The following is a 440,517-nucleotide window of genomic DNA, read 5'->3' as shown; positions in this document are numbered from 1 at the left end:
TCATTTATTACCACAGTGGAATATCGGTTTTTAAGCGTCTTGGAAGCCGGACGTTTCGGAACCCGAACGCCGACAACCCGGAAGTAAATGCTTCTGTTTTCAAACGCGCCTCAGAATTCAAACGGCTTCCAAGGCGAGTTTTTCAATTTTCTCAGTGAAAATTGCTGGCAGACCTTTGTGTCTTGGTTGTCGAACGTTTCGGAAGTCGAACGGTCTTCTAGAATGGATTATGTTTGACAACCGAGGTTCCACTGTATAATAATAATAATAATAATAATAATAATAATAATAATTAATAATAATAATGAATTATTTATATCCCGCCCTCCTCAGCTGAAGCCGGGCTCATTATTATTATTACCTTTTATTCTAACAAAGCAATAATAATAAATAAATAAAAATAATAATGTGCACCCCACCACTGAGACCATTCCATTGTAACTATCCAACCTCCCAAAATTTCAGCACCTCTTTGCGATGGTTTGACCCCTTTCCGTTTTAACAGTACAAATTCTACAAATACCTTCCTCAAAATAATTTATCCTGCATATTCCCCGTCTTACCTTAATAGCACATGTTAATTTCTCATGAATAGCCAAATCCCACACCTCTTTATACCATTCTTCCGTTTTATATTGACTTTCTGCTTCCTAGCTATAATAAGTCGTGCAACTGTCAGTAAATTTGTGACCAAGTCCTTCCTAGACTGCAAACCTTCCACTCCATGGTAAATTGATAATAATGCTACCTCTGGACTTTTGGTCAGCTTTAACCCAGTGCATCTAGCCCACTTTTATGTGTTTTATGCGAGCCAGTGTGGTGCAGTGGTTAAGAGCGGTGGACTCATAATCTGGTGAACCGGCTTCGCGTCTCCGCTCCTCCACATGCAGCTGCTGGGTGACCTTGGGCTAGACACACTTCTCTGAAGTCTCTCAGCCCCACTCACCTCACAGAGTGTTTGTAGTGGGGAAGGAAGGGAAAGGAGAATGTTGGCCGCTTTGAGACTCCTTTGGGTAGTGATAAGGCGGGATATCAAATCCAAACTCCTCCTCTTCTTCTTCCTCCATCACTGGTCTCTCACCTCTGAAAGTTTGCCCAGAAGGAAATGTGGCTCTTGGGCTGGAAAAATGTCCCCCACCTCCGCCTTAAATAAGTAACTGTAAATATTCACATTTGGAAACAGCAAGTGCAAACGTGCCACTCGGCAGACCCTGCTTGCCGCCCTCATTCTATTTTGTTAATAGCATGATTCACTTGCAATCCTTTCCATTGTTATCAGAGAGTCAGTGTGGTGTAGTGGTTAAGAGCGGTGGACTCGTAATCTGGTGAACTGGGTTCGCTTCCCCGCTCCTCCACATGCAGCTGCTGGGTGACCTTGGGCTAGTCACACTTCTTTGAAGTCTCTCAGCCCCACTCACCCCACAGAGTGTTTGTTGTAGGGGAGGAAGGGAAAGGAGATTGTTAGCCGCTTTGAGACTCCTTAAAGGGAGTGAAAGGTGGGATATCAAATCCAAACTCTGTTTCAAGTGCTCTATTTCTCCAAATATCTGGCACAGTGGAACGAGGAAATTTATGCAGTACCAGACTCCCTCCATCATCAAACTCACTCTGAAAATGGGCTATTTGCAGTAAGGAAAGTGATGAGGAAATACACCGGGAAATGTGGGGCAACCATTGCTTGACTCAACGCTGTATTGCCTTCTCACAAAGAAGCGAACGCTCAATAAACAGGTAGTACGGAAACAGCTCTCCTCTTAAGGTGTTCAGTGACTCTTTTGTAAGGGCCTTTTCACCCTCTTCCAGGATAGACAGGTGGGGCTGTTCAATGAAGCAAGGAAGCGGAAGCGTCAGAGTTTAGAAATATCTAAAAAAAATATATCTGCATGGTACCTAGGGAACAACTTGCACCTTAATATCAGCAAGACAAAGGAGATGGTGCTGGACTTTTGGAGGAAGAGAGGAGAACTAGCCCCCCTGTACATTGGGGAGGGCTGTGTGGAGAGAGTCTCTTCCTTTAAATTCCTAGGAGTTTATCTCAGTGAAAATCTTACTTGGAAAATAAATACAACCCATGTAAGAAAGCCCAACAGAGACTCCATCTCCTCAGAGTATTGCGGAAGAACAATGTCCATCAACATCTGATGATCTTCTACCGGTTCACAACAGAAAGTGTCCTTTCATACTGCATCACGGTGTGGTACGCTGGTTTGACATCAACTCATAGGAAGTGCCTACAGAGGGTGGTGAATACAGCACAAGATATTATGGGCTGTCCCGTGAATCTGCTGGATAAAATAGCGGAAGAACGTTGCCTCAGGAGAGTGAGGAAAATTCTCAGGGATGATTCACACCCTGGCCGGCACTTTCTTGATCTCCTGCCCTCAGGCAGAAGATATAGAAGCATGACTAGTCGCACCAACAGGGTAAAGAACAGCTTCTATCCGTGGGCTGTTAGGCTGCTGAGTGAAAAGATAACAGGGCAACTGACTTTTGGGTTTGGTGGGTGTGCGTCAGTAAATGAGGGGAATTAAGACTAAGAGGTGAGTGGGGGGTGCTCGTGTAATCTCACTGTATACAAGTTGTACAAGTGACAATAAAGTGTAAAGTATAGGTGAGAAAGTCCACTGGGATCAGCTCTTCCCTCTCCCCTGCCCCATGGAGGGCTATAGGTCACTTCTAGAGAGTATATACCAAGTTGGTTTCTGAGGGAAGAGCAAAAGCATTGCGTTGGAAGATTCAGGACAGATAAGTACTTCGCACGGGACAAAGTTAATCTGTGGAACTCACTCCCACAGGAGGCGGTGATGGAAGAGGTTAGACATTTCATGGAGGAGCGGGCTATTGATGGCTATAGAGGGAACTGAGGGGAGAGAGACTTTCTGCTGGTCATCAGGCAATGGCTTTTCCACCTGCCTTGCCCCCCCCCCCCCCAGCCCAGGGAGCCTTTCCCAGACTATGACTTCGAGAACAGAAGAAGCAGCTGGCAGAGAGAGGAGTTCAGGGATGTTTTTTAAGAAATAATTTTATAAGTTCTAAATATGGAAACAATGAGGAGAGGCAGGACTGAGATTTGCAGATATGCTTCAAGGTCCAGACTATGGGAGGTCCCAAAAAATTAATAATTATAATTTGGATGATAATTTGGCCTTTTTTATTTTAGTTTTTTATTTTAATTGGATTATGATTTGATATGTTAATTGGATGTTTTTTATTGGAAAGTTAATAAAAATGATTTAACAACAAAAAAGAAAGAAAGAATTTTATAAGTTCTATGTCCTTGTTTCTCCATTTGATCTTTTTACATGTTTTGCGGCATTTCTTTTTTCTCTCATATATTTTACTTAAATCTTACATTACTACAATGTTACAATTAAAAGAAAACCATCATTTAACATTTTTGCATTACATTCTGTATATATATATATCCAATTACCCTTGATCGATTTCACCCTTTTATATCCCTGTGGTATTTAATGCATTGTGATTTGCAGGTATATTTTCATTGAATAGATTAGTAATTCTTTACTGTAACTGATAAGCACAAACTGTTTAATTATTATTTGCTGATGTTTAATTTCACTCTTTACTATTGGATTCTAATGGGTTATTGAATGTTGCTTTGATTAACAAGTTGCTTATTTTAAAGTTATTGTGACTTTATTGGATCAGATTGCTGCTATTAATGTTTTATCATTTTTATATGTGTTGGAAGCCGCCTAGATTGGCTGGAGCAAGCCAGCCAGATGTGCAGGGTATAAACAAACAAACAAACAAACAAACAAACAACAAGCCCTGGTGGCTCTGCTCTCCCTGCACGGTCATAAACGCTCCTGCATACCAGTCGCCGCTTGGGCCAGTTCCAGCAAGGCTCTTCCTATGTATTTCCTTCTTTCACAATTCTCTTTTTAAAAATATTATTATATTAATATTAAACAATACATATTCAAACATAGGAAAAAAATAGAGTTGACTTCCCCCATTCCCTTCCTCGGTTCTATCGTTTATCATATTGCATGTCTATTTTAAATTATAAAATCATTAAAATTACTTATCGTCCAGTCATAATACCTCAAAATCCTTCTAATGTATTAACCTGTGTACATTGCTTCTGTATATATGCAGTAAAGTCCTTCCAATCTTCTTTAAATTCTATGTCATCTCTTCCTCTTAGTTTCATTGTCATTTTTGCCATTTCAGCATATTCCATTAATTTCACTTGCCAGTCTTCTTTAGATGGGACACCTTTTTCTTTCCAATATTGTGCTAATACAGTGGTACCTCGGGTTAAGTACTTAATTCGTTCGAGAGGTCCGTTCTTAACCTGAAACTGTTCTTAACCTGAAGCACCACTTTAGCTAATGGGGCCTCCTGCTGCCGCTGCGCCGCCGGAGCCCGATTTCTGTACTTATCCTGAAGCAAAGTTCTTAACCTGAAGCACTATTTCTGGGTTAGCAGAGTGTGTAACCTGAAGCGTATGTAACCTGAAGTGTATGTAACCCGAGGTACCACTGTAGTATTTGTGTGGCTGTTGTTGCATATTTGAATAAGAATTTTTGCAGTCTTGGTATATCCACTACTGTAATACCAAGTAGGAAAGCTCCTGGTTTTTTAACAAATGTTATTTTAAACATCTTCTTCAATTCATTATAAATCATTTCCCAGTACTTCTTAGCAATTTTGCAATCCCACCACATATGAAAAAATGTCCCTTCTGCTGATTTACATTTCCAACACTTACTTTCTTTATTTTTATACATTTTTTCTAATTTTACTGGACTTAGATATCTGTACATCATTTTCATATACAGTGGTGCCTCGCAAAACGAAATTAATTCGTTCCGCGAATTTTTTCGTCTTGCGATTTTTTTCGTCTTGCGAAGCACGGACTTTGGAAAAGCTTCAAAAATCACCAAAGTCTTCAAAAACCTCAAAAAAGGCTACCACACCGCGTGCTATGAGTTGCTCCTCGAAGTGAATGCACGGTTTTAAGAAAAAAGAAACAAACTTGCAAGACAAAGGAAACAAACTTGCAAGACTTTCCTTTAATCGCCACACATGCAGTAAATTTTATTTCAGTCTTCCACCTGTATATTGTGTCCTACATCTTGTGTCCTTCGTTCACAATTCTCAGTGAAGTGTAAGTGGATTCCCACGAGGCAAGACACAGTGATAACAGCAAGAACCTTTATTGAACTACATAACTGGGAAACAGGGGCAAAGCAACTGCTTATATACAATCCTGAAAGCCTGGGCCACTCCCACTCCCAACGTGATTGGCTGTCTAAACTTCCAAACTGCGTATCATGACTCAGAGTTCAAGGGCCAATGGCAGAGGCCCAAATCCTGAAATGTTCTGTGATTGGACATCATGTGTTGAATCAGAACACAGGAGCTCAGAATCCTTAGTCCAGACTCAAGCTCAGGCAAGCACAGACCACTGAATACACAACACTCAACACCTTCCCTCTCCTTATCAAATAGAGAAAAGCCTGCAGAGCTTGCCTGAGTGGCTGCAATTCCTACACTGCGGGGGGCTGGGCTGGGTGACCATTTAGGTCCCTTCCAGCTGCACAATTTTATGATTTTGTGGTACCGTTTCTCAGTTGAGCAGGGCCTGCACTTCACACGAGGGGAGTGGCGATGGTCACAGAGGCCGGTGGGGAGCAATGCAGCGGCAGAAAGGGCTGAGTAATGTTTGCCAATGGAAGGAGGTATAATAATGTAATGGTTCTAAGGGGGTTGCTCATGCGTAAGTTGCCGCCACTCCTGGCTAGGTTGCCTGGTTGAACCCTTTCTCTCTGGACAGCCTTGCACGCGTGGCTGTCTCAGTCGCTGGCAGAATCCGTCAGTGGGCGTTTCTTAAACTTCTTCCAGCAAAAAAGTTCTTTGACGCCAAGTCTCCTCCTACTCTCCCTGCGCGGAAGTCTTCTGCGCAGGGAGGGTGTGGGCAGCGGAGTACCCATGCTCTCCCCACTAGTCTCCAGTGAAGAGTCCTGGAGCCTTTTCTCCGACTCCCCCATCTGCCCCCCCTTCTCTCCTGGTGTTACGCTGATTTCCTTCCCCAGCAGATGGGCTGCCTCTCTCCCTGCTGGGACCCTCTCCGGCATCGCTCTGGAGCCTTCCCTCCGCCTCTGGCTCTGATGACAGTTCCCTGACAAATAATAATAATAATTTATTATTTATACCCCGCCCATCTGGCTGGGTTTCTCCAGCCACTCTGGGCGGTTTCCAACGGAATATTAAAATACAATAACCTACTAAACATTAAAAGCTTCTCTAAACAGGGCTGCCTTCAGATATCTTCTAAAAATATGGTAGTTGTTTTTCTCTTTCACATCTGGTGGGAGGGTGTTCCACAGGGCAGGTGCCACTACCGAGAAGGCCCTCTGCCTGGTTCCCCGTAACTTGGCTTCTCGCAGTGAGGCAACCGCCAGAAGGCCCTCGGCGCTGGACCTCAGTGTCTGGGCAGAACAATGGGGGAAGAGACGCTCCTTCAGGTACACTGGGCCGAGGCCGTTTAGGGCTTTAAAGGTCAGCACCAACACTTTGAATTATGCTCGGAAACGTACTGGGAGCCAATGTAGGTCTTCCAGGACTGGTGTTATATGGTCTTGGCGGCCGCTCCCAGTTACCAGTCTAGCTGCCGCATTCTGGATTAGTTGTAGTTTCCGGGTCATCTTCAAAGGTAGCCCCACATAGAGCGCATTGCAGTAGTCCAAGCGAGAGATAACTAGAGCATGCACCAGTCTGGCGAGACAGTCCGCGGCCAGGTAGGGTCTCAGCCTGCGTACCAGATGGAGCTGATACTGCAACAACATGTTAATGGATCATTAGTGCCTTGGCCCAAAGTTAGTAATTGCAAAAAGTCAAAAGGCAACCCCCCCCTTCTTTTTTGTTTTTGTTTCTGTGTAGATTCTGTTTGTTTCTTTCAACCGTGTTGGGAGAGATGGAACAATGAAACAAAAGGCAAGAAACGTACCATCTAGGTAAACTTTCTCCAGCGTCAACATCTCTAAACCAAGTTTGAAGTGGCATGCAGTGGTGGAGCTTCCGGGGGGCGAAGGGCAGGCGGGGGCGGGCTCCCAGCGCGGGGGGGGGGCAGCCGCAATGGCACCCTACTGGGATCATGCTGCCGGGGGCGGTGCGCTCCCCCTGCACTCCTCTTCCTCCGCCAGTGGTGGCATGGATTTTTTTATTTAAAAAAATTTATAAAACGCCCACAGATAAACATGCCCTCTGTCCAACTTCCAGGGGCTGAGGAGCAGTTGGCAAGCCTCCCTTCAAAGACGAGACAGTTGGCATAGACCATGAGTAGGCAAACTAAGGCCTGGGGGCCGGATCTGGCCCAATCGCCTTCTAAATCCGGCCAGCGGACGGTCCGGGAATCAGCGTGTTTTTACATGAGTAGAATGTGTCCTCTACCTCTGGGTATTTAAAATGCACCTCTGGGTTATTTGTGGGGCCTGCCTGGTGTTTTTACAGGAGTCGAATGTCTGCTTTTATTTAAAATGCATCTCTGGGTTATTTGTGGGGCATAGGAATTTGTTCATTCCCGCCCCCCCTCAAATATAGTCTGGCCCCCTACAAGGTCTGAGGGACAGTGGACCAGCCACCTGCTGAAAAAGTTTGCTGACCCCTGGCACAGACCTACCTGCTTCCAGTAAATAAGCAGCCAAATAAAAGATTATTTGCACAATTTTCTCTGGGAGGTAGCTCAGCCTTCACCCGTTGTCTGGAACGAAAGGGCAAGCAAATATGAATGGGGCACATCATTTTGATTCAGGTTCTCGTGAGGAAAGAGTGTAATCATTTACCCAGCCTGCCTTCCCTCTCTTTGCAAGGCCTTGCGGCTTTGTGTCTCAAACAAGTCACCGTGCTCAGTCACAGTGAAAATAGGGAAGTGGACTGTATATTATCCACCCTTCATCCTATGGGCGTAGCTGCTGCTGCTCCCCCCCCCCAAAAAAAATCAAGTCAATAAATAAAAATACTTAACTAAAAGTAGAAATAATCAGAATATTTGAAATTGAAATGCTCGCTGAGATACCACAATCTCCCTTCCTGGCGAGAATTTTCCTAGAAAAAGGCAGCGCTTGCTTTTATTACATGTATAATAATAATAATATTAATATAATTTATTATTTATACCCTGCTCATCTGGCTGAGATTCCCCAGCCACTCTGGGCGGCTCCCAATCAAGTGTTAAAAACAATACAGCATTAAAGATTTAAAACTTCCCTAAACAGGGAATGCATGCAGCCTATTGTTTCATCCTTCGTTGAAATGTGTGGGGCATTCTCTGCAGAACGCCAGAATTTAGGATGCTACAGCAGTGGGTCTAACTGGCCATCTCTCTTGCTCAGCCATGTGCCAATTGTACGACAGAGCAGTCATTCAGGACCTAGCAGCGTATAAAGACCCAGCTAAGGTCAACAATGACATGGGCTTTGCTTACTGAGCGTGCACAGGAAAACTGCATTGGAAATTGAGAAGGAAGTGTTGAAAAAGTTTCTCTCTTTTAAATTTAACTTCTTAGGTTTCAAATGAAAATTTTGACAGGGTTTTTTTCCTGAGCACTTGGGGTCAAAAGAAAGTACCGCATTTTTCTATGTTTAAGACGCTCCCATGTGTTTTGAGGGACTGTGGTCTAAACTACTGAGCCTCTTGGGCTTGCCGATCGGAAGGTCGGCGGTTCGAATCCCCACGACGGGGGGAGCTCCCGTTGCTCGGTCCCAGCTCCTGCCAACCTAGCAGTTTGAAAGCACCCTAAAAAGTGCAAGTAGATAAATAGGTCCCGCTCCAGCGGGAAGGTAAACGGCGTTTCCGTGCGCTGCTCTGGTTCGCCAGAAGCGGCTTAGTTGTAGCAGGAAACCCCCCCCCCAATCATTCAGTTTCTACAAACTTCACACACACTCACACTCACACACTACAGACTTCACACACTACATACGCTTCTGTTATAAATTCATAGAAAGTCAACCATACATCGGATTTGCACTGTTCCACTTTTATTTTACTCCATGTAGGAAGGACTACAAAATGGGGAAGGTTTGATACAGGGCAGCCATAATCCTTGAGCATGCCAGTACATACACAGGAGCCCTGCCCAGTTGCTATGCCAACCCTGATGGTCTCAAACAGAAGACCATCAACAACACAACGGACTGCATACACGAGTGGATTCAACACGACTACTGTATAACAAAACAACAGTGATTGGATTCCCCCTCAGGGGGCAGGAAACTGCGACTACCATTTGTCTTCTGAAAATGACTCATGGGGAGGGGGAGAGAAGGGAACCAGCCAGGTGACAGGACACTCAGGTTACCACCACCACCCCTCCCTCAAACCCTCCTTTCTGTGATGTATGCATGATGTTTCTGGGGGTGGGCTTGACCTACAGGATGGGAATTTCAAAAGTTTTTATAAGGCCTTGCACACCATTTTTCTGTGTCTTTCCTCTCTCCTGCAAGTGAGGGGAGCACCCTGTTGCAACAGTTCAATAAAGGCCAAGCCTACAGGCTGCTGATTTGCTCCAATTTACTCTGGTTGGTGTCTTTACTTTTTGTCCAAGGGAGCCCTCGGATTTTTCCGGTAACATAGTCATGCTGGCCACATGACCCGGAAAAACTGTCTGCGGAGCGGACAAACGTTGGCTCTCTCGGCCTGTAAAGAGAGATGAGCACCACAACCCCAGACCTTCGCAACTGGACCTAATGGTCAGGGGTCCTTTACCTACCGTATTTTTCGCTCCATAACACGCACCTGACCATAACACGCACGTAGTTTTTAGAGGAGGAAAACAAGAAAAAAAATATTCTAAACGAAACAGTGGATGTATGATTTTTGTGGTTCATGCTGTGGCCACAGACATGTGATCTGACGGTGAGTTTGGGGTAGCCCAATGCAAAAATCCTGAGGATCCATGCTTTGTAACCACGTTTTTGCACCACTGTGGCCCCAGGCAACAGTGAGTGTGTGATTTTTTTGGTGCAAGTGGTAGCCATGGACATGCTATGTGATCTGATGGTGAATTTGGGGTGACCCAGTGCAAAAATCCTGAGGATCCATGTGGATCTGTGCTTTGTAACCACGTTTTAAGTGGGGAGGGAAGGAAAAGCACTCAAGGGACAAGGAACACGCGTGGGGTGGGTGGAGAAGGATGCTGTTAATGATGCAGAAGAGGGGTATAAGAGGAGATAGCTCCTCTCCTCTCCCGCTTTGCTCCTTTAAAGCAAGCAGGCTCTCTGTCCCTCTCTCCTCCCCACTCATGGGCTCTTCTCCCGCTTTGCTGTTTCAAAGCGAGCCACGGAGGAGGGAAGGAAGGGGAACCATGGATCCTCTGCTCACGACTGCAGCAGATCCCCCTGCCATCCATAGGCATTCGCTCCATAACACGCACAGACATTTCCCCTTACTTTCTAGGAGGAAAAAAGTGAGTGTCATGGTGCAAAAAATACGGTAAATTAAGAAAACACCCCCCTCAGCACTACCCGTGTATAAGACAAGCCCCAACTTCAAACCTAATTTTTTGGTTTAAAAACCTGGTCTTACACACAGAAAAATACGGTAATTTAAAATAACTTGTTGAGAAGATAAATAACCCTGGCTGTGTCCATGCTTCACCTTAAGGTCCCAAGGTGGGTTACAACATTGAAACATGACCTGAAAACAGTTTAAAGCAACTTGCCATCGCAAAGATAAGATGGGTCCTGGCTCTGTCTAATCTAGCAGATTCGGAATGAAATGTCACAACAACAGCTGTTCTAAATTACTTTCTTTTCACCCCGTGCTCAGAAAAACCTGTCAAAAACTTTTTACAATTTCTACTTAAGTATTTTTATTTATTTACTTGGATTGGGGGGGGCAGAGAAGCAGCCACCCTTGCTCGCCCCCCCCCCCATGTCTGGATCAGAAGAGAAAGTGAAGGGGGGTCAATTCTCTCTACAAAGTTCAATAACAGGCACTCAGCTAGAAAGAGGCAGTGTGGTGCAGTGGTTAGCCTGGCGGTCTAAGACCTGGGAGACCAGGGTTCAAATCTCCACTCGGCCATGAAGCTCATTTGGTGATTCTGGGCCTGTCACTATGGCTCCCTGCCTAATCCAGAGGTCAGCAAACTTTCGTCCACTGTCCCTCAGACCTTGTTGGGGGCCGGACTATATTTTGGAGGGGGGAAATGAACGAATTCCTATGCCCCACAAATAACCCAGAGATGCATTTTAAATAAAAGGACACATTCTACCCATATAAAAGCATGCTGATTCCTGGACTGTCTGCAGGCCAGATTTAGAAGGCGACTGGGCCGGATCCGGTCCCCGGGCCTTAGTTTGCCTACCCATGGTAATCCACCTTGCAGGGTCGTTGTGGGGAATTGCAGTTCTTAATATGCAACTTGTCCCTCTGGTCTAGCCCCCACATCCGTGGACTGGAAAGTAGTCGATGTAGTAATAATAATAATTTATTATTTGTACCCCGCCCATCTGGCTGGGTTTCCCCAACCACTCTGGGCAGCTTCCACAGAGACCAAAAATACACTAAAATGTCACACATTAAAAACTTCCCTGAACAGGGCTGCCTTAAGATGTCTTCTGAATGTCAGGTAGTTGTTTATCTCTTTGACATCTGATGGCGGGTGCCACTACCGAGAAGGCCCTCTGCCTGGTTCCCTGTAACCTCACTTCTCGCAATGAGGAAACTGCCAGAAGGCCCTCGGCGCTGCACCTCAGTGTCCGGGCAGAATGATGGGGGTGGAGACGCTCCTTCAGGTATACTGGGCCGAGGCCGTTTAGGGCTTTTCAAGGTCAGCACCAACACTTTGAATTGTGCTCAGAAACGTACTGGGAGCCAATGCAGATCTCTCAGGACTGGTGTTATATGGTCACTTCCAATCACCAGTCTGGCTGCCGCATTCTGGATTAATTGTAGTTTCCAGGTCACCTTCAAAGGTAGCCCCACATAGAGCGCATTGCAGTAGTCCAAGCGGGAGATAACTAGAGCACCAATTTTTATAAAAAGGGATCCAGGGGAGTTGCAATGCTTTCTAAGGCCAGTTGGTGGAAACCCCAGAAAAGTGCCTTGTGCGCCCCTGCCCCCCCCCCCCCGACATTCAAAACCATAGCTGCTTCCTTCTATGTTGATCCATTTCAGCTAGCAGCCACCAGTAGCCCTCTCCCCCATGGATCTGTTGGACCCTCTTTTCAAAGCTATCCAGGCTGCTTCCTGTGGCAGTGAGTTCCACAGTTTAAGGTAAAAAAAAGGTAAAAGGACCCCCGCTGTGCGGCATGAAGAAGTTTTAACTGTGTGCTGCGGAGTGAGGAGTGGGAGGGAAAGTGCATTTTTCTCCTCCAGGAATTGTTGTTGTTGTTTAGTCGTTTAGTCGTGTCCGACTCTTCGTGACCTCATGGACGAGAGAACGCCAGGCATTCCTGTCCTCCACTGCCCCCCGCAGCTTGGTCAGACTCATGCTGGTAACCTCGAAAACACTATCCAACCATCTCGTCCTCTGTCGCCCCCTTCTCCTTGTGCCCTCCATCTTTCCCAACATCAGGGTCTTCTCCAGGGAGTCTTCTCTTCTCATGAGGTTGCTGTGTGGTTGCTGACCTTGAGCCAGACATCCTGGAGAGTGAAGTCAAATGGGCCTTAGAAAGCACTGCAAATAACAAGGCCAGTGGAAGTGATGGTATTCCAGCTGAACTATTTAAAATTTTAAAAGATGATGCTGTTAAGGTGCTACACTCAATATGCCAGCAAGTTTGGAAAACTCAGCAGTGGCCAGAAGATTGGAGAAGATCAGTCTACATCCCAATCCCAAAGAAGGGCAGTGCCAAAGAATGCTCCAACTATCACACAATTGCACTAATTTCTCACGCTAGCAAGGTTATGCTTAAAATTCTACAAGGAAGGCTCAAGCAGTATGTGGACCGAGAACTCCCAGAAGTGCAAGCTGGATTTAGAAGAGGCAGAGGAACCAGAGACCAAATTGCAAACATGCGCTGGATTATGGAGAAAGCTAGAGAGTTCCAGAAAGACATTTACTTCTGCTTCATTGACTATGCAAAAGCCTTTGACTGTGTCGACCATGGCAAACTATGGCAAGTTCTTAAAGAAATGGGAGTGCCTGATCACCTCATCTATCTCCTGAGAAATCTCTATGTGGGACAAGAAGCTACAGTTAGAACTGGATATGGAACAACTGACTGGTTCAAAATTGGGAAAGGAGTACGACAAGGCTGCATTTTGTCTCCCTGCTTATTTAACTTATATGCAGAATTCATCATGCGAAAGGCTGGGCTGGATGAATCCCTAGCCGGAATTAAGATTGCCGGAAGAAATATCAACAACCTCAGATATGCAGATGACACAACCTTGATGGCAGAAAGTGAGGAGGAATTAAAGAACCTTTTATTGAGGGTGAAAGAGGAGAGTGCAAAATATGGTCTGAAGCTCAACATCAAAAAAACGAAGATCATGGCTACTGGTCCCATCACCTCCTGGCAAATAGAAGGGGAAGAAATGGAGGCAGTGAGAGATTTTACTTTCTTGGGCTCCATGATCACTGCAGATGGTGACAGCAGCCACGAAATTAAAAGACGCTTGCTTCTTGGGAGAAGGGCAATGACAGGCCTAGACAGCATCTTGAGAAGTAGAGACATCACCTTGCCAACAAAGGTCCGTATAGTTAAAGCTCTGGTTTTCCCAGTAGTGATGTATGGAAGTGAGAGCTGGACCATAAAGAAGGCTGATCGCCGAAGAATTGATGCTTTTGAATTATGGTGCTGGAGGAGACTCTTGAGAGTCCCATGGACTGCAAGAAGATCCAACCTCTCCATTCTGAAGGAAATCAGCCCTGAGTGCTCACTGGAAGGACAGATTGTGAAGCTGAGGCTCCAGTACTTTGGCCTCCAGGAATACCCCTCTAGAAATGCAAGTTATGGCTTTAACGCGTGGGGAATTGAGCTCTGCCTTTTTAAAGTCTATATACAGTATATATATATATATATATAACCCTGAGATGCTAAGCTATATATAAACACCCTCGCTTAGCATCTCAGGGTTAAAGGGAGAAAGGCAGGCTTCCTAGACAGGCAGCAGCCGGGGCGAGCAGGGGTGGGGGGCTGCGTACGCCTTGGAAAAAACACTTTCGCTTCCGGCCCGGCCCCCGCGTGGGAAAGGAGCGTCGGATTTTCCCACGCGTGGCTGCGCTAGCCCCGCCCCATTCCCCGAGAGCGCCCGGTGAGTGCAAAGGGCATTTGGGGGGCAGGGAAAGCCCCCCAGGACAAAGAAAGGGGGCTTGGGGAAAGGGGGGGAGCCGAGGAATGGAGGACAAAGGCTAGGGAAGGAAGGGGAATGATTTCCGGTACAAGGGCGGGGAGGGGGGGTGGCCGGAATTGGAAATTCCTACCGAGCACCCATATTTTTTTGGGGGGGGTCTTTCTTTGCTCCTCGCTGCAGAGCAAAGGAGCCCCCACCCCTCTCCCCCCCTCCCCCACTCAGGATATTCCTCCCACTCCAGACCAGAAGCAGGATTGCATTGCAAAGCTGCTTCTATACCGAGTCCGAGCTTTGGGTCCACCTAGCCCCATACTGTCTGCACAGGCCGGCAGCGACCCTCCCCGGGTGGCAGGCAGGCAGGCAGGCAGGGGGTCTCTCTCCCTAAAGATGCCTGGGATTGACAGCCCGACTTCATGCAACTGCTCCGCCTTATATTGAATCAGGCAATTCGTCTGTCTAGTCCAGTGCTGCCCACACTGGCTGGCAGCGCCTCTCCAGGGTTTGCAGGCAGGGGGCCATTTCCAGGCCTGCCTGTTCCAGCTGTTGGCAATCGCAGGGGCTGTTTGGCATGTTCTCCCCCCTTGGCTTTTTCTAGGCTCTGCAAGTTCAGCAGACACACGACTCGCAGGGATGAAAGAATACGGTCCTCTGGTGAGCAGAGCCTTGCGCAGAAAGGTTGCGGCGTAATTGGGACGTTTCCGTTCAGAGAAAAAGGCAAATAAGAGAAATAAGAGAAAAAGGCAAATAAGAGGCGGCAGGAAGCTTATGAAAGCTTCCTTCACAGGGAATGTTGGAATGTTGGAAGATTCGGGAGAGAGAGAAAAAAACACAAAAGTCCTTCTCAGTTTTAAAAAAGATGAGAAAAATTCAGAGGACGAGAGGGCAGTCAATGGCTAGTGGCCAGGATTGCTGTTATCTTCCTTTATGGCCAGAGGCAACGATTCTTCTGGGTACCAGTTGTCTGAAGCCACAGGAGCGGATCCTGTCCGTGGTTGGATCTTGTCCGTGTTTCTCCCACAGGCATCCACTGTGAGAACAGGATGTTGGACTAAATGGGCCATTGACATCATCCTGCAAACTCTTGCTATGTTCTTCTACCTACCATCTTGATATATTTTTACGAAACTGCAGATTATAACTCTGTAAATGAATAGTAGATAGATAGATAGATAATTTATTATGGTCGGAGGCCAGCTTATAAAACACACTTGGGAGTACAATCCCAGAAAGAAAACAAACATTTAAAACAATGTACAACAATAAATCTAAAATTTAAAAATGTGATAAGCGTATAGAAGCTTAAAACTTGAGGATAAGCTAGGGCAGAGAGATGACTCAGGGAACCGAGTTTTGGGGTTTTCTTAACTAACTAGTTTGGGTCGGGGGATGGTCTGCACCTACAGATCTGTACACAGAATCTGGAGACCATCCAGGTCGTGTTATGATCTTTGCCTAACAGGAAAAGGTCAGTTTTTTGCTTTTGCGGGAGGTCAGCGAGCCTCAAAAATAGTAGTTTCCTTTAAAAATATATATGCCCACCCTTCGATAATGTGCCTTTCCAACAACAGGTGTAAACTTTGTTTTCAGATTCAACTAATGTTTACTCGGCGTAGACCCACTGAAATTAAGGGGTTGAAGTTGGTCATGATTAAACCATTCAAAGTTAGTTGAATGCAAGCCAGATTATACTACTGCTTCTTTATTAGTTAAATTTTTTTTTACATAAAGTAGCAAAGGAATATGGTGGAATGGCTGTATGAAAACATGGGTTTAATATTAAACAAATGTAAGGTTTAGATGCAACGCCAGGGAGTACTTTTTCAGAATGCAAAGATATGCAGGGGACGAATACTGTTCCTGGCATCCCTGAAATGAAAAGAATGTTTTTAGCAGCACCCGAACTTCGGAACTCTCTGCCACTTGACACCAGGCTGGAGCCTTCACTGTACTTTTTTTGTCGCCTGCTGAAAACAGCCTTTTCAGAGCCTGCAAAGCATGGATGTCTGTTTTTCAACCTGCTTCCAGCTTATCGTTGGCTTTAATCGTTACTTCCTGAACGTTTTAGATAGTTGCCTTTAAAAACAGTTGTTTTATTCTTTCCGTAAGCTGCTAAATTGTTTTGCCGTGATTCCTGCAAAACGGGGTTGGACTGGGTAACCCATCATGTGTCTCTTCCAGCTCTGCAGTTCTGTGATACAGTGGTACCTCGCAAGACGAATGCCTCGCAAGACGAAAAACGCGCAAGACGAAAGAGTTTTCCATTTTTTGAGTCGTTCCGCAAGATGAATTTCCCTATGGGCTTGCTTCGCAAGACAAAACGTCTTGCGAGTTCTTGCGAGTTTGTTTCCTTTTTCTTAAAGCCGCTAAGCCATTAATAGCCGCTAAGCCGCTAAGCCGTTAATAGCCGCTAAGCCGCTAATAGCCGTGCTTCGCAAGATGAAAAAAACGCAAGACGAAGAGACTCGCGGAACGGATTAATTTCGTCTTGCGAGGCACCACTGTACGAACACGTCTGCCTGTCTGTTCTGTGTCTGGTGAGAACTGTGTGTGCTTTTTTCTTTCAGCTTCCTGTTTCCTTAAAGGAGGTGGCTGTTCAATTCACCAAAGAGGAGGAAAAGGAAGAAGCAGAGTGGGCTCTGTCGAGTCCAGACCAAACAACTCTCTGTACAGGGGAGTCATGCTGAAGAATGATGGGGATGTGGAGTCTCTAGGTAAGAATCCCGTTTCCCCCTCTTCCGATAGATCAAAACAGCCTTCCTCCATGTTGGATGTTTTGGACTACAACTCCCATCATTCCTTTTGGGGGGGGGGATTATATATATATAAATTTATATTCCACCCTGCTTCTCAAAAGGAGCCCAGGACAGCAAACAGTTCTGTAATTACACTTACACACACACACACGAAATAAAAGCATATTTTAAACACCTGAAAGCTATTGAAAACTTCTGAAAGCTATTGAAAACATATTAAAACATCTAAATACAACACAGTGAAACATCTAATACAAATTTAGGAACAGATGCATCCGAATCATCTGTCTGGGTCTGCCAAAGGAAAAGTTTTCAGCAGGTGTCTAGAAGAATACTGTAATGATTCCTGCCTAATAATCAAGGGGCAGGGAGTTCCAATGTACAGGAGCTGCTTCAACAGGGGTGCTGGACTAGATGGGCCTGATCCAGCAGCCTATTCTCATGCTCTTATGTCTCTGAAGGTAGGTGTTGGGCATCCCAGAGAATCCACAAAAACAGCATGGTTTTTTCTTTTTTTCCTTTTAAAGAAGGACCTCAGATTCCACGGCCAAACCTCATCTCCTGGTTGAAAGAAGTAGAGGAGCAATTTGTCCGGGACGGATCTTCAGGTAGGGGCTTTTGACTTGCTCTGGGACTCTGTTCGCGTCTGGTTCCCTTGAGGGGCCAAGCTCATTCTGGGGGTTCATTAGGCAAGGAACTGAAAATCACACTGCCTTTAGATAGATCTATGGTGTGGCCAGATATGGAATACAGTGGTACCTCAGGTTAAGTACTTAATTCGTTGTGGAGGTCTGTTCTTAACCTGAAGCACCACTTTAGCTAATGGGGCCTCCTGCTGCCACTGCGCCGCTGGAGCACGATTTCTGTTCTTATCCTGAAGCAAAGTTCTTAACCCAAGGTAATATTTCTGGGTTAGTGGAGTCTGTAACCTGAAGCATCTGTAACCCAAGGTACCACTGTACAATGTGCAGTTCTGGCCTCCTCCCCTCAAAATAATAATAATAATATATTTATATTTATATTTCCTTCCAGTATAATGTCCTGCTTGGGGTTTGTGTGTGTGTTTTATATGTGAAAGATCAGAGGCAGCTCGGATAAAATGTTATATGACAAAAGGAGCATGTGGCTGTGCTTTTATGTAGAGCCCAAGTTGTTAGCGGTTCTTCTTAATAAAAGTTAGCCCTTCAGTTGAAACGCTGAAGAAAATGGATATGCGAGAACCATTGCTGGCATCTGATTGTCTCAGAAAACAATGGAGTGCGCCTCAGGGGTGGGGGGGTTGAAGTCGAGTTAGCAGCACTGAAGTGGGGCAAAACAACAATAATAACAACAACAATAGTTTATTGTTTATACCTAACCCATCTGACTAGGTTTCCCCAGCCACTCTGGGCAGCTCCCAACAGAGTATTAATAATAATAATAAAACATCAAACATTAAAAACTTCCCTAAATAGGGCTGCCTTCAGGTGCCTTCTAAAAGTCAGATAGTTGTTTACTTCCTTGACATCTGATGGGAGGGTGTTCTACAGGATGGGCTCCACTACCAAGAAGCAGCGGCATAGCGTGGGTTGTCAGCACCCGGGGCAAGGCAAGTAATTTGCGCCCCCTAACCCGGGGCAAGGCAAGTAATTTGCGCCCCAAAGCCTAACCTGCCGCCGCTGCCAGCTTCTTCTTGCTGCTGCCTGGGCTGGGGTATTTACGGTAAGGTAGCCACGGCGACGGCGGCGGGTCCGTGTCAGGTGATCTGAGGCGAGTTGCCGCTGGCAACTCCGGAGGAGGAGGAGGGCAGAGAGGCGAGGAAAATGCAACATGGCCCAGCAGCTGCAGCAGCAGCGGCGGGGCTGTGAGGAGGGGCTGCCTGGCGCGCCCTCCGCGTCCCTGACGTGCGGGGACCGCGCGAGCGCTGAGAGCCGCTGCCTGCCGGACGCCTTCAGCCCGGACGCGCGCACAGCTCGTCAGTTCTGCGAGACATGGGGCTCTGCTACAGCCTGCGCCCGAGGCTCTTCGGCGACTCCGGAGGCGGCGAGCGCGCGCCCCCCCATATGTTGCGCCCGGTGTGGCCGGCCCCCCCTGCACCCCCCACGCTATGCCACTGCCAAGAAGGCCCTCTGTCTGGTTACCCATAACCGCCAGAAGGCCCTTGGAGCAGGACCTCAAAAGGACACTGCAGAGTTCAGAAAGGTTTATTTATTTCATATTATTGAGAAAAGGGCTGTCAGAAAAGTTGCAGCATTTGGGACCTTTTAGCTCAGAGAAAAGGCAAGTAAGAGGTAAAAGCTTTATTCAACTATCACAAGGGCTGTCACGTGGAAGATGGAGCAAGCTTGTTTTCTCCTGCTCTGTAGGCAGGATTCAAACCCATGGCTTCAAGTTACAAGAAAGGAGATTCTGACTAAACATCAGGAAGATCTTTCTGACAGTAAGAGCTGTTCATTAGTGGAATGGTCTCCCTCCGGAAGTTGTGGTCTCTCCTTCATTGGAGATTTTTAAGCGGTGGTTGGATGGCCATCTGTCATGGATGGTTTAGTAGAGATTTCTGCATTGCAGGGGGTTTGTCAAGGTCCGGTTCACGGGCAATCGAAGTTCCGGCTGGGGACGTCAGGACCGGGGGCAAGATGGTGGGACGGGAGCAGGAACGGGGGCCCAGAAGCCAGGAGTCAGGAAGCCAAGAGTCCGAGGGTCAAGAAGTAATAATAATAATAATAATAATAATTTATTATTTGTACCCCGCCCATCTGGCTGGGTTTCCCCAGCCACTCTGGGCGGCTTCCAACAAAGTTGAAAGATACACTAAAATGTCACATATTAAAAACTTCCCTGAACAGGGCTGCCTTCAGATGTCTTCTGAATGTCAGGTAGATGTTTATCTCTTTGACATCTGCTGGAAGGGCGTTCCACAGGGCGGGCGCCACTACCGAGAAGGCCCTCTGCCTGGTTCCCTGTAGCTTTGCTTCTCGCAATGAGGGAACTGCCAGAAGGCCCTCGGCGCTGGACCTCAGCGTCCGGGCAGAATGATGGGGGTGGAGACGCTCCTTCAGGTATACAGGACCGAGGCCGTTTAGGGCTTTAAAGGTCAGCACCAACACTTTGAATTGTGCTCGGAAACGTACTGGGAACCAATGTAGGTCTTTCAAGACCGGTGTTATATGATCTCAGCGGCCGCTCCCAGTCACCAGGAGGGAGTCATGAAGTCAGGGGTCCGAGGATCAAGAAGCAGGGAGTCAAGAAGCCGAGGTTCAAAGATCAGGAAGCAAGAAGCCCAAGGCAGGAAGCGTGTTGCTGTGGCAAAGAGCTGAAGGGAAATGCTGACCTTCCCAGCTCTTGCTACCAGTCGGCCTCACCTGTGCGGCCACACCTTCCTTCTTCAGAACAAACTTACGAAGGCCCCAGTCCTGCGAAGTCCTACTGGTCACAGGGCCCGGCTCCTGCACTCACTCCAGACAGGTTTGGGCTAGATGACCCTCAGGGTCCCTTCCAATTCTACAATTCTGCTATTCTAAGATTATAAAATAAGGGACTCGAGTGGCGCTGTGGGTTAAACCACAGAGCCTAGGTCTTGCTGATCAGAAGGTCGGCGGTTTGAATCCCCGCAACGGGATGAGCTCCCGTTGCTCGGTCCCTGCTCCTGCCAACCTAGCAGTTCAAAAGCACGTCAAAGTGCAAGTAGATAAATAGGTACCACTCCAGCAGGAAGGTAAGCGGCGTTTCCGTGCGCTGCTCTGGTTCACCAGAAGTGGCTTAGTCATGCTGGCCACATGACCCAGAAGCTGTACGCTGGCTTCCTCGGCCAATAAAGCAAGATGAGCGCCGCAACCCCAGAGTCAGCCACGACTGGACCTAATGGTCAGGGGTCCCTTTACCTTTTAAGATTATAAGATGAAACATGGCATGGAGAGAGTAGGGGCAGAACCCGGCTTGCCGATCTCCCACAGGCGTCTGCTGGGCCACCGTGGAAACAGGATGTCTAATTTTCATTTATGTATAAATGTTGTAAACCAGTCCAATATTTTTGAAATGAATAGCGTCATACAGTGGTACCTTGGGTTAAGAACTTAATTCGTTCCGGAGGTCCGTTCTTAACCTGAAACTGTTCTTAGCCTGAGGTACTGCTTTAGCTAATGGGGCCTCCTGCTGCCGCCGTGCGATTTCCGTTCTCATCCTGAAGCGAAGTTCTTAACCCGAGGTACTGTTTCTGGGTTAGCGGAGTCTGTAACCTGACGCGTCTGTAACCCAAGGTACCACTGTATAAATATTTATCTCAGCAAATATATAAATCAAACCAAATGTCTCAGCCTCTCCTCAGGGCAGTTGCGCCTTAAATTGTGTCCTGCAGCAAATACAGTGGTGTCTCGCAAGACGAAATTAATCCGTTCCGCGATTCTCTTCGTCTAGCGGTTTTTTCGTCTTGCAAAGCAAGCCCATTGACGGCTTAGCGGCTTAGTGCTATTAGCAGGTTAGCGGATCAGCTGATAAGCGGCTTAGCGGCTTAGAAAAAGGGGGGGAAGGAAAAAAAACCTGCAGGAACTCGCAAGACATTTTCGTCTTGCGAAGCAAGCCCATAGGGAAATTCGTCTTGCAAAGCGCCTCCAAAACGGAAAACCCTTTCGTCTAGCGGGTTTTCCGTCTTGCGAGGCGTTCGTCTTGCGGGACACCACTGTAGGGCTTCTCAAGCAAGCGACGCTGAAAATATCTCCGCTGGTGTGCTTTTCTTCTTGTCACCCGGACAGGCAGGGGACAAACATCACTGACGCATTCCGGATCCTTTCCTCCTTGTGTCGAAGTGGAAAGAGCTGCTTCGCACCCAGCGCAGGTAGGGGAAGGATCCACGCTGAGTGGAGGTGGTCGTCCGGAGAGGGTTGCTCCTCCCACTTGCCTCAGAGGCGGGGCTATGCAAATAGGTTCCTTCCCTCCTTCAGTGGGAGGAGCCTCCCCCAGTTGAGTCCTCCCTGCTTCAAGGCAATGGGACTTCCTGCAGCGCTCAAAATTTCAGGGTTTTGCTTACCTGGCATGGTCAGTTTGAGATGTGTGCCGAGATGTGAGACTCGAGAGTAAAATTGCAGCCCCATGCGTTGCGCCGCAAGTCACCTGGGTGGCGCCGAGAGTCAAAATGGCACACCATGCGACGCAAGAGTAAAATTGCTTTAGAAAAAAAACCTTGCCAAAAAACCAATAACTTGGGACTAGACTTTCCGTAACCCAGGTTTAAGGCTCCATTTGGCGAACAGCTTACACATCTGAGTTTCTAACACTGGGCTTATGGGTGCACGGTGATGTAGGGTAAATAGGGAATCAGTGAAATTCACCTCTTCTCTTCCATGAGTGGGAACCTGGAATGACCATTCCATGAGCAAAACTACACTCCAAAACCAACCCACAATTAGGGCAGAGACACATGAAGTTGAAATTAAATTCCTAGTTTGCCACCTAGATGTCAAAGGGTATGAGAGCGTTGTCTGGGCTAGATGATTAGGCTGATGCCACTTACATTAGCTATCTAGTTTCCTAAAACTTCATGCATCCTCCAAGTTTTACCCTTTTGTGTTCCGACTACATTTTGCCCCACTTTTAATTGTTGTTGTTTAGTCGTTTAGTCGTGTCCGACTCTTTGTGACCCCCTGGACCAGAGCACGCCAGGCACTCCTGTCTTCCACTGCCTCCCGCAGTTTGGTCACACTCATGCTGGTACCTTTGAGAACACTGTCCAACCATCTCGCCCTCTGTCGTCCCCTTCTCCTTGTGCCCTCCATCTTTCCCAACATCAGGGTCTTTTCCAAGGAGTCTTCTCTTCTCATGAGGTGGCCAAAGTATTGGAGTTTTTAATAAGAGCATTCAAAACTCACATTATACCAGCTAGAGATAAAGTGAATTATTTTCTCTGTTATCCACCAGAATATATATCCCTCTTGGGGGATCCTTCTGAAACAGAAGGATGCAAGGTCATTGGCCCATCTTACCCAGCATCCTGTTCTCAGGGCGGGAAACCAGATGCATTGTGGGAAGCCAGCAAGAGAACCTGAGCACAACTCCTCACTGTGTGGAGTGCTTTGTAACAGTGTTTTGCTTCTGTTGGGAACTCTCACGGGGCGCATGGTTCAAACTGTGGAATTTGGTCCCAGTCAGGGACTGGACTGAGGAGTGGTGGAGATCACTTCTCAATCCTGACCCTCCCAGGGAGGAGGAAGAGGAGACAGTTTAGATTTACAACAGGAGTTTGAGGGAGGTCACGGATGAGGGGGAAAGTTGGGAAATCATGGGAGAGGCAGAACAGCAGCTGGCTGACCAGTTGCCACTAGAAAGCATTCCAGACCCACCATCTCCCAGAACCCGGTGAGCCTTAAAAGTAGGAGAGCAAAGAGCTCAAAGACAGAGGGCACTTAGCGGCACCCGTAGAGGAGGTGATGACAACAATTGAGGAAGCGGGAGAGACGGGCGGTGGCGATTCACTTGGCTCAACACCATTATCCAAGAGGCTGGGTTCTATGGCTTTGAAATAAAGAAGGACCGTAAGAACCGCCTCTCCTGGTATGCCCCGCGGAGGACCTTAAGGTCCACAAATGACAACATTTTGGAGGTCCCAAGTCGCAAGGTGGTTAGATTGCTCTCAACTAGGGCCAGGGCCTTTTCAGTACTGGCCCCGACTTGGTGGAACGCTCCGTCACAAGAGACTAGGGCCCTGTGGGACTTGACATCTTTCCGCAGGGCCTGAAAAACAGAGTTGTTCCGCCTGGCCTTTGGTTTGGACCCAGTCTGACTCTTATGTTTCCCCTCCCCTTACGGTTTTGATCTATGGGCCACTTTTAAGATGAGGCTGCATTTTAAATTGCATTTTAACCTGTATTTTAAATTGGTGTGTTTTTCCCCCCCTCTATTTTGTTTTTACTGTAATTTTACTGGTGTTAGCCACCCTGAGCCTGGCTCTGGCCAGGGAGGGCAGGGTATAAATAAAAACTATTATTATTTATTTGCCAACAAAGGTCCATATAGTTAAAGCTATGGTTTTCCCAGTAGTGATGTATGGAAGTGAGAGCTGGACCATGAAGAAGGCTGATTGCCGAAGAATTGATGCTTTTGAATTCTGTTGCTGGAGGAGACTCTTGAGAGTCCCATGGACTGTAAGAAGATCAAACGCATCCATTCTTAAGGAAATTAGCCCTGAGTTCTCATTGGAAGGACAGATCGTGAAGCTGAGGCTCCAATACTTTGGCCACATCATGAGAAGAGAAGACTCCCTGGAAAAGACCCTGATGTTGGGAAAGATGCACAAGGAGAAGGGGACGACAGAGGACGAGATGGTGGGACAGTGTTCTCGAAGCTACAAACATGAGTCTGACCAAACTGCGGGAGACAGTGTGTAATGGTTCTAGGGGTTGCTCGTGCGTAAATCGGCGCCACACCTGGCTGGGTTGCCTGAGTGAACCTTTTCTGTCTGGACAGCCACTCGCCCGTAGCTGTCTCAATCGCTGGCAGAATCCGTCAGTGGGCGTTTCTTGAACTTCTTCCAGCAAAGAAGCTCTGACGCCTAGTCGCCGCCTACTCTCCCTGCGCGGAAGCCTTCTGCGCAAGGAGGGTGTGGGCAACGGAGGACCCGTGCTCTCCCCGCTGGTCCCTGGCGAGGAGTCATGGGACCGCCTCGCCGACTCCCCCATCTGCCCCCCTTCTCCACTGGTGCTACGCTGATTTCCTTCCCCAGAAGATGGGCTGCTTCTCCCCATCCCGGGACGCTCTCCGGAATCCCTCTGGAGCCCTCCCTCTCCCTCTGGCTCCGACGGCAGTTCCCTGACACAGTGGAAGCCAGGTGTGCCTGGCGTGCTCTGGTCCATGGGGTCACGAAGAGTCGGACACGACTAAACGACTAAACAACAACAATTATTATTTATTATTAGTCTTTATACTTCCCTGGGCAATCAGCCGGGAGCTGCTGACAGCATGCAGACAGTCCCACAGGAGGCAGTGATGGCTGCCAAACTTTAAAAGAGGATTAGACAGATTCATGGGGCAACAGAGGCCTCAATGCTTCTGAATACCAGTTGCTGGAAACGGAAGAAAGGGAGAGAGCTGCCATGTCTGGACCTCCTTGCTGGTTTCCGACAGGCATTTGGTCGGCCACTGTGAGAAGAGGGTGCTGGACCAGGTGGACCAGTGACCTTATCTGACTGGGACGACTCATTCAAATGGGTGGCATATAAATAAATTATTATTAGGACCCCTGTACCTACGGGACTGCCTCTCCTAATATGCCCCGCGGAGGACCTTAAGGTCCATAAATAGGAACACTCTAGAGGTCCCGGGCCCTAAGGAGGTCAGATTAGCCTCAACCAGAGCCAGGGCCTTTTCAACACTGGCCCCGGGCCTAGTGGAACGCTCTGCCTTATGAGACCAGGGCCCTGCAGGATCTGATTTCTTTCCGCAGGGCTTGTAAGACAGAGTTGTTCCGCCTGGCCTTTGGCTTGGAGCCAATTTGATTCCCTTCCCTCTTTCTTCTTTCTTTTTTCCTTTCTCCTGTGATGGAACTCCTATTTGGGGACTTCCCTGGCTTTTTTCTCGCCCACATAGGACCAGTCCAGATAGCTGGCCTTGGTGAAGACTTGAGGTTTTTGTCCCCAAAAAAGTTTTTGATTGAGTTTCCACTGAAATGAGGCTGCATTTTAATGTTTTAATGTTGTATTGTAATCTTGTTTTTTAAGCTTATCAATTGTTTTTATGTTTGGTGTTAGCCGCCCTGAGCCCGGTCTTGGCTGGGGAGGGCAGGATATAAATAAATATTATTATCATCATTATTATTATCCAGCAAGCTGTTCTTTTGTTTTGTTTTGTTCTTTTGCTTTTCTGCTATTGCTTTGGTGAGTTGTTGTTGTTGTTGTTGTTGTTGTTGTTGTTGTTGTTGTTGTTGTTGTTCCGCCCATCTGACCACGTTGCCCCAGCCACTCTGGGCAACTTCCAGCGCTATATAGAAATGCCATAAAACACCAGACGTTAAAAACATAGAAAAAGCAAAAAAAACCAACCTGGGATAATGGTATATATTGCAGTACAGTGGTGCCTCGCAAGACGAAATTAATCTGTTCCGTGAGGCTCTTCGTATAGCGGTTTTTTCGTCTTGCGGAGCAAGCCCATTGAAAGCTTAGCAGATTAGCACTATTAGCGGTTTAGCGGCTTTTAGCAATCAGCTGTTAAGCGGCTTATCAGCGGATCAGCTGATAAGCGGCTTAGGAAAAGGGGGGAGGGGAAAAAACCCGCAGGAACTCTCTTTCGTCTAGCGGGTTTTTCGTCTTGCGGGGCACCACTGTAATTCTTTCTTCTTCTTTTAGGGTCTGGTGTCCTTTGAGGAGGTGGCTGTGATTTTCACGGAGGAGGAGTGGGCTCTGCTGAATCCAGGCCAAAGAGCTCTGTACAAGGAAGTCATGCTGGAGAACTACCAGAATGCGTCCTCTCTGGGTAAGGACCCCATTTCCCCTTTTTGGATAGACCACCTGTGATTCTCATCACAGAGAGCCAGTGTGGTGTAGTGGTTAAGAGCGGTAGACTCGTAATCTGGTGAACGGGGTTCGCGTCTCCGATCCTCCACATGCAGCTGCTGGGTGACCTTGGGATAGTCACACTTCTTTGAAGTATCTCAGCCCCACTCACCTCACAGAGTGTTTGTTGTGGGGGAGGAAGGGAAAGGAGACTGTTAGCCGCTTTGAGACGCCTTCGGGTAGTGCTAAAGCGGGATATCAAATCCAAACTCTTCTTCTTCTTCATTACTTACTGGTTAAGATGTTTCCAGGGAGGAAGGATGTAGCCAGTGGTCCATTCTGGCTAAGCTTAGGTCTCTGGTCTTGCTTGTGGGCTTCCTGATGAAGCATCTCGTTGGCCCCAGTGAGAACAGGATGCTGGACTAGACAGATCTATAGCCTGGTCCAGCTTCGTTCCTGAGGTGATTCCTTCTGGCCTGGCCAATAAGTCAATGGCTTTTTAAAGTTGTGATGAGGAGTCAGTTGAGAAACCAGACCATGCTTCCTGGGTCTCCTTTGTGTGGGATGTATCATCACTGAAGCAGTCAAACACAACATTTCCTGTTGCCTGGAGTGGACACACAGGGGAATGTTGCTCCAGACAGGGAGGACTTCCTGTCATACCTGCTTGGGAGCATCCTCCCCCTGTGTGTGACCAGGTAAATGGGCGTGACCCTAGCAGACCCTATAAAAGGGCCAGCCACGCAGCCATCTTTGGCTTTTTGGCTCTTTTGCCATCTTCCTCTCTGCTGGCTCTTTTGCCATCTTCCTTTCTGCTGGCTCTTAGCCAGCAGCACACGGCTCATCCTTACAAAGGATGGAAGCCACGCGGTAGAAAGTCTGAGGCCTAGCTCAGAGACTTCTTTTCTCTACAAATGTAACTGTAACCACAAGACAAAGCCTGTCTTCGGAATACTACTGTGAACTGAATGTAAGTACGGTCATACCTTGGAAGTCGAACGGAATCCATTCCGGAAGTCCTTCGACTTCCGAAACGTTCGGAAACCAAAGCACGGCTTCTGATTGGCTGCAGGAAGCTCCTGCAGCCAATCGGAAGCTGCGGAAGCCCTGTTGGACATCCGGCTTCCTAAAGAACGTTAGAAAAGCGGAACAGTCACTTCCAGGTTTCGATCGTTTGGGAGCCAAAATGTTTGAGAACTAGGCTGTTTGACTTCCAAGGTACGACTGTAAACTTTACTTTTACTTTTAAATAAGACTGCCATGTTGTTATTATTTTAAGAGGGAGATAAAACGGGGAAACTTACCAGGAACAATCCAGACTGGATTGCTTAACTTAAATGATTCTAATGAATCCATCAGGTTGCTTCCAGCAATCTGCAAGGGAATGTGTGCTGCTGCTTGCTCAGTAGTGTGAGTGAGGATGGATTATATTATTATTAATAATAATAATAATTAATAATTAATAATAATTTATTTATACCCCGCCCTTCCTGGTTCAAAAACCAGGTTCAGGGCGGCTAACAACAAATTGTAAACAATTATAAAAGCAGCATAAAATACAGTATAAAAATATGAATAACAATAAAATTCAAAAATCAATTTAGGGGAAATAAGCATTAGATGATCACTGCAGATGGTGACAGCAGCCACGAAATTAAAAGACGCCTGCTTCTTGGGAGAAGGGCAATGACAGGCCTAGACAGCATCTTGAGAAGTAGAGACATCACCTTGCCAACAAAGGTCCGTATAGTTAAAGCTATGGTTTTCCCAGTAGTGATGTATGGAAGTGAGAGCTGGACCATAAAGAAGGCTGATCGCCGAAGAATTGATGCTTTTGAATTATGGTGCTGGAGGAGACTCTTGAGAGTCCCATGGACTGCAAGAAGATCAAACCTCTCCATTCTGAAGGAAATCAGCCCTGAGTGCTCACTGGAAGGACAGATTGTGAAGCTGAGGCTCCAGTACTTTGGCCACCTCATGAGAAGAGAAGACTCCCTGGAGAAGACCCTGATGTTGGGAAAGATGGAGGGCACAAGGAGAAGGGGACGACAGAGGACGAGATGGTTGGATAGTGTTTTCGAGGTTACCAGCATGAGTCTGACCAAGCTGCGGGGGGCAGTGGAGGACAGGAGTGCCTGGCGTTCTCTGGTCCATGGGGTCACGAAGAGTCGGACACGACTAAACGACTAAACAACAACAACAACAAGCATTAGATAATCCCCAGGGCTAGCTGTCTGAATTGATCCTACTTAGGCCAGTGAGGAGGCCAGGGGAGAATTAGCTGTGGGGTCTCAGAGCGGGTAATCTTCATAAAAGGGGAGGGGGAGGGAAGAGAAGGGAATTCAAAGTTCAGGCTGAATTCAAATTAAAGGCCAGGCGGAATAGCTCTGTCTTACAGGCCTGACAGAAGGAGGTTAAATCCTGCAGGGCCCTATTCTCATGGGACAGAGCATTCCACCAGGTCGGAACCATCACTGAAAAGGCCCTGGCCCTGGTGGAGGATAGTCTGACTTCCTTAGGGCCCTTAGGGATTTATTTAATCAATAAATCCTCTTCTACCTTCCTCAACATTCCCATACTTTGGAGGTGGTGGGCTGGTCCAAACAGGAAGTCTGCTCTTCTCTCTGCAAAGGGGAAAGAACTGTGAGGAGAACAGAGCTGACTTGTCTTCCTGGGTTCCTGCCTCGCACTGCCAGACGGAGAGCTTGAACTCCCAGCTCAGTTTAATGCCTAAATCAGGGCAGAATGAAAGCAAGGCAAGAGGCTTAGATACACAGCAAGGCGCAAGCTAAGGTGCCGATCCAACAAGCAACACTCCCACCTCACCTTCCTTTTACTATTTATTTGCTTTTTATTGTTTCTGAATAATTTTGCAGCCACGACTACCATAAGTAAGAACTTAATATTTCTTCATTGTCCCTCAAAGAAGGGCCTCTGGTGCCCAAATCTGATCTCGTCTCCTTGCTTGAAGAAAAAGAAGACCTGTGTGCCCAGGAGACCTTGACAGGTAGGTCTGTAGATCTTTTTGAGTCTGTGCATCGGCCAGAAATGATGGGACGCCCTCAGATAGATATCAGCCTGGGGAAATCCATCTGATAACTGAGGGGTTTCAGAGCAAAGCCTGCCTTTTCAAGCCATGGTTTCTAAAAGCCTTGAGTTTTATAGGTGCAGCATTTGAAAGACTTTTTTTGGCGTTGCTTTTAGCAGGGTCTGCAAGAGGCGGGAGTAGCCCGCATCTTGTGCTTTATATTATGTATATTTTAATTTTATACAGTGGAATCTCTGTTGTCGAACATAATCCGATCCGGATGACCGTTCAACTTCTGAAACGTTTGACAACCGAGGCACAATTGCCAGTTGGCAGTTGCCATGGGGAAACATGCCTCGGAAGCCAAAAGTTCGATTTCTGAAGCGTTCGATGACTGAGGTTCCACTGTACTGTAAATAAAGTCACACGCAAACATATTTACACACTTAATTATCTAGTGTAAACCGATTTGAGATCTTTCAGATAGCAAGCGATCTATACATGGAATAGATAAATATGTGAGTTGAACATTCCCCCAGCCTTTGTGGTCATATCACAGTCCCCAGCATCTCCTGTTGGCCTTGGAGAGAATAAAGGACAGACAAAAGAGCCAATCAGCTGTGCTGGGGGCTGGATCAAGGCCAGGGGAAAGACCCACCATTGGTTGGCATTACAAATATTGGCACTTCCTTCGGCTTCCATTTATTGTCAGGCGCAGCTCTCCTAGCAAGCAACTGTCCTGGCTGAACTGTTTTCCCAATTAATTTTCTATGAACTGCAAATCAACCAGCAGGATCTAATTTGTGGCAGGATTGGCGCCCCCAGCAAGACTTGGAAAGCATGTCCAGTCAGAGCTATTTTTTTTTTTTTGTTAGTCTTTACATTATGGAATTGTCTGCACTCATGTCCAGTTTCTCTCTTGGTCTTTCAGCTGGAGATGTTTGGGAGACGGACAGCGAAAGCAAAGCTCCTCCAGCATCCGAGGAAGACAAGAAAGGCCCAGAGACCGATGTTGGGCCTCAAGGGGCAGCGAAGGAGCAGGAAGGAAATAAAAACAAGGAGAAGAAGACGAAACCCGCTGCTCTCTTGGATAGCGACTGCTATGAAGTTCCGGTCCACCCCAAAACTCGTAGGAGGCAGAGGAAGAAAGAGTGCCCCGCCTGTGGGAAAAGATTCGCTCGTAATTCAACGCTCAATGGCTACACAAAAAGCCGAATAGGAGAGATACCATGTCTGGAGTGTGGGAGCAGGTTGAGGTGAGGTTTTCCTTCTAGAGATGCTCAAGGGACCCGTTTCCAGTGGTTATTTTATGTAGATTTGTGGATCAAGCTTTATCTCCTCTCAGGTGGGGCTGCTGAAGGTCACGGTGGTTTCTATGCAGTTTATAATACAGTCATACCTCATGTTACTTTTGCTTCATGTTACGTTTTTTCAGGTTGCGTCCTGCAGTAACCCGGAAGTACTGGAAAGGGTTACTTCCGGGTTTCGCCACTCGCTCATGCACAGAAGCGCTAGATCGCGCTTCGTGCATGCGCCAAATCGAGCCGCGCACCTGCGCAGATATAACGCTTCAGGTTGCAGGCTTTTCATGTTGCGAATGGGCATCCGGAACGGATCCTGTTCACAACCAGAGGTACCGCTGTATAAGTCAATCTGTGGTTGGGTTTTTTAATATAACCTCCCCCCCCCTTAAAACACACACATCGTATTGGGAGTATAGGCAAAAGCATGTATCATACAGATAAATATGCATAAGGTCATGCACATCTTCCATAATATAAACATTATTATTATTATTATTATTATTATTATTATTATTATTACTACTACTACTACAATTAATGTATTCATGGCCTTCTGAACTGTCTCATAGCAATGTACCCTACTCTCCAACATTTCTCCATCATCATCATAATTTTATTATTTATACTGCACCCATCTAACTGGGTTGCCCCAGTCACTTTGGGTGGCTTCCAACAAATTAAGACACAGTAAGACATCATCATCAACAACAACAACGCTCATCTGACTGGGTTTCCCCAGCAACTCTGGGCAGCTCCCAACAGAATATTGAAAACACGATAAAACATCAAACATTAAAAGCTTCCCTAAACAGGGCTGCCTTCAGATGTCTTCTAAAAGTCAGATAGTTGTTTATTTCCTTGACATCTGATGGGAGGGCGTTCCACAGGGCATGTGCCACTACCAAGAAGGCCCTCTGCCTGGTTCCATGTAACCTCACATCTCGCAGTGAGGGAACCGCCAGAAGGCCCTCAGAGGAGAACCTCAGTGTCCGGGCTGAATGATGGGGGTGGAGATGCTCCTTCAAACATTAAAAATTTCCCTATACAGGGAAACAATGTTTTGCAAACAATATACAGCAATAACAGAACAGAACATAAACCATATAGAGTAGTTAACAAATCATCAGAAAAAAAATTACAGTCTATAAAACACTATTAGCAAAACAACTTTAAAAACCAGCAAAGCAACACAGTTGCAACACAATTTATATCATGGAATTCACAAAGCACTACGGCATTCACAACCTGTAAAACAATCTTAACAATGATAACAAAAGAGTGACCAAAAAATAAACTAAGCACTGTCGAATTCATACATGAACTCTTTTCAACCCTTGTGACTCAGCCATGTTGTTGTTGTTGTTGTTGTTGTTTGTTTAGTCGTGTCCGACTCTTTGTAACCCCATGGACCAGAGCACACCAGGCACTCCTGTCTTCCACTGCCTCCCGCAGTTTGGTCAAACTCATGCTTGGTCAAACCATCTCGTCCTCTGTCGTCCCCTTCTCCTTGTGCCCTCCATCTTTCCCAACACCAGGGTCTTTTCCAGGGAGTCTTCTCTTCTCATGAGGTGGCCAAAGTATTGGAGCCCCAGCTTCACGATCTGTCCTTCCAGTGACCACTCAGGGTTGATTTCCTTAAGAATGGATGCGTTTGATCTTCTTGCAGTCCATGGGACTCTCAAGAGTCTCCTCCAGCACCATAATTCAAAAGCATCAATTCTTCGGCGATCAGCCTTCTTTATGGTCCAGCTCTCACTTCCATACATCACTACTGGGAAAACCATGGCTTTAACTATACGGACCTTTGTTGGCAAGGTGATGTCTCTGCTTTTTAAGATGCTGTCTAGCTTTGCCATCGCCTTTCTCCCAAGAAGCAGGCGTCTTTTAATTTCGTGACTGCTGTCACCACCTGCAGTGATCATGGAGCCCAAGAAAGTAAAATCTCTCACTGCCTCCATTTCTTCCCATTCTATTTGCCAGGAGGTGATGGCCTTCAAAGTAGACCCCCCCTTTGATACAATGCACCTTTGTTGGCAAGGTTGTCTTCGCTACCTGCACAAAGGTGAACTGAGCAGGTGCCACAAACTAGCTAGTCTTTGCAAGGGGGTTTATCTTGTTTGTCTATTGCATAACAACCATAGTTTCTTACTCCTGCCCATTGCCGTAGGTGGACGAGAGAAGAGACCCAGAAAATGCTCTGCATAATAGCGCACAGCCCTGGCATAAAGGTGTTCATGAGCAGCAGCTCGGCTACCAATGAAAGATACTGGAGAGCCTTGCAGATTGATATGCTGGCCGAGGGCTACGTCCGGTCCACCTGCCAGCTGCGGGCCAAATGGAAGCGCCTAAAGATTGACTTCTTCAACCAGGGCTTAAAGGCGGCCGACGGAGACGTCCGGGTGAGACACCCGCCTCCCTTCTATAAAGAAGTGACTTCCATCTGGCTTGCAGCTGGGAAGCCCCCATTTGGGGAACGGAAAAAGCCTGGTAAGTTTTTAAAAGGGGGGGACCTGATTTGCACGGTTCCCCCCCCCTTTTTGCCAATTATTTTGTATTAATTTTCCATATTTTTAACAAATTAATTCAAATTTAACACAAATTTAAACATTGACTATCCACCCCCCTTTCAAGGTGCTTCTTTTCCGCCCCGCCCCCCGTTGCTGCTCATAATGAAGTACAGTGGTACCTCGGGTTACATACGCTTCAGGTGACATACGCTTCAGGTTACAGACTCTGCTAACCCAGAAATATTGCTTCAGGTTAAGAACTTTGCTTCAGGATCAGAACAGAAATCGCATGGTGGCGGCGTGGCAGCAGTGGTAGGCCCCATTAGCTAAAGTGGTGCTTCAGGTTAAGAACAGTTTCAGGTTAAGTATGGACCTCCGGAACAAATTTAGTACTTAACCCGAGGTACCGCTGTACTTTTTATTTCTAATACTTTCCCCTGTGTTCTATTTCCATCGACTGTGCTTGTTCAATTCCTGCTTAGACTTTTATCTATCTTCCCAGTTAATCAAGTAATCTTCTTTTATCCATCCATATAAATCATTAAATGGGACGCGGGTGGCGCTGTGGGTTAAACCACAGAGCCTAGGGCTTGCCGATCAGGTCGGCGGTTCGAATCCCCGCGACGGGGTGAGCTCCCGTTGCTCTGTCCCTGCTCCTGCCAACCTAGCAGTTCGAAAGCACGTCAAGTGCAAGTAGATAAATAGGTACCACACTGGCGGGAAGGTAAACGGTGTTTCCATACGCTGCTCTGGTTCATCAGAAGCGGCTTAGTCATGCTGGCCACATGACCCGGAAGCTGTATGCCGGCTCCCTCGGCCAGTAAAGTGAGATGAGCGCCGCAACCCCAGACTCGGCCACGACTGGACCTAATGGTCAGGGGTCCCTTTACCCTTTACCTTATAAATCATTAATGTTAATTTTAAATCATATTTCCTCCAACGCAACATTCACCACGTCTTTATGCGTTCGCAACATTCTAATTAATAATTCTAATTACAGTGGAACCTCGTTTGTCGAACGTAATCTGTTCCGGAAGACCGTTTGACTTCTGAAACCTTCGACAACCAAGATGTTATGCAGTCCTCTAACCCAAACAAAGGGGGACGCGGGTGGCGCTGTGGGTAAAAGCCTCAGCGCCTAGGGCTTGCCGATCGAAAGGTTGGCGGTTCGAATCCCCGCGGCGGGGTGCGCTCCCGCTGCTCGGTCCCAGCGCCTGCCAACCTAGCAGTTCGAAAGCACCCCCGGGTGCAAGTAGATAAATAGGGACCACTTACTGGTGGGAAGGTAAACGGCGTTTCCGTGTGCTGCGCTGGCTCGCCAGATGCAGCTTTGTCACGCTGGCCACGTGACCCGGAAGTGTCTACGGACAGCGCTGGCCCCCGGCCTCTTGAGTGAGATGGGCGCACAACCCCAGAGTCTGTCAAGACTGGCCCATACGGGCAGGGGTACCTTTACCTTTAACCCAAACAAACCTTTATCTCATCCCAGTATCTTACCTTTCTGTCCTCTGCTAGAATCTGTAAACGGTTGATTTGACTTGTTCGCTGATTTGACGTTCCACTCATGCTGGATTCTCTCTCCATTTCAGTGGTGGATGTGTGGGAGACGGACAATGAAAGCAATTCCACAAATGGGGAGCCGCCGTTCAGAAGGCCCTGTCACTGGGCATCGCCAGCCGGGCAGCAGACAGAAGCAGCCCCACCCGCAAGACCTCCTTTACCAACTGTAGGCTCTGAGATCAGTGATACCCAGAGAGTCGCTCCTTTGGGTACTTGTGTCCCAAAATACTTGTTTGTTTTATTTAAGAATCTACAGGCCGAATAAAATGCCGAAACGGCAAAACTGACAGGAAAGCTCAGGAACAAAATCTTCACTAAAGAAAGGGGGAAATTTATGATTTATTTAGGGGGCCACTGTAAGCAGATGAAAACATTAGCAGGGTTTTGATAACACTTGTAATGTAGCAAATATCATGGACAATATGGAGAAGTATTATGAAAAAATATGCAGTAGAAAAGGTTGACAGGGTGTTTAACTAGAAAACCCTCAGGGTCATTTCCATCTCCACAATTCTATGGTTCCACATTGAAACTGAAATACTTTATTGTCACTTGTACAATATGTATACAGTGAGATTACAGGAGCACCCCCCACTCAGCTCTCTTACTCTTACTCTTAATTCCCCTCGTTTACTGACATACACCCACCAAACCCGAAAGTCAGTTGCCCTGTTGTTATCTTTTCACTCAGCAGCCTAACAGCCCACGGATAGAAGCTGTTCTTTACCCTGTTGGTGCGACTGATCATGCTTCTGTATCTTCTGCCTGAGGGCAGGAGATCAAGAAAGTGCCGGCCAGGGTGTGAATCATCCCTGAGAATTTTCCTCACTCTCCTGAGGCAACGTTCTTCCGCTATTTTATCCAGCGGATTCACGGGACAGCCCATAATATCTTGTGCTGTATTCACCACCCTCTGTAGGCACTTCCTATCAGTTGATGTCAAACCAGCGTACCACACCGTGATGCAGTATGAAAGGACACTTTCTGTTGTGAACCGGTAGAAGGAGATCATCAGATGTTGATTGACATCGTTCTTTCGCAATATTCTGAGGAGATGGAGTCTCTGTTGTTATGCAATGCACTCTACGTGGGGCTACCTTTGAAGGTGACCCGGAAACTACAACTAATCCAGAACGCAGCAGCCAGACTGGTGACAGGGAGCGGCCACCGAGACCATATAACACCGGTCTTGAAAGACCTACATTGGCTCCCAGTACGTTTCCGAGCACAATTCAAAGTGTTGGTGCTGACCTTTAAAGCCCTAAATGGCCTCGGTCCAGTATACCTGAAGGAGCGTCTCCACCCCCATCGTTCTACCCGGACACTGAGGTCCAGCACCAAGGGCCTTCTGGCGGTTCCCTCACTGCGAGAAGCCAAGTTACAGGGAACCAGGCAGAGGGCCTTTTCGGTAGTGGCGCCCTCCTTGTGGAATGCCCTCCCACCAGATGTCAAAGAGAACAACAACTACCAGACTTTTAGAAGACATCTGTTCAGGGATGCTTTTAATGTTTGATGTATCATAGTATTTTAATATTCTTTTGGAAGCCGCCCAGAGTGGCTGGGGAGGCCCAGCCAGATGGGCGGGGTATAAATAATAAATTATTATTATTATTATTATTATTATTATTATTATTATTATCTCTATGATAATCATAAGAGTAATCTATCATTGAAATTCTGCTCAATGTTGATCCAAAGCAGATTCCAATGTACAGTTAGCAGAGTAAAAACTTGCAGGATTCCCCCAAAATAGACCAATTATATCTCATCCAGCAGAGCTTTACTGCTACTGAAGGCAAACAAGCATAATGGTCACAAATCCAATACATTCAGGATTGGCACTGTCCACAAGAAACCCAGTTGCACCAGACTTACCTTAAACTTGCAATAATAATAATAATAATAATTTATTATTTATACCCCGCCCATCTGGCTGGGCCTCCCCAGCCACTCTGGGCGGCTTCCATAGAAACCAAAAATACAGTAAAATCACACGTTAAAAACTTCCCTGAACAGGGCTGCCTTAAGTAGTCTTCTGAATGTCAGGTAGTTGTTTATTGCTTTGACATCTGCTGGAAGGGCGTTCCACAGGGCTGGCGCCACTACCGAGAAGGCCCTCTGCCTGGTTCCCTGTAGCTTTGCTTCTCGCAATGAGAGAACAGCCAGAAGGCCCTCGGTGCTGGACCTCAGCGTCCGGGCAGAATGATGGGGTTGGAGACGCTCCTTCAGGTATACAGGACTGAGGCCGTTTAGGGCTTTCAAGGTCAACACCAACACTTTGAATTGTACTCGGAAACGTACTGGGAGCCAATGTAGGTCTTTCAAGACCGGTGTTATATGGTCTCGGCGGCTGCCCCCAGTCACCAGTCTAGCTGCCGCATTCTGGATTAGTTGTAGTTTCCGAGTCACCTTCAAAGGCAGCCCCACGTAGAGTGCATTGCAGTAGTCCCAGCGGGAGATAACCAGAGCATGCACCACTCTGGCGAGACAGTCCGCAGGCAGATAGGATCTCAGCCTACGTACCAGATGGAGCTGGTAAACAGCTGCCCTGGACACAGATTTGACCTGTGCCTCCATGGACAGCTTTGAGTCCAAAATGACTCCCAGGCTGCGCACCTGGTCCTTCAGGGGCACAGTTACCCCATTCAGGACCAGGGAATCCTCCACACCTGCCCGCCTCCTGTCCCCCCAAAACAGTACTCCTGTCTTGTCAGGATTCAACTTCAATCTGTTAGCCGCCATCCATCCTTCAACCGCCTCCAGACACTCACACAGGACCTTCACCGCCTTCACTGGTTCTGATTTAAAAGAGAGGTAGAGCTGGGTATCATCCGCATACTGATGAACACCCAGCCCAAACCTCCTGATGATCTCTCCCTGCGGCTGCATGTAAATGTTGAAAAGCATGGGGGAGAGGACAGAACCCTGAGGCACCCCACAAGTGAGAGCCCAGGGGTCTGAACACTCATCCCCCACCACCACTTTCTGAACACGGCCCAGGAGGAAGGAGCGGAACCACTGTATGACAGTGCCCCCAGCTCCCAGCCCCTCAAGACGGTCCAGAAGGATGTTACGGTCGATGGTATCAAACTGAGAGATCCACTGAGAGATCCAGCAGAACTAGGAAACAGCTCTCACCTTTGTCCCTAGCCCGCCGGAGATCATCAACCAGTGCGACCAAGGCAGTTTCAGTCCCATGATGAGGCCTGAATCCCAACTGGAAGGGATCCAAATGGTCCGCTTCTTCCAGGCATGCCTGAAGTTGTTCGGCAACCGCTCGCTCAATCACCTTGCCCAATAATGGAAGATTTGAGACTAGAACAGAAGATTTGAGACTTAAATTAACTTAATAACTTAAATTAAAACTAAACCTTAACACTAAACATACTTAGTGTTCCATACCAGAAGGAAAAGAGAGAGAGTGTGTAAAACCCAGGCTCCTTCTGGCCCTACTTTTATCGCCAGCATGATCTTGACTGAAAGAGATAACAGACCCAGTTTAAGCCAGCTTCTCTGAAGGCATAACCCAAACATCATGGAGTTTCTTTCACACAGAGAACCTTCCAGAACCCTCTTGTATGAATTAGAATAGAAAAGATCTCTACACATCAGATCACTACTTTCTGCACCGAGAAATACAAACTGACATGATCTTCACGTGTTCTCTTTTATTTCAGGAGGGGATGTCTGGGAGACAGACAACGAAACCAAAGCACACCCAGTGTTTGGGGAAGGCAATAAGTGTCCCGACACAGAGGACGACACCTGGAATCAGGACGGAATGAAGAAGCAGGAGGGAAGTAAAAACAGTGAGCGGAGTCATGAGCCCCTTTCTTGCCCGGACGGCAACTTATGTGAAATTGCAGCGCAGTTACGAGCCCAAAGCAACCTTCGGAGGGATGGAAGGAAAGAGTGCCCTGCGTGTGGGAAAAGGTTTGCTTGTAAATCAGCACGTTGATACCCATATGGAAAACCTTTGACAGGGAGCCAACAAAGATAACAGGCCATTTGCAGATTAGAGAACAAACGACACACAGAGACTTCTGAAGGTTGTTTCTGTCTAAATCAGCAGTTCCTCAACCTGTGGGTTCCCAGATGTTGTTTGACTACAACTCCCATCATCCCTGAGCTCTGGCCTTGCTAGCTAGGGGTGATGGGAGTTGTAGACCAACAACATCTGGGGACCCACAGGTTGAGAACTGCTGGTCTAGAAGAAGCAGTTGGCTTGTAACTCCCCCTTCACTCGCCCTCTGTGTCAGTCCCCTCCTTCTGTCTACGGCGAGCTCCAAGGGACCCTCTCAATTAGGGTTGCCATAAGTCCTCTTTTTCCAGGACATGTCCTCTTTTTCAGATCTGGTTGCCATTTTCCCTCTTTTTCCAGGATTAAAATTTCTTTCTGGGCAGATTTTTAAAAATTTGGCAAAATGTCCAGGGGGGGGGGAGGGGAGTTGTTTGGTTTTTTTGTAACTCAAGAAAAATTGTCTAGTGCATCAGGCTCAGATCTAAGGCCCCTGGCTAAGCTAATCTGCAGCAGAGAATCACAACAGAGCAACACCTTAAACTAACTATATCCTGTATAAATCCCTTCTTTTGTGGCTGAACTGAAAGGATGCTGGCTCAGCTACAAGTTCTTTGAGAAGGAGTCTGGGAGGGCAGGAGTTCACATCCCCCTGCCCTTAAGGAGAGTCCATAAAGGTAAAGGGACCCCTGACCATTAGGTCCAGTAGCGGACAATTCTGGGGTTGCGGTGCTCATCTCGCTTTACTGGCCGAGGGAGCCGGCATACAGCTTCCAGGTCATGTGGCCAGCATGACTAAGCCGCTTCTGGCGAACCAGAGCAGCGCACGGAAACACCGTTTACCTTCCTGCCGGAGCAGTACCTATTTATCTACTTGTACTTTTTGGTGTGCTTTTGAACTGCTAGGTTGGCAGGAGCAGGGAGCGAGCAACGGGAGCTCACCCTGTCGCGGGGATTCGAACCGCCGACCTTCTGATCAGCAAGCCCTAGGCTCTGTGGTTTAACCCACAGCGCCACCCGCGAGAGTCCATATGTACACGTTAAATGGCTTAATAAATTGTTCTGTGCACAATTGGCTTCCTGCAGCCAATCAGAAGCCGCACTTTGGTTTTCGAACGTTTTGGAAGTCAAACACACTTCCGGAACGGATTCCGTTTGACTTCCAATGTACAACTGTATATATTATGTGGTTTTATATTTTGAATTTGTTCTCTGAACTGCCCTGAGACCTCCGGGTTTTGGGCGGTATATAAATTCAATTACAGTGGTGCCTCGCAAGAAGAAAAGAATCCGTTCTGCGAGTCTCTTCGTCTTGCGGTTTTTTCGTCTTGCGAAGCAAGCCCATTAGCGGCTTAGCGGATTAGCGCTATTAGCGGCTTAGCGGCTTAGTGGATCAGCTGATAAGCAGCTTAGCGGATCAGCTGATAAGCGGCTTAGCGGATCAGCTGTTAAGCGGCTTAGCGGATCAGCTAATAAGCGGCTTAGCGGATCAGCTGTTAAGCGGCTTAGTGGCTTAGTGGATCAGCTGATAAGCGGCTTAGTGGATCACCTGTTAAGCGGCTTAGCGGATCAGCTGATAAGCAGCTTAGCAGCTTAGCGGATCAGCTGATAAGCGGCTTAGCGGCTTAGAAAGGGGGGGGGGGAAACCGCAGGAACTCGCAAGACATTTTTGTCTTGCGAAGCAAGCCCATAGGAAATTCGTTTGGCGAAGCACCTCCAAAACGGAAAACCCTTTCGTCTAGTGGGTTTTCCGTCTTGCGAGGCATTCGTCTTGCGGGGCACCTCTGTATCAACAACAACATCCAACTGGTCTCCTCAAACCAGCTAGTTTTGTTAGGGAGAGAGAGAGCTTTTCCTGCTGCCTTGCTGTATACAATGCCTCACTCTTGCATGTCGCCGTAGGTGGACCAGAGATGAGACCCAAAAGATGCTCTCTATAATAGCTCAGAGCGCCGGCACCAAGGTGTTTATGAGCAGTAGCACAGCTACGAACGAGAAGTACTGGAAGTCGTTGCAGGACAGCATGCATGCCCTGGGATACTCGAGATCCACCTGCCAGCTCCGTGCAAAGTGGAAGCGCCTGAAAATTGACTTTTTCAATCGGGGAATCAAGGCAGCGTGTGGACAAATTCGAGTCAAGCATCCTCCTGCCTTCTACAAGGAATTAACTGCGATCTGGATCGCGGCAGGGAAGCCGCCTTTTGGGGAACGCAGAAAGCCTGGTAGGTTTTTTTTAAAAGGAAAATCCTTACTATTTACAGGATATTTTGTTTCTGGGTGTGGTCAGTGGCGTAGCGTGGGTTGTCAGCACCCGGGGCAAGGCAAGTAATTTGCGCCCCCTAACCCGTGGATTGGCACCCCCTAACCCGTGGATTTGCGCCCCCTAACCCTAACCCCCATATGTTGCGCCCGGTGCGGCCGGCCCCCCCTGCACCCCCCCCACGCTACACCACTGGGTGTGGTTCCCTCCCATATTTTTCTCTTGTTTTATTATATTTTTATTGATTTTTACATATAATTTCCAAAGATCATATAACATATTTTCTTATCTTATACAATGTTTTGGACTTCCATCAACCACATCTGAGGATTTTTCAATCTTTATCACTTAATCTACATTTCATTAATTTCCTTATTACTTTTAATAATCCTTAACTAATAATTCTCTTCATAATCTTCTCTGCAATATTTCACATAGTCCTCCTTACAGAACTGTCATGTCATAAAAAGATCCTTCTTTTTCTTTACATTTCCAACATTTATTACTTGTTTTGTACATTTTAGCTAATTTCACTGGTGTAATATACCATCTGTACATCGTTTTCACCACATTTTTTTTCAAGGCATTGCATGCTGTAAATTTTAATCCTTCTTTCCAGTTTTTCCCAGTCTTTTAACTGTATGTAATACCCAAAATCCTTGTCCCAATGTAGGTTTTTCCCACATTTCTCATTCCAGCATTCTGCCTCCGCCCCCCCCCCAAGCCTATAAGCTCTTACAAGACCACAGAACTTTAGTTGTCGTTCATGCATTGCAGGGGGTCTGCAAATAAAAACATCCTGAAGATCCCAGGCCACAGAGAGGTTAGGCTGGCCTCAACTAGAGCCAGGGCCTTTTCGGCCGCAGCTCCAATCTGGTGGAACGCTCTGTCACAAGAGACCAGGGCCCTGCGGGACTTGACATCTTTCCGCAGGGCCTGCAAAACAGAGTTGTTCCACCAGGCCTTTGGTCAGGGCGCAGCCTGACCCCCCTCCTCTGGCAATCTGCATAGAATTTTGCTTATTGGTTGCCATAAATTTGATTTTAATTAATTTTTATAATGAAATGTTTTTAGAATCGTTGGATTATTTTGATTGCTGTTAGCCGCCCTGAACCCAGCTTCGGCTGGGGAAGGCGGGATATAAATAAAATTTTTTATTATTATTATTATTAGATGACACTTGGGGTCCCTTCCAAGTCCAATTCTGTGATTCTCATGACCCAGGTGGTTTATCTAGGCCAGCCTTCGCCAATCTGGGGTCGATGGGAGTTGTAGTTCAATAGATATAACAACACTGAAATACAATGTGTGACCAGAAAAGTTTGGTAAACAGTCACAGAAATCAGACAGCGAGTAATATTCAAACATACAATCAGCATCAGAAACCCATGAAATGCTCACAGTTGTGTACAGAGATGAAACTGTAACTCAAAAGACAGCATATGAGTGGTTTAAGCCTTTCCGTGAAGGGCAGCAAACCATCAAAGATGACCCACGGTCTGGCAGACCGTCAACAAGCAGAATGGCAGAGTTTGTGAGTTATTGATATGGGATTGGCGGAAGAATTGCATATTCCGTGTGAAACCGTTACTGAGGTTACTGAGTTGTCCCACCCTCCATATTCTCCCAATCTGGCCCCACCAGATTTTTCTTTTTCCAAAACTGTAATCTGCACTGAAAGGGCACATATTTTCCAACATTTCACACATCCAAGCTGCTGTGAAGAGGGAACTGAAAGCAGTATGAAAAGAGGACTTCGCCAGAAGTTTCCAACAGTTCTACGGACATTGTCAACGGTGCATTGTATCAAAGGGGGGTCTACTTTGAAGGCCATCGCCTCCTGGCAAATAGAAGGGGAAGAAATGGAGGCAGTGAGAGATTTTACTTTCTTGGGCTCCATGATCACTGCAGGTGGTGACAGCAGTTGAAAGACGTCTGCTCCTTGGGAGAAAGGCGATGGCAAAGCTAGACAGCATCTTAAAAAGCAGAGACATCACCTTGCCAACAAAGGTGCGTATAGTTAAAGCCATGGTTTTCCCAGTAGTGATGTATGGAAGTGAGAGCTGGACCATGAAGAAGGCTGATCGCCGAAGAATTGATGCTTTTGAATTATGGTGCTGGAGGAGACTCTTGAGAGTCCCATGGACTGCAAGAAGATCAAACGCATCCATTCTTAAGGAAATCAACCCTGAGTGGTCACTGGAAGGACAGATCGTGAAGCTGAGGCTCCAATACTTTGGCCACCTCATGAGAAGAGAAGACCCTGATGTTGGGAAAGATGGAGGGCACAAGGAGAAGGGGACGACAGAGGACGAGATGGTTGGACAGTGTTCTTGGAGCTATAAACATGAGTCTGACCAAACTGCGGGAGGCAGTGGAAGACAGGAGTGCCTGGCGTGCTCTGGTCCAGGGGGTCACTAAGAGTCGGACACGACTAAATGACTAAACAACAACAACAACAAAGCTATGTATGTTTGAACATTTCTTGCTGTCCGATTTCTATGACAACATTGAGGAAAGCCAGATAGCAAAGGTGATGTAGAAAGACCCATCATTTGCTCCATGCGAAGATCTATCTATACCAGGTATGGGGAAGCTTTAGCTCAACAAGAGCACTTTCCCTGGTTTCCGGAAACCAGTATTCAGAAAGCCTTAAGGCCTCCAGCCGTGTTTCCACTCATTTTGGTTTCTCTCTCCATTTCAGTGGTGGATGTGTGCGAGACGGACAACGAAAGCAATTCCACAAATGGGGAGGTACCCCCAATAAGGCCCTGCGACAGGCCAGCAACCACTAAGCAGCAGCCCAAAGAGGCACCAGCCACCAGGCTTCCCCTGCGGATCGTGGGACCCGAGGTGGTTGATACCGGCGGAGTCGCTCCTTTAGGTACGCCAGTCCCAAGCCATATTTATTTATGCATTTTGCTTAAATGTTTGCAGGCTGCACTTTCATGTAAAATGCCATCCGGCAGAATGCAATCTAAAAAGACAGTGCTGTGGTAACAACAATAAAAGCATCAAGCACGCCCCTAGTAGTGGCAGTCTGCAATTATTCTGGAATTCCCACTGTTCTGTTACGATACGATAATCTTTATTGTCATTGTCCCATACAGAACAACGAAATTGAAAAAATCTACATCAGACATTCAAAAACCAACAAGCCTGCTATCCCAGCTATCCCAGCCTGGTTAGCCCCCTAAAAACTCTGATACCCCATAATCAAATACAATATACTCCCATAGATACTACCTTACACTGCATTTAAAACCAAAACCGTGTTTGGATAGAAGCTGTTTCTCAGGCGGCTTAGTCCTAGTCTTTATAACCCTGAACCTTCTTCCAGAAGGCAGAAGCTGAAAGAGATCATTTCCGGGGTGCGCACTATCCTGCGCTATCTCTGCAACTTTCTTATGGCACCTGGAAGCGTAGATTTGATCCAAGGTGGGAAGAGTGCACCCAATTATTCTCTCCGCAGTCTTCACAACCCTGGACAGCATTGTTTTTCCCCTGACCATGTTCTTACGTTTTCTACTCTCTTTTTTTGTCTTTCGTGGAATAACAAACTGGTTTGATGTTGTTGCTGTTGCTGTTGTAAATTTTTATTGAATTTTCAAAAGTTTAAACTATGTACTTCCATACATAGAAGATTTGTATTTTCCCAACTTCCTGCCCCATATTCTATGGTGTTTTAATCCCACCCCCCTTCTGCTGCACAGTACCTTCTACAGTGGTGCCCCGCAAGACGAATGCCTCTCAAGACGGAAAACCCACTAGACGAAAGAGTTTCCGTTTTGGAGGTGCTTCGCAAAACGAATTTCCTATGGGCTTGCTTCCCAAGACGAAAATGTCTTGCGAGCTCCTGCGGGTTTCCCCCCCGCTTTCCCCCCCTTTTTCTAAGCCGCTAAAAGCCGCAAATCTGCTAATAGCGCTAATCCGTCAATGGGCTTGCTTCGCAAGACGAAAAAACCGCTAGACGAAGAGAATCGCGGAACGGATTCTTTTCGTCTTGCGAGGCACCACTGTATTTCTTTTCAACCAGTGTGCCCTTGCACCCTGGGGTGCCTTGAAGGATGGTCAGGGGTGCCTTGGGCAACATCCGCCTCTTTCTTTCTTTCTTTCTCTCCTCTGATGCCCTCCCTGCATCTCTACCTCCCAAAGGCTTGCACAGCTGTTTGTGGCAGCAGCCCTGGCTACAACCTCCCCAGGCGAATGGTGCCTCTGGGGCTGGCCAGGGGGCGCTAGGTGCCATGAGCTGAGGCAGCCTCAGAGTAAGCAAGCAAGTGGACGAGGGCACACAGCGGCCAGGCAGGCAGGTGCTTTGCTAGCCTTCCTTGCGCTTGCTGTGTGCAATGCCTGCCTGGGAGCTCAGTGGCCAGTGCCAAAGGGGAGACGTTCCACCAGGCAGGCCCGCTGCTGCTGCTACTACTGCTGCCTCCCAAGGTGAGTAAGGTGGTGGCCTCATACGCAGCTTTGGCCAGTCTCCGTTGGGCCACTAAGACTGGGGGCATCCTCTTCCCAGGCCGCTGCGGGGGGTGTGACATGAGGAGACCCCTCTCTTTGGAGCAGGAGGGGCAGCCCAGAGACCAGGAGTGGTGGCGGCAGCTGCACAGAGGACTCCCAAGGAGAGGGGATAATAATAATAATAATAATAATAATAATAATAATAATAATAATAATAATTTATTTATTTATACCCCGCCCTTCCCGGTTCAAAAACCGGGCTCAGGGTGGCTAACAACAAATTTAAAACACTTAATTATAAAAGCAGCATAAAGGGACTATATGGAATTGGCGGAAATGACGGGCAGAATCCGAGATCAAGGAGAAGAGTTGGTGGAAGAAGACTGGAAGAAATTTAAAGACTTTTTACAGAAACACTGCAAAATTATTGAATGTTAATGATGTTGGAATGAAAGGAAGTGGTTTTAGCAATAAGGCAAAAGAATATGTAAAAATGGATTGATACTAGATGAAAATTTGAAGTTATAATATGTGAAGATAAGAAATTAAGGGTAAACAAAGAGGGTATGGATTTGCTGAACTAATTATTAAATGGAATACAAAAAAGGGAGGTGTGAGGAAGTCATGAAAATAAGTAAATGAGTGGTAAGATAAGAAAAAGAGGGATTTATTTTTAGCGGTTTTTATTTTTCTTTTCTATTTTTTCTTTTTTGGTTCTGCATTTTTTGTATTCTTTCTTTCATTATTTCTGTAACCTTTTTTCTTGTTGAAAAATTTGAATAAATTATATATATATATATATATATATATATATATATATATGCAGCATAAAGTACAGTATAAAAACATGAATAACAATAAAAATCAAAAATCAATCAGATAATCCCCAGGGCTAGCTGGCTGAATTGGTCCTACTTGGGCCAGCGAGGAGGCTAGGGGAGAATTAGCTGTGGGGTCTCAGAGCGGGTGGCTGAGGGAACAATACCCAAGGGAGGGTGTTTGGAAAGGGGTGAGGGGCTGCCAGCAAGGGGGGACATAACTGGGTTTCTGAGCCCCACAGGGGTGCCGCAGAAAGAAGGAAGTTGGCCAATGGAGCCATGGACTCCAAAAGGTTGAAAACCTCTGTCTTGTACCAATACATCAAAACTGTGTTCCCCAGTTCCTTCTGTTGCTCATGTTTCAAATCTTGCTCGCATCAAACTATAACATTTCCTTAAATAGTCCTTTAATGTCCATCTGAATTTGTTAAACCAATGTTTACATTGTGACGTTGCTTTGATATGCCCCGTAGGAAGCGGTGGATAAATAGATAATCGCAGCAGAATCGTTTGCCTCCTCTCTCTTTCAGGAGGGGATGTTTGGGAGACGGACAACGAATGCCAAGCCCATCCGGTGTACGAGGACTGCGCTAGCTGCCCACACACGGAGGAGGACGACTGGGATCAAGATGAAACGAAGAAGCGGGAGGGAACCAGAAGCAACGAGAGTTCTGCTCATGTGTGTGGCAACTTCTCCGGAATTGCAGGCCGCTCGCGAGACCAAACACCGCAAAACCCGGAGGAAGGGGAAGAGTGCCCTGACTGCTGGAAGAGGTGATTTGCAAGTACAACTGGTTGATATCCATACAGGAACCCAGCTACGGGGAAGGGGAAAATGTGTCTGGCGTGTGGAAAGAGCTTCGGGTCAAGGCAACCCACTTTCTTCTAGGGACGCGCAAGGAATCTGTTTCCAAAAGGCTCTTATAGAAATTTTGAGGTTAGGGTGTGCTCGAGCGTTGTCGCCTCTCAGATAAAGCTGCTCATTGTTGGGCAGGGGGTGGGGTTTACAAAGCAATAGTAATCGAGGAAGCATAGGCAAAAAAAATCCCCTCCATATTTAATAAATACACCCAAGACTAAAAAAACGTGAATGTCCCCCTGTGCAGTGCGTGCACAAATCCGCCTGTGTTTCTGCATGTGGGATCCTGTTGTCTGCATGACCCTCCACTGCGATTCCATTTAGGAACTGCTTTGCATGAAGTACAGTGGTACCTCGGGTTAAGTACTTAATTCTTTCCGGAGGTCCGTTCTTAACCTGAAACTGTTCTTAACCTGAAGCACCACTTTAGCTAATGGGGCCTCCTGCTGCTGCCACACCACCACCGCACAATTTCTGTTCTCATCCTGAAGCAAAGTTCTTAACCTGAAGCACTATTTCTGGGTTAGCGGAGTCTGTAACCTGAAGCGTATGTAACCTGAGGTACCACTGTATCTCAAAGGTAATTTCACAATGAAGGAACGTCAATATTAGCCCAGCGCTCTCACAAACACCCACTCACCCCCTTCATACCCTACGCTATGCAAGTCTTGGGATGAACAAATGTGTTGGGTTAACACAGGTCGCTCTCATAACTGTTGGTTGATCTTGGTACTGCGCACACCAGGGTGGGGGCCAGATATGTGGCCCTCCAGCTGTTGGACTGCAACTCCAAGTATTATGGAACTTACTGGCCATGGCAGATGAGACTGAGGAGAACTGTAGTCCAACCTCAGTGGGAGGGAAGTAGGTTAGCCATCCCTGCTCAACACTGACTGGCTGTAGCTCTCCAAAGTTTGAGAATGAATGGGTGCCATCCCATCGGATGTCAAGGAGATAAAGGACTACACAACTTTTAGAAGGCATCTGAAGGCAGCCCTGTACAGGGAGTTTTTTTTAATGTTTAGTGTTTTATTGTATTTATTACGGCTGGGACAACCCAGCCAGATGGGCAGGATATAAACAATACATATTGATAACAATCATCATCATAATTCATTATGGGTCTCCCCAACCACTCTGGGCGGCTCCCAACAGAATATTAAAAACACAATAAAACATTAAAAACTTCCCTAAACAAGGCTGCTTTCAGATGTCTTCTAAAAGTTAGATAGTTGTTTATTTGCTTGACATCTGCTGGGAGGGCGTTCCACAGGGTGGGCGTTTTAGTATTAGTATTATTTGAAGTAGGGTCTCTCCCAGCCCTATTTAGTGAGCAGGGATATAGGTCAACAACAACAGCAACAAATACCCCACCCATCTGGCCAGCAAAATAATAATAATAAAATGTAAAACATTCCTGATACAGGGCTGACTTCAGATGTCCTCTAAAAGTTGTTTTTTGTTGATGTTGATGATGATGATGAGAAGAAGAAGAAGATGAAGAAAAAGACGACGACGTTACAGTTATCATTTATATAACATATACTGTGTTGGTTTCTGAGGGGAAAGCAAAGGCATTATGTTGGAAGACGCAGGGTAGATAAAGTGCTCTTCACACAGCACATAAACTGTGGAAAAGAAGAGGATTAGACAAATTCATGAAGGAGAGGGCTCTTAATGGCTGTTAGGCATGGTGACTCAACTCTGCCTCTGAATCACAGTTTCTGGAAACCAAAGGAGAACAGAGTGTTGTTATGCTCAAATGCTACCTGTGGGATTCCCAAAGATATTTGGATTACCACCATGAAACCAAAATGCTGAGCTAAGTGGGCCATTGGCCTGATCCAACAGGCTCTTCTTATGTTCTTACATTAACCAGCCGAATTCCCCAAACCAACTACTGTATTTTTTGCTCCATAAGACGCACCAGGCCATAAGACGCACCTAGTTTTTGGAGGAGGGAAACAAGAAAAAAAATATTCTGGATCCCAGAGGATAGCCACGCGAAGCCACTTCAGAGCAGTGGGAGGAAGGTGTTAGGATATTTCCGTTCCACCTTAAAAGGGAGCAGGCTTTGTGAGTCACAGAGTCTGCATATTTCCTGTTCACAGGATGTTTCTGTTGTGTCTATGCTTTCGTTTTCTCTCTGTGCCTGAACACGCAAACAGGCAGTCATGTTTTTTTTCCTTTGTTCTGACCAACGCTGAACAAACTTCTAAACAATGCTCTCCTGCGTGCATCTTTCGCTGTGCGAATTCTGCTGATAGAGCGTGCATCAGCTCTGGAATGTGGCAAGCTATTTTCTGGAGCTCGTGTCGCTAATTGCTGATACTGTATCTACGGGAAATCGATGGATCGTCCGGAGGCGACGTGGGGGCCATGATGGGCTTTATCTCCCTGGCAGTATCCCAACAGAAGGCTCCCCCTTTAAAGAGCACGCGGAGTGTGTCTGCAGCTCTTGGGGGCTTTTCCCCGAGGGGGGAGAAGGGCAGCCCGTCAGTCCCTTCCCCCACCTCCCGGAAAAGCCCCCAAGAGCTGTGCTCCCTTTATTTTTTTATTTTATTTTTTTATTTTATTTTTTAATGCTTTTTATTGACATTTTTCCAAAAAACAAAACAAAACAAAACAATCTTTACAATCATTCTTAGGGTCATCTTATTTACAATGCGTAGAATCACGCCTCGACTTCCTTCCTTCCCAGTTGTGGTTTTCTTAATATACATCTTCTCTTACAGTTTCTTCTACATTTCTATACACGTTACAAGAGTTATGTTAACCCTGCTGTAGTTCTTAAACTTCTACAGTTGATTCCTATAAATGTTACAAATTTACCCCATTCTTCTACAAACTATGCCCCTTTTTGGTGTCGGATTTTATGTCATTTTCGCTAATTCTGTGTATTCAAAAAATTTAGCCTGCCATTCCATAACTGTTGGGATCTCCGGTGACTTCCATTTTGGGGCTACAAGAACCCTAGCTGCTACCATGGCGTATTGGAATAATTTATGATCCTCCTTTTTTATTTCGTTCCCTATTATCCCTAGTAAGAATGCCTCCGGTTTTTTCGGGAAAGTGTACAGTGGTGCCTCGCAAGACGAAATTAATCCGTTCCCTGAGGCTCTTCGTATAGCGGTTTTTTCGTCTTGCGAAGCAAGCCCATTGACAGTTTAGCGGATTAGCGCTATTAGCGGTTTAGCGGCTTTTAGCGGATCAGCTGATAAGCGGCTTAGGGCTTAGGAAAAGGGGGGGGGGAACCCAGCAGGAACTCGCAAGACATTTTCGTCTTGCGAAGCAAGCCCATAGGGAAATTCGTTTTGCGAAGCGCCTCCAAAACGGAAAACCCTTTCGTCTTGCGGGTTTTCCGTCTTGCGAGGCGTTCGTCTTGCGGGGCACCGCTGTACCTAAAAAGTTTCTTAAGTTCATTATATATTAGATTCCAAAAATTTTTCATTTCGTCACATACCCACCACATATGGTAGAGATCCCCATCCTTATGTTTGCATTTCCAACAGGCTTTGTTACCCATTTTGTACATTTTCGCTAATTTGTCCGGGGTAATATACCACCGGTACATCATTTTTTCCAGGTTTTCCCTTAAAGTGGAACACGCTGTAAATTTCATCCTTCTGTTCCATAAATTTACCCATTTATCGTATTCTATGTTGTAACCAAAATCAGTTGCCCACTTTACCATCACTTCTTTTATTAACTCATCCTTGGTATCCCATTCTAACAGGAAATTGTACATCTTAGATAAAAGTTTTGTTCTTCCTTCCAAAATTTCTATTTGTTAATTCGATTTTTTTTAGCTGTGCTCCCTTTAAAGAGCCGCGTGGAGCTGCCTTTCTCCCTCCGGGGGGAAAAGCCCCCAAGAGCCGCACACATGCTCCACGCAGCTCCTTAAAGGGAGCGCTGAGCAGAGCCTCCTGCCTGCATCCGCTCCATAAGACGCACACATATTTCCCCTTACTTTTTAGGAGGGGGAAAGTGCATCTTATAGAGCGAAAAATACGGTCGTTTTGCTAGAGGGAGAGAGAAGTCATCTTGATTTATAGTGCCAATGTACAGTGGTACATGACACCAGTCAAGCTTGCAAAAATATATCATTTGCCCAATAATAAGTGTTGGAAATGTAAAGAAAATGAAGGTACATTCTTTCACCTTTGGTGGACGTGCCCAAGGATTAAGGCTTTCTGGGAGATGATCTATAATGAATTGAAAAAAGTATTTAAATATACCTTCTTGAAGAAACCAGAGGCCTTTCTCCTGGGCATGGTCGGCCAATTGGTGCAAAAGAAGGATAGAACTTTCTTTATGTATGCCACAACAGCAGCAAGAATACTTATTGCAAAGTATTGGAAGACACAAGATCTACCCACCCTGGAAGAATGGCAGATGAAAGTAATGGACTATATGGAATTGGCGGAAATGACTGGCAGAATCCGAGACCAGGGAGAAGAGTTGGTGGAGGAAGATTGGAAGAAATTTAAAGATTATTTACAGAAACACTGTAAAATTATTGAATGTTAAAATGATGTTGGAATGAAACAAAGCGGTTTTAGCAGTAAGGTTAAATAGGAATATGTAAAAATGGATTGATATGAGATGAAAATACGAAGTTATAATATGTGAAGATAGAGAACTAAGATAAAACAAAGAGGGTAAGGATTTGCTGAACTAACTATCTGAACTGGAATACAAAAAAGGGAGGTGTGAGGAAGTCATGAAAATAAGTAAATGAATTGTAAGATGTAGAAAGAGGGATTTATTTTTAACTGGTTTTTTTTGGAATTTGTATCTTTTGTTTTTTATTTTTACCATTTTTGTAACTTTTTTCTTATTGAAATTTTAATAAATATTATTATATATATATATATATATATATATATATATATATATATAGTGTGCCAATGCACTTCTTTGACTCTTGCATGTTGTCGTCCTAGATGGACCGGAGACGAAACCCAAAAGATGCTCTCTATAATCGCCCGTAGCCCCGGCATCAAGGCCTTTATGAGCAGCAGCACGGCTGTGGACGAGAAGCACTGGAAAGCCCTGCAGGATGAAATGCTCTCTCTGGGATTCTCCAGATCCAGCTGCCAGCTCCGCGACAAGTGGAAGCGCCTGAAAATTGACTTTTTCAATCAAGGCACCGAGGCGGCCTGCGGACAAGTCAGAGTCAAGAACCCTCCTCCCTTCTACAAGGAAGTGACTTCGATTTGGATTGCAGCTGGGAAACCACCTTTCGGGGAGCACAGAAAGCCCGGTATGTTTTAAAAGAAACCTTCTGATCTGCAGGGTCTTCTGATTTTTTTTTCAGATTTATCATTCCAGTATCTTGACTTTGCTGGGTTGAGTGCATAAAGCTAGGAAAGGCACTTTTTATTAACTGGCTCTTCAAACTGCAGTGGTACATCTGGTTAATAACTTTTTTCTTTTGTTTTTTAAACTTTTTTATTCATAATTAGGGGGACGCAGGTGGCGCTGTGGGTTAAAGCCTCAGCGCCTAGGGCTTGCCGATCGAAAGGTCGGCGGTTCGAATCCCTGCGGCGGGGTGCGCTCCCGCTGCTCGGTCCCAGCGCCTGCCAACCTAGCAGTTCGAAAGCACCTCCGGGTGCAAGTAGATAAATAGGGACCGCTTACCAGCGGGAAGGTAAACGGCGTTTCCGTGTGCGGCTCTGGCTCGCCAGAGCAGCGATGTCACGCTGGCCACGTGACCCGGAAGTGTCTCCGGACAGCGCTGGCCCCTGGCCTCTTAAGTGAGATGGGCGCACAACCCCAGAGTCTGTCAAGACTGGCCCGTACGGGCAGGGGTACCTTTACCTTTTTATTAACACTTGTCTGATAAGATTGTAGTGAGCAGTTTTTATGTGTGCGTTTTTTAAAAGGAAAGCATCCTTTAAGACTAGGTATTTTGTAACTTAAGGACATCGGAAGAGTCTGCTGCACCAGAAATGCCCACAAATTCTAGTGTTAGGAGAGAGGGAGGAAAAAATACTGATCTTTTGTCATTTTAACAGCTTTTGCTTTTCCAATATTTTGTGTTCTTTTGTTTATTTCTGTTTTCTAAAATCCATAAAGGTTTTATTATAGGAACAGTGGTGCAAGCAGTTAAAGGCAAAACAAATAGAAACACCTTTGAATAAACGTGGACCCCTTTCTTTAACCGTGTTAATGACCAAAATCAAGACTTCCTGCTACCAACCGCTCAGTATTCTCAGTGGAGAGGTTACAATAAGTAATATGTCTGAATGTGGCATCTGTAAGTGCATGTCTAGAGACAATGGATAAAACAAACACAATTAGATGTACTGCTGGATATGTGTTTAATGGTTATTGTATTTGTTTAAAAACCAATAAAAATTGTTTGTTTTTGCGCTGTGGGTTAAACCACAGAGCCTAGGACTTGCCGATCAGAAGGTCGGCGGTTCAAATCCCCACGACGGGGTGAGCTCCCGTTGCTCTGTCCCTGCTCCTGCCAACCTAGCAGTTCGAAAGCACATCTAAGTGCAAGTAGATAAATAGGTACCACTCTGGCGGGAAGGTAAACGGCGTTTCCGTGCTCCTCTGGTTCACCAGAAGCGGCTTAGTCATGCTGGCCACATGACCTGTATGCCGGCTCCCTCAGCCAATAAAGCAAGTTGAGCGCCGCAACCCCAGAGTCGGTCACGACTGGACCTAATGGTCAGGGGTCCCTTTACCTTTATGAAAGAAAATCTGTAACTGCCCCATGCTGTTCTATTTTCCTGTAAAAATAGGTTTTCTCCTGCTATTCACAGAACAAAACATTTGGTGAAGCTTACACGTCATATGAATTATAAATAATATAAAGATTACAATAATGTGTATATCATGACGGAAGTAGTGCACGTTCAAAGGAGCAGAACATTGGAACGTTCGGGACAGATAAAAGAAAGTCCGATGTGCAGTACATAGTTAAACTATGGAACTCACAGCCACAAGAGGCAGGGATGGCCACCAACGCTAGATGGCTTTAAAGGCAGATTAGCCAAATTCATGGAGGAGAGGGTTTTCAGTGGCTACTAGCCATAACTGGTGTGCTCTGCCTCCACAGTTGAAGCAATACTTCTGAATCTCAGTTTCTGGAAACTGCAGGCTCTTGTGTTCGAATCCTGGTTGCAAGTTTCCCACAGTGGTTGGCCACTGTGAGACCAGGAAGCTAGACTAGATGGGCCATTGGCGTGGTCCAGCAAGCTCTTTCTACATTTTTATGTGCTGTGTCTTAGATACGATTTTTAAAATAATAATAATTTATTATTTATACCCCGCCCATCTGGCTGGGTTTCCCCTGGGCAGCTTCCAACAGAACACTAAAATACAATAACCTATTAAACGTTAAAAGCTTCCCTAAACAGGGCTGCCTTCAGATGTCTTCTAAAAGTCTGGTAATTGTTTATCTCTTTGACATCTACTGGGAGGGTGTTCCACAGGGCAGGTGCCACTACTGAGAAGGCCCTCTGCCTGGTTCCCTGTAACTTGGCTTCTCTCAGGGAGGGAACCACCAGAAGGCCGTTAGCGCTGGACCTCAGCGTCCGGGCAGAACGATGGGGGTGGAGACACTCCTTCAGGTATACTGGACTGAGGCCGTTTAGGGCTTTAAAGGTCAGCACCAAGACTTTGAATTGTGCTCAGAAACGTACTGGAAGCTAGTGTAGGTCTTTCAAGACCAGTGTTATATGGTCTTGGCAGCCGCTCCCAGTCACCAGTCTAGCTGCTGCATTCTGGATTACTTGTAGTTTTTAATTAACACCACCTCCATTTGTTTCTGTAGTTGAAGTTGCAAGGAGGGTGACCAGATGCAGAGAAGAGAACGAAGGATGGGAGCAGGACGAGCCAATGACCCCGTCTTCTGAAGAGGAACCTCAAGGAACTCCTCCTTCTTCTACCTTCCACCACCAGCAAGCCCCTTCTCTTCCAGAAGAGCAGATTGAGTTCAAAGAGATAAAGGAGGAGGTGGAAGATGCAGATGAATCTGTTTTGGGGTGCCCTCCTCAAGGACTTCCGGATACAGCTCGTAGTAGTGGTGGTCTTCTCACGACAACTGCAAGTATCAGATCAGCACCTGCCACAGAGAGGCATGTGAAGCAGTGGTATATCAGCCAGCAATGCCCTACCTGTTCCTCAATGAGTAAGTCAAGTTACTGAACTAAGTTTTCCCATTCAAACCATTGCGGGTGGCGCTGTGGCCTAAACCACTGAGCCATTTGGGCTTGCCAAAGGCAATAGAAGCTTTTGTGTTCCACATACGTGCAAACGAAAGAACTTAAACGTGACAAGGATTCCCGGAATACAGTGGTACCTCAGGTTACATACGCTTCAGGTTACAGACTCCACTAACCCAGAAATAGTGCTTCAGGTTAAGAACTTTGCTTCAGGATGAGAGCAGAAGTCGTGCTCCGGCGGCGGCAGCAGGCCCCATTAGCTAAAGTGGTGCTTCAGGTTAAGAACAGTTTCAGGTTAAGAACGCCAGGCTTCGTCAGCCGAGCATACTCATATTTTGTGTATCAGAGACATGGAACAAGTGACATGGCAGATACCACATATTATTCCAGGAATCCTTGTCACGTTTAAGTTATTTCGCCTGACACCGGCATACAACAACTATATTTTGCAAAGACACATGTTAAGATCTTTCGTATCCTTCGTCTGATACCTGCAAACAGCTGCTGCATACAACAACCATACTTTGCAAAGGCAGATGTGGAACATTACAAAGAAAAGTTCATCTTTTGCAAGTACTGCTCCTTAAAGTTGTTACGTTTGATACTTGTATTCGCTAAGACATACGTGGAACACAAAAAGCTTTCATTTGGACATTACGTTTTTAAAAAAACTGATTCATTTGTATGTACGTGGAACACAAAAGCTTTTATTTGGACATTACGTATGTAAGAACTGATCTATTTGTATTTCCTGTTCCAAATGTTGGTCCTTAATTGCTTCTATTCAATTAGATAATGTGAAAAGAGTTAGGTTTATATGATGTATAAAGAATTTATATAGTTAAACACAGCCAGTTGCGTTGTGGGTATATTTGTTAGTAGAATTTACGTAACTATTGGTTTGACAGTGTTGTGTGTGGACAAACACTGGCTCCCTCGGCCTGAAAGCGAAAGGAGCGCCATACCCCATAGTCGCCTTTGACTGGACTTAACCGTCCAGGGGTCCTTTATCTTTACCATATAGATTATTAATTTGTGAATCACCAGAACCCTTTTGTCCCAGCTCGGTCGCTGAGATCATCTGCAGGAGCATCATCGGTCGTTCCCCGAGTTGTTGAGGGTCTTCGCTCATAACACTAGAACTCGCAGACACCCAAGGAACACGATTCCAGTCAAACCTTGGTTGTCAAACGTAATCCGTTTCAGAAGCCCATTTGGCTTCTGAAACGTTCGAAAACTAAGGCACGGCTTCCAATTGGTTGCAAGAGCTTCCTGCACTCAAGCGGAAGCCATGTCGGATGTTTGGCTTTTGAAAAACGTTTGAAAACTGGAGTTACAGATAGGTAGCCGTGTTGGTCTGCCATAGTCAAGACAAAATAAAAAAATTCCTTCCAGTAGCACCTTAAAGACCAACTAAGTCAGTTCTAGGTATGAGCTTTCGTGTGCATGCACACTTCTTCAGATACACTGAAACAGAAGTCACCAGACCCTTCTATATAGTGAGAAGGTGGGGAGGGGTATTACTCAGGAGGGTGGTGGGAATGGGTGATTGGCAGATAGCTGTCAAATGCCAACAGTGTCCTTCAGCTCTCTATATTGGACAAACAGGCCAAACCTTACGCCAAAGGATAAACGGACATAAATCTGACATCAGGAATCACAAGACAGAGAAACCAGTAGGAGAACACTTCAATCTCCCAGGACATTCTATACAAGATCTCAAAGTAGCTGTTCTATTACAAAGGAATTTCAGAAATAGACTGGAAAGAGAAGCTGCTGAATTGCAACTTATTACCAAACTTAAAACCATGGAGAGACCTGGTCTGAACAAAGACATTGGATTCTTATCTCATTATACATGACAAAGCCATTTTTCACCTTCTCACCCCTTGCCTTTTCCTGTAAGACCTATTGCAGTCGTTAAGAGTCGTCAACAGGCTCATCACAGCTATCTGCCAATCACCCAATCCCACCACCCTTCTGAGTAATACCCCTCCCCACCTTCTCACTATATAGAAGGGTCTGGTGACTTCTGTTTCAGTGTATCTGAAGAAGTGTGCATGCACACGAAAGCTCATACCTAGAACTAACTTAGTTGGTCTTTAAGGTGCTACTGGAAGGAATTTTTTTATTTTGTCTTGAAAACTGGAGTGTTTACTTCCGCCTTTTTGGCATTTGGGAGCCAAAAGGTTCAAAAACGGAGCCGTTCGGGAGCCAATGTTTGGCTGTATTGGGAGATTCAGGACAGATAAAGTGAAGTCCTTCTTCACACAGTTAAACTATCCTCAGGAGGCAATGAGAGCCACCAACCCAGATCGCTTCAAGAGACGATTTGACAAATTCATAGAGGGCCATTGATGGCTACCAGTCATGGCTCAAGGCAGCCATGCTTCTGAAGGGCAGTTGATGGGAACCACAGGAGAGATGTTCTAGAGTCTGGCTAGCTGATTTCTCATTCAGACATTTGGTCAGCCGCTGTGAGAACAGGATCCCAGACTAGACAGTCCATTGGCCTGATGCAGCAGGCTCTTACTATGATCTTGTGTACCAAATAACAACTAGAAATAGTTTTCAGAAATAGTTTTCTGAAAGAGCGTCTCCACCCCCATCATCCAGCGGACACTGAGGTCCAGCTCTGAGGGCCTTCTGGCGGTTCCCTCACTGTGAGAAGTGAGGTTACAGGGAATCAGGCAGAGGGCCTTCTCGGTGGTGGCGTCTGCCCTGTAAAACGCCCTCCCATCAGATGTCAAGGAGATAAGTGACTCTGACTTTTAGAAGATATCTGAAGGCAGCCCTGTTTAGGGAAGTTTTTAATGTTTCATGTTTTATCGTGTTTTTAATATTCTGCTGGGTGCTTCCCAGAGTGGCTGGGTATAAATAAATTGTTATTGTTATTGTTATTATTTAGTGTAATTAGTCCAGTACTGTATTGTGCAAAATTCTGCCAACAGAGATCCACCAGGCACCTTCTTTTCCAACTTTTAAGCACCTGCAGGTACGGTTAATTGATGTCCTTTTAACACACTTTTTTAGCTTATGGTTTTATGTATTTTTTTCCATAAACTTCTTTGATATCTTTATGAGATAGCGGTCTATAAATAAAATAAAACAATGGCACATCTCAAGCTGATTTGCAACTATAACTGCTCAGGATTTTTTTTAAAAAAAAAAAAACCAGGGCAATCCCTACCCCCAGTAAAGAGAGGTTTCAAAACAATGCAAAATGTGTATTTAAGGCAAAAAGAACTTTCCATCCAGCAGGAAAAGTTTAGGAAATCTGTTTCAAAATGCATTCAATATTAGTGTATTTCCAGTTTTTCCTAGCGTCCTACATTACTGCATCAGACTCACCACAGCCTGGAATTAAATCTGTGTGCATAAAGGTAAAGGTAAAGGTACCCCTGCCCGTACGGGCCAGTCTTGACAGACTCTGGGGTTGTGCGCCCATCTCACTTAAGAGGCCAGGGGCCAGCGCTGTCCGGAGACACTTCCGGGTCACGTGGCCAGCGTGACATCGCTGCTCTGGCGAGCCAGAGCCGCACACGGAAACGCCGTTTACCTTCCCGCTGGTAAGCGGTCCCTATTTATCTACTTGCACCCGGAGGTGCTTTCGAACTGCTAGGTTGGCAGGCGCTGGGACCGAGCAGCGGGAGCGCACCCCGCCGCAGGGATTCGAACCGCCGACCTTTCGATCGGCAAGTCCTAGGCGCTGAGGCTTTAACCCACAGCGCCACCTGCGTCCCAAAAATCTGTGTGCATACCTTACGTTTAAAGCTGCGGCGCATGTATGCAGCCTTAAACTCCCATGCACCACCGAGGTGTAACTTGGGTGGGACAGATCTCTCTTAAGTCCCGCAAGGGGAGAAATGACTGCATTCCTCACAACATAGTTCCTCATTGCAATACCTCCCACCTTGGTAGCCTTTAGCAATAAAATGTCTTCCTGTTCTTGTTTTTTATAATAATAAAAACAGGCGGAGAAATTGAGAAGCTGAAGAACGAGACAGAGGCGTTAAAGAACGAGACAGGAAAATGGAAGGACGAGATGTTGGAGGCGCTGCAACGGATTGAAAAGAAGATGGATGCTGTCCTGTCTGCTGTGGCCCCTGGACTGCCCACCCATGAGCACCGATAGTAGAGCACTTGATGAGCACAAATAGATTCCCTAGCAATGAGACATAGTTCCCCTTGTATTTACTAGGTCTTGAGCGTGTAAATTGTCTTCTCATTCATGTTTGGAGTTCTGGGCTGGAGACTGGTGGGGAGGTTAATAGCTGTGCATAGAGTGAGCATTTATGTTTGGAATTGTTATCTATGTAAGGTGCCGATACCTTTCTGTGTTTTCTGTTGCTGCTTCCAATCACCTTGTTTCAAAATGCCTGTGGTAATAAAATACACATCATTCCAACAGTTCCACTCTGTTTGTGTGTGTGCACACGTGCTTGTGCATGTGGGCAAATCCCCAGGTTGCATATTATGAATGATCCCATCCTGAGCTGCTGTTTCATCCTTGCAGGGATGAAGAGGAATAATAATACAGTCATACCTCGTGTTGCCTTTGCTTCAGGTTGAGCGTTTTCAGGTTGCGTCCCGCGGTGACCTGGAAGTACCAGAAAGGGTTACTTCCGGGTTTCGCAGCTCGCGCATGCACAGACGCTCAAAATGACATCACGCGCATGCGCAGAAGCAGCAAATCGCAACCCGCAGATCATAGAATCATAGAATCATAGAGTTGGGAGAGACCACAAGGGCCATCGAGTCCAACCCCCTGCCAAGCAGGAAACACCATCAGAGCACTCCTGACATATGGTTGTCAAGCCTCTGCTTAAAGACCTCCAAAGAAGGAGACTCCACCACACTCCTTGGCAGCAAATCCCACTGTCAAACAGCTCTTACTGTCAGGAAGTTCTTCCTAATGTTTAGGTGGAATCTTCTTTCTTGTAGTTTGGAACCATTGCTCCGTGTCCGCTTCTCTGGAGCAGCAGAAAACAACCTTTCTCCCTCATCTACGTGACATCCTTTTATATAGATGCGGGTTGCGTTCTGCTCATGTTGCAAACGGGGCTCCGGAACGGATCCAGTTCGCAACCAGAGGTACCACTGTAATAAATAATAATAATAATAATAATAATAATAATAATAATAATACAGTTGTACCTTGGAAGTTGAACGGAATCTGTTCCGGAAGTCCTTTCCACTTCCATAACGTTTAGGAAACCAAAGTGTGGCTTCCAATTGGCTGCAGGAAGCTCCTGCAGCCAATTGGAAGCCACATCGGACGTTGGGCTTCCAAAAAAACCATTAAAAAACCAGAACCATTCGTTCATTCGGCTTCCAAGGTACAACTGTAATAATAATTTATTATTTGTACCCCCGCCCATCTGAATGGGTTTCCCCAGCCACTCTGAGCAGCTTCCAGCATATATAAAAACATATAATAGGATTACCTTTCTAACTTCCCTCCCAAAGGAGCCCAGGTAGGCAAGCACTTCAGTGCTAAAACACAACAATTAAAACAGAAAAATTATGTAAAACTAAAAGCAATCACATACTCTCACAGCCAATAATCATCTCTCAGGGGATAGATGGCACACTCCCAATTCTCAGATCACGTGTTCCTGCCCTGCTTCAGTCTACTTCCAGTTTTGTAGGTTATGGGTTGAAGGAAAGACAGCCATTCAGACTCTTTTCTGCAATGACGGATGCCATCCTCGTCCCTTGTGATATTTGTGACATGGTTTTTGCAAGAACCGAACATCTGAATGCAATAAAAGGACAACAGCAGAGGATCTTGCCAATACTCGGAGGCAATGAATTCAGTTTTATTTAAGCAAACACTGGTCAACACAGATTACAATGCAAACACGAAGACAATTAAAACATAAACCTAGAAATCCTCTTAATACCTCTATGGGTCCCAATCACACACCTAGCTTGGCTGCAATTGCATACTCGCTTTCCTGTAAATAAATGCCCCAGTGCGGCTTAGTGCAGAGGTGGTTTTATGGAAGTGCGACTTGTTCAGCCGCACTGGGCGCCAGCACTGCGACAATGATGTAGAATGCATACAAGAGGTGGAGGCACTGAATTTTAGCATTGGACTTAAATTTGAGAGCCCAAGTACACCACTTCTTAGAACCAAGTCAGCATGTCTATGACTGGCCATTTAAGCATGATTTAGTCCATTGTGGCAACCATGTAAACCAGTACTCCATGGCAGTCACTATCCCAGTTCACACTATTGAGTGTCCCTCTTTATGAGCACCTCCTGCTTCTCAACCGGCAGTAATGCAGCCTTCAGAAAAGCATTGATCAGAGGTCACTAGAGTAGGGCTATATATCGGCCAAAGCCGGATTGATGTCCATACAGTGGTGCCCCGCAAGACGAATGCCTCGCAAGACGAAAAACCCGCTAGACAAAAGGGTTTTTCGTTTTTCGAGGCGCTTCGCAAGACGAATTTCCCTTTGGGCTTGCTTCGCAAAACGAAAACGTCTGGCGAGTCTTGCATGTTTTTTCCCTTTCCCCCCCCCCTTTTTTCTAAGCCGCTAATAGCCGCTAAGCCGCTAATAGCGCTAAGCCGCTAATAGGGATGTTTCGCAAGACGAAAAAACCGCTAGACGAAGAGACTCGCGGAACGGATTATTTTCATCTTGCGAGGCACCACTGTATAATGATACCGGTTTCATGATTTTTGATCTGGCAATATAATGTGAATCATTAAGTGTGTTAGGGCTGGGTGACATATCGTCCAAAACTCGTTTGAAGTCCATGTTATGATATCAGTTTCATGATTTTTGATCTGGCAATATATTGCTAATCACGAAGTATGTGTGATGATGATGATGATTTATTTATACCCCACCCATTTGGCTGGGTTTCCCCAGCCACTCTGGGCAGCTCCCAACAGAATATTAATAATAATCATAATCAGAAAGAGATAAAACATTAAAAACTTCCCTAAACAGGGCTGCCTTCAGGTGTCTTCTAAAAGTCAGATAGTTGTTTATTTCCTTGACATCTGATGGGAGGGCATTCCACAGGGCGGGCGCCACTACCGAGGAGGTGTGTGTGTGTGTGCGCGTGCAATGCAAAAATCACAATGTGGATAATACTGGGAAGCCAGCCAATACCTCTACACATCTCCATTCTTATTTCAGACATAGTAATATATCAGTATATCGCAACGTTTAGCGATATCTCCCAGCCCTAGGGGGTCATCCAGAAGCTAACATCTATATTAATTGTTCTACCCACATTTGCTTCTGACTCCACCTCCAAATGGCATGTGGCCCTCACAAGGAGGGCAACCTTCAGGCAGAAAAGGGTTGCCCACCCCCGACCCAAAACATCTGTTTGCTGTCCACCCAAAAATAACCCATAGCCTGCCTGTCAATGGTAGGGCCGGCGAGAATGGCATCTTCGGATGGGATAAAAGGGATCTACAAAAGAAACATGGAAGCACATTGTTACTCAGCAAAAGAAAATGAAAATCTAAGGGGGGGGGGGGTCCTATTCACACCTTCTTTAGTGGGAGGGTTGCTAGACAGGAAAAAGCACCGTCAGGCTACAGGAGAGGGAGGGAGATGGTACTGCAAGTCTTCTCTGTTGCCTCTGCTGAAACACCAACTGCAGCCATTCCATCAATATTTAGGAGAGGGGGCCTCTCCCATCAACTTTGCCAAAAGACCAGCCACGTTCACTTCCTCCTCTCCAATTTTTTCCCATTCCAGATGGTAGTTACAAAAACCTTGCGCTCCCAGGAATTACTACCTAGCACCTGTCTGAATTCTTTGAAGTTGTACCTTGGAAGTCGAACAGAATCCGTTCCAAAAGTCCCTTCAACTTCCAAAGCGTTCGGAAACCAAAGCACAGCTTCTGATTGGCTGCTGGAAACTCCTGCATCCAATCGGAAGCACTGGAAGCCCCATTGGATGTTCGGTTTTCAGAACAGTCTCTTCCGGGTTTGCGGCGTTTGGGAGCCAAAACGTTCAAGAACTAAGCTGTTCAAAAACCAAGGTACGAATGTATCCGAGTTATTCCACTAGAAACTCGCTATTCCAAACACGCTTATTGTTTCTAGGCAGTGTGAATCTTTTGATATAGTTTTAAGCTCACAACTACTTCTGGAGCAATTTCCACACTCCTGGCATTTAGAAAGTTTCTCTCACATGCAAATCCTCTGGTGTGTTACTACAAACGATTCCTAAAGTTTCTCTTCCGTGTGGATTCTCTGGTGTAAAATAAGTTGCGTGCTATTGCTGAAACTCTTTCCACACTCCAAGCATTTGTATGGTTTCTGCACTGTAGCATCTCTGTGGACTTTCCGGTGAGAAGACAGACTTGAAACCTGGCTGTAGCACTTTCCACATTCTGAGCATTTAAATGGCTTCTCCCCTGTGTGGGTGATCTGATGTCTCGTGAGGAGTGTGCTGTCACAAAAGCTCTTTCCACACTCCAAACACTTGTAATGTTTTTCTCCTGTGTGGGTTTTCCGATGCGATGCAAGTTGTGAGGTGGTACAGAAGCTTTTCTCGCACTCTGAGCACTTGTACGGTTTCTCTCCTGTATGGATTCTGTGATGAGACGTAAGACTTGAATTCCAACTGAAGCTCTTTCCACATTCCAAACATTTAAACGGTTTTGCTCCCGTGTGTATTCGCTGATGGGAAGTGAGGTGTGTTCTCTGATGGAAGCTCTTCCCACATTCCAAACACTTATATGGTTTCTCCCCTGTGTGGATTCTCTGATGTAAAGTGAGGTTTCGGCTCTGACGGAACCTCTTACCACAGTCTGAACATTTATATGGTTTCTCCTCTTTGTGAATTATTTGGTGCCTGTTAAGAAGTGTGCCGTCACTGAAGCTCTTTCCACACTCCAAGCATTTGTAAGGCTTCTCTCCTGTGTGGCTTCTCTGATGTAAAATAAGCTGTGTGCTGTTACTGAAGCACTTCCCACACTCCAAACATTTGTATGGCTTCTGTCTTATGGCATCTCTGTGTATTCTCCGATGCGAAGTAAGACTTGACCTCTGACTGTAGCACTTTCCACATTCTAAGCATTTAAATGGTTTCTCCCCTGTGTGGATTATCTGATGTCTAGTAAGGAGAGTGCTATCTGAGAAGCTCTTTCCACACTCTGAACACTTAAAAGGTTTCTCTCCGGTGTGAGTCTTATGATGTGATGCAAGTTGTGTGGTGGTACAGAAGCTCTTCCCACACTCCACACACTTATGTGGTTTCTCTCCTGTGTGGATCCTGTAATGTGAAGTAAAATTTGAATTCCAGCTGAAGCTCATTCCACATTCCAAGCATTTAAATGGCTTCTCCCCTGTATGGATCCGTTGGTGGGAAGTAAGGTGTGTTCTCCGATGGAAGTTCTTCCCACAATCCAAGCACTTGTATGGCCTCTCCCCTGTGTGTATTCTCTGATGTAAAGTAAGGTTCCTGCTCTGACGGAAGCTCTTCCCACATTCCAAGCATGTAAATGGCTTCTCCCCTGTGTGGATTATCTGATGTCTAGTAAGGAGTGTGCTATCACAGAAGTTCTTTCCACATTCCAAGCACTTGTAGGGCTTCTCCCCTGTGTGGATCCTCTGGTGTGAAGTAAGATTTGAATTCCAACTGAAGCTCTTTCCACATTCCAAGCACTTGTACGGCTTCTCGCCTGTGTGGATCCGTTGATGGGAAGTAAGGTTTCTGCTCTGGCGGAAGCTCTTTCCGCACTCTGAACATTTATACGGCTTCTCTCCGGTGTGCGTTCTGCAATGGACAGCAAGGAGAGACTTAGAAACGAAAGCTTTCCCACAAAAAGGGCACTCATACCTCTTTTTCCCCTTGTGGTGTTTATATTGTACTGGGGTTTCATGAAGGTCATCAGCGTGACACACAATGGATTTCTCTCTCCATCTCTCTGTATGGTTTTCTTCCTGCCTCCTTGATTCATCTTGAGGATTGAAGGTCTTGTCCTCTAATTCATGTACAGATGCTTCTGGTGGCACCAGATGTGGTTCTCTGCAAGTCTCCTGTCCATCACCTGCTAGAATAAAGAGGGAATCAAGGTAAGAAGAGCAATAAGAATCCGTTGGCTGTTCTTTTGGTATTTATTTCATATACGTGTGTGTGTGTGTGTGTGTGTGTGTCACATAAAACTAAGAAAGTCTGTGTGGTTTACAAAGCAACAAATACAATCTCAGGACCGCAATACCTCAAGGACTGCCTCTTTTCATATGTACCTACTGGGTCCCTGAGATCATCTTCTGAGGCCCTTCTTTGTGTGCCGCCTCCTCCTCGAGAGGTCCGGAGGGTGGCAAGATGAGAATGGGGCCTTCTCTGCAGTGGCTCCCCACTCCCCATCTGTGGAATGCTCTCCCTACAGACGTTCTCCTGGTGCCTTCATTATACACCTTTAGGCACCAGGCAAAAATGTTCATTTTTAACCAGGCCTTTGGTTGATCTGATTTACATCCTATGTCCTTTTAAAATGTGGGGGGGGGGGGTTTGGGGGGGGGCTATTAGGTTGTTGCTTTTATTTTTATTATGTATTTTGTGGTTTTATATATTGATTTTATTCTGTGAACCACCCTGAGACCCCCGGGTATAAAACGGTATATAAATTCAATTAATAATAATAACAACTACTATTACAGTGGTGCCCCGCAAGACGAATGCCTCGCAAGACGAAAAACCCGCTAGACGAAAGGGTTTTCCGTTTTGGAGGTGCTTCGCAAGACGAATTTCCCTATGGGCTTGCTTCGCAAGACGAAAATGTCTTGCGAGTTTTTCCAACCTTTTTTTCCTTCCCCCCCCCCTTTTTCTAAGCTGCTAAGCCGCTTATCTGCTTATCCACTAAGCCGATAAACCGCTAAAAGCCGCTAAAACCCGCTAATAGCGCTAATCCGCTAAGCCGTCAATGGGTTTGCTTCGCAAGACGAAAAAACCACTAGACGAAGAGACTCGCGGAACGGATTCTTTTCATCTTGCGAGGCACCACTGTACTACTAAAGGTAAAGGTACCCCTGACCATTAGGTCCAGTCGTGGCCGACTCTGGGGTTGCAGCGCTCATCTCGCTTTACTGGCCGAGGGAGCCGGCGTACAGCTTGCAGGTCATGTGGCCAGCATGACTAAGCCGCTTCTGGCGAACCAGAGCAGCGCACGGAAACGCCGTTTACCTTCCCACCGGAGCGGTACCTATTTATCTACTTGCACTTTGACATGCTTTCGAACTGCTAGGTTGGAAGGAGCAGGGACCGAGCAATGGGAGCTCACTACGTCACGGGGATTCGAACCACCGACCTTCTGATCGGCAAGTCCTAGGCTCTGTGGTTTAGACCACAGCGCCACCCGCGTCCCAATTCAGTAATAGGGACCCGCGTCACTATTGCCAAACATTTTAAGATTCAGGGATCTCTTCTCTCTTCCAAACACACATCCTGACTCACAATACACAACACGTACCCAATGATCACATGCACATCACAGCCAAATTCCATCTTACATCTGGCAAATCATACAGGATCACTCATTCCATTCTGACTCTCACTTCTGCCACACGGATCCAGCCAATTGTTCCAATTACTCTCCCTCAGTCACCAAACTGCTTCCGCTCTACTGCAGCAACATCTGGACACAATGAAACTGCTCAGTGACCAAACTGTGCAAAATAATATATTGCAATGAATGGCCACTCGTCAATCACACAGATGTGCCATCCCCAACAGTAATCTGCCTCTCACCCAAGCTTACTATCTCCCACCCAAGGGTGGGTGGACCTGCAGAACACCCTCCTTGGGACTCATCCTGTCACCCTGGGGTGCCCTCAGACATTTCTGTCAGTTTGCATTTCCTGGTACAGAAAGTACTGATCTCATCTGATCTTTCCTATTCTAACTAATTCAAGAGGGTTCTAGAAGCTTCTGGAAGATTCTCTGTGTGAAAGAAGCAAGCAGAAGGTTATTCCTTCAGAGAAGCTGAGTACAGGCGGTTCAAACTGGTTCTCTTATCTCTTTCTGTCAAGGTCATGCTGACTATGATAAGAGGCCAGAAGGAGCCTGGGTTTCACACTTTCTCGTTCTATCTCTTTTCCATCTGGTGTGGTGTTCTGTACATAGTATGCTTCGTGTTGAGGTCTAGGCGTATTCTAAGTTATTGTAAGTTTAAGTTAAGTCTGCTGCTACTGGATTTCTTATGGACAGGGTCAATCCTGAATGTATTGGATGTGTGACCATTACAGTGGTGCCCCGCAAGACGAATGCCTCGCAAGACGGAAAACCCGCTAGATGAAAGGGTTTTCCGTTTTTGAGGCGCTTCGCAAGACGAATTTCCCTATGGGCTTGCTTTGCAAGACGAAAATGTCTTGCGAGTCTTGCGATTTTTTTCGCTTTTTTCTCCCTTTTTCTAAGCCGCTAAGCCACTAATAGCCGCTTAGCCGCTAAGCCGCTAATAGCGCTAAGCCACTAAGCCGCTAATAGGGTTGCTTCGCAAGACGAAAAAACCGCTAGACAAAGAGACTCGCGGAACGGATTCTTTTCGTCTTGCGAGGCACCACTGTATGTTCATTTGCCTTTAGTAGCAGTAAAGCTCTGCTGGATGAAATATAATTGCCTCTGGTCTATTTTTGGGGAATCCTGCAACGTGTTTTAAGTTTTTACTCTGCTAACTATAATAATAACAAAGGTAAAGGTAAAGGTACCCCTGCCCGTACGGGCCAGTCTTGACAGACTCTGGGGTTGTGCGCCCATCTCACTTAAGAGGCCAGGGGCCAGCGCTGTCCGGAGACACTTCCGGGTCACGTGGCCAGCGTGACATCGCTGCTCTGGCCAGAGCCAGAGCCGCACACGGAAACGCCGTTTACCTTCCCGCTGGTAAGCGGTCCCTATTTATCTACTTGCACCCGGAGGTGCTTTCGAACTGCTAGGTTGGCAGGCGCTGGGACCGAGCAGCGGGAGCGCACCCCGCCGCAGGGATTCGAACCGCCGACCTTTCGATCGGCAAGCCCTAGGCGCTGAGGCTTTAACCCACAGCGCCACCTGCGTCCCGTGATAATAATAATAATAATAATTTATTATTTATACCCTGCCCATCTGGCTGAGTTTCCCCAGCCACTCTGGAATCTACATTGGAATCTACTCTGGATCAATACTGAGTAGAATTTCAATGACAATTTCAACCCACAGAAGAAGCATTCCACAAGCAACACAACTACTACCGATATGGTTATTTCCTTGTCCCGTTCAACCTGATCATGAATTCGTCTGGAGAATGGACAAGTCAACTGCCTCTACAGCAATAACAAATAAAGACACAGGTATACTTACCCAGAGAGGTCTCATTCCCACAGTTCTCCAGCATGACTTCCTTGCATGCATTCATCTCCTCAGAGGATGGAGGAACCTGGAGAAAGAAAGCATAACAGAAGAAGAAGAAGAAGAAGAAGAAGAAGAAGAAGAAGAAGAGGAGTAGTTTGGGTTTGATATCCCGCTTCATCACTACCCGAAGGAGTCTCAAAGCGGCTAACATTCTCCTTTCCCTTCCTCCCCCACAACAAACACTCTGTGAGGTGAGTGAGGCTGAGAGACTTCAGAGAAGTGTGACTGGCCCAAGGTCACCCAGCAGCTGCATGTGGGGGAGCGGGGAAGCGAACCCGGTTCCCCAGATTACGAGTCCATCGCTCTTAACCACTATACTACACCACACTACGCCATTGCCGGTCCATGTAGAGTACAACAGGGCTGCCACCTTTGTTCTGGCAAAATGCAAGACAGGTTGATGCGGTGGGGAAACGTGTTGTTTTTTTTTTAAATCTGATGCTGAAGTGACTTCAAAGCAATCCATTACAAGCTATTGCAGGATGGCGCCTCTGGAATTTGTCACACACACACATACAGTGGTACCTCGGGTTACAGACGCTTCAGGTTACAGACTCTGCTAACCTAGAAATAGTACCTCGGGTTAAGAACTTTGCAATATATAAATATTGTATTATTTATATGACGTTAGCCGCTCTGAGCCCAGCTCCAGCCGGGGAGAGCAGAGTATAAATGAAAAAAAAAATTATTATTATTATTTTTATTTTTATTATTATTATTAAATAAATAAATGCATGCAATAAATAATGCAGGGCATCTGGGCCTGCGTCCCTATATCCAACTATCCCGCTAATGACTCCTCTGTCTAGCAGAGCACCCCCTTCCAGGGCATAGCTGTCAACTTTTCCCTTTTCTTGCGAGGAATCCTACTCGGAATAAGGGAATTTCCCTTTAAAAAAGGGAAATGTTGACAGCTATGTTCCAGGGGTCCCAGAACGGTTGCCACCTGTCCTGTGAAATACAGGATTGTCATGTATTTCAGTGTAAAATGCTACATCCTGTATTGATAAACCACCCAAAGTGGCTGGAGAACAAATAATATTATTATTATTAGTAGTAGTAGTATTATGATACAGTTTTGTCCTGTATTTCAGGTCTTCTCTCTCTCCCTCCCTCTCTCTCTCTCTCTCTCTCTCTCTCTCTCTTCAAATTAGGGATCCTCTCCAAATGCCTGTGTTTGGTAGGGTGAGTAAACGGTCATGGAATTGGAGACTTGGAAGGGGCAAACAAGGGTCATCAAGCCCAACCCTCTTCAGGTCATGCATTTAAGCTCTGGGTAGCCAAGCACAGACTTACAATGCATGTTTGTGTGCAGGAAATTCCAGAGGGACCCATCCTGTTAAGACTGCTAGATTGCAATTTCGGTTGCTTCGGAGTCACCAGATGAAAACAAAACAAAAAACCCAAACCTGCCCTGCAACCAGTGATGCAAGTGAACGTGAGCAGGTGATCGCTGGGTGCAAAATAAGGATCAGGCAGACTCAGCAAATGGAGAAAATGGAGGTGAAGTTTATTGCCAGGCAATAAGGACCCAGTTTGGAATCTCTTCCAAAAGGAACTGGGACCTCGATGGACAGAAATCCAGAGGTCTTTATACCTGAGCAGATCACAGCAAATCATAGATCATGAGACAACCATGAGACAGTCACGATATTGTCAGCAAAGAATAGCCAATTAGCAAGCTTCTTGCCACGCGTCCAGCTCCTGGTCAAGCACTGGTCAAACACCGAGTTCTAGTTCTGCTTTCCGATGCTTGCAGTGACGCTCTGTCTAACCTCTCCCCTAGTTATGACAGGACAGGGGGTTTGGAGATTTTGTGGTTTTGCTCTTCCTGTTCTGTGGATTAATTTAGCCTGTATCTGAGGGGATTTTGTACCAGAATCTCTGATTCACGTCTTCCCCATGTCCAGGGTACACAGATGTTTGTAGGGAAAAGGTCGGCTCTTAATTTTTGCTGTTTCAAGCAGTATGCAGTTAGCTAAGGCACAGCTCCCCTTTTGATTCAAAATGGATTATAAAATACTGTAAGCCTTGATTATGTGTGAGCATATATGAATATATTGATTTCTGATAAATGATTATATGAATAGCATAGGGGTAGCCCTTCTTCCTTGCCTCATTCCCCCCTTTTCAAGCTCAGAAGATTCATCACCAGCCCACCCCATATTTTGCCACAATGAAGGTCCTGGGCAACCCTAGGTCCTGGGCAGTGAAGGGCCTTAAAAAGGTAAAGGTAAAGGTACCCCTGCCCGTACGGGCCAGTCTTGACAGACTCTGGGGTTGTGCGCCCATCTCACTCAAGAGGCCGGGGGCCAGCGCTGTCCGGAGACACTTCCGGGTCACATGGCCAGCGTGACATCGCTGCTCTGGCCAGAGCCAGAGCCGCACACGGAAACGCCGTTTACCTTCCCGCTGGTAAGCGGTCCCTATTTATCTACTTGCACCCAGGGGTGCTTTCGAACTGCTAGGTTGGCAGGCGCTGGGACCGAACGACGGGAGCGCACCCCGCCGCAGGGATTCGTGAAGGGCCTTAAGGCAGTGTTTCCCAACCTTGTGCCTCCAGCTGTTTTTTAACTACAACTCCCATCATCCCTGACTAGCAAGACCAGTGGCAAGGGATGATGGGAATTGTAGTCCAAAAACAGCTGGAGGCACAAGGTTGGGAAACACTGCCTTAAGGTAAAGGTAAAGGTACCCCTGCCCGTACGGGCCAGTCTTGACAGACTCTGGGGTTGTGCGCCCATCTCACTCTAGAGGCCAGGGGCCAGCGCTGTCCGGAGACACTTCCGGGTCACGTGGCCAGCGTGACATCGCTGCTCTGGCGAGCCAGAGCCGCACACGGAAACGCCGTTTACCTTCCCGCTAGTAAGCGGTCCCTATTTATCTACTTGCACCCGGAGGTGCTTTCGAACTGCTAGGTTGGCAGGCGCTGGGACCGAGCAGCGGGAGCGCACCCCGCCGCAGGGATTCGAACCGCCGACCTTTCGATCGGCAAGCCCTAGGCGCTGAGGCTTTAACCCACAGCGCCACCTGCGTCCCGTGAAGGGCCTTACCCAGCTTCAAAAAAGACCCCACCCCAGTTTAGCAAGAGATGTTGCGCTGGGAGGGGGGTCGGGGATTGAACCTGCAACCCTGCGCATTGCGGGAAAGCGCCCAGCCCCCTTCTCCCCCCCAACCCCTACACCCCCCTCCTTTTCCTTGGGGTGGGGAGGGAAGTCTCCCTCTAGAACAGAGGTATCCCTTCCCTCACCCCCCCCACCAGCCCCTTTCCACTCACCTTTCCAGCTTCCCCCCAAAAAAATGGTGGTGATGGGGGGCAGAGTAGAGGAAGGGTGAGAAGAAAGGACACCCACCCCACCCCAGCTGACAGCCTGTGGCCTCTCTAGGACTGCAAGGACCCCTCCCACTCCTCCTCAATAAAGGAAAATGATTGATGGCCGGAAACGGAGAGAGAGCGCTGCTTCCTAGAGAGACAGCACTTCCGCCCCCTCCCCGTGGGAAAGGAGCAGGGTATTGTCCCACGCGCTGGGCTGCACGACGCGCCTCTGCTGCTGCCTGCTTGGCAAGGGAGCGTGTGGGTGCAAAGCGGCTTTTGGGGGTGCTGGGTGGGGAGGGAGGGAGGAAAGGAGCCCTGCTCCAGGCAGGGGATGGAGGCAACCAGAGAGGCAAGGAGGCCACTTCTGGAGGAGGTGGGGACATAGGATGCTGCCGCCTGATGCCCCCTCGGCCAATTGGGGCATCCATAGAATCATAGAATCCTAGAGTTGGAAGAGACCACGAGGGCCATCGAGTCCAACCCCCTGCCAAGCAGGAAACACCATCAGAGCACTCCTGACATATGGTTGTCAAGCCTCTGCTTAAAGACCTCCAAAGAAGGAGACTCCACCACACTCCTGGGCAGCAAATTCCACTGTCAAACAGCTCTTACTGTCAGGAAGTTCTTCCTAATGTTTAGGTGGAATCTTCTTTCTTGTAGCTTGGAACCATTGCTCCGTGTCCGCTTCTCTGGAGCAGCAGAAAACAACATTTCTCCCTCCTCTATGTGACACCCTTTTATATATTTGAACATGGCTATCATATCACCCCTTAGGGATGCAGGTGGCGCTGTGGGTTAAAGCCTCAGCACCTAGGACTTGCCGATCAAAAGGTCGGCGGTTCGAATCCCTGTGGCGGGGTGCGCTCCCGCTGCTCGGTCCCAGCGCCTGCCAACCTAGCAGTTCGAAAGCACCTCCAGGTGCAAGTAGATAAATAGGGACCGCTTACCAGCGGGAAGGTAAACGGCGTTTCCGTGTGCAGCTCTGGCTCGCCAGAGCAGCTTCGTCATGCTGGCCACGTGACCCGGAAGTGTCTTCGGACAGCGCTGGCCCCTGGCCTCTTAAGTGAGATGGGCGCACAACCCCAGAGTCTGTCAAGACTGGCCCGTACGGGCAGGGGTACCTTTACCTTTACCTTTTTATCATATCACCCCTTAACCTCCTCTTCTCCAGGCTAAACATGCCCAGCTCCCTTAGCCGTTCCTCATAAGGCATCGTTTCCAGGCCTTTGACCATTTTGGTTGCCCTCCTCTGGACATGTTCCAGTTTGTCAGTGTCCTTCTTGAACTGTGGTGCCCAGAACTGGACACAGTACTCCAGCTGAGGTCTGATCACAGCAGAATACAGTGGCACTATTACTTCCCTTGATCTAAGTTGGTCTTTAAGGTGCTACTGGAAGGAATTTTTTGTTTTATTTTGTTTTGACTATGGCAGACCAACACGGCTACCTTTCCATACATCACTACTGGGAAAACCATAGCTTTAACTATACGGACCTTTGTTGGCAAGGTGATGTCTCTGCTTTTTAAGACGCTGTCTAGCTTTGCCATCGCCTTTCTCCCAAGGAGCAGGCGTCTTTTAATTTCGTGACTGCTGTCACCAAAGCGGGATAAAGCGGGATATCAAATCCAATATCTTCTTCCTCTTCTCTTCTGCATGCAAAGCTTCTGTGCTGTGGCCTTTTCAACAGGGCTCAGCATCAGGGCATCTGTCTTGCATACAGGAGACGCCAGGCTAATACATATAACCACAGAATTGTAGCATTGGAAGGGATCCGATGGTCATCTAGTCCAACCCGCTGCAATGCAAGAATCTCAGCTAAAGCACGCATGCCAGGTTGGCATCTAAGCTTTGCTTAGAAACCTCCAAGGAAGGAGAGCCCACCACCTTGTAAGGGAAGTCCATTTTGCTAACCAGCAGCTGTTGCTGTCAGATCTTCACAAAATAAAAAAATTCCTTCCAGTAGCACCTTAAAGACCAACTAAGTTAGTTCTAGGTATGAGCTTTCGTGTGCATGCACACTTCTTCAGATACACTGAAATAGAAGTTTCCAGACCCTTCTATATAGTGAGAAGGTGGGGAGGGGTATTACTCAGAAGGGTGGTGGGAATGGGTGATTGGCAGATAGCTGTGATGAGCCTGTTGACGACTCTTAACGACTGCAATAGGTCTTACAGGAAAAAGCAAGGGGTGAGAAGGTGAAAAATGGCTTTGCCATGTATAATGAGATAAGAATCCAATGTCTTGGATTCAGGTCTTCAGTTTGCCAACGGGAGCGCGCATGCGTAAAACTACTCCCAAGGCTTGCAAAGTGGGGGGGCAGGTCCTGCCACTCAAGTCTTCCGATTTGGGCAAAGGAACCCAGCCCTGCTTCCTAGAGAGGCAGGAAGTATGATTCAAAAAGCGAGGGAGGCGGAGGAAGGGGAGAGAGAGAAGGGGCGGGACGCCATCCCTAACTCGGCCTGGATGGAGAGAAGGAGCTTGGAGCAGGCAAAGGAGAAAGAAAGGGGTGCGCAAGGAGGAAGGCGCGCGGGGGGGGGGGGGAGGAGGGTTTGCTTTTGGAGGAGGGTTCAAAGGAGCCCCACCCCCAGCTTCCCTACTTAGGAACCCCCTGTTACAGATAGGTAGCCGTGTTGGTCTGCCATAGTCAAAACAAAAAAATTCCTTCCAGTAGCACCTTAGAGACCAACTAAGTCAGTTCTTGGTATGAGCTTTCGTGTGCATGCACACTTCTTTGTCATGTATAACTTTGCCCGTTATATGGACTCTGTTCTGAAACCATATGCCATCAGTGCTCCCAGCTATGTACGTGACACCACAGATTTTCTGAGGAAAATACAATCTTTAAATAATCTTCCCAACAATACTATACTAGCTACTATGGATGTGGAATCTCTGTATACCAACATCCCACACAACGATGGTTTACAAGCTATAAAGAACACCATTTCAGATAAAACCACAGCGGACTTTGCCACCAAACTCTGCCAATTTGTTCTTACCCACAACAACTTCAAATTCGGTGATGAAAAGTGTATTTGAAGAAGTGTGCATGCACACGAAAGCTCATACCAAGAACTAACTTAGTTGGTCTTTAAGGTGCTACTGGAAGGAATTTTTTTGTAGGAACCCCCTGTTAGAGCAGCGTGGGAAGAGGCGCATCCGTGCAACCCTCTTGCAACGCGCGCAGTGGTTCCCTGCGCAAGATCCACCGCGATCCAGTATCAACGCCGTAGTCCTAGGCTATGGAGAAGGGAGTGGGGGGTTGGTGCGGGGAAGACGTCCTTTCTTGGGGGAGAGGGGGAAACGCGAGGGGAAAAACTCCCTTTCTCCGCCCAGTAGTAGTTTGCAGACTTCTTCTTAAATATCTCATGGGCTGTCACATGGAAGAGGGAACCAGCTTGTTTTCTCCTGCACCGGGAGGGTAGGGCCAGAACCAATGGCTTCAGCTTGCGTGAAAGGAGAATCCGACTAAACATTTGGGAAAACTTTCCGACAGTAAGAGCTGTTTGACCGTACAGTGGACGCTCGGGTTGCGAACGTGATCTGTGCGGGAGTCACGTTCACAACCCACAGCATTCGCAACCCGCAGACGCGCAGTGGCGTAGCGTGGGGGTGCACGGGGGGCCGGCCGCACCAGGCGCAACATCGGGGGGGGCGCGCTCGCCGCCTCCGGAGTCGCCGAAGAGCCTTGGGCGCAGGCTGTAGCAGAGCCCCATGTCTCGCGGAACCGACGAGCTGTGCGCGCGTCCGGGCTGAAGGCGTCCGGCAGGCAGCGGCTCTCAGCGCTCGCCGCGGTCCCCGTGCATCACCAGCCCACCCCATATTTTGCCAGAATGAAGGTCCTGGGCAACCCTAGGTCCTGGGCAGTGAAGGGCCTTACCCAGCTTCAAAAAAGACCCCACCCCAGTTTAGCAAGAGATGTTGCGCTGGGAGGGGGGTCGGGGATTGAACCTGCAACCCTGCGCATTGCGGGAAAGCGCCCAGCCCCTAAAGCCTCAGCGCCTAGGGCTTGCCGATCGAAAGGTCGGCGGTTCGAATCCCTGCGGCGGGGTGCGCTCCCGCTGCTCGGTCCCAGCGCCTGCCAACCTAGCAGTTCGAAAGCACCTCCGGGTGCAAGTAGATAAATAGGGACCGCTCTCAGCGCTCGCCGCGGTCCCCGTGCATCAGAGCTGCGGAGGGCGCGCCAGGCAGCCCCTCCTCACAACCCCGCCGCTGCTGCTGCAGCTGCTGGGCCATGTTGCATTTTCCTCGCCTCTCTGCCCTCCTCCTCCTCCTCCGGGCAAGCGGCGTCATTTGGGCGGCAGCGCCAGCAGCAACTCGCCTCAGATCACCTGACACGGACCCGCCGCCGCCGCCGTGGCTACCTTACCGTAAATACCCCAGCCCAGGCAGCAGCAAGAAGAAGCTGGCAGCGGCGGCAGGTTAGGGGTTAGGGGCGCAAATTACTTGCCTTGCCCCGGGTGCTGACAACCCACGCAATGCCGCTGCAGACGCGGGTCGCTATTCGGCGCTTCTGCACATGTGCAAAGTGCAATTTAGTATTTCTGCACGTGCACAAGCGCTGGAACCCAGAAGTAACCCATTCCGGTACTTCTGGGTTCGGCGCGGTGCGCAACCCGAAAATGCACAACCTGAGGCATCTCTAACCCCAAGGTATGACTGTAGAATAGAGGACCCCAAGGTATGGCTATCATATCACCCCTTAACCTCCTCTTCTCCAGGCTAAACATGCCCAGCTCCCTTAGCCGTTCCTCATAAGGCATCGTTTCCAGGCCTTTGACCATTCTCTCTAACCCCATCTCTAACCCCAAGGTATGACTGTAGAAGTTATATGGCGAGAGGTGGGGCTGGGATTTGCTGAACTGTTCTTTACGAAGCCGACTCAGAATCCAAAAACCCAGTCACGTGGGTGATCTGGGTTGTTTGTTCACTGAATTCATTTCCTACCTTTTTCTCCAAGGAACTGAAGGCGACCTATGTGGTTCTCTCCTTCCCAGTGCAGGTGCCAGGCTATTTTGTGCCCTGGGCAATGCTAACTATCAAAGCAGTTTACCTACGGGACCGCCTCTCCTGGTATGCCCCGCGGAGGACCTTAAGGTCCACAAATGAGAACATTTTGGAGGTCGCAAGATGGTTAGACTTGTCTCAACTAGGGCCAGGGCTTTTTCAGTACTGGCCCCAACTTGGTGGAAGGCTCTGACAGAAGAGACTAGGGCCCTGTGGGAATTGACATCTTTCCGCAGGGCCTGCAAGACAGAGCTGTTCCACCTGGCCTTTGGTTTGGACTCAGTCTGACCCTTATGTTTCCCTCCCCTTATGGTTTTGATCTAGGGGCTACTTTTAAAATGAGGCTGCATTTTAAATTGCATTTTAACCTGTATTTTAAATTGGTGGTTGTTGTTTTTCCTGTTATGTTTTTCCTGTAATTTTACTGATGTTAGTTGCCCTGAGCCCGGCTCTGGTCTGGGAGGGCGGGGTATAAATAAAATTTATTATTATTATTAGTTATAATACGATAAAAACAAACAAACAAATGAAAAGAGAGCACCAGCTGAATACTGAGGGAACTCGTCGTTCACAGATCATATATACATAGATCAGTGTTTTCCAGACTTGGGTCTCCAGCTGAGACTACAATTCCCATTATCCCTAACCACTGGTCCTCCTAGCTAGGGATGATGGGAGTTGAAGTCCAAAAAAACAGCTGGAGACCCAAGTTTGTGAAACACTGACGTAGGGGGGCGGGGACAAAAGTATGAAGGATGGAATCCTCCTCACTCCGTGTCTCTCCTTTGCAGGCATTTGCAAGCTACGCCCTATTTTAAAGGACATCTTCGCAACAGCTCCGGGTGTCCCAGGAGTGGTCCAGTTTAGGCCTCTTCTTTCATCTCCTCCTGGCAGCACAATGGCCTCCGAGACACCGTCTGTAGAAGGAGCAGACAGAACTGCCAGGCAGCCATCCCAGGTAAGGAAAGGATTGTTTGGGCAGCTTGGATTGAGTCTCTGTGGGCTGAGTGAGGAGGGGCTCTGAAAGAATATGTCTTTTAAAAATAATAATAATAAATCTTTATTGAAAGTTCATAAAGTACATAATTATATGTGCACTGAACATGGTGAGATGTCAGACCTCAATTCCTGTTTCCAATTCATCAGTACAGTGATACCTTGGGTTAAGAACTTAATTCGTTCCAGAGGTCTGTTCTTAACCTGAAACTGTTCTTAAACTGAGGTACCACTTCAGCTAATGGGGCCTCTCGCTGCCGCTGTGTCGCCAGAGCACGATTTCTGTTCTCATCCTGAAGCAAAGTTCTTGACCCGAGGTACTATTTCTGGGTTAGTGGAGTCTGTAACCTGAAGCATCTGTAACCTGAGGCACCACTGTATCAGTCTTTTTGCTGTGGTAAGGGCATTGAGAGTCCACTCGTATTGTCCTTTTGTAAGGTTCCATGTGCTTGGTATATAAATATATATACTATAATACACACATACACACTATAATAATGCCTTGTTGTCTCCATGGGAGCCAGTGTGGTGTAGTGGTTAAGAGCGGTAGACTCGTAATCTGGTGAACCGGGTTGGCTTCCCCGCTCCTCCACATGCAGCTGCTGGGTGACTTTGGGCCAGTCACACTTCACTGAAGTCTCTCAGCCCCACTCACCTCACAGAGTGTTTGTTGTGGGGGAGGAAGGGAAAGGAGAATGTTAGCCACTATCACTATCCTTCGAGTAGTTATAAAGCGGGATATCACTTCCAAACTCCTCCTCTTCTTCTTCTTCTTCCTCCTCCTCCGCCTCCTCCTCCTCCTCCTCCATGTTTGGCCTTATAGCAGAACATCCTGCCAGATGGGGCAAGGGCCCCTCTGGTCCTGCACCCTGTTCTTACAGAGGCCACCCAGATTCCTGTGGGAAGCCCTCCAATTGAGACCTGAGTCCAATAGCCCTCTCCCCTCTTGTGATTCCCAGCAGGTATAACTGCTTCAAATTTTGGAAGCCGACAATAGGACCTAGTAGCCACTGATAGCTTTTTCCTCTCTGTGAATTTGTCAAGTCCTCTTTTTGAGCCACCCATCTTGGTGGCCATCACTGAAAGATCTCAAAGGGACAGCGTCCAACCACTGTGTTACCCTTGCCTATCAGGAGGATGGTGCATGGTGAACCTGTCACCGTATTTTTTCTACTTCCAGGGCCTGATGACCTTCCGGGCTCTCTTGACCTTTGAGGAGGTGGCTGTGTTTTTCACGGAAGAGGAGTGGGCCCTTCTGAATCCCAGCCAAAGGGCTTTGCACAGGGAAGTCATGGAGGACAATTATGAGACGGTGGCCTCGCTTGGTAAGGACACTTTTCTTTCTTATAACAATAACAATAATTTATTGGCTGGTTTCCAATAATAGGGAACCAGGCAGAGGGCCTTCTCGGTAGTGGCACCCGCCCTGTGCAACGCCCTCCCACCAGATGTCAAAGAGAAAAATAACTACCAAACTTGTAGAAGACATCTGAAGGCAGCCCTGTTTAGGGAAGCTTTTAATGTTTAATAGGTTATTGTATTTTAGTGTTCTGTTGGAAGCCACCCAGAGTGGCTGGGGAAACCCAGCCAGATGGGTGGGATATAAATTATTATTATTATTATTATTATTATTATTATTATTCCACAGCATCATTCCAAAGTGATCTTGCTGGGACACAGGACACAGATGTGTTCTATTCACTTCAATCAGGAGTCACAAAATCAATTTTGTTAGCTTTTAAAAGGCTCGACTTTGAATTGCTGGGTATTATGTGACCAAACCTAAGCCACCTTCTCTGATTCCTTAACAGAGTCAGACCTCAATTCCTGTTGGAAAGGAGAAGATCTGTTGGGAAGAAAAAAAGAGACATCATCAGGTAGGAATTAACTTTGTTTGGGAGCCATCTTCATAATTTACGCACCTGTCTGCTACTTTGAAAGCAGTTTCCAAACCTTCATTTCAAGACCCTGGTGACATGTTTTGCATGTAGATGATCTTAGATTTAATCCCTGGAATTTTGTGACTGCAGCTAAAGTCATTGGAATCACAGAGCAGCTAGTGATCTTCCCAGTTTGGCCTCTTTCCCAGATTTCCTAGACTTCTCTTCTCCTCCTTATTCTTGTAGAAATGTATATACCACTGTTGTTACAAAGGAGAAGATACCATGTGCATCTAATTTTAATGACATCATGTGGTATATGGACCAGAAAGGAATAAGAGGTTGTGCGGGATTCTGGAATGTTCAAAAGGTGACCTTGATTTCAGCAGGTCAGTAACAGGGGGCAATCACATAGATGCAAAAAATCTGAGAAACGCCTAACTGGGCTCAGTCTGTGATTGTTTCTGCCTTGAAATTAAATGTGATTCTTCTTAAAAGCAAGGTACAATAAAATAAAAACTTTGCTTTACAAATACTAATAGTATTAAAACAAATTGAAGGCAGCAAAGGACTATTATCAATAAACTTATTATTCCAGGGCATTACAAAGAATACCCATATTTCAGTGTTTTACCAGGTTGAATTATGTGTTGTTGTTGTTGTTTAGTCGTTTAGTCGTGTCCGACTCTTCGTGACCCCATGGGCCAGAGCACGCCAGGCACTCCTGTCTTCCACTGCCTCCCGCAGTGAATTATGTGTACCCGTCTATAATAAGCTAATATAATCATTGTTATTATTGACCAGATCTTATCAAACTATTCAAATACAATAGGAGATGTAATTTCCCCCTGGTTCTTGGGAACAGTTTTGCTGATTTAAATAAAAGTATTAAATTTTTAAAGGATGAAAAAGAATAGAGATATAACATGCTTTCCCCTTTCCTTCCGCACTCTGCAGATGGTGTACAAAACAACGAGCTACATAGGAAACCACATATGGAGTCGTCGGCAGCAGCCAAGCCTGAAGTTGGAAAAGAGATGCTTGGAAATCACAAGGGACCCAGAATGCCTGAAAAAAGAACATACACTGTGATGAAAGCATTTACCTGTATGGAGTGTGGAAAGAGCTTCAGTCTGAGCTGTAACCTTATTACACATCAGAAAACCCACGCAAGGGAGAAACCATTTAAATGCAGGGAGTGTGGAAAGTGCTTTAATAGGAGGAGTAGCCTTTGCAGACATTTGAGAACCCACACAGGAGAGAAACCATTTGAATGCATGGAGTGTGGAATGAAATTTAGAGCAAACAGTAACCTTACTGAACATCAAACGATCCACACAGGGGAGAAACGGTATCAGTGCATGGAATGTGGAATGAGATTTAGAGTGAGCAGTAATCTTACTACACATCAGAGGACGCACACCGGGGAGAAGCCGTTTAAATGCATGGAGTGCGGGAAGAGCTTTACACAGAGCAGTAAACTTACTGTACATCAAAGAAAACACTCAGGGGAGAAGCCATTTAAATGTGTGGAGTGCGGAAAGAGCTTTACACAGAGCGGTAGCCTTACTAAACATCAAAGAACCCACACACGGGAGAAAACGTTTGAATGCATAGAGTGCTGAGAGCACCTGAGTCTGAGTAGTCACCGTACTCATCATAAAAGAACTCGCAGAGGGGAGAAACCATTTCAATGCAGGGAGTGTGGAAAGAGCCTTAGAGTGAGCAGTAAAGTTACTTCACATTGAAGTACACCCACACGGGGGTGAAGCCATATAAATGCAGAGAGTGCAGAAAAACCTTTTGGCAAAGTAGTCACCTCATTCATCATCAGAGAATCTACACCAGGGAGAAACCGTTTAAATGAATGGAGTGCGGAATCCGTTAGAGTAGTCAGTTTACTTATCAGAGAATCTACACGGAGGAACCTGTGGGGAAAGCTGTAGCACTGGAGAAAATCTCTGATTAAGACCTTGAGGGATTCCCTGCTTATTGAGTTTCCTATGGAATTCTGTTATTCCAAGTAAAAGCAACAAGATGTTGGTTTGAAGAAATCCTGCTTACGGCTGCTTTGCATAGGCACACACCCAACACTCATTAATGCCTCTTTAACAGCCTAGTCCCCTACAAAATCCATAATCTATAACCGTGGTTCTCAAGCTCCTGTCTTCAAGGGCTGTCCTGAGTGACTGAGAAACTGCTGAGCGTATTTCTGGACCATTTAATGATTGTTCTGAAGTTTAGCAATCATAAGGTACTGTTCTAGATGCTGTACAGTGGTACCTCGGGTTAAGAACTTAATTCGTTCTGGAGGTCTGTTCTTAACCTGAAACTGTTCTTAACCTGAGGTACCACTTTAGCTAATGGGGCCTCCCGCTGCTGCCGCCACGCCGCTGCTGCGCGATTTCTGTTCTCATCCTGAAGCAAAGTTCTTAACCCGAGGTACTATTTCTGGGTTAGCAGAGTCTGTAACCTGAAGCGTCTGTAACCTGAGGTACCACTGTACAAGGAATTCAAATTTCAAACCAACAAAATTCAGTGACAAAGCAATAAAGGTCCTATTAAAAAATCAATGTGGAGAATATTAAAAATACAATTAAAACACAATAGAAGTCTTTAATATGATAGGTCCGCCACACATTCTGTGGTCCACAATCCTCAGTTTGGGAACCCCTGATCTATGCCTGGTTTTCACTTCAATTTACTATTGGACCCCATGTTTCAGCACAGGAGCTTATAAGATTTGGAAGACTGGAAACAAGTTTCCAAGGATGAACTTTTTGAATGAACTTGGACTCGTTAATTCTTGATAAGGATGAACTGGAACTAGTGCTAGTTCCTTTTTTAAATGGGTTTTCCAAGCACTGGTCCCATAAATCCCATAGAAGCTGCTACCCTTAGCATAGTGGCTTGGAACAGGGAGGGGAAGTTCTGCTAGATTTCAAGGCCTGTCCCCCCCCCCTTTTTTTTTTTTATTCTGGATTTCCTACTCAAGATCTGTACATCCTCTTTTTCCTTGTTTATTGTGTGCCTTTTTTTAATGCTTTGTGCTTGCATACTACCTTAAACTGGGGATAAGTAGGATGTTATCAAAGCACCTCAGTCTGTCCCCAATTTGCCTTTAATGAGGGAAGCTCCAAGTCTGAATTCAATGGAAGTTGAACTGTGTACAAGGGGTGGACCCTTTTATGTTCACCTACTGGCCAAAATGGGGGGACGCAGGTGGCGCTGTGGGTTAAAGCCTCAGCGCCTAGGACTTGCCGATCGAAAGGTCGGCAGTTCGAATCCCTGTGGCGGGGTGCGCTCCCGCTGCTCGGTCCCAGCGCCTGCCAACCTAGCAGTTCGAAAGCACCTCCGGGTGCAAGTAGATAAATAGGGACCGCTTACCAGCGGGAAGGTAAACGGCGTTTCCGTGTGCGGCTCTGGCTCGCCAGAGCAGCGATGTCACGCTGGCCACGTGACCCGGAAGTGTCTCCGGACAGCGCTGGCCCCTGGCCTCTTAAGTGAGATGGGCGCACAACCCCAGAGTCTGTCAAGACTGGCCCGTTCGGGCAGGGGTACCTTTACCTTTACCTTACTGGCCAAAACATTGGGTCCTGATCCACAGGCGGCCTGCTTCATCAGATCCTTTCCGCAGTGATTTGGTTTTCAAATTCCATCTTGTTGGTTACCGTTTTGGCAGACCTAGTTCCCCATTCTTACAGATTTCAGGGTGGCATTTTTATGTGTTAGTTGTAGCTTGCCTCTGTGGTGTTTTTTTGGGGGGGGGAGTGGATAGGTGGGGGGCAGCCACATGTCATGTAAAAAAAAGGCCTACCATGTTACATAATAACCATTGCTCATCAATGGAAAAGAAAGCAGTGGTTTTCTTTGGCTTGAACCTCTGTAGGGGAATGACCCAGCAGCTTTCCCAAGGTGAATTCTAGGGCTTGGCCAGGCTGGGCCACAGTGGGGCAAATTGTGAAGGGGGTACAAATATGGCTGCTTGGGATGTGACAATACATACTTCCTCAACTAGGGCCAGGGCCTTTTCAGTACTGGCCCCAACTTGGTGGAACGCTCTGTCACAAGAGACTAGGGCCCTGTGGGACTTGACATCTTTCCGCAGGGCCTGCAAGACAGAGCTGTTCCGCCTGGCCTTTGGTTTGGACTCAGTCTGACCCTTATGTTTTCCCTCCCCTTATGGTTTTGATCTAGGGGCTACTTTTAAAATGAGGCTACATTTTAAATTGCATTTTATCCTGTATTTTAAATTGGTTTTCCCCCCATTGATTTTACTGGTGTTAGCTGCCCTGAGCCCGGCTCTGACCAGGGAGGGCAGGGTATAACTAAATAATAATAATAATAATAATAATAATAATAATTTCCTGAGTCAGAACTGAATTTTGGTAGCAAGTGAAATACAAGTGGATGCCTGGGGGAATTGAAGGAATGAGCCTGTAAGTTGGCAAAGCTTGCCACAACTCAACAATATGATGCAGCAGTAGCAGCAGAAAAAAGAAGCAGCATCAGCTAATATTCTTGGCTGTACTCTCAGAAGTGTCCAGATCGAGGGAAACAATAGTAGAATCATAGAATCATAGAGTTGGAAGAGAGCACAAGGGCCATCGAGTCCAACCCCCTGCCAAGCAGGAAACACCATCAGAGCACTCCTGACATATGGTTGTCAAGCCTCTGCTTAAAGACCTCCAAAGAAGGAGACTCCACCACACTCCTTGGCAGCAAATTCCACTGTCGAACAGCTCTTACTGTCAGGAAGTTCTTCCTAATGTTTAGGTGGAATCTTCTTTCTTGTAGTTTGGATCCATTGCTCCGTGTCCGCTTCTCTGGAGCAGCAGAAAACAACCTTTCTCCCTCCTCTATGTGACACCCTTTTATATATCCTTCTTGAACTGTGGTGCCCAGAACTGGACACAGTACTCCAGGTGAGGTCTGACCAGAGCAGAATACAGTGGCACTATGACTTCCCTTGATCTAGATGCTATACTCCTAATACAGTTCTTCTCCTTGGTCATGTGTGTCCAGTTCTGGGCACCAGAGTTTAAGGAAATTGGCAAGCTGCGACACGTGCTGAGGTTTATCAAGATCATGAATGTTCTGGAAATTTTTAAAGAGGAGAAGGGAGAGGTGAAATCTTGCAGCTCCTTTCATTTAGTCCTCCAACTGGGCAAATGACGCGAGCTCCGGTTCCTAGAGGGGCAGGAAGTCTGGTTCCTAGAGAGACAGGAAGTTAAAATCTGTTTCCTAGAGAGGCAGGAAGTCTGGTTCCTAGAGAGGCAGGAAGTTAAAATCTGCTTCCTAGAGAGGCAGGAAGTTAAAATCGGACACGACTAAAGAACAACAACAAAAACGGGGAAAGCAAATTCTATTTACACAAATGCAAGCGCAAGTCGAGCTCTTCTTCAGGCCTGTGCTCACCCAACTCAGCTAAAATATGGTGGGCTGGGATAAAACATGTACATGTGATCGCTCCTTTGCTATGCAAAATAAAAGTAGGGTTGGAACGGACTCCAAGGGTCATCTAGCCCAACCCCCTGCAATGCGGGTCATATTATGACACTTTCCCTGCTTGGGAGACTGCTGGCTACCGCTTTTTGATTTATGTTATTTCCCCTTAGTGTTGTTTTAAAAAAAAAAACTCCCTAAGAGCGTGTCAAAAGCTCGCGTTTGTTTGTGCGTTAAGTCCTGCGAAGGGTTAATACACAGAGCTCTGCTTCCTAGAGGGGCAGGAAGTTGGCATCGGGAGGAAGGGGCGGGGCTTCACCCTTATTGCTTCCTCCGGAAGGGAGCTGCTGGATCGGGCGCTACAGGTGAGAAGAGGTGTCAGGTAGGATGGAGGGAGGGAAGGGATGGATTTGGAGCGGGGGGGGCGGGGAGCTGGAAGGAAGAGAAGGGACCCCACCCCACTTCCTTCCCATTCCTCCTCGGATCCTTCCTAAGGGGCCTGGCCCAATTGGGAAGTCAGAAATGGCTCCCAATTGGGAGACTTGGGTCTCCAGCTGTTTCTTGGGTCTCCAGCTGTTTCTGGACTACAACTGGTATCACAAACTCCCATCATCCCTAGCTAGTAGGACTGGTGGCCAGGGATGATGGGAATTGTAAATGAAGGTTAGAATTGACATGGGTTTAAAAACTATGTGGTTTTCAGGGGTGTTGATTATGGAAAAAGAATAAAATTATTAAAAAATATGGGAAGTAAGGGAAGGGATTTGCTGATTAGATAATGAAATTGGACTACAGAAGGGGGAGGTGTGAGGAAATTAGGTTTAAGAAAATAAGGATGGAAATTATACTTGTTTATTTTTGTTTTTTGTTTGTGTATGTTTTTATTGTTAAACTTTAATAAATATCATTTTTTTAAAAAAGGGATGATGGGAATTGTAGTCCAGAAACAGCTGGAGACCCAAGCTTGGGAATCACTGATCTATGTATATATGATATGTGAATAATAGTAGTAGTAGTATATGATCTGTGAATGACAAATCCTACCAGTAGTAGTAGTAGTAATAATAATACAGTGGTACCTCAGGTTACAGATGCTTCAGGTTACAGACTCCGCTAACCAAGAAATAGCACCTCGGGTTAAGAACTTGGCTTCAGGATGAGAACAGAAATTGTGCTCTGGCGGCACGGCAGCAGCAGGAGGTCCCATTAGCTAAAGTGGTACCTCAGGTTAAGAACAGTTTCAGGTTAAGAATGGACCTCCAGAACGAATTAAGTTCTTAACCCAAGGTACCACTGTAATTTATTATTTATACTCTGCCCATCTGGCTGGGTTTCCTCAGCCACTCTGGGCGGCTCCCAACCGAATATTAAAAACACAATAAAACATCAAACATTAAAAACTTCCTTAAACAAGGCTGCCTTCAGATGTCTTCTAAAAGTCAGGTGTTGTTTATTTCCTTGACATGTGATGGGAGGGCAGGTGGGCACCACCACCAAGAAGGCCCTCTGCCTGGTTCCCTGTAACTTCACTTTTCACAGTGAGGGAACCGCCAGAAGGCCCTCGGCGCTGGACCTCAGTGAGCTCAGTGGTCTCTTTACATTTGCTTGCGTGTTTGTTTACTGTATTATAGCAGAGGCTGCAGATGGCCGACGTCCCTCCGATCTCCTGTTTCTCCCCTGCAGGCACTGGGTGACCCCGCTTGACGGCTGCAACATGCTTTAAAGTGCATTGGGGGAGCAGCTGTAACAGCCCTGGGGGTGGCCCCGTTCATCCTTCACGCCCTGAAGGCAGGGCTATGGCCACAGGTTCACAGCCGGGATTGTCTCTTCCTTGGGGTGAAGTTGAAAGCGCTTCCTGGCAGCCACCTCAGGTAAGGGGAGGAGAATCCAAGAGAGTGATGGGAGTTTCCTGGGTGCCTCTCTGTGTGTGGAGATGCAAGGGAGACTGAAAAAATATGCCTCTTTCCCCCTTCCCTTCCTTCCCCCTTCCCCCCCCCCTTTCCCTTTCCTTTCCTTTTTTTTACTTTTGGCCCAGCAAAAGTGGCCGTGATGGCGACGGATAGATAAATGAAAGCACACATGCATCTATCACGTCTCCTTAGACGCTTGGAAAATGGTGGAATGAATGCTACCATACTCCTTTGTCCAGGGCCTGGTGACCTTTGAGGACGTAACTGTGTTTTTCGAGGCAGAGGAATGGGCTCTGCTGGATCCGCGCCAAAAAGCTTTGCATAGGGAAGTCATGGAAGAGAATTATGAGACTGTGGCCTCTCTAGGTAAGGCTGCTTATTTTTTTATTCAATAATAGATATCTGAGGAATGAAATTAGTAGCCCCCCCCCCTTCCGTACGTCCTTGTAATTGAGCCCTTTTCTGATGTTATTGAGCAGTTAAATGCAATTGGACTTTCTATTCCATTTGCTGCTTCAAAGATTTGAGCTTGTATACTGCTCCGGATTTAGGGAATGCATGTCTCCTAAAGGGACCCCTGACCATTAGGTCCAGTTGTGGCCAACTCTGGGGTTGCAGTGCTCATCTTGCTTTATTGGCCAAGGGAGCCGGCGTACAGCTTCCGGGTCATGTGGCCAGCATGACTAAGCCGCTTCTAGCGAACCAGAGCAGCGCACAGAAACGCCGTTTACCTTCCCGCCAGAGCGGGACGTGCTTTCAAACTGCTAGGTTGGCAGGAGCAGGGAGCGAGCAACGGGAGCTCACCCCGTCACAGGGATTCAAACCGCCGACCTTCTGATCGGCAAGTCCTAGGCTCTGTGGTTTAACCCACAGCTCCACCCGCGTCCCACATGTCCCCTAGCTTCCTGTTAAAATCCTGCAGCTTTTCATTCTGCAACTGTTCTGGGCTTTTTGCTTACTCTCGCTTTTGTTGTGCTATAGGTGCAAAAGCATCTAAGCAAATGAACCCTCTTCAATTAACTAGAAGGGAGTTTGAGCTTTTGGGCCACTCTGGCAGACTTCTGTGGATGCCACATGACAAACGTCTTCATTTTCCCCACCGGAATCCAACATCCCTGTGGTTTTTGTCCTGCGAATCAGCAAGCACAGCATGAGCACAACAACCTAAACACTCAGCAATTGTTTTAGCAGTTTTTAATTTGTGTGGGTTTCGTATGTTTTCACTGAGGGAGGGGAGATGTGGCTGGGATAATAATAATAATAATAATTTTATTATTTGTACCCTGACCCTGACTGAGTTGCTCCAGCCACTCTGGGCTGCTTCCAGCATATACAGAAACATAATAAAATATTAAATATTAAAAACTTCCCAATACAGGACGGCCTTCAAATGTTTTCTAAAAGTTGTGTAGTTCTTTATCTCAACATCTGATGGGAGGGCGTTCCACACTGCGGGTGTGACTGCCAAAACGGCCCTCTGCCTGGTTCCCTGTAACCTCACTTCTCGCAGTGAGGGAACTGCCAGAAGGCCCTCAGTGCTCCATCTCAGTGTCTGGGCTCAATGATGGGGGTGGAGATGCTCCTTCAGGGATATATGGGCGCAAAGGAACAATGCTGACCCTTAGAGCACACTCCTGTTCGTTCCTTTGCAAGCACAGCTTATGTTCACTGTATTTTTAAAATGTGGAAACAGCTAAAACAGCTGTGGAACGTCTCCTACTCTCCCTAGGAAATGGAATTGGAAGCATTCTGCACTTCAGCATGTTTCAGCAAAGACACCCTTTTTTGAACCTGGGAAGAGCAGTGGTTCAGGATAGGGGGAGGGATGATGGGGGAGGCAGGGCAAGCTGGGTAAGGGGCATATGGCACAGACAGTGACTGTATGGTGTGCCAGCAGAACATGGGGTATTTCGATTGTTTTGTCAGCCAGCCCTCAGGTCTGTGGCTGCTGTTGCTGAATACCAGGTCGGTTCTGAATATGACCGCCTTCATCCCTGATCTGATTGTGGATGAGGAGGCCGATCTGGTCTACATCCCGGAGACCTGAGTGGGTGAGCTCGGTGTCCACTTGTTGCAGCACCTGGGCAAACATGAGGGTTGGGTAGGAGTAGCTGCTGTGGCCTATAGAAACTCCATCTCACTCTCCAGGCTCTCTGTCTGGTTGGCTGGCTTTGGAACAGCTGGATATTTTGTGGTAGAATCGGATGTAATTGGTCCTGTGTGTTTCCTTCAAAGTATCGGACCTCAATTCCTGTTGGGAAGAAGGAGAAGATCCACTTATCCGGCGTCCTAGAGAAGAGGAGATATCAATTGGTAAGTGCTTAGCTGTCTAGAGCCAGTGTGGTGTAGTGGTTAAGAGCGGTATGTTGCGTTCGCAAAGTAAAGGAAGGATTGGACTCTGATTAATAAGAATACACACAGAGGCTTGAACCAGCAAGACTCTGGGAAGGGTGCGTATGATAGTCTCTCTCTGAGTCTCCAGCCCCCCTCGGCCCAGGTCGTTTTATTCACAAAAGAACTTTTACAGAGTGTTCGTAAGAACCAATCAGATTTCCTTTGAGCATTTCCACACAGTGGCGTAGCGTGGGTTGTCAGCACCCGGGGCAAGGCAAGTAATTTGCGCCCCCTAACCCGTGGATTTTAGTAGGGGCAGAGAGCTGCTAGTGCGAGCGTGCCCCCCCCCCCATATGTTGCGCCCGGTGCGGCCGGCCCCCCCGGCCCCCCCCACGCTACGCCACTGTTTCCACAAACCCACGTGAGGACAAGTTAAACTACTAAAACTAATTAAGCACAAATATTTCTGGGGTAAACAAAGAACAGAACTACAAAGAAGAGCATTCGGCAACCCTGGAGGTAATAAACAAGCAATACATATGATAAGAAGGATGGCCAGGAGGACAGTGACCATTATCACCTTAATGTGAACCCTGTTTCCTGGCCCTAAGATTAACATCCTAAAATAAATATATAAGAAACTACTTCAAAGAAACTTGCCCACTATCTTTATGGCCCAGGATGCCTGCCTGGCGAAGCAAGAAGCAACTGGGCTGTGTACGTGACTTCTCAGGCAAGAGAGATGAACGGTAGAGAAATGGCCATAGATGCAGAGGTGTAGATTGATCAAGAATCATATCAAAATAGTTTAAACCCAGTCAACGCCACGCTTTCATTGCTGACACAGATGGCTTACTCTATACTTGTTATAATTCCTCATAGCAATCCCACCTGATCACTACATCTCTGGATATTTGCACTCCTACAGCGGTGGACTCGTAATCTGGAGAACCGGGTTCGTGTCTCCGCTCCTCCACCTGCAGCTGCTGGGTGACCTTGGGCTAGTCACACTTCTCTGAGGTTTCTCAGCCCCACTCACCTCACAGAGTGTTTGTTGTGGGGGGGGGGAGGGAAAGGAGAATGTTAGCTGCTTTGAGACTCCTTTGGGTAGTGATAAAGCAGGATATCAAATCCAAACTCTTCTTCTTCTTCTTCTTCTTCGGCTCCTTTTGGTCTCAGTATTGAAAGATTTTTGTTCAGTGACTTTCAAAGAGGGTTAAGTAAATTCAGGGAAAGTAAAGCTGTCCATGGCTTTTAGCCAAGACAGCTATACAGTGGTACCTCGGGTTACAGACACTTCAGGCTGCAGACACTTCAGGCTGCAGACGCTTCAGGTTACAGACTAACCTAGAAATAGTATCTTTGGTTAAGAACTTTGCTTCAGGATGAGAACAGAAATCGTGCTCCGGCGGCGCGGCAGCAGCAGGAAGCCCCATTAGCTAAAGTGGAACTTCAGGTTAAGAACCGTTTCAGGTTAAGAATGGACCTCCAGAATGAATTAAGTTCTTAACCCAAGGTACCACTGTATATCAAACATCTCTGAATTTGGGAAGAACAGCAGGAGAGGGCTCTTGCCTTTATGTCCTAGGGGGATCCCCATAAGGAGCAAGTTGGCCTATGTGGGGATACGAGACTAGACAAGCCTTTTGGCTTCATCCAGTAGAGTTCCACTTATACAGAGAAAAGATGGCCTCCTGGTTGAGGTTTCGCTTCCACCTTGCCTTGCATTAAAGTAGCTGCTTTGGCTTCTAGAACGCCACTCAGCTGAGCTAAATGGGCAGTGAGTGGCGGCTCCCAAGGACCAGATTCATTCCTCTGGGTCCGCACAACCATGTTCTGTCTGATCTTCTTGGTTTTGGGGAGGAGAACATAGTAGTTAGCAAACTTGGAATGGCTCCATCTTTTGTACTCAGAAGTAACTAGCCTGTTTCTGTTTGTATGGCAGACGTTCTGAAACCAAACCTCGTCTCTATGCCTGGAGAAAACCCAACAGGACAGGCTTCCCAGGAAGGGAAGAAATTGGCAGGTACTGATATTAACAATGTCAATGAAAGAGATTATAATGGGAACAAAACTATGGTGCAATATCTATGCTATTTAGGCTAAATCCAAAGCTTGCCAGTGAAATACACCCCATCTCTCTGTGTTAAATAAAGCTGTGCACCAGATCCAGCCCAAACGCTGATCCTGAACTAAATTGCATCAATTCGGGGAAATCTGGGCTTGAACCAGATTGGGTGGAGACAGCCAGAGATTGTCCTGAATCACTTTGGCCCACCTAGAGATATCTGGTGCTGATAAATGGCAAGACAGTTAGGCGACAGGACACAGTAGGGGTGACAGAAAATGAAAGACATGCAGTCTTAGTAGAAAATAAATCCTATTAACTCTCGGAATTCCTTTGCAGTAAACATATGTCGTCTTCTTCTTTGGCAATCACTTGTAACCGAGTAAGATTGTCTTCCATAAACACAGTTTTACAGTGAGTCCATAAGTGACTGTGGAGGCCAGTTTTGGATCTACATGTCCTTCCACAGTGGGGACATAGGTTTCTGGGCAGGAATTGATCACGGTGAGGGTTTGCCAAATGTGCCTTCCTCTTAGCACCTTTCTCCCTTTCGTCCTGAGTTTGTTGCTTCTTCAAAGTCCATGACACCTTTGGTAAAGGCTGTTCTCCAACTGGAGCGCTTGCAGGCCAGTGTTTCCCAGTTGTCAGTGTTTATCCTACTTTTTTTTAGATTTACCTTGAGAGTCCTTAAACCTCTTTTGTTGACCACCAGCCTTACACTTTCCATTTTTAAGTTCGAAATAGAGTAGTTGCTTTGAAAGACGATAATCAGGCATCCACACAACATGACCAGTTCAACAAAGTTGATGTTGAAGAATCATCACTTTGACACTGGTAATCTTTGCTTCTTCCAGTACACTGGCATTAGTTCACCTGTCTTCCCAAGTGATGTGTAAAAATTTTTGGAGACACCGTTGATGGAATCTTTCGAAGAGTTGGAGATGGCGTTTATAAGTGGTCCATGTTTCACAAACATACTGGCAAACAACAGCAGATCTCTCCACACGTGCAAACAAATCCTTCTGCAGAAGCAGTTCCCATTGGGTCACAAACAGCTTTAGAGAGCCGTGCTGCTTGGGAGAAGCCTCTTCTCTACTCGAGGAAGGTGCGCTGCTTCTACCCATCAGTTGATAGGTAGCTGTGAGTGTAACTTGCTCTAGCAGAGGAAGAATCAGAAGTTTGCTTTAAGCTCACAGTTGTTCCTTTGAAGTATCACCCTTACCTGCCCCGCACATGTTCTCAGGTATGATGCCAGGTGCAGGGTGAGTAGGGAAGAGGTCTTTAAACTGTTCTGCTGGACCAAAAGGGACCAAGTTTGGTCCGTGGGCTGGAGGTTCCCCACCCCTGTCTTCCACTATAGGGTGTTCAGAAGTTAGGTAAAGGGACCCCTGACCATTAGGTCCAGTCGTGGCCGACTCTGGGGTTGCGGCGCTCATCTCGCTTTATTAGCCGAGGGAGCCGGCGTACAGCTTCCGGGTCATGTGGCCAGCATGACTAAGCTGCTGCTGGCAAACCAGAGCAGCGTATGCCGTTTACCTTCCCACCAGAGCGGTACCTATTTATCTACTTGCACTTTGACGTGCTTTCGAACTGCTAGGTTGGCAGGAGCAGGGACCGAGCAACGGGAGCTCACCCCGTCGCGGGGATTCAAACTGCCAACCTTCTGATCGACAAGTCCTAGGCTCTGTGGTTTAACGCACAGCGCCACCCGCATCCCTTGGTTCAGAAGTTAACCACATTTAAATTTGGCATATAGTGGGGAAATGGTCTGTGATTAGATCCTTTGTTTTTCTCTTGAGATTCAAACATGCTTCTCCTCTCTCCCCACCATCAGATGGTGTGCAGAATAATGGGAATTCTAGGGAGCGATGGTCGCCAGAGATCATCAAGAGCGAAGTAACAGAAGAGATGACAGAAGAGACGCAGAACAATGGGAATTACAAGCAGCAATGGATTTTGCCATCGGGGATCGTCAAAACTGAAGGCGCAGAAGAGATGCACAATAATGAGAATTATAAGCAGCAATGGATTTTGCCATTGGGGATTGTCAAAACTGAAGCAACGGAAGAGATGACAGAAGAGATGCAGCACAATGGGAATTATTGGGAGCAATGGACTTTGTCATCCCAGATTGTCAAGAGCGAAGCAATAGAAGAGATGACTGAGAATCTGATGGGAATAGAATGGCAAGAACAAAATAATTCCAAGTGTGGGAAGATGAAAGCGTTTGATGCTCAGAATCCTAACATCCAACCGACTCCAGTATGTGTAATAGTGTTTACATATAAATTAGAATTAAAAAGGAATTGCACAGGGGAGGAACTATTTGAATACAGGGAGTGTGGAAAGAGCTTCAGACAGAATAACCACCTTAATTGATCATTAAAGAACCCACACCAGAGAGAAGCCGTTTAAATGCACTGAGTGTTGAATGAGCTTCAGCCTTTGCACACACTCTGCATATAAAGGGAGTGTAAAATTAAATGGAGGGACCGGAGTATTTTGGCATTGAATGAGTTTACGACTTCTATTGTTTGGAAGGTGAATCAATCAGTGTAGAGAAAAACGTAAGCAGTGAGTTTTGATGGAACCGTAGTTTCTGAAGTCCCAATGGATGCAAGATGACCGATGGCCATTCATAGCTGCCATAATTTATGACAATGCAAACTTTAATAGCTCTATTGGAATGAAAAAGCCTTCCCACAATTCAAGTGACCTCCTCTGTGAGTTGTTATCAGGGTCAGACCCAGGCATTCTGCACTTGGGCCAGCTGGTTGGAATAGGACTTCGGACAGGTAGTGTATCAAGATAGGGAAATGTCTGGAGAGCTCAGGTGGAACACGGGCGAACATGCAGTGCACATTTTCTAGTAATTGTCTGCAGCCTAATGAGGACGGGAGGCAAGCTTAGGGGAGACGAACATGAATGAGGTCGTATTGAGAAGTTTGGGAATGAATGGGTTCCTGCAGTGATTTGAAGAGAGTAGGTTTTAAGGTGTGAAGGTATGCAAAGGTATGGGAAATACCATTGAACCTAGCTGACCTTTCAGGCGGAAAAGCAAATATTGTATTGTCTTTTTGCTTTTGCAAGCTCCTTTTTGGGTGAAGACCAGGGTGGATTTTATTTAAATCAAATTGATATAAATCACAATTTAAATCACTAGTCAGTAAAATTTGATTTAAATCGTTTTTTTACAGAATGTCTCCTTCTTGCTGGTATAATCTTAATATTGACAACCAGAGGAAGGTTTCATTTTTTGCATAATAAATTTTCAGAGTAGTTTTTTTACAGTTATATAAAAAAATGACTGATTTGGTAATACTATTAGAAATACATAGACAGATAATTATGAAATCATGATGAGGTTTAATAAGTTAACTGTTTATATTTGGGCAATGCCAGGTTTTTTAGGAAAACCCAGCGATAAGGGAGAAGAGTCTAGCTGCTCTAATACTTGTATTATTAAATCTCAGAGGAAAAAAGTCAGGCCATCAACGTTTTCGAAGTGGAAGCTAGAAAATCCGTGGCTGGAAATGTTTGCTGATGTTATGATATGCCTCGTCTGCAAAGAATTTGCACGGGCCGAGGATACGAGTTTCGTGAAAGGCTGCGCAACATTCAAGATTGAAACGGTGAGTTTATATTTATATTCTGCACATACAATTTGCCAAATTTGTTAAATGTGACAGTTGTTTGGGTTTTTTAGTTAAATGGTCTGGGGAAACCAGTCATTAACAGCGGCAGATTTTAGTAGGGCATCATGAGAAGCAGCTGCTAATTTTTCCTTGTTATTATTAGGCTGCAAGTTACCGTATTTTTTGCTCTATAAGACTCACTTTTCCCCTCCTAAAAAGTAAGGGGAAATGTGTGTGCGTCTTATGGAGAGAATGCAGGCTGCGCAGCTATCACAGAAGCCAGAACAGCAAGAGGGATCGCTGCTTTCGCTGCGCAGCGATCTCTCTTCTTGTTCTGGCTTCTGAGATTCAGAATATTTTTTTTCTTGTTTTCCTCCTCCAAAAACTAGGTGCGTCTTATGGTCTGGTGCGTCTTATAGAGCGAAAAATACGGTACTTTTGCAGCTGAAACAAGACACGGACGTAAACATCTTTCATGTGTCTTGTTTTGCTGCTTAAAGTTGCCACTGCTGCAACAAAAATGATGGAAACCTATAAAGAATTCTAGCCCGTGGTGGGTGCTACATCTGCACAGCTCCTCTGTTTTGTTGTTATTGTTTGTTTTTTCCTGTGTGACATCATCTTTGCCAGACTCTGTGCCTTTAGGCAAACAGCCTCCTGCTTATTCGATGAAACAAAACGGATGAATGGCCAAAACAAAAAAAATTCCTTCCAGTAGCACCTTAAAGACCAACTAAGAAGGGTGGTGTATATACAAGATCTCAAAGTAGCTGTTTTACTACAAAGGAATTTCAGAAATAGACTGGAAAGAGAAGCTGCTGAATTACAACTTATCACCAAACTTAAAATCATGGAGAAACCTGGTCTGAACAAAGACCTTGGATTCTTATCTCATTATACATGACAAAGCCATTTTTCACCTTCTCACCCCTTGCTTTTTCCTGTACGACCTATTGCAGTCGTTAAGAGTCGTCAACAGGCTCATCACAGCTATCTGCCAATTACCCAATCCCACCACCCTTCTGAGTAATACCCCTCCCCACCTTCTCACTATATAGAAGGGTCTGGTGACTTCTGTTTCAGTGTATCTGAAGAAGTGTGCATGCACACGAAAGCTCATACCAAGAACTGACTTAGTTGGTCTTTAAGGTGCTACTGGAAGGAATTTTTTTTGTTTTGACTATGGCAGACCAACACGGCTACCTATCTGTAACCGGATGAATGGCGTTGGGTGTTTTTGTTCTTTAGCTTTTTGTCCTTATAATCATGTCTGTTCTGGTTTTTAAAACAGCAAAACGTTCCAATTTGCAATTAAATAATGCCCTAAATTATTCCTTGAGCTCAGAGCTGGCAGAGGAGGAACTGACTGAGTCTAAGGCAGGTGTGGACCCCAAGACTGGTTGCCTGAATCCTACAGAATCACAAATGCTGTAGATCAAGCCTTGCTTGCTGTTGGAATCAAGTGCTTGTTACTAACATTCCTCCCACTACCATGAGCAGAGATAGGCTGCAGAAAGGCAATATCCCCCCCCCCCGATATATTTTATTAAATTTCCAGAAATGTCACATATGCATTCCAATACATAATAGATTTTTCTTTTCTTTTGTCGACTTCCCATCCCATTTTCCGTGGTGTTTTTTCCTCTCCCCTTCCTGCACTTTGTCTTCTTTCTCTTATACTAAGGACGCAGGTGGCGCTGTGGTCTAAACCACTGAGCCCCTTGGGCTTGCCAATCAGAAGGTTGGCAGTTCAAATCCCCGCGACAGGGTGAGCTCCCACTCCTCTGTCCCAGCTTCTGTCAACCCAGCAGTTTGAAACCATGCCAGTGCAAGCAGATAAATGGATACCGCTGTGGCGGGAAGGTAAACAGCATTTCTGTGCGCTCTGGTTTCCGTCACAGTGTTCCACTGTGCCACAAGCGGTTTAGTCATGCTGGCCACATGACCCGAAAAGCTATCTGTGGACAAACACTGGCTCCCTCGGCCTGAAAGCAGAGATGAGTGCCACACCCCATAGTCGCCTTTGACTGTACTACTACAATTACTACAATAATAATAATTTATTTATACGCCTGGTTTCCCCAGCCACTCTGGGTGGCTCCCAACAGAATATTAAAAAGTGATAAAACATCAAACAGTAAAAACTTCTGTAAACAGATGTCTTCTGAAAAAGTCCGATAGTTGTTTATTACTTAACCTTTTACCTACAAAAATCTCTAATTCCTTCTGTTGCTCATAGTTCAAATATCATACTATAATATTTCTCTAAACAGTCCGAAAAAGGCTTCCATTCTTCCATAAAACAACCATCATTAAGCTGTCTTATTTCAGCTGTTAACTTTGCCAATTCAGCATAGTCCATAGTTTGCTTTTCCATTCTTTGGTGGGAATTTCTTCCTCTCATTTTTGTGCAGAAAATATCCTGGCTGCTGTCATTACATACATAAATAAATGCTCTTGAGCACTGATTCTGGATTGTTTTATTTGATGTTTTAATGTGCTGTAAACTGCTTTGAGATTTTTTTTAATATGCTGTAGGAAAGTGGTATAGTAACAATAACAACAACAATAATAATAATAATAGTGTAATGCAGCAGCAAAAAAAGGCTAATGCTATTGTAGGCTGCATCAATAGAAGTCTAGTGTCCAGATCAAGGGAAGTAATAGTACCATTCTATTGTGCCTTATTAGGGACGTGGGTGGCGCTGTGGGTTAAACCACAGAGCCTAGGGCTTGCCGATCAGAAGGCCGACAGTTCAAATCCCAACGACGGAGTGAGCTCCTGTTGCTCGGTCTCTGCTCCTGCCAACCTAGCAGTTCGAAAGCACGTCAGAGTGCAAGTAGATCAATAGGTACCGCTCCGGCGGGAAGGTAAACGGCATTTCTGTGCACTGCTCTGGTTCGCCAGAAGCGGCTTAGTCATGCTGGCCACATGACCGGAAGCTGTACGCTGACTCCCTCAGCCAATAAAGCAAGATGAGCGCCGCAACCCCAGAGTCGGTCACGACTGGACCTAATGGTCAGGGGTCCCTTTACCTTTTTATTGTGCCTTATTATTATTTTTTTATTGAATTTATGTACCTCCCTATACCTGGTGGTCTCAGACGACACTTGGAATACTGTGCCCAGTTCTGGGTACTACAATTTAAGGAGGATGTTGACAAGCTGGAACGTGTGCAGAAGAGGTTCAACTAGGATCATTAAGGGTCTGGATACCAAGCCTTAAGCGGAACACTTAAAGGAGCTGGGTATGTTTAGCCTGGAAGAAGAAGAAGAAGAAGAAGAAGAAGAAGAAGAAGAAGAAGAAGAAGAAGAAGAAGAAGAAGAAGAATTTATTATTTATACCCCGCCCATCTGGCTGGGCCTCCCCAGCCACTCTGGGCGGCTTCCATAAAAACCAAAAATACAGTAAAATATCACACGTTAAAAACTTCCCTGAACAGGGCTGCCTTCAGATGTCTTCTGAATGTCAGGTAGTTGTTTATCTCTTTGACATCTGCTGGAAGGGCATTCCACAGGGCGGGCGCCACTACCGAGAAGGCCCTCTGCCTGGTTCTCTGTAGCTTTGCTTCTCGCAATGAGGGAACCGCCAGAAGGCCCTCGGCGCTGGACCTCAGCGTCCGGGCAGAATGATGGGGGTGGAGACGCTCCTTCAGGTATACTAGACCTTTCAGGTGGAGACTGAAAGGAGATATGATAGCCATCTTCAAATATCTGAAGTGCTGTCACAAGGAGGAGGGAGCATGCTTGTTTTCTCCTGCTCTGGAGGGTAGGACTCGAACCAACGTCTTCAAGTTGCAAGAAATGAGATTCAAACTAAACATCTGGAGAACCTTTCTTACAGTAAGAGCTGTTCAGTTGTGGAACAAACTTCCACAAGAGGTGGTGAACTCTCCTTCCTTGGAGGTTTTTAAGCAGAGGTTGGGCGGTCATCTGTCATGGATGCTTTAGTTGAGATTCCTGCCTTGCAGGGGGTTGGACTAGATGACCGCTGGGTCCCTTCCAACTCTTAAGATTCTGTGATTCTATAATAACACATTTCATTTTTGTTACCTTTTCAGATAAAAAAACACGGTGCATCTGCTACTCACCAAAAAGCTTGCCGTGCTCAGTTAGCCAGGTTGAATCCAATGTCCACACCGCTTTCAGTCCCGACGGTGCAGGAATTAAGAACGATGGACAGCAATTTGCACAGTAACTTGGAGAAGCTGTTCAATACGGCATACTTCATCGTCAAGGAGAACTATTCGTTTGACGACTTCCCGGCGTTATGTGCACTGCAGAAGAAAAACGGCTTGATAGTGGGCGAGACGTACAGGAACGACAAAGCGGCCAAGCAGTTTGCTCATTACATCGCGGAAAGCCTTCGGCTGGAGCTCAAGTACAAACTGAGTAAAGCAAATTTCTTTGGGATTTTGGCCGACGGCTCAACAGATAGATCGAACGCGGCTTCTGAGATTGTTTACTTTTATTATATAAATGAAGCTGAAGTGAAATGTAGTTACGGAGCCCTTAAGGAATGTCCTAGTGAGGTTGCAGGGGACGTGAAGTCAACCATCGAGTCGGTTCTCGACGAATACATACCCGATTGGAAAAGCAAGCTGACGGCAATAAGTTTCAACAGGGCTAGCGTTGATATGGGCAACGCGTCTGGGGTTGCGAAATTGTTCCAGGACAGCTGTCCAGGTCTGGTGGCTGTGCACTGCGTCGCTCACCAATTGGAGCTTGCGATAGGGGATGCCTTAAAGTCCGTCAAATTCGCCGGGCTTGCCGAAGACGTCGTGAAGGGTATATACACGTTTTACCACAGCAGTCCTAAAAGGGCAAAGGAGCTGAAAGAGATCGGTGAGGTCCTGAACGAGAAAGTGCTTCGCCACATAGGTATCAGCGGAATCAGGTGGCTGCAGTCGAAGAACTCTGCCGTGAAAGCCCTGGCCAACAATCTGCCCGTAGTTGTGGTGCACTTGCAGCAGATTGTGAGCGGCTCGAGCACAAAGCCAGACAGGAAGGTGGAGGCCAAGCTGAAGGGGTACTTGAAGCGTTTGAAGTCGGAACGGTTTGTCAGGTTTTTGTTTTTCATGGACGACGTTACGCACACGCTTACGAGGCTATCCGAGGTGTTTCGGAGGAAGTGTGTGTCCGTCAGCGATGTGAAAACCAGCTTGACGGCGACGAAAGAGAGGTTGCAGAGGATGGTGAAAGACAGCGGGCCTCAGCTGCAAAAGTTTGAAAGTGCCGCGCAGCTGGAAGGCGGCGTGTTAGTGTACAAAGACGTGGAAATCGTTAGTAGTGCAAGCGAAGTAGGCTGCTTTGAGGAAGATCGGCGGGTCTTGCTGAGTTCCATCGTGGAAGCGATCGACGAATGGTTTGACCGCATCGGAAACGACAGAGTTCTGCGAAACGTGGAGATATTTGACCCGTGCAACATACCCAAACCGGTCGGTGGAAGGGACACGTCTGCAAGTAGCCACGGAGAAAAAGAATTGAGTGAACTCTTGCAAGCTTTGCCCAGCAACGTGAGAGTCGACAAGGAAGCCATCTTGGAGGAGTATCAAGAGTTCAAAGTGTGGGCTGGCAACAAGACAAGCATCACGTGTGAAGAAGCTTGGCAGCGCCTTCAGGCAGAGTCAACGGCTTGTGCTTCGTATATTAATATATGCAAAGTTTTGAACTTTTTGCGGGTCCTCCCGCTTAGTACTGCCGAATGCGAGAGGGGGGTTAGCCAACTAAACCTGGTTAAAACGGACAGTCGGAAACGTCTCCTTGCGACGACCATTGATGACTTACTGATGATCAAGATGAATGGTCCGGACCTAGAGGTTTTCAATGCTGCAAATGCAGTTAATTTGTGGTGGAACGATGTTGCCAGGGGCCGCATTAGAAGACCCCACTTTAAAAACAAAGACTAGGGTGTTTTAAAAACCGAAGTATAGTCCCAATATTTTTATTGTATAAACAAAATGAAACAGGTAAGTGTGATTTATTCATTCGCCTTTTGTAGCAAGCTTTGCAGTTTTTTTAGTCCTTGTCACAGAACTCATAACAAATTTATGGTAATCTTGGCAAATAAATTAGTGTTACAGATTACCGTAATGATAGTGCCACCTTCTTATAATTGGTTTATGGCTTTAGCATAAGTCAGGGCTGAATTTAGGTTTTCTGTCACCCAGGTCAAAGACCCAGTTTGGCCACTCGCCTCCCGGATGTGTGTTTGCGTACATACACATACAAACAAACAAACACACAAACACATCAACACATTTATTCTTAAAGGGCATAAAAAGTAGGTAGTATTTCATTTGAATACAAAGGAATCCTAAGAAGCATTATGACTGTATGGCCAAAGGGTCAATGAGCATCCCTTTCAGTAAAAGCAAATTGTTTGTCAAAAGTAGAACTTCCATGTGCAGCAATTGTCTATCTGAGGTCAGGTTTTGAATTGGATTTATTTGGCCACGGGATCATTAAAAGACTGCATTTCCATAAGATCAGCCAAGACCCTCTGGTTTACTTTTAAAATACTTCCCCCCCCCCCCTTTAAGGCTTTTTGCCACCCATCTTCTGTGCAAACCCTTTCAATGAGTTTTGATGTGTGAATTTACTCCTGAGTAAGCTTCAACAGGATTCCTTTCCATTATTATTTTTTTGATTACTCGTTTTAGGAAATGATGGTTTTGTGGCCATTTTAGGTTCCATGTAAGGTGGAAAAAAATGTTTTTTGCGAGTCTAAAGTAGAAAGTGCCCTTCCGTTACAATCCTAATGCAACGAGACTGACCAGAGCTTGCCAGGGAACTGCCTCTGGCAGGAAAAATGCTCACACACCCCTTGTTTTCTTGTGTGTAGATCATGCGTAGTCTGTAGAATGACCCAACCTTCGCTATTTAAACACATTCAAAGTTCTGAAGGGGTCATAGAATTGTAGAATTGGAAGGGACCCCAAGGATCATCTAGTCCAAATGATTCTCTTCCTCAGATTCTCGACCCTCCATCCCTCCATTTCTTTTTCACACAGTAGCAAAAACCCACAGGGGATCCTATCTTCTGCTTCACTGGGGAGAGCCACGCTGCCCCTTCAGATTTTCCAACTCTTCCTCTCCCTGTAATTGAGCCTGCTTCAGCTTCATGGGGAAAGGGGAAGGATGGAACTCATGGCTGCTATTTACTTTCCCATCTTTCTCTCCGGCTGAAGCCCAGACATGCTAGGAGCCTCAGTGATAATAATAATAATGATAATTTATTATTTATACCCCGCCCATCTGGCTGGGTTTCCCCAGCCACTCTGGGCAACTCCCAACAGAATATTAAAAGCATGATAAAACATCAAACATTAAAAACTTCCCTAAACAGGGAATGTCAACCAAGTACAGTGGTACCTCAGGTTACATACGCTTCAGGTTATAGACTCCGCTAACCCAGAAATAGTGCTTCAGGTTAAGAACTTTGCTTCAGGATGAGAACAGAAATCGTGCTCCGGCGGCACGGGAGCAGCAGGAGGCCCCATTAGCTAAAGTGGTGCTTCAGGTTAAGAACAGTTTCAGGTTAAGTACGGACCTCCGGAACAAATTAAGTACTTAACCCGAGGTACCACTGTACTGGAATAAAACTTCACTGTCATAACAGAATAATTTACACACTGTCAGAATGGAAGAATGCATTTGCCCATAAGAAAATCAAAATCTAACAGTGATGCTGTGGCTCTGCACAAGTAATAAATAAAATACTGTTGTCAAATAAAGCAGTGCCACGTGCAAATCTAGCACAATATTTTATTTTATATCTGTACATATACACATACATGCTGGTATTTATAAATATTACTTATGCAAATTGCTTACGGTTGGCTACTATTGCCGAGGCTGAGCCCCATTTCTGTTTGTGGTGTCCAATTTGCAATTGCTATTAAAAATGTGGTATTAAAAATGTGTCCCTGATGTGAATTGTGTTTCATTCAGAAAGAAAGAAAGAAAGATGACTGTAATTGGTAAAATGTGCAACTGAATTGTTAAATGCATTTTAACGTTGCTGATATACACAATTCATTTTTTGATTTGTAATCTTGTAAAAGAAATGGCAGCTAGGCATTCGTTGTGGCAAACATCATCTATGTTTAAGATGCCATTTGGCAACTAGCTTATATACTTAGAAGGTGTTTCTGTCTAACACTAATGACTTCCAAGTTCAATATACGTAAATCCTGAAACATTTTATAAAGCTTTGAACAGCTCAGGGTCCATGAGAGCTTTTCCCTGCTTCTCCTTGACACAAGTTGCTAGACATGTATCATGCCAGTCCGATTTCAAAAGGAGCTTTGAGAAAACTTCTTGCTACCTCTGGAATCCATGGGACATGGGTGGCGCTGTGGGTTAAACCACAGAGCCTAGGGCTTACTGATCAGAAGGTCGGCGGTTCGAATCCCCACGATGGGGAGAGCTCCCATTGCTTGGTCCCTGCTCCTGCCAAGTAGATAAATAGGTACCGCTCCGGTGGGAAGGTAAAAGGCGTTTCCGTGCGCTGCTCTGGTTCACCAGAAGCGGCTTAGTCATGCTGGCCACATGACCTGGAAGCTGTACGCCTGCTCCCTCGGCCAGTTAAGCGAGATGAGTGCTGCAACCCCAGAGTCGGCCACAACTGGACCTAACGGTCAGGGGTCCCTTTACCTTTACCTCTGGAATATTACAGAGACACTCTCTGCCTCCTCTCCCAATTGTTGGGGCATTTGATACCCTTGGTCCTTCGGTCGGGTGGTGCATGCATTTTAATCCACAGACAAAACCTTTTCTCTCTCTCTTCCATAAGGATAAAATCTTCTCCATTTGGCAGCGGTTGTGGGGAGCGGGGTCCCCTAGCAGCTGACTCCGGATAGCATGGAAGGCTGGGGGACCCCAACCACACGGATTCCTCCACTCCCGGCCACCATTACTTCCTATCAGATATAAAATGAAAAAAGCAGGGGAGGGAGAAGGAAAGTCTCTTGCCTGGCACTTTTCAGTTCTGGACAAAGAGCAAAATTAGGTCCCAGAAGGGAGAGAGCTTGGGAGGCCATCTGCCATGGGTGCTTTAGCCGAGATTCCTGCAATGCAGGGGTTGGATTAGATGACCTTTGGAGACCCTTCCAATTCTAAGAAAACCAAGCCTTGTGAGGAACGGTTGAAGGAGCTGGGTATGTTTAACCTGGAAAAGAGACAAAGGAGATATGTTGTTGTCGTTTAGTCATGTCCGGCTCTTCGTGACCCCATGGACCAGAGCACGCCAGGCCCTCCTGTCCTCCAGTGCCTCCTGCAGTTTGGTCAGACTCATGTTGGTAGCTTTGAGAACACTGTCCAACCATCTCGTCCTCTGTCGTCCCCTTCTCCTTGTGCCCTCCATCTTTCCCAACATCAGGGTCTTTTCCAGGGAGTCTTCTCTTCTCATGAGGTGGCCAAAGTCTTGGAGCCTCAGCTTCAGGATCTGTCCTTCCAGTGAGCACTCAGGGCTGATTTCCTTCAGAATGGATAGGTTTGATCTCATAGGAGATAAGATAGCCATCTTCAAATGTCTAGAGGGCTGTCACATCAAATAGGGAACGAACTTGCTTTCTCCTCTGGAAGGTAGGACTCAAACCAATGGCTTCAGTTTACAAGGAAGGAGATTCCAACTAAACATCAGGAAGAACTTTCTGACGGTAAGAGCTTTTCAACAGGGAAACGGACTCCGTTGGAAGGTTGTGGACTCGCAGTTGAAGCACTTGCGGTTTGGTGGGAGGCTGCTCATCTCCCTCAGCAGTTTCAGGTGCTTCTCCTTCATGCTTCCGCTTGGCACTCGCCGCCTGTGCGTGCGCGAAGGAAGAGGCCACTCCCCATGCTCGCTCACACTGGCCGGGGAATGAGGAGGGAGGCCGGGACCCGTCTTGCCCAGACACCATGAGGGAAGCGCAAGGGGGACAAGGCTTGGGCCTGTGCCACTGGCACACGCACGCAACCCCAACTGATGGATCAACGGAAGGAAGGGAGTGGGGAAAGGGGAGGGGAGCCTCGAAATTGGAAACAGAATTGTTAGAACCTAAAACTAAGATTCTTTCAAGAATGTATAACTTGCTGTTAAAATGGAATACACAGGATGAAACAGTTAAATCAGCTATGATTAAATGGGCACAGGACATTGGTCATAACATTATGTTTGCTGACTGGGAAAAGTTGTGGACCAACGGTATGAAGTTTACGGCATGTAATGCCTTAAGAGAGAATATTATGAAAATGATTTATAGGTGGTACATGACCCCAGTCAAGCTTGCTAAAATTTATCATCTGCCTGATAATAAATGTTGGAAATGTAAAGAAACTGAGGGTACATTCTTTCACCTCTGGTGGACGTGCCCAAGGATTAAGGCTTTCTGGGAGATGATATATAATGAGTTGAAAAAGGTATTCAAATATACCTTCCTTAAGAAACCAGAGGCCTTTCTCCTGGGCATGGTCGGCCAATTGGTGCCAAAGAAGGACAGAACTTTCTTTATGTACGCAACAACAACAGCAAGAATACTCATCGCAAAGCATTGGAAGACACAAGATTTGCCCACCTTGGAAGAATGGCAGATGCAAGTAATAGACTACATGGAGATGGCAGAAATGACTGGCAGAATCCGAGACCTGGGAGAAGAAGCGGTGGAAGAGGACTGGAAGAAGTTTAAAGACTATTTGCAGAAACATTGTAAAATTTATGAATGTTAAAATGATGTTGGTTTTAAAAATAATATGGCATTAGTGATATAGGTTCAAAGGCTATGTAAAAAATGTAAATTGAAGAAGGGTAAAGACTAAAGCTATATTATGTCAAAAGTAAACAATACATTAAAGGAGTTTAAACATAAGGAGGAAGGATTGGAGACATAATAGAATGATCTTAATAATCAGAAATGAGTCTTGAAAGAGGGTAAGGATTTGCTGTATCTGACTGGGTAAAGAGGAACACAAAAAAGGGAGGCGTGAGGAAGTCAAGAAAGAAGGTTTTGTAAGTATGAATTTAAAAGTTGGAATTTTTATTTTTAATTTTTTATCTTTTTGATGGATGGAAGTCTTTTCTTCCTTTGCATTTTTGTATTTTATTTTTCTTATCTGTTTTATGTGACTGTTTGTGTTTTTCTTACTTTTGTGGTTGTTATGTTTTTCCCTTTTCTGTAAAAGCAAATAAACATATTTTTAAAAAAAGAAAAGAAAGGGGAGGGGAGGGGAGCCTCATTGGCCCTTGGCGAGGAGGAAGGGGCAGCTGAACCCGTGTGGCACCTTTTCTCTGTAGAGAGGAGAACAAGGAGGAGAGCAGCTTGGCGATAAGCCTGCGCCCTAAAGGCACCTGACAACAAGCACGGAATTCTTTGCACGAGCGCTTCCTTCCCCGTTCTATCTCATTCTTCCTCGCTTGGCAGAGCCTGCAGCAGAAGACCTGTCCGAGCGCCGCGGACTCTCCCGGCTGGACTCCAACTCTCCTCCCCAGACACTCAGGCTGGCGCCCTTGAAACCATGGTGCCCTGGCGCAGCACGGCACTTGCACCACTGGGTAGAGACGGGCCTGCGTGGAATTCATTTCCTTGGAGGTTTTTAAGCAGAGGCTGGGTGGCCATCTGTCAGGGATGCTTTAGCTGGGATTCCTGCAGTGGCGTAGCGTGGGTTGTCAGCACCCGGGGCAAGGCAAGTAATTTGCACCCCCTAACCCGTGGATTTGTGCCCCCTAATGATGTTGCGGCCGGCCCCCCCTGCACCCCCCACGCTACGCCACTGGATTCCTGCACTGCAGGGGGTTGGACTAGATGACCCTCAGGGGTCCCGTCCAACTCTTAAGATTCCATGATTCTATGAAATCTCTGGCCAGATGCGACCCCCACCACCCACCCCATTCCGCCAAAGCAGCCATAGCGCAGCAGCAGGGCCAAAGATGGGGGAGGTCATGGGCATAGCCAGGATTTTGGGGGGGGGGGTAGAGGCAGCTTTGAGCTTTTTTTTTAAGGAAACCCAAGCTTTTGATCCTTTTTTTAGGAAATCAACAGATAATTGAGGATTTTCAATCCTTTTCGTTTCACGGGTGGCAGTAGGCACAGTCTAGGCCTGAAAAGGCGGGGGGGGGGGTCCTGCCGCACACTCCTCCGGACCCACAATAATATTACAACCAGACTTAACACGGACACTGGCACCAGAGCCTGCAATAAACCCAGATGCCAACTTTGCTGCCACATACACCCGGACAACACCATTACTGGCCCCAACAACATCACACATACCATCTCGGGACTATTTACCGTAATTGCTCATCGTCTAACATTGTGTATGCCATCAAATGCCAACAGTGTCCTTCAGCTCTCTATATTGGACAAACAGGCCAAACCTTACGCCAAAGAATAGTAAAGGTAAAGGTACCCCTGCCCATACGGGCCAGTCTTGACAGACTCTGGGGTTGTGCGCCCATCTCACTTAAGAGGCCAGGGGCCAGTGCTGTCCGGAGACACTTCCGGGTCACGTGGCAGGCGTGACATCGCTGCTCTGGTGAGCCAGAGCCGCACACGGAAACGCCGTTTACCTTCCCGCTGGTAAGCGGTCCCTATTTATCTACTTGCACCCGGAGGTGCTCTCGAACTGCTAGGTTGGCAGGCGCTGGGACCGAGCAGCGGGAGCGCACCCCGCCGCAGGGATTCGAACCGCCGACCTTTCGATCGGCAAGTCCTAGGCGCTGAGGCTTTAACCCACAGCGCCACCTGCGTCGCCAAAGAATAAACGGACATAAATCTGACATCAGGAATCACAGGACAGAGAAACCAGTAGGAGAACACTTCAATCTCCCAGGACATTCTATACAAGATCTCAAAGTAGCTGTTCTATTACAAAGGAATTTCAGAAATAGACTGGAAAGAGAAGCTGCTGAATTGCAACTTATCACCAAACTTAAAACCATGGAGAGACCTGGTCTGAACAAAGACATTGGATTCTTATCTCATTATACACGACAAAGCCATTTTTCACCTTCTCACCCCTTGCTTTTTCCTGTAAGACCTATTGCAGTCGTTAAGAGTCGTCAACAGGCTCATCACAGCTATCTGCCAATCACCCATTCCCACCACCCTTCTGAGTAATACCCCTCCCCACCTTCTCACTATATAGAAGGGTCTGGTGACTTCTGTTTCAGTGTATCTGAAGAAGTGTGCATGCACACGAAAGCTCAGACCGAGAACTGACTTAGTTGGTCTTTAAGGTGCTACTGGAAGGAATTTTTTTATTTTGTTTTGACTCCTCCGGAGGTTAAGGAACCGAGTTCTGGTTCCTAGAGGGGCCGGAAGCTGCAATGCAACAGAGGGGGGGTGGGGGCTAGGGGGGCTCCTTCCTTCTTCCGGCAGGAGAAATGGTCCAGCTGAGAAGGAGGTTGTGGAAGAGGTGCGGCTTGTGGGGCGAAATCTAAGGGGTGCCCTATTTTGGGGGGGCGTATGAGGTTGGGGAGGGGGCGCAGGAGGAGGGTTTGCCTGGGGAGGCGGTGAATAGCAGACAAAGTTAATAGAATATGTGGAAATGGCAAGACTGACAAACAGAACAAGAGATCAGGATAAAGAAAGAAGGGGAAAAATCCTCTCTGTTTTATGTGGAATATTTAGAGGCACATTGTAAACCAGGCATGTCCAAAGTCCGCTTTGAGCGCCTAATCCGGCCGCCGGTCGATTTAATCCGGCCCCCAGGGCAGTATATGTCCTGCGGTAAAACCCTATTTTAAACTGTATTCTAACTTACATTTGCATCAACTTAAAAAAAAAATGCTTTTACGGTATTTATATTTAGTGTTAGCCGCCCTGAGCCCGGACTTGGCCGGGGAGGGCGGGGTATAAATAAAATTATTATTATTATTATTATTGAAAAAGCTCAGCAACTTCAACTTTGGTCGGCCCTCATGTATGTTTACTTTTATCAAATCAGGCCCTCTTTGAAAAAAGTTTGGGCACCCCTGTTGTAAACCGATTTAGAAGTGAGCAGAACAAATGAAACAATTGAGATACGAAGGTGAGGAATATAGAGAGAAATGTAGTGGGAAAGGCAGTAATCAAATGCACCACCAGGGAAGAGGAGCCAGTGCCGGTTGTGTGTTTCTTTTATTTGAAATGGTATTATTGTTTCAAGTGTAAAATGGGAATTAACGGGGGGGGGGGGGGCTGGGGAAGCAAGAACCTCTGGGAAGCTGCCCTCTCCCCTCCGAAGGGATCAAGCCACTTTCCCCCTTGCAGGGAGAGGGTGGGGGAAGCCGCTTTGGTGCAGACAAAACAGACTTATAGGTCTGAGTGGCAGAGGGAGACCCTCCAAGGGTCCCTATTTTCCAGGGACTTCCACTGATTTAGAGAAGCCCATCCCGGTTTCTGATTTGATCCTGGAATGTCCCGCTTTTCCTTAGGACGTTCCTGTTTCCATCGGAGAAATCTTGCAGGGAATGGAGTTATCCAACCTTTGAGCCATCTGAAGGCAATCCTATATAGGGAAGGGTTTTTTCATGTTTAACGTTTTATTATCATTTTATATATGTTGGAAGCTGCCCAGGGTGGCTGGGGTGTAAATACAGTGGTGGGGTGTAAATACAGTGGTGCCCCGCAAGACGAACGCCTCGCAAGACGGAAAACCCGCTAGACGAAAGGGCTTTCCGTTTTGGAGGCGCTTCGCAAAACGAATTTCCCTGTGGGCTTGCTTCGCAAGACGAAAATGTCTTGCGAGTTTTTCCGGGGTTTTCTCCCTTTTCCCCCCCTTTTCCTAAGCCCTAAGCCGCTTATCAGCTGATCCGATAAGCCGCTAAAAGCCGCTAATAGCGCTAATCCGCTAAGCCGTCAATGGGCTTGCTTCGCAAGACGAAAAAACCGCTAGATGAAGAGAATCGCGGAACGGATTCTTTTCGTCTTGCGAGGCACCACTGTAGTAAAATTATCATTTTGGAATGGGACATACCTATTTTCATGGGAGAAATGTTGAAGGGTATGTGGAAGAAAGACACCTTTGGGAGAAAAATTGAGACATTCCAAACTCCCTCCCTGTCCCTCTCATGTTTACCATACTCCTCCGACGTTCTTACCCACCCATTTACTTTAGTGACTCTTTGGGCATACGGCTTGTGTTTCCTTCTTATTCTAGGCTCTCTTGACCTTTACAGAAGCGACTGTGGATTTTACGGAGGACAGGTGGCACTTGCAGGATCCCAGCTGAAGATCTTTGCGCAGGGAAGTCATGGAGGAGAATTATAAGACAGTGGCCTCTCTAGGTAAGGATGCTTTTTTCCTCGATTGTTTGTTCAGCATATTTTTGTTCTTTCTGCTATTCCCCCACCAACCCACATAGATCAAATCTATGCTTCCAGGTGCCATAAGAAAGCTGCAGAGATAGCGCAGGAGAGTGTGCACCCTGGAAATGATTTCTTTCAGCTTCTGCCTTCTGGAAGCAGGTACAGGGTTATAAAGACTAGGACTAGCCGCCTGAGAAACAGCTTCTACCCAAATGCGATTTTAGTTTTAATCGCATTGTAAGGAGTCTGTATGGGAGTATATTGTATTTAAAAATGGGGTATCAGAGTTTTTAGGGGGGCTAACCAAGTTGGGATAGCTGGGATAGCAGGCTTGTTGGGTTTTCAACGTCTTATGTAGATTTTTTCCATTTCGTTGTTCTGTATGGGACAATGACAATAAAGATTATCGTATCGTATTGTATCGTAACCCACTGAATTTGCCCCTTTTGTTCTGCACCTCCCTCGATACTTTTCTTTGTGCTAGAAGACATCTGAAGGCAACCCTGTTTGGGGAAGTTTCTAATGTTTGATGTTTTATCGTGTTTTTAATATTCTGTTGGGAATCCTCTTCCATTAGGATTCTCTGAATCCCTTGACTTTCTTCCACCCTTCCATGGTTACTATTGTGAGTCTTTTTTTCTTCTTCTGCTTATCTTATTTTCTCTAATCTGTTAAAAAAGTAGTAATTCATTTTTGCATAGTTTTTTGTACATTACAAGCATTACTCAAATCCTGCCAAAGTTTTTAGTTGTTTACAGTGTTCTCTTAAGTACAGACAGAAAGAGGGAGAATGGGGGAGATGCCAAAATGCCGGGGGGGGCAGGGAGGTTAATGGGTTCAATCTGTGATGAGAACCTTTGATTTCCCCTTGAAATTCACCCATGATTTTCTTTCTCGCCTCTCCCTCAGATGATGGCCCAAGCAACGGGAACTATAGAGAAGCACCTGAAACACCTGCAGCTGAAGCTGAAGCAGGAAAAGGGATGTTTGACAATCAAAGGGACCCTCCAAACCATGAACAAAACCAGTCAGAGAATGGGAGGAAGAAATCATTCGCTATGCAGGGTTTTGATGACCAAGAACCCCTGATGCTACAGGAAGATCAAAGCAGGAAGGCATGTCCAGTATGTGGAAAAATACTTAGAGATAAATCAGATTTCAGTAGACATTACAGAATCCACACAGGGGGGAAACCATATAAATGCACAGAGTGTGGAAAAAGCTTCCGTTTGCTCAGTAACCTTCGTAAACATCAGAGAACTCACACGGGAGAGAAGCCATATAAATGCAAGGAGTGTGGAAAGTGCTTCAGTGACAGCAGCAGTCTTATTCCGCATGAAAGATCCCACACAGGGGAGAAGCCATTTAAATGCACGGTGTGTGGAAAGAGATTTAGTGTGAATAGTCACCTTACCGTACATCAGAGAACCCACACAGGAGAGAAACCATTCAAGTGCAAGGAGTGTGGAAAGAGTTTCAGTGACAGCAGCAGCCTTACTCCACATCAACGCACCCACACAGGGGAGAAGCCGTTTCAGTGTGTGGTGTGTGGAAAGAGCTTCAGAGTGAATAGTCACCTTACTGTACATCAGAGAACCCATACAGGGGAGAAGCCATTTAAATGCAAGAAGTGTGGAAAGTGCTTCAGCGACAGCAGCAGCCTTGCTCCACATGAAAGAACACACACAGGGGAGAAGCCATTTCAGTGCATGGTGTGCGGAAAGAGCTTTACCGTGAGTAGTCGTCTTACCGCACATCAAAGAATACACACGGGAGAAGCCATTTACGTGCAAGGAGTGTGGAAGGAGCTTCAGGCGCAATAGTAGCCTTAATGTACATCAAAGAATCCACACACCGGAGAAACAATTTAAGTGCGCGGAGTGTGGAAAGAGCTTTAATGAGCAATACGTTTCAAAGAACACAGCAGCAGAGAAATTAAATGTAGAAAGGTTTTTAATGTGAGTCGCAACTGGGAGGAAGACGTCCGATAAATACAGGAGGAAATGCATGTGAAAAAAATGTGATAATTAAAGGAAACATGCATCATACGATATCTTGTAAGGATTTGCAGTCTAACGTGGAAGCTTTGGGCATAGGAAAGCAAGTGAGATCTTACTAGGATGTTTTGGCATGAGGGGTTAGTAGATGGCAAAGAAGCACAGAGATAAGGTAAAGGTAAAGGAACCCCTAACCAGTCACGGACGACTCTGGGGTTGCGGCGCTCATCTCACTTTATTGGCCGAGGGAGCCGGCGTACAGCTTCCGGGTCATGTGGCCAGCATGACGAAGCCGCTTCTGGCAAACCAGAGCAGCGCACGGAAACACCGTTTACTTTCCCGCTGGAACGTAAACGCCGTTTACTTTCCCTGTTTATCTACTTGCACTTTGATGTGCTTTCGAACTGCTAGTTTGGCAGAAGCAGGGACCGAGCAACAGGAGCTCACCCCGTCACAGGGATTCGAACTGCCGACCTTCTGATCAGCAGATAGCAAAGTTGGGTGGCCATCTGTCGCGGATGCTTTAGTTGAGATTCCTGCACTGCTGGGGGGTTGGATTAGATGACCCTTGGGTTCCCTTTCAAATACACAATTCTATGAAAGTTTCCTTCAATGCCCTCCAGCTAGGCCTTTGGCCTCATCCAGTTTCATGGCTTTTATATTCTTTAAGCAGTTCCTGGTCTAAGCTTACTAAGGAGGTTTTGAAACGCTTTTGAAAAGTCCCAAGTACACAACATCTAGTAGATTTTCTCATCTGCATGACCCTAAGCTATTTAATGGGGACTCCATGAAAAGCTAACCTTTCAACTGTATAGAGATTTTGTTCATAAATAAATAAATGAATTGCTTCATTTTATTTCGCTGTGTAATCATTGCATCCCGAGAGTTTTTATCTTAGAGTGTGTTTTCTGTATTTTTGTTTGTGGGTTTTCCTAATCCAAAAGCGCAATGCGGTCACTGGACTTCTGCCGATTTATTTTAAATAACATATTCCAAACTGATTTCACTCTCTGGTTTTTATATTAGATACGGCCTTCACTTTCATTGGGTACCAGGAGCAGGGCAAGAGAGGAGTGAGAGTTGTGTTTTAGCAACAATCACAGAGCTGAACTGGCATCCCCAGGCAGTTTGAGAAGCTTTTTTTTTTTTTATAATAATATTTATTAAAATTTCAATAAGAAAAAGGTTACAAAAATGATAAAAACAAAAAATACAAATTACAGAAAAAATAAAAACAGTTAAAAATAAGTCCCTCTTTCTATATCTTACAATTCATTTACTTATTTTCATGACTTCCTCTTACCTCCCTTTTTTGTTTTCCAGTTCAAATAGTTAATTCAGCAAATCCTTACCCTCTTTCTTTTATCTTAGTTCTTTATCTTCGCGTATTATAACTTTATATTTTCATCTAATATCAATCCATTTTTACATACTCCTATTTAACCTTATTACTAAAACCGCTTCGTTTCATTCCAACATCATTTTAACATTCATTAATTTTATAGTGTTTCTGTAAATAATCTTTAAATTTCTTCCAATCTTCTTCCACCAACTCTTCTCCCTGGTCTCGGATTCTGCCAGTCATTTCCGCCACAGTTTGAGAAGCTTTTGGAAAGTCAGCAGTTCTGGGGGAAACCTGCTGAAGAGCATGGAGGAGTAGACTGCCTGTTCAAATACAGCCATACCTTGGTTTTCAAACAGCTTAGTTCTTGAAAGTTTTGGCTCCCGAACATCGAAAACCTGGAAGTGACTGTTCCAGTTTGTGCACTATTTTTGGAAGCCGAACGTCCGACGGGGCTTCCATGGCTTCTGATTGTCTCGGAAGGAGTTGCAGGAGCTGTGTTTTGGTTTCTGAACGTTTTGGAAGTTGAACAGGCTTTTGGAACGGATTCCTTTCAACTTCCAAGGTATAACTGTATATAGATCTGGGCCAGAGTTCTCAAGGGCCTAATCCACTAGAATTATTCCCTGCTATTGACATCAGGCAAGCACATTCCCTGTACAGTGGTACCTCGGGTTACAGACGCTTCAGGTTACAGACTCTGCTAACCCAGAAATAGTACCGTGAGTTAAGAACTTTGCTTCAGGATGAGAACAGAAATTGTGCAGCGGTGGCGGCACGACAGCAGCGGGAGGCCCCATTAGCTAAAGTGGCACCTCAGGTTAAGAACAGTTTCAGGTTAAGAACGGACCTCCAGAACAAATTAAGTTCTTAACCCGAGGGACCACTGTACTCTTTTGTCAGTGCCTTCTTAAAACATACTTGTTTCAGCATGCCTATCCAAACACGTAGATACTGAAGTGTTTTAATCATTCTTATTACTCACGTTGATTATTTTTAATCCTCCAAAACTTTTGCATTTCAGAAAGGATTTTTTTTTATTTTGATGCAGGGTGTCACCCGCTCTCATATCAGGATCACTTGCAAATTACTTACCCCAACCCTCCCCCCCCCCCCGCTCCTCCAAACTGGGTTTGTGGGCCGAGCCCCTCTGCAATCCTCTCCCCCCCCCCCCGAAATAGCCTTTACATCTTGCCTTTCCTGTTCTGTTCTTAAAAAAAACCCTAGGAAGTTCTATAATATATAAGCTTCTGCCACTTTGCACATTGGGATACACTTTTGTTGGAAGTAGCAATGAAAGTGTGTGGACAGAGAGGGGGGAAAAGCAGGGTAGATGCATAAGCTTTGACGAAAGGGTTTTGGGCACACCCCCCCCAAGAGGAAGAAGCTGGCATAGGTTTTATGCTGCAAGTCGCCCAGGGTGGCTGGGGAAACCAAGCCAGATGGGCAGGGTCTTAATAATAATAATAATAATAATAATAATAATATATTATTTATTCCCCAGACACTCTGGGCGGCTTTCAACAAAATATTAAAATACAGTAATGCATCAAACATTAAAAGCTTCCCTAAACAGGGCTGCCTTCAGATGTCTTCTAAAAGTCTGGTAGTTGTTGTTCTTGACATCTGGTGGGAGGGCGTTCCACAGGGCAGGCGCCACTACTGAGAAGGCCCTCTGCCTGGTTCCCTGTAACTTATTATTATTTTTATTAATGCAACACTTTCCCTCAGTCACTAGTGCTACAGAAGCCCAACAAGAAAAAGATTTTAGAGAGCCAGCAGCCCTCTGCAAGCCTCCGAATGTTTCTAGTCTTGAGAGGTCCATGTCACAAGGCTGGCATCTGCAAGGATCAGAATCTACACGGAGGAGATGGTCACCCTCTCAGCTGTTGAGAATGGAGGAATCCTCTAGATTTCCCTTCCGAAACCCCTCAGAGCACAGAAGACTGGTGTTAGGGTTTCTGCTTCCTGGTTGGTGTTCCATAATAATAATAATAATTTATTATTTATACCCCGCCCATCTGGCTGGTTTTCCTCAGCCACTCTGGGCAGCTTCCAACAGAATATTAAAAAACAAGAACCCATTAAACATTAAAAGCTTCCCTAAAGAGGGCTGCCTACAGATGTCTTCTAAAAGTCTGGTAGTTGTTTTTCTCTTTGACATCTGGTGGGAGGGCGTTCCACAGGGCGGGTGCCACTAACGAGAAGGCCCTCTTCCTGGTTCCCTGTAACTTGGCTTCTTGCAGCAAGGGAACCGCCAGAAGGCCCTCGGTGCTGGACCTCAGCGTCCGGGCAGAATGATGGGGGTGGAGACGCTCCTTCAGGTATACTGGACCAAGGCCGTTTAGGGCTTTAAAGATCAGCACCTACACTTTGAATTGTGCTCGAAAACGTACTGGGAACCAGTGTAGGTCTTTCAAGGCCCTCCAGTGCCTGTCTTATGAGTCCAGCTTTACCTGCCGTTCCACCCCCAAGAACCTGGTCACTGGGTGGGTTGCTTCAGTTCTTCAAGACTAACCTAAAAATGAGTTTGGAAAGTGGGTAGGGGCAGCAGGGTAGCCTTCAGTTTAGGTGGGGCGAGGGCAACACTTGGCTTTGAATGTGGGGGATTCATTGTGATTCTGGACGATGTCCAGAATGAGCTTGCATCTCCCAATAAATGAATATTGTCTGCTGTCTAACAACTTAATCCAATCCAGACCAGTCCATTTCAGGGGGAACGAGACATCTGGTATGGCCCACAGAGGACCTTAAGGTCCATGAATCATCCTAGTTTAGAGGTCTCGGGCCCTAAGGAAGTCAGATTATCCCCCACCAGGGCCAGGGCCTTCTCAGTGATGGCTCCGACCTGGTGAAATGCTCTGTCCCACAAGACCAGGGCCCTGCAGGATTTAACCTCCTTCCACAGGGCCTGCAAGACAGAGCTGTTCTGCCTGGCTTTCAACTTGAACTTAGCCCGATATTTTATTCACCTTCCTTCCCTCCCCCTCCCCTTTTTATGAAGATTACCCGTTAATTCTCCCCTGGTCTCCTCGCTGGCCCAAATGGGACTAATTTAGCCAGCTAGCCCTGGTGATCATCTAATGTTTATTGGATGGATTTCCCCCCTAAATCAATCTTTGAATTCTGAACTTATTCACGTTTTATACTGTATTTTATGCTGTTTTTTTGTTTGCATCAATTAGGTGTTTTAAATTTGTTGTTAGCCGCCCTGAGCCCGGTTTTCTGAACCGGGAAGGGTGGGTATAAATAAAAATTTATTATTATTTATTATTATTCCCAGCCCGCAGCCCCCCACCTTTGCATCAAAAACATCTTGACATGAGCCAACAGTGTGACGCGGCAGCTAAAAAAGCCAATGCAATTCTGGGCTGCATCAATAGGAGTATAGCATCTAGATCAAGGAAGTAATAGTGCCACTGCATTCTGCTCTGGTCAGACCTCACCTGGAGTACTGTGTCCAGTTCTGGGCACCACAGTTCAAGAAGGACACGGACAAACTGGAATGTGTCCAGAGGAGGGCAACCAAAATGGTCAAAGGCCTGGAAACGATGCCTTATGAGGAACGGCTAAGGGAGCTGGGCATGTTGAGCCTGGAGAAGAGGAGGTTAAGGGGGGATATGATAGCCATGTTCAAATATATAAAAGGATGTCACGTAGAGGAGGGAGAAAGGTTGTTTTCTGCTGCTCCAGAGAAGCGGACACGGAGCAATGGATCCAAACTACAAGAAAGAAGATCCCACCTAAACATTAGGAAGAACTTCCTGGCAGTAAGAGCTGTTTGACAGTGGAATTTGCTGCCTAGGAGTGTGGTGGGGTCTCCTTCTTTGGAGGTCTTTAAGCAGAGGCTTGACAACCATATGTCAGGAGTGCTCTGATGGTGTTTCCTGCTTGGCAGGGGGTTGGACTCGATGGCCCTTGTGCTCTCTTCCAACTCTAGGATTCTATGATTCTATGATCTCATACCAGCCAAGGAAGACTATTTGCCATGTGCAAATAGTGCAAGTCTTTTCAGACACAGCAGATGTGTCCCCTTTCGCCTGACCCAGCAGGCTTTTCTGCTGAATTCACAAAAAAAGGGCACTTCTTTTGTCTTCCTCTGCCTCCCTTGCAACCCTTAGCCAAGAGATCTCCCTCCCTCCCCAATAATCAGAGCGCCTTTCTCAGTGCCACCCACGGGCATCGCTGAGACACTTCGGGTTCCCATTCGCAGGCGGCCAGCGCAAAGGAAACAGCTGTTGCTCCTCCTCGTTTGAATGGGAGCCGGAAGTGAAGGCGGCGCGGCGCCCTTCCCTGTCCCTATGGTCCATTGTGCAGGCCCGCAGGGAGGTGGCCTCCTCGCGAGTTTACCTCCAGAAGAGGAGCTGGGCCAGCAGAGAGAGAAGAGTTCAGGGTGCAATGCAAGAAAGGTCGGGGAGAGCATGCCGGATCTTGCCTTCTTTGCATTGCACGACGCTCCTGCAAGGCAGGCCAGATGGGATGCTCTGGGGAGGCGCGGCTCCGGGTGCAAAGCGGTTGAGGGGGGTGAAGGAGCGCAGCTTTACACGCACCTTGATGGGGGGGGGGGGGAGAGGAATCGGGGAATCTCCTTTTTCTGTCTCCTAGGCATGGTGGGAAATCCCAGGGATTGCTTTAATTAATTCAAAGATTTGTTGCATTTGTTGTTGTTGTTTAGTTGTGTCCGACTCTTCTTGACCCCCTGGACCAGAGCACACCAGGCACTCCTGTCTTCCACTGCCTCCCGCAGTTTGGTCAAACTCATGCTGGTAGCTTCAAGAACACCATCCAACCATCTCATCCTCTGTCGTCCCCTTCTCCTTGTGCCCTCCATCTTTCCCAACATCAGGGTCTTTTCCAGGGAGTCTTCTCTTCTCATGAGGTGGCCAAAGTACTGGAGCCTCAGCTTCACAATCTGTCCTTCCAGTGAGCACTCAGGGCTGATTTCCTTAAGGATGGAGAGGTTGGATCTTCTTGCAGTCCATGGGACTCTCAAGAGTCTCCTCCAGCACCAGAATTCAAAAGCACTTAACCCGAGGTACCACTGTATAAGCTGCCTTATCCTGATTCAGACCATTGGGTCTATCTTAGATTAGTGTGTCAAACGCCGACTGGCATATTTGAATCCTGGCATCTCCCAGAGTCCTAGCCCGAGACTCTAACCACTACAACACACTGCTGTGCGTGCTCGCTCTCTCTCTCTCTCTCCCCCTCCCTCCCTCCCTCTCTCTCTCTCTCTCTCTCTCACACACACACACACACACACACTCCCTCCTGAAACACTAAAAAAAATGTTCCTAAAGCAATGCAGTGCTTCCCACCATTGTTGTTGTTTAGTCATTTAGTCATGTCCGCCTCTTCGTGACCCCCTGGACCAGAGCACGCCAGGTACTCCTGTCTTCCACTGCCTCCCGCAGTTTGGTCAAACTCATGCTGGTAGCTTCGAGAACACTGTCCAACCATCTCGTCCTCTGTCGTCCCCTTCTCCTTGTGCCCTCCATCTTTCCCAACATCAGGGTCTTTTCCAGGGAGTCTTATCTTCTCATGAGGTGGCCAAAGTATTGGAGCCTGAGCTTCAGGATCTGTCCTTCCAGTGAGCACTCAGGGCTGGTTTCCTTCAGAATGGAGAGGTTTGATCTTCTTGCAGTTCATGGGACTCTCAAGAGTCTCCTCCAGCACCAGAATTCAAAAGCATCTATTCTTCTGCGATCAGCCTTCTTTATGGTCCAGCTCTCACTTCCATACATCACTACTGGGAAAACCATAGCTTTAACTATACGGACCTTCGTTGGCAAGGAGATGTCTCTGCTTTTTAAGATGCTGTCTAGGTTTGTCATTGCTTTTCTCCCAAGAAGCAGGCATCTTTTAATTTCGTGACTGCTGTCACCATCTGCAGTGATCATGGAGCCCAAGAAAGTAAAATCTCTCACTGCCTCCATTTCTTCCCCTTCTATTTGCCAGGAGGTGATGGGCCCAGTAAACATGATCTTCGTTTTTTTGATGTTGAGCTTCAGACCATATTTTGCACTCTCCTCTTTCACCCTCAATAAAAGGTTCTTTAATTCCTCCTCACTTTCTGCCATCAAGGTTGTGTCATCTGCATATCTGAGGTTGTTGCATTTATACCCCATCTTTTCCTCCAGGGAGTCTGCGTGGTTCTCGTTTAATTCCCCTGCACAACAACCCTGAGAGGTAGGCTAAGGCTGAGCCCTGGTTCACCCACTGAGCTTCATCATGGCTGGACGGGGATTCGAACCCGGGTCTCTCTGGTCCTAGTCTGATACTTTAACCACGGCACCACATTGAAATACGTTTTAATGTATTTTTAATCTTTGTTGGAAGCCGCCCAGAGTGGCTGGGGAAACCCAGCCAGATGGGTGGGGTACAAATAATAAATTATTATTATTATTATTATTATTATTATTATTATTAGTGGAGTCGTAGAGTTGGAAGGGACCCCCAAGGATCATCTAGTCTGACCCTCTGCAACACAGGAATATATGTGATTGTTCCCAAACGAGGGTCCAACCTGCAACCTTGGCGTTATTTGCTCTCTTCCAGGACCTGGTGACATTTGAGGAGGTGGCTGTGTTTTTCACGGAGGAGGAATGGGCTCTGCTGGATCCTGGCCAAAGAGCTCTGCACAGGGAGGTCATGGAGGAGAATTATGAGACAGTGACTTCTCTGGGTAAGGATGCTCCCACCCCTCCCCCGCCTCCACAGAGGCAGAGGACTTGCCAATCAGAAGGTCGGCGGTTCGAATCCCCGCCATGGGGTGAGCTCCCGTTGCTCGGTCCCTGCTCCTGCCAACCTAGCTGTTCGAAAGCACCTCAAAGTGCAAGTAGATAAATAGGAACTGCTCCGGCGGGAAGGTAAACGGCGTTTCCGTGCGCGGCTCTGGTTCTCCAGAGTGGCTGGGGAAACCCTGCCAGATGGGTGGGGTACAAATAATAACTTACTATTAAAGGTAAAGGTACCCCTGCCCGTACGGGCCAGTCTTGACAGACTCTGGGGTTGTGCGCCCATCTCACTTAAGAGGCCAGGGGCCAGCGCTGTCCGGAGACACTTCCGGGTCACGTGACCAGCGTGACGTCGCTGCTCTGGCGAGCCAGAGCCGCACACGGAAACGCCGTTTACCTTCCCGCTGGTAAGCGGTCCCTATTTATCTACTTGCACCCGGAGGTGCTTTCGAACTGCTAGGTTGGCAGGCGCTGGGACCGAGCAGCGGGAGCGCACCCCGCCGCAGGGATTCGAACCGCCGACCTTTCGATCGGCAAGTCCTAGGCGCTGAGGCTTTAACCCACAGCGCCACCTGCGTCCCAACTTACTATTACTATTACTATTACTGTTTTGTGATCAGAAGCATCTGTTTTTGTTTCCTCGAAAGAATCAGATGTTAGCTCCTGCTGGGAAGAAGGAGACGACCCGTTTCCCCAGGATCCGAAAGAAGAAGAGACATCAGCAGGTAGGTGCCCAGCTTTTGGGAATAGAATAAATTGCCATTATCATTTCTGACAGATTAACCCAGTGGTTCCCAAATGTTTGGCGGGCTCTTGCTCCCTTGGCTTACATCAAACTCGTCCCCAGTGACCCCTACCCTATGAAAAGCATTATTCAGAAAAGCGGCTTGCAATGCATTGTTTTGAATTTTATTGTGTTATTGGCTTCCTTCACATTTATTCAAAATCCAATTAAAACTACAGTCATACCTCATGTTACATCCCGTGGCGACCCGGAAGTACCCGAAAGGGTTATTTCCAGGTTTCCCTGCTCGCGCATGCGCAGACGCGCAAAAATGATGTCATGCGCAGAAGCAGCGAATCGCAACCTGCACAGACATGCCGCTGCAGGTTGTGTTCTTTTCATGTTGCGAACGGTCCTCTGCAACGGATCCCGTTTGCAACCAGAGATACCACTGTACAGTACAGTGGTGCCCCGCAAGACGAATGCCCTGCAAGACGAATGCCTCGCAAGACAAAAAACCCGCTAGATGAAAGGGTTTTCCGTTTTGGAGGCGCTTCGCAAAACGAATTTCCCTATGGGCTTGCTTCGCAAGACAAAATGTCTTGCGAGTTTTTCCGACTTTTTTCCCCTTCCCCCCCCCCTTTTTCTAAGCCGCTTATCCGCTAAGCTGATAAGCCGCTAAAAGCCGCTAAGCCGCTAAGCCGTCAATGGGCTTGCTTCGCAAGACGAAAAAACCGCTAGACGAAGAGAATCGCGGAACGGATTCTTTTCGTCTTGCGAGGCACCACTGTATTCAGCTTAACTAATTCCACAAGATTGATGGGTACCGACTTTTCAAAGCCTGATAGACATTTAAACTTCCATTGTTCACCCCACCCCATTCCTCTGCCTGCCTCTTTGCGCCTCCCCTGGTAACCGTACCGCTGCACCACCACCAGGGGGCAGTAGTATCGCCCGCTTTGGGAACCGCTGGGTTAACCTCTCAGGCTATGCGTTCTTCCGGTGGGCAGAAGACTAGGGTTAAGCAAACTGATGGAAGGTAAAGCTCTCACTACTAATCATGATGACTAATCATGAGCACCAGCAGCTGAAATGGGCCATTGTCTTTACTTCCTCCTTGTGGGATTCCCATATGGATCCAGTTGGCCTTTGTAGGGATGTTGCAAAAGCAGAACAGATGGATTCATGAAAGAGAAAGCTCTCAGTGACTGCAAGAAGACAGCGCTTGAGGGTTGTTGCCTTATGTCTTTTGGGCTTCCTGGGGGATGCTGAATGAGACAGACTTTTGGTGTGATCCAAAGGACTCTCCTCATAAAGAAAATCTCTTCTGATGGGAGACCACATGGTCAAATGTACAGTGGTGCCTCGCAAGACGAAAAACTCGCTAGACGAAAGAGTTTTCCGTCTTTTGAGGTGCTTCGCAAGACGAATTTCCCTATGGGCTTGCTTCGCAAGATGAAACGTCTTGCAAGTTCTTGCGAGTTCCCCCCCCCTTTTTCTAAGCTGCTAAGCAGGTGGCGCTGTGGGTTAAAGCCTCAGCGCCTAGGACTTGCCGATCGAAAGGTCGGTGGTTCGAATCCCTGCGGCGGGGTGCACTCCCGCTGCTCGGTCCCAGCGCCTGCCAACCTAGCAGTTCGAAAGCACCTCCGGGTGCAAGTAGATAAATAGGGACCGCTTACCAGCGGGAAGGTAAACGGCGTTTCCGTGTGCGGCTCTGGCTCTGGCTCTGGCTCTGGCCAGAGCAGCGATGTCACGCTGGCCACGTGACCCGGAAGTGTCTCCGGACAGCGCTGGCCCCTGGCCTCTTAAGTGAGATGGGCGCACAACCCCAGAGTCTGTCAAGACTGGCCCGTATGGGCAGGGGTACCTTTACCTTTACCTAAGCCGCTAATAGCCGCTAAGCCGCTAATAGCGCTAATCCGCTAAGCCGCTAATAGCCGTGCTTCGCAAGACGAAAAAACCGCAAGACGAAGAGACTCGCGGAACGGATTGATTTCGTCTTGCGAGGCACCACTGTACCAAACACCAGCTTTCCTGTTACTTCAGGCTGCGGGTTCCCAAACTGCTCCTCCCACCTGCCAAATTTTATCTCCTATTCCCCCCACACCACTGCCTCTGTCGCTGAGAGGCAAAGAGCCCTGTAAACGTTCCCCTTTAACAAGGCATTTGGCTGCTTAACATCCTGTATCCTTTTAAATTTGTTTGTGTGTGGGGGGGTATTGTTTTGTTTCTTGTTCTTGTTTTTATTTTTTATTTTTTCACCTTGTATTTTTATGCTGTGAACCGCCCTGAGATCTTTAGATGAAGGGTGGTATACAAATTATTATTATTATTATTATTATTATTAGCCAGGTGAATCCTGCTGGATCCTATCATTCAGCTGGAGGTCAATGCATTTTCCTCTGGGCTTTTTGGGAGAAGGCTATAGCAGTGGGTGGACATGGAATATATTTTGTCCTCGGGAGCAACTAGCCTGTTTGTTTCTTTGAAAGAAATCCCCAAACCGGACTTGATGTCTTGGCTGAAAGAAGAAGACCCGATTAGGTGGGGCTCGGAGGAAGTGACAAGATGGGCAGGTACCGATTTAATTTTATTGTTAGAAAATCTTTATTAATTTTCACATAGACAAATATACACGAGTTACATAACATCAAAGAAAATGATGCAAATGAATAGAAACGATGAAATAAGAAAAGATAAAGAAACAAACAAACATAAACAAATACAATATATTACACTTACATGACAGATTAAAATATATAACTTCCAATAATTCTCATTATACTACTTATATTTTCTGTATTCCTTGCACAGATTCATATTATTTTGTTTTGTGTGTTTATATATATATGAAAAATCCACTATTATATTTTATGTAATTCTTGGTTACCAGTATCACTCTATTTCTGCAAGTATCTTATTGTTTGTACAGTACGCTTTAAAGTATTCTTTAAATATTTTCCATTCCCTATATACCTTCTGGTTTGACACTCCTCTAATTTTTCCAGTCAATTTTGCTAGTTGCAGGTATTCTGTCATAAGAATTTGCCACTCTGTAATCATTGGTAAGATTTCATTCTTCCAATTTCTTGCCACTATTATTCTGGTTGCCGTAATTGCGTACATAAACAATGGTTTTATATATATTTTTATTTCCATTGGTAATATACCTAATAGAAAAATTGCTGGTCTTTTTAGAAATGTGAGTTTGAATAGTTTTTTTAAATTCACTATAAATGTTATTCCAAAATTCGTGGATAACTTCGCAGTTCCACCACATATGGTGGCAGGTACCGATTTTAAGAAACGTCTTGGGAAAGGTTATGATGTTAGCAAAAACTGTGGGACGATATCTGGGCTTCTTAGAGTAAATCCGAATATTGGCGGTGGCAAAGGCTGCATACACCCCATAACTTGATTGAACCACGTCCCGGCAAGAGTCCCTGTGTTTACTGAGGTCTGGGTGGTGTTGCGATGGCTTCAGTGGGGTGAAGTTGCTCAGCCAATACCGGGACACAAATATCAACAGTCATCGATACTGGGAATCCCAACAGAATCCCCTGATCACTTTCTCTGGTCAGGGAAAGGTAGAGGAAGAAGAAGGTTTGTCTCAATAGAGATTATTCTTGCTCTGCTTACAGAGACCCAGAAAGGCCAGAATATCGACTGCAAGGTTGTCGGGGAGGAGGGCACTGCCCAAGATGCCCTGCTGGCGAGACCGTCGACCTCCGCCAAACCGCTGCCGTGGCTTGGCTTTGAGTGCGCCTTTTGTTTTGTGTCGCAGAAGGGCAAAAACGTGACGGTGCAGTGCAAGTTCTGCTTGCCGAAAGTGAAAACGGTGAGCGCCGCCACAACCTCCACGTCCAACTTGAAACGGCATCTGCAGGTAGGTGCCCAATGGAGACACCTGAGGCTGAGGCTTAATGTCTGGTTGGCCACTGCCAGAAGAGGAGAGAGAGAGAGAGAGAGAGAGAATTAAATTTCTGTTTTACATTTAAAAATATTCACTTAAACAACCTTAAAAAATATCAATGACTTCCCTTCCTCTCTTTCCATGGTTCATTTTGCGCAGCATAAATACCTGCATATTTTATATAAACTAAACCATTCCATGTTCCATTATTACATCCATCAAAACTTATTTACATTGTTGAATTTATCTTAATTCGGCCCACATTTTCAAATAAACACAATTTTCCTCCGTATATTCAACAAACATTTTCCAATCTTCTCTAAATGTATGTTCTTCTTGTTCTCTTATTCTGTATGTTAGGCCCACAAGCTGTGCATATTCCATCAGTTTAAGTTGCCATTCTTCTTTAGTTGGGACTTTGCTCATTTTCCTTTTGGGGCTATAATAATAATAATTATAGTAAGGTAAAGGTAAAGGTACCCCTGCCCGTACGGGCCAGTCTTGACAGACTCTGGGGTTGTGCGCCCATCTCACTTAAGAGGCCAGGGGCCAGCGCTGTCCGGAGACACTTCCGGGTCACGTGGCCAGCGTGACATCGCTGCTCTGGCGAGCCAGAGCCGCACACGGAAACGCCGTTTACCTTCCCGCTGGTAAGCGGTCCCTATTTATCTACTTGCAGCCGGAGGTGCTTTCGAACTGCTAGGTTGGCAGGCGCTGGGACCGAGCAGCGGGAGCGCACCCCGCCGCAGGGATTCGAACCGCCGACCTTTCGATCGGCAAGCCCTAGCCAGAAATTATAGTAGGTAACAGTAAATATTATCATTAGGACCCATGGAAGGGATGGGGGGAAGTCAGGAGATTCAGAACAATCTTCATATTCAGATTTTGAATTGCTGTTTGATGTACATTCATATTTTTTTTTAATCAAATTTTAAAAATTATAAAAATAATGTAATGCTCTTTTCTTTTCCAGAAGCAGCACCCAGAGCAGCTCAGAGTCCTCGAGGCTGCGAAACGGAAGAATACAAAGAAGCACGACTTCTCCGAGGCGGAAGACGCGAGCTGCTTGAGACCTCCCAAGATACCGGCAACCCTGGAGAGATGGGGGTCCAGCAGGGAGCCTGTCAGCCAGAAACTGCTGGATAAGAAACTGCTGGATTTCATTGTGGAGGAGACGGTGCCCCTCCAGCTGGTGGACAAGCCCTCGTTCATCGAGTTTGCTCGCCTGGGCCTCGGCAAGGAGCTCTCCATCATGTCCTCCAAGACTCTGAAAGAGAGGCTGGAAAAGAAGGCCTACCACATGCGGGAGGAGGCGGCCATGAAACTGACACGGGTGCAGCATGTGGCGACCACTGCGGACTGCTGGACGCATGGACGGAAGACCTACCTCGGGGTTACGGCCCACTGGATCAACCCGGAGACCCTAACTCGGGAGTGTTGTGCCTTGGCCTGCCGACGCCTGAAAGGACACCACGCCTACGACCTCGCCACGACTCTGCACAACATCCACGTGGAGTACAAAATCCACCACAAAGTGGTATGCACCACCACAGATAACGGCTGTAACCTGGTCAAAGCCTTCAGAGCTTTCTACACAGACAAGGAGGCGGTGGATGTCATGGACCAAGTAGACGAAGGAGACAACGACCAGCAGGAAGTGGATTTTGTGGATGTCTGTAACATTCTGGACACGGGTGAATACAGGGCCGCTGAAGAAGAAATGTGCTTGCCCCCACACCAAAGGTGCGCAAGCTACACGCTGAATTTGGTGGCCACCCAAGACATCGAGAGAGTCCTCAACTCTAAGAATTCTCCTCTGGGCGGTTTCAAGAAACACTTTTGCTCCTTGCTGGGGAAGTGTTCTAAGCTGTGGTCCAAACAAAAGCAATCGCCGATTACCACAGAGTACATCAAAGACCACTGCGGGGTCTTGCTCAGGGTCCCCAGTAAGACCAGGTGGAGCACCACCTACGATGCTCTGAAACAGATAAGGGATCTATTGTCCACTGCACCGCAGAAGATGGATTCCATCCTGGACTTCTGCTCCTTGCAGAGGATCACAGCTCCCGAGGCCCAGGTGGTCCAAGAATATTGCGAGATCCTTGCTCCTGTGGCCCAGGCCCTTGATATCCTTCAAAAGGAAAACGGCATGTTTATGGGTTACCTGCTCCCCACTCTCTATGCTCTGGACCATAAGTTGGAGGTGCTGGAGAAGAAGCCTGCAAATTGCACCTACTGCCGTCCTCTGGTGAAGATTGTGCGGGAAGGGATAAGGAAAAGGTTTGAGCCGATTTGGAAGGACAGGAAGCTGTTGGTGGCTGCCTGCTTGCACCCTCGGTTCAAGGTGGACTGGTTGGATCTGTGCAACACTGAGATCGGCAAAAGCACCATGGAAGCTTTGCTGAGAGCCGAGATTCAGAGGGTGGTCACCGAGCAGGTCAAGAGCTCTTCGGAGAGGGAGTGCACCGTCGACTGCGATGACGAGTTTTTCGGCATACAGTCCCGAAGCAAGAAGTCGGCATCGGACTCTGCCGAAGAGGAGGTCTCGCGGTACTTGAAGTTCCCCAACAGCGAGCTGTCTTCGCTGCATGCCTTCCCGCAGATTTTGAAAAGTTTCCTTGCCTACAACACGGGCCTGCCTTCCAGCGCCGCTGCTGAGCGCCTCTTTGGCGCAGGGGGGAACGTAATGACCTTGAAAAGACATTCTCTGGCGGATGACATGTTTGAGCACCTGGTGCTTCTAAAGCAGAACAAAGGCATGGTTTGAGGATCTCGCTCGTGCCTAGGGAGATGGCACCGGATACCAGCTGAATTTCCTTATGCTGTCAAGGGGGCCTTGCCGTTATGCTGGAGGGGGGTGTGGTGAAAGAGGATTGGTGTTTCATTTGGGGTGGGGTTGCCCCAGGGCTTTTTCCCCCGGCTGGGACTCACCAGAACTCAATTCCCGCACCTCTCAGGTGGTCGACATTGTCATAACAGTTCTACCTTGGAAGTTGAACAGAATTCGTTCTGGAAATCCTTTCGACTTCCAAAATGTTTGAAAACTAAAGCGCGGTTTCTGATTGGCTGCAGGAAGCTCCTGCAGCCAATTGGAAGCCGCAGAAGCCCTGTCAGACATTCAGCTTCCAAAAATAGTTTGCAAACTGGAACACTCACTTCCGGGTTTGCAGAATTCAGGAGCCAAAATGTTCAGGAACGAAGCTGTTTGAAAACCAAGATGAAATTCTAGCCTTGTTCTCAGTCGGAACAATTTAGCGATCCCAGAGTGCAGCAAAAAGACCTGTTAGCAATGTTACCAGCTTCCAGCGATGGCACCAGAAGCGGGTCTCTTTGCCCACAAAGGGTGGGTGGTGCAGTAAAATTTGGGGCACAGCTTTATGTGAACATTTGACCCAGCACGGAAGAGTTGTTGAAGGTAAAGTGAAACGGGACAAATTGCTTCTGTTCATTAGTTTTGTTAATAACAATACCGGCTGTCCCAGATCTCCAGTCACCCTTCTGGCAATGTGGAGCAGCTAGCTCCACCGAATGGAAGGACGCCAGTCGAACTCAACTTTTTTTTAATTCTGTCGTCTTCTACTCCTCAGCAGACGTGTTTCCCCTCTCTCTGTTCTTTGTTGCTGTTGTAGTTATGTCAGTAATTGTTCTCTACTGCTCAGCTGCCGTTTTCTACATGTAATTGTGAATATCAACTTTTTTAAAAAAAATACGGATGTGCCATTTACAATGAATATTTGAATACTTTTTCTTAGTTTTCCTAGCTTCATAGGTCCCTTGACTGTACAAGTTACTTTTCAAGCCCGTACGTCGTAAGCCTGGCACACAGCTAGTATGTAGAACTCAGAGTCTGGGGCTTGTGAGTTTGGTGGGGGGAAATGAACAATCCATATCCCGCTAGAATGTAGATTTTGAGGTTTTCTTTATTCTCTTAACTGTGTTTTTTACACTTGAGAATGTTGGGATGGGGATGAAAGGCTGAGGATGAGCTTTTTCTTTTTCTTTTGTTCCCTAGCATGGAATTTGGCGTTTCCACAGCTGCCACACACTGGGTCATCATCTTCATCGCATTCTTCTTCTTGGTCAGTTAACATCAGTTCTGACCCCATGAGCTTATATGTGAAATTAATATCCCCACCCCGCCACTGTACCCAAAACTTTATTTTTCTTTTTTTCACATTGAATTGCATTTGCCATTTTACTGCCACTCACTCCTGTTGAAGTGGTCCTGAACGATTCAGTATTGTCGGCAAACTTGGCCACTGCGTTCATTGGTCTCCTGATGATATACTTCATATACAGTGGTACCTTGGTTCTCAAACTTGATCCGTTCCGGAAGTCCGTTCCAAAACCAAAGCGTTCCAAAACCAAGGTGTGCTTTCCCATAGAAAGTAATGCAAAATGGATTAATCTGTTCCGGACCTTTTAAAAACAACCCCTAAAACAGCAATTTAACATGAATTTTATTATCTAACAAGACCATTGGTCCATAAAATGAAAGCAATAAACAATGTACTGCAGTCACACACACAATCAATCAATCAATCAATCAGTAGCTGAACTGGGTTCCACGCAGTCACAAAAACAAAACAAAAAAGAGCCGCAAAAACGCAAAATAAATAACAAAGACAGACAGACCTCAGCATAACACTGAAAACGGAAGTGTGGCACTCAAAACGGAGCACATTTGGCTTCTGAAAAAAGTTCGTAAACCGGAACACTTCCTTCTGGGTTTGCAGTGTTTGGGTTCCAAGTTCTTTGAGTACCAAGGCGTTTGAGAACCAAGGTACCACTGTAGATCTTCCCATACAGATTTGGGCATCTTGGGCCCTGTTTGTTCTTGACAATTTTGTGGGTACGTTCCTAGGGCATTCATTCCATCAGCTTAGCCCAGCCAGAGGCAAAGTCAGGAGCCAGCCAGGCCACCAGCCAAACATTACCCGTTTCATTTAAACTATACTTGTAACCATTGACAATGTAGATTTATTTCACTTCCATCTGAGGAACTGGGGAGTGGGTTGGAACCACAGCAAGCGAAACGCTATAGATAAAGGCAACGCCAATGGTAAAGATAGGCAGCGTAAGACATAAACATTCGTACTTTTTAGCTGCAAATACTTGTCGCGCTTCTGATCCATCTCAGGGATTCATAACATCAGCTGCAGAACACAATCGGGCCAAGCCCGTTCCTCAACAAAAGACTGTTCTTCAGCATCTAAGCCATGCTGCCAGTTGAGAGGCTGGATGCTGATGCACCAGTGGGGTCGCAGGATGAGATTCCCGCGGTGTGTTCTAGCGTATTGCTCTGCTTTCCTTTGGACCACATCAGCGAAGCCAAGAGGAAGATCTTGTTGTTTGGGCAGCCCAGGAACCCCCCCCCCCCACACACACACATTGCCCAGGCTTGTGCCCCAGGAGGTGCTAACTTGACTTCACACACCCCCTAGGCACACTTCATAGAATCATAGAATCATAGAGTCGGAAGAGACCACAAGGGTCATCGAGTCCAACCCCCTGCCAAGCAGGAAACACCATCAGAGCGCTCCTGACATATGGTTGTCAAGCCTCTGCTTAAAGACCTCCAAAGAAGGAGACTCCACCACACTCCTTGGCAGCAAATTCCACTGTCGAACAGCTCTTACTGTCAGGAAGTTCTTCCTAATGTTTAGGTGGAATCTTCTTTCTTGTAGTTTGGAACCATTGCTCCGTGTCCGCTTCTCTGGAGCAGCAGAAAACAACCTTTCTCCCTCCTCTATGTGACATCCTTTTATATATTTGAACATGGCTATCATATCATCCCTTAACCTCCTCTTCTCCAGGCTAAACATGCCCAGCTCCCTTAGCCGTTCCTCATAAGGCATCGTTTCCAGGCCTTTGACCATTTTGGTTGCCCTCCTCTGGACACGTTCCAGTTTGTCAGTGTCCTTCTTGAACTGTGGTGCCCAGAACTGGACACAGTACTCCAGCTGAGGTCTGACCAGAGCAGAATACAGTGGCACTATTACTTCCCTTGATCTAGATGCTATACTCCTATTGATGCAGCCCAGAAGTGCATTGGCTTTTTTAGCTGCCGCGTCACACTGTTGGCTCATGTCAAGTTTGTGGTCAACCAAGACTCCTAGATCCTTTTCACATGTACGGGTGTCAAGCCTGGTGTCACCCATCTTGTATTTGTGCCTCTCATTTTTTTTGCCCAAGTGCAATACTTTACATTTCTCCCTGTTAAAATTCATCTTGTTTGTTTTGGCCCAGTTCTCTAATCTGTCAAGGTCGTTTTGAAGTGTGATCCTGTCCTCTGGGGTGTTAGCCACCCCTCCCAATAACGACTTCATTGTTTTTTTGAGACAGACGGATTGCAACAATGGTTCTCGCATATTCATTTTCTTCAGCCTTTCCACTGAAGTGCTAACTTTTATTAAGAAGAACCTTAATAAAGTCCCATACGACCAGAGAATTTGCACCTGTCCATTGGGGGATATAGGAAGCCCTGAAGACATATTTTTTAGTTGTTCCTTTTACGAAGTAGAGAAACCATTGACCCCCTGCTGGTGAGGCTTGCTGACCTCCCGGTAAAGCAAAAATTTAATCTCCTGTTAGGCAAGACCACAAGATGACCCGGATTGTCGCCAGATTCTGTGCACAGATCTGTAGGCGCAGACCATTCCCCGATTCAATCTAGTTTGTTAAGAAAATTCCCGAACTCGGATCCATGGGCGACTCTGGGTCAGGTCATTTCTCTTAAGGTTGTTTTTTTTATTATTATTAATTTTTTAAAAGAATTTTTCTTTTACAAATTATATAAACACACTCATATTCAAAATGATAAACAATTTTTTTAGACTTCCCCCCGCCCCCTCCGCAATCCTCATACTTTTATATTTATTCCACATTTCCTTTATAACTGTATTGCCAGTTTGTAAATCTTTACGGCTCTTTTCCCTTTTACAATACCCTTTCTCATTCACAAAGCCTCTTTAAAACCAACTAGCGTTGTCTGCTCATCACAAATATTTTCCAGATAAATCGTAAACTTTCTCCAGTCCTGAGTGAACTTGTGGTCTTTTTGGTATCTAATTTTTCCTGTCAATTTGTCTAGTTCAACAAAGTCTATCAGTTTCCGTCTCCATTCTTCCAGTGTCGGTAGTTCTTCTTGTTTCCATTTTTGGGCCATTAAGATTCTTGCCACCGTCACTGCATATTGAAAAAGTTTATAGTCACTTCTATTGATTTCTCTTCCTGTGATTCCCAACAAAAAGGCTTCTGGTTTCTTCACAAATGTATATTTAATCATCTTTTTCAACTCATTATATATCATTTCCCAGAAACCTTTTACTTTCTTACACTCCCACCACATATGGTAAAATGACCCTTCCCTTTCCTTACACTTCCAACATTTATTACAGGTTTTATACATTTTTGCTAGTTTAACGGGAGTGATATACCATCTATATACCATTTTCATAATGTTTTCCTTTATCGTCATACATGCAGTGAATTTCATGTTTTCCTTCCATACCTTCTCCCAATCTGCTAACTGTATATTATAACCAAAGTCCCTGGCCCAATGTATCATAACCGATTTAACTTCTTCGTCTTTTGTTTGCCATTCCAATAGCATTTTGTACATTTTTGACAGTACCTTATAATCATTATTTATTATTTCTTTTTGAAATCTAGACTCTCCTTCAATATATCTCCTCTCTTTACAATCCTTTTTAAACATTTCATTTGTTTGGAAGTAGTGCAACCAATCATATACATATTTTTTGACTTGTTCATATGGCTTCAATTTCCACTTCCCCCCTTCTTTAATTAATCCAATCCTCTCTCATGTTTATCTTTTTGACACTCATGACACATAAATTCCCATGAAACATTATCAAACGCTTTCTCTGCATCCACAAACATTAATACGGCTTGTCTCTCATTACTGGCAGTCAAATATTCCAAAATATTTATTATATTTCTTACATTGTCCTTCATATGTCTGCCAGGAAGGAAACCTACCTGGTCTTCATGAATATGTTCTTGCAGTATCTTCTTTAATCTTTTTGCCAAAATACCCGAAAAGATCTTGTAATCTGTGTTTAGCAGAGATATCGGTCTGTAGTTCTTAACTTGTGTGAGATCGCAATCTTGTTTTGGTATGAGTGTAATAAAGGCTTCTTTCCAGGTTTCTGGTATATCCTGTTGTTTCAAAATATTATTCATAACTTCTTTTAGGTTGTTTATCAAAGTTTTTATGTGTTTATATGCCTATCGCACTTAAAATCCATTGTTGTATATTGTTTTAAATGTTTGTTTTGCTATTGGGATTGTAGGTCCATTTGTGTTTCTCAAGCTGGTCTCTGATCGTAATAAATTTCATGTTTCATAAGAAGAACTGCAAATAACTTGGGCTCTACATAAAAGCACAGCCATCTGCTCTTTGAGTCATATGGCATTTTATTGGAGCTGCCTCTGATCTTTCACATACAAAACACACACAAACCCCAAGTAGGACATTATATCTGAAGGGCACCCAAATGTGGAAATGTCTGCAATGTGCTTGACAAGAGCCTTTAACTGCAACATTCCACTTTCCTGATTTTGTTCTTAATTACGCAGAATTTGAAGTATAGCAATAGATGAGACTTAGTAGTTTAATAAGTTAGACTGCAAGTATATAACGGGTGAAATATAAGTAATATAACAGCTTTATGCAGTAAGAAAAGAACAGCATGGAAGGTTGGATGGGAAGTCAGTGGATAGAGATTTATTCTGAGTGTTGTCTAAAGGTATTTGTAAAATCTGAAAATTTAATGAAAAAGTTATGCCTCTTCATAGCTCAGCTGGTTAGCTGCTGTAATAAACGAAAATCTGCCCTTATGGGGGACACAAGAGCCCTTATAGAGTCCTTTGCAGGTTCTCCATTGGTTGGAGAAAATAACAGAGGCCAACCAGAGAATACTGAGAAGCAAAGCAGCTAGTAAGCCTGATCTTTATTGAACTGTTGCAACAGGGTGCCCCCTTCACACGCAGGAGAAGGAGGAGAACCCAGAACAAAGGTGTGTCCGCCCTTATATAGACATTTTAAATTGCCCGCCTTGGAGTCCAAGACCACCCCCAGAAACATCATACCTACATCACAGAAAGGGCGGTCTACAACAGAAATCTGAGTGCGCTGTTTATCTCCTGTCTGGCAGGTTACCTCTTAATGCTTACTTGATTGGATACCCTGGGGAGCCTGGCCAGTCTTTTGTAATGACAAATACTTAGTTCCTGAACCAGGTCACAGGCTCAACCTATTCATACACAGACATACCTTTAAGACCGGATTTGTGAAGGAAAAGACAATGGGGAGGCGTTTCCATTTTCCTTGACCTTGCAGAGAAATCATTTGGTCAGTTTGGGAGTCAAAGTGGTTTCAGGGCTGTTTTCCTGTGTTGCTTCAGACATGTGATTTATGTACGCGTTTGCTTGGTACATTTATGAATATAAATTTATTCTTAAATTTTTTACCTTAAATTTTTTATTTCACTGCTGATAACGCCCAGGTTGCAGGTTCGATCCCCATAAGGGGCAGCTGCAGATTCTTACATTGCAGGGGGGTTGGGCTGGATGATCCTCAAGGTCCCTTCCCAACATTATGATCTTGGCACCCCCACAAGGAGGGCTGCTGCAGCTCCCTTTGGGGACCTCTGCTGAAGCCAGACCCCGACCAAATGGGTGGTGGGTGGGTAAAGGGGGAAAAGTGAAATGGGGGGGGGGGCGAACACCCAGCTGATGTCATTCAGCCCTCCAGTAAAAGAACCGAGCTCTGGTTTCCTAGAGAGGCAGGAAGCTGCAATACGAAGGAGTGGGGAGAATTGGAGATGGGTAGGTCAAATCTGTGTCCAGGGCAGCTGTTTACCAGCTCCATCTGGTACGTAGGCTGAGACCCTATCTGCCTGCAGACTGTCTCGCCAGAGTGGTGCATGCTCTGGTTATCTCCCGCTTGGACTACTGCAATGCGCTCTACGTGGGGCTACCTTTGAAGGTGACTTGGAAACTACAACTAATCCAGAATGCGGCAGCTAGACTGGTGACTGGGGGCGGCCGCCGAGACCATATAACACCGGTCTTGAAAGACCTACATTGGCTCCCAGTACGTTTCCGAGCAAAATTCAAAGTGTTGGTGCTGACCTTTAAAGCCCTAAACGGCCTCGGTCCAGTATACCTGAAGGAGCGTCTCCACCCCCATCATTCTGCCCGGACGCTGGCGGTTCCCTCATTGCGAGAAGCAAAGCTACAGGGAACCAGGCAGAGGGCCTTCTCGGTAGTGGCGCCTACCCTGTGGAACGCCCTTCCAGCAGATGTCAAAGCGATAAACAACTACCTGACATTCAGAAGACATCTTAAGGCAGCCCTGTTCAGGGAAGTTTTTAACGTGTGATATTTTACTGTATTTTTGGTTTTTATGTAAGCCGCCCAGAGTGGCTGGGGAGGCCCAGCCAGATGGGCAGGGTAGAAATAATAAATTATTATTATTATTATTATTATTATTATTATTATTATTATTGGGGGTTCTCTGCATATTCCAAGAGGAGACACCGGATTGCAGAGGAGGAGATCGGAGCTTGCAGAGACAAAGAGGTGCAATGCACAGAATTAAGAATTTGCTTTTTTGCAAGGTTGTGGAAGAGATCTTGAAGAATAGTGGGGGAGGAGGGAGGTTCATCTTCCCCTCTCGGCTTTCTCCTAATCCATAGTGCGCACTCTGACCCATGCAACGCAGCCGCAGGATGCATCCCGAACTGCTGGACCGTTTCCCTTTGCAAAATGCTCTCTGAAGCCGCCTCTCCCTGCAGGTGGAAACAGCCTCCCCGGGGAATGTGCAATTTGGGGGGGGGGGAGGGGGTTGTTGGAGGAGAAGATCAAAGCGCACATGCACACCCCGCCCGCCGTTTATCTGGGGGGAGATTTTCTCTTCGCCCTGGTGCCGAAATGACTTCAAAGCAAGCCATTGCAACCTAACAAATTCCAAATCAATCAATAAATCAATAAAGCCGACCGCTTTATGCCAGCTGCTCAGCCAGGAACAGTCTCCGGCGACCCAGGTGTAGTTGGACTACAACTCCCATCCAGTTCCAGCTACTTTGCGCAATGGCCAAGGGTTATGGGAGGTGTAGTCTGGGATGTTTGGCTGGCTGCAAGTTTCAGAAGGCTGGCTTAGATCAACTGTGCCACTCTTGTGCCAATAATTCAGGGTCTTTTCTTTATTATAAATTATTTCAGGAAAGGGCTCAGTGGTAGATAATTTGCTCTGCAGGTCCAATCCCTGACAGCATCTTCTCACCCTACTCATTTTATTCGTATGCTCCTCTTCCATAGTTGAAACCATGCTCAAGGCAGAGGTTGGATGGCCCATCTGTCATGGATGCTTCAGCTGAGATTCCTGCATTGCACTTCTGGGAAATGATATATAATGAGATGAAAAAGGTGTAGTGGTAGCCTTACTGTTCATCTGAGAACCCACACAGGGGGAAAACCCTATAAATGTATGAAATGTGGAAAGAGCTTCAGTCAGAGCAGTAACCATACTTCACATCAAAGAATCCACACAGGTAGAGACAATAGAAATTAATTGTGTGTGTAAAGTGTTTCAGGAACAACAAAAGTCTGCACATGGAAAAAAATCACACATGGGGTGCGGAAAGAGGGACATTAGTCTTTTTGCATCTGGAAAACTAATGTATTAGCTGTATTAATGTAGGGTTGCCATATTTCAAAAAGTGAAAATCTGGACACAAAAGTTGTTGAGCAAAGTTGTTGAGCGATTTCTGCCCAGACACTATCTGGAAAATTCTGGATGTATGGCAACCCTATATTAATCTAATTAATAGTGAGGCTTGCTAATATATACTGCAAAAAGTACAATGTATCTCAAAAACTACACACAGTATGTGTATGTATTGAAAATTGTTCTAAGGTATTTTAATTGTTTTATTGCTTGTGTGTTTTCCATCCTGGGCTACTTTGGGAGTAAGGGTGGGATAATGATTATGATACTTAAACCTTAAATGTATGCAATACGGTAACTTGACCATTCAAGACAGCCATAAATGACAATAGTGCAACGTTTTCTAGCATTGCTATGTTAATTATTGCCCGTAGTGGAGTAGAAAATAATTCTCATAATTCAAGCTACAATTGGTGGGGCATGGCCTCCTTGATAAGTTATCATCCTAGCCAGCCCAAGACATTCTGCTGCCTGAGTTGAAAGTCCATGTGGAGAAGGCAAATACAATGGTGTTTGAGGTGACCTCATCCTGCACTGCGCTTGGAAGATAGAGGTAGCTATTGCTGCCACATGGCATCTCATGCCTGAGGTGGTCACCTGACTGCCTAATGGTAAGGCCAGCCTGGTTGTAATTCAATGGTTTCACATCACATCTCCTGGTGATGTCCCTTTGTTGAAGGATGGCTACTTTCAGGTCAGCAATGGAGAAGTTGAGATGTTCTCCTGCTGGTTTCTGAATATTGCCCTATCTGTTCTCAGGTTATTTTGTCCAAACTTCTTGCTTGCGATCCTTCTCTCCGGCCCCTCCCAACATTCGGGGCTGTTTTAGTTTAGAAAAGGGGGGATATGATAGAACTGTGTAATATTATACGCTGCATGGAGAAAGTGGAAGAAGGAGAGAGGTTTTTCTCATAATACTCGAATTCAGGAACCTCAAGTGAAGCTAAATGTTGGGTTGGAGCTTCCCCGAGATTTGGTTTTTAATATTAAAGACTTTCAAAAAGACCGGCAGAGAGGACGTGAGAGAGAATTAAGAGCCTCGGATGTAAGATCTCCAGGCTGATTGCTTTTTGAGACTGATGGACATGTTGGGGACTGAAACCGGGAAGGGGGTATGGGTGGAATAGAAATTGGGAATTTAAAGGGTACATAATTATAACTTGTTTTGTTTTTGTCTCTTTTTTGTTCGCATGAGAGTTGGGAAATTCATGGAAGGGAATTCTGGTCGACCTTAGGGAAATGTTTTAAGAAACATTGATATTGATATATAAGTTTGGATGAGAGTTAAGATTGGATAAAGTAAAAGTGGTTTTTAAAATAAACTAAATTACCTGAATGAGAAGATTAAACAAAAATGAGATGAGGAAATGGATGAAAGAGAGAACGTAAAATAATAACATATTAAAATAAATTATTAAGTTAAAAAAATAAGGTGAAAGGACTTGCTGAAATAAAATTTGAACTTGAATATAGAAATGGGAGGTGTGAGGAGGTCAAGAAAATAAGTAAAGGGAAATTGATTATGTAAGGGATTCAATTTGTTTTTCTTTTTTCTTTTTTAATGATTGTATTTTTCTTTTTTTGTATTTTTGTTTTTGTATTTTTCTTTTCTTGCTTTTTGTGTTGTATTATGTATTTTTTCTTTTTCTTTTTTCTCTGTAATCTTGAAAAGTTTGAATAAATATTAATAAAAAAAAGAAAAGAAAAAAAGTGAAGCTAAATGTTCGAAGATTCAGGACAGGGAAAGGAAAACCTTCACCCAGTACATAGCTGGATGATAGAATTCACTCTCACAAGATGTTCTGATGGCCACCAACTTGGATGATTTTAAAAGAGGGTTAGATAAATTAATGGAGGAAAAGCCTTTCAATGGCTACTAGCAGAATGGCTATCTTCTCCTAATGTATGCTTCTGAATACTTTTTGGTGAGCAGAGAAAATTCTCCACTAGATTCATCTTCACTTCAGGTTTGTTTTTTCATTTTTCCCTGTAACTTAATCACCTCTCTGGGACACACACAGAGATCAGAAAACATTGCTTTTAAATTTCATGGCTAATTTCCTGTTTGGATCGTAGATCCCAAACACCTGCATCTAAGGCCACAGCAGCCTGCTCCCTAGAATTCCTCTCTGGGTTGGTAGTTATGTATTTCCGTTAAATTTAAATGCTACACACAACTGGGTATGCAGGAAGCTTTAAATAAGAAGACTCTTCAGGGTTTAGCTGGGGGAATGTATGCATTTATCAATTGTTAAATTTGCATGCTATAAAACTTTTGCATGCAATGGTGACTTTACCAGATGGTTTCATGTCGTTTTGAGGCATCTAATCATAGCCTGCATTTTTATTGAGGCTTGATCAGGGCCTGTATTTTAAAATGAGCTTAAAGATTTTCAAATGTTCATGCCAGGCAGAAGGCCAGCTGCCTAAGAACCTTGGCAAGATGTTTATTCTCCTGGACAAGGGGGCCCCCTGATTTATAGCAGAAAACAATTCTCAAAGTCAAAGGGAATTACAGGCTGACAGCCAAGGTTACACTGACCCTACATATTACAGAAGATAAAAAAAGAGATAAACATAATTAAGAGTTGATAAATAGTAAAATAAAACCATGTGCCTCCCATTAAACTTGAGCCATATTTTCCTAAGGTTGAAAGGTCAAGAGCAGTGAAAAAGGCAACTGGCTTGGCTGGAGAAGAGGTTTTCTTTCTATCTTATTTTGAGGCTGTAAAATGTTCCTTCCTTTTTTACTTTGAAAAGGTTTATTCTTCTAAAAAGCTATCTATGTTATGTATTAAATATATTGGCCTAAATGTAATTATGCAAAGGAATTAGAAGCTAAGAAATGTTAAATCCTTATGCTAGATTCTTATTTCATATAGTTGGAAGAGATCACAGGGGCCATCAGCCATCAGCCCAGCCCCCCTGCCAAGCAGGAAACATCATTAGAGCACACATATGGTTTGTTTAAAGACCTCCAAGAGAAGGAGATCTTTCAATGATGATGTGAACTCAAGATCCTTGACATCTGTTTAAGATAAAAATTTAAGATTAAACCATCTGTTTTGGAGGGCAATAGGGCGAGGTGAGCTGGTAATTAAGGTTCCTTGTTGAGACACATGTAAGATATATTACTACTTATTTGTCATTTATAGATAGAAGAATATATATCTTTTTGTTTCCCATAAAAGGGCAAGAGGAAATGGGTGTATCTTTTGTGATTGGTTCTAGCAAACAGCCAATAGGAATTTCAACCAGGCTGATTGGACAGAGGCAGCCACAGGAGGAGCAAGGGGGCTGGATTAAGGAAATATAAGTGCTGGCCAGAATGGCAGGAGGCCAGGCCAGAGCTTGGTAACCATATACCACTGTGCCTCATATTTATTTGTCTGACAAATAAATTATTATTTTAATTTCTCTATTGCTGCGTTGAATATTTCATTCCAGCTAAGCGTTAACCACAAGCAGGGTGCTACAGTTTCTTTTGCAGATGATGTTCTAATGTGATCAAGCCCTACTATGAGTAGACCCATTGGATTTAATGAATCTAGGTTAGTCAGGCAGACTGGCCATTCTTACATTCTTATGAATATTACCCTCCTAATGCTTCTTACAGTAGTTCCCTAAGCTGTGATATTCCTTCCCCAGATATATATCTTGTACCTTCCCTGTACAGTTTTGGGCAAATGCTGAAGACACACCTTTTTACCCTGGGCTTCTGCTGAAATGGTTAAAGTAAATATTACAATTTGATTTCAGCCTCTGGTCACAACCCTGTGGGGCAAATTTAGGACCTTACTTTCATCTAGTACCAAAAGCAAATGTTCTGTATATTTTACTGGGAAATACTAGCATTGAATGTTTCTGAGAACCACAACACTCTGCCCACGTTCACTGTCAAACGCTGCCCTGCTCTCCTGTCTCCCTCCTTTGAAAATGCATTTACAAGTTAGCTTTATAATAATCTCCTGGCTCAGCAACCCTCTTATTAGTGATGAAGAAGCAGGGAACGCTGGTCTAATCAGACGGGCACTGGGGAGAGCCAATGGAATAGAGTGCTGAGAGGAGAGAGCCAATCAGGAAGCAGGGCCCCTAAGGCCCGTCCTCCGTGCTCTGAGGAGGATTTTTGGAGGGAAAATCCTGAGGGAAGGGTTCGGTTCTCCCTACGCTGAACTGGGCCTGGGCTAAAGGAACTGAACTGAATTGAACAGATGTGTGTGAAATACCAACACTTTTAATACAAGATTTTGAAAAGAATGTATTTCAAGATCTTGAAAGAACATCTCCAGTGATCGTAACACAAGGAGATTGTGTAGAAATGGCCTGCCCCCCCCCCCAACCAAATACAGTGGTACCTCGGGTTAAGTACTTAATTCATTCCAGAGGTCTGTTCTTAACCTGAAACTGTTCTTAACCCAAAGCACCACTTTAGCTAATGGGGCCTCCTGCTGCCGCTGTGCCGCCGGAGCACGATTTCTGTTCTCATCCTGAAGCAAAGCTCTTAACCCAAGGTAATATTTCTGGGTTAGCGGAGTCTCTAACCTGAAGCGTATGTAACCTGAGGTACCACTGTATTTCAATGTCTCCATGGCATGTCTGCTATTTGCACTCTAGGGTCCATGTCCAATTTGACAGGACTCGCTCTGGATTAGATCGACAGAGGACGCTGTGGCGATTGCCCTCCATGCCGTTCTTGCACATTTGGAGCAGCGGGGGGGTTATGCCAGACTGCTTTTTTTAGATTTCAGCTCGGCATTTAATACCATTCTACCACAACGTCTGATGTCTAAACTGGAAGATCTGGGGCTTCCGTTATCACTTTGTGGGTGGATATTGGACTTTCTGTCAGACCGCCCCCAGAGGGTTCGGCTGGGCCCTTATACCTCTAATACGCTTAAGACTAACACAGGAACACCACAGGGATGCGTACTTAGTCCGCTCCTTTATATTCTCTACACGTGCGATTGTGTCGCTGCTCACCCTAGTAATAGGGTTGTCAAATTTGCAGATGACACAACTGTGATTGGGCTCATCTCTGAAAGGGAGGGTGAAACGGACTATAGAGATGAGGTGGAGCGGCTGACAGAGTGGTGCAGAGCTAACAACTTGCTCATAAATACAAGGAAGACAAAGGAGCTTGTGGTGGACTTCAGGAGACAGAAGAGCAATGTCCAGCCACTTTTGATTGATGGGGTCTGTGTGGAGAGGGTAACAACGTTCAGATTTTTGGGTATTGAATTACAAGAGGATCTGTCCTGGAGTGTCAACACAAGGGGGCTTGTGAAGAAGGCGCCGCAGAGACTGTACTTTTTGAGAATCCTAAGGAAAAACCATCTTCCGCAGAAACTGCTGCTTGCCTTCTATCACTGCGCCACTGAGAGCGTGCTCACTTATGGCTTATGTGTGTGGTACGGAAGCTGTACTACCCAGGACAGGATGGGGTTGTGCAGAGTTGTTAAGGCAGCAGAGAGCATTGTTGGCTGCCCACTCTCCACCTTAGAGCAGATCTATGCCACAAAGTGCCATAGGAAGGTACTGGACATAGTAAAAGATCCATCGCATCCTGGTCACTGTCTCTTCGAGCTCCTGCCGGCGGGACGGAGATACAGGACGATGAAGACAAGAACGAGCCGTCTCAAGAGCAGCTTCTTCTCCAGAGCGATCTCGGCCCTGAATGGGAAACCTGGACTTTGAAAGTCATCTAATCTCCCTTGCTGTATTATACTGTATTGTTTTAATTAGTGTTTTTATAGTTGTTCTGATTTTGTGTGGAGTGCCCTACCTGGGTGGATGGAGCAGCCAAGTAATTTTCGTTGTCCCCGAGAGGGGGCAATGACAATAAATATTATTATTATTATTATTATTATTATTATTAGGCTGACAGAGAGGGAGTTGGGGGGGGGGCAGCTATGGAAAAGGTTAGCTCCTGGAGTGTGGTGGGTCTGGATGCTTTTGTGGCTGCTCTGGAGGTGGGGTTCATTTGTCACTTGAACATGAAAGTATGGGAATCTGTCCTAGAAAAATGGACATATAAACAGTTTCTGGGGTGCGAAAATGTTTGGTGCTGGGCTTCCGGCCCCACCTGCCTTAATGGAGGCTGCCCCCATGACAGCGGGGGATCGTCAGTGAACGAAAAACAAGGATGACAGAGGGCAAATCATGCTTGCAAATTTCTTCCAGGGACGGGGGTAACGCGCTTCACTCGCAATTCGATAAACAACTACCTGACATTCAGAAGACATCTTAAGGTTCAGGGAAGTTTTTAACGTGTGATATTTTACTGTATTTTTGGTTTCTATGGAAGCCGCCCAGAGTGGGCGGGGTATAAATAATAAATAATAAATTATTATTATTATTATTATTATTACCTGGCTCTCGCTCTGGCATGGAATTTGGCTGCTATTGGGGGTATATTGGAAAAGTAATTTTAAAAAATATTTTTTTAAAAAATCTTCAGTATGATTTTGTTGTTTATGTTAAAAATGCAGAACATAACCAATTCCCTGCTCCCTGGGCTATAAATGGCTGTACAATAAAATAGGAAAACATGCACAGCTTCGTGAGCAAAGGTTCAGTGGAAATGCAGCTATTCCCTCTGGAAATGGTGGTCTTGTATTTTTATAGTGAATGAGGCCATTGATATATCTGGCTCTGGACTCTCCACCCCACAGGTATCTGGTTGACCACTGTGAGAATAGGATGCTAGACAAGATGGGCCATTGGCCTAATCCAGAAGGGTCTTTTTGTGCTATTATGCTGTTAAATCTCTGAGAAATTATTATTAAATTTGTATACCACCCTTCATCTGTAGATCTCAGGACAGTAGATTTCAGAAAGAGTCTCTAAACATACATTTTAATTCCTGTGTCCAGTGTTTTGTTTTTTTGGGGGGGCATATTAACCCATATTTTAGGGCTCTTCAAATATGAAATGTTTTTGCTGCCAAAATACTATCACAATTGTTATATGGTTCCCAGATCTGCAGCTTTAAAGACTTTTAGAGGCATTCCAAACTAAGTTTTTCCGCAGCCTGCTGGGGATCCCCTCTTGCGTATCCAACATAGCGGTCTGGTTGGAGGTTGGGCAAATTCTTATCAGTACTCGGATGTGGCTATTGAAGATCCATTATTGGCTAAAGCTTATTTTCTTCCCGGTTGGGCTGGCACCTTTAACCTTATTAGACACCTACCAATCCAGATGGAAAGCTACACTGCTGGAAAAGCTTAAAGGCTTGGGGATCCCACAGCAGACTTTGATAGTGACAGGCTTCGAGAAAGCCAGGACTACAATTCGCCAGCGTATCTGGGACGTAGAATTACAATGCCACATGAGCGAAATGATCAAACATCCAGCAATAAGGGAGCATGGGAGAGGTTTCTCTCCAGCTAACTATCTGTCAGGTCTTCAGGTACCCAAATACAGACGGTCTTTTACCCTCGCCAGATTTAACGTTCTTCCTTCTGCCTTACTTCAGGGCAGATTTGAGGGTAAACCTTACACAGCACGGGTCTGTCCTTGTGGTTCGTTGGAAGTTGAAACTGCCTCACATGTACTATTACGTTGTCGTCTTTATGAGGATATACGTTTGACTTTTATTACACCTGTTTTGCAAAAGTCCAGGAAAGAATTGGAATACCATAGTTTAAAACTTGTTAGAGGACAAGAATCCCAAGACTACATTAAATGTAGCTAAATTCTGTGCGTCTGCAATCAACCGCAGGAAGCAAGTGGTATCCCATAATGTTCAAACCCCTAAATGTTAATTACTGGGGACACGCTAACAATTAATTTTAATTTTTATATTTAGAGCCTTGTTATATTCATATTGTCCCTTGTATTTCTGATATTTTTATGATCTGTGATATTGTGTGTGTGATGCCGGTCTGTGACCGTGTTAATAAATTCATTCATTCATTATGGAAGGAGTGACCTTTCAGGAGAATCTCTTGGATTAACACTTCCAGAAGGCATGTGATATTCTTTTGTTTTGCTTCAAATTTACAAGTGATTGTAGAATTGTAGAGTTGGAAGGGACCCTGAGGGTCATCTAATTCAGCCCCCTGCAAAGCAGGAATATGCATGTAGCCTGTACAGGGATAGAACCCACAACCTTGCCGTTATCAACACCACGCTCTAAGCAACTGATCTGGTAAGAAATCCAGAAGGGAGGTTGGCATCAGTGGAGTCAGCAGTCAATGGGCTTAGCAAGCACTGTTGCAAATTGGACCTTTCCCTTACCTTTCTGGACCAAAATGGAACTTCCTTTCTTCAATGCAGGCTACCATTCTGATAGCAAAAGCTGTGTTTAAAAGGGGTGCTTTGTAACTCACGTTAAATGAAGTGTGACGGGTTTTTGTTCTTCTTTGAATGCATGATTTTGGATTTATGCAAACCTGAATTGTTTTATCATATTCTGGAGCACCTAGCAAACCACTGGCAACACTGGCAGGAAAAACTTCAAGATTCAGATGTGAATGGCAGTTGGAATTACCATTCACCATACAAGGTGATGAGCAGACTGAGTTTCTGTTTGTATGTACTTGATTGCACAAGTGGAGCCTCCAGCAAAAAGGTTGCAGTATAGAGCGCTCCTGACAGCCATGCCCCTTTCCAGTATGCTCCATTCCATTTCCCCTCCCATCTTCCCAATTACCCTAAACCACTCAGTGTTCTGTGGGCAGCAAGTGCATTCCCTGGCGCCAGTTAGGACCTTTCTACTACTACCCCTTTGTGTGTTTTACACACAGAAAGATCACTTCTTGACAAAAGAGTTCCCTTGGTATGCTGCATATTTTTTAGGACCCACCTTATTTCTGTCATTTTAAGTTGTTTCAAACTGTTTTTAATACTGTACCCCAGAGTCGCCCGCGACTGGACTTAACTGTTAGGGGTCTTTTAAGGTAAAGGTAATGGTAAAGGTACCCCTGCCCGTACGGGCCAGTCTTGACAGACTCTGGGGTTGTGCGCCCATCTCACTTAAGAGGCCAGGGGCCAGCGCTGTCCGGAGACACTTCCGGGTCACGTGGCCAGCGTGACATCGCTGCTCTGGCGAGCCAGAGCCGCACACGGAAACGCCGTTTACCTTCCCGCTGGTAAGCGGTCCCTATTTATCTACTTGCACCCGGAGGTGCTTTCGAACTGCTAGGTTGGCAGGCGCTGGGACCGAGCAGCGGGAGCGCACCCCGCCGCAGGGATTCGAACCGCCGACCTTTCGATCGGCAAGTCCTAGGCGCTGAGGCTTTAACCCACAGCGCCACCTGCGTCCCACTAGGGGTCTTTTACCTGTACCTTAATATTGTATCTTAGTACAGTGGTACCTCTGAATGCAAACGGGATCCATTCTGGAGAACCCGTTCACATCCTGAAGCAAACGTAACACGCGACTGCACATCACGTTTCACAGACACTCCTTTACCCTGGCCAGATTTAACGTTCTGCCCTCTGCCCTGCTGTTAGGCACATATGAGGGCAAACCATATGAGTCACGTGTTTGCCCATGTGGCTCATCGGAAGTGGAAACAAGTTTGCATGTATTGCTGCACTGTAGTTATTACGAGGATCTACGCCTGACCTTTATTGCCCCAGTTCTACAAAAGCTTAAAAATGAACCAGAACTCCAATGTATGAGAGCCTTGGTAGAAGCTAAGGTTCCTGAAATCACGATCAATGCTGCTAAATTCTGTGTAGCCACTATTAGGCGCAGGAAACAAGAGCTTTCCAATGTCAACATGCAGGCGAAGGCAAATACTTAATTTTATTCATGCTGTCTAATTTTAAATTGTTGTTATGGCCTAATCTGTATTGAAATTGTCCTTTGTTTTCTCCGGTGTTATGTTTCGATGACTAGCTGTACGAGTTAATCTGGTCTGTGACCGTTTAATAAAATTTGATTTGATTTGAACATAGAGTGGTACCTCAAGTTAAGTACTTAATTTGTTTCGGAGGTCTGTTCTTAACCTGAAACTGTTCTTAACCTGAAGCACCACTTTAGCTAATGGGGCCTCCCGCTGCTGCACGATTTCTGTTCTCATCCTGAAGCAAAGTTCTTAACCCGAGGTACTATTTCTGGGTTAGCGGAGTCTCTAACCTGAAGCGTCTGTAACCTGAAGTGTATGTAACCAGAGGTACCACTGTACAGCCTTCAGCTGTACTTGAGGGTCAACGGCAAAAAATTCCGCTGGAAAAACGGAAATGGAAGTATTGAGTACCTGTGGAAATGGAAGTATTAAGTCAGTGGCTCGATACTTCCTTCCTATAAAGTGCTTGTGGCTTCCACTTTATAAAGATTTGAGGAGTGAGGTTATTAACCCTCTATAATCGCCCATGCCGGGTCACTCAACCACTGCTACAGTGTCCTTTCTCCTAGGAGATCAAGATGATCAGTTGACAGCAAAAACTGCAAGGATTTCAGCAGGAGCAATTAGAATAAGATCTATTATTTGATTATTGATGTAAACCCACAAAATGTGTTTTCTATAGTTAAGCTTTTATCTCTACAGTGGTGCCTTGCAAGACGAAATTAATTCGTTCTGCGAGTTGCTTCGTCTTGCGGAGCGTGGATTGCCAGGGTATTAACGGTTTTACAAAAAAGGAAGCAAATCCGCAAGACGTTTTCGTCTTGCAAAGCAAGCCCATAGGGAGATTTGTCTTGCGAAGCACTTCAAAAAACGGAAAACCCTTTCGTCTAGCGAGTTTTTCGTCTTGCGAGGCATTCGTCTTGCGGGGCACCACTGTATCTTCAGTACATTTTATCTTATTTTATTGCTATGGCTAGTGGCTGATGCAAATAAAGATTCTTCTTCTGAGACAGAACTATCAGTCTTACCTGCGAAGGGGATTATCTGTGTGCATGTATGTCTGCTGTCCTACTTCTCCCATTTTAATTTTTACCCGTCTGCCTACAGGTTCATTGTTAGGCCAAACACAGTTCTTGTCATCAGAGTCTGTCATTGTTTCCCCCCCTGACTTTCCATTCTCTTTGTGTTGTGTCTTCCTTTAATGTCTCGACGGGCAATCGAAACAAGTCCTCATGGGAGTGTGTGGCAAAAACCTTCATCTGAGTAGCCATTTTGTAAGTCCCCATGCTTCTTTGCCACAAAATTTGTCTCGAATGCTGCAGAGCGTTTGCAGCAGGGGATAGTGACTAGAGAGAAATTTCAGGAGCAGCTAATGGAATGAGGTGGGGGAAACAATCTGCAAGATTCTCAATCATGCAGGAAAATGCCACAGATATACACAACAACCTTTTGTGTGGTGGCCTTTCCGTTACCTATTAGACAGGTACTGTTTCTGTTGCCTTCCCAGCCTCTACCAAACACTTTCCATCGTAAACAAACCTTTTAAATTGGAGATTTTTATTCCCAGCCCGCCCCTGTATTGCAACTGTTGAAACTCTTTTTAATATATATTTATTTATTTTATTTACATCTCGCCTTTCTCCCAGTGCAGGACCCAAGGCGTCTCACAGCGGAAATTGAAACAGATACAACAAAAAGCACACTATATGGATATTTAAAAGCAATTCAGTAAGTGACCCGATTAAAAACAGCGATGAAAACCATTTAAAAGCATTGCTTTCCCCAAAAGGTCTGTTTCTTCTTAAAACATGGAATTGGTTTTAATTGTTTTATATATAACGTGTTTGTTTGTTTTTTTACACTTTTCATGTTTGATAGTTGAAAACTTTTATTTTATATTGGTCTGTTTTATTGTTGTAATTATTGTTTTGTTGTTATTTTCTGTAACCCTGCCTGGGAGCTTATGGTAAAAGGTGGGTAAGAAATCTAACGAATAAACAAATGAAACAAAGCCCCTCCCCCAACCTTGCAGAAGAAACCCCGTTATGTCCAAGAGGAGCTTTTGCCACGCTCCAGGCATTTACATCATTTGTCCTTTGCAGACTCTTTGATGTGAAGCTCTTTTCATATTCTAGGCAATTTCAATCCCGACGTGAAATCCAGTTGTGGATTCTTTCATGGGAAGGAAGGTTGCAACTCCAAGACTTTTTCCACACTCCGTGCACTTAAAATGGCTTCTCCCCTGTGTGCCTTCTTTGGTATACTGTAAAGGCAGTCACTTACAGTATAACTCACTCTGAAGCTTTCCCCCACACTAAATACATTTAAAATGGTTCCACCCCTTTGTGAGTTCTTTGATGTACATTAAGGGCGGTGGTGCAGCTGAAGCTATTCTTGGGGTTGGTTCAGAGGATGCAGCCAACTTCAAGGTGTTGGTACTAATATATAAGACCCTATACAATTCGGGACCAGGTTACTCAAGAGACCGCCTTATCCCTTACACACCCAGCAGATATTGCTGTGGTCTGCAGGAGCTTCTCCTGTTGAGTCCCAAAAATCTCAGAAGCCTGCTCTGCGATAACTCAGAGATGGGCTTTTAGTGTGGCTGCCACCGTCCTGTGGAATAGCATTCTCGTTGAGATATGACAGGCACCCATGGTCTGCACTTTCTGGAAACAGCTGAAGACATTTTTGCTCCAATAGAGTTTTGCCAGCTGGAGAAATGGAGTCCTTGCCATGACTGTCCAGTTGGTAAAGGTTTTAGTCTTGTTTTAAATGGATTTGGGGTTTTTTGGTGGTTTTAACTGTTTGCCATTATCTTATGTGTAAATTGCCTTGAGACGGTGGTTTAGAAAGCGATTAATAAATCAACAGTGGCAGCAGTAATAATAATACTAAGAAGAATAATAAGAAGAATAAGCGTAATTAAATGCTTTCTCCCCTGTGTGGATTCTTAGATGGCCAGTAAAGCCACCACTCTGGCTGAAGCTTTTTCGCTCTCCATGCATTTAAATGGTTTCTCTCCCGTGTGGGTTCTTTGATGTACTGTAAGGCTGCTGCGCACGCTGAAGCTCTTCCCACACTCCATGCACTTGAACGGCTTCTCCCCCGTGTGGGTTCTTCGGTGTTTGGTAAGGTGATGACTCCGCCTGAAGTTCTTCCCACACTCCAGGCATTTGAACGGTTTCTCCCCTGTGTGAGTTCTTTGATGAGAGGCAAGGTTACCGCACTGGCTAAAGCACATCCCGCACTCCATGCACTTGAACGGCTTCTCCCCTGTGTGAGTTCTCCGATGAGCAGTAAGGTTGCCGCTTTGACTGAAGGTCTTCCCGCATTCCATGCATTTAAAGGGCTTCTTGCCGGTGTGTGTCCTTTCGTGCAAAGCAAGGCTGCTGCTCACTCTAAACCCCTTTCCACACTGCATGCATTTAAAGGATTTCTCCCCACTGTGCGTTCTTTGATGCAAACCCTGAGAAGTAGAGGGTTTCTTCACCCCGTGCTTTGCCAGGTTTCTTTCCGGCGTTTTTGACCCCTCACTTTCCCCACACATCTCTTTTTCTGCTTCGCACTTGATAGTTGCTGCCATCTGTTGTTCCCTGTAAATTTCATTGGCCTGCCCGGCATCTGCTGGGGGTGGGAAGGGGAAGGGAAACACATTTGAAAAGCAAAGGATCTCATCATTGATCAAGTCCAATTAGATGTTGCTTAAGATTTTTTGGCATCTCTACAATTTTCCCTCTTTCTCTTCTTTTCCCCTGCTGAAATCAAGGCTGCTTTCCTTATATGCAACAGTCTCAGACAGCCACCTCAATTCCTTTCTGATCCATAGATCACTTGATGTCACTAATCTGCCTGCCCTCGACCCCTTCCGCACTGCAGGAGTGGTATACCGATACCACCAAATTTCAAACCCTCATAACTCAAAAATGGGATGAGATGAAAAAAATTAAAATTTCAGATTTAAACTTAGTTTTTATCATTCAACAAGTGTACAAAATATTAAGAAAACTGGATGACATGGGGTAAAAAAACTGGATCACTTGATATTCATATAAAACTTCAGAGCATTAGGTCCAGTTGTGGACGACTCTGGGGTTGTGGTGCTCATCTCGCCTTACTGGCCGAGGGAGCCGGTGTACAGCTTCCGGGTCATGTGGCCAGCATGACTAAGCCGCTTCTGGTGAACCAGAGCAGCGCACGGAAACGCCGTTTACCTTCCCGCCGGAGCGGTACCTATTTATCTACTTGCACTTTGACGTGCTTTCGAACTGCTAGGTTGGCAGGAGCAGGGACCGAGCAACAGGAGCTCACCCCATCGCGGGGATTCGAACCACTGACCTTCTGATCGGCAAGTCCTAGGCTCTGTGGTTTAACCCACAGTGCTACCCATGTCCCTACAATTGTACATAAAATTGCACATAAAACCGGGCAATTAAAAAGAAATAAAGAAGTTAAAAACAGACATCAATTAACCATTTTGCGAAGATGTATTCTTAATCACTTGCCGAGGCCTGGTGGAATAGAAAAGTTTTCAGCAGGCATTTAAAAGCTGAAACAGAAGGCACCTGCTGAATCTCTATTGGCAGAGTATTCCACAATGAAGGCTCGGATTCTTTTTGTTGTCATGTGACCCTCACCAATTTGAGGAACGATTAATGACACTTCTGTTGATGATCTCAGTGATCAAGGTGAGATACAAGGGTTCAAGTGGTCCCTGAGGTAACCGGGACTTAAGTTGTTTTGGGCTTTGTAAAATAATACAAGGACCTTGAACCTGGCTCAGCAGCAGATGGGCAGCCACTGCAGATGTTTTCACCATGGTGCTGCACCGGTTGGAGCTTCTAAACCAGTATCAAAGCAAGCCCCATATAGGGCACATTGCAGTAATCCAGCCTGGAGGCTATCTAAGCACAGACCACAATGGTCAGGCTACCCCTGTGCAAGAATGGCTGCAGTCAGCAAACCGGATGGATCTGGTAAAAAGCACTTCTAGCCACAAAGGGCACTAGGGCCTCTAGTGACAGAAATGCAATAAGAAGAGGGTTTGAGGGGAAATATGAAGTGCGGCAAGGCTGTGGAAGAGGCCATAGCGGGCACAGCTCATTGCTCCGTGGTTCCTATAAATTTCAGCTGTGGTCAAAACAGCTGGCCGGATACAAATAAAGGAACGCAGGAAGCTGATTTGCATGGTCCAGGGAACGCAGTACAGTGGTACCTTTAGTTGCGGACTTAATCCGTTTCGGGGTGCCATTCTAAACCAGGCATAGGCAAACTCGGCCCTCCAGATGTTGTGGGACTACAACTCCCATGATCCCTAGCTAACAGGACCAGTGGTCAGGGATGATGGGAACTGTAGTCCCAAAACATCTGGAGGGCCGAGTTTGCCTATGCCTGCTCTAAACTATATGGGGAATTCCTCACCGGTTAACTAACAGCTGGCTTTGCATTTCACTGGCAACCTTAGCCACTGATATGGCATCACGGTTTTGTTCCCAAGATATCTCCTGTTTTCAAAATCCGTACCTGCAGACCTCTCCCCTTCATTAGAGCCCCGTCCAAGTGGATCTCGTCCTTGCAGCCAGGAGATGAAGTGCGGCTTGGAAATTTCTTTAAAATAAACAGACAGGCTTGTTGGTCCACCCGACACTTCTCACAGGTGCTCCCTATACATCCGTGGCACTGTGGAAGCCAATCTAGCTAGTTTAATTTTGGGAATATCTCAGCAGATGGAGGGGAAACTTCAGCCTGGAGACTATCCCTTCTCTGTTATCCAAAGAGCCCTGCTGGATTAGACCAAAGGCCTATAGCCCAGCTTCCTCATCACCCCTCTGTAACTTTTGCTCCCTTGGTTCCAAAGACAGCAAATAGCCATCATGGCACCCTGGGAGAAAGGATGGGATTGAAATTTAATGAATGAACGGTAGCCGCCATTGAGAACTTTGTTCTTAAACCCCTTTTAAAGCCGTCCACTAGGAGAACACGCAGCCTGATGGGACAATCTCTCCTGGATGATTATTACACAGCTAAGTATCTACCTGCTGATGTCTCCCTGTTTTTGGGTTCCTGGATAAATGGATATTCTCCTCCTCCCCAACAGGAAGTGAAGTTTGGTTCTACCAAGGAAACAGACAAGACTAGTTAGTTTGGTTCGCACTCAGCCATTCCAGATCGAGCCTTCTGAAGGTTACGAAGGGTTATAATTCTTCACCACCTGAATTGAAGAGGCCTGTATGGTCCCAGCAGCACCGGTCAGGCACGGACTGTCTCAAGACAGACGGATGCCAACAAAATCACACTAGGATTAAATCACAGAGTATTGTTATGTTATCTAGGACCCATCGGGCATGAATCAATAGCACCACCAGTTTAGAGGCGTCACTCAGATTCTGCAAGCTGAGATGATAACCGAAAAGAGAGCACGGGGAAGAATGGAACAATAGTAAATTCGTACCTTCACCATCAATGGGTCAAGAGGGAAAACGGTGCCCTTACCTAGAGAGGCCACCGTCTCATAATTCCTCTCCATGACTTCCCGCTGCAGAGCTCTTTGGCTGGGATCCATCATAGCCCATTCCCCCACCGTGAAGCACACAGCCACCTCCCTGAAGGTCGCCAGACCCTGGAGGAAGAGGAGGAGAAAACATACGTAGGAAAAAGAAGGCACATTTTATCATGTGTGGTGGAAGTGTAAAGTACAGTGATACCTTTGGTTGCGAACGGGATCCGTTCCGGAGGCCCATTCGCAACATGAAAAGAGTGCAACCCGCAGCGGCGCTCTGCGCACACACGGATTGCGATTCGCCACTTCTGCGCATGACATCATTTTGCGCTTCTGCGCATGCGTGAGCGGCAAAACCCAGAAGTAACCCTTTCCGGTACTTCCAGGTCGCCGCGGGATGTAACCTGAAAGAATGTAACATGAAGCGGACGTAACATGAGTTATGACTGTAATAAAAGAATTTTGGGAAATGATATATGAGTTCAAAAAATATTTAAAATAACCTTTTCTAAAAAAAACCAAAGCCTTCCTTTTAGGTGCCTAAATCCCAAGGGAGCAGAAAAGACTATTTATGTATGTGACCATAGCTGGGCAGATGTTATTGGCCCAGAGATGGAAGGAAGATAAATTCCCTACCAGAGAAGAATGGCAGGAGGAAAGGACCCACAAAGTGGAGGAGGGAAGCCCAGGAGATTCTTTGGAATCTTGTTTCTATGTTGGATGTGTGACTTTAAAATTTTAATCTGGAAAACCAAATAAATAAATAAATCGACAAACAGCCTTCTCACAGCGCACATTTAAAAGTATGGAAGTTACTCCCCCAGGAGGAAGATGGGTACCAACTTGGACATCTTTAAAAGAGGATTAGATCAATTCATGGAGGTTAAAGTAGATACTGGTCACGATGGCTATGGTCCGCCCCCATCATGGGAGGCAGCAATGTTCTGAATAGCATTTGCTAGGAGCCCCAGGAGGCGAAAGAGTGCTCTTAGGAAGGCATCCTGCTTGCAAGTTTCCCACAGGCATCTGATTGGCCACTGTGAGAAGAGGATGCCGGACTAGAGGGGCAACTGGCCAGATCCCACCAGGGATCCTGTTCCAGGGATCCTGGAAACTTACAGGTTAGATAATTCAAAACTCTGAAGGTGGGACTCAAAAGAGAAGACGCCTTCTTGTGCTTAAGTCATGTATTTTATAGGTTCAAAACTCTTTTAGATCCAGCTTCTATACTGTCAAGCTTTTAGGCTTTGTGATTGATTGATTGATTGATTGATTGATTGATTATTATTACAGTGGTACCTCTGGTTGTGAAAGGGATCCGTTCCGGAGGCCCGTTCGCAACATGAGCAGAACGCAACCCGCGTCTGCGCGTGTTGCAATTCGCCGCTTCTGCGCATGACATCATTTTGCGCATCTGCGCATGCGCGAGTGGCAAAACCCAGAAGTAACCCTTTCCGGTACTTCTGGGTCGCCACGGGATGCAACCTGAAGCAAACGTAACATGAGGTATGACTGTATTATAAATTGAATTTATATACCACCCTATACCTGGGGGTCTCAGGACATTTCAAAGAATAAAATCCATATGTATGAAGTCATGTAAACTGTCATTTTTCATAATCTCAGCTAAGTCAATGTCTCCGAGATCCTACTCCTGGTCGGAAACTAGTTCTCTGACACCTGAATTTAATTTTTAACCTATTTTACCTTATTCATCCCAGGAGGGAGATTTATTCCGAACCAGACTCACCACAGCTCTTCTTGACTCCCCCCCCCCCGCCCCATTACCATCTGTTTGAAAACCACCTTTTTATTTTAAGTGCCAACCGTCTGGTTCCATCCTGGTTCAAGTGGATAGTGCATATTTTACGAAAACTGCTTAGAGGCTTTTACACAGCAATTCTGCTTAATAATATAAAATGGAATTGTTTTACCCAGGCCTGTGGCCTGACCCCGTCCCTCCACCAGCACCTTTTCCTTCACAGCATCTATAAATGGGCCCAGATCACCGACAGATCTATTCCCAAGCAGGGACACACACATTTAAGAGGCCCTCCTGCAAACATGGCCATGCCCAAAGAAGAGGCTGGCAGCACCAGCAGAGAAAGAAACTCAGCATCCCTCTGCTGGGCCAATCCTGCAGGAATAAGCCGAGGTCCACCCTGTGGCTTTGATTCCCCACCCCAAACAAATATCATACCTAGAAAAAACGCCCCTTCCCTTCCTTCCACCAAATCCAGCTGAGGAGGCATTTCAGAAATCACAGAATCGCACAGTTGCAAGGGAAACCAAGGGTCATCTAGCCCAGGGGTTAGCAAACGTTTTCAGCAGGGGGTCTGTCCACTGTCCCTCAGACCTTGTGGGGGGGACGGACTATATTGGGGGGAGGGGAATGAACGGATTCCTATGCCCCACACATCACCCAGAGATGCATTTTAAATAAAAGAACACATTCTACTCATGTAAAAACACCAGGCAGGCCCCCCAAATAACCCAGAGATGCATTTTAAATGAAAGGACACATTCTACACGCTGATTCCCGGACCGTCCACGGGCCGGATTTAGAAGGCAATTGGGTTGCATCCGGCCCCCGGGCCTTAGTTTGCCTAGCCCAACCCATAGCTGTCAACTTTTCCCTTTCCTTGCGAGGAATCCTATTCGGAATAAGGGAATTACCTTTTAAAAAAGGGAAACGTTGACACCTATGGCCCAACCCCCTGCAATGGAAGTATCCCAGCTAAATTATCCCTGATAGCTATGCAACCTCTGTTTAAAAACCTTCAGTGTGGTAGAGACCACAACCTCTGGAGGGAGGGTACGGAGAAATGCCGGAGCCATAGCTGTCAGCCATCCCTTTTTTTGCGGGAAATTCCCTTATTCCAGCGCCGTTTCCCGCTGCTGTCCCGGATTGTTAGATATCCCGTAGACAGGCGAGGCTGCTGATCCCTTATTTTCAAATCTGAAAGCTGACAGCTATGGCTGGAGCAGAAAGTCCTTCCCAATGTTATTTATCTACTTCCTCCAGCCAAATCCAGGCAGAGGGAAAGGGACCAGGCACTTTTTCAGCTGGGGGGGGGGGGCACACGGAAGGACTTCCCCCCCCCTCCTCCTCTCTTTGGGGTGCAAACAAAACCAGCCCTCTCCCTCCCCGCAGCCTGCAAATCTGTAAATTCGAGCTCCTGCCGTCGGGACGGAGATACAGGACGATGAAGACAAGAACGAGCCGTCTCAAGAACAGCTTCTTCTCCAGAGCGATCTCGGCCCTGAATGGGAAACCTGGACTTTGAAAGTCATCTAATCTTCCTTGCTGTATTATACTGTGTTGTTTTAATTAGTGTTTTTATAGTTGTTCTGATTTTGGGTGGAGTGCCCTACCTGGGTGGATGGAGCAGCCAAGTAAATTTCGTTGTCCCTGAGAGGGGGCAATGACAATAAAGATATTAATTATTATTATTATTATTATTATTATTATTAAATCTGCTCACCTCCTGAAAGGCTGTTTCCTATTATTATTATTATTATTATTATTATTATTATTAAATCTGCTCACCTCCTGAAAGGCTGTTTCCTATTATTATTATTATTATTATTATTATTATTATATCTTCCCACCTCCTGAAAGGCTGTTTCCTATTATTATTATTATTATTATTATTAAATCTGCTCACCTCCTGAAAGGCTGTTTCCTATTATTATTATTATTATTATTATTATTAAATCTGCTCACCTCCTGAAAGGCTGTTTCCTATTATTATTATTATTATTATTATTATTATTAAATCTGCTCACCTCCTGAAAGGCTGTTTCCTATTATTATTATTATTATTATTATTATTAAATCTTCCCACCTCCTGAAAGGCTGTTTCCTATAATAATAATAATAATAATAATAATAATAATAGGAAACAGCCTTTCAGGAGGTGGGAAGATTTAATAATAATAATAATAATAATAATAATAATAATAATTAAATCTTCCCACCTCCTGAAAGGCTGTTTCCTAGGAAAAACAGGAAGCTGTTTGATGGACCATGGGTCCATTTTGCCCAGGGCTGTCAACAGCTGCAGCGGCCCCGGGTTTCAGGAAGCGAGTCTCCCCCACCCTCCTGAAAGCAACAGTCTTGCCCCCCCCCACCTCCCCTCTTCCTTACCCTTTGAGGAATCTGGCCGCCTTCCTCCCCGCGCTGCCTATCCTATCCCAACCTCCCCCGCCTTTTTTAGCAACCTCCTTCCTCTCCCTTAGGAGCCCATAGGCGCCTGCCTCTCTGCAGCTGGCAAAACCAGCACAGCAACACACACACACACACAGACACACACAAGCCCTGTGCACAACCCCACCCACCGCAAAGAGCTTCCCCGCCCCCGCCCCAAATGACATGAAACAGCCCCAGCTGCACGTCCCCTGGTTTCGACCTGCAAGCTTGCAAAGGCGCTTTTGCAACCCGGCCAAGGTGCGCTTTTGCAAAGGGATCGGCCTGCCTGCGGATCCCAGGGGGGGAGGAGGAAGCGGGCAGGGCGGATCTCTTCCTCTCCTCGACGCCCCCGCACCCGAAAGCAGATCCCCACCCGCAGCAAGACAACCTGCCCCCCCCAAAGACTTTGCACCTCCTTGTCCTCCCGACTCTCCAGGACTGCTTCTCTTCCCGGAATAGGCAAGGGAAATGGGGGTGCCCTCTTCCCCCTTCGAGGCTGCCTCTCCTCCTCCTCCTCCTTTTTTTATATAAAAAAATAATAATTAAAAAAAAATTCCCAACTTCCTGCCTCTCTAGGAAGCTCGTTTTTACCGTTTGGAGGACTGAGTGGCAGAAGGCACCTCCCCCACCCCACCCCTCCCTTCCCTCCCCCGCCAGTTCTTGCAAGGGAAGGGGGTTCCCAGAGGTTTCTTTCTCCGCACCCCGTTGTTAAACGCATTAAATCACGGAATTGGAAGGGTCCAACCGCCTGCAATGCAAAAATATGCAGCTTTATCATATGGGGATCGAACCTGCGACGCTGGTGTAGTCAGCACAAAGCTCTGACCAGCTGAGCTATCCAGAAGGCACCCTTATCTGTGCTGCTGTTGCTTCTAAGTTTTTAAAAAAGTAATTCAATTTTGCAAATTGCAGTGTTGTTGTTGTTTAGTCGTTTAGTCGTGTCCGACTCTAAGGACATCAAAAACAAGCCTTCGCAGATCTCTCCTGTGTCCTTGTTAAGGTATTTGGTTGGAAAGAAGGGATCCGTGGCTCAGTGGTACAGCCTTGCATGCGGAAAGCCTCGGCTTGAATTCTCAACTGCATCCCCAAGAAGGGCTGGGAAAGACCCCCCCCCCTGCCTAAAAGTCCCCCCCCATGGTTTTCAGTTTGTCCTAGGCCAACAGTGTGACATGGCAGCTAAAAAAGCCAATGCAATTCTGGGCTGCATCAATAGGAGTATAGCATCTAGATCAAGGGAAGTAATAGTGCCACTGTATTCTGCTCTGGTCAGACCTCACCTGGAGTACTGTGTCCAGTTCTGGGCACCACAGTTCAAGAAGGACACTGACAAACTGGAACGTGTCCAGAGGAGGGCAACCAAAATGGTCAAAGGCCTGGAAACGATGCCTTATGAGGAACGGCTAAGGGAGCTGGGCATGTTTAGCCTGGAGAAGAGGAGGTTAAGGGGTGATATGATAGCCATGTTCAAATATATAAAAGGATGTCACATAGAGGACGGAGAAAGGTTGTTTTCTGCTGCTCCGGAGAAGCGGACACAGAGCAATGGTTCTAAACTACAAGAAAGAAGATTCCACCTAAACATTAGGAAGAACTTCCTGACAGTAAGAGCTGTTTGACAGTGGAATTTGCTGCCAAGGAGTGTGGTGGAGTCTCCTTCTTTGGAGGTGTTTAAGCAGAGGCTTGACAACCATATGTCAGGAGTGCTCTGATGGTGTTTCCTGCTTGGCAGGGGGTTGGACTCGATGGCCCTTGTGGTCTCTTCCAACTCTATGATTCTATGATTCTATGATTCTATGATTCTATGATTTCAGTTTGTCCTAGGCTTAGGATTGGCTTTGCCCTTGCCCTTCCGCTTTCCCCAGGAAAACCTGCTCTTTAGTAGTAAATCGGAACAACAAATATCCATCATAATTGTCATCTGCTCCGATTCAGCGGTAAAGATTAGGTTTCCCCAGGGGGAAGGCAAGTCTGGAGCTGAGTTATTAGTGTAACCAGGGTTTCCCAAACTTGGGTCTCCGGCTGTTTTTGGACTATGATTCCCATCATCCCTGACCACTGGTCCTGCTAGCTAGGGATGATGGGAGATGTAGTCCAAAAAAGCAGAAGTGTAAAATTACTGAGCTGGATGAACCAAAGTTATAAGGAAGCTCCCTATGTCCTTTGAAGTCAAATAAACAATAAATAAAGCAACTATATACTGTAATATGGATCCTCCCAAAATCCAGCATGGGTAGTTGGGAGACTGCGAACTGTGAAGATGTGATGTGGCCCCTCGCTTTCCACATACTGTGCATTATTTTATTTTCTGCATGACAGTGAGAAGCAGAACATGCTAATACCAATTAGCAATTAAAGCCCCCCCCCCCCAAAAAAAACTTTTCCAGCCTCCAGCTATTGACCTGGTTCCAACCAAGAGGAAATTGAGGAGTTTACGGAGGAGTTTTTTGTGCGAGTGAAAACAGAGAAAAGAACTAAGGGGTCTACTTTTGGGAACAATGCGGTTATTTATTTATATTTAATTTTGTGTAATTCTGCCCCTTCGCCCGCAGATCTCGGGGCAGTTCGCAGCGTGAAAATACACAGCATAAACCACAAAATACAAGAACAAGAACAAACCAACAACCAATAACTCCCCATACACCATCGTATTTTAGAAACGCAACCAAAGTTCAAATCCCAAAAGCTAGAGATGCGTGGAAGTGGGAACATCGTTCTGAGCTACTCTTTGGGGCCTCTGGGAATCTGCCCCCCCCCCCCCGCAAATTTGGCCATATCCGACCAGTCTGGCATTTCCAGCTTTTCCTGTTCTGAGGGTCCCCCCTGCAAACCCCTTTCCCTGGGGAAACAGGGGCTCTGGATCCTAAGAAGAGCCTTTGTGGATCAATCCAATGGCCCATCTTGTCTAGCATCCGGTTCTCACAAGCTGTCAACCAAATTCCCGAAACGGAATCCCATGAGCAGGACAAGCTATCTCTCCTCCTGCGATTTCCAGCAACTGGAATCGGGAAGAATGAGTATCATCATGGTTGGCAGCGATTGATAGGCCTCTCCTCCAAGTTTCTCTCCAATCCTCTTTTAAAGGCCACCAGTCTGGTGGCCTGTCCATTTTCACCTCCTGCGCAAGCGAGTTCCACAGTTAAACCACGCATTGCATGAAACAGTCCTTTATATTTTTATCTGTCCTCCATCTGGCTCCCAGTACATCTCCGAGCACAATTCAAAGTGTTGGTGCTGACCTTTAAAGCCCTAAACGGCCTCGGTCCAGTAGACCTGAAAGAGCATCTGCACCCCCATCGTTCTACCTAGACACTGAGGTCCAGTACCGAGGGCCTTCTGGTGGTTCCCTCCCTGCAAGAAGCCAAGTTGCAGGGAACCAGGCAGAGGGCCTTCTCGGTAGTGGCACCCTCCCTGTGGAACGCCCTCCCACCAGATGTCAAAGAGAAGAACAACTACCAGACTTTTAGAAGACATCTGAAGGCAGCCCTGTTTAGGGAAGCTTTTAATGTCTGATGCATTACAGTGGTACCTCTAGTTGCGAACAGGATCCGTTCTGGAGCCCTGTTCGCAACAGGAGCAGAATGCAGCCCACGTCTGCACATGTGTGGGTCGCAATTCACCGCTTCTGCGCATGACATCATTTTGAAATGCAGCGAAACCCAGAAGTAACCCTTTCCGGAACTTCCGGGTGGCCGCAGGACGCAACCTGAAAAGATTTAACCTGAAGCAAACGTAACAAGAGGTACGACTGTACTGTATTTTAATATTTTGTTGGAAGCCGCCCAGAGTGGCTGGGGAAGCCCAGCCAAATGGGTGGGGTATAAATAATAAATTATTATTATTATTATTATTATTATTATTATTATTATTATTATCTCCCAACATCCAGTTTCGTTGGAGGTCCGCGAATCATGGAATTGGAAGAGACCTTACGGGTCATCTAGTCCAACCCCATGCAACAGTGTGTAAAGGTAAAGGTAAAGGTACCCCTGCCCGTACGGGCCAGTCTTGACAGACTCTGGGGTTGTGCGCCCATCTCACTTAAGAGGCCAGGGGCCAGCGCTGTCCGGAGACACTTCCGGGTCACGTGGCCAGCGTGACATCGCTGCTCTGGCGAGCCAGAGCCGCACACGGAAACGCCGTTTACCTTCCCGCTGGTAAGCGGTCCCTATTTATCTACTTGCACCTGGAGGTGCTTTCGAACTGCTAGGTTGGCAGGCGCTGGGACCGAGCAGCGGGAGCGCACCCCGCCGCAGGGATTCGAACCGCCGACGTTTTGATCAGCAAGCCCTAGGCGCTGAGGCTTTAACCCACAGCGCCACCTAAGCCAATGCAATTCTGGGCTGCATCAATAGGAGTATAGCATCTAGATCAAGGGAAGTAATAGTGCCACTGTATTCTGCTCTGCTCTGACCTCACCTGGAGTACTGTGTCCAGTTCTGGGCACCACCGTTCAAGAAGGACACTGACAAACTGGAACGTGTCCAGAGGAGGGCAACCAAAATGGTCAAAGGCCTGGAAACGATGCCTTATGAGGAACGGCTAAGGGAGCTGGGCATGTTTAGCCTGGAGAAGAGGAGGTTAAGGGGTGATATGATAGCCATGTTCAAATATATAAAAGGATGTCACATAGAGGAGGGAGAAAGGTTGTTTTCTGCTGCTCCAGAGAAGCGGACACGGAGCAATGGATCCAAACTACAAGAAAGAAGATTCCACCTAAACATTAGGAAGAACTTCCTGACAGTAAGAGCTGTTCGACAGTGGGATTTGCTGCCCAGGAGTGTGGTGGAGTCTCCTTCTTTGGAGGTCTTTAAGCAGAGGCTTGACAACCATATGTCAGGAGTGCTCTGATGGTGTTTCCTGCTTGGCAGGGGGTTGGACTCGATGGCCCTTGTGGTCTCTTCCAACTCTGTGATTCTATGATTCTTTTGCCCAACCCGCGACCCTGAGATTAAGAGTCTCCTGCTTGACACGCGGGTCTCTCTAGTGTTAGGAAGAGGGGGGCAGGGAAACCGTGCTGCGCCTTGCACCCACTTTCCCCGCGCCACGACGCGCCGCCTCTTCACTCACCTTCCCTCTGAACTGCAAAGTCCCGAGCGCTGCAAACCTTCCTTCGCAGGGGAGTCCCGCGTCTGCAAAAGCTCGGCCTGCCCTCCGCGCAGTGGCTGGGGGCTGGGGGGAGAGAGAGGGGTGTCCCCCCACTCGCAGAAGGGAATCCGGGAGACCCCGGCCCCACAAATCCCTGGAGCTGAGGACCAAGCGGAGGAGAAGCTTGCAAAAGGAGGAGGAGGAACCTTCAGGCTTGCAGAGGGTGGTGGCTCAGCTCCTGCCACTCAGTCCTCCGGGGTGAGGGGTGGGGTGGGGGCAAAGGAACCGAGCCCGGGTTCCTAGAGAGGCAGGAAGCTGTCATCAAAGTCAGGGCGGGTGGCATTTCCTCCATGTCCCCCGGAAGAATGATAGAGTTGGAAGAGACCACAAGGGCCATCGAGTCCAACCCCCTGCCAAGCAGGAAACACCATCAGAGCACTCCTGACATATGGTTGTCAAGCCTCTGCTTAAAGACCTCCAAAGAAGGAGACTCCACCACACTCCTTGGCAGCAAATTCCACTGTCAAACAGCTCTTACTGTCAGGAAGTTCTTCCTAATGTTTAGGTGGAATCTTCTTTCTTGTAGTTTGGAGCCATTGCTCCGTGTCCGCTTCTCTGGAGCAGCAGAAAACAACCTTTCTCCCTCCTCTATGTGACATCCTTTTATATATTTGAACATGGCTATCATATCACCCGGGACGCAGGTGGCTCTGTGGGTTAAAGCCTCAGCGCCTAGGGCTTGCCGATCGAAAGGTCGGCGGTTCGAATCCCTGCGGCGGGGTGCGCTCCCGCTGCTCGGTCCCAGCGCCTGCCAACCTAGCAGTTCGAAAGCACCTCCGGGGGCAAGTAGATAAATAGGGACCGCTTACCAGCGGGAAGGTAAACGGCGTTTCCGTGTGCGGCTCTGGCTCTGGCCAGAGCAGCGATGTCACGCTGGCCACGTGACCCGGAAGTGTCTCCGGACAGCGCTGGCCCCTGGCCTCTTAAGTGAGATGGGCGCACAACCCCAGAGTCTGTCAAGACTGGCCCGTACGGGCAGGGGTACCTTTACCTTTACCTTTATCATATCACCCCTTAACCTCCTCTTCTCCAGGCTAAACATGCCCAGCTCCCTTAGCCGTTCCTCATAAGGCATCGTTTCCAGGCCTTTGACCATTTTGGTTGCCCTCCTCTGGACACGTTCCAATTTGTCAGTGTCCTTCTTGAACTGTGGTGCCCAGAACTGGACACAGTACTCCAGGTGAGGTCTGACCAGAGCAGAATACAGTGGCACTATTACTTCCCTTGATGTAGATGCTATACTCCTATGGATGCAGCCCAGAATTGCATTGGCTTTTTTAGCTGCCGCGTCACACTGTTGGCTCATGTCAAGTTTGTGGTCAAGAGATAGGCAATAGGCGAGGAGGGAAGGAGGCTGGACCGGGCAGAGGTCAAAGAGGTGACTACAGAGCGGGGTGGGTGTGCAAAGCATAGGGAGAAAGATTTGCTGGGGCGGGAGCAGGATTGATAGGGGAAAGTCCTCCACCTCCTGGTCCAAAATAGGATGCTGGATCCACATATATATTGGACTATTCCAACCTCTTTTCCTTAATGGCTCCTGTTGATGCTCAGGCTCCACAGAAAAAGCAATTTGGCTCCAGAAATTCATTTTGGTTCTGCAGATAAGATGATATTATTATTATTATTATTACAGTGGTATCTCGCAAGACGGATGCCTCGTAAGACAAAAAACTCGCAAGACGAAAGAGTTTTTCGTTTTTTGAGTTGTTTCCTTTTTCTTAAAACCGTTAATCCTATGGGAATCCGTGCTTCGCAAGACAAAAAAGGCACCACTGTATTATTATTATTATTATTATTATTATTATTATTATTATTATTATTTTATTTATGCCCTGCCTTCCCCGGCCAGAGCCGAGCTCAGGGTGACTAACACCAGTAAAATCATAATGGGGGGGACGGGACAATTTAAAATACAATGGTACCTCGGGTTAAGAACTTAATTCGTTCTGGAGGTCTGTTCTTAACCTGAAACTGTTCTTAACCTGAAGCACCACTTTAGCTAATGGGGCCTTGCGCTGCCGCTGCACAATTTTTGTTCTTGTCCTGAAGCAAAGTTCTTAACCCGAGGTACTATTTCTGGGTTAGTGGAGTCTGTAACCTGAAGCGTATGTAACCTGAAGCGTATGTAACCCGAGGTACCACTGTACAGGTTAAGATGCAATTTAAAATGCAGCCTCATTTAAAAAGTAGCCCCTAGATCAAAACCATAAGGGGAGGGAAAACATAAGGGTCAGACTGAGTCCAAACCAAAGGCCAGGCGGAACAGCTCTGTCTTGCAGGCCCTGCGGAAAGATGTCAAGTCCCGCAGGGCCCTAGTCTCTTGTGACAGAGCGTTCCACCAAGTCGGGGCCAGTACTGAAAAGGCCCTGGCCCTGGTTGAGACCAATCTAACTGATAGAATTCTACAAGACGGGGTGTTTGTGTGTGAAAACAGTCCAGATTCAATGATTTCCAGATGGTGGAGACGTCAGGCGCCATCCTGGCACCAAAGCATCTTCTTGGTGCCAGGATGACACTGTCCACTTGGTCGCAAGTGGTTGAAAGCCAGGTGCAAAGTGTGCCTGGCACCTGGTTAATTTCGAACACTGGGAAGGGGCAGTCTCTCCTCCCCTGCCTCTGGTACACTGTTTTCCAGATCCCCCAGAGCAGCCTGTTTCACCTGGCTAAAAGATTGGTGCACGTTGCAGGATCCGGACCTCCTGGACCTGGAAGGTTTTGACAACCGTTGGGGATGGCACGCCTACCTAATATATGGAAAAGCAAAAATTCATAAAATTTTTACCAACCATATAATAAGAAAGTCACTCTTTGCTGTATGGGAAAAATATAAAGACCTGATGGAGCCTAAAAGTCCCGTGGTGGACTTCTCCAGTAGAAGCCATAGCAGTAAAACGGAAAAATACTCAGGAAAGCTGGCCAACATATAAAATACTTCTAAAAAATGAAGATAACCAAATAAAATTAAAAAAAATTGAGGAAATAAGAGAACACATTTCAGACTGGTTCCAATACCATCAGTTATTTGAAAAATTTAAATCTGACAAACAAAAGGGGTTCTCAGTAGATATTTCCCGATTCGAATCTGATCTTGTAAATTCTAAAAGAAAAACTCTTTCCAAAACTTAGCGACTCCTCCTTGACTGGACAGTCAAGGAGGAGGAGGTAACAGTGGCAATGGTGAGGTGGTCCCAGGATTTTGGCCATTCAATAACCATGGCCCAATGGGAAAATTTATGGAAGATCAATTGGAAATTCACAAACTGTTACACGATTAGAGAGAACTTTCAAAAAATGCAACATCGATGGTATCTAACACCATGGAAACTTTCAAAAATGTATAAAAATGTGTCAAGTAATTGTTGGAGATGCGGGGACTCAGGAACATTCTACCATATGTGGTGGACATGTAGGAAAATACAGGTATTCTGGGAGAGTATACATGCAGAACTGCAAAAAATGCTAAAGATCTCTTTCAATAAAAAACCAGAGGCCTACCTCCTGGGAATAACAGATTTGGATATTCCACAAAAGAGGAAGGGTATCTTTTTATATGCGACAGCGGCAGCAAGAGTTTTGATCGCAGCAAAATGGAAGAGTAATGAAATCCCCTCTATACAAGATTGGATCCAAAAGCTGACAGAATATGCCGAATTAGATGGTTTATCAGAAAAAAATAAAGAATAAATCAAAACAGGAATTTGTTTCTAAATGGGAGGTTTTCAAAGAATATCTGAAAAATAAATATAGTAGTTTAAATTCTGTTGCAGCATTCGAGGAACTTCAGTAATAGTTGCTAGGTAGATAGAAGAAATTAGATTTATTGAGAATAAGTTTAATTATGAAAAAAGTGTGTATTGGCAATAAGTAATATGAATTTGAAATATGGAATAGACAGGAAGTTGGGTCTTTAGTGTTAAGACCAATAGATGTTTTATTGTTTGCCAAGAAAAAAAATAAAAATAAAAATAAATGCAAGGAGTGTGGAAAGAGCTTCAATGAGAACAGGACTCGTATTGTGCATGAAAGAATACACACGGGGGAGAAACCACTCAAATGCAAGGAGTGTGGAAAGCGCTTCCGGTCTCACAGTTACCTTACTGTACATTGAGGAACTCATACATGAGAGAGGCCGTTCCGGATATAGCCTCCATAAAAGCTCAACAATGCCCTTTTTTGGTGCGATTTTGCCAAAAACCTTGGCCAAAAAGGAAAAAGGAAAGCTCAACAACGTTGCCCAAAAAAATCTCGACAACTTTTCTGTTCAGATTTTCACTGTTTGAAATATGGCAACCCTAGAGGGGCACAAACATCAGAGAGGTTTAAATGTATGCAATGTGGAAAGAGCTTTAATGTGAAGTGGTAACTTCACATTCAATTGCAGCTTAATAGAAAAGCTCAATTAATGCATGGAGTTTGGAAAGAGCTTCAGTTACAGTGGACTACCTAGGTAAAGGTAAAGGTACCCCTGCCCGTACGGGCCAGTCTTGACAGACCCAGGGGTTGTGCGCCCATCTCACTCAAGAGGCCAGGGGCCAGCGCTGTCCGGAGACACTTCCGGGTCATGTGGCCAGCGTGACATCGCTGCTCTGGCGAACCAGAGCCGCACACGGAAACGCCGTTTACCTTCCCGCTGGTAAGCGGTCCCTATTTATCTACTTGCACCCAGTGGAGCTTTCGAACTGCTAGGTTGGCAGGCGCTGGGACCGAGCAGCGGGAGCGCACCCCGCCGCAGGGATTCGAACCGCTGACCTTTCGATCGGCAAGCCCTAGGCGCTGAGGCTTTTACCCACAGCGCCACCCGCGTCCCTAGTGGACTACCTACTGAATTTCAAATAACTCACACAAGGCAATTTGAGGGGTGATGTTAGAGTGGGTTTTAGGGTGTCACTTGAAGGAGGGGAGAGATCTGCAGGCAGGAGGCAGTGTGCTCAGGGAAAGGAGGGATAGTGAGAACAAGTGTGTTACAGGCATGTTAGATTAACATGTGTTTCATGAAAACTGGTATAAAACATTGTTAATGACAGAATTCCCTAATGTGTGGAAGAACAAGTCTTGCTAAAGCAGAACCAGTATGGTTCTGCAACAGTAATTCCCCTCTCGGTAACTGAAATATACTCAGAGTCGCAAAGTGATTTCATGCTCTTTATTCAGCTCATAGTGGTGAGGAGGAATGAATGTCCCCTCAAAGTATCTGCTTTATATACATTATTTACACAATGGGCTGCACATGATTGGCTAATTCCGGAATTCTACTGTAAGCCAATCAGGTTGTGGATTCACTTCAATCTGGAGCATGACTGGGTGGTTCCTGCCAACCAATCATACTGCTGCATTGTTCTAGGACCAATCAGACTGCTGCATTCTGAATCCTATTGTTCTAGGACCAATCAGACTGCTGCCTTTTGGATCCTATTGTTCTAGGACCAATCAGACTGCTGCAGTTTGGATCCTATTTGACTCAGTACATAACACCCCTCCCCTCTAAGTTCCAGTCCTGCCCGGGAGGTCGCATTCATAGTCCTCAAGGTACGCTGGCGGCCTACGTGTGCGTTGCGGCCTGGGGTGTTCCCTGGTCCGGGGTTCAGGTTCTGGCTCGTGTTCCAAGGATGCTGGCTGTGATGGGGCTGTTTGGTCTGGCGCAACCGGCTCGCTCAGTCATGGTTCTGGTTCCGGTGTCCTTTCAGCCTCACGGGTCCTCTCTGTATTTACTGATTCTGCCTCTCCTGCTGGCCCCTGCTGCTCTATGGGCCTCACTGCCCCACTGTTCCCTTGGGACTCCTCTGACCTGTCCTCCTCCTCCTGGTTTTCTCCCGGGAATCGTCGGCGTATCTGGTCGCAGTGGCGGCGCCAGCATTGCCCCCCATCTGTTAGCACCTCGTACGACACGGGGCCAGTGACCCTGGTGACTGTGGCGGGTACCCATGCAGGGCCTGCCCCAAAATTCTTTGCGTACACTGGGTCCTGGGCCTCGAAGGTCCGGGGGTTCCTGCCTTCCCCCACCACTACCTCATCCTGAGCTCTATCGGGGTGAAGGCGGTCCAATCTGATTGCAAGGCGCCGACCCATTAGTAGTTCAGCGGGGCTCCTGCCAGTTGTTGAGCTGGGGGTGCTGTGCTGTGCTAGAAGGAATGTGGCAAGGCGGTACTCCCAATCCCCTTGCGTCATGCGGCGAAGGGTTTCCTTGGTGGTCCGCACCATGCGTTCTGCTTGGCCATTGGTGGCAGGGTGGAATGGCGCCGAACGGATGTGGCGGATGGCGTTCTGCGCTGTGAAGGTTTGGAATTCTCCTGACGTAAATGCAGTCCCGTTGTCTGAGACGAGAGTGTCAGGGAGCCCGTGGGTAGCAAACAGCCTGCGTAGTACCCAGATGGCTGCGGACGTAGAAGTGGACGGTACCAGTGCGACTTCCAGCCATTTGGTGTAGGAGTCCACCACTATGAAGAATGTTTTCCCCTGAAAGGGGCCAGCGAAGTCCACATGCAGTCGTGACCATGGTGCTCGGGCGGACTCCCAGGACTGGACTGGGGCCCTTGGGGGATCTGGGCGGGATTCTTGGCAGGCCTGGCAGTGTTTGACCCAGGCCTCTATCTCTCCGTCAATCCCCGGCCACCACACATAACTCCTGGCAAGGGCCTTCATTCTTACTACCCCAGGGTGTGTCTCGTGTAGGGCTGTGAGGACCCTTTTTCGGAGGGGCTGGGGAACAACGACCCTGCTTCCCCATAACAGGCACCCCTTGTGGGCCGACAGTTCATGTTTGCGGGTTGTGTAGCCGGCGAATTCTGGCCCGGGGCTGCTGCTGGGCCATCCCCTCCACACCCAGTCCAGGACCCGGGAGATGACCCTATCTTTCTTGGAATGGTGTGCAACTTCTTGTGCCTGAATGGGGCGGTCAGGAAGCAGCTCCAGGCTCATAACCTCTTGTGCAGGTGCTGGGTCAGGGCCTGTTTCCGGTAGTGGCAGCCTGCTGAGGGCGTCCGCATGGCCCATCGCCTTCCCAGGGCGGTGAATCAGTGCATACTGGTAGCTGGTAAGGAAAATTGACCACCTGAGGACGCGAGGAGACAGCACTTGGGGGGTCTGCTTTTCGGGGGCAAACAAGCCAAGCAACGGTTTGTGGTCAGTCACCACGGTGAAGGGCCGCCCGTACAAGAAATCATGGAATTTTTTAACTCCCTTCACGATTGCCAGACCCTCCTTGTCAATTTGTGAGTAGTTCCGCTCAGTTGCGTTGAGTGTCTGGGAAAAGTATGCCACCGGTACCTCTCTTCCATCTGGGAGTTGGTGTCCCAGGACAGCGCCAATGCCATAGGGTGAGGCGTCGCATGCTAGCACCACCGGCAGCCTCTCGTCGAAGTGTGCCAAGACCGAGTTTGAGACAAGCAAGTCCTTGACTGCCTGGAATGCGGCCTCCTGGCGCTGGCCCCACACCCAAGGGGCCCGCTTGTCCAGGAGTCTGTGTAGGGGCTCCGCTACCGCCGCCTTGTGGGGAAGGAAGGAATGGTAAAAGTTCAATAGTCCCAAGAAGGCCTGAAGTTCAGTCTTGTTCTTGGGCGCTGGGGCATCACAAATGGCCCGTACCTTGTCCCCAGTCGGGTGGACCCCTTCTGCGTCCACCATAAATCCCAGAAAGTCCACCTGGGGCACTCCTAGTAGACATTTTTCCCGCTTCACCTTGAGACCTGCTGTCTGGAAACGGTGCAGAACGGTGCGGAGGCGGTCCTCAAACTCCTCTGGTGTGGGCCCGGCAATCAACACATCATCGAAGAAGGGGGTGACGCCAGGAATCCCTTTAAGGAGAGAGTCCATTAGATTCTGGAATATGCCTGGTGCCACGCTGACACCGAATTGCAGCCGCTTTACCCTGAATGCTCCTCTGTGCGTCACAATCGTCTGTGCCTCTGCTGTGGCCTCATCTACTGGCAGCTGTTGATATGCTTGGGCCAAGGTCCAGCTTGCCAAAAATTTTCGACCCAGCCAGGGTGGCAAGGACATGGCTGACCACTGGCACTGGGTATGCATGGGCCGTGAGGGCCTTGTTTATAGTACATTTGTAGTCTGCGCAGATGCGGACTGAACCATTAGGCTTGACAGGTGTGACGATTGGGGTTTCCCAGGGGGCATTAGGCACCGGTTCCAGCACTCCTTGCTCCATGAGCCGGTCCAATTCCTCATCTATACGGGGTTTCAGGGCGAACGGGACCCGGCGGGCCTTGAGCCTGACCGGTCGTACTGCGGGGTCAAGCTGTAGAGCAATGGGGGGGCCCGTATACTGTCCCAATTTCCCATCGAAAACCCCCGGAAATTCCTTGCATATGGCGTCCACGTCCACTTGTAAGCTAGTGTGGTTCACCCCGGTGACAGCTAGCCCCAGTGGTCCAAACCATGACAATCCCAGTAGGCTAATGTAGGGGCCCTTGACCACAAGTAAGTCCAGTTGCCGCGTCCGCCCTCGGTATTGCACCCTGAAGGTCCCCACCCCCATTGTGGGGACCTTACGTTTCTGGAAGTCCCGGAGGGTGAATGGGGCCGGCCTGAGTTTGGGACCCCCAGTAGGACACAGTTTCCTTAAGGTCCTTGCCGAGATTATGGATAGAGTTGAACCCGTGTCAAGCTCCATGCGGCATGGGGCCCCCTCTATCTGTACCTCTACATAAATTTTTTCTACGTTGGGGTGGGGCAACTGGTATACCTGGAAGTCCGTGAGCTCCGTCGAGTTGCCTTGGTGCGTTGGGCCCCGGGACCTGGGGTTCCTGGATTGGTCATCTGATGCCTGGCATCGGGTGGGCCGAGCCCGACACACCCGGGCGATGTGTCCCACTTTTCTGCACTGCCTGCACTCTGCGTTGCGGAAACGGCAGGTCCTCCTCTCGTGACTTTCTCCACAGCTTGCGCAGTTCCCTCCTTCTCGTCGAGGCAGCTGTGGTATGTGGGCTGCTTGAGTGCGCTGCTGTACTCGGTGCACCTCCTCCCTGTCAGATCCTGAGTCGTCGGTGAGGTCTTCGTGGTGGACCCTCGGTTGGGATGGCTGGCTCGGCCGTGCCTCTTGCGTCGACCTCTCGGCAGCTTCCGTTGCCAGGGCCTCCTCCAGAGCGACCTGGAACGTTAGGTTCTTCTTAGCGTAGAGGCGTCGTTGCAGCTTCTCATCCCTCAGGCCACCGACGAGGCGGTCACGAAGCATGTTCTCCAGCTCTGAGAAGTTGCAGAACCGGGCGGCTTGGCGGAGAGAGGTCACAAACCCAGTTATGGTTTCCCCAGGGGCTTGCCGCTTTGCATAGAAGGCATTTCGACGAGCTACCACTGAGGGCTGTGGCGAAAAGTGCCCCTTCAGCTGTTCCATTATTGTTTTGTATGGAACAGTAGCAACGTCTTCAGGCGCAAGGAGAGCCCGGGCGATTTCAAATGTCTCCTCTCCGCAAACGCTGAAGAATATTGCCCTCTTCTTGGCGTCTTCTTCATCGGTGACCCCTTTGGCTTCTAGGAGGAAGGTGAAACGGGAGGTGTACGCTTCCCAGTCTCCGGATGCTGGGTTGAACGGCGAGAAGCTGCTGTCGGTTGCCATTCTGAGTTCCTTGTGTCCCGGAGCTGAAGCCTGGCTACACGGTGCGAGGCAGCGGTGCGGCAGGTGGCGGTGCTGCGGTGCTGTGTGTGGCAGTCAGCTCAGCGGGATCCCACCTTCGTCGCCAGTGAAATATACTCAGAGTCGCAAAGTGATTTCATGCTCTTTATTCAGCTCATAGTGGTGAGGAGGAATGAATGTCCCCTCAAAGTATCTGCTTTATATACATTATTTACACAATGGGCTGCACATGATTGGCTAATTCCGGAATTCTACTGTAAGCCAATCAGGTTGTGGATTCACTTCAATCTGGAGCATGACTGGGTGGTTCCTGCCAACCAATCATACTGCTGCATTGTTCTAGGACCAATCAGACTGCTGCATTCTGAATCCTATTGTTCTAGGACCAATCAGACTGCTGCCTTTTGGATCCTATTGTTCTAGGACCAATCAGACTGCTGCAGTTTGGATCCTATTTGACTCAGTACATAACAGTAACCTTATAGAGTTCTTTGAAAGCTTTCAGTAAACAAATGCAGGAAATAGAATACCTGGAAGTTAGGACAGTTAGGACGGCCGGAAATGTAGGAAGCTTTAACTAAAGGGTTTGTGGAAGCCAATCAAGGATTTAGCAATGGGAAAGTACTGGATCCCTTCCAGTCGGGATTCAGGCCTCATCATGGGACTGAAACTGCCTTGGTCGCACTGGTTGATGATCTCCGGCGGGCTAGGGACAAAGGTGAGAGCTGTTTCCTAGTTCTGCTGGATCTCTCAGCGGCCTTTGATACAATCGACCATAACATCCTTCTGGACCGTCTTGAGGGGCTGGGAGCTGGGGGCACTGTCATACAGTGGTTCCGCTCCTTCCTCCTGGGCCGTGTTCAGAAAGTGGTGGTGGGGGATGAGTGTTCAGACCCTTGGGCCCTCACTTGTGGGGTACCTCAGGGTTCTGTCCTCTCCCCCATGCTTTTCAACATCTACATGCAGCCGCTGGGAGAGATCATCAGGAAGTTTGGGCTGGGTGTTCATCAGTATGCAGATGATACCCAGCTCTACCTCTCTTTTAAATCAGAACCAGTGAGGGCAGTGAAGGTCCTGTGTGAGTGTCTGGAGGCGGTTGGAGGATGGATGGCGGCTAACAGATTGAGGTTGAATCCTGACAAGACAGAAGTACTGTTTCTGGGGGACAGGAGGCGGGCAGGTGTGGAGGATTCCCTGGTCCTGAATGGGGTAACTGTGCCCCTGAAGGACCAGGTGCGCAGCCTGGGAGTCATTTTGGACTCACAGCTGTCCATGGAGGCACAGGTCAAATCTGTGTGCAGGGCAGCTGTTTACCAGCTCCATCTGGTACGTAGGCTGAGACCCTATCTGCCTGCGGACTGTCTCGCCAGAGTGGTGCATGCTCTGGTTATCTCCCGCTTGGACTACTGCAATGCACTCTACGTGGGGCTACCTTTGAAGGTGACTCGGAAACTACAACTAATCCAGAATGCGGCAGCTAGACTGGTGACTGGGAGCGGCCGCCGAGACCATATAACACCGGTCTTGAAAGACCTACATTGGCTCCCAGTATGTTTCCGAGCACAATTCAAAGTGTTGGTGCTGACCTTTAAAGCCCTAAACGGCCTCGGTCCAGTATACCTGAAGGAGCGTCTCCACCCCCATCATTCTGCCCGGACGCTGAGGTCCAGCACCGAGGGCCTTCTGGCGGTTCCCTCATTGCGAGAAGCAAAGCTACAGGGAACCAGGCAGAGGGCCTTCTCGGTAGTGGCGCCCACGCTGTGGAACGCCCTTCCAGCAGATGTCAAAGCGATAAACAACTACCTGACATTCAGAAGACATCTTAAGGCAGCCCTGTTCAGGGAAGTTTTTAACGTGTGATTTTACTGTATTTTTGGTTTTTATGGAAGCCGCCCAGAGTGGCTGGGAAGGCCCAGCCAGATGGGCGGGATATAAATAATAAATTATTATTATTATTATTATTATTATTACTTACTTTTAATCTTTCTATGTCATTGGGTCCTTGCCAGATATCTTCATACAGCTTCACAATTTATTTCCCCATACAATCAATAAATCCCAATCAAAATAAAAAAATTCCTTCCAGTAGCACCTTAAAGACCAACTAAGTTAGTTCTTGGTATGAGCTTTCGTGTGCATGCACACTTCTTCAGATACACAGTGTATCTGAAGAAGTGTGCATGCACACGAAAGCTCATACCAAGAACTAACTTAGTTGGTCTTTAAGGTGCTACTGGAAGGAATTTTTTTATTTTGTTTTGACTATGGCAGACCAACACGGCTACCTATCTGTAAATAAATCCCAATGTTATTTATGTATAAAGTGATTTTGATTTTCCTTTCAAATTCTCTGCGGATTACGCCTTCATCTTCAATAAATTAAAATGAGTTCACTGTCTTCAGCTCCTGCATTTTAAATAAATGATCGAAATAGGCTTCAGTCTCCGGTCATACCAAGCCGCAACCTTCTTGCTCCTCTGGGGCAAATTGAGGACCACGTTTATATCTCGTAGTGAGGCAGCAGGGGAATGAGAATGAGGTTTTGCTAGTGGTCAGATAGCAAGTCTGGCTTCTCCAGGAAGCAGAGGGGTTTGGGGGGAAAGAGACAGGACTTTGGGGGAGTCAGTCACTGCTTGCCAGAATAGACAGTCCTGGGCCAGACATGGCAATGGCCTAATTCACAAGAAGGCAACTTCTTGGAGAAGCAAGTTTTTCAGAAACAACTAATCCATGTTTCATGATTGTTAATTGCCGTATCCTCTTTCCTAGGGTCAAATTAGGTGCCCTTTGCTGACTTGGGGGTCAGTGCAGTGGAGGTCATGCACAGACATGGGAGGTGTGTCTACCTATTGGGAGTCGGGGGTGGGGAATGTCTTCCCAGGTATGCAAGGATGGGTCAGTTTCAATACATCCTCAAGCACTATAACGCCCTGAGCAGCTCGTGATCCTTAAAGGACCATCTGCGCTCATGTAGTCCTGGTCCAGAGCTTATCTCTGGTTGTTTTGCACAGAAGCACATAGATCGCACACAGGGTTCTTTAAGAGGAATTTTTAAAATATTGCTGGACTCCTAGATCCAAATCTTACATCGACTTCCCCTTTCTGGGAGCCAGTGTGGTGTAGTGGTTAAGAGCGGTGGACTCATAATCTGGGGAACCGGGTTCGCGTCTCCGCTCCTCCACATGCAGCTGCTGGGTGACCTTGGGCTAGTTACACTTCTTTGAAGTCTCTCAGCCCCACTCACCTCACAGAGGGTTTGTTGTGGGGGAGGAAGGGAAAGGAGAATGTTAGCCGCTTTGAGACTCCTTAAAGGGAGTGAAAGGCGGGATATCAAATCCAAACTCTTCCTCTTCTTCTTCTTCTTCTACCCCTATAGCGCAGAGTTTGGTAAGTTTTGTTTAAAAGTTACTTACAAACTTCAAAGATCAGATTCACGTGCTTTTTCATGCAGCAGCAAGGATAACACAGGTGGAAAGACTTAGTTACAGAACTTGGTAAAAAATGTTTCTGAACATACGGAATGAGCTTGGAGGGACAAGCTCATACATGCTTCTTGGTTGTAAGTTCACATGGTGAAAGAAGAATAAGAAGAGTTTGGATTTGATATTCCACTTTATCACTACCCGAAGGAGTCTCAAAGCAGCTAACATTCTCCTTTCCCTTCCTCCCCCACAACAAACACTCTGTGGGGTGAGTAGGGCTGAGAGACTTCAAAGAAGTGTGACTAGCTCAAGGTCACCCAGCAGCTGCATGTGGGGGAGCGGAGAAGCGAACCCGGTTCACCAGATTACGAGTCTACCGCTCTTAACCACTACACCACACTGGCTCTCTGAAAGAGGATGAACAGCGGAAAGAAGGTGAACAAAAGAACTTTCCTTAACTGTCCGTCACCAGAAGTGAGGAGGTGTGACCTGGTCAAGTCTAGGAACAACGACTTACTCCATGGTCTTAACCCCTTCATGCATTAACTAGAGCTGCTCATGCTAGTTATATGAGACTGCATTTCCCACAGTGCCATCTTTAGTTTTTGTTGAGAGGTGTTCCTTTGTATTCAGATCAGGCCTCAGCACAATAATGTAGCACTTGGGGATGAAGATGCAGCCCAGAAGTCCAGCACTGGAGGCCAGCATAGAGAAGACCTGAACAGCTACCATGTACTTTCCCTTGGTGCTCAGGTAGGTGGGCACAAAGGACACCCAAACACTGCAGAAGACAAGCATGCTGAAGGTAATCAGCTTGGCCTCATTGAAGGCCCCAGGCAGCTTCCTGGCCTGCTACCTTATTCTGGCTGCTACCTTATTCTCTTTATGTTTCCAAATGTTGGGGAAATGGAGGGCTATCCGAGGTCCTAAGATGGTCAATTCATACCTGAACCAAATGGATTCCTTGAAGACCATCCCAGACGGTCTCATGCCTTTAACTTTGCCTCCTTGGATCTAACCAAGGTGTCCCTCCACGTTCCCTATGGGCTTGCTTCGCAAGACGAAAACGTCTTGCGAGTCTTACAATTTTTTTCGCTCCCCCCCCCTTTTCTAAGCCGCTAATAGCCGCTTAGCCGCTAATAGGGTTGCTTCGCAAGACGAAAAAACCGCTAGACGAAGAGACTCACGGAATGGATTCTTTTCGTCTTGCGAGGCACCACTGTATAAAGACTCTCTCAAGGCAAATCTTTAAAAATGTAGTATAAACACTGACAACTGGGAAACACTTGCCTGCGAGCGCTCCAGTTGGGAGACCAGCCTTTACCAAAGTTGTCATGGGATTTGAAGACGCTCAAACTCAGGACGAAAGGGAGAAACTGTTGAATTTGCAGTGTCCTAAGCACAGCGGAATGATGAGGAGTACGTGCCACATACTCTATATTACTTTATTTACACTTCAAAGCTGGTAGATTACAGAAAAACATCTTGCCTCTGCCGGAGCAGAGAAAGCATCCTCTCTCCTCTAAAGCACGGAGAGAGCACAGTGTGAACAGTGAAAAACAGGAAACCAGTGTACGTCACATCCAGTCTCCTTTCCCGTGGGAAAACCCAACAGCACAGACTGTGGAATGTAAACACCTGTCTCGTGACAAGCACTTCGCTGCACAGTGAAGAGAGCAGAAACCAACAGAAACGTGCTAAGAGGAAGGCACGCTTGGCAAATCCACACCGTGATCAGCTCCCGTCCGGAAATCAGTGTCCCCACTGTGGAAGGACGTGTGGATCCAGAACTGGCCTCCACAGACACTTATGGACTCACTCCTAAAACTGTGTTCATGGAAGACAATCTGACTCGGCTACGAGTGATCACCAAATAAGAGGAGGATGCTTGAAGGAGTTCTGGGTACACTTGTTTCTGTTTGAGAAACCCTGCCTCATTCCCAGGAAGGCTTACAGCCCTTTGAATCTGTGTTGTTGAAGGATCCTTGCAGGGATGAAAGGAGGAACAAGGGCCCCTTTTGACTCCTCCTTCCAATCCTTTTATGTGGGAGCATCTTTTTGTCTCTGGTCTCTACCATGGGGTCTTTTCAGTCCCTCCCCGAATAGCTTGCCCTCTTTGAAAGGGTCACTGGTTGAGCTGGCTTTGGAACAAGTTAAATTTATTTCTGTTTCTTCAGAACTGGTGTGCTTAAAAAAAGAATCATTTTTCCCCCTTAAGCTCCCTACAGGAAAATCTACAGAATCGGCAAATTTAACCAAATGTCTCTACAGCTTATCTCATTTATGCTTTTGCCATGTTATATATCATTCTGAGGACACGCAGGTGGCGCTGTGGGTTAAAGCCTCAGCGCCTAGGGCTTGCCGATCGAAAGGTCGGCGGTTCGAATCCCTGCGGCGGGGTGCGCTCCCGCTGCTCGGTCCCAGCGCCTGCCAACCTAGCAGTTCGAAAGCACCTCTGGGTGCAAGTAGATAAATAGGGACCGCTTACCAGCGGAAAGGTAAACGGCGTTTCTGTGTGCGGCTCTGGCTCGCCAGAGCAGCGATGTCACGCTGGCCACGTGACCCGGAAGTGTCTCCGGACAGCGCTGGCCCCTGGCCTCTTAAGTGAGATGGGTGCACAACCCCAGAGTCTGTCAAGACTGGCCCGTACGGGCAGGGGTACCTTTACCTTACCTTTATATCATTCTGAACTCTTGCTATGGGAGGTCTTCTGCTTATTTTTTTTAATCTAAGCTGTAATAGTTGCTACAGAGCAAAGCCTTGTGAGAGCTACCTGCTCCCATTCATAGGCTCAAAAAAAAGTCTTTTGAAGAAAAAACGGATTAAATGCTTTTGAAAGAGATTTATATATGTGAAAGGCAGGGCCAGCCTCATCTGAACAATTGCATTCCATCGTTGTGAAGCCGCTACAGAGAAGGCCCTGCTGTGTCCATTTACCCGTCCAGTCATGTTTATTGACAGACCCTGAAACAGTCCTGGGAGCTGGATTGCAAGTTGCAGGCAAGAACATGTGGGTGAAGGTGATCTTTTTATCAATCTGGTCCCTCTGCCATGCAGGGATTTATACAGTGCTTGAGGATGTATTTGAACAGTGGGGCAACTTGGGGAATCATTTTCCCCACCCCCAGTATGTGGAAACCCCTTCCTGGTGTAGGATATGGATGCCCCTGTTAGACTGACCTCCCACTTAGCATAAGACCACCATGTGTGACTGTACAATGGAGGAACAAAACAAAACAATTCCTTCCAGTAGCACCTTAGAGACCAACTAAGTTTGTTATTGGTATGAGCTTTCGTGTGCATGCACACTTCTTCAGATACACGCAATGTACAATGGGGGGTAACTGACAATCTGACAAAATGGATTTGTTATCCCTAGAAATTCCGCACACGGGAAGTTGCCTTCCAGTGAGTCACACCATTGATATGTCTGGCCGAGGACTGTTTACCTCTGGTGATGCTGTGGTCAAAACCACTGAGTCTCTTGGGCTTGCCAATCAGAAGGTTGGTGGTTCAAATCCTCGCACTGGAGTGAGCTCCCGTTACTCTGTCCCAGCTCCTGCCAACCTAGCAGTTCGAAAGCACGCCAGTGCAAGTAGATAAATAGGTACCGCTGCAACGGGAAGGTAAACAGCGTTTCTGTGCGCTCTGGTTTCCGTCACAGTGTTCCGTCGCGCCAGAAGCGGTTTAGTCCTGGCTGGCCACATGACCCAGAAAGCTGTCTGTGGACAAACGCCGGCTCCCTCCCTTAAGTACATCATCAGAAGACCAGCGAATGCATTTGTTAATGAAAGGAGCAAACATAGTCCATCAAGAATATCAATAGTAAATCAAAAGTGCACTGTACATAAAAAAGTTAGACTACAACTCTATGAATAAACAAACACTATTGCACACAAGGATTTTAGCATGCAAAATTAAAAATAACTATAGACTTAACCATACCTAAAACCTACCTTGGTGCACCTACACTCAAAGAACTCCTTGGTTAAAGCCTCCTGCTTTTCCAGCTGTCCTAACAGTATCACGTTCTAGGGAACAAGCTCCTACAGGTTAGGAGAAATCACATCCATGATAATCTAAGATAAAACACTGTGTGTGTGAAGTCTGAGCTCAGTCAGGGATCAGTCTAGGATCCCAACCCAGCTTTTTTGCTCTCTTCAAAATATCATACCTTTTCCCATACAATATACTGACACCTTAGTCCTCCCTCTCTTAACACCGTCATGCTTGGTGCCGCAGGATGCCAGAGGCTACCATAATGATGGGATGCTAGGAAGGAGGTGAAGTTCATCACTGAAGGCTGTTGGTTCCCCTGCCCCTCACCATCCCTCAATCGCAGCCCAGGTGGTCTTGCCCAATCTTTAGCCCAAACTCTGCTGCCAACCACCAAATTAGGCCACAGCTCCTAACTCTATGCATCCACTTTCAAGGATCTGTTAAGTCACGGGCAGGAAACCTATGGCTTTCCGAATGTCAAAATTCCCATCAGCCTCAGTCCTTACGTTCAATGGTTAAACGTCTGGTAATATCTGGTGAACCACACACTCCTCACGCTTGCCTTAAGCAATGTGATAAATCAAATGAGGAACAGTCCTTTAAAAATGATCATCTCCAGCATCCCTGTTCATGTTAAGATGACTGAGTGGCACTTATTGTCTCCGTGTTAAGCATTCCATTCGTATGTTGGAGCTGTTGGTGTGTTTGTACCACGTGTGTCAGCCATTACATGTATGATCACCCTCCACATGCTTGCAATTCTCCCATCACCGCAAGAGAGGCTGGAGGAAGGCAGTGATGCACACGTAGATGTCTGGCAAAAGTTTCCCATAACCCAGAAGTGTTAAACAACTATCGCCCACTGGCCTACATTCCTTGATATATCAGCTGAAGCTATTTTAAATGCCTCCCTGCCATCACTCTGGTGTGTGTCCTAAAATGTCTAGTAAGGTTGCTGCTCCGGCTGAAATTCTTTCCACACTCCATGCATTTGAATGGTTTCTCCCCTGTGTGGCTTCTCTGATGCTTAGTAAGGATACTCTTTGCACTGAAGCGCTTTCCGCACTCCGTGCATTTAAAGGGTTTCTCTCCTGTGTGTGTTCTCTGATGTGTACTAAGCTGACTGCTCTGACTGAAGCTCTTTCCACACTCCATGCAGGGAAATGGTTTCTCCCCCGAGTGCGTTCGAAGATGTCGAGTCAGGTGGCTGCTGGAGCTGAACCTCTTCCCACACTCCATGCACTGAAATGGTTTCTCCCCGGTGTGTGTTATCTTATGTGCATGAAGGCCAGCAAGGTGGCTAAAGCTCTTTCCACACTCCGTGCATCGAAATGGCTTCTCGCCAGTGTGGATTCTCTTATGTGTTGCAAGGCTATTGCTGTGACTAAAACTCTTTCCACACTCCGTGCATTTCAGCGGTTTCTCCCCTGTGTGGGTTCTCAGATGTACAGTAAGGTTAATGCTCTCACTGAAGCTCTTTCCACACTCCATGCATTGAAATGGCTTCTCTCCGGTGTGGGTTCGATGATGTCGAGTGAGGTGACTGCTAAAACTGAAGCTCTTTCCACACTCTGCACATTGGAACGGTTTCTCCCCTGAGTGGGTTCTCAGATGTTGAGTAAGGTGACTGCTGAAACAGAAACTCTTTCCACACTCCACACACTGAAATGGTTTCTCTCCTGTGTGTGTTCTTTGATGACGAATAAGTTGAGAATGCCGAGTAAAGGTACTGCCACACTCCACACATTTAAATGGCTTTTCTCTGGAATGTGTTATCTGATGCCGAATAAGGTGACCACTCTGACTGAAGCTCTTTCCACACTCCAGACATTTAAATGATTTCTGTCCTGTGTGGGTCCTTTCATGTAAGGTGAGGCAAGATCTCACAGTGAAGCGCTTTTCACACCCGGTACATTTAAATGGTTTCTCCCCTGTGTGAGCTCTCTGATGTAAAGTCAGGAGACTGCTCCAGCGGAAATTCTTTCCACAGACTACACACTGAAAAGGTTTCTCCCCTGTGTGGGTTCTGTGATGTGCAGTAAGGTGACTGCTCTGGCTGAATTTCTTTCCACACACCATGCAGTTAAACGGTTTCTCTCCGGAATGCGTTATCTGATGACGAATAAGGTTACTGCTCTGACTGAAGCTTTTCCCACACTCCATGCATTTAAATGATTTCTGCCCTGTGTGGGCTCTTTCATGTAACGTGAGGCACGATCTCACAGCGAAGCTCTTCCCACACTCCATGCATTTAAACGGTTTCTCCCCTGTGTGCGTTCTGTGATGTAAAGTAAGGAGACTGCTTAATCGGAAGCTCTTCTCACACTCCATGCATTTAAATGGCTTCTCCCCGGTGTGTGTTCTGTGATGTGCAGCAAGGTGACTGCTCTGACTGAAGCTCTTCCCACACTCTCTGCATTCAAATGGTTTCTCCCCTGAATGTGTCATTTGATGACGAATAAGGTTACCTCTCTGACTGAAGCTCTTTCCACACTCCATGCATTTAAATGCTTTGTCGCCTGCGTGGGTATTTTGATATTTTGGTAAGCTACTGGGCACGGTCTTTTCACACTCCATTGGTTTAAATGGGTTCACCCCTGTGTGGATTTTGTAATGTATGTTTAATTGTGATTCATATCGAAATATCTCTCCACATAGTGGACATAATTTCCTGCTGTTTTCGTTGTGATCCTCCCGTGAGATCGGGCGTTCATGAGCATCAACAACCAGAGAAGTAGAGCATTTCTTTTCTTCGTTCTCCGACAGGTTTCCTTCATCCTTTTTGAGTTCTCTAAGATCTAAAAACGTCTCTTTCTGTGATTCACTCTTCGCTCTTTCCAACGGCACCTCAGAGAGCTCTGTATAATTCCAGTTGTTCTGCCTATAATCTGTTTCTGTGGAGATAGACAAAAGGAAACAGCATTTGAATTTCAAGGCAGAAACAAAGGACTTCCTTTGGGATCAATGGTTTTTTTAATGTGCAATGCTTCATTATGTTTTTATATACATTGGAAGCCGCCCAGAGTGGCTGGGGCAACCCAGTCAGATGGGCAGAGTACAAATAATAAAATCATCAGCACCATAATAAAACCCAAGTAGCTGCTTCTCCAATTTTAGCATCTTTTTTTTAAAAAAAATTGTTTTTATTAAGTTTCACTTAAATAACCAAAAGGGAAAACAAATCAACAATTACAAAAAACAAGAAAAGAGAAAAATGAATAAATATCTGAACATAACCTAAAAATGACTTCAGTTTCCGTTACAGTTCTTTGTCTTCACACTTGTATCTTTATATCTTTGAATGCTTAAATCATTCCTCTACACACCTATTGACCTCCATCCCTCCCGATTTCAGGCTTCTTAATATGAGTAGTTTATTTCTCCTGCAGCTGGTAATTATTAATGATTTACTCATCGTAAGATCTATATCAAACCTGCTATAGTTTTTAGATTTTTATAATTCCCTTCAATGTATGTCATGAATTTGTTCCAGTCGCAAATAAACTTTGTTTTGTTTTGGTTTCTAATTTTTTGTGTCATTTTTGCAAGTTCTACAAATTCAAATAACTTTATTTGCCAATCTCTAATTGTTGGGGTGTTTTGATTTTTCCAATTTTGGGCAATTAATAATCTAGCGGCAGCTGTAGCATAATGGAATAATGTCTTATCTTTTTTGATTTCATCCCCAATTATTCCTAGTAGGAAGGCCTCTGGTCTTTTGGGAAATGTGTATTTGAATATTTTTTTTAACTCGTTATAAATATGTTCCCAGTATTTCTTCATTTCGTCGCATGTCCACCACATATGGAAAAAAATACCCTCTTTAATTTTACACTTCCAGCAAAACTTATTTCCTGTTTTATACATTTTCCCTAGTTTTGCCGGAGTGATGTACCACCTATACATCATCTTTTCTAAATTTTCCCTGAGTGTTACACATGCCATGAATTTCATAGTGGAATCCAATTTTAGCATCTTCACATATGGACAACCCCTCCTTTGACTATCCAAAGCTGAAACCGAGCTGAAACCGAGGTTGCCTTCTAAATATGTTAGTCTAAGGCAGGGATGTCCAACAGGTCGATTGCAATCTACTTGTCGAGCCCTGGAAGGTTTTGGTAGATCGCGGGCTCCCTTTCATTTGTGGTGTCAAAAGAGCATCTGGCCCCACCCTCCATAGGCACATGATTGCTATAACGGAAGCTCAACAACTTACACCTGAAACCTGCCCCCCCCAAAAAAAGTGGTAGATCACTGCCAATTTTTTATTCTGTGAGTAAAGAATCATAAACACCGAGTCAACAGGACTGCTCAAGGTGCCCCAACTATAAAATTGGAGAAATCAAGAGAGATAGAGCTGCACCGGCAGCATATCTCTTCTTTCTTGTATCCAAAAATGCAAGAAGGGATTTTACACTCGCCAGAAGCTTGGCTCTGCCCTCGCCGGTCCTAGAAGGATCCTTTTAAAAAGTCCCATATGCTCAGAGACTTTGCGCCTGTCCACTGGGGGATATAGGAAGCCCAGAGCACTTGTTCTTTAGATGTCCCTTTTATGAAGAGGCACGTAGTGAGACCATTGATCCCCTGCTGGTGAGGTTCGCTGACCTCCCGGAAAAGCAAAAATTTGACCTTTTCCTGTTAGGCAAAGATCATAAGATGACCCAGATGGTCAGCAGATTCTGTGTACAGATCTGTAGGCACAGACCATCCTCCGACTCAAACTAGTTTGTTAAGAAAACTCCCAAACTCGGTTCCATGGGTGACTCTGGGTCATCTCTCTGCGGTAGCTTATCTTAAAGTTTTAAGTGTCTATATGCTTAGCGCATTTATAAATTTTAAATTTATTGTTGTGTTGTTGTTGTTTAGTCGTGTCCGACTCTTCGTGACCCCATGGACCAGAGAACGCCAGGCACTCCTGTCCTCCACTGCCCCCCGCAGCTTGGTCAGACTCATGCTGGTAACCTCGAAAACACTATCCAACCATCTCGTCCTCTGTCGCCCCCTTCTCCTTGTGCCCTCCATCTTTCCCAACATCAGGGTCTTCTCCAGGGAGTCTTCTCTTCTCATGAGGTGGCCAAAGTACTGGAGCCTCAGCTTCACAATCTGTCCTTCCAGTGAGCACTCAGGGCTGATTTCCTTCAGAATGGAGAGGTTTGATCTTCTTGCAGTCCATGGGACTCTCAAGAGTCTCCTCCAGCACCATAATTCAAAAGCATCAATTCTTCGGCGATCAGCCTTCTTTATGGTCCAGCTCTCACTTCCATACATCACTACTGGGAAAACCATAGCTTTAACTATACGGACCTTATTTATTGTTGTACATTGTTTTAAATGTTTGTTTTCCTTCTAGGATTGTACCCTCAAGTATGTTTTATAAGCTGGTCTCCGACCGTAATTTATTGTTGTACATTGTTTTAAATGTTTGTTTTCCTTCTAGGATTGTACCCTCAAGTATGTTTTATAAGCTGGTCTCCGACCGTAATAAATTATCTATCTATCTATTCTGTGAGTAGATTGCTGTCTCTTGGGAGTTGGACATCCCTGGTCTAAGGCTATCACATAAAATTTCTTTTATGGTTCATATCCCACTTTCTGTCACCAGGTACAGAAGTTTATGTTTCCGCCATTTTCCTTTCAATTCCCCATTCAGAAACTCAACTGTAACAAAGGTGCCAACTTTACACTGGTACTTTAGTGCCAGTTTCTACTTCTGTCACTTTCTTCCAGGTCAATCACATTTCCCATAGGTATATTATTCCCTACGTTTGTGATATTTATTTTAAGCCAGCAGAAAATGCTTGCCATCGGTGCACTTTCAAAGGATCCCGTGCACCATATTGATTAAAAATGGCAAGTGACATCTTCGCGATGGCCTGTAGAGACACTGGGGTTCCTTGAGAGGTGATGGGACCTGGAAAGAGTTTTGAGGGCCACATGGCTTTCCCCATTTCAAGAAGTAGCACCTAGCCGACATAGGTAGTAGCCACTGACAGTCTTATCCTCAATGAACCTGTCAAATCCCCTAGAAAGATGTCCAGGAGGAGGTATCACAGCTTGCTGGGTCAATTTGCCTGGGATATTACTCCAAAATGGGGAAATCCTTCAATTCCCAGACCAAAAAGGGCCCCACAACACATCTAGGCAGAGCTACCTGTTGATGTCTCTCCTTCTTTGAGATCCTGGATAAATGGATATTCTCCCCAGCAGGAATGGAGGTCTGATTCTTTCAAGGGAACAAAAAATACTAGTTACTTTTTGACCACAAAACATCCATCTGTTCCAAGTCAAGCAACTTAAAAGGTGCTTTATCTACTGGTTCCTTACCTGTGCTTCATCATAACATTCCAGGCTCAGTTACAGCAATATAACATACACATAAACAGGTAGGCAGCTACAATTCTAAACCGAGCTCAACCATTCCAAATGGAACAGAACCATACCAGTTCGTAAAGGGTGGGGGGGGGGGGTTCTACAAAAGACAAAGGCTGAAAACTCTACACTATAGATGATAGATGCATCACTTGTCGGGAGAGCGTTCCACAACTGCCACAGAGAAAGTCTTCTTCCCACAATACCGATGGCAGCAGAAATACCAGGAGAACCCCCTCTGCAAATCTTAACACCTGACATGGCCCTTACGGAAGGACACCAGCTTTCAAATATTTTAGGCTCAAGTTACTTATGAGGAACGGCTAAGGGAGCTGGGCATGTTTAGCCTGGAGAAGAGGAGGTTAAGGGGTGATATGATAGCCATGTTCAAATATATAAAAGGATGTCACATAGAGGAGGGAGAAAGGTTGTTTTCTGCTGCTCCAGAGAAGCGGACACGGAGCAATGGATCCAAACTACAAGAAAGAAGATTCCACCTAAACATTAGGAAGAACTTCCTGACAGTAAGAGCTGTTCGACAGTGGAATTTGCTGCCAAGGAGTGTGGTGGAGTCTCCTTCTTTGGAGGTCTTTAAGCAGAGGCTTGACAACCATATGTCAGGAGTGCTCTGATGGTGTTTCCTGCTTGGCAGGGGGTTGGACTCGATGGCCCTTGTGGTCTCTTCCAACTCTATGATTCTATGATTCTACTTAGGGCTTTAAACACTAATGTAAGCACCTTGACCTGGACCCAGAAATGAACTGGCAACACCCGGTGCAGCTGCTTTGAAACAGGGATTATGCATGTTCCAAATGAAGAGGAAGAAGAAGAGTTTGGATTTGATATGCCGCTTTATCACTACCCTAAGGAGTCTCAAAGCGGCTAACAATTTCCTTTCCCTTCCTCCCCCACAACAAACACTCTGTGAGGTGAGTAGGGCTGAGAGACTTCAGAAAAGTGTGACTGGCCCAAGGTCACCCAGCAGCTGCATGTGGAGGAGCAGGGAATCGAACCCGGTTCACCAGATTACGAGTCCACAGCTCTTAACCACTACACCGCACTGTAAGCCAGCTAATTATTGGGTTGCTGCATTTTGGACCAGCTAAAGTATTCTAATAGTCTCATGACAGGCAGTCCCACGTAATGTACACTGAAATAGTTCAATTAGGAGGCTACTAGAAAAAGGAGCACAGTGAGAAATTCACCTCTATCAAAGAGGGACTGAAGTTGGCGAATCAGCCAAAGCTGCAAATATTAAGTTTTTAAACAAAATTAGTCTACAGTCGTACCTCGGCTCCCGAACGCCTTGGGAGTCGGGACGTTCTGGCTCCTGAATGATCAAAAACCGGAAGTGAGTGTTCCAGTTCTTTTGGAAGCTGAATATCTGACGGGGCTTCCGCAGTTTCCAATTGGCTGCAGGAGCTTCCTTCAGTCAATCAGAAGCCGTGCTTTGGAAGTTGAACGTTTCAGAAGTTGAACAGAGTGTTCGACTTCCGAGTTAAAACTGTACTATGTGATTGTAAAAAAAATCTCTAAGCAGATAGATAGATAAAACTTTATTCACATTAGCCAATGGCCATAGCAATGGTAAAACCTTACAGTATACACAGAAAAGGAAATAAAATAGGCTGCTTCCTGTGATTGTGAAAAAGTCCCTCCTCTGTTTATGTGAGAGAACCCGATGAAACCATTCCCCTGTCCGAGGAGACGAGACAGGAAAGGCTGCCTGGGCCGGGAAGGAGGATCTTCAGCTCTAAGGCTCATTTGAAGGCAAGTTTTTGCTTTATAACCAACCCTCAGTACTTGTTTTTATCCCTCTCCTCCATTTTACCTTTTAAGTTCTTTTAGTGCTTCCTTTAGTGCTGCGTCCTGTTGTTTTAACATTGTTCTATCTTGTTATTATGGGACGCAGGTGCCGCTGTGGGTTAAACCACAGAGCCTAGGACTTGCCGATCAGAAGGTCGGCGGTTCGAATCCCCACAATGACGGGGTGAGCTCCCGTTGCTCAGTCCCTGCTCCTGCCAACCTAGCAGTTTGAAAGCACATCAAAGTGCAAGTAGATAAATAGGTATCGCTTCAGCGGGAAGGTAAACGACGTTTCCATGCGCTGCTCTGGTTTGCCAGAAGTGGCTTAGTCATGCTGGCCACATGACCCGGAAGCTGTATGCCGGCTCCCTCGGCTAATAAAGCGAGATGAGCGCCGCAAGCCCAGAGTCGATCACGACTGGACCTAATGGTCAGGGGTCCCTTTACCTTTATCTTGTTATTTTACTGCTTTAATTGCCCCATATTGTGAGGCTGCAAGAAGCTTGGCTGGGCTGAGCACCTCGCCAGGCACTGCCAAACGAAAGCTCGTGTCAAACTTTATAAGATACAAGCTATAAATTAAGGAAGAGAAACGCCCTAATTGTCAGAGTTGCCGGCGAGCCCAAGTGGCAGCTACAGTGAACCCTCAAAGTGTTTTTTTCTGCTGGATGGCACTGACTCTGGCCCTGCAAATTCAAGGCCAATGTAACTGGAGATAATTGACTTCAGCAAACCATCAAATCTCTAAACAGTTTTTAGAATATAAATATTATATTATATTGCAGTATAGTACAGTATTTATATATTGCTCTATTAAATAACAGGGACAGCTATCTGACGTGTAGGGGGCTGGCATGACACAACATTAGAGACAGTACAGTCGATGTGGATTCTTCCCCACATGCCAGAGGGCAGTGGGGCTTTGTTGAGCAGCTCAGCTGACAGGTGGGGACGTCCTCTTCGGGCTCTGCGGTGGGTCTCCATGCAAGCCACTAGGACTCCCTACGGTGCTCACAATTGACGCAATTTCACTTACACGTGTGGTTCCTTGGAACATAACCCCTGCATAAATGGGAGTCGCCTGTACCTTGGTTTTTGAACAGCTTAGTTCTCGAACATTTTGGCTCCTGAACGCTGCAAACCCAGAAGTGAGTGTTCCGGTTTGCAAACTATTTTTGGAAGCCAAACGTCCAACGGGAGCTTCCTGCAGCCAATCAGAAGCCACGCTTTGGTTTCCGAACGTTTTGGAAATCGATTGGACTTCCGGAACAGATTCCATTCGACTTCCAAGGTATGACTGTATTAAGAATTCACTGTATAGTGAGCCTACACTTACTGTATAGTTTCCCACAGCATTCTCTCACAAATGTACCCACTGACCCAAAAGGATGGCAACCCCTGCTATGCAATATGGCAGTACAGAAATACTTGCAGGGCTTCAGAAACAAATATAACACCAGAACAACTGTACGGAATACTACAAGATTTTAGGAGGAAATCAATTGCAGCCAAAGCATTAGAGGTGGGAAACTTTTGTGGGGACAAAAATGAACATGGTTTATGAGGATAAACCAAGGTGAATGTCTGGAGGAGCACAATGAATTCATACCTTCAACATCTATCCATGAAGGAAGTGCCCTTACCTAGAGAGGCCACCATCTCATAATTCTCCACCATGACTTCCTTGTGCAGAGCTCTTTGGCCAGGATCCAGCAGAGCCCACTCCTCCTCCGTGAAAAACACAGCCACCTCCTCAAAGGTCAAAAGGGCCTGGAATAAAAATGAAACACAAATGACCAAAACTCCACAAATATCCCAGTTTGAAAAGAGGAAACAGTTAATGTTGCTCTATGTGTGGTTCCATTTACTGACAACTAGGTGACTTTGAGGGACGCAGGTGGCGCTGTGGGTAAAATGTGACAAATGGAGGAGGAAGTGACGCTTTTCCTCTCCCCCAGGAAGTCCTCTCTAGCAATATAATCGCTCCCTTTAACCCTTGAGAAGGGACGCGGGTGGCGCTGTGGGTTAAAGCCTCAGCGCCTAGGGCTTGCCGATCGAAAGGTCGGCGGTTCGAATCCCTGCGGCGGGGTGCGCTCCCGCTGCTCGGTCCCAGCGCCTGCCAACCTAGCAGTTCGAAAGCACCTCCGGGTGCAAGTAGATAAATAGGGACCGCTTACCAGCGGGAAGGTAAACGGCGTTTCCGTGTGCGGCTCTGGCTCTGGCTCTGGCCAGAGCAGCGATGTCACGCTGGCCACGTGACCCGGAAGTGTCTCCGGACAGCGCTGGCCCCTGGCCTCTTAAGTGAGATGGGCGCACAAAGGTACCCCTGCCCGTACGGGCCAGTCTTGACAGACTCTGGGGTTGTGCGCCCATCTCACTTAAGAGGCCAGGGGCCAGCGCTGTCCGGAGACACTTCCGGGTCACGTGGCCAGCGTGACATCGCTGCTCTGGCGAGCCAGAGCCGCACACGGAAACGCCGTTTACCTTCCCGCTAGTAAGCGGTCCCTATTTATCTACTTGCACCCGGAGGTGCTTTCGAACTGCTAGGTTGGCAGGCGCTGGGACCGAGCAGCGGGAGCGCACCCCGCCGCAGGGATTCGAACCGCCGACCTTTCGATCGGCAAGCCCTAGGCGCTGAGGCTTTAACCCACAGCGCCACCTGCGTCCCTTGGAATATTGGTAGTGACTGGCAATTGGATATGAGTTTGAGTGCTGATGGCGAGACTGTTTGCAGTTCAGTTCAGAGTCAAGCAGAGAGTTGTTGAGAGTGGAGTTTGGGAGATGGTGTTGAGACACTTGCTGGTGGATGTAAAGCAGAGCTAATTTATCAGTATAGCTTCAGCGTTTTAGTAGTCAACTGTTGCATCTGCATTAAGAGAACAAAAGTCTGAAACAAAGCTGTGGTGGCTACTTGCCCCAAAGTGGAAAGAAGCAGAAGTCTCACCAAAGGAAGGATGGAGACAAAAACTTATGGAATATGCAGAAATGACGAAAATTACCAGAAGAATAAGAAATCAAAATAACAAATTTTTTTATAAAAGAATGGGAATGGCTTACTGAATATTTACAGATAAAATTGCAAACAGATAAAACACATTGGCAGGATTATTGCAATAACCTGCAGTTTCATAAGAGTATATATTTAAAGTAGATAAGTAAATGAGCAAATTAAATGAATTTGGATATGCAGAAGATATTTTAAATAATAATTTAAGGAAGAAAGAGGGAGAAGGAAGTCAAACTTTGAAATGTTAAATTGATTGTGAAACTAATGAAATGTATAAACTGGCAAAGTATAAATAAAAACTTCAAAAAACAACAACACAGCCTGAAACAAAGCACTCGTGTATACCAAGTAATCATGCAACCAATGTTATTCATTTGTATTCAGTAAATTAATTGTATTCCACCACATGCATAATATTTCATTATGCTGGGAATGGAGTACAGTGGTACTTAATTCATTCTGGAGGTCCGTTCTTAACCTGAAACTGTTCTTAACCTGAAGCACTTTAGCTAATGGGGCCTTCTGCTGCCGCCGCACAATTTCTGTTCTTATCCTGAAACAAAGTTCTTAACCTGAAGCACTATTTCTGGGTTAGTGGAGTCTGTAACCTGAAGTGTATGTAACCCGAGGTACCACTGTATTCAGATAGGATATGTGGTGGCAGCAGGAATGGAAGAAAGATTATAGAAATTCCCACCAAAACCCAACTCTGTTAAAGGGGTGGGGGGAGGTGGTACAAGGGAATGCCAGAACATCTCAGAGCAAGGGTGTGCCTGACACAACGGCCCTCCCCAATTCTCCTTCCTTTACCTGAGGTGGCTGCCCAGCAGCTCTTTCCATTCCGGCCCAAAGAAGACACAACCAAGATGCCTCAGAGGCCATCGCGCTGCCTTAGGGGTGTGAAGGAGGAGGCATAAACCAAGCCAACCTTGGGCCTCTCACAATGGTACCACAACACACTTTAAAGCAGAGAAAGATCTCAAGTTGGGCGATTCCAGTGCCTGCAGAGGACAGAAAAGGAATAGGAAGAATTAAAACCTTTATACAAATGTGGGTTTCACGGATTAAAATATTTTAGAATACATTTGGGGAGCCTTAACTGCTCTGAATAATGTTCTCCTTTTTGCCGAGTTTGCTTCAGTATGGCTGACCTGCCAGGGCTTTCTCAGTGATGGCTCCGACCTGGTGGAATGCTCTGTCCCATGAAACCAGGATTTAACTTCCTTCCGCAGGGCCTGTAAGACAGAGCTATTCTGCTTGGCTTTCAATTTGAACTTAGCCTGATCTTTTATTCCCCTTCCTTCCCTCCTCCCCTTTTTATGAAGATTACCCGCTCTGGGATCCCACAGCTAATTCTCCCCTGGTCTCCTTGCTGGCCCAAGTGGGACTAATTTAACCAGCTAGCTAAATTAGTGATCATCATAATCAAACATCACCTGGTGATCATCTAATGTTTATTGGACGGATTTCCCCCTAAATTGATTTTGAATTCTGAATTTATTGTTATTCACGGTTTATACTGTATTTTATGCTGTTTTTTGTTGCATCAATTAAGTGTTTTAAATTTGTTGTTAGCCGCCCTGAGCCCGGTTTTCTGAACCAGGAAGGGCGGGGTATAAATAAAAAAATATTATTATTATTATTGTATTAACATTTATGCCCTAGATCTCTGTCCCCCACCAATCTCATCCACACTCCTGCCTTTTCTTTCTGCTAACCAGAGAGTCTCTCCTCCAACCTCTGAATGATTTCAGGCTTTGTAGCTGGGTCCTTTTCATCACATATAGAGCATCAAATTAAAAAATAAGTCCTCATGCACACCCACCAAATGTCATATTCTGGATGCCATAAAATACTCTTTGTATATATTGTAAATAAACGATGCTTCAGGATTTCCCAAAGAGGCATTTGCAATCTCCCTCTGGCTGTTCTGTTGATTCAAAAATCCTGGGGAAAGAGAAGAAATTGGAAGTAAAAAGCAGGCTCTGTTGCCCATAGTGAGAAACTGCCACAAAAGCAGACATCCAAATGAGTCACAGTCCTTCACGTCAAAGCCCGCAGGAAAGCAACTCAGCCCCACTAGAACTTGATAGACCCCTCGCCCAAAGAAGACCCACTAAAGGAACATTCCTAGGGGGAATCCCATAATCTACCAGACACCATTCCATCCTTGAACTGGCCAGAGGAAGAAAAATCCAGCCGTCCAAGGCAGAAGAGGCTGAGGAGGAGGGGACTGAAGCAGAGCAAGGAGCTAAAATGTCTGGACAGAAAAAGGGTAACGCGAGCAACAGAAGATGCTTAAATAGATCCTGCTTTCCACTGAATGGCCACAAAGGAGGCAGGTGTCAGAAATGAGGGCGATGATGTCTATCGAATACGGATTTGGTCACAGATACGGCTACTAGCCAGCTCAGAAGGTCCAAGAGAGGACCTTCTCCTGGGAATCAAACAACAAATGCCAACTGATCTGTAGAAAGCACAACCTGAAAAGAAAAGAGACAATGCACGTACTTTTGCAAGCCAATAAAATCTTTAATTAAAAACTATTTTTTTAAAAATTGGGGAAAGTGCTGTAGCACTTTGCAGGCTTCCCGCCAGGGTAGGCATTCGGCCCCTGGGAGTCTCTGAGGAAAGGCCAGGGGCCAGCAAACCTCTGTAAATGGGAGAGCACCAGCCTCTCAACCCAAATTCACCTTCTTAATTTTTTTGAATATTAATTTTTATTGAATTTTACAAGAAAACAAAACAAAACACTTTAACACATTTAAATACATGTTTTCCAAAATGCAAACTAAAAAAGAAAATACTTTTCGTAACCAACAATATTACCCAATTCATGCTTCAAACATTACAGTATATAAATCTTAGTTAAAATATTATAAAAGACTTCCGCCGCATTCACTGCACGTCTCTTAGTTATCTTGCTCGCCTTTAAATCTGATCTTCAATCATTTCCCTTCCTTAGATTCTTTCATAATTGGTCAAATCTTTATGTTCTCTATAGGTTAGTCTACGCACAACCAAGCTTTTTCGTATTTGAGCCCTGCTTGTATAAATATTCGTTTAAGCACTCCCACTGTTTCTGAATTAAAATTTTTGATTTATGCCTGATTAAATCCGTCACGGGACGCAGGTGGCGCTGTGGGTTAAAGCCTCAGCGCCTAGGGCTTGCCGATCGAAAGGTCGGCGGTTCGAATCCCTGCGGCGGGGTGCGCTCCCGCTGCTCGGTCCCAGCGCCTGCCAACCTAGCAGTTCGAAAGCACCTCCGGGTGCAAGTAGATAAATAGGGACCGCTTACCAGCGGGAAGGTAAACGGCGTTTCCGTGTGCGGCTCTGGCTCGCCAGAGCAGCGATGTCACGCTGGCCACGTGACCCGGAAGTGTCTCCGGACAGCGCTGGCCCCTGGCCTCTTAAGTGAGATGGGCGCACAACCCCAGAGTCTGTCAAGACTGGCCCGTACGGGCAGGGGTACCTTTACCTTTACCTTTTTAAATCCGTCAGTTTTGCAAATTCACCTTTTAATTTAGGTTTATTTTTAAGGTCGCCGCATTAGAAGGCTGCATCATCAGGTTGCTGAGCGCCGCCTTCTCCCTCTTCTGCCTCCCTTCAAGGCAGAATAGTAGAATCAGAGAGTTGGGTGGGACCCCTGAGGGTCATCTAGTCCAACCCCACCCCCAACTCACCCTTCCCCCCCCTAACCCAGGAATCTCAGCTCAAGCCTCCAGGGCCGTTTGAGGGGAAAATATCATTTATATTTCAGTTTATTGAGGAAGAGAAATTTTGGGAATCTGTCTCTGCTGAGCAGGGATGCAAAGACACCCCCGCCCCAATTAGGCAGGGAGGGCCCCTCCCCCTGGGGATGAGGGGCAGAGGGGATGAGGACGCCCCGCCGGCCCCCTGGGACCTCCCTGCCGCCCACCACCTCGGAGCAGCGAGCGGCCCTTCCGCTCCCTTCGCCGCCCCCGCCTCCGTCCGCCAAACAGGAAGTGGCGACCATAGAGAGGGAGGGGAAGTAGGCGCCTAGAGATTTCGCCCACCTGGGAGCAGCTAGCGGCCCTTCCCTCCCTTCGCCGCCCCCGCCTCCGTCCGCCAAACAGGAAGTGGCGACCATAGAGAGGGAGGGGATGTAGGCGCCTAGAGATTTCGCCCACCTGGGAGCAGCTAGCGGCCCTTCCCTCCCTTCGCCGCCCCCGCCTCCGTCCGCCAAACAGGAAGTGGCGACCATAGAGAGGGAGGGGAAGTAGGCGCCTAGAGGTTTCGCCCACCTGGGAGCAGCTAGCGGCCCTTCCGCTCCCTTCGCCGCCCCCGCCTCCGTCCGCCAAACAGGAAGTGGCGACCATAGAGAGGGAGGGGAAGTAGGCGCCTAGAGGTTTCGCCCACCTGGGAGCAGCTAGCGGCCCTTCCGCTCCCTTCGCCGCCCCCGCCTCCGTCCGCCAAACAGGAAGTGGCGACCATAGAGAGGGAGGGGAAGTAGGCGCCTAGAGATTTCGCCCACCTGGGAGCAGCTAGCGGCCCTTCCCTCCCTTCGCCGCCCCCGCCTCCGTCCGCCAAACAGGAAGTGGCGACCATAGAGAGGGAGGGGAAGTAGGCGCCTAGAGATTTCGCCCACCTGGGAGCAGCTAGCGGCCCTTCCCTCCCTTCGCCGCCCCCGCCTCCGTCCGCCAAACAGGAAGTGGCGACCATAGAGAGGGAGGGGAAGTAGGCGCCTAGAGGTTTCGCCCACCTGGGAGCAGCTAGCGGCCCTTCCGCTCCCTTCGCCGCCCCCGCCTCCGTCCGCCAAACAGGAAGTGGCGACCATAGAGAGGGAGGGGAAGTAGGCGCCTAGAGATTTCGCCCACCTGGGAGCAGCTAGCGGCCCTTCCGCTTCCTTCGCCGCCGCCTCCGTCCGCCAAACAGGAAGTGGCGACCATAGAGAGGGAGGGGAAGTAGGCGCCTAGAGATTTCGCCCACCTGGGAGCAGCTAGCGGCTCTTCCGCTCCCTTCGCCGCCGCCGCCTCCGTCCGCCAAACAGGAAGTGGCGACCATAGAGAGGGAGGGGAAGTAGGCGCCTAGAGATTTCGCCCACCTGGGAGCAGCTAGCGGCCCTTCCGCTCCCTCCGCCGCCCCCGCCTCCGTCCGCCAAACAGGAAGTGGCGACCATAGAGAGGGAGGGGAAGTAGGCGCCTAGAGATTTCGCCCACCTGGGAGCAGCTAGCGGCCCTTCCGCTCCCTCCACCGCCCCCGCCTCCGTCCGCCAAACAGGAAGTGGCGACCATAGAGAGGGAGGGGAAGTAGGCGCCTAGAGATTTCCCCACCTCGGAGCAGCTAGCGGCCCTTCCGCTCCCTCCGCCGCCCCCGCCTCCGTCCGCCAAACAGGAAGTGGCGACCATAGAGAGGGAGGGGAAGTAGGCGCCTAGAAGCGGCCCCAAGCTCGATTTCGCGCAGCGCCACCTGGCGGCCGCCCGTGCCTCCGCGTCACCGGAGAGGAAGGGCGAGGAAGCCGGTTCTCTGCCCTGTCTGGCTGCCTCGTGTGGGTCTCATGCAATTGAGAATTTTATAATATATTATATATATATGTGTGTGTGTGTGTGTGTGTATATATTGATACGGAAGGGGGGGCATGTCTTCTTCACCTTCTTCTTCGCTACGATATATCCATTTATTTCCAATTGTCAATGTCAAAAGGGACTAAAATCTATAAAATTCATAGAATTTTATAATATATTATATATATATATATGTGTGTGTGTGTGTATATATGTGTATATAGTGATACGGAAGGGGGGGCGTGTCTTCTTCACCTTCTTCGCTACAATATATCCATTTATTTCCAATTGTCAATGTCAAAAGGGACTAAAATCTATAAAATTCAACGTGCCAATTTGCTCAATTTCTCTAGGACTCCATGACACCTCCCCTGTCCTCCATAATCCCTCAAGCAAGGTGTCAAGACCCTAATCCTGTCAAATCACTGCCAAATCTTTCCTCCGGGCAATGCCAGTATATGGACCATTGTCTTCTCATCACCGGTACTCAGGATGTGCTTATCTGTGCATATCTCCAGCTCTGCATCTTCCCCCCTCCCTCCTCCATATGTTAATCCTGTGTAACCCAACCTCTTCTTAATGTATTCATGATGTAACCCTGTGTAACCCAACCTCTTCTTAATGTATTCATGATGTAACTGGGATGTATTTTGCACTGTATTCTGGGACATGGAGGGAAGTTTCAAAAGTTTATGTCGCCCCATTCTCGGGGTTCAATCTCGCCTTGAACCTGTTGCGCAATAAACTTGGATCTTCTGCAGCTTGCTCCTGTCTCCGGCTGAGCTCATTTTCCTCCGCAGGGACCCGCGGACTTAGTCCGACGAGCTGGGTGGCAGAGCAGCCTCGCACCCAGATTTTACTGTAACAATATCTATAATGTATGTATATGTATACATATACACATACGTATATGTATATGTATATGTATATATATGGAGGGAGGCAGTCCCCGCCCACATAATCAACCACTGCAGCAATGATCTATTTTTTTGGCGGGGGAGCAGCCTCCTCAAATATTTTATGGGTATGGGAATGAAGGCATGGTAGTAGCCAGGATTTATTGGGGGCAAGTTTTATGTTGTGGGGTGGCAGAACAAACTTATCTGCAACGCAGCTAGTTAGTTAGCATGGGCATAACCAGGATTTTGAGGGTGGTGGGCAGCCAAAGGTTGCTTTTTTTAAGGAATCACCGTTTGTCTTCAGAAATCACTGATAAAAATATCCTGTAGATAAGACATTGCGTAGGGGCTGGCTACTACTGGGAGCGGGGGAAAGAACCTCAGATAATTGCGTACCGTATTTTCCGCTCTATAAGACGCACCAGGAAAACAAGAAAAAAATATTCTGAATCTCAGAAGCCAGAACAGCAAGAGGGATCTCTGCGCAGTGAAAGCAGCAATCCCTCTTGCTGTTCTGGCTTCTGGGATAGCTGCGCAGCCTGCATTCGCTCCATAAGACGCACACACATTTCCCCTTACTTTTTAGGAGGGAAAAAGTGAGTCTTATAGAGCAAAAAATACGGTACTTTGCGTACACTGATATTTGCGGATCCTGCCCCCCCCCCTCCCAGTTGACTACACCCAGTTATGTATTTTTATTTATTTGATTTAGGGCAGGCACCCCCAAACTCGGCCCTCCAGCTGTTTTGGAACTACAACTCCCACCATCCCTAGCTAACAGGACCAGTGGTCAGGGATGATGGGAATTGTAGTTCCAAAACAGCTGGAGGGCCGAGTTTGGGGGTGCCTGATTTAGGGGGTACAGCTGCAAACTGCCCCCCTCCCTGCTACGCCCATGGCCAAAGGGACCTCAGCCGGTAGGAGTTGGCTCTATGTGTGTTGCCGGATGGGCTGGAGGCGGACTTAGGGGAGCATGACTGCTTCGCCCAGCTGAGAGGGCACTGCAACAATGACATAGAGCGGAAGTGGAGTCGTGGTGGTGCTGAATTTTAGTGTTGTACACGGCGCCAGTGGTGTTGCGTCCTTTGCTGGCACCCGGGGTGCCCAGGCATACTCACACACCATGTGGGAGAGCGGTAGGACACTGAGGATGAACAAAACTTACTGCGACATCACAGCTCTCACTGCCGGCCACATGCAGGGCACAGAGGGTTCACGGAGCCGTGTTGCGGCACCTGCTCACCCACCAGCGCGGGGGAGCACCCCAGCTGGCCAGCCCAACCCTTGGCAGGCACACCCCTCCCCTCACTGGCTGGGCTGCCATTCAGTGAGGGGGCCATGCGTCAAGCGGAAAGCCAGGCCAGGCTCTGGGGCAGGAAGGGAATCCCTGCGTGGGGTATCTGGTTCGCGCCCCCTCAGAATCATGTGCCCAAGGCTACGCCCCTCTGATCCACCCTGCAGGGTGCTGCTGAAATTTGAAAGGCCAAAGGCCACTGCTGCATTTTCTGCTAGCTTAAACCGTAAATTTGATGTGTAGAGCAGCACTGCTGTACAGTAGTACCTCGGTTTATGATCTTAATCCGTTCTTAAACCGGAACCGTTCTTAAACTGAGGTGCACTTTCCCTAATGAGGCCTCTGGCCGCCGGTGCCTTTCCGTCGTTCAGATTCCGTTCTTAGACCGAGGTAAAAGTTCGCAAACGGGGACACTATTTCCGGTTTTGCGGAGTTAACCCGAATCGTTCGTAAACAGGACTGTTCTTAAACCGAGGTACCACTGTATTGTCATTTTCGTTTCGTATAACAGACCAAGCTTTCTTTATTGCTTTTGTGTAATAACTTCTTGTGGAGATAGGTAAAGCTAAAGGACCCCTGGATGAGTAAGTCCAGCCAAATTAGACTATGGGGTGTGGCACTTATCTCGCTTTTCAGACCCGAGGGAGCCGGCAATTGTCTGCAGATAGCTTTCCTGGTCATGTGGCAACCAGGACTAAACTGCTTCTGGCACAACAGGACACTGTGACGAGTGCCAGAGCACACAGAAATGCCATTTACCTTCCCGCCATAGCAATACCTATTTATCTGCTTGCACTGGTATGCTTTCAAACTGCTAGGTTGGCAGAAGCTGGCACAAATGCAGATTCAAACCGCCAACCTTGCGATCAGCAAACCCAAGGCTGAATCTACACATATATAAAAGGCACCGTGAAAATGCTTTTTTAAAAAAAGTTTTCTAAAAATATGGAATTTGCCATTAGCTCACCATCGCCATCTAGGGTCACATTTGTATAATGCACATAAAACGTTGTATTTGCAGCTGTATAGCTGAGTTCCAAGAGGCTTTAGACCACAGAGCCTTTGCTTCTTTACTTTTACTTCTTGTGGGCATGGGGTTGCGGGCAAACACATATTCATAAACCGACGCACTTCATAACTCTAGCAAAATATCCAATGTGTGTATGAATACACGTGAGTGCTGGACATGCATGTTCAGACACATACTTGCAACTCTTTAATGGATGTGGTTTAAAAACAATCATTTCCCTCTTAAATGTTTTATACAAAAATCCACAGAAAAGCAAAGTTTAACAGAATGTCTACTGCTTAGTTCATTCATTTATGCTTTTATCATTAAAAATTTGAGCCTGAAATTAAAGAAAAATTTAAAAATTGACAAAGGTGTTTATATATGTGAGACACAGGGTCAGCCATTATCTGTACAGGAATTGTGGAGCCACCACTGAGAAGTCCCTGTTGTGTCTGCTTACTAGTCCAGTTGTATTTATTGACGGGCACTGAAAAAGCCTATCAGCTGGGTTGCAAGATCCGGGCAGGATTATACGGGCGTACACCCTACCAATCTGACTGGGATTCCCCAGCCACTCCGGGCAGTTTGCAAGATATATATAAAAACATTAAAAACCATTATTTATTATTATTATTATTATCATTATCATTATTATATCCGTATACAGAGCTGCTTTTAGATGTCTATTAAAGGTTGTATAGGTTACTTACTTCTTTGGCTCCAAGGTCACGTAAATCTAGTGTGGTCTGAGATAAAAAGGAACTTAGAAATATGGAGCAGAATGAACCTTTCCCTACTAGGAAAAACAGCAGCGATAAAAATGAATGTACTGCCAAAAAAGGCTCGCTCTTTTTCAGACAGTCCCACTGATTCTGCAAGTACTTACAGGACCAGAATAAACAGCAGCGGTAATGGCGGACATCCTTGTCTAGTTCCTTTTTGTATCTTGCATTCATCCGTTATCACCTGATTTGCAATTAACTTGGCATTTTGTTCTGAATGTATTGCTTGTATTCCTTTTAAAAATTCAGGTCCACAATTAATTCTTTGGGGGGGGGGCACCTATGGGGTTCATCTAGGCAGACGCTGCTGCCGCCCCTGGTCTCTGAACTGCCACGCAATGTTGGGGGCAGCTCGGTACATCTGTTAGGTAAAGTGGCAAGTAAGGAAGAAAAGGTAAAGGAGGAATAGGAAGAATGGAGTAGATCCACAAAGACCAAAGGGATTCTGGGTAGGAAGCCACGTGGTGAATCTTGGCAAAGTAGACCGTTTAAAGTAGACCGTGGGACAAAACAAACAAGATGAACTTTAACAGGGAGAAATGTAAAGTATTGCACTTGGGCAAAAAAAATGAGAGGCACAAATACAAGATGGGTGACACCTGGCTTGAGAGCAGTACATGTGAAAAGGATCTAGGAGTCTTGGTTGACCCCAAACTTGACATGAGCCAACAGTGTGACGCGGCAGCTAAAAAAGCCAATGCAATTCTGGGCTGCATCCATAGGAGTATAGCATCTAGATCAAGGGAAGTAATAGTGCCACTGTATTCTGCTCTGCTCTGACCTCACCTGGAGTACTGTGTCCAGTTCTGGGCACCACAGTTCAAGAAGGACACGGACAAACTGGAACGTGTCCAGAGGAGGGCAACCAAAATGGTCAAAGGCCTGGAAACGATGCCTTATGAAGAACGGCTAAGGGAGCTGGGCATGTTTAGCCTGGAGAAGAGGAGCTTAAGGGGTGATATGATAGCCATGTTCAAATATATAAAAGGATGTCACATAGAGGAGGGAGAAAGGTTGTTTTCTGCTGCTCCAGAGAAGCGGACACGGAGCAATGGCTCCAAACTACAAGAAAGAAGATTCCACCTAAACATTAGGAAGAACTTCCTGACAGTAAGAGCTGTTCGACAGTGGAATTTGCTGCCAGGGAGTGTGGTGGAGTCTCCTTCTTTGGAGGTCTTTAAGCAGAGGCTTGACAACCATATGTCAGGAGTGCTCTGATGGTGTTTCCTGCTTGGCAGGGGGTGGGACTCGATGGCCCTTGTGGTCTCTTCCAACTCTATGATTCTATGACATAGACAACAGGAATCCTGTAAAAAGGAGGGTTCCTCTCCCCACCCGTCGGGACTTAGCGTCCTACCCGTTGGATTCTGAAATAAGCAAATGTGCTGGGACTTGGAGGAATCCCTAAAAGGGAGCCTGAGAGTTGGTTATTACTTCACTGGGTGTATTTACTTCAAAATGTGGCATGCCATTCCTACTGTGTTTGGGGACTTTCCTGCTTGTTCAACTGAATGAGCTGTGGACAAGTCTCATTCTGTCAACTTTTCCCTTTTCTTGCGAGGAATCCTATTCAGAATAAGGGAATTTCTCTTTTTTAAAAAAGGGAAACGTTGACTGGTCCTAGCTGCTGTCTAGCAAATGCATAAGGTCCAAGAGGAAGGTTGGATGTTGGGTCTCTCAGACAGATGTGCTCTCAGGAAAATCAGGAACAGATTCCCCTACCTGTTCTTCACTCCTCCTTTGGCTTTAATCCTGGATGTCCTGGGGAAGAATCCTGAGCTGTGGGGATCCTCATTCCCTGTCTTTCTGGTCAAGTATATAACCTGAGTTAGAACAGCCTGCAACTCACATGACAGATACTGACCAGGTTCATTGTTCCCTCATAAACACTCTGCAATGATGTCACAGTTCGCCACGGCAGCAATGTGGAGTATCACCTGGCACCACTCGTGTGACCCTGAACCAGGCTGAGCCCTTGCATTTACTAAGAATGGGCTCAGAAATAAGCCTAAGTATTATCCAAAATGTTAGGAAATGTCCATGGCATATTTTTGAGCCTATCTGAACCCAAATTAGAATTTCATGAACTTCCTCCATCCTAAATATAAGAGGTGATGAACTGTGTTGCCATTAACCTCTTTCACCATCTCTGTTTCTCATCTTTATGTCACAGTGGTACCTCGGGTTACAGACGCTTCAGGTTATAAACGCTTCAGGTTACAGACTCCGCTAACCCAGAAATAGTACCTCGGGTTAAGAACTTTGCTTCACGATGAGAACAGAAATCGTGCTCTGACCCCATTAGCTAAAGTGGTGCTTCAGGTTAAGAACAGTTTCATGTTAAGAACAGACCTCCAGAATGAATTAAGTGTTTAACCCGAGGTACCACTGTATTTTTTATTTGTTTCTCATTAGCTTCGAGTCTGTTGGTGGCACTAACTGTGACTCATAACCTTCCATTCTCTCTGCGAGAAGCCAAGTTACAGGGAACCAGGCAGAGGGCCTTCTCGGTAGTGGCACTCGCCCTGTGGAACGCCCTCCCACCAGATGTCAAAGAGAAAAATAATGACCAAACTTTTAGAAGACATCTGAAGGCAGCCCTGTTTAGGGAAGCTTTTAATGTTTAATAGGTTATTGTATTTTAGTTTTTTGTTGGAAGCCGTCCAGAGTGGCTGGGGAAACCCAGTTAGATGAGCGGGGTATAAATAATAAATTATTATTATTATTATTCCTTAACAAAGCAGGAACAGGCAAGTTCTGGTTTTTGTGACTATCTATGCCTAAGACTACGCAAAAGCCTTTGACTACATGGACAACAGCAAAGTATGGGCGGTTCTTAAAGAAATGGGAGTGCCTGATCACATCATCTGTCTCCTGAGAAATCTCTATGTGGGACAAGAAGCTACAGTTAGAACTAGATATGGAACAACTGATTGGTTCAAAATTGGGAAAGGAGTATGACAAGGCTGTATATTGTCTCCCTGCTTATTCAACTTATATGCAGAATACATCATACGAAAGGCTGGACTGGATGAATCTGAAGCTGGTATTAAGATTACCAGAAGACATATTAACAGCCTCAGATATGCAGATGACACAACTTTGATGGCATAAAGTGAGGAGGAATTAAAGAACCTCTTAATGAGGGTGAAAGAGGAGAGCGCAAAATATGGAATCTTTTATACAGTGGTACCTCTAGTTGCGAACGGGATCCGTTCCGGAGGCCCGTTCACAACATGAGCAGAACGCAACCTGCAGCGACGTGTCTGTACACGTGCGGGTTGCGATTCGCCGCTTCTGCACATGCGCGTGATGTCATTTTGCGCGTCTGTGGATGCGCCAGCAGCAAAACCCGGAAGTAACCCTTTCCGGTACTTCTGGGTCGCTGCGGGACGCAACCTGAAAAAACGTATCATGAAGCAAACGTAACACGAGGTATGACTGTATTGGCAAAGGATTTTCCCCAATTTATTGGGGAGGGGGGACCAAACCCAACAAACTGGGCAGAATTAAACCCATTTCAGCAGGCTGCTCTGGTGTGAGATTGTGCTGGAGGAAAACGTGTCTGTTTCATCATGGCTGTTAAGATAAATCACACTGCCCCCCCAGGGGCCTTGGACCTGTCTGTTCATTCCCAACAGCAAGGGCTGGTGGACTGGGCTCTGTCTCCCGCTTGCTTGCTTACCCCAAGGCCACCTCAGCTCCTGGCACCTAGCACCCCCTAGCCAGCCCCAGAGGCACCATTCACCTGCAGAGCTTGTAACAAACAGCCATGCGAGCCTTTGGGAGGTAGACGTGAGAGGGCATGAGAGGACAGACAGAAGGAAAGAGGGACAGAGGCCAGTGTTGCCCATGGCACCCCTGACCTTCAGTCAAGGCACCCCAGGGTGCCACGCCACACTGGGTGAAAACCACTGCTCCAGGCAATTAAAAGGTTTCTCCCCTGTGAGTTATTTGGTGCAAAGTAAGGTGTATATTCTGAATGAAGCTCTTTCCACACTCCTTGCATTTAAATGGTTTCTCCCCAGTGTGGATTCTCTGATGATTAATAAGGTGGTTGTGCTGTCTGAAGCTCTTTTCACACTCCCTGCACTGGAACGGTTTCTCTCCTGTGTGGATTCTTTCATGTGAAGTTAAGGCTACTACTGTCGGTGAAGCACTTTCCACATTCCATGCACTGAAATGGCTTTTCACCAGTATGGGTTCTTCGATGTATGGTAAGGCTACTGCTGTGCCTGAAACGCTTCCCACATTCCTTGCATTTAAACGGCGTTTCCCCTGTGTGGGTTCTTTGATGTTCAGTAAGGCTACTACTGAAACTGAAGCTCTTCCCGCACTCTGTGCATGAAAATGGCTTCTCACCTGTATGTGTTCTTTGATGACGAATAAGGTGAGAATGCCTTATAAAGGTCTTCCCACACACCGTGCATTTAAACGGTTTCTCTCCTGTATGGATTCTGTGATGCCTATTCAAATACGATTCATATCTAAATGTTTTCCCACAGTCTGGACACGTTTTCTTGTTTTTGTCTTTTGGATCTTCTTGTGGTATCAAGAGTTCTTGGACATCAATACCCTGAAAAATCAATGATTTCTTCCTCCCATTCTTTGACTTGTTTCCTTCATGTGTTTCGGGTTCCTTTTGTGTTTCAAACTTCTTTTTCCCTGATTCACGCATAATTGTTTCTGAAGACACCACAGATGAGTCCCTGTAATTCCCATCGTTCTGCCAATCATCTGGTGGGGGGAAGGCAGAGAATTTCATGTGTGAATTTCAAGGGATTAAAAAATGGCAGAGAAAGGCGTGTTCTTAGATCTTCTGCCAATGCATAGGGCAGGGCTTGTAGATCTAGCAGGATCCACCTGGTATTTGTGAACAGGCATGGTGGAAGCCAAGCCATATTTCTAAATATGGGGAATATCTCAACATGTGGAAGGGAAACCGTAAGCTGGAAGACATCTTTACAAGAAGATTCCCACAGGATCAAGCCAAAAGCCTATCTAGTAGAGCATTGGTGGCCAAACTTGACCCAGCAGCTGTTTTTGGACTACAACTCCCATCATCCCTAGTTAACAGGACCAGTGGCCAGAGATGATGGGAATTGTAGTCCCAAAACAGCTGGAGGGCCAAGTTTGGCCGCTACTGTAGTATAGCATCCCCACAGAGCAGGAAGCTAGCAGTCTCCTCCTGCTGTTGCTGTCCTGATTCCAGAGGTAGTAAACACATGGTCATCATAACAAGTAGCCTTGGGGAGCTTTCTCGTCCATGAATTTGTCTGATCCCCTTCTAAGTCCCACTGGGTCTATCTGCCCTGGATGATATTACACAGGAATGGAAAAATCCTTCCCCCAAAATGCCCCATAAGTCATCTAAGATACCTATTGATGATATCACCACTTCTTTGGGATCATGAATGAACGGACATTCTCCTTCTTCCCAACAGGAACTGAGGTCCAATTCTGCAAAGGAGACAGAAGAGACTAATTACTTTGGAACTCAAAATACTCAGCCAGTCCAAATTGAGCCATTGCTTATGACCTCAAGCCAAAAAAAGAGGGATAATTTTGATATTATAATTCCTGCGCCACAGATAGGACTGGGATGTATGGTCACAGCAGGAGCAGTCTAGCACTTGTGGAAATGTGATCACCGGATCTGAAGCTCAGTGTGACCTATTTTTGGAAATGATACTGGAGAACTTAACAAACCCCAATGCTGTCCATCATTTTATCACACAATGTTTTTTTAAAATCACCCTTGGAGCCATTCCTTCTCCTCCAAAAGTGATTCAGTGGTATATCCCCAAAAAAATATACTTTTCAGTGTTGTGAGAATGGATTTGCAATTGATTCATGGTGGCAGCAGAAAAAAGCTATCTCTAATATCACACCTCTGAAATTGAAATAATGATACATTGCACGTTAATGCTCCCATTGTAAACATGTCCCCCCATGTCTTTTTTATTTATTCAGAGACTACATTGAAATGAGCATTATGGGATTGCAGCCTCATTTTAATTTCCAGTTTATGATTCAGTTATGATTCATATATTAAAAGGAGTGAGGCAGGTTGATTGAAAGATGTTTTTGCACTGGTTATGCAAAGGATAAATTGGGAAGGAGTTTTTTTATCCCATCTTTTCCAGACCTCAAAAATACAACTCGTAAAGGGTTTGACAGGTTTTCCCAAATCAGTATGCCCTGTAACATATGACAATGTATTTAGGGGTGATGTAGTGAGAGCTAGTGTGGTGTAGTGGTTAAGAGCAGTAAACTTGTAATCTGGTGAACCAGGTTCGATTCCCCACTCCTCCACCTGCAGCTGCTGGGTGACCTTGGGCCAGTCACACTTCTCTGAAGTCTCTCAGCCCCACTCACCTCACAGAGTGTTTGTTGTGGGGGAGGAAGGGAAAGGAGAATGTTAGCCGCTTTGAGACTCCTTCGGGTAGTGATAAAGCGGGATATCAAGTCCAAACACTTCTTCATCTTGATCTTAAATTTGTTGGTGTTGAAAGCTGCATATCAGACTCTTTGTCTTTCGAGGTCCAGCACTGACCACTTAAACTAGGAGTGGATCTCCAGGATATTGGGCAGAGGAATGCCTTTCCTATCAGTTGCTCCCTCGTCTTTTACCCCTCTAGCACATGGGTAAGCAAACTAAGGCCCGGGGGCCAGATCCAGCCTTATCACCTTCTAAATCTGGTCTGCGGATGGTCTGGGAATCTGCGTGTTTTTACCTGAGTAGAATGTGTCCTTTTATTTAAAATGCATCTTTGGGTTATTTGTGGGGCGTAGGAATCCGTTCTTTTTTTTTCTTTTCCAAAATATAGTCCGGCCCCACACAAGGTCTGAGGGAGAGTGGACCGGCCCCCTACTAAAAAAAGTTTGCTGACCCCTGCTCTAGCATCTTCTGCTTATACAGTGGTGCCCCGCAAGACGAACGCCTCGCAAGACGGAAAACCCGCTAGACGAAAAGGTTTTCCGTTTTGGAGGCGCTTCGCAAAACGAATTTCCCTATTGGCTTGCTTCGCAAGACGAAAATGTCTTGCGAGTTCCTGCGGGTTTCCCCCCCTTTTTCCCCCCTTTTCCTAAGCCGCTAAGCCCCTTATCAGCTGATCCGCTGATAAGCTGCTTAACAGCTGATCGCTAAAAGCCGCTAAACCGCTAATAGCGCTAATCCGCTAAACTGTCAATGGGCTTGCTTCGCAAGACGAAAAAAACGCTATACAAAGAGCCTCACGGAACGGATTAATTTCGTCTTGCGAGGCACCACTGTAAATCAAGGGCCTCCCCGAACATCCAGAGCACATGGTCCAGACCCCTATCTCCATAACAGCCTCCCAACTGTGCCCAAATAATGATTTCAAACCTTTCAGCACCTAGCAGTCATAGAAATAAAACACATGGTGTTTACCTAGAGAGGCCACCATCTCATAATTCTCCTCCATGACTTCCCTGTGCAGAGTTCTTTGGGCTGGAACCAGCAGAGCCCACTCCTCCTCTGTGAAAAACACAGCCACCTCCTCAAAGGTCAAGAGGGCCTGGAAGCTCGACAAACCCTGGAGAAAAAGAATAAAATATGGTTTCTTCAACATCTTGGGGTGTGTGTGTGTGTGTGGAGTGGGGATCCTGGAAATTACAGGCCAGTTAGCTTAACCAATATTCTGGGGAAGCTGTTGGGAGACATTGTTAAAGATAAAGAGATACCAAGTGTACAGAAGAACCACCTTTTCTGTAGCAGATCCAGCATGGCTTGTGCAAAGTTCAGCCTTGTCTTAACAAGTATGTAGAGGCGATTCAGTTGACATAGCAGACTTTCAAACAGGTTATTTTTTGTTTTGTTTTTAGGATCTCACAAAAGATTTTATTTCACTGAAGACTCAAAATTGATGCTAACTGAAGAACATTTCAAGCAAAAGTTCTTCTGGCCAAATAACTGCTATAACTTCTCTTCGTATCCAAGGAAACTTTAGGTCTTCATCTTATCTCAATGGAAGTTTTATTCCAAAAACAGTATGAAATGCAGTAAAGCATTTCCCATCCATTTCAAAGACCAACAAGCAGTGAGTTTCTTCAAAATCCAGTCCTGGTGTCCACAGATACTGGGGGAAGCAATTCTCTTTAATAATTGTGTGTGATATTTGGAAACCTTTTCAGTAATTGGTTGATTTGTTTTGAACCATGTTTCCCCGACTGGCCCAGAGATTCTTGTCGAAGCTTTTCCTTGCATTCTGCTTCCGCCTTTGCAGCACAGTTGAAGAATGCCTGGGTCTCCTGGGCGCAAGTTACATCACAGAACTCATTCTGCTTCCAAGAGGCCATCATTAACAGGGTACAAAATTATAATTTGTTTTGTTTTTGTCTCTTTTTTGTTTACATGAGAGTTGGGAAATTCGTGGAAGGGAATTCTGGTCGACCTTAGGGAAATGTTTTAAGAATAAGTATTGATATTGATATATAAGTTTGGATGAGAGTTAAGATCGGATAAAATAAAAGTGGTTTTTAAAATAAATTAAATTATCTAAATGAGAAGATTAAACAAAAAGGAACTGAAGAAATGGATGAAAGAGAGAACATAAAATAATAACATATTAAAATAAATTATTAAGTTAAAAAAATAAGGTGAAAGGATTTGCTGAAATAAAAATTTGAACTTGAATACAGAAATGGGAGGTGTGAGGAGGTCAAGAAAATAAGTAAAGGGAAATTGATTATGTAATGACTGTATTTTTCTTTTTTTCTGCATTTTTCTGTATTTTCTTTATTTTGCTTTTTTTGCTTTTTGTGTTGTATTATGTATTCTTTCTTTCTTTTTTCTCTGTAATTTTGAAAATTTTGAATAAATATTATTTTAAAAAAAACAAAAAACAAGAGGCCATCATTAGCGACATCTCTGTGATGCATGTTGCCTCTCCAAGGCCCAGGCGCCGGTTGGAGATCTGGTTGGCCAGCACCAGGGGCCGGTAAGGCCTCATCCAGGGCTGTTTGCCCCACAGCTTCTTCAGCTCGGCTAGCCGAGCCACGGAAGCCGCAAAGCCCGACGAGGGAGTCGCCGCCGCCATCTCTGTGCCTTTCAAACAGGTTTTGACGAACCAACTCACTAACAATTACTGAGACATTGTGTTCTTGTGTAGCACCCTGCTTGTGGTTAACGCTTAGCTGGAATGAAATATTCAACGCAGCAATAGAGAAATTAAAATAATAATTTATTTGTCGGACAAATAAATGAGAGGCACAGTGGTATATGGTTACCAAGCTCTGGCCTGCCCTCCTGCCATTATGGCCAGCACTTATATTTCCTTAATCCAGCCCCCTTGCTCCTCCTGTGGCTGCCTCTGTCCAATCAGCCTGGTTGAAATTCCTATTGGCTGTTTGCTAGAACCAATCACAAAAGATACAACCATTTCCTATTGCCTTTTATGGGAAATAAAAGCTATATTTATAATTGGCAAACAAGTAGCCATTAACCTCTACAAGGCACCTTAATTACCAAATCACCTTTGCCCCCTTAATTCTAAAATAGAGCAGATGGCTAAAACAGATGGTGGCTAATTCTATTTTAAACAGGTATCAAAGATCTTTTGTACGCATCATCAATGAAAGATCTCCTTCATTGGAGGTTCCTTTAAACAAAAACCTGACAACCATCTGTCTAGAGTGCTCTGATGGTGCTTTCCTGCTTGGCAAGGGGGGGCTGGTGGCTGATGGCTGACTTAATTTCAGGATAGTTACAACTCTTACAACTATATGAAATAAGAATCCAACATTTCTTAAATCCTTTGCATAATTACATTTAAGCCAATATATTTAATACATAACATATATAATTTTTTATAAGCAAAGACGTTTTCAAAGTAAGAAAAAACTTAAAAACACTTTCTTTCCCTATTTCCATTAGCTCTTGCCCTTAGGAAAATGTGGCTCAAGTCTCTAACAGGAGGCACAATAATTCTTACTATTTACCAACTTAATTGTAGCTTAATTGTACTCTGCAACATGCAAGGTCAGTGACCTCGCTCTCAGCCTTTTATGACCGCAATAAACCAGAGGGCCTCTCTGGCCAAGAGGATGAACATCTGCCAAAATCTTAGCCAGCCTAGTTCCTGCCTGGCATGAAACATTTGTGAATTTGAACTCATTTTTAAGATACAACCTTGATCAAAAAATATAAGCTTGATAAAAATGCAGGCTTATGATTAGATGCCTCACTTGTTTTGTATTTTTATGTTGTGAGCTGCCCCGTGGTCGTCGGATGACGGGCGGTACACACGTTTAATAAGTAAATAAATGAAATATTTCACAGCTCAAGACAGGGGGAAGCATGCGCACTGCCTGCTTTGCGTATCCCCAATTATCTTTCCCTTACCTGAGACGGCTGCTTGGAAGCTGTTTCTACTCCTCCCCAAAGAAAAGAGGGTTCGGGTGGTGCCTCTGAAGCCATTGTGCTGGATGGAGGGAGAGACATAAACTGGGCCATCTCTGGGACTCTCACAGCAGTTGCCACGATGCACAGATGCACTTCAAAAGAGGGAGAAGCTACCCAGTACCTGGGGAAGAGATGGACCAAGGGAAGAAGGTCATCTTTTATATAAATTTGGGTTTCATTGCTTTAAAAACTATAAAGCTGCCGAAGACAACTTTGCACCTGTGGGAGGCTGGCTCCTAATAATGATGATGATGATGAAATGAAAAATGAAATGGAATACTTTATTGTCACTTGTACAACTTGTATACAGTGAGATTAAACGAGCACCCCCCCCACTCAGCTCTCTTAGTCTTAATTCCCCTCGTTTACTGACGCACACCCACCAAACCCAAAAGTCAGTTGCCCTGTTGTTATCTTTTCATTCAGCAGCCTAACAGCCCACGGATAGAAGCATTTCTTTACCCTGTTGGTGCGACTAGTCATGCTTCTATATCTTCTGCCCGAGGGCAGGAGATCAAAAAAGTGCCGGCCAGGGTGTGAATCATCCCTGAGAATTTTCATCACTCTCCTGAGGCAATGTCATCCAGTGGATTCACGATGATGTTACTACTACTACTACTACTACTACTACTAATAATAATAATATTCTTTATACCCTGCCCATCTTACTGGTTTTCTCCAGCCATTCTGGACAGCTTACAGAATATATAAAACATAATAAAGCACCAAACATTAAAAGCTTCCCTAAACAGGGCTGCCTTCAGATGTCTTCTAAAAGTTGTGTAGTTCTTTATCTCCTTGACATCTGAAGGGAGGGCGTTCCACAGGGAGGGTGCCACCACCGAGAAGGCCCCGTGCCTGGTTCCCTGTAACTTCGCTCCTCGCAGTGAGGGAACCAGCAAAAGACCCTCGGAGCAGGACCTGTGTCTGGGGTTGAGTGACAGGGGTGGAGACGCTCTTTCAGGTATCCTGGGCCGAGGCTGTTTAGGGCTTTAAAGCTCAGCACCAACACTTTGTGAATTGTGCTCAGAAACACTGGGAGCCAATATACATCCTTTAAGACCAGTGTTATATGGTCTCGGCGGCTGCTCCCAGTCACCAGTCTAGCTGCCGCATTCTGGATTAGTTGTAGTTTCTGAGTCACCTTCAAAGGTAGCCCCACGTAGAGTGCATTGCAGGAGTCCAAGCGGGAAGGCCTGATCTGCATCAGGATTTGCCAAAATCTCTCAAGGGGCTCCCAATCCAAAGTGATACATTCAAGCGATGGCTTTCTTCTCTCTCTCCCACACATTTAGGGAAGCTTTTAATGTTTGCTGCATTATTGTATTTTAATATTTTGTTGGAAGCCGCCCAGAGTGGCTGGGGAAGCCCAGCCAGATGGATGGGGTATAAATAATAAAGTATTATTATTATTATTATTATTATTATTATTATTATTATTGGCGGAGAAAGGAAGCAAAATGGAAACAATGAAGCCAGCAGGGAAAGGTTTTGGAAAGCTCAATCTAGCTGCAGTTTCAAAGAGGGAGGGAGGGGGGGCACAAAGGTTTCCCCCTGCATTTGAGAGTCTCTCCTCTGGCCCCCATCCTCCACCTTTCAGCAGGGAGAAGGTCCAGGCTGCTTTAACTGAGATTCTTTAGCTGAAATTCCTGCACTGCAGTGGGTTGGAACAGATGACCTTTGGGGTCCCCTTCCAACTCTGCAATGCTATGAAATCCAAAAGGTGTTTCGCCCTTGTTAAGGAAAAATCGAGGTGTGAGGCTGCTCAGTCACCCAGCTCGTCGGGCAGAGCCTGCGGGTCCCTGCAGAATAAAGGAAGGCTGTAGAGCAAAGTTTATTGTGCAACAGGTTCAAAGAATAATTTTGAACCCTGATGGGGTGACAAAGACTTTTAAAACTTTCCCGCCATATCCCAGAATACAGCATCATTGATACGGCATTGCTAAATCGCTGTCATGTCACAAAAGGGGAGAGGTAGACAGGGGTTAGGGGTGTGGGTGGCGCTGTGGGTTAAACCACAGAGCCTAGGACTTGCCGATCAGAAGGCCGACAGTTCAAATCCCCGTGACGGGGTGAGCTCCCGTTGCTCGGTCCCTGCTCCTGCCAACCTAGCAGTTCGAAAGCACGTCAAAGTGCAAGTAGATAAATAGGTACCACTCCGGCGGGAAGGTAAACGGCGTTTCCGTGCGCTGCTCTCGTTTCACCAGAAGCGGCTTAGTCATTCTGGCCACATGACCCGGAAGCTGTATGCCGGCTCCCTTGGCCAGTAAAACGAGATGAGCGCCGCAACCCCAGAGTTGGCCACGACTGGGCCTAATGGTCAGGGGTCCCTTTATCTTTACCTAGACAGGGGTTACACTAGTTCAACCTTGGCAAACATGTCCAGACAAGTCCTTGGTACAAGATTAGCATAAGCAGGCATGCCAGGGCAAGACCCAGGTATAAGATGCGCAAAGGTCCCACCACCCAAAGTACAATAGAACTTCCTTTGCATGTCTGGACCCCTTGGCAAATCTGGTGATGGGATTAGGCTTCCCTTGGCCAACAATCAGCTCAGCAATTGTCACCTCTGGGCACTTCCTGGGGTAGGAGGTGTGCTTGGGGAGGTGGCAGGGGAAATAGTCATTTTTCCAAGGGCAAAATAGTGTTGGAATGGAAGGAACTGGCAAAGGAGTTTATTTTATATGATGGTTAAAGCGAGGTAACATCCCTGAGCTGTCAAGTCGAAAGGATACATTTATGCATAATATTTGTAACATTTAACAACTTTAAAGATGTGCCCCCCCCCGGGATTTCCATAACAGCCAGTGGGGCCCAATCCCCACACAATTTGCATCCTTGCTCGCTAGGAAAGCATCCTTTCCCCCTGCCTGTTTGTTGTTGTTTAGTCGTTTAGTCGTGTCCGACTCTTCGTGACCCCCTGGACCAGAGTGCGCCAGGCACTCCTTGTTTTCCGCTGCCTCCCGCAGTTTGGTCAGACTCATGCTGGTAGCTTCGAGAACACTATCCAACCATCTCGCCCTCTGTCGTCCCCTTCTCCTTGTGCCCTCCATCTTTCCCAGCATCAGGGTCTTTTCCAGGGAGTCTTCTCTTCTCATGAGGTGGCCAAAGTATTGGAGCCTCAGCTTCAGGATCTGTCCTTCCAGTGAGCACTCAGGGCTGATTTCCTTAAGAATGGATACGTTTGATCTTCTTGCAGTCCATGGGACCAGAATTCAAAAGCATCAATTCTTCGGCCATCAGCCTTCTTTATGGTCCAGCTCTCACTTCCATACATCACTACTGGGAAAACCATGGCTTTAACTATACAGACCTTTGTTGGCATCACCTTGCCAACAAAGGTCCCCCTGCCTAAGCAGCAGGTTTTATCTCATCCCCTCCTATGCAAAAAAAGCAACATTTCCTCCATCACCCCCAATTATTGCACCTTTTTCCTCCTCTGCAGCCTCCTCCTTAACCAAGCCCGTTTCTCCTCTCAGGCTGTGAGCCTCTCTCTCTCCCCCCCATACTGTCTCGCCCCCCTCCTTTCTATGTGCAGCTTCCTGCCTCTCTAAGAACCAGAGCTCAGTTCCTTCGCCCAGGAAAGGACTGAGTGGCAGGAACACCTCCCCTCGTGCAAGCCTTATGATTTCCCACCCCTGCTTAGTAATGACTTATCAGGCTTGGAAAAGTTGGGTCACCGTTTTTGCCGAGTTAAACTAAATCGTTTTGATTGGATTTTGCAGAAGCGTGCAATTCACTTGTTGTTTTGAATTTATCTTTCTAAGCGGGTCGTGCAAAGCGTCCCTATTTTCCAGGGATGGTCCTGGATTTACACAAGCTGCCCCAGTTTCTTGACCTTATAGAATCAGAGAATTGTAGAGTCGGAAGGGACCCGAGGGTCATCTAGTCCAACCCTCTGCAATGATGATGATGATGATAATAATAATAATTTATACCCTGCCCTCCCCAGTCAGAGCCGGGCTCAGGGCAGCTAACACCAGTAAAATTACAATAGAAAGATAATGGGGGGGGGGATTTAAAATACAGGTTAAAATGCAATTTAAAAAGTAGCCCATAAATCAAAACCGTAAGGGGAGGGAAGACATAAGGGTCTGACTGAGTCCAAACCAAAGGCCAGGCGGAACAGCTCTGTCTTGCAAGCCCTGCGGAAAAACGCAGGACCATGCAGCTGTCCCGTGCGGGGATTGAACCTGCAGCCTTGACATCCCTATTTCCATAGGGTTCGGGTTCCCTAGCGGCTAGGGAAACACAGAGGGATGGGGAGGGGTGATAATGATGATGATGATAATAATAATAATAATAATAATAATGTATGAAGTTATGAGACCCCCCAAACCAAGGAGAGAAGTAACTCTACAACTTTAAAAGACATCTAAAGGCAGCCCTGTGCAGTTTTTTTGTGTTTCATGTTTCAGTGGTGCCTCGCAAGACGAAATTAATCCGTTCCGCGAGTCTCTTCGTCTAGCGGTTTTTTCGTCTTGCGAAGCAAGCCCATTGACGGCTTAGCGGATTAGCGCTATTAGCGGCTTTTAGCAGCTTATCGGATAAGCAGATAAGCGGCTTAGCGGCTTAGAAAAGGGGGGGGGAAACCCCGCAGGAACTCGCAAGACATTTTCGTCTTGCGAAGCAAGCCCATAGGAAATTCGTTTTGCGAAGCACCTCCAAAACAGAAAACCCTTTCGTCTAGCGGGTTTTCCGTCTTGCGAGGCATTCGTCTTGCGGGGCACCACTGTTTATTATATTTTTATCTACAGCGGTACATCAGGTTACGTACCCTTCAGGTTACATACGCTTCAGGTTACAGACTCCACTAACGTAGAAATAGTGCTTCAGGTTAAGAACTTTTCTTCAGGATGAGAACAGAAATTCTGTTCCGGCGGCGCAGCAGCAGCAGGAGGCCCCATTAGCTAAAGTGGTCCTTCAGGTTAAGAACAGTTTCAGCTGGGGCAGCCCAGTTAGATGACAAGGGTATAAATAATAAAATTATTACTATTATTATTATGGAATAGGGCGTCCCTATTTTCATTGATGAAATGTTGCAGGGTATTCTGATTAATGCTTTTTACAGGATATTGGACACGGTGGGTGTCCAAGTGGTGGCCTGAAACAGTTTGGGAGCCCCTGATCTATAGGGCTTCTTTCTAAGAGAGTATATTTCTGGGGTTTCTCTTTTCAGTTGCTTCCCTAGGTAATAATAATAATAATAATAATAATAATAGTAATAATATTTTATTTATATCCCCCCCTCCCCAGCCAAAGCCGGGCTCAGAGTGGCTAATAACACAGTTTACATAAAATCACAATCAATTAACTGAAATACATTCTAAAATCAATTAATTCTAAAAAACAATTCAGAGTCAAATTACTGGCAACCATTGGGCTAGAGTTCTGTGAGGATTGCCAAAGGAGGGGGTCAGGCTGTGCCTCTTGTGAAAGAGCGTTCCACCAGATTGGGGCCACAGCCGAAAAAGCCCTGGCTCTGGTTGAAGCCAGCCTAACCTCCCTTCGGCCCGGGATCTCCAAGATGTTTTTATTTGAAGACCGTAAGGTCCTCCGTGGGACATACGAGGAGAGGCAGTCCTGTTGGTACGAGGGTCCTAGGCCATATAGGGCTTTAAAGTTTAAAACCAGCACCTTAAACCTGATCCTGTACTTCACCGGGAGCCAGTGCAGCTGGTATAGCACCGGGTGCATGTGATCTACCTTGCCACAAACATGCACACACAACCACTATCTTACACAAACGCACAAAATCACCCTCTCGCCCTTGAACATTCCTCCTACACTGGGACTGAGTTTCCCTTCTTCCCCGCACCTACGTTGGACAAGCCCTCCTCCTGCCTACATCGTGCCAAGTACCCCATGAAGGGTGCCAACTTGAATAAAAAATGGGGAGGGGGGGGGCTAGGGAAGCCCCACCCTGCATAACCAATCGCAAGAAGCAGCACACACAGACCATTTGAATAGCGATGCCCACCAACTTTGGGAAGTCACATCAAATGTTTAATTTATTTTCTTATCTTTTCACATTTCATACAATCGCAGGGTTCCTCCTCTTTGTGGGTTTTTGGATACCCAGAGGGCACTTTTTAAAGCATGTAGAAACATCATTGTAACTGGTGAACTGAGTGCTGGCAGGAGGAGTGACAGATGATTGTCCTTTATTTTTATTCCATCAATGCATGTTCTTGCACCTTCCCATAGGCTTATTCTCTAATGAGCTCAGGGTTGGAAAAAAGGTCTGATTCTCTCCCCCCGCCCCCCAAAACTCCCTCTTCTCCATTTCTTGCGGCTGATCATCCCTTTTAAGGAGTCGTCTGAACCTGGGTGGCTTCTGGCGCCTTCCAAACCTGTTTAAAACTCAGAAGGGGCTCCTTAGTTTCAATCCCCTCTGAGCAGAACAGGCGCTTTTTTGGGGGGGGGGGGAAGTTCTAGGAAACCCAGACGTGTTTTCCCTGCAGCTCTGGGACATAAAAGCAGCATAGCAAACTCTCCCCCTCATGCGCCAAGTCTGTTCCACCCCAACTAAGGTCCCCTTTGCTAACTCTGCAACATCTGGGGCCGCATTGTGCAACTGCCCCCCCCCCATGAGGTCCCATTTCTGTGGATTCAAAGGAAGGAGCTGGGGGGGGGTTCTTCCCTGGCTTGTCCCGCGACTCTCCCACCAAAGCAAAAGTTCCTTCCCCCCCCACAGCCCCCCGTTTTGCACCTCTCTGTCTTCTGCCCGCCTCCTCCACAGCTGGCCCATTTCTCCTTCCGGAATTTGTTTTTTTTAAAAATAATATTTATTAAGAGTTTAAAGATTACCAAAAAAAGAAAGAAAAATAATTAAACAAATCAATATAATACAATACAAAAACAAAAAGACTACATAAAACATTGAATTAACAAAACAAAACAAGAACAATTAAAAACACTTCCAATATTTTCAATCTTAGCTTTCATTCACTTTTTTCTTTGACTTCCTCGCGCCTCCCTTTTTGTATTCCACTTCAATTAACTTTTTCAGCAATTCCTTTCCATCTTCCTCTGTTTTCTGTCCTGTAATTAATCTTAACATGTTCTAACCTTGTTTTTTCCCTTTAATACATTAACAATCCATCTATACCTAGTTCTTTATCACATTTCTGCTAAAGCCATATAACATGATTCCATCATTTTCTAACATTCATTAATTTTACAATATTTCTGTAAATAATCTTTAATTTTTTTCCAATCTTCTTCCACCAACTCTTCTCCCTGGTCTCGGATTCTGCCGGTCATTTCCACCAGTTCCATGTAGTCCATCAACTTCATCTGCCATTCTTCCCGGGTGGGTAAATCTTGTGTCTTCCAGTACTTTGCAATGAGTACTCTTACTGCTGTTGTTGCATACTCTCCTGCCGGAATTTGGACCCCCCCCTCCAGCCTCCCCCTTTGGATTGCAACTTCCTTTTTCTCTAGGAAGCGCAGCTGGCGTCATGGAACCGCCGGATGATGGAGCTTGCAAGTGTTAGAATGCAAAAGGCGGACAAGTTCAGGCGCGCAAGAAGGTGGGGGAAAAGGGGAGCCTGGATGGCTCAGTTTAAGAGCATGGCGCTGATAAGGCCAAGGTTGCAGGTTCGATCCCTTGTATGGGGGCAGCGGCGTATTACTGCATGGCAGCGGGTTGGACTAGATGACCCTCGGCTCCCTTCCAGCTCAACAGTTCTATAGAATCATAGAATCCTAGAGTTGGAAGAGAGCACAAGGGCCATCGAGTCCAACCCCCTGCCAAGCAGGAAACACCATCAGAGCACTCCTGACATATGGTTGTCAAGCCTCTGCTTAAAGACCTCCAAAGAAGGAGACTCCACCACACTCCTTGGCAGCAAATTCCACTGTCAAACAGCTCTTACTGTCAGGAAGTTCTTCCTAATGTTTAGGTGGAATCTTCTTTCTTGTAGTTTGGATCCATTGCTCCGTGTCTGCTTCTCTGGAGCAGCAGAAAACAACCTTTCTCCCTCCTCTATGTGACATCCTTTTATATATTTGAACATGGCTATCATATCACCCCTTAACCTCCTCTTCTCCAGGCTAAACATGCCCAGCTCTCTTAGCCGTTCCTCATAAGGCATCGTTTCCAGGCCTTTGACCATTTTGGTTGCCCTCCTCTGGACACGTTCCAGTTTGTCAGTGTCCTTCTTGAACTGTGGTGCCCAGAACTGGACACAGTACTCCAGGTGAGGTCTGACCAGAGCAGAATACAGTGGCACTATGACTTCCCTTGATCTAGATGCTATACTCCTATGGATGCAGCCCAGAATTGCATTGGCTTTTTTAGCTGCTGCGTCACACTGTTGGCTCATGTCAAGTTTGGGGTCAACCAAGACTCCTAGATCCTTTTCACATGTACTGCTCTCAAGCCAGGTGTCACCCATCTTGTATTTGTGCCTCTCATTTTTTTTTTGCCCAAGTGCAATACTTTACATTTCTCCCTGTTAAAGTTCATCTTGTTTGTTTTGTCCCACGGTCTACTTCCCTTGATCTAGAATCTGATGCTATACTCCTATTGATGCAGCCCAGAATTGCATTGGCTTTTTTAGCTGCCGGGTCACACTGTTGCACTATGATTCTACGAAAGCGCATGGAGTGCGGAAGTTGCATTGCAGCAGTAGGCAAAGGGGGGGGGGTGCAAGGGTTGCAGAGAGAGAGAGAGAGGGAGGGGGGGGCTCGATCCTCCGCTGGACGACTGACCCGGCCGGGCTCTGTTTCCCAGGGAAGCAGGAAGTTGCAATCCAAAGGCGGCGGCGGCGCTGGGGGCGTTGCAGAAGCGCCCTGCTCCCTGCTCCCTCTTCCGCGGAGGGAAACGCGAGGAGGCGACGAGGTGAGGCTTTTGTGGGGTAGGGAAACCCCAAGGAGGATTTGCACGAGGGGGAATGGAGGGGAAAGGCGCCTCCCACGCGGAGGAGCACTTTCCCCCGGGAAATGCACGGGGCGGGGTCGTGGGTGACCCGTGCTGTGCGGCCCAAAGTGCTGCAGGATCGCCAATGCAAGACCCCCTTTTAAAACCTCTCCGCCCCGCCCCCCCAGCTCTGAAAAAAAATGGGGGAAGGGGGAACATGCAGCCCAGACAGAGGGAGGAACGCGCTATGGGGGAAGCAGCCTCGCTGGGGTGGAGTAAGCAGTGGCGTAGCGTGGGTTGTCAGCACCCAGGGCAAGGCAAGTAATTTGCGCCCCCTAACCCGTGGATTTGCGCCCCCTAACCCGTGGATTTGCGCCCCCTAACCCTAACCCCCAGATGTTGCGCCCGGTGCGGCCGGTCCCCCTTGCACCCCCCACGCTACGCCACTGGGAGTAACATAGGTAAAGGTAAAGGTACCCCTGCCCGTACGGGCCAGTCTTGACAGACTCTGGGGTTGTGCGCCCATCTCACTTAAGAGGCCAGGGGCCAGCGCTGTCCGGAGACACTTCCGGGTCACGTGGCCAGCGTGACATCGCTGCTCTGGCCAGAGCCAGAGCCAGAGCCAGAGCCGCACACGGAAACGCCGTTTACCTTCCCGCTGGTAAGCGGTCCCTATTTATCTACTTGCACCCGGAGGTGCTTTCGAACTGCTAGGTTGGCAGGCGCTGGGACCGAGCAGCGGGAGCGCACCCCGCCGCAGGGATTCGAACCGCCGACCTTTCGATCGGCAAGTCCTAGGCGCTGAGGCTTTAACCCACAGCGCCACCTGCGTCCCATGGGAGTAACATATATCAAACCAAATATCCTGTGTATCTGAAGAAGTGTGTATATGTGTATCTGAAGAAGTGTGCATGCACACGAAAGCTCATACCTAGAACTAACTTAGTTGTTCTTTAAGGTGCTACTGGAAGGAATTTTTTTATTTTGTTTTGACTATGGCAGACCAACACGGCTACCTATCTGTAACTGCAAATATCCTTTATTAGGCATAGCAAACCACACATTATCAGACACCGTATACAAATTGTGCAGAATACGAGCTCAGCATAACAAGGTTTGTCCCAATCAGATCTTTAACTCCAGAGAAAATCAATTCGCATTAATAATACAGTACAACGCTACCACTATATATACTATATATTTCTTAGTGCACCAACTTGAAGAAGTCAGTATATCCAAGCAGCGAGCTCAGGTAAGGGAAGGAGGATTGGGTTCCTCCTTCAGTCTTGAGTGCTGAATATGCTTCTTTTTTTGGTCTTTTCTGACCTAGCTATAGGGTCTAGTAGTGATTTTGCTGTTATTCCCTCTCCCTGGAACTGGGAGGATGGAGCAGGAGACACAAAAAAAGCCTGCTGGGTTGACCACGCTTCAGCTTAAAAATACACAAAACGATGAAGGATCATTTCCGACAGATCCTTTTCTAACTTCTCTCCATCCCTTTCTGTTTTGGCCGCCCTGAACAATTTGTGCAGCCCCAGCTCACGTGTTCTCAGTGCTCACCCTGAACTCTAAATCATTCTTGATCCTTTTTAAAAGACCGTAAAGCACAGGTTCCGAATATTTATCCCTCAAAAGAACAGATATGCTCCTCTAAATCCTTGCTAACTTCAGCAATACTTTCTCGCAATGTTCCCAGTATATTGGTTAAGCTCATTAGCCTGTAATTTCATTTATATATGTAGTGGTACCTCGGATTAAGAACTTAATTCGTTCTGGAGGTCTGTTCTTAACCTGAAACTGTTCTTAACCTGAAGCACCGCTTTAGCTAATGGGGGCTTCCTGCTGCTGCCGCACAATTTCTGTTCTCATCCTGAAGCAAAGTTCTTAACCCAAGGTACTATTTCTGGGTTAACAGAGTCTGTAACCTGAAGCGTATGTAACCTGAGGTACCACTGTATATATAAATTTATTTATTTGTTTTTTCAGATTAAAATTTTACAGTCACATATACAACATAGAAACAAGATTCCACAGAATCTTCTGGACTTCCCTCTTCCCCTTTGTGGGTCCTTTCCTCCTGCATATTTTATAATAATCCAAATATTTATTTGGATTATCCAAATAGATATTTGGACACAATATCTCCATTGTGTCCAAAATTCACCATGAAACTACAAGTTTTTCCCCCCAATCCTATTAACGGATTTTAACTGTTTACAATGAATTTTTTTAAGATAAATTATAAATTTTCCCCATTCCTTATTAACATTTTGGTCTTCCTGATTTCTGAGTCTTCCGGTCATTTTAGCCATTTCGGCATAATCTATCAACTTGATCTGCTGATCTTCTCTGGTAGGGACTTTTATCTTCTTTCCATCGCTCCTGGTATGCCCCGCGGAGGACTTAAGGTCCACAAATGACAACATTTAGGAGGTCCTAGGTCGCAAGGTGGTTAGATTGGTCTCAACTAGGGCCAGGGCCTTTTCAGTACTGGCCCCAACTTGGTGGAACGCTCTGTCACAAGAGACTAGGGCCCTGCGGGACTTGAAATCCTTCCGTAGGGTCTGCAAGACAGAGCTGTTCCGCCTGGCCTTTGGTTTTTACTCAATCTGACTCTTGTGTTTCCCTCCCCTTATGGTCTTGATCTATGGGCTACTTTTAAAATAAACTTTGTATACAGTGGTACCTTGGGTTACATATCCTTCAGGTTACAGACTCCGCTAACCCAGAAATATTACTTCGGGTTAAGAACTTTGCTTCAGGATGAGAACAGAAATTGTGTGGCGGCAGCCGGAGGCCGCATTAGTTAAAGTGGTGCTTCAGATTAAGAACAATTTCAGGTTAAGAACGGACCTCCTGAACGAATTAAGTTCTTAACCCGAGGTACCACTGTATAAACTTTGTATACATGCTGAAAATTATATTATAATAAGCCTCGTGATGTAATATGATAATGTTTACCGATGTAACATAAGAACGTTAATAAATAATTAAAACTCGAAAAGAAAAATCAAGAGCAGGTGATGGCAGGTACTCCCAAGGCCCAGCTAAGGAACCTCTCCTGGCTCTCTAGCCAGTAAGTAACAGTCTGCATCTTCTCATCAGTGGGAATGGCATGCAGAGAGAGAATTTTATCATTAGAGCTGCCTTTTAGTCCAGAAGGGACGCGGGTGGCACTGTGGGTTAAACCACAGAGCCTAGGACTTGCCAATCAGAAGGTTGGTGGTTCGAATCCCCTCAACAGGGTGAGCTCCCGTTGCTCGGTCCCTGCTCCTGCCAACCTTGCAGTTCGAAAGCACCCCAAACAGTGCAAGTAGATAAATAGGTACCGCTCCGGCGGGAAGGTAAACGGTGTTTCCATGCGCTGCTCTCGTTCACCAGAAGCGGCTCAGTCATGCTGGCCACATGACCCGGAAGCTGTACACCGACTCCCTCGGCCAATAAAGCGAGATGAGCGCCGCAACCCCAGAGTCGTCCACGACTGGACCTAATGGTCAGGGGTCCCTTTACCTTTTATCCAGAACCCCTAATGCAGCTTCTTAGTGCAGTTTATGAGCAGTGCTGGGAGCAGCTGGATCCTAGCTACAAGTCCTGGACTCAGAATCACTGTCAAGGCTCATGGCATGCCTAATGGGGGACAGAAATTCTGGAGAAACAACTACATTGTTGTCTTCTGTTGGAAAAGGAAGATTCTCTTTTCCAAATTCACACATGTTCAGGTTCATAATTTGCATCGCTTAATCCAGATGAGTTTCTTTTTTTTGGGGGGGGGGGGGAAAGCATTCTGCCTAGCACGATTTTTACCCTACCTGTGCCTCCATTTCTCAATCCCTCTTAATATACAGATTAAGAAGATCCCTGGATATTTTGTTTTTTTTTTATGTATAAATTTTTATTAAGAGTTTTGATAATACAATAAAGAAAAAAAGACAGAATAAACAGAAAACATCGAAAGAATAAAACAAACATAAGATTTTACATCTTGTAATAACCATCTTTTCTTCATTTTTCCCTTTTGGACTTCCTCACGTCTCTCGCTCCTACATTCCAAGTTAATAAAACTTTAGCCAGCAACTTATCACCTTATTTTCATTCTTATTGTACACAATTCCAATATTTTATCCCTAACTTTGAATATTTTTATCAAAATCCTGAATACCTAATTTTAACATGATATTCATTCAAAATTTATCTTTCTCATGAAATTCACTCATTCTCATAATCTTTTCCGCTAACTTTATGGTGCCCTGTTGTTTTCAAATCTCTCATCCTTCTTAACACTCATATAATTTACAATGTTTTTGAAGATAGTCCTTAAATTTCTTCCAATCCTCCTCCACTGCTTCTTCTCCCAGGTCTCGGATTCTGCCGGTCATTTCTGCTAACTCCATGTAGTCCATCAGTTGCATCTGCCATTCTTCCAACGTGGGCAAATCTTGAGTTTTCCAATGTTTGGCGACAAGTATCCTTGCTGCTGTTGTTGCATACATAAATAATGTTTGGTCCTTCTTTAACACCCTCTGGCCAACAATGCCCAAAAGGAAGGCCTCTGGTTTCTTAGGAAAGGTATACTTAAATACCTTTTTCAGCTCATTATATATCATTTCCCAGAAGGCCTTAACCCTAGGGCAAGTCCACCAGAGGTAAAAGAATGTTCCTTCAGTTTCCTTGCATTTCCAACACTTGTTATCTGGCAGGTGATATATTTTAGCTAGCTTGACTGGGGTCATGTACCACCTATATATCATTTTCATAATATTTTCTTTCAAGGCATTACATGCCGTAAACTTCATACCGGTAGTCCATAACTTTTCCCAGTCAGCAAACATAATATTATGCCCAATATCCTGTGCCCATTTTATCATAGCTGATTTAACCGTTTCTATCCCTGGATATTTTGTTCCCAGAAATATCTAGCCTTGGAAAGAAATTCTGCCAGTGGACTTGGATGTCTTCGTTGGAAGGAAAAGAACCACTTTGCCAAGTCTCTGAGGAAGGAGAGAGAATGGCAGGTACAGATTTTTTTAACCCATAATGGGAAAGGTTATACCGTATTTTTCGCCCTATAGGACGCACCATCCCATAAGGCGCACCTAGTTTTTTGGGGGGGAAATAAAGGGAAAAAAATTATTCCCCCCCCCCCCAGGCGCGGGGCTGGGGCGGGGGAGGTCCGCCCGAGCTTACCCCGACCCCAGCCCCCAAACAGGCAGCTCTCTGCAAGCTGTGGGAGCCCAGCGCTGGCTCCCGCTGCTTGCTGAGAGGTCCACGAAGCCTGGAGAGCGAGAGGGGTCGGTGTGCACCGACCCCTCTCGCTCTCCAGGCTTCACCGGAAGCCTGCATTCACCCCATAGGACGCACACACATTTCCCCTTCATTTTTGGAGGGGGAAAAGTGCGTCCTATAGGGCGAAAAATACGGTAGTTGGAATATAACACAAACTTGCAAACCTGGGTTGCCTTGACCTTGGGCCAACCCTGCCTTGGTGGCATAGCTGTCAACGTTTTCCTTTTTTAAAGGGCAATTCCCTTATTCCGAATAGGATTCCACACAAGAAAAGTTGACAGCTATGCTTGGTGGTGGTGGTGGAGAACCCAGAGATCAGTGTTAGAACTGTTAGCGTTTTTGCAGATTAGGTGGGCTGCAGTACGCGTGCTGGGGAGATCACACCAAGTAACTTTTGCTTGGTTTAATAACAAAAACAAAAACTCATTTTACACTAAATTACATTATATCAATAAGTGTAACCCATCCACCAGGGTACTGAGAGAGCTTCATGCTGCTCTTAATATACTGTACCCAAGAGCATAAGTAACATAACTTAACAGCACCTGCTATACTGCTTCACAGCTGTAAAACAAGGTCATGTTATTTGCTCCCGCCCTTAAAGATATACAGTGGTACCTCGGGTTAAGTACCGTATTTTTCGCTCTATAACACGCACCAGACCATAACACGCACATAGTTTTTAGAGGAGGAAAACAAGAAAAAACATATTCTAAACGAAACAGTGGATGTATGATTTTTGTGGTTCATGCTGTGGCCACAGACATGTGATCTGACAGTGAGTTTGGAGTAGCTCAATGCAAAAATCCTGAGGATCCATGTGGATCCATGCTTTGTAACCACGTTTTTGCACCACTGCGGCCCCAGGCAACAGTGGGTGCGTGATTTTTTGGGTGCAAGATGTAGCCATGGACATGCTATGTGATCAGATGGTGAATTTGGGGTGATCCAGTGCAAAAATCCTGAGGATCCATGTGGATCCGTGCTTTGTAACCACGTTTTAAGTGGGGAGGGAAGGAAAAGCACTCAAGGGACAAGGAGCACGCGTGGGGTGGGTGGAGGATGCTGCTAATAATGCAGGAGAGAGGTTTAAGGGGAGAAGAAGCACGCGTGGGGGGTGTGGAGAAGGATGCTGCTAATAATGAAGAAGGCGGGTATAAGGGGAGAAGGCTCCTCTCCTCTCCCGCTTTGCTCCTTCAAAGAAGCAGGCTCTCTGTCCCTCTCTCCTCCCCACTCAGCGGCTCTTCTCCCGCTTTGCTGTTTCAAAGCGAGCCACGGAGGAGGGAAGGAAGGGGAACCATGGATCCTCTGCTCACGACTGCAGCAGATCCCCCTGCCACCCATAGGCATTCGCTCCATAACACGCACAGACATTTCCCCTTACTTTCTAGGAGGAAAAAAGTGAGTGTCATGGTGCAAAAAATACGGTCCTTAATTCTTTCGGGAGGTCCATTCTTAACCCCTGAAACTGTTCTTAACCTGAAGCACCACTTTAGCTAATGGGGCCTCCTTCTGCCGCCATGCTGCCGGAGCACAATTTCTGTTCTCATCCTGAAGCAAAGTTCTCAACCCGAGGTACTATTTCTGGGTTAGCGGAGTCTGTAATCTGAAGCATATGTAACCTGAAGGGTATGTAACCCGAGGTACCACTGTACACATCTTGTGAAACAAGAATGAAACCTAAAATTTAAAGAAACCATTCAACAGGAACACAGTCTTTGAATGTAGAAATCCGAAGGTTCAGTCCTGTCCTTGCAATCAACAGAGTCCCCCAATCTGAAACCCTCCAGAGCAGTGGTTTTCAGTCAGTGTGCTGTGGCACCCTGGGGTGCCTTGAAGGGTGCTCAGGGGCTCCCCAGGTAACATTGGCCCCTGTCCCTCTTTCCTTCCCTGCCTCCTCAGATGCCCTCTTGCGTCTCTGCGTCCCAAAGGCTTGCACAGCTGTTTGTGGCAGCAGCAGCCCTGGCTACAAGCTCCGCAGGTGAATGGTTCTCTGGGGCTGGCCAGGGGGTGCTTCCCTGTGGGGAAGTGTGAGGGGGCAGTGCAAGGATGTGGGGCAGCTCAGAGACCTGGCCAGGCAACAGCAGCTACCCATTGGTCTCCCAAGGAGAGGAGGCTGAGGGAACACTCCACAAGGGGAGGGTGTTCAAAAAAGGGTGAGGGGCTGCCAGCTCTGCAGGCAAGGGGTGACATAACTGGGCTCCTGAGCCCCACAGGGGTGCTGCAGAATTATTGCGGTTGGTTGAGGGAGACATGGGCCCAAAAAAGGATGAAAACCTCTGCTGCAGAGGGATCTGAAGGCAAAGGAACAGACACATCTGTGCCTGTGGGATATTGGCCAGGATGGAGTTTATATTGTCCTCCTGGAGGGCAGCATATTCAGAAGGTAAGCCCAGCTTTTGGTGTCTGCAAGTAACATAAAAAATTCACCCCTATACAGTGGTACCTTGGGTTACATACGCTTCAGGTTACATATGCTTCAGGTTACAGACACTGCTAACCCAGAATTAGTACCTCAGGTTAAGAACTTTGCTTCAGGATGAGAACAGAAATCGTACTCCAGCGGCCCGGCAGCAGCAGGAGGCCCCATTAGCTAAAGTGGTGCTTCAGGTTAAGAACAGTTTCAGGTTAAGAACGGACCTCCGGAACGAATTAAGTACTTAACCTGAGGTACCACTTTACACAGAGTTTGAAATCATTTGTTTTCTGCTGAAAATTCAAAGACGTTTTCTTTTTCTCAAACTTCCCCCCAGATGATGGTCAGAATAATGGGAATTCTATGCTATCGTCAGAAACTCCTGCAGCTGAAGAAGGAAAAGAGATGGTTGCAGATGAAAGTGAACTTAAGAAGCACGGAGAAGAGAAATCCTCACCTTCTCTGGAGGTTAATGCCCATGAACCCCAAATCCTGCAGGAAGATGGACAAGGAAACAGCCAGAAAATTTGTCCCGTGTGTGGGAAGATATTTCGATACGAGTCAAAGTTAAATAGGCATTGCAGAAGCCACACTGGGGAGAAGCCGTTTAAGTGCACTGAGTGTGGAAAGAGCTTGAGCTCAAGCTGCAGCCTTCTTAAACATCTAAGAAGCCACACCGGGCTGAAACCATTTAAATGCATGGAGTGCGGAAAGAGTTTCCATGAGAGCAGTACCCTCCTTACGCATACGAGAACACACACTGGGGAGAAACCATTTAAATGCACGGAATGTGGGAAAACCTTCAGTAGGAACACACAACTTACTTTGCATCAGAGAACACACACAAGGGAGAAGCCATTTAAGTGCTTTGAGTGTGGACGGACCTTCAATCAGCTCATTAATCTGACTTCACATAGCATTATCCACACAGAGGAGAAGCTATTTAAATGCATGGAATGTGGGAAGTGCTTTGGCGACAGCAGTGGCCTTACTCAACATCAGAGAACCCACACAGGGGAGAAACCATTTAAATGTACAGAGTGTGGAAAGGGTTTCAAGCAGCCCAACCACCTTACTATACATTACAGAACGCACACCGGGGAGAAGCCATTCAAATGCATGGAATGCGGGAAGAGATTCAGCCAGCTGGTTAACCTGACTTCACATCAGAGAATACACACCGGGGAGAAACCCTTTAAATGCATGGAATGCGGGAAGAGCTTCACTGATAGTAGCGGCCTTGCTCAACATCAGAGAACTCACACAGGGGAGAAACCGTTTAAATGCACGGAGTGCGGAAAGAGCTTCCAGCAGCCCAGCCGCCTTACTCTACATTATAGAATCCACACCGGGGAGAAGCCTTTTAAATGCCTGGACTGTGGGAAGAGCTTCAGGCAGCTCATTAACCTTGCTTCGCATCGCCGGACCCACACAGGGGAGAAACCCTTTGAGTGCAGGGAATGTGGGAAGAGGTTTTGTAACAGCAGCAACCTCATTTCTCATAGCAGAACACACACTGGGGAGAAACCGTTTAAATGTGCAGAATGTGGGAGGAGCTTCGCAAAGAAGAAAAGCCTTACTTTACACCACAAAAAACACACAGAAGGAACCATTTAGATGTGCTGGATGTGGGAAAAAGCTTCTGTAAGCTCAGCTTACTTTCCATCACGGGACACAACTTTCTGGGGGGGGAAAGCTTTTACGTGCAGAGAATGTGGAAGGTTTAATGTGAGCAGTAGCGCCTTCCTTTAAATCGAAGAAGATACACACACAGAGGATAATGAGCACATAAAGAAGTGTCTTGGTGGATCAGGCCCATAGTCTATTTAGTCCAGCGTCTGATTTTCACAACCAGTAAACACATTTGAATGTAGAGTGAAGAAAGAGTTTAGTGTTAGCAGTTTCCTTCCTTTACATCAAAGAATGCCCAGTGTGGAGTTTTCTTGAGGGTACAGTACTCCTCTTTCTCTTCCTCAAAGGATCCACAAAGAGAAGGAAACCTATAAGTGTATGAAATGGGGAAAGCGCTTCAGGGACAGGAGTTACCTTCCACGAAAGAATGCACCCAGCAGGAACCCCAACAAATTAATTGAACCTCAAAAGAGCATCAGTGACACAGCACTCTTGTTTCACATGGAAGAAGCTACCCCAGGAACGCCGTAAGAATGAAAGGAAGTTAGAAAGAGGTCATTCGACACCTGAAAATCTAAGCATATTGATTAAGGAGCACGCTTTCATTTCGTACAATCAATTAGATGCCGGACTAGTGGTTCTGTAAACAGTAACGTTTGAGAGAAATGAACTGCACTGTAATACATGCAAAAGTATTATGAACTGTAGAAAATAGAATGTTTGACCATTTCGTTACTAGCGTTCCTATGCCAATTATAGGTGTAGTGGAATAGCGAACCGTGATCACAAGTGATTGCAAAAGAACTGCTTGACAAATTCTTATCAGGATCAGCCTGCAACTTAAGGAGAAGGTGGTAGGCCCTCGCTGTTCCCTGGAGAGAACCCAACAGGACTGACTAATCTTTCTTCTGCACTAGAGAGGCACTTCTCTGGAGTCAACAGGCCAGGAATTTGGACCCTAGGATAGGCAGGGTGGCCATAGAGAGGAATGACTTCTGGGGTGGCAGGAGAAATAGTATGTGGGAAAATCAGCTGTAGTAGTAGTAGTAATAATAATAATAATAATTTTTTTTATTTATATCCTGCCCTTCCTAGTTCAGAAACCGGGCTCAGGGCAGCTAATAACAAATTTAAAACACTTTCAACACTTAATTATAAAAGCAGTATAAAATACAGTATAAAAACATGAATAACAATAAAATTCAAAAATCAATTAGATAATCCCCAGGGCTAGCTGGCTGAATTGGTCCTATTTGGGCCAGTGAGGAGGCCAGGGGAGAATTAGCTGTGGGGTCTCAGCACAGGTGATCTTCATAAAAGGGGAAGGGAAGGGAAATAAAAGATCAGGCTGAGTTCAAATTAAAGGCCAGGCAGAATACAGGCCCGACAAGGAGGTTAAATCCTGAAGGGTCCTGGTCTCATGGGACAGAGCATTCCACCAGGTCAGAGCCATCACTGAAAAGGCCCTAGCCTTGGTGGACGATAGTCTGACTTCCTTAGGGCCCTGGACCTCTAAATTATGTTTATTCATGAACCTTAGGGTCCTCTGCGGGGCATACCAGGAGAGGCAGTCCCATAGTAATGAAGTGAGCAGACATTGTAGAATTTCTTGCAAGGGTCCTCAGCTTATTTTAGAAGGGATGGTCAGGGATCTGGAAGCTGAGCCTTGTGAGGAATGGTTGAAGGAGCTAGGTATGTTTAGCCTGGAAAAGAGACTGAGAGGAGGCATGATAGCCATCTTCAAATATCTGAAGGGCTGTCACATGGGAGATGGAGCAAACTTGTTTTCTCCTGCTCTGGAAGGTAGGACTCGAACCCATGTCTTCCAGTTACAAGAAAGGAGATTCCGACTAAACATATGGAAAAACTTTCTGACAGTAAGCTCTTCAACAGTGGAACAGTCTCCCTCGGGAGGTTGTGGAGGTTTTTAAGCAGAGGCTGGATAACCATCTGTCTGGTGCTTTATCCAAAATTCCGGCATTGCAGGGGGTTAAGATGCTATGATTCTATGAAAACATTGGGGAGAGGAAGGTTAACTAGGGTTCGGGAGTGATGAGTTTGTAAATGAAGAACAAGCACAGGGATGAAAGCTTTCTCAGGCTTCTCAAGGAAGCTGACATTTCCCTGTAGCCAGCAAACCTTGGCAAAGCATACAATAAAACGTAGCAGAACTTCTGGGGCAGGAAATTAAGATTTAGTTGGGATGGGGATATACCTCTCCTTTGCAAGATGTGAATTGTTGCAGGAAGGAAGGAGGGAGGGAGGGAAGGAAGGTAAAGTAAGTAAGTATTGGAGAGAGTAGAAACTAACTTTCAGGAAGTGATGGGAAGGATGGCAGAGGTGAAGAGGCAAAGTTCGGGACCACGTGAGTTTTTTTGAGAATGTAAATAAGAAAAATAGCTTCCTGCTATCCTGTGTGTAAAACCCCCAGAAGCCTGTTCCCTTCTAATACTTTGCAGTCAGGGGAAAATGGAAATGTAGGAAGCTTTACCTAAAGGGCCGGGGAAATTTAGAAGGGCCAATGTAGGATTTAGCAGTGGATAAGACTTTTTTTTCTTTTAAGTTGCTTGATGTAGCATGTATGTATAACAGCCTATTTACCTAATACTTGAATATAGTTTCATTTTCTCACATAATCTTAGCATCCTAATAGTTTCTATGTATAATCTTGATACTTTGTGGGTTAAACTTACGTCTTTCATAAACTGAAATGCGTTCATTGGTCTTTTGTTGACGTGTTTTAAATAAAGCAGATTTCAGATACCGCAGAAAAAGAATACTGTTTTTAAGGATGCTGTACAGAACACAGCCGGTGTTCCAGGAGGTCCTAATCTGTCACTCCATATTGGCTTTGATTATAGTACTTTGATTATTAGATACTCCATATCATTTGTGCAAATGGCTGCCCACAAAGTGGAACACATTTGGTTAAGACGCAAAAAGGGTTTCCCAAGTCCTAATTGTGCCAAGAAAGCCTTGAGGATTCCCCATTCCACCCTGTCAGATGCCATAAAAGTGTCCAGGAACATTAGAGCCACTGGGAGCTTATGCACATTAATTGTGGGTATGGTATTTAGTTGGCATCCATCTATTTTGGGAGGTGTGCACCTTTGGGGGTGAAATCGGCTGTTGGAAGGTTAGAAAACCTACAGTGGCTGCAGAGATCGATAGGGGAGAGATCTATTCCATTGCAGCTTGGGCAAATAAACGTGTTCATTTGCGCTGTTGCAGATGAACCATGGCGTCTCTTCTCTCTGCACTAAGTCATTCCTCCTGTGGTCACTGCAGTGGATGCCCAGCCCAACCTGGCTGTCCCCAGGCACTGCGGTTGTCTGAAAGGGATTCTCACATGGAGGGATTGGTGTTGCAGGTCTGCATGTGGCGCTTGCAGACATCTTTGTAACGTAGAGTTGGTCTGCCCATGGGTCTGGTGCCTGAAGCCAGCTCTCCTTGGGATCCTGCCATTACAGTCCTGCTTGGACTACTGCAATGCGATCTACGTGGGGTTACCTTTGAAGGTGACCTGGAAACTACAACTAATCCAGAATGCGGCAGCTAGACTGGTGACTGGGAGCGGCCGCTGAGACCATAGAACACCAGTCCGGAAAGACCTACGTTGGCTCCCAGTACGCTTCCGAGCACAAATCAAAGTGTTGGTGCTGACCTTTAAGGCCCTAAACGGCCTCGGCCCAGTATACCTGAAGGAGCATCTCCACCCCCATCACTCAGCCCGGACACTGAGGTCCAGCGCCGAGAGCGTTCTTGCAGTTCCCTCACTGCGAGAAGCCAAGCTACAGGGAACCAGGCAGAGGGCCTTCTCGGTAGTGGCGCCCGCCCTGTGGAACGCCCTCCCATCAGATGTCAAAGAGATAAACAACTACCTGGCATTTAGAAGACATCTGAAGGCAGCCCTGTTCAGGGAAGTTTTTAATGTGTGACATTTTAATGTATTTTTAATCTTTGTTGGAAGCCGCCCAGAGTGGCTGGGGAAGCCCAGCCAGCTGGGCGGGGTACAAATAAATTATTATTATTATTATTATTATTATTATTATTATTATTATTATTACTGATGGCAAGATTTTTACATCCTGGTTAGTTGGGCAGTATGAGCTTACCAGCTGAAGGCCCCTTCCCCAGCCGCTCTGGGCGGCTCCCAACAGAATATTATTATTAATAAAGTGATAAAACATCATACGTTAAAAACTTCCCCAAACAGCCTTCAGATGGCTTCTAAAAATCAGATAGTTGTTTATTTCCTTGACATCTGGTGGGAGGGCGTTCCACAGGGCGGGCGCCACTACCGAGAAGGCCCTTTGCCTTGTTCCCTGTAACCTCGCTTCTCGCAGGGAGGGAACCACCAGATGGCCCTCAGAGCTGGACCTCAGTGCCTGGGCTGAACGATGGAGGTGGAGGCGCTCCTTCAGGTATACTGTGCCAAGGCCCTTTGGGGTTTAAAGGTTAGCACCAACACTTTGAAATGTGCTTGGTAACGTACCGGGAGCCAATGTACGTCTTTCAGGACCAGTGTTATATGGTCTCGGCGGCTGCTCCTCACTCACAAGTCGAGCTGCCACATTAGCACGCTCCAATATGCTGTTATGTGATCAGGTGAGCCACATTGCTGGTTCAGTTTTAAATGCTTTATTAAACATGTAACTGGTTGGAGCTGGATCTTGGGGCCTCGGGAGCACTTAGACCAAGCTTCCTCAACCTCGGCCCTCCAGATGTTTTGAGACTACAGTTCCCGTCATCCCTGACCACTGGTCCTGCTAGGTAGGGTTCATGGAAGTTGTAGGCCAAAAACATCTGGAGGGCCGAGGTTGAGGAAGTTTGACTTAGATGAAGTGGCTCAATCACTGTAGCAGAGCTAGAGGAGGAGCTCCACTATAGCCTGCTGGGAGACAACAGAGGCATAGCAAAGTACCGTATTTTTGGCTCTATAAGACGCACCAGACCATAAGACGCACCTAGTTTTTGGAGGAGGAAAACAAGAAAAAAAATATTCTGAATCTCAGAAGCCAGAACAGCAAGAGGGATCGCTGCGCAGTGAAAGCAGCAATCCCTCTTGCTGTTCTGGCTTCTGGGATAGCTTCGCAGCCTGCATTCACTCCATAAGACGCACACACATTTCCCCTTACTTTTTAGGAGGGAAAAAGTGAGTCTTATAGAGCAAAAAAATAGGGTAGTTAATATATGCTGTAAGCTACCTAGAGTGGCTGGGGAAACCCAGCCAGATGGGTGGGGTATTAATAATAATAATAATAATAATAATAATAATAATAATAATAGCAATTGCACATAGCAGGGCGTGCCAGAGACTAAACCTTTGAATTCGCTGCAAGCGAGGAACTCTGTGTAGTTGTGTAGGCTACTCAAACTAAGAATTTTGTGGAAACCCCAAGCATACTATTGCAGACGGTGATGGTTTCTGCTCCTGAGACTGCAAACATAAAGAGTACTTATTGCTGGGTTGAGCTGCAGAGATCCGTGAGTGTAATTTCTTTCACACAAGCACTTGTACATACGTAGAGAAATTGTGAGCATTCTCTTTTCTTTCTTTCTTTTATTAATATTTTATTGAAAAGGTTTCGGAATAAAGTGATGCAAAGAAAAAGAGAAGAGAAAAAGGCACAAAAATGGGTAGGAACCTCCCGCCCAAATATACAATATACAAAAAGCGCCCTAACCCACACATTCTTTTATAAATTTGATATCACTATCCTAATACATATGTAAATATTAATAGTCAATTACATTTTGTAAAGGTAAAGGTAAAGGTACCCCTGCCCATACGGGCCAGTCTTGACAGACTCTGGGGTTGTGCGCCCATCTCACTCAAGAGGCCAGGGGCCAGCGCTGTCCGGAGACACTTCCGGGTCACGTGGCCAGCGTGACATCACTGCTCTGGCCAGAGCCAGAGCCGCACACGGAAACGCCGTTTACCTTCCCGCTAGTAAGCGGTCCCTATTTATCTACTTGCACCCGGAGGTGCTTTCGAACTGCTAGGTTGGCAGGCGCTGGGACCGAGCAGCGGGAGCGCACCCCGCCGCAGGGATTCGAACCGCCGACCTTTCGATCGGCAAGTCCTAGGCGCTGAGGCTTTAACCCACAGCGCCACCTGCGTCCCATTACATTTTGTATAAACCTCCAAATACTGTTGTTATTTATCCAAATAAAGTCTACGTCCAAGATCTAGGGCAGAGCTTTCCTAACTTTTCACGTTGGCGACAAACTTTTTGGACATGCATCAGTTCGCAACACAGTGATTCAGTTTTGCAAGCAAACCCCTTTAGTTTGGAAAGTTCTGATCTAGGGTTTCTATCTCCTTTGTAGGTCAAGCATCCTGAAGCAAACTTTGCATAAAGGGAACCCCCAAAACAGCCTAGTTTCCACCTCTTTCTCAGTCTCCTGCAAAAGTACTTCTACACAACCCACAGGCACCCCCATTGCCTTGTCACATTGCAGGGGAGTCCAAAATTTGATGCCCCTCCCACTTGCACAGCCTTCCGAAAGCTGGGGAAGTGAAGTGTTGGGATTTGGGAAGGAGGTGAGAGGCTCTGGCAGGGTGTGGTGTAGTGGTTAAGAGCGGTGGACTCGTAATCTGGTGAACCGGGTTCACTTCCCCACTCCTCCACATGCAGCTGCTGGGTGACCTTGGGCTAATCATACTTCTCTGAAGTCTCTCAGCCCCACTCACCTCATAGAGTGTTTGTTGTGGGGTAGGAAGGGAAAGGAGAATGTTAGCTGCTTTGAGACTCCTTCGGATAGTGATAAAGCGGGATACCAAATCCTAACTCTTCTTCCCTAAGCTGAGGAAATGCTTACTAGAGTTTGGGAAGGAGGTGGTGTGAGGGGCTGGGTTGAGAAGGAGTAGTGGCGACCCCATCCTGACCCTTTCAGGGAGGAGGAAGACAGTACAGATTTACAACGGGTTTGAGGTTACAACGGCTTAGAGGCAGATGAGGGGGAAAGTTGGGGAATGATGGGAGAGGCAGAGCAGCAGCAGGCTGATCAGTTGCCACTAGAAAACATTCTAGACCCACCATCTCCCAGAACCCGGCAAGCCTTAAAAGTAGGAGAGCAAAGAGCTCAAAGACAGAGGGCACGTGGCACCCGTAGAGGAGGTGATGATGATGAGTGAGAAAGTGGGAGAGACTGGGGGTGGAGATTCACTCGGGACAACGGCCATTATCCAAGAGGCTGGGTTCTGTGGCCTCTCTCTGTAAGCTTGGGGAGGGGAGGGGAAAGGACTGTAAGAAACTTTTCTTTGTCTGACAGGTGGGAAGACTTTAGGACCCTCTGAGAGCCTTCATGCCTCCTCCTCAAAGCCCAGCGCCTTGTTTACCTGGGGCAAAAAAAAAAAAGCCTCAGGGAATGAGACTGATGCTGTCACAAAAGTTCTTTCCACGCTGATGCATTTAAAGGGTTCCTCTCCAGTGTGTGTTATTGTAGGCATAGTCTACTCCTGTAAATAAACCTTCTCCCACGTTCCCCGTTTCCAAATGGTTTCTGCACAGTGTGTTCTCTAATGTAATGTAAGGTAAGCTGAGTGAGCTTACAGTAGTTTTTCACACATTCCATGCAGCTAAATGGTTCCTCCTGTGTGTGTCTGGTGATGCAAAGCAAGGCTTCCATTCTTCCTGAAGCGCTTCCCACATTTCGTACACTCAAATGGTTTCTCCCGTGTGTGTGTTGTCTGATGTAGAGTAAGGTGACCGGGCTGCCTGAAGCTCTTCCCACATTCCGGGCATTTAAATGGCTTCTCCCCGGTGTGGGTTCTGTAATGTAGAGTAAGGCGACTGGGACGTTGGAAGCCTTTCCCGCACTCCGTACATTTAAAGGGCTTCTCCCCTGTGTGAGTTCTCTGATGTTGAGCGAGGCCGCTACTATCAGTGAAGCTCTTCCCACATTCCATGCACTGAAAGGGTTTATCCCCTGTGTGTATTCTCTGATGTGAAGTCAGGTTAATGAGCTGGCTGAATCTCTTCCCGCATTCCATGCATTTCAATGGCTTCTCCCCGGTGTGTGTTCTGTAATGTATAGTAAGGTGGCTGGGCTGCTTGAAGCCCTTTCCGCACTCTGTACATTTAAATGGTTTTTCTCCTGTGTGGGTTCTCTGATGTTGAGTAAGGCCACTACTAACAGTATAGCTCTTCCCACATTCCATGCATTTAAAAGGTTTCTCCCCCGTGTGAGTTCTCTGATGGGAAGTAAGGTGAGTGTTCCTACTGAAGGTTTTCCCACATTCTGTGCATTTAAATGGTTTCTCCCCAGTGTGTGTTCTCGTATGTGTAAGGAGGGTACTGCTCTCATGGAAACTCTTTCCGCACTCCATGCATTTAAACGGTTTCACCCCTGTGTGGGTTCTTAGATGTGTAAGAAGGCTCCAACTTGAGCTCAAGCTCTTTCCACACTCAGTGCACTTAAATGGCTTCTCCCCTGTGTGGCTTCTGCAATGCCTTTTAAAGTTTGATTCATATCTAAATATCTTCCCACACACCGGACATATTTTCTGGCTGTTTCCTTGTCCATCTTCCTGCAGGATTTGGGGTTCATGGGCATTAACCTCCAGAGATGGTGAGGATTTCTCTTCTTCGTGCTTTTTAAGTTCACTTTCATTTGCAACCATCTCTTTTCCTTCTTCAGCTGCAGGAGTTTCTGATGATAGCATAGATGTCTCCCTAGAATTCCCATTGTTCCGCCCATCATCTGGGGTGAATTTTGAGAAAAAGAAAACTTTTTTGAATTTCCAGCAGAAAACAAAGGATTTCAAACTTTGTGTATATGGGTGCATTATTTAATGTTATTTGCAGACACCAAAAGCTGGGTTTACCTTCTGAATATGCTGCCCTCCAGGAGGACAATATGAATTCTATCCTGGTCAATGTCCCACTTTACATCAGCTGTCTGTTCCCTTGCCTTCAGATCCTTCTGCAGCAGAGGTTTTCAACCTTTTTTGGGCCCAGAATTCTCCCAACCAAATGCAATAATTCTGCAGCACCCCTGTGGGGCTCAGGAGCCCAGTTATGCCACCCCTTGCCTGCAGAGCTGGCAGCCCCTCACCCTTTTTTGAACACCCTCCTCTGCTCTCCCTTCTCCTTGGGAGACCTCTGGGCAGCTGCTGTTGCCCGGCCAGGTCTCTGAGCTGCCCCACTTCCTCGCACTGCCTCCTCACACTGCCCCACAGGGGCCTGGGAAGCACCCCCTGGCCAGCCCCAGAGGACCATTCACCTGCGGAGCTTGTAGCCAGGGCTACTGCCACAAACAGCTGTGCAGGCCTTTGGGAGGGAGGGAAGGAAGGAAGGAAGAAAGGAAGGAAAGAAAGAAAAAGAATGAGGTGGGTGTTGCCCAAGGCACCCCAGGGTGCCAGGGCACACTGGTTGAAAACCACTGCTCTGCCTTGGCAGACCAAGGAGAAGAGTTGGTGGAAGAAGAGTGGAAGAAATTTAAAGTTTATCTTCAGAAATATTGTAAAATTAAGGAATGTTAGAAAGATGTTGGGGAAAAAATTATGTGGTTTTAGCAGAAAGGATATAAGGGTTTAAGTAAAAATGAATTGGTGAAAGAGAGAAGGTAAAATTATAATATGTTAAGATAAATTATTAGGATAAAAACAAAGTTGGAAGGATTTGCTGGAATATTTAACTGAATTAGAATACAAAAATGGGAGGCGTGAGGAAGTCAAGGAAACAAGTGAATGTAAGTAAGTGAGTTAAAGGATTGATTTGTTTCTTATTTCTTTTTTTTCTTTTCTGTTTTTTGATGATGTATTGTTTTCTATTGTATTGTTTTCTTTTCTTTTTTTGAAACTTTAATAAATATTATTTTTTTAAAAAAGGAAAACCACTGCTCTGCACAAAGACAGGACTGAACCTTAGAATTTCTACATCCAAAGACTGTGTTCTAACACTGATCTCTGGGTTTTCCCTAAAGGGAGGGAGTGGCTCAAGATTAACGCTACCCAGGTTTGCTACTTTGTGCTCTTCCCTTTTCTGTATAGCCTTTTCCCTTGACGGTTCAAAAATCTGTACCTGCCAATCTCTCTCCTTCCCCAGAGGCCGCGAGAATTGGTTCTTCTCTTTCCAGTGAAGACATCAAATCTGCTTTGAGAATGTCTTTCCAAGGCGAGTCTTTTTCTGAGAACAAAATATCCAGGGATTCAAGGTAAACCCTTTGCATTGCTCTTTGAAACCACCCTGGAAGCCAAGACCTCAGCGCGGCGGTCCCCCCCCCCCCATTTAAACCCATCAGGCTTTCTGATGACCTCGGACATTCAAAGCTCCGGGGGCGCAAAAGTCTCGTGCAACCAGCGGCGTAGCGTGGGGTGTCAGCACCCGGGGCAAGGCAAGTAATTTGCGCCCCCCAACCCAGGGCAAGGCAAGTAATTTGCGCCCCTAACCCGGGGCAAGGCAAGTAATTTGCGCCCCTAACCCGGGGCAAGGCAAGTAATTTGCGCCCCTAACCCCTACCCTGCCACCGCTGCCAGCTTCTTCTTGCTGCTGCCTGGGCTGGGGTATTTACGGTAAGGTAGCCACGGCGGCGGCGGCGGGTCCGTGTCAGGTGATCTGAGGCGAGTTGCTGCTGGCGCTGCCGCCCAAACGACGCCGCTTGCCCGGAGGAGGAGGAGGGCAGAGAGGCGAGGAAAATGCAACATGGCCCAGCAGCTGTGCGGAGGGGCTGTGAGGAGGGGCTGCCTGGTGCGCCCTCCGCGGCCCGGACCACGGCGAGTGCTGAGAGCCGCTGCCTGCCGGACGCCTTCAGCCCGGACGCGCGCACAGCTCGCCGGTTCCGCGAGACATGGGGCTCTGCTACAGCCTGCGCCCGAGACTCTTCGGCGACTCCGGAGGCGGCAAGCGCGCCCCCCCCCCCAGTTGGTGCGGCCGGCCCTCCCTGCACCCCCGCTACGCCACTGCGTGCAACTCCCCCACCCTCACCAGCAACTCTAACACCCCCCCCCCCCACCAGCAAGGCTGTTTTCCCCATAGCGAGTTTCTCCTCCTGTCAATGCTCCATGTTCCCCCCTCCCATCAGAAGGCTGCGCCTTTCTTTTTCAGAGCTGGGGGGGGTGTGTGTGTGCTTTTAAAAGGGGTCCTTGCATTGGGCAATCCTGCAGCACCCTGGGCCGCAGGACGCAAGTGCACAGCGCGGATCATCCACGACCCCACCCCGTGCATTTCCCGGGAAAAGTGCTCCGCGCGTGGGAGGCGGGAGGGGGGGTGTTTCTCCTTCATTCCCCCTCAAACAAATCCTCCTTGGGTTCCCTCCCCCCTTTCCTTTCACTGCCCCACAAAAGTCGCACCTGGGCGCTTTGCAGCCTCTCCTCCGCGCGCGCCTTTCCCCGGGGCGCTTCTGCAACGCCCCCAGCGCCGCCTTTGGATGGCAATTTCCTGCTTCTCCGGGAAGCAGAGCCCGGCCGGGTCCGTCGCCCAGTGGAGGACTGAGTGCCCCCCCCTCCCCTTTGCCTACCGCTGGTTGCAACTCCCCCCCCATTTAATGTGGGGAAGAAGAAAAACACATCTCCTTTCGCGTCCACCTGGCGCTCCAGGAGGCTCGCTGAGGATTCCTCCAGTCCCCACATCCCGGGGTTGTATTTTAGCGCAGGGAGCTTCGAGGGGAGGGAGAGTTAAGGGGGTGGGGGCACGTTCCCCAAATGGGAGAGAGAGAGAGAGCTGGAAATCCCCCATGTGCAAAGGACCACCCGGGATCTTCAAAGTGGCGCAGCGTTTGCATTGCAAGATCATCCTTGGGTCCCTGTCCCCTGCACAGAGATCAGCTCAGTCTCCCCCGGGCAGTGGCGTAGCGTGGGTTGTCAGCGCCCGGGGCAAAGCAAGTAATTTGCGCCCCCTAACCCGTGGATTTGCGCCCCCTAACCCCAAGGGACGCAGGTGGCGCTGTGGGTTAAAGCCTCAGCGCCTAGGGCTTGCCGATCGAAAGGTCGGCGGTTCGAATCCCTGCGGCGGGGTGTGCTCCCGCTGCTCGGTCCCAGCGCCTGCCAACCTAGCAGTTCGAAAGCACCTCCGGGTGCAAGTAGATAAATAGGGACCGCTTACCAGCGGGAAGGACGCAGGTGGCGCTGTGGGTTAAAGCCTCAGCGCCTAGGGCTTGCCGATCGAAAGGTCGGCGGTTCGAATCCCTGCGGCGGGGTGCGCTCCCGCTGCTCGGTCCCAGCGCCTGCCAACCTAGCAGTTCGAAAGCACCTCCGGGTGCAAGTAGATAAATAGGGACCGCTTACCAGCGGGAAGGTAAACGGCGTTTCCGTGTGCGGCTCTGGCTCTGGCCAGAGCAGCGATGTCACGCTGGCCACGTGACCCGGAAGTGTCTCCGGACAGCGCTGGCCCCTGGCCTCTTAAGTGAGATGGGCGCACAACCCCAGAGTCTGTCAAGACTGGCCCGTACGGGCAGGGGTACCTTTACCTAACCCTAACCCCCAGATGTTGCGCCTGGTGCGGCCGGCCCCCCCTGCACCCCCCACCCTACGCCACTGCCCCCGGGGTGGGGGTGGGGGGGTGTTATTCAGCTTGGGAGGGAAAGGGCACATTCATGGAGGTGAAGCAGCCTCGGGGAGGAGGCGGAGGTACCTGCGTTTTGCTCCCCTGTGCTGTTTTTAAGCGCTGCAGCTGGGGAGTCCTTTTGCACGCTCCCCAAATCTCCCGAGAAGGAAGAGAGCTGGAAACGCCGCATGATCAAAGAATTGCAGTCCAACCCCTTGCAGTTCAAGAATCTCAGCACAGGATGGGGAAAGCTTGGCCAGATGTGTTCACCCCCCCCACCAGCGTTGCTTTCTGCAGCCTCCAGCACATGGATAGGCAAACTAAGTCTCGGGGGCCGGATCCGGCCCAATCGCCTTCTAAATCCGTCCAGCGGAGGGTCCGGGAATCAGTGTGTTTTTACATGAGTAGAATGTGTGCTTTTATTTAAAATGCATCCCTGGGTTATTTGTGGGGCCTGCCTGGTGTTTTTACAAGAGTAGAATGTGTGCTTTTATTTAAAATGCATCCCTGGGTTATTTGTGGGGCCTGCCTGGTGTTTTTACATGAGTAGAATGTGTGCTTTTATTTAAAATGCATCCCTGGGTTATTTGTGGGGCCTGCCTGGTGTTTTTACAAGAGTAGAATGTGTGCTTTTATTTAAAATGCATCCCTGGGTTATTTGTGGGGCCTGCCTGGTGTTTTTACATGAGTAGAATGTGTGCTTTTATTTAAAATGCATCCCTGGGTTATTTGTGGGGCCTGCCTGGTGTTTTTACATGAGTAGAATGTGTGCTTTTATTTAAAATGCATCCCTGGGTTATTTGTGGGGCCTGCCTGGTGTTTTTACAAGAGTAGAATGTGTGCTTTTATTTAAAATGCATCCCTGGGTTATTTGTGGGGCCTGCCTGGTGTTTTTACATGAGTAGAATGTGTGCTTTTATTTAAAATGCATCTCTGGGTTATTTGTGGGGCCTGCCTGGTGTTTTTACAAGAGTAGAATGTGTGCTTTTATTTAAAATGCATCCCTGGGTTATTTGTGGGGCCTGCCTGGTGTTTTTACATGAGTAGAATGTGTGCTTTTATTTAAAATGCATCCCTGGGTTATTTGTGGGGCCTGCCTGGTGTTTTTACAAGAGTAGAATGTGTGCTTTTATTTAAAATGCATCCCTGGGTTATTTGTGGGGCCTGCCTGGTGTTTTTACATGAGTAGAATGTGTGCTTTTATTTAAAATGCATCCCTGGGTTATTTGTGGGGCCTGCCTGGTGTTTTTACATGAGTAGAATGTGTGCTTTTATTTAAAATGCATCCCTGGGTTATTTGTGGGGCCTGCCTGGTGTTTTTACATGAGTAGAATGTGTGCTTTTATTTAAAATGCATCCCTGGGTTATTTGTGGGGCCTGCCTGGTGTTTTTACAAGAGTAGAATGTGTGCTTTTATTTAAAATGCATCCCTGGGTTATTTGTGGGGCCTGCCTGGTGTTTTTACATGAGTAGAATGTGTGCTTTTATTTAAAATGCATCCCTGGGTTATTTGTGGGGCCTGCCTGGTGTTTTTACATGAGTAGAATGTGTGCTTTTATTTAAAATGCATCCCTGGGTTATTTGTGGGGCCTGCCTGGTGTTTTTACATGAGTAGAATGTGTGCTTTTATTTAAAATGCATCCCTGGGTTATTTGTGGGGCCTGCCTGGTGTTTTTACATGAGTAGAATGTGTGCTTTTATTTAAAATGCATCCCTGGGTTATTTGTGGGGCCTGCCTGGTGTTTTTACATGAGTAGAATGTGTGCTTTTATTTAAAATGCATCCCTGGGTTATTTGTGGAGCATAGGAATTTGTTCATTTTCCCCCTCCAAAATATAGTCCGGCCCCCCACAAGGTCTGAGGGACAGTGGACCGGCCCCCTGCTGAAAAAGTTTGCTGACCCCTGCACAACTGTCAAGGGGAAAGCAGGTGCAAGTAGCTCCTGCCTCTCAGTCCTGCAGCTGGATAGCTGAGCCGAGCTCTGGTTTCCTAGAGAGGCAGGAAGCTGCAGTGGCAAGGGGAGTGGGGGCTTTTGGAAGCCCCTCCATACTCAATGGGAGAGGACGGGTCTTGGAGAGAGGGAGGCTGGAGCGCGCAAAGAGGTGCAATGCATGGGGGTGGCGTGGGGGTTAGGGGGAAGGAGGAAAGAACTCCCCACCCCATGGGCATAGCCAGGAGGGGTTGCAGCTGCAGCCCCGCCCCCCCTAAATCGAGTAAATAAATAAAAATACTTAACTAAAAGTAGAAATTGTAGATAGGTTTTGGAGCACTTGGGGTCAAAAGGAAGCAATCTGAAACAACACTGGCGGAGATTTTTCATTCCCAATCTGCTAGGCAGAGTCAGGCTGAGGGTGATGACAGGGTGTGTGGTTGTGTGTGTGTGTGTGTATGTGTATCTTGCTCCCCACCCCCTTAACATAAATCCTGGCTACGCCCATGCCTCGGGTGTGGGGTCTGATCTGTGCAATTCAGCTGCAAGGTGTGGGACAAACTGCTGCAGAAATTGCACATGGCAAAATCCTCTTGGAATAATAATAATAATTAATAATAATAATAATTTATTATTTATACCCCGCCCATCTGGCTGGGCCTCCCCAGCCACTCTGGGCGGCTTCCATAGAAAGCAAAAATACAATAAAATATCACACGTTAAAAACTTCCCTGAACAGGGCTGCCTTAAGATGTCTTCTGAATGTCAGGTAGTTGTTTATCGCTTTGACATCTGCTGGAAGGGCGTTCCACAGGGCGGGCGCCACTACCGAGAAGGCCCTCTGCCTGGTTCCCTGTAGCTTTACTTCTCGCAATGAGGGAACCGCCAGAAGGCCCTCAGCGCTAGACCTCAGCGTCCGGGCAGAATGATGGGGGTGGAGACGCTCCTTCAGGTATACTAGACCGAGGCTGGACGGAAGCCACTCTGTATCCGCAGGGGCATATTCAGCTTGGGTAAGGGGACCAGATCGAAATTGAAAATGGAAATACTTTATTGTCACTTGTACAACTTGTACACAGTGAGATTACAGGAGCACCCCCGCACACTCAGCTCTCTTAGTCTTAATTCCCGTCGTTTATTGATGCACACCCACCAAACCCAAAAGTCAGTTGCCCTGTTACCTTTTCGTTCAGCAGCCTAACAGCCCACGGATAGAAGCTGTTCTTTACCCTGTTGGTGCTACTAATCACCAGGTGCATTAGTGAAGAGGAAGCAGCATTTGGGAGTGGAGTGAGGGCAACAACAACAACAACAACAATTTATTTATACCCTGCCCATGTGGCTGGGTTTCCCCAGCCACTCTGGGCAGCTCCCAACAGAATGTTACTAAAAAAGCAATAAAAGATCAAACATTAAAAACTTCCCTAAGCAGAGCTGCCTTCAGATGTCTTCTTAAAGTCAGATGTAAGGACTGACATGCTGGCCTGTGCTGTTTTTAGAGAGCTCACATAGGCTTAGCCAGGGGGCTGCAACTGCTCCCCCTAAATCAAGTAAATAAACAAAATTGCTTAACTAACTGACCAACTGCATCACAGATAACTCAGTTCCGCCCCCCTAACTTATTCCCTGCTTATTCCCCCTGAAATAAATCCTGGCTACGCCCATGCGAACCCATAGAGTGTTTACATGATACCTCCCATAATAGTTAGTTTCATCAGACTCTTAAATAAAAAAGGGAGTTCCTGGCCCTGTTTGCCTCCTGGGGGGAGCAAGTTCTATAGTGCTTCATGAAGAAGTGCTTCCTTTCTTTTTCCTAAATCTTCCAACGTTCAGCTTCATGGGATGCTCATGAGCTCTAGTGTTGGGAGAGAGGGAGAATAAAAATTATGTATATTCTCTTTCTCCAGGGTCTGGATAAACATTCAAAGAGGTGGCTGGGCATTTCACCAAAGAGGTATTGGGCCCTGCTGGATCCAGACCAAAGGTCATGGAGGCGAATTATGAGACACAGTCCTCTCTAGGTAAGGACACACTCCCCCCGCCCTACCCCCATTCCTTGACTGAAAGACGTTTGGGGCATATTCCCCATTTATTATTTATACCCCGCTGATCTGGCTGGGTTTCCCGAGCTACTTTGGGTGGCTCCCAACAGAATATTAAAAACACAATAAAGCATCAAATATTTAAAACTTACCTAAACAGGGCTGCCTTCAGATGTCTTCTAAAAGTCAGACAGTTGTTTATTTCCGTGACATCTGATGGGAGGGCATTCAACAGGGCGGACGCCACTACCAAAAAGGCCCTCTGCCTGGTTCCCTGTAGCTTCACTTCTCACAGTGATAGAACTGCCAGAAGGCCTTTGGAGTTGGATGTCAGTGTCCCATTTGGAAGATGGGGGTGGAGACACTTCTTCAGGTATACAAAGCTGAAGCCATTTAGGGCTTTAAAGTCAGCACCAAACTTTGAATTGTGCTAGGAAATGTACTGGGAGCCAATATAGGTCTTTCAGGACCGGTGTTATATGGTCCCAGTGGCCGCTCCCAGTCACCAGTCTAGCTGCCGCATTCTGGATTAATTGTAGTTTCCTTTTTTTATATAATAATATTTATTAAAATTTCAAAAAGATTACAAAAATGAAAAAAGAAAAAACAAACAAAAAGAAATACAAAGTACAAAAAAGAGTTAAAAAACAATTAAAAACATTTCAATCTTTCCATATCTTGTCTTTCATTTACTTATTTCCCTGACCTCCTCACGCCTCCCTCTTTTGTATTCTAGTTCAATGGTAGTTTCAGCAAGTTCTTACCCTTTTTGCATTTATCTTGATACTTTATCATAATAAATTATAATTTTACATTTTTACATGTTAACAATCCATTTTTACGTACCCCTTAACAACATTATTGCTAAAACCACTTAACTTCATTCCAACCTCCCTCTAACATTCCTTAATTTTACAGTGTTTCTGTAAATAGACTTTAAATTTCTTCCAACCTTCTTCTACCGACTCTTCTCCCTGGTCTCGGATTCCGCCAGTCATTTCCGCCAGTTCCATGTACTCCATCACCTTCATCTGCCATTCTTCCCGGGCAGGTAGATCTTGTGTCTTCCAATACTTCGCGATGATGGATTAGTTGTAGTTTCCAGGTCACCTTCAGTGGTAGCCCCACATATGTCTAGAAAAGGAACCTGGCTGCACACAGAGGATCCTATGTTCAACCTCTGGCATCTCCATGGGGGGAAAGGGATCAGCTAGCAGCTGGTGGGAAAGCCCTGAGATCATGGGAGATCTACCTGCTAGTTGAATGAGTCCATGCGGAGGTTTGATGAAGAATCAATTTGACCTGGCATGAGGAAGCCTCCAAATGTTCTTGAGGGCTTTTTAAGTGTTTGAAAAGTTCCCATCTCTGCCCCAAGGCCAGAAGGCCTGCCCTTTCCACAGCAGGACAAGGAAAAGGCAGGTGCCCCAAACACCAAAACAGCATCTTCTTCTGAATATCCAATAGGTAACTCCACTTGTTTCCCCCCCAAAAAATTCCTTCCAGTAGCACTTTAGAGACCAACTAAGTTTGTTATTGGTATGGGCTTTCGTGTGCATGCACACTTCTTCAGATACCCGATCAGATGTTTGAGCAGCTTCTTGGAGAAAGTGTGGCATAGTTTCCTTGCATATTCAGTAGGATAAGTGGATTGTAGAGGGTTCTTAATTCTAAGACCCTTAGGTATAATGTCCAGGTTCTTGCATTTAGTCAGAAAGAAGGTGTCAGTCTGTACCTGTGCAAGTTTCTTGGTGATGGTTGATGGACTTCCATTTCATGCGGCTAAGTGTGGTGCCTTCCATAGTTCTAGTTACAGGTAGGTAGCCATGTTGGTCTGCCGTAGTCGAAACAAAAAAAATTCCTTCCAGTAGCACCTTAAAGACCAACTAAGTTTGTTATTGGTGTGAGCTTTTGTGTGCATGCACACTTCTTCAGATACCCAAAGTTAGAATAATGGCTGAGATCCTGGAGGTCCACTGTTAGGTGGTGCAGGGAATCCTTAGCTAGCAGTACAGTGCTCCCACATTTCTTGGGAATGCTAAAACCAGAGAAGGAGCAAATTGGGGTCAACCTGTGATAATATCCCATGTTTCTACCTTGAAGTTCATACATATATTTTTTCCCCTCACCCCCCAGGGAATGACGGATTGAGCAGTGAGAAATATATGGAAAAATATTTGGTGTCACTGGAAAAAGCCGAGCATGAATCAGGAAAAAAGATGCTTGGAAATCAAAGAGGACCAAAAAGGGATGAGAGAAACTACTTGGAGGATAGGAGGAAGGAGGTCCCTGCTTCCCAGAGTGTTGTCCGGGAACCCCTGATCCAACAGGAAGATCACAAAAGGAACAGCAGTAAAACATGCCTGGTGTGTGGGAAAGCATTTAGACATCAATCGAACTTAAATATACATTGCAGAATCCACACAGGAGAGAAACCATATACGTGCACCGAGTGTGGGAAGAGCTTCAATCTGAGAAGCAACCTTACTAGACATAAAAACACACATACAGGTGAGAAGCCGTATAAATGTATGGAGTGCGGGAAGTGCTTCAGTGACAGCAGTAGCCTCACTCGACATCAAGCCACCCATGCGGAGGAGAAACCATACGCTTGCATGAATTGTGGAAAGAGCTTTTGTGTGAGGAGTAGCCTCCTTTTACACCAAAGAACACACACAGAGGAGAAGCCATTTAAATGTGCCGAGTGTGGAAAGAGCTTCATCGAGGTCAGTAGCCTTACTAAACATCAGAGAATCCACAGAGGGGAAAAGCCATTTAAATGCAAGGAGTGCGGAAAGAGCTTCAGTCAGAGCGGTAACCTGACGTTACATCAAAGAACACACACAGGGGAAAAGCCATGTCAGTGTACCGAGTGTGGAAAGTGCTTCCGTAGCAGCAGCAGCCTTACTTTACATCAGAGAATCCACACGGGGGAGAAACCATATACATGTATCGAGTGCGGGAAAAGCTTCAGCGCCCGTAGTAGCTTTACTTCACATCAGAGAACGCACACAGAGGAGAAGCCGTTTAAGTGTGTGGAGTGTGGGAAAAGCTTTAGTCAGAGCAGTAGCCTGACGACACATCAGAGAACGCACACAGGGGAGAAGCCGTACAAATGTGTCAGCTGTGGGAAGTGCTTCAGCGACAGCAGTGGCCTTACTTTACATCAAAGGACCCACACAGGGGAGAGACCCTTTAAATGCATGGTGTGCGGGAAAAGCTTCAGTCTGAGTAGTAACCTTAGCAGACATCAAAAAACACACACGGGAAGGAAGCCGTATAAATGTATGGAATGTGGAAAGTGCTTTATTGACAGCAGTGCTCTTACTTTACATCAGAGAACGCACACAGGCGAGAAACCATTTAAATGCACAGTGTGTGGAAAGAGCTTCAGTGCAAACAGTAGGCTTGCTAGACATCAGAGAATACATACGGGAGAGAAAAAATGGTGTGGGAAAAGCTTCGGTGACAATGCAAACCTTTCGGGACACCAGAAAACCCACACAGGCGAAAACCTGTAAAACTGCATGGGGTGTGGACATTGGAAGACTTCCTAAACACTAAAACACACAGTGGCGAAGTTACGGAAACGTACGAAGTGTGGAAAAAGCCATGTGAGCACCAGCCTTCTTCAACATCTGAGAACCCTTGGAGGAAAGAAACCCGATACATGTAAAGAATATGGCTAATTTCTGTGTTATGAGAGGACTGGTTTGGCTGCAGTGACATACGCTTTAGTTACATCCAGGTTCAATTACTGGAATGGGTGCTGCCTTTGAAAAGTGCTCCAAAACTTCAACTGGCTCAAATATCAGCAGCCAGATTTTCAGCTGGTAACCAAACAGTTAAACCCCTGTGTTGCAAACAATTATCGGTAATATCCAAGGCAACACGATGACCAAGTACAACAATGCGATGTCAGTATAAACTCTTTATATAATCTATACAGGACATTGAACAGTATGAAATATATGAAATGCACTCTCTGCAAAACCAAATAAACAGAAGTCTTATAAATCTCTGAAAGTCACAAAATATGCACTCTTGATGGATTCTCTTGAAAACAGAACCAAATGAAAGTCTTATAAGTCTCTGAAAGTCTTTGTAGACTATGCAAGTTTCTGAAAGAAGCAATGGGACAGATTCTTATCTGGTGAAAACAAGCCGTAAAGCTTTGTTTTATGACATCCAACACTGCTGAAGTGGTCATAAAGTTATGTAACCACGGCTACTGGCTGCATGTTGCAAGAAACCACCAAGAGTGCATATTTTGTGACTTTCGGAGATTTATAAGATTTTCAGCTGGGGCTGGTTATAGCCTGGGGAACATACGACTCCCTTGTTACAACAGCTCCACCAGGAGTACCAGTCTGTTTTGGGCACAAGTGCTGGTTGTGAACTATATATGACTCATGTCCAAGCTATCTGAATTACTGTGTTCCCTCATTTGGAACTGCCCAGGTTCTGAGGCCTTCAAGGTCTTCTCTTGCCCCACCAGCCTCACAGGCTCCTTGGAGAGGGCCTTCTCAGTGGTTGCTCCCCATCTTTGGAACTCCCTTCCTGGAGAAATTAGTCTGGCTCCCTCCTCCTTGTCCTTCTGCAGGCAGGCGAAGACTTTCCAGCAGGCTTTTGGGAAGTGCTGTTTTAATGAAAGGGCTGCCGCCATACTGTTTTTATTGCAATTATTTGTCTGGTTTTAATGGATGTGCTAGATGTACACACACTATCAGTGTTTATTTTTTTAAAAAATAATAACTGTTTTTTCCTATGTTCTTAGTAATTCTTATTACAGTGGTACCTTGGGTTAAGAACTTAATTCGTTCTGGAGGTCCGTTCTTAACCTGAAACTGTTCTTAACCTGAGGCACCACTGTAGCTAATGGGGCCTCCAGCTGCTGCTTCACCACTGGAGCACAATTTCTGTTCTCATCCTGAAGCAAAGTTCTTAACCCGAGGTGATATTTATGGGTTAGCAGAGTCTGTAACCTGAAGCGTCTGTAACCTGAAGCATCTGTAACCTGAGGTACCACTGTGTTATCTGTAAGCTGCCTTCAGTCCCTTCAAGGAAATAATAATAATAATAATAATAATAATAATAATAATAATAATAATGAAGTTTTCACTTCTGGAAATGTAGCAGAATGGAGTGAAAGTTTATGGTGAGACTGCCCAGAGGTATTTAAATTGTGGGAAATGGTTTGTGAAGATATTGCCAAAAATACTCAAATACAGTGGTACCTTGGTTTACAGCCATAATCCATTCTGGAGGTCCGGTTATAAACCAAAACATTGGCTTTCGCCAATGGGGCCTCCCCCCCCCAAAAGGGATGTAATTTAAAAAAATATAATCCAAAAAAAAGGGACACACACTTCCGGGTTTGATGTGGTTGTAATCCAAAACGGTTACAAACCAAGGTACCACTGTATCCCATCCCAACTTTACCACAGATTTGTTTACAAAATCTATGGCACGATCAGCTGAAAGAGTTCAGCTCCCAGGAACTTTTTTTTAAAATAATATTTATTAAATTTTTTTGTTTAAACAGTAAAAAACATACATAATAACATAGTATTGTCCAATATCCACATTTCATTCACATCCTTGGACTTCCTCACAACTCTTGTTCCTGCATTCTAAACTCATAGATTTTACTAGCAATTTATTAACTTGTTTCTATTCATATAATATAATTTTCCAATAATAAATCTCAAATTTTAGAATTTAAAATCTCTCTTTTGGGAACTTAATTATAGCATGCTATTTATCCAAAATTTGTCTTTTCTTCCAATTACATTTAAATTTATATTCTTTATAACTAATTTGTTGAAGCCATACTATTACTAATCTTACATCTTTCTTAACATTCATACAATTTACAATATTTTTGTAGATAGTCCTTAAATTTCTTCCAGTCCTCCTCCACCAGTTCTTCTCCCAGGTCTCGGATTCTGCCGGTCATCTCCGCCAGTTCCATATAGTCCATCAGTTGCATCTGCCATTCTTCCAGTGTGGGCAAATCTTGAGTTTTCCAGCATTTGGCGATGAGTATCCTTGCTGCTGTTGTAGCATACATAAAAAAAGTTCGATCCTTCTTTTGCACACTCTGGCCGACAATGCCTAAGAGAAAGGCCTCTGGTTTCTTAGGGAAGGTATACTTAAATACCTTTTTCAGCTCATTATATATCATTTCCCAGAAAACCTTCACTCTAGGGCAAGTCCACCAGAGGTGAAAGAATGTTCCTTCAGCTTCTTTACACTTCCAACATTTATTGTCAGACAAATGGTATATCTTTGCAAGCTTGACTGGAGTCATGTACCACCTATATATCATTTTCATAATATTTTCTTTCAAGGCATTACATGCCGTAAATCTCAAACCTGTGGTCCATAACTTTTCCCAGTCAGCAAACATGATGTTGTACCCTATGTCCTGTGCCCATTTTATCATAGCTGATTTGACCGTTTCATCCTGTGTATTCCATTTTAGCAACAAGTTATACATTCTTGAAAGTATCTTAGAGCTGGGTTCTAACAATTCTGTTTCTAACTTTGATTTTTCCACCTGGAATCCTAACTTTTGATCTAACTTAAAAGCTTCTTTAATCTGAGCATAATGTAGCCAATCTTGCACTTTATCTTTTAGTTTCTCCAAACTCTGCAATCTCCAATTGTCTCCATCTTTTTCTATTATTTCCCAATATTTCGGCCATTTGGCCTCCATATTGAGTCTTTTCGGGGCCTTAGCCTCCATTGGTGATAACCACCTTGGGGTCTTATTTTCCAATAAATCTTTATATTTTGACCAGACATTGAACACTGCTTTTCTGACAACATGATTCTTGAAAGCCTTATGTATTTTAACCTTGTCATACCACAGATATGCATGCCAACCAAAAGCATTGTTAAATCCTTCCAAATCTAAAACGTCAGTGTTCTCAAGAAGTAGCCAATCTTTCAACCAGCAGAAAGCTGCTGATTCATAATACAACTTTAAGTCTGGCAGGGCAAAGCCCCCTCTTTCTTTTACATCAGTTAGTATCTTAAACTTGATTCTGGGCTTTTTGCCCTGCCAGACAAATTTGGAAATATCTCTCTGCCACCTCCCAAAACACTCCATTTTATCCTCAATCTGCAAAGTTTGAAACAAAAACAGCATTTTTGGCAATACAATCATCTTAATAGCAGCAATACGTCCTGACAAGGAAAGTTTCAGTCTTGACCAAACATCTAGATCCCTTTTGATTTCAGACCAGCATTTTTCATAATTATCTTTGTATAAATTCATATTCTTCGCTGTTATGTTTACCCCTAGGTATCTTACTTTTTTGACCACATTTAATTCTGTCTCTTTCTGAAACCTTTCTGATTCTAAAGAAGTCAATTTTTTTTCCAAAACCTTGGTTTTTTGCTTATTAAGTTTAAATCCCGCCACTCGACCAAACTCATAAATCAGTTGCAATACCCTTTTAGTACTAGGCTCTGGCTCCTGTAAGGTCAATACTAGGTCATCTGCAAATGCTTTAAGTTTATACTGTTTTGCTCCGACCTGAATACCTTCCACCAACCGGTCTCCTCTAATCATATTTAAGAGCACTTCCAGGACCGATATAAATAACAAAGGGGATATAGGGCAACCTTGTCGTGTTCCTTTTTCAATTCTAAACTCTTCTGTCACCACATTGTTCACTATCAATTTTGCCTTCTGCTCTGAATAAATTGTCTCTATCCCATTCTGAAACCCCCGCCCCACTCCCATTCCTTCCAAGTTTTTCTTCATAAACTTCCAAGAAATATTGTCAAAGGCCTTCTCCGCATCTATAAATATCAACACTGCTTTTGTATTGATGTTTGTTTGCAAGAGTTCCAAAATATCAATAATGTTCCTTATATTAGCAAACAAATGTCTACCTGGGAGAAAGCCTGCCTGATCCTTATGGATTACTTCATTTAAAACTTTTTTAAATCTACTTGCTAAGATGTCTGCAAATATTTTGTAATCCACATTTAGGAGGGAGATGGGGCGGTAATTCCTAAGTTGTGTCTTTTCAGTTTCTAGTTTGGGTATCAATGTGATGAAAGCTTCTTTCCACGACTCCGGTGCCTTTTTCCCCTCCATAATTTCATTGCAAACCTCCATTAATGGATGTGTCAAATAGTCTTTCAATGTCTTATAGTATTTGGAGGTAAGCCCATCTGGCCCTGGAGATTTGCCCAGTTGCATGTTCTGAATGGCCTCTTCGATCTCTGGTTGTGTTATTTTATAATTCAGGATTGTTCTGTTCCGCAGAGACAACCTTGGTAGACCATTCTTTAAAAACTGTTCCATCTCTGATTCGTTTTGCGGCCCTTGTGTATATAATTGTTTGAAATATCTCTGGAAGCACTTTCTGATCTCCACTGGGTTCTGAATATTTCTTCCCTCAATTTCTAAGTTTGTTATTGTGTTCAGTTTTTGTCTCTTTTTCAGCTGCCATGCTAGCAGCTTTCCACGTTTATTTGCCGATTCAAAGGATCTTTGTTTCATTAACTTAACTTTCCATTCCACTTCTTGATTTATCAATTTTGAGTATTGTGCTTGGTAATGTTTGATTTCTCTTAGGATCTCCTTTGATTTCGGTCTCGATCTTAACTTCTTCTCACCTTCTTTAATTTTCTCCAAAATCTTATCTTTTTTCTCATTCTGTGCTTTTTTCTTAATAGTATTCTGTTGTATCAGAAACCCCCTCATAACCACCTTGCTTGCGTCCCAGACAATTCTTTTTTCCACCGTGGTGTTCAGGTTTATCTCAAAGTAGTCCTTCAAAGCTTTTTGGGCCTTTTTAATAATCTCCTGATCTCTAAACAAATTGTCATTCATCCTCCATCTAAAGGAGCCAGTTGGAGTTAATCTCATATCCATCTTTACAGCGTTATGGTCGGAGCAGGTCTTTGGGCAGATTTCCACTTTTTTTATCTTGGGTGCCAGGCCTCTAGTTGTCCAAATTTGGTCGATTCTTGTCCATGTCAGTTGGGCTTCAGAAAAAAATGTTCCTTCTCTACCTAGAGGATTCTTTGTTCTCCAGATGTCAGTCAAGTCCACAGCTCCCAGGAACTTTTAACTTGGATGCTTCTGACGGCCGGAATTTCATTTGCCTCCAAATGGAGAAGCTTATGGGACTGGCAACTTTTAGTTTGGTGTGAAGTTTAGCGCTAACTGGAAAAAAATAGCACATGCTGATGGGATCTGAGGGTCCTGCATGGTTTGGTGTGATTTTTGTCATGCATACAACAAATGCAGATACACAGGACTCCATCTCTACAAGATTGGCTTTTCTCATGGTCCTAACCTGATTTAAGTCTCTTCCAGATATACTGTGCTTCCTTTTTTTTTTTTTGTATTTGTACTTCCATTATTATTATTTTTAAATAATCTTTATTAATTTAAATTACACACAATCTCATACTACAAAAAAAAATGAAAGAAAAAACAATTAAGAAAAAAGAAGAAAATACAGGGGGGGGAGAAAAAGCAGATTTACGTGCATAAAAACAACTTGATCTTCCTAATTAATACTTAAATAAACACTTAAATAAAAAAGACTTCTGACAAAACAAGTCTTCCAATCATTCTCATTGTACTGTTTATACTGTCGTCGTTTCCCCCGCACAGTTTTATATTCTTTAATATTGTTCCCATCTACTCCACAAACGGTATTTGTTGTGTTTACAAGTATCACTCAAGTTCTGCTAATATGGTGTGGTTGGTACAATATGATCTTATATAATCCTTAAATATTCTCCATTCTCCAAACATTTTCTGGTTCAATACTCCTCTAACTCTTCCCGTCAGATTTGCTAGTTGTAAATATTCTCACATGAGTATCTGCCAATCTGTGATTGTTGGTATTGTTTCCTTTTCCTACTTCCTCGCCACAAGGATTCTTGCTGCTGTGGTAGCATACATGAACAGTGGTCTTGTGTCTTTTTTGAATTTCTAATGGTAAAATGCCTAAAAGAAAGATCTCTGTGGTTTTTTTTTTAACAAGTGAGTCTGAATGATTTCTGGAATTCGTTATAGATATTATCCCAGAATTCCCTAACTTCCATTATTTATATTGCGTCGATTTTGTTGACTTCCATAATAATCATAATATCCACTTCACAGACACAACTAAGGAAGGAACTTTAACAGCAAGAGGAAGAGGAATCCAAAGTTAGATTGCCAATGTCAATCACAGCTGAGGAGGAGGGAGGGCGCCTGGGAGACCACCCCCCCAGCCTCAATTACCTGCCGCCTGATTTTAAAAAGACGGGCCATACTGCCCTCTGCTGCAATACCAGACAAATAATAATAATAATAATAATAATAATAATAATAATAATAATAATTTATTTATACCCAGCCCAGCTGGCTGGGCTTCCCCAGCCACTCTGGGTGGCTTCCAACAAAATATTAAAAGACAGTAATGCATCAAACAAGTGGATTCCAGAAGGCAAAAAGCTGGGAAGAACAGGGTGCACAATATACGGGGTGGGGGTGGGGACCGCCAGACAAACACAGGGGTGAAACCAGGCTTTCTTTCACCCGGGTCAAAGACTCAGTTCAGCACCCCCAGCTATGTTCTTTTGCAAACAGAAAGTGTTCCATCCACCCATCCACACCGCTAAACAAATTCGTTCTTAAAGGGCATAAAAAGGAGGGGATGTATTATTCGAGTTCAAAGTTTTATTTTTTAAAAAATAGTATTTTTTTGATCTCCAGCATAACAAAATATCCAACATAACATATATATATATATATATATATATATATATATATATTAAAAAACAATTTTCATTTTTCATTTTCACCTTTTACAAATATTTCAGCAAGAAAAACAAAATATTTTTATTTCTGCATATCCAGTTCAGATGCTAATGATCTTCCCCTTAATTATTTCTTACTGCACGTGTTTATATCAGTCCCGCTAATGTTTCCATTGGTTTCTCCCCTGTGTGTGTTCTGTGATGTATAGTAATCTGCATTGGCCGTCAGAAGCTCTTTCAACAGTCCATGCACTTAAGTGGTTTATCCCCTGTGTGTGTTCTTGTAATGCCTGTTTAGGTGTGATTCACATCTAAAAATTTTCCCACACATGAGACACATTCTCTGGCTGTTTCCTTCATCTTCCTGCAGGATTTGGGGTTCAAGGACATTAGCACCCTGAGAAAGTGAGGATTTCTCTTTTCCATGTTTTATACGTTTTCTCTGATTTGCAACCATTTCTTTTCCTTCTTCCGCCGCAGGAGTTTCTGACGACAGCATATAATTCCCATTATTCTGCCCATCATCTGGGGTGGGGGTTGAGAAAAAGAAAACATTTTTGAATTTCCAGCAGAAAGCAAAGGATTTTGAGCTTGTTTGACCGTTTGTTTGGGTATGCTATTATTGCATGTCTACATTCCCCACTTTTATTTATGCACACCTGAAGCTGGGTTTACCTTCTGAATATGCTGCCCTCCAGGAGGAGAATATGAATTCTATGCTGGCCAATATCCCATTCGACAGATGTGTCTGTTCCCCAGCCTTCATATCCCTCTGCAGGGTTCCAGATCGGGACAAGGACAGGACTGAACCTAGGAATTTCTACATGCAAAGATGGTGGTCTAACGCTGATCTCTGGGTTTTCCCCAAAGGCAGCGGCGGAGATGGAGTGCAAATCTCCTGACTCTTCAGCCAGTTATCCTTGTCTGGCCCTTGGGAGCAATAGCAGCAGCAGCAGCAAGGCTAGTATTTTGGTCCAGGGACGGTGGCGGATGATGGCTGGAATGGGTGTATTTTAAGAGTTTGCATCAAAAAGCTCTCAAGTCTAGAGGAAACTCTTCTCTCAGGGGTGACTTTTTGTACCTCCAGACCAGCCCCAGTTACTCAGATTAGGAGCTGGGTGTCCAGGATTCGAGCCAAAGAAAGGCCTTCCCCATCAGCAACTGAGCCTTCTGCATGCAGAGCAGCTGTTCTTCCGCTGAGCTAGACTCCCCAAACATCCAGAGCGATAAGATACGATATCTTTATTGTCATTGTCCCATACAGAACAATGAAATTGAAAAAATCTACATAAGACTTTCAAAAACCCCTAAAAACTCTGAAACCCCATTTTAAAATACAATATACTCCTATAGAGACTCCTTATACTGTGTTTAAAACCAGAATTGTGTTTGTGTAGAAACTGTTTCTCAGGCGGCTAGTCCTAGTCTTTATACCCCTGTACCTTCTTCCAGAAGGCAGAAGCTGAAAGAGATCATTTCTGGGGTGTGCACTATCCTGCACTATCTCTGCAGCTTTCTTATGGCACCTGGAAGCATAGATTTGATCCAAGGTGGGAAGAGTGCATCCAATTATTCTCTCTGCAGTCTTTACAACCCTGGACAGCATTGTTTTTCCCCTGACCGTGCAGCTCCCAAACCACACACACAGACCATGTTAATACACTCTCAACAGTACAATGGTAAAATGCCATCAACAAGTCCTTTGAGAGATTGTTTTTCCGGAGGATTCTCAGAAAATATAACCTCTGCTGTGCTCTCATCATCAGGTCTTTGCTGTTTTCTCCCCAGGTTAGGTCATCTCTCAACTCCATTCCCAGAAATCGAAACGCCGAGACCTGTTCCACACATCCCCTCAATAATATGCTCGGAGTGTGGAAAGAGCTTAAATAGTAGCAGCTCCCGCAGTAAACATTGTGGAACTCACAAGCCAGGGTAACCATACAAATGCTCGGAGCGTGGAAAAGGCTTCTGTCACTGCTCAAATCTTAAAGTACAGTGGCACCTCGGGTTAAGAACTTAATTCAGTCCGGAGGTCCGTTCTTAACCTGAAACTGTTCTTAACCTGAAGCACCACTTTAGCTAATGGGGCCTCCCGCTGCCACTGCGCCACCAGAGCACAATTTCTCTTCTCATCCTGAAGCAAAGTTCTTAACCCGAGGTACTATTTCTGGATTAGCGGAGTCTGTAACCTGAAGTGTCTGTAACCTGAAGTGTCTGTAACCCAAGGTACCACTGTACATCAAAACATTCACACAGGGAAGAATCCATATGCCTGTTTAGAGTGTAGAAAGGCCTTTACTAACAGCTCAGGCCTTATATATCATCAAAAATTCACACAGGGGAGAAACCATATACAGTGGTACCTTGGGTTACAGACGCTTCAGGTTACAGACTCCGCTAACCCAGAAATAGTACTTCGGGTTAAGAACTTTGCTTCAGGATGAGAACAGAAATTGTGCTCTGGCGGCGAAGCAGCAGCAGGAGGCCCCATTAACCTGAAGTGGTGCTTCAGGTTAAGAACAGTTTCAGGTTAAGAACGGACCTCCAGAACGAATTAAGTTCTTAATTCTGTACCTGTTTTGACTGTGGAAAGAGTTTCCGTCGGAGTGCACATCTCAGTTCACTCTATAACCATTGCTAAAACTAAGAGCCCAGTTAAGAGCGTAATCCCCATTACAATCCCAGCAATACTTGGAAGCCCCTCACGGCTGGTTGCTGCAAAATGCAACTGTGTGCCTTGCTGAGAAGGAGTCTTTTCAGTCCCACATCCCCCAATGGCGGCAGCTGCCAGCCAGCCTCCAGGCCCCCATCAAGGTGTTCCCCTTTGAGCTGCTGGTTAACGTTTATTATGCTCTTATTAGTATGTTTGAGGAGCAAGAGCGCCTTTGCCATTATCAGACAGACGGCACTGGCCCCTACTGACCAGCGATGTTTCCCTCACCCAACAAAGCCTTTTTGGTGGCAGCTGAGACAGTCATGAGTTCGTGGCTCTTTTGCAAACCAAGCCTGAGAGCAGAGCAAGTCACAGCGAGATGCCTTTATACATCTGCAGGGCAGAAATGGACCAGAGCTGAAGACCACCCCAGGGCCAAGTTCCTAACATCAGGCCTTGTTCTTTAGTTCTAATATGCCAACATCTCCAGGGGGATAAAGCAAAGGAAGGGTTTCTAATTAGGTCAAACTCCCCCCGGTGGCATCTTTCTCTCACCCGGTTGCTAATAAACACATTATAATATTATTTCCAGAATGCCTATTAATTGTGAGATGATTGTGGGCCTTTGATATGTTCCATTGAGTGGGGGGTGGGACTGATTCAACATCCCAGCTAAGCTCCTACAAAGAAAGCTTGCAGGAGAGATGCTGTGAAAATGGACACAAATTGTCATCCCAGTGGGTCAAACCAATCCTGGATGAACCATAAAATCGTAGAGTGGAAGTGAAATATACTCAGAGTCGCAAAGTGATTTCATGCTCTTTATTCAGCTCATAGTGGTGAGGAGGAATGAATGAAAGTCCTCTCAAAGTATCTGCTTTATATACATTATTTACACAATGGGCTGCACATGATTGGCTAATTCCGGAATTCTACTGTAAGCCAATCAGGTTGTGGATTCACTTCTATCTGGAGCATGATTGGGTGGTTCCTGCTAACCAATCATACTGCTGCGTTGTTCTAGGACCAATCAGACTGCTGCATTCTGAATCCTATTGTTCTAGGACCAATCAGACTGCTGCCTTTTGGAGCCTATTGTTCTAGGACCAATCAGACTGCTGCAGTTTGGATCCTATTCAACTCAGTACATAACAGGAAGGGACCATGAGGGTCATTTAGTCCAACCCCCTGCACCTTTTGTCCAAGGTGGGGCTACCAACTAGGCTGTGGGAGCCTCCCCATGTGTGGAGCTCCCACTCACAGTTTCCATGGTAAAAGTGGGGTGTCTTTCTCCTGAACCCCACCAGAGAAGAAAGAAGGAGTCATGCCTGAAAGAGGATCTTCTTCACACCACCATTAAAAACATTTCCTTTCCTTTCCTGTCTATCTTTAATCTGGCTCTGCAGCCTTCCTCATTTTCTGGCCAGGGGGGCTCCTTCTGAGGGTCCTGGGAGGGAACGTTTGGAGGTGGTGGGGAGAGATGCAGGTTCCTGGGAGGGAGGAAGTAGCAAAGGCAGCCTCAGAGGCCCTGCAGGCATTTTCCCGCCCAAGATATTTTCTTGGCGAATGATAAGCCTACCTAGGTGTGGAGCCTGTTGTCTTTGTCCATTGAGTTTTCTTGGCAGGGATACAGGAGTGGCTTGCCGGTTCCTCCTCCAGGTGGATCACGTTTGGTCAAAACTCTCCACTATGACCTGTTCATCTTGGTACCCTGCTCAGCATAGTTCATAGCTTCTCTGAGTTATTCAAGCCCCTTCGCCATGGCAAGGCAGTGATCCATGTAGGGGTAAAAGGGGTGAAAAGTAGAGACATCACCTTGCCAACAAAGGTCCGTATAGTTAAAGCTATGGTTTTCCCAGTAGTGATGTATGGAAGCGAGAGCTGGACCATAAAGAAGGCTGATTGCCCAAGAATGGATGCTTTTGAATTATGGTGCTGGAGGAGACTCTTGAGAATCCCATGGACTGCAAGAAGAACAAACCTCTCCATTCTTAAGGAAATCAGCCCTGAGTGCTCACTGGAAGGACAGATCCTGAAGCTGAGGCTCCAATACAGTGGTGCCCCGCAAGACGAATGCCTCACAAGATGGAAAACCCGCTCGACGAAAGGGTTTTCCGTTTTGGAGGTGCTTTGCAAAACGAATTTCCTATGGGCTTGCTTCGCAAGACGAAAATGTCTTGCGAGTTCCTGCGGGTTTTTTCCCCTCCCCCCCTTTTCTAAGCCGCTAAGCCGCTTATCTGCTTATCCGATAAGCCAATAAGCCGCTAAAAGCTGCTAATAGCGCTAATCCGCTAAGCCGTCAATGGGCTTGCTTCGCAAGCGGAATGGATTCTTTTCGTCTTGCGAGGCACCAGTGAACTTTGGCCACCTCATGAGAAGACTCCCTGGAAAACACCCTGGTGTTGGGAAAGATGGAGGGCACAAGGAGAAGGGGATGACAGAGGTTCTCGAAGCTACCAGCATGAGTTTGACCAAACTGCAGGAGGCAGTGGAAGACAGGAGTGCCTGGCGTGCTCTGGTCCATGGGGTCACGAAGAGTCGGACACGACTAAACGACTAAACAACAACAACAGGTGTGGAGCTCCCATATGCCGTTTCCATAATAAAAGAGGAGCACCTGGCTCCTGAACCTTGCCATGTGAGGATAGTGGAGTCATGCCTGAAAAAGGATCTTCTTCCCACCACCTTTAAAAACATCCCTTTCCTTTTCCCTCTGCCATCCTCGAGCTGCCTCCTTTCCATTCCTCCTCCTCTTTCCCCTCACTGGCAGCGGGTTTCAGCCTGAGGACATTCCCCTAGCCCTCAGTCCGTAGAGCATCCAACTCTTAATCTCAGGATCCTGGGGTTTGAGCCCCATGTTGGGCCAAACTTTCCTGCATTGCAGGGGGTTGAGCTAGATGACCCTCAAGGTCCCTTCCAACTAGGCAATTCTATCATGCTTCTTGCAGACCCCAGGAGGTGAGCCAGAGACTTTCTGCACGCAGAGCAGAGGCTCCCCCACCAGTCCTCTTCTTATGCTTGCTAGCAGGGACCAAATCCTGGGTGGTCTCCTGCCCTCCCCACCCAGCACAGCCCCCCCTCCTTTCCCAACCAGCACCTGCCTTCCTCCTTCCTCCCAGAGCCATCCTGCTTCGCCTTCCGTTGGATGCGCATCCTCCCGCGCCTTCTCTCCCAAATCCGTTTCTCCAGCCTCGCCTCGTTTCCTGGGGAGCCGCTGCACGACCATCCTTCGCGCCCATTGCAACTTTCTTTGAACTGAATTTTTTGGGGGTGGTCCCATGCATCTCCCCCACCCCTCACTCCAAGATCCCCTTTCTGGAACCGTCTCTTTCCTTCCCCTCTTTTCCTAACCTTGGGTGGGCAGAAACAGCATCTCCTGCGCGCAGCACAAGCGCATTCTTCCCAGTTTTTTCAGATGGAGAAGGGGACGCGCGCTCTTTCACGTTCCTGCCCCTCCCTCGGAAGTCCCCTCTAAGACTGCAAAGAGGAAGGGGAGGGGAGGGGACCCGGCTAAAATAGAAGGGGAGGTTTATTTAGGGATCCCTCTGTTGTGCAAAGAAATAACTGAAAACAGGGAATTGCATGGATTCCGTGCTCTCCTTAATAATGCAGGAATAAGTCCCACTCTTTTGTCATCCATCTACAAGTTGCAAGGAGAATGTGGGACACGGTTGGAACAAAGAAAGGCAATGCACAATGACTAAAAACGTTTCTAAACAATTGCCACGAATCCTAGCGCAGTGGAAACGACCAAGGGTCTGTGTAAAGGAGCCACCTGTGGCTCAAGCCATACATCGCATCAAAAAACCCACACAGGAGAGAAATCATATAGATGTTTGGAGTGCGGAAGGAACTTTGCCCATGGAATTAGCCTTATTTTACGCAAGATGCTTGGAATGTGGAAAGAGTTTCCGTCAGAACGCATATTGGTGAAAAGCCATATAAAAGTTTGGAGTGTGGAAAGAGCTTCAGCAACGCTCGGACTGCGGATGGGGGGGCGGGCTCTTCCCTCTTTAACATCAATCGCCCCTCCCCAAATGCAAATCCTCCTTCTCCCGCCCCGCATCTCCCACTCCCATTTGATTGCACCTTTCCGTCCCCTACGCGCCCAGGCTCCATCTCTCCACTTCCCGTAAATATCTCTGTGACGTTTTCTTTTTTTCAAAAGCCAGAGAGCAAGCAAGTAAGAAACGTTTGCATTTTGGAAACCCCCCAGGTCCCCACCCAGGCCCAGTTAGAGGGGACTTCCGGGGAGGGGCAGAAGCGCCCGCGCGCGAGAGAGCGCGTGTCCCCTCTACCCACGTTTGAAAAGCTGCGAGGGAGGCGGTTGTGCTGCGCGCAGGAGATACTGCTCCCCCCCCCAAGGTTAGGAAAGGGGCAGTTCCAAAAAGGGGATCTTGGAGGAGGGGAGAGGTGCTGGTTGGGAAAGGAGGGGGGGTCTGTGCTGGGTGGGGAGGGCAGGAGACCACCCAAGATTTGGTCCCTGCTAGCACGCATAAGAAGAGGACTGGTGGGGGAGCCTCTGCTCTGTGTGCAGAAAGTCTCTGGCTCACCTCCTGGGGTCTCCAGGTAAAGGTAAAGGTACCCCTGCCCGTACGGGCCAGTCTTGACAGACTCTGGGGTTGTGCGCCCATCTCACTCAAGAGGCCAGGGGCCAGCGCTGTCCGGAGACACTTCCGGGTCACGTGGCCAGCGTGACATCGCTGCTCTGGCGAGCCAGAGTCGCACACGGAAACGCCGTTTACCTTCCCGCTGGTAAGCGGTCCCTATTTATCTACTTGCACCCGGAGGTGCTTTCGAACTGCTAGGTTGGCAGGCGCTGGGACCGAGCAGCGGGAGCGCACCCCGCCGCAGGGATTCGAACCGCCGACCTTTCGATCGGCAAGCCCTAGGCGCTGAGGCTTTAACCCACAGCGCCACCTGCGTCCCTTTGGGGTCTCCAAGGTAGCATGATAGAATTGCCTGGTTGGGAGGGACCTTGAGGGTGATCTAGCTCAACCTCCTGCAATGCAGGAAAGTTTGGCCCAACGTGGGGCTCAAACCCCAGGATCCTGAGATTAAGAGTTGGATGCTCTATGGACCGAGGGCTGGGGGAATGTCCTCTGGCTGAAACCCTGGACGCCCGTTGCCAGTGAGGGGAAAGAGGAGGAGGAATGGAAGGGAAGCAGCCGTGTTACAGCTCCAGGATGGCAGAGGGAAAAGGAAAGGGATGTTTTTAAAGGTGGTGGGAAGAAGATCTTCTTTCAGGCTTGACTCCACTGTCCTCACATGGTGGGGTTCAGGAGTGGGGCACTCCTCTTTTATTATGGAAGCTGTAAGTGGGAGCTCCACACCCAGGCAGGCTTATCATTCGCGGAAAAATGACAGCAGAGCCTCTGAGGCTGCCTTTGCTTCTATCTCTCTCCCAGGAACTTGCAGCTTCTGAGCTCCTCAGGAAGGGTGAAAGAGGCTGATCCTGCAAACCTAGCAAGGATGGAAGGGGGAAGATGGACAGTAGACCTGGTCAGGCTGCCTCCTGCATTCCTCCCAACGGCCTCCAAGCTTTCCCTCCCAGGACCCTCAGAGACATCTGGTGAGTGACAGGGAATGGAGAGGGGGGACCTGGGGAGATGTGGGGGGGGGTGAAGAAGCCCCCCCTGGCAAGAAAATGAGGGAGGCTGCAGGGCCAGAGCAGAGATGAACGATGGAAAGAAAGGAGAGGAATGTTTTTTAATGGTGGTGGAAAGAAGATTCTGTTGGGGACTGTTGCTGAGGGGATGCCCCATTTGGGCTTCTTCAGGGGCAGGAGAATCCCTGCAGGTCCTCAGAGGCTCCTTTTGCTTATTTTTCCGTCCCAGGAAAATGCCTTCTGAGCTCCTCAGCAAGGATAAAAGAGGCTGATCCCGCAATCCTAGCGAGGATGGAAGGGGGAAGGTGGACGGTTGACCTGGTCCGGCTGCCTCCTGCATTCCTCCCAACGACCTCCAAGCTTTCCCTCCCAGGACCCTCAGAGAGATCTGGTGAGTTGCAGGGAATGGAGAGGGGGGACATAGGGAGATGTTGGGAGTGAGGAAGCTCCCCTGGCAAGAAAACGAGGGAGGCTGCAGGGCCAGAGCTCTGGACTGGCAGAGATAAAAGGTAAAAACAAAGGGAAGGAATGATTTAATGGTGATGTGTAGAAGATTCATTTTCAGGCATGACTCCAGGTTTCTTCTCTGGTGGGGGTCAGGAGGAAGACACCTCTCTTTTACCATGGAAACTGCGAGTGGGAGCTCCACACATGGGGAGGCTCCCACAGCCTAGTTGGTAGCCCCACCTTGGAGAAAAGATTGCTGCATTGCAGGGGGTTGGACTAGATGACATTTGTGGTTCCTTCCAACTCTGCGATTTTATGGTTCATCCAGGATTGGTTTGACCCATTGGGGTGAGAATCTGTGTCCGTTTCCACAGCTCACAGCATCTCTCCTGCAAGCTTTCTTTGTAGGAACTTAGCTGGGATGTTGAATCAGTCCCACCCCCCACTAGACGAAGCACGTCAAAGGCCCACGATCATCTCAGAATTAATGGCCATTCTGGAATTAATATTAAAAAGTAAAGTGAAGGGAACCCTGACCATTAGGTCTAGTCGTGACCGACTCTGGGGTTGATATTATAATGCATTTATTAGGAAGAGAGAGAGAAATGCCACCGCGGAGAGTTTGCCATTATTAAAAAGCTTTGCTTTGCTTTCTCCTCCTTTGGCAGATGATGGACTGAAAAGACTCCTTCTCAGTTTGCATTTTGCAGCAACCAGCCCTCGAGGGGCTTGCAAGTCTTGCTGGGATTGTAATGGGGATTATGCTCTTAAATTGGATTTTCCCTTAGTTCCAGCAGGTGGTAGACAGGACAGTCGTTGTTCCCGAGTCTCGTCAGACGTAACCAAGCGTGATAAAGGCATTCTTGCGCAGCCTGATGACGGTCATCAAATCCCAGTCCAGGAGAAAGACCGCCAGGGAGAGAAAACAAATCAGTGCCCATCGTGTGGCAAAGCGTTCAGAAGCAAATCTGCCCTCAACTCACATTGCAGAATCCACACGGAAGAGAAAGCCCACAAATGCCTGGAGTGTGCAAAGAGCTTCCGTAGGCATTCGCAACTTACTGAACACAAGCGAATCCACACAGGAGAAAAACCGTTCATATGCTTGGAGTGTGGAAAGGGCTTCCATTGCCGCTTAAATCTTAAAAAACATCAATACATTCACACAGGGAAGAAATCATATGCCTGTCTAGAGTGTGGAAAGGCCTTCAGTAACAGCTCAGGCCTTGTATATCATAAAAAAATTCACACAGGGGAGAAACCGTATACCTGTTTTGACTGTGGAAAGAGCTTCCATCATAGCCAAGGTCTTCTAACTCATCAAAAAATCCACACAGGGGAGAAGCCGTATAAATGTCTGGAGTGCGGAATGAGCTTCGCTTATGGTTCAAGCCTTACATCACATCGAAAAATCCACACCGGAGAAAAATCATATAGCTGTTTGGAGTGCGGAAGAAACTTTGCCCATCTAATTAGCCTTACTTTACACAAGAGAACTCACACAGGGGAGAAACCATATAAATGCTTGGAATGTGGAAAGAGTTTCCGTCAGAGTCCACATCTCAGTTCACATCGGAGAACTCATACCGGTGAGAAGCCGTATAAATGCTCAGAGTGTGGAAAGAGCTTCAGTCAGAGTTCACACCTTAAAGTGCATGTGCGATACCATACAGGTGAAAAACCATATAAGTGTGTGACGTGTGGAAAGGGTTTCTGTACTAACACAGAACTTATTTGCCATCACAGGATCCATACAGGGGAGAAGCCATACGAGTGCTTTGAGTGTGGAAAGAGCTTCAGCCAGGGTACAAGCCTTCATATACATAAAAAAATTCACAGAGGAGAAAGACCATATGCATGTTTTGAATGTGGAAAGAGCTTTGGCCAGAGTTCAAGCCTTAGCACACACCAGAGAATTCACAGAGGGGAAAAGCCGTATTCTTGTTTTGAATGTGGAAAGACCTTTACTTGCAGCTCAGCCCTTCATTCTCATCACAAAACCCACGTGGGAAAGAAACCATAAAGATGCTTGCAATATAGTGGAAAATTTGGTTTATAACCATTCAAAGAATTCATAGAAGCAAGAAACCACAACAAACTCACACCAAGTTAAAAGTACTCATATTTTTCTCTGAAAATATAAGAGGGTGAGTCTGTTCTAGCCAGCAGCAAAGCTCAAGACCTGTTTCTTGGGTGTCTGTACTGCATCTCAAAAGCCCCTGCAGGCCATTGTGACAACATTTCAAATCCTGTGAGTTGTCCTTCTGTCCTTTTCTCAAAAGAGGAATTCCAGAAGCTGAGCAAGTCACACAAGAACTGGAGGATGTTGACTGTAAGGAACAGCTTTGAATATAGACGAAAGGAAGGGCTAATATTTTCAAACTCTGTATGAAAGTATCTAATCTGGAAAAAGAACATGGACAGGCCGAAACATTCATGTGCTGTATGTCAACTCCAGGAGGCTTTTGGCTGGTGCTCCTGGAGACAAGATGGCTCCTTCACAAAGATCCTTGGTCGTATCCAGTGAACTAGTTCATTAAGTAAAGAGGGCCAGGATTAATTGGTTTGTTTTGTAATAGCCGGGTAGTTTAGAAATGTTTTTAGTGATTGTGCATTCCCTTTCTTTGTTCCAGCGGTGTCCCACATTCTCCTTGCAGATGGATGACAAAGGAGTAGCATTTATTCCTGTATTATTAAGGGGATCACGGAATCCATAAAGTTCCCCGTTTTGCAGATTTAACCGGTCTGATCTTTAAAACGTTAAGATGTTTAAGGGCTTCTCGAAATTTTAGTTGTTTCTTTGCTCAGCAGAGGGATCTGTAAATAAACTCTTAGAACCGCCCCTTCCATTTTAGCCAGGGTTCTTTGAAGCACACAAATCTTGAGGATAAACTTTGGTAGCAGTCGGAGGCCTGCATGCCTGGAGTTCATTACAGGCACAATTAGTGCCAGCTAATTTAGATTAACTCAATTGGCAGCTGTCTAGGCAATGCGTTAAAATATATCTAATGGATTATCACAGGAAGGAAGAAGGGGAGAATCCAGTTCAATAAGTGTTTTCATTTTGGAAATTTTAACCCACTTCTGGTCATACCATCGGGTGCCTCTAGTTTTTAGGCCAGGGAAGAACTGAAGCAATGCATGGCTCCATTTTGAGAACTGGATTTGGTGTTCATCACCAAAGTGAAGAAAAGTTACTTAAAAGTGTGTGTGTGTGTGTGTTAAAATTTTGATTTTGAAATACAGTAGACACTAATAGCTAAAGAAATAAAGGAATTTCTACAATAAGCAATCGTTTTGTTCCCGTGCGTATTTGGGGACAGGGGGGAGGAGGTTACTTGAAGGAAGGACTGGGGGTCTCAAGGAAAATAGCTGCTCCCTCTAGAGCTCAGACAGAAGGATAAGCAGCTCAGCCTACACAGAAAGAGCACTTGGAAAGAAAAGCCTTGCAGGGGTGGATAGGGACCACTGCTGTTTATTTTGAACATTTAATACTTCTCCGTTCAGTCAAATTATTTCAACACCAGTCAGATGGCTGGTGCTTTAAGGAAGCCCCATGATGGCTGTGCAAAGGGGGGAAATAAGAGTATCTTCTTCACCGAGGAAGCAATTTGGATTCTCCCTTGCGTGTCGAGGTCCCCAGGTCCACCCCAATAACTCACACATCACACAGAATTTTTGTTTAAGGTTTTTGGCATAATTTTGGCCACAACTTTATTAAAATACAAATTTGTGAGTGGTTGCTTAGGCATTGGTTGCGACTATCTGCCCCCACCATGGGGGACAGACTGACATTCCGCACGATGCGAAAGTCAGAATGGGGGTTACGCGGAGCAGGGAACCTGCCCTCACCCCAAATGCAACCAGGAGCTCATTGCTATGGCCCGAGCCCCCTTGACAGAGTGGACAAGCAATAGTTAGCCCCCAATTCCTTTAACGGAATCCCTTGCAGCAGCAGCATTAGAGGGGCAGGCACAGCCAATCCATGCCCCTCAACCAACCAAACCATAAACCAATGCCTAACCGCCACCGAGCACTCAAGCTCGCCGCCAACCACTCACAGCTGCAACCCCACCTTCAAACCCAACACAACAGAATTTAACCATGTGTCATTTCCCAACGGGGAAAGATGCACACCATCGTCCCTGAAAAGGACGGCCTCCTTGAAGGTGATATTGGGGTGCGCAATCACGGAACCACCATGAGCAATGACTGTTTTCATTGCCACCTTATTAACGCGCTTTCTGGCTCCTTCAGTGGCAGCTGGACAGCGACTGCCACGCCAGGTGCGCTTCTGCAGCAACTGGGACCAAAAAACTTTCACACCCAGTAAAAACTCTGCCAATTCAGCCAGGTCCTTTTGAACTGTAAAACGTAAAGAACAACAGTCCGTGGCAGGCAGATCATTTCCTTCTAACTGCAGCACGATAGCTGTACGGGGCCCCTCCAACCTCACATGCTTCCGAACAAGGGAAGCTATTCGGCCCACAGCATTCCACGCCTGGACAGCCAAGACACTTGCGCGTGCTGAGGAAGGCCAAGACTGACTCCAAGTCTAGACTCCCTTGCTCTGATACCGGCCCAATAGTCAATGCTGTGGCCCACAATGCGAACAGCAGCCACACCTAAGAGAAGACAAGCAAAATTAAGTAATGGGTGATCAACGATGTCTATGCACATATCCACAAAATGCATTGGACTTCCAAAGGCCCATGTTCTTAATTCTTTCTACAGACAGTCCCCAATGAGCTGCTGTAGTGGCAGCACCATTGCGGAAAGAATGAGGGGCGTAACCTGCTGCTTTCAAACCACAAGCTGCAATCACTTTCCGCATCACCTTAGCAAATTGATGCCTAGCCAATGGGGCGCCATCCTCATGAATAAGGAATGGACCCTCCCCCGTGGCCTGAGATCCAAATACCTGGAGGTATCCTCCACCGGGCAAGGACCCTTATTCCCAGTGGCAGGCAGCCTAAGAGTGGCACCCCTGCCTAACTGGTCTGTCTTCGAATTCCGGATAAACAGGACCACCTCCGAAGGGGATAAAGTTACGTCCTGCAAAAGCAGTCCCCTTGACTCTCTGCCACAGGTGAATTCCAATACCACCTCACCTACCCTCAGGGCGCCAAAAAGGCTAAAGAAAAGGCGGCTGAAAAAAGTCGTGCTACATATTTGAACCAGCAAATGCTCCTCAACTTTAAGCGCATGCTGGTCAGCAAATCAAAAGTTATAGGCTTCCTTACCACAGGGGATAGAGTGCCCAGCCTACCCCAGCCTTGCACACCACAAATTTGGCGCAAGGGTCTTTATTAAAAAAGGCTTTGCAGAAAAAGGAAATGGCCGTCGGTTGGATCCTGAGCGTCCTGGCCACTTGGCCCAATTGAAGAGGTGGGCCATCCTATGGAGTTGGAGCCTATTCCAACCGTCCAAAGCCCTGTGCACGACAAACTTTTTTCAAGGTCTCTGAAAATTAAGCTTCACTATAACAGACATTGCAGTGGACTGAATTCTGATAGTTTTTTCAGCACATCCAATCTGTAGCAGGTGGGCCAAATCCTGCAGGATGTGCTCAGCGTATGGGGGCAAGTTCCTCTGAAGGCCAAGGGCTGTCAACTAAAACCCTAAGAAATCAGTCCAGGCCTTCTCATAAGAGCTAAAAAGCAGAAGGGGAATGGAAGCTGCTACTCCCTGTAATTACTAATTGTTGTCAAAGTGCAACAGGTGGTCCGGAAAAGTCCAGCAATAGCTGAGTGTCTGGAGCCCAGGATCTGAAGCACTCCATCTGAAAATGGGATAGAGTGTCAGCAATATCATTAGAGGATCCCGTAAACAGGTGAGCAGCAAGCACAATATTAAACCTTAAGCAGTACAGCTCAAAAGCATGAGCGGAGGGGCGGAGACTCTGCTGGAGCATGTGGACTGTTCTGCCAAGATGCTCACCACTGCCTGGTTATCCGACCAAAAGCAGATCTGACGGTCAATGAACTCCTGGTCCAGATGTGAACTGCTACTACAATGGGGAAAACTCAAGCAAAGTTAGGTCACATGGTAGCCTCACCACACTAGGCTTGAGGCCATGGCTTTGCACACCAGCAGCACCTGAAATAAAAAACCAAAGGCCAAAGATCCAGCAGCATCAGCATGAACCTGAAAATCGCTGTGCAGGTTCAAGGTATCCTGCCATGTAAGTGTACACGAAGGTAAGGGAACCTCGGGCCGCAGACAGCCTGGCCAAGTGGGAACGGAAGGGGCAGCCTGGGACAACCAATCTGCATGCAAGATTAATTAAATGACCCAGGAAGATCGGATCTGATGAAGCATCACTTGCTTCAGAAGAAGTATTACAAAATAACTTCCTTCCAGGCAGACAGCTTCTCCATAGGCAAGCGGTATGTTTGAGCAACAATATCCCTCTGGATCCCCAAATAATGATTGGCTTGCCCTGCCAGGCTCAAGGCCAGTGTACATGATGAAGAAGGGACCCCAGGCCATGAGACAACCTGGCCAAGCAGGAACGGAAGGGGCAGCCTGGAGCAACCACCCTGCGTGCAAAATTTATTTTTTTAAATCATTTTTTATTAAAATTTTAAAACATAAATGCAAATATAATAAACAATGTAACATATATCATAACATAATTTCTTAACTTCTTTGGACTCCCTCACGTCTTCCGCTCCCACTTGCATCTTTGTCACTTCTTTCCCGCAATTTATCATCCTGTTTACATTCTTATGTCCCATTCATTTAGAATATAATCTAATGGTTCTCCCAAAGGTTTAAAGTTTTCCCTCAATCTCGCTTATCATCCTAATTGCATCTAATTTAGTGGTGGTCAATTATTTATGATCTAGCCTCGATCTTAACATTCAACCAAATTACAATGCTTTTTTAAATAAGTCTTAAATTTCTTCCAATCTTCTTCAACCTTCTCTTCTCCCAGGTCTCGGATTCTGCCGGTCATCTCAGCTAGTTCCATATAGTCTATCAGTTGCATCTGCCACTCTTCCAGTGTGGGTAGATCTTGAGTTTTCCAGTGCTTAGCGATGAGTATCCTTGCTGCTGTTGTTGCATACATAAAAAATGTTCGGTCCTTCTTTAACACCTTCTGGTCAACAATACCCAAAAGGAAGGCCTCTGGTTTCTTAGTAAAGGTATACTTAAATACCTTTTTCAACTCATTATATATCATTTCCCAAAAGGCCTTCACTCTCGGGCAAGTCCACCAGAGGTGAACCTGCGTGCAAAATTTAACTGACCTAGCAAATGATAGGATTTGACAAAGCAACACTTGCTTCAGAAGAAGTATAACAAGAATAACTTCCTTGAAGGCAAACAGCTTCACCACAGGCAAGCAGATGTTTGAGCAACGGTATCCAGCTAACCCCCAAATACGTTACTGCCTATGAAACACCCAGCTCCTCAGAGGAATAAAGGGTGTGTAGCAAGCCTACAGAGGCTGGTGTTACGTGAACCAGCCAGTAAAATAATCCAAAAAATGGTACCCCCAGTTAAATGAGTATAGACTCACACTGTTCAATCCAGAAAGGCGCTAAAGGACTTGAGCGCTGCACAGTCTATTGCGCAACCCATCGGCATCGCCTTATCAATATAAGGAGCCCCATCCCAATTAAAGCCCAACCACTTAAAATCATGGGTGAACCAGCAGCAGCCTAACAGTAAATTCAGTATAGCATATTGCCAACAAGGCACCTCTTCCAATTTTGTGGTAAGCTCAACCGCCTGCTCCAAAGACGTGAAACAATTCCTTAAGGATAGCGTCATTCACTGAGGTGCCTTTGGGATGTGATAAATAAGGATCAGATGGAATTATATGGGGCATTCTTAGGGGTCCCACCATACGTTCCAATGCTTTCTAACCTTCTTTCTGGCTACCTTAGGTGGCTCTCTAACTGACTTTTGATTTGCTGTATTCCGAGCCACTGGCTAAAAAAGCCAGAGGAATCCTAAACCTTGAGAAAACCCTTCCCACAAGCACAAAGTCGCTGACCCATCTAGATACCTTTTAGCCAGGCTTTCAAGGAAGATAATTTTATGGGAATATGGGCCAGAGATAAGGAGCTATTGCTTGCCAGCTCCCAGCCCCCGCTTGGGCAGGGGGCGCCTTGTGCTGCCACCATGATGTGTAAAATTTACAGGGCTGACGCTATCCAGAAACCCTTAGACAATAAAGCTGTCACCGGGCCAGCTTCCTGCACACCAGTTTCAGGTTCTACTGCTCAGGGAATTTCCATTTGAAATGTGGAGCTGCGCAAGTGGTCCACACGTCCCCATCCCTGCGATCCCAGCAAGCTGTGGGGATGATGGCAGCCCTGCGTCTAACATTCCCATCATAGTGAATTGCTACTTATAGAATCATAGAGTTGGAAGGGACACCAACAATCTTCTAGTCTACTCCCAAATAAATAAATAAATAAATAAATAAATAAATAAACCCTGCCCATCTAGCTGGGCTTCCCCTGGGTGGCTTCCAACAAAATATTAAAATACAGTAATGCATCAGACGTTAAAAGCTTCCCTAAATAAGGCTGCCTTCCGATGTCTTCTAAATGTCTGGTAGTTGACATCTGGTGGGAGGGTTCTCCACAGGACAGGTGCCACCACCGAGAAGGCCCTCTGCCCAGCCCCCTGCAACCCGGCTTCTGTCCAGTTAGAACGATGGGGGAGCATGCAGCTGTCCCATACAGGGACCAATCCTACAACCTAGGCATTACTGGCACCACGTGCTGACCCGCTGAGCTAACCAGGATGATCCTTAAAAACCTGGGACAGCCTCACCCTGACCCCATAGAGGTCCAAGGTGACGTCTTAATCGTCATCAGAGCCCAGGAATGAAGTACCTGTGAGGAAGTGTAAGCATCATCCCTGCTCCTTTTTGCGCTCCTCCTGGACTGCCGCCTCCGAAGAGCTTCCTTCTGGAAGAAGGCACCTGGGGCATCAGCAAGTCATCCTCTGCAGGAGAGACAAGCTCTGGAGGCATCTGCAAAGGCCCTGCCATAGTCTGCAAAAAACTAAACAATGTGAGGAACTGGTGAAACCAATGCTTTGTGCACCACATGGGGACGCTATTCAGGCCGGAAATTGCTGCCAGAGGCTATCGAATTCTCGAGCAAAGCCCTAGGATCACCTGCTAGGCCAGATATAAATGTTTCCAATGAGGTAACAGACTTGAGGCAGTCCAGGTACCCCTGCTTGCCCTTTTAGAGGGAAGCACCCCCTCAAGAAACCCTTTTTTTATTTTTTTTATTTTTTGGTTTGTTATAACAATGGCTAAGTGAGGTATATGAACCCTGTCTCCCAGGACCCAGTCCTGCACTCTAGCCACTAAGCAACAATGGCTCGCCTCTAAAATATTCTCTTTACAATTAAATTACACAGGCTGCAATGTCAGCCTAAAATAATGCAATAAAAACAAGTGCTGCAGTGCCCCAGAACGGCCTACTTCCGGGTCACGTGGCCAGCGTGACATCGCTGCTCTGGCCAGAGCCAGAGCCAGAGCCGCACACGGAAACGCCGTTTACCTTCCCGCTGGTAAGCGGTCCCTATTTATCTACTTGCACCCGGAGGTGCTTTCGAACTGCTAGGTTGGCAGGCGCTGGGACCGAGCAGCGGGAGCGCACCCCGCCGCAGGGATTCGAACCGCCGACCTTTCGATCGGCAAGTCCTAGGCGCTGAGGCTTTAACCCACAGCGCCACCTGCGTCCCATAATAAACTATTCTAGCTGTGAGCAAAATCTGTGGTGGGGGGGAGGGGAAATACTGGCTCTTCAAGGGTTAAAGGCAGCGATTATATTGCTAGAGAGGACTTCCTGGGGAAGAGGAAAAGCGTCACTTCCTCCCACGTTTGTTACATTTGAAAAGCTGCGATGGAGGAGATCCTGCAGCGCGGAAGACTGTGCCTTCTGCAAGGTAGGAAATAGAGGGGGATATATTTTTTGGGGGGGGTGGAGGGGGCTCCTGTGCCAGAGCAGCTCCTTTGCAGGAGAGAAGCCCTCCGGGAGAGGAGCATGCATGGGGCTGCACCCCACATTTGAGCCCCGAAAGAGCTGCGGGGAGAGCAAAGGACCTCGAGGGCTGCAGGGGCGCCCCAGGGGGAGAGCCAGGCAAGAAGGCGAGGCGGGGGGGGGAGGGAGGGAGTTGTAGGCTGGGGTAGGAACCCCCCCCCCAAAAAAGGAAAGGGGGCAGGGTGGCTCTGGGGAGAGGAGGAGGGAGGCATGGATGTTTTGGAGAGAAAGGGATCGATGCTGGGTAGAGAGGGCAGGATTAGACCAAGGGGGGGGGTCTTGGATCGGGGGCTTTCTGCCTGCTGAGGAGATGCTCCGCCCTTGAGCTACAGCCCCTTCCCTTAAAGTGGGGCTGGGGGGGCAGAGGGAGGAAGTGGGGTGGGGGTCAGCCCTGTCACAGCTCCAGGCTGGCAGAGAGGAAAGGAAGCCAGGAAAGGAATGTTTTGAATGTTGGGGGAGAAGAAGATCCTCTTTCAGGCATGACTCCGCTTTCCTTGCATGGTGGGGTTCAGGAGGGGGGACACTCCTCTTTTATCATGGACGCTGCACATGGGAGCTCCACACCCAGGCAGGCTTATCATTCACCCAGAAAATACCTTGGGCGGGAAAATGGCTGCAGGTCCTCTGAGGCTGCCCTTGCTGCTTCCTCCCTCCTTCCCAGGAACCTGCAGCTTCTGAGCTCCTCAGGAAGGATAGAAGAAGCTGATCCCGCAATCCTAACGGGGATGGAAGGAGGAAGGTGGACGGTGGACCTGGTCAGGTTGTCTCCTGCATTCCTCCCAACGGCCTCCAAGCTTTCCCTCCCAGGACCCTCAGAGAGATCTGGTGAGTGACAGGGAATGGAGAGGGGGGACATAGGGAGATGTGGGGGGGGGGGTGAAGAAGCCCCCCCTGGCAAGAAAACGAGGGAGGCTGCAGTGCCAGAGCAGAGACGAACGGTGGAAAGAAAGGAGAGGAATGTTTTTTAATGGTGGTGCAAAGAAGATTCTGTTGGGGGCTGTTGCAGAGGGGGTGCCCCATTTGGGCTTCTTCAGGGGCAGGAGAATCCCTGCAGGTCCTCAGAGGCTCTTTTTGCTTATTTTTCCGTCCCAGGAAAATGCCTTCTGAGCTCCTCAGCAAGGATAAAAGAAGCTGATCCCGCAATCCTAGCGAGGATGGAAGGGGGAAGATGGATGGTTGACCTGGTCCGGCTGCCTCCCCCAACCTCTGACCCTTCCCCTCCAGGACCCTCGGAGAGATCTGGTGGGTGGCAGGGAACGGAGATGGGGGCATGGGGGGATGGAGAGTGGAAACAAGGAAAATCCCTTCACCCCACACCCCCCCCTTTGCTTCTGCCTCCCTCCCAGGAACCTGCAACTTGCTTAAACGTCTGCAAAATAGTTTCAAAGAGGTGGGATCTGTGATCCTAGAAGGGATCTGAGCTGGGGCTCCCCACCTAGAGCATTCTTTAAGGCTGGAGAGGTTAGCTGAGTTCCAGGGGTTTGGGGGAGGGGAGGAGGAGAAATGGATGGGGGGGGGAGGAGGAGGGAATCCCTCCCCCAAGTCAGCAGAAAATACAGAAGGGGAAGAAGAAGCAAGAAGGTCTTGACTGGAGGAAAGGCAGGGAAGAGGACCAATGGGTTTCTGGGTGTCAGAAGAGGGAAAATATGCACAGCAGTCCTTTGCAGATTTACTCAAAAGTAAGCTCCATTGAGTTGAATGGGATCTATTGAGGCTCCCTTTGCTTCTCCCTCCCTCCCAAGGACCCTGCAGCTTGTTTTGTCTTCTGAGCTCCTCAGGAAGGATGGAAGAGGCTGATCCTGCAAACCTAGCGAGGATGGAAGGAGGAAGATGGACGGTTGACCTGGTCAGGCTGTCTCCCACCACCTTTGAATGTTCCCACCCAGGACCCTCAGAGAGTTCTGGTGAGTTCCAGGGAATGGAGATGGGGACCTGGCAAGATGTTGGGGGGTGAGGAAGCTCCTCTAGCAAGAAAACGAGGAAGGCTGCAGGGCAATAGTTCTGGGCCGCGAGAGATGAAAGGAAAGGAATGTTTCTCAATGGTGGCATGGGCGCAAGATTTTTGGTGGGGGGGGCAGGCCTTTTGTTAGGGGGACAGAACTGGCATGATTGGCTAGTTAGTTAAGTATTTCTAATGTTTCACTTGATCTGGGCAGCTGCCCCCCACCCCTCCTTGTCTATGCCCATGAATGGTGGTGTGAAGAAAATTCTTTTTCAGAGTATAATATTGTGTTAGGTCCTGAATCTTCCGACACTCGGTGGTAGCTGCAGCAATTGCCAGTTGAGGGACTGAATGGGCTTCATCTCAGTATGGAGACAGATTTCCCCCCAGTTTTCAGCAGCCAAGCTGCCAGGTCAGCAGTGAGAGACTTGTGGGTCATGGCAGCCGTCCCTCTCTAGCCCACGAAGCCATTTTCCTCAAACCGTGTCCTGCCGCCCTACATATGTGGCCTCAGGGGTGGGACGTGCAGGGGCCAGGATGTGACTGCAAAGGATATGTATCAGGATCCCGAAAGTGCACCGCTGCTTGTTCCTTGGCACCTGAGACTTCCTTTCATTGCAGGTCAGCTGATGGCGGCTAACGCAATGAGTTTGAATCCTGATAAGACAGAAGTACTGCTGTTGGGAGCCGGGGGGAGGGTGGCAGGGGGTTGTGGTGACTCTCTGGTCCTGAACCGGGTATGTGTGCCCTTGAAGGAGCAGGTGCACAGCCTGGGAAACATTTTGGACTCACAGCTGTCCATGGAGGCGCAGCCTCTGAGTTCATCCGGCAAGTGAGTTAAATCAAACAATATGTTCCTGTCAAAACAAAACAAAACAAAACCATTTTTCTAGAAGCACCTTAGAGAACAACTAAATTTGTTATTGTTATGAGATTTTGTGTGCATGCATACTTCTTCAGATACACAGAAGCTCATACCAATAACAAACCTAGTTGGTCTCTAAGGTGCTACTAGAAGAATTTGTTTTGTTTTGTTTTGTTTTGACTATGGCAGACCAACACGCCTACCTACCTGTATCTAGAAATATGTTCCTGTGTGGATGATTTCTTCTCCATGTCTTTACTTTCATTTCTTCATTCAAAATATCCATGATGACATGTCTTAAAATGGAGGAATTCTGGCTCTCTGCCAACTATTCCGGGCATACATCCAAATAGAGAAGCCCGCACTTTGGCCAAAAAGCCTTGACTCCCCAGTCCATTTGTGAAAGTCCATTAAAAATAATAGCATCTTTTTCATAAGTCTTCTCCGCACATTTAAGTCAAAATAAGTCTCAAATATTATAGTGCACTCCAATCTCAGTTGCTTATATAGTCCATTGGCAGAGTCAGTCCTTCCCGGGGGGGGGGGGGGGGCGGATTTTGCCAGGTAAAATAGCAAATACAGAATATATCAAGAGAAACAAAGAAGGTTCACTCCCTGTTTCTGGTCCAACATACCAACTCTGTCGTGATGATTCCTCAATTCCTTTTAGCTCCTCAGTGACTGAATCAATTAGCAGAGTAACTTATCCCTCCTCACTCTGAGTATGCCCGTTAATTAAATCCAATTTCTCATCTGCAAAAACAGTAATTCGTTTGCTCATGGCAACGACTGTGGAGAGTTGCCAAAAAATTGCCATCCACCCAGCGCCCCCAGCCCCTGTTAGTTTCTGTTTTGCCACTGTGCAGCTGCTTGGAGTCACAGGACTCTGTTTACATTCCAGAGACCTTCCAGGCTGTTGGAAGTCTCACGGGAGACGGAGGTGACGTTAGTGGTTTCCTGTTCCTAAGTTCCTTTGTTGTTCAGTTGCTCTCTGCTTTCATAGAGAGGATGTATTTTGCTGTCTGGGTAGTAAGAAATAAAGCATAGCATGTAGCCATAAATCTCATCACTTCCGCGTGCTGTTTTGATTCTCTGCTCAATGGGAATGTGCCTGAGTCTCATCAAAGGCTCAGGTCGTTCATTATCATCGGAGGGCGATTCCGAAGGACCCGGCCGGAAGATTAGCTTTATCAGCTCGGTTGAACGCAGATTCCGACAGCCCCCTCATTCCTTTCCGGATTGGGGGCTGGTGTTGGGCGATCTGTGGGTGAAGCTGCCCCCCCACGACCCTGAGGGGGTTGGAAGGATGATTACTCCCATCTTATGCAAAAGAGCTGTGATGTTGTTTTCAGCCTCCACCATGGTGAGCCAAACCGGAAGTGCTGCCTCTGTGGCTCCCAATACATTTCTGAGCACAATTCAAAGTGTTGGTGCTGACTTTTAAAGCCCTAAATGGCCCCGGCCCTGTAGACCTGAAGGAATGTTTCCATCAGCTTTTTTTTCTCAGTGGTGGTGGCCCTCCCTGTGGAACGCCCTCCCTTCAGTTGACTACGTAACTTTTAGAAGACATCTGAAGGCAGCCTGTATTGGGCAGTTTTTAATGTTTGATGTTTTACCATGTTTTATATATGCTCTTCAGCTGCCCAGCATGGCTGGGGAAACCCAAACATATGGATGGGGTATAAAAAATAAAATCACCATCAGATGTTACAAAAAGTCTCACTAGGATTGTGATTTGGATTACATTTTTGATTATGATCTTCCCTTAACTTTAGCAGGTAATCAAGACAACAGTCATCGTTCTTGGGTCTCATCAGAGAGAACCGAGAATGAGGTCAAAGGAAAGACCTTTCAAGATCAACAAGAAACAAGACCACAAGAGAAAAACCAAGAAGAGATTGGGAGGAATGATGGTCTTCTTATGCAGACTGATAACGGCCATAGAATCCTAGCCCAGAAAAAACATCAGAAGGGGAAGAGAACAAATGAGAGACCTTTATGTGGCAAAACATTCCAAAGTAAATCTAGGTTCAATTCACACTGCAGAATCCACACAGAGAAGAAACCGTGTAAATGCTTGGTGTGTGGAAAGAATTTCAGTGACAGTTCTGGCCTAAAATCACATGAAAGAATTCACGCAGGACAGGAATCATACAAATGCCTAGAATGTGGAAAGGGTTTCAAGCGCCACTCAGACCTTAAAAGACATTACAAAGTCCACAGCAGGGAGAAACCACATAGGTGCTCTGAGTGTGGAAAGAGCTTCAGTAGCAGGAGAAACCTTACAGAACATCAAAAACTTCACACAGGGGAGAAACCGTATACCTGTTTGGACTGTGGAAAGACCTTCCGTCACAAGTCAGGCCTTGCATCGCATCAAAAAATCCACACAGGGGAGAAGCCGTATAAATGTTTGGAGTGCGGAATGAGCTTCGCTCACAGCTCAAGCCTTACATCGCATCAAATAATTCACACTGGGGAGAAATCTTATAAATGTTCGGAGTGCGGAAGGAGCTTTGCTCACAGTGCTAGCCTTACTTCACATAAGAGAACCCACACAGGGGAAAAACCATATAAATGCTTGGAATGTGGAAAGAGCTTCAGCCAGAGTTCACACCTTAGTTCACATAAGAGAACTCACACTGGTGAGAAGCCGTATAAATGCTTTGAGTGTGGGAAGAGCTTCAGTCAGAGTTCACACCTTACTGTGCATGAGCGAATCCATACAGGGGAAAAACCATATAAATGTGTGACATGTGGAAAGAGCTTTAGTAACTGCACATACCTTGTTTGCCATCGCAGAATCCATACAAGAGAGAAGCCATATAAGTGCTTTGAGTGTGGAAAGAGCTTCAGCCAGGGTACAAGCCTTCATATACATCAAAAAATTCACACAGGGGAGAAACCATATACCTGTTTTGAGTGTGGAAAAAACTTCAGTCAAAGCACAAGCCTTAAATATCATCAAAGAATTCACACAGGGGAGAAACCATATACCTGTTTTGAGTGTGGAAAGAACTTCAGTCACAGCACAAGCCTTACATCACACCAAAGAATTCACACAGGGGAGAAACCATATAAATGTTTGGAGTGTGGAAAGAGATTTGCACATGGATCTAAACTTACTATTCATAAAAGAACTCACACGGGAGAAACCATATAAATGTTTGGAGTGTGGAAAGAGATATGCACAGGGATCTAAGCTGACTTCTCGTAATACACTCAAAAAGTAAAACTCTCTCTAAAGCTTATCGCCTCCTCCTCCACTGGGAAGTCGAGGAAGAAGTTACATCAGCCATGATAAAGTGGTCTCATGACTTTGGGTATGTTTTAATAATGTCCCAATGGGAAAATCTGTGGAAGAATAATTGGAAATTTACCACGTGCTATGCCATAAGGGAAAACTTTTTTAAAATGCAGCACCGGTGGTATTTAACTCCATGGAAATTAGCCAAAATGTACAAAGGAGCCAAAAGTTACTGTTGTGGAGATCAAACAGGCTCACTGTATCATATATGGTGGCAATGTAGTAAAATAAAATTTTGGGAGGAAATCCATTCAGAATTAGAAAAAGATTTAAGACTTTCCTTTACAGTGGTACCTCGGGTTAAGAACTTAATTTGTTCTGGAGGTTCGTTCTTAACCTGAAACCGTTCTTAACCTGAGGTACCACTTTAGCTAAAGGGGCCTCCCGCTGCTACCATGCGATTTCTGTTCTCATCCTGAAGCAAAGTTCTTAACTCGAGGTACTATTTCTGAGTTAGCACAGTCTGTAACCTGAAGCGTCTGTAACCTGAGGTACCACTGTAATAAAAAAGCCAGAGGCATATCTGTTGGGGATCACTGACTCAGATATTCCAAAAAAAAATGAAGGTATTTTTTGGTATGCAACAGTGGCAGCGAGAGTCCTTATAGCCATCAAGGTGGAAAAGCAACTTAATTCCTTCCAGACAGGAGTAGATTCAAAAATTGACTGAATATGCTGAATTAGATAGCTTATCAGGAAAAAATAAACCGAGAGCTGAATTTGTATCAAAATGGGAGGCCTTCAGAATATATCTTAAACAAAACTATACCATGTTAAAAGCTATAGCTACTTTTGAGTGATCTCAGCAGTCTTTATTAATTGCTTATATAAATATTACTAAACTGTAAAAATAATATAAAAAATAGTATTTTGGTATGGCAGTAAAGTTATGTAGAAAGAACAAAGGAATAAATGGGAGATTGGGTTTAATGATAATGAGATTTTCTTTACTGTAACATGAAATTGCAATCTCAAATTTATGTCATATTCTTTATCTTAATAATAATAATAATAATAGATAGTGTAAGTTTTCTTTTCCTTCCCCCCTTCTTAATTTGTACTCTTTATCGGTATTGCCTTTTTGTAATATTTTTCTCCAGTTATGTAATAAGCATGGAAAATATGATAATTTTTTTAAAAAGAATAATAATAATTGGAGCTCCGCTGTTGTGAAACTTCATGGAATTCATACAAGAATTCACATGGGAGAAATCATACACCTGCTGTCACGGGGGGCTGTCAACTGCTCACTGGGCTAGCTGCCTGGTGAAATCAGCGGTGTGGAGAGCTTCTTTCACTTAAATCCATGTAAATACAGAGATTACAATTACTTCCTGGCTTTCCGACTCTTCCTGCATCTGTATTTTATGCAAGGAGTAAAAATACCTCTAATCCCAAGCTTTAGGAAGAAATTTCTGACTGCAAGTGAGATGAGCTACCTTGGAAGGTGGTGAACTCTCCTTCATTTTTTTAGGTTTTTCAGCAGAGGTCGGGTTGTTTTTCCTGCATTGAAGGGGGTTGGTCTAGATCAGGGATTGTCGACGTGGTCCCTACCGCACACTAGTGGGCATTTCAGGATTCTAACCGGGCAGTAGGGGGTTTGGAATACTTCTTCCATCAAGTCCTGGTGGGCTGTAAGGAAAGTTTACCATTAAGAAAGGGCGGTAAGTATAAAAAGGTTGACTACCACTGGACTGGGACGCGGGTGGTGCTGTGGTCTAATCCACAGAACCTAGGGCTTTCCTATCAGAAGGTTGGCAGTTTGAATCCCCGTGACGGGGTGAGCTGCCGTTGCTCGGTCCCTGCTCCTGCCAACCTAGCAGTTCAAAAGCACATCAAAGTGCAAGTAGATAAATAGGTACCGCTCTGGTGGGAAGGTAAACGGCGTTTCCATGCGCTGCTCTGGTTTGCCAGAAGCGGCTTAATCATGCTGGCCACATGACCTGGAAGCTAGATGTACGCTGGCTCCCTTGGGCAATAAAGCGAGATGAGCGCCACAACCCCAGAGTCATCCGTGACAGGACCGAATGGTCAGGGGTCCCTTTACCTTTACCCCTGGAGTAGATGATTCTTGTGGTCCCTTCCAACCCTACATTTGTATTATTCTTTGACCTCGAGTTTCCAGTTCTGGTCTTGCACTATAGCGGCAGCTCTCTCAACATTGGAGGGAGGCACAAATGAGGGGGTAGGGAATGAAAGGATTTAAGCATTCCTGGAAACCTCCTGGGGTACGAGGGAGCAGGCTAACCCGCAGTCGCCTCAACAGCTCGCTCCCATGCAGATCAGCATGGGGGCATATGGAGGTGTTGGGTCACCACATTTGCCATGATGCAACCCCCTCGGACTGCCAACAAAAGCAGACGTTCTCCTTATAATAGGATTTTAATTGGTATTAAGTCCCTAAGTTTATGATTTGGCAAGCCTCTCCAAACACAAGGTTTATAGAGTTACAAGTGTGGATGGTTCGATGTGCTGTGTACTTTGACATTTAAAAGAAGATTTAAAGCTGTGTGTGGTTTGAAAGGAGTGAACCTTGTTTTGATGGATGTCGTTGGGAAACTAGATTATTCCCCACCCCACCAAAGAAAGGGTGTGGAGGTGTTGACAACCTATTTTTAAGAGGAAGGACATTGGCTAAACAGGAAAATGCTACCATGGAGGCGAGAGGAATTTCACAAGGGCACGTGAAAAGCAGTGGTCCCCGAATGCTTGGAGAGAAAAACTCTTCTGTTCTAAGATGAAGAAAATGGCGAATGTTTGAAAGTTGTTGATCAACTGGAAGCAGAGTCCTGTTGTTTATCTGGAAGTGGGACAGAGGGGGTGCTGAGTTGAGGAGGACTTAATCTTGTGACTTCAGGTCCGCCCTGAACCACGCTGGAACGACAACATTGGGAAAGATAGACACACATTTACTCTTGCAAGATCGAATATATTGCCTTCTGTTGTACTTGAGCGACAATTCCAACAAATTCCACACGAAAAACAGTTATGTCCCTGTGGAGATGGCAGTACCGAATCAGTGGCACATGTCCTTCCTGTTTGAACTCTTTATAAAGATTTGAAGAGTGAGATTATCACTCCTATTTTATTGTCCATTCCGGGTCACCCAGCTGCTGTCACAGTTTCCTTTCTCTCAGCAGACCAAGATGAGCAGGTGACCGCAAAGGTTGCAAGGTTTTTAGCCAGGGCAATTCAAATAAGATCTGCTATTTGACTAATAATTAAAAGAAGGGAGGTTTTGCTCACCTGGTGCCTTAAGGGCTAACCTTAAGAGCTAGTATGCTGTGTTTGGGCCTCATAGCAGTTCCTCTCTCAGAGATTCTCCTCCACATATAAAGTCCAAACTCTTCTCTTCTTCGTAACTTCCAGGACATGTTTAATAATAATAATAATAATAATAATAATAATAATTTAAGCTAAGAACTGACATCAGGGTCAAAATAGGTCACCATGGGGATCTCTTTTTATATCAAATTCTATATAAATTCACTGCCCTGAGACCCCCAGAACCGCCCTCAGAACCCCGGGTATAGGGTGGTATAGAAATTCAATAAATAAATCAATAAATAAAATTATGTCAACTGTCCCAATGCCGTGATCTATAGAAATAAACCACAGTAAAAAGTTCATCATGGCACCCATCTTTACAGCATCTCCCTCCCAGACAGAAGCACAACTCACACCGTATTACCTGTATTGCATCTTGGCTCATTAAAAAAAACTTAGTTTAGCCTTCCAAGGCCATTGGGGAAGCGTCTTCAGCCAGCTCTTCCTACAGCAACCGACACGTTTCAACCAAAGGACAACCAGAAGGAGCCAGGAGAAGTAAGGTCAGGTGTTGTGTTGGTCATGCATGGCAACCATGCGGCGATCTCAGCACATCACGGGCTCAGCCTGGTTTCGGACACAAAGCAGATTGGTAATATTTTGTTGCTTAGGACCGGGGGTCCATTGTGGGTCTTTCCTCATAGACAGACCATTTCCTGGTGACCTTTGAACTGATGTAGCACCCTGCTTGTGGTTAACGCTTAGCTGGAATGAAATATTCAACGCAGCAATAGAGAAATTAAAATAATAATTTATTTGTCAGACAAATAAATATGAGGCACAGTGGTATATGGTTACCAAGCTCTGGCCTGGCCTCCTGCCATTCTGGCCAGCACTTATATTTCCTTAATCCAGCCCCCTTGCTCCTCCTGTGGCTGCCTCTGTCCAATCAGCCTGGTTGAAATTCCTATTGGCTGTTTGCTAGAACCAATCACAAAAGATACACCCATTTCCTCTTGCCCTTTTATGGGAAACAAAAAGCTATATATTCTTCTATCTATAAATGACAAATAAGTAGTAATATATCTTACATGTGTCTCAACAAGGAACCTTAATTACCAGCTCACCTCGCCCTATTGCCCTCCAAAACAAATGGTTTAATCTTAAATTTTTATCTTAAACAGATGTCAAGGATCTTGAGTTCACATCATCATTGAAAGATCTCCTTCTCTTGGAGGTCTTTAAACAAAGGCCTGACAACCATATGTGTGCTCTAATGATGTTTCCTGCTTGGCAGGGGGGCTGGGCTGGTGGCTGATGGCCCCTGTGATCTCTTCCAACTATATGAAATAAGAATCTAGCATAAGGATTTAACATTTCTTAGCTTCTAATTCCTTTGCATAATTACATTTAAGCCAATATATTTAATACATAACATAGATAGCTTTTTAGAAGAATAAACCTTTTCAAAGTAAAAAAAGGACGGAACAGTTTCCAGCCTCAAAATAAGATAGAAAGAAAACCTCTTCTCCAGCCAAGCCTGTTGCCTTTTTCACTGCTCTTGACCTTTCAACCTTAGGAAAATATGGCTCAAGTTGAATGGGAGGCACATGGTTTTATTTTACTATTTACCCACTCTTAATTATGTTTTTCTCTGCTTTTTTATCTTCTGTAATATGTAGGGTCAGTGTAACCTTGGCTGTCAGCCTGTAATTCCCTTTTTACGACTTTGAGAATTGTTTTCTGCTATAAATCAGGGGGCCCCCTTGTCCAGGAGAATAAACATCTTGCCAAGGTTCTTAGGCAGCTGGTCTTCTGCCTGGCATGAACATTTGAAAATCTTTAAGCTCATTTTAAAATACAGGCCCTGATCAAGCCTTAATAAAAATGCAGGCTATGATTAGATGCCTCACTGAATGTGGCTACTCCACTTTTCAAGGGCTTGTTTTCCCCCTTTTATCCCCCCGCCCCGCCCACTTCATATAGAAACTCTTTAGAATAGGGTTGTGAATATACTGTACTAGGATAGAGAGCTGACTGCACCTGTGATTTTATGCAGCACCATTTTAATCAATGTGTGCCTCTTTCCAACTTGTGTTTGGAGGCCATGTGATGGGAGACACACAAACACACAAAGCACAAATCTGTTAGGCCACATTCACTCCACATATCCAAAGCCCCATGAAACCACCTAAGATTTCTGGGAGCTTGTTTTGCTGGTTAAGGGTGCTGAGAATTGTGACAATAAACTATTGTATGGGGTGCAGAGTTTGACACACGACGTTTGCAGGGGTTACATTTCAGTGATAGTGTGTAAAGTCGAAATCACATATGGTCGGGACAAACTCCTGGGAAAGCTCTCTGCCCTGTGCAAAAAGAGCTTTAAAACTCTCTGCCTTCAAGTCAATTGTATATATTTTTCCTTTTTCGGTGTTTTCTTCCCCCTGTAAAAGATCAGGACTGTGCAGTTTTGCAGTTAAGCGATTGTGGTGGAGCAGGGTGAGCTTCGCACCAGTTTTGTGTCTCTGCAGGGTCTGTGAAGCTGAAATGATACATTTGATGGGGTGATTATTTTTCTTTACCAGCGATGAGAAAGAATTCTTTTGCATTCTGCTGTAACATATCGGGGCTATGAAATGTCCCACCTTCATATCAAGAGGGGCACTCTAACCACTATGCCACAACTGCCCCACATTTGAACCTTGGAGCAGACCCTCTGCAGAATGCAAATCCCACCGCCCTGAAAATGCAGGAAGAAAAGAAGAGCGGGCCCCCCTCCAAGGGAAGGGGGCGCTTTGAAGGGTCCCCATAGGCGGAATCCGCAATGTCTCCAGCACCACGCAGTTTGGGTTGGGGTGGGAGAAGCGCTGGTTCTTCAAGGGTTAAAAGCAGCGATTATATTGCTAGAGAGGACTTCCTGGGGGAGAGGAAAAGCGTCACTTCCTCCTCCGTTTGTCACATTTGAACAACTGCGAGGGAGGAGACTGTGCCTTCTGCAAGGTAGGAAAAGAGGGATATATATATATAGAGGGATATATATATAAAGAGGGATATATATATATATCTCGGGAGCCCCCCCCAAATATATATATATATATATATATATATATATATATATATATATATATATATATATATATATTTGGGGGGGCTCCCGAGCCAGAGCAGGTCCTTTGCAGGAGAGAAACCCTCCAGGAGAGGGCAGTTTTGCAAAGGGGCAGCGGTGGGAGGGCGCATGCGTGGGGTTGCACCCCCAATTCAGCCCCCCAAGAGCTGCGATGAGTGCAAAAGGCTTTTAGGGGTGCAGGGGCGCCCCAGGAGGAGAGCACAGCAAGAAGGCAGGGCGGGGGAAGTGGCAGTTTTAGGGTGAGCTATGAAACCCCCCCAAAAGGAAAGGGGGCAGGATGGCTCTGGGAAGAGGAGGAGGGAGACATTCATGTTTTGGGAAAAGAGGGGGGGAGGGCAGGGTCAGCTGGAAACTCATTTCAGCTCTACACGGCATGGGCTCTTTTATTCTTCCATGCCTTCCCTGTCTGGGGGGGTTCAGGAAGAAAGCCCCCAAGGAGGGCACAGTCTCTCTGTATAGCAGACCAGCTCTAGGAAGGTACCAAGGTCTTGGGAGAGATGGAGGAGGGAAGACTTTAAGGATGGGAAGAGGAGAACCGCTGGCCATAAAATGTCATCAGTTTCTCACCACCAGCAACTGCTGCAGCAAAGTTGGCAGAGTGAAAAGGAAGCCAGGAAAGGAAATAAATGTTTTTAATGGTGGTGGGATGAAGATCTTATTTCAGGCATGGCTCCACTTTTCATGCATGGCTTCATCTTCACCAGGAAAATGTCTTGGGCAGGAAAATGCCTGCAGGGCCTCTGAGGCTCTCTTTGTTTCTTCCTCCCTCCCAGGAACCTGCAGCTTCTGAGCTCTTCAGTCCAAGCGAGGATGGAAGGAGGAAGATGGACGGGTGACCTGGACAGACTGTCTCCTGCATCCCTCCAAACAACCTCTGAGCGTTGTCCTCCAGGACCCTCAGAGACATCTCGTGAGTTCCTAGGAAGTGGAGATAGGGACTTGGAGGGATGGAGAGTGAAGCAAGGAATAAGATAAAGGGGGGAGATTTTACTGTGGAAACTGTGGTATATTGGGGCTTCCCCTCCCAATATGTCCATGGAGGGGCTCTGAGGCCCCCTTGCTTCTCCCTCACCCATAAAAACCGGCAGTTTGTTTAAACTTCTGAGTATAGTTCCAAAGAGGCTGGATTTGTGGTCCTGAGCTGGGGCTCCCCACCTCTGAGGCTGGGAGAGGTTGGCTGACTTTCAGAGGGTTGGGGGGTGGAGAAGAAGAAATGGATGGGTGGGGGCTGGAGGGAAACCCTCCCTCAAGCAAGCAGAAAAGACAGGAGAACATAAAATGCAAGAAGGTCTTGACTTGGAGGAAGGCAGGGGAGAGGTCTTCTCCAAAGTCCCTAACCTGGAGCATGCGCCAATATGTTTCTGGTTGCCAGAAGAGGAGGAATAGGCAGAGGAGCCCTGTATAGATATAAGACCCACTGCGTTCAATGGGATCTACTTTCAGGTCACTACTGTGCCCCCCATGCCATGAGGCCTGGGTGCAAGGCCCATTCCACCTGGCCAAGGGGGCGGAGCCCAGGCTCACCTTGAACAGCCAAAAGAGGCTCCTGGGAGGCCACTGGGACATTGCTGGAACAACTCTTGGGTTGGGGCAGCCGGCTAAAATGCTTTAAAAGGTTCTGATTTTCGTTCCTCCGTTTTGTTTTCGTCGGGTTGGTGTTGGTTAATTGTTTAGTTGGGGTGGGTGGTTATTTTAATTTGGGTATAGCTGTAAACATGTTGTTATTATTGTTGCTATTCTTATCATTGGTTTGTTTGTTGCCTGTATAGGATATTTCTGTTTTTTATGTTTGATGTTTTGGTCTGTTTTTATATATGCTGTTAGTGGCAAAGGTTGGCTGGGGAACCCAACAGATGGCAGGGAAATAAATTTTACATATATGTCCCATTTGGGCCTCTGCAGGGGCTGGAGAATATCTAGGGCAGAGGAATCCCTGCAGCTTCTCTGAGGCTCCTTTTACTTCTCCCTCCCTCCCTCCCTCCCTCCCTCCCAAGGAACCTGCAGCTTGTTTAGGCGTCTGAGCTCCTCAGGAAGGATGAAAGAGGCTGATCCTCTTTCACCCTCTTTCTGCTAAGAACAACACCTTGAAGATCCCAGGCCCCAGGGAAATTAGACTGGCCTTGACTAGAGCCAGGGCCTTTTCAGCCGTGGCCCCAGCCTGGTGGACCACTCTCCCACAAGATACCAGGGCCCTGCGGGATTTGACATCCACAGGGCCTGCAAGACAGAGCTGTTCCGCCAGGCCTTTGGGCAGGATGGAGTTTGACTTACTTTCCTTTGTATAAAACAAGCCCAAAGGAGGCCCCCAACCTGCTCACAGGTCCTTGTATGATCAGTAGAAACAGTTGGTCCTGGCAAGTATTAACCACTCTCAATTCCAGCCTGATAATTGCCACCTGTTTTGATTTTAACTTGTCTGAATTAATTTTAAGATGTGTTTTAATTAATTGATGTCTGTTTTTATGCATATTGTGTTGTTTTTATGATGTTAGCCACTCTGAGCCCTGCCTCGGCCGGAGAAGGGCTAGAGCTGTGGGCTAGCAGAGATAAAATGTAATAATAATAATAATAATTTTTTATTTATACCCCGCCCTCCCCAGCCAAGGCCGGGCTCAGAGCGGCTTACAAGCAATAATAAAAACAAGATGAATGATTACAACTTAAAAACAAAAATAAAATACAACATTAAAATAATGGAACATTAAAATATTAAAATGTAGCCTCATCGCAGGAGGAGAAGGAAAAGAAAGAAAGAGAAAAAGAGAGAGAGAGAGAGAGAGAGAGAGAGAGAGAGAGAGAGGGAGGGAATCAAATTGGCTCCAAGCCAAAGGCCAGGCGGAACAACTCTGTCTTACAGGCCCTGCGGAAAGAAATCAGATCCTGCAGGGCCCTGGTCTCATGAGGCAGAGCGTCCCACCAGGCCGGAGCCAGTGCTGAAAAGGCCCTGGCTCTGGTTGAAGCAAATCTAACTTCTTTAGGGCCTGGGACCACTAAGGTGTTATTATTTATGGACCTTGAGGCTCTCCGTGGGGCATACCAGGAGAGGCGGTCCCGTAGGTACGAGGGTCCTAGGCCATGAAGGGCTTTAAAGGTCAAAAGCAGCACCTTAAATCTGACCCTGTACTCCACCGGGAGCCAGTGCAGCTTGAAAAGCACTGGGTGAATATGCTCCCATGGCAGAGACCCCGTGAGGAGCCTCGCTGCAGCATTCTGGTAGAAAGAAAGGACATGAATGTTTTCTAATGGTGACATGGGCATAGTCAGAGTTTTGGGGCTGTTATCTACCAGCTCCATCTGGTACACAGGCTGAGACCCTACCTGCACGCAGACTGTGGTACATGCTCTGGTTATCTCCCGCTTGGATTGCTACAATGTGCTCTAGGTGGGGCTGCCTTTGAAAGTGACTCGGAAACTACAATTAATCCAGAAAGCGGCAGCTCAACTGGTGACTGGGAGCAGTTGCCAGGAGCATATAACACTGGTCTTAAAGGATCTACATTGCCTCAGAGTTTGTTTCTGAGTATCATTCAAAGTGTTGGTGCTGACCTTTAAAGCTCTAAACAGTCTTGACCCTGTAGACCTGAAGGAGCATCTCTAACCCCAGACACTGAGGTCCAACTCTGGTTCCCTAATTGCCAGGAGTGAAGTTACAGGGAACTAGGCAGTGGGCCTGCTCAGTGGTGGCTCCCTTCAGCTGTCAAGGAGATAAAGAACTATGTAGCTTTTAGAAGACATCTGAAGGCAGCCCTGTATTGGTCAGTTTGATGTTTTATATATGCTGTGGCTGAGGAAACCCAGCCAGATGGGCAGGGTATAAATAATAAAATCACCATCATCATCATCAGATGTTACAGAAAGTCTCACTAGGATTGTGATTTGGATTACATTTTTAATTGTCATCTTCCCTTAACTTTAGCAGGTGATGAACACGACAGTCATTGTTCTCAGGTCTCATCAGAAAGAAATAAGCATGAAGTCAAAGGAAGGACCTTTCAAGTTCAAGAGGAAACAAGACCACAAGAGAAAAACCAAGAAGAAAATGGGAGGTATGAAGGCCTTCTAATGCAGACTGATCACGACCATCAAATCCCAGTCCAGAAAAAACATCAGAAGGGGAAGAGAACAAATGAGAGACCTTTATGTGGCAAAACATTCCAAAGTAAATCTAGGTTCAATTCACACTGCAGAATCCACACAGAGGAGAAACCGTGTAAATGCTTGGTGTGTGGAAAGAACTTCAGTGACAGCTCAGGCCTAAAATCACATGAAAAAATTCACGCAGGACAGGAATCATACAAATGCCTAGAATGTGGAAAGGGTTTCAATTGCCACTCATACCTTAAAAGACATTACAAAGTCCACACTGAGGAGAAACCATATACCTGTTTGGAGTGTGGAAAGGCCTTCACTAGCAGATCAAGCCTTGCAATGCATCAAAAAATACACACAGGGGAGAAATCTTATAAATGCTTGGAATGTGGGAAGACATTCAGTCATAGTTCACACCTTAGTTCACATAAGAGAACTCACACCGGTGAGAAGCCGTATAAATGCTTTGAGTGTGGGAAGAGCTTTAGTCATAGTTCATACCTTACTGTGCATGAGCGAATCCATACAGGGGAAAAACCATATATATGTGTGACATGTGGAAAGAGCTTTAGTAACTGCACACACCTTGTTAGCCATCGCAGAATCCATACAGGGGAGAAACCATATAAATGTTTGGAGTGTGGAAAGAGATTTGCTCACAGTACTAACCTTACTTCTCATAAAAGAACACACACAGGGGAGAAACCATATAAATGTTTGGAGTGTGGAAAGAGATTTGCACATGGATCTAAGCTTACTTCTCATAAAAGAACCCACACAGGGGAGAAACCATATAAATGTTTGGAGTGTGGAAGGAGATTTGCTCAGAGTACTAACCTTACTTCGCATCAAAGAATTCACACAGGGGTGAAGCCATATATATGTTTGGAGTGTGGAAAGAGATTTGCACAGGGATTTGCCCTTACTTCTCATAAAAGAACTCACACAGGGGAGAAACCATATAAATGTTTGGAATGTGGAAAGAGATTTGCTGACAGTGCTAACCTTACTTCTCATAAAAGAACACACACAGGGGAAAAACCATATAAATGTTTGGAGTGTGGAAAGAGATTTGCACAGGGATCTAAGCTTACTTCTCATAATAGAACTCACATGGGATAAACCATATATATACTTGGAATGTGGGAAAAGATTTGGTCAGATTTCCAACTCATTTTGCATAAGTGAATCAAGAGGGGGGAAGTATTTAGATTCTTGTAATGAGGAAAGCAGTTTGTTTAGAGCACCGCTAATTTTCAAGATATAGGTTTATTGGATTTGGAGGGACATAATAACCGTTGGGGTTAGCACGCTTATTGAATTTATGGAAAGGCAAAAATATACAGAGATTTCTCAAATCATATTATAAGGAGATCACTTCTTAAAGTTTGGGAGAAATACAAAGATCGGTTGGAGCCTAAAATCCCGTGATGGGCCTCTCCAAGCAGAGGCCACAATGGTGAAGGAAAAAAATACGTTGTGAAATTGGCCTACTTATAAAATAATTTTAAAAGAAGATAACCAACTGAAACTTGAAAGTTTTGAGTAATTAAGAGATATTTTTACAGATAGGTTCCAATATTATCAATTATTCAAAAATTTAAAGTAGAAAAAAATAGTTCATCTAGAACCTCAAGTTTTGAATCCAATGTAATAAACTCAAAAAGTAAAACTCTCTCTAAAGCTTATCGCCTCCTCCTCCACTGGGAAGTCGAGGAGGAAGAAGTTACATCAGCCATGATAAAGTGGTCTCACGACTTTGGGTATGTTATAACATTGTCCCAATGGGAAAATCTGTGGAAGACTAGTTGGAGATTTACCACGTGCTATGCCATAAGGGAAAGCTTTTTAAAAATGCAGCACCGGTGGTATTTAACTCCATGGAAATTAGCCAAAATGTATAAAGGAGCCAAAAGTTACTGTTGTGGAGATCAAACAGGCTCACTGTATCATATATGGTGGCAATGTAGCAAAATAAAGAAATTTTGGGAGGAAATACATTCAGAATTAGAAAAAAATGTTAAGAATTTCCTTTACAGTGGTCCCTCGGGTTAAGAACTTAATTCGTTATGGAGGTCCGTTCTTAACCTGAAATTGTTCTTAACCCGAGGTACCACTTTAGCTAATGGGGCCTCCCGCTGCCGCCGTGCGATTTCTGTTCTCATCGTGAGGCAAAGTTCTTAACCCAAGGTACTATTTCTGGGTTAGCGGGGTCTGTAACCTGAAGCGTCTGTAACCTGAAGGGTCTGTAAACTGAGGTACCACTGTAATAAAAAAGCCAGAGGCATATCTGTTGGGGATCACTGACTCAGATATTCAAAAAAATATTAAAGGTATTTTTTTGTATGCAGCAGTGGCAACGAAAGTCCTTATAGCCATCAAGCTGGAAAAGCGACATAATTCCTTCCAGACAGGAGTGGATTCAAAAATTGACTGAATATGCTGAATTAGATAGCATATCAGGAAAAAATAAACTGAGAGCTGAATTTGTATCAAAAATTGGAGGCCTTTAGAATATATCTTAAACAAAACTATACCATGTTAAAATTTGTAGCTACTTTTGAGTGATCTCAGCAGTCTTTATTAATTGCTTATATAAATATTACTAAACTGTGTAAAAATAATATTAAAAAATAGTATTTTGGTATGGCAGTAAAGTTATGTAGAAAGAACTAAGGAATAAATGGGAGGCTGGGTTTAATGATAAAGAGATTTTTTAAATTGTAACATGAAATTGCAATCTAAATTTATGTCATATTCTTTATCTTAATAATAATAATAGATAGTGTAAGTTTTCTTTTCCTCCCCTCTTCTCAATTTGTTCTCTTTATCGGTATTGCCTTTTTGTAATATTTTTCTCCAGTTCTGTAATAAGCATGGAAAATATAATAAAAATTTAAAAAATGATAATAATAATAATTGGAGCTCCGCTGTTGTGAAATTTCATGGAATTCATACAAGAATTCATATGGGAGAAATCATACACCTGCTGTCACGAGGGGCTGTCAACTGCTCACTGGACTAGCTGCCTGGTGAAATCAGTGTTGTGGAGAGCTTCTTTCACTTAAATCCATGTAAATACAGAGATTACAATTACCGTATTTTTTGCACCACAACACTCACTTTTTTCCTCCTAGAAAGTAAGGGGAAATGTCTGTGCATGTTATGGAGGGAATGCCTATGGGTGGCAGGGGGATCTGCTGCAGTCGTGAGCAGAGGATCCATGGTTCCCCTTCCTTCCCTCCTCCGTGGCTCGTTTTGAAACAGCAAAGCGGGAGAAGAGCCGCTGAGTGGGGAAGAGAGAGGGACAGAGAGCCTGCTTGCTTTAAAGGAGCAAAGCGGGAGAGGAGAGGAGCCGCTTACACGAGTGTAAGCGGCTCCTGTCCGGTTGGCTCCTTTAAAGCAAGCAGGCTCTCTGTCCCTCTCTCCTCCCCACTCAGCTCGCTAAATAGCATTATTAGCAGCATCCTTCTCCACACACCCCATGCATGCTCCGTGTCCCTTGAGTGCTTTTCCTTCCCTCCCCACTTAAAACGTGGTTACAAAGCACGGATCCACATGGATCCTCAGGATTTTTGCCCTGGGTCACCCCAAATTCACCATTAGATTACATAGCATGTCCATGGCTACATCTTGCACCAAAAAAATCACGCACCCACTGTTGCCTGGGGTGCAAAAACGTGGTTACAAAGCATGGATCCACATGGATCCTCAGGATTTTAGCATTGGGCTACTCCAAACTCACTGTCAGATCACATGTCTGTGGCCACAGCATGAACCACAAAAATCATGCAGCCACTGTTTCGTTTATAATATTTTTTTTTCTTGTTTTCCTCCTCTAAAAACTACGTGCGTGTTATGGTTGGGTGCGTGTTATAGAGCGAAAAATACGGTACTTCCTGGCTTTCCGACTCTTCCTGCATCTGTATTTTATGCAAGGAGTAAAAATACGTCTAATCCTAAGCTTTAGGAAGAAATTCCTGACTGCAAGTGAGATGAGCTACCTTGGAAGGTGGTGAACTCTCCTTCATTATTTTAGGGATTGTCAACCTGGTCCCTACCGCACACTAGTGGGCATTTCAGGATTCTAAGTGGGCAGTAGAGGGTTCTGAATCCTCCTTCCATCAAGTCCTGTTGGGCGGTAAGGAAATTTTACCATCAAGAAAGAGGCATTAGTGGGCGTAAAGTATAAAAAGGTTGACTACCCCTGGACTGGGACGTGGGTGGCGCTGTGGTCTAATCCACAGACCCTAGGGCTTTCCGATCAGAAGGTCGGTGGTTCGAATCCCTGCGACTGCGTGAGCTAACGTTGCTTAGTCCCTGCTTCTGCCAACCTAGCAGTTCGGAAGCACATCAAAGTGGAAGTAGATGAATAGGTACCGCTCCGGTGGGAAGGTAAATGGCGTTTGCTGCTCTGTGACACGAAGGGCACACTTGGTTGTAGGGGAAGGAGGGGACACTAGTATACTAGAGACATCGTGTCACTTGGCTGCTGTGATATTTCTAACACAACAGACTCCTGTCTCTATTCAGGGCTGGAGCACCTGCTATCTTGCTCCTGTTGATCCACTATTTCCCAGCTCCTTCCTTCTTCTGGGGTGTGTCCCATCTAAAACCACCACAAATCTAGGTCCGTACTCCCTTCCTCTTCCCCCTCTCAGAAGCCTATTGGAGTGGCGGTCTCCACCACTCTTGCTCATCTCATCTTTGAAAACAGACCAAAGGATGGGCTAATATGGTCACACTCTTATCTAAGGAAGCATGTTGTGTGGAAAACCAGGGACAGGTCTGAGCATCATGTGCTGCTTCTGAACTCCTGCAGGTTTCTGGCTGGTGCTCTTGAATATGAGAAGGTGCCTTCCATGGACCTTGTGTCAGATCCTGCAAAACAGTCATTGAAAGAGGGCCAGGATTCATTGCTTTTGTTTAGTAGCAGTTGGGTAATTTGATTGTAGTTGGTAATGATGCATTTCCTTTCTTTCCTCCAGGTGTGTCCCACCTTTTCCTTGTAACTTCTAGATGGATTAAAGCATGATATTTGAGCATTATCATGGGGGTCAGAGTAATACATTTTGTTACATGTGTGCTGTTGTAGTTACCTTTCCCTGGAAAGGTGGAATATAATCAGGTATACCTATAAGAACTTTGCTTCAAGATGAGAACAGAAATCGTGCTGCAGCAGCGCGGCAGCAGCAGGAGGGCCCATCAGCTAAAGTGGTGCTTCAGGTTAAGAACAGTTTCAGTGGTGCTTCAGGTTAAGAACGGATCTCTGGAACGCATTAAGTACTTAACCTGAGGTACCACTGTAGAAGAAATTGCGATTATTCAGCCTGGAACTTGCCAGAGCCTGGAGTGCAGATGCCAAGTCACCTCTGTCCAAAAGGGGGCATAGCTGGCAAACCTGCAGAGGTGAGAAAAGCCATGGGGGGCAACCGGTGGGAGTGGAGAGGAGCCCCCTCAAAGTATCTGCTTTATATACATTATTTACACAATGGGCTGCCCATGATTGGCTAATTCTGGAATTCTACTGTAAGCCAATCAGGTTGTGGATTCACTTCTATCTGGAGCATGATTGGGTGGTTCCTGCCAACCAATCATACTGCTGCATTGTTCTAAGACCAATCAGACTGCTGCATTCTGAATCCTATTGTTCTAGGACCAATCAGACTGCTGCCTTTTGGATCCTATTGTTCTAGGACCAATCAGACTGCTGCAGTTTGGATCCTAATTCAATTCAGTACATAACAAGGGTGAAGGGGGACAGTGGCTCTTCAAGGGTTAAAGGCAGCGATTATATTGCTAGAGAGGACTTCCTGGGGGAGAGGAAAAGCGTCACTTCCTCCTCCGTTTGTCACATGTGACAAGCTGCGAGGGAGGGGATTCTGCAGCGCGGAAGACTGTGCCTTCTGCAAGGTAGGAAATAGAGGGGGATATATTTTTTTTGTTGGGGGGGAAGGGGGCTCCTGTGCCAGAGCAGCTGCTTTGCAGGAGAGAAGCCCTCCGGGAGAGGAGCATGCATGGGGCTGCACCCCACATTTGAGCCCCGAAAGAGCTGCGGGGAGAGCAAAGGACCTCGAGGGCTGCAGGGGCGCCCCAGGGGGAGAGCAAGGCAAGAAGGCGAGGCGGGGGGGGGAGGGAGGGAGTTGTAGGGTGGGGTAGGAACCCCCCCCCAAAAAAGGAAAGGGGGCAGGGTGGCTCTGGGGAGAGGAGGAAGGAGGCATGGATGTTTTGGAAAGAAAGGGGTCGAGTAGAGAGGGCAGGGTAAGACCAAAGGGGGGGGGGTCTTGGATCGGGGGCTTTCTGCCTGCTGAGGAGATGCTCTGCTCTTGAGCTACAGCCCCTTCCCTTAAAGTGGGGCTGGGGGGGCAGAGGGAGGAAGTGGGGTGGGGGTCAGCCCTGTCACAGCTACAGGCTGGCAGAGAAAGAAGGAAGCCAGGAATGGAATGTTTTGAATGTTGGTGGGAAGAAGATCCTCTTTCAGCCATGACTCCGCTTTCCTCACATGGTGGGGTCCAGGAGTGGGGACTCTCCTCTTTTACCATGGAGGCTGTAAGTGGGTGCCCACACCTAGGCAGGCTTATCTTTCACCAGGAAAATATGTTGGGTGGGAAAATGGATGCAGGGCCTCTGAGGCTGCCTTTGCTTCTCCCTCCCTCCCTCGAACCTGCATCTTCTGAGCTCCTCAGGAAGGATGGAAGAGGCAGATCCTGCGAACCTAGCGAGGATGGAAGGGAGAAGATGGACGGTTAACCTGGTCCGGCTGCCTCCCCCAACCTCTGACCGTTCCCCTCCAGGACCCTCAGAGAGATCTGCTGAGTGGCAGGGAATGGAGTTGGGGGCATGGAGGGATGGGGAGTGGAAAGTCTTTTGCAAGATAAATCCCTGCAGGCTCCCTCCTTCCCAGGAACATGCAGCTTGTTTAAACTTCTGAGTCCTGCAAAATAGTTTCAAAGAGGCTGGATCTGTGATCCTAGAAATGAGCTGAGCTGGGGCTCCCAACCTCCAGCACCATCTGAGGCTGGGGGAGGTCAGCTGAGTTCCAGGGGGTTGGGGGGGGAGGAGAAATGGATGGATGGGTGTGGTGGGGGGGAGAGGGACCCCCCCCCAAGTGAGCAGAAAAGACGGGGGAGAAAAGACAAGAAGGTCTTGACTGGAAGAAGGGAGGGGAAGAAGACCAATGGGTTTCTGTGTGTCAGAAGAGGGAGAATATGCACAGCAGTCCATTGCAGATTTACTCATATGTAAGCTCCACTGAGTTCAATGGGATCTACTTTCAGGTCACTACTGAGCGTACCATGCCAGCCTTAAGGAAGATAGAGGAAGCAGACAGATTAATTTGTAATCACAAAAACATGTTTAATAACAGCTTGGGACTGTTGCAGAGGGGATGTCCAGCGGCAGGAGAATATCTAGGGCAGGAGAATTCCCTGCAGGGCTGCTGAGACTTCCTATGCTTCTTTTTCCGTCTCAGGAAAATGCCGCTTGTTTTGCCTCCTCAGGAAGGATGAAAGAGTCTGATTCTCCTGGTATGCCCCGCAGAAGACCTTAAGGTCCATGAATAATCATAGTTTAGAGGTCCCGGGCCCTAAGGAAGTCAGATTATCCTCCACCAGGGCCAGGGCCTTCTTAGTGATGGCTCCGACCCGGTGGAATGCTCCGTTCCATGAGACCAGGGCCCTGCAGGATTTAACTTCCTTCCGCGGGGCCTGTAAGACAGAGCTATTCCGCCTGGCTTTCAATTTGATCTTTTATTCCCCTTCCTTCCCTCCCCCTTCCCTTTTTATGAAGATCACCCGCTCTGGAATCCCACAGCTAATTCTCCCCTGGTCTCCTCGCTGGCCCAAATAGGACTAATTTAGCCAGCTAGCCCTGGTGATCATCTAATGTTTAGGTGGATGGATTTCCACCTAAATTGATTTTTGAATTCTGAATTTATTGTTATTCACGTTTTATACTGTATTTTATGCTGTTTTTTGTTGCATCCATTAAGTGTTTTAAATTTGTTGTTAGCTGCATTGAGCCCGGTTTTCTGAACCAGGAAGAAGGGGGAATAAATAAAAATTTATTTATTTATTTATTTATTTATTTATTTATTTATTATTCTGCAAACCTAGCGAGGATGGAAGGAGGAAGATGGACGGTTGACCTGGTCAGGCTGTCTCCCACCACCTTTGAATGCTCCCTCCCAGGACCTTTAGAGAGATCTGGTGAGTTGCAGGGAATGGAGAGGGGGGCCTGGGGAGATGTTGGGGGTGAGGAAGCTCCCCTGGAAAGAAAACAAGGAGGGCTGCAGGGCCAGAGCTCTGGACTGGCAGAGATTAAAGATAGGCAGGAAATGAATGTTTTCTCATGGTGACTTGGGCATAGCCAGGATTTGGGGGCTTCTGTCTACCAGCTCCATCTGGTACACAGGCTGAGACCCTACCTGCACGCAGACTGTGGTACATGCTATGGTTATCTCCCGCTTGGATTGCTACAATGTGCTCTAGGTGGGGCTGCCTTTGAAAGTGACTCGGAAACTACAATTAATCCAGAAAGCGGCAGCTCAACTGGTGACTGGGAGCGGTTGCCAGGAGCATATAACACTGGTCTTAAAGGATCTACATCGGCTCAGAGTTTGTTTCTGAGCATCATTCAAAGTGTTGGTGCTGACCTTTAAAGCTCTAATCAGTCTTGACCCTGTAGACCTGAAGGAGCATCTCTAACCCCAGACACTGAGGTCCAGCTCTGGTTCCCTCATTGGCAAAAGTGAAGCTACAGGGAACTAGGCAGTGGGCCTGCTCAGTGGTGGCACCCTTCAGATGTCAAGCAGATAAAGAACTATGTAGCTTTTAGAAGACATCTGAAGGCAGCCCTGTATTGGGCAGGTTGATGTTTTATATATGCTGTGGCTGAGGAAACCCAGCCAGATGGGCAGGGTATAAATAATAAAATCACCATCATCATCATCATCATCAGATGTTACAGAAAGTCTCACTAGGATTGTGATTTGGATTACATTTTTAATTGTCATCTTCCCTTAACTTTAGCAGGTGATGAACACGACAGTCGTTGTTCTCGGGTCTCATCAGAAAGAAATAAGCATGAAGTCAAAGGAAGGACCTTTCAAGATCAAGAGGAAACAAGACCACAAGAGAAAAACCAAGAAGAAAATAGGAGGTATGAAGGCCTTCTAATGCAGACTGATCACGGCCATCAAATCCCAGTCCAAAAAAAACATCAGAAGGGGAAGAGAACAAATGAGAGACCTTTATGTGGCAAAACATTCCAAAGTAAATCTAGGTTCAATTCACACTGCAGAATCCACACAGAGGAGAAACCGTGTAAATGCTTGGTGTGTGGAAAGAACTTCAGTGACAGCTCAGGCCTAAAATCACATGAAAAAATTCACGCAGGACAAGAATCATACAAATGCCTAGAATGTGGAAAGGGTTTCAATCGCCACTCATACCTTAAAAGACATTACAAAGTCCACACTGAGGAGAAACCATATACCTGTTTAGAGTGTGGAAAGGCCTTCACCAGCAGATCAAGCCTTGTATATCATAAAAAAATCCACACAGGGGAGAAACCATATACCTGTTTTGAGTGTGGAAAGGCCTTTACTAGCAGCTCAGGCCTTGCAATGCATCAAAAAATACACACAGGGGAGAAGCCGTATAAATGTTTGGAGTGCGGAATGAGCTTCGCTCACGGCTCAAGTCTTAAATTGCATCAAAGAATTCACACTGGGGAGAAATCTTATAAATGTTCGGAGTGCGGAAGGAGCTTTGCTCACAGTGTTAGCCTTACTACACATAAGAGAATCCACACAGGGGAGAAACCATATAAATGCTTGGAATGTGGAAAGTGCTTCAGCCAGAGTTCACACCTTAGTTCACATAAGAGAACTCACACTGGTGAGAAGCCGTATAAATGCTTTGAGTGTGGGAAGAGCTTCAGTCATAGTTCACACCTTACTGTGCATGAGCGAATCCATACAGGGGAAAAACCATATAAATGTGTGACATGTGGAAAGAGCTTTAGTAACTGCACATACCTTGTTCGCCATCGCAGAATACATTCAGAAGAGAAGCCATATAAGTGCTTTGAGTGTGGAAAGAGCTTCCGGCATGATGCAGGCCTTCATAAACATCAAAAAATTCACAGAGGTGAAAAACCATATGCATGTGTTGAGTGTGGAAAGAGCTTCACTCAAAGCTCACAGCTTAAATGTCATCAAAGAATTCACACAGGGGTGAAACCATATACCTGTTTTGAGTGTGGAAAGAACTTCACTGAAAGCTCAAGCCTTAGATCTCATCACAAAGTTCACACAGGGGAGAAACCATATAAATGTTTGGACTGTGGAAAGAGATTTGCACATGGATCTGGCCTTACTTCTCATAAAAGAACTCACACAGGGGAGAAACCATATAAATGTTTGGAGTGTGGAAAGAGATTTGCACATGGATCTGCCCTTACTTCTCATAAAAGAACTCACACAGGGGAGAAACCATATAAATGTTTGGAGTGTGGAAAGAGATTTGCACATGGATCTGCCCTTACTTCTCATAAAAGAACTCACACAGGGGAGAAACCATATAAATGTTTGGAGTGTGGAAAGAGATTTGCACATGGATCTGGCCTTACTTCTCATAAAAGAACTCACATGGGATAAACCATATTATGCTAGGAATGTGGGAAAAGATTTGGTCAGATTTCGCAACTCATTTTGCATAAGTGAATCAAGATGGGGAAAATATTTCGATTCTTGTAATGAGGAAAGCACTTTAAGTGGAGCACCGCTAATTTGCAAGATATAGGTTTGTTGGATTTGGAGGGACATAATAACCGTTGGGCTTGGCACCCTTATTGAATTTATGGAAAGGCAAAAATACACAGAGATTTTTCAAATCATATTATAAGGAGATCACTTCTTAAAGTTTGGGAGAAATACAAAGATCGGTTGGAGCCTAAAATCCCATGGTGGGCCTCTCCAAGCAGAGGCCACAATGGTGAAGGAAAAAAATATGTTGTGAAATTGGCCTACTTATAAAATAATTTTAAAAGAAGATAACCAACTGAAACTTTTGAGGAATTAAGAGATATTATTACAGATTGGTTCCAATATTATCCAATATTCAAAAAAATTAATGTAGATAAAAAGGGTTTGCCAAGGAAACCTTGAGATTTGAGTTACATCAGCCGTGATAAAATGGTGTCAAGACTTTGGGTATGTTATAACAATGTCCCAATGGGAAAATCTGTGGAAGAATAATTGGAGATTTACCACGTGCTATGCCATAAGGGAAAACGTTTTAAAAATGCAGCACCGGTGGTATTTAACTCCATGGAAATTAGCCAAAATGTACAAAGGAGCCAAAAGTTACTGTTGTGGAGATCAAACAGGCTCACTGTATCATATATGGTGGCAATGTAGCAAAATAAAGAAATTTTGGGAGGAAATCCATTCAGAATTAGAAAAAATGTTAAGACTTTCCTTTACAGTGGGACCTCGGGTTAAGAACTTAATTTGTTCTGGAGGTCCATTCTTAACCTGAAACTGTTCTTAACCTGAGGTACCACTTTAGCTAGTGTGGCCTCCTGCTGCTACCGTGCGATTTCTGTTCTCATCCTGAAACAAAGTTCTTAACCGAGGTACTATTTCTGAGTTAGTGGAGTCTGTAACCTGAAGCATCTGTAACCTGAGGTGTCTGTAACACGAGGTACCACTGTAATAGAAAGCCAGAGGCACATCTGTTGGGGATCACTGACTCAGATATTCCAAAACAAATTAAAGGTATTTTTTTTGTATGCAACAGTGGCAGCGAGAGTCCTTATAGCCATCAAGGTGGAAAAGCAACATAATTCCTTCCAGACAGGAGTGGATTCAAAAATTGACTGAATATGCTGAATTAGATAGCTTATCAGGAAAAAATAAACCAAGAGCTGAATTTGTATCAAAATGGGAGTGCCTGATCACCCCATCTGTCTCCTGAGAAATCTCTATGTGGGACAAGAAGCGACAGTTAGAACTGGATATGGAACAACTGATTGGTTCAAAATTGGGAAAGGAGTATGACAAGGTTGTATATTGTCTCCCTGCTTATTTAACTTATGTGCAGAATTCATCATGCGAAAGGCTGGGCTGGATGAATCCCTAGCCGGAATTAAGATTGCCGGAAGAAATATCAACAACCTCAGATATGCAGATGACACAACCTTGATGGCAGAAAGTGAGGAGGAATTAAAGAACCTTTTATTGAGGGTGAAAGAGGAGAGCGCAAAATATGGTCTGAAGTTGAACATCAAAAAAACGAAGATCATGGTCACTGGGCCCATCACCTCCTGGCAAATAGAAGGGGGGGAAATTGAGGCAGTGAGAGATTTTACTTTCTTGGGCTCCATGATCACTGCAGATGGTGACAGCAGCCACGAAATTAAAAGACGCCTGCTTCTTGGGAGAAAAGCGATGGCAAACCTAGACAGCATCTTAAAAAGCAGAGAAATTACCTTGCCAATAAAGGTCCATATAGTTAAAGCTGTGGTTTTCCCAGTAGTGATGTATGAAAGTGAGAGCTGGACCATAAAAAAGGCTGATTGCTGAAGAATTGATGCTTTTGAATTATGGTGCTGGAGGAGACTTTTGAGAGTCCCATGGACTGCAAGAAGATCAAACCTCTCCATTCTGAAGGAAATCAGCCCTGAGTGCTCACTGGAAGGACAGATTGTGAAGCTGAGGCTCCAATACTTTGGCCACCTCATGAGAAGAGAAGACTCCCTGGAAAAGACCCTGATGTTGGGAAAGATGGAGGGCACAAGGAGAAGGGGACGACAGAGGACGAGATGGCTGGACAGTGTTCTTTAAGCTACCAGCATGAGTTTGACCAAACTGCGGGAGGCAGTGGAAGACAGGAGTGCCTGGCGTGCTCTGGTCCATGGGGTCACAAAGAGTCGGACACGACTAAATGACTAAACAACAAAAAAACTGTGTAAAAATAATATAAAAAATAATATTTTGGTATGGCAGTAAAGTTATTTAGAAAGAACTAAGGAATAAATGGGAGGTTGGGTTTAATGATAATGAGATTTTTTTTTTACTGTAACATGAAATTGCAATCTCAAATTTATGTCATATTCTTTATCTTACTAATAACAATAGATAGTTTAAGTTTTCTTTTCCTTCCCCCCTTCTTAATTTGTACTCTTTATTGGTATTGTCTTTTTGTAATTTTTTTTTCCAGTTATGTAATTTTGTCCCAGTTATGTAAGAGAGCTTCTTTCACTTCTTTCATTTAAATCCACGTAAATACAGAGATTACAATTACTTCCTGGCTTTCCGACTCTTCCTGCATCTGTATTTTATGCAAGGAGTAAAAATACATCTAATCCTAAGCTTTAGGAAGAAATTTCTGACTGCAAGTGAGATGAGCTACCTTGGAAGGTGGTGAACTCTCCTTCATTATTTTAGGGATTGTCGACCTGGTCCCTACCGCACACTAGTGAGCATTTCAGGATTCTAACTGGGCAGTAGGGGGTTCTGAATCCTCCTTCCATCAAGTCCTGGTGGGCGGTAAGGAAATTTTACCATCAAGAAAGATGCATTAGTGGGCGTTAAGTATAAAAAGGTTGACTACCCCTGGACTGGGACGTAGGTGGTGCTGTCGTCTAATCCACAGAACCTAGGGCTTTCCGATCAGAAGGTTGGCGGTTTGAATCCCTGCGACGGGGTGAGCTGCCGTTGCTCGGTCCCTGCTCCTGCCAACCTAGCAGTTCGAAAGCACATCAAAGTGCAAGTAGATAAATAGGTACTGCTCTGGCGGGAAGGTAAACGGTGTTTCCGTGTGCTGCTCTGGTTCGCCAGAAGCGGCTTAGTCATGCTGGCCACATAACCTGGAAGCTGTACGCTGGCTCCCTTGGCCAGTAAAGTGAGGTGAGTGCCGCAACCCCAGAGTCATCTGCCACTAGACTTAACGGTCAGGGGTCCCTTTACCTTTACCCCAGGACTAGATGATTCTTGTGGTCCCTTGAAACACTACATTTCCCTGGTCCTGAATGGGGTAACTGTGCCCCTGAAGGACCAGGTGCGCAGCCTGGGAGTCATTTTGGACTCACAGCTGTCCATGGAGGCACAGGTTAAATCTGTGCCCAGGGCAGCTGTGTACCAGCTCCATCTGGTACGCAGGATGAGACCCTATCTGCCTGCGGACTGCCTCGCCAGAGTGGTGCATGCTCTGGTTATCTCCCGCTTGGACTACTGCAATGCGCTCTACGCGGGGCTACCTTTGAAGGTGACCCGGAAACTACAACTAATCCAGAACGCAGCAGCCAGACTGGTGACAGGGAGCGGCCGCCGAGACCATATAACACCGGTCTTGAAAGACCTACATTGGCTCCCAGTATGTTTCCGAGCACAATTCAAAGTGTTGGTGCTGACCTTTAAAGCCCTAAACGGCCTCGGTCCAGTATACCTGAAGGAGCGTCTCCACCCCCACCGTTCTACCCGGACACTGAGGTCCAGCACCGAGGGCTTTCTGGCGGTTCCCTCACTGTGAGAAGCCAAGTTACAGGGAACCAGGCAGAGGGCCTTCTCGGTAGTGGCGCCCTCCCTGTGGAACGCCCTCCCACCAGATGTCAAAGAGAACAACAACTACCAGATTTTAGAAGACATCTGAAGGCAGCCCTGTTTAGGGATGCTTTTAATGTTTGATGTATCACAGTATTTTAATATTCTTTTGGAAGCCGCCCAGAGTGGCTGGGGAGGCCCAGCCAGATGGGCGGGGTATAAATAATAAATTATTATTATTATTAATTATTTGTATTATTCTTTGACCTTGAGTTTCCGGTTCTGGTCTTGCACCATGGCGGCAGCTCCCTCGACATTGGAGGGAGGCACAAATGAAGGGGTAGGGAACAAAAGGGTTTAAGCATTCCTGGAAACCTCCTGGGGTACGAGGGAGCAGGCTGACCCGCAGTCGCCTCAACAGCTCGCTCCCATGCAGATCAGCATGGGGGCAGATGGAGGAGTTGGGTAATCACCTTTGCCATGATGCAACCCCCTCGGACCGCCATCAAAAGCGGAGGTTCTCCTTATAATTGGATTTTATTGACCGTGCACTGGAGGAGATGTGGACACTAGAAGCTATATGTGGTTTGAAAGGAGTGAAGGTGGGGAGAACCTTGTTGTTTTGACCGATGTCGTTGGGAAACCAGAGCTTAACCCCACCACCACCCAAATAAATTTAAGGAGGTGTTGACATACAACCTATTTTTAAGAGGAAGGACATTGGCTAAACAGCAAAACGCTACCATGGAGGTGAGAGGAATTTCACAAGGGCACATGAATAGCAGTGGTCCCCGAATGCTTGGAGAGAAAAACCCTTCCCATCTAAGACAAGGAAGAAAATGGTGAATGTTTGAAAGTTGTTGATCAACTGAAAGCAGAGGCCTGTTGTTTATCTGGAAGTGGGATGGAGGGGGAGCTCTGTTGAGGAGGACAGGACTTCATCTTGTGACTTCAGGTCCGCCCTGATACACCCTGGAATGACAACATTGGGACAACATTCCTACTGCCCAAGGTCGCAGTAGGAAAAACATCAGCGGCAGTGATATACCCATTTTGACTCTTCTGCACCCTATCTGCATAACTTAGCAATTATAAAATATAGACGTGCATTTACTCTCACAAGATTGAATATACTGCCTTCGGTTGTAATTGAGGGACGATTCCACACGAAAAACGGTTATGTCCCTGTGGAGATGGCAGTACCGAATCAGTGGCGCATGTCCTTCTGGTTTGCACTCTATATAAAGATTTGAAGAGTGAGGTTATCACCCCTATTTTATTGTCCATTCCTGGTCACCCAGCCCCTGTCACAGTGTTTTTTCTCTCAGCAGACCAAGATGAGCAGGTGACATCAAAGGTTGCAAGGTTTTTAGCTGGGGCAATTAGAATAAGATCCACTATCTGACTATTGATTTGAAACCCCAAAATGTATTTTATATAATTGAGTTTTTATCTTTTCGCTGCTTCCGCACATGCGCGTGACATCATCTTTAGCGCCTAGCGCATATGTGAGTGGCGAAACGTGGAAGTAACGCGCTCCATTACTTCCAGGTTGCCGTGGAGCACAACCCGAAAATATTTAAGCTGAAGCGTATTCACCCCAAGGTATGACTGTACTAGGATAGAGAGCTGACTGCACCTGTGATTTTATGCTGCACCATTTTGATCAATGTGTGCCTATTTCCAAAGTGTGTTTGGAGGCCCAGTGATGCCACACACACACACACACACAAGCACAAATCTGTTAGGCCACATTCACACCACATATCCAAAGCCCCATGAAACCCCCCTAAGATTTCTGGGAGCTCTTTTGCTGGTTAAGGGTGCTGAGAGTTGTGACAATAAACTATTGTATGGGGTGCACAGTTCGACACACAACTTTTGCAGGGGTTACATTTTGGTGGTAAAGTCGAAATCACATATAGTTGGGACAAACCCCTGGGAATGCGTCCATCGGACCATCCTTGCCTTCTGGAACCAGCAGCTGGATGGCTCTTAGACCCCCGTCCTGCCCCCACCCCCATTTTTCTGCCCTGTGCAAAAAGAGCTTTAAAACTCTCTGCCTGCAAGTCAATTGTATATATTTTTACTTTTTCGGTGTTTTCTCCCCCCTGTAAAAGATCAGGACTGTGCAGTTTTGCAGTTAAGCGATTGTGATGGAGCAGGGTGAGCTTGGCACCGGTTTTGTGTCTCTGCAGGGTCTGTGAAGCTGAAATGATACATTTGCACCAGCCGCATCTTGCTGGCTTCTCTTCTGGCCTCTTTGCAACAACAACAACCCTGTGAGGTGGGCTAAGCTGTGAGCAAAATCTGTGAAACTGCACATCCTTGTAGGTAGGGTTTGTCTGTGTCCTCCTGCCCCCCCCCCCGCATCTTCTCAGTAACCTTGTGAGGTGGGCATGGTTTTGAGATGGCTGTTCTGGCACTATGGTCCTGATATTGCAGAAAACAGCCTTAGAAGGTCTGGGGTGGGGTGCTTATTTCTCTTTACCAGGGGTGAGAAAGAATTCTTTTGTGTTCTACTGTAACATAACAGGGCTATGAAATGTCCCACCTTCATATCAAGAGGGGCACTCTAACCCAGTGTTTCCCAACCTTGGGTCTACAGCTGTTTTTGGACTACAACTCCCATCATCCCTTGCTAGCAAGACCAATGGTCAGGGATGATGGGAATTGTAGTCCAACAGCAGCTGGAGACCCAAGGTTGGGAAACACTGCTCTAACCACTATGCCCCAACTGCCCCACATTTGAACCTTGGAGCGGAGCCTCTGCAGAATGCAAATCCCACCGCCCTGGAAATGCAGGAAGAGAAGGAGAGCGGGCCCCCCTCCAAGGGAAGGGGGCGCTTTGAGGGGTCCCCATAGGCAGAATCCGCAATGTCTCCAGCACCACGCAGTTTGGGTGGGGTGGGAGAGGCGCTGGCTCTTCAAGGGTTAAAAGCAGCGATTATATTGCTAGAGAGGACTTCCTGGGGGAGAGGAAAAGCGTCACTTCCTCCTCTGTTTGTCACATTTGAACAGCTGCGAGGGAGGAGACTGTGCCTTCTGCAAGGTAGGAAAAGAGGGAATTTTTTTTTGGGGGGGGAGGGGGCTCCCGAGCCAGAGCAGCTCCTTTGCAGGAGAAAAGCCCTCCAGGAGAGGGCAGTTTTGCAAAGGGGCAGGGGTGGGAGGGCGCATGCGTGGAGTTGCACCCCCAATTCAGCCCCCCAAGAGCTGCGATGAGTGCAGAAGGTTTTAAGGGGTGCAGGGGCGTCCCAGGAGGAGAGCACGGCAAGAAGGAAAGGCGGGGGAAGAGGCAGTTTTAGTTAAAGCTATGGTTTTCCCAGTAGTGATGTATGGAAGTGAGAGCTGGACCATAAAGAAGGCTGATCGCCGAAGAATTGATGCTTTTGAATTCTGGTGCTGGAGGAGACTCTTGAGAGTCCCATGGACTGCAAGAAGACCAAACCTCTCCATTCTGAAGGAAATCAGCCCTGAGTGCTCACTGGAAGGACAGATCCTGAAGCTGAGGCTCCAGTACTTTGGCCACCTCATGAGAAGAGAAGACTCCCTGGAGAAGACCCTGATGTTGGGAAAGATGGAGGGCACAAGGAGAAGGGGGCGACAGAGGACGAGATGGTTGGATAGTGTTTTTGAGGTTACCAGCATGAGTCTGACCAAGCTGCGGGGGGCAGTGGAGGACAGGAGTGCCTGGCGTTCTCTGGTCCATGGGGTCACGAAGAGTCGGACACGACTAAACGACTAAACAACAATAACAATGAAACCCCCCCCAAAAGGAAAGGGGGCAGGATGGCTCTGGGAAGAGGAGGAGGGAGACATTCATGTTTTGGGAAAAGAGGGGGGGAGGGCAGGGTCAGCTGGAAACTCATTTCAGCTCTACACGGCATGGGCTCTTTTATTCTTCCATGCCTTCCCTGTCTGGGGGGGTTCAGGAAGAAAGCCCCCAAGGAGGGCACAGTCTCTCTGTATAGGAAGGTACCAAGGTGTTGGGAGAGATGGAGGAGGGAAGACTTTAAGGATGGGAAGAGGAGAACCAATGGCCATAAAATGTCATCAGTTTCTCACCACCAGCAACTGCTGCAGCAGAACTGGGGGCTCCAAGCGCAGTGAGCTTCCTACACATAGCCTTGCTCCACCTGGGCTACTATTGTCGACACGGACCGGCAGCAATTGCTGTTCCGGGTTTTCAGACGCGGAGTCTCAGCCCTGCCTGGGGACTGAATCTGGGGCTTCCTGCCTGCTGAGAAGATGCTCTGCCCTCGAACTGCAGCCCCTTCCCCTCAAGTGGGGGTGCAGGACAAGGAGGAACAGAGGGAGGCAGCCGTGTCACAGCTCCAGGTTGGCAGAAAAGGAAAGGGATGTTTTTAATGGTGGTGGGAAGAAGATCTTATTTCAGGCATCACTCCACTTTTCATGCATGGCTTCACCTTCACCAGGAAAATGTCTTGGGCAGGAAAATGCCTGCAGGGCCTATGAGACTCTCTTTGCTTCTTCCTCCCTCCCAGGAACCTGCAGCTTCTGAGCTCTTCAGTCCAAGCGAGGATGGAAGGAGGAAGATGGACGGTTGACCTGGTCAGGCTGTCTCCTGCATCCCTCCAAACAACCTCTGAGCGTTGTCCTCCAGGACCCTCAGAGACATCTCGTGAGTTCCTAGGAAGTGGAGATAGGGACTTGGGGGGATGGAGAGTGGAAGCAAGGAATAAGATAAAGGGGGGAGATTTTACTGTGGAGGCTGTGGGTGGGCCCCCGATATATTGGGAGGCATCCCCTCCGGCAGGAAAATCCCTGGAGGGGCTCTGAGGCCGCCTTTGCTTCTCTCTCACCCCCAAAACCTGCAGCTTGTTTAAACTTCTGAGTCCTGCAAAATAGTTCCAGAGAGGCTGGATTTGTGGTCCTGAGCTGGGGCTCCCCACCTCTGAGGCTGGGAGAGGTTGGCTGAGTTTCAGAGGGTTGGGGGGTGGAGAAGAAGAAATGGATGGGTGGGGGCTGGAGGGAAACCCTCCCTCAAGCAAGCAGAAAAGACAGGGGAACATACAATGCAAGAAGGTCTTGACTTGCAGGAGGGCAGGGGAGAGGTCTTCTCCAAAGTCTCTAACCTGGAGCATGCGCCAATATGTTTCTGGTTGCCAGAAGAGGAGGAATAGGCAGAGGAGCCCTATATAGATATAAGACCCACCGCGTTCAATGGGATCTACTTTCAGGTCACTACTATGCCCCCCATGCCATGAGGCCTGGGTGCAAGGCCCATTCCACCTGGCCAAGGGGGTGGAGCCCAGTCTCACCTTGAACAGCCAAAAGAGGCTCCTGGGAGGCCACTGGGACATTGCTGGAACACCTCTTGGGTTGGGGCAACTGGCTAAAATGCTTTAAAAGGTTCTGATTTTGGTTCCTCTGTTTTGCTTTCACTGCGTTGGTGTTGGTTAATTGTTTCATTGGGGTGGGTGGTTATTTTAATTTGGGTATAGCTGTAAACATGTTGTTATTATTGTTGCTATTCTTACTATTGGTTTGTTTGTTGCTTGTATAGGATATTTCTATTTTTTTATGTTTGATGTTTTTGTTACCATAAAGAAGCAATGCAGAAGCAAGCAGCAGCTACGTCAGCTGCTGGTGGCTGGAAAGCCAGACAGGATGTTTGTGACTGTTACCATGGCAAGAAAGGGGCAGTCCATTCTCCGTACTGAGCACCGGACGTTAGCTCAGTGTGTGTCATATGACCTGTACAGGATGTACATGGGTGGAGTTATTTTTCTCTCTGCTGTTGTTGAAAGAGAGTGCAGACATCTTTATCTGTATGGCTGCTAAGGACAGGAATAAAAGCATGTAGATACATTTCTGTCTGAGTCTGTATCCCCTCCCTGGGGGTAACAGGGAGGAGAGAGAAGCAGTGGTGTGTTTTTCTCACAGTCTGGGAAAAATCGCCGATTACAGACCTCGCCTGTTTACCTGCCGGGAGTCGCAGGGGGAGGTCAAAAGGAATTCAGCCGGTGCCTGGAGAGTGGCACATTCCTCTGACCGAGGCAGAATTCCAACAGTTTTGTTCTGTTTTCCCATATGCTGTTAGCTGCTCAGGGTGGCTGGGGAAACCCAACCAGATGGCAGGGAAATAAATTTTACATATATGCCCCATTCGGGCTTCTGCAGGGGCTGGAGAATATCTAGGGCAGAGGAATCCCTGCAGCTTCTCTGAGGCTCCTTTTACTTCTCCCTCCCTCCCAAGGAACCTGCAGCTTCTTTAGGCTTCTGAGCTCCTCAGGAAGGATGAAAGAGGCTGATCCTCTTTCACCCTCTTTTTGCTAATAACAACACCTTGAAGATCCCGGGCCCCAGGGAAATTAGACTGGCCTTGACTAGAGCCAGGGCCTTTTCAGCCGTGGCCCCGGCCTGGTGGACCGCTCTCCCACAAGAGATCAGGGCCCTGCGGGGTTTGACACCTTTCCGCAGGGCCTGCAAGACGGAGCTGTTCCGCCAGGCCTTTGGTCAGGATGGAGTTTGACTTACTTTCCTTTGTATAAAACAAGCCCAAAGGAGGCCCCCAACCCGCTCACAGGTCCTTGTATGATCAGTGGAAACAGTTGGTCCTGGCAAGTATTAAAGGTAAAGGTACCCCTGCCCGTACGGGCCAGTCTTGACAGACTCTGGGGTTGTGCGCCCATCTCACTTAAGAGGCCAGGGGCCAGCGCTGTCCGGAGACACTTCCGGGTCACGTGGCCAGAGCTGCACACGGAAACGCCGTTTACCTTCCCGCTGGTAAGCGGTCCCTATTTATCTACTTGCACCCGGAGGTGCTTTCGAACTGCTAGGTTGGCAGGCGCTGGTACCGAGCAGCGGGAGCGCACCCCACCGCAGGGATTCGAACCGCCGACCTTTCGATCGGCAAGTCCTAGGCGCTGAGGCTTTAACCCACAACCACTCTCAATTCCAACCTGATAATTGCCACCTGTTTAGATTTTAACTTGTCTGAATTAATTTTAAGATGTGTTTTAATTAATTGATGTCTGTTTTATGCATATTGTGTTGTTTTTATGATGCTAGCCACTCTGGGCCCTGCCTCGGCAGGAGAGGGCAGGATACAAAAATTATTATTATTATTCTCCTGCAGACCTAGCACGGATGGATGGGGGAAGATGGACGGTTGACCTGGTCAGGCTGTCTCCCACCACCTCTGACTGTTCTCTCCCAGGATCTGCAGTGGGATCTGGTGAGTTGCAGGGAATGGAGATGGGGGCCTGTGGAGATGTTGGGGGGTGAGGAAGCTCCCCTGGAAAGAAAACGAGGAAGGCTGCAGGGCAAGAGCTCTGGGCTAGCAGAGATAAAAGATAGAAAGAAAGGACATGAATGTTTTTTAATGGTGGCATGGGCATAGTCAGAGTTTTTGGGCTGCTGTCTACCAGCTCCATCTGGTACACAGGCTAAGACCTTACCTGCACACATGCTATGGTTATCTCCCGCTTGGATCGCTATAATGCGCTCTAGGTGGGGCTGCCTTTGAAGGTGACTCGGAAACTACAATTAATCCAGAAAGCGGCAGCTCAACTGGTGACTGGGAGCAGTTGCCAGGAGCATATAACGCCGGCCTTAAAGGCTCTACATTGGCTCAGAGTATGTTTCTGAGCATTATTCAAAGCGTTGGTGCTGACCTTTAAAGCCCTAAACGGCCTCGGCCCTGTAGACCTGAATGAGCATCTCCACCTCCATCGTTCTGCCCGGACACTGAGGTCCAACTCTGAGGGTCTTCTGCTGGTTTTGTCACAGTAAGAAGTGAAGTAGTGGAACCAGCCCTGTGGAACACCCTCCATTCAGATGTCAAGGAGATAAAGAACTACGTAGCTTTTAGAAGACATCTGAAGGCAGCCCTGTATTGGGAAGTTTTTAATGTTTGCTGTTTTCCCTTAATTTTAGCAGGTGATGACCAGGACAATAATGGTTCTCGGGGCTCATCAGAAAGAAATAAGCATGAAGCGAAGAGAACAAATGATAGCCCTTCGTGTGGCAAAATGTTCAAAGGTAAATCGAGCCTCAGCCCACATTGCAGAATCCACTCTGAGGAGACACTGTGTAAATGCTTGGTGTGTGGAAAGAGCTTCAGTGACAGCTCAGGCCTAAAATCACATGAAAGAATTCACGCAGGACAGGAATCATACCAATGCCTAGAATGTGGAAAGAGTTTCAAGCGCCACTCAAACCTTAAAATACATCAGGAAGTCCACAGCAGGGAGAAACCACATAGGTGCTTTGAGTGTGGAAAGAGCTTCAGTCGCAGCAGAAGCCTTAAATCACATCAAAAAATCCACAGGGAGGAGAAACCATATACCTGTTTTGACTGTGGAAAGACCTTCTGTCACAGCTCAAGCCTTGCATCACATCACAAAATCCACACAGGGGAGAAGCTGTATAAATGTTTGGAGTGCGGAATGAGCTTCGCTCACGGCTCAAGTCTTATATCGCACCAAAGAAGTCACACAGGAGAGAAATCTTATAAATGTTCGGAGTGCGGAAGGAGCTTTGCTCACAGTGCTACCCTTACTTCACATAAGAGAACCCACACAGGGGACAAACCATATAAATGCTTGGAATGTGGAAAGAGCTTCAGCCAGAGTTCACACCTTAGTTCACATAAGAGAACTCACACTGGTGAGAAGCCGTATAAATGCTTTGAGTGTGGGAAGAGCTTCAGTCAGAGTTCACACCTTACTGTGCATGAGCGAATCCATACAGGGGAAAAACCATATAAATGTGTGACATGTGGAAAGAGCTTTAGTAATTACACATACCTTGTTTGCCATCGCAGAATCCATACAGGAGAGAAGCCCTATAAGTGCTTTGAGTGTGGAAAGAGCTTCAGCCAGGGTACAAGCCTTACATTACATCAAAAAACTCACAAAGGTGAAAAACCGTATGCATGTTTTGAGTGTGGAAAGAGCTTCACTCAAAGCTCAAGCCTTAAATCTCATCAAAGAATTCACACAGGGGAGAAACCATATAAATGTTTGGAGTGTGGAAAGAGATTTGCACATGGATCTACGCTTACTTCTCATAAAAGAACTCACATGGGATAAACCATATTATGCTAGGAATGTGGGAAAAGATTTGGTCAGATTTCACAACTCATTTTGCATAAGCGAATCAAGAGGAAAAATATTTAGGGGCTTGTAATGCGGAAAGCATTTTAATTAGAGCACCGCTGTTGCTAAACTTAATGGAATTCATACAAGATTTCACATGGGAGAAATCGTACACCTGCTGTCACGAAGGTGCCGTCAACTACAGGGCTGGCTGGCTTGCCTGGTGAAATCAGTGATGCTGAGAGCTTCTTTCGCTTCTTTCATTTAAATCAAGAAAAACACGCAGAAACATGGAATGTACGTCCTCAAAAACCTGAGCTGTTGCCTAGAGTAAGTGTTCCTGCCCCCAGCAGTTACTTCCTGGCCTTGAGTCCCTTCCTGTTGTCTACGGGGGCCGCTAATGGAATCTCTCTGTTTGGCTTTCTGCTCTGTGACACGAAGGGCACGCCTGGTTTTAGGGGAAGGAGGGGACTCCAGTATACTAGAGACATCGTGTCACTTGGCTGCTGTGATGTTTCTAACACAACAGACTCCTGTCTCTATTCAGGGCTGGAGCACCTGCTATCTTGCTCCTGTTGTTCCACTATTTCCCAGCTCCTTCCTTCTTCTGGGGTGTGTCCCATCTAAAACCACCACAAATCTAGGTCCATACTCCCTTCCTCTTCCCCCTCTCTGAAGCCTATTGGAGTGGCGGTCTCCACCACTCTTGCTCATCTCATCTTTGAAAACAGACCAAAGGATGGCCTAATATGGTCACACTCTTATCTAAGGAAGCATGTTGTGTGGAAAGGCAGGGACAGGTCTGAGCATCATGTGCTGCTTCTGAACTCCTGCAGGTTTCTGGCTGGTGCTCTTGAATATGAGAAGGTGCCTTCCATGGACCTTGGATCAGATCCTGCAAAACAGTTATTGATAGCGGACCAGGATTCATTGCTTTTGTTTTGTAGCAGTTGGGTAATTTGATTGTAGTTGGTAATGATGCATTTCCTTTCTTTCCTCCAGGTGTGTCCCACCTTTTCCTTGTAACTTCTAGATGGATTAAAGCATGATATTTGAGCATTATTATGGGGGTCAGAGTAATACATTTTGTTACATGTGTGCTGTTGTAATTACCTTTCAGTGGAAAGGTGGAATATAATCAGGTATACCTCTAAATGCACATGCACAAAAACACATGCATACTCAGAAATAATAAAATTCCTTGCTTATAAACCCCTGGAGGAGGAAGCAACGCCTTGAAGCAACATTCCAACATATTGTTAGTTACAAGCAGGCCAACTAATTCAGATTAACACCATCCACTTCTGTCCATCTTTATAGAATAAGTAAAAATGCTATTGTTGTTGTTGTTGTTTAGTCGTTTAGTCGTGTCCGACTCTTCGTGACCCCATGGACCAGAGCACCCCAGGCACTCCTGTCTTCCACTGCCTCCCGCAGTTTGGTCAGACTCATGTTTGTAGCTTCGAAGACACTATCCAACCATCTCGTCCTCTGTCGTCCCCTTCTCCTTGTGCCCTCCATTTTTCCCAACATCAGGGTCTTTTCCAGGGAGTCTTCTCTTCTCATGAGGTGGCCAAAGTATTGGAGCCTCAGCTTCACGATCTGTCCTTCCAGTGAGCACTCAGGGCTGATTTCCTTCAGAATGGAGATGTTTGATCTTCTTGCAGTCCATGGGACTCTCAAGAGTCTCCTCCAGCACCATAATGCAAAGGAATCAATTCTTCGGCGATCTGCCTTCTTTATGGTCCAGCTCTCGCTTCCATACATCACTACTGGGAAAACCATAGCTTTTACTATACGGACCTTTGTTGGCAAGGTGATGTCTCTACTTTTTAAGATTCTGTCTAGGTTTGTCATTGCTTTCCTCCCAAGAAGCAGGCGTCTCTTAATTTCGTGGCTGCTGTCACCATCTGCAGTGATCATGGAGCCCAAGAAAGTAAAATCTCTCACTGCCTCCATTTCTTCTCCTTCTATTTGCCAGGAGGTGATGGGACCAGTGGCCATGATCTTCGTTTTTTTGATGTTGAGCTTCAGACCATATTTTGCGCTCTCCTCTTTCACCCTCAATAAAAGCTTCTTTAATTCCTCCTCACTTTCTGCCATCAAGGTTGTGTCATCTGCATATCTGAGGTTGTTGATATTTCTTCCGGCAATCTTAATTCCGGCTTCGGATTCATCCAGCCCAGCCTTTCGCATGATGAATTCTGCATATAAGTTAAATAAGCAGGGAGACAAAATGCAGCCTTGTCGTACTCCTTTCCCAATTTTGAACCAATCAGTTGTTCCATATCCAGTTCTAACTGTAGCTTCTTGTCCCACATAGAGATTTCTCAGGAGACAGATGAGGTGATCAGGCACTCCCATTTCTTTAAGAGCTTGCCATAGTTTGCTGTGGTCGACACAGTCAAAAATGCTATATTCTTAACCACATTGGTTTATCTTTTTTTAAAAAGGGAAGGGGGAAATTGAGCTCCCCTAAGTGTTTTCATTTTGAAAATTTTAACGCACTTCTAGTCATGCAAATTCTTCATAGCTTTCCTGAAAGCTCTAATGGAAACTTTTGGAACAGGGCAGAATTAAAGCAATAAACAGCTCCGTTTTAGGAAGAAAGTGAAGAAAACTGCCTTTTAAAAAAATACAGTGGTACCTCGGGTTACGGATGCTTCAGGTTACAGACTTCGCTAAGTCAGCAATAGTACCTCAGGTTAAGAACTTAGCTTCAGGATGAGAACAGAAATCGTGTGGTGGCGGCAGCGGGAGGCCCCATTAGCTAAAGTGGTACCTCAGGTTAAGAACAGTTTCAGGTTAAGAACGGATCTCCAGAACAAATTAAGTTCTTAACCCGAGGTACCACTGTAGTTGTTTATTCAATGTAGAATATATATATATGGAGAATGATAAAAAGTACAAAAATGTAGATACTATAGACATTAATGGTTTAAGGAATAAATTCACAATAAAGGTTCCCTGTGTACCTGTGTGTGAATATGGGGAGAGAGGAAGGAGGGGAGGAAAGTGTATCTGAAGGAATGGCTTGTGGTCTCAAGGAATCTGCTGAAATGACATTCACCATTTACTCAGAAGCCGTATGTGGTTCAAGTGGATTAACAAGGTCTCTGGATTTATACCAGAGTTGGATGTAACCCCAGCCAGTAATCTGGACCCATGGAAGATTCTGAGTCATCTTTCAGGGAAGCCCCATATAGAAGACATTGCAATTATTCAGCCTGGAACTTGCCAGAGCCTGGGGTGCAGTTGCCAAGTCACCTCTGTCCAAAAGGGGGCATAGCTGGCAAACCTGCAGAGGTGAGAAAAGCCATGGGGGGCAACCGGTGGGAGTGGAGAGGAGCCCCTCCCAAGTTTTGGAGGGAAGATCTTGAGAGGCCAGGGGCTGAGCTGGAATGCAGTAAATAAAATGGAAATATTTCTTTTAAATAAAAGCATACAGGTGATAGAAACTTGGCAAGAGCTGAGCTATTGTTTTGAATAGAACAGAAATACAATTTGAGAACCTATTTATTAACTGAAAACAAAATTAGGCGAGAAAATAATTATAATCAGCCCAACAGTTACCAATAAAGTGCATGTATTACTCAGCCATAAATAAAACTTCCAACTTTGTCAGGAAGCACCCTAAATTGACAGCCTTTATAGCATATTTAACCTGAAGACTGGGGAAAGTCATTCTACACTCCAAGCTGGGATCCAAGGAATCGCTTCTGTCAACCGGAGGGAAAGTTCTGTTGAACAAATGAAATGGTTGGAGAGGCGATGGAGGAAATTGTTGGAAGGATGATGAGAGAGAGAAATGCAAGCTGGGGCCTCGTGTTGGGCTGCGACAGATCGCCCTGTATTTCGCCAGAAGAAAGGTAGCAAGCCTACTTTATGGGGTACCAAGAAGCAGAATCCGCAATGTCCCCAGCACCTTACAGTTTGGGGTGGGGGTGGAGGGTGAAGGGGGACACTGGCTCTTCAAGGGTTAAGGTAAAGGTAAAGGTACCCCTGCCCGTACGGGCCAGTCTTGCCAGACTCTGGGGTTGTGCGCCCATCTCACTTAAGAGGCCAGGGGCCAGCGCTGTCCGGAGACACTTCCGGGTCACGTGGCCAGCGTGACATCGCTGCTCTGGCCAGAGCCAGAGCCGCACACGGAAACGCCGTTTACCTTCCCGCTGGTAAGCGGTCCCTATTTATCTACTTGCACCCGGAGGTGCTTTCGAACTGCTAGGTTGGCAGGCGCTGGGACCGAGCAGCGGGAGCGCACCCCGCCGCAGGGATTCGAACCGCCGACCTTTTGATCGGCAAGCCCTAGGCGCTGAGGCTTTAACCCACAGCGCCACCTGCGTCCCTTCTCAAGGTTTAAAGGGAGCGATTATATTGCTAGAGAGGACTTCCTGGGGGAGAGGAAAAGCGTCACTTCCTCCTCCATTTGTCACATTTGAACATTTTGCAGTTAAGTGATTGTGATGGAGCAGGGTGAGGTTGGCACCAGTTTTGTGTCTCTGCAGGGTCTGTGAAGCTGAAATACATTTGCACCAGCCGCACCTTGCTGGCTTCTCTTCTCACCTCTTCCCTTTGCAACAACAACCCTGTGAGCTGGGTTAGGCTGTGAGCAAAATCTGTGAACCTGCGCATCCTTACAGGGTTTGTTTGTGCACTGCCAACCTCCCCCTCCCTCCCCCCTTTTTTTAATCTTCTCAGTAACCTTGTGAGGTGGGCATGGCTTCGACATGGTTTTTTCGGGCATTATGGTTTTGAAAATGCAGAATTATTATTTTTTTTAAAAAAATATATTTATTGAAGTTTTGCATAGAAAAAACAACACATGTAGCAAAGATAGAGAAAAACAAACACAGTCGAAGTTACACAAAAAAAGAAAAAAAAATACAAAAAATACAAAGAAAAAAATAAAAACTCCAAAGTTAATTAACCTTCTTTCCTGACTTCCTCACGCCTCCCTTTTTTGTGTTCCTCTTTAACCACTCAAATACAGCAAATCCTTACCCTCTTTCCAAACTCATTTCTAGTTATTAAAATCCTTCTATTACGCCTCCGATCTTTCCTCTTTATATTTTAAATACCTTTAACATATTGTTCACTTTTGACATAATATAACTTTAATCTTTCACCCTTTTTCTATAACATTTTTGCATTATTTTTTCAAACTGTATCACTAATGCCATAGTATTATCATATCCAACATCACTTTAACATTCATAGATTTTGCAGTGTTTCTGCAGGTAGTCCTTAAATTTCATCCAGTCCTCTTCCACCACTTCTTCTCCCAGGTCTCGGATTCTGCCAGTCATTTCTGCCATCTCCATACAGTCCATTAATTACATCTGCCTGAAAATGCAGAAAATAGCCTTAGGAGATCTGGGATGGGGTGCTTATTTCTCTTTACCAGTGATGAGAAAGAATTATTTTGCATTCTGCTGTAACGTATCAGGGCTATGAAATGTCCCACCTTCATATCAAGAGGGGCACTCTAACCACTATGCCACAACTGCCCCACATTTGAACCTTGGAGAATGCAAATCCCACCGCCCTGGAAATGCAGGAAGAAAAGAAGAGAGTGCCCCCCTCCAAGGGACTCTGGCAAGGAGGGGGCGCATTGTGGGTTCCCATTGGCAGAAGGCGCAGTATCCCCAGCACTATACAGTTTGGGTGGTGGCGGGGGGGGGAGGGGGAGAGAGAGAGAGAGAGAGAGAGAGACACTGGCTCTTCAAGGGTTAAAGGCAGCGATTATATTGCTAGAGAGGACTTCCTGGGGGAGAGGAAAAGCGTCACTTCCTCCTCCATTTGACACATTTGAACAGCTGCGAGGGAGGAGAGTCTGCAGCGCGGAAGACTGTGCCTTTTGCAAGGTAGGAAATAGAGGGGGATATATATATATTTTTTTGGGGGGGGGAGGGGGCTCCTGTGCCAGAGCAGCTGCTTTGCAGGAGAGAAGCCCTCCGGGAGAGGAGCATGCATGGGGCTGCACCCCACATTTGAGCCCCAAAGAGCTGTGGGGAGAGCAAAGGACTTCGAGGGGTGCAGGGGCGCCCCAGGGGGAGAGCAAGGCAAGAAGGCGAGGCGGGGGGGGGGGAGGGAGGGAGTTGTAGGGTGGGGTAGGAAACCCCCCCCCAAAAAAGGAAAGGGGGCAGGATGGCTCTGGGGAGAGGAGGAGGGAGGCATGGATGTTTTGGAGAAAGAGGGGTCGAGTAGAGAGGGCAGGATTAGACCAAAGGGGGGGGGTCTTGGATCAGGGGCTTTCTGCCTGCTGAGGAGATGCTCTGCCCTTGAGCTACAGCCCCTTCCCTTAAAGTGGGGCTGGGGGGGGGAGAGGGAGGAAGTGGGGTGGGGGTCAGCCCTGTCACAGCTCCAGGCTGGCAGAGAGAGAAGGAAGCCAGGAAAGGAATGTTTTTAATGATGGTGGGTAGAAGATCCTCTTCCAGGCATGACTCCACTTTCCTTGCATGGTGGGGTCCAGGAGGAAGGGGCCCCTCTTTTACCAAGGAAACTGCAAGTGGGTGCCCACACCTAGGCAGGCTTATCTTTCACCAGGAAAATATGTTGGGTGGGGAAATGGCTGCAGGGCCTCTGAGGCTGCCTTTGCTTCTCCCTCCCTCCCTCGAACCTGCATCTTCTGAGCTCCTCAGGAAGGATGGAAGAGGCAGATCCTGCGAACCTAGCGAGGATGGAAGGGGGAAGATGGACGGTTAACCTGGTCCGGCTGCCTCCCCCAACCTCTGACCGTTCCCCTCCAGGACCCTCAGAGAGATCTGCTGAGTGGCAGGGAATGGAGTTGGGGGCATGGAGGTTTGGGGAGTGGAAACAAGGAAATTCTGTGGCAAGATAAATCCCTGCAGGCTCCCTTTGCTTCTCCCTGAGTTACAGGGGGTTGGGGGGGGGAGGATGGATGGATAGGGGGGAGGGACACCCCCCCAAGTGAGCAGAAAAGACACAGGGGGGAGAAAAGGCAAGGAGGTCTTGACTGGAAGAAGGGAGGGGAAGCGGACCAATGGGTTTCTGTGTGTCAGAAGAGGGAGAATATGCACAGCAGTCCATTGCAGATTTACTCATATGTAAGCTCCACTGAATAAGGGACGCAGGTGGCGCTGTGGGTTAAAGCCTCAGCGCCTAGGACTTGCCGATCGAAAGGTCGGCGGTTCGAATCCCTGCAGCGGGGTGCGCTCCCGCTGCTCGGTCCCAGCGCCTGCCAACCTAGCAGTTCGAAAGCACCTCCAGGTGCAAGTAGATAAATAGGGACCGCTTACCAGCGGGAAGGTAAACGGCGTTTCCGTGTGCGGCTCTGGCTCGCCAGAGCAGCGATGTCACGCTGGCCACGTGACCCGGAAGTGTCTTCGGACAGCGCTGGCCCCTGGCCTCTTAAGTGAGATGGGCGCACAACCCCAGAGTCTGTCAAGACTGGCCCGTACGGGCAGGGGTACCTTTACCTTTACCTTTAAGCTCCACTGAGTTCAATGAGATCTACTTTCAGGTCACTACTGAGCGTACCATGCCGGCCTTAAGGAAGGTAGAGGAAGCAGACAGATTAATTTGGAATCACAAAAACATGTTTAATAATAGCTTGGGACTGTTGCAGAGGGGATGTCCAGCGGCAGGAGAATATCTAGGGCAGGAGAATTCCCTGCAGGGCTGCTGAGACTTCCTTGCTTCTTTTTCCGTCTCAGGAAAATGCCGCTTGTTTTGCCTCCTCAGGAAGGATGAAAGAGTCTGATTCTCCTGGTATGCCCCGCAGAAGACCTTAAGGTCCATGAATAATCATAGTTTGGACCCTAAGGATGTCAGATTATCCTCCACCAGGGCCAGGGCCTTCTTAGTGATGGCTCCGACCTGGTGGAATGCTCCGTCCCATGAGACCAGGGCCCTGCAGGATTTAACTTCCTTCCGCGGGGCCTGTAAGACAGAGCTATTCCGCCTGGCTTTCAATTTGATCTTTTATTCCCCTTCCTTCCATCCCCCTTCCCTTTTTATGAAGATTACCCGCTTTGGGATCCCACAGCTAATTCTCCCCTGGTCTCCTCGCTGGCCCAAATAGGACTAATTTAGCCAGCTAGCCCTGGTGATCATCTAATGTTTAGGTGGATGGATTTCCACCTAAATTGATTTTTGAATTCTGAATTTATTGTTATTCACGTTTTATACTGTATTTTATGCTGTTTTTTGTTGCATCAATTAAGTGTTTTAAATTTGTTGTTAGCTGCATTGAGCCCGGTTTTCTGAGCCAGGAAGGGTGGGATATAAATAAAAATTTATTTATTTGTTTGTTTGTTTGTTTATTTATTTATTTATTATTCTGCAAACCTAGCGAGGATGGAAGGAGGAAGATGGACGGTTGACCTGGTCAGGCTGTCTCCCACCACCTTTGAATGCTCCCTCCCAGGACCTTTAGAGAGATCTGGTGAGTTGCAGGGAATGGAGAGGGGGACCTGGGGAGATGTTGGGGGTGAGGAAGCTCCCTTGGAAAGAAAACAAGGAAGGCTGCAGGGCCAGAGCTCTGGACTGGCAGAGATTAAAGATAGGCAGGAAATGAATGTTTTCTCATGGTGACTTGGGCATAGCCAGGATTTGGGGGCTTCTGTCTACCAGCTCCATCTGGTACACAGGCTGAGACCCTACCTGCACACAGACTGTGGTACATGCTATGGTTATCTCCCGCTTGGATTGCTACAATGCGCTCTAGGTGGGGCTGCCTTTGAAAGTGACTCGGAAACTACAATTAATCCAGAAAGCGGCAGCTCAACTGGTGACTGGAAGCAGTTGCCAGGAGCATATAACACTGGTCTTAAAGGATCTACATCGGCTCAGAGTTTGTTTCTGAGCATCATTCAAAGTGTTGGTGCTGACCTTTAAAGCTCTAATCAGTCTTGACCCTGTAGACCTGAAGGAGCATCTCTAACCCCAGACACTGAGGTCCAGCTCTGGTTTCCTCATTGGCAAAAGTGAAGTTACAGGGAACTAGGCAGTGGGCCTGCTCAGTGGTGGCTCCCTTCAGCTGTCAAGGAGATAAAGAACTATGTAGCTTTTAGAAGACATCTGAAGGCAGCCCTGTATTGGTCAGTTTGATGTTTTATATATGCTGTGGCTGAGGAAACCCAGCCAGATGGGCAGGGTATAAATAATAAAATCACCATCATCATCATCAGATGTTACAGAAAGTCTCACTAGGATTGTGATTTGGATTACATTTTTAATTGTCATCTTCCCTTAACTTTAGCAGGTGATGAACATGACAGTCATTGTTCTCAGGTCTCATCAGAAAGAAATAAGCATGAAGTCAAAGGAAGGACCTTTCAAGTTCAAGAGGAAACAAGACCACAAGAGAAAAACCAAGAAGACAATAGGAGGTATGAAGGCCTTCTAATGCAGACTGATCACGGCCATCAAATCCCAGTCCAGAAAAAACATCAGAAGGGGAAGAGAACAAATGAGAGACCTTTATGTGGCAAAACATTCCAAAGTAAATCTAGGTTCAATTCACACTGCAGAATCCACACAGAGGAGAAACCGTGTAAATGCTTGGTGTGTGGAAAGAGCTTCAGTGACAGCTCAGGCCTAAAATCACATGAAAAAATTCACGCAGGACAGGAATCATACAAATGCCTAGAATGTGGAAAGGGTTTCAATCGCCAATCATACCTTAAAAGACATTACAAAGTCCACAGCATGGAGAAACCACATAGGTGCTCTGAGTGTGGAAAGAGCTTCAGTTGCAGGAGAAACCTTACAGAACATCAAAAACTTCACACAGGGGAGAAACCGTATACCTGTTTGGACTGTGGAAAGACCTTCCGTCACAAGTCAAGCCTTGCATCGCATCAAAAAATCCACACAGGGGAGAAGCCATATAAATGTTTGGAGTGCGGAATGAGCTTCGCTCGCAGCTCAAGTCTTATATCGCACCACAGAATTCACACAGGAGAGAAATCTTATAAATGTACGGAGTGCGGAAGGAGCTTTGCCCATGAACGTAGCCTTACTTCACATAAGAGAACCCACACAGGGGAGAAACCATATAAATGCTTGGAATGTGGGAAGACCTTCAGTCATAGTTCACACCTTAGTTCACATAAGAGAACTCACACTGGTGAGAAGCCGTATAAATGCTTTGAGTGTGGGAAGAGCTTCAGTCAGAGTTCACACCTTACTGTGCATGAGCGAATCCATACAGGGGAAAAACCATATAAATGTGAGACATGTGGAAAGAGCTTTAGTAACTGCACACACCTTGTTAGCCATCGCAGAATACATTCAGAAGAGAAGCCATATAAGTGCTTTGAGTGTGGAAAGAGCTTCCGGCATGATGTGGGCCTTCATACACATCAAAAAATTCACAGAGGTGAAAAACCATATGCATGTGTTGAGTGTGGAAAGAGCTTCACTCAAAGCTCACAGCTTAAATGTCATCAAAGAATTCACACAGGGGTGAAACCATATACCTGTTTTGAGTGTGGAAAGAACTTCAGTCACAGCACAAGCCTTACATCGCACCAAAGAATTCACACAGGGGAGAAACCACATAAATGTTTGGAGTGTGGAAAGAGATTTGCTCACAGTGCTAACCTTACTTCTCATAAAAGAACACACACAGGGGAGAAAGCATATAAATGTTTGGAGTGTGGAAAGAGATTTGCACAGGGATCTACGCTTACTTCTCATAAAAGAACTCACATGGGATAAACCATATTATGCTAGGAATGTGGGAAAAGATTTGGTCAGATTTCACAACTCATTTTGCATAAGTGAATCAAGAGGGGGGAAGTATTTAGATTCTTGTAATGAGGAAAGCAGTTTAATTAGAGCACTGCTAATTTGCAAGATATAAGTTTATTGGATTTGGAGGGACATAATAACCGTTGGGGTTAGCACGCTTATTGAATTTATGGAAAGGCAAAAATACACACAGATTTTTCAAATCATATTGTAAGGAGATCACTTCTTAAAGTTTGGGAGAAATACAAAGATCGGTTGGAGCCTAAAATCCCGTGATGGGCCTCTCCAAGCAGAGGCCACAGTGGTGAAGAAAAAAAATATGTTGTGAAATTGGCCTACTTATAAAATAATTTTAAAAGAAGATAACAAACTGAAACTTAAAAGTTTTGAGGAATTAAGAGATATTATTACAGATTGGTTCCAATATTATCCAATATTCAAAAAATTTAAAGTAGAAAAAAAGAGTTCACCAAGGAAACCTCAAGTTTTGTATCCAATGTAATAAACTCAAAAAGTAAAACTCTAAAGCTTATCGTCTCCTCCACTGGGAAGTTGAGGAGGAAGAAGTTACATCAGCCGCGATAAAGTGGTCTCAAGACTTTGGGTATGTTATAACAATGTCCCAATGGGAAAATCTGTGGAAGAATAATTGGAAATTTACCACGTGCTATCATGGCTACTGGTCCCATCACCTCCTGGCAAATAGAAGGGGAAGAAATGGAGGCAGTGAGAGATTTTACTTTCTTGGGCTCCATGATCACTGCAGATGGTGACAGCAGCCACGAAATTAACAGACGCCTGCTTCTTGGGAGAAGGGCAATGACAGGCCTAGACAGCATCTTGAGAAGTAGAGACATCACCTTGCCAACAAAGGTCCGTATAGTTAAAGCTATGGTTTTCCCAGTAGTGATGTATGGAAGTGAGAGCTGGACCATAAAGAAGGCTGATCGCCGAAGAATTGATGCTTTTGAATTATGGTGCTGGAGGAGACTCTTGAGAGTCCCATGGACTGCAAGAAGATCAAACCTCTCCATTCTGAAGGAAATCAGCCCTGAGTGCTCACTGGAAGGACAGATTGTGAAGCTGAGGCTCCAGTACTTTGGCCACCTCATGAGAAGAGAAGACTCCCTGGAGAAGACCCTGATGTTGGGAAAGATGGAGGGCACAAGGAGAAGGGGGCGACAGAGGATGAGATGGTTGGATAGTGTTTTCGAGGTTACCAGCATGAGTCTGACCAAGCTGCGGGGTGCAGTGGAGGACAGGAGTGCCTGGCGTTCTCTGGTCCATGGGGTCACGAAGAGTCGGACACGACTAAACGACTAAACAACAACAACAACATGCCATAAGGGAAAACTTTTTAAAAATGCAGCACCGGTGGTATTTAACTCCATAGAAATTAGCCAAAACGTACAAGGGAGCCAAAAGTAACTGTTGGAGATGTGGAGATCAAACAGGCTCACTGTATCATATATGGTGGCAATGTAGCAAAATAAAGAAATTTTGGGAGGAAATCCATTCAGAATTAGAAAAAAATGTTAAGGCTTTCCTTTACACTGGTCCCTCGGGTTAAGAACTTAATTCGTTCTGGAGGTCCGTTCTTAACCTGAAATTGTTCTTAACCCGAGGTACCACTTTAGCTAAAGGGGCCTCCCGCTGCCGCCGTGTGATTTCTGTTCTCATCCTGAGGCAAAGTTCTTAACCCAAGGTACTATTTCTGGGTTAGCGGGGTCTGTAACCTGAAGCGTCTGTAACCTGAGGTACCACTGTAATAAAAAAGCCAGAGGCATATCTGTTGGGGATCAGACTCAGATATTCAAAAAAATATAAACCGAGAGCTGAATTTGTATCAAAATGGGAGGCCTTTAGAACATATCTTAAACAAAACTATACCATGTTGAAATCTATAGCTACTTTTGAGTGATCTCGGCAGTCTTTATTCATTGCTTATATAAATATTATTAAACTGTGTAAAAATAATATAAAAAATAGTATTTTGGTATGGCAGTAAAGTTATGTAGAAAGAACTAAGGAATATATGGGAGGCTGGGTTTAATGATAATGAGATTATTATTTTTTTGTAACATGAAATTGCAATCTCAGATTTATGTCTTATTCTTCATCTTAATAATAACAATAGATAGTGTAAGTTATCTTTTCCTCCCCCCCTTCTTAATTTGTACTTTTTATCGGTATTGTCTTTTTGTAATATTTTTTTTCCCAGTTCTGTAATAAGCATTGAAAATATAATAAAATTTAAATAATAATAATAATAATTGGAGCACCGCTGCTGTGAAATCAGTGGTGTGGAGAGCTTCTTTCATTTCTTTCATTTAAATCCATGTAAATACAGAGATTACAATTACTTCCTGGTTGTTTTTCCTGCATTGCAGGGGGTTGGAGTAGATCAGCGATTGTCGACCTGGTCCCTACCGCACACTAGTGGGCATTTCAGGATTCTAACTGGGCGGTAGGGGGTTCTGAATCCTCCTTCCATCAAGTCCTGGTGGGCGGTAAGGAAATTTTACCATCAAGAAAGATGCATTAGTGGGCGTTAAGTATAAAAAGGTTGACTACCCCTGGACTGGGACGCGGGTGGTGCTGTGGTCTAATCCACAGAGCCTAGGGCTTGCCAATCAGAAGGTTGGCGGTTCGAATCCCCGTGACGGGGTGAGCTCCCGTTGCTCGGTCCCTGCTTCTGCCAACCTAGCAGTTTGGAAGCACATCAAAGTGGAAGTAGATAAATAGGTACCGCTCTGGTGGGAAGGTAAATGGCGTTTCCATGCGCTGCTCTGGTTTGCCAGAAGCGGCTTAATCATGCTGGCCACATAACCTGGAAGCTGTACGTTGGCTCCCTTGGCCAATAAAGCGAGATGAGCGCCGCGACCCTAGAGTTGTCCCCGACTGGACCTAATGGTCAGGGTCCCTTTACCTTTACCTTTACCCCTGGACTAGATGATTCTTGTGGTCCCTTCCAACACTACATTTGTATAATTCTTAGACCTGGAGTTTCCGGTTCTGGTCTTGCACTATGGCGGCAGCTCTCTCGACCTTGAAGGGAGGCACAAATGAAGGGGTAGGGAACAAAAGGGTTTAAACATTCCTGGAAACCTCCTGTGGTACGAGGGAGCAGGCTGACCCCCCGTTGCCTCAACAGCTCACTCCCATGCAGATCAGCATGGGGGCAGATGGAGGAATTGGGTAATCACCTTTGCCATGATGCAAGCCCCTTGGACCACCATCAAAAGTCAGGGAGAGGGAGAAAGGAGGGAGAAAGGTTGTTTTCTGCTGCTCCAGAGAAGCGGACACGGTGCAATGGATCCAAACTACAAGAAAGAAGATTCCACCTAAACTTTAAGGAAGAACTTCCTGACAATAAGAGCTGTTTGACAGTGGAATTTGCTGCCAAGGAGTGTGGTGGAGTCTCCTTCTTTGGAGGGCTTTAAGCAGAGGCTTGTCAGGAGTGCTCTGATGGTGTTTCCTGCTTGGCAGGGGGTTGGACTCGATGGCCCTTGTGGTCTCTTCCAACTCTATGATTCTATGATTCTATCTTTAAGGGAAGCTCCAAACAGAATACATTGCAGTAACCCAGCCTGGAAGTTACCAGAGCCTGGAGTGCTGTTGCCAAGTCACCTCTGTCCAAAATAGGGTCCATTTGTGGAGCCAGCAGGAGGTGGAAAGAGTAAATGGGACAACCAGTGAAAGGGTGGCTGAGAGAAGGCGAGGTTTTGAAAGGAAGACCTTGGGAGGGAGGGGGCTGAACTGGATTGGAAGGAAATAAGTATATAAAATGGAAATGTTTCTTCAAATCCAAGCACAGATGTGATGAATAATAGGACTGACGGGGTGTCTCTGAACATCAGTTGCTGAAGAGGGCGAGGGGGAGCAGAAATTGCTCATTTCTGAGAGAAATCTAGTTTGTGAGGCTCCTGGTAGAGATCAACTGCGACCCTTAGAGAGAGATACAGCTTCCTTAGCTCCTAATCTTCTGTGTCTGCTGGGCTTTGAAGTTGCCCATCAGCAACGAGCAACTGGATCACAGTCTGAATCAAACAGACAAGTCTCCTGATTTCTGTCTGCTGCATTATGATGAGACCCACTGTATATTCACCCATTTATTTATGATATCAAATTCAGTAGGGAAAAAGAACATCTAAATTAGATACATTTCCATCTGGCTTGAAAACTTTCTTCAACTGTTTAGCAGCGGTCAGCAAACTTTTTCAGCAGGGGGCAGGTCCACTGTCCCTCAGACATTGTGGGGGCCCGGACTGTTACGGAAATTACGGGGGGGGGGCATATCTTTAAAGTTACATATTACAAATATTATGCCTGAATATATCCTTTCAACTTGACAGCTTAGGGAAGTTACCTAGCTTTAAAAATAATATAAAATCATCTCCTTTCCCAGTTTCCTCCATTCCAAAGCTATTTTCCCCTTGAAAAGGGACTCCAGGAGGTTCCCAGAGGTGACAATTGCTGGGCTCATTGTTAGCCAAGGGAAGCCAAATCTCATCACCTGACTCGCCTCAGGCTCCAGACATGCAAAGGAACTTCTATTGGACTTTTGGGTGGTGGGTACTTAAGACATATTTGTCTATGCTAATCTTATACCTGAGTCTTGCCCTCCCATGTCTGCTTATACTAATCTTGTACCAAGTTTGGACATGTTTGCCAAGGTTGAACTAGTGTAACCCCTGTCTACCCCTCCCCTTTTGTGACATGTCAGTGATGCAGCAATGATGCTGTACGAACTGTATTCTGGGATATGGTGGGAAAGTTTTAAAAGTCTTTGTCACCCCATCCTTGGGGTTCAAAATTTGCTCTTTGAACCTATTGCACAATAAACTTTGGTCTACAGCTACCGTATTTTTCGCTCTATAAGACGCACCAGACCACAAGACGCACATAGTTTTTGGAGGAGGAAAAGAAGAAAAAAAATATTCTGAATCTTAGAAGCCCGAACAGCAAGAGGGATCGCTGCACAGTGAAAGCAGCAATCCCTCTTGCTGTTCTGGCTTCTGGGATAGCTGCGCAGCCTGCATTCGCTCCATAAGACGCACACACATTTCCCCTTACATTTTAGGAGGGAAAAAGTGAGTCTTATAGAGCAAAAAATATGGTATTTGCTCCGGGTGGTGGCTGGAATCCTTCCTTTATTCCGCAGGGACCCGCAGGCTCTGCCCGACGAGCTGCCTCACACCTAGATTTTTCCTTAACAGACTATATTTTGGAAAAATATATGAATGAATTAATATGCCCCACAAATAACCCAGAGATGCATTTTAAATAAAAGCACACATTCTACTCATGTAAAAACACGCTGATTCCTGGAATATCCGCGGGCTGGATTTAGAAGGCAATTGGGCCAGATCTGGTGCTTAGTTTGCAAACCCATGGTTTAAAGGAAGCACATATATTTTTATTTAAATCATAGTAATAGCTTCTAAATTTGCATCTGTGCTCATAAATTTGTACTAGACAATAATTTCCATCCTGCCCTGTTTCCAATTGTAACCAGAGCCTTTTTCTGTTCCTCTATAGCTTGGCTTCCACTTAAACCTACGTTGCTTATCTCACTGCCAGCCAAGGCAAATACGAGCGTGATCAGTTATCAGATTAATTCTGTAATTTCAAAGGAAGATAAATGTCAAAAAAAGCAGAAAATAGCGTAATTTTTACATAACTTTTTTATCTATAGGATTTTATTAAGGCGGTTCATAATACAATAAAACACTAATCTAGACAAAGGAGAATAGGTGACTATCAAACAGCTGCCAGCACGACAAAGATAATTATGCGGTGATTTAGGATAGCAAAGGCCGAATCCTCGTATCACACTCTCCCTTTGAAGATAGAGAGATTAAACAGGATTAACCTCACTTGCACTGAAGGAGCAGTTCATCACACAGAGGCAAGGAGTTTTTTTCTGGATGTGGAGGAGTAACTCAGAGAGAGGAATTGCTATTGGTCCCAAACACAGCATACTAGCTCTTAAGGTTAGCTTTTAGGGCATCAGGTGAGCAAAACCTCCCTTTTAATTATTTTTGAGACTGGCACTAATTACGACTGAGGTGGTCCATCTACCTATTAACTGTCACTCAGAGTGCAAATTGGCTGCTGGCGTTTTCTGAACGTTTTCCAGGTCAAAGAATCATTCCCCCCCCCAATCATTCCCCCCACCTCCACTTTTAACCCAATTGTACAAATTATTTCCAAATAGCTACAATTTTGTTTAAGTGGTTTCCTGCACGCCGTACTTGATGGATCCTTGTGATCCAATATCAGTGGTACCTCAGAAGCAATCCGTTCTGGAAGGACATTCGACTTCCGAAACATTCGACTTCTGATTGGGTCTTGCAATCGGAAGAGACAATTGGAAGCTGTTTGTCCCCTTGCAAGATGTTTGGCTTCCGAAAATTGTTCAAAAACTGGAACACATACTTCCGGGTTTTTGTCATTTGGGAGCTGAAATGTTTGACTATGGAAGTGTTCAACTTCCGAGGCACCACTGTACTGTGTTCCATATTCTTATTTACTTCTGATTACATTCCATTTTACAAAATTATCACTTAGTCAACAGCTGCACTCAATGAATCATAGAATCATAGAGTTGGAAGAGACCACAAGGGCCATCAGGTCCAACCCCCTGCCAAGCAGGAAACACCATCAGAGCACTCCTGACATATGGTTGTCAAGCCTCTGCTTAAAGACCTCCAAAGAAGGAGACTCCACCACACTCCTTGGCAGCAAATTCCACTGTCGAACAGCTCTTATTGTCAGGAAGTTCTTCCTTAAAGTTTAGGTGGAATCTTCTTTCTTGTAGTTTGGATCCATTGCACCGTGTCCGCTTCTCTGGAGCAGCAGAAAACAACCTTTCTCCCTCCTCTATGTGACATCCTTTTATATATTTGAACATGGCTATCATATCACCCCTTAACCTCCTCTTCTCCAGGCTAAACATGCCCAGCTCCCTTAGCCGTTCCTCATAAGGCATCGTTTCCAGGCCTTTGACCATTTTGGTTGCCCTCCTCTGGACACGTTCCAGTTTCTCAGTGTCCTTCTTGAACTGTGGTGCCCAGAACTGGACACAGTACTCCAGGTGAGGTCTGACAGTACTCCAGGTGAGGTCTGACTAGTTTTAACTTCATTGGTTTTATATCTCTGCTGCTGCTGAATGAATGAATGAATCTTTATTTGTATCAGCCACCGGCCAAAGCAATAAAACAAACAGTACGATATACAAAGAATAAAGATAAAAAGTCAATTATATAAAATACATTTTGGGATTTTGAATCAATAGTCAAATGGTGGATCTTAATCTAATTGCCCCAGCTAAAAAGCTTGCAAACTTTGCTGTCACCTGCTCATCTTGGTCTGCTGAGAGAAAGGACACTGTGACAGCGGCTGGGAGCCCCGGAATGGACAATAAAATAGGGGTGATAACCTCACTCTTTAAATCTTTATAAAGAGCGCAAACCAGAAGGACATGCACCACTGATTTGGTACTGCCATCTCCACAGGGACATAACCGTTTTTCGTGTGGAATTTGTTGGAATTGTCCCTCAAGTACAACCGAAGGCAGTATATTCAATCTTGTGAGAGTAAATGTGTGTCCATATTTTATAATTGCTAAGTTATGCAGATACGGTGCAGGAGAGTCAAAATGGGCATATCTCTGCTTCTGATGTTTTTCCTACTGCAACTTTGGGCTGCATTTTTCTCCCAATGTTGTCGTTCCAGCGGACCTGAAGTCACAAGTCCCGTCCTTCTCAGCTCAGCTCCCCCTCCATCCCACTTCCAGATAAACAACAGGACTCTGCTTTCAGTTGATCAACAACTTTCAAACATTCACCATTTTCTTGCTTTGAGTGGAAGGGAAGGGTTTCTCTCTCCAAGCATTCGGGGTCCACATTCCCTTCCACTGCTTTTCACGTGCCCTTGAGAAATTCCCCTTGCCTCCATGATAGCATTTTACTGTTTAGCCCAGGCATGGCCAAACTTGGCCCTTCAGATCTTTTGGGACTACAATCGTTATCATCCCTGACCACTGGTTCTGTTAGCTAGGGATGATGGGAGTTGTAGTCAATGTCCCTCCTCTTAAAAATAGGTTGCCAACACCTCCACACTGTTTTTTCTGTCTGTGTGTGGGGGGGTGAAAAATCTAGTTTCCCAACAACATCCGTCGAATCAACAAGGTTCTCCCCACCTTCACTCCTTTAAAACCACACACAGTTTAAATCTTCTTTTAAATGTCAAAGTCTGGCGATTCCCTTGCTGCGAGAAGCCACATTACAGGGAACCAGGCAGAGGGCCTTCTCGGTAGTGGCACCCGCCCTGTGGAACACCCTCCCACCAGATGTCAGAGAAAAATAACTACCAAACCTTTAGAGGACATCTGAAGGCAGCCCTGTTTAGGGAAGCTTTTAATGTTTAATAGGTTATTGTATTTTAGTGTTTTGTTGGAAGCTGCCCAGAGTGGCTGGGGAAACCCAGCCAGTTGGGCAGAGTATAAATAATAAATTATTATAATTATTAAAGTACACAGTACATCAAACCATCTACGCTTGTATCTCTTTAAACTTGTATTTGGAGAGGCTTGTCAAATCATAAACGTAGGGAGTTCCAGTAATGTGCAGCTGGATAGTGCAAAGTTCTAGTGTCCATATATCCTCCAGCGCACGCCATTACTTAATACCAATTAAAATCCACATAAGGAGAACGTCTGCTTTTGATGGCAGTCCGAGGGGGTTGCAAAGGTGATGACTCAACACCTCCATCTGCCCCCTTGCTGATCTGCGCGGGAGCGAGCCGTTGAGGCGACCGGGGGGGTCAGCCTGCCCCCTCGCACCCCAGGAGATTTCCAGGAATTATTAAACCCTTTCTTTCCCAAGAAGGTACGTTTTATCACATGTGGTGGAATTGTAAAATAATAAAAAATTATTAGGAAAGATTTCTAACGAAATGTAAAGAATGTTTAAGATAACCTTTCCTAAAAGACCAGAAGCCTTTTTGTTATGTACTATAGGTCAAGACTTGCCAAAAGTGTGGGAAAAACTATTTATGTACGCCACCGAACTGTTTGCCACATTCTAAGCATTTATATGGTTTCTCCCATGTGAGTTCTTCTATGAGAAGGCAGGCTAGATCTACAGGCAAATCTCTTTCCACACTCAAAACATCTATATGGTTTCACCCGTGTGAATTCTTTGATGACATTTAAGCTGTGAGCTGTGAGTGAAGCTCTTTCCACACTCAAAACAGGTATATGGTTTCACCCCTGTGTGAATTCTTTGATGACATTCAAGGCTTGAGCTGTGAGTGAAGCTCTTTCCACACTCAAAACATGCATACGGTTTTTCACCTTTGTGAGTTTTTTGATGTGATGTGAGGCTTGTACCCTGGCTGAAGCTCTTTCCACACTCAAAGCACTTATAGGGCTTCTCTCCTGTATGGATTCTGCGATGGCAAACAAGGTATGTGCAGTTACTAAAGCTCTTTCCACATGTCACACATTTATATGGTTTTTCCCCTGTATGGATTCGCTCATGCACTTTAAGGTGTGAACTCTGACTGAAGCTCTTCCCACACTCAAAGCATTTATACGGCTTCTCACCAGTGTGAGTTCTCTTATGTGAACTAAGGTGTGAACTCTGGCTGAAGCACTTTCCACATTCCAAGCATTTATATGGTTTCGCCCCTGTGTGGGTTCTCTTATGTGAAGTAAGGCTAGCACTGTGAGCAAAGCTCCTTCCGCAGTCCAAACATTTATAAGATTTCTCCCCAGTGTGAATTCTTTGATGCGATGTAAGACTTGAGCTGTGAGCGAAGCTCATTCCGCACTCCAAACATTTATACGGCTTCTCCCCTGTGTGGATTTTTTGATGCGATGCAAGGCTTGAGCTTTGACAGAAGGTCTTTCCACAGTCAAAACAGGTATACGGTTTCTCCCCTGTGTGAATTTTTTGATGATATACAAGGCCTGAGCTGCTAGTGAAGGCCTTTCCACACTCTAGACAGGCATATGGTTTCTTCCCTGTGTGAATGTTTTGATGTACTATAAGCTGTGAGCGGCGAAAGAAGCCTTTTCCACATTCCAAGCATTTATAGGGTTTCCCCGGCCTGTGAATTTCATAATGTCTACTGCAGGAGCTGCTACGATGAAAGCCCTTTCCACACTCCGAGCATATGAACGGTTTTTCTCCTGTGTGGATTCGCTCGTGTTCAGTAAGTTGTGAATGCTTACGGAAGCTCTTTGCACACTCCAAGCATTTATGGGCTTTCTCTTCCGTGTGGATTCTGCAATGTGAGTTGAGGGCAGATTTGCTTCTGAACGCTTTGCCACACAATGGGCACTGATTTGTTTTCTCTCCTTGGCGGTGTTTCTCCTGAACTGGGATTCGCTGGCTGTCATCAGGCTGTGTAAGAATGCCTTTATCATGCCCGGTTGCTTCTGATGAGACCCAGGAACAATGACTGTCCTGTCCACCGCCTGCAGAAACTAAGAGAAGATCCTAATTAAGAGTGTAATCCCCATTACAATCTCAGCAAGGCTTGGAAGTCCCTCACGGCTGGTTGCTGCAAAATGCAACTGTGTGCCTTGCTGAGAAGGAGTCTTTTCAGTCCCACATCCCCCAATGGCAGCAGCTGCCAGGCAGCCTCCAGGCCCCCATCAAGGTGTTCCCCTTTGAGCTGCTGTTTTACGTTTATTATGCTCTTATTAGTATGTTTGAGGAGCAAGAGCGCCTTTGCCATTATCAGACAGACGGCACTGGCCCATACTGGCCAGTGATGTTTCCCTCACCCAACAAAGCCTTTTGGTGGCAGCTGGGACAGTCATGAGTTCGTGGCTCTTTTGCAAACCAAGGACAAGTCACAGCGAGCTGCCTTTATACATCTGCTGGGCAGAAATGGACCAGAGCTGAAGGCCACCCCAGGGCCAAGTTCCTAACATTAGGCATTGCTCTTTAGTTCTAATCTCCAACATCTTCAGGGGGACAAAGCAAAGGAAGGGTTTCTAATTAGGTCAAACTCTCTCCGGTGGCATCTTTCTCTCTCCCTGTTGCTAATAAACACATTATAATATTATTTCCAGAATGCCTATTAATTGTGAGATGATTGTGGGCCTTTGATATGTTCCATTGAGTGGGGGGTGGGACTGATTCAACATCTCAGCTAAGCTCCTACAAAGAAAGCTTGCAGGAGAGATGCTGTGAAAATGGACACAAATTGTCATCCCAGTGGGTCAAATCAATCCTGGATGAACCATAAAATTGTAGAGTTGGAAGGGACCATGAGGGCCATCTACTCGAACCCCCTTCAATGCAGCGATCTTTCGTCCAAGGTGGGGCTACCAACGAGGCTGTGGGAGCCTCCCCATGTGTGGAGCTCCCACTCACAGTTTCCATGGTAAAAGTGGGGTGTCTTTCTCCTGAACCCCACCAGAGAAGAAACCTGGAGTCATGCCTAAAAGAAGATCTTCTTCACACCACCATTAAAAACATTCCTTTCCTGCCTATCTTTAATCTCTGCCAGCCAGGAGCTCTGGCCCTGCAGCCTTCCTCGTTTTCTTGCAAGGGGAACTTCCTCAGTCCCAGCATCCCTCCATGTCCCCATCTCCATTCCCTGCAACTCACCAGATGTCTCTGAGGGTCCTGGGAGGGAACATTCAAAGGTTGTGGGGAGGGATGCAGGAGACAGCCGGACCAGGTCAACCGTCCATCTTCCTCCTTCCATCCTCTCTTGGATTGTAGATCTCAGAAACTGCAGGTTCGAGGGAGGAAGGGAGGGAGAAGAAGAAGAGGAGGAGTTTGGATTTGATATCCCGCTTTATCACTACCCGAAGGAGTCTCAAAGTGGCTAACATTCTCCTTTCCCTTCCTCCCCCACAACAAACACTCTGTGAGGTGAGTGGGGCTGAGAGACTTCAGAGAAGTGTGACTAGCCCAAGGTCACCCAGCAGCTGCATGTGGAGGAGCGGAGATGCGAACCCGGTTCCCCAGATTACAAGTCTACCGCTCTTAACCACTGCACCACACTGGAGATAGAAACAAAGGCAGCCTCAGAGGGCCTGCAGGTATTTTCCCACCCATCGTATTTTGTTGGTGAAAGATAAGCCTGCCTAGGTGTGGAGCTCCCACTTACAGCCTCCATGATAAAAGAGGAGTGTCCCCACTCCTGAACCCCACCATGTGAGGAAAGTGGAGTCACGCCTGAAAGAGGATCTTCTACCCCCCATCATTAAAAACATTCCTTTTTTGGCTTCCTTCTTTCTCTGCCAGCCTGGAGCTGTGACAGGGTTGACCCCCCCCCACTTCCTCCCTCTCCCCCCCCCAGCCCCACTTTAAGGGAAGGGGCTGTAGCTCAAGGGCAGAGCATCTCCTCAGCAGGCAGAAAGTCCCCAATACAAGACCCCCCCTTTGGTCTAATCCTGCCCTCTCTACTCGACCCCTTTTTCTCCAAAACATCCATGCCTCCCTCCTCCTCTCCCCAGAGCCACCCTGCCCCCTTTCCTTTTTTGGGGGGGGGGTTTCCTACCCCAGCCTACAACTCCCTCCTCCCCCCCCCGCCTCGCCTTCTTGCCTTGCTCTCCCCCTGGGGCGCCCCTGCACCCCTCGAAGTCCTTTGCTCTCCCCACAGCTCTTTCGGGGCTCAAATGTGGGGTGCAGCCCCATGCATGCTCCTCTCCCGGAGGGCTTCTCTCCTGCAAAGGAGCTGCTCTGGCACAGGAGCCCCCTTTCCCCCCACCCCCCAAATATATCCCTCTTTTTCCTACCTTGCAGAAGGCACAGTCTTCCGCGCTGCAGACTCTCCTCCCTCGCAGCTGTTCAAATGTGTCAAATGGAGGAGGAAGTGACGCTTTTCCTCTCCCCCAGGAAGTTCTCTCTAGCAATATAATCGCTGCCTTTAACCCTTGAAGAGCCAGTGTCCCCCTTCACCCTCCACCCCCACCCCAAACTGTAAGGTGCTGGGGACATTGCGGATTCTGCTTCTTAAAGGTAAAGGTAAAGGTACCCCTGCCCGTACGGGCCAGTCTTGACAGACTCTGGGGTTGTGCGCCCATCTCACTCAAGAGGCCGGGGGCCAGCGCTGTCCGGAGACACTTCCGGGTCACGTGGCCAGCGTGACATCGCTGCTCTGGCGAGCCAGAGCCGCACACGGAAACGCCGTTTACCTTCCCGCTGGTAAGCGGTCCCTATTTATCTACTTGCACCTGGAGGTGCTTTCGAACTGCTAGGTTGGCAGGCGCTGGGACCGAGCAGCGGGAGCGCACCCCGCCGCAGGGATTCGAACCGCCGACCTTTCGATCGGCAAGTCCTAGGCGCTGAGGCTTTAACCCACAGCGCCACCTGCGTCCCCTTAAAGTGTCACCTGCGTCACCTGGTACCCCATAAAGTAGGCTTGCTACCTTTCTTCTGGCGAAATACAGGGCGGTTGGGGGGTGATTCCTCCCACCCCCCAATTTGTTGCTGAACCGACTTCCAAGCAATCCATTGCAATCTGTCACAGCCCCATCTTGCATTTCTCTCTCATCATCATCCTTCCAACAATTTCCTCCATCGCCTCTCCAACCATTTCATTTGTTCAACAGAACTTTCCCTCCAGTTGACAGAAGAGAATCCTTTGAAACCCAGCTTGGAGTGTAGAATGACTTTCCCCAGTCTTCAGGTTAAATATGCTATAAAGGCTGTCAATTTAGGGTGCTTCCTAACCAAGTTGGATTTGTGAAAGTTTTATTTATGGCTGAGTAATACATGCACTTTATTGGTAACTGTTGGGCTGATTATAATTATTTTCTCGCCTAATCTTGTTTTCAGTTAATAAATAGGTTCTCAAATTGTATTTCTGTTCTATACAAAACAATAGCTCAGCTCTTGCAGAGTTCCTATCACCTGTATGCTTTTATTTAAAAGAAATATTTCCATTTTATTTACTGCATTCCAGCTCAGCCCCTGGCCTCTCAAGATCTTCCCTCCAAAACTTCGGAGGGGCTCCTCTCCACTCCCACCGGTTGCCCCCCATGGCTTTGCTCACCTCTGCAGGTTTGCCAGCTATGCCCCCTTTTGGACAGAGGTGACTTGGCATCTGCACTCCAGGCTCTGGCAAGTTCCAGGCTGAATAATTGCAATGTCTTCTATATGGGGCTTCCCTGAAAGATGACTCAGAAACTTCCATGGGTCCAGATTACTGGCTGGGGTTAATTCCAACTCTGGTATAAATCCAGAGACCTTGTTAATCCACTTGAACCACATACGGCTTCTGAGTAAATGGTGAATGTCATATCCTTGAGACCACAAGCCATTCCTTCAGATACACTTTCCTCCCCTCCTTCCTCTCTCCCCATATTCACACACAGGTACACAGGGATGGTTTATTGTGAATTTATTCCTTAAACCATTAACGTCCATAGTATCTGCATTTTTGTACTTTTTATCATTCTGCATATAAATATTCTACATTGAATAAACAACTACAGTGGTACCTCGGGTTAAGAACTTAATTTGTTCTGGAGATCTGTTCTTAACCTGAAACTGTTCTTAACCTGAGGTACCACTTTAGCTAATGGGGCCTCCCGCTGCCGCCGCCACACGATTTCTGTTCTCATCCTGAAGCTAAGTTCTTAACCTGAGGTACTATTTCTGAGTTAGCGGAGTCTGTAACCTGAAGCGTCTGTAACCCGAGGTACCACTGTATTTTTTTTAAAGGCAGTTATCTTCACTTTCTTCCTAAAACAGAGCTGTTTATTGCTTTAATTCTGCCCTGTTCCAAAAGTTTCCATTAGAGGAAAAGCTATGAAGAATTTGCATGACTAGGAAGTGCATTAAGATTTTCAAAACTTAGGGGAACTCAATTTCCCCCTTCCCTTTTTTAAAAAAGATAAACCAATATGGTTAAGAATATAGCATTTTTACTTATTCTATACAGATAGAGGCTGATGGTGTTAATCTGAATTAATTGACCTGCTTGTAACTAACAATATGTTGGAATGTTGCTTCAAGGCATTGCTTCCTCCACGGGTTTATAAGCGAAGAATTTTATTATTTCTGAGTATGCATGTGTTTTTGTGCATGTGCATTTATAGTATACCTGATTATATTCCACCTTTCCACTGAAAGGTAATTACAACAGCACACATGTAACAGAATGTATTACTCTGACCCCCATAATAATGCTCAAATATCATGCTTTAATCCATCTAGAAGTTACAAGGAAAAGGTGGGACACACCTGGAGGAAAGAAAGGAAATGCATCATTACCAACTACAATCAAATTACGCAACTGCTACTAAACAAAAGCGATGAATCCTGGCCCTCTTTCAATAACTGTTTTGCAGGATCTGACCCCAGGTCCATGGAAGGGCACCTTCTCATATTCAAGAGCACCAGCCAGAAACCTGCAGAAGTTCAGAAGCAGCACATGATGCTCAGGCCTGTCCCTGCTTTTCCACACAACATGCTTCCTTAGATAAGTGTGACCATATTAGGCCATCCTTTGGTCTGTTTTCAAGGATGAGATGAGCAAGAGTGGTGGAGACTGCCACTCCAATAGGCTTCAGAGAGGGGGAAGAGGAAGGGAGTATGGACCTAGATTTGTGGTGGTTTTAGATGGGACACACCCCAGAAGGAAGGAAGGAGCTGGGAAATAGTGGAACAACAGGAGCAAGATAGCAGGTGCTCCAGCCCTGAATAGAAACAGGAGTCTGTTGTGTTAGAAGTATCACAGCAGCCAAGCGACACGATGTCTCTAGTATACTGGAGTCCCCTCCTTCCCCTACAACCAGGCGTGCCCTTCGTGTCACAGAGCAGAAAGCCAAACAGAGAGATTCCATTAGCGGCCCCATGTAGACAACAGGAAGGGACTCAAGGCCAGGAAGTAACTGCTGGGGGCAGGAACACTCACTCTAGGCAGCAGCTCAGGTTTTTGAGGACGTACATTCCATGTTTCTGTGTGTTTTTGTTGATTTAAATGAAAGAAGCAAAAGAAGCTCACAGCACCACTGATTTTTTTTTAATAAAGATTTTTTTATTAAGATTTTAAAGGTTACAAAAAAATAAGAAGATATAGATAACAATCGAAAAAGGGGAAAAAAGACAATACATAAAAAAGCAAACATCATCAAAAAAAGAAAATACAGAAAAAGGAAAAAAAAATCAAACCTTTACATCACATTATTTTCATTCACTTACTTCCTTGACCTCCTCACACCTCCCATTTTTGTATTCTAATTCAATTAAATATTCCAGCAAATCTTTTCCAACTTTGTTTCTAACTTACTGTATACTATAATATTGCATTCTCTTCTTTCACCAATTCATTTTTACTTGATTCTTTATATCTTTTCTGCTAGAACCACATAATTTTTTCCCCCAACATCTTTCTAACATTCCTTAATTTTACAATATTTCTGAAGATAAACTTTAAATTTCTTCCACTCTTCTTCCACTGACTCTTCTCCTTGCTCTCGGATTGTGCCAGTCATCTCAGCCAGTTCCATAAAGTCCATCACCTTCATCTGCCATTCTTCCCGGGTGGGTAGATTTTGTATTTTCCAATACTTTGCGATGAGCATTCTTGCTGCTGTTGTGGCGTACATAAAAAAAGTTCTATCCTCCTTTCGCACCAATTGGCTGACCATGCCCAAGAGAAAGGCCTCTGGTTTCTTCTGGAAGGTATATTTAAATACCTTTTTCATTTCATTATAGATCATCTCCCAAAAGGTCTTAATCTTTGGGCATGTCCACCAAAGGAGAAAGAATGTACCTTCACTCTCTTTACATTTCCAACATTTATTATCGGGCAAGTGGTAAATTTTTGCAAGGCTGACTGGTGTCATGTACCACCTGTAAATCATTTTCATTATATTCTCTCTTAAGGCACTACATGCCGTAAACTTCATACCTGTGGTCCATAACTGTTCCCAGTCAGCCATCATAATGTTATGTCCAACATCTTGTGCCCATTTAATCATTGCAGATTTAACCGTTTCATCCAATGTATTCCATTTCAACAGCAAGTTATACATTCTTGACAAATTCTTAGTTTTAGGGTCTAACAATTCTGTTTCCAATTTTGATTTTTCCACCTGAAAACCAATTTTCTTATCCAAATTATAAGCCTTCCTTATTTGATAATAATGAAGCCAGTCTCGTACTTTGTTTTTTAGTTTGTCAAAGCTCTGCAATTTTAATCTGTTTCCTTCTTGTTCCAAAATTTCCCAATATTTTGGCCAATTTGTCTCCATATTAAGTTTTTTCTGAGCCTTTGCTTCCATTGGTGACAACAACCTTGGAGTTTTATTTTCAAGCAAATCCTTATATCTTATCCAAACACTGAACAGTGCTTTCTTAACAATATGGTTTTTAAACGCTTTATGTGCTTTGACCTTGTCATACCACAGATATGCATGCCACCCAAATACATTATTAAAACCCTCTAAATCCAAAATGTCTGTGTTTTCAAGAAGCAGCCATTCTCTCAGCCAGCAAAAAGCGGCTGATTCATAATAAAGCTTCAAGTCTGGCAGGGCAAACCCCCCTCTTTCTTTAGCGTCACTTAATATCTTAAATTTTATTCGGGGCTTCTTGCCCTGCCAGACAAATCTAGAAATATCTCTCTGCCACTTCTTGAAACAGCCCATCTTGTCCAAAATTTTCAACGTTTGAAACAAATACAACATCCTTGGCAATACATTCATCTTTATCACAGCAATACGGCCTAGCAATGATAACTTCAAATTTGACCATATCTCTAGATCCTTTTTCACTTCCATCCAACATTTTTCATAGTTATCTTTAAATAAATTCACATTCTTAGCAGTCATATTAACCCCCATATATTTCACTTTCTTAACTAATGTTAATCCTGTCTCCTTCTGAAACCTCTCTTTCTCAATCTCTGTTAGATTTTTCTCTAACACCTTAGTTTTCAGCTTATTCAGCTTAAATCCCGCAACCCGACCAAATTCTTGAATTAATTGCAATACTCTTTTAGTACTGGATTCTGGCTCCTGTAATGTCAAGACTAAGTCATCAGCGAATGCTTTCAATTTATACGGTTTAGCTCCGACCTGTATACCTTTAACCAATTGGTCCTTTCTAATCATATTGAGCAGAACCTCCAGGACCGAGATAAAAAGCAATGGGGAGATTGGGCAGCCCTGTCGTGTTCCTTTCTCAATCTTAAACTCTTCTGTAACTACATTATTCACAATTAATTTAGCTTTTTGTTCTGAGTAAATTGCACCTATACCGTTTTCAAATCCTTGGCCTACCCCCATTCCCTGTAAATTTTTCTTCATAAAGCTCCAAAAAATGTTGTCAGAGGCTTTCTCCGCATCCACAAATATAAAAACTGCTTTAGTGTTAATATTTATTTAAATGAAAGAAGCGAAAGAAGCTCTCAGCATCACTGATTTCACCAGGCAAGCCAGCCAGCCCTGTAGTTGACGGCACCTTCGTGACAGCAGGTGTACGATTTCTCCCATGTGAAATCTTGTATGAATTCCATTAAGTTTAGCAACAGCGGTGCTCTAATTAAAATGCTTTCTGAATTACAAGCACCTAAATATATTTCCTCGATTCGCTTATGCAAAATGAGTTGTGAAATCTGACCAAATTTTTCCCCACATTCCTAGCATAATATGGTTTATGCCATGTGAGTTCTTTTATGAGAAGTAAGCGTAGATCCCTGTGCAAATCTCTTTCCACACTCCAAACATTTATATGGTTTCTCCCCTGTGTGAATTCTTTGGTGCGATGTAAGGCTTGTGCTGCAGGGACGCAGGTGGCGCTGTGGGTTAAAGCCTCAGCGCCTAGGGCTTGCCGATCGAAAGGTCGGCGGTTCGAATCCCTGCGGCGGGGTGCGCTCCCGCTGTTTGGTCCCAGCGCCTGCCAACCTAGCAGTTCGAAAGCACCTCCGGGTGAAAGTAGATAAATAGGGACCGCTTACCAGCGGGAAGGTAAACGGCGTTTCCGTGTGCGGCTCTGGCTCTGGCCAGAGCAGCGATGTCACGCTGGCCACGTGACCCGGAAGTGTCGCCGGACAGCGCTGGCCCCTGGCCTCTTAAGTGAGATGGGCGCACAACCCCAGAGTCTGTCAAGACTGGCCCGTACGGGCAGGGATACCTTTACCTTTACCTAAGGCTTGTGCTGTGACTGAAGTTCTTTCCACACTCAAAACATGCATACGGTTTTTCACCTTTGTGAGTTTTTTGATGTAATGTAAGGCTTGTACCCTGGCTGAAGCTCTTTCCACACTCAAAGCACTTATATGGCTTCTCTCCTGTATGGATTCTGCGATGGCAAACAAGGTGTGTGCAGTTACTAAAGCTCTTTCCACATGTCACACATTTATATGGTTTTTCCCCTGTATGGATTCGCTCATGCACAGTAAGGTGTGAACTCTGACTGAAGCTCTTCCCACACTCAAAGCATTTATACGGCTTCTCACCCGTGTGAGTTCTCTTGTGTGAACTAAGGTGTGAACTCTGGCTGAAGCTCTTTCCACATTCCAAGCATTTATATGGTTTGTCCCCTGTGTGGGTTCTCTTATGTGAAGTAAGGGTAGCACTGTGAGCAAAGCTCCTTCCGCACTCCGAACATTTATAAGATTTCTCTCCTGTGTGACTTCTTTGGTGCGATATAAGACTTGAGCCGTGAGCGAAGCTCATTCCGCACTCCAAACATTTATACGGCTTCTCCCCGTGTGGATTTTGTTATGTGATGCAAGGCTTGAGCTGTGACAGAAGGTCTTTCCACAGTCAAAACAGGTATATGGTTTCTCCTCCCTGTGGATTTTTTGATGTGATTTAAGGCTTCTGCTAGGGACGCGGGTGGCGCTGTGGGTAAAAGCCTCAGCGCCTAGGGCTTGCCGATCGAAAGGTTGGCGGTTCGAATCCCCGCGGCGGGGTGCGCTCCCGCTGCTCGGTCCCAGCGCCTGCCAACCTAGCAGTTCGAAAGCACCCCCGGGGTGCAAGTAGATAAATAGGGACCACTTACTGGTGGGAAGGTAAACGGCGTTTCCGTGTGCTGCGCTGGCTCGCCAGATGCAGCTTTGTCACGCTGGCCACGTGACCCGGAAGTGTCTCCGGACAGCGCTGGCCCCTGGCCTCTTGAGTGAGATGGGCGCACAACCCCAGAGTCTGTCAAGACTGGCCCGTACGGGCAGGGGTACCTTTACCTTTACCTTTTAAGGCTTCTGCTGCGACTGAAGCTCTTTCCACACTCAAAGCACCTATATGATTTTTCCCTGCTGTGGACTTCCTGATGTATTTTAAGGTTTGAGTGGCGCTTGAAACTCTTTCCACATTCTAGGCATTGGTATGATTCCTGTCCTGCGTGAATTCTTTCATGTGATTTTAGGCCTGAGCTGTCACTGAAGCTCTTTCCACACACCAAGCATTTACACAGTGTCTCCTCGGAGTGGATTCTGCAGTGTGGGCTGAGGCTCGATTTACCTTTGAACGTTTTGCCACTATCATTTGTTCTTTTCGCTTCATGCTTATTTCTTTCTGATGAGCCCCGAGAACCATTACTGTCCTGGTCATCACCTGCTAAAATTAAGGGAAAACAGCAAACATTAAAAACTTCCCAATACAGGGCTGCCTTCAGATGTCTTCTAAAAGCTACGTAGTTCTTTATCTCCTTGACATCTGCAGGGAGGGTTTTCCACAGGGCTGGTTCCACTACTTCACTTCTTACTGTGACGAAACCAGCAGCAGACCCTCAGAGTTGGACCTCAGTGTCCGGGCAGAACGATGGAAGTGGAGATGCTCATTCAGGTCTACAGGGCCGAAGCCGTTTAGGGCTTTAAAGGTCAGCACCAACGCTTTGAATAATGCTCAGAAACATACTCTGAGCCAATGTAGAGCCTTTAAGGCCGGCGTTATATGCTCCTGGCAACTGCTCCCAGTCACCAGTTGAGCTGCCGCTTTCTGGATTAATTGTAGTTTCCGAGTCACCTTCAAAGGCACCCCCACCTAGAGCGCATTGTAGCGATCCAAACGGGAGATAACCATAGCATGTATCACAGTCTGTGTGCAGGTAGGGTCTTAGCCTGTGTACCAGATGGAGCTGGTAGACAGCAGCCCCAAAACTCTGACTATGCCCATGTCACCATTAAAAAACATTCATCTCCTTTCTTTCTACCTTTTATCTCTGCTAGCCCAAAGCTCTTGCCCTGCAGCCTTACTCGTTTTCTTGCCAGGGGAGCTTCCTCAACCCCAACATCTCCACAGGCCCCCACCTCCATTCCCTGAGACTCACCAGATCTCTCTGAGGGTCCTGGGAGAGAACAGTCAGAGGTGGTGCGAGACAGCCTGACCAGGTCAACTGTCCATCTTCCCCCTTCCATCCGTGCTAGGTCTGCAGGAGAATAATAATAATAATAATAATAATAATAATAATAATAATAATATTTGTATCCTGGCCTCTCCAGCCAAGGCAGGGCCCAGAGTGGTAACATGGTAAAACATGGTAAAACATCAAATATTAAAAACTGCCCAATACAGGACTGCCTTCAGATGTCTTCTAAAAGTTACGTAGTTCTTTATCTCCTTGACAAGGGAGGGCGTTCCACAGGGAGGGGGCCACCACTGAGAAGGCCCTGTCCCTAGTTCCCTGTAACTTCGCTTCTGGCAACCAGCAGAAGTCCCTTAGAGCTGGACCTCTGTGTCTAGGGTTGAGCAATGGGGGTGGAAAGACTCCTACAGGTCTACAGGGCCGAGGCCATTTAGGGCTTTAAAGGTCAGCACAAATACTTTGAATTGTGCTTGGAAACGTACTGGGAGCCAGTGAAGATCCTTTAGGACCGGTGTTATAAGCTCCTGGCAGTCGCTCCCAGTCACTAGTCTAGCTGCCACATTCTGGATAAATTGTAATTTCTGAGTCACCTTTAAAGGTAAACCCAACTAGAGTGCATTGCAGTAGTCCAAGCGGGAGATAACTTGAATATGCACCACTCTGTCTGGGCAGACAGTCTATGGGCAGGGAGGGTCTCAGCCTGTGACCCAGATGGAGCTGGTAGACAGCTGCCCTGGACACAGAACTTACCTGCGCCTCCATGGTAAAACATTAGAAATACTTAACTAACTGACCAATCACACCGGTTATGCCCCCCCCCCCAACAAAAATCCTGCACCCATTTCAGCATTGAGAAACATTCCTTTCCTTTTCTACCTTTTATCTCACACAGCCCAGAACTCTGGCCCCGCAGCCTTCTTAGTTTTCTTGCCAGGGGGGCTTCCTCACCCCCCCGCAACATCTCCATAGGCCCCCATCTCCATTCCCTGCAACTGACCAGAACCCACTGCAGATCCTGGGAGGGAGCATTCAAAGGTTTTGGGAGACAGCCTGGCCAGGTCAACCATCCATCTTCCCCCTTCCATCCGTGCTAGGTCTGCAGGAGAATAATAATAATAATAATAATAATAATAATAATAGTTTTTGTATCCTGCCCTCTCCGGCCAAGGCAGGGCCCAGAGTGGCTAACATCATAAAAACAACACAATATGCATAAAAACAGATACCAATTAATTAAAATACATCTTAAAATTAATTCAGACAAGTTAATATCTAAGCAGTTGGCAATTATCAGGTTGGAATTGAGAGTGGTTAATACTTGCCAGGACTAACTGTTTCCACTGATCATACAAGGACCTGTGAGCGGGTTGGGGGCCTCCTTTGGGCTTGTTTTATACAAAGGAAAGTAAGTCAAACTCCATCCTGCCCAAAGGCCTGGCGGAACTGCTCCATCTTGCAGGCCCTGCGGAAAGGTGTCAAACCCCGCAGGGCCCTGATCTCTTGTGGGAGAGCGGTCCACCAGGCCGGGGCCACGGCTGAAAAGGCCCTGGCTCTAGTCAAGGCCAGTCTAATTTCCCTGGGGCCCGGGATCTTCAAGGTGTTGTTATTAGCAGAAAGAGGGTGAAAGAGGATCAGCCTCTTTCATCCTTCCTGAGGAGCTCAGAAGCCTAAAGAAGCTACAGGTTCCTTGGGAGGGAGGGAGAAGTAAAAGGAGCCTCAGAGAAGCTGCAGGGATTCCTCTGCCCTAGATATTCTCCAGCCCCTGCAGAAGCCCGAATGGGGCATATATGTAAAATTTATTTCCCTGCCATCTGGTTGGGTTTCCCCAGCCACCCTGAGCAGCTAACAGCATATGGGAAAACAGAACAAAACTGTTGGAATTCTGCTTCGGTCAGAGGAATGTGCCACTCTCCAGGCACCGGCTGAATTCCTTTTGACCTCCCCCTGCGACTCCCGGCAGGTAAACAGGCGAGGTCTGTAATTGGCGATTTTTCCCAGACTGTGAGAAAAACACACCACTGCTTCTCTCTCCTCCCTGTTACCCCCAGGGAGGGGAAACAGACTCAGACAGAAATGTATCTACATGCTTTTATTCCTGTCCTTAGCAGCCATACAGATAAAGATGTCTGCACTCTCTTTCAACAACAGCAGAGAGAAAAATAACTCCACCCATGTACATCCTGTACAGGTCATATGACACACACTGAGCTAACGTCCGGTGCTCAGTACGGAGAATGAACTGCCCCTTTCTTGCCATGGTAAAAACAGAATACAGGCAACAAACCAATCAACAACAACAACAATAACAATAGCAGTAATAAACGGTTTACAGTTATACCCAAATTAAAATAACCACTACCCCAAATAAACATTTAACCAACACCAACTCGACGAAAGCAAAACAGAGGAACCCAAACGAGAACTGTTTTAAACGTTATAAAACATTTTTGCCATTTGCCCCCAGCCCAAGAGTAGTTCCAGCAATGTCCCAGTGGCCTCCCAGGAGCCTCTCTTGGCTGTTCAAGGTGAGTCTGGGCTCTGCCCCCCTGGCCAGGTGGAAATGGGCCTTGCAGCAGGGAGCAGGTTTTCCTTCCAGCCCCCAGGGCATGGTAGGCATAGTAGTGACCTGAAAGTAGACGGTAAGGAGGCTGTGGAAGCCTCATTATGCGTGGAGCTCCCAGTCACAGTTTCCATGGTAAAAGTGGGGTGTCTTCCTCCTGACCCCCACCAGAGAAGAAAGGAGTCATGCCTGAAAATGAATCTTCTGCACATCACCATTAAATCATTCCTTCCCTTTGTTTTTACCTTTTATCTCTGCCAGTCCAGAGCTCTGGCCCAGCAGCCTTCCTCGTTTTCTTGCCAGGGGAGCTTCTTCACCCCCCCACATCTCCCAAGGTCCCCATCTCCATTCCCTGCAACTCACCAGATCTCTTTGAGGGTCCTGGGAGGGAAAGCTTGGAGGCCGTTGGGAGGAATGCAGGAGACAACCTGACCAGGTCCACCGTCCACCTTCCTCCTTCCATCCCCGCTAGGATTGCGGGATCAGCTTCTTCTCTCATTCCTGAGGAGCTCAGAAGCTGCAGGTTCCTGGGACGGAGGGAGGAAGAAGCAAGGGCAGCCTCAGAGGCCCTGCAGCCATTTTCCCACCCAAGATATTTTCTTGGTGAATGATAAGCCTGCCTGGGTGTGGAGCTCCCCATTTGCAGCTTCCATGGTAAAAGAGGAGTGTCCCCGCTCCTGAACCCCACCATGCGAGGAAAGTGGAGTCATGCCTGAAAGAGGATCTTCTTCCCCCCAACATTCATTTCCTTTCCTGGCTTCCTTCTTTCTCTGCCAGCCTGGAGCTGTGACAGGGCTGCCCCCCCCACTTCCTCCCTCTCCCCCCCCAGCCCCACTTTAAGGGAAGGGGCTGTAGCTCAAGGGCAGAGCATCTCCTTAGCAGAAAGACCCCCCCCTTTGGTCTAATCCTGCCCTCTCTACCCAGCACCGACCCCTTTCTCTCCAAAACATCCATGCCTCCCTCCTCCTCTCCCCAGAGCCACCCTGCCCCCTTTCCTTTGGGGGGGGGGTTCCTACCCCACCCTACAACTCCCTCCCTCCCCCCCCCCCGCCTCGCCTTCTTGCCTTGCTCTCCCCCTGGGGCGCCCCTGCAGCCCTCGAGGTCCTTTGCTCTCCCCGCAGCTCTTTCGGGGCTCAAATGTGGGGTGCAGCCCCATGCATGCTCCTCTCCTGGGGGGCTTCTCTCCTGCAAAGGAGCTGCTCTGGCACGGGAGCCCCCTCCCCCTCCGCCCTAAAAATATATCCCTCTTTTTCCTACCTTGCAAAAGGCACAGTCTTCCGCGCTGCAGAATCCCCTCCCTCGCAGCTTTTCAAATGTAACAAACGTGGGAGGAAGTGACGCTTCCCCTCTTCCCCAGGAAGTCCTCTCTAGCAATATAATCGCTGCCTTTAACCCTTGAAGAGCCAGCGTCTCTCTGTCCCCTCCCCCCGCCCCCTCCCTTGGAGGGGGGCGCGCTCTCCTTTTTCTTCCTGCATTTCCAGGGCGGTGGGATTTGCATTCTGCACAGGGTCCGCTCCAAGGTTCACATGAGGCAGTTGTGGCATAGTGGTTAGAGTGCCCCTCTTGATATGAAGGGGGGACATTTAAAAAAAAAAAAAAATATTATTAAAGTTTTGCAGAAAGACAAATACATACATACAACAAAGAAAAAGAAAACCAACATAGCCAAAAATGCAGAAAAAATACACAAAAAAGAAAATACACAAAAAAGTCATCAAAAAGGATAATAAAAAAGAAAAAAAAGAAAAAAAATCCAATTTTTAGCTTCATACTTATTTAACCCTCTTTCTTGACTTCCCCACACCTCCCTTTTTGTGTTCCCCTTTGCCCAATCAAATTCAGCAAATCCTTACCCTCTTTCAAATAATTCAACCTATTACGGTATGTCTCTGATCTTTCTCCTTATAACTTAATCACTTATACCATATTGTTTAAGTTTGACATAATATAACTCTAGTCTTTCACCCTTTTTTTAGTTCATTTTTGCATACTCTTTCTAACTTTGTCACTAATGCCATATTATTTTTATATCCAACATCATTTTAACATTCATAGAAGGTGGGACATTTCATAGCCCTATTATGTTACAGCAGAATGCAAAAGAATTCCTTCTCAGCCCTGAGAAAGAAAAATAAGCACCCCATCCCAGATCTCCTAAAGCTATTTTCTGCATTTTCAAAACCATAATGCCCGAAAAAACCATGTCGAAGCCATGCCCACCTCACAAGGTTACTGAGAAGATAAAAAAAAAAAAGGGGGGGGGGGAGGTTGGCAAGGCACAAACAAACCCTATAAGGATGTGCAGTTTCACAGATTTTGCTCACAGCTTAGCCCACCTCACAGGGTTGCTGTTTTCGCAAAGGTAAGAGGCGAGAAGAGAAGCCAGCAAGATGCGGCTGGTGCAGATGTTTCATTTCAGCTTCACAGACCCTGCAGAGACACAAAACCGGTGCCAAGCTCACCCTGCTCCATCACAATCGCTTAACTGCAAAATTGCACAGTCCTGATCTTTTACAGGGGGAAGAAAACACCGAAAAAGTAAAAATATATACAATTGACTTGCAGGCACAGAAGGCAGAGAGTTTTAAAGCTCTTTTTCCACAGGGCAGAGAGCTTTAAAAACTTGTGTGTGGGGTGGGGGCAGGACGGGGGTTTAAACGTGTCCTGGAAGTTATGAGTAAATAATTTTAGGAAACTGTCTTTTTAAAAAAGTTTAATTGTAAAATAGTACAATGGGTATAGTTGGAAGGTTCTTCATTTTTGTTATTCCTTATTTTAAATGAAATTAATTTCTACTTTTTCTATTTTTTCTGTTTTCTTTCTCTTTTGTATATTTGTAATTTGTACGATTATTTGCAAAATATAATGTTTGTATTGTATGCATTTCAAGGTTTCTTTATAATAATGGACTTTTTTAAAAAAAGGAAGTTACGAGTAAATATTCTCACATCCTCATGCTTAATGTAAAGATCAGCACAGCAATCTTGTGTTTCAAGCAAATTTTATTGCATAGACAATGTAGCACCCTGCTTGTGGTTAACGCTTAGCTGGAATGAAATATTCAACGCAGCAATAGAGAAATTAAAATAGTAATTTATTTGCCAGACAAATAAATATGAGGCACAGTGGTATATGGTTACCAAGCTCTGGCCGGGCCTCTTGCCATTCTGGCCAGCACTTATATTTCCTTAATCCAGCCCCCTTGCTCCTCCTGTGGCTGCCTCTGTCCAATCAGCCTGGTTGAAATTCCTATTGGCTGTTTGCTAGAACCAATCACAAAAGATACACCCATTTCCTCTTGCCTTTTATGGAAAATAAAAAGCTATATATTCTTCTATCTATAAATGACAAATAAGTAGTAATATATCTTACATGTGTCTCAACAAGGAATCTTAATTACCAGCTCACCTCTTGCCCTCCTTGCCCTATTGCCTTCCAAAACAGATAATTAATCTTGAATTTTTATCTTATGCATATGTCAAGGATTGAGTTCACATCAACATTGAGAGATCTCCTTCATTTGAAGGTTTCTAAACAAAAGGCCTGACAACCATATATCAGGAGTGCTCGATTGGCGTCTTCTGTCTGGCAAGGGGGGGCTGGTGACTGACTTAATTTCAGGATAGTTACAACTCTTACAACTATATGAAATAAGAATCTAGCATTTCTTAAATCCTTTGCATAATTATATTTAAACTAATATATTTAATACATAAACAACCTTTTAAAAGGAAAAGAAATCTTAAAAGGATCTTAGTTTAAGAAAGAAACAGCTTTAGAAAAAGTCTTCCCAGAAAATGTTCTCTTTCTGCCAGCTAGATGCTTTTTCACTGCTCTTGACCTTCTTAACCTTAGGAAGAAGATATGGCTCATTTTACTATTTATCCACCCTTAATTTGTAGGGTCAGTGTAACCTTGGCTGTCAGCCTGTAATTCCCTTTTTACGACTTTGAGAATTGTTTTCTGCTATAAATCAGGGGGGCCCCTTGTCTAGGAGTAAAAATATCTTGCCAAGGTTTTTAGGCAACTGGTCTTCTGCCTGGCATAAAATATTTGAAAATCATTAAGCTTTTTAAGATACAGGCCCTGATCAAACATATAAGCTTTAATAAAAATGCAGGCTTATGATTAGATGCCTCAACAATAGAAGCTACCAAATATACACTCAGGAAACAAGTAGGATAACAATTTTTACTAGGGTTACACCCTTTCAACTACCAACTTGTTTACTAAAAGTAAACAAAAATAGGAAACAGAAGACACTCACAGAAAACAAACAATGTAATAGAGGAGTAAAGGTACAGTGGTACCTTGGTTCTCAAACGCCTTAGTACTCAAACAACTTGGAATTCAAACTCCAAACCCAGAAGTAAGTGTTCTGGTTTGTGAACTTTTTTTGGAAGCCGAAAATGCTCCATTTTGACTGTTACGCTTCTGATTTGAGTGTCCCACCCCTGTTCTGAGTGCCACCATCCAGGAGGTTTGAATACGGAATCAGATTTTAACTGCTTTATTTAAAGATTTTTACACGTGGCTTCTATTTGTGTTTGCTATGTTAGATTCTGTATACTGTATCTTTAAATTTCCTGAAATTGCCTGTGATCTGATACACCTGTGGATAGCCTTTTAAATTCCAATAGAGTTCTGCTATCGGTATCAGTCTACTACACTTGCTAGTGAGAACTGATCCATAGTCATTATTTTTACCCGAGAGGACAATTTATTGGGTATGTATTTGTCATTCATTTATTTGTGTTTATTGATATGCAGGTTGGTCATTTCAGTTTCTGTTTTACAATTTAATGTTATGTATTCAATTTCATTGTCAGCTGATGAAGAATTACAGTATCTTTGAAACAGTTCACCTATCCTAGAAAAACTGCTTTCTTCTGCTTGCTGCTGCATTCTATAGCACTTCAAATAAATCATTCCTAAGTTTGGAGCACCTATCACTGCAAGGGAGCTGGGCATGTTTAGCCTGGAGAAGAGGAGGTTAAGGGGTGATATGATAGCCATGTTGAAATATATAAAAGGATGTCACATAGAGGAGGGAGAAAGGTTGTTTTCTGCTGCTCCAGAGAAGCGGACACGGAGCAATGGTTCCAAACTACAAGAAAGAAGATTCCACCTAAACATTAGGAAGAACTTCCTGACAGTAAGAGCTGTTTGACAGTGGAATTTGCTGCCAAGGAGTGTGGTGGAGTCTCCTTCTTTGGAGGTCTTTAAGCAGAGGCTTGACAACCATATGTCAGTGCTCTGATGGTGTTTCCTGCTTGGCAGGGGGTTGGACTCGATGGCCCTTGTGGTCTCTTCCAACTCTATGATTCTATGAATATTGCTGGATTTTGACTACTGAAAGGCATGTTGCCTCCATTGTGGTGTTCCCTGATAGCGATTGATTACTATTTCTTTCCTATCAACTTTTGCATAACTATGCATGTATCATAGGTTGGTGTTTATGATTTGTAAATATGACAGCTTGACCAAATCGTTGGTAATACATTATTAGCCGTGTGTAGCTTTTAGGTCTGTTCAGATTACTCCAAGGGACTCTGGCAAGGAGGGGGGCGCTTTGTGGGGTCCCCATAGCCAGAATCCGCAATATCCTTAGCACCATACAGTTTGGGTGGGGGTGGGAGAGATACTGGCTCTTCAAGGGTTAAAGGCAGTGATTAAATTATTACAGAGGACTTGTGGGGGGGGGAGGGGGGAAAGCCTCACTTCCTTCTCTTTTTATTCCATCCTTATGCATTTGAAAAGCTGGGAGGGAGGGAGATTCTTTGCAAGGTAGGAAAAAGAGGGAGATTTTTTTTGGGGGGGGGAGGCTCCAGAGTGGCATGGGCTCTTTTATCTTAGATGCGGCCCTGTCTGGGGGGGGGGGGGCGTGTTCCAGGCATGACTCCACTTTCCTTGCATGGTGGGGTTCAGGAAACTGCAAGTGGGAACGCCACACCTAAGCTGGGTTATCATTCATCCAGCAAATTGTCTTGGGCAGGAAAATGCCTGCAGGGCCACTGAGGCTCCCTTTGCTTATTGCTCCTTCCCAGGAACCTGCAGCTTCTGAGCTCTTCAGTCCAAGCGAGGATGGAAGGAGGAAGATGGACGGTTGACCTGGACAGACTGTCTCCTACAGCCTTCCAGTGTTCCTTCCCAGGACCTTTAGAGAGATCTGGTGAGTTGCAGGGAATGGAGAGGGGGACCTGGGGAGATGTTGGGGGTGAGGAAGCTCCCTTGGAAAGAAAACAAGGAGGGCTGCAGGGCCAGAGCTCTGGACTGGCAGAGATTAAAGATAGGCAGGAAATGAATGTTTTCTCATGGTGACTTGGGCATAGCCAGGATTTGGGGGCTTCTGTCTACCAGCTCCATCTGGTACACAGGCTGAGACCCTACCTGCACACAGACTGTGGTACATGCTATGGTTATCTCCCGCTTGGATTGCTACAATGCGCTCTAGGTGGGGCTGCCTTTGAAAGTGACTCGGAAACTACAATTAATCCAGAAAGCGGCAGCTCAACTGGTGACTGGGAGCAGTTGCCAGGAGCATATAACACTGGTCTTAAAGGATCTACATTGCCTCAGAGTTTGTTTCTGAGCATTATTCAAAGTATTGGTGCTGACCTTTAAAGCTCTAAAGTCTTGACCCAGTAGACCTGAAGGACCTGCTTTAACCCCAGACACTGAGGTCCAACTCTGAGGGACTTCTGCTGGTTGCCTCATTGCCAGAAGTGAAGTTACAGGGAACCAGGCAGAGGGCCTGCTCAGTGGTGGCACCCTTCAGCTGTCGAGGAGATAAAGAACTACGTAACTTTTAGAAGACATCTAGCCCTGTATTGGGCAGTTTGACGTTTTATATACCGTATTTTTTGCTCTATAAGACGCACCAGCCCACAAGACGCACCTAGTTTTTGGAGGAGGAAAAAAACAAAATATTCTGAATCTCAGAAGCCAGAAAAAGCAAGAGGGATCGCTGCGTAGCGAAAGCAGCAATCCCTCTTGCTGTTCTGGCTTCTGGGATAGCTGCGCAGCCTGCATTCGCTCCATAAGACGCACACACATTTCCCCTTACTTTTTAGGAGGGAAAAAGTGAGTCTTATAGAGCAAAAGATACGGTATGCTGTAAGCTGCCCAGCGTGGCTGGGGAAAGCCAGCCAGATGAGCAGGATATAAATAATAAAATCACAATCATCATCATCATCAGTTGTTACAGAAAGTCTCACTAGGATTGTGATTTGGATTACATTTTTAATTGTCATCTTCCCTTAACTTTAGCAGGTGATGAACACGACAGTCGTTCTCAGGTCTCATCAGAAAGAAATAAGCATGAAGTCAAAGGAAGGACCTTTCAAGATCAAGAGGAAACAAGACCACAAGAGAAAAACCAAGAAGAAAATAGGAGGTATGAAGGCCTTCTAATGCAGACTGATAACGGCCATCGAATCCCAGTCCAGAAAAAACATCAGAAGGGGAAGAGAACAAATGAGAGACCTTTATGTGGCAAAACATTCAAAAGTAAATCTAGATTCAATTCACACACAGAGGAGAAACCGTGGAAATGCTTGGTGTGTGGAAATAATTTCAGTGACAGCTCTTGCCTAAAATCACATGAAAGAATTCACGCAGGACAAGAATCCTACAAATGCCTAGAATGTGGAAAGAGTTTCAATCGCCACTCAAACCTTAAAAGACATCACAAGGTCCACACTGAGGAGAAACCATATGCCTGTTTAGAGTGTGGAAAGGCCTTCACTTACAGCTCAGGACTTGTAGATCATAAAAAAATTCACACAGGGGAGAAACCGTATACCTGTTTGGACTGTGGAAAGACCTTCTGTCAAAGCTCAAGCCTTGCATCGCATCAAAAAATCCACACAGGGGAGAAGCCATATAAATGTTTGGAGTGCGGAATGAGCTTCGCTCGCAGCTCAAGTCTTATATCACACCAAAGAATTCACACAGGAGAGAAATCTTATAAATGTTTGGAGTGCGGAAGGAGCTTTGCTCACAGGGCTAACCTTGCTTCACATAAGAGAACCCACACAGGGGAGAAACCATATAAATGCTTGGAATGTGGAAAGACCTTCAGTCAGAGTTCACACCTTAGTTCTCATAAGAGAACCCACACTGGTGAGAAGCCGTATAAATGCTTTGAGTGTGGGAAGAGCTTTACTCAGAGTTCACATCTTACTGTGCATGAGCGAATCCATACAGGGGAAAAACCATATAAATGTGTGACATGTGGAAAGAGCTTTAGTAACTGCACACACCTTGTTTGCCATCGCAGAATCCATACAAGAGAGAAGCCATATAAGTGCTTTGAGTGTGGAAAGAGCTTTACTCAAAGCTCAAGCCTTAAATCTCATCAAAGAATTCACACAGGGGAGAAACCATATACCTGTTTTGAGTGTGGAAAGAACTTCAGTCACAGCACAAGCCTTACATCGCACCAAAGAATTCACACGGGGGAGAAACCATATAGATGTTTTGAGTGTGGAAAGAGATTTGCACATGGATATAGCTTTACTTATCATAAAAGAACTCACATGGGCTAAACCATATATATGCTTGGAGTGTGGGAAAAGACTTGGTCAGCTATAACGACTCATTTTGCAGAAGTGAATCAAGAGGAGAAAAATATTTAGATGCTCATAATGAGGAAAGCACTTTAATGAGACCGCTGTTGCTAAACCTCATGGAATTCATACAAGATTTCACATGGGAGAAATCATGAGGGTGCAGAAAAATAAAAAGTACAAAAATGCAGATAATATAGATGTTAATGGTTAAAGGAGTAAATTCACAATAAACAATCCCTGTGTACCTGTGTGTGTATATGGGGAGAGAGGAAGGAGGGGAGGAAAGTGTATCTGAAGGAGGGGCTCGTGGTCTCAAGGAATCTGCTGATGTGACATTCACCACTAACCCAGAAGCTGTTCTGTGGTCCAAATGGTTTAACAAGGGTTTAGGATTTATATCAGAGGTGGATGGAACCCCAGCCCGTAATCTGGACCAATGCAAGTTTCTGAGTCATCTTTAAGGGAAGCTCCAAACAGAAGACATTGCAGTAACCCAGCCTCGAAGTTACCAGAGCCTGGAGTGCAGTTGCCAAGTCACCTTTGTCCAAAATAGGGTCCATTTGTGGAGCCAGCAGGAGGTGGAAAGAGTAAATGGGACAACCAGTGAAAGGGTGGCTGAGAGAAGGAGAGGTTTTGAAAGGAAGACCTTGGGAGGGAGGGGGCTGAACTGGATTGGAAGGAAATAAGTATATAAAATGGAAATGTTTCTTCAAATCCAAGCACAGATGTGATGGATAATAGGACTGACGCGATGTCTCCGAATGTCAGTTGCTGAAGAGGGCGAGGGGGAGCAGAAATTGCTCATTTCTGAGAGAAATCTAGTTTGTGAGGCTCCTGGTAGAGATCAACTGCGACCCTTAGAGAGAGATACAGCTTCCTTAGCTCCTAATCTTCTGTGTCTGCTGGGCTTTGAAGTTGCCCATCAGCAATGAACTGGATCACAGTCTGATTCAAACAGACAAGTATCCTCATTTCTGTCTGTTGCATTATGATGAGATGTTCTGCCAATGGGAACCCACAATGCGCCCCCTCCTTGCCAGAGTACCTTGGAGAGGGGCACGCTCTCCTTTTTCTTCCTGCATTTTCAGGGCGGTGGGATTTGCATTCTGCTAAGGGTCTGCTCCAAGGTTCACATGAGCCAGTTGTGGCATAGTGGTTAGAGTGCCTCTCTTGATTTGAAGGTGGGACATTTCACAGCCCTGTTATGTTACAGTAGAACACAAAAGAATTCTTTCTCATTGCTGGTAAAGAGAAATAAGCACCCCATCCCAGAACTTCTAAGGCTGTTTTCTGCAATATCAGAACCATAATGCCAGAACAGCCATCTTGAAACCATGCCCACCTCACAAGGTTGCTGAGAAGATGGGGGGGGGGCAGGCAGGACACAGACAAACCCTACAAGGATGTGCAGTTTCACAGATTTTGCTCACAGCTTAGCCCACCTCACAGGGTTGTTGTTGCAAATCATAGAATCATAGAGTTGGAAGAGACCACAAGGGCCATCGAGTCCAACCCCCTGCCAAGCAGGAAACACCATCAGAGCACTCCTGACATATGGTTGTCAAGCCTCTGCTTAAAGACCTCCAAAGAAGGAGACTCCACCACACTCCTTGGCAGCAAATTCCACTGTCGAACAGCTCTTACTGTCAGGAAGTTCTTCCTAATGTTTAGGTGGAATCTTCTTTCTTGTAGTTTGGATCCATTGCTCCGTGTCCGCTTCTCTGGAGCAGCAGAAAACAACCTTTCTCCCTCCTCTATGTGACATCCTTTTATATATTTGAACATGACTATCATATCACCCCTTAACCTCCTCTTCTCCAGGCTAAACATGCCCAGCTCCCTTAGCCGTTCCTCATAAGGCATTGTTTCCAGGCCTTTGACCATTTTGGTTGCCCTCCTCTGGACACGTTCCAGTTTTTCAGTGTCCTTCTTGAACTGTGGTGCCCAGAACTGGACACAGTACTCCAGGTGAGGTCTGACCAGAGCAGAATACAGTGGCACTATTACTTCCCTTGATCTAGATGCTATACTCCTATGGATGCAGCCCAGAATTGCATTGGTTTTTTTAGCTGCCGCTTCACACTGTTGGCTCATGTCAAATTTGTGGTCAACCAAGACTCCTAGATCCTTTTCACATGTACTGCTCTCAAGCCAGATGTCACCCATCTTGTATTTGTGCCTCTCATTTTTTTCGCCCAAGTGCAATACTTTACATTTCTCCCTGTTGAAATTCATCTATTTCCCCCTCAACCCTGATTAGGAAAGATAAACACACCTCCTCCAGACGTTCTAAGGCTGTTTTCTGTAGTTTCAAAACTTTGGTGTCGGGACAACCATCTCACAGCCTCGCCCACCCCACAGGGTTGCTGTGAAGATAAAAAAAGGGGGCCAGGCACACACAACCCCTGTCATGGAGAATGCTTTATTTTCCTTAAAAAAAAAAAAAAAACCGTTTCAAACATTAAAATACTGTACAAGGTTCTTTTGAACCCTTGGTCCCCTTCCCTCCATGCAGTGCCAGATTTACATATAAGCTAAACAAGCTATAGCTTAGGACCCCACTCCCCCCCATATACTTCTTCTTAATTGTATTTCACTATTAATTTAATTCTTCTTAATTGTATTGCAGTTCAACAATTACTTTGATAAAATAAAATAAAAAATTCCTTCCAGTAGCACCTTACCAGACCAGGAAAGCTCATACCGGTAACAAACTTAGATTAAATTAAGTCTTTAGTTCACTCACACTTTCACCTTTTTACCCCCCCCCCCCGAAATTCAAAATCATGTTCCAATACATAATAAGTTTTTCTTTTATATTATCAACAACTTCCCACCCCATTTCCCACGACGTTTCTCTTTTCCACCCTTTGCTTGTGCCCTGTCTAAAATAGCCCAGATTAAAGGCAAGGTAGGCAGAGAGCTTTAAAAGCTTGGGGGGGGGGGCAGGATGGGGGGGTTAAGACCTGTTTGGCATGCTGGTTCCAGAAGGTAAGGATCCCAAGGTGGGGGCATCCCAAGGGGCTGTTCAGAATATATGTGATTTAAACTTCACACACTATCACCCAAATGCAACCCCTGCAAAAGTTGTGTGTTGACTGTACACCCCATATAATAGTTTATTGCCACAACCAGTTGGGAGGTTACATGGGGTCTCCTGAGCATGAGAGAGGAGGAGCTGCAGGTCACTGAAGCCGTGCTTGGTCTCCTCCTGACAATGCAATGCACGACATCAGACACATGCGATGCGCACCAGGTGCATGACGTCACACGTGTGACGTGTGAGGGGCACCCTCAATATTGAGCGCAAGATGGTGTCTCTGCTAGAAGGGCATGGTACCTCCCATACCACTTACTTACCCTGCTTTGTATCCTACTTGTGTGCTTTTGCCTGGCTGAAATGTGTCCTGGAACTCTAACATGGCCACATACTTGCCTAAGAGTTAGGGTTGCCATATTTCAAAATCCAGAGCTTTTTTTGGCCATGGGTTGCCATACATCCGGACGTATGGCCGTCCTAGCCTAAGTGGAGGATGGAGGAGTGTGCGTAGAAACTAGGCTGCATTCCCATTATTCTGTCAGATTTTACCTCTGGAACTGCCCGCCACTGGCAGGCAAAGTTTGCCCAGAAGGGAATGCAGCCAGGCAGCCACTTCTGTGAAGTCCTGTAAACAAGGTTTCTTCTACTTCTGCATCTGCGTCTCAAGTCCTACAGGGACTGTAATGCAATCATTCTCCTCCATGTCATTCTTGTTCTTGGAATAGCTTCAGGGAATTGCACAAGTGTTGCCTGTGAGACCAATCAGCTAAACATGAGAATCAAGGGGAAGGGGAGACAATTTCTTGCCTGTAAAGTTTGATGCATAAAATATCCCCTGTGCTAAAGAGAGACCGTCTTCTGCACATCCTTGTGTCCTGACTGATAACGATATTGTTTGAGAACCTGATTGCTACAGAATACATGCAACCCCCACACATAAATCCTCCAACATTTCTCTGATGTAAATAGAGATGCCCTATTAAATCATAACAACAATGATGATATTTATACATACATACATACATACATAGGGACGCGGGTGGCGCTGTGGGTTAAACCACAGAGCCTAGGACTTGCCAATCAGAAGGTCGGCAGTTCGAATCCCCGCGACGGGGTGAGCTCCCGTTGCTTGGTCCCTGCTCCTGCCAACCTAGCAGGTCGAAAGCACATCAAAGTGCAAGTAGATAAATAGGTACCACTCCGGTGGGAAGGTAAACGGCGTTACCGTGTGCTGCTCTATGCTGGCCACATGACCTGGAAGCTGTACGCCGGCTCCCTTGGCCAATAAAGCGAGATGAGCACCGCAACCCCAGAGTCGTCCGTGACTGGACCTAATGGTCAGGGGTCCCTTTACCTTTACATACATACATACATACATACATACATACATACATACCCCAACCACCCATCAGACTGGGTTTCCCCAGCTCCTATGTGCAGCTTCCAACATATAAAAACACAATTAAGCATTAAACATAAAAAAACTTCTCTATACAGATGTTTTCTAAAGGTTGTATAGTTTCTTATCTCCTTGGCTCAGGGGTTGCATAACTCCAGATCCTCCAACATAGGGATGTCCTAAGGAAAAGCGGGACATTCCTGGATCAAATCAGAAACCGCGACGGCTTCTGTAAATCCGGGACTGTCACTGGGAAATAGGGACACTTGGAGGGTCTGTTTGGTATCTGATACACCTTTTAAAGAGACTGAGGAATGTATAAATTGTCTTTTGGGCGGGTTGTGTTGTTGCAAGCAAAAATCCCTTAATTCTTGTATCGAGCCAAACAGACACAAGAGATTGAAGAAGATGAATTCCAACATTGTTTATTGCAAAGCAATAGGTTACAATAGGATGGCTCTGCAAAAGTTGCAACCGGGCCCAGTGGTATTTATAAAGTTTCAAACAAAGCATTTCAATTTCCACCAATCATATATACTGTTACCTCATTTAAATTGTCAGACCAATCATATGCATAAGCATTGGCTGCTTCTGCCGACTAAGCTCTGATTCCCACCATGTTCTGCTATGACCTTGCATGAATACATTTTGTTTAGTGTGCATGTTGGGAACCTGTGTTCCCAACATGCACATCATGTAATAATAATAATAATCATAAATTTTTATTTATACCCCGCAACTTATGTTCTAGCTTTGTGCTGTATCTTTGTGATTTACATATTAGCTGTATTTCTACCCCAATTGGGGGGGGGGGGAGCGACAACTTGCAAAATCAGCAGTTTCTTAAAGTGACAGGCTACCATAACTTTTCTATTAGAAGCACACTCAAGGTACACATTATCACATTTCTTGTAGCCATTTGGGCCACTCCCACAGTGTGACCTCTCTATGTGGTCATCTCATTGTTTAAATAAACCCCCAATAAACCTAAATGTTGTTTCTGAGTGGATTGTGATACCCTCCAGGCTCATGCAGAGGCAGGGTGGACAGCCAAATATACTTGCCTTGGACTTCAAAGAGTTAAGCTGGCCAGAGGAGACCTTGTGTTTGAGTTTAGAACTTTATTTTAACAATGGGGAAAAAAAGGTAAAGAACCCCTGGACAGTTAAGCCCAGTCAAAGGCAACTATGTCGTGTGGCGCTCATCTCACTGTGAGGGAGCCGGTGTTTGTCCACAAACAGCTTTCTGGGTCACGTTGCCAGCATGATTAGACTGCTTCTGGTGCAACGGAACACTGTGACGGAAGCTAGAGCGCACGGAAATGCCGTTTACCTTCCCACTGCAGGGGTATGCACTTATATACTTGCACGGGTGTGCTTTCAAACTGCTAGGTTGGCAGAAGCTGGGACACCACCATCAAGCGGATTCGAACCGCCGACCTTAGAATCAGCAAGCCCAAGAGGCTCAGTTGTTAAGACCACAATGCCAACCGCATCCCTTATTCTAACAAGACTGCCACCCTGAGCCTCAGACAAGTTCTGCAGGGTCCTGAACTCCTCTACTATTGCCAGATGCCTAAAGATATGCAACGAAGGAGCCAGGCAAGTCACATTGGGGAGAGCATTCCACCAGTGGAATCAAGTGGGAATCAGGCTATGATGAAACCATGCACGTTGAAAATTAAGCTTAAAGGGTGTGTGGTTGCTGGAGTCATTCTGTATTCATTTTCATCATTTTATGATTTATGCAAAATAAAGAGAGATTGAACTTCAAGGAGCTATATTCTACAGACAACTATATAGCTAGCATTACTGTTGTGCTCATCATCAACTATCAAAACAGAATGCAGTGGTACCTTGGTTCTCAAATGGCTTGGCTCCCGGACAAATCGGTTCCCGAACGCCACAAACCCGGAAGTAAGTGTTCCGGTTTGTGAACATTTTTTGGAAGCCAGATGTCCGACATGGCTTCCACGGCTTCTGATTGAGTGCAGGAAGCTCCTGCAGCCAATCGGAAGCTGCACCTTCATTTTCGAACAGTTCCGGGATTCGAACGGACTCCCGGAACAGATTAAGTTTGACTACCAAGGTACCACTGTACTTTAAGAATTAGGTGCCATCTTTACTTTTTGTCATCAGGTGCTCCTTTGTATTCAGGTCAGGCCTGAGTATGATAATGTAGCATTTGGGAAGGAAGATGCAGCCCAGAAGCCCAGCACTGGAGGCCAACATAGAGAAGATCTGCACGGCTACCGTGTATTTCCCCTTGGTGCTCAGGTAGGTGGGCACAAAGGACACCCAAACACTGCAGAAGACCAGCATGCTGAAGGTGATCAGCTTGGCTTCATTGAAGGCCCCAGGCAGATTCCTGGCTAGGAAAGCCACCGTGAAGCAGATGGCAGCCAGGAAGCCCATGTAGCCCAGGGCAATATAAAACATGGCAGCAGATCCTTCGTTGCATAGAAGGATGATCTCTCCAGCCTGGGAGTGCATGTCAGAATCTGGGAATGAGGGAGAGATACCTAGCCAGATGATGCAGATAACAACTTGGACACTGGAACAGCAAATGACAATGGAGTTGGCGAGACTCCTCCCCAGCCATCTCCTCGCTCTGTTCCCTGGCTTTGTGGCCAGGAAGGCCAGAACCACAGTGATGGTTTTTGCCAAAACAGAAGAGACGGCAACCGAGAAGATGATGCTGAAGGCTGTTTGTCGGAGAAGGCAGGTCACTTTCCTTGGCCTCCCAATCAAGAGGAAGGAGGAGAAAAAGGAAAGTAGAAGGGAGAAGAGGAGGATATAGGAGAGGTCTCGGTTGTTGGCTTTCACAATGGGAGTCTCCCTGTATTTAACGAGGATTCCTAACACAATGCCTGTTGTTAAAGACAAGAATACGGTAACAGAAGTTAAGATGATCCCCAATTGTTCTTTATAAGCCAGGAAGGTGATAATCTTGGGGACACATTGATCTTGGTCCTTGTTTGGATGCTGATCTTCTGGGCATTTGATGCAATGGTCTGCATCTGAAGGGGGGAAAGAGTGGCTTCAGCATCATATACAACCAAACAATCTATTCTATTACTTTTTTGGGGGGAAAGATTCTTATGGGGGAGATGACACCTGTTTATTAGGGAAGGGGAGGCAAAATTCTTTATAAATGCTCAGAAATGTTTTTAGAATCTTCACTGAAAGTCTCTCTGAGTGATTCTTCACCCTATTTATATTCTCCTAAGGAATTTCCTAACCTTCGATTCACTCACCTTCCTCAGTGGAGATCATCCCTTGCGCACATGGAGCACAAGCATAGCAGCAAAGTGGTTGTCCTTCTTGAACCACCTTGGTATAGCCCGGCAGACAGCTTTTGGTACACCTGGAGAGAGGCACAGCCTGGCCATGCAGAAAAGAAGGTTCATCAAGGGTGAAGTGTTAGCAGAATCTGTGCCTATGGAGTACTGAAAGGGATCTCACGGAGCCCATGTGCTTTTTTCAGGGAAGCACTTTTGATGCAAAACAGCATGGAAGGGAAACCTCTTTGTGTCAGGAGTTCGGCCTATACTCTAGTAGGACCCTGGTAGAGACACATGCCCGACTGGCATGTTCTCTCCCTCCTGGTCGATTGTTCGGGAGCTTCAAAAGCTGTCTTCAGCCCGAACATCACAGCGACCGATGCCAACCGACACTGGCACACTTAGGGATGGGCAGAGTTTGCGCACCTTGCGTGACAGACCTCAGCAACTCAGCATTTTGGCTAATCTACTTTATTTACATATAAACACACATGGAGAATGGCAACATGGCTCCCTCTCTCTCTAGCATCAGACAGCAAAGAGAAAAAGAACAAAGGACAAACTTCATGGAACACAGTAACACAAAAACCCTGTCTCCGTCACTTCCCACTCTGTGGAGTCAAAACATACCACATCATGTGAAAGACAAAAATCCCATGACTGCAGTCATGGAGCAGGAATTCTAACACTTTGGTGTGTCTGCTTGCTTGTTTCAGCATTTATACCTATCATTTCTAAAGAAACTTATGCTCAAGGCAAAGGACAGAATAGGCAAAAACAATATAAATGGCAGAATAATAGTGCAAAACAAAATACTGCAATGAAACACACTGATAAAGAGCAGAAATTAAATATACCATCACCTGATGATGCTAACTAAAAAAATGTCTCCTGAATTATTATTATTTAGTTCTGGGTCCTGGGAAAGAAGGGGAAGATAAAACTGTCATGGGGTTCCACTACATTGTGGTAAAGAGCCTTTCTCTTCTACCACTATATTCATACTGTGACTATTGTTACTAGTAATATTAACACCGCCTTTCTCCCAATTAACTAAAAAAGAAAACTATAATATCCACCCCTAAAAGCAACCTTGTGGCTATGCTAGGCGGAGATACTATAACTAGCCCAAGGTCACTCAGTGAAGTTCTTTTTGGCTGAGCAGGGATTTGAACTATGATTTCCCAAGTCCTATCCCCTATACAATTTTTGGCATCAGATGTCATAACCCAAGTAAAGTCTACATTAGACTTGTGAGCCACTGGATCCATAACCTGTTATACTGGGCCCACAACCTGTTCCTGATAGCATGTCACACCTTAACCAGTGTGGTCAACAGATTACCTGTACCTTCAGCAGCATATTCCAGCAGAACATCAGAGTATGCTTGCTCTCCAGTTGTCAGCCTTTTTCAGAGTGCACGGTTAAGGAAATTCCTTTCCCACACAGTTCAGTTCAAAGTATAAAGTATTTAAAGACAAGTATAAACATGCTATCTACATAAACTTAAGAGATGGTGGTGCATCACAAACTATTAAGTGCAGTTCCCAGCACAGCACAATATTCAATGGAATATTTGTGGAAAGGATTTTAGTTGAAGTTCCATATAAAGTAAAAGGTAAAGGTAAAATAATAATAATAATATAATATAATAATAATAATTTATTATTTGTACCCCGCCCATCTGGCTGAGTTTCCCCAGCCACTCTGGGCGGCTTCCATAGAAACCAAAAATACAGTAAAGTATCACAGATTAAAAACTTCCCTGAAAAGACCCTGACAGTTAAGTCCAGTCGCGAACGACTGTGGGGTTGCAGCGTTCATCTTGCTTTACTGGCCGAGAGAGCCTACATTTGTCTGCAGACAGTTTTTCCGGGTCATGTGGCCAGCATGACTAAGCCGCTTCTGAGGAAACCAGAGCAGCGCACGGAAACACCGTTTACCTTCCTGCTGGAGCGGTACCTATTTATCTAATTGCACTTTGACGTGCTTTCAAACTGCTAGGTGGGCAGGAGCTGGGACCGAGCAATGGGAGCTCACCCCATCGCGGGGATTTGAACTGCCAACCTTCCAATCGGCAAGCCCTAGGCTCAGTTGTTTAGACCACAGTGCCACCCGTGTCCCCTCCTGCTTCCATATAAAGTTGTTGTTGTTGTTTAGTCATTTAGTCGTGTCCGGCTCTTCGTGACCCCATGGACCAGAGCACGCCAGGCACTTCTGTCTTCCACTGCCTCCCGCAGTTTGGTCAAACTCATGCTAGTAGCTTCGAGAACACTGTCCAACCATCTCGTCCTCTGTCGTCCCCTTCTCCTTGTGCCCTCCATCTTTCCCAACATCGACATCCATATAAAGTACTAAGTACTAATTGGAGTTTAATATTTGTCATGTGACATAAGGAGTCTCATACCTTGTTAAACTGTTGGGGCCAGACAATGGCTTTTGCGTTAATGGTAAACTTTGTGTCAGGGGAGGCGCCCTTCTCTATGCTCCCAATTTTCCCTCTAACACGAGACTTATTGGGAAACATAATCCAGTTCTCAATATTGTAGTTGCCTGGCAGCTCTCCATTCTCATCCAAATATAGCCTGCCCATTGAAGTATTCAGAAACTGAATTTCTCTTAAAAAAAGGTGGAGCTGAAATGGAAAGGGTACAGCAGCATTAAGGAAATATAAAACTATACTGAGGACGCAGGTGGCGCTGTGGGTTAAAGCCTCAGCGCCTAGGACTTGCCGATCGAAAGGTCGGCAGTTCGAATCCCTGCGGCGGGGTGCGCTCCCGCTGCTCGGTCCCAGCGCCTGCCAACCTAGCAGTTCGAAAGCACCTCCGGGTGCAAGTAGATAAATAGGGACCGCTTACCAGCGGGAAGGTAAACGGCGTTTCCGTGTGCGGCTCTGGCTCGCCAGAGCAGCGATGTCACGCTGGCCACGTGACCCGGAAGTGTCTCCGGACAGCGCTGGCCCCTGGCCTCTTAAGTGAGATGGGCGCACAACCCCAGAGTCTGTCAAGACTGGCCCGTACGGGCAGGGGTACCTTTACCTTTACCTTTTTTAAAACTATACTGACTATCTCAGCATTGCTCACTTTGAGCTGTTATGAACTGGGGCCAGGGGTTTGGTCTTCCCAATTTCAGTAGCACCCTGTGGAAGCCCAAAATTTGGTGCCCCTCACTTCTCACCTTCCATTCTGCGTGTGCCCAGCACAGGGGAACCAGTTACGTTGCCCGAAATCTGCCTCTGATAGCTCAACTAAACTATATGCCCTTTTCAGGCATTCTATTTATTTAAACATTTTTAGACCACATTTTATATAAAATCACAAATCTTTTTACACAATAAGTTCATTACACAAAAGGTTAGATCTTGATATAACACATTTAGCATTTAGATCTTTTTGTATTTTTGTATTATATTATCTGTAGTTGTTTTGTTTCAAAAACTGATTTGAGCTGTATTTTATCATCTTGTTTTACTGTATCGAGAAATGTCCTGTGCTCTTTTGACAAATAGCTGTATATAAATGTTTAAGGTCTGTATATAAATGTTTGAGGTCCAGCACCAAGGGCTTTCTGGCGGTTCCCTCACTGCAAGAAGCCAAATTACAGGGAACCAGGCAGAGGACCTTCTCAGTAGTGGCACCCGCCCTGTGGAACGCCCTCCCACCAGATGTCAAAGAGAACAACAACTACCAAACTTTTAGAAGACATCTGAAGGCAGCCCTGTTTAGGGAAGCTTTTAATGTTTGATGCATTACTGTACTTTAATATTTTGTTGGAAGCCACCCAGTGTGGCTGCGGAAGCCCAGCCAGATGGGTGGGGTATAAATAATAAATTATTATTATTATAAATATAAATTTACTTGGGCACGGCGGAGGAAGCATTGCACTGGGAAGAGAGTTCTCATATAAGCATAATGAGCAATTTTTTTTTTTTAACCTCTACCAGGAGCCTCACAAATTGGATTTGCCTCAGAAATGGGTCTCACTTGTAAATTTGATGTCACATTTTGGGGCAATGTACTGCAGTTTGCAGAAAGGGGGAGAAAATACCTGCCATGGCTGTAGCCTTTGATGTTCCAACCTGTCTCCTCCACCAGCCACCAACATCCACTTTGATCTGGCTGAATAGGCAGCATTCAAAGCCTGAGCCACAGCTTGGACATTGAAGTAATTGATGTAGCTGTTTTGAGACAGGGCTCTCTCCAGCTCCTCTTCAGGCACCATCTCCAGTTTCTTGTTCTCTGTGCATCTTCTCCAACCTTTCACAGCCAGCACATGTTTTGAATATGAACAATGAAACGCTTTCTGCCAGAAGTGATGAAGAATATAGGAAGATGGGTTATAGTAGTCACGCTTAGTCCTTTCCCCCATCTTCATTATGAAGGACAAAGACCCATGGATGTACTGGAATAAATCAGGAGGATAAGATAAAAACACGTTGATGTCCTTTAAACCTATTGTGATCCAGACTTTTGGCCCAATTTGTTCCCCAAGTGCTGCTTGTAGTGTCATGACTGGGAGCCATCCCATGCGAGTATTTTCATAGTAAACAAATACACCCAGTTGTCTCCATAGGACAAAGGGTTCATTCAAACGGAACATTTGATGTGGATTCTTTTCTGGAATTCTTTTTGATAGAGCAATGCAAATCCCATTACTGATCACCAGAGGTGTCAAGCCACTGATAAATCTTTCTGCATCATCGTTCTCTGGAGCTAAGAGGCCAATCCATGTCCATCTGAAATGCAGGAGCAACTTGATAATACCCAAGTATTGACTTTCTTCTTTGGGGACCATTCGGTACAGAAAAGGGAACTGAGTTTTATCATCAAGAACTTGAGGAACCAACCCATAACTGATCTTGTAAGGAAAGGAAAAGATTAGTGTTTCGTTTTGCTTCCAGGATAAAGACCAGATATTTATTAACCTGAAATGATTAATATCTAACAACATTTGTGCTGGCTGTGACAAATTGGAGTTGTAGTCCACAAAATCTGGTTGATACCGGGTTGGTGAAGGCTGGATTTTTTTTGGGAAAGACCCCTGAACTTTTCCATACTTTTCTCACTTTTTGATGCTCTTTCTTAGCATTCCCTTCATACCTGTGGGATTTTGTAGACACCCGACATGGCAGAAATCTCTTTTGAGAGTGTAGAATCGGCCCCCTCCAGAACAGCCAGAAGGTTATTCCATTTCCTGCACTTATAGTTGGGAATGTTGCTCCTGCCACCTGCAACCAGGTCTAGCATGGCATCAGAAGTGATCCTGGCATCAAAATAGTTCTCATAGAGGTTGTAGCCCAGGGTGATGTTGGGTAAGAACTGGGGATTGTGGTTTATCTCTTGGATGGTGAACAAGAATGACAAGATGTGCCAGTGGAACCTATATGATGAACTGCAAAAATTGAAGCAATTAAAAACCGTCAAACTGCTTATCAGCATTTAATGGGGAAAAAAAAGTCACACCTAAGGGGCTATTTAGGCAATATGAATCTCATAATTGCTGACCCCAAAATAATTGTCTTCATGTTGGTGGCAGAGTGTGAGAGGGACTTATCCTTTTTGTAAGGTGAAAACTCACAGACCACTTAAGAATAAAAATGGGGAAATTCATGCTTCCTTGCAGAAGAGGAAAAGAACACAGTCTTGAAAAAAGAAAATTAATAACTTCTTTTGGGAAGACTCGTGAAATTTCCACAAAGGCTGCAGTTCATTTCTTAGTCTTTGTTGTTTCAAAGGGCTGTTTCGTAAGTTCCACTTTGTTAAAATAGAGAACTTTGTCCATACTCTAGAAGGGGAATAAGGCTGCAACCCCAAATTCATATACTGAGCAGGAAGCTCTATTCAATCATTTGGACTTAGGACTCGTTCATACTTTTGCCTGTCCTGGTCCACCCGCTTACAATCTAATGATACAAAAGGAAAGGGGGTTAGGAGGGGGGCGTAAAGCTTTCATTTAGCTAAGCAGGATTTTAAAATAAGCTTCTGGGCTAGGAAGGAAGAGCTCCCACATTCAAATCCTGGCAGCTACTTGCCTGTAGCAGCCACTCCACCACCCACCTGCAAGGGCTATAAGTCAATGTGTCATTTTGATCTGTGATAAGGTTGAATTGCATTCTAGCACCTCTGCAGCAATAGGAGTATAGCATCTAGATCAAGGGAAGTAATAGTGCCACTGTATTCTGCTCTGGTCAGACCTCACCTGGAGTACTGTGTCCAGTTCTGGGCACCACAGTTCAAGAAGGACACTGACAAACTGGAACGTGTCCAGAGGAGGGCAACCAAAATGGTCAAAGGCCTGGAAACGATGCCTTATGAGGAACGGCTAAGGGAGCTGGGCATGTTTAGCCTGGAGAAGAGGAGGTTAAGGGGTGATATGATAGCCATGTTCAAATATATAAAAGGATGTCACACAGAGGAGGGAGAAAGGTTGTTTTTTGCTGCTCCAGAGAAGCGGACACGGAGCAATGGATCCAAACTACAAGAAAGAAGATTCCACCTAAACATTAGGAAGAACTTCCTGACAGTAAGAGCTGTTCGACAGTGGAATTTGCTGCCAAGGAGTGTGGTGGAGTCTCCTTCTTTGGAGGTCTTTAAGCAGAGGCTTGACAACCATATGTCAGGAGTGCTCTGATGGTGTTTCCTGCCTGGCAGGGGGTTGGACTCGATGGCCCTTGTGGTCTCTTCCAACTCTATGATTCTATGATTCTATGATCCTTCAAAAGGCATCACGGTAGCACAGCACAGATAGATCACTTCACCAGGGATGACCAAGGGAACCAGAAAGTAAAACGGGTGGGAATATTAGAACACCAGCTGTTCTTTGACTCCAACTCCCATCTGCCCCAGTCAGCATGCAGTGGACAACCTTGGAGTCTCAAATGTCAGTGGCACCCCAGGCAATGCCAAATTTTGGTGCCCCTCCACCTCTCACACTCCATTCTGACCAGCTGTCGAGGCATCCAAACTGGTCGTGTGCTCCCCTAAATCTGCCTTTGCAGCATGGCCAGTGTTCAAGGATAATGACATATTACCCCCCAACAATATCTTGATTGCTACAGGTTCCCCTTTCCAGGCTATTTCCTTGGTAAACATTGGAGGCAGAGAAGCATAACACCCACCTGGACATAATTACTTACACATGAAACCTGGCGAATGGAGGCTGGGAAAAGTTGTATGGACGCTGTTCAGAGAAATATTTTGGAGATATGATCCCACTAATGAGGAAGTCTCCTGGCCGGTAATAATTGTGTGCTTCATTTTCTTCCCTGATCAGATTCAAGGGGCATTTTGTCTTTAGGTCTCCAAAGACTCCATGGGGCATCAGCAGAAGAAGTAGCAACAGAAGCAGCAAGGATCTCATTCTGGCTCTGCTTCCTACACGTTTCTTGTGAGTGGATCCTCTCGCCTCCTGAGCCAGCTAATCAGAAGACGACAGAACGTCTTGCAAGACCAAAGCTGCACCACCAATATGGGTGGTGTTCAGCTATGGCTTCAGAGTCATTGGACTTCACCTAGTATCTCCCACATCCCTTCTGCCAGTTCTCACTCAATGTATCTCTGACACAGGAGATGTTCTGTGTGCCACATTACCAAGGCTCAGTAAGTAACATCACACCGATCTTGATTCTGATGTTTAGACAGTTTCCCAAAATGTCTCTTGAGCTTTGACAAGAATGAGGATAGATCACTATGATTTTCATAATGATAAGGGGAATAAGGTTCACTTCTGTAATATACTGGAGCCCTTGTGTGGCTTGAGGGGCAGGTGCAGAGGTGTTGAAAAACATGTCTGCAAGAAAGCACAGATGCTTATCCAATATTTGACATGAGTTGAAGATTGGGGGAGTTGGCCTGGACTTTGATGGTGGGAATCCGGACATTCTGATGGAGAATACCAAAGGTCCATCTAATTTGGTATTCTGCTTCCCACAGTAGCCAAGACCCCTAGATCCTTTTTACATATACACCTGGCAAGCCAGGTTTCCCCCCATCTTATATATGTAACCTTACATTTGTCCCTATTGAAATTAATTTTGTTAGTTTGGGCCGAGTTCTCCAATTTGTTACGGCCATCTTGAATCCCGATTATGTCTTCTGTGGCATTAGCTACCCTTGCCCTACTCTTAAATTCCTGAATCATATCTCCTGAGTCTTGGGATTGCAGATGAGGTTCTACCAATGATTTGCAGAATAACAAACCCTTTCTTGCATACAGGTATCAATCAATCTTTATTATTGCCATCACAGAGCAGCCACCAAGTTACAATATGATTTACAATTTGCAATTTTCAGGCCAGGAGAAGACCATAAGGAATTAAAACCATGAAAAAAAGACAAGGATATGTGTGGGCATTGTTACACATTCACATTCAATTCATAGTTAGAATAGATTCATCTGCTAGTATTGTTGTAAAGAGATTTAACCATTCAATTCCTAGTTATTCATTTTGATGCATGTAATTTATTTTTTTTAAAAATAATATTTATTAGCTTTTCAACACGGAAAAAGTTACAAAAATAATAAAACAGATGCAAAACCAAAAAAAAAGAAAAATTCAAAACAGTTTAAAATAAACACCTTTCTATTATCTTACCGCTCTTTTACTTATTTTCATGACTTCCTCACACCTCCCTTTTTTGTATTCCAGTTACAAATTGGTTCAGCAAATCCATACCCTCTTTGTTTACTCTTAAGTCTTTATCTTCACATCTTATAACTTCAAATTTTCATCTAATATCAATCCATTTTTACACATCCCTATTTTATCTTATTGCTAAGACTACTTCATATCATTCCACAATCATTTAACATTCAATAATTTTACAGTGTTTCTGTAAATAGTCTTTAAATTTCTTCCAATCTTCTTCCACCAACTCTTCTCCCTGGTCTTGGATTCTGCCAGTCATTTCCGCCAGTTCCATATAGTCCATTACTTTCATCTGCCATTCTTCCAGGGTGGGTAGATCTTGTGTCTTCCAATACTTTGCGATGAGTATTCTTGCTGCTGCTGAAGCATACATAAAGAAAGTTCTATCCTTTTTGGCACCAATTGGCCGACCATGCCCAAGAGAAAGGCCTCTGGTTTCTTCAAGAAGGTATACTTAAATACCTTTTTCATTTCATTATAAATCATCTCCCAGAAAGCCTTAATCCTTGGGCACGTCCACCAAAGGTGAAAGAATGTACCTTCAGTCTCTTTACATTTCCAACATTTATTATCGGGCAAATGATAGATTTTTGCAAGCTTGACTGGTGTCATGTAATTGATGCATGTAATTTAGCCACTCGTGGGTGAAGTTTGACAAAAGGAGGGAGGTATAAAAATTATCATATCTGTCTAGGATTTTTTTTCAGATGGGTGTAATATATAAGGAGTGAATGTCTTCATAGTATGAATAGTATAGTACTATGTGCTCAACCATTTCCACACCCAATTAACAAGAGCTGACATGTTGGTTAAAGAATGTGTGAGCATCTCCCATCCAAAGAGCACATGGAAAGGTGTCTAAAGTGGGCCTAAGTCAAATTCCAAAGCATAATCTGCTGGAACAAAGCTTTTGCTACAATTTCCCTGAGTCATACATCGTAAAAGGATAGAGTGAATCTGACTCAGATGAGGATTAGCAGCGTAAAAGCCAACGTGGCTAATCAGGTATCTAGTGGGAATCAGGGAGTGACAAAGCAGTTATAATACATTCATTTTAATCATTCATAATTAATGCAAAACAAAGAGAGCTATATGGAACTATAATCTGAAGACTACATGCTCACAGTGCTACCCATTGTCAGCCTGGAATGTTTCAAGCATTAGGTGTCATCTTAAATTTCTCTTGTCAGATGCTGCTTTGTATTCAGATCAGGCCTCAGCAAAATAATGTAGCATTTTGGCATGAAGATGCAGCCCAGAAGCCCAGCACTGGAGGCCAACATAGAGAAGATCTGCACAGCTACCGTGTATTTCCCCTTGGTGCTCAGGTAGGTGGGCACAAAGGACACCCAAACACTGCAGAAGACCAGCATGCTGAAGGTGATCAGCTTGGCTTCATTGAAGGCTCCAGGCAGCTTCCTGGCTAGGAAAGCCACCGTGAAGCAGATGGCAGCCAGGAAGCCCATGTAGCCCAGGGCAATATAAAACATGGCAGCAGATCCTTCACTACAATGCAGGATGATCTCTCCAGCCCGGGAATGCATGTCAGAGTCAGGGAATGGAGGAGACAAGCACAGCCAGATGGTGCAGATGACCACTTGGAGACCAGAGCAGCAAATGACAATGGAGTTGGCCAGACTCTTCCCCAGCCACCTTCTCACCCTGTTTCCTGGCTTTGTGGCCAGAAAGGCCAGAACCACAGTGATGGTTTTTGCTAACACAGAAGAAACAGCAACTGAGAAGATGATGCTGAAGGCTGTTTGTCGGAGAAGGCAGGTCTCTTTCCTTGGCCTCCCAATGAAGAGGAAGGAGGACAAAAAAGAAAGCAGGAGGGAGAGGAGGAGGATGTAGGAGAGGTCCCGGTTGTTGGCTTTCACTATGGGAGTTTCATTGTATTTAATGAAGATTACTAACACAATGCCTGTTGTTAAAGATAAGGAAAGGGCAATGGAAACTAAGATTATTCCCAAATGTTCTTTATAAGCTAGGAAAGTGATAAACCTGGGGACACATTGATCTCTGTTATTGCTTGGATGCTGATCTTCTGGGCATTTGGTGCAACCTTCTGCATCTAAGGAAGAGAAAAAGAGTGGCTTGAGCATCAGAGCATTATTTGGTTTTCAAAAAGATTTTTGAAGTGGGGGAGGTCAAGGAGTAAGACAGTTGAATAGGGAAAGTGTGGCAAAAAAATGCTTGTTCGATTGCTTATTTGAGGTTTACATTTGTATCCTGCCTTTCTTCTGAGGAGACAGTGGTGGGGCACAAATTTTTCCTCAGTTTTTATTGCCAAAACAACCTGGTGATGTAGGGCAAAGCTTTGATGCAGTGACCTCCCCACAGAGGTGTGTCCAGCAACTTCACCATACATTTTTTTTTGCCTAAGAATAAAGGCACACCTCTTTACATTGACCTGTGACAGTTTATTATTATTTGATTATTTATTTTTACATTTATCCACTACCTTTCCTCCAAAGGGCTCAAGGTAGTGTACATGAATATCCCCCTGCCCTTTTGATATTTACAACAAACCTGTGAGGTACGTTAGGCTGAGAGAGACTTGTCTAATGAGCAATTTGCAACTGTGTTTTTAAAAATAGCGTAAATGATAAATTTATCCAACATCTCAGGTAATTTTTATGTTAGCTGGACTGGAAGAAGATTGTTATAAGTTTAACTGCCTTTTCATATTTCACTTTTTCTGTATGATTTCTTGTTATATCTTTGGTAGCTAATGCAAACGGTTTCCTCTTTCTTCTGTGCAATGCTCCTGGTAATCAGATCAAAATTGTCCACCGCTTGTTTTGTAATCATTTTCATATAATGCATCATATATTTTTTTGTTTGTGTTTCTGCTTTACTGTTTCAAATATTGCCTTTTAAAAATTATTCCCCTTTTGTCTTCTATTACTTACACACACACACACACACACACACACACACTCTTTAAAAATAAATGTCCTTTATGGTGTGATTCAGTTTCTTTGATCATTGAGAGCATAGCTGAAAATAGTCAAAGACTATGTACAGTGGATTGGATGCTCAGGTTGTAAATGTGATCCATGCAGGATCACGCAATGTTTGCAACCCGCAGTGGCGTATCTGTGCATGCACGGGTTGCGATTTGGTGCTTCTGCACATGCATGCATGTATACTAAGCTGTCTCCCTGTTACCCACATGGTTCTGCAATGATTGCTTCCTTACTTTCAGCTTAATTCCTGGAAGAAAGGATGGTGATTGAAAATAGAGAAGCCAATAAAACACCTATGTTCAAAAATGTATTACTGCTCTGCACATAGTGTTTCTGGGTGACTCTTTGCCCTATTTCTATTCTCCGAAGGAATGCCCTCTCCCTTGGAATGACCCACCTTCCTGAGTGGAGATGGTTCCTTCTGCACATAGAGCACAAGCATAGCAGCAAATTGGCTCTCCTTCTTGAACCACCTTGGCGTATCCAGGCTGGCAGCTTTTGGTACACCTGGAGCGAGGGACAGTCTAGTCATGCAGAGAAGAAGGTGAACCGAGGAGAAAGTGTTAGAAGCATCTGTGTATATGGAATTCATAGGGTTTGGCAATGACCCAACAAGATCTCTGGTTCCACCGAACCCATTTATGTGCCTGCCTTCTGTACAGAAATACACTCAAGGAAGAGGACAAACTATACCAAAACAGCTTTCTGACTGATAGAGAGCAGTTATTAAAAGTAGTGCCACTTCAAAGCAGTTACAGTGGTACCTCGGGTTAAGTACTTAATTTGTTCCGGAGGTCCGTTCTTAACCTGAAACTGTTCTTAACCTGAAGCACCACTTTAGCTAATGGGGCCTCCCACTGCCGCTGGGCTGCCGGAGCACAATTTCTGTTCTCATCCTGAAGCAAAGTTCTTAACTCGAGGTACTATTTCTGGGTTAGTGGAGTCTGTAACCTGAAGCATCTGTAACCTGCAGCGTATGTAACCCAAGGTTCCACTGTACTTAAAAATGATTCCTGGATTATTATTAAAAGGACTTTGCGTGCGGAGAATATCCTTTTGAACTATATAAACCTATTGTATGGAAGCTGACAACTGGACAATGAAAATGGATTCTACACGCCCTAACTGTGGCCAAGAGACTGATATTTATGAACTGGAAGAATGAAGATAAGATACCCTTTAATCAATGGATCAGTAAGATGACACTCACAGCTTATGAATGGATCACTTAGAGGTGTTGACTACATGACTACATTCTGTATATACTCTTTCCAAATATCAGTTTATTTGTCAAAACAAAGACAAATACATTGATATTTGGAATGAGTATATACAGAATGTAGTAAGTTATGAATAACCACATTTGTATCAGGAGTATAACATTTATTTCTATAGAACAACGTACAGAAATGTACTTATTTTATCTATTGTATTACTTTTGCACCTTTGGCCAGACATTGTAGCAAGGGCGCCGACCTGGGCCCCAGCTTATGGGTGCCCAATGGCGCCCATGACATTATGTGACATTATGACGATGTGACGTCGTGATTTCACAATGTCACGTTATGTCGGCACACCGTAGCGGAGCTTTCAAGGCCTTGCAGGAACTGAGAGGTCATGCTGGAAGTCTCATGAGGCGTTCAAAGCAACTTCCAGTTTCTACCGGAAGTTGCATTGCACCCAGGGTCCCCTAGAGTTGTAGTAAGGCCTCCTGTGAACCCTGAATTTCCAGGGTTCCAAAATATGTGGAGATATAAGATGCTCTCCACTTCACATAGGTAAAGGTAAAGGTACCCCTGCCCGTACGGGCCAGTCTTGACAGACTCTGGGGTTGTGCGCCCATCTCACTTAAGAGGCCAGGGGCCAGCGCTGTCCGGAAACACTTCCGGGTCACGTGGCCAGCGTGACATCGCTGCTCTGGCGAGCCAGAGCCGCACACGGAAACGCCGTTTACCTTCCCGCTGGTAAGCGGTCCCTATTTATCTACTTGCACCCGGAGGTGCTTTTGAACTGCTAGGTTGGCAGGCGCTGGGACCGAGCAGCGGGAGCGCACCCCGCCACAGGGATTCGAACCGCCGACCTTTCGATCGGCAAGCCCTAGGCGCTGAGGCTTTAACCCACAGCGCCACCTGCGTCCCCTCCACTTCACATAGTCACATGCAAATTATTCAAGAAATTATTAGAGCTCCACAGATTTTTTTATGCTGTGAACCGCCCTGATATATATATGGTTTGACTTCACCCCAAAGGTGCCATTGTCTCCCGAGACAGAGTGATGCCAACTCCAGAAGTAAATTGAGACGGATCTGGTGTTTCTTCTCAGGATCCCAGGGCTCTATCTGTTCCTTCAGAATGCCAAATTCCCTTCCTGTCTCAGCTGCCGTGGCAAGAGGGAGTTGTTGTGGCAGCTGTTACTGGATAGCTGAGACACAATGGATTCACCTTCTAATACCGTTTTGCAGCACTTGCTCAAGGAAGAGTGGGCTCTCCTAGCCTCCCTGCTCCTTTACATTCCCTACCTTCTTAAATTGGTTGGGCCACTCAATGTCTTTTGAGTCAATGGTGAACTTCATGTTGGTTGAAGCCGCTCCCCTTATATTCCCAATTTTCACTCTAGTACGAGAGTTATTGGGAAACATCAGCCAGTTCACAATGTCGAAGTCAGGTGGCAGCTCCCAGTTCTCATCCAAACACGGTCTGCCCATGGAAGTATTCAAACACTGGATTTCTTTTAAGAAATGGTAGAGCTGAAATGGCAAGGAAAACACCAGCATTAAGAAACAACGAGACAATGTGGAATATGTTGGTGGGCGGAAAAAGATACAGAAAGGAAAAATCCTGGAGGCAAGTGTGGTTTGGTGAGAGAACTCCAGCAGAGATTTGAAATCACAAAACACGCAGCAAAGTAAAGCACGGAAATATAGGCTGTAAAACCTTTAAAATATGTTCCTCCAAAATGTCCCCTTTAAAAGTATCTTTCCAAAATTCCCTTCATCCCACAGCATAGGAAAATACCACATGTTTGGTAAGTTTAAAAATTATTTACTTACAAACTCCCCAAAGGTCAGATTCATGTGCTTCGGAAATTTGCACAGGAAGTACAACATAGCTTGCTTACAAAGTGGTGCAAGTTCCTAAATCATTGGCTTGCAGCTCAGTTGAAGTAACCAGCTCAAACCTCTTCACACACTGAGCTTCCCAAGTGGAGGGTGTATGTGAACAATAGGGTTGATTACCTATTTCCTCCCAAGGTGAGGAGAAGTGACCTAAGCTAAGCCTGGCAGAACCACTTACTATGGGGTATTAACCTGTCAGGGAACTAACATCGGAGCCAGAAGTGGAGGCAGGGCTCCCAAGCGATACCGGAGAAGGGCCAAGCAGGGAGAGAGGGAACTCATCGGCTGGGGAAGGAAATCAGCGTAACACCAGGGATAAAGGGTGGGCGGTTGGGGGAATCGGAGAGGGGTCTCCAGGACTCTTCGCTGGAGACCAGCGGGGAGAGCACAGGTCCTCCTCTGCCCACACCCACCCTGCACAGAAGACTTCCGCGCAGGGAAAGTAGGCGTAGACTTGGCGTCAAAGAGCTTCTGTGCTGGAAGAAGTTTAAGAAACGCCCACTGACGGATTCTGCTAGTGACTGAACAGCCACGAAGTGAAGGGCTGTCCAGTCAGGAAAGGTTTAACCAGGCTACCTAGCCAGGAGTGGTGGCAAACTTACGCACGAGCAACCCCATACATCCATTACATAACCCCTTCATGCATTAATTAGACTTAAGCATGTTGGTTATAATGAGACTGGTTATCCCACAGATCCACTCACTTCAAGCTCTTATAAATTGGGGCCAGTTTGCATCTCATCTAGAGCATAAGTCCTATTCACGCAATCTTTTCTTATAGCTTGATTATAGCATTTATAGAGCACCTTTCATATAAAATAACAAGGATCTTTGCAGAACAAGATTAGGACAAAGGACAATATAACACTTGTTTTAAACCTAATAAACAACAACAACAACAACAATAATAATATTTATACCCCAACCATCTGGCTGGGCTTCCCCAGCCACTCTGGGCGGCTCCCAACAGAATATTGAAAACACAATAAAACATTAAAAACTTCCTTGAAGTCTTCTAAAAGTCAGATAGTTGCTTATTTCCTTCCACAGGGCGGGCGCCACTACCGAGAAGGCCCTCTGCCTGGTTCCCTGTAACCTCACTTCTCACAATGAGGGAACCGCCAGAAGGCCATCAGCGCTGGACCTCAGAGAGGTCCTAAAAATCAGTGCTCAGGAATGTGGTTATGTATAGGCATATTGGAACTAGCTGACACCCATTTTATCTCTAGTGAAGATTATTCCACAGTACAGGGCCCACTGCAAAGAAGGCAGACACAGGTCTATCCAAAGTCAAAATCACCATAGGTGTGGGACATGCATCTTTGCCAAGAACCTCCTCTGCCTCATGCAAAGATATTTAGGGAAGGGGTTTTTCTCACGTACAGGTTTCCATATGACCTGGAACCCTGAAAAAGGCATTTTTTTCTTTAAAAAATCTCATTACTACATTGCATTCCACAGTTGGATTACTGCAATGAACTCTATGTGGGGCTACCGTTGAAGGTGACCCGGAAACTACAACTAATCCAGAATGTGGCAGCTAGACTGGTGACTGGGAGCGGCTGCCGAGACCACATAACATCGGTCTTGAAAGACCTACATTGGCTCCCAGTACGTTTCCAACCACAATTCAAAGTGTTGGTGCTGATCTTTAAAGCTCTAAAGGGCCTCGGTCGAGTATATCTGAAGGAGCGTCTCCACCCCCATCATTCTACCCGGACACTGAGGTCCAGCACTGAAGGCCTTCTGCCAGTTCCCTCACTGCAAGAAAGTAAGTTACAGGGAACCAGGCAGAGGGCCTTCTAGGTAGTAGCACCCACCCTGTGGAACGCCCTCCCACCAGATGTCAAAGACTTTTAGATGACATCTGAAGGCAGCCCTGTTCAGGGAAGCTTTTAATGTTTGATGCATTACTGTATTTTAATATTGTGTTCTCTCGGCAGAACTCTATTAGCCTTTGCTCTGCTTCATTTTGAACTCCAAGGCCAAACTTGCCAGTTGTTCCTTTTATCTCTTGATTCCCTACTTTAGCATTCCAATCCCCTATAATGAGAAGAACATTTGAATTATGGTGTTTGAGGAGACTCTTGAGAGTCCCATGGACTGCAAGAAGATCAAACATCTCCATTCTGAAGGAAATCAGCCCTGAGTGCTCACTGGAAGGACAGATTGTGAAGCTGAGGCTCCAATACTTTGGCCACCTCATGAGAAGAGAAGACTCCCTGGAAAAGACCCTGATGTTGGGAAAGATGGAGGGCACAAGGAGAAGGGGACGACAGAGGACCAGATGGTGGGACAGTGTTCTCGAAGCTACCAGCATGAGTTTGACCAAACTGTGGGAGGAAGCGGAAAACAAGGAGTGCCTGGCGTGTTCTGGTCCATGGGGTCACGAAGAGTCGGACACGACTAAACAACAACAACAACAACAATAACATTGTGTTGGAAGCCGCCCAGAGTGGCTGCGGAAACCCAGCCAGATGGGCGGGGTATAAATAATAAATCATCATCATCATCATCATTATTAAGACAATGGTTTGTGGCTCGCAAAAGCAGGAAAAAAATACCTGCCATGGCTGTAGCCTGTGATGCTCCCATTCATCTCCTTCACTCAGCACCTTCATCTGCTTTGACCTAGATGAAACCGCAGCATTTAAGGCCTGAGCCACAGCATGAACATTGACGTAAGTGCTGTAGCTGTCTTGAGACAGGGCTCTCTCCAGCTCCTCCTGGGGCAAAGTCTCAAGTCTCTCCTCCTCTCTGCAACTTTCCCAGCTTTTCATGGACAACGTATGTTTTGAATAAGAGCAACGGAATGCTTCTGCCAAAAAGTGATCAAGAAGCGGGGAGTCTGCTTCATAGTAATCATGTTTGTTGCTCCTTATTTTGGTCTTCATTACAAAGGAGAGAGAACCGTGGATGTACCGGAAGTAAGCAGGAGAAAATGATGAGCCAGAATTGATTTCCTGAAAAGTTGTTGTGATCCAGACTTTTGCCTGTGTTTGCTTCCCAAAGAATTGGTTTACTGCCATGATGAGTGCCAATCCCTTGAGACTGGTTACATAGCAAACAATTACACTGACTTGTCTCCGCATGAAAAATAGCTCACTCAGGCTCATGAATAGATATAGATTATTTTCTGGTATTCTTTTTGAGAAGGCGATGCAAACCCCACTGCTGATCATCTGAGGTGTCAAAGCACCCACAAACCTTTCTCCACTGTCATCCTCTGGAGCAAGGAGGCCGATCCATGTCCATCCAAAGTACAAGAGCAACTGAACAATCCCCGTGTACTGAGCTTCTTCTCTGGGGAACATCTGGTATACAGAAGGAAACTCAGTTTTACCTTCAAGAAGCCGGGCGGTGAAGCCATAACTGAGCTAGTGAGGAAAGGAAAATATTAGTGCTTTGTTTTGCTTTCAAGATAAGCACAAGATATTTAATGGTTGCATAGGTGCCAGCTTGCTCCCTCCTTAAGAACCTAGCTGGTGCATCTGATTGGTTGGCATCTGTCTTGGGAGACAATGGATGTGAAGTCAAATGGCTGGAAGGTTACAGTGCTTGCTGTGGCTGTGAAAACCAATACAGGAGAGACATGTTTTGTTGCAGCTGGGGCAGATGCACCATTGTTGCAAGCAAAAGCTTGCTCCATCTCCTGGATATGCCAATAAACCACATGAGACTATGAGTGAAAAAGTATTTATTTCTTTACTGTGCGGAAAGGACCAGCAGGGATATTTTCCCAAATTACGTGGCCATGCGCCAATGGATTCCATGCCATTTTATACATTGACAATGCACATTCCATACATTCCACTAAGTTTAAATTTCCTATCCAGTCAAAATACTGAGTTTCCCTCACCCTATTTCCTTCCAAGGCACTTTAAGCATATGCCATGCTATCTCTCTATGGCTGGCCCAAATGACAAACAGTGTGAGCATGCATACTAACTATCCTCTTAAACAAAGAGAGCATCGTATGATTGGTCACCCTTACCAAATTCTTTGGGCATGCTCAGTATGCCAGGACCTTATTTCGTAAGTGCCCCACCCCCGTCGTGCTGCCGCATTTATATGTCCCCAGGATCACACCACTCGCCCCAATTGACCCAAACAGCCAAGTGCGATCCTGGGGCCCAACAGACAAGGCTTGGGCCACGCCTAGCAACAGCACACCCCATGGGGGTGGCTTAAGGGTCCCGAGCGCAACCAGGACCCTTGATTTAGGAGGATCCCATTTCTACTCCCCTCAGACTGTCCTCCTTCCTCTTTAGATTCTTCGCTGTCTGTCTGTCTGAGTGGGAAAATCTCTGACAGGAGGCTTTGAAAGTCTCCTAAATTAAAATGCAAAAGCCCACAGAACGAGGCACCAAGTCTCTGGTCTTCAACCACACACACACACACACACACACACACACACACACACACACACAGCATCTGATTCCTCATTTGAACTCAGGACCCAAACACTGATTCAGGGACAGATAGGTAGCCGTGTTGGTCTGCCATAGGTAGCCGTGTTGGTCTGAACAAAGACATTGGATTCTTATCTCATTATACATGACAAAGCCATTTTTCACCTTCTCACCCCTTGCTTTTTCCTGTAAGACCTATTGCAGTCATTAAGAGTCGTCAACAGGCTCATCACAGCTATCTGCCAATCACCCATTCCCACCACCCTTCTGAGTAATACCCCTCCCCACCTTCTCACTATATAGAAGGGTCTGGTGGCTTCTGTTTCAGTGTATCTGAAGAAGTGTGCATGCACACGAAAGCTCATACCAAGAACTAACTTAGTTGGTCTTTAAGGTGCTACTGGAAGGAATCTTTTTATTGTGTTTTGACTGATTCAGGGGTTTTCGTTGAGGGAGGCGCAGATCCGACAGGGGGATGAGGGTGGGGAAATCACAGTGGGAAGACTTGCCAACCCAAGCGCTGGAGACGGATGGGGAGATCAGCCACATCTCCCAGCTGGCTGCCTTCACGGGAACAATCCAATTGGCTTTCAAAGAGACTGGCGCTGGTACTCTTCCTGGTGAAAGCAGCTTGGTCACGCCCCATCAGGGATGCTGACATTTCAGCGCCAATCACTGGAGTGGCACAACAAAAATGGGAGGAAGATCTAATTTGGTTAGGGGGTGCAATCTGGACGGTTCTGCCAGAGGTGCAACATCACCTAGCTGTGGCTCTGGTTGGGTGGCATCTTTTGTGCTTCCTTCTGGTAACTCCTAGTGCCAAGCTAGTGCCAAACGTATTGCTTTCCTTTCCTTTCCTTTGGACACATTAGCGAGGCCATGGGGTGTGTGTGTGTGTGTCTTGTTTTCTGGGCAGCCCAGATATTCATTCATCTGAAATAATTACTATCTAACAGTCAGAGACACTGGAGGGTTCAAGTTGGTCAAGGGTCTCGGAAAAAAGAGCCTTGGATCTATAGCTCAGGATTATCTCCCACCCCTTGCCCCCACGTCCCACATTGACTGGCCTGAAGAGAAAGTGGAATTTTATGCAGTTGACATTTTACTCTGCCCTGGCATGCCACACCTTCATACCTGTGGGGTTTTGTAGATGCCTGACATGGCTTGAATCTCTTTTGCAATTGCAGATTTAACGCGTTCAAGGACAGCCAGGAGGTGATTTTTCCTCCCACAGTTATAATTTGGAATATTGCTATCCCAGCCTCCAAGCAGGTCTATCATGGCATCAGAAGTCATCCTTGCATCTAAATAGTTCTCATAGAGGTTGTAGCCCAGGGTGATATTGGGTAAGAGTCGGGGATTCTGGTTGATCTCCTGGATGGTGAACAAGAAGGACAAGATGTGCCAGTAGTACCTAACTGTCCCACTGCAATAAATAAATCAACAAAAAGTGTCAAACTTCTATTCATCATCATCATCATCAAATGACAGAAAAAAAAGCAAGGGCTTGGATTGGAGGAGGAAAGCTTTCATTTCACTGAGGAGTTGCCCCATGATCTTCTGTGTGTTTACTGTTGCAACCACAACTGTGGTTAGGCAGTTTATATATTGCTCAAATAGAATAATAATAATAATAATAATAATAATAATAATAATAATAATACATACTTTTATTTATACCCCGCCCTCCCCAGCCAAGACTGGGCTCGGTGCGGCTGATACCAGGTATAAAAACAAACGATTGAAATACAACTTAGAAACAAGATTAGAGTACAACATTAAAACATTAAAATGCAGCCTCATTTCAGTAGGAACTCAAATAAAAAACTTTTTTGAGGATGAAAACGTCAAGTCTTCACCAAGGCCAGCTATCCAGACTGGTCCTACGTGGGCCAGAACAAAAGCCAGGGAAGTCCCCAAATAGGAGTTCCATCACAGAAAGAGAAAGGAAAGAGGGGGAGGTGATCAAGTTGATTCCAAATAAAACCTTGTCACCTTGGAAAGTGCATGAGTTCCATGCCACCCTCATCTCCCTCCTGCAGGTGAGATCATTTAATGTTTCCTTTTCATTCCTGACCAGATTCATTTGTATTTTTGTGTCACCATCTCTAAGGGGCAACACAGCAACATTGATAGAGTTATTTTACTAGGGAAGGCCCAGGGGGTGAGGAAATAGGGGAACCTGTTGCTGGACTCCCAACTCCCATCAGCCAGAGCCAGCAAGACCAGTGGTTAGAGAAGATGGGAACTGTGGTCCATTGATGTCTGTAGGGCCACAGGCTTCACAGCCCTGAAATAGCGGCAATTTCATCGAAAAATAGAAACCATTGAAATTATACATGATATGATAAAGGTAAAGGTAAAGGTACCCCTGCCCATACGGGCCAGTCTTGACAGACTCTGGGGTTGTGCGCCCATCTCACTTAAGAGGCCAGGGGCCAGTGCTGTCCGGAGACACTTCCGGGTCACGTGGCCAGCGTGACATCGCTGCTCTGGCGAGCCAGAGCTGCACACGGAAACGCCGTTTACCTTCCCGCTAGTAAGCGGTCCCTATTTATCTACTTGCACCCGGGGGTGCTTTCGAACTGCTAGGTTGGCAGGCGCTGGGACCGAACGACGGGAGCGCACCCCGCCACAGGGATTCGAACCGCCGACCTTTCGATCGGCAAGCCCTAGGCGCTGAGGCTTTAACCCACAGCGCCACCTGCGTCCCACATGATATGATACTCACCCCCGAAACTTGACTACCGGGGTCTTGGAAAAGTTGTATGGAAGTTGATCCATAATAATATTTGGAGATATGATCCCACTAATGATGAAATCACCAGGCCGGTAGTAATTGCGCGCATCAGTTGGTTCCCTGATCAGATTCAAGGGACATATTGCCTTCAGGTTCCCAAAGACTGAATGGGGCATCATTAGCAGTTGGAATAGCAATGGAACTAGGAGGGATCTTATTCTGGCTCTGCCCTCTACACTTCGCTTGTCACCTCCAGAGCCAGCTAATCCAAAGAAGCCAAAAATTCTTGCAAGACCAAAGCTGCAATGGCTTTCCTAATCGAGGTGTTCAGCTGTGACTTCAGAGCTATTAAACACTATGCAGGCGTATCCACTCCCCACCCAGCATTTCATCTGTTATAAATCTTGACAAAGTCTCTCTCTGACACAGGAGATATACTCTGCAAAGACTACCCCACCTGGCACTGTGCAATTAATAACGGCATCCTGTTGTTGATTCTGATGTTTTGGCAATCTCCAGAAATATCTTTCAGAAGACTAAATCACTATGATTTTGATAATTAATAGCAAAAGACGTTTTGCGTTTGCAACTTCCTAGGGTGTTTGCATGACTTAATGGAATAGAGCAGAGCTGGAGAAAAACATGTTTGTGATCTGCATTTCGAAAGTTTGACATGAGTCCAAGTGAGGGGAAGGGGGAGTTTGGCCTGAACTTTGTTCGCAAGAACCTTTGAAGAGCCCTGCAGCTGGATTAGAAGAAAGGCCAGTCTTGTCTTGCAATGTCTCCCATTGGTGCTCTGGGAAGCTCACAAGCAGGGCAGAGGGTTCAAAAGGGGCTGGTCACATTTTCTCAAGGGATGGGGTGATTAATGGCCAATAGTCACAATGGCCACACTCTTCCTTTCCAGTTAGAACATCCTTCTTTGGTGTCACTTCTATAAGGTGTTGTAAGTCTTCATAGACTTGGTCAATTTCAGTTTCTTCAGCGCCAGTGGTTGGTGCATAAACTTGGATTACTGTGATGTTAAAAGGTCTGCCTTGGATTTGTATCGAGATCATTCTATCATTTTTGAGATTGCATCCCAGTACAGCTTTCGCCACTCTTTTGTTGACTATGAGGGCCACTCCATTTCTTTTACGAGATTCTTGCCCACAGTAGTAGATATGATGGTCATCCGAACTGAATTCGCCCATTCTCGTCCATTTTAGTTCACTGATGCCCAGGATGTCAATATTTATTCTTGCCATCTCATTTTTGACCACATCCAACTTACCCAGGTTCATGGTTCTTACATTCCAGGTTCCTATGCAATATTTTTCTTTACAGCGTTGGACTTTCCTTTCGCTTCCAGGCAAATCCGCAACTGAGCATCTTTTCGGCTTTGGCCCAGCCGCTTCATCAGCTCTGAATCTACTTGTACTTGTCCTCCACTCTTCATCAGTAGCATGTTGGACGCCTTCCGTCCTGAGGGGCTCATCTTCCAGTGTCATAACTTTTATATGCCTGTTGTCTTTGTCCATGGAGTTTTTTTGGCAGGGATACTGTAGTGGCTTGCTGGTTCCTGCTCCAGGTGGATCACGTTTGGTCAAAACTCTCCACTATGACCTGTTCATCTTGGGTGGCCCTGCACGGCATAGCTCATAGCTTCTCTGAGTTATTCAACCCCCTTCGCCATGGCAAGGCAGTGATCCATGATCCATGCAAACTGTAGGAGAGGAGAATTCTGTTATGCTCAGGAGCTGGTAGTGAGATTTCAAACGAAGCACTGGGTTGGCTGCTGTGAGAGCAGGCTGTGGGATGATGATGATGGACCATTGACCTGATCTAGCCGGCAGGATCTTTTTATATTTGAGCAGACCGTGCCTTACATCAATCCATGAGTTCAGTCCATAATTGCATTGCCTTGCTGCTTTGTTGTTTTCTGCCCTGGACTCTTTTGGGAGGAAAGGCAGGATAGGAATGTTAATAATAACAATAAGAATTAGAATAAATATTTGTGACCCCCTGGACCAGAGCACGCCAGGCACTCCTGTCTTCCACTGCCTCCCGCAGTTTGGTCAGACTCATGTTTGTAGCTTCGAGAACACTGTCCAACCATCTTGTCCTCTGTTGTCCCCTTCTCCTTGTGCCTTCTCCTTTATTGTGTACAGATAAAACTTTATTCGCATTAGCCAATGGCCATAGCAGCAGTAAAACATTACAGTATACGCAGAAAAGGAAATTTGATATAAGAGCACAATTTAAAGTCCTGAATCAGCAGTCAGTTAGTGGCCCTTATTCTGATTGCCCCAGCTATGAACCTAGCAACCTTTGCTGTTACCTGCTCATTTTGTTCTGATAGAAGAAAGGACATTGTGGCAGTGGTGGATAATAACAATAAGAATTAGAATAAATATTGTGTAGAATTATCACAAGAAAAAAGGTGTCCCTCAGCCTATTAAGGGATTGAGATGCATGCAATGTTTGGTGCCTGATAGAGGTAGCTTCTATAGTTCTGTGTTCAATAAGGAACCAAATTCTGCCTTATTTTTGGGTGGGCAGTGTGGGATAACCAGCCTCATATAACCACAGTGCTTAAGTTTAATTTATGCATAAAGGGGTTAAGAGCATAAAGTACCGTATTTTTCACTCTATTGGACACACTGGACCATAGGACGCACCGGACCATAGGAGGCGGAGAACAGGAAAAAAAAATTTTCCCCTTGTTCTTCCCCTCTAAGTCTAGGTGCGTTCTGTGCATTCAAGGTGCGTTCACCCGAAGCGCACCGACCCCTCTCACTCTCCAGGCTTCAGCGAAAGCCTGCATTCGCTCCATAGGACGCACACACATTTCCTCTTCATTTTTGGAGGGGAAAAAGTGTGTCGTATAGAGCGAAAAATACAGTAAGCTGTCCTGCTAGGCTGTGTCACAGCCCCTCAAGCCTTTGTTTCTCTTAGTCCACCATGCAAACTCCTACCTACACGAAATTAAAAGACGCCTGCTTCTTGGGAGATAAGCGAAGACAAACCTAGACAGCATCTTAAAAAGCAGAGATATCACCTTGCCAACAAAGGTCCGTATAGTTAAAGCTATAGTTTTCCCAGTAATGATGTATGGAAGTGAGAGCTGGACCATAAAGAAGGCTGATCGCCGAAGAATTGATGCTTTTGAATTCTGGTGCTGGAGGAGACTCTTGAGAGTCCCATGGACTGCAAGAAGATCAAACCTCTCCATTCTGAAGGAAATCAGCCCTGAGTGCTCACTGGAAGGACAGATCCTGAAGCTGAGACTCCAATACTTTGGCCACCTCATGAGAAGAGAAGACTCCCTGGAGAAGACCCTGATGTTGGGAAAGATGGAGGGCACAAGGAGAAGGGGACGACAGAGGATGAGATGGTTGGATAGTGTTCTTGAAGCTACCAGCATGAGTTTGACCAAACTGGCAGTGGAAGACAGAAGTGCCTGGCGTGCTCTGGTCCATGGGGTCACGAAGAGTCGGACATGACTAAACAACTAAACAATAGCATGACTGGATCCAGGGATCTTACTTTCAACCTTCACCCACCTGGTGCCCTCCAGATCTTTCTTTTTTTAATATAATTTTTAAAATTCAGTTTTACACTAGACATTTGAATTCAAATAGTAATCATAATCATAAACATTTAGGATTCCCTGAATCCTTAGACTTTCCTCTACCCCTCCATGGTTTTCATGGAGGTACCACTGTACGTTAAAATCCTGTCAAAGTTTTTAGTTGTTTACAGTATTCTCTTAAGTAATATATTCCCCCCTATTCCTTATTAAAGTTTCTATCTTCCTGGTTTCTGATTTTCCCATCATTTTCACCATTTCGTCATAGTCCATCAAATTCATCAACCATTTGTCTCTGGTCGGGTTAGGTGCCATTTCCCAGAATGCTTTTGTTATTTTGCACGTCGAAATCTTTCAGCCTACAACTCCAGCCAGCCCAACCAGGACAAATTGTGTATTACAATGATAATAATAATTTCAGGTTAATAAATATCTGTTCATTATCCAATCTCTTCCTTTCCTCACTAGATCAGTTTTGGCATGGTTACTCAACTTCTTGATGATAAAAGAGAGTTCCCATTTCTCTACCAGATACTCCCCAGAGAAGAAACTCAGTGCTGGGGGGTTGTCAAGTTCCTCCTCTATTTCGGATGGACGTGGATTGGCCTGTTTGTTTCAGACAATGACAACGGTGAAAGGTTCTTGAGTGCCTTGACTCCTCCACTGATCAGCCATGAAATTTGCATTGCCTTGTTAAAAAGACTACCAGAAAAGTATACAATAGACATGCTCATCCAGAGTGAACCCTTTGCCAAATGGAGACAAGTCAATGTATTTATTTACTATGAAAACACTCACTTGGCATGGCTAACCATCACAATACTACAGAGAAAACTGAAGGAACAAATTGGGGCAAAAGTCTGGATCTCAACAAATTTTCAGGACATTAATTTGAATTTTTCTCTTCCTCCTGATTACTTCCAGTACATCCATGGCTCTTTCGCCTTTGTCATGAAGCCCCCAATAAAGAAAGAATATCAGTTCTATAAACCAGATTCTGTCCTTCTTAAACAGTTTTGGAGTGAAGCATTCCATTGTTTCTATTCAAAGCATTTGTTGGCTGTAAGAGGTTGGACAAGATGCATGGAGAATGAGAAACTGGAGATGGTGCCTGAAGAGGAGCTGGAGAGAGCCCTGTCTCAAGATAGCTACATCACTTACTTCAGTGTCCAAGCTGTGGCTCAGGCTTTGAATGCTGCATATTCATCCAGATCTAAGGTCATGCTGATGGCGAGTGGAGGAGACAGGTTGGAACATCTAAGGCTACAGCCATGGCAGGTATCCCCCCCCCCACTTAATTTATTTATTATTAATGTTGCAATACATATATGAAATCTTTACATATTGATACATATACATTATATTTGTAAATTCACATTTCATTATGTACCAACATTTATCCATTTCTTATTTCTTGCCCTATGTCTTCCCTCCACTCGTGCGTGACTTCCTTGTTATTATTTTGTAACTTTATTATTGAGATTGTAATTCTGTATCTTAATAATTAAGCATTCAATCTTATGTATCTGCTTAGCTTAACTTGACTTAACTTTGTGAAATCAGTCTATACATATCAATAAGTTCTTGTTGGAGCATCTTTTGGTCATGTATTCTTCTAGACATTTCCATTCTTGTTTGAGATTTTGATTAGATTGCATTCTAATTGTTGCCGTCACTTTTGCTAATTCAGTCATTTCAAAAAAATTATATTGCCAATCTTTCAATGTTATACTTTTTCTGATTTCCATTTTTTTGCAATCCATAACCTTGCGACAGCTGTTGCATATAAAAAAGATTCACTTCATGTCTTTTGGGATGTCATTTGTTATAATTCCTAAAAGGAATGTTTCCGGCTTCTTACCAAGTGTTGTTTTAAACATTTTTTTAGTTCCTCATGTATATTTCCCCATTTTTTTTAATTTTATCATATCCCCACCATACATGATATAAGGATCCCTCTGATACCTTACATCTCCAACACAGATTCAATTTTAGTTTATAAATTTTAGCCAGTTTTACAGGGCAGGTATTTCCTTTCCTTTGCTGTTTCCTTTCTTTCCCACTGCAATCCATTTTCCCATCTCTGGAATCAAATTTGGTAGTCAGATATTCTTTTTTTGTTTTGCCCATTTTGGACGAGAATCTAAATAGTGACACTGGTGGTGGAGGTAAACCTTTCTGCCTATTCTGGTTATGACAGAACACCCCCCTACCATCTAGTTCTTGCACTCTGGTGCCCTGAGACAGATGCAAGTTGTAAATGGCCCCAGCCTAGTATACCTGAAGGAGCATCTCCACTCCCATCGTGAGATCCAGCACCAAGGGCCTTCTCACTGCGAGAAGTGAAGCTGCAGGGAACCAGGCAGAGGGCCTTCTTGGTAGTGGCACCAGTGGCATAGCGTGGGGGGTGCAGGGGGGGCCGGCCACACTGGGCGCAACATCTGGGGGGGGGCATGCTCGCCGCCTCCGGAGTCGCCGAAGAGCCTCGGGTGCAGGCTGTAGCAGAGCCCCATGGCAGCAGCCCAGGCAGCAGCAAGAAGAAGCTGGCAGCGGCGGCAGGTTAGGGGTTAGGGGCGCAAATTACTTGCCTTGCCCCGGGTGCTGACAACCCACGCTACGCCGCTGAGTGGCACCCACCCTGTGGAACGCCCTCCTGTCAGATGCCAAGGAAATGAGTAACCATATATCCTTTAGAAGACATCTGAAGGCAGTTCTGTATAGTGAAATTTAACGTGTAATTTTTATTATGTTTGTATCTTTTTACATATGTTGGAAGCTCCCCAGAGTGGCTAGGGCATCCTAGTCAGAAGGGATAAATAATAAGATTTTTATTTTTATTATGCAGCCTTCATATATGACAGTCTACAGGGCTGAGATATTCAACACAGCTTTCTATTTCCTTAATGCTGGTGTTTTTCCTGCCGTTTCAGCTTCATCCTTTCTTAAGAGAAATCCAGTTTTTGAACACTTCCATGGGCAGCCTCAGACTGGACGAGAAGGGGGAGCTGCCAGGCAACTTTGATATTGAGAACTGGGTCATGCTTCCCAATAAGTCTTGTTTTAGAGTGAAAGTTGGGAGTATAGAGAAAGAGACACCTACTTATTTCAAGTTCACCATTAATTCAGAAGCCGTTGTGTGGCCCAAGGGTAGTAACAAGGTAGGAGACAACTTAAGCCACGTGTTAAGTGTTGAGCTCGAATAACCTGTCGAGTAGTTCCAAGGGAACTTCAACCGTAACCCAGGGCACACTTATCTGGGCATAAGTCTTTTTGAATAGGTAGAGCAGTGGTTGGAACCTGCAGGCCGCCTTATATAGCAACTCTTTTGTATAATAATAATAATAATAATAATAATAATAATAATTCAGAAGGCATTTTAAAGTCAACTTCTTCAGGTGATGGCTTGTTTAGCTACTGCTCTTCGTAAGTGTGTTTGCTTATTGCAGTCTTGGATTGCTATATTGTTTTTGTATCTTTCGTTCTCTACTTTGATGCAAATAGGGACATGTCTCACTCCCCTCCAACACTCCCCTTCTCAACCGCCCTATCTTTGTCTCCACCCAACAGGACACAGCACACACCCTCCACCGTCATGAGAAAACCCCTTAATCCATGTTTTAGTTTATTTTACTCTTAGGTAGATTTACAAAAAGAAACACACACACACCAATAAATATATTTTAGAAAGGGGCAAGATTAGACTTGGACGCACAAAGCATTTCTTTTTGACTACTGCAATGCGCTCTTTGTGGGGCTTTGAATGTGACCCAGAAACTACAACTAATCCAGAATGCAGCAGCTAGACTGGTGACTGGGAGTGGCCGCCGAGTCCATATAACACCAGTCTTGAAAGACCTACATTGGCTCCCAGAACGTTTCCGAGCACAATTCAAAGTGTTGGTGCTGACCTTTAAAGCCCTAAACGGCTTCGGTCCAGTATACCTGAAGGAGCATCTCCACCCCCATCGTCCAGCCCGGACACTAAGGTCCAGCTCTGAGGGCCTTCTGGCGGTTCCCTCCATGTGAGAAGTGAGGTTACAGGGAACATTCTCTGTGGTGGCACCCGCCCTGTGGAATGCCCTCCCATCAGATGTCAAGGAAATAAACAACTATCTGACTTTTAGAAGACATCTGACGATAGGCCTGTTTAGGAAAGCTTTTAATGTTTGATGTTTTATCGTGTTTTTAATATTCTGTTGGGAGCTGCCCACAGTGGCTGGGGAAACCCAGCCAGATGGGTGGGGTACAAATAAATTAATAATAATAATAATAATAATAATAATAATAATAATAAAGACTATTTGTGCTCCTCTCCACTTCTACAGTGGTGCCTCGCAAGACGAAAAGAAGCCGTTCCACGAGTCTCTTCGTCTAGTGGTTTTTTCGTCCTGCGAAGCAAGCCCATTAGCGGCTTAGCGGATTAGTGCTATTAGCGGCTTAGTAGCTTTTAGCAGCTTAGCGGCTTAGCGGATAAGCGGCTTAGAAAAAAGGGGGGAAAAGTCGGAAAAACTCGCAAGCGCCTCCAAAACGGAAAACCCTTTCGTCTAGCGGGCTTTTCGTCTTGCGAGGCAATCGTCTTGCGGGGCACCACTGTAATTCCTTCCTTCCCAGGGCATCTCTGCCCTCTGCCTGCAGCAAGAGCCAGCACATCACACAGGGCTGGGTGGCCTCAGTGCTGCCAGCCTCTCCTCCTCCTTGCCTGCTCTTCAGAAGCCGCTACGAGCTGCCAAAGGGAGGAGGCTGGCAGACGCAGCCATGGAAAGGCCACAGAGAGGCAGCACTGACTCATTCTCTTCCCTGAGATCGGCAGCAGTGGCACTGGCGGGGGAAATCAGGACATTCCAGGATTAAATCAGAAGCCAGGATGGCTTTCGTAATTTTGGGACTGTCCCTGGAAAATCGGGACACTTGGAGGTTGTGATAGAAAGGTCAGATACAGTGGTACCTCGGGTTACATACGCTTCAGGTTACATACGTTTCAGGTTACAGACTCCGCTAACCCAGAAATAGTACCTCGGGTTAAGAACTTTGCTTCAGGATGAGAACAGAAATCGTGTGGCTGCGGCACGGCGGCAGCAGGGGGCCCCATTAGCTAAAGTGGTACCTCAGTTTAAGAACAGTTTCAGGTTAAGAACGGACCTCCGGAACGAATTAAGTACTTAACCCGAGGTACCACTGTACTTAATTCGTTCTGGAGGTCCGTTCTTAACCTGAAACTGTTCTTAACCTGAGGTACCACTTTAGCCAATGGGCCTCTTGCTGCCACCGCGCCGCTGGAGCACGATTTCTTTTCTCATCCTGAAGCAAAGTTCTTAACCCGAGGTACTATTTCTGGGTTAGCGGAGTTTGTAACCTGAAGCGTATGTAACCTAAAGCGTCTGTGACCCAAGGTACCACTGTATATAATTTTGGAACAAGCAAGCGAACACAGCCAGGAGGTTTCCCTACCATGTCATTCTGCATCAAAAGTGCTTCCCTGAAAAAAGTGCATGGGATAAGAAGGACAAGAGATCCTGTAGGGTCATTTCCAAACTCTGCAAGTGAACTCTGTAGACACAAATACCCCCGTTATTGTCCCTTTAATGCAGCATTTTCTCTTTATGATTAGACCAGGCCTCGCTCCAGGTGCACTGAAAGCTGTCGCCCGGGATACGCCAAGGTGGTTCAAGAAGGAGAGCCCGTTTGCTGCTATGGTTGTGCTCCATGTGTGGAAGGGACCATCTCCACTTGGGAAGGTGGGTGACTCCAAGGGAGAACTAGAAAGAGGTCAGCGATTAATTCAGAGGCATTTTCTGATAGAGATATTTTAAAATGTGGATCGTTTTTTGACATCTCTATTTTTAATCACCTTCATAAATTACAGGAAGTAGGTTGAAACAAATGACCTCAAGGCAGTGGCGTAGCGTGGGTTGTCAGCACCCGGGGCAAGGCAAGTAATTTGCATCCCCTAACCCGTGGATTTGTGCCCCCTAACCCGTGGATTTGCGCCCCCTAACCCTAACCCCCAGATGTTGTGCCCGGTGCGGCCGGCCCCCCCTGCACCCCCCACGCTACGCCACTGCCTCAAGGAAGCGAACTGTGGGCTATTCCCCTGTTTTAAAATTCAGTGGCCAGATATATAATTTATATTAAATGAATCCGTTGCAGGTGGAACAGGGCAGTATAATAATAATACTAACAACAACAACAACAACAACAACAACAATAATTTATTATTTATACCCCGCCCATCTGGCTGGGTTTCCTCAGCCGCTCTGGGCAGCTTCCAACAAAACACTAAAATACAATAACCTATTAAAGATTAAAAGCTTCCCTAAACAGGGCTGCCTTCAGATGTCTTCTAAAAGTTTGGTAGTTATTTTTCTCTTTGACATCTTGTGGGAGGGCGTTTCACAGGGCGGGTGCCACTACCGAGAAGGCCCTCTGCCCGGTTCCCTGTAACTTGGCTTCTCACAGCGAGGGAACCGCCAGAAGGCCCTCGGTGCTGGACCTCAGTTTCCGGTCAAAACGATGGATGTGGAGACGCTCCTTCAGGTATACTGGACCGAGGCCGTTTAGGGCTTTAAAGGTCAGCACCAACACTTTGAATTGTTTAGTAGAACTGTTACGCCCCACAAAATAAAACACCATAAATGTCAAGGGTCAAGGTAAAGAGGTGTGTATTCAGCATTTGCAAAAGCTGTACAGTCAAGACACCAGAAGCATCTCTGGCGGACAGTCACTGCCTTTCATCTTTATCTACGTCACAAGAAATTTCTGGCAATAAAATTTGAGGAAAAAATTATGTGCCACCTCTGTCACCTGAGGGGAAAGGAATGGTACAATACGCAAATTAAGAAATCAATGTTGTTCATTCCTTATTGCACATTCTTACCTCCTGACTTCAGCATATTTTTTTCAAAATGCAATAGAACAAAGATAGTAATGGATGTAAATGATGCTAAGGCACCCCTTTTCTCCCCCTCAGATGCAAAACACTGTACCAAATGTCCAGAAGATCAGTATGTAAACAAGGGTCAAGTTCAATGTGTTCCCAAAGTTATCACTTTCCTGGCCTATGAAGAATCTTTGGGGATCCTCCTCGCTTCATTTGCTTTCTTCTTTTCCATCACCACAGGCAGTGTGCTAGGAATCTTCCTTAAATTCCTAGAAACTCCGATAGTCAAAGCCAACAACCGGGACCTCTCTTTCATCCTCCTCATCTCCCTCCTGCTTTCCTTTTTGTCCTCATTCCTGTTCATTGGCCGGCCAAGGAAAGTGACCTGCTTTCTCCAACAAACAGCCTTCAGCATCATTTTCTCAGTTGCCGTCTCTTCTGTGTTGGCTAAAACCATCACTGTGGTGCTGGCCTTCCTGGCCACAAAGCCAGGGAACAGAGTGAGGAGGTGGCTGGGGAAAAGTCTGGCCAACACTGTTGTCATTTCCTGTTCCAGTGTCCAAGTTGTCATCTGCACTACCTGGCTGAGTACCTCTCCCCCATTCCCAGAGTCTGACATGAGCTCCCAGCCTAAAGAGATCATCCTGCAATGTAATGCAGGGTCTGCTGCCATGTTTTATGGTGCCCTCGGCTACATGGGCTTCCTGGCTGCCATCTGCTTCATGGTGGCTTTCCTAGCCAGGAATCTGCCTGGGGCCTTCAATGAGGCCAAGCTGATCACCTTCAGCATGTTGGTCTTCTGCAGTGTTTGGGTGTCCTTTGTGCCCACCTACCTGAGCACCAAGGGGAAGTTCATGGTAGCCGTGCAGGTCTTCTCTATGTTGGCCTCCAGTGCTGGGCTTCTGGGCTGCATCTTTGTTCCCAAGTGCTACATTATTGTGCTGCGAGCTGATCTGAATACAAAGGAGCATCTGATAACAAAAACCAAACAGTGACACAAAACGCCAGGAGGTTTTATTTCGTTCAGCTGCTCTTTTGCAAGTGACACCTGTTGAGGGGCACAACAGTGCAGGAGGAAATCTTAGGAAACTGGGTTGACGCTGCAAGTGAGAGAACTCCCCAGAACCTAATTGATCACCCAGATACATTATACGTGCCTAACCATGCAATTGCCAATACCAACTGGGTATCTGGGATCTGGGGGGTAGGTGGGGATTTTTGTGTATTTCTAATTGGGAATGTTCTCTCAAACTAACATTGCATCCAGTTATAAAGCAGAGACAAGGAGTTCCTGTCATTAATTATCCCACCTGTGTGATCTGTTGTCTCCTCAATTTCATTGCAATGACAATTGCAGTTTGTGGAATAACTAGTCACATATAACTGACCCAAACACTTTGTTCATCATTTGAAGCCATTCTTTGTTTTCTTTTTTTTTAAAAAATAATATTTATTAAAGTTTTAAAGGTTACAAAAAAAAAAGAAAAGAAAGAAAACACACCAAGTTAAACCCCAACCTGGAAAAAAAACAGAAAAAAAGAAAAATAGAAACAATTAAAAAAAGAACAAAACAAAAACAAAACCACAACAAACCTTCCCATAACTTATCTTTCATTTGCTTGTTTCCTTGACCTCCTCACACCTCCCTTTTTTGTATTCTAGTTCGGTTAGCTATTTCAACAAATCCTTTCCATCCTTCCCAATTTTTATCCTATAATTTATCTTAATAAAATGTTCTCTCAAACTAACATTGCATCCAGTTATAAAGCAGAGACAAGGAGTTCCTGTCATTAATTATCCCACCTGTGTGGCCTGTTGTCTCCTCAATTTCATTGCAATGACAATTGCAGTTTGTGGAATAACTAGTCACATATAACTGACCCAAACACTTTGTTCATCATTTGAAGCCATTCTTTGTTTTCCTCCTCCACGAGAGATCTGCATGAGAATGGGCCTTTTCTTCAGTGACTCCCCTTTTGTGGAATGCTTTCCCCAGGGAGGCTTGCCTGGTGCCCTCACTATATATCTTTACATTCCAGGCAAAAACTTTCCAGTGTGGTGTAGTGGTTAAGAGCGGTAGTCTCGTAATCTGGTGAACCGGGTTCGCTTCCTCGCTCCTCCACATGCAGCTGCTGGGTGACCTTGGGCTTGTCACACTTCTTTGAAGTCTCTCAGCCCCACTCACCTCACAGAGTGTTTGTTGTGGGCGAGGAAGGGAAAGGAGAATGTTAGCCGCTTTGAGACTCCTTCGGGTAGTGATAAAGCAGGATATCAAATCCAAACTCCCCTTCTCCTCCTCCTCCTCCTCCTCCTCCTCCTCCTCCTCCTTTCCTCTATAACCAGGCCTCATTTCTTTAACTATCTGCGGTCTTTTAAATGTCGGTGGGATGTTTTCATGTCTTTCTTTTTCCTCTTGGTTTTAATTGGTATTTATGAGGGGTTCCTTCCCTCGTTTGTTTGGTTGTAAGTCGTTTTGGGTTGTCCTGAGCAAGATAAAGCGACTAACAAATTTAATAAATTATAAAAATCACAATACTGGCTGTGTCTGATGATGTTTGCAATCCAAATCTACTACCAGCATCATAGCCTCTCCTGGTCTTCTCTTCCTAACGGTTCAGCTTGCTCAGAGCTAACCCCCAATTCTGGTGCGCTACGAACCACTGATGCAGTTGCTGTGGATACTGGCATATCTTGTATCAAATCCTGGCCACACTCTGAACATAAGCCTTTCATAACAATAGGATGGCTGCATCCTCCTAGCCACACCAGAACACTTCTGATTCTCCCCTTTCCTGAATTCAGTGCCAGATCCATTGGATTTCCTAATGTGCTTCAGTGGAGACCCAAGGAGGGCAGGTGGGCTGAAGGGCCGGTGGAAACCATATTGCATTTTGGTGTAAACAAATCCTGCGTCCAGTCAGGCTTCCCTGCGTGGCTCTGCTGGGGAGCTGACCTGGCAGGAGAGCAGAGTAGCAGCGGTCCTGCGTCCGTGTGAGATGAGGGATAAATCAAGTCCAAAGACAGTTTGGTTCTTATCTCTAGAAGCGTTTATTTACAAAGCAGTAAATCCATCAGAAACCTCCGACATTCTCTGTGCTCCAAAAGCACACACGCTGCCTCCGAGCTGAGCTGCGTCTCAGGCAGAAGCGAAAGCAAGTCTGAACAGTGACACAGACTGTGACGCACTTCTCTGCGTTGAGCTCCTCCCAGATACAGGACACCACGGAGTTTTAACCCTGTCAGTTCCAAACTCCACATTACATTGGGACCTTTTAAAAACTGGGGCTGCAATTGGGGTAGAGGAGGGATATGGGCTGTCACAGGCACCACAGTAGAAGAGAGTGAGGAAGGGACCGACTCCTCTTCGTATAATTTCCTGCCTCTCTTCATCTTCTCCTGCAATCCAGACCCTTGGAGGACAAGGGCAGGGTGGGTGCCGGTGCGCTTCAAGCTGTCATCCCAGTTACAGGAGGCACCTCCCAAGTCCAGGTGGAGAAGTTAGAGGCAGAAGTCATATTCACTTCGAGGTACCAAAGGTGGAGCTTTCCCCTGCCTAACCCAAGAACCAGATGTCCCCTCTGCCACCACCGCCTTCTCACTTTGTAATCCAAATGTTATATGTAGGGTTACCACTAAACATGAGGTGGAAACTGGGAGATTTTTCTGTCAGACCTAACAGTGCATGTCTATGCTAGTTAGTAAATGAAAGGGTTAAGGACCACAGAGCTGTAAATTTATAGAGGAGGCATGGCCTGGACACCCCCACCTCTTTTGGGGAGGGAGGCATTACAGTGGTAACTTGGTTCCCGAACAGCTTTGATTCCGAATAAATCAGCCCCCAAACACCGCAAACCTGGAAGTAAGTGTTCCAGTTTGTGAATGATTTCTGGAAGTCAAACGTCTGTTTCGGCTGTTGGCATTGTTTCCGGGGCCAATCAGCCAATCAGAAGCTGTGTCTTGGTTTGCAAATGGATTGAGTTCGAGAACCAAGGTACCTGTTCCTCTCTTTTTCTTCTTTTTGACCCATGTAAGCTGAGCAGGCATCTGAGGCAGGGGCTCCAGACTCCAGACCCAGACTCAGACTAACTTCTGTATTTTGCAGCCAAATTATATTTCTGCTGTAGCATTGAACAATGCATGAGTGAGACCTCTGATTACTGTAAGTAAAGCATTTAAATTTACTTAGGTTTGTGGCCTATTTACTGTGAGAGGGGTAGAGACATGGGGAGCACATTGTGAGTGCTTAATACCAGGGTATTTAAAAGCCCAACAACCTGTGTTTTCCACACTGAATATATTTCAGTCTTAAACTCCACTAGGGGCTCATTTAGCTAGAGAATGAGTCAACCCCAATACAGCCATTTTTTCTTTTGTATCCCAACAGAAACTGCAGCTAGTACAGATTGTTGCTGAAATACTTTTAACTGAGATGGCTCACTGTGAAGATTGCTCACCAAAATCACCAGATGGTTTCTGGTGCTGATATTTAAGACCCTATGAAAGTATTGCAAAGTATTGCACTTGGGCAAAAAAAAAAAAAAAAAAAATGAGAGGCACAAATACAAGATGGGTGACACCTGGCTTGAGAGCAGTACATGTGAAAAGGATCTAGGAGTCTTGGTTGACCACAAACTTGACATGAGCCAACAGTGTGACGCGGCAGCTAAAAAAGCCAATGCAATTCTGGGCTGCATCCATAGGAGTATAGCATCTAGATCAAGGGAAGTAATAGTGCCACTGTATTCTGCTCTGGTCAGACCTCACCTGGAGTACTGTGTCCAGTTCCGGGCACCACAGTTCAAGAAGGACACTGACAAACTGGAACGTGTCCAGAGGAGGGCAACCAAAATGGTCAAAGGCCTGGAAACGATGCCTTATGAGGAACGGCTAAGGGAGCTGGGCATGTTTAGCCTGGAGAAGAGGAGGTTAAGGGGTGATATGATAGCCATGTTCAAATATATAAAAGGATGTCACATGGAGGAGGGAGAAAGGTTGTTTTCTGCTGCTCCAGAGAAGCAGACACGGAGCAATGGATCCAAACTACAAGAAAGAAGATTCCACCTAAACATTAGGAAGAACTTCCTGAAAGTAAGAGCTGTTCGACAGTGGAATTTGCTGCCAAGGAGTGTGGTGGAGTCTCCTTCTTTGGAGGTCTTTAAGCAGAGGCTTGACAACCATATGTCAGGAGTGCTCTGATGGTGTTTCCTGCTTGGCAGGGGGTTGGACTCGATGGCCCTTGTGCTCTCTTCCAACTCTATGATCCTAGGATTCTATGAAGCTTGAATCCAGGAGTGAGTTCTTTAGGGCTGGCTAAGACCCCTGATTGTGGGGTTCCCATATGTGTTTGCTTGGCCAATGTGAGAACAGGATGCTGGACTAGATGAGTCAGTGGCAAGATCCAGAAAAGATGACCTGCAAGCATCATTTGCTAACCTTTGCTGCTCACATCGACAGCAGGACCTCTGCTCACTTTACTATAGGGTGGATGAGGAGACACTGCGCACTCCTGGCACCAAGTAGAACTTAGAATCATAGACTCATAGAGTTGGAAGAGACCACAAGGGCCATCGAGTCCAACCCAACTTGGGTGAGCTTCAGGACTGGCTTCTCGACCAAGGTATATATGGCAGAGAGCTGCTACTCTCTGTAAAAGAGAATAAGAGTGTGAAGTATGCAAGCCTTGGTAGGTCTTCTCAGAAGGCATACTGAGTAAGAATCACCCACATTTCTTTCCTGAGCACTCCTTGAAAAGAAATGTCAGGTGGGTGGTACTTAACCCCGGTGAAATTGGCCGTATAGGATGAGGAACAAACTATGTTGGAAGTATGGAGAGAAAGATGGAGATTTTTATCATATGTGGTGGGAATGTGATTAAATAAATGTATTTTGGTAATTGGTCTACAATGAACTAAAAAAGATATTTAGATATACCTTTCCCAAAAAACCCGAGGCTTTTTTTGCTTGATTTGATGGGAGAAGAAATTGCAAAGATAGACCAAAGACTATTTATGTATGCCACAACAGCAGCAAGAATTTTATTAGCCCAAAGATGGAAATTGCAGGAATTACCAACGATTGAGGAGTGGCAGACGAAGATGATGGACTATGCGGAATTGGCCAAACTGACAGCCAGGATCTAGAACCAAGATGACCAAAAGTTTCCAAGAAATTGGAGCAAATTTATTGAGTATATGAATAACTATTATAAAAATGTAAAGATGTTAGTGGGATTGATATAAATTCTGCAACGAAAAAACTGTAAATCTCAAAACTTTATAGTCAATTGAGACAGAATAATGAAATTCTTCTATACAAGATTGGATCCAAAAGCTGACAGAATATGCCAAATTAGATGGTCTATCAGAAAAAAATAAAGAATAAATCAAAACAGTGATTTGTCTCAAAATGGGAGGTTTGGCAATAAGTGATATGAAATTGAAATGAGGAATAGACAGGAGGTTAGGTCTTTAGTGTTAAGACCAATTTATGTTTTATTGTTTTTTAAGAAAACTTTGTTATTCCTCTTTTTTTCTCTTTTTTCTCTTTTTTCTTTTCTTGCTGTATCAATAAAAATCTAAAAAAAGAATGAAAAAGAGACAGAGTTGATTATAAGGATATAAAGGTCTGAAGTAGAGGATATAAAGTGTGACACAAAGATTTGAAAATTAAAAACCGGTTGAAGGGATGGAGGGAAGTCACTAGCTCAGTAGAGCAAAGAATTTATTTGTTTTGTTATTGGTATGCTGAAATATTGAGTTAAAAAAGAAATTAATAAAAATCATATTAAAAGAAAGAAAGAAAAGAAATGTCAAGTGAAGGGTTGTTGGGATGACACAGATTGACCGTAAAGCCATACAGGTCAAAAGGGGAGGGGGATATGATGGGCCTAATCTGGTTTATAGAGCAGAGTTTCCTCCCCACTGTCTGAAAACCAAATGTTGACCCTGTCTGTTGTGAATGTGCTTTTCCAAAAAGTTTAGATATGTTCAGCTGCCACTTGTGGTTCAAGGACCCGAACCCCGCGCAGTGGAATGAAACACAAGGACACGTGATATAAGGTTAATGGGCAAGAAAAGGCCACAACTTTGGCAGAAATGACTGGCAGAATCCGAGACCAAGGAGAAGAGTCGGCGGAAGAGGAATGGAGGAAATTTAAAGACTATTTACAGAAATACTGCAAAATTAATGAATGTTAGAATGATGTTGGACAGAAATTAAATGGTTACCAGCTGTAATGTAAAGGTTGAACAACAAGCTAAAATAAGTTATACTAAGTTATAATAAGGATTTGCTGAATTAAGAATCTGAATTGGAATACAAAAGGGGGAGGTGAGAGGAGGTCCGGGATACAAGGTAATGGAAATAAGAAATGGGAACTATATTTGTTTTGTTTTGTTTGTTTTAATTGTGTATTTTTGCTTTTTTGTCTGTTGTCTTTTCTTTTTGTATTAAATTGCAAAATTTTAATAAATATCTATATATAAAAAAAGAAAAGGCCACAACTTTATTGATTACAGCAAGTGAAAAGGTATTGGCTCAGGCATAGGATTACGTCAGCTGACTCCACCCACTCGGAGAAGGGTGAGTCTAAAAGACAAAGGGGGTTTATTCACCAGTAGGTGGAGCCTGTTGATGCTAATCCAACTATAGGCTCTCCCCTGATGTCACCGAGGGTCGTGCCATGGCCTCCCGCCAAGCAGGCATCGGACAGAATACACGACCGCCGGATTCCTTTAATGGAATACCCAAAAATTGAAGGCATAGGCGATGGCCACACCTAGCCCTTCGACACACCACAACACATTATTCCAATGCCTAACTTACCCACCAATACCACGAAAGTTGTGACGATTGCTACGAGGTAGGCGAAAAAACCAAAAAGCCTAATGCCAAATGGAAAAATTCCTACCAGGCCCCCCGGACAACCAGGGCGACCAACCTAAGGTCCATAGCAAGGCCAAAAGAAAACTGAGAACCCTGCTCTAAGGGAGTGGAGGGTGGGTGACTCGCGACGGGACGGCAAAAAGTGAGGTCTGGAGGCTGGCGCCGCAGCAATTTAGGCTGCTGTACACGCCCCCTTGAAGGCACCTGGTTGGGTTCCTGGCCGAGGGCGTGGGCGCCAGCCAGGTGAGTGGGAGGCAGGGGGCAAACACCCCCTGCTTGAGTCAGAGTCCGGCTCCCAGCCACAACCACTCCCCTCTCTTGCAGGGAGGAGAGTCTTTCCCTTCGCCATTTTAGAGTCTAGAGTGACATCTGAGGGCTGTTGCAAAACATGTTTTCTCCAACCCTGCACCTGAGCATGGAGCCATGTAAAGATTGCAGGATGTTGCAGAGCCAATGCTTATCTCCCTTATGGCTATCAAAATCACAGTGACCCTCCTCATTTCTACACACCAAAACTCCTGGGATTTGTCCAAAGATCATATCTGATGGCATTAAAATAAAAACCAAAAACAAGAGCTACGTGAGGTGACATTGTGCATTCAAGGTGGAAAGGACAGGGACATAAATGTCATCAACAGCTTGGACAGAGGTTTAGGGCAGGTGAGTCAGAATATATAGTCATGAGCTTGTCTTCTATACCTTCAGATGTGAAGTCTTGTTTGGACTTCATCAGCTTTACAAGAAGGGTTTGGCTTCATTTAATGAACTGAGGGAAGAATACACAACAGAGAGGGCTGTTCCAGGCAGTCCCAGAATGACAGTGATTCTTCTTCTTGTTGTTCTTCTTCTGCTGCTGCTACTGCCTTATGCAGACTGTGAGATGCAGAAAGCAAAATGCTCATTAACTTTGGAGAGGAGTCACATAGACCCATTCAACTATTACAGGCCAGGAGACCACCTCATTAGTGGGATCATCTCTCCCACAAAAGCCATATTTCATGAACAAACCTTCAACAGGACTCCCTCTACCAGCTTTAAACAGTAAGATATTTTATGGGGAAGGAGTTATTCTCCCCACAATCATACATTCGAGATACATTTGATTTTAGGCTGTAGGTCCATAAACATGCTAAAAATCAAAGAAGAGTCAGATGACTGCCAGCCAAGATTTGTCCTAGAAAACAAATCAACCCCAAATGTCGAAAAAATAAATAAATACAATACGTTTATTCCTTTTTAGCGGTGCAGTTCCTTCACAAAGGCTATCCTCTCCCTCTTCCAATGAGATATAATTAGGTGAGCTTTTAAGCTGCTGGCTTTGGTTCTGAATCAGTGTAAGCACAAGTAAAATTCTGGAAATAAAATCCAGTTTTTTATATCACCGGTTAAAGCTTGCTTTAAAAATCCCTCAGATAAATCTGCTACATCACTAACTGCAGGATGGATGACGAAACAATCTGTATATTTTTGCAGGAAAGGGAGCACAAAGTACTGGGAGGTGCTCTCCTTCTTGCTTGCCATTCAAGAGTTCAACCGGAATGCCAGGCTCTCCTTCAACATCACCCTGGGCTACAGCATCCATGAGAACTTTTTTGATGGAAGGGTGACCTATGACACTTTGCTAGACCTTCTGTCTACCGGGAAGGCAAATATTCCAAACTACAAATGTGGAAGACGGAATGATTTACTGACTGTTCTGGAAATGGCCGACTCTCAAAACTCCATCTTGCTTTCAGGCACATTGGGCATCTATAAAATCCCACAGGTAGGAATGGAGAGGGATATGGCATTTTCTGGCTGAGCCTCATTGCAGAGAACTAAAGGGGGGGGGTAAAAGAGATGGGCAAAGTGAGACAGAAGAGCGATTTGGGAGGGATTTCCCTTGGTGGACAGACACATATCTAGATTCTCTTGGACGAGCATCTCTTCTCAAAGGAGTTCTTTCCGAATTTGTAGCAGAATCACAATGCTGACTTTATTAAAATGAACATGATGATATCCCATTGGTGATAGTTGTGCTGCACACTCCTTTGGAGACATACCTCTTCAGTGGCTTTGAGGTTCCTGCTACATTCATTTCCTCTCACCTATCTATTTTCCCTATGTTCTTGGCTGTTTGTATCCATTAAAAATGAAGCTACAAGACAATCAATCTCATTAGTTTGAATTATTATGGGTTCCTTGGGCCCCATTAAAGGCTTAGTTATATTCTTTAAAAATTCTATTAAATCCAACTTTTACTTCAAATCAAAATCATAGGTATAGTGGTACCTCGGGTTAAATACTTAATTCATTCCGGAGGTCCATTCTTAACCTGAAACTGTTCTTAACCTGAAGCACCACTTTAGCTAATCGGGCCTCCTGCTGCGATTTCTGTTCTCATCCTGAAGCAAAGGTCTTAACCTGAGGTACTATTTCTGGGTTAGTAGAGTCTGTAACCTGAAGCATATGTAACCTGAAGCGTATGTAACCCAAGGTACCACTGTATTGTTTTAATGATTTTTTCTATGTTTTTAGCTGTTCTTATTTTATCTGGAAACCACCTTATGTTCTCATCAGTGGAAAAGATGGATAATTAAAATAGTAGTAGTTACAGATAGGTAGCTGTGTTGGTCTGCCATAGTCAAAACAAAATTAAAAAAATTCCTTCCAGTAGCACCTTAAAGACCAACTAAGTTAGTTCTTGGTATGAGCTTTCGTGTGCATGCACACTTCTTCAGTGTATCTGAAGAAGTGTGCATGCACACGAAAGCTCATACCAAGAACTAACTTAGTTGGTCTTTAAGGTGCTACTGGAAGGAATTTTTTTTTTGTTTTAAAATAGTAGTAGTAGTAGTAGTAGTCATACTGAGAACACAACTGAGGAATTCATGTAGAACTGGAGTAAGTTCTGCTTCAGGGCATTCTTTGGTTCAAACTAGGGAACTCTCCATGAAAATAATACATGGCTGGTACTTCATACCACAATTAATATCTTTTGCACAAAGGGGTGCTCCCCCCTTATGCTGGAGGGGCTGTCAAAACATTATAACCCAGTGACATGCGTGGCAGGACTGCTCCAAATTAAGAGTTCTGGACTAAAGTATTTTCAGAGATCTCATTCATAAGTGGACAAATCGTTCACCCCACCGCTTCTCTGGGTCTTCTGATCTTGTTTGCAGATTCAGATGGATACCTGAATAGCAATGAATTTCTTCTGCCCCTCTGTATGTGTAAAAGTGGAATAGGATAGAAACATTGTGGTACAGGTGTCTGTGTATCTAAATACTAAGGAAAGTGGACTGGTTTCCTCTGAGTGAAACACTGAATTTTTATTTATTTAAAACTTTTACAAGTCACTTCATTTTTTAAAAAACACCCATGTGTTGCACAACATCAAAACGGTAACAATGTCATTAAATTAGAAATGCAAGATGAAAGTAGTATAAAAAAGCATATAAAAACAGAAATTCAAGGAATCCATACAGATAAAAGCGGGCTTCTGTTTTCTGGGTCTGGGACGATTTATCTCTACATGGGAAATGTTTGTTATCTGAGGTAAGAACTATGTGGGCTTTGAGCCAAAACAAGCCAACAATCTTTCTTTTCTTCCCAGGTCAGCTATGCTTTTGTCTCTCATGGTGTGAATGATAAGAGGCAGTTTCCGTTTTTCTACCGGATGGTCCCCAAAGAAGAAGCTCTGTACCCAGGGATTGTCAAGCTGCTCCAGCACTTCAGATGGACTTTTATTGGTCTCCTTGTGCCAGAAACTGACAACGGAGAGAGGTTCAAGAGGACCTTGATGCCTGTTCTCATTGAGAGGGGGATTTGTGTCGGCATCCTACAAAATATCCCACTGGAGAATAAGAATGGTGCAGTGATCAATTATCTTTCCTTCTTCAAGTGGAGACAAGTCCATGTATTTGTTTACTACGTGGACACGAATTATATCTTAATTGGAATACAAATGATACAATTTGTATTTGGCATGTTAATAAAACCTCTTTCAGGGAAAGTCTTGATCACAACAGCTATGGGGGAACTCACTTTGGACTTAATGCACAGTAGCATATCTTTCCAACATATCCATGGTTTTCTTTCCTTCCCTATTATGATAAAGGAATGGAGAAACTATGTTATTCTCCCTCACCTTTTCCCTGTAATTAAAAAGATTGTGGAGACAGATTATAATTGTTTCTATTTAAGGCATGCACCATCAGTGAAAAGCTGGACCAGATGCAGAGAGAGAGAGAAAAGGGAAATGCTGCCACAAGATTTGTTGCAAAGAATCCTCTCTCTTGACAGCGGCAAGATCTACAACACTGTCCAAACTGTGGCACGTGCCTTAAATGCTGCGTATTCTCAGCAGAGGGTGATGAAGCTGGAAGCTCAAAGGCTACAGCCATGGCAGGTATTCCCTTTTCCAACATAGACACTTGTCACTTTTTCCCAAGATGACAAGGAGCCATTAGTGAGCTCTCTTTTGGTACAGTTAGTCAACCAGCTCCAATCACACCTAACAGTTAGCTCCGCCAGCCCACATTTATGCTGAAGGAAGAAAGACAGTTGTGTCTAGCTGTGTAATAAAAGTACAGGTTTTCCTTCACTACTAACTTAGGTCTAGCAAAACATCATTTTAGGTTCAGTTAAACATGTTCCCTGATATGCATATACAGGATGGCAGCCTTAGTCCTTCTTACCTGTATGTTCCCTTGAATTAATGTAGCCAACTTTTTAAGGACACACAACTCTCAGCCAGCCACTGTTCAAAGGAGAGCCAAGCAAGAAATGGGTGAAATGGAGTAGCCAAGGTGGGTTCCTGTCTTCTAAATGCTGCTGTTCTCTTTGCCATTCTAGCTCCACCCTTTCATGGGGAACTCCCATTTCTACAATTCTTCCATGGACAGAGTGTACTTGGATGAGAATGGAGAGTTGGCAGCTGACCTGGACATTGTGAACTGGATGAAGTCTACCAATAAGTCCATTTCTAAATTGAAGCTTGGGAGTATCAGCAGACAGGGATCCTCAGATGTACAGTTCACCATCGATCAGAACGCCATTGCATGGCTCAATTGGAACTATAAGGTGGGACAAATTATCTCTTTCATTTCACAGTTTTTCCAGTTCTTCAAGGTCTAATAAGTGTACCAGGTTTTGTGTGTGTGTGTGTGTGTGTGTGTGTTCCTTCAAATGCTTTCCAATGCCAACATTCAAGATCTAACAGTGAGGCTTGGGGCGGGGTATCTGTTTATTTAGGATGTGTGTAAAATAGGTAATGAAATATTCTATTGAATGCAAACTTGAAAATAGCAGTTTCCACTGTGTTCACCTTGACCACACCTATTTTGACCTTAGAGGACAGGTATGCCCTATAAAATTGGACCCAGGAGAATCAACAGAAGAAGGGAAATGGACACAGGAATGAACAGGGAAGCAGTATAATTATTTATTATACTTTTAGCTTGCCCTTCCTTAGAATTCCCACATCCAGGATGCCACAGAAGACAAGGCCCTGTTGTGTGTTAGCATGCAGATTGTTCTGCTAGTCTGTTGGACGGCAAGCAAGGCTTCTCTTATACATCTCATTTAAGTTCTTGGGTCCTGAACATTTCATACAAGTCCCAGCACCATGGATTGGGTTCCATACCAAACAGGCAGCCAATACAGCTCTTGGAGCATGGGGGCCCTGTGACCCCATTTGGCTGCCCTGCACTAAACAGACCTCAAGTGGCAATGGAGTTATAGTTTTGCACACTTACAAGCTTATAGGTAAACCATGGTTGTGGAGTCAGCATTGAATCCTTCCCAACTCTGTGCCTTATTTCAACGGATAAATTAGCTCTAACACATTTCCCTTGGCACTCCTTGTTTTTATGTCTAGCCCCTGCCGCCTTCCAGGTGTGTGGAAAGATGTCACCCTGGGTTCCTCAGGATGGTTCAGGAAGGAAAGCCACTTTGCTGCTATGACTGCATTCTCTGCCCAGAAGGAACCATCTCCACTCAGGAAGGTGGGTGGCTTCAGTGTAAAGGACCACCCTTCAGGAAGAGGGCATAGGTCTGAGGTTACTTATGTCTATTTTCATGATCTCTTCTGAGTTGGATTAACACTGGATAGTCCCCATCCATAGGAAGGGTTTTCTTATGGACTTGGGTTGCAGTCCACTTCTTTACAGATTAGTATTTTATTTGTTTGCTAATATTGCAATCTGCTTGAAAAGCAGGATAGAAACACATAAATCAATAAATGCCTGTCCATCGAGAAGCAGGAATGAATGCATTAATTCACGAATAATAATAATAATAATAATAATAATTTATTATTTATACCCCGCCCATCTGGCTGGGCCTCCCCAGCCACTCTGGGCGGCTTCCAAAAGAATATTAAAATACTATGATACATCAAACATTAAAAGCATCCCTGAACAGGGCTGCCTTCAGATGTCTTCTGAATGACAGGTAATTCTTTATCTCTTTGACATCTGATGGGAGGGCGTTCCACAAGGAGGGCGCCACTACCGAAAAGGCCCTCTGCCTGGTTCCCTGTAACTTGGCTTCTCGCAGTGAGGGAACCGCCAGAAGGCCCTTGGTGCTGGACCTCAGTGTCCGGGTAGAACGATGGGGGTGGAGACGCTCCTTCAGGTATACTGGACCGAGGCCGTTTAGGGCTTTAAAGGTCAGCACCAACACTTTGAATTGTGCTCGGAAACGTACTGGGGGCCAATGTAGGTCTTTCAAGACCGGTGTTATATGGTCTCGGTGGCCGCTCCCTGTCACCAGTCTGGCTGCTGCGTTCTGGATTAGTTGTAGTTTCCGGGTCACCTTCAAAGGTAGCCCCACGTAGAGTGCATTGCAGTAATCCAAGCGGGAGATAACCAGAGCATGCACCACTCTGGCGAGGCAGTCCACAGGCAGATAGGGTCTCAGCCTGCGTACCAGATGGAGCTGGTACACAGCTGCCCTGGACACGGATTTAACCTGTGCCTCCATGGACAGCTGTGAGTCCAAAATGACTCCCAGGCTGCGCACCTGGTCCTTCAGGGGCACAGTTACCCCATTCAGGACCAGGGAGTCCTCCACACCTGCCCGCCTCCTGTCCCCCAGAAACAGTACTTCTGTCTTGTCAGGATTCAATCTCAATCTGTTAGCCGCCATCCATCCTCCAACCGCCTCCAGACACTCACACAGGACCTTCACCGCCTTCACTGGTTCTGATTTGAAAGAGAGGTAGAGCTGGGTATCATCCGCATACTGATGAACACCCAGCCCAAACCCCCTGATGATCTCTCCCAGCGGCTGCATGTAAATGTTGAAAAGCATGGGGGAGAGGACAGAACCCTGAGGCACCCCACAAGTGAGAACCCAGGGGTCTGAACACTCATCCCCCACCACCACTTTCTGAACACGGCCCAGGAGGAAGGAGCGGAACCACTGTAGGACAGTGCCCCCAGCTCCCAGCCCCTCAAGACGGTCCAGAAGGATGTTATGGTCGATGGTATCAAACGCCGCTGAGAGATCCAGCAGAACTAGGAAACAGCTCTCACCTTTGTCCCTAGCCCGCCGGAGATCATCAACCAGTGCGACCAAGGCAGTTTCAGTCCCATGATGAGGCCTGAATCCCGATTGGAAGGGATCCAAATGGTCCGCTTCTTCCAGGCGTGCCTGGAGTTGTTCAGCAACCACTCGCTCAATCACCTTGCCCAAGAATGGAAGATTTGAGACTGGGCGATAGCTGGCCATCGTGGCCGCATCTAAAGATGGTTTTTTAAGAAGTGGTTTGATAACCGCCTCTTTCAGCGGGTCTGGGAAGGCTCCCTCACGGAGGGAAGCATTCACCACCCCACGAAGCCCATCGCCCAGTCCTTCCCGGCTAGCTTTTATAAGCCAGGATGGGCAAGGATCAAGGAGACAGGTGGTTGGTTTCACTCGTCCAAGCAGCCTGTCCACATCCTCGGAGGTAACAGATTGGAATTGATCCCATGCAATTTGACTAGACAGGACTCTAGCACTCTCCCGCCCCGGCCCTGCTCCCACGGTGGCGTCTACCTCTTCCCGAATCTGAGCGACTTTATCTGCAAAAAACTTTGCAAAATCATTGCAGGAGATCATGTGGCCCGTACTGGGCCCTGATGTAGCAGGTGGTTCCGCTAAATTGCGGACCACCTGAAAAAGTCTCCTGCTGCTGTTTTCTGCAGATGCAATAGAGGCGGTGAAGAAAGTCTTCTTCGCCGTCGCTACCGCCACTTGGTAGGCTCGACATTGAGCTCTAACCTGTGTCCGGTCAGCTTCAGAATGAGTTATCCGCCACCGGCGCTCTAGCCGTCTCAACGATTGTTTCATGGCCCTCAGATCCGTGGAAAACCACGGGGCTCTCCGGGCTCCATGCAATCGGAGAGGGCGCTTCGGAGCCAAACAGTCAATAGCCCTGGTTAACTCCACATTCCAGCGGGCCACCAGGGAATCAGCTGAAAGGCCATCAACATGGGATAAAACATCCCCTACCACTCTCTGGAAACCATTTGGATCCATTAAGTGGCGGGGGCGGACCATCCGAATCGGTCCCACCTCCCTGCAGAGGGGAAGGGTCGCGGAGAAGTCCAGTTGCACCAGGAAGTGATCTGACCATGGCACTTCTTTTGTTTCACTTTTAGTTAGTGTCAGGTCACCAACATCCGTAGAGGTAAACACCAGGTCGAAGGCATGTCCGCGGCTATGGGTTGGGCCAAACTTATTCAGGGACAGCCCCATAGAGGCCATGCTTTCCATGAAGTCCCGAGCGGCCCCTTGTAAGGTCGTGTCGGCATGGATATTAAAATCCCCTAGGACAACCAAACTAGGTGTCTCCAGGAGAACATCCGCCACGACCTGAAGCAGCTCGGGCAGGGAATCCTTGGTGCAGCGGGGAGGTCGGTACACCAAAAGGAATCCTGTACTGCCCCTATTGCCCAACTTCCAGAACATGCACTCAGAGAACTGGGTCTTCCCAATAGGACGCCTGGTGCAAACTAATGACTTCCTAAAAATCACTGCAACCCCCCCTCCCCGCCCACAAGGCCTGGGTTGCTGTGCGTAAGAGAAACCTGGTGGACAAGCAGCAGCAAGAACAGGCCCGTCCGCTTCATTCAACCAAGTCTCTGTTACACATGCCAGGTCAAATCCCCCATCCATGATCAGGTCATGGATGGCAGTGGTCTTATGAATCATTGACCTGGCATTGCACAGCAGCACCTTCAGGTCATGTGGGTATCCCTTGCTGATTCTAGTATCCATCTGGTCAGGACCAGACCTGGAGGCAGGGATAGTCCTCAGACAACGACTAAACCTGCCTCCTCTGTAATGACATGGTCTGGTCTTAGCGTAACTCCTCCTCCTACCCGAGATCACTGAGATCGGTTGTCCCAACGCATCCCCCCCTGTGGAACATGCCGCAGCCATTTTGTTGGCTGGGACCCACTCCCCGGCAGCCCTGACCCCTCCCCTTAAGAACAAAATAAGACCTTAAAACAATGAAAACAAAACAAAAAAGAAACCCCAAAAAACAAAAAACAATACAAATAAAAAACTCCAAAAATTACAAATCCATCAAAATCAAAACAAATTCCCAACTAAACATCCATCCCACCCCCACCCCATCCCTGCATATACAGTAATAATAATGACAATAATAATAATAATAATAAAGAAATAAAAAGGAAAAGGAAAATTTTAAAACATTTTAAAAAGAACTCTGCACCCCTCCGGATCCCCCTGGGCCGCAGCAGCAGTGACAGCAATCGTCCCTGTCAGGCCTGTCAGGCCCCGCCCTAGGCCAGATGGTGAGTGGCAGGAAGGAGCAGGGCCCTCAGACACTCACACGCAGGAGAGTCCTCCTGGGCAGCAGAGCACAGCAGTCCTTATGGGGCTTCAGGCCCCGCCCCAGGCCAGATGGTGAGTGGCAGGAAGGAGCAGGGCCCTCAGACACCCACGCAGGAGAGTCCTCCTGGGCAGCAGAGCACAGCAGTCCTTATGGGGCTTCAGGCCCCGCCCCAGGCCAGATGGTGAGTGGCAAGAAGGAGCAGGGCCCTCAGACACCCACGCAGGAGAGTCCTCCTGGGCAGCAGAGCACAGCAGTCCCTGTGAGGCTTCAGGCCCCGCCCCGGGCCAGATGGTGAGTGGCAGGAAGGAGCAGGGCCCTCAGACACCCACGCAGGAGAGTCCTCCTGGGCAGCAGAGCACAGCAGTCCTTATGGGGCTTCAGGCCCCACCCCAGGCCAGATGGTGAGTGGCAGGAGGAGCAGGGCCCTCAGACACCCACGCAGAAAGCCTACGTTTCTCACTGTAAATCATCTGACGGAGTTATTGTGAGGTGTGCAGAAGAATCCTCTCGATTGTGATACCATTATGCATGCCCCGCCCCAAGATTTCCTTCTTTAAAGTAAAAAAGGTCCCGTTAGATATAAGGCTGTTATGAGTCTTGTTTTTTGCAGATGCAGAGTGTTGTGTCAAATGTCCAAACGATCAACATCCAAACAAGGCCCGAGATCAATGTGTCCACAAGATTATCACCTTCTTGACTTATGAAGAAAACATCGGGATCGTCCTATCTTCCTTTGCCCTCTTCTTGTCCTTAACCATAGGCTTTGTGTTAAGGATCTTTATAAAATACCAGGAAACTCCCATAGTCAAAGCCAACAACCGGGACCTTTCCTATATCCTCCTTCTCTCCCTCCTGCTTTCTTTTTTGTCCTCCTTTCTCTTCATTGGCCGGCCAAAGAAAGCCACTTGCCTTCTCCAGCAATCTGCCTTCAGCATCATCTTCTCAGTTGCCGTCTCTTCTGTGTTGGCAAAAACCATCACTGTGGTGCTGGCCTTCCTGGCCACAAAGCCAGGGAACAAGGTGAGGAGATGGCTGGGGAAGAGTCTGGCCAACTCCATTGTCCTTTCCTGTTCCAGTGTCCAAGTGATCATCTGTGCTATCTGGTTGGGAACCTCTCCCCCATTCCCAGACTCTGACATGAGCTCCCAACCTGGGCAGATCATCCTGCAATGTAATGAAGGGTCTGCTGCCATGTTTTATGGTTCACTTGGTTACATGGGCTTCCTGTCTGCCATCTGCTTCATGGTGGCTTTCCTAGCCAGGAAGCTACCTGGGTCCTTCAATGAAGCTAAGCTGATCACCTTCAGCATGCTGGTCTTCTGCAGTGTTTGGGTGTCCTTTGTGCCCACCTACCTGAGCACCAAGGGGAAGTACATGGTAGCTGTGCAGGTCTTCTCTATCTTAGCCTCCAGTGCTGGGCTTCTGGGCTGCATCTTCATGCCAAAATGTTATATTATTGTATTGAGGCCTGATCTGAATGCAAAAGATTACCTGACAAGAACATCTAAAGATGGTACCTGAGTCTTAATGTATTCAGTTTTAACCCTTTATGTTCAGCATAGTAGTAATAAAGCTCACATACTTGTCCAGAGTCAGACATATTTAAAATAAATTGGAAATATTCATTTAGATGAAAGCACAGAAATAATGACACCAGAAATCTTCCTGCTGGGATGTATGGATATATAATTACGAAAGACTATGCAACCTTGTTGTAATATATGATTGCTTCTGTGAGACTTTTATATGCACACAGATAGAAGGACACATCATTACCAACAATGGAAGAATGACTATTAAAACTAACAGACTTATCTGAGATGGTAAACTGACACGTTTAATCAAAGGAAAATTAATGTTAACAGTAACTTCTCATAGACTTTTTATGAGAAAAATAGACATCTGGATTTGAGGATTGAAGATAATGTTTGTTTATAAAAATGGCCTTGTGGGGTTTATAGTCAATTGGATGAAGTAAATATTGTTTTGTATGACGAAGCGATGAAGAATCAGAAGTTTTCTTTCTGAATCTTATTCATCGATCTTTCTTTTAAAACTTCTTTTCTATTCTTTAAAACATTTCTTTCTTTTTCCTTCTTTATTCCTCCTCCCTTTCTGTGTCTTTATTGTATCTATATAAAAGTCTTGGCTTGGTAAAGAAATGTGAATATATATCAGGTTTTGTATTTTCTTCTATAAACCTTAATAAAACCTTAATAAACCTTAATAAAACTATAAACCTTAATAAAAAAAGCACAGAAATAATGTAACCATATGGACTTGGCAATCACTGAAATGTAAGAAAGTGTTCATGAATATAAAGGAGCGATTTATAAATGGAAAACTGTATTTGATTGGCATACAAAAACAATTAACCAACGGTACTGAATGAAACATGATCCTTCCTAAGCTCAGATTGCATCTTGCTGAAACTTCAAGTGGTATATGAATCCAGTGAAATAAATAAAATATCCCAGAATAAAACATATTTGGTAGATATGTATATATATTCTGGAGTGTGGGATACTTCAATTATTCTTTCACACCGATTCTTTCACACCTTCCCTGTACCTTCCAAAGTTGATGAACCGCACCTGCCCTATTTCCCTCTATAGCACTTGCAGTAAACGCCTTTTTGACGGTCTTCTCAGCTCAATGCACCAGTCCCTAACTCAGAGTGGCTCATAGAATATGTCAAATTTGTGCACCCCAGCGGCCAGCATCTTAGTGTTGGTTTGCAAGCCCCCTCCATAGAGGCTGGCCCCTCTCACTGTCCTTGGAGCTTGCTTCCCGGTAACCTCCTCTGGCTGATATCCAGACAGACCAGGGAGATTTTTATAGGCGACATTTTCCCAAGCATGGGCAAAATGCACAACCCCTCCCTCCTGCTTCCGCAGGGGAAAGAAAATAAGTCAGAAATCTATTTACATGATGTTTATTTCTGACATTACAGCACTAGAGAAAAACACGTCCTTTCAGTTCAGTTCTTCCAGCAAGTCTGACAAACTTCCTGAACATGCGCAAATGGAAGGTTTCAAATTACGCTCTTCACAAAGACTTATCCAGCCTGTGAACGTCCTGGGAAAATCTTCTTTCCCACAGATAAGCACATCATGTGGTGTCAACAATCTGGCTGTCTGCAGCAGTGATGTTTCCATATACTGACACTTAGTCAACCAAATCATATCTCATCTTGAGAAAGATCTGTGTTTTGTAAATCCCTTTACAACCTCATTTTTATATTTCCAGATGCCAACAAGTTCCAAATTGTCCATCATTTAAAGAAAAAAAACTTTCTTTAGTTTATCCTGGAATGTTTTAATATTTTTATGCGAAGTACTGTCCTGCACTGAAGAGTCCACTCCATTTCTGTCTTCCATGAGGCACCAATTTTCAGATGCAAAATCCGCCAACCTTTCCATAAGTCCCTTATACTGGTTTGTCTTCCTTGAATGCATGTATGCCTACAACCAAAATTTAATTTCCTTGGATATTAACTTCCATCTCAACATATCTACTTTGTTCATCAGAGAATATCCATTTGGAGCAGAACTGGGAATGTGTATATAAAGAACATCTCCATTTTGCCCCTTCAGTCCTGCAAAGATAAATTCCTCACCTAATCTATTTTAATCAAATATCTGATACCCTTTTTCCTAATGTGTGTTTCTTATAAACAAATTTGATCCAAATTCAGTGTTTTCCCCCCAATAACGAAATATCTCTTTTCTCTTTTGAGGAGCATTTGCATCGTTTATATTCTATGTTAAGTATTGGTAATCCATAGCTGAGCAGATTTCTTTGTCACACCTGTACCTGCATCCCCCATTTGTGATTTGCTAGTGAAATCTGTTCAACCAGAAATGGAGGTGTAATTGAGGAGGTCAGGTATGGGAGAGAAGTTGGGGGAGATCCTTCTCAGCTTGAGATCTCAATTACCTCCTGTTCGTCAGAGCAGACAATATTGATTCTTGATGGTTCCATGTTCTGACTCGAGAAAGCAGGGCTGTGGAACCACTGGCCAAGGTGGTCCTCTCTATCTGGTCCTCTGTAGGCCACATACCCCTCCCTAGCCATGCCCCTTACTGGTCCTGCTTTGTGACATTCTTGTGTGTTTTTGCATGACTGATGTGCTGCCTTGAACTCTTATATTGCTCCTTGCTTGTCTGGATAGAGAATAGACAGGGGTGTGCATATGTATGTAGGAACTAGGCTGCAGCAGAAAAGGTCAAAGGGGGGAGTATTCATTGTGCTTTCCACTTTTGCCTCTAGCAATACCCACCATTGGCATATGCCCCCCCCCATAAGGTTGCCCAGAAGGGACTGTGGCCTGGTTTCATGAGCTCAAAGTAGCTACTCCATGTTGTGTGTGTCTGTGTGTTCACTTACATCCTAAAGGAATATCTTGGTCCTGGCACTTATGAAGGTACTTGGTTAGTTCAAGGCCAAGCTGACCTTTTCCCCACACTGACCCATGTCAAAACCAGGGAGCTACTTCTGTGAATTCTCATAAACATGTTTTCCTTCACCTCTGCACCTGCGCCTCAAGCCACATAGAAAATCGATGGGGTTGCCAAGGTGACGTTTCCTCTCGTATAATTATCCTTACTCTAACCAAAGCTCTAGGGATTGAGCCAAAGATTGCCTGTGAGACAAGCCAGCCCAATATCAGAATCAAGGGCAAGGTAAGATAATTCATTGCGTTGTGTCTGAAACTCCTGGTGTGTTAAATAGCCCCGATGCTGCTGAGAGTCTGTCTTTTCCATTCCCCAGTGCCATGAATAATCATGTTTGAGCATCTGAGGTCTAGACTTTTGAGTTTTGATATTTCTTTTCAGATGCATTGGGATGAGAAGTTTTCTTAATTTCCTAATTTTGTCCCATCGTATCCTCAGTAGTTTTGCTAGTAAGAAAAATAAAGTACATGCTCTGTATCACAAACAAAAAGCAAGCAGTGCTCCTCACTGAAAGTCTCACCCCTTGTTAGGATTGTGCTTGTCTTTAGGAATCCTCAAATGGGCTATTTTTGGGTGTCAACACAAACATTTTGGGGGGATCCATGAAGAAGGGGAGCTGGGTCATTCGAATTGTCAGATCACCCACATCCACAGAGGGAAGCAGCACATCTAAGGAATGTCCACAGCGATGACACAGGCCAGATTTATTCAGGGACAGCCCCATGGAGGCCATGCTTTCCAAGAAGTCCTGAGCAGTCCCTTGTAAGATTGTGTCAGCATGCATGTTAAAATTCCCTTGGACCTCCAGATGAGGTGTTTCCAGGAGAACATCTGGCACAACCTGAAGCATCTCAAGCAGGGAGTCCTTGGTGCAGCAGGGAGGCTGGTACACCAACAGGAATCCTGCACTGCCCCTATTGCCAGAGTTCCAGAACACGCACTCAGAAAACTGTGTCCTCCTAACAGGTCGCTTGGTGAAAACTAAAGACTTCCTAAAAACTCACTGCAACCCCATTCCCCAACAACATGACCTGAGTTGCTGTGCGTAAGAGAAACCTGCTGGACAAGCAGTGGCAAGAACAGGGTAAGCTGCTGTGTCCAACCAAACCTGGGTTACTCATGCCAGGTCAATTCCCCCATCCATGATCAAGTCATAGATGGGACTGGTTTTATTGGTCATTGACCTGGCAGTTAAAAGTTAATTTATTAATTTAAGTTGCCACTAGTTATATTCTAAGAGCAATTCACTCAAGCCCTATGCAGCAGGAACACAGAACATAAAGCGGTTACACTTTCAGGATTGGACCATGATACAGATGTCCAGGGAGCCCTGTTCGGGTTGCCATTGTCGGGATCTCCGCTCGGCCAAGCTGATTAAGCTCATCTTCCAGAATTGCCCTCCCGACGACCTGAGCCTTTGATGAGACTCCAAGGCATGTTCCCCCATTCAGCAGAGTTTCCAGCACAGGAAAGAGACAAGAGGTTTGTTGCTAGGTCGAATTGCTGCGATAAAAATGAATGTATTGCCAAGGATGTTGCTTTTGTTTCAAACTTTGCAAATTTTGGATAAGACAGATTGTTTCAAGAAGTGGCAGAGAGATATTTCCAGATTTGTCTGGCAGGGCAAGAAGCCTCGAATAAAATTTAAGATATTAACTGATGCTAAGGAACGAGGTGGATTTGCCCTGCCAGACTTTAAACTTTACTATGAATCAGCTGCTTTTTGCTGGCTGAGAGAATGGCTGCTTCTTGAAAATACTGATGTGCTAGACTTAGAAGGTTTTAACAATGTATTTGGTTGGCATGCATATCTGTGGTATGATAAGGTAAAAGCACACAAAGCGTTTAAAAACCATTTTGTTAGAAAAGCATTGTTTAATGTTTGGACAAGATATAAGGATTTGTTAGAAAATAAAAACCCAAGATGGTTGTCACCAATGGAAGCGAAGGCACAGAAAAAACTCAATATGGAGGCCAAATGGCCGAAATATTGCTAAATTTTGGAACAAGATGGAGACAGAGGAAAACTGCAGAGCTTTGAAAAATTAAAAAACAAAGTGCGAGATTGGCTCCATTATTACCAAATAATGGAGGCATATAATTTGGATAAAAAGGTTGGCTTCCAGGTGGAAAAATCAAAATTGGAAACAGAATTGTTAGATCCCAACATTAAGAATTTGTCAAGAATGTATAACTTGCTGTTGAAATGGAACACTCAGGATGAAACGGTGAAATCTGTTATGATTAAATGGGCACAAGATGTTGGACATAATATTATGATGGCTGACTGGGAACAGTTATGGACCACAGGTATGAAATTTACGGCATGTAATGCCCTAAGAGAGAATTTAATGAAAATGATTTACAGGTGGTACATGACACCAGTCAAGCTCGCAAAAATTTACCATTTGCCCGAAAATACATGTTGGAAATATAATGAGACTGAAGGTACATTCTTTCACCTTTGGTGGACATGCCCAAGGATTAAGACATTCTGGGAGATGATTTATAATGAAATGGAAAAGGTATTTAAATATACCTTTCTGAAGAAACCAGAAGCCTTTCTCCTGGGCATGGTCGGCCAATTGGTGCCAAAGAAGGACAGAACTTTCTTTATGTATGCAACAACAGCAGCAAGTGCATCCTGATCAAATTTGCAGATGACACCAAACTGGGAGGGGTGGCTAACACCCCAGAGGACAGGATCACACTTCAAAACGACCTTGACAGATTAGAGAACTGGGCCAAAACAAACAAGATGAATTTTAACAGTGAGAAATGTAAAGTATTGCACTTGGGCAAAAAAAATGAGAGGCACAAATACAAGATGGGTGACACCTGGCTTGAGAGCAGTACATGTGAAAAGGATCTAGGAGTCTTGGTTGACCACAAACTTGACATGAGCCAACAGTGTGACGCGGCAGCTAAAAAAGCCAATGCAATTCTGGGCTGCATCAATAGGAGTATAGCATCTAGATCAAGGGAAGTAATAGTGCCACTGTATTCTGCTCTGGTCAGACCTCACCTGGAGTACTGTGTCCAGTTCTGGGCACCACAGTTCAAGAAGGACACTGACAAACTGGAACGTGTCCAGAGGAGGGCAACCCAAATGGTCAAAGGCCTGGAAACGATGCCTTATGAGGAACGGCTAAAGGAGCTGGGCATGTTTAGCCTGGAGAAGAGGAGGTTAAGGGGTGATATGATAGCCATGTTCAAATATATAAAAGGATGTCACATAGAGGAGGGAGAAAGGTTGTTTTCTGCTGCTCCAGAGAAGCGGACACGGAGCAATGGTTCCAAACTACAAGAAAAAAGATTCCACCTAAACATTAGGAGGAACTTCCTGACAGTGAGAGCTGTTCGAAAGTGGAATTTGCTGCCAAGGAGTGTGGTGGAGTCTCCTTCTTTGGAGGTCTTTAAGCAGAGGCTTGACGACCATATGTCAGGAGTACTCTGATGGCATTTCCTGCTTGGCAGGGGGTTGGACTCGATGGCCCTTGTGGTCTCTTCCAACTCTATGATTCTATGATTCTATGATTCTATGAATACTCATCGCGAAGTATTGGAAGACACAAGAATTTCCCACCCGGGAAGAATGGCAGATGAAGTTGATGGACTATATGGAATTGGCGGAAATGACTGGCAGAATCCGAGACCAGAGAGAAGAGTCGGTGGAAGAAGATTGGAAAAAATTTAAAGATTATTTACAGAAATATTGTAAAATTAATGAGCTTTAGAAAAATGGTGGAATGAAGTTATATGGCTTTGGCAGGAATGTTATAAGGAACTATGTACAGATAAAACAAAATAAAAAAATTCCAATTCCTTCCAGTAGCACCTTAAAGACCAACTAAGTTAGTTCTAGGTATGAGCTTTCGTGTGCATGCACACTTCTTCAGATACACACGAAAGCTCATACCTAGAACTAACTTAGTTGGTCTTTAAGGTGCTACTGGAAGGAATTGGAATTTTTTTATTTTGTTTTGACTATGGCAGACCAACACGGCTACCTATCTATAACTGGAAATATGTACAGATAGATTGTTAATGTATTAATGGGAAAAAACAAGGTTAGAATATGTTAAGATTAATTACAAGACAGAAAACAGAGGAAGATGGAAAGGAATTGCTGAAACAGTTAATTGAAGTGGAATACAAAAAGGGAGGCGTGAGGAAGTTAATGAAACAAGTGAATGAAAGCTAAGATTGAAAATATTGGAAGTGTTTTTAATTGTTTTTGTTTTGTTTTGTTAATTCAATGTTCTATGTAGTGTTTTTGTTTTTGTTTTTATATTGTGTGATGGGATAATGAGCTGCTTGTGCGTAAAGCTTGATCCCTCAGAGCTTACTCAGTGTAGTAAAGCTCTGCCTTGAGCGGAGCCCTTTGGCATGGCTCCGTCAGTCGCTGGTAGAATCTGACAGTGGGCGTCTGCGGAAACGTTTCCAACATAAAAGTTGTTTAACGGAAACGCGTCTCCTGGATTCTCTGCGTGACAGTTTCCGGCGAGGGGTGGGGGTCCTTAAAGGGGGTCCTGATACCTCCTCACTGTTCTCACTGGAAGTATCCCAGAGCCTCCCCTCCGACTCCCTTTCCTTTGGAGCTCCTGCACCCCCCTACTGGTTCCCTCTTCTGCTGCAGTGTCTCTCCTATTCTCCTGGAGCCTTTCCACCACCTGTTCTTCCGATGGCAGTTCCCTGACATCCACCTCCCCCCCAGGGCCCCCTTCACCCCCTCCCGCCTCTTCTCCTACTGGCGGTGAGGATGGAAAGCCCCGGAAGGAACTCTCCTCATCCTCAGAGGATTCAAACACTTCTAGCCACGGCTTTCCCTCTCTTTCCCCATCTTCCTCTCCTTCGTCGGAATCTGTTTCCACCTCCACCCCTGACTCTGGGAACCCTTCAAACTCCCCTTCCTCATCTGTGGTCCCGAAGTGTTCCCTCCTAAATCGTGCCACGGGTTGTGGTTTTCTTGGGAAACGCCGATGAAACGTTTCTATTAACATCTCGTCATTGACTTCCTCTGCCGGTACCCATGTGTTTTCTGACTCTTCCTCCCCCTCCCATTCTACCAAGTATTCCACCTGATTTCCCTTCCACCTGGAATCAATGATTCCTGCCACATCCATGTTGCGTTCTCTCTCTTCTATGACGGGTGTCTGGGTGACCTCCCTCTCATGTTCCCCCCACTCACGTCCCTCTCTGTACGGCGACAGGAATGACCTGTGAAATACTGGGTGCAATTTCATGTGACTGGGCAATCGGAGTTTGAATGCTACTGGGTTGACCTGTTGTATGACCTCAAAGGGTCCCAACCGTTTGGGTCTCAATTTCTTACACCCTCCCTTGAACGGCAGTCCTTGGGTGGATAGCCACACCCAGTTACCCACCCTTATGGTTTCGCCTTCCCTCCTATTTCTGTCTGCTTGCTTCTTATATTCTTCTTTGGCTTTCTCTAAGTTGAGTTGGAGCTGACGGTGGATCGCTTCCATCTCTTCAACAAAATGTTCCGCTGCAGGTACACTCCACCTCTCCCCTCCTTCTCCTGGAAATGCCCGAGGATGACACCCATAATTTGCCAGAAAGGGACTCATCCCTGTGGACACGTTCTCCGCGTTGTTGTAGGCAAATTCTGCCAGAGGTAACTTGTCTACCCAATCATTTTCTCTGTCCTTTACATAACACCTCAGGTATTGTTGCAAAACCCCGTTTGCCCTTTCTGCCTGCCCATTTGTTTCTGGGTGTCTGGCGGTGGAAAAACTTACCTCCACGTGCAGCAAGCTCATTAGCTTCCTCCAGAACCTGGAAGTAAATTGTTTCCCTCTGTCGCTGACCACCCTCAAGGGGGCGCCATGCAACCTGAAAATATGTTTTACAAACAACTTTGCGGTTTCTTCCGCTGTGACTGCATGTGAACAGGCTATAAAATGGCACATCTTAGTTAATAGATCCACCACCACCATGACAGCTGTTTTTCCTCTGGATTTTGGCAGATCTGTCATAAAATCTATGGATACCATCTCCCATGGTCTTTCTGGTGTGGGTAAGGGTTCTAATAACCCCGCTGGTGCCAGCCTCTCTCCTTTTGCTCTCTGGCACCTGTCGCATCCCCAGACATACTCCCGTACGTCTTCCCTCACCTTGGGCCACCAAAACTCCCTGGTAACCAACCACATGGTTTTGTGCTGCCCGAAGTGCCCCGCCGTGGGGCTGTCATGTAACTGTCTGAGCACTCGGCCTCTTAGTTCCCCATCTGGTATGTAGAGTGCCCCTTTGTAATACAATTTTCCGTTCTTTTCCTCAAAACCCCCTGTGTTCTCCCCTGTTCCCCTAAGTTCCCTGAGCTTTTCTTGGGCGTATTCATCGTTCTCGGTACCCTCCACCAGTTCTCTTTGCCCCACCAATGCCGCCCCACAAACCCAGTGGTCCTCGGGGATGATATGTCTTTCCTCCACCGCTCCCTCCCCCTCCAAGTACTCAGGTTTTCTGGAGAGAGCGTCCGCCCTGACGTTTTCTGGCCCTGGCATGTAGCGAATTTCAAAATTGAACTTGGAGAACTCTTGCGCCCATCTTACTTGTCTCTGGTTCAGTACTTGGGCCGTTCTCCAGTATTCTAGATTTTTGTGGTCTGTCCGCACTTGAACCTCGTGCTGCGCCCCAATCAACAGGTGTCGCCATTTCCGAAACGCTTCATGGATGGCGAGTAATTCTCTGTCGTACACTGTATAGTTCCTCTCGGATTTGTTCAACTTCCGCGAGAAGAAGGCACACGGTCTCCATTCTGACGTATCTTTTCCCGGCTGTAGGAGCACGGCGCCCACCGCTCTGTCTGACGCGTCGGTCTCCACTCTCATTGGCTGCTGCAGATCCACGTGTAAGAGTTGCTCTTCCGAAGCGAACGCCCTCTTTAACCTTTCAAACGCTTGCTGCGCTTCTTCCGTCCAGACAAACTTCTTCTTACTGCTGAGACAATCCGTGATGGGCGTCGTTAAGTGGGCAAAGTTCTTGATGAACTTCCGATAGAAGTTTCCGAAACCCAAGAACCTTTGCACGTCTTTCTTAGTTTTCGGTGGTTTCCATTCCAGTACCGCTTGAACCTTACTAGGATCCATGGCCAGCCCCTTGTCTGACAACCGGTACCCCAGGAATTCCACCTCTCTGGCGTGAAACTGACACTTCTCCAGTTTCACCCACAGCTGGTTTTCTTGCCGTTTGCTCAGTACCTCTCGTACATCTCGCACATGCTGCTCCTCATTCTCTGAGTACACTAGTACGTCGTCTAAGAACGCTGCGCAGTTCTTGTAAAGCAATGGTCCTAGGACGTGATTCATGAATGATTGAAAAACTGCCGACCCCCCCTGGAGGCCGAAGGGCATAACGAGGTATTCAAAGGCCCCCAAAGGGGTAAACATCGTGGTTTTCCACTCGTCTCCCTTTCTCATACGTATCAGGTTGTACGCCCCCCTTAGGTCCAGCTTGGTAAAAATCTTCCCTTTCCTCACCCTGGTCAGAATGTCATCGATCCTGGGCATGGGGAAAGCCACTGGTTCGGACACAGCATTTAGGGCCCTGAAGTCTACGACCAGTCTCGGTTTATCTGTATTTCTTTTGTCCACAAAAAACACAGGGCTACCCCCCACCGCTCGTGACTCTCTGATGAACCCTCGCTTGAGGTTCTTGTCTATAAACTCCCTTAACTCCTGCATCTCCCTGTCTGACATTGCATACAGCTTGCCCACAGGCAATTGTGCTCCTGGGAGTAAGTTGATTTGACAGTCAAAGGGTCTGTGCGGGGGTAGTTTATCTGCTTCTCTTTCGCTGAAGACATTAGCCAAGTCGGCGTATTGTCGTGGTACCCTCCCTGGGTCTGTTACTTCCATCCTTGCTAACGTGGCTTGGGTGCCTACTTGGCTCTCCCTCTCCGTGCAATATGCCAGGCAATGTGCTGACCCAAAGGAAACCACCCTCTGGTGCCATCCCACTAGCGGATCATGCAGCGCTAGCCAGCTCATTCCCAAAATAATGGGTGCTCCTCCCAAGGTGGCTATATTAAACGCTATCAGTTCTGTGTGCCTTGCCACCCTCATTATCATGGGGACCGTCTGCTGGTTAACAGCTCCTCCCAACAACGCCCTCCCATCAATCGTGGTCACCTGCAGAGGGTTATTCAAGGGGATAGTCTGTATCTGGTGTTCGGCTGCAAACTCCTTACTCATAAAGTTGCAGGAGCTGCCTGAGTCCAATAGCGCCTTCACCTTTAGTGGGTGTCCGTTTGCCAGCTCTAGCAACACCTCTATTACAAGAGCTGGTCTTGGGGGTTCTGGCGTGGGCACATTCACTGTTCCTTGGCCTGGCTGCTGTGCCCCGATGGTGGCAGCCAGGCGTTGGCTTTTACTTGCTCCTTAGCTCCTTCTGCCTCCTCCCCAGCAGCTCCCGCCATCCCTTGCCATTCCTTTCTTTGCGGACAAACTCTGGCAAAGTGACCTGGCTGTTGGCAGAGAAAACATTTCTTGGCGCCTTTTCCCTCCTTCTTCCGCCCTTCACTGGGGTTTGAAACTGCGCGCGCGCGCTGTTCCGATTTCCATCGGCTCTGCTGGCAGGGAAGGCTGCTCTGGAATCTCTGGAATGCGGAAATCCCTCCAACGCTCCCCTTTCCCTTCCCGCTTCTCCAAGGCTCTGGCCTCCTGGCGTGATCCTATGGCCAGCGCTGATTTAGTCAGATGGTCCATAGACTCCGCCCTGGGCGCCCGGGAAAGTTCGTCTTTCACTGCCGAAGATAGTCCTTCTTCGAACAGCATTTGTATTGGTTCCGCTGACAAATCCCAACCTAATTTATGGATCAACATGGTGAACTCAGTCCAGTACTCACGGACAGATCGGTTCCCTTGTTTACACGCCATTAACTGTCTGCGCGCCACTCCCTGCTCAATCTCGCTGGAGAACATCAGATCCATGGCGCGAAAAAACTTCCTTGTGTCCCTTAGGGCTTCATTATTGGCTGCCATTAGGGGCCTCACCCAGTGTTTCGCCCCTCCTTCGAGATGGCCAATCACATACGCAACCCTCGATTCCTCATCAGGAAAATCATCAAACTGCAGATTGAGGGCATATTGCATCTCTGTCCTAAAGGCTTGATAGTTCCTGGGATCACCCCCAAACTTCTGCACCAGTCCTGGCACCTTCCTCGAGAGTTGGGTGGCTTTCCCCTTTTCTGCATCATGAGCCCTCCTCTCCTCAAGCCTAGCCGTTTGCAGAGCTAACTGTACCTCCAACATCCTGTACCTTTCTTCCAGGCTTGGACCAGCTGCAGCTGCTCCCCCATCTCCGGCTCCGGCTGGGTTGCTCATGATACCTCTCCTTGCACAAGCTGCTTTCAGGGACTGTCAGATTGCTGTGATGGGATAATGAGCTGCTTGTGCGTAAAGCTTGATCCCTCAGAGCTTACTCAGTGTAGTAAAGCTCTGCCTTGAGCGGAGCCCTTTGGCATGGCTCCGTCAGTCGCTGGTAGAATCTGACACTGGGCGTCTGCGGAAACGTTTCCAACATAAAAGTTGTTTAACGGAAACGCGTCTCCTGGATTCTCTGCGTGACAGTTTCCGGCGAGGGGTGGGGGTCCTTAAAGGGGGTCCTGATACCTCCTCACTGTTCTCACTGGAAGTATCCCAGAGCCTCCCCTCCGACTCCCTTTCCTTTGGAGCTCCTGCACCCCCCCTACTGGTTCCCTCTTCTGCTGAAGTGTCTCTCCTATTCTCCTGGAGCCTTCCCACCACCTGTTCTTCCGATGGCAGTTCCCTGACATATTGTTTTATATTGATTTGTTTAATTCTTTTTCTTTCTTTTTGTAATCTTTAAATTCTTAATAAATATTATTATATTTTTTTAAAAAGAGAGACGAGAGGTTTGGACTACACTGCAAAGACTTTTATTTCCAAGCTACACAGACAGCAAAGAAATATACACCCTCTCTCTATGAAAGCAGAGAGCAACTCAAACAAAGGAACAAAGGAAACATGACACCAGTAAACATCACATCCGTCTCCTGCCTCCGTGAGACTTCCAACAGCCTGGAAGGTCTCTGGAATGTAAACAGAGTCCTGTGACTCCAAGCAGCTGCACAGTGGCAAATAGAAACTAGCAGCCATATGTCCTCTTTTTCCAGAGCATGTCCACTTTTTAAAAATGAGAGTTGTCATAGCGATAAAAGTAGAAGTTGGCAAATGTGTCCTCTATTTTGCTCTTCAAAATATGGCAGAGGAGGGAAATAGATCTAAGGAAAACTTTGAAAAATATTGGGTTTGACTCATTCCCTAGCTAAAAGAGCCCCAGTGGAGTTTAAGACTGAAATATCTGCAGCTTTTGCAAAGTGTGGGAAACATAGGTTGTTGGACTTTTAAACACCCTGGCATTAAGCACCAACAATGTGCTCCCCATGCCTCTACCCCTCTGGCAGTGAATAGACCACAAACTGAAGTAAGAGCACCAGCAGCGGACTTCCCTTGTTGGGTCGTGGTGGCAGTGCTGCGGAGCCACACAAGCGACTCAACAACTTTGGGTGATCTCTTTGGATTAAAAAAAAAAAGGTATCGTCTTATAACTGAAGGATTGTCTCCATCCCCTTCATTCAGCCTGGACACTGAGGTTCAGCTGCAAGGCTCTTCTGGAGGTTCCATCACTGCAAGAAGTGAGGTTAAAGCGAACCAGGCAGAGGGCCTATTCGGTACAGCCCGCCCTCTAATTTATTACAGTCATACCTTGGGTTACAGACGCATCGGGTTGCGTGATTTTGGGTTGCGCACCGTGCAACTTCTGGGTGACTTCTGGGTTTTGGTGCTTGTGTATGTATAGAAGCGCTAAATCACTCTTTTCACATGCGCAGAAGTACCAAATCACAACCCACGTGTGCAGGTGTGGGTTTATTTTAAAGAAAATAAAGCGACATAAACCATTGAGATGTACTTGCAAAAATTTATTTCTGATAGTCAGACTGCTTTAATAATGTATTCATCTTTCAAAAGTGAAAGTCACTTCAGGTTAATCTCGTGTTACTTTTCATCAGAAAATCCTCATGGAAGGAAAACCTGATAAATGCTTGAACTCTGAAAAGAGCATTTGGTGGAACCCACACTGTGCATCCCACCAATGAATGTTTAATGGGAAAGAAATAGGATAATATCACACCATGTTAGAAGTACTTATACTACTTCAAACCTTGCTGCCCTTTTAATAATCCAAAAAGGATAAAATAGCGTCCCTCTTTTATATTGCAATAAAGCTCAGAAGTTTCTCCTCCTTAGGTGGCCACGTTGCATCTTGATTCATCCAAGAATCTAAGCCCTCAAAACCCACCAGGGAAGTATCTTCAGGCAGCTCAAGCAACAGCTACGGATCATCACTAACTTTTAGCAAGTAAACAAGCTTTAATATATATATATATAGTGAACCCTCTCCTGGCAAAAAAGAAAAAGGATAAAGGCTATGTAACTGTATGCAAGTACCTATTGTAGAATAACAACTGGGACCCTGAAGCCCACTACATGTCCCAACGTCCTCTATCACACCTGAATTAAGTTCACACCAACTGTTTCTGATTAATTTTCTGTTTTAAGCAGCACCCATCCCTTTATATAGCCTGGAGAATCAGATGCCATCTTTAGGTTTTTGTTGTCAAGTGCTCCTTTGTGTTCAGATCAGGTCTCAGTATAATGATGTAGCACTTTGGGATGAAGATGCAGCCCAGAAGCCCAGCACTGGAGGCCAACATAGAGAAGACCTGCACAGCTACCATGTATTTCCCCTTGGTGCTCAGGTAGGTGGGCACAAAGGACACCCAAACACTGCAGAAAACCAGCATGCTGAAGGTGATCAGCTTAGCTTCATTGAAGGCCCCAGGCAGCTTCCTGGCTAGGAAAGCCACTGTGAAGCAGATGGCAGCCAGGAAGCCCATGTAGCCCAGGGCACCATAAAACATGGCAGCAGACCCTACATTACATTGCAGGATAATCTCTGTAGGCTGCGAGTGCATGTCTGAGTCTGGGAATGGAGGAGATATTCCCAGCCAGGTGGTGCAGATGAGAACTTGGACACTGGAACAGGAAATGACAACAGCGTTGGCCAGACTTTTCCCCAGCCATCTCCTCACTCTGTTCCCTGACTTGGTGGCCATGAAGGCCAGCACCACAGTGATGGTTTTAGCCAACAAAGAAGAGACGGCAACAGAGAAGATGATGCTGAAGACCATTTGTCGGAGAAGGCAGGTCTCTTTCCTTGGCCGACCAATGAATAGGAAGGAGGATGAAAAAGAGAGCAGGAGGGATACAAGGAGGATGTAGGAGAGGTCCCGGTTATTGGCTTTGACTATGGAAGTTTCTTTGTACTTAAGGAAGATTCCTAAAACAATGCTTGTCATTAACAGCAGCAAGATTGCAATGGAAGCTAGAAGGCTTCCCAAAGTTTCTTCATAGGTCAGGAAGGAGATACTTTTGGGAAGGCATTGAACTTGACCCTTGTCTGGATGCTGATCTTCGGGACATTTGGTACAATTCTTTGCATCTAAGGAGGAAAAAGGAGTGCTTTAGCATCATTTAAATCCATCACCATCTATGTTCTATTACATTTTAGGGGGAACTATGTCCATATAAGGGTGTGTCAGGAAAAAAGAATGTCTAAAAAGGGAGTGGACAAAATTGGTTATTTCATTTGCTTATTTAATATTTCTGCTTATACTGTTGCCTTCCTCCATGATGATAGAGGTGGTTTTCAAAGGTTTCTCAGTTTTATCACCCAAACAACCTTGCGATATAGGTAAAGCTGAGAGGCAGTGACCTCCCACAGAGGAGCTTCTTGTACAGCTTTTGCTGAATTTATACTGTCCTGTTCTATGTGAAATGGTTTTACCTTAAATAAATAATATATCTGATTACTGAGGATGCCCTCACAATGATCGTTGATTTGTAGTCCACAAATTGCTTCCTTTTCATTCTTTGTGTCAACCCACTTCCTAGAATTAACGTAGGTGAATAAAAATAGAGAAGCCAAAAAAGGAGGCACAATCAAAAATGTCTTTTGACTCTTCACAGAAAGTCTTCCTAAGTGAATGTTTCCACAATTTCTATTCTCAAAAGGGCTCCTGTTTATATTCACCCACCTTCCTGAGCAGAGGTGGTCCCTTCTGCACATGGGGCACAAGCATAGCAGCAAACGGGCTTTCCTTCTTGAACCACTTTGGCGTATCCAGGTTGACAGCTTTTGGTACACCTGGAGCTAGGTACAGTCTAAACATAGAGAACATGCATCAAACAGAAAGTGTCAGGACTATTTGTGTCTCTGTCATTCATTTCTGGAGTTTGGAATGGACCTAACAAGGGTCCCTATTCCCACTGACCCCAGGCACTTTTCCAGGGAAGCATTTTGATGCAGGACAACGTGGCAGGGAAAACTCTTTGGTGTGTTTCCTTTCTTGTTCAGAAAATTATATCTGCATATTCTATACAAAAGTATCCAAAAAGCAAATGACAAATCCTAGAATGACAGCGATAACAAAACAGCAGCAATAAAACATACTTATGAAGTTAAAATCAAAGGACTGGTTAAGTCCAGTGAAATTTGACTATGGGATGTGGCGCTCATCTCCACTTTCAGGCCAAGGGAGCCGGCATTCATCCTCAGGCAGCTTTCTGGGTCATGTGGCAGCATGACTAAACCACTTCTGGAGCAATAGGACACTGTGATGAGTGCCAGAGTGCACAGAAACACTATTTACATTCCCACTGCAATGGTACTTATTAATCTACTTGCACTCATATGCTTTTGAACTGCTAGGTTGGCAGCAGCTGAGACAGAGCAATAGGAAAAGCAGTTAAACAGACCACCACCTGAAGACTCCAACTTCAAAAACTGCCTCCTAAATTATGGTTACTTTATTATTCTTTTTCCAAAGCTAACACCATGCTTGTTAACCATCTAAGCACTGAGGCCAGGAGATGCCATCAAGATTCCAGGTAGCAAGAGCTCTCCTTTCCACTCCTTGCTTCCTGAAATCTGGACATGAATCTCATTCACCCCCTGGGCTGACTTTGGAAAACCTTGCATTACACTGATTAGGGCTTATCCACACTTCCTTTTGGGCCATCTTTCTAGTGACAGGTCCATTCATTAAAGCTCCATGTCAAAGCAGCCCTTTCCTCCCTCCCTCCCTCCCTCCCTCCCTCCCTCCCTCCCTCCCTTCCTTCCTTCCTTCCTTCCTTCCTTCCTTTTAGCAGTGAATCAGAGCAAATGGCAATTCAGGTTTCCACAGGAAAGTGCTGGCAGAAAAAAACACCATAAAACAAAAATCCTGCTCAGACACAGATCAGGACCTGTAAGTCGCATTGTGGCAGAAATGGAAGTCTCAATGAGCCCTTACTCCCCAGCAGGTGTGCAAGGGGCTGTAGTCAAAGCGCCCTTGGAATTATTCAGTAAGTGATTAGACCATTACAGATGTCATGTGGGATAAAGTAGCATGCCATACCTTCTCAAACCACTTGGGCCACACAATGGCTTGTGAGTTGATTGTGAACTTGGTGTCAGTGGATCCGTCTCTCCTTACACTCCCAACCAGCACTCTTACACGAGACTTATTGGGAAACATCACCCAGTTCTCAATGTCATAGTAGAATGGAATCTCCCCATTCTCATCCAATCTGAGGCTGCCCATGGAAGTATTCAAAAACTGGAGTCCTCCTAAGAAAGGGTGGAGCTGGAAGAGCAGTTAAAAACACCATAATTTATAAAATAGAAAAGTTGAATATCAGACCTCTACACTTTGAGCTCTAATCTCCTAGGAATTGGGGTCTGTGCATATTTCATCTGGACTCGTGAGCCTTTTGCAGCCATTCCTTTTTCTTTATTAGAACATTTGTAGGCAACTCATTGTATAAATTAATAAGGTTTCCCGGGAATAAGATAAATACAAAAGACAATAAAAATACTTCTTAAAAAATAAAAATAGCACAAATACCAAACTTTTTGAACATAGATGGTGCTACAAATCAGTGCACAGCATAGATGCCAACTCCATGGGGCCTGGGTGCCCAAGTACCTACAAAATTCCCCATGAAGGGGTCGGGCATCCACAAATTTTGGTGCCAGAGCCATGCATGCTGCATGACACCTACAGGCCCAGGCATAGGGGCCATATTGGCACTCCTAGTGCACAGTTAGACCCTTACCTTATGAATAGAACACTATTTCCCAGCTGCTCACTGTATCACCATGGAAGGTTATTTGTCAATAGGGGTCACCTAGGTCTGCTCACAGCCAAGAGCATAGGAGTGGGATGTGTGGCCATTCAGAGTAGTCCCCCTGCCTGGTAAAATTATCTGAAAGTAGGGGGAATTTGCACATACATACTATCATGAGATTGAAACTTTTGTTGCTCAGTATTCTAGATAATGTGGAAGCCTGCAAATTGAAGACTTCTCCTTTCCGTTCAAAGTGTATCCGCTTTCAGTAGAACTTGCACAATGCCACAAAGGAGGACATTGTCTCCCATTATCATTGGATTGTGCTAATTTATTGGCATAGAGGTAAATTTTTTAACAGTTAATATAATTTAAATACAACCCCCCCCTTTTTTTTTAAAAAAAAAATCTGTTTCTTTCAACAGCTTTTCCAACAAGCTGAGAAGGTCTTTGCTTTTCATGTTCCTTCTGTAGTTTTACAGTGTGTTTCATACTATCCAAGTTGTTAAAGAGCCCTGGACTCTTTTGACAAAGGCCAATTTTATCATGTTAAAGTTTAGATATTAATATATAATTAAAAATTCCTTCTGTTTTACAGTTGATGTTCAACTTCAAGTCCCAGCAGAGACACAGTGGGAGATGAGGAGGAACCAACTTCTGCGATGATGGCTGCATCTCTCTCAGGGCGCCAGAGAGGAAGAACTAGATGGTGGGGGACTGTTCTGACCTAACCACAATAGGCAGAAAGGTCTGCTTCTGCCACAAGACTCACTAATGAGATTTTCCACCAAAAGGAGCAAAAAGAAATAAAAACCCCAGTCCTAAATCTGAATCCAGTGGTGGGAAAATGAGTTGCAATTTGCAACAAGGAAAAGGAAATACCTGCCATGGCTGTAGCCTTTGACGTTCCAGCCTGTCTCCTCCACTCGCCATCAGCATGACCTTTGATCTGGATGAATATGCAGCTTTTAAAGCCTGAGCCACAGCTTGGATACTGAAGTAAGTGATATAGCTGTCTTGAGACAGGGCTCTCTCCAGCTCCTCTTCAGGCAGCAACACCAGTTTCTCATTCTCTGTGCATCTTGTCCGACCTTTCGCAGCCAATGTGTGCTTTCTATATAAACAATGAAATGCTTTATCCCAAAACTGTTCAAGAATTTTGAAAACTGGCACATAGGATTGGTATTTGTTCCTTAGTTGGGGCTTCATTATGAAGGACAAAGATCCATGGATGAACTGGAAGAGATCAGGAGCACTATGAAAACCAAAATTAACGTCTAGAAGACCTGTTGAGATCCAGACTTTCCCCCCAATTTGTTTCTCAAGAAATTGTTGTATTATCATGAGTTCAGTCCATGCCCCTTGACTGCTTTTATAGTAAACAAATATTTTGACTTGGTCCCATATTGTAAATGGTTCACTTGGGATGAGATATGGATTTAGGTTATGTTCTGGTATTCTTTTTAATAAGGCAATGCAAATTCCATTGCTGGTCATCAGAGGTGTCAAGGCACTCAAGAACCTTTCTCCATTATCATTGTCTGAAACCAAGAGGCCAGTCCACGTCCATCCAAAATTCAGGAGCAACTTGACAATCCCCCAATACTGACTTTCCCCCTTGGGGACCATTTGGTAGACAAAGGGGGCTTCGGTTTTCTCATCCAGTGTCTGAGTCATAACGCCATAACTGATCTAGTGAGGAAAGGAAGAGATTAGTGATTTGTTTGATTTTCAGGAAAAGGAATAGATACTGTATTTATTGTCTGTTATTACTTATTATCTGTTATTGTCTGAAAAAAATGTGCTTGCTGCGGTTGATTGCAGTTTTAGTCTGAAATATTTGGAGAGTGCCAGATTGGTGGATGGTGGAAGAAAGATCTACTATCACTAAGGGTTTTCTCACTTTTTCATTTCCCATATTGACTCTCCTGGGAAGAAAGTGGAATTTATTTCTTGTCCCTATCCTTCATACCTGTGGGATTTTGTAGATGCCAGACATGGCTGAAATCTCTTTCGAGATGGCAGAATTGCTCCCTTCAAGAACAGACAGCAGGTTATTCCATTCTCCACAGTTATAGTTTGGAATATTGCTTTGCCCTCCTGCAAGCAGGTCTAGCATGGCATCGGAAGTCATCCTTGCATCTAAAAAGTTCTCAAAGAGGTTGTAGCCCAAGGAGATGTTGGGTAAGAACCTGGAATTCTGGTTGATCTCCTGAACGGGGAACAAGAAGGACAAGATGTGCCAGTAGAACCTAGGCGTAAAACTGCAATGAAACATCAAATAAAAAAGGTCAGAAACCTATTGTAACCATGTAAAGAAAACAAATCTTCTTTCTAATTGATATCAATCTCAAAGTAGCTCATCCCCAAACAATGATATGTATGTTTGAAGTTTGGGCTGAGACAAGGAATATATTTTTATTATTATTTATGTAATAAATTTATATACCGCTCTTCATCTGAGGATCACCTAGTTACAAGGTGTAAATCTATTTACCACTTAAAAATAAAAACTAGGAGATTGCAAATTCCATTGCAAAGAAAGAAAGAAAACACACATCTTTCAAAGTGGAAAATTGCCTTTATTATTATGAATTAAGTAGAAACTGTTGGAGTGGTGTTGGAGAAGCATGACATCCAGCGGCATCTAATTACTTACCATCCAAGCCTTTTTGAGGGAATCTGGGAAAAAAAGAATGGGTCTTCTAGAGTCAACACACTTGGAGATATGATCCCACCAATTATGAAGTCTCCGGGCCGGTAGTAATTTTGTGTTCTACTTTCTTCCCAGATCTTAAAGGGACATATTTTTCCTTGATTTTTGCAGTCTCCATGTGTCATTAGCAGGAAAAGCAGGAGGGAAATCATTTTGCCTATGCCTCCTACTCTTCTCTTGTGGCTGCTCCTCTCTCCTCCCCAGCCAGGTAATCAGAAGTCAAAAACACTTGCAAGAGGAATGCTGCAGTGACTTTCCCAGTATGGGCAACATTCAGGTATCCCTCAGCTGTTCATTCAGACTGTCTCTGACAAAACAGCTATTCTCTGCATCAGCCTTTCTCCCCAGGCACAGAGCTAGATATAACTTCCTGCTGTCCTTGATTGTGCTGTCTTGGCAACCTCCAGAAATATATCTTGATCTTGTCAGGAATAAATAGCTATGATTTTGATAATTATAAGGAGAATAAATTTGACACTGCAACAAACTTTAGTCATTGCAAAGTTTGGGTGGCAGGTGCAGAGCTGGAGGAAAAACATGTTTATAAGAAATCACAGGTGAATTGCCAAAGTTTGATGTGTGTGTGTATGTGTGTGTGTGTGCAAGTTTGGCCTCAACAGCATTAGGAAAGCTCTGCAGCCAGATGAGACCAAGTCCCATCTAGTCCAGCATCCCATATATTACAGTGTCTGATCATACACCTTTGGGAAGCTCACAAGCAGGGCATGGGGGTAAGAGCCCTTTGGTGGTCTTGTTCCGCAACAAACGCTATTCAGAGACAGTGCCAGATTTACGTATAAGCTAAACAAGCTATAGCTTACGGCCCCACTCTCTTGGGGGCCCCAAAAAAGGTTAAAGGGAAAAAACCTGCATGTACATTTCCAAAATATAGAATAAAAAACAAGGCATAGGGCACTGCAGGAAAATACATCTTTCTTCTGAAGTTCAGAGATGTCTTCTTGGCTCAGCATCAAATTGTGCAGGTTCCTAGAAACAGTTTCCCAGCACACAGCTATTAACTGATCTTTAGAAAAAAGAAATAAAAGAAACTGCAAAAAGAAAGCGAAGAAGAAATACAATGAATGCAACAACGAACAGAGATAGAGGTGGTGAAAAAGGTTAAATATTTGGGAATTTGGGTAACAGCCAAGAATATTGATCTATACCAAAATAATTACATCCCGGTATGGAAGGGAATAAAGAAGGATCTGGAGGTGTGGGCCAGAATGAAATTATCATTTTGGGGAAGAATTTCTACAATAAAAATGATGGTGCTACCAAAGATGTTATTCCTATTTCAGACCTTACCCATATTAAAGGGTACAGGAATTTTTAAAGAATGGCAAAAAGTGATTTCAAGGTATATCTGGCAGGGGAAGAAGCCTAGAATAAAATTTAAATTACTGACGGATGTAAAAGAAAGAGGAGGCTTCGCCCTGCCAGATATGAGACTATACTATGAAGCAGCCTGTCTATGCTGGTTAAAAGAATGGATAAAGTTAGAAAATAATGAATTATTAGATCTTGAAGGATTTGATAACAGATTTGGGTGGCACGCGTATCTTTGGTGTGATAAAAAAAGGGTTCATAAAGGATTTGGAAACCACATCTTCAGGGGTTCACTAATAGAGGTTTGGGAGAGATACAAGAATATACTGGAACCAAAAGTTCCACACTGGCTGTCCCCGTTAGAGGTAATAACTGTGAAGAAGATCAATATGAGAAATAAATGGGCCACTTATGGGGAACTGATAGTTAAAGAGGGAGGAAAATGGAAACTGAAGCCATATGAACAAGTTAAAGATCTAGTTTACGATTGGTTGCACCATTACCAAGTTAATGAAATATTTAAAAAAGATCTGAAGGAAAAGGGTTATGTGGAAAGGGAATCAAATTTCCAAAAGGACA

At 46.0% G+C, this 440,517-nt stretch overlaps 16 protein-coding genes and 2 long non-coding RNA genes across 26 annotated transcripts; 9 read left to right on the top strand and 9 right to left on the bottom strand.

Annotated features, from left to right (window-relative positions):
* The first annotated feature begins 14,094 nt into the window (after positions 1 to 14,094).
* On the top strand, positions 14,095 to 59,884 carry LOC307206196 (uncharacterized protein). Its single transcript, XM_079959044.1, has 16 exons — positions 14,095 to 14,232; positions 16,836 to 16,982; positions 17,552 to 17,632; positions 21,752 to 21,834; positions 26,333 to 26,459; positions 29,406 to 29,486; positions 30,439 to 30,763; positions 32,979 to 33,298; positions 34,908 to 35,087; positions 38,556 to 38,811; positions 40,799 to 41,118; positions 43,861 to 44,040; positions 46,963 to 47,206; positions 52,238 to 52,557; positions 55,084 to 55,440; positions 59,449 to 59,884. The coding sequence occupies exons 2-16, from the start codon at positions 16,949 to 16,951 to the stop codon at positions 59,607 to 59,609; spliced, it is 3,069 nt and encodes a 1,022-aa protein (XP_079815170.1). The 5' UTR covers positions 14,095 to 14,232; positions 16,836 to 16,948; the 3' UTR covers positions 59,610 to 59,884.
* A 2,226-nt stretch (positions 59,885 to 62,110) lies between these two features.
* Positions 62,111 to 70,238, bottom strand: LOC307208470 (uncharacterized protein). 4 transcript variants are annotated; one of them, XM_079963068.1, is made up of 3 exons: positions 70,136 to 70,238; positions 68,789 to 68,864; positions 62,111 to 65,507 (listed from the first exon to the last, which is right to left on the bottom strand). In XM_079963068.1, exons 1-3 carry the CDS (start codon positions 70,172 to 70,174, stop codon positions 63,679 to 63,681), a joined length of 1,944 nt encoding a protein of 647 aa, XP_079819194.1. In that variant the 5' UTR covers positions 70,175 to 70,238; the 3' UTR covers positions 62,111 to 63,678. The 4 variants fall into 4 exon arrangements, with proteins under 4 accessions (XP_079819194.1, XP_079819196.1, XP_079819193.1 ...); XM_079963070.1 differs by lacking the exon at positions 70,136 to 70,238 and having other exon boundaries at positions 62,111 to 65,233; positions 65,362 to 65,510; XM_079963067.1 differs by having other exon boundaries at positions 62,112 to 65,510.
* A 4,299-nt stretch (positions 70,239 to 74,537) lies between these two features.
* Positions 74,538 to 113,549, top strand: LOC307208754 (uncharacterized protein). 2 transcript variants are annotated; one of them, XM_079963692.1, is made up of 5 exons: positions 74,538 to 74,662; positions 77,955 to 78,121; positions 79,340 to 79,484; positions 79,971 to 80,036; positions 80,997 to 82,972. In XM_079963692.1, exons 1-5 carry the CDS (start codon positions 74,545 to 74,547, stop codon positions 81,662 to 81,664), a joined length of 1,164 nt encoding a protein of 387 aa, XP_079819818.1. In that variant the 5' UTR covers positions 74,538 to 74,544; the 3' UTR covers positions 81,665 to 82,972. The 2 variants fall into 2 exon arrangements, with proteins under 2 accessions (XP_079819818.1, XP_079819817.1); XM_079963691.1 differs by lacking the exons at positions 79,971 to 80,036; positions 80,997 to 82,972 and adding an exon at positions 111,606 to 113,549.
* LOC307206361 (zinc finger protein 862-like) lies at positions 85,831 to 103,356 on the top strand. The gene is made up of 8 exons (XM_079959575.1): positions 85,831 to 85,849; positions 87,116 to 87,355; positions 87,634 to 87,760; positions 89,630 to 89,707; positions 91,674 to 91,754; positions 93,631 to 94,058; positions 95,270 to 95,428; positions 99,493 to 103,356. The coding sequence occupies exons 2-8, from the start codon at positions 87,281 to 87,283 to the stop codon at positions 101,338 to 101,340; spliced, it is 2,796 nt and encodes a 931-aa protein (XP_079815701.1). The 5' UTR covers positions 85,831 to 85,849; positions 87,116 to 87,280; the 3' UTR covers positions 101,341 to 103,356.
* A 4,748-nt stretch (positions 113,550 to 118,297) lies between the features above and the next one.
* LOC307206897 (uncharacterized protein) lies at positions 118,298 to 129,140 on the top strand. The gene is made up of 6 exons (XM_079960378.1): positions 118,298 to 118,444; positions 120,594 to 120,720; positions 121,420 to 121,497; positions 123,989 to 124,072; positions 125,138 to 125,382; positions 126,383 to 129,140. The coding sequence occupies exons 1-6, from the start codon at positions 118,337 to 118,339 to the stop codon at positions 128,174 to 128,176; spliced, it is 2,436 nt and encodes an 811-aa protein (XP_079816504.1). The 5' UTR covers positions 118,298 to 118,336; the 3' UTR covers positions 128,177 to 129,140.
* A 19,419-nt stretch (positions 129,141 to 148,559) lies between these two features.
* LOC307208945 (uncharacterized protein) lies at positions 148,560 to 162,881 on the bottom strand. The gene is made up of 5 exons (XM_079963996.1): positions 162,723 to 162,881; positions 153,457 to 153,583; positions 153,000 to 153,077; positions 152,488 to 152,571; positions 148,560 to 150,591 (listed from the first exon to the last, which is right to left on the bottom strand). The coding sequence occupies exons 2-5, from the start codon at positions 153,527 to 153,529 to the stop codon at positions 149,918 to 149,920; spliced, it is 909 nt and encodes a 302-aa protein (XP_079820122.1). The 5' UTR covers positions 153,530 to 153,583; positions 162,723 to 162,881; the 3' UTR covers positions 148,560 to 149,917.
* Positions 162,882 to 166,772: 3,891 nt separating this feature from the next.
* Positions 166,773 to 173,001, bottom strand: LOC307209164. The gene is made up of 3 exons (XR_013835365.1): positions 172,848 to 173,001; positions 167,619 to 167,894; positions 166,773 to 167,243 (listed from the first exon to the last, which is right to left on the bottom strand). It is a non-coding gene; the product is annotated as an uncharacterized lncRNA (long non-coding RNA).
* A 5,630-nt stretch (positions 173,002 to 178,631) lies between these two features.
* LOC307207362 (uncharacterized protein) lies at positions 178,632 to 219,749 on the bottom strand. The gene is made up of 5 exons (XM_079961129.1): positions 219,640 to 219,749; positions 210,862 to 211,042; positions 207,910 to 208,054; positions 185,953 to 186,024; positions 178,632 to 182,695 (listed from the first exon to the last, which is right to left on the bottom strand). Exons 2-5 carry the CDS (start codon positions 210,970 to 210,972, stop codon positions 180,696 to 180,698), a joined length of 2,328 nt encoding a protein of 775 aa, XP_079817255.1. The 5' UTR covers positions 210,973 to 211,042; positions 219,640 to 219,749; the 3' UTR covers positions 178,632 to 180,695.
* Positions 192,065 to 194,897, bottom strand: LOC307209198. Its single transcript, XR_013835412.1, has 3 exons — positions 194,499 to 194,897; positions 192,809 to 192,930; positions 192,065 to 192,218 (listed from the first exon to the last, which is right to left on the bottom strand). It is a non-coding gene; the product is annotated as an uncharacterized lncRNA (long non-coding RNA).
* Positions 219,750 to 224,677: 4,928 nt separating the features above from the next.
* Positions 224,678 to 231,829, top strand: LOC307208755 (uncharacterized protein). Its single transcript, XM_079963693.1, has 2 exons — positions 224,678 to 224,799; positions 227,824 to 231,829. The coding sequence occupies exons 1-2, from the start codon at positions 224,736 to 224,738 to the stop codon at positions 229,101 to 229,103; spliced, it is 1,344 nt and encodes a 447-aa protein (XP_079819819.1). The 5' UTR covers positions 224,678 to 224,735; the 3' UTR covers positions 229,104 to 231,829.
* A 4,566-nt stretch (positions 231,830 to 236,395) lies between these two features.
* LOC307208756 (uncharacterized protein) lies at positions 236,396 to 239,328 on the bottom strand. Its single transcript, XM_079963694.1, has 2 exons — positions 239,150 to 239,328; positions 236,396 to 237,827 (listed from the first exon to the last, which is right to left on the bottom strand). The coding sequence occupies exons 1-2, from the start codon at positions 239,295 to 239,297 to the stop codon at positions 236,704 to 236,706; spliced, it is 1,272 nt and encodes a 423-aa protein (XP_079819820.1). The 5' UTR covers positions 239,298 to 239,328; the 3' UTR covers positions 236,396 to 236,703.
* A 5,507-nt stretch (positions 239,329 to 244,835) lies between these two features.
* LOC307208731 (uncharacterized protein) lies at positions 244,836 to 250,318 on the top strand. Of its 2 annotated transcripts, XR_013835224.1 has the most exons (3): positions 244,836 to 245,560; positions 247,715 to 249,326; positions 249,394 to 250,318. XR_013835224.1 is itself a non-coding variant. In XM_079963634.1 (2 exons), exons 1-2 carry the CDS (start codon positions 245,527 to 245,529, stop codon positions 249,097 to 249,099), a joined length of 1,419 nt encoding a protein of 472 aa, XP_079819760.1. In that variant the 5' UTR covers positions 244,836 to 245,526; the 3' UTR covers positions 249,100 to 250,318. The 2 variants fall into 2 exon arrangements, 1 of the variants encoding a protein (XP_079819760.1); XM_079963634.1 differs by having other exon boundaries at positions 247,715 to 250,318.
* A 12,623-nt stretch (positions 250,319 to 262,941) lies between these two features.
* On the top strand, positions 262,942 to 326,064 carry LOC307206561 (uncharacterized protein). Its single transcript, XM_079959919.1, has 12 exons — positions 262,942 to 263,199; positions 264,425 to 264,588; positions 264,854 to 265,015; positions 276,186 to 276,335; positions 276,836 to 276,997; positions 288,407 to 288,511; positions 299,805 to 299,897; positions 310,776 to 310,880; positions 313,341 to 313,439; positions 314,141 to 314,245; positions 323,618 to 323,710; positions 324,527 to 326,064. The coding sequence occupies exons 2-12, from the start codon at positions 264,489 to 264,491 to the stop codon at positions 325,987 to 325,989; spliced, it is 2,637 nt and encodes an 878-aa protein (XP_079816045.1). The 5' UTR covers positions 262,942 to 263,199; positions 264,425 to 264,488; the 3' UTR covers positions 325,990 to 326,064.
* A 7,093-nt stretch (positions 326,065 to 333,157) lies between these two features.
* On the bottom strand, positions 333,158 to 351,268 carry LOC307208534 (uncharacterized protein). Of its 4 annotated transcripts, XM_079963203.1 has the most exons (5): positions 351,136 to 351,268; positions 350,242 to 350,405; positions 347,283 to 347,381; positions 337,656 to 337,760; positions 333,158 to 336,520 (listed from the first exon to the last, which is right to left on the bottom strand). In XM_079963203.1, the coding sequence occupies exons 2-5, from the start codon at positions 350,375 to 350,377 to the stop codon at positions 335,202 to 335,204; spliced, it is 1,659 nt and encodes a 552-aa protein (XP_079819329.1). In that variant the 5' UTR covers positions 350,378 to 350,405; positions 351,136 to 351,268; the 3' UTR covers positions 333,158 to 335,201. The 4 variants fall into 4 exon arrangements, with proteins under 4 accessions (XP_079819329.1, XP_079819331.1, XP_079819330.1 ...); XM_079963205.1 differs by lacking the exon at positions 350,242 to 350,405; XM_079963204.1 differs by lacking the exon at positions 351,136 to 351,268 and having other exon boundaries at positions 350,124 to 350,365.
* A 4,314-nt stretch (positions 351,269 to 355,582) lies between these two features.
* LOC307208719 (uncharacterized protein) lies at positions 355,583 to 358,695 on the top strand. Its single transcript, XM_079963603.1, has 3 exons — positions 355,583 to 355,665; positions 355,926 to 356,050; positions 357,148 to 358,695. The coding sequence occupies exons 1-3, from the start codon at positions 355,625 to 355,627 to the stop codon at positions 358,425 to 358,427; spliced, it is 1,446 nt and encodes a 481-aa protein (XP_079819729.1). The 5' UTR covers positions 355,583 to 355,624; the 3' UTR covers positions 358,428 to 358,695.
* Positions 358,696 to 364,998: 6,303 nt separating this feature from the next.
* On the bottom strand, positions 364,999 to 373,198 carry LOC307209859 (vomeronasal type-2 receptor 26-like; the record flags this gene model as incomplete). The annotated part of the gene is made up of 6 exons (XM_079965223.1): positions 364,999 to 365,909; positions 366,147 to 366,273; positions 368,581 to 368,808; positions 370,221 to 370,475; positions 371,273 to 371,564; positions 373,104 to 373,198. 6 exons carry the CDS (start codon positions 373,196 to 373,198, stop codon positions 364,999 to 365,001), a joined length of 1,908 nt encoding a protein of 635 aa, XP_079821349.1.
* Positions 373,199 to 373,304: 106 nt separating this feature from the next.
* Positions 373,305 to 387,335, bottom strand: LOC307209858 (vomeronasal type-2 receptor 26-like; the record flags this gene model as incomplete). The annotated part of the gene is made up of 7 exons (XM_079965222.1): positions 373,305 to 373,589; positions 376,482 to 376,891; positions 378,187 to 378,313; positions 380,309 to 380,536; positions 383,470 to 384,282; positions 386,452 to 386,743; positions 387,313 to 387,335. 7 exons carry the CDS (start codon positions 387,333 to 387,335, stop codon positions 373,305 to 373,307), a joined length of 2,178 nt encoding a protein of 725 aa, XP_079821348.1.
* A 20,498-nt stretch (positions 387,336 to 407,833) lies between these two features.
* Positions 407,834 to 417,742, top strand: LOC307210983 (vomeronasal type-2 receptor 26-like; the record flags this gene model as incomplete). The annotated part of the gene is made up of 5 exons (XM_079967180.1): positions 407,834 to 408,154; positions 409,985 to 410,287; positions 411,226 to 411,453; positions 412,250 to 412,376; positions 416,832 to 417,742. The coding sequence occupies 5 exons, from the start codon at positions 407,834 to 407,836 to the stop codon at positions 417,740 to 417,742; spliced, it is 1,890 nt and encodes a 629-aa protein (XP_079823306.1).
* Positions 417,743 to 440,517: the final 22,775 nt, after the last annotated feature.

This window comes from Podarcis cretensis (assembly GCF_951804945.1).
Source record: "Podarcis cretensis genome assembly, chromosome: 2".
NCBI lineage: Eukaryota > Metazoa > Chordata > Lepidosauria > Squamata > Lacertidae > Podarcis > Podarcis cretensis.
Note: the sequence above shows the minus strand (reverse complement) of the source record. Positions and strands in the feature narration are given on the sequence as shown.

Bases quoted from the DNA above. Each gene is read 5' to 3' on its own strand.
- LOC307206361 (XM_079959575.1), top strand. From the start codon at position 87,281: ATGGCCACAGGTTCACAGCCGGGATTGTCTCTTCCTTGGGGTGAAGTT. The intron at 87,356-87,633 runs GTAAGGGGAGGA...TCCTTTGTCCAG, and splicing joins CTTCCTGGCAGCCACCTCAG to GGCCTGGTGACCTTTGAGGA. The intron at 87,761-89,629 runs GTAAGGCTGCTT...TTTCCTTCAAAG, and splicing joins TGAGACTGTGGCCTCTCTAG to TATCGGACCTCAATTCCTGT.
- LOC307208755 (XM_079963693.1), top strand. From the start codon at position 224,736: ATGTCTTCGTTGGAAGGAAAAGAACCACTTTGCCAAGTCTCTGAGGAA. The intron at 224,800-227,823 runs GTACAGATTTTT...ACTTCCCCCCAG, and splicing joins GGAAGGAGAGAGAATGGCAG to ATGATGGTCAGAATAATGGG.
- LOC307208731 (XM_079963634.1), top strand. From the start codon at position 245,527: ATGGAGGCGAATTATGAGACACAGTCCTCTCTAG. The intron at 245,561-247,714 runs GTAAGGACACAC...CTCACCCCCCAG, and splicing joins TGAGACACAGTCCTCTCTAG to GGAATGACGGATTGAGCAGT.
- LOC307206561 (XM_079959919.1), top strand. From the start codon at position 264,489: ATGGAAGGGGGAAGATGGACAGTAGACCTGGTCAGGCTGCCTCCTGCA. The intron at 265,016-276,185 runs GTGAGTTGCAGG...TTTCCGTCCCAG, and splicing joins AGGACCCTCAGAGAGATCTG to GAAAATGCCTTCTGAGCTCC. The intron at 299,898-310,775 runs GTGAGTTGCAGG...CTTCAGTCCAAG, and splicing joins AGGACCTTTAGAGAGATCTG to CGAGGATGGAAGGAGGAAGA.
- LOC307206196 (XM_079959044.1), top strand. From the start codon at position 16,949: ATGCTGAAGAATGATGGGGATGTGGAGTCTCTAG. The intron at 44,041-46,962 runs GTACGCCAGTCC...TCTCTCTTTCAG, and splicing joins CGGCGGAGTCGCTCCTTTAG to GAGGGGATGTTTGGGAGACG. The intron at 47,207-52,237 runs GTGATTTGCAAG...TTGTCGTCCTAG, and splicing joins TGCCCTGACTGCTGGAAGAG to ATGGACCGGAGACGAAACCC.
- LOC307208945 (XM_079963996.1), bottom strand. From the start codon at position 153,529: ATGATGGATCCCAGCCAAAGAGCTCTGCAGCGGGAAGTCATGGAGAGG. The intron at 153,078-153,456 runs GTAAGGGCACCG...TTTCCTTGGTAG, and splicing joins TGAGACGGTGGCCTCTCTAG to AACCAAACTTCACTTCCTGT. The intron at 150,592-152,487 runs GTACGGATTTTG...TCCCACCCCCAG, and splicing joins TGAAGGGGAGAGGTCTGCAG to CAGATGCCGGGCAGGCCAAT.
- LOC307208534 (XM_079963203.1), bottom strand. From the start codon at position 350,377: ATGAGAGAAGAAGCTGATCCCGCAATCCTAGCGGGGATGGAAGGAGGA. The intron at 347,382-350,241 runs GTGAGTTGCAGG...ATTCTCCTGCAG, and splicing joins AGGACCCTCAAAGAGATCTG to ACCTAGCACGGATGGAAGGG. The intron at 337,761-347,282 runs GTGAGTCTCAGG...CTACAATCCAAG, and splicing joins AGGACCCTCAGAGAGATCTG to AGAGGATGGAAGGAGGAAGA.
- LOC307208470 (XM_079963067.1), bottom strand. From the start codon at position 70,174: ATGGGTCCCTCTGGAATTTCCTGCACACAAACATGCATT. The intron at 68,865-70,135 runs GTAAGTCTGTGC...TTCTTTCTCCAG, and splicing joins CCTGCACACAAACATGCATT to GTTCCTCCATCCTCTGAGGA. The intron at 65,511-68,788 runs GTAAGTATACCT...TCTTTATTCTAG, and splicing joins TGGGAATGAGACCTCTCTGG to CAGGTGATGGACAGGAGACT.
- LOC307206897 (XM_079960378.1), top strand. From the start codon at position 118,337: ATGGTCCATTGTGCAGGCCCGCAGGGAGGTGGCCTCCTCGCGAGTTTA. The intron at 120,721-121,419 runs GTAAGGATGCTC...TTTCCTCGAAAG, and splicing joins TGAGACAGTGACTTCTCTGG to AATCAGATGTTAGCTCCTGC. The intron at 121,498-123,988 runs GTAGGTGCCCAG...TTTCTTTGAAAG, and splicing joins AGAAGAAGAGACATCAGCAG to AAATCCCCAAACCGGACTTG.
- LOC307208756 (XM_079963694.1), bottom strand. From the start codon at position 239,297: ATGCAAAGGGTTTACCTTGAATCCCTGGATATTTTGTTCTCAGAAAAA. The intron at 237,828-239,149 runs GTACAGATTTTT...AATTCACCCCAG, and splicing joins GGAAGGAGAGAGATTGGCAG to ATGATGGGCGGAACAATGGG.
- LOC307208719 (XM_079963603.1), top strand. From the start codon at position 355,625: ATGCATTTGAAAAGCTGGGAGGGAGGGAGATTCTTTGCAAG. The intron at 355,666-355,925 runs GTAGGAAAAAGA...GCTCCTTCCCAG, and splicing joins GGAGGGAGATTCTTTGCAAG to GAACCTGCAGCTTCTGAGCT. The intron at 356,051-357,147 runs GTGAGTTGCAGG...CCTTAACTTTAG, and splicing joins AGGACCTTTAGAGAGATCTG to CAGGTGATGAACACGACAGT.
- LOC307208754 (XM_079963691.1), top strand. From the start codon at position 74,545: ATGATTCAAAAAGCGAGGGAGGCGGAGGAAGGGGAGAGAGAGAAGGGG. The intron at 74,663-77,954 runs GTGCGCAAGGAG...TCTCCTTTGCAG, and splicing joins GGCAAAGGAGAAAGAAAGGG to GCATTTGCAAGCTACGCCCT. The intron at 79,485-111,605 runs GTAAGGACACTT...CCTCTCCCTCAG, and splicing joins TGAGACGGTGGCCTCGCTTG to ATGATGGCCCAAGCAACGGG.
- LOC307207362 (XM_079961129.1), bottom strand. From the start codon at position 210,972: ATGGCCCAGTTTATGTCTCTCCCTCCATCCAGCACAATGGCTTCAGAG. The intron at 208,055-210,861 runs GTAAGGGAAAGA...CTTTTTCTCCAG, and splicing joins CTTCCAAGCAGCCGTCTCAG to GGTTTGTCGAGCTTCCAGGC. The intron at 186,025-207,909 runs GTAAACACCATG...TTCCCTTGAAAG, and splicing joins TGAGATGGTGGCCTCTCTAG to AATCAGACCTCCATTCCTGC.